Source organism: Panthera leo, chromosome A1 (assembly GCF_018350215.1).
Source record: "Panthera leo isolate Ple1 chromosome A1, P.leo_Ple1_pat1.1, whole genome shotgun sequence".
NCBI lineage: Eukaryota > Metazoa > Chordata > Mammalia > Carnivora > Felidae > Panthera > Panthera leo.
Window position 1 is genome coordinate 122,445,934 of NC_056679.1, and position 576,716 is coordinate 123,022,649.

General features: G+C 40.5%; 3 protein-coding genes across 10 annotated transcripts in view; 1 reads left to right on the top strand and 2 right to left on the bottom strand.

Moving 5' to 3' along the window:
• Positions 1-35,793: 35,793 nt before the first annotated feature.
• On the top strand, positions 35,794-169,403 carry STK32A (serine/threonine kinase 32A). Of its 2 annotated transcripts, none has more exons than XM_042938623.1 (13): positions 35,794-35,948; positions 40,055-40,202; positions 68,925-68,980; positions 70,230-70,381; positions 102,061-102,234; positions 125,205-125,242; positions 133,374-133,463; positions 142,787-142,884; positions 148,119-148,235; positions 150,940-151,065; positions 152,525-152,653; positions 165,510-165,574; positions 165,915-169,403. In XM_042938623.1, the coding sequence occupies exons 2-13, from the start codon at positions 40,151-40,153 to the stop codon at positions 166,006-166,008; spliced, it is 1,191 nt and encodes a 396-aa protein (XP_042794557.1). In that variant the 5' UTR covers positions 35,794-35,948; positions 40,055-40,150; the 3' UTR covers positions 166,009-169,403. The 2 variants fall into 2 exon arrangements, with proteins under 2 accessions (XP_042794557.1, XP_042794565.1); XM_042938631.1 differs by having other exon boundaries at positions 167,190-169,403.
• A 5,670-nt stretch (positions 169,404-175,073) lies between these two features.
• DPYSL3 (dihydropyrimidinase like 3) lies at positions 175,074-286,349 on the bottom strand. Of its 2 annotated transcripts, none has more exons than XM_042938643.1 (14): positions 285,877-286,349; positions 206,021-206,109; positions 200,974-201,158; positions 198,089-198,253; positions 195,990-196,051; positions 194,990-195,070; positions 191,112-191,180; positions 188,085-188,205; positions 184,074-184,230; positions 183,251-183,392; positions 181,385-181,555; positions 179,927-180,106; positions 177,094-177,256; positions 175,074-175,509 (listed from the first exon to the last, which is right to left on the bottom strand). In XM_042938643.1, the coding sequence occupies exons 1-14, from the start codon at positions 286,264-286,266 to the stop codon at positions 175,421-175,423; spliced, it is 2,064 nt and encodes a 687-aa protein (XP_042794577.1). In that variant the 5' UTR covers positions 286,267-286,349; the 3' UTR covers positions 175,074-175,420. The 2 variants fall into 2 exon arrangements, with proteins under 2 accessions (XP_042794577.1, XP_042794585.1); XM_042938651.1 differs by lacking the exon at positions 285,877-286,349 and adding an exon at positions 235,046-235,280.
• Positions 286,350-377,817: 91,468 nt separating this feature from the next.
• The window catches only part of JAKMIP2 (janus kinase and microtubule interacting protein 2), a 208,369-nt gene continuing 9,470 nt past the window's right edge, over positions 377,818-576,716 (bottom strand). The window contains exons 1-22 of one of the 6 annotated variants that reach the window (XM_042938685.1): positions 551,081-551,359; positions 445,716-445,991; positions 432,865-433,362; positions 428,824-429,033; positions 426,915-427,013; positions 422,769-422,915; positions 421,749-421,889; positions 419,209-419,265; positions 417,919-418,038; positions 416,758-416,886; positions 413,565-413,648; positions 412,822-412,884; positions 410,151-410,249; positions 408,585-408,683; positions 406,752-406,805; positions 405,799-405,864; positions 400,831-400,899; positions 397,475-397,552; positions 395,303-395,506; positions 389,280-389,345; positions 386,017-386,086; positions 377,818-378,532 (exon numbers count right to left, since the gene is read on the bottom strand). In XM_042938685.1, the coding sequence (XP_042794619.1) occupies positions 386,036-386,086; positions 389,280-389,345; positions 395,303-395,506; positions 397,475-397,552; positions 400,831-400,899; positions 405,799-405,864; positions 406,752-406,805; positions 408,585-408,683; positions 410,151-410,249; positions 412,822-412,884; positions 413,565-413,648; positions 416,758-416,886; positions 417,919-418,038; positions 419,209-419,265; positions 421,749-421,889; positions 422,769-422,915; positions 426,915-427,013; positions 428,824-429,033; positions 432,865-433,362; positions 445,716-445,844 (2,463 nt within the window). In that variant the 5' untranslated portion in view covers positions 445,845-445,991; positions 551,081-551,359 and the 3' untranslated portion in view covers positions 377,818-378,532; positions 386,017-386,035. Of the gene's footprint in view, positions 378,533-386,016; positions 386,087-389,279; positions 389,346-394,753; positions 394,878-395,302; positions 395,507-397,474; positions 397,553-400,830; positions 400,900-405,798; positions 405,865-406,751; positions 406,806-408,584; positions 408,684-410,150; positions 410,250-412,821; positions 412,885-413,564; positions 413,649-416,757; positions 416,887-417,918; positions 418,039-419,208; positions 419,266-421,748; positions 421,890-422,768; positions 422,916-426,914; positions 427,014-428,823; positions 429,034-432,864; positions 433,363-445,715; positions 445,992-466,125; positions 466,217-551,080; positions 551,360-576,716 lie in introns of those variants that run through there. The other 5 variants (XM_042938705.1, XM_042938696.1, XM_042938670.1 and 2 more) reach the window with 5 other exon arrangements.

Below are 576,716 nucleotides of genomic sequence, written 5' to 3' on the forward strand. Positions count from 1 at the left end.
CATATATATGTATATAAGTGTATATCTCCCCAGCAGATGTGTATTTTATACATACCTATAAAATAAATAATAATAAATTTGAAATATTGATAAAGTATATGAAGCCAATGTGATAGAGGAAATTCAAATATATAAAAAAATAAAATGTGTTCACATTGACCAGTAATCATAAAAGTGATCATTAAAACCATAATGGAAAACCATTTCACAGGTGACTGATAGACTTAAAAAATTTTAAGAATTGGGGACTATTTGAAGAAAAAGGATATTTCACATACTGATGGGTATGAATAGATACAACCTCTTCCACAACAATTTGATGACATCTAGTTAAGTTGAGGATATTCCTATCCTATGACCATTCACTCCCACTTCTGGGTACATAGACCTCCTTTCCCCCATATGAAGAAGGAGAGCTATATAACTATGTCCATCATCTGATGAGTGAATAAGCAACTGTGGTATATTTCATAAAATGAAATTGTTATGCAAGAGTGAAAATGACCAAAGCTACAGGTGTCAACATGGATGAGTCTGGAAAAATTCACACTGAGGAAAAAAAGGCAAGTTACAGAAAAAATTACCATTTAATGCAATTTACATAAAATTATAAAACAAGTAAAATAATACTAAAAATACTAAAGCAATATAAATGTGTAATAGAAATACAGAGAGCTGATGGAAATGATAAATACCAAAATTGGATCTGTATTACTTTTGCAGGTGCAAGAAAAATTTTAAGTGGATTCATCATGACATTTTTTTAAGTGGTGGTGGGTACATAGTATGTATTGTACTATTCTTTATACCTTTTTCTATGTCCAAATTATCTCAAATAATTAATAACTTTTAAAGAGAGAAAATCTCACACCATCATGGTAAGACATTTAGATTCTAAGTAAACAGAGTGAAAATATATAAACACCCCATATAGGCACTGCCCATTTAAAGACAAAGATTCAATGGAAACATACATGCGCAGTGAAAGAGTGGAAAGATACAGACTATAAAGTTCACAGTACTTAACATTTGGTGTTAGAATTATGATAGTTTTTAGTTTTATTTGTGTTGTCTGCTTCATTTTCTCTAATGAGTATAATGAGCTCTTCATGAATCTGTTGCATCGATTAATGAACACTTTTCAATGTCACAGTTGTAACAGTGACAATCGATGCACTTGTGCTGAAATGTCTTTAAGAAGCAAACATAATCAGAAAAATGCTTCAGAGCTGCACGTCTACATACATTTAATTTGACCTACTTGAGAAAAGAGGTTTAAAACAGGACAATGCCCAGCCTTCCATGAACTTACCAATTAAAAACAGATGGTTAAAAAGCATAAGAGGTCTACAAGTTTGGCATAAAAGAATTGCACTTGAATTTCTGTGCTCCTTGACACTGTAGACATGCGGATGGTCCCCACTCCGCCTTTCTAGTTCCAGAGAGGAGCTAATGTCTTTCATGAGAGTGTGAAATGGTTGTCAAACATGTCTTTTTTGTCACTGTCTTCTTCGCACCAAATGTTCTACTTTCTTCATCAAACGGGGAAAAGATAGCACTGCAGCCCTCCCTCAGCTATAGAAAATGGATATAATTGAAACATAATTTGTGTTGGGGTTTTGTTTTTAACTCACCTCCTTAGTGTAGATGCCTCCTCTCTGAGCAACCAGCACAGTATGGTTGTACAGGACTTCCATGATTCACTATCTTGTCCAGCTTGTGATAAAACGGCAGTGAAAGGATATATATTTCTCTGCATGATTTGACTCCTACTGAAAGAAAGAAAGAGAGAAAGAGAGTGGGAGAGAGGAAGGAAGGAAGGAAGGGAGGAAGGAAGTAAAGGAGGGAGGGAGGGAGGAAGGGAGGAAGAAAGGAAAGGAGGGAAAGGAAAAGGTTCTGGAAATGTAGGAAACAGCTGTTGGTCTGATCGGTCATTTTACAAATATTAAGAAGCACTGACCATCATATAATGCACACCACCTGTATTGAGAATCATTGTTAATTTATGGCCAACTGCAATACCTTAAGCTTATTTGGTGATCGATCACCTGTGCTTAAGATTGTGTTAAATGCTTTGCATTCATCATTTCAAATAATCCTCCCTGTAACTCTATTAGATAGATTCTATCTTATGAGCCCCATGTTACAGATGAGGAAACTGAAGCTCAGAGAAGTTAAATGGCTTGCCGAAAAGGCATTTCAGGCCAAAGCCATAGAACTAGTAAATGATGGAGCTTGGATTTGAACCCAGATAGCCTATCTCATGCCTGAAGTCTTAATCTTTATACATCTGTCTTCAGAGCCATTAAGTGAGTTAGTGTTTTCACCTGTATCATCCCTCTTAATGCTCCTGACATAATCACTAGGAGTGGATATTTTAATCTGTTTGCTGATGAAGTGACTGAATCTCTGACAAATCAAATCACTTGCCAAACACTCACAGCAAACGAACTTCAAAACAGGTGCATTTAGCAGTGGGTCACGTTCTCTACTATAGATCTACAACCAAGAGATAGTTCCTCCACCTCACTCTTTCTCCACCTGCCAGAGAAAGGGGATATTTTATCCATTGAAAACCTCAACGGTTTTTATGAAAAGCAAATGAGATTCAATGTAAAAAAAACTCTGAAAGGTAAAAAACATAAGGAATTCAAATTTGCATCCACATTTCTGCTAAGTTCCCATATCAGGCACCAATTAGTAGAAAATGTCAAATCTCTCCCATTTGTGTTTATAAAACTACGAGTAAAGACACACTTTCTATCCATAGCAGCGCTCAGATAACTTTTCCATTATCCCACCTTTGCCTATAAAGCCCTGTGCTTTGAAGCAATGCTGACTCCATGTTCAGGTTCAAGATTGGACCCTGACAGGCCTAAATCAAACAAAGGAATCTCAGCTCCCCCAGACAGTGTAATTCCTTCAGTTAACTTTGACTTAAGACAAGCAGTGTATTCATTCCCCTCCCAGGGAGGTTTCAGTGAATTTGGGCCACGGAGGTATGTTCTGATGATATGGCATGCACAGGAAAAGCCAGAAACCATGTAGTCATTGTCCAGGAGGAGGCTTGTCCTGTCCATACAGGAGGCTGGTCACGGGACAATACCGACACCATCGAAACTTCGTCAGATGTTTCAGAACTTCGTAAGTATTATTTGTTATTACACTAACATTTTTGGCAATTTCTGCTCCAACTTTGAGGACGCCATCTCTTCTCATGGGTGATCATTTCTAGGACATTCTCCTTCAAACCTGCATGTCCCATCTCCAGCTCATCTCTGCTACCACAGTTGCCAACATTGTTTTATTTGACTAAATTGTATGAAAAAACAACGTCCTCTTTTCCCTGTTAATGTCTCATTTTCTAAGGCACTAACCTTTTATGCTTCTTGCAGGCAGTGGGGAAATAGGGAAGCATTTCCTGGCACTGGTATTGCGTTTCTAGTTCCGTTTCTTTCCCCTTGAAAAGGAATCCCAACTGTAGGTGAACAAAATCCATTTGTTCACGTTATGCACGTTTGTGCAGGTTCAAGTGTGCATTTTGCAAATTAAAATTTGTTAGGCATAACTCCTTGAAATTGACTTGTTCTAAGTTTCGTCTTTGTGAATTTGAAGCATCTTTTCCTTTACTGCCAAGTGCCACTATTTAAGCCTCTGTTATTTTTTTCCATGTAAAATAACAAATATTATCAAAGTCAGATAAATCGCTTATTTTTTCTTTTTAAAATACTGTCGTCAAAGACTTGTGCACCGACACCCACAGAAGAAAGACATTTCTTGCATCTCCTTGATAGAGGAGCTTTGAAAGGAGAACTGTTGATAATGGGGAATGGTTCACTCCACCCCATGACTGGCCCTTACATATGAACGTTGCATTTCTCCATTTGTGTCCCCTCCAATTTTGCATTTCCAGGTGGCTGATTTCCTGCAGCCAGGAAAAAACTAATTTGCATTAACTAGCTCCCAGCAAATTTCTGTCCTTAAATGCTCTCAAATCTGCCCCTTCTTGTATCCATCCCAGCAGCTACTGTCCCAATGCAAGGCTCCCACCCAGATTACTGCAATAGACTTCGCACCATTTCCCCTCTGTCTTATTTCTCCCTTTTCCAGTTTCTACACCTTACTGCTCCAGAACTTTCTCTTAAAAGGCAAATCTGATGATCACATCAGTTTCCTATGTAAAGCCTCTCCTGGCCGTCCATTATCCTCAGAATAAAATTCCGGCATCATGGCGTAGTTACTCAAGACCCTTTTGTGATCTGGCCTTGACACAGGGACAGCCACAGGCCTGGCCACCCCTGTCGGATACCCCTACATCACTCTTCTAGTTCATGGCACTTATAATATTGGATTTCTGACAAAATAGAATGGGGCCACGTTTTGAACGGAAAATTTTTTAATAAAAGCAGTTATTTATCCCTATATTTTTAAAACAGTTTTTCTTTTCACATATAGTGCTTTAGAGTCCCTGTCATAGTTTCTAGGACAATAGGAGGTAGGAATCTAACTTTGTTGCTTTTAATACGATTAACTAATTGAACCAATGGCATTTAACCAACTAATATCCTTAAGGTGGTCATTGTCACTTTCTGGAATATTATACCTACAAAAAAGCTTAGAAATGTCTTTTGTGGGTATGCAAAAGCTTTATAAAATTTGACCCCACCCAACTTTTCTATGTATAAAGGATTTCTTAAACAAGACACAAAGAGCACAAGCCAGAAAGAAAAAAACATGATAGATTTATCAAACTTCGTTGAAAGAATCTATAAACAAAATGAAAAGATCAGCTGTAGACTGGAAATGCACATTTACCACACATATATTTATTTGACAAAGCACTGATACCTAGGCTATCTAAAGAACCCAATTAAAAAAGACAAAATAAACCAGAAATATGGGGAAAGCTTTTGAACAGACTATTCACATGAGAGGAAATCTAATAAATCTGTTAAAAATACCAAATTTTCTTAGTAATCTAATATGTATAATAAAAACACAATAAATATGTACTATACACTTAAAACTTTGTTAAGAGCGTAGACTTCACGTTGTGTGTGTTGTTTACTAAAATGAACAATAACGACAAAACAATGAAAAGCAGCATCAAATGCCCCAGAATGGCTTATAAAAGGTCTGTAGATACCAACTTTGGTGAGGACAGGGATATGGTAACCCTCGTTATCCCCACTGCTTGTGGGAACGCAGATGGGAATAGCTACTTTGGTAAAGATATTTTTTGCCTTAATGGACCATTTTTGGGGCCCTGGGACTATGAATCTGGCTTACGGTTTTTGAATCCAGAGTAAGATCCCATGGGCAAATGCATGGGATGGAAAAGCTATATCCAGAGGTAAAGCAGGGGTCCAATGTAAAGAGCTGTCCCAGAAGAGCATCAACACGGAAGGTTCTACAGGGGGCCCAGGACCAGCTACAGGGCGACATGTCTGGGAAGGTGGACCGAGGGACAGAACTAGAAAGTTCCCAGCAAAGAATCAGACAAGTCCCAAGGTTGTCTCATGCAGGACCGTTCATGCAGGACAACATGAATGTGTCTGCAGCCTCTCCCAGGGGTGGTGGTGGAGGGGGGTGGGGGGTGGGTATGAAGCCAATCTCAAGTCATCAGGAAATTCCTGTATACCAGATCCAAAACTTTCACACCTTCATGTTGGAGAAGGAAGTTAGTATTTTTCCAAAGTCCCACAGCCAGAAAGCTGTGGAGCCAGGATCACTGCCATGCTTCGCTCCTGGTTTAAATACTCATCACTTTGTTTCAAAAACCAGTCTTGCCCATCTTTTCTCTTTCATGCAGGACCATAAGTAAACTACAGCCCAGGTATTTTATCCAGCATTGTTTCCACAGACTCACACAGCTTAATGCTCTTGACAGTGCTCTGAAAAGCTGGGACATCCCAAAGCATTTTACAGTGAAAAAACAACACAAAAAAGAACCAGAGAAATGAAGGTGGAAACTTGAGTTCAGGATCCCCAGGTAAGGCAGCAGGAGCTCTCAGAAGACCTACTGGCCTTCAGAAGCAAACTCTGCCTCATACTGCCCTCTGGTGGATTGCAATAAGAACGTCTCTGCTCAGCACTGACCGTAAGATCAAGGTGAACTTGAAAGTGTTAAATTTAAAGAATGGGGAGGAAAAAGCCTTCTATTCAAATTCACATCATCTCTGGAGAGCTTTATAGCTATACACCCTTTGATCACTATGACTATTGCCCCAAGGAAAACGGTAACTTGTTAGACATCAATAACATGAGCACACAGCAAAACCGCAGGTTAGGTCCCAGCTCTGGAACTCTGGAGATATTACCCAATCTCTCCAAGACTCATTTTACTCATCTACAAAATGGACATAATAATAGGACGTCCCTTATAGGGTATTGTGAGTAATTAAAGAAGAAAATCTATGTAAGAATCCTTTAAAAAATGTTGGGTATGTAAGAGCTCAATATAACAGCTATTCTTACTTTTTTTGTCCCTTCTATTATTACCATCTTGATAATTTTGCAGAAAAAGAAACTCGCAGGCACATGAATAAAATCTTGATAGAGAAACTATCAAAGGAATTGTCTTAGAATGGTATGATTATGTACTTTTATTGACATGTTCTAGGACTTCTGTACACTGGGTGAATTACCCAGGTAAGGTATATTTACCTTAATGATCATGCCTCACTTAAAAATTATTTTAATGTTTATTTATTTTTGAGAGAGAGAAAGACAGAGTACAGGTTGGAGAGGGGCAGGTAGAGGGAGACACAAAATCCAAAGCAGGCTCCAGGCTCCGAGCTGTCAGTACAGAGCCCGATGTGGGGCTCGAACTCACCCACTGAGAGATCTTGACCTGAACCGAAGTCAGACGCTTAACCAACTGAGTACAACTGAACCACCCAGGCACCTCTGTTCACACCTTACTTTTAAAAAACACCCTAAATCTTTTCTCACTATTGATTTTTCATTCCTGTCCTTTCTCATTCAGTGAAAGCTGAATAATAACTAAAGCAGAGGAGTCATTTGCTTTATGCCTTACTTTTGGAGACAGAATGCCTAATTTGAAGACCCTCAGGAGAATCACAGTTTATGCTGCAGGATGTGCCCTGTGGGGGGCATTCTAAGCCTTTGCCTCCTTGTTATTTAGCTGCTGTAGAAAAGCCAACCCACGTTAAAACAATAATAATTTCCTAGTCCTGCTGATTTGGGGGTTGGCTAGGAAGTTCATCTGATCCGCTGGCGTACAGTGGCCTTGCTCACCTGGCCGAGCCCCTCCTTCCACATGTCACTCATCCCATAACAGGGGGTAGGGAGCTTGTTACCTGGTAGCTAAGCATCTCAGCAGCACTTTTCAAGCCCCTGCTTTTGGCACATAGGCTAGATAATGCCTGTTAGCCAAAGCCAGTCACATGGGCACGCCTCTTGTTCAGACGAGCGGCAGTCATACTGCAAAAGGATGTACCCGGGAGCATAGTGGCCATTTGTTTTGCCATCTACCACACTTGATTCTCAAAAATGTGCCAATCAACAACAAGCAAACAGCCTCAGTAATAGTAGCTGATGTATATTGTTTTTCAGGTGTCACGCTTCAATGCCTACAGAAACCAGGTCAATACCAGAGGTGAGGGAAGGTTTTGGGGAGGGGACTATGGCAAAATGTAGCTCACGTGCCCATTTTGCTGCTCAACTCCATTCAACTGCTGTCATTGGAAATGCAGACTCCATGTTTCTAGATATTCTGGGTTTTTCAGGAGATGGCAATAACCTTAAGTCTTATATAAAATCTCCTGATATTTAAATGCCAACAACTAATTTACTTTCTTAAACTTTGTGCAGGAACAAGCAGACTCTTTGTGGGGGGGTGGGCGGGGTAGTGCATTGGAAGACCAGTTTGAGTCCTCTGGCTCACTCACCTGGGAATTGAGTGATTTCTGTCAATATGGATATGGGAGCACCATCTTCTTTTTAAAATGTATCATGCGTACAGTGGGAGGAACCCAGAGCAACAGCTGTATTTTCTGGGAAGAGGGGGAAAAGTGCCCAAGAATGAATGGAGCTTTTTTTTTTTAATTTTTTATGTTTATTTTTGAAAGAGGGTGGGAGGGGTAGAGAGAGAGAGAGAGAGGGAGATACAGAATCTGAAGCAGGTCCCAGGCTCTGAGCAGTTTGCACAGAGCCCAACACAGGGCGCCAGCTCACGAACTGCGAGATCCTGACCTGAGCTGAAGTCAGATGCTTAACTGACTGAGCCACCCAGGTGCCTCATGAATGGAGCTTTTAATGATCAAGCTTCTGTGGCATTTGCTAGAGGAGGCAATAGGTCGCAGTCCTTAAGCGTGGGTATTTTAGGGTGAGATGGACCAGCTCTGCTGATGATTGGTGCTCCCTGCCTTTACTTGTTAATTTCAAATCTCTTTCAAGAACTCAGAAGCACATCCCAGAAAGCCAGACTGCCAGGATTGAATCCCAGCTTTGCACTTACCAGCTGTGCGAATTTGCTATTCTCACTGCCTCATCCATGTTAAAAGAGCACTTCGTATATAGAGCTACAAGGCAATTTTTCCCCGTGACAAATGGCGTTGTATGCACATCTGCTGTCTTCAATACACCATGATCACCTAATAATATTAGCAATATTAGAAGATATTTATAGAGATTTTATCTGATCCTTCACCTTGTGAGATGAACAGTTTATATGTACTGTATCAATGAATGTTCTCAACAACTGTAGGACAACCGGCACCCAGTTCATACAGTTAGTAAATCATCATTTGAACTAAGACAGACTGTGGACAGGGTCACTGAAACTGGGATCTGCAGGCCCTTGGTGGTGCCCAGGGATATACTTTTGAGGTCTTCAAGTTCGTCTCTAATTTTTTTTTAACTTTGCATTTATCTTGGTATCTTAAAACACTATGAGCGCTTCTGGAATATCCAGATGACCACTTTCTAAGCAAGTACGACTGCATGAGTTCAGTACCTGCATTCATATCTGTGCTTATGCTCACATTGGCCTTTGGTGGCATATTTCATTTGTCACAGCCAATGAGAAAAGAATACACGAAGGCAGTATGTCACTGCCATGCTCAAGGCATGTGAAGGCCAAGTGATCATCACAAACAAAGGTGTCATGGTACTTTTAATGGAGAAAAGTGGTAGTACTGAGGCATCATGGCCCACAGTAGGCATGCCCAATCGAAAAGAATTCCCGCCACAGAAGCACTGCCAGATCCCTGCTGTGAATGGCAGTTTAATTTCAGTAAAACAAGATTCATTTTTTTCCCATTAAATTGTGTTAATTTGAATTTTTTTTTGGTTTTAGTCTTTGTTTAATCTACAAATATACTTGATTTGATAGTTTTATACAAACTATAGGTATAACATATACTTAGATTTATATTTTGACTTATAATGAGCAACTTTATGATAAAAACAAATTAAATAAACCAGCTAACTCTAAGTTTTTTGTTTTGTTTTGTGCTTCATTTAAAGAGTCAGCACATTCCTCAACTGTGAGAACACGGTATTATACTACAGTGTGCTTAAGGGTAGGAGTATAATGGAATGGTTTAGAGTATGGGCCCAAGTCATGCTGCATAAGACTGAGGTTCAATCTAAGACCTGTTAGCATTGTGACTTTGGGCAAGTCACTTCTCCCTAAGATTCAATTTCATAGCTGATTAAAGAAGAAAAATAGGGTGTCTGTGAGAACAAAATGAGATAATATAAGGAGGAGTTGGCAACAACCTTGGCACAAAAGAACTGCCTAGAGCTAATGACATGAACAACAGTACACATGGAGACAATTCTTGACCAATGAACAAATGCATTCATCTGCAGACTTTGATATACAGCTTCCCTGGCTGTGATTCTGAGCCGAGAACTTACTAGCTGGAGGGAGAGAATTTACTCCTGATACAACAGAGCCTATGGTTCCTGAGATGAGAGGCAAAATCTCTGTGGTTTATATGCAGCTATTTAATTTCTGAGAGCATCTTCTTTTAATCTTAAAGAGTAACTTTCAAATATCTGGGACACCTTCCAATCAGGCAATTAGATTGGTTTCCCAGAATTTGTTTCTTATTTCCAACCAAATGCCTTTTTTTAAAAACCTATCTTCTCCTCATATGCCTGTGGTCCAAAATATAGGAAATTTCCTTCAGAGAGTGTTTTATTTCACTAGGGAGCTAGCATCTTGCTGAGCCATGGTTTGGCAAATCACTTGGAATAATTTCAACGGAAGAAATGTAGTATTTTTAAGAAAGAATGTAGTTCTTAAATATCATGAATATCCAATTGAGACTTGATGACATCTTAAATAATTATGTAATAACATTAATCACTATGCCAATAGACAATGCCTTAAGTGAAAGAAACCTGGCCATTTGCAGCCAGCGCTGTTCAGTAAAGAGAACATGCGTTTCAGTATCAGTATCAGATTTGAATTCTAGCTTGACTGCTCATAGAGTGAACCTGAAAAATTGTCTTTACTTCTTTCTCTTTTAATAGCCTCTACTTCCAACTGAGAAATAATATTATTTTGATAGCATGAGTTTTAGCAATTTCTACTCCTTTTATTTCTATCTTCCCATCAGGGCCTTCTTACCTAAAAGCCTGTTATAATTACTATAATTATTGTCATGGTACATTTCATTCATTCATTTATTCATTCAGCAAGTAATTATTGAGAGACTACTATTTGCCATGTAGTCTAATAGCTAGGGGGGATTTAATGGTAGGAAAAGAAGACAAGTTGTCTGCTCTCAAGGAAGTTAGAAAAGAAGTGCAGAAACAAATACTTGAGCAAGAATGTTTCAAATTTGAATGACTGTTAAGCATGGTACTATGATGATAATAAAGCAAGCCCATAGATGGTGAACAGGGCCTCTGCTGGAGGGCTACTTTAATCAGGATGGCCATGAAAGTTCTTTCTAATCAGTGGAGTCAAGAGCTGAAGAATGAGGGGAAGTTGGCTGTGTGAGGATCTGAGGAAAGAGATCCTAGGCAGAAGGAACCACAATGACAAAAACTGTGGATGGTAATGGAGCTTGGGCAGATTTGAGGATCAGTCAACAGGTTGATGTGGCTGAGACACATCACACAAAGGAGCAGGTAGAAGAAGACAGCAGTGAGCCAGAGCACAGAAAATCTAGTAAACTATGGTAGAGTTTGGATTTCATTCCAAGTGAGGTAGGAAACCACTGAAGGATTCTAATCAGGGGAGTGATGGGATTTGGTTGCTGTGGAAAACACAGTGTAAGGAATGCAGAGAGAGAGACCAGTGAGAGACTATTATTGTAGTCCAGGTGGCAGATGCCAATGGCTTAGACTCAGGTTACACAAAAGGAGATGGAGAGAACAGAGTTAGAGGGAAGTCAATGGGTTGAGTACATGTTTTAGAAGTAGAATGAAGAGAGCTATTACAATATATTGTCTCTTTGGTGTCTTTAGTTTTTTTGGTGTTTTTGTTTTTTTTTTAACTGGAAATCAGGATTATAATGGCCTGTTGTTTTCACCTACTTTATTGAGATCCCAAAGAATTGTAATAAATTGTCTGACTCTCTTGGGGCAGAAGGCTAAAATGTACATCATCCAATAAGCAAATACTTCTGTCCAGAGTTCTGAAACTCGCTCCTGCTCTCTAGGAGCTTGCATGCTAAAACAGAGCATATTCATAGAAAGGAAAAATGGACTGAACAGGTTGGCCACATAAAGTTCTCATTACAAGGGGAACCTGGATGGCTCAGTCGGTTGAGCGTCTGACTTTGGCTAAGGTCATGATCTCATGTTCCATGGGTTCAAGCTCTGTATCAGGCTCTGTGCTGACAGCTCAGAGCCTGGAGCCTGCTTCAGATTCTGTGTCTCCCTCTCTCTCTGTCCCTCCCCTCCTCTCTCTCTCAAAAATAAATAAACAATTAGCAGCACTCTCAACAATAGCCAAATTATGGAAAGAGCCTAAATGTCCATCAACTGATGAATGGATAAAGAAATTGTGGTTTATATACACAATGGAATACTACGTGGCAATGAGAAAAAATGAAATATGGCCTTTTGTAGCAACGTGGATGGAACTGGAGAGTGTGATGCTAAGTGAAATAAGCCATACAGAGAAAGACAGATACCATATGGTTTCACTCTTATGTGGATCCTGAGAAACGTAACAGAAACCCATGGAGGAGGGGAAGGAAAAAAAAAAAAAAAAAGAGGTTAGAGTGGGAGAGAGCCAAAGCATAAGAGACTGTTAAAAACTGAGAACAAACTGAGGGTTGATGGGGGGTGGGAGGGAGGGCAGGGTGGGTGATGGGTATTGAGGAGGGCACCTTTTGGGATGAGCACTGGGTGTTGTATGGAAACCAATTTGACAGTAAATTTCATATATTAAAAAATAAAATAAATAAATAAATAAATAAATAAATAAATAAATAAATAAACATTAAAAAAATTAAAGGTTTCGTTACAAAAAAAATCTGTATTTGTTCAGGTTTTGCTGTGTGGAATTTGTGGACCATGTCTTTTGGGGCAATTATATAGATAGAAATCGCCTTCTGTGTACTCTGGAAGATTCCAGTTTCCTTGTTTTTTTTAATAGTGTGTGTGCATGTGTATGCATATGTGGTTTAAATCAGTAGGACAAATATTAGTAAACAATTGGAGCCTGAACTGGCCTGTTGGGAAGGGAAGGTTTTGGGTTGAAAGCAGCATAAAAGGAGCTAATACATGACAGTTGTACCCAAAAAACATGATTCACAAAAGATATTTTTACAAATTTTCTCAAAAGAGTCTCAAATCCACCCTATAAATCAGTTGCTCCCAATCTCTTCTCATTATGGAACACAGAAAATCAAGATATTTATATAGGATATTAGAGTAAACTGAGAGATATTTGAGAGTATATGGGCTTAGGGAATTTTTATTAAATCCTATTTGTATCATTATAAAAATAAAATTAAAGTATTACAGATTTCTCTAAATATTTACTTTGTAAAACTTCCAGATAATGGCTTGAAACAACTCTTGATTAAGGCTTTTTGAATGATGACCTCTTCAAATTCAAGTTACACGTTATTCATAAAACACCTATTTCCTCAAGTACATTATTTAAAAGTGAACATAATTTTCACCATTCAAATATTTGCAAAAATTGATTTTTTGTAAATATGCTATGAGTTCCTCTTTTTTGACACACATTGTGATAATGAAAACAGATTTTTGACCTTATTATTTTTTTTCATATCAAATGTTTCAAAAAGTGATGGAATTTCCATTTCTTAAATTCATATGCTTGGTTACAGAAGTTCAGAAGGTAGTCTGGATAACACTGAAGGTGCACATTCTACTGTACAAGGAGAGACATACCTCATGTATACAAAGACAGATTTTGACATCCAATTGCGATTGAATCACAAAGGTCCCCAAGTCCAGCTTTCCAGTCCTCCCATCCCCACTGGCCATATTGTGGGCACTGTGCAATGCTCTTTGGACAACTGAAACAAGAAATTCTCTGGCAACTCTATTTGCTCTTTGTCTACAATGGGAAGTTGTGCCAAGAGAAAGCGGCCACGAATGAGAGGCAACAAATTGTGGGGTCTCCTCCACCTGAGAGCTGATTCAGCTGCCTTGAGGAGTGGGAGTGGCGAAGGGAATACACTTTGATGTGACCAAAAACTATATGGCTATATTCAAAAGTGTCACAGAGCACTGGTTGGGACGTGAAGCTATAAACTATGTAAGGAAGATCTTGATGCAGATGAAGAAGCAGATGTTCTCAGGACAGTGACATGCCTTGCTGACTGTCCCGCAGTTTGAATGTAGCAGGTCAGGGACAAAATCTCTCTTATAACTGCACATTCTTTCTACTACATCTCATTCCCTCTCCTGATGCAATAAGCTCTGTGGGAGGAGAATTAGAAAACTCAGCAGCACAGATCCCAAATGGTCTTTGGGGATTCCCATTTATAAGCACAAGTTTTCAGCTTTTACACACTGAATGAGAAACTATAAAGTTACATAATGCAAAAAATTATGCAAAACAGTTTACCTCTTCCCTTTTCAAAAGCATCCATTTATCCTGCATTGATGGAGTGGGGATTAACTATATTTTAGCTATTGGTTTTATAAGCTGAAGCGATGGATAAAAGTTTGCCATTATTCAGAATCCAGATGTCTATAAGCTATTCATTGTGGTCATTGTTTTGGTTCATAAAAATAAATTATTCCTCTTCAGCTGACAGCCTTGCAAAGTCAGACTGTCATGGCAGTAGCCTGACAGCTGCCTCCATACTTGGCTCTTATACAATCAGGAGGGTTAATTTCCTGTGCCTGTTAGTACCCAACAGATAGCTGAGACAGCAGAGCTGGTGAATACATTCCAAGTGACTCCAGTGTTGTGCCCAAGCAAAGACACTAAGGTCCCCTAGACAGCAAAGCATACTAGACTCTGTGAAACTGAAAGAAGTATGCTAAGAGTGGCATGTCAGAGCCCCTCCTCACCACAATAAATGCAATTGCCCAGAAGCAGCTATCCCTCACCTGTTACCAACCCCTCAGCAGTCTGCCTCCCATGTGAATCTGCCTTCATAGAGTAATGCATAATCCTAAGCCACCCCAGGATATACGAAATCTGCAGATGGGGAATGGGGTCAGGAGAGAATCAGAGGAGTCCGCTATTTGGGGAAAGTTGTGAGGGGGCTGCATGCTTACAGACAGCCTGTACATACCAGTATGGCTATAATGATTGTTAATGACCAGTGACTGTGTTTGGTTAATGCCAATGCCAGGCAACTGCTACATATTTTCAGCATTGTCCATAATAACATGTATTCAAATGATGCCAAGGGCCATGAAATACACAGAAGATATTTTCCTTGCCAAAACAGTTCTTTCATTATTATTTTATACTATCAATAAAATGCCTCATTTGGAACTTGTACTTATTTGTCAAGTACGTCACATGGCTTATCTCCTAAAATTCTCACAAAAGTCCCATAAGGCAGATATTAGAATTACTTCCATTTTAAAGGTGTAGGAACAGAGGAACAGAGAGATTAAGCAAGTTTTTCAGTCACATACAGTATTAGTAGAGATATCAGGGCTCAAACCCAGGTAATCTAACTCCAGAGCAAAATGTATCTGTGTGTGTGTGTGTGTGTGTGTGTGTGTGTGTGTGTGTGTTTAAGGTAAACAAGAACCCATAAAATAATAATATTTATTCATAAATCAAAAATGAAAATATGTTCTCTCTCCTCTCTCTGTCCCTCCCCCACTCATGCTCTCTCTCTCTCTCTCTCAAAATAAATAAACATTTTGTTAAAAAAAAGAGGAAGTATAGAAGACAATGAAGTTCCCATCCAAATAAGAAATCTCTCTTATTCTCAAGAGAGAATAAGGGGATACTTTTTAGGAGACATAGGTTAATGCTAAGGTCTGAATGTTTGTGTTCCCCCCAAATTCACATGTTCTAATTCTAAATTCTAATGCCCAGTGTGATGGTATTGGTAGGTGGGGCCTTTGGAAGGTGCTTAAGTCATGAGGGTGTAACTCCTCAAGAATGGGATTAGTGCCTTATCTCTCAATAGTGAGATCCCTAGCTCCTTCCACCATGTGAACACATAGAAAAAAGGCACTGGCTATGAGCCAGAAAGAGGACTCTTAGCAGAAGACAATCATGGTGGCACCTTGATCTTGGACTTCCCAGACTCCAGAACTGAGACAATACATTTCTGTTAGTCATAAACTTCTCAGTCTGTGGTACTTTTTATTACAGCATTCCAAATAAACTAGGGCAGTTAATATTCATAGTTTTTTGGGGTTTTTTTTTGCCTAAGGGAAAGGTTCAATGTATACTTTGGACTTCAGTAACTCCTTGTTTGCTCAGAATAACTACTGAGCAGAGCACATTCACTGACTGTTTCATTCAGTAAGTATTCCTTATTAAGTACCTTCTATGTCCAAAGTATTGCGGTCAACAATGGGGATATAAGACTTGGAGCATGCTCTTAAAGAATGGTCTAGAGGGGGAATTAAATTACTAGGTATTGTAATGTCCTGAAGCAGCATATAGGAGTAAATGTTTCCTTCATCTGTCCTTTGGTGGACCATTCTGAGAAATATTCTACAAGCTTCTCAGGGGTCTCCTACAAGGTGTAACCTCAGCTCATCACAGTTAAGACAACTCAATAATCCCCTCTTCCGTTACCTTTCCCCTTTTCCAAGTTTCAGTCTTCCCAATCTCCCTCTCCCCTACTCGTGTTCCCTAAGACCACTTCCCCCAAATAAACTGCCTTGTCTTATATTTTGCTTTCGAGGAGAACCCAGATGAGGCAGTTGGTATAAGAAATGGGCCTAGAAATCAGACCCTTGACATGAAGATGGGATTCTAGAATTAGGTCACCCACCTGTCAGAAAACAGTCAGGACTCCTTTGCTGGTGGTGAGTGGATGGAGAGAATTCCTGTCAGCAGCTGTCGCCTATTACTAAGACTTTCACCAATGACCTGGAAGTGAAGCTTTGACTCCCATGGTAGTAGTATAGATGAATGATACAGGGACAATGGTAATCATACGTATTATGGAGTTAGCTGCTTTTTACTAAAGCCTTTCAAAGCTTTGAACAAAAAATTGACAGTCTCAGGCTAACCAACTATGAACTCAAGAAATACTGTGAAAGTTATTTGGGGTCCATAACAGAATTTCCTAAGATTCTTATCTCCTTCAGCCACAGGACAGAAAATACTAAAAAGCAGACCTAGGACTTAATAATAAGAGTAGCACAGCTACAAAGGAAATTATATATATGACAACCTCTGGGGTACTGGTGCTGCTTCTAAAATACCATGTGTACATTGAACTAAAGTCCATCATATGTTATTGTGTCCCCCGACAACTAGAAGGCATGAGTTGGAAACCAAAGATTGGAAATAGGATTATTCTTACCCAAACTGCTAGACGCCTACTTGAATAATTTCTTTTCTATCCCAAATATTTAGGATTTTTTGAATTTGAACTTCAAATCCCTGAGTTGGGGACACTTCAACCACACTGTTCAGAGAAGTTTACATCAAATTTGAAGTTATAATCACCATCTGGTTATTTAGGACTTCTTAGGCCAAGCAAGCAAGAAATGGAGTTGCAGGGTAATTGATCCTGATTTATAATAACTATAAATATATACGCACCCAACATCAGAGCACCCAAATATATGAATTAAACATTGAGAGAACTGAAGGGGGAGATAGCAATGTGAGCAGTACAGCAATAGTAGAGGATTTTAATGCTCCCACTTGCAATAATGGAAAGACCATCTAGAAAAAAAAAGATCGATAAGGAAATAGAGGACTTGAACAACACTGCAAATTAAATGGACCTAACAGACATAAACAGAACACTAGACCCAACAACAATAGAATACATATTCTTCTCAAGTGCACACAGAACATTCTCTTGGATAGATCACATGTTAGGACACAAAACAAATAATAACTAATTTTAAAAGATTGAAATCTACCAAGTGTATTATCTGACCATAGTAGAATGAAAGTGGAAATCAATAGCAGAAGAAAAACTGGAAAATTCAAATTGGTGTAAGTGAGAAAAAGGAACTTTATACCAATAAATGTCTACATTTAAAAGGAAGAAAAATCTCAGTAAACAATCAAACTTTATACCTCAAGGAACTAGAAAAAGAACACATTAAGCCCAAAATTAGCAGAAGGAAATAACGCAGATTGGAGCAGCAGTAAAAACAGAGAATAGAAAAACTATTTTAAAAAAACTGGAGAATTGAGTTATCTTTTGGAGATCAACAACATTGACAAACCCTTAGCTAGACTAAGAAAAAAAAAGTGAGAAGACTAACAAAAAAATAAAATCAGAAATAAAAGAGGAGACATTACAACTGCTGCTAATGAAATTAAAAGGATTAGAAGAGACTATTGTGAACAATTATATAACAACAAATTGAATAGCCTAGAAGAAATGGATACATTCCAAGAAATATACAAGCTGCCAAGACTTAATCATGAAGACACAGAAAATGTGAACAGACCTATAATTAGTAAGAAGATTGAATCAGTAACCTGATTTACTGGTCAGGTGACATTTAAAGAAAAATTAACAATCTTTCTCAAACACTCCAAAACTTATTTTATAAAGCCAACATTATCCTAATACCACTCAGAAAAAGATAATACAAAAAAAAAGTTACAGCCCCATATCCCTGATGAGTATAGATGTAAAAATCCTCAAGAAAATATTAGAAAACAGAATTCAACAGCACATCAAAAGGATCATGCACCATGCCCAAGTGGGATTTATCCCTGGGATACAAGGATGATTCAACCTATGCAAGTCAGTCAACGAAATACACCACATTAACGGAAGGAAGGATAAAAATCATATGATCATCTCAATAGAGAAAAAGCATTTCATAAAATTCAATACCCTTTCATTATAAAAATATTTAAGAAACTAGAAGTAAATTACCTCAACACAATAAAGTCCCTATATGAAAAATCTACAGCTAACATCAGAACTCAATAATGAAAAACTAAAACCTTCTATTTAAAACCAAGAAAAGACAAGGATGCCCACTCTCACCACTTCTATTCAACCTAGTACTGGGACTACTAGCCAGAACAATTAGGCAAGAAAAAGAAATCAAAGTCATCCAAATCAGAAATAAAGATGTAAAATTTTTCTTCTTCACAGATGACATGATTTTGTATGTCTGAAACCATAAATATTTTACACACACACACACACACACACACACACACACACACACAAACATACACAAACTATTAGAACTAATAAGTCAATGCAGCAAAATTGTAGGAGGCACAATCATTATACAAAAATCAGTTGCATTTGTATACACTAACATGAAACAATCTGAAAAGGAAATTAAGGAAAAAAAATTCCATTTACAGTAGAATCACAAAGAATGAAATGTTTAGGAATAAACTTAACCAATGTGGCAAAAGACTTACAAGCTGAAAATTAGAAAACACTGTTGGAAGACATTCAAGAGGACACAAATGGAAAGATATCTTGTGTTTGTGACTGGAAGACTTAATATATTTAAAATGGCCATATTACCCAAAGTGACCTAGAGATTCAGTGAAATCCTTATCAAAATTCCAACATCATTTTTTTGCATTTATATATTTTTAAAGAAATAGAAAAAACCATACTAAAAGTTACATGGAAACCCAGAAACCCTGAATAGCCAAAACAATGAGAGAGAAAGAAGCTGGAGGCCTTACACTTTCTGACTTTAAAATATTAAAAAGCTACATTAATCCAAACAATATGGTACCGATAAAAATACAGACATATAACTAATGGAACAGGATAGACAGCTCAGAAATAAATCTTTGCATATACAAATAATCTTCAACAATGGTGACAACACTATATAATGTCTCTTCAACAAAAGGTGCTTGGAAAAAGTGGATATCTGTATGCAAAAGAACACAACTGGACCACTGTCTTACAGCATACACAAAATAGATTAAAAACTAAAATGTAAGACTTGAAACTATAAAACCCTCAGAAAGAACACATAGGGAAAAGCTTTATAACATTGGTCTCGGCAATGATTTCTTGCTTAGGACACCAGAAATGAAAATACACAAGTGGAACATCAAATTTAAAAGCTTCTGCACAGAAACAGAAACATCAACAAAGTGAAAAGGCACCCTGTGGGATGGGAGAAAATATTTACAAGACATACGTCTGATAAAAGATTGATATCCAGGGGCACCTGTGTGCTCAGTTGGTTAAGCATCTGACTTGATTTTAGCTCAGGTCATGATGTCATGGTTAATGAGTTGGAGCCCTGCATCAGGGGATTCTCTCTTTCTCCCTCTCTCTCTGCCCCTTCCCCACTCATATTCTCTCTCTCTCTCTCTCTCTCACACACACACACACACACACACACACTAAATAAATAAAATTTTTATAAGATTGATACCCACAACATGTAAGGAATTCCTACAACTTAATAGCAAAAAGAAAATCACCTGATTAAGCAATGGGCAAAGGACTTGAACAGACATTTCTCTAAAGAGGACATACAAATGGTCAACATGTTTATGAAAAGATTTTCAGCATCACTAATCATGAGGAAAATGCACATCAAAACTATAACAAGGGGGCACCTCAGTGGCCCAGTTGGTTAAGCGTCAGGCTCTTGATTTCAGCTCAGGTCATGATCTCATGGTTCATGAGTTTGAGGCCCACATCACAGCTGTCAGCACAGAGCTGCACTGTCAGCACAGAGCCCAGCTGGGATTCTCTCTCTCCCTCTGTCTCTGCCCCTCCCCTGCTCATGCTCGTGCTCTTTATCTCTCTCTCTCACAATAATTAAACCTATAAATATTTTTTAAAAAACAACTGCAATGAGCTATCACCTCATGACTACTAAGATGTCCATTATATATATATAAAAAAAGAACAAAACACAAGAAAATAATTACAGTGTTGACAAGTACTTAAAAAAAATTGGAATTCTTGTGCACTGTTATGGGGAATGTGAAATAGTGTAGCCACTATGGAAAACTGTATGGCGTGTCCTCAAAACAATTAAAAATAGAACTACCATATGATCCAACAATTCCAATTTTGGGTATTTATCCAAAGGAATTGAGATCAGGATCTTGAAGTGATATTTGCAATCTCGTGTTCATGGTAGCATTATTCACAGTAGGTAAGCCCTAAATGCAACCTAAATGTCTATCAGGAGTTGAATAAAGAAAAGGTGGTATATACACACAATGGAATATTATTCAGCCATAAAAAGGAAATTCTGTCATTGGCTACAACATGGGTGAACTCTGAGGACATTAGTTTAAAAAGGACAAAGAAGGACTGTATTGAACGATTCCACTTATTTAAGGTATCTAAAGTAGTTAAAGTCATGCGTGCAGGAAGTAAAATGGTGTTGCCATGTGCTGAGGGAGGGGCAAATGGGGATAGGTATAGAAATCGAGTCATGCAAGATAAAAACATTTCTAGAGAGCTCATGTGCAGCAATATGCTTATAGCTATTAATACTATACTATACTAATACTAATACTATACTAATTAATACTATACACTTAAAGATTTAAGAGGGTAAATCTCATGTGTTTTTACCAAAATAAAAAAAAAACTAACTTAAAACTAAGATTTTAAAACGACATTTACCTCAACCTATAGCAGGCACTTTGTACAGAACAAAATTAGAAATTACTAAATTTTTCGGTTTCTAAAGGACAGCTGTAATGTCTCTTTTTCACCAGAGAATTGTAACCCTTCACATGTTACCAAGCCACTGTGGAAAATTATCAAAGCTACACAATTAGGCAGTGTTGGTGGAAGTCATGAAAAGGAAAAAAAAATGAACACTGGCAGTACTGTATTCACTCCAGAAAATGGAAAGAATGCTTCTCTTCATCTATAACATTATTTTCTTTGACTTTCTAGTTGCATCTGGGGTGAAAGGAACCTATTTATAACACAAAGATTATTTGTGCCATATTATCAAGTTGATATACAGCAAGGGCAATGGGTTTTTTGTTCTTACTCAACCAATAATTTGGAAGACTATATTTAGCAGATAGTTACAGGCTGTAAGAAGAAAAGGGTATCTGCTGGCAAATTAGAACTAATTGGGGGAAATAAGCCTATCTGTCATAAACTACAAATAATTACCATGATTGAGCAATAATTTTATTAGCACAATTTTTACATAATATTGCAATTAATTAAGGAATTATACTGAAGCACAGTATATCACTTATTTTTGCAGTTCTCTTTTGCCGAAAGAGATAGATACAATACTGTCTTTTTGCCACAGATTAAGAATGCTGAATATAACCAGCACATAAGGCAAAACCTGAATAAAACCAGGTATTTTTAATCCTTTATTAATAACTCTACTTTTTACTTGGATATTTCACTTCTGTACTTCCTTGAAAGCTTTACAGAAATATTTAAAACTGGGAACAAGGAGGGGAATGATATTCTTAATATGTATCTGCGTTTGTATATGTTCCATATGTGTTTGGTAACCAACTTCCCTACGACATAAACAACGCTGACAAGAAAAAATGGCAGATGTAGCATGGGACTACATAAACTGTGATCAGTATGGTCATGGGCTAATAACCAGGCATAGACTGAGATTGACCCAGGACAAGAGCATGAACTTATACTGCTGGAGTTCGGGATCATGTTTTGAACTCCTGTTTGTCTAATCCTATGTCTTCCTAGGGTGGCTACAAGGGGGAGCACTTAGTACAGACATTTTAATGACAAAGGTAAGCTAATGGTTTGATCATCCAATTAAGTTATCAGAAAGGTGAAGAATACTCTCTGACCATTCTGACTATTCCTTTACTCCAAATATCAAAGCCCAAGAAGAATAAAGAAAAAGTAAAAAACCATTATAGAAAGTCCTTCTGGAACTTCAAGGGAGTGGAATAAATTGATTCAGTTTCTCCTAGATGTGCCAATGAAACATCTTTCCTTAATCATTTGACATAGTCTTCAATCATTGTGCCCTGTGGGTGAGTTATTAAGTAAAAGGATATATGCACCTGATGTTTATAGCAGCACTGTTCACAACAGCCAAATTGTGAAATCAACCTAAGTGTCCATCCATAGGTGAATAAATGAAGAACTGTGCATATGTGTGTGTGTGTGTGTGTGTGTGTGTGTGTGTGTGTGTGTATAAAATGGAATGTTACTCAGCCATGAAAAAGAATGAAATCTTGTCATTTGCCATGACATGGAAGGAGCTAGAGAGTATAATGCTAAGTAAAAATGTCAGCCAGAGAAAGGCAACATAGGATTGTACTCATATGTAGAATTTAAGAAATAAAATAAATGAGCAAAGGAGACAGTGACAATGACAAGCAAGAAACAGACTCTTAAATTGAGGACAAACTGATGGTTACCAGAGGGGAAGTGGGTGGGAAATGGGTGAAATAGGATATGGGGATTAAGGAGTGCACTTGTTGTGATGAGCACCAGGTGATGAATGGAATTGTTGAATCACTATATTGTAGACTTGAAACTAAAATAACACTGTATGTTAACTACACTGGAATTAAAATAATATAAATAAATAAATAAATAAATAAATAAATAAATAAATAAATATTTTTAAAAGGTGAATTCTATTATAAAATGTATATCACTTTCATTATTCTCTTATAAAAAGTTATTATAAGAAAGTAGTGTCAAATATAAAAATAAAAAGAAACCAAGAATCTATGGGGAACTATAAGGAAGAATTGTACCTAAATGTAGGGGCTCTGTGATAAAGCTAACTCTGAAATGTACATTTAACATGAAATTTGTCAATATTTCATAATTCAGCTAAAAAGTAAGCTCAATGAATGCTCTGCCTTGTAAGATGTGTTCTAGTCTATTTTTTTTAATTTTTTACTATTTACTATTTTTTTACAGTTATAAAAAGCAAACAATTTAATTTCTCTAACTTCTATCTCAGAAGGTGAAATAAGTTTCTCCTTCCCCGCCCAAGAATGATGGAAGGAATCATTAGGAAGAATACTGTAAGTTCTAAATCAAAGTGTGATTATTGTTAAATATTTATATTTATGATAGTATGACAATCCTTTTAAGATGTTTAATGGGAGGCACCTGGGTGGCTCAGTCAGTTAAGCACTGACTTGGGCTCAGGTCGTGATCTCACATTTCATGAGTTTGAGCCCCTCATCAGGCGCTGTGCCTACAGCTCAGAGCCTGGAGCCTGCTTCAGATTCTGTGTCTCCCTCTCTCTCTCTGACCCTCCCCTACTTGCTATCTCTCTTTCTCTCTCAAATAAATAAATTAACAATTTTTTTAATGTTTAATGGTGTGCTTACACATGTTTTTACAAGTCTTTGAGTCCTCAATAAATTATGCAAACTTAAGTATAATTATTTTCCTGATTACATTTTGATTTATGCAAAATAAAAATTGTTTAATATTAACTAGCAATATAACTACAAATAATTTGAGCTAGTTTGGAATCTAATGGCTTTCTATGATCTTTACAAACTAGGTTTTTTTTGCTCTAAAGGATTTGAGAACTATCAAGGGCTCCACATATGTGGAAGAAAACAGATCTCATTAGCTGATGTATTATGTGCAACTTCTTCAACTCTAATTAGTATTTGAGTGACATTCAGTTCCTATTACTGCAAAAGAACAACACAGAAGGAAAGAATAACTGGGCAGCAGAGGAAACATACTAGATGTCTAGTAAGAGTAAAATGTTAAAATTACATAATTAATTAAGAAGAAGGATGTGCTCTATAAGAAAGTTTAACTCTCCATGGTTGGAAGAAAGATGGTTTTTTAGTAGACAGAAGTTGAGAATAGAGATCCTGTATACCATAGTACTCAAATAAAGGTAGGAAAACTGAACTAATAATCCAGAAAGTTTTCAAACTTGTCAGTAGTTGCCAATCATATCCAAGTAGTATCAGATTGACCAAGGTCCAATATGTGTCTAAAACGATCTCCTGGGGCACCTGAGTGACTCTGTTGGTTAAGCATCGGACTTCAGCTCAGGTCATGATCTTGCTGTTCGTGGGTTCAAGCCCCTCATTGGGCTCTTTGCTGACAGCTCGGAACGTAGAGCCTGCATTGGATTCTGTGTCTCCTCTCTGCCCCTCCCCCACTCTCTCTCTCTCTCTCTCTCTCTCTCTCTCTCTCTCTCTCAAAAATAAATAAACATTAGGGGCGCCTGGGTGGCTCAGTCGGTTGGGTGTCCGACTTCGGCTCAGGTCATGATCTCGCAGTCCGTGAGTTCGAGCCCCGCGTCAGGCTCTGTGCTGACAGCTCAGAGCCTGGAGGCTGTTTCAGATTCTGTGTCTCCCTCTCTCTCTCTGACCTTCCCCCATTCATGCTCTGTCTCTCTCTGTCTCAAAAATGAATAAACGTTAAAAAAAATTTCTTTTAAATAAATAAACATTAAAAAAATTTAAAAAATCATTATAAAATGATATCCCATGTTTCTTAGTCACAAAGTTTAATCTGGCTGAACTTTAGATTCTGTATTAGTACAATGGGAGAAATATTTTCCCAGAGGTTTCTTTTTTTTTAATGGTTATTTATTTTTGAGAGAGAGAGAGAAAGAGTGCGAGCAGGGGAGGGGCAGAGAGAGAGAGGGAGACACAGAATCTAAAATGGTTCCAGGCCCTGAGCCGTCAGCATAGACCCCAAGGTAGGGCTGGAACTCTTGAACCGTGAGATCATGACCTGAGCTGAAGTCGGACGCTTAACCAACTGAGCCACCCAGGCGCCCCTGCCCGTAGGTTTCTGTAAAGACTACATTCACCTAGTAAGCATACAATAAACGTTTGTAATATTCCCATGATTTTATAGTTTTGTTCAGTGTAAAAAACAGCATCGATATTAATTAGTCATTACATTAAAAAAATAAGAGTTGCACTTCTTATTTGTACTTAGAGTTCAAGATTTTCTAATAATATATACTGGATACAAACAGATGTATTTTGTAGTTTATATTATTTAAAATTATGGTTTACTATGTATTTGTATATTTAAAATAGGTAGTTTAATTTTGTTAAGTGCTGAATTTCATTGAAACGTTCTGTCTTGTTGCCTAAACTACCCAGATTCAATAGTTCTAGTTCAGGTTCCTTATCCTTAAAGTGTGGATAATAAGAGCCACCCAAAATTCCCACTGTCAGAATTCAGTTAGTATATTCAAATTGCCTTTTCACAAGTAGGTGTTCAACAGAAAAGAAGTTATCGTCATTACGTAATCATTCCCTTCAATCAGTGGAAGTAATTTCAAATGGATTCCAACTGATGTAATCTTGTCAGCATGCATTCCTCAAGTATTGGTGCAAAGGCAAATTTGACAAAACAAACTGGCCCATTATTTTGAAGAGAAGGGAAAGGAAGGTGAAACTATCCCAACGTAACACGTAGAGCGTAAGATGCATGGGGAGGGAAAAGCATGGCCAAGTCCTGTCAAATAATTTACCCTGTGTTCTAGATCTTCAAGTGTTTATCTAAGAAACAGAAAGCTCTAGTAAAACGAATTCAAAGAACTCTCCAACAAATTGTCGTGCCTGGAATAATGAGGTAAATGTATCAAGTATTGTGGTAGGTGACCAACAATCCAGGTTTGCCCCGAACTGTCCTCATGTTAGCACTGACAGTCCCCATCTCAGTAACTCTTTCAACTCCGGACAAACAGAGGTGGTCACCCTTACCATACATCAAGCGACAGTTTCCATGCTCGTAGAACAGCAGCACTGTACAGAATCATGGAAACTCTTTAACAGATGAGTCCAATCCCAGGCATGGGCTAACGACATCTTCACAGGTACAGAGCTAAACCCTGGGAGTGTGTCAGATGACAGATGAACTGCACTATTCTAATTCCAGATTTGTGAATGTCATATAGGCGAAAGGATTGTATGGAGGCCAAAGGCCCAGACCTTGATGCCAGACTACTTGGGCTTCTCTCCCGTGACTCTGGGCAAAGTTTCTGGTCTCCTTAAGCCCCACTACCCTGGACTACTACATAGAGCAAGAGAGACATGACCAAAGATTTTCATTAAAATTATGTGGACTTTAAGTGCATCAGAGCATACTGCTTCACACTTGGAATTTTCTAAAGTCACTGTGAACTGTGTCATGCTGATCTGAACAATTTACAGACAGTTTTTGAAAAGATACCTCTTTGACTATCACAAATAGACTCAAATTGCTTTAGTAATTCAACTTCAAGATACTCCATTTGGTTCTTCTAAAAGGCGTCTTTCAAAATGCGGGATCTTTACCACCACCCCCTAGTCATAAGCCATTCTCTCTAGAAGCTAAATCATTAAGGGCACTCACCAAAGGATGGGCACCCTAAAATAAAGATGAATTCTATTTTTAAATGATTACATACACCAGTGATACAACAATAGGGTTTACAGAGCCAAATTTTGATTCAGAAATAATGCTTTACCAATGTAACTAATATTCAGTAGGAATGCCTACTCTGGGTTATAAAAAAAAAAGCAAAACACACAATTTCTCTTCTGTTACTCTGCTATAGCTTAATATTGTAATCTGTTAGAATATAAATCACATACAGTAATGTACAAAATGATGAATTAAACAGAACTTTAGAAAACCAAAACAGGTGCCTCTGGGGACCACAGCACCCTTATCTGGACGTGTACTGAATGGACATGTGCTTTGAGAGGAGTAAAGGACAGCATTTTACCCTCAATTTCATGGACACTTGAAGATATCTCATAATTTCCTACTATGACTGCTACCCTGGATTGTTTCATATTTGCCTTTTCTATACTTCTCAGTGAAATAGCCACCAAAAATAGAAAACAATCACACAATCCTCAGAGAAAATATTCTAATTACAGCAAGAATAGGCTAGACTAAGAAACAATCTGTATAAAAAGGTCCATCTTGTTAGGGGAAAAAACACTATCCCCAAAACTCTGCAAATTCAGATACAAGATTCCAGGGAAAAATACATATGTTGATCCGATGAAACTTAACATTCATCTTAAACATGAAAAAGTATATTTATACATCTCCAAGTTTTTAAATATGTCACTAGACATTAAAAAAAAAAGAAATATAATTTCACCAGACATATTTTCCATTGTCAGGGCATAACCCCAAGTCTTTCCCTTTATTTCCAGGTCGTATGTAAGAGCAGCTCACTATAAAGACATTCCTAATAGAAAAGTACTAAGACAGGGGCCCCTTGCTGGCTCAGTGGGTTAAGCATCCGATTTTGACCCAGGTCATGATCTCGTGGTTCGTGAGTTTGAGCCCTGCGTCAGGCTCTGTGCTGAAGCTCAGAGCCTGGAGCCTGCTTCGGATTCTGTGTCTCCCTCTCTCTCTGCCCCTCCCCTGCTCGCACTCTGTCTCTCTCTCTCTCAAAATAAATAAATAAACATTGAAAATAATTTTTTCAAAAAAGAAAGAAAAGCACTGAAAAAAAGGAAGGACAGCAGTAATAATAGATAAGCACTTGTCACTTCGCGCTGTTCTCTGCACACATATCAAGTCTATTGCCTATCACGGCTCACATGTTCCTCAATATGCTAATATATGCGCGTTGGGGTCAAATTAAGTTCTTACTAGGTGAATAAAGATCATTCCTTCCCCTCACTGCCACTGTATTTGATGTCTTGTATCTGATCTCTCATAAGGGTAAGGTAAAAACTTATGATGTAGAGAATAAAGACAAGATGTGAGTGTCTGATTTCTTTTTTTATAATACACAGAGACTGTTTAAGAAATGAAATCATTTGTATATTTTGAGTTGTCATTCACAGATGGTTTGCTCAAATAATCTGAGGAGCTGACATCAGATAAGCCACGTTTAAATCTTTTGGTTTTAAAACAACTTTAGGGGAAAGTTCTTTCTTTAAAGTTGTATTTTTTTTAAGTTTGTTTATTTTGAGAAAGAGCAAGTGTGAGCGGGGGAGGGGTGGAGAGAGAGGGAGACTCTCAAGTAGGTTCCACACTGTCAGCCCAGCGCAGGTCTTGAACTCACAAAAACATGAGATCATGACATGAGTCAAAATCAAGAGCCGGTCGTTCAACCTACTAAGCCACCCAGGCGCCCTTTTGAAGTTGTGTTTTTAATCTTTATGCTATAGAAGGGATTAAAATTGCAGCTCACTTATGCACACGCCATACAGAGAAGAAACCTATAGTTTCATGAAAAGGATATTGACTTTGTAGTAAACCAGAGCTGGGAGTTTGGGAAACTTTCTTAAATCATTTGAGCTTCTGCTTTCTGTTCTGAAAACAGAAGATACAACCACATAATTTATGGGTTTGTCATACAGATTACATAAAATGGCTTTGCCTCTGTCACATCCAGGCTATGGCCCTTGCTATTTTCTCTGTGTATAATGCCTTCTTCTTCCACAAGCTGGCCATACTAAAACCCCATGGTTTCCTTGAACACAACCTGCTCTCTTTCTACACAGCTTGGTGCCTGCTGCTGCCTTGGGCTGGAATGTTCTCTTCCCCTTCCCTTTGCACAACTAACTTGTATTCTACCCTAAGGACTAGCCTTGAATATTATTCTTCTGTGACACCTTTGTTGACACTCCTAGACTAGACTGTAGACTTTACTTATGTGCTCATGGAACATCCGAACTTCTGATATCATGTCCCTATCACCCTGTGCTGAAATTGCCACCTAAGGGTACCTGGGTGGCTCAGTCAGTTAAGCGTCCGACTTCGGCTCAGGTCATGATCTCACAGTTCGTGGGTTTGAGCCCCATGTCAGGCTCTGTGCTGACAGCTCAGAGTCTGGAGCCTAGAGCCTGCTTCAGATTCTGTGTTTCCCTCTCTACCTGCCCCTCCCCCACTTGTCCTCTGTCTCTCTCTGTCTCCGAAAAATAAGTAAACATTGAAAACAGATTTTTAAAAAAGACATTGCCACCTACCTTGCCTGCATCTTTAGTAGGATGAGCTCCTTAAAATAAATACCTATCTTGTTCAGTGTTGTAACCATGTCTCCTAGCGGTGATTTTTCAAGAGTCAGTGCTGATGAGAAGGTACAGAGATGCCCATTCTTTCACACCTTTTGTACAAAAAAGAGATACTATACTTGGTGTAATAATAGTAATAATAACAATAATAATAATAATAATAATAATAAACAGTGTCATTAGGTAACCCTCTGCACCAGGCATTGCACTAAGCGCTTTCATGCATTATCTCATTTAATCATTGCAATACTCCTTGGGAGCAGGCACTACTAGTCTCCATAACGTACTGACCAAGAAACAAAAACTCACAGAGTCTGAATGACTTGCTCCAGGGCACGATGCTCCAGGTGGTGGTGGGATCAGGAAACACCCCCAGGTCTGTATGACACTGACCACGTTTTTTCTCACCAACAGTGTCCCGTTGTGCAAGTTTTCTGGAAAGCAACCCAATTATTCATACCTCAGTGCATGTTGTGGAATAAATGAGGACATGGAAGTATATATACAGTAGGAGCCATAAATGTTCATTTCTCCTGTGATTTAATTCGTACCCAGTTTTCTTCTCTTTCTCTTTCTCAGTTAATTATTTTCTAGGGAGCATCTAAGAGGGAAAATTTGGATGCTGGGTCTATCTGTTACTTTGGACACTAGAAATTAAGTGTTCCAGTTACATCGTGCAGTGTTTTCCTCTCAGTTAATCGTGCAGTGTTTTCCTCTCGGTTAAACTATTATTAAGTGTTCCAGTTACATCGTGCAGTGTTTTCCTCTCAGTTAATCGTGCAGTGTTTTCCTCTCGGTTAAACTATGCCGCGCTCATAGGCTGAGCAGTGGAGACAGTGTGGCACATACTGCTCACTCGGTACAACACTTGCACCTCCAGAGAAGGGATGGGCTGATTTATCCTTGTGTCTCCTGGAATGGTGCTATTCCCACTGTAGACACATGATAAACACTGCAGGAACAGGTTATTACAGAAATCATGAACTTGAGTTTACAGAACTTGTAAAGGCAGTTTGGACACTGTAAATATGTGTCATCCAATGAAATTGAAAAAGAGAGGGTCTTTCTTAAGATAATGTCTAAGAGAAAGATTCAGGAGGTTATGGCATGTAGTACAAGTGTGTGAGTAGAAGAGTGGACAAACCAAGTAAAAGTGAGCAGTGACTTGAATTCAACAAATACTTGGGAACTCACTAAATATGAGACACTGTACTAGGATCTGATTATTTGTTTTACAACTAAGAAGAATTTTCTTTTTTTTTAATTTAAAAATTTTTAATGTTTATTTAATTTTGAGAGAGAGAGAGAGAGAGAGACAAAGTAGGGGAGGGGCAGAGAGAGAGGGAGACACAGAATCCAAAGCAGGCTCCATGCTCTGAACTGTCAGCACAGAGCCCGACGTGGGGCTTGAATCCATGAACTGTGAGATCATGACCTGAGCTGAAGTCGGACGCTCAGCCGACTGAGCCGCCCAGGCGCCCCACAAATTTTCTTGTTACAAGAGAGAACTCACCTTCTCAGTAACAGAATAATTTGCGTATCAGACCCAGAGAAAATAAAGCTTCGTCATATGTGGAGAAGACGGAGCAATGTTACTGAACCTCTGCTCTAATGAGATCCACTTCCCTGGCTCACACATCTGAGAGCTTCCCATTGCCATCATGTTTAAACTTGAAGCTATTTTCCATAGTATAGTTGGTTCTTCAGATCTTTTCTTCCATCCTCTCTCACTCCCACTACCTCCTTATGCTCCAGTTCCACCAAACCTTTGATATTTCTCTCCAAATATTATGCTTTTCTATGCCTTTAGTCTCCAGATCTGGACTGCCTTGCTCTCTAACCATCTGTTCATCCTTCGAGACACAGATCAAATCTTACTAACGCTTCTGGTGCCTCCAAGCAGAGCAGACTCAGTTACTGCTCTCCAATGGCTCCCATTGGGGCATCCATCAATCTCAGGCTGTACTCATGTTTCCACTCAACATGTTTCCACAAAATTCTCATGTCCAGCCATCATTTCTCACTTGCCTTTCACCTTTTAAACAGCCCAGTAAAGGCCTGTTTATGTCACAGGAATATTTGTCATTTCGAGATCTATTGTATCTTCTTTGTATTTAAGTGCTATGTACTTCCCTCCTGCACTAAGAAATGCAAAGAATGATGGAAAAAGAGAAACATTATTTATTTAATTAAATGCATTCTATGTACCAAAGGCTGGTTCATCACTTTATATAATAGTGAATAAAATAGATGTCATTCCTGCCTTCGTGGAGCCTGTATTCACTGGGCAAAACATAGCAAAGAAGTTGCATAAACAAATTACTTCTAGTTCATGGTGAGTGGTGAGATAGAAGAAATGTGAATGTGTAGGGGAGAATGGGGAAGTGTTGGAGAAACAACTTCAGGTGAGAAGTTGAGGGAAGTTCTATCTGAGCTAAAGAAAAGTGAGGGGTGTCTGGGTGGCTCAGTTAGTTAAGCTTCCAACTTAGGCTCAGGTCATGATTTCATGGTTTGTGGATTCAAGCCCCGCGTTGGGCCTGCTTTGGATTCTGTGTCTCCCTCTATCTGCCTCTCCCTCACTCATGCTGTCATAAAAATAAACATTAAGGGGCGCCTGGGTGGCTCAGTTGGTTAAGCGTCCAACTTCAGCTCAGGTCATGATCTCATGATTCGGGAGTTTGAGCCCCGCGTTGGGCTCTGTGCTGACAGCTCAGAGCCTGGAGCCTACTTCAGATTCTGTGTCTCCCTGTCTGCCCCTCCCCTGCTCATGCTCTGTCTCTCTCTCTGTCTCAAAAATAAATAAAAACATTTTTAAAAAATTTAAAAAATAAATAAACATTAAAAAATTAAAAAAAAGAAAGAAAGAGAGGGAGAAAGAAAGAAAGAAAGAAAGAAAGAAAGAAAGAAAGAAAGAAAAGTGAGCTGACAGCTGAGTGGTGAAAAGTCCAGAACCATGTTAATGCATAAAGAAAGCTCATTCAAATGGCCTGGGGTACAGACAAACTCAGCATGATCACCAAAGAGCACAAAGCCAGCGTGGCCAGACTGGAATGTGCAAAGGAATAGTGATTCTCAATGAAGCTGGACAAATTGGCAGGGAATGGATAGTATAAGGCCTTGTCTGCTGGAGTAAAGAGTGTCACTTTATTCTAAATGCAGTTGAACCCAGTGGACAACTTGAAGCCAAGAATGGACGTAGCTGGCATGGTGTTGTATCAGCGTTTATGTTATAAGCCATGATATATTTTATATATATGTTATATATATATATATGGTATACATATATATTATATATATTATATATATTATATATATTATATATATTATATATATTATATATATAATTCTGATTATCTACTTGGAGATATATATTTATATTTATATAAATATATATATTTTTTAATTTTAGTTACCCGTTTATTCCGGTTATCTACTAGGACAAAACTTTGTCACTGGTTTCCTTTTCCCTTAATTCTCCTCTCCACTGGGGGGCTCCAGAGATTGTCAGAAGTATCTGGCCTGGTTGTTTCCCAAGTAACCTCTTGGTGTGGAAGCCTCCCCAGTGTCTCCCACAGCTATGTTTGAGAGAGAATAAACAACTGAATAAATAAAGGATTAACACACAATCAGCTCTTTGAAACAGGTCTGCATTTGATAGAGTGCATCTGAGATAGTAATGAGAATCACGATTTCTGTACAAAACCTACCGTATGCGAAGCGTGACTAAATATATTAGGACTGATTAGTAGTTTTATTTTAAGCAAAAGTGACTATACCAACAGAAGAAAGATTTATAGGACAGATATGAGAAGTGCTGGGGAAGAACCTGCCAGTCTGCTAATTAAAATGACAATCTTAATGGGGGGCATCTGGGTGGCTCAGTCAGTTAGGCATCTAACTCTTGATTTCAGCTCAGGCCATGATCTCATGGTTTGTGAGTTCGAGCCCCAGATCAGGCTCTATGCTGACAGTGCTCTCTCTGCCCCTTCCTGGCTTGCATGCTCTCTCTTTCTCTCAAAATAAATAAAAAAATTTTTAAAGGACAATCTTAACAGTTACCACACTCTAAGGGCTTATTCTTTGCTGCCTAGCACCATGTTAAGGGCAGTAACATATACATTATCTCATTTAATCCTCCACCAATCATAGCTGATACGAGTGCCCATTATCCCCCTTTACTGAAATTGGTAAACTGGGGCTCAGGGCCTCTAAGTGACTTGTCCAATATCTCAGAAAATTATGCAGTGGAGCTGGCTTTTGGATAAAAGGCTGCCTGACTCCAAGCCCTTTATACTACTAAAGTGAAGAGGTATCCAGAGGCTTCAGTTCTAGTCTCAGCCTGTTTTCTGGCAATTTCAGTATTCTCAGTGATACAACAGTTACCATTATCTCCTGGGAGGAGATAAGGTAGATAACACTAGTCTAACAAATCTGTAGTGAATCTCTAATGCCACGAAGATAACCCAAGGGTTTTTCAAACTACCAGACGTTACACAAAAGCAGTGTGTCTTCAGCTGGGTGCCTGATTTTTGCCTTAACAAGAACACCCTCTCCAAAAATTGAATTCCTTAAAAATTTGATTTTTTTTTTGAACCTGGTTGCCCTATTTTGGAATTCAGCTCCAATTCCACATTAAATGTTCATTTATAGCATTTGATGCTCTCCCAGTTTCTTTATAAGGTGTCGGCAACAGAAGGTAAGTCTCTACCTGGCTCTACCACTAACTCACTGTGCAGCTTTGGGCAAATCCCTTCCTCCAGACGCCAAATGCACATGACAGAATAGGTCAGTTGAAGTTCAAGGTTATTCTAAGTTTCAAATTACTAACTAGGGTAGAATGTAGCCAATGGCTGAGATAAGAGTGAGAAGAGAAAGTGGGGTAGCTTATAATACAACATAGCTTCTCCGAAATCTTTGTTTCATGAGTAAACTATGGGGCTCTTGACCATAAGGTGACCACTGACTTGTCCAAAAATTTCAGCAGATATATTTAGAGATGCTGCAGACACCATTCTAGGAGCTGTAACTAAACATCGTGAACAAAGCCAAAATGGTTTCCACACTCTGCAACTCTACATCTAGATAGATCAAAACAGGAGTCTGGAAAAAAAACATTTCAGCCACAGATGCGTTTTGTTTGACCAACACAGTTTTTTTAACATTTCTTAGACTTGCCAATGTTTTTAAATAATGGGAGATTTCACACAGAAGTTCTCGTTTCTAGCTTCTCTTTTAAAATCTGAATATTTGGCAACACTGAGCTGGCATTTCCACATGGCAGGGAAATGCTGGAGCTGAAGAGAAGCTGTCCCCACCGCACCCCCAGACTAGACCTACACCCTCCATTTCTGCCCTGCTCCTCAACTGCCTATGATCACATACCCTCTTCGGGTCCAAGAGCGACCTGTGTACCAATTCTCTGGTGTCTTAGTGTGTGTGACTCTTGGGTTGGTGGAAAAAACAATAAAAAGTTATTTTGACCGTGTCGATTATTACAAAGGGGAAGTACAAAGAGCAGCAAGGGAAGAGAACATAGAAACTTCCAGCGAGATTGCCTTCATCTCTGTGCCCCTGTCTCCTGCCCCACCTCCACAGGCAGAAGTGGAGCATTAAAAAAGATGCAGGGGGAAAATGAGGGACTGGGAGCCAGGAGACCTAGGTCTGGAAGAGGTTCTCTCGGTTCATTGTATGTTACACTTGGCAAGTATTTTCCTTCTTCGTGCCTCAGTTTCCCAGCAGTGAAAGGAGGATATCTGCTAGACCATAATCAAAAGATCCTTCCTGTCGGATCCTATGAAATTCTCAATCCTCTCTTGGTTTTCCCACAATACTGGAGAAAGTCTTACCATCCCGGGCTGCAGGCCCGTACCCGCTCCCCCCACCCCCGCCATCCCCTCCCACCCCTTCCTCGGTGGCGCTGCCCGGGTGTCTCGGAGGGGAGGGGGGGGGTCACTTCAGGCCTCGGTCCGGGAAGTTGGGGCGCGCTCCGCGGCCAGCCGGCTCTGGACCTTGCCAAGGCGCCTCGGGATCCCGGCCGCCGGCTCGGAGCCGCGCCCGCGGCGCTGTCCCCCGTCTCGCCCTCCCCCGGCGACGCACGGACCCCAGGGGACTGCTCCTCTCCCAGGCGACTGCCCGGCGGTTTCTGGGGAGGGCGGAGACAAGGGGACGCCCTCGGGCTGGCCGCTCCCCGCCCTCGGCCCCTCCCAGAGGAGCCGCGCGCTCGGGGGGCGCTCGGAGCCCCGGCAGCCGCAGGTGCCGCCCGCCCCCGGCCAGCCCCGCGCAGCCCCGCGCAGCCCCGCGCCCGCAGCCTCCCGCGCCCAGACAGGTAGGCGCCCTTCCCGGCTCTCTTGCGCTCTCTGCGGTTCTGGGAGTGCCTCTGCTAGCCCCCACTCCCCGGGCGGACGTCCCAGCTTCTTGAAGGAGAGAAGAGAGAACCAAGATCTAGGTGAGTAGTGGTCTGGATTTTTCTTTCTTTTAAATAGACCTGCAGACTAAGGGCACTGTTGGGAAGCTGGGAAGTTAGAGGGGAAGAGAAATGAGACAAAGGCGGGCGGTCACCACCGCCAGCACATAGGGCTAGGATCGATTGTTTTGTGGCCCCACCTGGTCCCCCAGCCTCTCACTGACCCAGGGCCAGACCCAGTCAGACTTCAGTAAATGTATGCTGGGTCGAGGTGACTGCGGGAGATGTTTCTGACTGCTTCTCTTATTCAGCTTCTAAACAAGCAAAAACTGCTTTCGATGGTTGGCTTCATCTCCACAAGGATGTTTTCCCCCAAAGCGGAAGGATTTGAACATTTTTACACAGATAAATAAAGTGTGGTGTATTCACACCATGGACTGCTATGCAGCGCTTAAAAAGCAGAAATCAGAGCTGCAGAGATCAGCATGCCTAAATCAGAGAGCTGTAAATGTCAATGGTCACAGTAAGACGCAATGTAGACCACGATGTCATTTATATGACTTACTTTAAAACACACGTCATATTGTAAAATCACGGAAAGAGGGCTGTGAAACATATACAGGATTTGCCATCGTTTCTGCCTTCGGGAAGTATGAAAGGGGAATTAATTTTGCATGAGGGTTAAGGTGGAAATAATGTTTACCAGTAATTTTTGATGAATATTGAAATATAAACAATAGAGCAGAGTGGTGTTTTTCAGGATATTTTCTTTCTTTCCTTTTTTCTGTATGTTTCTCAGTTTCAGTTCTGTTTTTCAAATGCAAACAAAGTAAGTTCTATGCACGTGCTGTGACAATGAACCTAAACAGTCCCATCAAAGTGGCAACTTTCTGGCGTCTTTACCTAGGTGGCCCTAACTCCTTAGAAAAGCTCACGGATTGACAGCCCCCAAAAGTAGAGGCGAGGGGTCAAACATTGGCTTTAGAGAATGAGTCTGCAGTTAATAATCTGAGGACTGGGCAGGTGAGGGTAGAATCTGAAATTTCTCTTGTGTTCTTGTAAGACATATTGCTCTTTCTCTTATAGTTGGTATGTTTAGGGTGTTCATTTCCACGGGTGATCACTGTCCTCTTGACATCTTGAAATGATACTCTGTAGCCCTGCAGACTTAGTTCCAGGAGGTCAGGATGGGTGTGGATTTGGCAGAAGAGAGTCCTATAACCCTTCTGGGCCCTATGCCGCAGAATGCGAAAGATGTGCCTTCATTTTCCTGCCAGACAGTTTATTTCTAACTGGATATGAGCGAAAGTTACCTAAGTTGGTTATCCCCCTGGGGAGAAAAAGGCAAAGACAGTTCTGAACTGGATTGGCTACATGAGGTACAATGGAGAAACCACAACATATACCTCCCCCTTCCCCAAACATATGTAAAAGTGGTTTCCTGTTGACAGATTTCCTTCCTGCTAAAAATCACTGGATATTTGGTGAACCGAATTGTCTGCACATCAAGGTGGAACTCTGAATGGTGGCAAATTGTGATAATATTTCTCTCTCTTTCTCTGTCTTGACAACTTGCAAGGTCAATGCTTGGTACATCTTATGCTACAGGAACACGGGCTACTTGAGAAAAGCCTGAGGAATATAGAAAAATATAAGAATGACAGGATTTGGGGTATGGTGTGAAAATTCTGTGTCCTGAGGTTTTACGCACAAAATAAAAGACAATGTGATCCCAGTCTATGGTGTGAAGAATCTCAGTTCATTAAAATCAATGTTCTCTTTAGGACCAAGGCTCTCTAATGTGATCCCTGGTTCAGCCCTCACACGATTCCCCGCTTATTCTGGGCTCTAAATGCAATAATAAAACACAGAGCACCCCATTCGTTTCTGCCTGGCCCACAGTGAAACACTAAGGGCATCCCACTTGCTTTTTCCTCACCCCCTTTTGTACTGAAATTAAAAGCCCTTTATTTTTTTTTTAGCGTAGATATAGAGTGGAGGTCTTTCTGTCTTCCTGATGTCAATAATCCCCCTGGGCTTGTTCCAGCCACCTGTTACCACCTTCCCCCTCCCATACCATTTAATTGGTTGCTTCCTAATTGCTGACTCTTTCTTTGCTCTCCATTTAATGATTCTTTTTAAAGTCCATAAGGCACTTTGCCAGCAGTTGGCTTTTAGTATGAAAAGTAGCATTTCCTTAATGAGTCTGCCTTCCAAATGAAGGCTTTACTTACATTTTCCTAATGGGAAAATGAGCTTTACTTCTCGACTTGCTTAGGGCTTCGCAAGTTTTTTTCAGTAACTCATCCTTCGCCCAGGTTTGCTTGGGACACTTTGCTCAATTCTGTCTCTAATCTGCATTTTTGTCTTGTGTAACAAGTTTAAGAGGAAATCCATCAATAGGTGGATTTCGATACAGTATCGAAAAAATAATGTATAAGGAAATATAGCTACTATTAAAAATAGTATTCTATTCTTTGTAAATTATGTGCCAGGCATTGTGTGAATTGCCTTACAGATATTGTCTCATTAACTATATCCTATGAGTCGTGTTTGTCCCATGCATGAGGTTTGCTCAAGCATACACAGCTAAAATGAATTTTTAAATATTGTTTGTACAAAACCTGGATCTTTACCCTTTATTTTTGGCAGAGCTGAAGATCTGTCCCCTGGGCTCATGTTTCCGCTTGGTGACAAAATTTTAGATCTGAGAGCGATGACTTCTTCTAGAGGGAGCCTGGGTTCTCCGGGTCACCAGGGTCCCCACCAGGCACTGATGTCTTCCCCCTGGTGAAGGGCAGTCACCTGCATTCCTGCCTGGCTCTTGTAGGCATGTGAGCTTGTAATTCCTGAGGAAGTCCCTGTTGTTTCTTCCATTTTAAATTTTTTTCAATGTTTATTTATTTTTGAGAGACAGAGAGAATGTGAGTGGGTGAGGGGCAGAGAGAGGGAGACACAGAATCCGAAGTAGGTTCCAGGCTCTGAGCTGTCAGCACAGAGCCTGACGCAGGGCTTGAACCCAAGAACTGTGAGATCATGACCTGAGCAAAGTTGGGCGCTTAAACGACTGAGCCACCCAGGTGCCCTGTTGTTTCTTCCATTTTAGAGACAAGAGATCAAGTAACCAGCCATTAGTAGTTTCGGTTTTAGAACCAGAACTGTGGGGCACCTGGGGGGCTCAGGCGGTTGAGGGTCCGACTTCAGCTAAGGTCATGACCTCATGGTTTGTGGGTTTGAGCCCCACATTGGGCTCTGTGCTGACAGCTCAGAGCCTGGAGCCTGCTTTGGATTCTGTGTCTTCCTCTCTCTCTGCCCCTCCCACTGCATGTGCTCTCTCAAAAGTGAATAAATGTTAAAAAAATTAAAGAAAAAAAAAAAAAGAAAGAAAATAACCAGAACTGTGGATGCTGCCTCTCCTTACCAATTTCAGGGAAAGTTTTGAAAGTGAACAAAGCCTCAAATGTACATTTTTCAGGACCTTTGGCTCTTACATATATCCTTTGAACTTCAGAGGGGCCAACAATCATGGAACACTTCCACTGTGAAATACTTTTTTACATACTGTCTCAAATCACATTTAATTTGCCTTTGAGGAGGGGACCATCATTATCTTCAAGTTCAGGGGAAGGGGATAAAAATCACGTTTAGTGAAATTTAGCAATTTGCTGGTGTGATAAAGCCTAAACTCAGACCTTGTTCTTTTTACATTGTAGTACTTTCCAGGGTAGGAGGAAAAAGGTGGGGAATCTATTTTCATGTCCAAAAATATTAAAGTTGTTGATCAAACATCAAAAGAGCAATTTTGAACCAATATATTTTCTCAAAAATGTGCAGTCACAATAAAATTTTTTTTTATTTTGGGACTTGTTAAATAAAGTGTGGCTGACCACGTTTTAAACTTGTTTTCATATTTAGGGAAACATGTTGCTCTCTTTGGTCTTTGTAAGTCTGGGACCACTACTGATGAGGCCATGTAGTGGGTTCTCCCAGAGGCCTAATGTTCTGTTACTTGTGAAAGTATCATTTTTCAATCACAAAAAGTTCTGATGTAGGGATACAGATTAGACTAATACTGCAGCCACAGTTCTGTGCTCAGCGTTCCTAGAGCACACCATATTATAAGGATACCATTTCTTTTTCTCTCCCAGGTATCGAGCTCAGGCTTCCAGACCTCTTTGGAGTGAAAATGAATGTTTCTGTCAGGATAGTGTGACTGGAGGCTTCAGGTCTGGGCATATTTGACCATGGGAGCCAACACCTCAAGCAAACCCCCAGTGTTTGACGAAAATGAGGATGGTAAGAAATATGTGATAACTGTAATAAAATATACAATTTTGCAGAATTCAAATATAAACACCTTGCTTCATAAATAAATCACAGTGTAAATTTACACAGCAAAGCTGATTGCTTTGGTGTACATGCGCGAACCGAGTTCCAAAGGTAACAAGTTACAATGGGAAGTTTAGTTTGTTATCTTATGTGCCCATGAACCTTATAAAAGTAAATCACACATTAAAAAAAAAAAAGAGAGAGAGAGAAGTACAAGAGTAAGCCCAAGGATCTTATAAGCTAATAGCCAGGTTTTATCTTCTACTTTCTATGAGACCGTGGGCAGTTTTCTTGATTATGACTATACCAATATCCTTTGTCCAAAGGGAGCTGTGGTTGGGCACCTGGTGGGTAGGAGATCTTGAAATTAAATGATTTGTTGTCATCTATGTGGTTTCCTTAACAGCTGAAGTTACCCCTACTGCTAGTTGTTATGGAAAATTTCTTATATTACCAAATTGCATCTGAATGATAATCGATACTCATTATAGAGTGGAGTCATGCAAGTAGGTGTCTTCTGAGCTTCTAATGGGCATGCTTCAGTGTCCTAGGCAAATTTCACAGTGCTAGGTCAGAGGAAAATCAATCAGTTTTATTGGAGAAAAGGGTCACTTTCAAGGTCGGACTTAGCGAGAAAAGAAATGAAAGCAAGGGTTTTCCTGATTCTTCTGTCATCCCACGGTGAGACATGCCAGAAGAGGGCATGGGCCACCCCCTGTCACTCTCCCTTCCTAGACTAGACAGCCTTGTCTGTATATGCATGGTGGCAGCTACTTATAGGTCAGCTGGAAAAAAGGCAGTCCTGGGTCCCAGCTAGTAAGCTGTCCAGGCCTCTCAGAGGGAGGGAGTTTCTACTAATTAGACAACAAAGGATAAGAACAGTGAACTGAAATTCAGGAGTTCTGAGCGCCGGTCCTACTCCGAGCTACCTGTGAGGTTCGAGAAGTTTATTTACTCACTCTGTCTTCAATTTCCTCATCAATAAAATGAGAGGATAGAGTAAACTTGGAGGTCATTTTTAACTCAAAAAGTTTAGTTTTGAGATCCTAAAGCCACTTGGCAAAAATGATGAAGCGGCATCTAAGTCAGCAAGGAGAATTTATTGTGTTAGAAAGTAAGTTTGTTTGCTGAAACAGAAACCACAAATAACAGTGGCTTAAACAAGATGGACACGTTTTTCTTTCTCATGGAACAACACAGGCATAATAACGCAGGTGTTGCGTGGCTCCAGAGGGCTATGAATGGCATCGGCTCCAACAAGCCTGCTTCTTTCCTTACCTTCCTTTCCCTCGAGTGCCACTCTCACCCTCCTGCCTAGGGACAGCTCCCCACCACATCCACATTGCAGCCAGAGGGAAGGGGTAAAGGCGGGAGACTGAGCCCACTCCTTTGAAGCGGGTGATCTGGCCGCTGCCGATTGCTTTGGTGTACATGCGCGAACCGAGTTACAAGGGTAACAAGTTACAATGGGAAGTTTAGTTTGTTACCTTATGTGCCAATGAACCTTCTAAAAATAAGTTCTGAACTGGGAGTTGCTAGAGGGGTGGAGGGTGGGGGCATGGGCTAAACAGGTGATGGGCATTAAGGAGCACACTTGGGATGAACACTGGGTGTTCTATGTAAGTGATGAATGACTACCCATTCTACTCCTGAAACCTGTACTACGCTGTATGTTAACTAACTTGAATTTAAATTAAAAAAAAAAAAAAGAAATAGGTAAAAATAAGTTCTGTTTTGTTACAAAAGAAGGGGTGAACTAGCTGTTTGCCATAGTCAGGGGACAACGAGAAGCCTGCTACAATCTCAATTTTTGAGTCTGTGGATGGACCCTTTTATTTTTTTTTAATTTATTTTTGTACTGTTTATTTATTTATTCTGAGAGAGAGAGTGTGTGTGCGCACGTGAGGTGGAGAGAGAGAATCTAAAGCAGGTTCTGCACCGTCAGTGCGGAGCGTGATGATGCGGGGCTCCATCTCCTGAATCCTGAGATCATGACCTGAGCTGAAATCAAGAGTCAGATGCTTAACTGACTCAGCCACCCAGGTGTGCCTGGAAGGACTCTTTTAAACAAATATCTGACTGCTCAGGATGCCCCGTTCCCAGCCACTCGCTATTGACTGACAGGTGCATCCTTACTAACTATACAAAGTGTTGCATGGAAACCCTTGTTTATACACTTAGAAAATGGTCTTCAACATTTTCCCATGCTTGTTTCTGTGGCCTTGCTTTGCTGTATCAAGTAGTTAGGGTGAAAATCTAAAGACCTGTGATGTTACTTGATTTTTCCATCTCTGAAATGAAAAGACAAGTAGGCTTAGATTTCAATTGTTTAGTTCACTGTGTTCCCTATGTTATGCAGGAGGCCACAGAGAGTAGGAAAGAGAGGCTAGATTCACGTTTGTCACTTGGGAGGGATGTGTGTCACTTCAAGGTATTAGGATAGCATTATAATGAGAAAATACAGAGATCTCTAAATTTTCCTCACTTGACCCAGCCTTTCTTTTCACGGGGTTCCCAAGAAATCTAGAGACCCAAAAGACTGAGGCAAATGGGAAATAAGGTACCACTTTCTAAGTACCTGCAGGGGACTCTTGTGTAAGTAAATTGGGGTAAAGTTAGGCCTAAGGAGCAAGCAGGTCCTTCTTAGCCCCCTGCAGGCCACCACCTTTTAGTTGTCCAGCCTCCAGCCCCATAAAAAGAAGAGCTGAGCATAGCCTCCCTAGGGGCGAGGCTCTGAGTCTGTTTATACACACAGTTGCAAGGCAGAAATGGATGGGCAGATCCACCTGCGACGAGCCTGTCACTGCTGGACAGGAGGAGAAGAGCAGGGATCAGGATGGCCCTTGCCCTTGTGGAGCTCATGGTCTAATGGGGGAAGGCCAACAATGAACAATGAAACAAATACATAAACCAGATAACTGGAGACAATGTTAAAGCACCACCAAGGGAATGACTCAGTTATCCTACAGAGAGGGACCGGATGATGGCGGAGAGATCACCTGAGATAGAGCGTGGTCAGGGTTGGCCTTTCTGAGGAGGTGACATCTGAGGTGAAGCCTGAAAGATGAGAAGAAGACACTCATGCAATGACATGAGAAAAATAATTCAAGCACAGGAAAACCAAGTCCAGGGTCCAAATAATGACAAAATCAGAAGTGAATAGTTGCCTATATCCTAACATTCTGATGAGCAGGAGTTTTTTATGTAATGCAAAGGGACTGTATTTAATTGCCATATTCACTTGTTTGTTTTTAAGACACTGACTATTGGGAGGGAAAGTAGGACATTCTGAGCATTTAGCTTTTTATTTTTGTTTTTATCAGTAAATCCTATAAATTCGATTTGGCTCTTTTCATAGCTCTATACTGAGCACAAGATAAAATTTTATTTGACTGCTATAAAGCTTCTGACCAGAAAAGAAAAACAACAAAAAGCACTGACTAATCAAAGAACATTCATGCCTACCTCATTTTTTTTCTCCTGATTTTTACGTAAATAATCAAACTGGGCCAGAATGTAGGGCACTTAAATGAGCCAATTTAATTATTTTAAAAATACTGCGTCAAAGAATCCCAATCTGCAATGAAAAAGTGCTTAATATTTCCTTCAAAATGTTTGCTGTTCCAATGTATAGATTTGAGAAGAAAATTCGAATCAGTTTTCCCAAATAATATTTCAAGATTTCTCCTGCTGAAGTGTTTTGGTTCACTCTGAAGGTAATGAAGGACTCAGATGTTACCTGAGATCCTGTCCACTGAAATAAGCTGTTCTTGCTGGAATTCGTCCTGACACTTTGTATTTCATGTTGCTCCATATGATGGTGATCTTGAGAGAATCATTCTATTAGTTATTTATGTTGATCTTTGTTTTGTGAAGACAAAGTACAAGGTTTATAGTGCTGCTGAATAGCATAAAACCTGCTTATCTCATTCCTCAAAAGTAGATCTCAAATTGTACTATTTTTTTGTTTTGTTTTGTGGCCCACCGTTTATATTTGATGCAAATCTAAGCCCTAACTTCTTTTTTGGTTTTAAAATATGCATAATAATGGAACACCTGGGTGGCTCAGTCAGTTAAGCATTCGACTTCGACTTTGGCTCAGGTCATGATCTCACTGTTCATGGGTTTGAGCCCCATATCGGGCTCTGTGCTGACAGTTCAGAGCCTGGAGCCTGCTTTGGATTCTGTGTCTCCTTCCCTCTCTGCTCCTCCCCAGCTCAAGCTCTGTCTCTGTCTCTCTCAAAAATCAATAAACATCAAAAAAATTATTTAAAATAAAATATGTACCATTTTAACTATTTTTAAATGTATAGTTAGTAACATTAAGTATATTCACATTTTTGGGCAACCATCACCATCAGCTATCTGGAGAATTTTTTCATCTCCACAAACTGAAATCTGGTAGCCATTAAACAGTAACACCCCTTCTCCTCTACCCTGATCCCCCAGCACCCCAGTCCTTGGCAGCCATCATTCTACTTTATGTCTCTAAGAATTTGACTATTCTAGGTACCTTATATAAGTGGGACCATATAAAATTGGTCCTTTTGTGTCTGGCTTATTTCACTTAGCATCATGTTTTCAAGGTTTATCCATATTCCAGCATTTATCAGAATTCCATTCCTTTTGAAGGCTGAATAATATTCCATGGCATGTATATATCACATTTTGTTCATTTTTGTTTTGTCAATGGACATTTGCTTTTTTCTGCCTTTGACTATTATAACTGACACTGCTATTTACATAGGTGTACAAATATCTGTTTGAGCCCCTGTTTTCAATTCTTCCAGGTATGTACTTAGCAGTGGAATTGCTGGGTCATACGGTAATTCTTTAATTTTAGAGGAAGCACTACATTGGCATCCACCTAATTATGTTTTGCATTTTGTGAGAGGAGGCCACCTGGCATAGTGGGAGAAAGCATGGGCTCCACTGGTGGAAGGACATTTACAAGGTTTAAATCTCAGCAGTGCCACAGACTAGCATTCTAGGTGTTTCTATGAGAAAACTCAAAGGAGATGTGGTCTGATTGCCCATCATCAAACACAAGAGTCAGTTTGACTAATTATAAAGTGTTCTAAGGGGACTTGAAATACCATGGAAAAAAGTCCCCAAACCTAAATAATTATTAGTGAATTCATGTGGGGGGAAAAAAAAACAAACCCTTCTATTCTTCAAGTTAATGAACCCTTGGAAACCTCAGTTTCTTCATATGTAAAATGTAAGTAATGATTGGGGATCCTTCATTGGGGTCATTGTCAGGTTACAATAAAATAATGCAAGTAAAACACTTAGTGAGGTGTCTCATATAAAGTAAGTACCTGATTGATGCTAGTTATACTATTATATATTAACACAGAGGCACTTAGCATGAGCTCTTTACGGTACTTCCGCTTCTGAAAGAACCAAAATTGATTAAATGCAGCTCTGTGTAGATGCCATAGTGAATACGACCTATTCATAATTTTGTCAATGCAATTGGACTGACATAATGGCAGATTTTACGGATATTGTGAAAACCTATATAAAAGTCCTTTAAAAAGAAGCTAAATTACTGACTTCACAAAAAACATAATCTCCTCTGGTTTCTCTTTCATCCGTCCCCTGGGGTGATTGTCTTTTAATTTAAGGCAAAATCAAAAACTCAATCGGCTGAAAAATCAATTACTTTTTCTGATTTAAACCCAAAGTTACTTAAGTAATCCCATTTGACCAACAGACACAGTGGCAAATGTCCCCCTCCCCCCCCCCCAACTACTATATGGAAACTCTGAGAAATAATTAACGATACAAAAAGACATGGTAACTTTTCTGAAAGTTAAGAAGTTTGCAGGTGATACTTTTTAATGTTCATAACCTCTTTTTCTTTAAATCTGTTTTGTTTCCTCTGAATACAGTGGTTTTTGTTTTGATTTGTTTCAGGTTTTGTTTCTTGGGGTTTTTTTGCTTGTTTATTTTATTAAAAATACTAACATTTGAAAAGTCCAATCGTTGAGGTTTTCAAGGTGATTTAGAAAAAGGAACTCTTTAACAACAGGAGAAAGTAGACTGGTTTCTAATCAGAGTCTAGGCAACAGGAGAGGGTCTTGCAATCATTGTAAGTAGTATGTGTTTCTAAGCATGTACAAAGAATGCAGAGGTGATGAAATTGGTTAGTGAAGCTGGGAGACCACTTTCTTCTGCAGTGCTGTAACTAAGAAAAGTTGGCTTTAGATTAAAAGCTGCTTCAAAGAGTTCATCAGTGCCCTGAGTTTGCAGGGAAAGCCAAATTATTGCATTCTTCTTAGGACTTGCTGAAAACTCAGTGTTCTACTTTCAGTTGGCAACACTGGTCTCCTAGGATATGTGACTGGTTCCGGTTTTCCTACATCTTCTTTGGTGGCAGAGGCAGTGGGTCCTTCAAAATGTTGGGCCAAAAAAATTGACCACAGATTTGCAATCCAAAAGAAATGGGAGGTTACTGAATTGATTCCAGCAAGAAGGACTATGAAAATCTCCTTTGTTATTGTAATGTCTATGCATTGCGTTCTGTGCCCAATTGGATAGGCAAATGAATTTCAGACTTCCCCCTCTCAAACGTGGGTGTTGTCTTACATTATTTACTATTTTGTATCAAAATGACTGGGAAAGTAGAAGGAAAATTTCTCTAGTGAGAATTGGCTTCTTAAAAACATAAAGGCATCTTGGACAGTCTAACCTTTAGTTAAAGCATTTGTCATAAATAACCTCGGCTCCAACAGTTTGTAAGAACAGGCACTTATGAGGGCTTTATTTCCCCCATTCCAAGACATTGGAAGAGTCAGGGAGAGGGGAGCCTGGGTGGCTCACTGGCTTAAGCATCTGACTCTTGATTTCAGCTTCGGTCATGATCTCACAGTTCTTGAGTTCAAGACCAGCGTTGGGCTCCGAGCTGACAGTGTGGAGCCTGCTTGAGATTCTTTCTCTCTGCCACCCCCCCTCCTTCTCCCTCTCTAAAAATAAATAAATAAACTTAAAAAAAAAAGAGTAAGGGAGAAATTAGCAAGAAAAAAGACCTCTAAGATGGAGCTAGTGCTTCCAATTTGCATGTTTACTGAGTGGTGAGTTATGAATACATGTTTGAGAGGATCCACTCAAACAAATGTAGCCAAGTTACATCAGGCCTTCAGAGATTCACAATGCTTATGGGCATGTTAAAGACTCTGAAAAGTCCTACAATAATGAAATCTCAGTATTATTATATTTTTTAAACTTAATTCAAAATGAAATTATTTTGTAGAAAATCTTTTAATATGTTGTGACACATAATATTCTGTGGATGTCAATTTGGGAAATGAAAGGTCATGATCCTATCTACTCTTTTGTCTTTTGGAAACATGATTTCTGGCCATTGATTTCCTCCCTTGGTTTAATGGCAGCAGACGATGATATGTGAAATCTCTATGGCTGAAGAGTGATTATGTTCTGTAAGGTTTACTCATCCTGAGTTCTTCATGTAACACAATTCAGGTTTACTCAGGTCAATGAGTTAAACATGAGGTAGCTTTGTTTAGCTCTGGGATGGTGGATGTTTCTGGTCCAAGTAGGAATGAGATTTGGAGATAGTTCATTTCTTCTTTATTGCTTTTTTTTTTTTTACATTTATTTTTGAGAGAGAGAGAGAGAGTGAGTGCGCGCACAAGTGGAGAAGGAGCAGAGAGAGAGGGAGACGCATAATCTGAAGCAGGCTTCAGGCTCTGAGCTGTCAGCACAGAGCCCGACGCGGGGCTGGAACTCACAAACCGTGAGATCATGACCTGAGCCAATGTCAGACGCTTAACCAACAGAGCCACCCAGGCGCCCCTGTTCCTCTTTTAAAGTAAAGAATATTTTAGCTCAAAGTGTCTTATGAATAAATTGTGGTGGACGAATTACTTAGTATTAAGCAACACTCAAAGTAGACTAACTTTTTACGTTATCTAAAGTTATAAACATTTTTAGTTTTCTTCTTGCATCTACCTAGGTTTGAAAACTAAATCTGTAAGCTGGCTTCAGTGTTCAGACCATGTGAACTCCAAGCCTAATGTCTTTTTTTTTCTCCAAGCCTAATGTCTTTAATGACCAAGGCAGTGAAGGAGCATCCGGCATCTGCTGTATGGCCTGACAGATGCCTATTCAATTAAAGTAACCAGTGGTAGTCATCAATTCACCAATTCAGGTTCTATGAATTATATAGGGGCTTCAACCACACATGGCTATGTGACCAGTCATGGAAATTTCATCTGGAAATGGACACAAAAAAGCCAATAATTTAATGATATTCTTGTTACATTAGGACAGGGAGCCCTGTTTCTATGGTGGAAAAACTGAAAAAATTTATGGTGACAGATTTTGAATTCAATAGAGCAGCACATGCTTTATTTTCTTCCTCTTACACTATTTCTTCTTTCCTTTCTAGAGTCCTCTTTACAGTAAAATAAGTCATGTTAACCTTGTTTTATGCTCGAGTAGCCCGTATTTTTTATTTCTGAGAATTACTTCACGTAGGGGTTGGCATACTTTTTGTGTGATGGGCCAAATAGTAAATATTTTGCACTTTGCAGTTCACACAGTCTCTGTCATAACTACTCAACTCTGCCATTGTAGCATGAAAGTAGCCACAGATAATGAGAAAACAAATGAAGGTGGCTCCCTTCCAGTAAAATTTTATTTATGGGCCCTGTAATTTGAATTTCACATGATTTTCACTTGTCACAAAATATTCTTTTTATTTTTTTTCTAAGCATTTAAAAATACAAAAGCCATTCTTAGCTTATGAGCCATGTAAATAGATGGTGGGTTGGATTTGGCCTGCAGGCCATATTATGCTAACCCCTAATCCAAAGCATCTGGCAGACATATATTCATATATGCTGGGGACCCCCCAGTATCCACCTACAGCCCTCTAGCCTTAAGCTGAGAGGCCAGGCAAGGATATTGATATCTGTTCTCTGTTGATGCTTAAAGCCATTCTTCACCATCTCTCTTCTGGTTGGTCATCGTGCACCAATGGAAATACTTGGGCCAATAAATCTACTGTTTTAGTGGATAAAATATATTACTCTTATAATATACATTATCTGATAGCCATACAGACTGGGTTCACATAAATGGGTACCAGTCTGTAATTCATCTGAAATAACACTAAGTAGAATTTATTTTCTACTAGGGACATTTATTCAGCTAGGGGGCATCTAACAATTGATCACCCCCATTCTACCCCACCGTTCTACTTTCCAACTTGTTCTAAGGAAATAGCCAACATATTTTTGACTTCCGAGCATATTCATGAATTGGGGTTCAGGCAGCAGGAAAAGAAGCTGTTGGTGCCCATTGCTTGGTTTTGGCACCAGTAATGGGTGTCAGTAAATCCCAGACTCCCTGGGGCACAGAGTTTCATAAAAAGGAAGTGCTGACTATGCAAACAGATGCCATCAATTGGCCTTGGAGGCTGCTTCTCTGGAGAAAGTTCAAATATCCTTAAAGAACCTGCCAAGCTCCACATGTATTAGTGGCAACCATTTGCTGCCAACCATTTGGGATGATAAAGGGCTAGTGAGCCCGCTAAGTAACTTTTCATCAGGGGATCACAAGTGATATGCTCTAGAGCTGTCCTTCAACTTTAACTAGTTTCATGGTGTCAGAGAATTACAGGCTAACCCAGTGACTCCCAGACACCCTCTGTGGATAAATGCCAACCTATGGCAGTGCTTTTCTTTATCTGTGGTAAAGGGAGAAAAATGGGGGCCGTGTAGTAAACTTCTCATAAAGCGAATACTATTAAAAATCTCAGTTCTGGGGTGCCTGGGTGGCTCAGTCAGTTGAGTGTCAGACTCTTTAAAAATTTTTTTAATTTATTTTTAAGAGACAGAGCATGAGTGGGGGGGGGGGGGGGAGAGAGAGAGAGAGAGAGAGAGAGAGAATCTGAAGCAGGCTCCAGTCCCTGAGCTACCAGCACAAAGCCCACCATGGAGCTTAAACTTGAAAGCTATGAGGTCATGACCTGAGCCGAAGTCAGATGCTTAACCAGCTGAGCCACCCAGGTGCCCAAGTGTCAGATTCTTGATTTCAGCTCAGGTTGTGATCCCAGGGTTGTGGGATCCAGCCCCACAGTGGGATCCAGCCCGGCAGTGGGCTCCGGGCTGAGTGTGGAGCCTGCTTAAGATTCTTTCTCTCTCTCCCCACCTCTGCCCCATTCATATGCTCACACGCTACATCTCTCTCTCAAATTAAAAAAAAAATTCAATTATAAGATTACATTCTTTCTTGTGTGTGTTTAGTATTTAAGGATTTTAGAAATAGAACTTTTTTCACAGTGAGACTCTTTTCACAAGTCACACTGAAATGACTTGCCTCTCCAATCCTGTGTTCTTATCTGTAAACGGGGGCTAATAAATTATATCTGCCTCATACAATTTTTGTGGGAATAAAAAGAGATTATCCATAAAGAGTATTTGGCATAATGCCTGCCACACAGTAGTCATTCAATAAATCTTATTAATACCATTATCATAATCACGAGGTTTTAAATGTTCTTACGTGGCAAATAAATAAATAAAAGCTACCCAGTGTTGGTTTTCTTTTCTCCTCTAATGTCTTTTTAGGGTGATAGGATTTTCTGTGAAATTCAAATGTATGATTATAATTGTCAGTAAGTTCTATGTAGATAACTTACATGGCTAAAATGAAAAAAAAAAAAAAAAAACCAAATAACCTATTTTAATTAGGACAAGGATTTTTCAGTGAAAGATAAGGATACCTGGGGCCAGCAGAGTGGGAACGTAGATGGAAAGCTGCGAATTTATTCAACATTTATTTTCCATATAAAATAATTGAGACTCACTGATGGTTTGAATGTGGAATAAGAGGGAAGAACAAAATAACAAATTCTAGGTGTTCATGTAAGTAGGCAGGAAGATGGCTAGGACACTGCTGAAGTGAAGGTAGGGCACTGAGCCATTGGTACATGCTTAGGCATAGTCAGGAGTTCTTGTCTGGGGGTGCTTGGGTGGCTCAGTCGGTTAAGTGTCTGACTCATGCTTTCAGCTCAGGTCATGATCTAAGGTTCATGAGATTGAGCCCTGTGTTGAGCTGGGCTCTGCGCTGACAGCACGGAGCCTGCTTGGGATTCTCTCTCCCTCTCTCCATGCTCCTCCCCTGCTCTCGCTCTCTCTCTCTCTCTCTCTCTCCCTCCCCCTCTCTTTCAAAAGTAAATTAATAAACACTTTTAGGGGGGGAAAAAAGCTCTTGTCTGTGTGCATAAAGTGACGGGAGACTAAATGGTGATGTTAGGTAGGACACTGGGACTGAGCAGTCAGAGGTGAGTGGGAAAGTCTGGCCTAGCAATCTCAAGATGTGGTTCCTAGTTCTCTGGGGACTGATGAGTCTGGACTGGGAGAGGGTGGAAAGAAAAGAAGAGAGGAATCCCATTACTGAGAGTCAGGCAGAGGAAAGCTATCCAGCTAAGAAAAATGAGAAGCAGGAGCTAGTGAGGAATGAAAAACCATTTGTTCTGAAATTTAAGACAGAAGAGTAATTCCTGGCACCTGGGTGGCTCAGTTGGTTAAGGATCCGACTTCGGTCCAGGTCAGGATCTCACGGTCCATGAGTTTGAGCCCAGCATTGGGCTCTGTGCTGACAACTCAGAGCCTGGAGCCTGCTTCGGATTCTGTGTCTCCCTTTCTCTCTGTCTGTCTCTCTCAAAACTAGGCATTAAAGAAAAAAATTTTTTAAATAAGAGAGAAGGGTATTTCAAGAAAGAGGGAGTACCTACTTCTGTTGAATGGTCTGGTGAATGTCGGGTTGAGGAAAGTAAGAAATACCTGTGGTATCAGGCAACCAGGAGGAGACTGGGGACATAGGCAACAGCTGTTTGGTAGGGACAGGCAGGCAGTAGGCAGACTCTGGGGAGCTGGGGTGTATGAGAGGTGAGGATATAGACAAAGAAAGTGTCATCAAGTCTTTCAACAAGTTTGTCTAAAGGGGAGCAGAGCAATGAGCCAATAGCTGAAGCAGGATATGATGTTAAGGCAGAAATATTTTTTTAAGAGGAGATACTAGACTGAGGCTCCAAGTCTAAGCTGTCTACCAATATAAGGGGAAGAAACTAGGAGATCATGTGAGCAGTTACCAGGGCTGGCTGCATCCAAGTGGCACACTTGGGCTCTAATGCCCTGCAGTTGCCATCTCTAAACTCTTACTAACTCTATCTCTGAATTTGTATTTGTGAGGTCTGATGGGACAATGGATCATACCATGGGGATTTGGAGGCTTGGCTCACATGCTGCTCCCTCCCTAGGAAGTGCTCTAGGTCGGTCGATCCCCGTGATGCCCTCATCCCTGCCACCCTCCATCTATGACAGAAGTTTGGGTGTTGATGAGGACATGGTGGGGGTGAGCACCTTCGTGACATACCCAGATGGGGCATGGTGGTGGCCGTCATTGTCCCAGGCTGGTGGTTTTTCTGGGAGGTGGCCAGCCTGAAACTCTCTCCTGGACTCTCACTCATCCCATCCTCCCATCCAGATACTGAGTGTGTCATAGAGTTCGTTGTGGAAGCAAGTGATGCGAAACATGCTCAGCAACCAGTGACATTCTCGTTAGGAGCAACAGCGGAGACCAGCAACCATAATGCACTTTATCACTGGATCAGGGTGCAGTTTACCCATGGCTGCACTGAGGCACAGGATGATTAAACCACTGTCCTGAAATCAGATAGCCACGTGGCTAGATCCTGAATCTTTTTTTTTTTTTTTTCAGTATGCTATAGGCCCAGTGTGGGGCTTGAACTCACAACCCCGAGATCAAGAGTCACATGCTGTACTGATTGAGCCAACCAGGAGGAGCCCCTAGATTCTGAATCTTGATGTCAAGCCAGTCTAATTTGTTCAGTTACAAATATCCACTTAGGACGCCCAATCAGAATGAATGTATAAAATCAAATAAGTAAAGATGGGGGCTGCTTTTTAATAAAAAAAAAAATCAAATGTCCATAATGCATCTACTACTGCTGCATCCTGCTCTCACAGAGCGGAATCACTGCATTTCTCAGTGACATCTGTCTTCGCTTCTGCTGTAACTCCCATGCTGACCCCTTAGATGACATGGTTACGGAATGGTTAGGGGTTCCGTATGTTACACCTTTTCTCATCTGGAATTAATATTGCAGTTCATCACCACTCCTGAGCTTTTCTCATCTTCCTCCATCAAAGACAAAAACTGCAATAATATTCATGCCTTTCGCTATACATTTCACCATCATCATCACTCATTCTTCAACCTTTTTATATCAACCTAATTTGTTTGACACCTTGAGGGATAATTTTGACTTACTTTTACAAAATATTGAAGTCCCTGCCACTTTGATAACTTCTGCATTTTCTGTCCAGGGTATGCATAAGTTACTAGGAAAAATATTCTAAATTTTTTTTTACATTTATTTATTTTTGATAGACAGAGAGACAGAGCCCAAGTGGGGGAAGGGCAGAGAGAGGAGGAGACACAGAATCCAAAGCAGGCTCCAGGCTCTGAGCTATCGGCACAGAGCCCGATGTGGGGCTCAAACTCACAAACTGTGAGATCATGACCTGAGCCAAAGTCGGACGCTCAACCGACTGAGCCACCCAGGTGCCCCAATTACCAGGAAAAATATTCTAAACTAAGGCTTGGTTAAGCATTAGGAAGAATTTGTTTAATTCCCATGTTCCTAATTGGGACCTAGAACTGGTTTGCTTCCTTTTCTTGGTGGGTTTACACTCAAGACTATGGTCCCAATAATCCTCATGGTTAACAGTTTGTGGGGATTATCTTCTATAAAGGTAGATGAACTTAACTGCAGCTATTCTTAGGAAATGTATGTTTAATAGTGAGTTTTATAGCTATAAAATTAGCACATCTGAGGTACAGAAATCTTGGAAAATAAAATTAGGAAGAAAAAATTACCCACAATGCCTCAGCCCATTGATAACCACTGCTAATATTTTGGGGGACTTTCCCTTGGCAATCTCCATCCTGCATCCTTTCTAGTATCCCTCAATTCCTCTTGGCCACTACACTTTCCTTCAGACTTCTTATTGACTTATTTGCTTTCTTAATTGTTTTTTCCTCTCACTTAAAACACACACACACACACACACACACACACAAACTTCATGAGGACAGGGATTTTTGTCTGTTTTGTTCACTTTTATATACTCAGTACCTCCCTGTCGAATGAATGAATACATTGTATAGTCTTGTCTTTCTTACTTCTGATATATTTGGGATGATGTACTATGTAGTTCTGTACCTTCATTTTCACTTACATCATGAGTAGCTTATCCCAGTTTCATAAAATTTGTTGATTTCTTTAAAGTGTAATTTAGTATACATGAAATCCTACAACATGGGCATATTATAATTTATTTAAATGTACAGTTTTAAATATAGTGAAGTACTAACATAGAAAGGAATTCTCTTAGAGTTCAGTAGCTTTTTTTGTGATGCTGAATAATTAAAAAAAATTTTTTTAATGTTTATTTTTGAGAGAGAAAGAGAGAACATGAGCAGGAGAGGGGCAGAGAGAGGGAGACACAGAATTCGAAGCAGGCTCCAGGCTCTGAGCTGTCAGCACAGAGCCCAACACAGGGCTTGAACTCACAGACTGTCAGATCATGACCTGAGCTGAAGCCAGACGCTTAAACTACTGAGCCACCCAGGCCCTCCATGTCATGTTGAATAATTTTTTAATCCTGAAAATTATTTGGGTGGTAGGAATAAAGATACATATTCCTTATTTTGGAGTATTAAGTCATTATTATATAAAATAATACGGTAACCAGTTTTGTTCTGTTTAGACAGTATTAACATTAAGTATGAATATTATGTAATAAATAAATAGTCACTTGAATGAAGTGTGGAAGATTCTGCACCATTTGCTGAAAGCTGACTTTTTAAAACATTTTTTTAGGTTTATTCATCTTTTTTTTTTTTTTTTTTTTTTTGAGAGAGAGAGAGAGAGAGAGTGCGCATGAGCAAGGGAGAGGCAGAGAGAGAGGGAGAGAGAGAATCCCAGGCAGGCTCTGCACCCTACCACAGAGGGGTAGGCCTACCCTGTGGTAGGGTGCAGAGCCAGAAGTGGAGCTCAGTCTCATGAGTGTGAGATCATGACCTGAGCCAAAATCAGGAGTTGGATACCCAACCAACTGAGCCACCCAGGTGCCCATTAGCATTTTTTAACTGTGGAAAAATATATGTTACATAAAATTTGTCATTCTAAACATTTTTAAGTATAGAATTTGGTGGCATTAAGTACATTCACAGTATGTGAAGCCATCACCGCTATCACAGAATTTTTTAAATTATCCCAAATGGAAAGTCTATACCCATCAAATAGTAATTCCCACCATGCCCCCTCCCTCTCATGCAATATTTGTCATTTTGAACCTGGCTCATTTCACTTAGCATAAGGTCTTCATCTGTCTTGTAGCATGTGTTAGAACATCATCTGTCACTTTTTGTGGCTGTATTCCATGGTACATGTATACCGCATTTTGCTTATCCATTTTTCTGTTGATGCGCACTTAGGTTATTTCCACCTCTGGGTTACTGTGGATAATGCTGCAAGAACACTGGTGTATAAGTCCCTACTTTCAGTTCTTTGGTGTATATATCTAGGAGTGGATTGGCTCAGAGATAACTCTTTGAGTTCAACCATTACAGGTATCTACCACACGCGGCTGCATTCACCCTTACATGATGGTAGAGAATGAGCCTTCTGTTCTCTTCAGAATACTTTTGAGAAGGAGCCCTGTAGTCATCTCACAACTATGAGCCTGTGTCCTTAACCCATACATCACTGCTGGACATGGCAGAGCTTTTGCTTATCCATACTGAAGGAGTGGGTGGTTTTAAAGACCAGGATCATTTGGGGCACCTGGGTGGCTCAGTCGGTTTAGTGTACAACCCTTGATTTCCGCTCAGGTCATGATCTCATGGTTCATGAGTTCGAGCCCCGTGTTGGGCTCTGCACTATCAGTGTGAAGCCTACTTGGGATTCTCTCTCTCTCTCTCTCTCTCTCTCTCTCTCTCTGCCCCTCTCTTGCTCACACACTCTATCTCTCAAAATAAAAAATAAAAAAATAAATAATTTAAAAGATTAAAAAAAAAAAAGACCAGGATCATTTAATTTTTGTTCAAAATGTGCTGACAACAGGCAATTTCAATAGTCATCAGATTGTGTTCAGGATAGAAATAATGTGCAGCAGAATTATTTCCTCTTAGTCTCCCCATTCTGGTTACCAAGCTTGGCACCAGGGAGCCCCCAGGGCATTACAGAACTCTCTCTTCAAGGATCTCAACAACTGTTCTCCGGCTCTACTCAACAAACTTCTCAAATTTACTTCTTGAATAGTCAGAGCACACTTCCATCTATTCATCATGTTCTTGGAACACGTAATTGGAGTTAGAATTAGCCAGTCTTTATCCGGTCTTAACATGTCATCACATTTTCTCTTCCTGTGTTTTGAGATGCACACGGAAAGCACGTGCCGCTGTCTAGTGTTAACGAGCTTCGATTTTGGAGTCAGAAGCTCCAAATTAGTTTCCCATTACTAGTTTCCAGGACTACTGTAACAAGTGCTACAAACAGAAGACATCCCCACAGTTCTAGATGCTAGAAGTCTTAAGTCAAGGTACTGGCAGGGCCACGGCCCACTGAATTGTCCAGGGGAGCATACTTCCTGTCTAGTTCATGTTTCCGGTAGCATCACTCCAATCTCTACCTCATGTGATCTCTCTGTCTCTGTGCAAACTTCTCTCTTCTTACAAGGACACCAGTCATATTGGATTAAGGGCCCACTGAATCCTTACTGAATTCCATATAACCTCATCTTAACTTAATCAATTATATTTACAACAACAGCATTCTCAAATAAGGTCACATTCTGAGGTACTAAGGTAATAACTTCAATCTATCATTTTGGGATTCCTCAATTTCTAACCAATAACCGTGATTTGTCACTAGCTCTATGAGCCTGAGCAAGTTACCTACTCTCCTGAAGTCTCAGTGTTTTATTTACGTTTTGGGGCTCATAAGGATTATATGAAAGAAGGCATGTAAAATGTCTATATTGCTTCATATACTAAGCGTTGGAAAGTGCTAGCAGATTATCATTAGATTTGTGACGGGGGTTTCTAGGTAGCGTTTTATCTTAGGATTCTGGCTTACAATATGATAAACTCTTTAATTTTAAAGAGATCTGTTAACATGGGATCCACAAATAGCATTCTGAGGAACCCTGTAATTTATACCAAGATTAGTTTGTATATCTGCATTATTTTCTTTCCTGGGAAAGGGTCCATGTATTCACCAAAGGAGCCCATGCCATCCCCTCACATCTAAGAATGTGGTTACTTTCATATTCAGCAACTCATAATGCTCTTGGGGTAGAAGGTTCATAGGGAACTTTGAGTACAGGAAACTTAGAGCAAAGTCAGAGAGACAGGCAACTGCCAGGTGGGTTAGAGAGACCAGTGCTTGAGTGCTTTCCCAGTGTGGTACTTGTCTTAGCTTATCACAGATTGAGGGCAAAGTATCACCACCATGATGTGCAGAGCAGAGAAGTGAAACTCAGCAAGGTTAGAAAACCTGCCCATGTTCACGTATCTAGGAAGAGGCAAAGCTGAATCCTCATCCTGCTCTGTCTGCCTCCAAAGCCCAAGGACCATGTTTGGCATTTGCACAGTACTTGCTTATTCTCTTGTAAGTTGACTCTCAAAGTAATTTTGAGATGTGTGTGAGAAAGCAATCATCATCCCCTTATTTGGATAAGAATACGAGTCTAAAAATGGTTTTAAAAAAAACACTAGCCAAAGTCACCAAGCCAGTAAGTGGTAAGGAGAGATGGCTGTCTCTGGCTGCTAATGTTAAGTTCTTTTTTTTGGAGGGGGGGTGGGGGAAGGGATGAGTGCTCTTGTTTATTGAGTACCTACTATAGTCTTGATATATTCCCAGTATACATTATCTCATTTAATCTCCATGATAGCCCTGTGTGGTAGGTGTCATTAAATCTACTTTATGGATGAGAAACAAACACAAGCAAGGCTTCCAGGGTAAGATGATGAGTCAAGCACATTCCTTCCATCCCCCAAGAACCGGAAGTGCTGTGTGCCTCTGGAAGGACAGGTGAAGCAGGAAGACTAAAATAAGGAAGATGTTTGGATAGCTGTATAAAAATCAATCCTGTCCCTTCTACCACTTTGTCAAAAGAAAAAGAAAAAGAAAAATACTAGTTCTCTCCATGCCACACTGTGGTTTATCCTCTGGGGAAGAGGGTCTCCTAACTGGGGAGACCCAGAATACCCAGGGCAGGGGTGCCTTGTGGAAAATGGAGGGAACAGGCAGGTACATGACCACATACTGCGTGCTCAGGCCCTCAGCATTGGCTCTGATAACACTGGCAGCTGGGGGCTCACCTTCCAGACAAGAGGATAATAGAGGATTTTTGTCCCTCCCCCGCCCCGCCTGGAGATTTTGGCCAACCTAAGAAAGAAGATCTACAGTTATCAACGTAGGGGTTTTTTAACTCAGCATCCTAGCCAGAGCTCTCTAGAGTGAAGCTTACTGTTGACAAGACCCACTCACATGCTCAGCATTTCCAGACAGGAGTTTAGGTCTCCACACTTAAATACGAGCAGATAACCAAGGGTTTTCAAACACATGGGAAAGACTTCTAATAGGAGAGATAAAAACCCAACTTAAGGAAAAGTGTCAGAGAGATGTTAAAATATAACAACTATTTTTTTAATAGAAAAAAATAGGATACCAAAGAAGCAACATTCAGAGAGCAAAAACTAGCTTTAGGGGAAAAAAATTTACAGCATGAGTGGAGAGATTCAAAGGATGTTTAGAAGATAAATTTAAGGAAATTTTCCAGAATGAGTCAACAGACAGAGCTAGAAAAAAGCAGGGTAAACAAAAGAAAATTTAAAGGCCAGTCTAGGAGTTCTAGTTTCTAAATAATAGAAGGTTCAAAAAGAGGGAAAGAAGGGAGGATACCATCCTAGTTAATTTAAAGAAAAAAAGAAAAGCCCCAAATTTAAGGACACATGTGTCAAGAATGAATGAGCCAATTCAATACCCAGCACAATGAATAAAAAAAAAGCTGTATCATCATGAACTTTCAAAACATTCAACACGAATATACAATCCTGTAAGTTTCCAGAAAGAAAACTGTTGCATCAAAGGATCAGGCATCAAAATAACTTTAGACTTTTCAGCAGTGACACATAAAGCCAGAAATTAAGGAGAGCAATGCCTTCAAAATTCTAAAGGAGGATAATTTCCAACCTAGAATTCAATGCTCAGTCGAACTCTCAATTGAGTATAAGCAGAATAAAAATAGTTTTCATGTATTCTAGTCTTCAAAAATTAACCTCCCTGCAATCTTTCTTACAAAGCTATTGGGGGATGTATTCCACAAACACAAAGAAGTAAAACAAGGAAGACAGTGCAGGAAAGAAGCAGGGAATCATCACTAAAAAGGAGTGAATCAAATCCATCCCTGGGTGATGGTCAAGGGGAATCCAGGGTGGAAGGTATAAAGCAAAAAAGATCCAGAAGCAATTGGGCCAGAGGACTCTGGGAGGGACATTTTCAGGAAGGGGAATTTAAGACAATTAGAGAAGAGTTCGAAATTGAATTAGGAAAAAGGATACAGGAAATTGAGCACATGTATACACAAGACTGTTGTTAACTGCAGCGAACATAAAAATTGTACAAGAAAGGAAAACTAATCATAGTTTACTCTATGATGCAAGGACCTACACCATTGCCAGACTCATAATAATGGAATACTGAATGCTGATTTAATTGAAATTATTCTATCAAATACAGCTACATTGGAAAGATGGGCTCATGTTGGGATGAGACCCTAAGAGTAGAAAAGTGAGCTAAATCTTGGAGATTTAATAAGTAATGGCTAAAACTGAAAAGACAAAAAATCATACTATTTAGAATATATGGTAGGAACTAACAAATTTATTAGCTACAAGAGGTGTGAGTGTTAGCTTCTTGGCCAGGAGAAATTAGAGAGTGAGACAAGGGTGTCATAGGACTAAAATCAGTGTTTTAGGGTCACCTGAGTGGCTCAGCGAGTCAGGCGTCTGACTCTTGATTTTTGGCCCAGGTCATGATACCAGGGTGGTAGGATGGAACCCTGTGCTGGGCTCTGCACTAAGCACGAGTCTGCTCTCTCTCTCCCTCTCTCTCTGCCCCTTTCTCTGCTCATGCTGTCTCTCTCTCTCTCTCTCTCTCTCTCTCTCTCAGAAATAAACGTTAAAAAAAAAAAATAGAATATAACCCATGTTTTATAATAAACCTTTAGACTGTGGGACTGTTCAAACTGTGTAGAAAAAGAATATAGAGATACCTAACTTTGATAAAAGTAAACGTTCTCAAAAGATAGAAAAATGAATCAAAATATCAATCAAGGTTATCTTTAAATTGTTTTTCTTCTTTCTACTTACTTCTGTCTACTTAATCCTATATTTTTTGATACCAAAAGCATATTCACTTTCTATAAAACATAATCTTCTTCAGGGTACCTGGGTGGCTCAGTCGGTTGAGGGTCCAACTTCGGCTCAGGTCATGATCTCACAGTTCGTGGGTTTGAGCCCCGCATCGGGCCCTGTGCTGACAGCTCGGAGCCTAGAGCCTGCTTTGGATTCTGTGTCTCCCTCTCTCTCTCTGCCCCTACCCCACTCACACTCTCTTTCTCTCTCTCTCAAAAATTAAAAAATGTAAAAAAAAAAATGTTTTTAAATAATCTTCTTGGGGCACCTGGGTGGCTCAGTCGGTTAAGCGTCCAACTTTGGTTCAGGTCAGGATCTCATCATGGATCATGAGTTTGAGGGCTCTGTGCTGGTGGTGCAGGTCCTGTTTGGGATTCTCTCTTCCTCTCTCTCTTTGCCCCTTCCCACTTGCACTCACTCTCTCTCTCAAAAGAAATAAACTTTAAAAAAATTTTTAAAAATACATAATAATCTGTGAACAAAAAATTGAAGTTCAGAAATGTCAGGTAAATGTCCTAATTCCATTCATCCTGTAAGTGGTAGAGCTAGATTCCAGTGCAGTTCTGACTCCAATCATTTTTTTTAACTGTTTACTTCTTTATTTTGAGAAACACAGAGCATGAGCAAGGGCAGGGGTAGAGGGAGAGGCAGAGAGAGAATCCCAGGAAGGGGCTTGATCCCACAAATCATGAGATCATGACCTAAGCCGAAATCAAGAGTCAGACACCTAACCAACTGAGCTACCCAGGGGCCCCATCACATTATTTTTTTTAAACCTTTGATTAAAGTATCCATTAAAAACCAAGCAGCAAAACTGCCACAATATTCTCTCCCTCTCTCAAGGTCCACAGAGTCTCTTTCTACACCAAACATCAACACTGGATTGCTTTCATTTGTCTACCTATTTGCCTATATATTTATTTCTTTATACCCATCTAATTCCAGAAAGATCAAAGACTGAGTTCCAAAGATACCATAGAAGGGGGCGCCTGGGTGGCTCAGTCGGTTGGGCATCTGACTTCAGCTCAGGTCACGATCCTGCAGTTTGTGGGATCAAGCCCCACGTCAGGCTCTGTGCTGACAGCTCAAAGCCTGGAGCCTGCTTCTGATTCTGTCTCCCTCTCTCTCTGCCTCTATCCCACTCATGCTCTGTCTCTTTCTAGAAATAAATAAACATTAAAAAATTTTTTTCAAAGATACTATAGTAAGATAAATTACAAATGAGGCAAGGGGCGTTTGATTACACAGGTTTTGTGTTTTCATGAATGCTGCTGAGCGAGCCATACTCTGTTTCCTGAGACTGTGACTTACTCTCAAGCTCCTTTTGTTTTTCTGAGGGCTTAGCGGAGCCCTGGGCACACAGATGCTCAATTGAGATTTGTCAGTTTGACCTGCTAACAAAACTATAGCTTCTGGAGAAGAGACTTTAACTTCTTTCCCACTTTGCTGGGACTGTCTTAAAAGGGTAGACATGAGCCTTTGACTACCTCCATTTGCTAATGAGATACTTTATGTAACATTTTAAGCATACTTGCAAAGCAAAAAGACTAATGACTTATTAAAAATTGGCAAAAATCTATGAATAGATAGTCCTCTGAAAAAATACAAAGATACAGGGCTTTCCTGATCATTAAAGAAACATAAAGTCGATCAATAATTCAGCTTCCTTTCACTCATCAGGTCAAAGACTGTGGGTGTGATAGCACTGGGAGGCAGTGGACAGAATGGCATTCTTACATATTATGGTGCAACAGCTTTGAAGGGCCAGTTTACAGTGTCTATTAAATTGGAAAATTCACATACTCTTTGTTACACCATTTATGCTTTCATGAAGCAAGCTTACAAACCTTCGCTCAAAAGCTGACCAAGGATGTTTGCGGTAGTATTGTAGGTAGCAGCTGAGAATTAAACCATCTTTGAATTGCCATCAAAAGGCTAAATATTTTATGGGACATTCTACACAATGTCATACAAAAGAGCTGTTTAAAATAGTTAGATATAGATCTCTGTGTGATGGATGAATGAACAGAAAGAATATAATTATACAGAAAGAGCTTATAATCTATGCTCCTATAGGAATGATAGTATGTTGCTATAGCTGTCAAAAGGGAACACATATATGAAGAAAAACTCTCTTAAAGGATACATTGAATTCGTTAAAAGAGGCTGCCTTCTGGGAATGCAACTAAAAATTCAGAATAAGAAGTCTCAATTTTCTTTGAAAAATTGTACTTTATCATTTGTAATTTTTAGTTTTCAGGGAGCTGGACATTAAATTTATGGTTTATAGCAGCTCATCTCCAAAACCACCTGTGAGTCAAGTGTAATTAGGACCATTTTACAGATGGGAACCCATAGCTGGTGTCCTTGTTCCCTCATCAATAGAAAGATCTACATAAACACCAACAAGTGCAGTTCTCAATAGTTGTACATATGTTCATGATTTGGTGTTTACTTAGGCTGTAAACACTTTTTTAATGGCAAAAGTAAAAAAGTTTCCAAATAGTTTTACCTAAATTAGAAAAAAAAAAAAAAAAGGAGGGGTTTCTGCTTTACCTTCTATTCTCCCAAATTCCCAGTGTCAGGCCTGTATAACAAACTCCAAAAAGAGCTTCCCCTTTGCTTTGCTTCAACACTGTTTACTGCACAGAATGTTGAGGCTGGGGAATGGTAAGAGAAGTAGAACAAAGAAAAGAAAAAGCATCAGGCACTGGACTCTGCAGTGAGCAGAGTTTCCCCTTATGTTTAGGGGAAGATTTGGGGCAAGCTGACTTGACCCACGTGATCCTAAAAGCAGAGACAAAGAAATCTCACCTTGCTCCCCCGACTCTGCCTCTGGATGGGTCGAGCCACAGTAATAGCAACAACACAAGATAACTATAGAAATAGTGGCCGAGAGCCCAGGTCCAGGATCAGAAAGGCATCTACATAGTGTATGTGACAGCCACTGGGCAGACTCAGGTGGTCGATTCTGCCCACTCCTGCACTCAACCATCGGGTGTGGCTTTGTGACAACAGTCAACCAGCTGTCCCCTCAACTGGTCTTACTTTCTACGTGACTTTAGGAAGTGTGAGTCTGCCAATGAACAGAGCATGATTTTAGTGTTTAAATGTTTTCCATACAAGAGCCCCTAAAGGCAATTCATCAACTTCATTCAGTGCTCACACAAGAGAAACAAAACTGTGTTGGACTTTTTGAAAGACTCCCTTGGTTTTTAAAGTGATACCTTTCTAGAGGATTTTCATGTGTAGTTTTTTTTAAAGTTTATTTATATTTTGAGAAAGAGAAAGAGTGGGAGCAGGGGAGGGGCAGAGAAAGAGGGAGAGAGAGAATCCCAAGCAGGCTCCACACTGTCAGCACAGAGCCCAATGTGGATCTCAAACTCACAAACTCATGAGATCATGACCCAAGCTGAAATCAAGAGTCCGACACTTAACTAACTGAGCCACACAGGTGCTCTGTGTGTAGTTTTGGCTAAACAAGGTTCCATCCTACTTTCTGTCTTGAGAACCTAATCCCAGGATCATTAGTCACTACACTAGTTACAACAATTGCAAGGTATTTAATCTCTCTGAGCCGAAGCATCTCTAGCTCTGTAGGCTGAAAGGTCTCTGTGAGGCTAAAATGAGACATAAAAATGGCATGCATACCAAGCCATACATAAACAGATCCCTCATGCATAGAGAATTTCTGTGTCTGGTTGACTTGTGGAGTATGTGCACCTACCCCAGAGAAAAACTCGAGAATGAGCCTTTTTACGATACTTGGTATTTTTAAAACTATTTGAAGTGATATCATAACACGAGGGCCCATTCAACTCCATCGGTTAATGTGACACCCCTCCAGACAACATCAAGGACACTGCACTGGCATGATGTTTGCTAAGACCAGGGTGAGCATTCATGTGTGAACACACAACTCGGAAGCAGATAAGAAAGGTATTGAAGGTTCCAGCTCTTCTGCCTGTCTGTTCTTCCACAGGCCACATCCCATAGGCCAGGTCTGTGAGTGAAGTGAGAACCAGGCTCTGCCTCTCTCCACACCCAACGGCTGCCTTCAAGGCCCCACAGAGACCCAGGGTCTAAAAGTACCCCTAGAGCACCTCTCTGTCTTCTTGGCACGAGATCTCCTTCATGAATCAGGAACAAAGTTGTAGAACGTGATACAAGGACAACACACAACAACGTGACAGCAAAGGTTAACTGTGGAAACTGAGGAAGCACTGCAGGAATACCACACCACTGACTACAAAAACCCAAAATATGTAGAAATGACACTGACAATTGCCAGTTTTTTCATGCTGACTCATAATATCCATGTGCTATGACAGCAACGTAAGGTAGCGTTGGTTGGGAGTCTGAATTATGCTCGCCCCTAAGAAGTAATAGTAGAAATACTACTCAAAGTGATTAACTCAAGTTGATAGTCTAAGTACTTTGTGTATGGGAACTCATTTCATCTTCCTCTAAACCCGATGAGACGCACATTATTTTCATACCCATTTCACAGATGAAGAAACAGAACACAGAAGTGAACCGCCAAGATTATACAACTATGAAACGTAGGAGGTAGGATTTGAACGCAGGCAGTCCATTTCCAGAGACCATATTCTTCATCTCAGGGGCTGGCACGCTTTTCTGTAAAGGGCCATCTAGTAAATGTTACAGATTTTTATGTGGTTGCGTATTCTTTATTGTTTTTTTTTTATCATCCTTTAAAAATATAAAACCAATCTTAGCTCGTAGGCAATACAAAAAGAGGCTGTCGGCCTATTTTGTCCTGTGGTCATAAATAATCTGCTGGTTGATACTATACATGGTGATCAAAGGTTTAAGCATACAGTGGATGTGGTACTTGATACCCAGTCCCTGTGGCACATCCTATATGCCTGTAATACAAATGGGTTTCTGTTGACAAAATAATCCATAATTTTGACTTCATCTCTTTCTCATTTTGCCTGAATTTATGAGGTCTCACTGCCTTTTCAATCAGCTTCCCTCCTATTGCTGGACATTCAAGAAGGGGCAGTAAGTGAGTTGGAGCATTACCCTGATTCCAAAGCCAGATAAAAACACAACAAAAAAAGAGAACTACAGGCCAGTATCGCTGATGAACACCGATGTAATGTGTGTTCGACAAAATATTAGCAAACCAAATCCAACAATGTCTTTAAGAAAATCATTCACCACAATCAAGTAGGATTTAGTACCTGGATACGAAGGGGGTTCAATATTCACAAATCAATGTGATATATCACATCCGTAAGAGAAAGAATAAAATCCATATGGTCATTTCAACAGATGCAGAAAAAAACATTTGACCAAGCACAACATCCATTCATGAAAACACGGTCAACAAATTAGGTTTACAGGGAACATACCTGAACATAATCAAGGCCTTCTATGAGAAACCCACAGCAAATATCATCCTCAATGGGGAAAAACCGAGAGCTTATCCTCGAAGGTCAGGAACAAAACACAGATGTCCACCCTCACCACTTTTATTCAACGTAGAACTGGAAGTCCTAGCCACAGCAATCAGAAAAGAATGAGAAATAAAAGGCATCCAAAATAAGGAAGTAAAACTTGGACTATTTGCAGATGACATGATGTTATCTATATAGAGAAAACCCTAAAGGTTCCACCAAAAAATCTACTGGAAATGATAAATGAATTCAGTAAGATCGCAGCATGCAAAAATCAATGTACAGAAATCCATTGCATTTCTGTACACTAATAATGAAGCAGCAGAAAGAGATATGAAAAAGAAACAACAATCCCACTACAATTGTAACAAAAATAACAAAATACTAAGGAAAAAAATTAACCAAAGAGGTGAAAGAATATGAAAACACTAATTCAAAGGGATACACGCACCCCTATGTTTATTGCAGCATTATTTCCAGTCCCTAAATTATGGAAGCAACTCAAGTGCCCATTGATAGATGAATGGATAAAGAAGATGTGGTGTGTGTGTGTATGTATATGTGTGTGTGTGTGTGTGTGTGTGTGTGTGTGTGTATTAGAATATTATTCAGCCATAAAAAGAAGTGAAATCTTGCCATTTGCAACGATGTGGATGGGGCTAGAGAGCATAATGCTAAGTAAAATAAGTCAGAAAAAGATAAATACCATATGATTTCACTCATATGTGGAATTTAAGAAACAAAACAAATGAATAGAGGGGGAAAAAGAAGAGAGAGAGAGACAAACCAAGAAACAGACTCTTAACTATAGAGAACAAACTCATGGTTACCAGAGGGGAGGTTGTGAATGGGTGAAATAGGTGATGGGGATTAAGATGTGGGGCTCAAACTCACGAACTGTGAGATCATGACCTGAGCCAAAGCTGGATGCTTAAATGGCTGAGCCACCCAGGTGCCCCTAAAGCAACACTACTCCTGCTGCATCGGAGACATTTCTAACCTATTCTATTTTGTTTAAATTTTGGATGCTTCTCATTACGACTAAATTTATTTCATAACTCATTAATGGGGCTTGGCCCCATTAAAAACCACTTCCTTGGAAGACCCTCATGCTCATGCTGCTTCTATTTACAAGAAGCAATTGTTTTGAGGTTCTTGTGTGCCTTTACAACTTCGTTGGATTTTTTTGCTGAGAACCAACCGTGTGCACATCACCTTGCAAGGCTTTGTGGGAAGTGCAAAGAGTTTGGCTTCCAACTACCTCAAGCCAGGAATTTTCTGAGTTGCTAGGAAACCAGGATGGACAAAAGGACCTACCATCTCTGCTCTCATAGAGTTTATAATCTAGTGGATGAAAGAAATTCAAACTACAGGAATTTTGGAAATTAAGCCATTCACTTGACTAGCTTTAAGTAAACAACTTTATTAACACTTTCTGGGTAGAAAGTATGTTTATCTTGTCTAAGAGGATTAGTCTCATTTCAATAGCTGAGAAAATAGAATTCAGTCCCTCCCTACAAATGACATTGTTATTTTGTGTTTGAATTCAAGGTTATTTGCTTGATTCAAGGTTACATGCTGCCTCACATGATTGAATGGGTTGTACAGTAGAAATAAAGTGATTTGGGAGTTCAGGAGAAGGAATGATTAAGTCACATTCAAACATTTCAACCCTCAGAAAGCTTGGTAAGACCTTAAGAGTTTCCCTTACCCATATTTTTTTCCTTCAGGAGTAGCTAATGTAATTATTCTTGGAAAAACAGACAAGATAGTCTTTTTAAAGAGAAGAGTGGTAACTTCTAGAGTTTTGCAATCTTCTCTGAATAAACTCTTAAAATCCCTCATTTGGAATTTTACTCCTCTAAATCCTTATTTCAAAAACCATGAAACATAGTGGAACATTTCCTGAAGATCGACAGGTCAGGGAACCAAAGGTTGTCACTTTTCTGAGAGAACCTGTACTTTGCTGTTCTTATCACTGAGAATTTCATGAGCACTGACCAAGAGGCCACACTACATGTAAACAAACATCTGCTTCTGACTTCTAGAAGCTCAAATGGCAACTTCAAAGCACCATTCAGTGAAACCCTGCACACATATTCTTGGGAATCTGTTAAGATATTTGTGCCTTGGGAATTGGCTCATTCTATAAACTCATAATAGTATCCTTCTTGGCAAAAAAGAAATCATTTAGGTACAACAGAGTGATTGTTATGAGAAAATAGGCAAAGAGATTTTTACAATGTGGATGCTGAGGAGACCCACCTTCATAAAGGACCAGATCTCTCCGTAATCGTCAGTGTTCAGCAGTGTTCCTCCTGACCTTACCCCCTATGTGAAATCCACTGTTACATGCTCTTAGAGCTCCACCACGCCTCTCCTTAACGTTCAGGGGGAGTTTTAATTGTCCATTAATTTATGACTATTTAGGCTAGGAGCATCTCTCTCTCTATGGAGTCCTTACTAGACTACAGGCTCCATAAAGGTAGAGATTCGATTTTTACTTTGCCATTACTATATCCCCCAGTACTAAGCACTGTGATTAATAAATAGTACTTGTTTAAGAAATATTTATTGAATGAATGGGCATTTTAAGATCATCTGGAATGCTGGTTGAAACAAGATACTTCAATTTCGCCAAATCTTTATTATTTATTAGTGATCAAAAAGCAACTAACTAATAATCCCTCACATTGTTCTTCTTTTTGTTTTACAGTCAACTTTGACCACTTTGAAATTTTGCGAGCCATTGGGAAAGGCAGTTTTGGAAAGGTGAGAACCATAATGATTAACCACTGGCAGGGTTATATGCCTCAGGGAACAGAGTCTGAGAATATTCAGATTATCCAGTGACAGGGACCCTGAGGAACAATAGAGGTTGTTATAAAATTGTCACTACAGTTTGAGGTGTGTGATATAATGAACACCAGTTGTTCTTAGAATTATTTCATCATCATGCCCATTGACTCTCACTAGATTTTAAGACTTGCTCTCCACGATAAGGAGGACAGTAAACTTTTGGACTTAGTGACCAACTGTATCAGTATCTTCAGTAATAGTTATCTTCTCAATGTAAGAGTTAAATCTTATGTGGAAAAGAAGCTGTCCCGTTTCTGTTTTTTCCTCAGGTATCCAATGTTTTTATTCTCAAAAATATACCATGAAAGATAGATCTAGTCTAATTTAAAAAAAATGTTTTAATGTTTAATTTTTTTGAGAGAGAGACACAGGGTGTGAGCAGGGGAGGGACAGAGAGAGGGAGACACAGAATCTGAAGCAGGCTCAAGGCTCTAAGCTGTCCATCAGCACAGAGCCCGACACGGGGCTCAAACCCACACGCCATGAGATCATGACCTGAGCTGAAGTCAGATGCTTCTGTGACCCACCCAGGCACTCCACCAAGCTAATTATTTTTGCAAGAACGTTCTAGATTCAAGTCCTGATCATTAGTTTCTTGGTGGAGACATACTTCGAGAATATTTCTTATTAATATTGAGCTTGCATTTTAAAATCATCTGCTGTCCACTTTACCAGACATATAGAACCTCTAAAAGAATTTTGAAAATATGGATATCGTGTTCCCTATTTTCCAAGTGCTTTAAGTCCTTTTAGGTTATATCAAGTATGGTTAAAGAGAAATTCTTCACACAGTATTGTTCAGCTTGGTAGTTTAGCCATGCCCATTAAAGTCACTCAAAGCAGAGTGCGGATGTCATTTGCTGTTGGCAGATTCCTGGCAAAGAAGCGGCCGTTTTCTCCAAAATGCTGTCTAAACAAAACCCCAAGAGCCAAAAACAGGCAGACTCCTTTGAGAAAACAGAGATTCAAGAACTGATCTGGCATAGGGGAAGAAAATGAATTTTTTTACTCCGAAATCAGAGCTCAGTGGCAACTTGAGTATCAGAGTATTTGCAAGTGATAAGGCCTCCAGGTCATGCCACCCAACAGGTCTTGTTCTGTCTCTTGCAGCCATGATCTGTCAACGCCCTAACCACCTTCTCACTCTGGTTTGCACCATTAGGTCTGCATTGTGCAGAAGAATGATACCAAGAAGATGTATGCAATGAAATACATGAACAAACAAAAGTGTGTGGAACGCAACGAAGTGAGAAATGTCTTCAAGGAGCTCCAGATCATGCAGGGTCTGGAGCATCCTTTCCTGGTTAATTTGTGGTAAGTGTTTGTAGGGGATCTTGCAATGGAGATACTCCCACCTTCACCCCAAACATTGTTCTGGAAACCCGTCCTGATTTCTAGGTGTGCATTTGCAAAATCTTTGGTAGGCTCTTCCTTGAGGACTTTGGTTCTCCTTGACTTATTTGACACTATAATGAAACAAATTGTTGTTTTACTGTCACCAATAAATACTGCTTGGTTTATTTGTCACAGTTCCCCTTGGCCTGGAGGATAGCATACTTTTCAAAACACTGTAGCTAAATAGGGGACAAAGAATGAGTTCAGATGTCTTGTCATTCAGTAGATACTCTTCCCTCATTAATTGTGGGGCAGTGACTATGGCTACTAACTGTCATCAATGGCTGGTGTGAGGTTGATCTTCAGAACTTGGACAAAAACCACTTTTTCTTTACAATGACTGGGAGTAGAAATGGTTTCCTTAGAGCATCCTTCCTGAGCAGAATCAGGACAGGCACTGCCATTCTTGCCAAATAGCTTTTAACAGAGATAGAGCTAACTTAGATCAGTGGCTAGACTGTGATCCTAAAGCCAGGATCATAATCCAAGGCTCAGAAAATGGCTAGAATCTGGCAGTGTCTCTTACTCCCTGCTCTTTTCTTATGCGTGGAGGTCTATATGTGGCTCTCTTACTTTTCTCTACATTTTAATGCATCCATTATGTTAAGATACTGTTCTTAAAGCTAATTCAGTGTGGCAGTTATTTAAATATGCATACCGAGCAGTTTCTACTAGCAAAGGCAAAAAAAAAAAAGTCTTTATTCAGAGAATACTAATGGGAGAATAATTGAAATGTCACTGTGTGTTTAAGGACATTTCTCTGGAGGAATAAAACCTGTCTCCCTCCATCTTTAATTGATACAATTCACTTGATATACAATTTGCTCAAAGACTCTACACCATAGTTGCAAAGAAGATGGTTTTGTGTGAATTGGAAATAGGTCCCTTGAGTTCATGCAGTACTCAGATGTGGTGGAGTCGAATTTTGACCCATGCTCAGTGGATTTAATCAGTAGCTTAGAGTGGCCTATTCACAACGCTGCCACGCAGAGGCACATGGACACAGCTCTTTCGTCCCCACCCTTAGCAATTAGCAGATTGCCTGTTTCTCCCCCTCTCTCTTCCCTGAGAATGATGAGGTGCTCTCAAGTCACATCCTTGCTTTGTTCAAAGTCACATTTTCCTTCTTCCAAAGTCCAGCCAACTAACTTTCTCCTTTTAAGACCAGGAACTCTTCAGAAGGACATACTTAGCATTTCTCCCTTTCAGGCCCGTCTCTCCTCACTGAGTAGGCAAAATGGATTTCAGTTTATTCCCAATTTTTTTATAAGGGGTGTTAGGAGACTTGAAGCTGGGCAAAGTTTACAGATTTTGCTGTTTATTAACATGGTGTCATTCCAGGAAACACTCTGATCTCCATACATGCTGGCTTGGGGATAACATGGGGTATAGCCTTGTCTTCCCTTTTTCCCACACTGAATCTCTGCAGAACATCAGGTACCATTAATAGTGATAGAGGAGAGGGATGCCTGGGTGGCTCAGTCGGTTGAATGTTCAACTCTTCAGCTCAGGTCATGATTTCATGGTTCGTGGGATCAAGCCTCACTTTGGTCTCTGGGCTCACAACACAGAGCCTGCTGGGGATTCTCTCTCATTCTCTCTCTCTCTCTGCCCCCTCCCCAGCTCACACGCATGCGCGCTCTCTCAAAATAAATAAATAAACTCAAAAAAATAGAGATAGGGGAGAGAAGAAATCCCTCCCCACCTTAATTCCACCACTTTCAGAACTGGAAACCTAGAGGGGGCTAGAAATGCGGAAGAAAATGCGGAAAGAAAAAGTTTTAATCTTTCAAATCCTGAGATGAAAATATTCAGAAAGAATATTTATTTCTTCTAATAAAGGCTTTCTGCCTTGGTAAGTACAGCATAGCCAACGTAAGTGACTTTCTCCAACTATTAAATACCTTGCAATGCTTCTGGAGGTGTGACCTGGGAGTAATCTTTATCATTTTTAAGTCAATTATGAGACAGGGTTAATGTGTGTAACTGGGGTTGTTTTTATGGACAAAAGGAGACAAAGGGCTATTCCCAGCACAGAGTAGGCCCATCACAAATGGGAGTCCCCCCACCCCATCCTTGCTCCCTTAAGGTGTAGTACTCGTGACGTGCCCACCACCGCCAGGCCACTGTGGTCATCCAACATGCAAATTTCAAAGGTGCCCAGCCTCAAAACATCACAGGAAGCTGTATGTGGTCAGGGAGGGACAAGTCTCATTCTCTGTAAGAGCTTATGTTTGTTTCGTTTTCCACCTTTCTGCTGCAAATCAAAGGGGAAAAAAATATCCAAAGATTCCCCATTATGTGCAATTTAATCAAGAGTTTGTGTCCTAGGTTTAACTAGACTTATCTTTACATCCCCAAAGCTTCAGGAGCAAATTGGCTAAAGCACAGTATGATTAATAATGTAACAGCAATACTTTTTCATTCCTACGTACCCGTCGTGTACTCGATCTTACTGATAAGCTATGTAGGCCTCTCAATATTGCTTTCAGTAATCTGCTCGTAGATACTCAAAGTGCCTGTAACCTCTGGGATGTGTTCAGAAGATTCTGGTTTTCAGGCTGAGGAAAAATACAAGCTGTTTCTTTTAAGCAGGCTTTACACTAATGTTAAGAAGTTGGCTATATGTGTGTGCGTGCGTGCGTGCATGTGTGTGTGTGTGTGTGTGTGTGTGTGTGTGTGTGTGTATGTAGAGGTATAAATACATACATATGTGATAGGTGAAAACTTTGCACATTGTAGTCAACTAGAAGAAAGCAAAATCACGTAGAAAAATGAAAATTCTCCAGTAGTGCTATCACCTTGAAACAACCACGTCTAACATGTTCTTGCCAATAAAATGTCTATATTTGTTTTTTTGCTTTTGATCTTGCATTAGCCCCGTTCATTCCCTCATTCATGGGTGTATTTATCAAGCAGCACAAACAAGTTATAATTAGAGTTTGCCAGATGAAATACAGGATGCACACTTAGATTTGAAGTTCAGATAAATAACCAGTCATCTTTAGTCTATGTCCCAAATATTGCACGGTGCCTGTTTTATCTGAAAATTACTCATGTTCTGAATTTCTACTTTAAATGGGCATCTTGAATTTTTATTCACCAAATTCGGCAACCCTAATGGTAACACAGATCCATAGTGTGAGGGTGCAGTGGTGAGTACTCATGGACAGAGCCCCTGATCGACCCCACATTCCCAGTAACTGTGAAAGGCTGATATTAATCACATGGCACATAAATATGTCAATGTGAGAAGTGCATGAAGGACTAAGTAGAAGAGGGGTGTGTGTGTATGTGTGTGTGTGTGTGTGTGTGTGTGTGTGTGTGTATGTGTGTGTATCCTGGGCTGGGGCAGCAGAGTTAAGGGTGAAAACACATTTTGAACTAAAATTCAACCTTCCCAGCCCCACGGACCTGACCCCGCTCAGGAACACAATCGTCAGATGTAGGCCATGTTATACAGGAAAAGGCAGCCTGGAGGGGCTGGCATCCAGGAAAAGCAAAGAAAATCTTCCTGCGAGTCCCTCCCTGAGGGCCGCTAACAAAGCCGGGCAACCCACAGCCTGCGAACAAATGGGCCCCTGTCCCCCAGGTGGCTTTTGTTAATTGAGATTAAGCCTGCAGCTGCACACAGTCCCTCGGGGCTCCAATCTCCCCTCAGCCTTGTCTCTTGTTCTTTGGGAACAGAAGGGACCCACGTGTGGGTTCAGGAAATTAGAAGACAAGATAGTCTGTTTTGAGCAGAAAGGACCACCTGTATCGGGAGTGTGAAAAGGGTCCTGTCAGTAGCTGGACACAGCCAGATGAACAGACACCCTGGAACCAACCTCCATTATTTATGACTGTGCACCAGTGTTTCTTCACAGAATCGTAAACTAGGAGAATTCAGGGTAGCCTACAGAGCCACAGAACCAAGAGGAGCTTCCGGGTCAATGGCATTCTCCTACTCAGAGTTTTACCTATATTGTCTCATTTATTCATCCTAACAAGTTAGGCTCATAGCAATTATTAGTCCCATCTTACACCAGAGAAACTGAGGCTCAGAGAGGGTGAGTCATTTTCCCAGAGTCACACAGCCAGAAACTAGCAGAGCCAGGACTCAAACCCAGGAATTCGGCTTCGAAAACCCAGCCTTTTCTGCTACGCTATACCATGACCTGTGGCCATCTTGTAGGACTCTCTTACAAAATATGAAGGAAATGGAATTTATTTTGTTGAGTGTCTTTCATATCCCACAAGAATACAAACTCCATGAGGCAGGTAGGTTTGTGTATTTCTGCTCACTGCTTCATTCCCCATCCCCTATGATAATGCCTCACACAGAGTAAGTGTTCCACAAATATCTGTGGAATGAATAAATGAGTGAATGAATGAATGAATGAAGTTTAGTGGTGGAATCAGGCTTCTGATTCTTGCTCCTGTCCCATGATGCCACTGCCAGTTCCTGCACACTTACAAAAATGTAATCAGGGCCATCTCAGGTTCTGCACAGGTCCTGAAGTCAGAGGGACTTGGGTTTGAATCCTCACTTTGCCACTTGGTAACTCTGTGAACTGACCCATTTAGAGTATGTATTTTGCTCGGTTCCTCACTCATAATTGGGAACAACAGCAATTGCCATGGCAGAAGGTACTGCTATGAAGATGTCTATAAAACACTTCACACATAATGGGTGCTTCATAAATGTGGACTCAGGGGCTCCTGGGTGGCTCATTTGGTTATGTGTCCTACTCTTGATTTGGGCTCAGGTCCTGATCTCACAGTTTAAGCCCCACTTTAAGGGGCTCACATGATCTCACACTTCAAGCCCCAGCTACACTGACAGGGCAGAGCCTGCTTGGGATTCTCTCTCTCCCTCTCTTCCTCTCTCTTCCCCTCCCCTGCTCATACTTGGGTGTGCATGCTCTATCTCAAAAATAAATAAACAAACTTAAAAAAAAAATGAGGACTTCAATCAAAAACTCTGTGAGGTCCCACCCCAAATGCAATGTTCCCTCAAGCCCTATAGCCAGAGAAGATTCTGTTTTTGTTTGTTTGTTTGTTTGTTTGTTTTTGAGAGAGAGTGCAAGCTGGGAGGGGCAGAGAGAGAGAGAGAGAGAGAGAGAGAATCCCAAGCAGGCTCCACACTATCAGCACGGGGCCCAATGTGGGGCCCAAACTCACGAACTGTGAGATCATGACCTGAAGTGAGATCAACAGTCAGATCAGACAGACGCTCAACCGACTGAGCCACCCAGGTGCCCCAGAGAAGATATTTAAGTAGACATGTGTACCTGAGTGTGAGCTAGCCTGGGCATTAGAAAGTCTTTGGATTTGTTCTAAAGTTTTAAAAATTTAAGTAATTTTAAAAAATATAAAATACAGGGTGCCTGGGTGGCTCAGTTGCTTGAGCATCGACTTCGGCTCAGGTCATTATCTTGTGGTTCGAGAATTCAAGCCCCATGTTGGGCTCTGCACTGACAGCTCACAACCTGGAACCTGCTTTGGATTCTGCCTCCCTCTCTGCCCCGTCCCCTGCTCACGTGGTTTCTCTCTCAAGAATAAATAAACATAGGGGCGCCTGGGTGGCTCAGTCGGTTAAGCGTCCAACTTCAGCTCAGGTCACGATCTTGCAGTCCGCGAGTTCGAGCCCCGCGTCGGGCTCTGGGCTGATGGCTCAGAGCCTGGAGCCTGCTTCCGATTCTGTGTTTCCCTCTCTCTCTGCCCCTCCCCCGTTCACGCTGTGTCTCTCTCTCTGTCTCAAAAATAAATAAAAACGTTAAATTTTTTTAAAAAGAACAAATAAACATTAAAAAATTTTTAATTAAAAATATATATAATACATATTTTATATAAAATATGGGAACACAGACATTCTAAATAAAATAATAAATACCCATATTTCATTATGCAGAAATAACTGCTGTATTAGGTTCCTAATGCTGCTGGAGCAAATTACCATAAACTTAGTGACTAAAACAACATGAATTGGAGTAAATGGACTTAAAGCTATTTTCACAATATAATTAAGACATTATTTTCTTTTGCCCTGCATTGCTTGCACTGAAAGCTCACAAACAACAAAACTAATCAGAACAATGATTACCTATGGGTTGCAGAGATTAACAAGAAGGTCACATGTGGGAAACTTGGGGAGTGGTTAAAATATTCTGTTCTCGTTATTGTGGTGCTGCTTAGATCAGGGTGTAGATTTGTAAATATTCATTAAATTCTATACTTAATATCTGTGCATTTCACTGTAAATGAATTTTAGCTATTTCAGAAGAAAATGAAAAAGCTTAAAAACCACAAACTCAGTATCTTACAATTCGAGAGGAGGTCAGAAATGCAAAATCAGTTTCATTAGGCTAGCATGAAGCTGTCTGCAGAGCTATATTCCTCCTGGAGGTCTAGAAAAGAGTATTTTCTTCCCTTTTCCTGCTTTTTGAGGCTGCCTGAATTCATTGGTTCCAGGCACCTTCCTCCACCTTCAAAGCCAGCCACGTAGCATCTTCCGCACTCTCTCTGACGGCGACTCTCTGCCTGTCAGGTCCATCTTGAAAGGACTCCTCTGATCACATTGGGTCTACCTGGTGACAATAGTTCCCTCTTGACCAAATTCTAGCCAGGCTCTTCTGCACCATCTTCTTGACTAGGCCTCGACCTTGGTCTATAAAGACGTGAACAAAACACTTAACACCATTTCTAACAGCTCAGGACTGTATCCCTAGGATGGCATTAGCTCCCCTTAAAGTGTCTGCCTGAGAAAATGCAAAGCTGCCACAAGAATTTAGTTTGCTCCATCCAGCACCAGAAGATGGCTCCCCTGTCTCCCAGCCTCCGTGGGAGGGGAGGAGCCTAACTTTGATAAGTGCAGGTTAACAAACCCAGATGGGTTTCACATGGACCAACCCTGTTCCTGGCTCTTCGTAACTGTTACTCCACTGACTACCAGGTCCTGGCTTACCCCTTATCCATGCCCTCATCCTCCCTTCCAAACACAGTCACTTCTGTGCACATCAGAGTTGAGTTTAGTCCACACTATTGGATTCCAATTGCAATAGTCTATCATTGGCTAAAATCAACTCTTCTTACCTTAGTGTCCAGCTTTGTTATCTTAGGAAGGGATGTGATTAAGGATCTTGAGAAAGGAGAGGTTACCCTGTATTATCCAGTGCTATCACAGGACAAAGGTGTCCTTGGGTATGGCCCGGACAAGTGTGGCTAATTGGAGAACAAGGGACAGCAGTCCCTGAAGAGGAACTTAGCAGAGAACAGTGTTAATTGTGTGGCCTGTACACAGTAATGGTTGCAGACATGGTGGTTGAATGACTGAGTGGTGGACCAAAAGGCAGGAAACTGAGTCTTTATAATGCAGACATTCACTTACTCATTTACTCATCAATATTGCAGAGGATTCGTTTATTGCAGACAACACGAGAAGCTATTAGAAAATTTCAAGTAAAAAGAAATTTTACTTGAGGGAGGACATGGAGTAGTCTACAGCCTCAGACATAAAGCTGAAGAAGCAGACGTCTCCAGAAAATGAGGGACAAAGGCAGTTCTGGGAATCTAGGCAGCAGGAACCAACAGACAGGCTCTCAAGGCTGTCTCAGCTGAGATGAATCAGCTCCAACCAATTTTCTAACCTTGTGTCCCCCACTCAAGGTTCAAAGCCCTGGGAGAGAGTCCAACTGGCCCTGCTCAGAAAACATGCCTGATCCTTGGCTAAAAGAAAGAGTAAAATAAATAATGACTCCTACATTGTTGGCCTGAGCCACTGGATGAATGATTGTGTCATCCACTAAGATGGGGAGATCTGAGGAGAATCAGATTCATTGTGAAAATCAAGAAACCTCTTTTGGCTGTGTTAATTTTGAGTTGCCTCTTAGTCATCCAAGTAGAGCTGCGGAACAGGCAGCAAGTCCAAAGCTCAGAAGAGACATCCAGAGTCCAAGGAAAAGTCCAACAAAACACAAATATGGGGAAAATCGGCTTATAGATGCTAGTTAAGCCACGACTTGAAGGGAGCATATGTGGAGAGAAATTAAATAGCTAAAAGAAAAGGGCCAAGGAGTAAAGACCCAGAGCATCCTTATAGTTCTGATGGAGAAAGAAGACTCAGGCAACCAGACAGAGAAGGAACAGCCTGGAAGCTAGGGCGAGTATGGCATCCTAGAATCTAGAGACTGTTTCACAAAGGAAGGAGTGCACACTATTTTCAAGTGCCGTGGAGAGGTCAGAAATAAGGAGAAAAAGACCTTGGGAAGGAAGGAGACTGCAAACTTGGGAAGATACAGATATTGTGACTTTGATAACCGCCAAGTCCAAATGATTGGACAAAGGATCAGAGGGAGTGGCTTGGTGAGAACACAGGAAGTGAGTGATGTTATTTGGGGAGGGTGGGATGTAAAGTGGTTGTGTTGTGTTTTGAGATTCATCCACATCGTCATGGGTAGCAATAATGTATTGTGATTTCTCTATCATACTCCATTGTATGAATATCCCATAATTTACTTATCCATCTCACTACTGATGGATATTTGAGTGGTTTCCAGTTTGAGACTTTTACAAATAGTCCTGCTATTAACATTCTTGTTTGTATTTTTTGGTAAGCAAAAGTACATATATTTGGGGATGTAAACCTAAGAATTAAATCATTGGATCCTAGGATTCATGGGGGTTCTGCTGGCAAATGGTTTTCAAAAGAAGTTCCAATTTATACACACATCAGCAATATATGGTAATTCAGGTTGCCATAAAACCCTACCAATATTTGGTATTGTCAGTTGCTCTACAGTGTTCTAGTAAATGTGTACTGTCATCTGGTTGTGGTTTAGTTTGAACTTCCCTGGTGACTTGGGACTTTGGGCACATTTTTATATGATTGTTGGCCATTTGGAAGCCGCTTTTATAAAGTGCTTGAGTCTTGTACATCTCTTGGTTGCCTTTTCTTCTCAATGGCCCAGTTTTGAATATAATTTATTTGTCCAATCTATGACTTACCTTTCACTCTGTAAGGATACTATTATTTTTTTTAATTTTAATGTTTATTTATTTTTGAGACAGAGAGAGAGACAGAGCACGAGCAGGGCAGGAGCAGAGAGCAGGAGACACAGAATCCAAAGCAGACTCCAGGCTCTGATCTGTCAGCACAGAGCCTGACGCGGGGCTCTAAGTCACAGACCGCGAGATCATGACCTGAGCTGAAGTCGGACGCTCAACCAACTGAGCCACCCAGGCGCCCCAGGATATTATTTTTTTAACAGTCAAAAAGCTTGGATTTAAATGTGGTATACATAGTTTATCCATCTTTTCCTCATCAGTTGTGCCTTCTGTGTCCTGTTTAGGAAATCTTTGCCTATACCAAGGTGACAATATTCTACCCTGTTTCGTAGTAACATTGCTGTTTTAACGTTTACATGTAGATCTGTCATCGAGGGTCAAGATTCACTTTTTCCCCATAAGGAAATCTAATTAACCCAACACCATTCACTGAAAAGTTTCTCCTTTTCTTATTGCACCGGAGTAACACATTTGTTGCTAGTCAAGCCACCAAATATGTACGGATTTCTAGACTTTGTTCTATTGATCTACTAATCAATACACTACACTAATCACTACAATACACTACACTACTACTAATCAATACACTAAGTATGTACACTTACACATTTATCACACTACCTTAATTACTGTAGCTTTCTACAAGGAGCAGAATTCAGTAACATAATTCTTCTGGATTATCTTGACTGGAGTTGGCCCTTTGTAATTCAATGTAAATTTCATAATCAGCTTGTGAACTTGCATTTTATTTCATTTTTTTAATGTTTATTTTTGACAAAAAGAGAGAGAGAGAGAGCATAAGTGGGGGAGGGGCAGAGAGAGAGGGAGACACAGAATCCAAAGCAGGCTTCAGGCTCTGAGCTGTCACCACAGAGCCCGACACAGGGCTGGAACTCACAGACCGTGAGATCATGACCTGAGCCGAAGTCTGATACTCAACCGACTGAGCCACCCAGGCGCCCCTGTCAACTTGCATTTTAAAATACTGGTATTTGTAGCAGGTTACATTGAATCTAATTCAGAGAGAATTAAGGTCTTTTTAAAATATTAAACGCGCCTGGGTGGCTCAGTTGGCTAAGCGACTGACTTCAGCTCAGGTCACAATCTCACGGTTCATGGGTTCCAGCCCCGCGTCAGTCTCTGTGTTGACAGCTCAGAGCCTAGAGCCTGCTTTGGATTCTTTGTCTCCCTCTCTCTCTGCCCCTTCTCTATTCACTCTCTGTCTCTCTCTAAATACACAAATAATTAAAATTAAAATATTTAGAGTACTCTAAATAAACATTGAAAAAATTTAAAAAAAAAATTAAACCTTCCTTCATAAATTTTATATATATCTATGTATCTTCCTGTATATTTAGGTATCCCTTGATTTTTCTCCTGGGTTTCACTTTTTATTGTAGAGAGCTAACGTATCTGTCTTTAGATTTATGCCTATGCATATTTCTGATATGATTACAAATGGTAATTACTTATCAAAATTTTATTTTCTAGTAATTTGTTGCTTGTTTAGCAATATACAGTTGATTTTTTTCTTTTAACTTTATTTTTTATTTTTTAAAATTTACATCCAAATTGGCATATAGTGAAGCAATGATTTCAGGAGTAGATTCCTTAATGCCCCTTACTCACTTAGCCCATCCCCCCCCTCCCACAACCCCTCCAGCAACGCTCAGTTTGTTCTCCATATTTATGAGTCTCTTCTATTTTGTCCCCCTCCCTGTTTTTATATTAATTTTGTTTCCCTTCCCTTATGTTCATCTGTTTTGTCTCTTAAAGTCCTCATATGAGTGAAATCATATGTTTTTTGTCTTTCTCTGACAGACTAATTTCACTTAGCATAATACCCTCCAGTTCCATCCACATAGTTGCAAATGGCAAGATTTCCTTCTTTTTGATTGCCGAGTAATACTCCATCATATATATGTACCACATCTTCTTTATCCATTCATCCATCAATGGACATTTGGGCTCTTTCCATACCTTGGCTATTGTTATTGTTGATAGTGCTGCTATAAACATGGGGGTGCATGTGTCCCTTCAAAACAGCACCCCTGTATCCCTTGGATAAATGCCTAGTAGTGCAATGGCTGCGTCATAGGGTAGTTCTATTTTTAGCTTTTTGAGGAACCTCCATACTGTATCCAGAATGGCTGCACCAGCTTGCATTCCCACCAACAATGCAAAAGACTCCACATCCTTGCCAACATCTGTTGTTGCCTGAGTTGTTCATGTTAGCCATTCTGACAGGTGTAAGGTGGTATCTCATTGTGGTTTTGATTTGTATTTCCCTGATGATGAGTGATGTGGAGCGTTTTTTCATGTGTCGGTTGGCCATCTGGATGTCTTCTTTAGAGAAGTGTCTATTCATGTTTCTGCCCATTTCTTCATTGGATTATTTGTTTTTTGGGTGTTGAGTTTGATAAATTCTTTATAGATTTTGGATACTAACCCTTTATCTGATATGTCATTTGCAAATATCTTCTCCCATTCTGTCGGTTGCCTTTTAGTTTTGCTGATTGTTTCCTTCACTGTGCAGAAGCTTTTTATTTTGATGAGGTCCCAGTAGTTCCTTTTTGCTTTTGTTTCCCTTGCCTCCAGAGACGTGTTGAATAAGAAGTTGCTGCGGCCAAGATCAAAGAATTTTTTGCCTGCTTTCTCCTCGAGTTTTTTGATGGCTTCCTGTCATACATTGAGGTCTTTCATCCATTTTGAGTTTCTTTTTGTGTATGGTATAAGAAAGTGGTCCAGGTTCATTTTTCTGCATGTCGCTGTCCAGTTTTCCCAGCACCACTTGCTGAAGAGACTGTCTTTATTCCACTGGATATTCTTTCCTGCTTTGTCAAAGATTAGTTGGCCATACGTTTGTGGGTCCATTTCTGGGATCTCTATTCTATTACATTGATCTGAGTGTCTGTTCTTGTGCCACTACCATACTGTCCTGATGATTACAGCTTTGTAGTATAGCTTGAAGTCTGGGGTTGTGATGCCTCCTGCTTTGGTTTTCTTTTTCAAGATTGCTTTGGCTATTCGGGGTCTTTCTTGGTTCCATACAAATTTTAGGATTATTTGTTCTAGCTCTGTGAAGAATGCTGGTGTTATAGGGATTGCATTGAATATGTAGATTGCTTTGGGTATTATCGACATTTTAACAATATTTGTTCTTCCTATCCAGGAGCATGGAATCTTTTTCCATTTCTTTGTGTCTTCTTCAATTTCTTTCATATGCTTTCTACAGTTTTGAGTGTATAGATTTTTCACCTCTTTGGTTAGATTTATTCCTAGGTATTTTATGGTTTTTTGTGAAACTATAAATGGGATCAATTCCTTGACTTCTCTTTCTGTCACTTCATTGTTGGTGTATAGGAATGCAACTGATTTCTGTGCATTGATTTTATATCCTGCAACTTTGCTGAATTCATGAATCAGTTCTAACAGTTTTTTGGTGGAATCTTTAGGGTTTTCCATGTAGAGTATCATGTCATCTGTGAAGAGTGAAAGTTTGACCTCCTCCTGGCTGATTTGGATGCCTTTTATTTCTTTGTGTTGTCTGATTGCAGAGGCTAAGACTTCCAATAGTATGTTGATTAACAGTGGTGAGAGTGGACATCCCTGTCTTGTTCCTGACCTTAGGGGGAAAGCTCTCAGTTTTTCCCCATTGATGATGATATTAGCGTTGGGTCGTTCATAATATGGCTTTTATGATCTCGAGGTATGATCCTTCTATATCTACTTTCTTGAGGGTTTTTATCAAGAAGGCGTGCTGTATTTTGTCAAACACTTTCTCTGCATCTATCGAGAGGATCATATGGTTCTTGTCCTTTCTTGTATTGATGTGATGAATCACGTGAATTGTTTTGCAGATAATGAACCAGCCCTGTATCCCAGGTATAAATCCTGCTTGGTCGTGGTGAATAATTTTTTTAATGTATTGTTGGATCCAGTTGGCTAATATCTTGTTGAGAATTTTTGCATCCATGTTCATCAGGGAAATTGGTCTATAGTTCTCCTTTTTAGTGGGGTCTCTGTCTGGTTTTGGAATCAAGGTAATGCTGGCTTCATAGAAAGAGTTTGGAAGTTTTCCTTCCATTTCTATTTTTTGGAACAGTTTCAAGAGAATAGGTATTAACTCTTCTTTAAATGTTTGGTAGAATTCCCCTGGAAAGCCATCTGGTCCTGGACTCTTGTTTTTTTGGCAGATTTTTGATTATAATTCGATTTCCTTACTGGTTTTGGTTCTGTTCAAATTTTCTATTTCTTCCTGTTTCAGTTTTGGTAGTGTATATGTTTCTAGCAATTTGTCCATTTCTTCTAGATTGCCCGTTTTATTGGCATATAATTGCTCATAATATTCTCTTATTATTGTTTTTATTTCTGTTGTGTTGGTTGTGATCTCTCCTCTTTCATTCTTGATTTTACTTATTTGGGTCCTTTCCTTTTTCTTCTTGATCAAACTGGCTAGTGGTTTATCAGTTTTGTTAATTCTTTCAAAGAACCAGCTTCTGGTTTCATTGATCTGTTCTACTGTTTTTGTTTTTTTTTTTTTTTTTTTTTTTGGTTTCAATACCATTAATTTCTGCTCTAATATTTATTATTTCCTGTCTTGTGCTGGTTTTGGGTTTTATTTGCTGTTCTTTTTCCAGCTCCTTAAGGCGTAAGTTTAGGTTGTGTATCTGAGATCTTCCTTCCTTCTTTAGGAAGGCCTGGATTGCTATATACTTTTCTCTTATGACCGCCTTTGCTGTGTCCCAGAGGTTTTGGGTTGTGGTTGCTATCATTTTCATTGACTTCCATATACTTTTTAATTTCCTCTTTAACTGCTTGTTTAGCCCGTTCATTCTTTGGTAGGATGTTCTTCAGTATCCAAGTATTTGTTACCTTTCCAAATTTTTTCTTGTGGTTGATTTCAAGTTTCATAGCATTGTGGTCTGAAAATATGCACGGCATGATCTCAATATTTTTGTGCTTACTTAGGGTTGATTTGTGTCCCAGTATATGATCTATTCTGGAGAACGTTCCATGTGCACTGGAGAAGAATGTATATTCTGTTGCTTTAGGATGAAATGTTCTGAATATATCTGCTAAGTCCATCTGGTCCAATGTGTCATTCAAAGCCATTGTTTCCTTGTTGATTTTATGCTTACATGATCTGTCCATTGCTGTGAGTGGGGTGTTAAGTCTACTATTATGGTATTACTATCGATGAATTTCTTTATGTTTGTGATTGATTTATATATTTGGGTGCTTCTACTTTTGGCACATAAATGTTTACAATTGTTAGGTCTTCTTGGTCTATAGACTCCTTGATTGTGATATAATGCCCTTCTGCATCTCTTGATACAGTCTTTGTTTTAAAGTCTAGATTGTCGGGGCGCCTGGGTGGCTCAGTCAGTTGAGCGTCTGACTCTTGATTTTGGCTCGGGTCATGATCTCGCGGTTTGTGGGTTCGAGCCCCATGTCGGGCTCTGTGCTGACAGCACGGGTCCTGCTTGGGATTCTCTCCCTCCATCTCTCTCTCTCTCTCTGTTCCTTGGCTTGCTTTCTCTCTCTCTTCCAATCTCAAAATAAATAAACATTTAAAAAAAAAAAAGTCTAGATTGTCTGATACAAGTATGGCTACTCCGGCTTTCTTTTGTTGACCATTAGCATGATAGATGGTTCTCCATGCCCTTATTTTCAATCTGTAGGTGTCTTTAGGTCTAAAGTGGGTCTCTTGTAAACAGCACATAGATGGATCTTGTTTTCTTATCCATTCTGTTACCCTATGTCTTTTGATTGGAGCATTGAGTCCATTGATGTTTAGAGTGAGTACTGAAAGATATGAATTTATTGCCATTATGATGCTTGTAGAGTTGGAGTTTGTGGTGGTGTTCTCTGGTCCTTTCTAATCTTTTGTTGCTTTTGGTGTCTATTTATTTATATATATTTTTTTTCATCTTTTCTCCCCTCAGAGAGTCCCCCTTAAAATTTCTTGCAGGGCTGGTTTAGTGGTCACAAACTCCTTTAATTTTTGTTTGTCTTGGAAACTCTTTATCTCTCCTATTTTGAATGACAGCCTTGCTGGATAAAGAATTCTTGGCTGCATATTTTTCTGATTCAGCACACTGAATGTATCCTGCCACTCCTTTCTGGCCTGCCAAGTTTCTGTAGATAGGTCTGCTGCAAACCTGATCTGTCTTCCCTCGTAGGTTAGGGACTTTTTTCCCCTTGCTGCTTTCATGATTCTCTTCTTGCCTGAGTATTTTGTGAATTTGACTATGATATGCCTTGTTGATGGTCGGGTTTTGTTGAATCTAATGGGAGTCCTCTGTGCTTCCTGGATTTTGAGGTCTGTGTCTTTCCCCAGGTTAGGAAAGTTTTCTGCTATGATTTGCTCACATAACCCTTCTACCCCTGTTTTTTTCTCTTCCTCCTCTGGGATCCTTATGATTCTAATGTTGTTCCTTTTTAATGAGTCACTGATTTCTCTAATTCCAAAATCATGCTCTTTTGCCTTAATCTCCCTCTTTTTTTCTGCTTCCTTATTCTCTACAAGTTTGTCCTCTATATCGCTGATTCTCTGTTCTGCCTCATCCATCCTTGCCACCGCTGCATCCATCCGTGATTGCAGCTCAGTTATAGCATTTTTAATTTCATTCTGGCTATTTTTTACTTCTTTTATCTCTGCAGAAAGGGATTCTAATCTATTTTTGACTTCAGCTACTATTCTTATTATCGTGATTCTAAATTCTGGTTCAGACATCTTGCTTGCATTTGTGTTGGTTAAATCCCTGGCTGTCGTTTCTTTGTGCTCTTTCTTTTGGGGTGAATTCCATCATTTTGTCATTTTGAAGGCAGAAAAGGAATTAATGAGGTAGAAAAATTGAAATAAAAAAATTAAAATTAAAAATATTAAAATTAAAAATTAAAACACACACACACACACACAAAAATTGAAGAGATGATGCTAGATCCTAGGTGTGTTTACGTCTGGGTGTTGAAAGTGGTTTGACAGGTTAGAGAAACAAAAATAAAAGGGGGGAGGGGAAAAAAAGGAAATCGTTTGAGAATTTGAAAAAATGAATATACTAAAGTAGACTAAAATGAGATGATGTGGGTAAAATAGAATTTGAAAAAATATACACAAAAGTAGAGAATATAGTAGAAAAAAATTAACAAAAATATTTTTAATAAAAATTAAAAAGAAGTATGAATTTTTTCATTTTATGTATTTAAGAAAAAAGAAAAGAAATGAAAAAGAGAAAAAAGAGAAAAAAAGAAAAAAGAAAAAGAAATCATTGGAAAATTTGAAAAAGTGAATACACTGTAGTAGACTGAAATAAAATGATGAGAGTAAGATAGAATTTGAAAAAATTTACATAAAAGCAAAAAATATAGTAATAAAAATTAAATACAAATATTTTTAAAAGAAATTGAAAGTAAAAATGAAGTTTTTCTCTTTCTGTATTGAAGAAAAAGAAAAGAAATGAAAGAGAAAAAAAGAAAAATAAAGAAAAAAGAAACTGTGAAAATTTGAAAAGGTGAGTATACTGAAGTAGACTAAAATAAAATGATGGAAGTAAAGTAGAATTTGAAAAAAATTCACAAAAATGTAAAAAATGTAGTAATAAAAATTAAAGAGATATTTTTAATAAAAATTGAAAAGAAAAATGAGTCTTTTCTCTTTCTGTATTCAAGAAAAAGAAAAGAATTGTAAAAGAGAAAAAGGAAAAAGAGGAAAAAAAAGAAAAAAGAAAAGAAGTTGAATAGATGAACCTGCTAACAGATTGAAGTAGGACTGAAATTGCTTCATTTTCCCCTAGAGGTCAGTCCATGTAGCTCTTTATAGTCCATAAATTAAGCCGGTGGTGAGGTTGTGTTCTTGAAGAGCAAAGTTGGCCCAGTTGGGCAGGGCTTGGTGTAACAGCTCTGCTGTCCCCTAGATGGCGCTGCTAGCCTACTGGGGTGGATTGTTGTGGTGCTAGTACGTGCGCATGCAAGTGAGTGGTGAAAATGGCGCCACCCAGCTACCCAGTCTGTTCTCCCGGATCAGCAATCGCGCACTGGTCCTCCATCTTCAACTCTCATCCCCTCCCCGCTTTTCCACTCTCAGTGACTAGGCCCCAGGCAGTACCTCTCTCCCAAGTTTTGTCTCAGATGTGGCTTTTCCCCCGGCCCCTTACTTCCGAAGGACTGCGGCTTTGACCGGTTCCGCCCCTCTGTGGAAGGGCCTCGCTAAGCAATGGCCGAATGAGCAATGGCCGAATGCCGGCTGCACCCAGGAACACCCGCTGGACCCTGCTGTTGCCGGTGCCCCGAGACTGCAGCTAGGTGCCAGGTCGCCCCCAAAAAGATCGTGAGACAGTGTAGCAGCAGCGTTTCAGGGATTATGGAAAATCACAACACACATCTGACACCAGGCTTCACCCTTAATGACCTTGCCCCAGCACCAGCGAGTGTGGCTGCCTTCCGGGGTCTGCTGGGACCATGTGGCTTCAACAGTCTCTACCAAATGTCCTTCCAGCAGTGGAACCACTTTAACCCATGTGGCCAGAGAACCTCCAGACCGCGCTCTGTTCCTGAGGGTTCACGTTTCCTGCCAGAGCACTGCCACCTATCGAGCTGCGGAGTTGCAGCCTTTCCGTGCCCCTTGTTTACAGTCTTAATGGAATTTAAACCCTCTCCTTTCTCCCTTTTTAGTTTAGTCCCTGCAGCTGTTTCCAATTTTCCACTTTCTCTCCAGCTGCTTTTGGGAGGGGTGTTTTTCCCGTATGCTCCCCCCTCCAGTCTTCATCCTCTCTCTGCCTGCAAAAGGGGTTCCCTACCTTTCGTGGCTTCTTGCTCCCCAAGTTCAGCTCTTCGTGTCGTGTACCTGCTGGATTCTGTGGTTCAGTTTGTGCAGATTGTTGTGTTAATCTTCCAATCCATTTTCTAGGTGTGTAGGATGGTTTAGTGTTGGTCTGTCTGTATTTCATGGACACGAGACACACAAAAAGCTTCCATGCTGTTCTGCCATCTTGGCTCCTCCTACAGTTGATTTTTAATATTGACTTTGTGTCCTGTGAACTTGCTAAATTCTCTTACTAATTCTGATCATTAGGCTGTATATTCTTATGGATTTTCCATATTTACAATCATGTCATTAACTAATAATGACAGTTTAACTTCTTCCTTTCCCATTTTGATACTTTTATATTCACACTTACTGCATTTGCATTGAGAAGTGTTGGATATAGTAGACATCCTTGTCTGTTTGTCCTCATTTCATGGGGGGTTTTCAAGATTCTAAGATTTCATATGATGTTTGCTTTAGGTTCTTTGTAGATAATGTTCATCACAATAAGGAAGTTTTCTTTCAGTCCTAGTTTGTTAGAAGTTTTTATCTACTATAATTTGTCTAATGTGTTTTCTATTGAGATCATTTCTATGATGTGCTGAAGTAAATTAATTGATTTGCAAATCTGAAAATGAGCTTCTTAAAATAAACCCTACTTGTTCACGTACTATTAAAATAAATGCTCGTTGGTCATGTTCTATTATCTTTTTGTATATATCATCAGATACTATAATATAGATTTTTTAAACATTTTGTATGTTTATTTTCTTATTTGTATGTTGTTATTTATAAATATTTTATGTTTTTCATATTTATATATTATTTTTATTGATATTATTGTTAAATATATTTAAATTTTTTAATGTTAAATATACACACACACACACATTTTAGATGTGCATACACAAGTCTGGGCACAGAGCAGGAGCCTGTTGGAAGGAAAGAATGGATAATGTGGGGAAGAATGGGGAGGAATGCCAGAGTGAGCTCCTGAAGATGGTGAGCTGGCTGTGACGGGGGGCTCAGGTAATGAGCTGGCCTTAGGTAGAAGTGGGGCACTGCTTTCACTGTGTTAGGAGAGAAGGAAGAGTATGTAAGTGTACAGATTTGTAGGCTGGTAGATTTGTTGGTGGGCAGATGAAGGAGTTCTTGTGTCATTCCGGCTGTGACCCGTGAGGTCATCAATTGAGAAGGAGGACTGGGCATAGTATGGGAGACTGTGAGGAGAGAAGTTGCCAGGTGAATGAATGTCTGAAATTAATAGAGGATTGGAATAAGATTTTCTAAGTAGCCATGTGACACCTGTGGTTATAAATTTAAAGTGAATCCAGCTTTGTGTTGTTCTCCTGAGAGTGCACATAATAGATGTTAGTTTTCTGCTCTTTTCATTTCTTTTATGTCTTCAAAAGTGTATTTATTTATTTTGAGAGAAAGAACATGAGTAGAGAGAGGGCAGAGGGAAAGAGAGGATCCCACACTGACAGCACAGAGCCCAACATGGGGCTCGAACCCATGAACCAGGAGATCATGACCTGAGCCAAAATCATGTGTTGGTTGCTTAACTGACTGAGCCACCCAGTTGCCCCTTGCTGCTGTTTTAATACAGGTATATTTAATCAAGATTGGAGTTTAATTGAGGGCAGTATCCTCACTATACCAAAGTTTGATAAAGTGAAAAGTATATTTTTGGAAGTAGATTTCTTGATTTCTTGCCCAAAACAAAAAACTAGAAAGTGATGGTAAATCTGGGCTCCAAATCCCACCCCCCAAATTCTCTAAGACCTTCAGTGTTAACTTATATTTTATTAGAATATATTTTAATGGAATATTTGTTATATTTATTAGAATATTAGATTATATAATTTATATAGAATATTTTATTAGAATATTATTTATATATTCATCACGACTTCTAGCGCTCTAAAACCAATTAAAAAAATTTAAAGAGCCATTTAACCTGATAAATGGTATGGGTGATGTGGAACAAAATCACTGATCATAACTGAATATTCTCCAGTTTGAGAAAAAAAAAACAACATAATGCCCCTCCCTGCTTCTCTGGTAGAGTTCCAGCCGCTGGATATCAGAATAGAGATGGATAGAAAAGCCCCATGAGATGAGGGTAGAGGCAGAAAGATCCAAACATTTCTGAAGATGCAGTTGGTCTGGTTAGACTATAAACACTAGTCAGGTGAAGGCAAGTGGGCAGTAGTAAAAATGGAGAGGCTGGGGGAGCCTGGGTGGCTTAGTCAGTTAAGCATCCAACTCTTAGTTTCAGTTCAGGTCATGATCTTGTGGTTCATGAGTTCAAGCCTCGCATTGGGCTCTTGGCTGGTGGTGCAGAGCCTGCTTGGGATTCAATCTCTCCTCCTCTCTCTGCCCTTCCCCCACTCACTCTCTCTCAAGTAAATAAACTTTAAGAAAATGAAGAGGCTAGAAGGAGGGCATGAAGGGCACAAATAAGAATTTCCATGTTGGGTGGCAGTGCCGAGAAGCCCTCCTCTTGCCCTGCAGTTATGAGACAAGGGAACCTGGTCAGTGAGGAGACATTGCTTTTCTGGCTAGACAGGCAGAGACAATAACTTGTGCCAGATGAACTTTTCATCTCTCCACTTCATCCCCTCTGGGAAACAGCCAGTCAGAATGTGTGACTCAGCACATCCTAGACCTCTCAGCACAGTTAGGACCTCTGCAGCCACTCTCTGAATCACAAGTGGCCATTTGTGATCCCATCGATGACCCAAACTCATCCCACTAGACTGTCTATGAAATCGGTTGCATGAAGCACAAAAAGTTTTAATTTGCATCATTTTTTTTTTCCTTTTGGATCCCTGATAAATTCTATAGGTAAGAGTCTGATTTAATTGTTCCTCATTATCATCTGAACTTATGTCTTGGCTTTTTCTTTTTATATAAGTAACAAATGGTGTTATTCCCCTTTGCCTGTTTACTGGCTATGTCATTCTCTGAGGTAACTGTCTCAAGAGATTCTGTAGAAAATAATAATAGCCAAAATTTCCCTAGGGAAACTTCATAAATAACATCTCCAGAGCCAGTACAAATGAGCTGACAGATCAGAAAGTAGCATTCAAAGCTCTATCCAGAGAAAGGTCAGGGCTTGAGGAACATTCACGAGTATACCAGAATATCAGGAAAATAATCTCAAGCTGTTGGGTGTGATTTTTAAAAATCATCCACCATGTTTTTCATTGTGTAAATTGTAGATTTTTGCTGATTTTTGCTCATTTTATTTGAGTCTGTCATCTATGATTCCAAGCAGACAAATACGTGTGTTACATTGTCTGAGGCTATCCTGACACCCCACCCACCCCCTGCCCATCAATCAAAAGTATGTCCTCTGTCAGCGTCTATCCTAGTATCCTGCACTTTTCTTTCATGGCCTCTACCACGTTTTATGACTACATATTTGTTGTGCAAATATTATTTATCTCTTATAGATCATTAGCTTTAAGGAGAGGGAAACCATGTTCCTTGGTTTCGTTCTTTACTCTCAGCACCTTGTGTAAGTAAAGATATAATAAATATTTGTAAAATGGCCGCTGACTAAACAAGTGCTCCTTCTGTACCAAGTTGTATTCCAGAGGTCGCTGATGGAAGCTGAGATGAGCAGAACACAAATTCTTCAAATGGTTCAGCCAAATAACAAATTCAGGCCAAAAAACATATTGATGGTTATAATACAATATAACACAATGAAACCATTCATACTTAGTTTCTGGAGTGTTCTATAAAGAAATGGCAGACTGCTGCAGAAGTGCAGAGAGGGGAACACAGAGGGGTAACGTTTATGTTTGGCAAGAAGAAGTCAAGAAATTCTGAGGTAGAGGGGAGATGAACCCAAACCCAGAGTCTTTATGTCTCCTGAGATGTACATAGAAGTTTCTTGGGACTAAAAAGGAGGTTTCCATGAGTATTTATTATAGCTATTTGAAGGTAGTTCCCTCAAATTCATTCTAACTACTGCCTAAAAGATCTACATAAACTCCCAATTACCCATGTTTATAAATTTAAGATACATGAGTGTTTAACCTGGATACACTGTACACACAACATATAAAGAGTGGATGAGGTCATTTATGGATGTTTTGATGAAGATGTGGAAGGTGTGGGTTTTTCCTTGAAGAACTTTATAAGACTACTTATGAGCCAGAGAAAAATCACTTTATAAATGAATTTCAAATCTTCTTCCCCTACTGCTAGTTTTTTCTGAAGTTGCATATACCAGCATATGTGTGTAATATCTTTATTTTCCTTTTGTGGTTGTGTCGATCCTTTTTTAAATATATCCTTTTTCTGTTCACTAAGCATCTGCCCTATAATGCATATGGTAGTATAACATTGCTCTTTTCCTCACCTTGTCACCATAATACATCTTAGAAATCTTTTCAGATCAGAATATATAGATCTGCCTCATTTTTTAAATCGTTGCGCCATCTGTAGTATGAGTTTACCGTGATTTATTCACTTGCTCCCCTACTGACAGGCATGCAAATTGTTTTTTATTTTATATGCTGTAATGAGTGTTCCTGTAAGTAAATCGTGTTATGATTTTTCAAGTGTATCCACAGTGAAAGTTCCTGGCAAAGAAAGTACAGGGTCAAAAACCATGTGGGATTTTTTTGTTTTTTTTTCATTTTGGTTTTGAAGAGATGTTTTTAAGATGTCTTCACAGGAGCTACCACCAAATTGGCCTCCATCAGAGCATAAGAGAGCATCCATTTCTCCTGTCCTTGCCCGCCATTACTCTCCTCAAACCTTGATGGAAGTGTTCTCACTCTGATACATTAATGACTAAAAGTTGTCTGTACTTATTTGGATTGTAAATTCACTTCCTCTAAATCTATAGCAGAGAGAATTTACGTTGTTGTCTCGAGTTGGTTCCAGTGTTATCCAAACCATTAATCTTTCTTGACCCCAGCCTGTCATCCATGCTGTGGCATTTCAGTTACACACACAGACACACACACACACAGACACACACACACACAGACACACACACACACACACACAGCAACAACTGGGTATGGTTTCTGTCAACTACTGAAATCAGACTTGTGTACACTTTGGGCTTTCTGTGTTGTCATGGCAAATGAATGAGGTGAAATAATACTGTTTGGTTTTATTTTTTTCCCTGAATTTCACACTCGATACACTTAGGAAAATTGCTACAGAGCCACAAGAGGAGAAATAGGATGGCCCATTGCTCCAAAGACACATTTTAAAATTCTGATCCATGCTTAATGACTGGGACAGTGTACCCTAACCTCCTCTTGACCCATTCCTGATGGAGCTCTTCTCACAAAAGCTAATGCTCTTCCTAAACTGTGAAAAGCCCGCTGTGAGTACTCCCTTCAGAGTCTAAAAAAACACAGATTAGGGTGCCTGGGTGGCTCGGTCGGTTAAGCGTCCGACTTCGGCTCAGGTCATGATCTCATGGTCCGTGAGTTCGAGCCCCGCGTCGGGCTCTGTGCTGACAGCTCAGAGCCTAGAGCCTGTTTCGGATTCTGTGTCCCTCTCTCTCTCTGCCCCTCCCCTGTTCATGCTCTGTCTCTCTCTGTCTCAGAAATAAATAAACGTTTAAAAAACACACACACACAGATTAATTGTTCTATCATTTGGATGCACAGGACACATTGGTTCTTAAAAACTCTTCTATGGAGATGCCTGGCCAATGATCACAAACGTCCCACCAGTGGAATGAGACTACCTAAGAGGCATACAAATGAATTCTGGAAGTTGACTCGAAGGGCATTTACATTTTTTTTTAACGTTTATTTATTATTAAGAGACAGAGAGAGACTGACTGTGAGCAGGGGAGGGACAGAGAGAGAGGGAGACACAGAATCAGAAGCAGGTTCCAGGCTCCAAGCTGTCAGCACAGACAGCCCCAACATGGGGCTCGAACTCACAAACCGAGAGCTCATGACCTGAGCCGAAGTCGGACGCTTAACCGACTGAGCCACCCAGGCGCCCCAAGGCATTTAAATAATTATTCTATTCCCTGACAGGATTTTATGGTAAGCTTTGGATGCTTTTTGTTTCGTGAACTTCACTGACTCTTGTTCACACAGTATGTGTGTTAATTTTGTGGATTTGGATGCAATCCTGCCTCCACAATTTCCTAACGTGTGATTCTTGAACAAATATATAACTTCTCTACACCATCATCCTTTTTTCCCGTACTCGCTGTCCTTTTTAAAAGTAACAATTTCCGGGGTGCCTGGGTGGCGCAGTCGGTTAAGCGTCCGACTTCAGCCAGGTCACGATCTCGCGGTCCGTGAGTTTGAGCCCCGCGTCGGGCTCTGGGCTGATGGCTCGGAGCCTGGAGCCTGTTTCCGATTCTGTGTCTCCCTCTCTCTCTGCCCCTCCCCCGTTCATGCTCTGTCTCTCTCTGTCCCAAAAATAAATAAAAAAAACGTTGAAAAAAAAAAAGTAACAATTTTATTGAGATATTTTACATGTCATAAAATTCACTCATTTCAAGGGAACCATTCAGTGATCTTTAGCAATTTTAGGGAGTAGTACAATAATTGCTATAAATTGATTTCTAAATCTTTTCATCCTCCCAGTAGGATTGCTTGTACCCATTTAGAGTTAATCCCATGCCCCACCCTGAGCCCCAGGCAGTTACTAATCTGTTCTCTGTATCTATACATTGGCCCATTCTGGCAATTTCATGTAAGTGACATTACAAATAAGTAATCTCTTGTGCCAGGCTCCTTTTCACAAAGCATTATGTTCATGAGGCTCATCCGTGTTATAGAATGTGCTAGTGGCTCATTCCTAATTAGTGCGGAAATCTATTCCGCTAGATGAATATGCCTCATTTTGTCTGTCCATTCACCAGTTAATGAATAGTTAGCTTTTCTCTAGTTCTTGGCAATTCCAAATAAGGCTGCAACAAATATTTGTGTACAGGTCTTTTCATGGAAATATGTTTTACTTTTCTTGCTTAGATATCTTGGAGAGAATTGCTAGGTGAAATGGTAGTACTATGTTTAACTTTTTGAGAGACTCACAAACTGCCTTCCAAAGTGATTGCACCATTTACATTTCACCAGAGGTGTATGAGGGTTCCCTTTTCTCTGCATCCTAAACCAACATTTCTTATCATCTCTTATTTATTGTAGCCATTCAGATAGGCATGACATTTGTGATTTTAATTTCCATTTTTCTACTTCCTAATGATATTGACCATCTTTTCATGTGTATTTTCCTTAGTGAAATATCTGTTCATGTCTCTTCCCATTTTTTGATTGGCTTGTCTTATTATTGAGTTGTAATAGTCCTTTGTAAATTCTGGATATAATTCTTTATTGGTTATATATTTTGCAGATCTTTCCTCCTACTCTGTTGCTTGCCTTTTCATTTTCTTAATGGTGTCTTTTGAAGTGCAAAAGTTTTGAACTGTGGTAATGTCTAATTCATCAATTTTTTAATGGATGGATTCATTTAATTTTTTAATTTTTTAATGTCCAAACACCATTTGTTAAACCAACTCTCCTTTCCCAGTACTTTTGCCAAAAATCAATGGACTATGAAACTTTATCTCTCGACTCATAATTCTGTTCCATTGACCTATATGTCTATCCTATGGCAGTACCACACTGTCTTAACAAGTATAGCTTTATAGGACATTTAGAAATTGGAAAGGTAAAGTCTTCTGGATTTTTCCTCTTCAAAATTATCTTGGCTATTCTAGATATTTTGCCATTCCTTGTAAATTTTAGGAACTGCTTGTCAATTTATGCAAAAAGAAAAAGCTTGTGGCAATTTGATAGGAATTGCCTTGATTCTATAGATCAATTTGGGTATAACTGAAATTTTAGCAATATTTGAGTCTCTCAATCCATGAACATGGAGTATTTAGTTATTTAGAACTCTTTAATTTTCCTAAGCAAAGTCTTGTACAAAATTTCCTAAATTTATTCCAAAGCATTTTATTGTTTTTGAAACTTTTGTGAATGCAGTTGTACTTAATTTCATTTTCATACTGTTTATTGCTTATTTAGAAAAATATAATTGATTTTTGCATATCAATCTAGTACTCTGCAACCTTACATATTTTATTTTTTCTAATAATTTTTCATGGTTTCCTTATGATTTTCTATGCAGAATCATGTTGTATGTGATTAAAAGTAGTTTTGTTTCCTCCTTTCTGATATGGATGTCTTTTACTGATTTATTATTATTATTATTATTATTATTATTATTATTTTCTTTTAGCTAGTTACACTGGCTAGAATTTCCAGTACTACACTAAATAGAAGTGACAGCAGATGATTTTGCTTTCCCTCTGATGCTAGAGGTAAAGCATTCAGTCTTTCCCAATAAGTATCATGGTCACTGTAGGTTTTATCACAGATGCCCTATATCAGATTAAGGAAGCTCTCTTTTATTTCAAGTTCATTAAAAGTGTTTATCATGAATCAGTGTTGTATCTTGTGAAATGCTTTTCCTGTATTTATTGGGATGATATGTTTTGTCCTTTATTTTATTAATATGTTGTATTATATTAATTGATTTCCAGGTGTTAATCTCATTTGGCCATGGTGTAGAATTTTTTTAGTATGTTGATGGATTTGGTTTGCTATTTTTTTTTTTTTTTTGAGGATTAAACGTGACTCCTTAGGATCAATAAAAATGGGGAAATGATACTATTTACCTCATATGTTTGTAGTAACAAATGTATTAACACACAAAGTACCTAACATGGTATCAGACACATAGTAAAAGTTCAATTAACGGGAACCATGTTGCTTAGACCATTGGCAGTAAATGTCTTCATATAATTGCCTCTTATAAAATAATAGGAAGCAGCTGCATAAAATTAATCTGCTTCATACCAGAGCTATATTTAATATTCATGGATGGAAAGAGAAAGGTAATTAAAATAAGAGCTAACAGTTACCCATTACAAGCTATCTTCCAGGCACTGTTTTAAGTACTTAATATATATTAACTCGCTTAATCTTCCCGATATCCCTATGAGGTATGTACCATTATACATGGGGATGGTGAGGGCTTTTCTAACTTGTTCCAGTTATAAAGACATTAAGAGGAAAACCTGGGATTTGGACACAAGCAGTCTGGCCCCAGGGCCATGTTCTTTACTACTATGTTATGTGCCATGTTTTATGCTAATTACTTTACAAACATCATATCTAATATACTCTTTGCCACATGGTATGTAAAATTACTACCAATGTGCAGATATCTTCTCTGAGTTTGTTTCGTTTAACAGATTTGCTCCAAATTCACATGTGATATTTAAGCCCAACCGTAATGACACATATTTTCTAACTGTGTTTTGGGTTTTTAATTAATTCTTCCTTTGATGAATAAATCACTATCTTTTTTTCTCCAAAACCTGAGAACTTTTAGAAGTGATAACTAATGTCAGGAATTCACTTCCCTTGCTTTTCTAGATAATACGAGCAGAACTGACCCTTGCTCAGGTAGAGTCTGAATAGGGATTTGGCCTTAAGCAGCAGGTTTTCCTAGGGTCACATTTTTCAAACTTTTTTGACTGCAACCCCTAGAAAGAAATATATTTTTCATTACAACCCAGTAGATATACCCACAGAGACGCACATTATATTCACAAAAACAAAAGTTTCATAGACAATGTTTAGTCGTACATGTTAACAACATTTTTTTCCTATGCTTTACAGTCTACTTTATTTCTTCAAAAAAAAGTGCTTGTTAGAACCCACAGAACTGATTTCACAACCATTAATGGGTTATAAGCCACAATTTGAAAAACACTGCATTGGAAATATTTTAGATCTCTTCCAATGCTCAGATTCCAGTTTATCTCAAGATGGCTTCCATGAGACACCTTTAGGCATATGAGTGACTTCTTTGAACTTAATTGGTAACCATGCTAATTTCTAAAAATAGAACGTAGGGAATGTATATCAGACACACCCAAAACTTGTGTTTTAATCTTATCTCCTTCCTTTCTTTAGTTCATTTATTAACTTGTTATTTTTCTCTACAACTATTTATAGAGGGTACATTTCAGGCAGTGTCCAGGTACTAAGGAGTCAAGGATGAGTAAAAGCAGGACTGCATCCTGATGGCATTGTGGGAATGAAGATATTCAATTCAAAAGCATACAAGAAAATATTTTCAAATTATGCTAAATTCTGTGAACAAGAATATGGTATTGTATATAACAGGAGGACCTGATTAAATATGGAATGTCAGAAATGTCTCTGCAAGAAGTGTCACTTGGGCTGAGGGTGAAAGATGAAGAGAAAAGAACCAGGCCACTGACAACATCATGAAGATAGGCGCGAGCCACACAACATCACAGTCTTCTAAGGCGGAAGAGAGAATGAACTAGTAGGGGAGGAATGGAAGAGAAAGATCTAAAGAGAAGTCTGAAAAAGTAAACAGAGACACACCATGCAGGATCCTACAGACCATGGAAAGAGGTGAAAGGGCTTTATGAGGCGGGATGATGCAAGACTCATGACATAAAAATAGAACTAGGGTGTAGAGAATGGATTGGGGAGGTCCAAGGTGGTACAGAGAGACCTAGGAAGAGCTATTGTAGTTGTCTGGGTCAAACATGATGGAACAGGGCTAACTAGGTGGTAGCCTTCTGCTACATATTCCAGTGTAGTGCCCTGCACTTATTCCAGTGAGTGCCCTGCAATGCATTTCACATTCATTGGGACCAGACTTAATAATTTTGGAGCTGTCGGCTAAGAAATGAAAGTCATAAAAATGCAACAGCGAGTCTCTGTGATAAATGGGCAAGGCAAAAGAAAGCTCTCACTCTTTTATTAATAAATACCACGATATGAACTTGCATATTCTAGTTATCACCAAACTGTATCATGCCCACCTATTTTCCTGGATATGGTTCTGGAAAATCAAACACTTATCTTCCCTTTCTCTGAGAGTTTTTAAGATCTGTCTGAAGGGCTTCAGATCTCATATGCTGCAGGAGAAACATGATTTAAAAAAAAATTTTTTTTAACATTTTTATTCTTGAGAGAGAGAGAGAGAGAGAGCATGCACGCGCGAGTGGGAGAGAGGCAGAGAGGGAAGGAGACACAGAATCCGAAGCAGGCTCCAGGCTCTGAGCTGTCAGAACAGAGCCTGACGCGGGGCTTGAACTCACGAACTGTGAGATCATGACCTGAGCCGAAGTCGGAGGCTTAACCGACTGAGCCACCCAGGCACCCCGAGAAAGATGATTTTTAACAGCCAAAATGACTCCATGATTAAATAAATTTATATTCTTACTGGACAAAGGAAGCATGTTGCCTCTTGCCTGGGCTTCTTCTTTCTTTGATTAATAATCCTTTGCACAGTAGAACACTGTTGCTAACTCGCCATGCCTGGCACCTTTATCAGTCTGTTCTTGAAATAAAAATAACTAAAGTCTCCATAAAAGCAGTTTGTTCATCAGGGCGAATTTAATATCATTGCCCCTACTTAGAGTTAAGCAGAGTGATGGGAGAGGCGTCCTTAGGTATGTCGCTCGGTTTCTCACCTCCACCTGCCTCCCATGGGGAGCCGAACAGTCAACAGCTGACCTGTGTGGTAGCCTGTCCATATAGGCTGTTTCCCTTGGCATCTAGTTATGTTTATGGCTAGTGCTCTCTTCTCCTTTTTTTGATACCCAGGCCTCGCCCATCTTACCACCCCTACCCCACTTGCCTCCTAACCCAACAGACTTGCTCATATCCCATGAGGGATCATCATTTCTGTTTCATTAACTGAGAGCAGCCTAAGGTGCAACAGGTCCCAGGCACGATTAGGTGTTAATTAGCACATCGTTACTTACTGGAAGACCTATAAAACACAACAAATACAATGTGTAGTAGTGCAGTGGGAAGCATTGTAAACCAGATGGCAGGGATCCAGGCATCTTTTCTGGTGCTCATTAAACCTACAGCAGGGATGACCAGCAAGTCATGACACTGAGGTAAACAATATCATTTCCAAAAGACAATATGAAAAATTATTCGTTGTCAGATTTTTACAAAGCCCTTCCTGTGTTTCTGTCTAAACTCCCTCCCCAAGGGCTTAATTTCTGTCATCTTCTTTGTGAATCAGTCTTCAGTGGTAAACAAAATTTTGTTCATTGGACCAGTAAGCATGAGGGACTTTTAGTCTCCATTAGAATTGTTACTGCCTCAGATTAATGCTTCATTGAGTTTCTCTTGTTTCTTTTCCTTGCACGTTCCCTCCTTCTTCAGCACAATGATCATTATGTTATGAAGAATAAAAAATACTAAGTACGGTTCTTCAAGTGATTGATATTCTACATTTCTTTCCTGAGCAAAGAATTTGTCACTAAGAATTAGTCCGCATCCCTGGGCACTGCTAGCAGGCACTTACTTCTTTGATTCAAATAAAACTTGGAAATGTGATCTCAGTGACATTATGTCAAAAGAAACATGTCAAAACAGTCTGATACAGAGAGCTTTATTGTGCCTAGAAACCATGTCTGTGCTTTGAAGGAAACAAAACAAATCATAGCAGCAGGAACGCATTTTTACAAGAGGCTCTTTGCAAACAGCAGAGGCCGGTTCCCCTCTCCTGTGTCTCATTTCCTCTTTCGAACTCTCCACCCCATGCTCTTTCAAGTGTGAAGTCCATGCCTGATTCTATGTCCTGCTTAAAACTCTTCAATGTCATCCTGACGCCTACAGCCTCATTTACAGGCACCTGTCATGGGATCTGCCCGGTGTGTTCCTCTCTAGGCTCAAGCTGCCCCATCATACCTGCTGTTAAAGCAAACCCAAACTATTTTCTTTTCCCCACTCACACTATTTTCTTCCCATGCCTGTGCTTAATATGGGCTATTTTTCTCTGTCAAATTTTAATTTTGGACCCGGAAAACTCTTCACCTCTACCATGTATTATTAGGTGTTTGACACTGTGCAAATTACTGGGCCTTGATTTCCTCATCTGTAAAATAGGAGCTTAGGACCAACATTTTGGGGACCACTTTGGGGATGCCACTTGTAGAAGCATTTTGGGGGTGCCACTTGTAGAAGGCTTCAGCACCTGCCCCGGGGAAGTGACTTAATGGAGACATCAGTGGCACTGGCTTTATTTTGTGGTTATTACTGTCACCATCCTTCAAAATGTGACTCAGGTCTTACTTCTGCTGAGAAGCTTTCCCTTACCTCCCCATCCCAAAGACTGAGTGAATTACTTCCTTGTACCATGCATTTACTTTTTTATTGCCCTTTTATATCTTTTTCTTATCATTAATGTGGTACATTATTTGTTATAATGTTGCTGGGTAATGAAGTTGATCGTGTGGAAAATGGGAATGAGAATGGTTCCAGGACACCTTGTAATTCATATTTTATGGACCTACTGCAATAGTGTGTTTAGGATCTGATTGTTACTGGTAAGTGGATGAGTGGAGTTTTCTTTACTTCCTGGGCTTTATAGCTTTGTAAGCTAATAGTTACTGAGTGCTTACTATATGTCAGGCAGGAGACATTAAATGTTATATTTGTTCCTTACTATGATCAGTGTGGTAGATATTGTTGTTATTCCCCTTTTTACATGTGGAAACTGAAGGTCGAGGGTCACAGAGCTAGCGATAGACCATCTGCTCCCAGAGCTTGAACTCTTCGGTCAAGAACACTCTGTTCTGACCTATGAGGTGTGATTTGCCTCTGGGCCTCTTTAGCGTGTAAATGTATTTGATACACTTTCATTTCTAATTCTATTCCAGGTACTCCTTCCAAGATGAGGAGGACATGTTCATGGTAGTGGACCTCCTGCTGGGCGGGGATCTGCGTTATCACCTGCAGCAGAATGTCCGCTTCCAGGAAGACACCGTGAAGCTCTTCATCTGTGAGCTGGCCATGGCCCTGGACTACCTGCAGAGCCAGCGCATCATCCACAGGTCAGTTGGGTCCAAGGGGACAGCCTTGAATGTACTGAATGTGCAGGAGAGAATGCACAACCTGGTGCGTCAACAAAGTCCTTGTTGAACATGACAGGTAACCCTCACTGAACTCCTGCAACAGTCCCTTGAGGTAAGTTTATTGTCCCCATTTTGAAGGTTAAAAAAAGATGAGCACATTGAGCTTAATTCACTCAAGGTCACAGTTAGTAAACAATAATACCAGATCAATGAATATTGGCATTAGACAAAAGGTGACATATAGGGATGTATCTCCTTCATTTGGGGAATCTGTGCTAAGTGAAGACAAGCAAATAACACAAGTTGCTATAAACTCAAACAGACAATGGACAGAAAAGGGTAATGCTTTATATTTGTAAAGATATTGGTAGCTTGGTTTATTCATTTCAAGTTTTTATTTGAATTCTACTTAGTTAACATATAGTATAATATTGGTCTCAGGAATAGAATTTAGTGATGCAAAGACATTGGTAGTTTTCATGATGATTTCTTATATAGTATCTTACTTGATCTCTATAATAACTTGTGATAAGTGATCAGAGCAGTTGGACCACATTCAATATGAGAAAACCATGATGTGGAGATATTAAGTTGTCATCTGGTTTATATATGAGAATTTTTTATTAAGTTTTTAATTTTAATTCCTAGATAGTTAACATACAGTGTTATATTAGCTTCAGGTGTACAGTATAGTGATTCAAGGCTTCCATACATTACTCCATGTTCATCATCGTAAGAGCACTCCTTAATCCCCTTTACCTATTTCACCCATCCCCCCACACACACACTTCCCCTCAGATAACCATCAGTTTGTTCTCTATAGTTAAGGGTCTGTTTCTTGGTCTGTCTGTCTGTGCCTCTCTCTCTCTCCCTCCCTCCCTTTTTTCCCCTTTGTTTGTTGTTTTGTTTCTTAAATTCCATATACAAGAGAGATCATATGGTATTTGTCTTTCTCTGACTGACTTATTTCACTTAGCATTATACTCTCTACCTCCATCCATTTCACAGTACTAGAAGTCCTAGCCACAGCAATCAGACAACAAAAAGAAATAAAAGGAATCCAAATTGGTAAGGAAGAAGTAAAACTTTCACTATTTGAAGATGACATGATACTATATATGTAAAACCCTAAAGACTCTACCAAAAAAACTAATAGAACTGATAAATTAATTCAGTCAAGTCGCAAGATACAAAATCAATGTACAGAAATCTGTTGCATTTTATACACCAATAATGAAGAAGCAGAAAGTGAGATTAAGAAAATAATCCCATTTACAAATACAAACAAAAACATTACAACAGGACAATAAAATATCTAGGAATAAACTTAATCAAAGAGGTGAAAGACCTGTACTCTGAAAACTATAAAACATTGATGAAAGAAATTGAAGATTACACAAAGAAACGGAAAGACATTCCACGCTCATGGGTTGGAAGAACAAATATTGTTAAAATGTCTATGCTACCCAAAGCAATCTACACATTAAGTGCAATCCCTATCAAAATACCAACAGCATTTTTCACAGAGCTACAACAAACAGTCCTAAAATTTGTATGGAACCAAATAGCCAAGAGACCCTGAATAACCAAAGCAATCTTGAAAAAAACAAAACAAAACTTGAACTAACACAATTCCAGACTTCAAGTTCGAATAGAAAGCTGTAATAATCAAAACAGTATGGTACTGGCATAAAAATAGACACAAAGATCACTGGAACTGAATGGAAAACCCAGCAATAAACCCACAATTATATCATCAATTATTTATGAGAATTTTGAACCTAAACACAATCAATGCAACTTCAATTTATAGATGACTTACTATATGCCAGGCACTACTGAGTACTGTCATGTATTATCTTATTAAATTCTGAGAACTCAGGGAAGATACCAAATTTCATCGCAGTATCTCCATTATACAGATGAGAAAACTGTGGCTCAAAGATTTGCCAAGGACACACCAGTGACAAATGACATTGCCAGGATTTAAATCTTGGTCTCTGAACCCCAAGTCAGAGCTCTGTCTGCTCTACCAACTTGCATTAATTACACACGTGATGTGTACACACATCATACACACATTAATACACACATGTCTTAAGTACACATCATTAAGTGAAAAATCAACACATTACTGCCACTGTCTTATTTCTAATCTCTGGTGAATTTGCTAAGTTTTTAAGTAGGATTATGTCTTTACAATTTAGCAAAACTTTGGCTAGATAAAATATTTGCCAACCACTAAATTGACGTTTGTCTAAAATTTATCTGGATTAGTGCAGAGACTGGGGATTAAGATGTATCATCATAATTTATACATTGTCTATGTAGGCACTATGGAACAGTCTGTGTGTGCATGTGTGGCTTTGGCCCTGTATACTTAGATAGCCATTGTTTAATTTCCTGTCTTTCTGAGGACCTATTTGTGCTGGAAATGGGCTCTTCAGGCAACAGATGAACACAAAGCAGGCCAGTTGATCATGTAGGATCTTGGAAGTAAATGAACACACCTGGTGTTTGTCAGTAACTGGGAACCCTGTTCATAAGCAGACTTTCTCCCATACTGACTTTCTGGTCCCTCATAGTTCTTTCGGAGGAGAAATTTTTCATATTTGTAGTCTAACGTGTCCCTCGCAGAGAATTTATGCTCATTCAGAACTGGGTGAGCAGACCCAGAATTTCCAACTCACAATCTGCTTGGGGTGCTGACATTCTAGATCTCAGGAAGGAGACAGGTACTATGGGAGCCAGCATGGCTATGAGCACCTTTTAACTTTTTTCTTCCCCTGTTTGAATCTGGGTTCTGTGCCTTCTTTCTCTGGGCTTCATTTTCTGTCATCACAAGTCAAGATTCTTGGAGCATTTTTGCCCTATGCTTAAAAAAGTGTTCCAAAAGAAATCCAGGAGAAAAACAAACAAACCAGAAATGTCAAAATGATATGTAATCCCAAACATTGCTATTTTTCACTTCTCTCCCTTGCTCTTTATTGCTCCCATCATCATTTTACTACTTAAATAGAAACCAAGAATTAACTTTCTGCCTTTTGCCCTTTACACACACACACACACACACACACACACCGCATACACACACACACACATACACACACACACACACATAATTATTCCTTCATGCCTGTCCTGAGAAGAGCCTCTTAGTACTGAAGTGTCCCCTCACCATGGTAAACGAATGCAAGGCAAACACAGTGACATTTTGAGCACTATATTAAAATGACCTCCTCTTAAGGGCAGAAAATAATTCAGGTGTATTTCCATTGCCTGTAAGGCTCCACCCCACCTCCCGTGTGTTATATTTTATAGGTACCCGTAGCATTTTGTACCTCTTCTGAGGAGCTGTGACATTTTTTATGTATAATTAATGAATATCTGCGGCTCTACTACACTGTAAACTTCATGAGCTAGGCCATGTGTGTTTTGCTTTTCATTGTATAACCAGCATGCAGCAAAAATAGAAGGGAACGAACACTGCCAAGACCATACAAATGATTGACTAAAAGCCAGGTTTGTGAATAACAAAGACAAAATTAAAATACAAGGTATTAAAGCCAAAATTTTCAGACCTACCTTAGTCGTCACATGGGGTATCCATATCATTTGTCATCCAAACCAGGGTACTCCTGAGAATAAAAGGAGTCATTATCAATAATTATGCTTGAGCAACAGGCAAAATCCATAAATGTTCTGGGAAAAAATTAGGACATGCATCCACATCATTAAGGCTTTTCAAGACAGTAGTGACCAAATAAACATGTTAATTATGAGAGTGCTCTAATAACCGTGGCTTTCTGCCCCCAGAGTACCAAATATCAAGTTGAAATGTTGTCAAGTGGCTTGAAAAACATTTGTCTGTAACAACGGAAGACCCAGAAACAGTGTTCCTTTGTCTAAGGCGTTAAAAGGATCATAATGATGGCACTCTGAGGCAAGGGCTCATGGGGCAGAGTTAAAAGCGTGAAAGCAACATAGAAGAAGAGAAGGCTTGTGAGCACTTCAATTCTCTTTTTAAAATCTTCCTTTAAAAGAATCCATAAAATTTACACTGGATTTGATGACAAGGCAAAACATCTTTCGGCTACTTAGAAATTTGTTTATAAGACCCATCCTGAATTCCGAGTTATTACAGTGTGGATGAAGGAAATAATATCAATGAAAGTCAGTAGATTCCTAAGACAAGGAAACCCCATCTGCATATATAAAATATGTGACTTCCTAATTTCAGACTGGAACCATCATTTTGTTTCTGGACATGGTAGATGATTAGAATTATCCACAGCAGTCAGCAACTACGTGTGGAAGAGTAGCAGTGGGCTGCCATTTACTTAGGGGTTCCTGGGGACCAGGTGGTCTGCAGAACACATGTTGTGAATTATTTTCCTTCATCTGCTCACAACCAGGAGGCTGAGGATGTCATTGTCCCCATTTTTTTTTTTTTTTTTTTTTTTTTTTTTTTTTTCCAACGTTTTTTATTTATTTTTGGGACAGAGAGAGACAGAGCATGAACGGGGGAGGGGCAGTGAGAGAGGGAGACAAAGAATCGGAAACAGGCTCCAGGCTCCGAGCCATCAGCCCAGAGCCCGACGCGGGGCTTGAACTCACGGACCGCGAGATCGTGACCTGGCTGAAGTCGGACGCTCAACCGACTGCGCCACCCAGGCGCCCCTCATTGTCCCCATTTTACAGCCAAGGAGACTGTGGTTTAGGAAGACAGACGAAGCAACTTGCCCAAAGTCATATGGCTAGCAAGTGTAGGTAGGCATCATTGAAGGAAATGCAGAGATCTTAACCATTCTCCATACTGCTGATGGTAAGCATAATTGTGGCTCTGAGGAGAGCATGGTACAAGGTGAGGCATGGCCGCTGCCTTTAAGTCTACACTCTGGCTGCATGGGCCAAGATGGGACACAGGGAACCAAATGACGAGAGAACAGCATACAACTAGAAGCTAAAATGTGTGAGAAAGACTGAAGTACTTCAGACGAGATGATGTTTTGGGTTACAAAACAATGTTTGTTTGTTTAAATAAACATTTATTTTTGAGAGAGAGAGAGAGAGAGAGAGAAAGAGAGAGACAGAGCACGAGTGCATGAGAGGGGGAGGGGCAGAGAGAGGGGGACAGAGGATCTGAAGCAGGCTCTGCATTGACAGCTGAGAGCCCCACACGGGGCTCAAACTCACAAACCACAAGATTATGACCTGAGCTGAAGCTGGATGCTCAACCAACCTAGCCACTGGGGCGCCCTCAAAACAATATTTTTTGAGAGTTCAGAGGATTTTAAAGGGATTTTAATGACCAAAGCAGAAAGAAGAGTCCAGTCCACATAAGTGGAACTGTACTATGCTGAATAAAAGCACTCTTATCTCCCTGATTTACATAGCATGCTCTCTGTTTTTAATTTTTTATTCATGTTGACTTTACTGCCAGCAATGTCTAGTTTATTTTTTTTAATACCATTAATCCTGTTTCTTTCATAAATTCCCAGAGAGACATAAAGGGGGTTTTGTTGTAGTTTGTGGATTTTTTTAAATCCACAGGCATTAATTTTTTGTAGTTTCCTAAGTATGTATAATACTTAGCTACTTGTCCTCAATTTTAGAAAATTTCTTTTCTGCAGTTGTTGTGAAAGACACCTATTGCACAATAACCATTAATTTTGAATTGTGTAATTAGATAATTTTCTTATTAGCAAGAAGTCAAACATTTTCCATGAGGATAGCTTGAAAATCAGCATTAGTTTCCAAATATGGCCAGTTTCTAGTTCAGTATTCTCCCTAACTTACATTAAATCAGTGAATGAAGATTTTAAAATGTAGACACAGTGATTATTTGCTTTTATTAAGAAAACATGGAAAATAAAACTCATTACATTCCTTCCTATGAAGATAGTACCATTTGATTTGTTGATTGCTACAGTCTCTCCAATGAATAATGTGATGGAAAGTAATTATTAGGGTCCAAAGACAAATTTGTATTCACTCCCTGGTCAGATGTTAAAGACAACTCAAATACAAATCCACACTAATAAAGTGAATTGTACAGGAAAATTCAAGAGTAAGTCATCTTGGATCAAAATACCATTTGTGAGGGAATATTTGATTGTTTTTTCCTCTTTGTAAAAATTATCCCACCCAGTCTAATCAAGTTATATATATATATATTCCCTACTTTCTGAATCCTATAGGAATGCAATAAAACTCTAATTAGGCAATTTGTATAGATAGCTACAAAAGGGCAAAGAGTTGCAAACATTTCATCTCTGATTACAGATATATTGAAGTAGGAATAAAAGAAGGGTCAACTTCCAATTCAGTCAGGATGTTGGCAGAATTCATTTCCTTGTGGCTGCAGGACTCATGGTAGCTTGTTTCTTCAAATTCAGTGAGGAGAGCAAAACTCTAGAGTGAGTCTGCTAGAAAGGCAGAGCATATAACACTGAATGACCATTACATATTAGAACACAATCACAGGACTGACATCTCATCATCTTTGCTACATAACGTTGGTTAGAAGCAAGCCATACAACCAGCCCACACTCAGGGGCTGGAGATGATACAAGACATAAACACCAGGAAGTGGGAATCATGGGAATCACAATAAAGCCTGTCCACCATACTTCCTCTAAAGAAGTTGTACTGTACCAGATTCTGACACCAATTTCTTCTATGACCTTAAACATAGCCCCAAACTTCCCTGTCAAGGAAGATGTGGGGAGGTTTGACTAAATGACCAGGAATGATCCCTTCATACCTAAGGGTCTAGGATGATTTTCCTCTTAGCCCTGGTAGGATGCTCTTCAACGTGTGATCTCATTGTTTCTTTGCTCTCTACCACACACTCATTTATCCCCAAGAAGGCGGCATGACCAAAATGCACTGTCTAAAAAGCCTGTGACAATGAGGAGTGATAAACAGCTATTAGCATACTCATCAATTAAGGTCTTATTTGCAGTTGAGTTGTGAACCAAAAGTATTTGTCTTAACCAAGGTCTTTAGTTTGTTACTGGCAGAGCTTTCTTGGCTGAGATTTCCCCTTTTTGTCTGACTCACACACACTGTACTATCTTGGAAGTTACATTTTATTTTCTTAAGATGATAGTGCATAGGAAAAAAAAACTAACATCTTTCTGAAGCTAATCATTTTAGTCAATGATCACTGAGTGACAGATGAATGAACTTGCCAACTTAGTGACATCCCCAGCTTTCTGAAGCCTGTGGGAGTGACTCAACTAGAGAGATGTTTTTCTAATGTCAAAAGGAGCCTACTCCTTTCTGTTCACCGACAGTTTTTAACCATTTAATGTGTACTACAAAGTACATGTATCATCTTCTTAATGACTTATTAAGAGCTGTCATTTATTGTTCACATACCACTGGCCACCGTGATAATAAGCATTTTGTATACTTGGTCTAATTGGATAGTCAACAGTGCTATGAAGGAGTTGAATAACTTGCCTAATATCATATAGTTAGTGTACTAAGGCCAGATTCAAAAATAGGACTATGTGATCCAAAGACCTTGCTCTTAATGTAGGCCCCTTTATTTTCACTCATATGAAAATAGTAGGATACCCTCAAGATCAGATGAGCTATTTACTGCTATTTACCCAGTAGCAACAAACATTGGTTTTGATACACATTTTTAGTTGGTATGGGTTATGGGTTAAGTTGTATCTCCCCCAGAAAGATATGTTGAAATCCTAAATCTGAGTACCTCCTGACGTGACCTTATTAGGAAATAGAGTACAGAGGTAATCAAGTAACATTGAGTTCTTTAGGGTGTCCCTCGTCCAATGTAAGTGGTGTTCTTATCAAAAAAGGAAATTTGGGCAGAGAGGGAAGATGATGTGAAGGACACAGGGAGAACACCATGTCAAGATAGGGAACTGGAGTGGTGCATCTTTAAGCCAGGAAAGGCCCAAGACTGCCAATAACAGCAAACCAATAGAAGCTATGGAGAAGCAAGGAAGGATTCTCACCTACAGGTGTCAGATGAGCTTGGGCCTGGTACCACCTTGATTTTGAACTTGTATTCTCCAGAACTTGAGACAATAGATTTCTGGTGGTTTTTTTTAAGCCACTCAGTTTGTGGTACTTTGTTGTAGCAGCCTTAGCAAACTAAGTATGGTTTTATAGTTTTCTTAGCTGCTCAAATTTCAGTCTTCGCATGTAGCAGGTACTTCTCAGAACAGCTTCCATCCTCACTCTTGATACACTGCTTCAACTATATAATGGGATTGGGGCACCTGGGTGGCTCAGTCCATTCAGAGTCTGACTCTTGATTTCGGCTACGGCCATAAACCCATGGTCATGGGATCGAGCATAGAACCGGCTTAAGATTCTCTTTTGCTCTCCCTCTGCCCCTCTCCTTCACTCACATGCTTGCTCTCTCTCTAAACAGACACACACACACACACACACACACACACACACACACACGCGTGCGCACATGGGATTGAAGACAAGATAAAAGAAACTTATTAAAATTGCTTGTGAAATTAGGGTAACCCAAGAGAATATTCAGTAAGTCAAATCCATTAGCTTTAGTATATGGTAAATTATTTTATGTTGCCCAGAGACTATCTGTGGCTTTCTTATAATGTTTCTCTGGCCCAAGGTGTTTTGTTTTGCTTTCTAAGCATCTATAAGGGATGGTAAATCTTTTCCTTTTTTTTTTGAGAGAGAGAGAGAGAGTGCACATGGGCATGCAGGCAGTGTAGAGGCAGAGGGAGAGACAGAATCTTCAGCAGGCTCCACATTGAGCATGGAGCCTGACACAGGGCTTGATCTCACAAGCATGAGATCATGACCTCTCAAGAGTCAGACACTTAAATGACTGAGCCATCCAGGCACCCTTAAATCTTATTCAATTTGTCAAAGCAGTATGTCCAGTATGAGAAAATTACAAGTCGAAAAAAATGGTTGCTTAACTGAATGGTTTTATATGTTGCCCCTGATATTGGCTTTCTTTTCAGTGTATTGATATTTGCTGTTGCACTCCCTCTCTGACCTCCCCAACTCATGCTGTCTCTCTCTCTCTCAAAAGTAAATAAACATTAACAAAATTTTTAAAAGGGGCACCTGGGTGGCTCAGTCAGTTAAGCATCTGACTTCAGCTTGGGTCATGATCTCATGGTTCATGAGTTCGAGCTCCATGTCAGGCTCTGTGCTGACAGTACAGAGCCCAGAGTCTGCTTCAGATTCAGTGTCTCCCTCTCTCTTTTCCCCTCCCCTACCCATGCTCTGTCTCTCTCTCTCTCCCTCTGTGTCTCTCTCTGTCTCTCTCAAAAATAAACGTTAAAAACTATATGTGTGTGTGTGTGTGTGTGTGTGTGTGTGTGTGTGTGTGTATTTGATGTTGCAGTGGGAGCACAGATTTTGGTTTCAGGTGGCCATTTTGTGTGGAATGGTTAAGAAAATGCCCTTTTTTTTTTGTTTTGGTGTATCTTCTCTTCAGTAGACCATAGGCCTTGCCAATGTTCTCTTTTTCTAACTCTCACAGCAGAAGGGCCACTTGAGTCTCAAAAACAAAACGGCAGTGAAGTAATGAGGGTATTAGGTTGATATGTTCTACTCAGCACCTGCTCCCGAGCTAACAAATAATGAATGAGCATGAATAACACATTGCAAAAACAGGAGAATCTGCCTTCTTTGTATTAGGCATCAGGCAATTTCAAAAGGAGCTTTGTAACTAACCTTCTCACATACCACCCATTTGTGAAAACCCATGTGACAAAGGCAGAGAACCGCTCATTTACAGGTTAACATTTAACTAGCCTGAACTGTGCTTTTAATAATTTCTATAAGGTTAAGAGTTTCATTAACATGCAACCTGTGAATTGGTCCAAATTAAAATTTACTTTGGTTACACACGTGTTGGTGCAAAGCGTTCTGGAAGCTTTCATCATTTAACACATAGTATCGATCACTTATCTGTGTGTCAGGCACATAGCTCTTGAATAGAGCTTTGAAGAATAAAAATATATTTTTTTTGTCCTCCTAAAGCTCAGAGTTTAGTTGAGGAGACAAAGAACAAGGAACCAAATACGTAAATAATCATGTTAGTTACAGATTGCCTTTAGTGCTTCATGGGAAATGAACCATGGATCTAAGAGAGTATACCTTCGGGGTAGAGGCTGCCTTATGCATTAGTATGGTGCTCAAAGAAGGCTAGTCCACAGGTGGCCTCTGAACCCATACTAGCGGGACAAGCAACTCTAAGGTGGAAATCTGTTCTGTCCTGGAGTGGAACAGTGGTCGTTGTGGCTGGAACAGGTGAGAAAAGTGGAGAGAGGTTCAAGAAGCAAGAAGACAGGTGAGCCAAGGCCCGATCAGCTCAGCATGTTCAAGCAAACACCGTAGCTCACTGTTACTTCTTGTTTGTACTTTAGAGAAAATACAAAGCCAGTGAGGCAGGAGGACATATTTGAATTTGTTATCAGTTTGGAGATACGAGTACAGCATTCACAGCGAGTGGTAAGAAAATCAGGATGGAAATGGTAAAGAATGGGATACACTAGCTATTCTAGATATTAGGGAAGAAAGAGCCTGCAGATTTGGAGTCCAAGTTGCTCACTCTGTAGATAATGGATTGGCATACTTTTTCTGAGATTTTTTTCTGATTTGTAAAATAGCTTGAAACATGTCATGTATAATACGGCCAGAAAAATACGAAAAGCTCCTATTATAGTGCTTGGGAAAACAGAAGTGGCTAATGAAGGGAAGCCAGACTGTTTTCCAGACAGATGTACAACAACTCAAGGCCAAACCACAGGATATTAGAGGCGAAGGTTAGCTTAGAAATCAAGTCCTACCTCCACACAAAGGCAGCTACTTTTCTGCAACCTCCCCAACAAGAAACTGTCTTCCTAGCCAGAAATGGGATTTGGTCCCATTTCAGAAATGGGATACTCTCTGCTACATAAAGTAGTTCGTTTCATGTTTAGACACACCTGATTATCAAAAACTTCTTCCTCCTATTGATTGACAGCCTCGTGATTCTGCTGCTGCCCATGGGAGCTTTACTAAGTAAGGCCTTAAGTCAGACAGGGCTTCTGTTTAGTCATCACTTGCTGGTACTGCAATACTGGTCCTTTATCGTGGCCTCCAAGATTCTTACTGGTCAGTGGCCTGTTCTGATTAGCCAATGTTTGTTCTTTGTGAAGTATTTCGAATATTCACCTCTGTTGTCAGGTAACCTGGAGTCCTGACTCTTCTCATAATAGCAACTTAGCTCTCTGTGCTTCTGGGGGTCCCATCTATGAAACAGGGATAATAATTGTGCCCACGTGACAAGGTTGTTTGAGAATAATACAGCATAAAGCACTTGAAGGGCTTATCCTGGTTTCTCATGTGTTGCATTACATGAAATCTAGCATCATCAGTATGTCCTGCTGGTTTGGTGATAGTTGAAAACAACTATTCATCAGCTTAACATCACTTTCCGACCATCTAGTCCTTCCTACACTGGACGTTTCCTAATCATTTGCTCAATGTTTTCTGACGGTTGAATAATCACTATGTGCAGACTAATGTTCTTGGTGCTTACGTGCCTCATTTCATTAAATCTCCACAGCAATCCTACAGAATTATTACTGTTCTCGATTTACAGATTCAGGCATCTGAGTCTCAGAAGTCTGTTTATAATCTTTTACTGAAGAAGCTAAAGTTTTTCTGAAGGCCCTTATGGTAGTATCTGTATTAGGTCTCATTGACCATACTGGCTCCTCCCCAAATTAAGGGAAGCTGTGACAGGGGAACTAGATTCTCATGATTTATTTATGCCAATCATCCCTCTACCTGGGACTGGGTGTGTTACTGCCAAATTGGGGTTCGATTATCAAGGGAGAAGATGGGACTAATTTCATTATCTCCTATAGCTAGGCAGCGTGACAGGGTAGAAAAGAGCAGAGATGTTGGCACCAAATGGCCTGGGCCTGAATTCTAGCCCGGTCATGTATGACTGTGGCCAGAGAGGATATTTTCAGCTCTGGAGCTGAAATGGAGCAAATTGCTTTTTGCCTCAAAATGAATATTCCTTTACTTTATTTAACTTAAACGCAAACGGGGGGCCTGGGTGGCTCAGTCAGTTAAGCATCCTACTTTGGCTCAGGTCATGATCTCACAGTTTGTGGGTTTGAGCCCCACGCTAGGCTCTGTGCTGATAGCTCAGAGCCTGGAGCCTGCTTCAGATTCTGTGTCTCCCTCTCTGTCCCTCCCCTGCTCATGATCTGTGTCTCTCAGAAATCAATAAAAGCATTAAAAAAGAAAAAACCCTTCATGACAGTTACGATCAATAGATGAACACTTTTTGGTCTCTCTTACTTTGGTACACTTTTTCCCTTCCTCTTACTAGTACATTTCTTTCCCTAAAATCTCTTTGGATTAAGGCAAAGACCCAGGAGACCCAAGTTCAGGCCGGCCACTATAGTTGGGGGATTTGGTTCAGGTCCTTAACACTGTGTCCTAGCTTACCTGGTTGTAGAATGGATAAATATGACCTAGGTTTCTATCTGTGTGAATCAAATTGAATAATAGCAGTGAATGAGCATTGACTAATGCTAAGCAGCAAGGCAAGAATCCTTGTCATTAAACATTCTGCCTGTGAGGACTGCAAGTTGGCTAAAAATCTCCAGTGAGTGGGATGGTATACTTGTCAAACAGGAGGATCTGTACTGTTGAGTCTGTACCATCAGGATAAGCGTGATTCACCTTCCTAGAACAACAGATTTACTCCACAGTAAGACATGAAGAACTTTACTTTTACATTAAAAGAGGTATGGGTAACTTGTAGAGTAGGGTGGAAAAGATAAATGATTTTCAAATATACAATAGAAACTATGAAAAAAAATTAAACTTGCTGCAGGCTAATTTGAGCCACATGACAGACCCCCAGGTATAGGAGGACATTCTTCTCTCTCCCTAGGAGGAGTAAAATATAAACATTTGAGACATAAACCAAGATTGCACCTCACAGTCTCTGGTCATACCCCAGCTCTAGCATATAATCTTGGGCAAGTAATTTAAACTCTCTGAGCTACCCCTTCTTCATCTGCAAAAATGGGTGTAATATCTAAGTTAGGGGGCTGTTGTCAGCAATAAAAGATATTCTGTCTAGGGACACCTGACTGGCTCAATTGGTTAAGCCTCTGATCTCGGTTCAGGTCGTGATCTCGCGGTTCATGAGCTTGAGCCCCGTGTCTGGCTGTATGCTGACAGCTCAGAGCCTGGAACCTGCTTTGGATTCTGTGTCTCCCTCTCTCTTTGCCCCTTCCCACTTGCTCTCTCTTTCTCTCTCTCTCAAAAATAAATAAACATTAAAAAAAATTTTTTTAAAGATATGTTGTATATCAAGTTGCTGCCGCAGCATGGACAATAAATGGCAGCTAGAACCATTCTATTACTCATGGGAAGTAGAGCAGTTTGACAAATTTTATTTTCAACTCTTCTCAGACACCCTCCTCAAAGGCCCTCCTTTTCAACAGCACAGACACTTGTAATTAAAGAGTTGGCCTCATGCTCGGAACCTATTTGCCCTCCTAGTTAAAATAACCGAGTGAGCAATAGTGGAAAAACCATGAAATTTAAATGCAATCTCTGCCATTTATGAGCTGTATGACTGTAGGTAAGTCAGGGAGCTGGCTTTTAGGGCACCTCTGTGAGAAGCTTGGGTGGCTCACAGAAGGTCAGGGCTCAAAGGTTTTTGAAAGGTCAGGTGGGAAGGTTAGTTCCTCTGTTGCACTACACCCTTGCTATATTGCTGCCAAACACTTACCCAGCCTCCGTGACAATATCCACATTACATTTTAAGATTTCGTGATAGTTCACGCCAACTTTGGAAGTGTCTAACTATTAAGAAGTTCTTTCCGAGAGGCTGGCTTAAGTGCTTATTTGTAACTCCCTCAACTGGTCTCTAGTGAAGAACTGTCATCATTTTTCACCAAAGGGTCCATTAACATCTGGTCCCTACTGCCCTTCCCCATTACCAGAGAAACCTATCTTCCTTGGGTGAATGCCTTGACAAGTCAGTTAGGTTGTGGGGATTGGAGAAGAGTCAGATGCTGGGATGGGGGTCTAGTGCTCTAGCTTGTGTTGTGCTAAGTGGACATATAAGCTAAATTATTACGGACAACGGAGAAGTTCAGCAGTCATGGGAGAAGACACCTGAGAGAAGAAAGATATGGTGAGTGTACTATTATCCTGAACGGCACTTTGAGAAAACAAACACAAATTCAAAAAGGGATCCTGTATCACATTTTTATGGATGGTAAAATCACTGCCCTCAGCTCCTGATTAATATATAATTGCATTATATGTTAATGAAATGAATAAATGAACAGCGGTGCTATCTATGAAAAACCAGCACACCCAAAATGAATATGCAAACAATGTATATGTACATATACATATATTTATTATTACAGAATATATTTGTAACTCATATTCCCTCGAACAAACTGTGGGAAATGCTGGAGTTGAACAAAAACAAAAAAAAAGCAGGCAGAAAGTTGCTAAAGAATAAATCTTAAAAATGCTCATCATAGTAAGAAAACAAACAAACCACTGTAACTATGTGCGGTGATGGATACTAACTAGACTTATTGTGGTGATCATTTCACAATATATCTAACTATAGAATCATTATGTTATATACCTAAAACTAATATAATGTTGTATGTCAATTATATCTCAATTTAAAAATGAAATTTAAAATTTTTTAATGTTTATTTTTGAGAGAGGGAGAGGGAGAGACAGAGCATGAGGGAGGAGGGGCAGAGAGAGAGGGAGACACAGAATCTGAAGCAGGCTCCAGGCTCTGAGCTGTCAGCACAGAGCCCAACACAGGGCTCGAACTCACAAACTGCGAGATCATGACCTGAGCCAAAATCTGACACTCAACTGACTAAGCCACCCTGGTGCCCCTAAAAAACATGAAATTTAAATTAAAATAAAATAGAATCCACCAGTTAGTAAGAAAGAAATGGAGGATGTACCTGGCCCACAATCTCATTCCAGCACTCTTCACTTCTGCCACCTCTTCTAAACTACATGTTTCTGCTTACAATCATCCCTTACATCCTTCTATCCCCATCTCACTTGTTTCTTAACATAGGTCTGTTTATGTGATCAATAGGCTTTGTGTGATGTCTTAAATAATATATTATAGAATCGTATGTATAATATTTTTTCCCACTCAAGAACTTAGAGAGGACCCAATCTAAGAGCTCATTATGTAACAAAGAATGAAACCCGAAGTGTAGACCTGTCAGAAAGCCATGGTCACTGAAGGGGTTGGTTGTGGTTCGGATACACTGATTTTCTTGCTCCCTGTTCTCACAATACCCCATATAGGATTGCAGGGTGAACAACTTGATTCCAGGGTAGGTGCAGTGAAGGGATGTAATTAGCCTATTAAGCTCTACTAATGTCTTGTAAAGTCATTCAAGTGAGAACAGAAGATCTATCAGTTCCGCCTTGGACCCTGCCACAGGGAGCATTGTATTTCTACATTACTATTTATAGTTCCCACAGTAGGCATCAGCTGATTCAGCCTTTTCTATTTCATCAAATCAAGACACAAAGAAGAATTTCTACAGAATGTGTGTATCCCTAGACCTGAATTTTATCACCCCAAAATTCTGTAGCTCCTCTCTGAAATCATGGACTCTGCAGAAATCACTTCTTTCTTCTCTTTACTGTAATATACAAAAATGATCATTGTATTTATGATGCATAGAGAAAGGGGGCTTTTTTCTCTTATTCTTTAAAAAATACTTACTTATTTTGAGAGAGAGAGAACACAAGCAGGGGAGAGACAGAGAGAGAGGAGAGAGAGAATCCCTATTCGGAGCTAGATCCCACAAACCGTGGTATCATGACCTGAGCCAAAATCAAGAAGGGGATGCTTAACCAACTGAGCCACCCAGCCACCCATCCTCTCTCTCTTCTTAAGGGGAAAAGAGATGTATGGTTTATTATTCCAGAAGTTTGAGAAGGCAAGGGACTTGTTATGACCAATATTTACTTAAGCCCTTGCTTTCTTTTGAGCACTTTTATGTGCCTGGGAGCTATAGCACTGAACAATACAGAAAAGATATCCTTTCCCAGAGAACTTGCATTCCAATGGAGGTAGAAAAACCATAAATAAATAAGAAAACAGTACTGTGCTGAACATAAGATGGAGGTGAAGAGATAAGGATGGAGGGAAGGCTACTGTAGATTGAGTGGTCAGGAAAGAACCTTGGAGGAGATGATGTTTTGCCAGAGATCTGAAATGACAGGAAGCGCCAAGCCAAGTGAAGGTCTAGGAGAACAGGACTGCAGGCAGAGGGGGCCATCTGTGCAAAGGAGACCAGGCCAGACCAGTGCAGCTGGAGCATGGTGTGTGGCAGGGAGAGGATGCTATTACGTGTAGCTCAGGGCTGTGTGGGGCTAGAACACGTAAAGGGCATATATGCCAGAGGTAAATGGTTTGGATTTTATTCCATGGAGGTTGGGAGCCAGAGAATGTCGTGCAGGGAACATGTGTGTAATGAAAAACACCACTCCGGGTGGTATGTGGTCAGTGGATCATCAGGAGACAATAGGAGAAGCAAGAAGAAGGTACTGCTGCAGTGCTTCAACTGACAGATGATGATGGTGGCAGTGGAAATGGGGATGATAATATTTATTTATTTAAGTTTATTGTCCACAAAAAATACATCAAGTAAAAGCTATCATTTTAACTATTTTCAAGTGACAGAGTACATTCACACTGTTGTACGGCCATCACCATCCATCTCTAGAACTTCCTCATCATCCCAAACTGAAACTCCATATGCATTCAACATAAGTTAACATTTATGTTCTCTTCACCCCAGCCCTTGGTAACCACCGTTGTCTTTTCCATCTCTGTCAATTGGATTATTCTAAGTACCTCACGTAAGTGGAATCATACCATGTTTCTTCTTATGTGTCTGGCATATTTCACTTAGCATATAATGTCTTCAAGGTTCATCTGTGTTGTAGCATGATCAGAATTTCATTCCTTTTTAAAGCTGAACTCCATTGTATGTATACACCACATGTTGTTAATCCATTCCCCCATAGATGGATATTTGGTTTGATTCTACATCTTGAGCACTGTGAATAGTGCTGCTATAAACACAGATATACAATTATCTGTTCAAGTCTGCTTTTCAATTCTTTGGGGTATATACCCATAGAAAGAGAATTGTGGGATCATATGTTAGTTTCCAGGTTTAATTTTTTAAGGAACCACCATACTGTTTTCAATCATTCCATTTCAAAGGTACAGTTATCAAGAGTTGTTGAAGGACTGGTGTTATGAGTTAAAAAAAAGAAAAGAATTAAGAGTGATATCAAGATATTCAGTTTTACAATGGGAGAATTATGGACTAGGTACTAGGGTAAGGAATTCTGGAATAAGAGGGTTTGGGTGGTTATGTGGGACGTGCGCAAATATCAGAGGTTCTCTTTAAAACATGTTATATTTATCATGGCTGTTAGACATACAGATGGAAACATCAAGCAGCAAGTTTGGTACATTATTAATCCAGAATTCCAGGGTCAGTGATGGATGTCAGATATGTATAGTATATATATTTTATTTATATATATAATATATATTTATTATATCTTATTAATATAAATATATAAATATATTTATATATAAAAACGTATATAATATTTAAAATCACAGGACTAAATGAAATCACTTAAATGCAAAGTAGTTTTATGTATGACTGAGCTTTGGGCAATCTCAGCATTTAGAGGTGGAACCAAGAAGATACCAGCAAACAAGACTGAGGAGGAATCTCTGTGGCAAAAGGAAAACCAGGAGAAAGGGGATTTTTGCAAGCCACGAGAACCAAGTATGTCAGAAGGGAAGGAATGATCCATCCACTGAGAAGTGAAGCATGACAAATAAAAGTGCACCCACTGGATTTGGCAAGCTGGAGGTCATCAATGTACTTGGCATAGGCAATTTCAGGAGGTAGAGGGGATGGAAGCCTGATTAGAATGGGCTGAAGAGGAGAATGGAGACACTGTTTCTAATTTCTCACCTATTAACAACCCAATCCACAGGTGTTATTGCAAAGGAAAATAGTAAAATGGGACAATAAGTGGAGGTGGCTGTCTATCAAGGAAGGTATTTCCAAGAGACTCGATCATAACATTCTTCATACAAGAGGAGTAGAAAGAGATAGGAGTATAGGAGATAGTGTGGGAGAAGGAAGGAAATACCTGGCTGAGAGAAATCCACGAGAAGGTGAGAGGAGATAAAATCCAGAGCCCTCAGGAGAAGAGTTGTCTGGGGTAGCTGTGGGGACTTTTCATCCAGTATAACTGGAGGGAAAGCCGGGAGTATGGATACAGAAATAGAGAGGTTGGTAGACTTAGTGGTAGATAGTTCTCTTGTCTTTGTGAAGTAAGGAGATTCAGTAATCAACTGAAAGTGGGGAGGGGGGAGGAAGTGGAACAGACCTGAGGGGCAATGAAGAAACACAAAGTAGTCCTCTTAGGGAAGGCATCATGCTATGGCTTGGTACACTGGTTCTGGCTTGCGATAGTAGCCAACAATTTAAAATTTTTTAAAGTTTAATTTATTTATTTTGTGACAGAGACAGCATAAGTGGGGGAGGGGGAGAGAGAGGGAGAGGGAGAGAGAATCCCAAGCAGGCTCCCCACCATGAGTGCAGAGCCCAATGTGGGGCTCAAACCCACGAACTGTGAAATCAAGGCCTGAGCCAAAATCAAGAGTCAGACATGTAACTGACTGAGCCACCCAGGAGCCCCTGTAGCCATGAATTTAAATGAGAAGTCAATAGTACTTATGTCTGTTTCTAGCAAAGTTCCGGAGCTTGGCTGTAGGTGAGAAGCATCAGGGCATTGGGTTTAACCAATACTGGTTTTTGTTTTGTTGTTTGTTTGTTTTATAACATGAAGGAATATTTATTCATTCATTTATTTATTTATTTAATATAATTTATTGTCAAGTTAACTAACATACGGTGTATACAGTGTGCTCTTGGTTTGGGGGGTAGATTCCCATGATTCACTGCTTATATACAACACCCAGTGCTCATCTCAACAAGGCCCAATACTGGGGTTTTAATATGTGAGCACAATCAAAGAGAATAAGAGAATTAAAGATTTGTACAAGGAATGTTAACAATGGCTGTGGAAGGGAAGTGAGGATAGGAGCGAGAGTTTTGATGTAGAAATGCAAGGTGACAAAGTCAGTAATTGATGGTGTCAGTGTGCTTCATGTGTCAGCTTGGGAACTGGATTGGAGAGAAGGTCAGGTTGGTCAAAGGCGGGCTGTTGTAATGGCAAAGGAACAATCAGGAAATAGGACTAAGGAAATAATGGGAGCGGATAGATGGAAAGATGATTGGAGGTAATTCAGGGAAGTGAGTGCTAAGGGATTTGATGGCACATCAACATAGACACTGTGATCATCAAGAATGATGAAGAACAAGAGAGAAGGAACTCATTAGTGACCTGCTAACGAGAGGGAGGTTGTATGAGTCCTCCATGTATATTTTAACCAAAGAATTTTGTCAAAAGTAGTAAATGTTGTATTTTTAAAAAGACTTTTCATTCATAAATAAGCTTTTAAGAGGTTCATAGTTTAAAATCAGCTTGACATCTTTGGAGGTGGACAGTGCCAGGATGGTATTTCTGAACATGACTGTACATCAGAAGGTACTACAAGTTTCTGTTTGTTTTTGGACAGAGGCCTCGGCCTGCCTGCAGGAGTCCGAGCACCACAGGTCTGAGCCCCATGGTGTTTACAGCCCCCCGGGTGATTCTGAGCATAACCACTGAGTTTAACCTTAGTATAGGTCGCCTAAAATGAAAGAAATAGAGTAATTTCTTTCATGTTTAGCATAACTTGAGCAGGCTAAAGAGATAAGGAAGTAGTGCTTAAGTTGCAAAACTAAAAAACATCAACTTGTTCTATCTGGAATTTTAATAGAGTACATAGGGGTTATTTTCATTCTCTTCTGCTACGTGAATAAACAATGTTACCATACTGTGGTTTACCCTGTAGTGACTTAGAAGTGACCTCATCAGGCGCCTGGCTGGCTCAGTCAGTAGAGCATGCAACTTTGATCTCAGAGTTATGAGTTCAAGCCCCACGTTGGGTGTAGAGCTTACTTTATGAAGTTACCTCATCACATTTTGGGGAAACTATGTACTCAGAATCTTCATTTATACACTTTATTTTTATGTCAAAATCCCCCCTTTTTAAAATTTGCCCTATATTTTCCTCATAGTCCTCTGAATTTAGTAGTAAATATGCTCCTTTATCACTGTAGTCCTTCTGACCTGGTTCCTTATGAGCCTTTCTTATCCCCTCCATCCCAGAGAGAACCATATCTCATTTATCTTTATATTCTGTATGTTCCAGCACAGTGGCTATCAAAGTATCTCTGATACTCAGTATCAATATCAGTATACGGTATATCTATCAGATACAGATCAGTATCTCTGATCTCAGTATTATTCTTTAAGCTCCAAGGTAGTTCATGGGAAAGGTGGTGGATATAATGATACGTGTCTTTGATAAATATGAAAAATGATGCCCGAAGTGTCCAACCCACATCATTTTTTTTTCTCACCAAGCCCTCATAAATTCAGGCAAAGAAATCATTTTGCTTATCTTGCCACCACCCAAATGTCTCGCCTTTTGTCAGGGCTTCTCATTGTCCCCTTTTTGCCTGTCAAAACATAAGTGATGCTCACGGATGCAAGTCTGAAAGAAGGAGCAAGAGCCTGCTACCTGATTTACCTTGAGCTTTGGATTGCCAAGAGTGTGTGATGGTACACTATTAATGCTCTGAGTATGTACTGTTAGGATTAACCTTCGTGAACGCACCAGAAATTCTCCTGGTATCATTTAGACTTTTATTTACTGCCTATTAAGCCCTGTGAGCCTATGGAATGGAATTTGACATTAATCTAGAAACCATCCCTGGCATCAAGGAGTTTATGATCCAGTTGGAGAAAAAATAAATGTAAGCATGACAAATGTATGATGGAAGAAGTATTCCATGCAAAGCATGTAGGAGGGGCCATTGACTCAGCATTGGAAATTCTGGGAAGGCTTCCTGCAAGAAGTGACATTGGAGTTGTGGGGTGAGGGATGAATCTGCTTTTTCTGAGTACAGTGGTAAAAGAGCTCTGATTCAGGTAAACAAACAGCAGAAAGCGGCCGGGGCGTGAGGGGGGCGGTGCAGGGAGCATGTGGGGGACCCCATGTGCTTCTATATGGCTGGAGCACAGGAGCCAGATTCTAAAAGGGACTTTGTCTCATATAAGTGAGTTTGGACGTTTCTTGACAGTTCTTGAAACAATGGAATCCATCCACGTGTTTGTGGTTGAGTTTGCAATACTGACAGTTTACCCAAAGAAACATGCTGTTTGAGAGGTGCCTGGGGGGCTCAGTCGGTTAAGCATCCGACTTCAGCTCAGGTCATAGTCTCACAGCTCGTGAGTTTGGGCCCGGCATCAGATTCTGTGCTGACAGCTCAGAGCCTGGAGCCTGCTTCGGAATCTGTGTCTTCCTCTCTCTCTGCCCCTCCCTGCTTATGCTCTGTCTCTCACTCCCTATGTCTCAAAAGTAAACAAACATTAAGAAAATTTTTAAATTAAAAAAAAAAAGAATTTGTTCCTAGGCCTCTGAGACACAATCTAAAAAAAAAAAAGAAAGAAAAAGAAAGAAAGAAAGAAACTGTTTAAAACCCCCTGACACTCTTTCTAGCCAACTGTACCCTGCACCAAAGAAAATGTGCCACGGATACAGATGATCACTTACGAATCCAGAATCAATTTTAAGGACCTAACAAACAAAATAAGAAGATACTCAGAGTTCATGAGACTACCCATGCACCTGCATGGTGGTGTGGCATATACTTTGTCCTGCTTGTAGGCAAGGGTCTTGTTATTTATGAATATTTTCAAGAAAAGAGGACCCTGAGAGTGTCTGTCTGTCAAAGGCCAAGGTCACCTTATTCTGGTGACATAAAAGCCACTTGACTAGGCTGAAAACGTGCCCCCAAAACCTATTTCAGAATTTCATCTTTAATGGCTCTTGTGAATTTAGGTTGAAGGGCTTTAATGGAACATTAGAGAAGGGCAGTAAAAACCTGAGAGGGTAACAGCCAGGGCCCCTACCAACACCAGTGCTGTCCTCTTATGGAGGAGTGCTGCTTACAGTAATACTCGCGTCTGAGGACTTTGAAAACGCTACGGGCCATTTCTCTAAGTATTTACCATCACACTACTCCCTTCATCGGAAGAGGGTGCGCTCTGTTTCCTCCAGTGGATTTAAGGATCTCGTTAATGTGTGGAAGACTAGGCCAACTCCATTGACCACCCCAGCAATAATATTAAGTAACTAGAGGCATCATAGCATCATCCTTAAAAAGATCCTGATCTCTGCAAGTTTAAAATATAACCATATGATAGATCATTTTTTTCCTTGTTTTCTAGTCTTGACTTTCACTCCAGAGTGACATAAATGAAACCGATAATTAATACTACCACCTTATGGCAATTTAATTGCTCACATGACCCTAGGAGCTCTACTTACATGCTTAAAGTAAAGTACATTACGGAGTCTGAGCTTTTGAAGGAGAGAGACTCAGGCTCAAAGCCCAGTTTGCCCATTTTCCTCCTCTGTGGCCTGGAGTTAAGTTGCTTAACCTCTGAGCCACAGTTTTCTGATCTAGAAATTGGGGGTATTACTGGTAACCATGTCAGGGAGGCACCATGGGAACTGGATGAGGTTGTGAACGATGATGGGCTAGCTCACTGTTTCAACCCCACTGAGAACTCTTGTGCATTTCTAGTTTTGCCCTTTAGTTCTGTTCATTTGTTTGTCTAATTATGAGCAACTTTCTCTTTTCCTTTTACTCTCCTAGGGATATGAAGCCTGACAATATTTTGCTCGATGAGCATGGTAAGTAAATGATTTGTTTGCGATCAACGTGACTTGCACATAGCACAAAGCACACGGGACAAAAATGATCATCCTCAGCCAAGGAGCATTACACATGGGAAAGACCCTTCGTGGTTCAGTTAGCTGAGTTCTATGCGCGGATATTTGATGGGTGGGAGGGACAATCTGGGGGGACTTTATTCTTAGAGCAGTGGCACAGGACACCAGTATACCCTTAAAGAACATTATATAATGAAAAATGTCCCTGTCTTTTCACTTTTCTTCCTCTCCTATTGATTTCAAGAAAACCATCACAGGTTTTTTTTTAGTGCTAATTTGCCTTAATATCTTTATGAAAATCATCTCTCTGTTTTTATAAACACAGAAAAGGCCTCAAGGTTAGAGCCCTTGGCAAGCAAGAGTATCTACCGAATTATTATGACACCATTTTGTTCTTGCATCTACTTTTATGCTTTTCTTCTTATGAGGGAGACTTGGTTTCACATTAGCAGAAGAGATCTCAAGTTTTCTGTTCAAAGATTTTTCAGTTACAAGGAAAACCAATCAGTTTACAAATGGATAAAGAAAATGTGGTGTGTATATGTGTGTATATGTATATATACACACATATACACACCATGGAATATGATTATGCAATCAAAAAGAATGAAATATATTAGCTTGGATTTAAATAAGATGTTTTAAATTTTAAAAATTAAAAAGTTAAAAAAAGCCAGTTTAAAGAAAAAGTAGACAGCAGTGTGGGGCACACCCAGATGTGAAAATGCTACAGGGATATGGCAATGACCGTGAAGGTGACCAGTGGATGCCTAAAGCCCAAGCAACACTGATTAAAGGTATCTTGAGAGCAAGCTTTCGCCAGCAATGATTAACGTGTGTCATCTCTTCCCAATGTTTATTTTAATGTATGTTTGGATATATTGGTTCATGAAGGCAGACCTGTAGGACCCACAGCCTGCATGATATAAATGGTCCAGTGGCAGTAAGCTCTTTCTTGTGTGTTTAGGAAGCTGTTGGATGTGGGAGTCCTAAACGTGCACAGCTCCTTATTCATTTGACTTTTACAAAAGGGATTTACGGTGGGACCGAAACTCCCAAGTACCATCCATTGCTCATTACTTATTTACCTGGGTGCATTTTACACCTGAGTGGCCAGCCCCTACCTGTGCTCGAGGGCTAAGAAACACTTTTGTGTATGACCTCTAATTTCAAAGCTCAGGGTCATTATTTATTTATGGACTGTCTAAAAAGATTCTTTCCACTTCCTTCCAGGGCCTAATTTCTTCCTTCCCTTTACTACTTCTGACATTTGGGAGCAGATGCTCAGAATCTCAGAAATGTGAGCAATAGTGAGACTTAGCATGAAGGTGACTTTCCTGAGAATACCAGCTGTCCCTGCCTCAAGTAAGAAGCCAGGAGCCTCTCTCACCCTGGTGCAGATAAACTCTGTGGAGCTTCACAATTTTGAGAGGGGCCTTCCCTCGCCCAATGAGGCCACTGTTGCACAATTTAGAAAAAGGTTCTCTGCCCACCACAGCCTTATGAAGGCGCATGGCTGGTCAAGCAGAACACAATTTGGGGTTCTGTCCCCACTTGCTCCCTTATCCGATTGCCTTTATGTACAACAGATTGCTCTACCATTTGTTGAGGTTCTGAAGGGAGATATATAGGTCCTGTTGACCTATAAGCCTTTTCAAAATTTACCTTCCATTCAAAAAACAATGTTTTCATCTTGGGCCTCAAACATGGCTTCATCTTATTTCTAACATCAAGCCATCCTATTCTCTCTCCTTTGACTTCTTTCTCCTCCTCATTTTCTTGTCAACTTGGTGATTGTAGATTATGAGAAAGGTCTAGAAATAAATTAATCTTCAAGTTTACCTGCCCTTAGAAACTACTCTTGTGGGGCGCCTGAGTGGTTTAGTCAGTTAAGCGTCCACCTCTGGATTTTGGCTCAGGTTGTGATCTCATGGTCATGAGATCAAGCCTTGTGTCGGGCTCCATGCTGAGCATGAAGCCTGCTTGGGATTCTCTCTCTTCCTCTGTCCACCCCCCCCCCCGCCTCTAAAATAAAGAAAATTAAATTTAAAAAAAGAAACTACCTTTGTGAAAGTATAATTGTATAATATTATAGTTAAGAGTGTGGATTCCAGAGCCAAATTGCCTAAGTTCAAAACCTAGTTCACCCCCTGACTAGCTCTGAGAATTTCAAAAGACTGTCTAAACTTTCTCTGAATCTTAGTTCTTTGAGGAACCAAAAGAGTAATTAATTCTTAGAGCCGCTGTAAAAACAAACGAGCATACTATTTATAATCTGCTCGATTGCTGTGCCTGCCAGAAGAAAATCACTCAGATGTTAAATATTAATATAATTCCATGAGGTAATAGTGGCTTTCTCCCCTAAAGAAGGAAACTTAGGCCTTAGCATCTTGTTTTATGTGACTGTGTCTGTATTAGATGGTCAGTGAAGCTGGGCATTTACCTGTCTTTACTAAAGAATTCATTTGATTTCAGAAGAGATATGCCAAATCTTCTGTGCGTCTGCTTGTTATGTCTTGTGTTTAAACAGTTTTGTTCAGCCCTAATTCTCAGGCAACACTTTCAGTGGTCTATTATGCTTTTTCCTTCTGTGCACAGGAGGCTAAGACCATTTATCAGGGCATTTTACTGTTGGTAAGGCTGGGGCTCTGTTGCTTAGGGGAGTAGGAGTGGCCATCTCAGTGGGCCTGAGGGACCATCCAAATCTACACCTAGTACCTAGTGTACTGACCTCCCATTCATAAGTTTTGGGGTTTCAACAATGACTTAAGAGGACTTTTTGTCTTAATTTCTCATCCTGAACTCACCTGGAGAATAACCACAGTTAGTAAGAGAAACAGTATTTTGGAAGGGAATGGATATGTGAATGGGATAGAAGCAAACAAGAGAGCTATTTCCAAAACACTGCCCTGGGGATCCCTTTCTGAAGAAAATAATTTTTTAAGGTTATTCGCTGTCTGTTTACTCAGATTCTGAAAACCTAAGGCTTTCAGGCATTGCCCGGGGACCGTAATTAACCACTCTTAAATGAACACATTCCTGGTAACTCCCACCCCCCAGCTCATTTTGTAGAGCTCTTGTGAGAATCAGCTGACCCACAAATCGATGCCTGCCTTTTTGAGTGTCTTCTGGTGTGATTTTCCACGTCTCATATCTGAAGCCCTCAATTTGTCCTCTCCATCCACAGTTACAGAATGGCACCCCTGATGGGCCATCACATGCACCTTTTGCACTGGGATTTTAGCAGCCGTGGCTGCTGACTGTCTGTCTCCGACATTCCTTCGACGCCTGTTCCTCCAAGCGAGCTATGTGTCACATCACACTGCTTACGTTTTAATTCAGCACCCGTCAGTGACAGGCAGAAACTCCGTTCTATTCTTCCTGATCCATACTGGTTCATATTCATCAGAAAAGACCGATTTAAAGGAACTAAATCCTTTTGTAAAATGGATAATCTTTCCACCACGTCAGTGAACATTCAGAATTTGCGTGAAAAAAATGTTTTTAATTTAGAACATACCTGTTACTGTCCCCCCCCACCCCCCCCACACACACATGTCTCATTCGCTGTCTCAGAACACAAGCTTGGCATTAGATCTTGGATGGCTCATCATCAATTGTCCTGATACATATTTTCATATCCTACCAACTGAAGTACCCCATCCAGTTCTATCAATTCCATGGTGTCTAAATTTTTGTGTTTGTCTTAAATTATTCAGGAAATAAATGCTACATCCAGAGGAGCGATAATGTCTGCCTGGCATAGCTGAGAAAACGACAATTATGGCATCATCTATAATTTAGTTTCCTTAATATCCTCCCTAGTCCCAGGGAACAGAGAAAAGCCAAAACTCACTCGGGGGGTATAAAGAACTCAGCCTACTGCTTGAACAGCTTCGTCCTTGCGGAGTCCCAAAATGGGCCTAAATACCAAGTGGGTAGCATCTTTTTAAGAAAAAGATGTTTGTTATATTTGTATTTAATGCATTATAATTATATGTAATGTATAAATTTACATAGTATATTTATATATTCATAAACATATAATACAATGTATTATAACATATATATGTGTATATATATAACATATATATGTATATATGTATATACATATATGTATATATATACATATATATTATATTATATATAATATACATATTCTAATATACATTATATGCTCATTATATAATATACATTATGTATTTTTATAAATATCTATATCAATCTATATATATGGGGAGAGAGAATCATAGCGCCCTATATTCAAATTCAGTAGGTCTCAAATAATCAAATTCGTTAAGTCTCTGGTAGTGCCTAAGGATATGCATTTTTAACAAGAACCCCAGGATGATGTGACACACATACTTTCAGTATCTTCGGGTGGCAGACATGTTTGAAAGTTGGGGAACACCAGCTGACCAGTTATGGTGTCCTGGAGACCTGTGTTGAGACAGATCCCTGGGCGGAACACAGGCACAGTGAGAAAAACGTGTAAGTCAAGACAAAAATGACAGCTGGAGCAAATGACTCATTACTATCATTTTAGATTTGTAATGCGATCCTCTGTCTCAAGGTACAGAGGTGAAAAGAGCAGGCAAAACTGCTTTTCTAGGGGCACCCAATCAGGACCTTCTGAGTCCTGTACCTGAAAAACTTCACCCTAAAGTAGCGGTTGTAACTGGGGATGGTTTAGCTCTACTTCCTGTCTCCATAGAGGACACGTGGCAGTGTCTGGAGACGTTTTGATTGTCAGGATTCCAGCCAGGAGTGGGAAGTGCTGTTGGCATCCATAGTGAACTTCCTGCAATGCATAGGACAGTCCTCACAGCAAAGAATTACCAGGTCCAAGAGGTTGAGAAACTCTGAGTAAGGTCCTGGGCTTATGGTCCCTCATTCCCAAGGCAATTCCCATGTCCCTCAACCAGTGGGCACCTGAGTCTTCCCCTGTGAGTCAGCACTTAGATGCATTTTCACAGCACAGTCGGAACCCGGCAGAGAGACCACCAGGTATGGCAGCATCCTGGGCATGACCATGTGGCTTCGGGCCAGTGTCCATGGGCTCTGTGGAGTTCTGCTTGCGTTGTTTGGCTAAGACCACCAGGCTCCATGTTCCAGGAGATCCTGGCCCTCAGACAATTTCTCCCCACCCTTCTTTGTGCACCCTGGCAGGGAAACAAACTCTGAGCCAACCGGGAAGTGGTTGTTTCAGTGTATCCAGCTCTTTGGTCTTGTGATAAAGCACAAGACGTTTTGGGGAGATTTGTAACCCAATAAAGGGGGCCTGGACAAACTTCTTGATTCTAATCCCAGCTCTGCTACTTCTGAGCCCTGTGAAATTAATTTTTTTAATGTTTTTATTTATTTTTGAGACAGAGACAGAACATGAGTTCTGAGGGACACAGAGAGAGGGAGACACAGAATCTGAAGCAGGCTCCAGGCTCAGAGCTGTCACCACAGAGCCCGACGTGGGGCTGGAACTCAAAGACTGTGAGGTCATGACCTGAGCCGAAGTCGGGCGCTCAACCAACTGAGCCACCCAGGCGCCACTGAGCCCTGTGAAATTAACCACAAACAACTTTTTCATTAAATAGGGACTATTTCACTAGGCTGCCCTGTTTGAACAATGACCATTAATCAAATAAATGTAAATACTACTGAAAAATAAAATTCAACATTCCTTCAACCAAATTCAAAAGAAATATATAACACGTACTTACCGGGTCAGGATCTTCTATGAAGCCAGGTCCTGTTCTAAAAGAGTGCTCTCACAACTTATTGAGTATCAGAATCACCTGGGAGGCTTGTTCAGACTCTGGGCTCCATCCCCAGTTTCTAATTCAGTAGGCTGTGGGCGCAGGGTGGGGCGGGTCGTGCTCCAGAATTTGCATTTCTAACACGTTTCCAGGTGTTGCTGTTGATGCTGGTCTGAGGACCACACTTTCAGAACCACGAGGCTCCAAAACAGCCTCTACCTTTTTTTTTGCACATGAGATGGATAATCTCAGGATTGGAGCTCGCTTAGGACATCCACTCAGACTAGAGGATCACATGCCTGGCTGCTCCTCTGAATCACCTGTGGAGTTTCTGGTTGTTTTTCACTCAGATTCCTGGCTTTCCTACCATCCCACTGCTAACAGAGTCTCCACATATGCATTTGCCAAAATGGCACTGAAGTTTCTGATCATGAGAAACGGCAACAGTTGAACACTTTCTTCTTCCCAAATGCTGGCTGGCCTAAGTCTGCCCCAGTATTATTTTATCTGATTTCCCCAGTACACTCGTGAGAAAATCCCTGTTATCATTCCAGCTTTACAGAGAAGGTGTCACCTTTTTAAGGTAATACGGCTATTTAGTGGTAGAACGTGGACTTGAAACCAGGCATTCTGACTCCACAGAACAAGCTCGTAACTACCATGTCTCCAGGCTGACCTGATTTGGATCAATGAGCCCCGTGCACATGACCCGTGGGAAGAAAGAAAGAACCAAACAGAGACAATTTAGGCAGTGATAGAAGACCTACCAGAATCGTTTGTTAGTAGGGGTGCCTAGGTGGCATGTGATTTTGGCTCAGGTTATGACCTCCTGGTTCTTGAGCTCGAGCCCCATGTCAGGTTCTGTGCTGACAGCCTGGAGCCTCCCGTGGATTCTGTGTCCCCCTCTCTCTGACCCTCCCGCACTCACATTCTCTCTCTCAAAAATAATAAAAATTTTAAAAAATCATCTGTTGGTACTATTCAGGCAAGAATACGTTCACTTTCAGCTAGACACATGCTATTTTTACTTTATTAAAATGTCATCACACAAGCGACACAAAACACCATTTTGCACAAAACAAAACCCCAGCAAGAAAGGCAGTGAGATTTGTCTTTAGCAGAGGCTGGGTGCTATGAGGGAGCAGATCGAGAAGTTCGGCAGTGGGGATTGTGGACCGTGAGTCGTGGAAACAGGAGCAGATGACATCTCCTCCGATTACAGCCATGTCACATCACAACCACAGAGCATGTAAATGGAAATGCCAACACTTCAAGGTCCTCCAAAAGCATACGAATTTTGTGCCAACAGCTAACATAACGGGCTTGTCGGCCTGAGCTTCTGCTACTGCCCTCTTCCTCCTTGCAGCTGGAAATGCAGGGACCCTAACACTCTCTGCAGAGTGTGCTGATGGCAGCGATGAAGTGTTAGACTCCCACTCTGTGGCCATGAGTGTCAGAGCTGGGAGAGACTCTAGAGATGATTAGTCCACTCTTCTTTTTTCTTTTCTTTTCTTTTCTTCTTTTCTTCTCTTCTCTTTTGTTTTTCAAAAAGAAACTCGAGTTCAGCATAGGGAAGGGACTGGGAAGTCTATCATGTATTAAGGGCAGAGTTGAGGGCAGAAATCAGGTCTCTTGGCTCCCAGCCTAGGGCTCATTATACAGCCTCTTTATGAATAAAACTTGGCTTTTTTTGCCCCTGCCTTCACCCCCAAACATTTTGTTGGGAGCGGGGAGAGGACAACCTAAACTATCACACAAAAATGCTAATAATATTTCAGAAAAATGAGGAGGAAAAAGGACTCTTTCTTGTCAAAAATAAATAAATAAATACATACATACATACATACATGCATGCATACATACATATATACATGTGTCCATGTTCGCGTCAGCTTTATAGTAATGATATTTAGCTCTGGAAAAAAAAAATCCCATAGGAAACACTTGGAAAATGCTTGGAAATTCGATACTTAGAATAGCTTTTGGCTGCCTCCCTCTTGATGCTCTCAGGTGATACCAACTTAAAACGTTGCCAACAAAACGTTGTAAGTGGGACTACCAGAGTGTGAGCTCTTAAACACCTAGGGTGGAGAGATTGAGCTGCAGACTACCATCAGATCCTCAGTTTGCCATATGTGTTCTGGCCGCCAGAGAGTTGCTGGTTGAAGACCCTGCTGGTCTTGAGGACAGAATAATTGTGCCACTACTGCCTGTACCCAATGGCAACAGGTGTGCAAGAACTGACAGACCAAGCTTCCAGAGGCTCTCAGGGAGAAGCGTGGTTGCGGCACTGAGTTGAATGGGACTTAACGTTCTGTGTGGTGCTTTTGTCTCGCCAGGGCACGTGCACATCACAGACTTCAACATCGCGGCGATGCTGCCCAGGGAGACGCGGCTCACCACCGTGGCGGGCACCAAGCCTTACATGGGTATGGGCTTCACGAGTGGCGGGGTTAAAGAGCAAGTCTTTTGTTTTAAATTTGGTAGACATTTAGTCCGGGTCCAATAATCCATAGGCATTTGCAGCTGGAAATGCCAAGTACCCCTCTGACTTTACCAGGGAAGCTTCTGATTTCCCAGGTCGGAGATGAGCCTCAGGATTTTCCACTTAGCAAGCACCCAATCTGATCTTGATTTGGGAGGGCCAGTGATTACACTTCGAAAGACCGTTTTATGAGTTATTTAGGACAGCTTCTACCCACTTCCTAACAAAGAATAGTAGTGGATTGAATAAATGTCTACTAATTGCCTCTGTGCTTAGCAGGGTATCAGGTACAGGTGACTCTGCAGTGAGCAAAACACACAAGATCTCCAGCTCATAGAGCTTACTTTCTAGTGAGAAGAGTTTCAACAAATAGAATCAAATAGAAGTTAAATGCAGTAACAAATCAGATGGTAATAAGTGACATAAGTATTACTCTACCCATTATTTGCATATCCCTACATTACATACATAGGGCTGTAAAGTTCACAGTGCCTCCCACTTGCTATTTTGCTTTTAGTTTTAACACCACGACAAACCCATGAGTTCTCCTTTTGAAAGATGGAGAACTGGATTTTTCCTGAAGATTCAAAATATACCCAGAGGGAGACTAAAAGGCTAAGGTTAGGTGCCGAAATTGTCAACAAGGTCTCACATTTAATTATGTTAACACTCACAAATTACTGCACATTGTAAGTGCTGTTGTTGGAGATGGCATCTGTGTGTAGACACCAATCTGGCTGAATTAGCCCTGTCTCTCCCCTCCACCCCCAGAGATGTAAAGACAGAACTATGGCCCTTTCCCCAAAAGTGTTCAGCAAGAGGGACTTTTCCCTTCTTCCCACTATTCCCCAGACAGGTGAGTCAGACCTCAAGAGAATTGTCTGTAACGTCTGTGTGCAGCTGTGAGAATAGTGACCTGGTTTTCCAGTCTTAGTCAATGTCTGGTTCATCACTGCACTTGCTGACTGCTCCTGGTACTAATGGAGCCTGAGCTATCCCTGGAGGGTTGATAAGTTTGGAGTTCAGTCTTCCTGGGGACCATAACATCAGGAGACAGATAGGTAGCAGTGTGTGAGTGTGTGTTGGGGTGAGGGATATGGATTAGCCACAGGATGGGATCCAGTAGACTGGAGGGAGGGAGGTTCCGGTCAGCGTGGCTTACTAGAAACACCACCAGTTATAGTAGTGCTCAACTATACCAGAATTTTGGAGGTGATGCCCAAGGGTAGGGTCATTTAAAAGCTCTTCAGGTAATGCTGCTGTGTAGCCAGAGTTGAGAAGCTGTGTCACGGATCGTGAGCCAGGTTGGCTACTAGGAGCAACTAAAGAGAGATCACCCTGGGGCAGGGACAGAGCATTTGTGTTAGGATTGCTGTGCCTGCAGTGTCCTTCTTCCATGTCCTAAAATAAATGGTACTTTCTGGGAAAAGGGAGAAGGGATATGAGAGACAGATTGGCTGTCTCCACATCAGGATGGCTGAATCCAGCTGCGTGACATGGGGAGGCTCTGGATCAGATACGACATTAGTCTTTAAATTCGTAGGACTGCATTTTAAAGTATCTGGAGTAGATGTTTTAATAAGTAAAAAGAATTTAAATGTTTTAAGCCACAGACTGCACTATCTTTGAGGGAGCCCCCTACCCAACAAAAATGGGAAGATAGACACTGCATAGTTCTTGGCAACTGATAAAAGGATAAACACTATTTATGCTTCTACCCTAATTAGTTGAGATGCTTAGAGCAGATGATGCCACTGGTTAAACCAGTGGAATTAGGAGGTAGAACGAACTGTACTGACTAGATATGGTCAGAGTAATTTAAGAGCAAAAAATCTGAACTTGAAATCAAGGGTAAGAGCAAAGCCACTTCTTTTAATATCTCATTCTCTTCCTCATGTAACTAGAGAGAGGAAAAGAAAACCCCCACATGCAGGGCCACCTCACTTTCCAAGAGAAAGAAATCCTCTATGGGAAAAAATGAGTCTTCTTTTAGATGATATTTGAACAACTAGAAATGTCCTGGCTTCCTATTACCAGTGGGGGGAATAAATCTCCTTTGTCACTTCTAAAATAATGGACACATATAATTCAGCCTATTTTCTGCTTAAAACCCACAGTACTCAGATGATAAAAGGGAATATCTGAGCCTGCTGGTCTGATGAATTTATTCTGCAGGTTTCCTGGGTTTCCATATTAAGGGCTATTTTCTTGGAGCCAAATCAGAATGTGCATCTGGGTTTTCTAGGCCTGGTTTCCATGGTGAGAGGAGTAAAGGGAGGCTACCCTTCATTTCTCTCCCCAGTGATTTTAAATACAATATCCGTATAATTTAATTCTCCTCAAATTTGGCATTTCGAGTCCTTTTACAACCCAGAGCTAGGAAATTGGAATGCATTCAAGGTTCTCTACGCCTCTCCACCTTCACCCTTATAATTAACAATTACTAATATTTATTGAAAGCTTTCTATGGGCCAGACAATGTGCTAAATGTTTAACATTCATTTACTCATTTATTTTTTCTTGATGACTCTATGAGGCAGACTATAATTATCACCATTTTACAATGAGGAAATAAGAAGCTAAGTAATTTGCCCAATATCACATGGCTAATCATTAAAAAAAAAAAAAAAAAGCCTACACTTAAAGTAAGCTCTGTCTGACTTTAGAAAGTCGAGCTTCTCCCTGAGAGAGAGAGATAAAGGGAGAAATTATTTTTAGAAATTGTGGTCCTTAAAAGGTTGTAAGTCAATTTAGGGAAGCCAGACTCGTAGAAGTGTTTCCTGTTTCATTAAAAATGAGAATCTGTTGGGGCGCCTGGGTGGCTCAGTCAGTTAAGCATCTGACTTCAGCTCAGGTCATGATCTCACACCTTGTGAGTTCAAGCCCCACAGCGGGCTCTGTGCTGACAGCTCAGAGCCTGGAGCCTGCTTGGGATTCTGTGCCCCTCTCTTTCTCTGCCTCTTCCCTGCTCATGCTCTATCTCTCTCTGTCTCAAGAATAAATAAAACATTTAGGGATGCTTGGGTGGCTCAGTCGGTTAAGTGTCCAACTTCAGCTGAAGTCAGATATCCCTGATCTCAGGGTTCTTGAGTTTGAACCCTGAGTCGGGTTCTGTGCTGACAGCTCAGAGCCTGAAGCCTGCTTCAGATTCTGTGTCTCCCTCTCTCTCTGCCCTCCCCCATTCATGCTTTGTCTCTCTCTCTCTCTCTCAAAAATAAAATAAACAATAAAAAAAAAAAGAATAAAACATTTTAAAAAAATGAGGATCTGTCATCCCTTAACTCTTTATCCAAAGGTTGTCCTTCCTTTGATTTTGGGGTAAGAGTCCTTCTAAGAGGTGTCATAGGTAGAAGTCTGCTTTTTCTTTTTGAAAACTATGTTCCAAATAATTTGGTAATATCTATGTAACAGACACGAGTACTCATTTTATAGTGCTCCTGTGGGAGCACAAAGGGGGGTAAATTGTACCCGTTTATAGTACTAATTAGCAGTTATAGAAAGAAAAAATATTCTAAGGAGAAAGAAAGAAAACTAGAATGAAATACTGGCGATTATAGGAATATGTGACATCTACTAAGAAGAGATGCTGGGCATATTACTCTATACAGCAGTTTCCTGGCTCTGGAAAGGCGAGGATGAACAGTCGGACAGTTCTGAACCACCTTCCCTTCAGAATCTTTTAGCTTCTTGTTCCCTTCCCTCCTTACTCACCCTCACTCCTACCTCTGTGTGAATATAACCCAGATCACTTACAGCTTACCCAATTAAAACATTCTTCTCTTTCCAATTAAAAACAAAGCAAATTCACTATGGCAAACGTGTAAAATGCTGATAAGCAAAAGGCAGTTAAATTAATCCATCTACTTGTAGATATTTATGCTTTCCTTCCAGACCTTTTTATCTGTGTGTATACACACACACACACACACACACACGTTTTTCTTTATTAAAAGTTGGATCATACTGAATTTTTGTACCCTAAATGTTCACTTTATAATGTGATAGCAATAGACAAAATGAGCATTTATGATGGCCCAAGCACTTTGCTAAGGTTTTAACATTTATTGTACCATTACATTCTCAAAGCAACCCTGTGAAATAGGCTTACTATTATTCTGATTCCACAGATTAAAAAAAAAAAAATCAGGCCAGGAGAGAAAGTGACAAGAATGTATCACACAGGAAGTAACAAAGTTAATGAAGTTAAACCTACGTCTAACAAATCTTGAGCCATGGCACTGATGGTGATAATGATGGTGAGGATGATTAAGATACAATATCTGACATTAACTGAGGTCTTCCTATGTACCAAGCACTGTTCCAAGTGCGTGTATTACATTGTTTAAACTAAAACTTCCATGAGGTCAATACTCCGGTTGTTTCCACTTGAAACATGCAAGCTGAGAAATTAAGCACTTTCTCAAGGTGGAGTTAGGGATACAACTGTAAGGCTCAGAGTCTCAACTCTACTATGCTATGCAACCTCTCTGACTCCATTCTATAAACCTGCCTCAGCCAGAAATGCAACTTGTTTCTCTCCAACTCCAGAACCTGGTCTTCACGAATGATACTGCTTATTCTCCCATGCCCATGTATATATAACTATCATTTTTAATGATCATGTGCTCCAGAATTAGAGGGCTGCATCAAATTTAACCAATTCCTCGTTATTGAATGTTGGGTTGTTTTTTATTTTGAAATATGAATACTGACCCTTTATCAGATATGTCGTTTGTAAATATCTTCTCTCATTCCATAGTTTTGTTGATTTGTTCCTTCACTGTGCAGAAGCTTTTTATCTTGATAAAGTCACAGTAGTTCATGTTTGCTTTTGTTTCCCTTGCCTTCAGCAACATGCCTAGTAAGTTGCTCCAGCCGAGGTCAAAGAGGTTGCTGTCGTGTTCTTCTCTAGGATTTTGGTGGTTTCCTGTCTCACATGTAGGTCTTTCATCCACTTGAATTTATTTTCATGATTTGGTGTATGGTGTAAGAAAGTGGTCCAGTTTCATTCATCTGATAAAGGGTTAGTATCCAAAATCTATAAAGAATTTCTCAAACTCAACACCCAAAACACAAACAACCCAGTTAAGAAATGGGCAGAAGACATGAATAGACACTTTTCCAAAGAAGGCATCCAGATGGCTAACAGACACATGAAAAAATGCTCAACATCAATCATTATCAAGGAAATACAAATTAAAACCACAATGAGATACCACCTCACACCTGTCAGAATGGCTAAAATTAACAACACAAGAGACAATAGGTGTTGGCAAGGATGTAAAGAAAGGGGAACCCTCTTGTACTGTTGGTGGGAATGCAAACTGGTGCAGCCACTCTGGAAAACATTATGGAGGTTCCTCAAAAAAGTTAAAAATAGAACTACCCTATGATTCAGCAATTGCACTATTAGGTGTTTACCCAAAGGATACAAAACTACAGATTCAAAAGGGTACATTGTCAACATTATCAATAATAGCCAAACTATGGAGAGAGCCCAAGCATTTGAGACAGGCCAGATGTCCATCGACTATTAGATGGATAAAGAAGATGTGGTATACATATACAATGGAATATTACTAGCCATCAAAAAGAATGAAATCTTGCAATTTGCAATGATGTGGATGGAGCTAGAGGGTATTATGCTAAGTGAAATGAGTCAGTCAGAAAAAGACAAACACATATTATTTCACTAATATGTGGAATTTAAGAAACAAAACAGATGAACATACGGGAATGGAGGCAGGAGGAGAGAGAGGGAAACAAACCAGAAGTGACTCTTAAAGATACAGAACAAACTGAGGATTAATGGAGGGAGGTGGGTGAGGGAGGGGCTAGATGGTGGATGGGCATTAATGAAGACACTTGTTGTGATAAGCACTTGGTGTTGAATGTAAACCTAAAACCAATATTGCACTGTATGCTAACTAAAATTTAAATTTAAAAAATACAAGTAAATTTGTAATAAAACTCCTATTAGCAGAAATAGGTCCTGTAGTTTGTTTATCTTTATGATAAATTACCACTCAAAGAATTCCTGGTCACTGGATATTTATTTATGTGTTAATGTGTTTCCTCCTGAAAATTTACACTGATTTCTGTTCATTCATTCTGGAAGTGTCTGAGGATATTCACTTCCCTGCATTTTCAGCAGGGCTGAACAATGAATATCTTTAATCTTCCTGAAAAGATGATTTAAAATGATCCCTCATTATGATACTGATACTACACTTCTCTGACTTATTCTATAAATTGTCTGTGCATGCTCTTTGCTCATTTTCTATTAGGGTGTTAATATGTTTATCCTATCCTGATATTTCTTATTAATTATATAAAATAATATTTTATTAATTATATAAAAATTCTAGCCCCTTATATGTTCAGAATATTACAGGGTATCCTATGTGTTATAAATATGATATCCTAATTTTCCATTTACTATTATTCTTATGACATTTTTCATATAAAGAACTATTTTCTAATATCATCATACCATTGGTCTTTTTTATAGTTTTTACCTTTGATGCTATTCTTAGTGGGACCTTCTTACCTCCAGATTTTGGATATGATTACCTAATATTTTTATTATTGTTATATTTTCACTTATTCACTTATATTCACTTTATATTTATATATTTATATTTATATATTTATATATAAATATATATTATATATTTATATATATATATAAATATATATATATAAATATATATTATATATTTATATATTTATATATATTTATATATTTTCACTTATTCACTTATATTTTTCCTTATTCCAGTTACATATAATCCTGACTAAAGATGTGTCATAAGGATCTGACTTTGGTTTTTGTTAGATCATTACATTAAATAATTGTTTTGAGACAACATATCAAATAAGACCCTTTCATATTGATTTATAGTATGTTCATCATGAACTAAATATCCTTATATACTAGTGTCTACATTATGTGGTTTTCAAATCTTAATTGTAGCTTTATAATAATATTGAATACATGAGATGCAGGTCTATGTCTTTGTTTTCAGAAAACCTTTATTATTCACAGATTTTTTTGGTAGATGAAATTTAGACTATCTTTTGTAAGTTTCAGTCATTATTTCTATTGCATTACATTTATGGATTAGGTTTTGGGCCCTTGCTTCTTCTTTATTTCTTGACCGAGAATCTAATATCTAGGTGTTCTAAAACCTGAAAACCAAATAATGGAAATCCAGATAGCAAATAGACACATTAAAATGTGTTCAGACTTGTTAGTAGTCAGGAGGTTGCCAATTTAAACCACAATGAAAGATCAGTACACACTTAGTAGATGTGGGTAAGGACGCTGAGCAAAAACAAAACAAAACAAAACAAAACAAAAACCATCTCATACACTGCTGGTCACGGTGTTAATTGGTACTACCACCGGGTTAAATATGTGAAGATGCGCGTCCTATCCCCAGCATCTCCCCCTGCAGGAATGTACCCTACAGATGTGTGGACTTTAAGGAGTCTTACACGTATAGGAATGTTCATGGCAGCGTTGTTCATAACACTCCCAAGTTGAAAACACCCAGATGTTAGGTATTCTCTTAGCACAATGGCCTATTTATCCCTCAGAGTTCTCTGCTACTTCTCTGAGATGCCTGTGGCTTGTCACCCAGGGGAGTATCTGACATGACAACTATGAGGTACTGATAAGGGAAAGGGGAAATAAAGCCCATTCCATCCAGGGGCGGGGTCGGGTGGGGGGGGGTGCGGACTGTGGGGTCAGGGTCATTGTCTCCTGAACTGCATGGAGACCTAGGACTTGCAGGAAGGATTCATTCACGCGTGGGAGATGAATTTACGAGGGAATGAGGTCTGCCTAGTTCTGCTACCACAGGCTCTTCCCATTAGGGTCAGTCCTGGGCCTCGTGATGTCAACATTCTGTCCACAGGATTTGGCTTGGGACTTGAGTACCTGGGTAGGTCAGCCCTGGTGCAGGCCCCATGTCACACCGGTTTCCTTTTTCCAGAGGCAACACCTTACTACCAGAGGCTCGGGTCAGCTGTGTATAGCTTTTGACAAGTAAAATCTCCATTCCTATGAACGTTTGCCTCTCCAGAACGGGCACTGATGTTTGGAGCACTTTCTAGGTGCCAGGCACTGAACTGAGATTTTGGCATCTCATTTAATCTCTCACCTCTAGAAAGATCTCCTGCTTATTATTCTGACCTTGCTGATGAGGATTTCTCAAGTTCAGGCAGCTGACTCGTTCAAGGTCAGAACAAGTGGTAAAGGCAGGTTTTGAACCCAGAAAGCATGGCTCCAGAGCTAATAATTGCCACCATTGCTTGTTTACTTGACTGATCATTATTTTTTCAACACGTTTTGTTGAGTGACTCTGCATGCCAGGTTCAATATGACACTAGAAATGTAGCGGTGAGCAAGCCACTCTTGCTTTGTGCCTCATCCCTCACGAGTTAGGTGTGTTCCTGGAAGAGTATGGAGAAGGTCCACAGTGTGTCAAAGCGCTTAGAGAATGCATAACTAACTAGTCTACGGCCATACCACCCTGAATGCGCCCGATCTCGTCCGATCTCGGAAGCTAAGCAGGGTCGGGCCTGGTTAGTACTTGGATGGGAGAATGCATAACTAGGGGGTCACCAGTGGGGGCCAAAATTGACTGTAGCTTTGCTATGTTGTTGAAAGAGTCCTTTCAAACAACCATGTTACTAAGTGTGAGTTTCACACCTAATGAAAAACCTTACATCGTCCAGAATGTCGGCCCCCTCTCTCCCACTCCCTCATCACCTGTAATAGCAGGCTGTAAATGCCGTCCTTGTGTCTTGTAACCACTCTGAGATGCAGAGGTAATCCGACGTATGGTGCACCAAATTCTAAGCGCGTTTGCAGAAGTAATACAAATAAAGGTCCTTTAGTACCAACCTTCCAAATCAAGACAACAAATACCATCTTCTTGGCCGTTTGAATTTTAGCGTCATCTGAACATTTGAGGCCTTATGGGATCCAATTTTTAATAGGTATATGATATAAACGAGAGCAGAATTTGCCCATCAAGGTCTGTGCTTGCCCGTATGTGGGTTGATGAATTAGTCTACTGAGACTAGGAAATTAGACATTTTTGCCTGCTGTGAGCAATCTAGCAGTGGATGATAAACATCCAAACAGTGTTTATTCCTTTATTTACCCTGTAATGTGCCTTAGGAGGAACATGTTGGGAAAAGGGATCCGTTAATGGATCAGGGAATAAAACTGACCTGACTTCTCTGTGTTTTCAGCACCTGAGATGTTCAACTCCAGAAGAGAAACGGGCTATGCCTTTGCTGTTGACTGGTGGTCCCTGGGAGTGACGGCATATGAGCTCCTCAGAGGCCGGGTATGGGAGAATCACAGTTTTCTTTGGTTCCTCTTCTGTCAAGTTTCCTTTTTAAAATAGAAGAATGGATTTTTTTTTTTTTTTTTTTTTTTTTTTTTGCTAAACTCAAGCAGTTTGTTTGCAGGGTGAAAGCATTATGCCATGTGATGCTTGGGACTTCTGCACATTCACTCTCCCACGTATGGAGCCAAGCATGTGAGTTAGTATTAAACGCAGATAAAATGAAATAATATGGATATTATAAACTGCCAGAGAGGGAAAATCAGTGCACCTCACTAAATAGCTTGTGTAAATATATTTGTTTGTTTAAAGAAAATCATTTGGTGGTGACAGTACAGGACTCTAACATAGACATGCTTCCCTAAGGCAAGTGTGAATTATTAACACAACACAATTCATGCCCTGTCTTGTTGGTTCCTCTCTGTCATCAGGCCCCTGGGTTCTGAGTTCAGTGGAAAATGAGAGTAGTTTCCTTTTATTTTTTAATTTTTTTTTTAATTTTTTTAACGTTTATTTATTTTTGAGACAGAGAGAGACAGAGCATGAACGGGGGAGGGTCAGAGAGAGGGAGACACACAGAATCTGAAACAGGCTCCAGGCTCTGAGCTGTCAGCAGAGAGCCCGACGCGGGGCTGGAACTCACGGACCGCGAGATCATGACCTGAGCCGAAATCGGCCACTTAACTGACTGAGCCACCCAGGCGCCCCGAGAGTAGTTTCCTTTTAAAGAAGACTTTCCTTAAACTAAGAAAATGCCTAAAGAGAATTTTGCCAAGAGAATATTTTTTCCCTCCCTCCCATATCATATTACCTCTGTGGTACTTCCCTATGATGTGCTGTATTAACACTGTCAGATTCACTTTTCTTTTCTTTTCTTTTCTTTTTTCTTTCTTTTCTTTTCTTTCTTTCTTTCTTTCTTTCTTTCTTTCTTCCTTTTGTTTTGGAAAGTTGAAGGAAAGTTACTGTTAGATTATTGAATTTAAATCCACTCTGTCAAGTATTGCTCTGGTGAGTTTTTCAAGGCCTATCATTTTTTATGTTTTTATCTCTTCTATATTATTAGATTACAAATTCATGAAAGGTGAAACATGTACCTTATACAGTTTAGTATTATTCCCAGTATTTAACTTTAGATAGATACATAACAGGTGTGTATTGAATGAATGGGGGAATAAGCCACTACATATCAATCTTGCCACATTCGCAGAAAGAATCGCCATGTAGGCTACAGGTAATTATGTTTCAAAATGCAGCTAATCACATTTAATTGCAACTATCAACACAACTAAGCCGCAGAGGAAGGGTGCTAAACAATGATTTCGTCTACATTTACAAATTCTCACTTACAGAAAGATACATGTCTCAAAGATATGCTTGACATCTCCGTGGTTTCTGAACTTCATTGCAGTCTTGGTGAATGGGTGGGTCTCTTAACTATTAACCTGCTTGGTCTGCCTTTTCTGCCTTTGTGTTATCCTTGTTAGGTTCTGATGGGTACACACACAGTTTTACACTAATTGTACATCCTTAGCTGCAACTAACTCTATTGCTTTTGTACTCCTGAAATATGACTATAATCACACCTCATTTTCTCCCAGCTAATGTTTTACCTTTGCCACCTTATGCATTCTTCATATTCTTGCTTTTATATGCTGCCAAAGAATTATTTCATATATCCTGTCATTGCATACTGTATTACTTTATAGTATATGTTCCATTGATTTAGGGGTGTTCAGTCGATATAAATATTTACAGGTTTTGTAAATAGACTATAGGCTTCACCAATGTAGAAATAATGTGTCTTATTCTTCATTGAATCCCCAGTGCCCAACAGAGGTGCTGGAACATCATGAGCATTCAATAAATATTTGGAAAATGAATAAATATACAATTCTGGTAGCTGATGAATTAACATGTATTTTAAATTTTTGAACTAGAAAAATAAGTTATTTTTTAGGTAAAGATGATGATTGACTATTTTTAATAAGTGGACAGACCATGAGGATGTTTTTTAATACTAGCTTCAGTCACATGGCCTTCTAAAGTAAATGGGAAAAAAGCCCACTTAAACCAGTTAGTTGCCTGTGGCGTTCATCAGTTAATGTATTCATTTATCAAATCATGTTATGTTTCTAGCTGTCTGAGAAACAGTAAGTTTAGAAGCAGAAATGAAGAAAATTAGAAAAAAGAAAAGATGTATGTGCGCATGCATAGAATCCTGGAAGCTGAAGTGTGCCGAACGTGTCCCAGCTCTTAATGGTGTACATGGAATGAGTCACACGTAGTGACCCACATTGCCCTTGGCTAGCAAACAGCCAATAAGCATTGAGTATGGTGACCAGGTACCTAGCATTTCTTTTCTGAGATTGAGTTACATGGGTTATTTCCACTATATTGTTACCAAAACAAATGAATTACCTATAGTCCTTTATTCAGTCTTGTGGGAAGAAAATACATACGATTGTGTATGTTTACACCTTGGATAAAAGAAATAAAGTCTGGCCAGTCTCCTTTTTAGAGGTCAACTCCTAGCAGTCTGTGGTTCCCCAAGTAACTTGACGTTGATATACCATGTGCAGAGTTAAGCCTTTCTTCACATCACCTCTATCCATGACTCACCTTGCTGTTCACTATTGACATTGGTATCCACCCTTGTTACCCCATGTTCAAGAGTGATGAAAATCTCTCTCCTGCATTGTGTGTGATATGTGTTAGCTGCTTTGTGGAGAATTTTACCCATGTTATGTGATTCAGTTTTTCCAACAATCTCACGTGGAGGTTTATTTTACAGATAAAGGAGCTTCATCTTACAGAGGAAGGAATTGAAACTCCAATCGAGTGCCTTAATTTAGCACTCAATTCCTTTTTGCCTTCAAAGCTCAAACACTGAATTACATTACCTTTTTTTTTCTGCCAAGTTTTTATTTAAATTCCAGTTAGTTAACATACAGCATAATATTAGCTTCGGGTATAGAATTTAGTGAATCACCACTTGTATACAACACCCAGTGCTCATCACGAGTGCACTCCTTAATATCCATCACGTATTTAACCCATCTCCCCACCCACCTGTCCTCCAGTAACCACCAATTTGTTCTCTGTAGTTGAGAGTTTGTTGCTGGGGTTGCCATTCTTTTTTTACCCACTATCTTCCTTTGTTTTGTTTCTTAAATTCCACATGAATGAAATCATATGGTATTTGTCTTTCTCTGACTTATTTCACTTAGCATGATACTCTCTAGCTCCATCCAAATCTTTGCAAATGGCATGATTTCATTCTTTTTGATGGCTGAGTAATATTCCTGTGTGTGTGTGTGTGTGTGTGTGTGTGTGTGTGTGTGTGTGTACTACTTCTTTAGCCATTCATCAGTCTGTGGACATTTGGGCTGTTTCCATAATTTGGCTATTGTTGATAATGCTGCTATAAATATGTGGGGGCATGTATCCCTCCCAATTAGTATTTTTGTATCTTTTGGGTAAATACCTAATAGTGCTATTGCTGAGTCATAGGGTAGTTCTATTTTTAACTTTTTGAGGAACCTCCATACTGTTTTCCAGAGTGGCTGCCCCAGTTTCCACTCCCAGCAAAAGTGTAAGAGGGTTCCCCTTTCTCTGCATCCTTGCCAACACCTGTTGTTTCCTGTGTTGTTAATTTTGGCCATTTTAACTGGTGTGAAGGTATATCTCATTGCAGTTTTGATTTGTGTTTCCCTGATCATGAGCGATATGGAGTATCTTTTCATGTGTCTGTTAGCCATCTATAATTATGTTACTTTTTTTTTTTTTTTTTTTTTTTGAGAGAAAGAAAGAGCACATGAGCAAGGGGAGGGGCAGACAGGGGGAAAGAGAGACAGAATCTTTCTTTTTTTTTTTAATTTTTTTTTTCAACGTTTTTTATTTATTTTTGGGACAGAGAGAGACAGAGCATGAACGGGGGAGGGGCAGAGAGAGAGGGAGACACAGAATCGGAAACAGGCTCCAGGCTCCGAGCCATCAGCCCAGAGCCTGACGCGGGGCTCGAACTCACGGACCGCGAGATCGTGACCTGGCTGAAGTCAGACGCTTAACCGACCGTGCCACCCAGGCGCCCCGAGACAGAATCTTTCTTAAGCAGGCTCCATGGCTCTGTGCGGAGCCCGATGTGGGGCTGGCTCCTACAACCCTGGGATCATGACCTAAGCCAAAATCAAGGGTCGGATGCTCAACTGACTGAGTCACCTTGGCACCCCCTCCCCATTACATTACCTTTAAATACTGATTCATAACAGGAAAAAAATAAACTTCTATTTCTTCCAATTTGTTTCATAGGCCCACAATCACTTATTAAGTATCTTGAAAGGGCCAGGCACTTGATAAATATACATGTCCATATTAACTGTCCCATTGTTGGTTAATCTAATATGGCAATTTTGTCCATTCAACAAACATGTAATGAGCACCTGTTAGGTCCAATGCACACACATATGAGTATGGGATAATCTCTGGCCCTAGGTAGCTCACAGTTCGCATAAAAGATAAAATCCCACAAATCTATTTTATGAAATAGAGAAATTAATATAGGTAAAGACTGCCCTCTAGTGGACAGCTGTGAAAAATATGACAAAGCCACTGTTTTGATTTCTTTTCCCCCAAGTTAAATCTATAGAAGAACTTGGTTCTCTCAGAAGTGAAAGTACTTTGCCTTGTCATAAAATTCCCTACCCCTCTCCATGGAACTAGCAACTTATAGCATTATGGACGGAGGATGAAGCTCTGTGGGTAACATTCTATCTTGAACTTATTATTGATTCAAACAAGTGCAAGGAGATGCAGAGTAAAATGCTGGATCTCCTTATAATCAACATCTAAGGGACATTTTTTTTAAGTTCCATTTACTGAACACTTGTCCCATGTTTTATGTAAATACTTATATAAGTTACCTTACAAAACAGTCCCAAATTGGTATCTCAGAGGTGGATTTAGTGTACAGAAATGTTTCGTTTGGCCCAATGGACTTAGCTACTTTTAAAAATTCTGAGATTTCACAAGGAACTATAGATTTCTGGTGTCTTTTTTTTTTTTTAAGAGAGCTGGCGACAGATCACATTTGCATATGAAAACAACAATCAGCTGGAAAGGATTAGAAAATGATACTGAGATTTTAGTCCTTGAAAATTTAGCTCAGAAACATTTGCAAAGCAACATTTTTTCTTTCCCTATAAAAATGAAGACTCTTACTGCTTCTCTCCCCCAAGAGACCATACCATATTCGCTCCGGTGCGTCCAGCAAGGAAATCGCGCACATGTTTGAGACGGCTATTGTGACTTACCCTTCTGCCTGGTCACAGGAAATGGTGTCACTACTTAAGAAGGTAAGAAGGAGGACAGCATGACAAAAGGAAGTGGTAAAAAGAAGCATGCTTTCTGGTTGGAGGGAAGAAGTTAGTCTGCAATACTGGAGGCGGTCATGACAATGTACATTTCTAGAGTGGGCTTTGCACCGAACAGCTTTCAAACACATGGTTTCATGAAGGCAACACAGGTGTCCTCTTGCTCAGCCATCTCAAACTCAACTATATCCAAGATGAAGTCCCTGACCTCTGTCTCCTGGACTTTGTGTGATGTTCCCTTTCTCGGTGACTGGCCTCTGCATCCATCCAGTTATGGAAGCCAGAAACGAGAAATGATCCATCTCATCTCCCCCGTTTCCAATTCATCGCTAAGTTCTGTAATCTGATTTCATAAATATCTCTTGAATCTGTCACTTCTCTTTATCTCTATTGCTATCCCCCCAGTCCTACTGCCATCACGTCCTGCCTTATAACTGGTTTGTCCTGTACACTTTTGCACACTCCAGTCTATTCTCCCCCCTACCACATAATGATCTGTTCAAAGCAAAATTAATTGTCTTCTCACTGTTCTCAGAAAAAAGATCAGAATCGTTGGTATGGTATAAAGGTTCTAAAGCCTTTAAGCCACTCAAGCCTTACTTTGGACTTTTATTCCCCTTTTGACTACACATAAACTGCTTCAGCCTTCTTTTTCTCTTCTCCTTTTCCTCCCCCTCCTCACCAGCATCTGTCAATTTCTCACCACCAGACCTTTGCATTTGCTAGTTCCCTCTGCCTGGAACAGTGCTCCCATCCCCAGCACTACCAGCTCCCTCCTTTATAAAAATCAGTGCTACTCACTGGGATTCATTGACTGGCTCAAGCTCATGCATTGCTTCCTACTGGTCCACAGGAAGTCCAGAAATTGAGAGAAGCCTTTAGAGATTGTTGTATCAGTTTGATACTGCTGATGCCTCTGAGTACATGGTCAGTGGACTCATCTCAAACAGGGTGTAACACAAGTCACAAGTTGTGCATGGTGTAACTCTGCATATTAGCCGTGCACAGTAAGACCATGTATGGATCTCACTGGATTGGAAATTAAAACAAACAGAAATAATTGGCCCTTCTATACAGTTTGAGAAGCACAGCTTTAGACTTCAGCTTAAATATCACTTCCTCAAGCAGCTTTCCTCTGTTATAAGCTCACATAGCAATGTCTTTCCTTCATATCATTGTTTTTAATTTGAAACTATGCATTGCATGTGTGTGATTCTTGGGTTAATGATTATTGTCCTCTAAGCTACATGAGGAGGCAGCATGTCAGGCTTCTTCATCATGTTATCCTCGGCATCTAGCACAGAGTCTGACAGGTGGGAAAATCTGGTACTTGAATAAATGAGGTCCGTAGTGTCCGTCAGATTTTCCATGTTCACGGAAAAGATTAGTAGCAATTGTAGCAGCAGCTAAGTCATATGTATTGAATGATTATATGGAACAAAGAATGAGGAGCCCCAGGGGATGCGCTTGGTTTTCTTCAAAGAGGGAAAATTACACAAGTCATGGCCAGTTAAGGACAAGAGCTTTGAGGGCCGAAGATTCATACTTGTACTTCTTGTCTTTGGGGTCAACTTCCCTGTTTTGGAATAGGGATATTGATAATGTCAAGAATAGTGGGGGCATTTTCCATAATCAGATTTTCCTCAGTTCCAAGAGAGCCCTCCTCACCCCACAATTACACCCTGATGATCCACAGCTATAGTCTCCAGGAATGTTCTCAAGGAGAACTGACATTTCCCATTTGGGCCACAGGACTGATGTGATACTGGCTCTAAGTGGTTATGTGAGGGGAAAATCTTTAATCCCTGTTAGTAAACCCCAAACTGTAAACGGTAACCTTGGTTGCATCTTTGTCACACCCAGTATATTTTAATTAATTATTAATATTAACAGTTGCTATAATATTAATAGCAAGAATAATTGCTACTAATTATTAATAATTATTAATTATTTGATGATGAATTAGCAATATGAACAGCTAAAACTTTTAGTAGGAAATGAATTTCATTTATAGAAATGCATGAGCATTCACCACCTAATAAGAACAGACCTTCTCTTAGGTACTTTGTGTACATGGCTCATTTAATCCTAGCTACAACCTTATGAAATAGACAATTATCCCCTTCAATATATACTAAATGAAGATTGAGAGGACAAACTTGACCATAGTTAATAAAGTAGGGGAGTCAGGGGCACCTGGGTGGCTCAGTCGGTTGAGCTCCTGACTTGGGCTCAGGTCATGATCTCACGGTTTGTGGGTTCGAGCCCCACGTCGGGCTCTGTGCTGACAGCTTGGAGCCTGCTTCAGATTCTGTGTCTCCCTCTCTCTCTGCCCCTCCCCTGCTCATGCTTTGTCTCTGTTTCTCAAAAATAAATAAATGTAAAAAAATTTTTTTAAATAAATAAAGTAGGGGAGTCAGGAATCAAAGGTATGATTGACTCAGCAGGACAGTCTATTTTCACTCACCACACTGCAAAAACCAACTTATAGCTTATTCTATTCATGCATTATCGCATTATTTATATATGTATTACCTATACTATTTGTTTATAGGGTGGAGGAAGGGGGACGCTGCCTTGTTTCCTTCAGTTCTACACCTGAAACCTTTTTTAGAAGGAATTTGTATGATTTTTTTGCCCCACTTTGACTTTCATGATGATCTTGATATTTGTATTCCGTTGGCAGCTACTTGAGCTGAATCCAGACCAACGATTCTCTCACTTGTCCGACGTTCAGAACTTCCCATATATGAATGACATGAACTGGGATGCAGTTTTGCAGAAGAGGCTTATTCCAGGTTTTATTCCTAATGTGAGTCAATCCTAACCAACCGATCACAACTCTCATTCAGTTACACACAGAGTCTCATTAGAGAACCTCACCGGTGTCTGAAGACAGCCCCACTCCTGTCTTACAGATGAGAAGATGGTAAATGGGCCACCAAAGTTCACGTGGCTAGCAAGTGGCCAAGTGGGGTTCTAACCCAGGTCTATCTGTGTCTGGAGTCCCAGCTCCTAACCATTTTTTGTGGCATGCTTCCACTGGAAGGAAGCTTTAGTCCTCCAAATAGTCATTCCCAGGAATTTTCTCGTTGAGGAAACAGTGTTTTCTCTGATTTCAAAGATATAGAAATTTGTGTCCATGGAGTTCTGTGAATCACAGCATTGAAAATGTTGGATTTATTTTTACCATTCACCCCTCTTCCTTAGGTGGTTCTCTGCCACAGAGCCATACTTGTAAGCACTAATAGCCAAAGGGAAATAATTCCCACTGGATGACTACCTGGCCGAGGGACATCTGTGGCCTTCTGCAGACTGCTGGTAAAGCTGGAGTCCAGAAGCTTCGGCCACAGGGCCCACATGAGGCCTCTAGCTTCCCTCTTCTAGTCTAATTCTACACATTCAGTATCAGGTAGATCAGCAGGATAATGAACTCCTAAAGGGGACAGTTGAGACGGTTCAGAGTTTTCTGTTCAGCCCAAGGAAGGTGCAAGCTGTGGGCTTGTGAAGGTGTGATCTTTCATGTGCAAATAGAGGCATGGATGGGTGGGTCGGGTGAAGGTGCAAGGGGGGCGACACGAGTGGGCAGTGTGGTGGAGTTCTGGGGCGAGGAGTTGCTACCTCATGGAACAAGAGAGTAGGTCTAGATCTCACTTGGCCACGTTGCAGAATCTGGTAGGGGCAGGTGTACCTTGGCTGATGGACGTATGACACCATGGAGATCTAGACCCATCTCCTGTTGCTTCCATTCTTCCTCCTACATGCCACACCACAGCAATTAGCCATTGATGCTGCCTCAGGAGGGGTTCTACATATGATTCTCTGACTTTATTGTCAATCTGAATCACCTGGGGAGGTTGTTAAAAATGTACTTTCCTCAGCCTCATGTTCAGAAACGCTGACTCTGGAGGTCTGGCTGGGGAAATGAGAAGTTGGGCAAACAACTCAGGTGATTCTGATCTATGTGATCATTAGAACACACTTTGAGAAACCTAATTTACAAGCTCAAACTTTAGGAAGATAACTATTATTTGATCTCCTTTCTCACTCACTGAGGGCTCATGGGGAGTTTAGAAAATCTACAAAATAGAAAATCAAAAAAGAGTATAAAAAACAATGCTGGCAATAAATTATCTGAAACCAAGGAGGAATCACAGCTCCTTATTCTTGGACGGCTCCATCAAAACTAGGTGTTATTTTTGCCATTTGTCCTGGTGTATTTGTAGAATGATACGGAATCAAAGGAGTGAGCCAACTTGTCTTTCTTGCAGAAAGGCAGGCTGAATTGCGACCCCACCTTTGAACTTGAAGAAATGATTTTGGAGTCCAAACCTCTTCACAAGAAAAAGAAGCGCTTGGCAAAGAAGGAGAAGGAGATGAGGAAATGTGAATCCTCTCAGGTAAGCAGGTCCCCACCAGACTCAGAGTCATGGGACTCTTCCTGATGGCCATGGTTTGTGGGAGAGCTTCTGGTGGGAGGTCCCCTCAACACACCCCGTTTCTGCTTTGTGAATGCACAGAGTCACTGAGCCTTGGGCCTTCTGAAATGGCATGCAGGGACAGCTGTGGGGACCCAAGCCAAGCAGCAATGTTTCACTGCAGATTCTCTAGCTCTGTCATTAAGTGTATTTGGTTACTGACCTCTTCAAACTCTCATTTCAAATTTTACAATTTCCAATTGGCCAAGCCTCAATGAGGTGACTCCTCCTAAAATTACAGGCAAGGAGCTGGTTCTAAAGTACACACGTGGCTGTTTGGGGCTCCCCTCCAACCTTAGAGGTGGTGCCTGTTCTTTGCCACAAGCAAAATTTCATTATATCCGGCCAAGCAGAAGTGAAGAGTGTCTATTCACAGAAAAAATTGAATTCTTATGGATGCTATGGCTGGATTTCAGGCTGTGTTAAAATTGTTTTGTGACTATATTATTCTCTGTTAGTTGGAGCTCAGATTTCAATGCAGTCACTTGCAGGGACTCAGGAGAATTTGAGACTCACATGTGGTTCTGTGTATTATAATGATGGTGAAGTAGTAAACATTCCCTTTGCATCTAATGGTCATCCATCTATCCATATACCCATCCATTCTTCCCCCTGCCTACCCACCACTCAGCTAATGGTCATCCATCCTTTCATGCATCCATTCATTTAGGCTGCCTTTGTTGAGTATATATTATCTGCGAGGCCCATTGCACTGAAGATTATATGAATGAGACAGAATCCCTGCATTCAATGACATCCCTGTCCTCGAAGGTAGCTCTGCAAACAAATAAATATTCTCAATGTTCTTAATGTCTCCAGTCCTCCAGGGCCACTATATCCTGTAACAGCCAATCTACCAAAGTCCACATCTTTTCTGTTCACAGAATGGGCCTCTTGCCAAATGCCCACCTGTAAATATTTTCTGCAGCCCTCCAAGGAATGTCCAGCTCTGTCACAGATTCATCTTACTTGTTGCTTCGCCACACCTTCCTCCTAATGATCTGTTCCTCACATCATAACCAACTAGCTTCTCCAGACTTGCTTCTGCCTATGCACCTGTAGAGCTTGCCTATACAGGCTTCTCTGTGAACAGGCCGCCAAATGTAGCCAAGACCAAGAGAACATATCTATTACAAATACTCTAAAGTTTCAGTGATGGCAGCAGTTTGTGAATAACCTTTGACCGTGCCTCACACGTTCTACCCGGTATGTCTACCTTTCCATCCATCCTTGTACTATGTCATTCTTGTTTTCGCTCAAAACCCCCTAACCACAAAGATCCTATAGGTATCTGACCCTCAATAACTACTGGTTTTGTCCTTCTTTAGGACCCTTGCTCTTCCCTTTTCCTTCAATGTTCTACTCTCAGCTCTTCACATAGGGGGTTTCTGAAGATAAGGTCCTTCACAACTGCTCTCTTTCTCAGCTCCTATTTCTAATTACTTCATGACATTAACATAATTTATAAGTATTTATGTGTTTGTGTTTCTTTTTCTATCCCACTAAAATGAATTCTTCTTGTGGGAGAAGACCCGGTCTTACCCACCAGTGTCTTCATGGTAATGCCTTAAAAGAGTATTAATACAGTATAGATTCAATAAATAAGAGCATCGGGATACTGGAAGGAAAGAAAACTTTATAACTGGACAGTGAAAATTAGGCACTGCTGTTCTTAGAGTTACAAGGTCATGCTATCCCACCAGTCATTCTTCCCGGAGCCACCTCTTATCCTAGTTCTTCCCCACACCCAGCCCCTGGAAGCCTCTGTCCTGATGGGAAAAGCTATAAGCCACTTACCCACAGTACAGAACTTAGCATTTTTTAAAACCACGCAAAAGAAGGAAACTGTTTCCTCTTTCTTCCAGGCTTCACATCAACCTCAAAATCATTTACCAAGAAGTGGCTTTGCCTGTAACAAAAACAGGCCCTTCCATCTCTAATCAGAGAAGTGTACATCCTCTTGGTCTTTTTGTTTTGTTTTATTTTAACGTTTACTTATTTTGAGAGAGAGAAAGAGGGAGTGCGATCTGGGGAGGGGCAGAGAGAGGGGGAGAGAGAATCCCAAGCAGGCTCTGCGTGGTCTGCACAGAGCCCAACACAGGGCTTGAAGTCACAAACCTTGAGATCGTGACCTCAGCTAAAATCAAGAGTTAGGTCCTTAGCAGACTGAGCCACCTAGGCGCCCTTCATTTTGTTTTGTTTTTAAATTTTTATTGGGGTAAAATATGTATAACATCAAATTTCCCACTTTAACCATTTTTAAGTGTACAATTCAGTGGCATTAAGTACATCCGCGATGTTGTACAGCCACCACCACTATTTATTTCCGTAAGTTTTTGTTACCTAAACCCCATTTGTTTTTTCTTTAATTTCTTTCAGCAATGTTTTGTACTTTTGAGAGTACAAAGTTTTCACCTTGGTTATACTTATTCCTAAGTATTTTATTCTTTTGAACACTATGGAAATTGAATTATTAACTTCCTTTTTGGATTGTTAATTACCGGTGTATAGAAACACAACCAATTATTCTGTGTTGATTTGCATACTGCGATTTTACTGAATTCATTTATCAGCTTTACAGCTTCCTTGTGGGTTCTATGGGATTTCCTCCCTCTAAGACCATGTCATCTGCAAATAAGGATAGCTTTACTCCTGCCTTTGCAGTTTGGATGCCTTCTTTCCTTTTCTTTCCTAACTGCTCTGGCTAGAAATTCTAGGATATTATTGAATAGCAATGGTAAGAGCAGGCATCTTTGTCTTTTTTCTGATCTTAGTGGGAAATACTTTCATCTTTTACCATTGAGAATTGTGTTAGCTGTGAGTTTTTTGTAAATGTCGTTTAGCTTGTTGAAGAAGTGTACTTCAACTCCTAGTTTTTTAATGTTTTTCTCTTGAAGGGCTTTGGATTTTGTCAAATGCCTCTTCTGGGTCAAATGAGATAATCTTGTGCATTTGTCTTTTCCTAGTTCTATTAATGTGATGTGTTATGTTGGCTGGTTGTCTTATGATGAACCATTCTCACACTCCTGGGATAAATCCCACTTGCTCATCGTGTATAATCTTTCAATATGCTGTTGGATTCCAATTGCTAGTATATTGTTGAAGATTCTTGCATCTATATTCATAATGAAAATTGTCCTATAATTTTCTTTTGATGTCTTTAGCTGTTTTACTATTGGGGTAAAGCTGGGCTCATAGAATGAGTTAGTGTTCCCTCTTCTGTCTTTTCAGAAGAGTTTGAGAAAGATTGGTGTTATTTCTTCTTTAAACATTCAGTAGAATTTACTGCTGAAGACATCAGATTCTGGGCTTTTGTTTGTTAGAAAGTTTGCATTTCGGATTCTTACTTGTAGGTTACCATTTACTTGTTACAGGTCTGTTGAGATATTTTATTTTTTCTGAAGTCAAGGTGCATAATTTGTGTTCTTCTAGAGCTCAGTTATTTGCATCTTTTCTCTTTTTTATGTATGGCTAAACATTTGCCAATCTTGTTAATCTTTTCAAAGAAATGACTTTTGATGCCATTATGTCTATTCTCTATTTCATTTGTCTTTGCTCTCATCTTTATTATTTCATTCTGCCAGATTTGGGTTTATTTTGCTTTTCTTTTTCTAATTCATAAGAATATGAAGTTAGGTTACTGATGTGGGATATTTCTTCTTCTCTAATGTAGACATTTATAGCTATAAAACACCCTCTGAGCATTATCTTCAATGCATTCCCTAAGTTCTAATATCTTGGGTTTGTTTGTTTGTTTTTATTTATTTATCTTGGAGTATTTTCTACTTCTTGTGATCGTTTTTGACACAATTGTTGTTTAAGAATGTGGTATTTAATTTCCACATATTTATGAATTTTCCAGTTTTACTTCTGTTGTTGATTTCTACCTTCATTTTGTTGTAGTCAGAGAAGATAACTTGTAAGCTTTTAATCTTTTAAAGTTTATTGAGAATGTTTTGTGGCCTAACATATGGTTTCCTCCCATGATTTCTTTTAACTCTTTGAGCATATTTAAGATAGTTGTTTTCAGAGCGCCTGGGTGGCTCAGTCAATTGAGCATCTGACTCTTGATTTCAGCTCAGGTAATGACCCCAGGGTCATGGGATGGAGCCCCACCTTGGGCTCTGCACTGACAGCATGGAGCCTGCTTGGGATTCTCTCTCCCATTCTCCCTGCCCCTCCTGTGTGCTTGCTTGCTCTCTCTCTCTCTCTCTCAAAATATATAAACAAAGTTAAAAAAAAAAAAAAAAAGATAGTTGTTTTAAAGTCTCTGTCTGGTATATCCACTGTTTGGGCTTCCTCAGGGATGATTTCCGTCAATTGATTGTGTTCTTCTGAATTGACCCTACTTTCCTGTTTCTTTGCATGCCTTGTGGTTTCATTGTCAAACACTTGACATTTGAATATCGTAAGGCAGTATTCTCTCCTTCCATAGGGCTTGCTGTTTTACGATTGTTGAAGGCTATACTTGTCCCTTTTTAAGTAACTTTTACAAACTACTTTTACAAACACTGTATTCCTTGTCATGTGTCATCCCCGCAGTTCCTGTTATGTTAGCTTGTGTTTAGCTAATATTTTGACAGAGATTCCCTTGAACACCAGGAGCATTTTTTAAGTTGCGTTTTTTCTTGATTTAGTGTTTCCTTGGTTAAAAAACCTTTGATTGCATTCCAAAATTCTGACAAAGTTAGCTCTGACAGTTTCTGCTTGTTTTTTATGTTTCTGTTGATGGGAGCTTGGCACTGCCTACTCTAATTTTTTGTTTTAGTTCCTCCTAATCTTGTACCCTACGTTTAAAAATAAAAATTATTTTGCTTCAAAATAAAGGTTAGTATTCTCCCAAAGAGGAATCAGAAGGATCGTGAATTTCAAAAGAGTACTCTATCTCTACTCTTTGACATCAAGTTTTTAAAAATGTGAGGATCAATCTTAGCCACTCATTACAGTATTACCATGTTCCTTTATTCATTCATTCATTCATTCATTCAATACATGATTATAAAGTGCCTGCTATGTCAGGAAATGTCTCTGTCTTGCTAGTCATTGCTACCCTTAGATGTACAAAGTGCTCTGGAATTATTTAGGGATCCTAAATGAGGGTTCAGGAAAGGCTTTCCAGAAAAGGAAGCATTTGATCTGGTTCCTCTAGGTTGAATAGGGGTAGCCAAGCAGAAAACAAAGGATAAGGGCATTTCAGAACTGGTATATCCTGAAAGTATAGATATGCCTTCATTATTTTAAAAGAAATGAAATGACAGATGGTTGCCATTGGTAGGAAATACCCATGCTGTGTTCAAGAGGCCTGTGCTATTTGCTCACCCTCTGCCCCTTCAATCTCATCCAGAGACATATCCCAAGACATCCACAAGAATGCCTACCAAATCTCACAAGAATGCCTACCACAGCAACATCAATGTTTACCTGTATCCCCCCCAGTCTCCATTTCTGTCCCACTGTAGCTCAAACTCACTGTACTGCTCTAGAAGCTGATTCATCACTGCTTAGGCACCATATTAGAAAAGACTCACGTGTATTGGCAAGAAAACCCTACTCAAGCCACAAGCCTGGAAAAGAGGTCAGGAATTCAGCTGTGATCTTTTTAGTGATAATTCATGGTCTCCTACTACTCACTCAGTCTTTAAATCCTGCTTCCCAGTTGGGGAAAAAAGGTTCACAGCAAAACCATTGGCTTATCTTCTCCTCATTCCATCCATTTTCTTATTTGCATTTCATCAAAATGGAAATCTTTAACATAATTTTTAGCCCAACTAATTTTATTAATGGAGCCATCATTTCCATTTAAAGATGTACTTTAAATATCCTGCAAACCTGTTAACCTCTTGTTTTATCTGGTCTGTTTGTTTTGGTTAAATTATTTTAAGAGATGCTAGGGAAAGAGAGAGAGATAATTTTCATTATATATATATCCTCTGGATATATATATATCCTAAAAACCTTTATTAAGGGGAAGAGCCCTACATTGCCTATTTTGTGTATAGGAAAATAAAACATTGTAATTTTTTAATATATTTGATTTTATATATATTTTATATTTATACAATAATATAGAATACTTGATATATAAATACACATATCTAAATGAATAACTGCATAAATATAAATATATATTTATGTATATACCCACAAAAATAGGTAGAACTCTAGTAGAGTTGTTTTGCTTTTGTTTTTTAACTTTTTCATGTGGGAAAAGAGGTGAGGGGAGTCGTGCCTCAGATGCCTTCTGAACTTGTAAAGGTAATCTATGCAGATATTTATGTCTTAGGGGAAAGTGATATAAATGTAAATACTATCACCAGGCCAACGTGTTATTCAGTAAGAGATCCACTCAGCATCGCAGATACGCTAGAGGGTAGGATTTATTTTCACAGGGCTTACTACCAACCTCTTATGTCCAAAAATCTTACAAGAGACTTTTTTAGAAATATCTGCTAGAATATGTTTTTTGTGTTGTTTTTGTTTGTTTTTGTTTTGCCTTAATGATGAAGACCTCTTATCTGTGGCTCTAAGGAAGAGGGAACATTTTCTTCTTTTGTAGACTTCTTTCACGGACTGCTGGGAAGGTCTTTGTGTTTCTAGACTAAGAAGTAGAATTGTCTTAGTACTGAGCAGAAAAGCAGCAGCCTTGAAATGTTCTAAACTTGTAATGAGGATAATAAAGGGGTAGAGTTATCTTGTTAAAATATGGAATGTGTAACTATCTGTAATGATGGTTTCAACATGTTGAATACTCAATGCTAATACAACTGGCAGAGGGGCAGGGGTATTGTTGATCTTCAATAGAGTGTTTGAAATCTGTTAGAGGGTACACATCCCTTCTTTCAGTGAGAGCTGTCATCTTTTGTGAATACTTCCTGTCATGTCCAGATGAGGCAGTGGCTGTAGTGGTTACTTAGTAAACAGCTATGTGGTTTTTTTGGAGTAATGATTTAACATTAACTTGTGTAATCTTTGTAAGTATTGATGCCTTTATTATATGGATAAAAAATAGGAACAGTAATAGGACACCTTGTAATTGATCTGAGAAGGAAGTAAGATAATGTTAGTAAGGCATAGTACCCACTAACTGGGTTAAGTTGTAGATTTATATAATGCCAAAAGCTTATCATATGACCCCTTGGACTTCTAGGCCCCCGCTATATCAGTGTTTCTCAACCTTAGCATCACATATAACCCATTTGGGAAAACTTCTTTTAGGATACTGGTGTCTGGATCCCACCCAAGATTGGTTACATTTGAATCTGGGAGTGTGGCTTGGGCATCAGTATTTTAAGAAGTTCTTCAGGTTGAGTTAAAAAGTTCTAAGGTTGAGATCCACTGGTATAGAATCCAGGATATGATTAAATAAAGTAAAAGCATTAAATTTTTCCCTTTCCTCCTGTTTTCTCATTTATAAAATGGAGTTGATGTTGTTACACCCATTTCATAGACTTCTTCTGAGTCAATTAGTGCATGTAATGATTTGTTATTATGTTTTACTTTTCCATTCTACGTCCTGACTCCTAGCTTCTTTCTTTCCCACGTTCATACTTTTCTTCATGTCAGATGCCTCTGCTTCTTTGCTTCCAGAATGTTCCCTATTTTATCCCTCTCTGCTCATCAACAGCTTTAAAGTATAGAAGTATAGTTCTATAAAGTATAGAACCAAAAAGGTAGACATACTGTGTAGGTGCTCTGCTATTGAGGCAAATGACTTAAGTCCTCTTTTACCATCTGATTTCCACGTGCTCCAAACCCCTCAGATTTTTTTCAGTGCCCCCTCCTTGCATCCTGGTCTGCTCGCAGTTTGTTCTGCTCATCCCTGAGAAGTAAGTTCTAAGAGCTTTAACCAACCTTTCCTTCTCAGCCACTTAAGACAAACATTCATCCCCCCAGTCTGTTCACCTCCCGCTCCTTCCCCTCATTTTCCCCTTTTGGCTACTGTTGTTGAATTGTCCATGTCACTGCACATCTTAAACTTTTTCACCTAAAGCAGAGGAAAGAGAACACGTTAAATGTGACCTTCAAGGGCCAGGGGTGGGACTGTTGGGGTCTGCACTGCTGTATCACAAACTCCCCTCTGAGTATCTGTCTTATTATATCTTTAAGTTAAATAGACTTTTGTGATAGAGAAAAAAAACTCACATGCATTTCTGCATTTTAGTTGATTACAGTCTTGATTTTTAATATTAAAATATTTTTAAATGTTAATATTTCAAAGTTTTTTAATGTTATATTTTTGTATCATTTTATATGTTCATATATGCATATATCTTTATATATGTGTTTATATATTATATAGAAATACATAGAGAAACATATTACATAATTTTTACATATATTTTATATTTTATGCACGTTTATATAAATATTTTGTTAATATATAATATATGTATATATAAACATATAAAATATTGTATATGTTTTATACATATATAACATATATGTATAAATATTATATAATAATTTATGTATGCCTATGTATTTATATTTTATGTAATACTTTGATACTAAAACAAAAAATTTGGTCAACTATACTCAAAGAAAAAAAAATCCAACCTAAAAAAAACAAGCTAAACTAGCCAAGGAAAAAAGAGAAAGGACCCAAATCAATAAAATATAAATGAAAGAGGAGACATTACAACTGATAGCACAGAAATGCTAAGGAGCATAGAAAGCCACTATGAACAACTATACACAAACAAACTGGACAACCTAAAGAAATGGTTGTTTTGGGTTTTTTTTACTAAGGAAAACTCTTAGTAACATACAACCTGCAAATTCTGAATCAGAAAGAAATTAAAGATCTGAACAGACCAATTATTGGTAAGGAAAATGAATCAGTAATCAAAGCTCTTCCACCAAAGCAAAGCCCAGGACAGATACTTTCAGGTGTTAATTTTACTAAACATTTAAAGAAGAATAAACACCAATTCTTCTCAAATTCTTCCAAAAAACCAAAGAGGAGGGGACACCCCTAATCCAATTTTATAACACTAGCATTACCCTGATACCAAAGCCAGAAAAAGACACTAAAAGAAAAGGAAACTCCAGGACAATATCCCTGATGAATACAAACACAAAATTCCTCAATAAAATACAAGCAAACTAAATTCAGAAGTACATTAAAAGGATCATTCACCATGGTCAAGTGGAATATATCCTTAGGACGCATAGATGGTTTAACATATGCAAATCAATAAATGTGAGATATCACACTGAAATGAAAGAGGAAAAATCACATCATCTCAAGAGACACAGAAAAAGGATTTGACAAAATTCTACATCTGTTCGTGATAAAAACTCATAGCAAATTAGGTATCAAGGAAACATATCTCAACTTAATACAGCCATATATGACTAGGCCACAGCTAACATCAGACTCAGTGGTGAGATATTGAAAGCTTTTCTTCTAAGATCAGGAACAAGTCATGGGTGCCCACTCTCATCACTCCTATTCAACATAGCACAGAAGTGCTAGCCAGAGCAATCAAGCAACAAAAAGGTATAAAAGCCATCAAAATTGAAAAGGAAGAAGTAAAATTGCTTATTTGCAGATGACGTGATTTTATATACAGAAAATTGTAAAGACTTCACCAAGAAACTGTTAGATCTAATCAATAAATTCAGTAAAATCGCAGGATACAAAATTAACATACAGTAGCATTTCTATACCCTAACGGTGAATTATCTGAAAAAAAATCAATCCCATTTACTTCAGCATCAACAAGCAATAAAATACTTAAGAATGAATTTAACCAAGGAGGTAAAAGATGTCTACCCTGAAAACCATAAGACACTGATGAAAGAAATTAAAGACAACACAAATAAATGGAAAGGAATCCTGTGTTCATGGAATGGAAGAATTAGCATTATTAAATGTCCATACTACCCAAAGCCATCTAAAGATTCAATGCAATTGCTATCAAAATTCCAATGGGATTTGTACAGAAGTAGAAAAAAAAATCCTATCTATATGGCACCACCAAAGATCCCAAATAGGCAAAGCAACCTTGAGAAAGAAGAACAAAGCAGGAAGCATCATATTTCCTTGTTTCAAGCTATACTACAAAGCTGTAGTAATCAAAACAGTATGGTACATACACATAGACCAATGGAATAGAATCAAGGGCCCAGAAATATACCCATACAAATACATACAACTAATGCTTGACAAGGGAGCCAAAAATATTCAGTGGACAAAAGACAGTCTCTTCAATAAATGGTGCTGGGAAAACTGGACATACACATGTAAAAAATATGAAACTAGACCCCTAGATCTTATAAAAATTAACTCCCCGAGATTAACTCAAAATGGATTAAAGACTTTAAGACCAGAAACTATAAAACTCCTGGAAGAAAAAGTAGGACGAAAGCTGCTTGACATGGGCCTTGACAATGAGTTTTTGGATATAACACCTTAAGCACTCACAACAAAATAGAAAATCAACAAGTAGGATTGCATCAGACTAAAAAGCCTCTGCACAACAAAAGAAGTACTACCAGTAAAATAAAAAGACAAGTTATGAAATGGGAAAAAATATCTGCAAATCATTTATCTGATAAGGTGTTAATATCCAAAATATATAAAATTCCTACAACTCAAAAGCAAAAACAGCAATAAACCCCCCAAATAATCCAATTCAAAAATGGGCAAAGGACCTAACTAGACATTTTTCCAAAGGAGATATATGAAGGCCAAGACGTACATAAAAAAAGGTGCTTGACATTACAAATAATCAGTGAAATGCAAATCAAAACCACAAAAAATTGTCACCACACACACCAAAAAGACAAGAAATACCAAGTTGTGGCAAGGATATGGAGAAAAAGGAACTCTTATACATTGTTAGTGGGTATGTAAATTGTTGCAGCCACTATGGAAAACAGTATGAAGCTTCCTCAAAAAATTAAAAATAGAACTACCATATGATCCAGCAATTCCACTTCTGAGATACATTGAAAGGAAACAAAAATACTGTGTTGAAGAGACATCTACACCCCTGTGTTCACTGCAGCATTGTTTACAATAGCAAAGATAAAGACACAGCAATGGATGATGTTGTAGTATGCATACACACACACACACACATACACACACACACACACACCCCAGAATATTCAGCTTTTAAGAAGAAAGAAATCTTGCCATTTGCAACAGCATGGATGGACCTTGAGGGTGTTATGCTAAGTGAAATAAGTCAAACAGAATGACAAATACTATGATTGTATGTGGAATGAATCCAACCAACAACCTCATAGAAAACACACCTTTGGAGTGACCAGAAGCAGGGGGCTGGGGTTTGGGTAATTGGATGAAGGGGGTCAAAAGGTGTAAACTTACAGTTATAAGAAAAATAAGCACCAGGGTTGTAATATACAACATGATGACTGTAGCTAAAGTTGCTGTATGATCTATAGAAAAATGTTAAGACAGTAAATCCTAAGAGTTCTTATCACAAGGAAAAACCATTTTCTTCTTTTTTCTTTTTTTAATCTATGTGATGATAGATTTTTCTGAACTTATTGTGGTAATCATTTCACAATATATGAAAATCAAGACATTATGCTGTCCACCTTAAAATGATACAGGGCTATATACCAATTATATCTCAATAAAACTAGGGAAAAGCGAACAACTGTAATAAAAATGCTTCTAAGAATACTATGAATAAGCTGTATAATAGATATGTGTTTATATAAACATATACAAATTTTTAAATAAAAATCTTTGGGTAAAGCTGCTTCCAAGAAGCTGTATCAGATTATGTTTGTCCCACAGTTTCGTGTCCCCCATGACTGACAGTAGAAACCCTCAGGGTCACAAATCCCCCATTTTGAGAACAAGTTTAGCAGAATCTTCTTTCCCTTTGTCTTCCTCCCCTCCCCACTTCTCCAAAATTTCCTCTCCTTTTTGTTTTCCTCTTCTATCACCTAAACATTCACTCAGGGAACAAAATTCTCCAGTACATGAAGACTTGAATTTCCTAATTCCTAGATTTAAAAAAATGAATGAATAAATAAGTATTTTCCCTTGGGGAATATTTCTCCATCAGAAGTAATTTGGAAGTATTTCACTGAAGACTTTTGAAACATTTGATCTGGGTCTGACAGTGCCCTGGATCTGATGATTATTGCTGTTTTGAGGTTAAATTTTCTCATTATGATGGAAAACTCATCAAGAGATGTTGAAAGCTGGACAGTACTGAGTCAAAGCAAATGTTTTGCTTGTCTGGGACTCACAAAGAAGATTCTGCTCACTGCACCTGAAATATAATCAACTCTAGTACAGTTGTTGAGGGAATGATTCCACCAGAACTCAATGTGGAGAGATGTTTCCAGGCTATTCATTAAATCCAAGTAGAACCTCCAGACCTTTCATAAGAGAGCCAGGAGATGACTGGCGAGTAGGCAACCGGCTCAGTAAACCCTTTTCCCCACCCACTTCGAAGCCATGATTTCTTCATGGGCTAAGTGGCTGAAAGACATCAAGCTCATAAACCATAACCCATGGCTTCCTTGCTGGCTCATTGTGGGGAATGGAGTTGACATGTTTTATCCTTTTGCTGTTTCTTCCTTATTTGCTCCCCTATTACTCTGGGTGGGGTCTCACTCCTGCCACACACTTTCAGATCGTGTTTATTTTGAAGATAGACTGGTGCATCTTAGATTTGAGTCATTCGGTGAAGAGACAGTAGGTTATTGGTTGTTTGAGGGTCCTCGTTGGTCTGCTAACTGCATCTCTCTTCCCCTACCACACCCCCATCTGTTCACCTGGAAGATGTGCCTTCTTCAAGAGCATCTTGAGTCTGTCCAGAAGGAGTTCATAATTTTCAACAGAGAAAAGTAAGTAACCCCTGGTTAAACACCAGCCCAGCAAATGATGGCATGTTTCAGCCAGACTTTACTTGCAAAGCCTTAACATATTTTTTTTAACATTTCTAATTTTTTCTAATTATACACATATCCATAATAGAAAATTTGGAAACTTCAGACACTTTTATTCCCCTGTATAAGATTTAAAAAATTGCAAAGCATAATTTAGCTTAGCATCAGGTTTCCGTTTAGGGGAAGGTCCTTGGTTCACACCTCTTTCTAACTTGTTGGTCTTAATTCTATCATTTCAAAGCTTACATCTTTTCTTTTTCATTTCAACAGTAAGCACTGTTTGCTTTTTTCTTTTAAGAGTAAAAAGGGACTTTAACAAAAGACCAGCTAATCTAACCTTGGAACAAACCAAATACCCACAAGAAGAGAATGGTCAGAATAACAGCGTGTGAAATCCTCAACATCTTCTGCTCTGGACGTGTCCTGCCACCTCAGGCAGGAACTTCTGATCCCCACGCCAGGAATTGCTGACAGTAGTTCTCACCTCTCCACACCTCACACACCTCAGAAAATGTGAATGAATGCCTTGGGGAGGAGGCAACAGGATACAGGGAGTCCTGGGTCTCCTGGGATGTAGTTTCACCTCTAATCAACCGTGTGGCATTGAGCAAGTCACTTAACCGCAGCTTGGGTTTATTCATCTCAATGAGAGGGTTATTCTAGATGAGCTCTGTCCTGCCTTTTTACTGCTACCATTCTGTTATTCTACACAGCCTTTATTTTTATTTTAAAAAGAATATTTGGACGTAGATTTATTTTTCCACATTCTAACTACACTGTGACAAATGGGCAGATGGACATTGGTGGGAGACTGAGTGAGCGAGGCTCTTCGGAGCTAGACAATTTCATAAAGAGGTCAAAATCCCCACATCTGATTGAATAGGAATAAGGAATTCAATGGGGGAAGAAATGGATGGGAACTGATTAGAACTAACAGATTTATGAGGGGTTTCTGGTTGTGCTCTGGAGTCCACACACCATTATCAGCTCACATCAGCTAGCAAGAGCTTACTGGGCATGTCTTTCCCATTGCCCTGTACAGTGATTTGAGGGTGGGAAGTTGAAATTGGTGATGATTAGTAAATACTGAGACTATTTACATCATGGAAATGGGAAAATGCTTCAAATCAGGGCTTTTTCCCCCTTCCCGGTAAGCCTGTTGTGAGGTAGTTATTAGCATACTGCTCACCTTCTTCTAGTAGGTTCCTTGGGAGCTAATTGTCCTCTTAAGATTATGAGAGACCTATGTCTGGAGGGGACCAGAAAATAATATTGTCATGCTGACAGCAATGTCCACCCTGAGGTACATTGAAGCTGTCCCTTACACAGGGTTGATAGTCTAAGTTAGAATGGAAGGTGAGTTTGGAAGATAGTAAAATTTACACTTGAAAAATCCCTTAAATTACCCACAGCATGGTATCTTTTCTTAGCAGAGCCCAGGGCAGGGAGTCTCCAGTAATGAAGCAAATTGCCATCTTGGGGTTTGTTATGATTGTGTCTTTTATTTTTGGTCTCATTTTTGGCTAATATCAGATGAACCAAAATGTTGAACCAATCATATATGCCTTTATAGACGGAATAATAGAACTGCGGGATGCTCCCACATCCGAGAGGTCTAACATCACGGAAACGGACTGAAGCACAGCTCACTCCAAGAATGGCGGGTGGAACTGCCTGCTTACAAAATTATTGATGTCTCACTTTTTCTTTATGTATTTTCTATTTATTTGCCTAACACGGAGTTTAATTCGCCTACGTGAGATATGCATAGGACCCAACTGCTCTCTCTCGATACACAGAAGGTCTCTGCAGAGGACCTCGTTCTGGCACCTGACAGATGCCACTGGGTAAAGTCAACAAGTGAACAGGCTTAGTGGGGGGCTGTTTGACGCCTTGGCCACTCAGATCATCTAGACCTTGTCCTTACTTGGAGTAAGGGCCTCGCCAAAATGCCAGGAGGAGGCAACAGGGAAGACCAGACAGAGAGAGTAGGCAGAAGTAACAGATCTGGCACCTGCCACACCAGATAGCCAGGAGGGAAGCAGCACTCGGGCAATTAAACATGGGTAGGAAGCCAGTGCTGGACTCTCATTTGGCATTCAGGATTTTCTCCTCATGGAGCTAATGCGCCCGGAATTTCTGGCAGAGCCTCTCGACTTTAAGAGCAACCATATTTTTGTTAAGAATTAAAACCAGCTCTTTTGTTCTGTTTCTTTTCTTTTTTTCCTACATTTCCCACATATTATTTGCGCGGTTTTGCTTTTTCTCCAAGCACTATGAAGTACGCACTGGCCCTGACTCCATTTCTAATTTTATATGAAAAAAACCAACTAGGTGACCAGGTTCTGCTCCAGGCTGGTAACTCCAGGAATATCAGGGGCCCCTTGCATGTTTATCAGCTTCTGTCTTTCACGCGTTTTGACCCAAGCCCTGATGTGCTGTGGACATACCTCTCCAGTCACCTGGTTCGTCCTGCTGTTGGGGCCTGTGCATGTATCATCCCAGAGGAAAGGCTGCGGGAGACACCACAGAGCACTGGGATCAGGAGGCTCTCCCCTGGGAAGGGACCCAACCATTTATGCCGCTTCACATCTGTACCAGCTATAACCGGATAGGAGCCCAATGCCCCCTCTGTACTTGGAACCCCTAGTTTTTATTTCCAGTGTGCTGCTGCCGTGCCCAAAGCACCTCTGTGAGCATTCAGCAGCCGTGGACACCTCAACCACAGAGCACAGCCTCAGAGCAGTAAGATGCGTTTTCAGGCCCGATCGGGTTACAGACCCTCAATGTGTTTCCAGTTAGAAATGAAAAAGCATTGCATCTGTAAGGCATTAAAATGTCTTCTGTATACACTGACAAAAGCACCTCCCACCACCACACATTTTAAACAGGAAGACAAAAAGTTTCCCCCAAACAAAAGGATGCCTAAATCTGAACCGTGATTGCTTCTTGTTGGTATCAGGTTCTTTGGCTTGATCCCGTAACTTGGGCCAAAAGGGACTGTCCTAACCAGGTGGACCATGTCTCATCTAGAGTCGTGACAACCAAGGCTTAGAAGTTTGGAAAACAAGCCGAATCTTACATCCCCTTGACTGGTATTCCCAGTCTTTTTCTCCTAACTGCTTTCACCCTGACCTGTGTGGAGCTTCACTCTGAGCAGGTATTGAAGACCAGAAGCTTCCTAGTTAGCACTCTTACACTGCAGCAGGGGAGCCCGGCCCACAACCCTGTCTCCATGGGAATTAAATGCTCTGCTAATGGCCAACACCTGTCAGTGGCAGCACTGGTTTGGGCTGGGGTCATTGCTAGGGCAGGGATGAATATCCTGGAGTACAAAGCACTATGAACTTAATTACAGCAATTTAGTTAATTAGTAGTTAAGCTTCCTCCGATTGGAAGAAAGTACTAACCAGGAACGACTAGGCTTTATATCATCATAGCTTTTCCAGATTGGATGGACAAATAAATAATGCTAGTACAAGTAGCAGGAACCAGTGTTTCTGCTTTTGATGATGCCGTAATGGTGAGGCTTTAATTCAACAGGTGAATGAAAAGGCATGCAAAACAGTGTCTGTTTCAGTATCCCGTTGTGCCTGCTTTGTCCACACAGCATCCTGTTTCCTACTGTCCACCTGTGATAGCTGTTTCTTAGGAGCTCCATGTGTCTGATTGACGTTAAACATTGATGTCCAAAATCCAAACTCCAGTTACCTGTGCTGTTGTAAACAAGCAGCCCTTGGGTGGGAAAAACCTACTTCTGTTGAATGTGGTGTATATATAATGTGAATGTGCCTCTCTGTGTATTAAAATGTCTTCTGTATACAGTGAGCCATGGATCCTTCTTTGTCAGCTGTGTGTGTAATTGTTTTTCCTAGAGGTAGGGTTGTGGGGGCCCAAAGTCACCTGTTCTTACTTCTGTTTCCCACCATCCTTTACCAGGGACGAGCTGGTATTAGAGATGTTCTAGAACAGTGGAATGCGGCACAGTGTGACTTATTCATATATATAACAACTAAAACCCTGACCCCCTTAGCATTCACCCCTTAGGGAGCACAGCCCAGAATTCCAGATTTTGCCTTTCTCTCACCTTGTCCACCGCCCAAGGACCTTTTCTGTCAGCACTCTGCCTTACTACCCTTTCCATCTTCCCACCGCCCCATTCCACATACCAAAAGAGCAGGTGGATATTCTACACCTAGGACAGGGCCGGGGGGGGGGGGGGGGGGGGGGGGGGTGGGCAGGTCACAGACAGCTGTGCATTCTTGTGGCCGGAAGCTACTTCCTCCTAGGCCCCCAGAAGCTTAACAGCTAGCGGGCCAGCGAGTTCCTCGGGCTTGTCCTTTTCCTTGAGCAAATCCTATGCTCTTATCAGTGGGCTCTGAACTCCTGCATGCTGAGTGCCCTGTGGTCCAACCATGTCAAGTGTCCTGTTTTGTTCTCAGCAACCACGCACAGGGCAAGATCTAGAACTCTTGATCCTGAAGAGTGCCAGCCATAAGTATATGATTTCATTTCTGTAGACTGCTTTGGGCCTCCCATCCCCCATTTCCTGCTCCTGGTTGGTGTCCCTTTTGTGATGGTCTGATGGTAGCAAAGCGGATTCCAGGGAGTTCTTTGAAACCAGAGGGACCTTTTTCCTCCTGTGCAGTGTTCTCATTCTGCACCTGGTCAGCCCCGAACAGCTCTAGCCCACAGAGGTACAAAAGTCATGGTGTCTATTTCACTAACATTAAAAAAAAAAAAAACAAAAAAACTGCCAACCCTGCAACCTGAGTTCACTTCAATTAAGCATTGACCGTGCCCTATGAGTCCACTCTAACCCTACGCAGAGCTCAGCTGCTGCTTGGTCATGGGCTGGGAGAGGTATTTCACCAATCCTGAGTGTAAGCTTCAAACTGAGACTTTGACTATGGGTCAAACCATGAACCTCAAACTGAAACAACCATGTTCTGAGAGTAGCGTTTGATGTTTTCTAAGCTTTGGTGTTAAAAGGTACCGTCACTCTATGTTCCCAAACTAACAGCATTGTTCTACCGGATCAAGAGGGATTCGAGACACATAGAACCAATTAATAAGAAATTATCATTCTCTTACCCCTTCTCCATCTGCCCCACCCACACATAGGCACCTAGCTGAGCAAATCCCGTAGGCCCAGCAGGCTTGGGAAACGTACCATGGTCATCTGCTGTTCTTGCCCAGCCGGTATCTGAACCTTCTCCTCCCAGTATCACAAACTGTTTTGTGTATGTGTGTGTGATTCAGAGCTCACACAGTTCAGGTAGCTCTGGGGTGGGGCACATGACCAGGTGGGATCCATCGGTCCCAGTGTCCTAGCCATGGTGCCTAGTCCCATGGGGAACACATATCCCAAGCCAGGCCAACCATAATCAGTCTCTTTGGCTGGGATTAGTTAAGGAGCCTCTCTCCTTCTCCTGCAGTCACTAGGCAGGCAAAATGAAAATCTGGGGGTGCTGATGGCCAGTTCTGTTCCCACACGCAGAAGCTTTCCTATGAAGGACTAAAGGCAAGCTGGGCTAAGAGATGAAAAGAAACCATGTTCTAGGCCCAGGTATGCTTGGATCCACCCAAGTCTATCCCTTAAGTTCTCATTACACCAGACTTGAAAATACCCTTTTCAAGGGGCACCAAGGTGGCTCAGTTGAGTGTCCAACTTTGGCTCAGGTCATATCTCGCGGTGAGTTCCAGCCCCACATCACGCTCATTGCTGTAAGCGCGGAGCCCGCTTTAGATCCTGTCTCCGCCTCTCTCTCTGCCCCTCCCCTGCTCGTGCACTCTCTCAAAAATAAATAAAACCTTAAAAAAAGGACTCTCTAAAAAATACCCTTTTCAAGAAAAATTTGTGTACACGATAGTCTGCCATTTCCAATGAAAAGCATCCCATACGATGTGGAATTTGATACAGGAGTGTTTCCCCAAGAGAGTTTAGCCTAAGAAGTTGGTTGGGATGTTAAAAGAGGATATAGAAGGGTTCAGCAGTCAAAGTTTGAGAATCTTGAATTGGACAAATTTTCAAAGACTGACAAGATTTCTCATAGCCTTGAATTTGATGACAGGATCTTAAGTCTCTCAGAGGAGTACACTTAGTAAATAATCCTTTCCAACACTCCTTAGACAACCTGGAATCAGTATGGGACAGAATATACTTTGGGAAATGCTTGGTTTGAATCTTCTCCAAGTCTAGGCTTTTAGGGAGAAGCAGAAATTCTTTATGGGGGTGACCAAAAAACAAATGAAGGAAACCCTTTCAGGATCTGTACTGGACTCAGCCAGACTTTATCTCAGATGGTGATGCCTTTTACATTAATACCAACTTTGATGATCCACAGACAAAACTTTACTCTCCTAAGTTTCAATAACGGTCATCAAACGCTGCAGCCAAAACAAAAACTCAAATTCAACTGAAAACACAGAAACCCCCCCCCCCCACATTTTCTCAGGAAACCTCTTGTTTTCATCAGATCTGCCCGCCTCATTAACCATTTCCATTTACCGTGCAATGTTAATACTGCAAGTGAAATGGCCCATCGCACACAGAAGAAAACTGGACAACATCTGTAATTTCATAGTTATTTTAATAACCAGGTGTACATTAACAGTCACTTGATGAACTTTTTCTTTAATCTCAGCTAAACTCAAAACACAGTTTTCTTCACGGTTCAAACCAAACAGCTCTTCACGTCCCAGAGCTGCCTCACAGCTACCACAGATCACGGGGAGATTTACGGTCTGTTCATTTTCACCAGACACAGAACTGAACACCCACACACCATTTTCCAAGGAGGGAACTTTTACAATGAATGCTGGCTGCCGAGGACAGCCCATGGGTATATCTGGGACTCAAGCTGGAGTTTTCTAGGGGAGAGAAGGCCTGGGAAGCTTGTGGCAAGAACCAAAGTCAGGGCTCAACCACCCTAGTTGGAAAGGGCTTCTCGGGGTGAGCAGAAGTCCAGGATTAGGATTAAGGCCTTTGCAGCAAAGCATGACTCTCTGGGTGTAGGCATGAAGAAAAAGGCCAGAGGGTGACTGGTCTTTGAAGAAAACCCATTTTGGTGCTGACAACAACACTGCCATTTTTAGAAAACATAGAAATAGAATACTTCTGCCGGGTTGGCTGATTTAACGATTCCACCAATACCTTCTCAACTACCCAAGATGGTGGCCCTCCCAGAACTCAGATGATGGCCACCTGGGTTGAGGAACAATGGGAGAAGGTTGGGGGAAGGCAGGCCATCTTTAGAGAGGGGCCAGGTTAAGAGAAGAGAGGGAAAAAGGAAAGCTTGGGCAGGAGAGGAAGGTCCAGCATGGCCTCCACTCTTGGATGAGATGGTGTGAACTCTGAGAGGGATGCAACTCGCATCATGTTCTCTTCCTAAACCCTTTGTATACGGAGAGCTCTTTGATGTGTCTTATGGAACAGGACATAGGTGAACATAATTTTAACTAAAGTGACAAGGTTCAAGAAATCAAAGTGATGCAAATAAAGGGAGTTTTCTTGAAGTTCTTAGGAATCTCTGTGCTTAGGAAGTTACTTATAGTAAGTGGAGAAAGAGAGGCTTCCCCAGATCATGCTGCCCATCATGAAGGCATCAGAGGTGGTTGTTTCCACAGCACAGAAAGCTTGTGTAGAATGTGAAGTTCTGGTTGAATGCTTCATTCAGCAGTCCCAGGGCAGATGACCCATTTGGCCATGCAAGAGTTATTTTCATGGCATAGAGAGGTCAAGGAGGGAGGGGCTGGACTCTAAGTTAACAGTAGCTAACGGAACAGCTTAAGTAACAGTAACTGCTAACTTAACAGTAGCAGATGGTACACAAGAGGAGCCCACTAGTTTGTCTTTTCCTCCATCTGGTGGTTGTGGCTGGTACTGCAACACCTCAGACCGCCCAGCCCACCCCTGCGGTATAATAGTGTACATGCTTCAGATCTGACCATCTCCCTCTGCCCGCAAAACCGTCATTCTGAGTTCTGCAAAAGGCCCTTAAATCTTTGAGTTCTAAAGGAAAAGGTACATGCTCCCCCCTAAGTTTCCTTTAAAATAAAGGCACCATGAAAAAGCCTTAAAATAGCAAGATTCCTTATTAGGAGGAGAAATGATCCTTTTCATGACTAGAACAATAATTGGCTTGCTAAGGGGGGGATCCTCTTCCTTGGATATATTTAGTCCTATGTGGTCCCCTTTTCTCTGGTCTTCAGCTTATTGAAACCTGCCGTCAGACATCATGGCCAGGTGTGTGAGGCCTGCTCTTCGTTTCTTCAAAGCACCCGGTACACAGGGTTATGGGTTCTAGAGCTGAATCCCCCAAGCACAGAAGTCCGATCCCAGGGTGAATATACTTATTCTGCCTACGGGCCTCTTGGTTCCACAGATACTCATCTGGCTCACAGAACTTGCTCCAAAATTGAATTTGCAGAAGCAGCAGGATGGGGAAAAACGCACATGGGGTTCCACGCATCACCCAAGACTGCGTGTCACTTCCACTCACCCTGGGAGACTTTAGAGGGAAACAAAAAGCTCCCCCAGAAGATGTGCTAAAGGAAGGGGAGACAGGTGGTTCAGACCTGAAAAGCAGACCCACGGTCCCAGGATATGCTCCCCCAGCTCAAGAGACTCGCTTTCCCAAATGCTCCCGTGGCTCCCATCTCAGCTGAGATCACCTGTTGGTTGCAAAACTTCGAGAACACCTAAGCGCATATATTTGCAAACGAACAATCCTATTCAATCACGGATGTGCCTGGATCCCCAGACGGAAAGAAGCAGCCACTCACCGCCAGCAAGAGTAGCCCTTCCCGGGCCCCACCTCGGCTCGTCCTAACTTGGGACGCCGGATGCACGTGGCTCTTCTCGGTTTCGCCAGCCAAGGGGAGAGGCGACCTCCAGCACGTTTACAGGGAGGTGCGTGAGATTGGCTGCTCCCACCCGCCTCGGGGGCCTATGTGCGCTCCCAGCTGTTGCCTTTTAACAGCACCAAAGAGGCCGGCAGGACGGAGGAGGAGAAGGGTGGTCTCCTATCCCCTCTCTTCCTTCCCAGCCGGGGAAAGAGAATCGGGAAGCAACGCTGGGAAAGTGCTCCCCCACCCCGCACACTGGCACGATCGGGCAGGTGAAAGTAATGCTTGGGTTTTGGTGTTTTAATAAAAGGTTCAAAGGAATAAAATCTAGGAGGGGATGTGACAAAGTCTGGAACCTGAAGACTGCCTGCCTGCCTGCCTTCTCCGCAGACCCTGGGGACCCTGATGAAGTAACGGCTGCCCCAGGGTGGCCACCTTCTATGGAAATAACCGTGCTTCATCGACACAATACACAAGCCCCTTTATGCTCACCCTCCCGCCCCCCGCCTCCCCCGGACACACCCTCCCCCAGGCCCTCTGAGCCTTCCGCCTCACTCTGGCCTCCCCCCACCCCCTCACCCCCAAATAACCACGTCCCTTTAGTTGATTTTCCTGGCATCCCAGCTTTGTCTGTCCCCTTGTCATAAGATGCAGCACTACACACGCTCTCAACACTATATAGCAGACTCTTTTACCTTAGTAGCCTGATTGCATGCATGTAAATGGGGGGAGGCAGGGTCCAACAAATCAAGGCTATGCATAAACAGAAAACAAAAGCAATATTCGTAAAGCTAGGCAAGCGAGTGTAGCATTGGAGAAACATAAGGCTTGAGGCTTATTGATTCTTTAGATCACAACTGTTTGGATTCGCTTTCCTTCTTAAATATCGGTGTACCATTTTGGCTTCAAGAAAATCTCTTCTTGCTTCTGCCCCTCTCTTTGGGGAGGGGTCGCTTAACTCAGGGACGTGATGTTAGAACGGCCTCCAGGGGGCGCCACAATGCGCTTGCTGGCGGAGCGGACCCCCTCATCCACTTGGGTGCCTGCAGTGGGCAAGACATTCCCAGGAAGAGAAAAGGGAGAGAGAGCGGGGTATGGACAAGAGAGAAACTGGATTAATTTTCGGAGTGTCAGCTGGCAAGTGCCTTCCTGGCCTCGTCTCCCAAGAAACTTCCATTCTGGTCTGTCAAGTATTCCAGACATTTCATATCCACCGTCCCCTGGAATCCCGTCTCCACCAGGAAAAGCTAGGTTCTTATAGATACCGTCTCAGCCTCATAAAAATGATACTTAAGAAAAGCATTCCTTAAGGTAGGAGAAATCACTGCTTACATCCGCTGCGACAAGGAATGTGTCCTTGTATCCTCAGATACCGGACTTTGTCCTCACCACTATCCTTTGAGGAAGCTACTGTTATTATCCCCATTTCACAGAGGCAGTGACTGAGGCTGTGAGAAGTGAGGCAAGTTGCCCAAGGTGTCACAGCTTGGCCTGGTGAGGGTCGGGGCCCCTGCAGCCTCGGCACAAAAGGAAACCCTGATGTGCACGTACTCGTGTCCTTCACAGAGAAGCTGCCAAAATTTTAAGGATGACGTCAGCCAGGGAGCGATTCAAAATGGCAGCCACACTGGCAACAAATATTGTGACAAACATAACCTTACCTGTGGCGACGTCACCTCCAAACTTTCAGCCTTTTCCTTTTGCCTCCCTCCCCTGTCTCTGTCTCCCCCTTGATTTTTTTTACCCTCTGTTCTCCTGCTTCTGCCATTCCTTACTCCTCTTCCCCAATACCTGTTTCCTCTTTACCTGTCCCTGCCCCTTCTCGTCTTGTTTCCCTCACACTTCGATTGTTCATCATAGACACGCAAATCTCCATTTATTTTTCTCCCCTCTTTAAGATTACTGGTTATGGAGCAAGTAGATAATTATTTTCTGCTAATATCCATTCTTAAAGACTAGGTGAATGGTACGGCTACCTCAGGGTAAGTACTTAATCAACAGCATCTACTTCTAGCACTATCATTATTATGAGAAAGGGGAGAGGAGAGGAAAAACGCCAGGTTAGGGGCACCTGAGCAGCTCAGTTGGTTAAGTGTCTGATATCAGCTCAAGTCATGATCTCACAGCTCCTGAGTTCAAGTCCCACATCAGGGTTGCTGTTGTCAACGCAGAACCCACTTCAGACCCTCTGTCCCCCCCTCTGCCCCTCTCCCACTTGCACTCTCCCAAAAATAAATAAATATACTTTTTATAAATAAAATAAATAAATATGCCAGGTTAGAAGAATCTACTGCCATCTGAGCTTTAACCCCGGGCAAACAGACAGAACACCTCCATACACAGCTCCCACCATCTCCTGTGGAAAATCACCCTCAATTCATAATGGAAAACATCTTGCCCCCACCCCACCAGGTGTGATGTCTAAGCAGACCCGGTCATCATTTAAACCTGACCCTTGACCTCCCTGAGCCTTAAGTTGCCTTCTCAGCAGGACTCTCTTGATTCGGCAGAGCTTCCTGCTTGCTCCAGGCACCCTCTCCCTACAGGTGTCCTGCCAGCTTGTAGCGGCTGGTCCTCCCTTGTCCCCGTCCTTCCTCCCTGCTCACCCTCCGGCACCATCCACTCACCGGACAGGCTGAATCCCGACTGGTGGAGGTTCCTCACAGGCGGGTTGGGCCGTGTGGGAGAGCCCCGGGTGGAGCCCGCAGGGGTGCCACCTTTGGGAGTGGTGGTCAGGTCAAACACTGGCCCGTCGTACATGCCCCTCGGGACGGCGTGCAGGTCTGCCATCTGCAGCAGAGAAAGCGTGTCACCCTTTATTCTGTCAGCAGTTAAGGTCTGCGCCAGGTAGCCGAGATAAATGAGTGAATTAAGTGTGTAATGGGAGCCAGAAAAAGAGTTATTTGAAGGAAAGAAGGAACATAAGAGGGGTGTGAGGACAGAGTGACGGTGCAACAGGTCAGTGGAGACCTCTTGAAACACGTAGGCTTTGCTTTTTTAAGTATTTTTTCATGTTCATTTATTTTTGAGAGACAAGAGAGAGGGAAAACCCAAGCAGGAGAGGGGCAGAGAGAGGGGGAGACACAGACTCTGAAACAGGCTCCAGGCTCCGAGCTGTCAGCACAGAGCCTGATGCGGGGCTCGAACCCACGAACTGTGAGATCATGGCCTGAGCCGAGGTCGGATGGTTAACCGACTGAGCCACCCAGATGCCCCCGGTTAGCCTCACTCTTAAGGAACAAAGGAGCCTGTTGTGTTGTGCAGCTGGGGTTGAGGGAAGGAGAAGGCTGCGAGGTGCAGAGGACCGGTGTGGAAGGCAGCGTTCCCAGCAGAGGAAGCAGGTGGGAGGAAAGGTTAGGGACGGAAGGACCACCTGCACACCAGAGCAGAGGGAGCAGGGAGGGCAGCAGTTTGGGACAAGGTTGTAAGTGCTGGTAGATGTGAGATCCCGTGGGAGCTCCCCCTACACGCTCCTTAGCACAGAGCAGAGGTGCCAAGCCTCGAAGTGAGTATCCTGTGGTCTGATCCACGGGCCTCTGGCTGTGGCTGTGAACCCGACCTGGAACTGAGCAGCCAGCCAGCCATACCAGCCGTGGGTGTGTGCTGTGCTAGGCCTGCTGCCAGGAGCTGGGGGGAAGGGTCACACAAAACCTTTCCCCTCCCCCAGCCGGCTCACGGTCTATGGGACACACACCGCCTCCACCCATGTCCTCCCACTGGCTGCCAGAGGAGCCCAACAGTGCGGGGTGGGCTCTACCACAGAGCCTTCCTGCCCCGTGTTCACAACCCCAGTGCAGGCACAGGGGCAAAGCTCTTCACGTTTGCAGGTGCTGACGATTCGGGTGGGGCCGTCTCTATTTCCGTGTTCCCTGAAAAGCCTCCAGACCATCAACATTTCTTTGGGTGCAGAATCTAAGTCACATTAATGGAAATCAAGACATGATGTACATGGGAGGTTGGGTTTCATTCTGTCCTCTTATCAGGCCAAACCTGGAGTGTGGAATTTTACTCCATCCCACGTAACTTTAAATGATCGTTAATAAAGAGGTAAGAATGGTGGAGGGATTTAAAATGTGGTCATGAAGTAAATAGTGGAGGCTACAGGGATATTGAGACTACACGACAGAGGAGTCGGGAAACACACACATGCCCTAAAAGATGTGCACCTCGTTCTGTGTGCATGCCGGGAGCGGAACGGAAGGAGCTGGTCGACCTTAGGGAGGGAGACTTCCGGCCGGCAGGAAGAAGCTGGTCCTCACTGACAGGGCTGGTAGCTGCCTCTGGTGGGGAGGCTGGAAGCCTCCCCTGGGAGCTGGGTGACCAGTCGGCGGGATCACTGGGGGGTCTGGGAGAGGGATGGGGTGCTTGCATATGGAATTTCCGTGAGCCTCTCTCTAATGGCCACCGTGGTGTGTGCCCAAACTCCTGCCTCCAGCCCCCAACCTCACCATCATGACTCCTTCTGACCCATCCCATGTGCACGCATGACCGTGTGTCTTCTAACAAAGTTGGAACCAGGGCTAAAATTCCACCCCATCCCAAGGCTGCTTTAACCCTGCTCTGTGGAGTCCAAACCTTACTGGAAGGTGACCTTGTGATTGGTGTGGGGGTAGCAGGGGCTGAAAAAAAAAAAAAAAAACAGGGTTCTGGGCCTCACCCCTATATCAACTGGAGCTGATTGGTTTGTAAAGTGTAGGTGGGTAGGTAGGTAGGTAGGTAGATACATACAGAAGAAATAGGTGTCTGCATATCTGTTTTTCTACCTGTCTATGAAACCAGGGACATACACAAGGTTTTATGTGAACCATACAACTAGATAAAAGAGTTAGAAACATTTGGCCTCTAGAGCAACAATGGAAGAGATGGGACCGGGAGGGGTGGGTGTGGACTGCTAATTCTCACTGTAAGCCTTAGTTATTTTCTAAAACTATATAACATTGGGGCTTGTGGTTGGCTCAGTCGGTTAAGTGTCCAACTCTTGGTTTTGGCTCAGGTCATGACCTCATGGTTCATGGGATCAAGCCCCACATTGGGCTCTGGGCTGACAATACAGAACCTCCTTGGTACTCCCTTTCTCTCTCTGCCCCTCCTGTGTTTGTGCATGCATGCTCTCTCTCAAAATAAATAAACTTTTATAAAAAAAAAAAAAAACCCTAAAAATATACATATAAACATTATTTTCAATTATTATAATTTCAAATTATTTTAATTAAAAGTACTATAAACGTGGAGGAAAGTCATTTGAAAAAAAGGTTTCCTGGGCCAAAAAAAGCTTTGGAAACCCCCAGTTTATAGTACCTTACATCTGTGCAGTTGTCCCTTGGGAAGAGGACACTGCTGTGAATTTCCTTGGGAAGGTCTACAGCACACAGAGCCCTCCTGATCTCCTGGGTACCATCCCCGTGCCTGAATGGGGCAAAGCCCCTTCCCCCACCCCCAGGCTCCACCAGCTGTTCTCACCTTCCTCCGAGCTTTAATACGCTTGTAGACGTAGTCCGAGAAAGGGCTGCAGGGGATGAAGCGGCCGGCCCCTTGGGTCACGTGCAGGTTGCCGTCTTCCAGCATGATCTTGCCCTGGCAGATGACCACCAGAGGAGCCCCACGCAGCTCCAGCCCTTCAAAGATGTTATACTCTGCAGCCTAGAGACGGGGGTGAGGGGCAAAGCCACAGTTGTGGGCACAGGATGGAGCGGAGAGGTACGTGGTTTTCCTGTGCTTGGGACCCTGCCTTTGGCATCACTATGGCCAAAGCACCAGGGAAGCCAGGAAAAGCTTACAACGCCATCTGTGAGCTCTTCATGGGCACAAGCCACCAGGGGGAGACAGTACAGACTAGACTTGCATAGACAAGCATCAGTCTTTGGTAAGGCCCTCATGCAGCATAGACAAGCATAGACAAGCATCAGTCTTTGGTAAGGCCCTCATGCAGAAGTACATTTTGTCACTGGTGGTGCTCAAAGAGAAGCTCGGGAACTCTCGGGGATGCTGTGTTTGGCACTCTTGTACGGGGTGGGTGAGTAGGTGGGCTGGATGACCCTTAGGTCTCCACTAGCCCGGAACTGAATAATGTGATGTGACTCAATGTCTAAACAAAGGCCATCCCCTCCCAAGATGGGATTTCTCTCTACTACCTTCATTTATTCAACAAGTGCAAGGCATTACCGTAAAGGGTTAAGGACATCGGCTTGGAGTCCAGTTGTGGGGTGTGTGTCCGAACTTCACCATTTACTTGCTGCATAAATTATTTAATTTCTCTGCACCTCCCTTTCCTTATCTATAAAACAGGGATGGTAACAGTGTCTACCTGTAGAAGACTATTATGGAGATTCCGGGAATTAAAAAAGCAGGCTCCACTGCCTGAAACGTAAATGCTTTAAAAATACTCTTTTTACTAACAAGGATTAAGCCCTTTCCCTTAGGTACCGGGCTTTAATTATTACCTCCACGTGAAAGTCCTCATGAGGACGGTGTCAGTGCTGTTCAAGTTTTTCTCTGTTCTTTCTCCTTCTAGGTACAGGGGATCGCTGCACTGCCTGCCCTCCTGGGGTGAGGGGAAGCCCAGGACTGGCTGTGGCCGGTGTAGCGTGAGAGGGAGTGATGGGTACCACTTGTCTAAGGAAAGCTTCCAAGCCAGTTCTCCAGGGACCACGACCAGGTCGCGGGCCTCAGCCATCACGGACGCGTGTGTGGAGACGGTGCCTCCCTGTCTGAGTGACCGTGCTGGGAGGGGCCCTCTGCTGACTCAGCCGGGAGAAATAACCTGCTGAGGCGTTACATCCCTGAGAATTGGGAGGGTTTGTCACTGCGGCCCATCCTGGCCCAGTTGGCCGGGGGTACCCCACATCTACATGTCTCTCCCGACCGAGTTCCGTGCACACCTTCTCCGTTCTGCTCCTCTCCCGCCAGCGCGAGCCTTACCGACTGGTGGTTCTTGGCAGAGACGATCTTCACCGCATCTGGATCCCAGATCACCAGGTCGCTGTCAGAACCCACAGATATTCTTCCCTTGCGGGGATACAGGTTGAAGATCTTGGCGGCATTTGTGCTTGTCACAGCCACAAACTGGTTTTCGTCCATTTTCCCTGTGGCCTATTGGAATACCAAAAGAAGAAAAGTCAGTGCAGGGCTTCTGAGCTCGGGGCAGTGTGATCACAGATGGGCCCCTGAGAAGATGAGCACAGAAGCCGACCCACAAGCCGAACAGCTGGCTGTGCCTTTCTGGCTGCCAGGCGAAACGGTTAGTTAACACATGGCTACAGGAAGAGGCAGTTAACTGCTCCTGAAGTGTGCGTTTTTTCCTGGATATGTGCATACAGTTACTTCTTTGCCTTCACATTCCAAAAAGAATTACAGGGGCACCTGGGTGGCTCAGTGGGTTAAGTGTCCAACTTCAGCTCAGGTCATGATCTCACGGTTTGTGAGTTCGAGCCCCACATCGGGCTCTGTACTGACAGCTCAGAGCCTGGAACCTGCTTTGGATCCTGTGTCTCCCTCTCTCTGCCCCTCCCCAACTCACTCTCTGTCTCTCACTCTCTGTCTGTCTCTCTCTCTCAAAAATAAACATTATAAAAGCACAAATGCATTTAAAAGAAAAAGAATTATAAATTTCCCAGTAAAAAGTAATGTGGTTATGAGCCTATTTTTTAGATATGTGTTTGTATTTGCATGGTCATAGGATAAATACAGAAGAGCCTCACCCAAATGATAACGATGGTTAACCCTGGGTTGTGGAATTATTGACTGACTTTTGTTTTCTTTTGTATGTGTGCTTTTCTATGCTTTCCAAGTGCTCTTTAATGAGAGTGTATATGTGGGTAATTAAAATATTATATATGTATACATATACATACACATACATATATTATTTTTAACAATTCCACATAGTACCAAGAGAACGATGCATGTATGTTCATAAATACACGACCATGCTTTAAAAAATCAAAATCTAACTATGTGAGAGAAGAGACAAAAATACTTATGCTTTTCCTCCTCACAACAAAAAAATTCTGGATACAGTAAAAAGAATTTAGCTTCAAATCTAGCTTTGAGCTTCCTAGGAGTGAAGACAAGGAGAGAAACTTGGTGGCTTACACTGGGTAGATGAATGAGGCATTAGTTTATATGCAATGCATGTAGCTCAGAAATGAGTGGCTTTAGAGATTTTAAAATAAGATAAGTGGGGCTCCTGGTTGGTTCAGCTGGTAGAGTATGTGACTCTCGATCTTGGGGTTGTGAGTTCAAGCCTCACAATGAGTACAGAGATTACTTAAAAATAAAATCTTAAAAAAAATGAAATAAAAGGAAAAGGAAGTGATCAACTTAATAATGAGTTAATTATTAATTTTACTAAAACCTTTGGTCCAGACTTCATTTGCACGGCTCTTTTGTCAGGCTCTGTTATGTTATTAAGGAAAATAAAACCAGGCCAATGTCAAAAGACACTGGTGGGCAATCACTTGTACAGCCTGGATAACCACACACTCAGTCAAGAGCATCCTTGATGAGCAAGTTGACTTGAGTCTCTTGGACACAGACCCCCTGCTTACCATTTCAAGGGGTTACATCAGATGAAGGATCTCCATGTTTGCTTCCTAGTTCCCAGTCTAGATAAGGAGATCTCCTCAAAATCTCAACATTCATCACTCTAGAAGCAACATTCCTAAACCACCTGAGACACCTGGTTCCAGAAACATCTCAGCAGGCATGAGGGTTCACCTAAAAAAGCAGCAACAGCAGGCGATGCTGATCTGGCCCTGGCCCCCATCCCATGATCTTGATCCTTACCACAGCCTTGTCCCAGATGACAGACATCCGCTCTTCCACACCATTGGTGCCCTCGGGGATGGCTGTGAAGTTGTCCTTCCCAATGGCTTTCTGGGCAGTGCTGAAGGTGCAGTGGGCACTCCCAGAGAGCTGCAGGTCTCCGCTGGCAAAGGAAAAAAGCTCCATGTAAACCAGAGACGTGGCTAGAGTCACCGCGGGGGACAAGAGTCGAGTGTCCAATGTCAGCATTTGGAAGCCGAGACTTGAGTTTAAAATCCTGTCTGTACCTCTTACCAGCTGTGTGAGTGTAAGTGAGTTCTCTCCCTCCCTGGGGCTCAGACAGCCCATCTGGAAAACGAGGGGGCAGGGTTAGATCATCTCTGTGTAACGAAATAAAAGGGACCCAAACGAATGATGCGACTGGTCCTGTAGGTCCTCGGGGGGCACCAGCAAACGAGACTCCCTGTAATTTCACTTAGGTGCTGTTCAAAATAGGCAAATGGCCTGACCCTCAGTTGTTTAACCTGTAAAGTGGAGACGACAGTCCCTCACTCATAGTTATCATAAGGAACCATGAGACTACGCGTGTAGCCTCACACAGTGCTTGGCACATGATATGTGTAAACCGCTATTCCCATTATTAATATGACTACGGTTGGGAATATATAAAACACGACGGGGAAGAGCCCGCTGTCTGTGCTCAGGACTGTAGGGGAATTCTCCATGTGTTTTTCTCACTGCAGACCCCAGTCTAGCTGATGGATGGGCTGCTCCAGTCCTCATCCCTCCCCTAGCCCCATGATGTTTCTACGTGATACGTGCTGCTTGCCAATCCCACACCAACCTGGCCAGCAAGGAGTTGATGTAGTCGGGAGTGGTCGGGTCAGGGCTCAGAGGCGGGGATGTCACAAATGCAGCTGCCTTAGCCCAGTTCTTGCTCCAGTAATGGGTTCCATCTGTGCCAAGACTGGCAGTGATGGGCTCACCAAAGACCACGTTCCCTGCAAGGGTAGGAAACAGGCGGTGGGTTTGCATAACATATGTGCTGCTCCAGGCCTGGGTCAGGTAATCATAGCCCCTAGCCCTACTCGAGGCTGTGGCTCTGAAAACAGGTAGGCCTGGGTTCAAGTCCATGCGCCCACCTTCTCTAAGCCTCTGCTTTTCTATCTGCTAAACATGAACAATTTTGTATTCCCTAGTTCACAAGAAGCCGTTGGTTATAAGACGCAGCTTTAATTCCCAAACCCTGAGGCAAATTAATATTTGAGGCAAAACAAAAAATGTATACTGATTACGAGATTCATCAACATTTCGGAAATATTAAAATGTGGACTAGATCAGTCTTGGAATGATGCATAAGACTATGTCTACTTCTCAGGCTTCTGAAAATGAAAGGATTTGACACATACAAAGTATCTGGCACACAGATACTCAGATGCTCAGTGAAAGTGATTTCCTTATGCTACTGATATTCCTTCCCATGGTAGGGGCCTAAAGCCCCCAACGTGCCTGCATCACTGGGAACTGCTAGATCATGCTTGTTGCAAGGAAATGCTTTGGTTCCACAAAGTCAAGTCCACTCCCTTGGATAACAGGCTCTCGTGCGTGATCTTTCCATCATGCCTCTTACTCCGTAACCTAAAGCAAGGAGTGATCTGCTCAAGGACACCCGATAAAACCTGGGAAACATCAAAGATGGGGCTTGCTCCTTAGACTCTGTGTCTGGAATTTGGGGCTTATTCGCCCAAAACAAGCAGTGGGGACGAGGGATACTGGGAAATAAACTGATCTGAGCTGACCTTCTTAAAGAAGAAGGGATAGAGAGACAGAAGGTAAATGCTATCTCATAGAAGGTTGGTTAGTACCAAGTTTCTCTGTGCCAGAATCTTGGGCAAAAAATGGTCCATAAAGCCCTGGACTTCGCCAGCTTCAGTCCTCCATCTCCCACATTCAAGTTCCTCACAATGTCAAAGTTTAGGAAGGCTCTATAGCCAAAATTATAAGTAGGTCTTGCCTTCCTTCAACTCCAATCTATTTGTTTCGGCTCCCTGGAATTTTTTGTCAAAAGAATTCTAAATATGCTTCTGGTGTCATTACAAGAGTCAAGATTGATTTGTGATGCCTGTCATGGGCAAAAGAAGGAAGCAATGACAATGATTCATCTATGATGGCCCTGCTCTTTGGGATGGCTGGAAAAAGCAGCCACACAAGACTAATGAGAATTTTAAGGGCTCTCTAAAACTATTTACCCAACTAAAGCATACAGAACCACAAAGAAAGAAAGAAAGAAAAAGTCAAGACAAGCCATCAGGTACTATTAAGAGAAAAACAATCTTTAAAGTAGAAGAACTCTCCCTTTGGACTATCTTTAGATGGAAGAGTAGAATAAGAAAAATTGTAATTATAGTTGGGTTTGAATACGAGCTCTCCCAACTGGGAGATCCTGACACACTATGCTTCAGTAAGAAAAATGGGGATAATAATTTTTCAGTCTGAAAAATGGGGATGATAAAGGCTATTTATTTCTCAGGGTTCTTTGACAATTCTACAGAATACTAGATCTGAAGTATTTATGTCAGTGCAGGGCATACGGCTGGTCCTCATTTAACTGTGGATTCCTAATATTAATTCTGAGCAACCATACAGAGCTACTTAAGAGAACACTGGTGACTGGGGGCACCTGGGTGGCTCACTCAGTTAAGCCTCTGACTCTTGATTTCAGCTCAGGTCATGTCTCATGGTTCGTGAGTTCGAGCCCCCCATGGGGTTCTGGGATGACAGTGCGGACCCTGCTTGGGATTCTCTCTCTCTGCCCCTCCCCTGCTTGCGCTTTCTCTCTCTCTCTCTCTCTCTCTCTCTCTCTCTCTCTCACATAAATAAACTTAAAAAAAAAAAAAAAACAAGATGACTTGGTAACTGAATACACTGGGACTTGGGCTCAGGAGGGAAGAGTGAACCCCACTACACTCTCTTCCTGCTCTTGTACTCTCAACTCCTTCCCCGAGAAGAACAGGTCCTGGGATGTTTACTGGCTTCCACATCAGGAGTCAAGGTTTCAACATGGGAACAAGGCCACCCTGCTACCTGGGAGACACAGCTGTACAAGCTCTTTGTGCGAGACCACTATGAGCCAGAAGGCCAAGGGTGAGGAATCTTTCTCCATGGGTTTAAAATAAGACCCAGCACGTAGCTGAAACACCCTGTCCTCGAGACCCTCCTGAGAATAGCTCCGAGGGAGGATGTAGCCAGGAGCCAAAGGCCTGAGAGAGGGAGTGTGGTAGAGAGAGGGAGTCTTGGAGAAATGGTAGAGGTGTTCCCCATGCATTTTGCTTTTTCTTCCTTTTTTTTTTTTTTTTTTTTTTTTTTTTTTGCCTTTCTCCAAGAATGGGTAAGGAAGATTGGGCTGCTTTCCTGGTTCTTGCCCAGTGACTCACACCCTGTGGAGCAACCACACCATGTCATGTTGAGACATTTAAAAGCAGGGAAAGAAAAACAGCAGGCTTACTGTGAGCAGGGTATGGCAGGAGATGCCCCAGAATGTGCTAGCAACAAAGACTGTCTAGACAAGTAGGAAGAATCCCCCCACCCACCCCGCCCCAGAAGAAAAGGGTGCCCTTTTCCGGAAAGGCAGACGACTGAACACTCAGCTGTCAGAGTCGGTGGGACTATTTTTAGCCACCCCAGCCACTTACATGCAGAATTTGGTAGATGAGCGCCCCCAGACTGGCTCTCCATTACAGTGGTAATGATCATACACAGGGGCCTAGTAAATCTTCTCTCCCAGCGAAACACAGGGCCCTACACCTGCAGGCTCTCAACCACACTCTATTCTCAAGTGAGCCCATTAGTGTGTCACTGGAGACCAGAACAAAAGCATAAAAGAAAGCTCTGAAGTGACAGTAAACTTCTGCTTAGCACCAGATGAGCAAATGAAGCCCAAGTTAACAGCAATGGAGGAAAGCAGCCCAAGTCGGAAGGAGGTGGGGACAAAGCCCTGGGGCATGAAGGGCCACCAGATGTGCTTTAGAGACCCATTCAGCCCCTTTCCCAAAATGACCTGTGCTAATCTGTATGGCTCAGGTGGTGGGACCCTGCCCCTGCACTCTGCCCTCAACCCTGGACAATCAATCACACCATCCCCAGAGCAGATACTGATTCAGGAACGGGCCGATGACCCAAGCCAAGGCAATCACAGTTTTCCTGGGCACTCTGGCTTGAGCTATTGGAAAAAATAGACTCTACTTCCTCATTATGCACCCCCCGTCAAGTGTGGAGGACAACAGGTGCCTCTTAACATTTATTCTTGTCACTGTTCACACTAAATAGAAAGCCAACAGAGAGGAAAGCAGAGACAAGAGAGGAGGAACAGTGATAGAGCCCCAAATCACTGTTCAAACCCCTTGATCCAGCTATGCCTGAAACACTCCCAACCAATAATTTACTTTTGTTTAAGTGCATTTAAGTTGGATCTTTGACTTCTGCCCCCAGTATAATCTTGACTAGTGTGTCCATTTATAAAGCTCAGATAACATGAACTGACAATGAAGGATCAAAGGGAGGAAGAAAGATGCGCCAAGTCTCAAAGAAGTGATTGAAGCTGTCCTATCTCGGACAAAGCACTCACCCTTCCTAAGCCTAGTTAACTCATCTGACAAGCAGGAGCAATGCCAGGGGCCTGCCATCCACACAGGATGCCAAAAAGATCACCTGGGCTAACTCGGAGGAAGGGTTTCCCAGACAGCGCGGCAATGAGCAAAACAGGCGCTGTTTGTACAGAACAGCTGGGGAGCTGGGGCGGAGGGGAGGTGGAGGGGAGCCACACGACTGGTTCCGAGCTCTTGGGAGCACCAATCACCTTTTTTCCTGGCTTGGGAGATGATGTCAGCCGCACTCTTGCTCATGACCTTTGTGACGTAGAGTGGACAGTTGGTTTGGCTGGCGATGGTGATGGCACGGAACACAGCCTCAGCTTCCAGCTGCAAAAAGAAGTCCCAGGAGTCAAGACAAGCATGAGCCTCCCGGAGAGCCACTCCCCTGCCTCCACAAACTGAGCCGGTAGTGCAGCACAGTGCTTGAAAGCCTACAAGATCTGGAGTGAGAGTCCTTGGATCCAAAGCTGGGGCGATTCACTTGGCTACTCAGAGCCTCGCCCTCACTTCCCTTGGATGGTTCTCTCTCTCCCTGTGATTATCCCAACGTCTGCCTGTGATGGAAGCCTTTGCTCCCCAATCTTCCCAGGCAGATTCTCCGGCAAAACACAATCCCAACACCAATATGTCAGCATTAACCAGTAAAGGCAATTAGACATCAATCCTTTCCTGCAGCAACGGGTGGTCAGCGATGGCAATCCCAGAAGGCATTTCTTACACTAGTAATTCCCAGGCTTCTCAGCAAAGACTTCTCTTATTATCTATTTCTTCCATCCCACCCGAAAGTAGAATCTCTGTGTTCACATGTGCTAACCAACTCGGCTGAATTTTTTCAGGAAGAAATAATGAGTCTCCCCTTACTTTATCAACAAAGCAGGGTCTTTAGAGCTCAGGCTCGCTCAAATGGCCTGGGTTGGAGTTCTGGTTCTGCCAGCTAGAAGCTGGGTGACCTGAGGTACGTTACACAACCTCCCCAAATCTCAGTTTCCAGTCTACCAAGGGGGAAGAGTGACAGGACCTGGCACACAGGGCCGTTGTGACAATTATGGGTTCATCCTTTAAGGCAACTGCCCCACTCCTGGTCCTCGCAGGCTGGCTACTGGTCTTACTGCCGATCACATCCCTACGGGGCTGAGAAAGCCTGTGTTGCTGCCCAAAGCCCAACTCAGTCCTATTCAGCCCGCAGCAGAGACACTAGTGTTCTCCCATTCAATCAGCAGCAGCTCCTTTGGATGGATATGACATTCTGGTTAGCCTAGGCAGCCCATCACTTTTAAAAATACCAAAAATAGCTTGCAGATGCCCGGTGCTTGCATAATGTAAACCAGCCACTGCCCTTGGTGGGTGCGGCTCAGCCGACAGACTCTAAAACTTGGCAGGGCCCTGCTGGCGGCTCCCAAGCTGCCCTTTGTTCCAAAGGGATGAGCCCCTGGAGCCCCTGACCACAGGCGAATGTGGCCATGTGGCCACCTCCCTGCATCGCCCAGACTTCTGGAGCAAACCTGGGTTCAGCTCTCTGCACAGCATCACTGGAGAAGGTGGCCGGGTGTGCTCTGCCTTGAAGAGGGGTAGGTCCCTCCTACGCCCATCCCACCCTCTTTACACCTGTGCTGACCACGCCACTCCCCACGCCCTCGGTCCTGGTACCCCTGATCCCGTGCCCTCGTGGCACGGCAGGTTTCCAGGACCTTGACAGCATGACTATCTTTGGAAGGTTACATCACCCTCCAGCTTCACCCAAAAGGGTTTCCAGGATTGTCCAGATCTGCGGCAGAGAGGCTTTTTACTAAAAAGGAGACGGGAACAGGAGTGGGGGGGGGGGGGGGGGGGGTGGGGGGGTTGGAAAAACAAACCAGGGAACAAAAATAGACTTTGCTCAGAAATCCCCTGGCTGCTGCTACAGGAATCAATCTTGCCAGCAAATTGCTACAATGACCAGCATTTAGGAAAAGTTTCACCAACAGTGCTAATCACCCTGGCGCTACTCACAACATGTAAACAGCTTTCCAATCCTTCACATGGAAGGAGCCAGTGGCTTAACCTCTCTGAGCTTCAGTTTCTTCCACCAGCAACACTACCAACTGCCCAGAGCAGCAGCAAGGACAACTGAGGTAATCAGCACAGTTCTAGGTATAAGCTAGGGCTCCATAGAAAGGACCCATAATACATATTATGAAATAGGTATAAATTATTTTAACTGGGAAATGATATCATTAGACACAGAGGAGTTTCTGGGGTTCTGACAGTGCTCTGCTTCTCCAAGTGCGTGCTGGTTACACAAGTGTATTCGGCTTATGAAAACCCCTTGTATCTTTATGATTGGGGCACTTTTCTGTATGTGTGTTACATTTTCATTTTATAAAGCCTCTAGAAGAGATGGGCAACAGGGATACACGGACGTCTGGTTCTGCCTCCTCTTACCTGCTGTAGAGTGTGGGGCTGGGGATAACAAAGCAAGAGCCAGGCTCCCTTCACTCACACAGAGGGCTCTCAACACACCCCAGGTGCCAACCCCAGGATGGCCTCCCAAAGCCAATATGCTGTCAGCCACACGGCAGCCAAGTCCCCACTCTGTGTCCTGTGTCAGCAGCAGAAGCTGCCGACATCCCAAACACATGCAATCAGCCACTAGTGACCTTTTATTCACTCGTCAGGGGCTAAGAAGTCACTATTCATCACCCATCTTACACGTGGGAAACTCCCATACCTGGACTTCATCACACAAAGCGACAGACATAATGTCTGTGAGACGCCCACTCCCCCTACTATCCATATCGCTAATATTTTATTTTGCAGGACTCAGAATATAACATGGACATGTCTTTAAGAGTCACACTGATTAAGAAAGGATTTGGGGATTTACCTCTCCAGCTGAATAACTGTGGAGTACACTCCAACCTGTGTTATCTTTAGAGAGATTAGGGATCAGAAGTAAACATTTCCCTTACATTCCTTTTCTCAGAGTCCCCTGAGTTGGGTCAGTCAGAAGCGGTCTTTGGAAAAAAGGTTCCGGGATTGCTATCTGGTATTCACAGAGACTCTCACCTTCCAGCAATACTTGCTCATACACCGTGTGCACATGTGCCTAGGAAAGGCGGGCTGAACACAAACCCTCAAATGAGCAGCGGCCATAAGCTGGGCTGCTGGGTATTGCAGTAAGAGGAGTCTCCCAGAAGATGCTGGAAAGCAGAGCACCTGCCCCTCCTCCATCCCCCAGACCCCCTGCAACTCACCTCCTCTGGTCTGCTCAGCACATGGCCTTCCGGACCAGTTATCCCCATTTCCAACATCCGGGTTTGCTCCTACAATGAGACAAGAACACAGACCAGTTTTGAGATAAGCTCCACTGAGGTCTAGAAAAGCTGTGCTGATGTATTTTAATCTGAAGAAGTGTTCAAGGGAACAAAAAGAATAAAATGCGTATGTTGAATACATTTGTTAATGCTCTATCTGGAATTGTGAAATAGGGTCAAGTCTTAAATAAGAGGAGAAAAAAATCATTTAAGGGTGGCTTTTTTAAATTAAAAGGATGGCAGTCTGTTAGAGGATGATTTTTTTTTTTTCTACATGACACATCAAAAGTCACACCAGCTCACTTACTGCTGACAGTTTCATGCTGTGTCTCCCAAGGTCTGGTACACCTACCACCTACATCAGAATCCCCTGGGTTGCCTTTCCTGGCTGAGCAGCTCTGTGGTCCTCTCCAAGTCAAAATACAGAGGCTAAATTCTAGGAATCTGCACTGTAACAAAGCCCCGAGGCTATTTTGTGGTTTGAATTTATGGCTGAAGTAAATGGACTCAGAATTTAACCAGACAAAATAATGCCTCCAAACAGCATTAACTGAGTTACTCTTTGGGTCAGATTCTATTTAATTAGGTTGTTTTGTGGCAGAACTGCCCACCCCTCACAGCTAATGGCTAAATTCTTCAGACTTCTGGCCAGCTTTCTGGAAGAAGCAGGTGGCTGGGCAGTGAGCACACACGTGGGCTAATTGGAACTGGCAGAAATCCTAAGCCTCCATATCTGCAGTTTGGCTGGCCTTTGCTCCCAAAATGTTAAGGCCAATTCCAATGAAACCCTGCCCTGGCAGGGAGGGAGAGGGAGGACAGAGAGTGAAGGGAACGAAACCTTGTTTCACTTTGAAACTATGAGATGTTTAGAAGGGAAGGGATTCCTTCTTTCTGGAAAAGAAAATCTAGTTTTTCTTGGTTTTGTTTTGTTTTTTGTTTTGTTTAGTTTTGCTTTGAGTAATATAAATTTTGCTTAAGGTATAGGAAGAAAGACGCATATCGTATATTCCAAGCTGCTGTGAGCAGTGAAATGGTCACAGTGTCCAGCTATGCAGGATTAGAACAAAGGCCAGAGGCTGATTTTTACAGCCAAGTTCACTTTTCATTCTTACTGTTCCATTTATGGAGCCTTAGACCGAATACGATTTCTTCTGAACGCTGGTGAGTTTCCACCCTGCTTTGCCTCCTCAAGTCACACAAAGGTTGAGGTGTCCAACCAAAGCTTCTCCTGTCTCATAGGACGCTCATGTTCAAGAGGGCTGGGATGGCGCACGGGAGGAAGCTTGCTCCAGAGGTGGTTTCCAAGCACATTCAAATCATCAGGGGAACTTTTTCAAATTATGCTTGCCTGAAGTTTATTACTGACCCCCTAAATCAGAATCTCTGGAAGTTGGAGAATCTCAGGAATCCCTAAGCTCCACAGGTGATTTCAATGCACTACTCATGCTGGGAAGTCCATTCTTTTTTTTTTTTTTTTTTTTTTTAACATTTATTTATTTTTTGAGAGACAGAGAGAGACAGAGTGCAAGCAGAGAAGGGGTAGAGAGAGAGGGAGTCCCGGAATCCAAAGTAGGCTCCAGGCTCTGAGCTGTCAGCACAGAGCCTGACGTGGGGTTCGAACTGACGAACCTGAGCCGAAGTTGGAGGCTTAACCGACTGAGCCACCCAGGTGCCCCTGAGACGTCCTATTCTTAAACGCCAGGGTGTTCCTAGAGATGGGAGGTTAGGAAGGGCATGCAAAGACCCAGTGAAGCCAGCTCACCTGGGTGCAGGAGCAGTGGGCTCCTTGGGGCACTGATCATTGCTGTAATCACATCACGGTTTGGGGCAGGATACAATTTTGGTTTACTTCATGAGGAAAGGGACCCTGTCATTTTCATCTTCCCTCCCCAAGGCTTGGCACATAGTAGGTGCTCAATAAATACTGTCTGATGACGAGCTCAAGATGCTGTGCTCTCAGAATGCCCTGCCAGCCTGAAACTGTTGAAAATGTCCATCGTGGGTATCCTTGAGAGAGATTTCTTCTCGCTCTTTGGTGACATTTGCCTAAACTCTGAGTACAGCAGCTGCCTTCATTTAGACAACGTGATAAAATCTTTCGGCTCCACCTCCATGTAATAAACACACACAAGAAACTCATCCAAGTGGAAAAACGCCCTTATTCTTTCCCTGACTGAGAACAGATCTTTCACAAGGTAGGGAAGAGTGGGGGTGGGGGGAACCAGAAATATATCTGTGCTGTGGAGCCACAAGAGGAAGCTGGACGAGGGGCTTAGCAATGGCAACCTGTCTGCCTCCACAGGGCTTAGAAGGAAGTAGCAGGGAGTTTGGTTTCTAGGGCATCTGGAGGGAGGGCTGGGGCCTCTGGCTGCTGCACTAAAAACGTGGAGAAAGAGGAGGAGTAACAGCCCTAACACGACCAGGATGCCTCCCACAGGCACTGGACCCTCTTTGGAAAATGATTTCATTATCTCTGGGTGTGTGGGGGACGTGGGAGAAGGCTGTCAGGGACCTGACTAATTAATCTCCTTGGTCAGCAAGAGGAAACGACACATTCAGCTCACCTCCTCCACTGGTGAGACAACATCCAGCGTCTGCAATGGTAACAGCTGGAGCCCGGCTCTGTGGGGACGCTGCCTCGCGGAGGGCCTGCAGCCGGACCGGGGGAGCAAAGCGCCCAGGACACACCAACTCTGGGGGAGGATGCCCACTGACCCACCCTTTGAGCTAAGATTTTCTTCCAGTTACTGGCTGTGATACCTGGGCCCGTGACTTGATCCTCTGAGCCCAATATGCTCATCTACAAAACCAGGCAGATAGCAGCCATCTTTCAAGGGTGCAGGGCAGATCAAGTGAAAATGTGCTAGAGCACTTCCCAGTGCCTACTGTAGTCAGTGTTCGCCAGACGGTACCTGCTGCTGGAGGCCAGTGGGGCTGAGACAAGAGTCGGCCCCACACTGTTCCCACACCCCTGCTGACCACATTCACCAACTCTTGGGCAACTCTAAGGAATGCGTCTGTTGGGGGCTCACTTCAGTAGCGTCGTGCCTGGCACAAAATGCACAGGAAATACTCTTTGAAAGAATGAGTAATGGATTTTTCTGTGAAGGTTATTAAATGGACCGAGAGAGCTCCCACTCTTCTGGCTGCCTCCTCCTAGTGGGGGCCAATCTTGAATGCTTCTGACATCAACAAAACCCTGGCTAAGAGACATCTGTGCATCCAGCCCATTAAGCGACCCAGGAGATGGAGAGAGTGCTTTCTGCTTCCTCACAAATGATCACTTTGGGCCTTGGGGCCTCACTTTCCTCACTCCTGCGTCGGGTTTCTCAGTCCAACTTCTAGGAAACCAGTGGGGCATCTGATCCCCACAGACCTACGTTCTTTATTATCTAAAGCCGTGAGTTCCGCAGTCCTGGATGAGATTTCTGAGACGTGCTGCCTTTCGGTTTTTCTCTGGGGCAGAGAATGTCACGTAGCTTGGACTCACTTCGAAAAGAGAATCAGCCATGCTCTCCCACTTAAATGGTCCAATTTGAAAACCTCTCCCGCGATGCCTTTTCTGATTCCCCAGTATGGCCAGATGGCTCCCTGTTTTAGAGTGGCCTCCCCTTTCTCCCTCAACTTGTCTTCATTCCACCTTTTTCCCTCCTCCTAGATTGGGAGGTTGTTGGGGCAGGTTCTGGTTTTAGCACAGTGTTTATGAGCGTGCCTTGCACAATTAAGAGCTCAAGCAATACTGAAGGAATGAGGAGAGAGATGGGCTGAAGACCAGAGCTCATGCAGACAGCGTGCTCCAGGGAGCTGCACAACATCACCTGGGCAATGATATCCCCGTTCTCAGCATGAACTTGCGCAATGGCTCCCAGCTCTCCCAGACAGGTGAAGATCTCGTACAGCTGCAAGAGAAAGGACTCGTTGTCACCTTCACAAGCCATGGATGCTTCCAGCAACTTCACACAAGGGTCACTCACTAGAGCCATAAATAAACCAAATGAGGAGAACCAGAGGAAACCAGCGATTAGAGCGAGAAATACAGACTAAAATATGCATGACCAAAGAGTGCGAGTCCAAAGGAACTCTAGGAAACCGTCTATACAAAGAACGTGTCATGTCTCCTCGGCAGACAGGGCGAACGTGTAACAAAGTGCTGTCGAGGCTTTAACTCTGCCTCCAGCACACATTTTCAATGGTATAATTTCCCATTTTGCTGAGATAGACCTTCACTATTCTTCTCCACAAGTGCTCCTGAAAGCTGCTACAGCCTGGCCAGGAGTTAAAGCGAAAGCTGAAACCCCTATTTCTTAACCCATCAAGGCAGACCTCCCTTCACCTCCCAACCAGGAGGCATGGGAACTAACTTCTTGCATTTCCTCTGAAAACGTGAGATTCGTCTAAAACCAACACAGGCCACGAGAATGCCTTTGGGAGAGTCACGGGCAAGCTATTACCCCAAACAGCAGAAACCCCTCCTTAACCCCTCCTGTGTCTTGCAGGATATAGCACCTCACACTTGTGCTGAGCTCCTGCGGGGCTTAGGGCTTCTTTGGTAGACACAGATTTTGGCATACCCTTCCTCCCATCCTTTGGAGAAAGCTGCTGCCAGGGGAAATTCTAGCTCCTGGTCTGCCCTGCCATGGGCACCCTGCCTGTTACCTTATTTATTCACAGTGCCATGGACTGTGAGGGCTCTAAGAAGCACTCTGGCCCAGCAGTCTCCCACAGCGACCACAGTGACTAATGCTCAAAGAGCCAAGGTCATAGCAACAATAGGAAACCCATCCAGATACCCCAAACCACACAGCAATGGCTTGTTACCTCTGTGTTGGACACTTGATACAAATCCTTATAGGCCATGTAAACCATGAAGGAGTTAACCCCTGCAAGAGAGGGAAGGGAGGGAGAACAGGAGGAAGACAACATTAGCCCGAGCACTCTCTATCCTTTGCTGTCATCGCCCATGGGGCCCGACCGAGTGCATTATGGGCACCTGTCCAATATAAAGCAGATGCTTCCCATTCTCCACTCTCCCCGCACCTAGAAAAACAACAATGCCTACGTGGGGTCACAGCAGAACAGGCTCCTCTGTGCCTCTTTCTTGCCTTGCCCCCTAAACCCCATTCCCCTCCCCAGAGGGTCAGCAAGCTTGGCTGCTGCTCGAGGCAGTATTTTTCATTGAGAATCACTGTAGCACACGAGTCAGGCTCACACACTGCGGCTGTACCACATACTAGCTCAGCGAGCTGGGAATACCTCGCCTCTTGGTTTCCTCACCTGTAAAATGGAAAATTTACAATAGCCTGCTTCATAAGGCAGCTGGAAACGTTAAATGAGCCAACACATACCGAACTCTTAGCACCAGACCTGGCACATATTTGAGCTTCATTAATGGAGCTCCTGGGATTGGGTTTATTTCACTGCTTAATGAATGCCTGCTCTACACGAAGCCTGTGCCTGCTATTGCCTCTAAGACAGAGACCATGTCCTCGGGAAACTACAGAGCTGATGGGCAGAGGTCAAGGTCCACCTTATGCTTAAATATCCAAGTTGCAAGCGTTGCTAGGAAAGAGCTATTTAATTTTTCACCCCAAAGTAAACCATTAATGTAGTAATTTATATAAATAGGTGGGGCTAGGGAACAGAGAATCATTTTGAGGAAAGGAGGATAATTTTGGTCTCCAACCATTAGGGCCATCTCAGCCCACATTGTTCCAGGCCAAAAGTGGGTTGTAATTTGAGAACTTCCCGACCCAGAGTGGTTCAGCTCAGGGCAGCTTTTCCCAACACTACCCTTCCCATAAGCCTCTTTGTCATCCGCGGAATGACCCGGGCCCTTTGGCAGAGAAGTGGGTGTTAAGGCCGTTCCATTTTCTACCCCACTGGAGATGCCCAGAGTGAGAGGCATCACAAGAAAGAAGGGGGTTACTTCCACATCCTGTATCAGGAAGGTGTGAGCAGAGCTTGGGGGCGGGGTGAGGGGGGAGATGGAAAGAAAAACCTCATCCTCTAGGAACCCATCCTCTCCCCTCCAACCCGGAGCACACTCTCTTCCACTGCACTCGGCATCTGCATTAAGGCAGCTCACTGGTAATAGGATCACTAGGTTAGTGTTATAACAGTGTATGTTACTATGCTAGCATTCATTAGTACTAATATTGTAATATAATTAGTATGAGGCTAATACTATTACAACAATATTCTGCACCTTGCAGCATTTATCCTGTTCCTCTTTACTGGCCTGCTTCCTTTTGCCCTGAACGTTCAAGGGAGACCATTCCCATACTTCCCTAAATCCCCCAGGCGATGTGATGATGCCCAGCATATTGCATGTCTGTGTGCGTGTATGGGGGGCGGTGCGTATATGTGAAATATCTGATGATCAAGGACAAGGAAACATAAATCATGTGCTCACTGAGGGGACACACACACGTTTCCATGTCCTAAGCTCCTAGCCTTGGTAAGAACATATCTTCGCCCCCAGAAATGTCGCGGCCTTTTCTGAGGATGCCACTGTTTTAGAACAGTAGTGGTTTGATCTTTGCGGTGAAAGTTACAAAGGTCAAAAATTCCTGCTCTCATATTTAGTAGCTTTGTGACCTTCTGTAAGATGTTAGCCTCTCCTGGCCTCAGTTTCTTCCTCTGGAAAACAGGCAGGGCCGTGTGGAGGCGAAGGGCATAGACTTTGGGTATAGCTACTGCTTACTAGCTCTGTGAGCCTGGGCCACTTATTCTGAGCCTCAGGCTCTCCATCTGCAAAGTGAAGAGAAGAATCTTCTTTGTGGGGACCCTGGAGGGAGTAAGATGGCATACATAAACACAAGGTGCCTGGAACACAGCAGTCGCCTTGCCCCTAGCACCTAGCTCAAGGTTCCAGACTCCAAGCAAGGAGAAGGGGGGAGGGGTGCACAGGGGCTCACCTTTGTCCTTGATGAGGTTCTGCACCTCCTGCTTGACGCTGTCGTTCCAGTGGGTGATGTCCACGTGCAAGGCATAGTCACAGCAGCTCTTCCCATCTGCCCACTCTCGCCACTTCTCGTAGGCCTCGGTTAGGCTGGCCTCGGGCTCAGGCACCACGTGGTCAACTGAACGACAGAGGCCCCAGATGGGTAACTCACGGACCCAGCCGTTGCTCCCCTCTGAACAGGCCTGCTCCCGCGTGCTTAGCTAGGGCTGCAAAGCCTCCACTTCCTGAGCGTGGAATTAACCTTAGAAAGTGTCCTCAGGCAGTTTCCAGATGGCTGATAATTGAACTGTCACTTACCCATGTTGCTCTTGGACAAACTACTAGCCTCTCTAAACCTCGGTTTTTTTATCTTTGAAATGGGTGCTCAGGGAGATGGAGGATGGAGTGTCATAGTGCTTTCCTTCTAATTGTGTTATATGATTCAAAGGGAAAATGCATGAAAAGTATCTCACCTGATGCCTGGCACATAGTAAGTGCTCAATAAATGTCAATGAATGTCCACCATGTGCCATTATTGCCAGTATTACAGGAAGTCACTGCTAGTGAAGAAAGTCAGACTCCCTTCTACGGGTGGAAGGAGGGACTTCAAATTTATGTGAGGTAACAAGACAGTGACATCCTTGTGCTCACCACCATAGGAAAGAGCCAGTATCAGGTACGTGAACTTGAAGCTCCGCCCACAGATCTTATTTCCACACAAACATTTTGCCAAGAATAAGTTTTCTTTTGGAGCACCTAGGTGGCTCAGTCAGTTGAGCGTCTGAATCTTGATTTCAGCTCAGGTCATGATCCCAGGGTCATGGGATCGAGTCCCGTGTCAGTCTCCATGCTGAGCTTAGAGACTGCTTAAGGTTCTCTATCTCTTTCTCTCTCTCTTTCTCTCTCTCCCTCTCCCCCTCTGCCCACTGTGCCCTCTCTCTCTCTAAAAATTAAAAAAGAAGTGTTCTTTGAGGCCCAAATCTACTCCTACAATGTGTGCAACCTTGGACAGCAGTTTTAAAAATAATGACATTCACACCTGATGAGGATAACACAAAAGTGACACTCACAGCTCCCTTGGGGCAGTTGGGGGAAGTGCAAATTGCTACAACATTCCTGAGAACAATTTTGATATATACATCAAAAATCTGAGATTTTTCATACTTTAACTCAGTAATTATTCCTGGGCCTAAGAATTATTCCTAATAAAACATGGCTGTCTGCAAAATCTGAGCACTATAGATGTTTGCCACTGCAAATATTATTTAAATATTTATAAAAGTGAAAAATTGGAAATCACCAAAATCTTTAACAATAGAGAAGTTCAGCTAAATAATAAACATACCTTCCTAAAATGGATGATTAGGCACCTATTTTAAATGCTCCAGTGGAATAAAATTAAATGAATGGAAAGACACTCGTGACATGGTTATTTAGTGAAACGGTGGATTAAAACACCACTAAAACACAGTATGTCTATTAGGGTCTATTTTTGATAAATAGGAAGAAAACTATAGCCACACTCTGACAGTGATGTGAGCTTTATAGGTTTGCTTTTCCTGCTGCATATCTACAGTTTTTAAATTATCTACAAAGAACACGTACAGTTTTGTGTCTCTTTGTATGGTTTTCTCTCAACACCCACAACTCTGACTTTCCCCCCCTCCCTCCCTCACATTGAGGACCAAGCACAACACATGTTCCCAGGACACTGAACAGGTCCAACGCCTTGTCCGACGGCAGAAAGCCAAACCAACATCTCTGGTGTCCCCAGCCTCCTACCACAAGCAGCCCACGTGTGCTTATCAGAAAGCAAACGCGAGGAGCTGCATTACTGAGGTGTGCACCGGGGCCTCTATGGGCAGGCGGCTGCAGGGAAGGCAGCTGGCTTCCTCCCTTCAGCTGGAGAAAAGCTTTGGTCTCCCTGAATTGCACCTTTTATGGCCTTGAGGCAGTTTTCCTGGGCTTCCACACCCAACTAGCTGAAGCTCACCCAGCTGGTGCTCCCATCAAAAGGAGGCAAAAGACAATGAATAAACTCTACAGCTCAGGCTGTTCTGTGTTCTTGGATGGATGTATACGGTGTTAAAATAAACAGTGCTCTTGCTGACCAAGTTTAGGGCCGAGCCTGGGATGGGACCCACTTCCCTGGGATTCCTTTGGGACAAGAAGGACTGCCCTGGAATGCTATGTGTTCAGTCATGCAATGGCATGCAACATCCTAGGTTTCTCTGGAATTGCAACTGTTCCCAGAAAAAAAAAAAAAAAAAAAAGACAAAACAGAAACAAAAAACAAAGGAAACCACCCCCACAGCTTGCCTAATCTTAAGATACGAATTGGTCAAAACCCAGTGCAGACCAGATAACAGTAAATGGCAATGAACCTCCTGATTTCTCCAGAACCACAGGTCTCCATTATCTTTCCCTCTCTGGGATGCTTAGCCCTGTTCACACTGCTCTGCCTGTGCTCTCTGCCCCCTCCTGCCTCAAGCCCAAGTGGGAAGTTCTGAAATAACATTTTGCCCATCTCTGCACTTTTGCCCCTCAGACTTTTCCCAGTGTCTGGCCCAGAGAGAAGTGCTGATTCCCCACCCAATGCACACCCACACCCTGCTCTGAGGCAGACAAGAGAGGACAGCTGCCTTCATGGCCAGGAGCCTCATGAATCTCCTCTATCCAATTTCAGTGACCTGCCAGCATCCTCACTACCATCTGCTTTCCTCGGGTCCCATCAGGCAGATGGCCAATGCTCTGAATTGACAGATGTGTACGAGCTATGGCCAGAGAGCAACAAGGGTTAACACGTTAGTTAAACAGTCACTCGTCGGGACCAGGAGTGTGGAGGATTGGGCGGCTTACTGATCATGGTGGTGCCCCCCGCTAAGGCAGCCTTCGTCCCTTGGAAGAAGTCATCCACTGTGGTCATTCCTTTGTATGGCATCTGGAAGTGAGTGTGGACATCGATGCCTCCCGGGATCACCATCTTCCCATTGGCCTCGATGGTCTTCACTCCTCCAGGGACAATCAGATTGTCTCCAATTTGCCTGGTGAGACAGTAAAGCAACTGACGATTTCAAAGAAGCAACTCTGAAGACAAACACAGTACTGAGAGGATTTGAGACACTGTAACTTATATTTATCAGAGTGATCTTTGCAAGTGATTCACGAGCCTCACAATCTAGAAACCAAGCAAGACAGGCATACACTCAGAAAACAACTTTTACAGACTCAAAACAAGCTGATCTGCTTTTTGGTGGAGACATGCTTCTTGGCTTGTACTGCAACCCCAGCACTTGGCAGGGTCTGCAATATAGAATGTGAAATAAACATTTTATTATTATTTTTTTAATTTTCTTAATGTTTACTTATTTATTTTTGAGTGAGAAACAGTGTGTGAGCGGGGGAGGGGCATAGAGAGAGGGAGACGCAGAATCTGAAGCAGGCTCCAGGCTCTGAGCTGTCAGCACAGAGCCTGATGCAGGGCTCGAACCCACAAACAGCGAGATCATGAGCTGAGCTGAAGTCAGATGTCCAACCGAATCACCCATGCACCCCATAAATATATTTCTTTTAAATAGAGGTGTTTTTGTACCCCTTTCATTGTGTTCTTTATTTTCGTGAAGGATGAAGAGTAACATTTGGAAAAACAAATAAGGAACCATTAGGAGAGACTGAAGGAGGTCATGAATCATTTAAAGAATACATATGTGAAGTTAGCTATCCTCGAAGCGAGTCCATCCGTGCTCCTAACAAGAAGAATCTGAGTGGGTCATTTTACACCTCATTCTTCACTCTCAAGTCCACCCTTCCCCCCTGATAATTAATCTGTCAGTCACAGCCAAGGGCAGGTTTGAAAGGAGGAAGCCAAAGACACAGACACCCAGCTGGTGGGCAGGATCTTGGCAGAAGCTTCGAGGCCAGGAAGGTGATAAGGACAACCTCTACAGACACACCTTTGCCCATGAAGCTTCAGCGAATCCCCGGGAAGAAGAATGGGGGACTCAGGTGGGAAGGAAGCTGATGAGTACTCCAGAGACACAGTACCTACACAAGGTAAGTAACTAAGACACCTACTCCTGGCAAAATGTTATCTTACGGACCATCCAGTGTTGCTTGGTTTACATGTGATTTCACACTGTTGATTTAAATGGCCAGTTCACCAAAAAAAAAAAAAAAAAAAGAGGCACCTGGGTGCTTTAGTTGGCTGAGCGTCCGACTTTGGCTCAGGTCACAATCTCACAGTCCATGAGTCTGAGCTCCCCCATCGGGCTCTGTGCTGACAGCTCAGAGCCTGAAGCCTGCTTCGGATTCTGTGTCTCCCTCTCTCTCTACCCTTTGCCTGCTCGTGCTCTCTCTCTCTCTCTCTCTCTCTCTCTCTCTCTCTCAAAAATAAATAAACATTAAAAAAAATTTTAAATGACCAGTTAATTCTAGGTAGACTTAAGAGTCTCAAGCCCTGACGTCATTAATACCCACATCCTACCTTGGGGAGACATGTACCTCACTACCAGTGGCATAAATACATTCCCCTTTTGTGCATAGCCAGCCAAGACAGACACTCTCTCGGGATAGTAAGAAGTCCACCACTGGCCTGCCAAAATCTAAGTTCTGCAACTAAAATAAAGTATTCCTGACATCTCTAAGAGTTCAACTTCACCACATCCCCATCGGGCCATTCCAGAGACACCACAATTCAAAACACACTGTGGAAAAAATGTAGCCTCTGATTGTAACTCCATTATAGTCCAGATACTGGCCATTGTCTTCCCATTTTCCTCCCTCCCCGATTTCCCTCTGAGGCAAATTGAGAACAAAAGGCATGAAGAGTTAGCTGTCCAGCCCGTGTGTGTATATATTCATGTTTCCACCAGTTTTGAGCACTTGTAATACCATGTCTGAATCAGAAATGCCTTCTTCCTTTTCTCCACTGAGTCACTCAAGGTCACATTAATCCTTGAAGGCTTGGCTTGTATCTCCCCACCTTGCTCAAATCCTTACTGACAGCCAGCCAGGTCTAATAATTAAGAGTGTAGATGTGCCCTGGATGTAGACTGTCTGGGTTCACAATCCTGGCTCTGTTAGTTACTAGCTTTATGACCTTGGCCAAGTTGCTTAACCTCACCATGTCTTGATTCCTTCATTTGTGAGATGTAAAAAAAACACTTCCTCCATAGGTTTGTCATGTAGATTAAGTGTTAATATGTGTTAAGCCCATAGCGTACTGCTAGGCACAGAAGTCAATAAGCATCAGCTATTATAGTCAATAACCATACTAATCCCACATAGCCCTCTCCCTGAATCTCATCTACTCTGTTACTTTAATACTTGTTACTGATATTATCAGGTAATGTTATGCCTTTTTCATAAATACAGATATCTCCCTCAGTTCCCCTAAAAGAATGTGGGGTTCCTAGGGGAAGATGTGGGTCTCAATGATATCCACCATAGCACGTGACATAGCACGTGTCCCATGCCTTAGACAACTACCTTGCACTCTCTCCGTAAATACTCAGATAGGCAAACAGCTATGTAACAACCATAGGGAATTACTTCTGCTTTTATGCTCTGTGATTTCAGAATGTTTTTGAGGATCTACAAAATTTCAGGATTGGATGAAGAACACGTTAATCCACCCTTCGTTCCACCCCCAACACACACCTCTGATGGTTACATCCCTTCTAGAACATTCTTGGCAAGCAGCCTTCTAGGCTATTCTAACAGAGATGGCAAAGAGGATTTACATATTCAACTCCGATAGTAGATGCCTGAGTCACTGTGTGAAGATGGGTTCTGAGCCTGTATTTAAGGCTCAACTGTGAAAAGTTCTGTGATCAATTAGTGATGCCCCTCATGAGCTCTGGAATGAGGAAGCAACATTAGGTACTATGTTTATTTCCATCTCTGAAAATCTTTACATCAGGGAACCTGCTATCTCCAAAGAGAGCCAACTATATACAATAATTTTTTAGCAAGTGGCACCTAAGTGGCTCAGTTGATTGGGTGACCAACTCTTGATTTTGGCTCAGGTCAAGATCCCAGGGTCATGGGATCAAGCCCCATACTGGGTTCCATGCTGAGCACAGAGTCTGCTTAAGATTCTCTCTCTCTCTCTCTCTCTCTCTCTCTCTCCCTGTGCCCCTCCCCTGCTCATGCTTTCTTTTCTAAAATAAATAAAATGAAAAAAAATTTTTTTAACTTTTTTAGTAAGAGAAAAATATGAAATCACTTATATTTTAAAGAAATTATTATCTCACATTGGTTAGCTTGCCTACTATTTCCATCTGTCTTCTTTCTAATATGAAAAAGTGTCTTTGTCAGTAAGGCAACTAAACAAGAACATCTTCATTCATGCATTTGTTTATTCATTCATTCACTCATTCATTCATTCAATGTATATGATGAATATATTAATCATTAGCAAGTGAATTACTCCCTGTGTTCCTCTTTCTCCTCATCTGAGAAAAAGGTAGTAACAGTACTTACTTTGTGGTATTGCTGGCAGACTCAATGAAGTAAGGCATGTCAACCATTTCACACAGTGCATGGCACATACTACATACTCAATCAAAGGTAGCTCTTTAGCCTCTGCATGCTAAGTACTGGGTGAAATGCTCAGATACAGAGCTGAACAAGACGGGGTCCTTCCCCTTCAGGGCGCCGAACAGTGCCAGAAGTTCTGTGACTGATAAAAGCACAACAAGGTGTGTTGAGGCTCACTGAAAGGACACGAGCCTAGATTTGGGTTCTCATAAGGAATACCCACCCACAGAAAGTTATACCTCGGCCAAGTTTTCAAAGATAAGGAAGAGATCCGCTATAACCAGAATCTTAAACCAACCAAATAATGTAAAAATAAAACTGAGCAAGGCCAGGGGTGGCGAACAGGATGGCCTGTACCCACCAGTCTCAGACACTATCTTTTGTGTGTCTGGGGCATACCTTGCTTTACGTGAGGAAAGGCTGGTGTGTAGACCAAACCCCACTTTTTTCTTCCTGAAGTTCATTTGTTTATTTTGAGAGAGAGACAGAACCAGTGGCAGAGGGGCAGAGAGAAAGGGGACAGAGGATCATTCTGTAAGGTAAGTACACATCCCTAAAGTATCCATTTGAAAATCTTATCTGAGATGTATGTCCTATCTGTGCTCCAGCCACCTAAGCTCTACCTAAGTCAAGGCTCAGTTTAAATGCCTCTCCGGCCCTGCAAACCATCCTCTGAAGGGATTTCTCCTCTTGGTGCACTTCTGTATCACTTATCCTCACTTGAACTCTGATACCAATTACATAAGGCCTTATATTTTTAGGGGGCTGTAATTTTTGTGCACAGTTTTCACTGAACTTAAGGACAATGTCACATCTTCTGCTTCTCCAAGATGCACAGAGTGCCCGTCAATGTCACTTGCACAAAGGGGCCTACAGCATCATTTGGTTGACTGAATTCAGATTTTTCACTTCATTCATGGAATTCAAATAAACTAAAGCCAGTTCCCATTTTAAGGGATTATGTGCATCCAGAACAAAGGGTTAAAATAAAGACTCAGTTTTAGGGGTGCTTGAGTGGTTCAGTCGGTTAAGTGTCTAACTCTTGATTTCGGCTCAGGTCATGATTGCACAGCTCGTGGGATAGAGCCCTATGTCAGGCTCTGCACTGACAGCACGGAGCCTGTTTGGGATTCTCTCTCTCCCTCTCTCTCTACCCCTCCTTTCCTCACTCTCTCTCTCTCTTCTCAAAATAAATAAATAAACAAACATTAATTTTTTTTAAATAAAGACTCATTTTTTAAGGAGAAGAAGAAATGAAACACAAAGAATCAAAGGTCTAGTAAGCAAAAAAGAAGGAAGCTTCTTTCTGAGCCTCTAATAAAGAGAGGAAGTACAAAAAGATAAAGATAAGGCTCTATATACGTACTTTATTAATCCATCTTCCATGTAAATGTCAGCATAAAAGGACTGATCATCGTTGACAATTCTGCCACCCTTGATAAGAAGACGGTCACTCTAGAAAAGAAGGAAAACATAAGTCAGTCTCACAGCTAGGAATTAAGAAGTCACACCTTCCAACCCAATTCACTATTCTAGAGGTCTAGGAGGAACACATTTACTTAAGACATCTGTGTGCTCAATGCACTCAGTGTTTGAACTGAGTATATTTGTTGGGGATCCAGTCTTTCATGTTTGCCTCTAATTCAAACTCCAGAGTTTCACCTCTTGCTTCTGCAACCTGCCACAGCCACATAGAAACAGAGCTGCTTGAGGAAAGACACTCTTTTATTATTTTCTCTGGCTCACTAAGCAGTAAATTTTAGAGTGGTATGTAACATACACCTCAGTGCCTGGCACCTTGTTGGCACTCAACAATGATTCTCGAAAATAGAACTTAGGATCATGCATACAATGGAATAGCCTTTAAAAGTCTTTATAATGACATGAGGGTCATATCATGTTACAATTCAGGATACATATACATGTATACACACACGCACATAAGGTTGTGGAATGTATAGGAAAAGCAGTGAAGGGAAAAAAGACAAAATACCTATGGTATTCTATAGTATTTAATCCAGGGTGGAGAAATTGTGCAGGATGCTCATTTGCTTCATGAAACTGTCACATTTTCTGAAATGGTTCTGTTGCCTTTATTATGAGAAAAAAATGCTTTTCTTATAATTAAAGTCTTTTTAAAAACTGTAACTTAGATGAAGTTTGGATAAATGATCAAATTAGAAATAATGCAAATACACTTCAAGCTAGTTAAAAAAACACAAATATATATTTTATACATGTCAGGAGAGGGACAAATCAGTGTCAGCTTTTGTAACCACAGATGCCATTAAATGAGTGAATGGTGCTTAGACTGTGGCATGAGGGGTGGATGCAGCTTCAGTGGGCTCCAGGGGGAGAAGAGAAATCTCAGGAGCCTGGCTAAGTGGGACTACAGCTTGAAAGAAGAATGGCACATTGCATTTTTTAAGAATTCAACTCACAGGCTTCAATTCTATCCATCCATCCATCCATTATTCATCCATCCATCTATCTACCCATCTATCCACCCATCCATCCATCTATCCATCCATCCATCCATCCATCCATTATTCAGCCATCCATCCACATACCATCCATCCATCCACTCATCCAGCAAGCAGTTATCTAATATGAATGACTAAATACATTAGGAGGCTGCAATTATTGAGTCACACCATGCCGTTGCTTTTATAAAATCTAAACGGGATATCTGGCAATAAAGGAAAAAGAAAGTCAACAAAACAAATAAAACAATAAAAATTGTATTAAGTGTCACAAAACATAGGGGAGTGGGCTTGTTTTAAACAGAGACTGAAAGAGGCTCTTGCAGGGAAGATCACCTAGATGGGGTGATGATGGAGAACTGCAGGCTGAGGGAACAGCATGTGCAGAAGCCCTGCAGTAGAAATAGGTTTTCTTTGAAAGCCTGAAAAAGATCAGTGTCAAGACAGGGAGCTTAGGGATCAAGGAGGAAAGCGGCAGAGATGAAGGTGGCAAGGCAGGTAACTGGCTTTCAAAAAGGACATACGTTGTACGGGGAAGGAAGCCCCCAAAGACGCTGATTTCTAGCTTCGGGAAAAAAAAAAAAATGGTGTGAATAGGGCCAGAAAATGAGAACTGAGGCTAGGACTGCACATGGGATATAGCAAAGTGCCCCTTCCAAGGTATTACAGGAGAGTAAGAAATTTCATCATGACTGACTGTCAGGGGAGAGGATCTGAAAGAGATATGGATCAATGAGGCACTTATAAAAATACCCACATATGCGGGGAAAATGTGCTAATGAAGTCAAATACAAATTCCTACCACACGTGACCCACGAGCCCCTCCTGATTTGGCAGTTAGCCAATATACCCACTCTCATTTCTATCATGTATGGCCTCGTGTTTCACACCACGGCAAACCAAGAGACATGTAGTTCTTGTCATGTAGCAGGCTCTCTGGGCACTAAGACTTTACAAAGAAGTTCCCTCCACTTTCCCGTATGTATTCATGTAGTTTCTGACAACCACGCCCTCCTCTGTCAAGCCTCCGGTCAAAGGGTTTCTCCTGTAGGATGCATTACCTGACTTGCGAGCAAATTCCACCTGCTCCCCTTGCAATTCAGTTCAGACAACTTTGTTGTTCTACAATAGTTGCTTGACTGTTCAACTGTCTCCCAACCAGACCAAAGACACTATAGTCTTGGAACCATGCATCTTTTGATCTTTTCACCTTCGTTCCTGGAGCCCATCCTAGACAGCTGTTAAATACTGGTAAAATGAATGGGTAAAGAGTGGGACACAGGAGGTCATATCATGTCTTTATGATGGAAAGGCCATCTGAGTCAGAAAACAATGTGATGTGACCAGAAAACTGGACTATCATTTTTACAGTAATTGCAAAATTATATGAGGCGGTCCCAGAGCTGTGCTTCCCAAACTAGGGTGCATATTAGAAAAATATATTCCCAGGGCCTGCTGCAGACCACCAGATCTGTACTTTATAAACTCCAGAAGTGGCTCGCACACAGCCATCAGCCAGCCCAACACCAAGTCAGAGAGGAGCACCAGAAACCATTGTTCTGTGTGTTCCAGGCACAGTTCTGTGCGTCTGGGAAGGCAGAAGAAGCTTCATAAAAACAGAACGCCTGGGTGGCTCAGTCAGTTAAGCGTCTGACTTCGGCTGAGGTCACAAGCTCACGGTTTGTGAGTTCAAGCCCCGTGTCGGACTCTGTGCTGACAGCGTGGAGCCTACTTGGGATTCTCTTCTCTCTCTCTCTCTCTGTCCCTCCCCAGCTCTCTCTATATCAAAAATTAATAAACATTAAAACAAATAGTCTTGGTAACTACAAGGTTTCCCTCTAACAGCTCAGTGCTTTTCTGATGTTCTTTATCTTCCTGGCAAAGAATTGAAGTAAGTTGCTGTTTGGAAAGGGGCCAGCTACCACCCATACTGAGCCCAGCTATGAAATATGACCATCCTCCTGCCTAGGGGAACATCCACCCTAGGGAACGACGGGCATGACCATTACTTCCTTCAACAAGCATCAGATGTTAGCAAAGGGGCGTGGTATCTCAGGCCCATGGTACATCAGGGGAATAGTAAGAGGTGATCCAAGTGGAATTAACATCATTGAAATGGCATCGCTGGAGACTCCTCAAATGCTAATTAGATAAACCTTCTCCGGCTCAATAATCCAGAATCTAAGTAAATAGAGCACAGAGATGAATTACAGGCCTCGTGTAGGTTTCAGAGATAGGACTAACAGGGCTCTTGCTCTATGGACTGCTTTAGTACTAATATTATTTGTTTTCATCATGCAGAGCAGAAATATCTAAACCTCAATTCACAGAGCTCAAACAAATGCTGCCCCTGGGGATCCTCAGCTTGTCCCCTACCTTTTATTAAAGTGGTAAATAAAACTACTTCATTCATTTAACTCTTGCCGTGCATGTGGGATCTGCCACAAAGGGTAGCTTAGGCAAAGTGTCATCAGACGCAGGAAAATCTGAAAGGCAAGTCCTGGGTTTGGCATTGAAAACAGCATCACTACTGACCATCCCCAGGTCATAGAAAACCAAACCTCACTGGGTACAAAGCATGCTTGTCTGTGAGCTCACAACCCAGCTCTACAGATTAACACAAGCTAGGCCTGAAAACCAACAAGACAAACAAATCTGACATCTGTGATTAAAAGTCACCCTCAACGATGTTAGGACTGGTCAATGTGGTCCTGCGGGACTCTTCATTTTCTGTTCCCAGAGGCTGATGATGTCAAGCATCCATGAGGTGACACCAGAAGAGGTAAAACGGTCTAGTCTGGACATCCACCAACGTTTCTCATGTAATGATACATACAAAGAATGATGGTATTTTGAGAGCACACTGGGATAATCTGGAGGGTATATGGAACCCAAAACAAAACTATTCAGAGCCTAAAATAACCGAGGACTCTGACTGCCTTGGGCCCTGCCCAGCTGCCAAGGGCTGGGTATGGTGAGCTCTTGAAGGCCAGTGGGGTGCAAGGCATAACAGCAGGCCAGGCTGGGCCTGGCTGGCTTCTCCTATCGCTAGGAGAATCAGGTAGACCAGTTAATGAGGTGTGTGATCTTGAGTCAGGACCTAACCCCTCAGAACTTTAGTTTTTATTAGCTCAGAGTAGATAATAATACCTAGCTCACCTCACAGCACAGCTGCCAGGAATAAATGGGGGGGGGGGGGGTCGAGGGGTGGGAGTATGTGTCTGTGAGTGCATATACACGTATCAGATAGCCAACACACAGTAAACACGTCTACTAAATATTAGCTATATTGATTCTGCTCGTATTATTTACAGCATTTTTAAGTATTTTTAGAAGTCTAGAGGCACCTGGGTAGCTCAGCCCATTAAGCATCCGACTTCAGCTCCGGTCATGATCTCATGGTTTGTGACTTCGAGCCCCATGTCGGGCTTTGTGCTGACAGCTCAGAGCCTGGAGCCTGTTTCATATTCGGTCTCCTTCTCTCTCCGCCCCTCCCCTGCTCGCTCGCTCTCTCTCTTTCTCTCTCTCAAAAGTATATAAACATTAAAAAATAAATAAATAAAATAAAATATTTTTAAAAGTCTTAAGAAGTATATTGGAAAGGGATTGTTCCCATTTTCCAAATGGGGAGATACACATAAAGGCAAGTGACTTTCTCCAAATGACAGAGTTGATTAGTTCCTGTCGGAAGCAAATCCAGGTCTCCTACCTCTGGACACTGGACAGATTTCTACCTGAGGCCACTGAACCACTTATTCTGAAACCTTATGACAAGTGGCTCATTCTGACAGAGCTCTCCTCATTGTTTGATACTGAATCTGACTGTTCCAGTGCTAAAACATCTGACCAGATCTCTGTGGCAGGTAACTTCAGGAATCGAAGAACTTTTAAGCCACTACTTATAAAAGTAGTGCATTAAACCTGCCCATTACAGCCTGAGTGTGTAATTTGTTACATTTTATATTACAGCAGCTTATTATAAAGGAGTCTCAAATACAATCCAGGGTAGCACCAGCCCTTCAAGTTTAACAAAGACCAATGTTTTTTCCTTTGCTAATGTATGATAATGATTTAAAAAATCAACCATAAAAAATTTGCAGTTTGTCAGAAAAAGGGAGGGAGGAGAAAGAGGGAGAGAAGGATGGAGGAAGGAGGAAGGAGAGAGAGAGGAGAAAATAAAGTCTGTAACAAAGGGTGTTGTTGAGAATGGCTGGACTCAGGGGAGCCTGGGTGGCTCAGTTGGTTAAGCATCCACTCTTGATTTCAGCTCAGGTTATGATCTCACAGTTTGTGAGTTTTAGCCCTGTGACGGGCTCTGCACTGGCAGCATGGAGTCTGCCTGGGATTCTCTCTCTCCCTCTCTCTCTGCCCCTTCCCTGTGTGCACTCTCTCTCAAAATAAATAAACTTAAAAAAAAAAAAAAAAGAATGGATGGATGGATGGATGGATTCAAACTAGAACAGAATGAAAGAACAGAATCTTGAACTCAAGGCTACTGGAGATGTGGGTTCCCATTTTAGTTTTTCTCGGCTAATCTTCAAGTTAAAAGAACTTAAATCACTACCTCTGTCTGTCTGAGGTAATGAGAATATGCCTCCCAGAGAAACCAGAGCCCTCTGTGGACTTCTTCCCCATGAATAAGTCAGCCTGAGAACAGTACTTAAGACACATCTGTTCTATACTCTGCCGACATTCCAGCAGCTCAGAATAAAAACTATAATCCCAAGAACAGAAAAGGAGGATATAAAATGAAGACTGTCTTCCAAAATCAAATACTGTGTTACCTGTGTACAAATCACAAAGCACAGACTCTGACCCTCAGTGGGGACTCAAGATCCTTTTAAAGTCCAGAGGAAGGCGCAGGTGGTTATTCAAAATAAATTCCCATCTGGGTAATTAGATTTAACTCCCTAGAAACATTCCTACTCGTAAGAATACATGAGGATGGGTAGACTACATGGATGAAAACTTGTTTTTCTTCCCCAAAGCGGCATCATTCAAAGAGAGAAAGGGCATTCTAAGGTAGTCCAGTTGACACAATATAGTATTCAGGAAAGCATACCAAATAGGCTCCAGGAGACCAGAGTTCCCATCTTGGTTCTGCAGGATTGGGTGAGACACACAGAGGCCTGGACAAATGACTTCACTTCTCTGGGCTTCAGTCACCTCAAAGGGGACAATGATACCTTTCTCTCAGGGTGCTAGCTAGGATTATGGGGACACTATATGTACAGGGCTGAACTCTTAAATGCTTAATACATGTGAGCTACTATCTTTATTAGAACTGGCTACTGTAAAACTGCCCACTCACAAATACTCAGGAAGAAGTGAGCTAGCATTTTATTAATCAAAATATAACAGATCTTGCCATAAAGGGAATGCCAGAGACGCCAGTCTCCAGTCAACCCTCAGCAACTGTTCTCGGCTCCTGCCGCCAGCAGCCAAGCTCAGCCAAGACTTCTCCTTTTAAACTTCTCCCCCCGCCCAGAGGGCAAGTTCTCATGGCCCCTCCAGGTCATTCTTCCTCTGAAAATAAGCCTCCATGAGGATATAACAAACCACTTGCTCTTACGGCAAGATCTTAAACCTGCCCCCAAACCCACTCTCCCTGCTCAATGTATGGATCTGTTTCCTGGATCCTCAGTGACAAACATACCATTGAGACAGAGAGAAAGAGAAAGGTCCAGGAGAAAACAGACATACCAAAGAGCGACACAGTTTCATGATTCCGAGTCTGTATTGCAACTGAGCATAGTTTCACGGTGTCGGCTGCTCCAAACCTCTAGAGTGCTACAGACGAGTCTCACGTTCTTTCTCTCCTCACCCAAATGCATGCCCAGGTGTGCTAGACGGAGGTTAACCTGGGGCATTCCCTTCAAAACTGAGCCCACTAAGCAGAATTCATAACAAATGGGAAGCCCCATTTTCACTTTCTTTATTATGTTCAGTTTGGCCCTGGAGGGACAGAACCCAAGGCAAGGAAAGGCAGGAACACAGAAGAAACAGTAGCCATGGAGAGTATTAACCCAGGGTAGGGTGGCCACTCGGTCTTGGGAACTAAGAACTTCAAAGCCAGCTATGTGCATTCTTCCCTCCCCAGACCATGTTAACCGTCTTAAAGATGTGATGATCAAAGGGCCAGACAAGTTATGTAGCCTGCCCTGGGTGAGAATGGAGAGGGAGGTGAACTGTGGATGGTATCTTAATCCTAGCCCCCTGATAACAGTCTTTCCATCTGCAGCAGCATTCCAGACACATGTGAGCACAAGTGGATAACCAGGTTAGAAACGAGAGCAGGGAGGGGAGGTGGACAGGAGGAGCCACAAGTCCGTTTCATTTGCAAGGAGGAAGGTCAGCGGGGCCTATGAAGCCCAAACCTCAGACGCTCATGTACCATTTTCAGACGTTTGACATAACCTGCTAGAAACTGTGCTGTCATTTACTTAATATTAGCCTTACATCAATGTGTTCTAAAAGTAAACGCTGCCTTACTCCTATAAATTCTAAGCTAGTATCACCTACCAAAAATAGACGGCGAACCTAGGAATGAATACTATAAAAACATCACTACACTTTGGCTATGTTCTGCTGCCTTCGAAAGGATTCTAAAGGATGAGCTCAGATCTGCTACCTTTGTTAAAATGAAGTTACCAAGTATCGGGCAGGTGTCCAATTCAGAACAGCAGTACACTGAGACATCTTCCTTGAACTATTCAAACAGGTTAGAACAATAATTAGAAAGGGGACAAAATGTCTTACTGGGGGATACAATGTCAGAATGCCCTCTGACAGAATGACTTAAAACGATCAAATGTAGCAGCAGGGATACCACCCCTCGAGACCTAGACTACCATGGGCCAAAATGGGCTTGTCAGAAGCAAGAGCAGGGCTCCAAGCAGAGTCACAGGAATCTCTGAGATTCTGGGCAGCACAGCAGAGGAAGGAGATTACCAGGGATCACAAAGAATCACTGTGTCGGAAGGTAATGGGGAATGAGAGAAAGAGGCAGAGTCAGGTAGATCTAGTGTGAGGATACACCTGCCATATCAGAAAGCAGGAAGAGCCAGGGCCTGGATAAAAGAAGAAGTTGGCACATATTTAGCTGGACTCTGGGAGGGAAATATGGAAAGGTGACTGTCTTGGATGGCAACCAGCCCTGCCAGCAGTGTGCAGAGCCATTCAGAGTTGAGGGAAAGACCAAGGGGGTGTGCAAGCCAGACCTGCATTGGCATCTCTGCTACTAAGTACTGGTTTTAGGCAGGTGACTTGATCTATGTCTGGGCCTCAACTTCCCTAGATGAGTGGAACTCAACTAATCTCAGCTTCCGTAGCCTTAGCTCTCTACAAAGGCCTGCTGATGGATCTGTAAAGTACAGGTATATTTCAACAGATATCGAGTACAATAACGTCTACCTCATAGCACTAGTGTGAGAATTAACTATCAGGCAGGGTCGACACTTAGAAAACACTCCCTACTGGTAGGCATCGCAAACATTGCCACTACAGCTGCCGCTACCACTGTGCTACCACCGCCATTGGACTGTGCTTATTCTACGGATACACAAAGGCAACACCAAATCACCATAGAAATGTAATGTAGGTATTATTTATTATACATAAATTATTTAGTAGTAGTAGTAGTAGTAATAGCAGTATATAAAATGTGTAGCTCAGGACCAGAATGTAAAGTAGAATATAGACTAAAGAAAAGCCAGCGCTTTAAAGAATTAATTCGTGGGGTGCCTGGGTGGCTCAGTCGGTTAAGCGGCCGACTTCGGCTCAGGTCATGATCTCGTGGTCTGTGGGTTCGAGCCCCGCGTCGGGCTCTGTGCTGACAGCTCAGAGCCTGGAGCCTGTTTCAGATTCTGTGTCTCCCTCTCTCTGACCCTCCCCCGTTCATGCTCTGTCTCTCTCTGTCTCAAAAATAAATAAACATTAAAAAAAAAAAAAAGAATTAATTCGTGGCTATCTTGGGTCTGGATTTATGTGAGAGTTTTGTGTTTTATTATGTTTTTGTTTTTGTTGTGCACTGTTACTTATTAGGACTCAAATCCAGGTGCTTTGGGTGAAAGTGCTCTGCGCATATGCAGGCTAGAACCCCGGGATCCAGCTTCATTCAAACAAGATCCCTTGCCGCTTCAGCTCAACAGCCTGTGCAAAAGCCAAATGCCTACTTCATCAGGAAGGAGTGCATGAAATTTCAACCCAGGCCTCGATTCAATGGGCTTAATAATTCATTCCTGAAACACACATTTGTGTGACTGCCACCTGTGAAGTTGTATGTTAGGAGCATGTAGGAAAAGTAAGGTGTGAACACAAATAGCAAGATGAAGTAGAGAAAGGGTAAAACTATCGACGGTAAAATGATCAGTGGTTGCCAGTGGTTTGAGGAGGTGGTAAGTGAGGGGGAAGGGGGTGTGTGCTGGTGAACAGGAGAAGGGATGGAGCCCTGGAGATTTTCAGGGCAGTGAAACTATGCCGTAAGGTACTTTAATTGTAGATACGTGACAGGATGCATTTGTCAAAACCACAGAACTGCACAAGAGTAAACCTTAATGTACAATTAAGGACTTTTACTAATAACAGATCAATACTGGTTCATCATTTGTAACAAATGTACCACACCAGTCAGAATGATAATAAAGGGAAACAATGGGGTGGGGTGGTGGGTGGGTAATGAAGGGAGTTTATGAGAGTGCTCTGTGCTTTCTGCTCAATTTTTCTGTAAACCTCAAAGCACTCTAAAAAGTCTATCAATTAAGAGAGAGAGAGAGAGAAAGAGAAAGGGAGAAAAATCCTGTTTCCGGTAGAAATCAAAGAAGGGTCCACAGAGGCCCTATCAAAGTAGATCTTGGGAAAAACCACTGGTCTGGACACACAGGTATGGCCAAAGGTAATTCTGATCAGAGTTGGGGGGGGGGGACAATAATTCATAACAAGCATTTACTGAAACCTTCTTATGCACTACAAACTCTTCAAAGAGTTCAATGTATCCACAGAGAAATGCTAAGAATTACATGTTGTTATTCTCCTCATTGAATTGATGAAGACATGAAAGCTTATGGGGAGGCTGGCTCATGGCCCGACATCACATAACCAGTTGCTTGGAGAGCCAGTATTATCAGGGCAAGAAATGTACTTCTATGGGACAGCGTGGTGTTGGGCAGGGTCCCTGATGCCTAGGATCCTAGAATGGGGGATGCAAGAGATGGTCAGTGAAAGAGTTTGACCTTTATTCTGTGGATCCCAGAGCTCAAGAAGGATTTTGGGAAAACAAATGAAATACAATCTCAGAGCAGAAAAGAAAATGAAGCTGACAGAATAACCATGCTGGAGATAAAGGAGCTGGTTAGAGAGTCACAGCAAGTGGCCAGAGAAAAATACAAGAAACAACCTATACCGTTCAGGGTTCCAGGAAAGAGACAGAATATCCAAACTAGATTATTAGAGAGTTTAACAAAGTGTGGGCAGGGTTTGGGAAATTAAATGGATGTGCAGCATCCCCAGGGCCAACCAACAGCAGGGAGCCACGCCATCCCCAGGCCTGAAGTGGACAAGGGGAGGCAGTAATGACCCGGCTGAAGAGGGCAGCTTTATGGACGGCTCTGCCTGACAGGAGCTGTGACCTTCCAAAGTGGCATGCAGCCACTCCTCAGTGACCCAGCAGGAAGGAATCAGGAGGCTGAGATACCCGGTTGTTCACCCGCCATCCAATCTCCTAGTTGTGCCGCAGGAACTGACACCACATAGGAGCCCAAGGCCAAAGGGGTTGGAGACAAGGCCAGACAGCGCAGGAGCCTGGAGCCAGGCAGGAAACGTGGACCGGGCAAGTGGAGAGTCAAGCCGAAAATATCCCACCCAGTCCCTGAATATCCAACCACGGCACATGATGTCATACGCTGCAATACAGCCACACAATGGCTTGTCAGACAGCTATTTTTTAAACAAGCTAAATCCGTCTCTTGACTTTACAATAAGTCACAGATCAGTGTGACAAATATGATACTCTTCTTGCAAAAGCAAAAAAAAAAAAAAAATACTACATGTAAATGGGTTTATGATGTTTTTGTGTGAGCAGGAGAAAGGTCTGGATGGATGTACACCACATTATTAACACTAGATATGGTAGGGGGAAGGGATGCAGAGGGAAGAGGTATGGAAAACTTAGAAACCTTTTCCTTTCTTTTTCTCCAGTATTTATTGACATTATTTCACTAGTTGCGCAAAGCATATGCCATTTTAACTGGTTTACAAGGGGTTTAATAAAGAAAATTATAAAGAGGTAAAAGAACAGGGTGACTACTATGCTCCAGGTGACAGCAAGAATATGGACTAGAAAATGCATGGCATGCCATGGAGGAAAGCTAGAATTCACTCGGCAACTGAGGGGGAATGGAAAATGACATGTCTAAGTTGACCGAAGTCTCAAGGCAAGGTGGCCAGGAAGAACTTATGAATAAAAATGGAGAACAAAGTTCCTATGTGGAACTTGAGAAACTTAAGAGAAGACCATGGGGGGAAGGGAAGGGGGAAAAACAGTTACAAACTAAGATGGAAGGACGCAAATCATAAGAGACTCTTAAATACAGAGAACAAACTGAGGGTCGATAGGGGGGAGGGGTGGGGGAGGAGGGGAAAACAGGTGATGGGCATTGAGGAGGTCACTTGTCAGGATGAGCACTGGGTGTTGTATGCAAGCGATGAATCACGGGAATCTACCCCCAAAACCAAGAGCACATTGTATACACTGTATGTTAGCCAATTTGATAAAAAATTATATTTTTAAAAAATGGAGAACAGAAAAGAGTAACAAAGTTGAGGTGTAAGAGTATAAATTACAATTCTGAGGTGCTGGTCAACCACACAGCCATGAAGCAAAGTTAGAGATGGAGGCCTGTGATTTAGGAGAATGGGCAGGTGTCTACGGATGGACTGGAGCTAATGCCCTACTCAAAATGGCGATACCAACTGACAGGCAACAAAGGATAGTAGAAAGACTCTGGGAATGGGGGTCAGAAGCCCTGGATTCTGGTCTTAGCTCTGTGACCCTGAGCAAGGCACTGGGCCTCTCTGGGCTGCTATCCAATGAGCGGTATTCCCTTCCTCTTTTAGAAGTGGACTCCTCTTTGATCATTTCCGACGGGCAGCTGGCTTTGACTGGGCCTTTAGAATGACAGGGAAGCCTACTGAATTCCAACCCTATTGCTTCTCGGAAACAAGAAACTCTTTCACTGAGGCTGAAAGCCGGCCCAAGGCAATTCCCAGAGGAGAAATGCGGGCTTGGGCCTCAGAATGTGTGAGCGGCACCTTCAAATGATAGGCGACTGCTCCCCATCTATTTGTGGAGGCCACAGGGATTCTTCTCCAAGTCTGACCTTATACTTTTAAAATTGGCGGGGCTGCCCAGGCATTGCGGTTATAAGCACACAACCACTGGCTTATGCAACTTCCCAAAACTGGTCCTGTGGTGGATGCATTAAGAGACATACAGCTGTGATGTTCCAGCTCACATCACGTGGCTGCAGAAAGGGTCCTTGGAGAGAGATCGTGGGAGGAAGGGACTGTTTCCAAGACGTTTCCCACTTTGTTCTGCCTTGGAGCCCAGACGTCAGAGATTGGGTCTGTACAGGAGAGCAAAGAGGGGCCTCATCATTCACTTTGTAGCTAAAGAACCCAAGTGATGAATCAGTGCCAGATGGATTGGGGAAAGGGGAAGGGCTGTGGAGTCCCAGTCCTTGCTGCAAAATGAGGAAAATGATATCCACCCCAAAGGACTCAAGTGAAAATTAAGCCCAAATTCTGGTGCATGGTAGGTGCTTGATAAATGCAGGTTTCTTTACAGGCTGGGACACAAATCTCAGGTCAGCGCTTCTCACCTGGATGTCTGCTCACTCTCTCCTCTATCCCTGAAAAATAGCTTGGCTTTTCATTTCTTTTTAGTGTGCACATGTATGTGTGTCTATATCTTTATTTATAAGTTTTTTTTTTTTAGTTTATTTATTTATTCTGAGAGAGAAAGAGTGGGGGGGAGCAGAGAGAGGGGGACAGAGGATCCAAAGCAGGCTCTACGCAGACAGCAGAGAGCCCTATGCAAGGCCCGAACCCATGAACCACGAGATCGTGACCTGCGCTGAAGTCGGACGCTCAACTGACTGAGCCACCCAAGCTCCCCTTTAAGTTTTTTGTTTTTTTGTGGGGTTTTTTGTTTTTTTTTGTTTGTTTGTTTGTTTTTTGAGAGAGAGAGAAAGCACGTGCAGGAGAGAGGCAGAGAAAGAAAGAGGGAGAGAATCCCAAGCAGGCTCCACGATGACAGCACTTGAGCTTGAAGAGGGGCTCGAACTCACGAACCATGAGACCATTACATGAGCCAAAATCAAGAGTTGGAAACTCAACTGACTGAGCCACCCAGGTACCCCATGTGTGTCTATGTATCTTAACTATCTTCCTATAAGAACCCAAATACTTCCTAAGGAGTACGGGGACCTGAGGGGATGGACCAGTTCACTCTTTCTTCTGGCTCTTTCTGGACACAATTCGCAGACAATGGTAATAACTGATTCTCTTGGTTGGTTTTCTCTCTGCCTAGAAACCTGCAAACCCACAGCTCTGTTTTTATTTGACAGATAGGTGATTATTAAAGAAGTAGTTATTTTTTCACTCTTGAGCCCCAAACTTCTCCAAGTTCTACTGGGCAGAGAAAACTGCAGGTGCTCTGAGAACAAGGACTTCAAGCAGTCAGGTGGACTTTGAATGAAATGAACCCTTGAAATAAATACAATTGAGCCTCCATTTAAAAATGATCAGAACTCAAAACATGAGATTGGCAGGCAGTTAATCCTATAACAAAAAGCTTATTCACACAATAGGCACCTCCTAAAATGTATTTAAGACTGCCTTTTCTATTTGCAAATATCATGCTGCAATCACAAGACTGCATTCCCCATTCTTGAAAGCCTGCAGACTTCATTCCTACCTGCCAAGTCTTGACGTTGCTTCTCTGCTTCATAATCACTATTTAACATTCTCGGATTCTAACATCAGGAGAATCATCTTTTGAAATAATTCCCAAACAGTCCGTTCTTTTATGACCTGTCCCTGCTCAGAAATGTTTCAAAAAGTGGTACAAAGACTGAAGTTTAGAGTTGCAAATGTTTGATGCATACCCAAGCAAGATGTGCATGGTGACATGTTTCCAACTGTGTCTAAAAAACAGCAAACATATAACAAGCTTTGCAAGTGCCATCAAGTTGGCTCAGAGAGAGCAGGTTTCCATTCACGTGTTACCACTTTTGTCCCTGTTATCCCAAATCTTGTCACCTTCATTCACTGTCTCATTCATTCTAGGTTAGAGTGAGCCAAGCCTTGGTGACACAGTGGGGAAGGACACAGACGTGATCCCTCTTACCAAAGAGCAGATACCTCAATAGCCCTCTGACAACCCTGTTTCCTTGACACCTGTTTTCCACAAACCCTGGCCCTAAGGAAAGCACATTAGCTTTTCATTCACTGATTTATTTATCCATTCATTCTGTCATTTAATGTTTACAAATGCCTACTAGTCACAGTACATGAACAAAAATAAATTCTCTGTCATTGTACTGCAGTGGTTGAAAAAGCAAAGAATAAGTAAGTTAACTAAATTAATAACTTAATTTCAACAGCAGACAGTGGAATTCAGAAAGAAGGCAAGGGGACAGTGGAGGCTTGGAAGAGTCTGGAACTGCTTCTGATTATGTTTTCAAAGAAGGCATGTCTAAGAAGCTGTCAGCTGAACGGAACTCTGAATGATCTGAGGGAGCAAACCAAGGAGAGGACTGCTCTTAGGAAAGACTGTTCCCCACTCCCAGGGAGCAGCAAGCACAGCAGTTCTGAGCTGGAGGTGAACGTGTCAGGTCCCAGGGAATGCGAGGGCAAAGGATGACTGATGCAAGTCACTGAGGACCGGTTGGCAGGACTGGGAGTCTGGGGAGGAAGTCACAGGGCCAAGCCAGACGGAACCTTGACAGCCACTGTCTCTTTTACTCCAAGTGCAACAGATGTTGGAGCTGGGGAAGTGACTTGATCTCATTTACGTTTTTAAAGGATCACCTTGGTTATGCATAAAGAATGACCTCATGTGTAGGTAAAGTGGAAGCACAAAGATCAGTTAAGGGGTTGCTTCAATAAGACAATGGAGGCTTGAGCTAGGATGGTGCTGAGTGATGAGAAATAGTGAGAAGTGATTAGATTCAGATTCCACTCTGATGCTGAGCTGGTATATAGCTGAGCTGAGCCTTAAGGCCGGTTTCTGCCGAAAACAAACCCTATCCACCTCCTAACTTGAAAGTGTCTTCCTTACCAATAAAGTCCGAGTAGCTTTAACCTCTACATTTAAGCACTGCTAGACCACACAAAACAGGGAGGACGGAGCGGCAAGAGAGCCATTTACATTCAATAAATAAAGCACCTCATATTTCCCATATGATTTCCCACATTTCCCATATTACTCTTTGGGTTTGCCAGTAGATCAAATTAATTTGATTTTTTTTTTCTTTTTTAGTTGACTGAATATTTATCAGGCCTTATTGCTGAAAATTCTTCTAAGCTATGCCATTATAAAACTCTGGCATAGATAGTTCCCACATCCACTCATGTCAACAGATGTATGGGTCCGGATTCCTGCTTTAGCAAATGTGACCCAGTGTGGGTAACTGATTCCCCTTCGATGGGTCAGATTTCTTCAGGGCCTGGGGTCCATCATCCCAAACCTTAATTCTTCACTCTGTACAACTGCCCATTTCGCAAGTAAAGGTATGAGCCACTTGGGAAGACTTTATAGTACAACTCAACTGGCTTAATTATCTTTTAAAATTTCCCTTATCTCTATATTTATCCTAAAATCAAGGGAAAAATTTTTCCTGTCCAATCCATTAAGTGGATTCTAAGTCACTGAGGTTCAGGAATAAGTGTTTTCTTCTTCCTAACTTTAAACAACTAGATAATACTGGTGACCAAACAGCTTGAATTAACTTCCTTATTGGGAAGTAGCATCATGTACTAAGTAAGGGTTTAAAGTTACACAAGGAGGTGAATTGGGAGCTCGCTCTATTAGTTACTTACTCACTGGGTAACTTTACATAAGCTAACCTTCGGAATCTCAGTTTCTTCATCTGTAAAGTGGAACTATTAATAATTACCATCTAGGCATAAGGAGGAATGAGATGCCATATATAATATTACAACTAGAAATCAGTTAGGATAGGATCTAATAGGACATAATTTCTCACACTAATCATTTAGGTTTCTCTTTTCTGTTCATTGAGAACTTCCCAAGTTTGAAGATTTGAGTTTTTAAATGTCTTTGCCCTTAACTTCCCCCAGTATTAGTTTGCTAGGGCTACCATAACAAAGTCCCACAGGCTGAGCGTCTTAAACAATGGATTTTTTTTTTCATAGTTCTGGAAACTAGAAGTTCAAGATCAAGGTGCGGGCAGGATTGGTTTTCCTCTGATGCCTCTCTCCTTGAGCTTTTTTTTTTTTTTTTTTTTTTCATGGTCACTTGGTCAGTTGACTTTATTACACACAAAAAAAGACGGAAGCAAACGGGACTTGATAACAAGTGTGCTGGTGAACTCCTTTAAAGGACGAGCAAATGTTTGTCTTATGTCCACATTTTCAGAATAAGCTCGTGGAATTCATTCCTCAGTTTGTGGGAAGTTGATCGACCATTTAAATAAATAGGAAAAATGCAGATATTTTTTTTTTAATTTTTTTTTTTTAACGTTTATTTATTTTTGAGACAGACAGAGACAAAGCATGAACGGGGGAGGGTCAGAGAGAGGGAGATACAGAATCTGAAACAGGCTCCAGGCTCTGAGCTGTCAGCACAGAGCCCGACGCGGGGCTCGAACTCACGGACCGCAAGATCATGACCTGAGCCGAAGTCGGCCGCTTAACCGACTGAGCCACCCAGGCGCCCCCATAGGTGGCCTTCTCCATCTTGTGCCTGCAGATGGTCTCACTCTGTGACTAGGTCCTAATCTCTTCTTACAGAGCCAATCATAATGGATTAGGGCCCACTCTAATGACCTCATACTTTAATCAACCCTTTTAAGGCCCTATCACCAAATCCAGTCACATTCTGAGGTACTGGGGGTTAGGAACTCAACACTAGAACTTTGAGGGGACAAATTTCAGCCCTTAACACATCCTCAACCTCCTCACCTCAAAAAAAAAAAAAAAAAAAAAAAAAAAAAAAAAAAAGTATGAGAAATGCACTGAACTAAAGCAAGAGAAACAGATTCTATGCTTCTTTTTTCTTTTTCCTTAACTGTTTTGCTGTGTGACCTTTGGCAAATTATTTTCCCTCTTTGGCCCATATTTTCTTAATCATTAAAATGAAGGGGTTGTAATAATGGATCCCTTATTTCTCTGCCTGCCCTCAACTGAGCAAAGCTAAGTTTTCCCCATAATTTCTCACATCAAAGATGGTCTGAGATAGAGCATGCAATAAAGTAACTGAAATAAAAACAAAACAAAACAAAACATACCTTCTTTGTGGAATCAGCCCAGGATGAAGTCTCTAGAAGCAGAGTATTAAATCCAATTGCTTTAAAACCTTCTAAGTTGTTTACGCCCTCTGTCTCTGTAAGGCCATAATTTAAACCAATTTACTTGGATAAACCAGAAACCTCAAGCTGAATTTATCAATATCCCCCAAACAAAGTAATCTCATCAAGACTGGGGACACAAATTGGCTTTGAGGGAAAGAGTATATGATTTCAAATAAAGGTCTCCTTGAAAGAATTAAAGGGGGGGAGGACTTTTAAAAACAAACGTACATACACACAGGGAATGTAAAATTAAAACCAGCTTCCAAGCTCATAAGTTAAGCCATTAAGGAGAGGAGAGAAGGAGCTGGGCACGTCTTCCCCTCCAGCTGCGTAGCCTCAGGTCTCAGGACACTGTGTACCTCTACAAATGTCACAGCTGCAGCGACTCAGACAGGCAAGCAAGGGTGGCAGTGAGAAAACCAATGTGCTCCCTCAAGAGCAGAAGAAGAGAGAGGGAAAGTGGAACTCTCCATGGAAAACGGCCCAACTGCCAAAGCAATCAGAGCAATGACAAGCATATTGGAGGACGACGAAAGATGGTGTGATGCAAATCTGTAGTCCATCAGTCTTGAGCTGAGAAACTCTGGGTAGGTCACTCAACCTGTCATCCTATAACAGCTTTTTTTTTTTTTTTTAATTTTATTTTATTTTTTAACGTTTTATTTATTTTTGAGACAGAGAGAGACAGAGGGGAGGGGCAGAGAGAGAAGGAGACACAGAATCGGAAGCAGGCTCCAGGCTCTGAGCCATCAGCCCAGAGCCCGACGCGGGGCTCGAACTCATGGACCGCGAGATCATGACCTGAGCTGAAGTTGGCCGCTTAACCGACTGAACCACCCAGGCGCCCCCCTGTAACAGCTTTTGACTTAACTTCAGCTAAAAAAAAAAGCCACTGGAAACAAAGCCATCATTTCACTTTTGTTGTTAAGACCAAGATCCTGGAAACAAAAAAAAAAAATTAAACAAAGTGGGATGGATTAATTTAACCAGATCCCCAAGCACTGGGATAATACATGGGTTTTGTAAATTATGGTATGGAATAATATTTGAAACATGGAAAGATGCCATAATATATTGTGGAATGAAAGGCAGGACATAAAACAGCATAATACTATGTGGTACGATTTTAATAAATGGCATCTATAGTCATAAGAAACAATTCTAGATGGGCGTACTCAGAGAATTTATAATGGCTGTCTCTGAGTAATTTAACTCTAGTTATTTGTATTGTTCTCATTTTGTTTGTTTTTGGTAAAATTTTCTATAACCCTCATGCTGTTTTTTGTATTTGAAAAAAAAAATCCTACTTAATTTTAAAATCTCTGTGCTGCGGGGAGCCTGGGTGGCTTAATTGGTTAAGCGTCCGACTTCCACTCAGGTCATGATCCCACAGTTTGTGAGTTCGAGCCCCACGTGGGGCTCTGTGCTTACAGCTCAGAGCCCGGAGCCTGTTTCTGCCTCTGTGTCTCCCTCTCTGCCCCTCCCCTGCTCACGCTGTCTGTCTGTCTGTCTGTCTCTCTCTCTCTCTCTCAAAAATAAATAAACATTTAAAAAACTTAAAAAAATAAATAAATCTCTGTGTCCTACCATAAACCAGAGAGTAGAAGCAGCCCTAATTCATTCAGTCCCACTTGCGTCTCCGTTTCTTCATCTGTAAGGGAAGTCTAGACTAAAATAATCTCTAAGGGAACTCCGACTCTATGAATCTCACAGAGCTACATGTAATCAAAACCTCAGCAGAATCTTGCTTTGGATTTATGGAGAAGCTGGGGAGTGTCCTGTAGGCTATGGAATGAGAAGGAAGGATTCAAATTCATGTTAAGAAGAAACCCTCATTGGTATTTTTGTTAATTCAATGCAAAATGGCCTTCATTGCTATGAGGGGTGGCCCCCTAACAGGTTGGCCCTGTAGATATAACAGTCTGCAGCTACTCAGGACATGGGAAGCGAGGCTGCCCCTAAAGGGAAGACTGGAGGGCTTCCGGAACCAGGCAGTGCTCATGCAGAGGAGGGCACCAAATGGCTGTTCTCTGCACCTCCCAGAAAACCTCAGCCTGCTCACACCTCACAGAAAACAGGTGCAGAGAAGGACTTAACCCTGGACTTGAATTAAAGGCACTCCAATTTGAACCACTGTCTCGTGACACTGGAGGTGGGAGATGATAAAAGAAGGTAGAATGTAAGGTAACTCTGCAGGGCAGAGTTAAGACTGTGGGCTGACTAAGTTTGAATTTTGGTGCCACCGCTGAAGGCTTGTGTGATCCTAAGCAAATTTTCTGACCTCTCTAAGTTTCCTCCTCAATAAAATGGGAAGAGTGAGTTGGAAATCCATCTATGTAACTGCACAGTTTTGAGGATTACATGAAATAATGAAAGAAAACCACTTAGCACAGGATGAGATAAATGCTTGTTGTCATTGTTATTGATATTAGAAGCAGGAGTAAACTAATTTCCCTCTGTGTTCTAGACTAGATGCTCCAGGGACAAGCACTACATTGCTAAGTCCAGAGCCAATGGTCAATACTTATTATATAATCAAAAAATAGTTAATGCTATTATACTTGATCATGTTATACATCACATATTCTAATATATAAAGTATTTCAAGTGCTTTCTGACCTGAAGTTTTAGGTTCCATAAATACATTTGGATTCTTCATTTTGCCTTCTCTTGTAAGTGCTCCCTTTAAAAGGATCTAGTGACTATTATTACACAGAGATTATTGAGACCATAAACTGTATGGTTTACAGCCAGGGATGAACTTGGTAAAACGTGCTTGAAGTTTAACTATCCTCACCCATCAAAGCAAAAAAATGAACTTCAGAATAATTGCTAATCACAGGAATAGCTCCATATACAAGCCCCGAGAAAGTGGACAGATGCAAAGGAGTGACGGACTAAAAATCTTTGAGTAAACACACACACAAAAGCATAGGAACATTCCATCTAAAAGGCTAACCCTAAACCGGAAAGCAAAAAAGAACTATGGGTGACTCCTTCACCAAGCTTTCTAAAAGGAGGAGTTTTCTGTACAAATGCAGACTGGCCTCTCTAACTGCTGCTAATAATTCCAATGGCTTGTGGTTTCTATGCAAAGACAGAAAGGCTTCAATTAAGACCTATGTTAGATCCTGGTTCAAAAAGTCATGGTGACGACTTTGTCTATTTGAAGGAAGGCATAAAGGTCTCTTTAAATCATTTGCTGGAAGAGAAACAACAGGTCTGTTTGCAAGCAAGAAGTACCCAGGTAGGCCCTGACACAGGCTGAGAATGAGACCAGAAGCAGGATTTGGAAGAAGAGGAGGAAGGGAGGCCTGAGAAGAGAGAAGAACAAATGAGGGCTGGGCTCCGACTGCCCAAGTCAGAGTTGAGCCGGAGTTGACTCGGCTTGCTCTGCTAATGGGCTGTCATGTTTCTCCTGGCTCTGATTTTGTGCCGGTTTCTGAGAGCCAAGCCTTCTCTCGTAAAAGCTAATATTCAAGGGAGCTGTCAGTGAAAGGGAGGAGGATGTACAAGCACAAATGTATGTACATTTCTGATCATCTTCTGATCATCTTCTGACTTGAAATTATTCCAGCAAACTAAGTGTTAAATGTATCCATTCATTCAACAAATGTTTACAGAGGGCTTAATATGTGCCAGCCAAAGACTAAGTGCTACAGATTCAGTGGTAACAAAACCAAAACCACCCCTACCCCATGGGGTGTCCATGGCATGATTTGGCCTTTGGGGATGGGTTATTTCCATTGGATGGCAGCCATTACCCTTAAAATACTGGCAAGAGCAACTGGAAAGAGCTTGGTGGAGCATATATAGACTTGGAGCTGTTTTCTGTTGTTTTGCCTATTTGTTTGACCAGTCCAGATTTGGGACAATCTGTCACCTTCGTGCCCTTATTGATGGTAGCCTTACCCAAAAGAGAGACTGTATGTGTCAGCAAAGGAATCATGGTCTCATATTAATAATACTCATTTGAAATAATACCAAAGTTCTGCTAAGGAAAGGACCTATCAGTCATCATTACTCCATTTCTCTCTTGCACAGAGTCTATTAATCAAGTCTACCATCTGAGAAAAAGCCTGGGGTTTTAAGTGTAAAAGGCAAGCAACCAAAGACCCTTATACCCAACACAGATTTGGGCTGGTCGCATTCAGTTTAAGCCCTGATTTTTTTCTCACTATGTTCTTTTCCCTCATGGGAAGGACTTAGAATTCTTCTCTGAATTCAGAACACAGTGACAAGGGCTGATCAAGATCTCAGGATAAAGAGAAGACAAAATAAGGCTCACAGGGTCATCTGCTCTGGCAGGGACCTTGTGGATCATTTAGTTCAATGCCCTCATTTGACTGACGCAGAATTGAGAGGGATAATAAGGGTTTGCCCAAAGTCACATATAAATTAGAGGCAAGGGCAGGTCTGAACCACAACATGCTGACACTCCATCCATGGTTGCCCTTCCCTGTCAAAAAAACATGAGGGCCCCTGTTCTCTGCTAGCCAGCAGACCCCTCTCTTAAAAACTCAAGTCTCGCTTTTTCCTGCATATCTCATTGCCCAGTGCTTCCCAGGAAAAAAGAGATTAATTAAGCTATGAGAAATGTGTCCTTGAATTCCAGATGTCCCAAATAGGTTCCTGGACCATTCTAGAGTGGAGCTCCCCCATCTGGCTTAGAGTGCTGGGCATGTCCTATATTTCTCTGGCACAATGGGAACAGAGAGCTTGGCTCCTTCTGTGTCTGGGAAGTGGACAGGGACAGAGTGAGAAGGGGCCTTGGGCCCAGATCTGCACTTATGCAGACAGGAAAATAGCATCTGCTTTTCCACCCTGCACTCCTACATGCATCTGGGCAAAAGCCAGGAGCTAACTCAGACAGCTGGCAAAGCAATGAGGGAGCCACTGTTAGAAGGACATTGCACTCACTCAGTTGTTTTTCAGGTGGTGATGTGATAGGTTTGGCCAGATCTTCCCCACTCATTCCACCCTGTGAACAGGGACCAGCATTTGTGAGCTAACAGGTGTGGACAGCTGGAGGTGATGGGGGTGGGGAAAACCACCTGTGGACACTGAGTGACTGCTTTCCTAACTAAGAAACCAACTCATGCCCGGAGGGATCAATCCCAGAATCCTGCTTTTCCGACTGTGTGATGTTAGTCAAGGAAGGTACTTAAACTCTTGGAGTCTCTCTCCAGAGCGCAAAATGATGGTGAATCATTGCAGCTAGAGGAGCTGTTGTGCATCAAATGAGGTAATCCATGTAGTTTGTGCTAAGACACTCAGTAAATGGTAGTTATTAAAAGCTCCACTATGCTCAGGCCCATCTTCCTAACCACTGACTTCCCTACAATCTAATTAACAGAAGAAAGTTCCTCAAGAGAAGTTGTTTCTGTTAAGTAGACTCCACGACAAGATGAGGGCCAAAGGAAGAGGCCAAAAGGAGGGGCTCATCCTATTCCACCACAATTTTTTTTTTTTTTTGTCTATTTCATACACTGAAATAGACATATATTGAGTTTACTGAAAGAGGGATTTCACAACAGAAGAGTCTGAAAATAGAAAATAGCCTATTTCTCTGGTTTGTCCAGAGTCTTTCTCATTTGTTTCTGAATGGCCTATGGAAAATGGGAGAAAAGCTAAAACGGAACACTGATTTGAGGAGGGAGGAACACTGGAGAGCCAGTCAGGCTTCCTATTAACATTCATCATGGGAGGCAATGACATACTCAAATTTCCAGTCCCCTTAGGATTGAAGAACAAATGCAATCAAAGAGAAGTAGTTTTATATCCTAGGGAGACATTCCTACTGTTATAAACATTCTGTAACTTTTCAAATGTGATAAGCAAAAGTAAGTAGTTCTATGAAGTATGTCAACAGGTGAAGAAAGTAGGGTTATTAGGACATGAAGGGTTTTTGTTGTTGTTGTTTTTCAAATTCAATTCTATTTTTTTTCCAACTGTGGAGAAAAGGCAGAGAAAAAGCTACTAAACAGGGAGTTGTGAAAAAACTTCTAGAAAGGGAATTCATAACCTGTGTCACTTTAGGCTACAGGTTGATGAGGATTGAAAAACACTGCAGTTCAACTAATTAAAAAATGCCCTTTATTTAGGTTAGGGAAGAGTCTCTGTCTCAAAGTCCAAAGGCAATCCAATGGCCTCTATTAGACTGTCAGAAATGAATGAGAAGCTTAATTTTGTAACATAACTAAAGCAAGAGAAAAATAACAGTTTTTATATGACATTGTATTAATTTTTGGTTTTGAAAACTTGTATACAAAAAATAGTTTCCTAAGTAGCCTCTTTCTACCCCAGACCTTTATCAAGTCTTCCCCTTCCTTAATTTCCACACTGCAAAGTAATTGAGATTTTATAAATAAGTCAGTTTTTACTCTTTTGAAGACACTGGGGCTCACAGACCACTTTCAGGGTCACTCTCCTCCTCTGGGCCTTTCAACAGCCCAGTGAGATAAGCGGGAAGATTTTCATTTATAAGCTGACAGTTCTACCATATAGACAAGAATTCCCTGAGGAAATCTATCCCTCCAAAATTCCCCCAAATGCCCCCCACCCGCTGCCCCATGACAGCTAGTAACAGGCAGAGCTCTTGACATACCTGAGGCACTTGGCTAGTGTTTCAGAAAGAGGAAAAACCTGGCTGAGAATCACCAACGAGCTGCTCAAAATACAAAGCAACAAGTGAACAGCGCAGGCAGGCCCTGGGCTGAGATGTCCATGATTGGATATCTAAGATGCTTTCCATTCCTAAGCCTTTGATAGTTTCCCTCAGTCTTTTACTCTGGAGTTTCCCTTCCAAGACGCTTTACATGGGTAGAGCCGAGTGTGGGTGACGGCTCTTCTTTTGGTCTCCTATACGCTGGTTCTCCATGTCCTAAATATTTGCTCCCAGTTCAAAGTGAAGCGAGAGGAAGCAGAGATGCAGGGGCGGGACTGCACCTAGGCATCCTCCAGGTTCTTGGCTGGGTCTAGGCCCCCCAGCTCTTAGCCGCTGCTCTTCGTAGGACCCCTCCCCTTCGCCTGGAATACAGACTTCCCACGGCGCCCGCGATGCTCACCATCACAGCTCTCATCACACCACAGCGCCCTGGAAACAACTCTCAAGGTCGTGTTCCCATCCAAGGACATGTATTCTGGGAATTCCCAAACACACACCAAACACATCACATTTACCTCCAATGCGGCAGAAAGGCATTCTCTGCAAGATAATATTTACAGAAATCCACTCAGTATTTGCAAAAAGCCACTTCTCTGTGATATGTCTCCTAGAGAGAATTCCGGAACTCTTTATCCACACCTTCCAAATTTCTGCTGCATGTGCCTCTGGGAGGCGGCAGCTGTACCTGGGCTGCTGAGACTGTGAAGCCAGAGAAGACCTGCGTTTATTTCCAGCTTTGCCCAAAACTTCTTGCTGGATAACTCCGGATAACTAACTTCACCTCTCTGTGCCCCAATTTCCTCAAAATGGGTTTTTATAGAGACGCTGACAAGAAAAGACATAGAAAACACTGGAACCTAACTGTGAGATCCCGACCTCTCCTGGGGTCCGCTACAAGTGATAGCTCACAGCAGAGGAAAACAATGACTGTAACTATCCTACCTTCCTACCTGCAGAGCTCATATGCTAGCTATCATCCCCCTAAATGTTATTCATACTTATTTAATATGAAAAGTAAGAGAGACCATGTTATGGGATCTGTTGAGAGTAGCAGGAAAAATATGCTTTCTGTATCCTCCCAGGACTAATTAGAGAATGGGAGTCTTTCCTCTTTACCACTTGCCCTGGTAACACCAAGTAATAGTAATGGTAGAAGCAGAAACCCCAAAATGAATGCAGTGGTGAGGGGCATGCACTTTGATTCCAATCAGGTGTGTATGTTTGAGTCCTGCCTCCAACACTTCTTCTATCACTGATCCTGGGCAAAGGCATTTGATCTTCCACAGGTTTTTGATCTATAAAATGAGGATAACTATAGTACCTTTCAGACAGTGTTGAGTCAAGGATCAAATGAGACAATGCATATAAGGCAAATAACACAATAAATGGCAAAAAACACTCAAGAGGTGTGAGCTATTCTTATTAGTTATAATTTTTAATTTACTTATTGATTTAACTGATGACCATGAGACGTCTATGTGCTAGGCACCATGCCAGATAGTGGAGACAGGTGAACAGCAGCACAAGGTCCCTGCTCTGATCTGCGGAACCACCCTAAACTGCCAGCCTGACATTCAGAAGCAAGGGCTAGTGTGGAGGTAGACCATACAGGTCATGTACATAGATAACCTGAGTAGGAACAATGAGATGTGAGGCCAGAGACACTCACGGAGAAAGCCCCAGGCAATTCTACCAGCAAAGAGAAATTCCTCTTTCCAAGAAAGTAATAAACACAGGGTAGTAAGAAGGCTTTGATCTCAGGAAGGCAGCAAAAATAGGTGGCAGGAAAAACAATACAAACAAAGCCTTACAGGGGCCCCCAAATTGTGGCAGAGGGTGGTGTCTGGGGAGGCAAAAGGTATCCGGCAAGAAAGACTGCCCCCATCAGTCCTCAGATTCTAGTGACATTTTAGCTACTGGGTGGGGCAGCCTTCAGGGAAAGGAATACAGAGAGGCTAGAAAACTTAATTCAAATTCCATAATCTTACCATTAAAAAATATATATATATATGCTAGAATGATAGCAGGGGATATATGTTGCATTTAGGTCTTCAGTGACATTTTATGTGTATGTATATCTGTGTCCATATTTTAATGTTTTTGATTATATCTAGGAAGGGTATCTCAACCTTTTTAGTATATAGAAAACTATAATCATCAAAAGACATGCAAATGTACAAAAACATTTGAATCTAATAGAACCCTTGTTCACAGAAATACAAACACAAAGCCTGAGGAAAATCTACAAATGGATTCCTTGCCCCCAAAGACCAATACCCCCCTCCTGCCATGCTCCTCTCCTCCTCCCCCTGCCAACCCCCACTGACCCCACACCCTTTCCAACAATGTGAATACAAGGTAGTCTGGTTTGAAGAAATTCACAACCACTGTCCATTCCTGTCACAAATGCTGGAGACACCCAGCCCTAGCTTCAAGGGAGAGGTGGCTATGCAGCACCACGCCCCATGCACAGAAAGAAAGAATGGAAGCTGCACTGAAAAGGAAGGATGCACCCCAGGGAAGAGCATCCAGACAGGAACAAAAGGGAACCCCTTGCAAACCGGGCCCTGGGATTAGGGCATAGTCACGTTATGGGAGCTTGGAAAGCAAGTTATCGGGACTATATTTCTCTATCATTCTTGAAAGGTAGCCTAAGTGATACCTACAAGAATGGGCGTGGCCCTCAATGCCATATCACAGGCTGAGTCCATAAGAAGAACCTTGCAGCCTTCCCACCAAAAAGAAAACAAATAACCTTTTCTCTGCTTACCCCACACAGGAGAACTGGCAAAGGTACACTGGCTGTAAGGCAAGTGGCATACAGTGCTCATACACATGTAAGAGCATGAGAGCTGGGCTTCATCCCTCCTCAGTTAGGGAAACAGTATAAAAATTCAGCTTTTGTCCCAGTCTTTTTTTTTTTTTTTTTTTTAATGATACCTTCCACAGCTCTCTGCAAAGACAACTGGCACTGAGAAAACCCAGTGCATTGTAAAAGATCCACAATGTTTCAATAATGCAAGGCCAACGCTAAGATCCACAATGTTTCAAAAACACCTGAAGTCAGTATCACAAAGTGATAAAGGAGGATGTGCTTACACCGGACACCCGACACCTTTACCTGGAAAAAGGACCCCCACCCATCCCCACTCTTTCTCCTAAGCAGTGTTTGTTCCCTAATACCAGCTGGACAGCAGCTGGAGGTGGGGTGCACTTGTGTGGGGTGAAGCTCAGGTGCATGAAAAAGGCAGAATGTTTCAACAGAAATAAACCACTTGAGAATAAAGTGCACTAGAGGCAAGAACAGCGACCTCCTGCCTACAGAGCTAAGGTCCACCATTGGCAATCTCACACACATAGGGCGTTCCAAACATAGCAGAACAAGTGCAAACAGACGCATGCCCGCAGCAAAACCTGGTGGATCCCTGGCAAATGAACTATCGTAGCAGGTACAGCTCTACCCTAGGGCAGCTGCAGAGTCTCCCAGGGGCAAGTGGATCACTTCCTTTGTTCGCCTTGCAAAGATGGAGTAGCGACCCATTCCCCCACTTACACACACACACACACACACACACACCCCATTCACTAAAGACAAAGCACAACCACACAGCTGCATGCTAAACTAACAAATGTCAGTGTTTTTTGTCATTGTCGTTTTGCCCCCTACCTTTTTTTTTCTTCCCAGTAATGCCCACCCCAGCCTGTGGTAAGCCTCATTTCAGCGCAGCGCAAAGAAATCCCGAGCCTGGGCGCGGTATTTTCGCCGCTGAGAGCTGGCTCTGGAGAAGATGGGGCTTCTCTACCTGCTAACGGCACCCCTCTCCACCCCGCCCAGGGCATTTGACACCCGCTCGCCGCTGGTGGCTCGATATTGCACACAATGGCAGTTGGGCACGGAATGCACCCAGCGTCTGTCTGCGACCCCCAACTAAAATCTGACCTTAAAACTCAGCCTATTCTTGGGATAAGGGGGGGGGGGGGGGGGGGGTGACACGAAAAATATAAAATGCATCGAGAGAAAAAAAAAAAAGTTGTTCCTTCCCGCCACAGCCACGTTAGTTCAGACCCGAATATGACGTACCGAAATATGAATAAGGGTGAATGCAGTCAAGAAGGGGACAGGGTGAAGACAGAAGGTCCAGACACCCCGCCACCCTGGCGGCGCGGGAGGCAGAGCCGCGGGCTGGAGCTAGGAGAGGGGCGCGGTCGTGCTACCAGGCACCCCTGGGGAAAGGTGTCACCTCTCCATAGCCCACCTCGCCAAAAGGCACCTAAAACAAAAAGCACACCCTGCCCGGGGAAGCGCATACTGACACCCCAGGCGGCGCGAGGGTCCAGGGAGGGCCGTGAGCCAGGCGTTATTTGGAAACTACCGGCTGGTGGGAAAAGAGGATACATAATCCAAAGTTCTCGGCGCCACTCTGGGTTTCCTCTTTGTTTTGTTTTCCCCAAACGGCAGGGTCGCTCCGTCTGGGTGGCGCCCGGCGCGCCGGCTGGGCTGACCACCGCTCTCCACCCCCGGGACCCCGGGTCCCAGTCCCTCCCGGGGGACCGGACCGGGGAAGCCGGCGGGATCCAAGGCGCCCCGCCCGCAGCTCAGCGAGCAACGAGCGAGAGACGCAGGCGGCGGCGCCCGGAGCCCCACTCACCGTGATCCGCGGGATGTTCTTCTTGCCTTGGTAGGACATGGTGGCGGCGGTGGCTGCAGCAGCTGCCTCCCTCCCTCCTTCTCCTGCTCCTGCTCCCGTTCGCCCGCGCCGTCCTCAGCGCGCAGCGCCGGAGATCAGGTGGAGCGAATGGTGCGCTGGCCGCGGCCGCCGCCTCCTCTCGCCTCCGCCCCCCTCCCAGGCTCCCGCGGCGGCTGCCAGAGACAATAGTAAATCTCCCCGGTCCCCCTTTCACCCCCACCCCCCCGCCACACACACCCTCCTCCACTCGCGTTCACGCCCGGGCTTTTTTTTTTTTTTTTCTTTTGCCGTGCCAGCTGGGACCCCGTGAGACAGGAATGGCTGCTCCGCGACTCCTCCCTCTTCTCTCTTATCCCTATTGATTTCCCTCTTTGCATCTGCCTCACCCACTTTTTCTTTTTCTTGCTTTTTTTTTTGTGCCTTACGAGTGCGGCGGAGCCAGCCCGCTCACAGCCACCAGGGGGCGCGAGGGACTTTTCGGGGCGGGGATGCTGCAGTCCCGGGTGGAGGAAGAAGAGCGCGAGCGTCGCCTCCCGCCCCCGCCCCCTCGCCCGGCCGCCCAACCCTGGCCTCTGGGGTCGAGCCCCGGGAAGCGCCAACGCCCTCGGCCAGCCCCGGGTCTGCTTTCCCACCATCCCGATCCTCATTTTGGATAGGGGACGGCTTCCGACTACCCTCCTGCAGAGCCCGCTCTCCTCCGCCTTCGCGCGGGCTTACAGGCGGCGGCGCGGTCTTTGTTACAGCGAAGGGCCGCCTCTGCCGGTAGCTGCGGGTGTAAACCCGCGGCGCAAACCCCGAGAAAGCCGAGACCTGCTCACACTTTGTGCAGCCCGGCAGGCCCGCTGCTCTCCGGAGACCCTGGCAATACCTATCGGAAAACGTAAAGCAACCACTCACTCTCGCAGGGCTGCGAGGGGCTATCGTGTCAGTTACCATCAACAGTTCTCTGTGTTTTAAAAATATTCTCAAAACAGTATGTTTTACAGGATCCGCTGCCTGGCTCTCAGAATGGATGAAAGAGCATTACAGCTGCTCTGTGGGTGAAGAGCAGAGCAGAAAACACCTGTACGTGGAGGGCCCTGGCACATTACTGGTGCGCAGCCATGGATGTGTGCTCACTACTGTTGCTTCCCTGGGTAGTGAACCATGTGCGTTGCTCAAAATCCCTGGTTTACTTTTGGCAGAGCTGATTGTTATTGCGAACAAAAACATGGCCTTTTGACGCGGGAATATATGGTCCTTCGCCTACTCACTAGAATTAAATGGCCAAGGGAGACATTTTTGGAGGGGCCTTTATGGTGGGGGTTAACTGGCGGTCCCTAGGCTCTCCTTAAAAATGATTCCAAACACCATTTAAATAACAAAAATGGCTTGCTATGTGAGAATTGTAAAACCCTTTCAAGACCAGTCTCATACCATCCCCACTCCTCAGCTGTCATTGCTAATGGCCTACTAAATATTCTGCAGATGTCACTATGCACAACTAGGTCTGTTAAGGATCTGAAATTCACATTTCTATAAGGCAGGCCACTGACCACACTTCTGGACATCGTTTCATTAAATTGAAGGCTTTCTCTGAAATAGAGGAACTATATAAAGCATCCACCGGAAGAGGATACAGGATACTCCAGCTTGAGCTTTCCATAAACCTAAAATGAACCAGCCTGGTCACATAAAGGAAGGGGAGACCAAGCCTCCTGAAACACACCCTCCTCTCAAGTGAATTAACCCAAGCTTCTGGTTATTCATGGATAACTGGACTGAATGCAGTCTTCCCAGGAAAAGTCCACAGCCGTTCCCACTTTATTTCTGTGATACTCTGGCTAGAAGGATGAATGCCAGGCAAAGTCACGTCACCGTACTCTTTTGCAAAGCCTAAGCAGGGTTTAAGGCCAAAGTCACGCCCAAAACATTTTGCTTTGTTCTTATGCTGAGACCACTAGCCAAGAGTTGTGAAATTACAAAGCATTCTGGGGATTGGCATGCAAATGAGCAGGATTATATTTAGAACAGGGTAAAAAGAGAATTAACTACATACTATGAAACCCTGCACAGCTCTCTCTGTATCTTTCCCAAAGATGTGTTGTAAACTTGCTGGAAGGGTTCTTGCAAGTTCTTCAGAAAAGCAAAAATATGTAGGGGATATTTACAATCCTAAGGAAATGCCACTGCCTTTTTTTCTTTTTTAATATTATGAGTTTCTTTCCCTTCCTTGCATCCTATTTATCTCCTGTGTTCCTGTCATTATAATCCAGAACACTCTGTACTAAAAAGATTTATGCCATATTTTTGATCACTTGATTGTGTGTGTGTGTGTGTGTGTGTGTGTGTGTGTGTGTGTGTGTGTGTGTTGTTTCAAATTAGAAGACTTGGGGTTAAACTCTTTGAGGTCAGGTTTGCATGCTAGAGGCCATGGAGAATGGACTTGTGATGTGTTTCTCCAGAGTGACAAGCCAGGCACAGGAATGCATAATAACCAGCTAATCGGTTCAAGCTGTTGCTACAATCAGAAATGTACAACAAACACTATTTTCCCCCTCTGGTGTCCCCTCAATCGTCTTTTTCTTTCTTAAATCAAAAGAAAGTGTCCAGGATGAGTTTGAAGGAAAAAGCCTTCCTTGGCTGGGCCTGTCTTTGAATAAGAAAGGCAGCCATGGACACAGGATGCCTCTGTGTCTGGCCAAGAGAATGAGGAGTGGAACCAGCATGGATGTTTTCCACAGAAGAATGACTCTGAATGGTTTTCCTTGGACACACAGCAGTGCTTGGCTTTAAGTATCTCAGGAAACTATGAGAAGAAGGAAAGGAGACACAGGGAGACAATTTATGGCCCCAAAGAAACTTAATTTTGGCCACCAAACCTATCATATTGGTAGACTTCCACACCTCAATCAAAGCTACTTTATTCTAGTTACTCAGACCAAAGGCGTGGTATCGTCCTTGACTCTTCTCCTTCAATCCATCCAATTTGCACTCCATATCCAGTCTTCCAGGAAATGCTATTTGTTCTGTCTCTTAACTATATGCAGAATGATAAAGTTAATTCATATATTGAGACCCACAAAATGGAGGCTGCTCCAGTGGTCAGGACCATGTCACAAACCTAAACCTAAGTCAGCTTCCACTTACAGGAAGAAACACCAGTCAAGGAAACCTAACAAACATCCATCCCAATCCTCCAACCTGTCTAGCTAGCTTACTTTACCCTAGAAAATAGGACCTGCTAGTATTATAAGGAAATCCCTAGTCAACCATGCCCTGTTTGCAAGTTGCTTCTTCTAACTCCCTGTAAAACTCACTCTTGCCCGAAATCCTTCAGGAAGTGTGTTTCACTGCTTGTGAGGCACTGTACTCCCCCAGTCTATGGATTGTTTTCCATTGAATAAAGGACATCAAACTAGTTAACCAGTTGTATTCTTCATGTCATCTGAAAATATTATGATCTCTTAATCTGCAAAGCTTCTTTCTGTGCCTAGCTACCATCATGTATCCCTTGGACTAATGCAGTAACCTCCTCCCTGGGTCTCTTCCATCATTCATTCATCCATTCATTTTCACAATATTCACATGATGTTTATATTGAGCTTATTACACACTAATACTTTTCCAGGGGCTAGTATTATAGAGGTGAATAATAATAATAATAATAATAATATCCCAGATCTCATGCACTTTACATTATACCCTTACTCTAAAATAAGGCATTTACTGGTGCCCTTTCATGCCTGCTTTATCTTCATGGTACTTTTCACCATATGTATATTCATTTATCTATATTAATTTATCATTAAGTATTCTTCTCCCCATCATTTAGAATGTAAGCTTCTCGAGGGCAGGGAATGTATTGGTTTTATTTATCCTTAGTGTGTGAAACAGGACTCTGCCCATAGAAATTGCTCAATAATTATTAGGTGAGTGCCTATGTGATTTTTAAATTGCGTCTGAAGAAAGAGTAAATAAAAGGAATAAAAATGTTTCTACAGCTAAAGTGCATGTGGTTAGAATCTAGATTTAAGAATATCTATTTTTGCTTCTCCTAAGGCTTCTTAGAGTCTCCTGATTCCAGATTTCACAGCAGGTGAATTCAAGCTGGTGAGGAAATCCCTTTGTTAATACGATACAGTCACAAGACTCTAAGACAATACATGGGACAAAGAATGACTCAGTAGAATAGATTTGGTGCCTGAGCACTGATTAGAGAGCCATGCCTTTGAAAGGAGCTACCATCAAAATGTATGAGAACATCAAGAGCCTTGTGTTAACTTAAAGAATTAAAAAACAATTGATACTGGGTTTAGAGGGAAAACTAGGAACTAAGAATGGTGTGTTGTTTAAGGATGTGGATTTGGAAACAGAGGGATCTTGGTTCTTATTGACTGATTGACTGCCTGATTGATTATATAGGATAGGCACCTAGACATTAGGAATACAAATATTTGAATAAAGTAGACAAAATCCATGCCCTCTTGAAATTTACATTTTAGTAAAGGAACAAGTCAATGGTTAAGAATTACAATATGTATTGTTTAAAGTGGTAGGAAGTGAACTGAGGATAAATAAACCTAGGGTGGGAAGGTGAAAGTCATTCCAGTGTCTTGAGTTTCGGCTGGAATTTTACATAGGGAGGTCACAGAAAGCCAGGTGAGATGATGGTAGCTTGGACCAAATGGTAATAGGAGAAGCAGTGAGAAATGGACACATACCAGATATATCCCAAGGTAAAGCTAACAGTATTTGCTGATGGACTTTTGACCAGGGTGTGAGAAAAAGAGGAATTGAGAATTACACTAAATTTGTGGACCTGAGCAACTGAAAAGATGAAGGTGTACCTCACTGAGACAGGGGAAAAGTGGGAGGAATAGCATTGGGGGAAAGATTGGGAACAGGTCTCTGGACATTCCTATTAAATATCGAACTGAAATGTTGAGCAGGAAGGTGAGTATCTGGGATTGAAAAGCTAACAGAAGATCTGGGCCTGAGGCACCGATTTGGGAGGTGTCAGCCTCTAGGTATTATTTAACAATGCTGGGGGAGACCACCAACGAAATGAGGGAGACAGAGGGCAGACAGGTCTGAGGAAGTAAGTGTTCTGAGGAGAAATGAGCAACCAGAAAAAGAAGTGGAGAGAGTGGTCAATGAGACAGACGCTACACTGTGAGAACATGGTGTTCGGAAGGTCAAGACTCTAAACTATTTCAAAGAGGGAACGTGTTCACTTTGTTAAACGCTACTGGAGAAGTGAGAATTAATCTGTGCATGAAAAACACTGTCAAGGTCTCTGAAGCCTTGACCTGAGCACCTATACAATGAGTATCTTAATAGGCACCTCATAGTGGTTTTCTGGGGACCATATATTAAATTCTTCGAGTCATATTTACCGAGTACCTACTCTGTATGTATGTGTACCGGCTCAGTCCTAATGAAGTCGTGGTGGTGGAAACTGATCAGAGCGTTTCCAAGAGACCATCAAAGTGGAAATTGGAGACATCTAATGTAGACACCTCTCTCAGTGGATTTTATTGTAAATGGGCACAGGGAAATGGGGCAGTAACAGGGAAAAAGAGTGGAATCTCATGTGAGAGAAATAACAGCATGGTTGTAGGCAGATGGGGCTGAGAAGAAACTTCAAGATGCCAGGAGAGAATTGAGACCAGAGCCCTATCATTCTCGGATGGGCAACGCAGGTGACATCTAGTGTTCAAATGGAGGTCTTGCCCATAGCAAAGAGCAAAGATGGTTCCTCCACAGGGAACTGAGGATGAAGTATGGGATCTAGGCTGGTTAAGCAAGAAAGGAGGGCATCAGTGTACAGAGAGATGAAAGATAGTGAACATATTGAAGATTTATGAAGATCATTCATGTAAAATTTTTAGCACAAAGCAAGTTAACTAGATGGTATGACATGACTATTCTGCCATGACTTTTACTGTTCTGATTTTCCAAACTTGTTTATGCCACGGACTATGTCTTATTTATTTTTGCAGTCCCCAGCTCTTTCACAATGCTTGAAATAGAGTAGAATTAAAGCAATAAAAAATACATTGAATAGAGGGGAAACTCAAGAATATTCTCTGCCTTCCTTTTAATCTCCAAAATATCTAAAATAGCCATTTACACAGTGTTGACCATTGAAAATATTTTCTACTTTTTTAAAAACAAATTTATACTTTGCCATATTAATATGGGGAATCATTTCCCTTGGTCCTTCTTTGAAGGATGGAGGAAAAAAATAGCTCCAAACAAATACAGAAAGAGTTCTGAAGGGGCAAAAACCACACACCAGGCCTTTGTGAAACATATAAGCTATTCTAATATCAGTAAAAATACACATTTAATCTCAGAACTGTCCATTAAGTCATTTGGGTCCATTAATTTTGCCCACAGTTCAAACAAAGGAAATCTTAGTCATGTACTTCCAGTATCTCAAAATGAAAATCAAGGTGGTGATTCACCTGCTATAATTAGATGTTTATACACTAAATACACAGAAATAACCTGACAATTCTACCTTTGATACACATAAGCCAGAAAAGAAAAACAATATATCATAGACACACACAAAATATTCCCACAGACTTATTCCAAAATCATACTGATACCAGCCTGAGGAAGGTGTGTAAACCTACTTCTCCCTAGATAGAGATTCTCATTCATTTCTTCAGTAGAGGATGGTTCTGAAGGCCTCCAACCTTCATAAGCTTTGATGGCAGTTCATTTCAAAGCCACAGTCAGAGCCATACTGGCTAGGGTTAGGGGGTAAGGTTGGGACGGTGGAGGGATAACTTACTGTGTTCACCTCCATCTCTGGCCCAACACATGTTAGACACACAGGTGAGGTCACATGTACTACAACTGCAGGAGGAAACTAAAATAGGTAGTAATCAAAATGAATCAAGGATGGATGATCATCAGGCTGAAGGCAGTTACTCCACTAAAAAGTCCTAGCTCACGCCTACTTTCTAGATCTGACCTAGTTTTGAGGCTTGCAAAATGTTAACTGAAGGAGAAGCTGGGTTATCATGAGGAAAGATCCTGCAACACCATGACCAGTACATATGGTAATGATTCCTCTGGTCCTTTGTCCTTCCTCAAGGGTCCTAGGGCCAAATACTAATGCCACTGTAAAGTGGGAAATACGGCCCTAAACCCTGAGAAGGCAGGTGGATATGAATTCCCAGCCAACAATGATACCAAGAGACGAGGCATCAACATAGCTCCTCTGTTACAGTGAAAGCATGCTAAGGCCAGGTAATAAATGGACTCCTGGCCTTACCTTTGGCTGATTAGGCTTACAGATCAACCTACTGGTCATTTTCACAAACCACTATTGATTAATTGGAATGGAAAAATATGGCAAAAGCACACCCACATTGGTTTCTTAGCCTGTGGGGTAACAGCAATCAAGTTGGGAAGACCAAGCAGAAGGCTCTAAAACTGTTCCCCACCTCTACCCCAGGATGTTAAATCAAGATAGCAAATTTTAAAAAATTTTGCATCCTAAGAGAATGGCAGAGGTCATCAACACCCTAAGAGACTGAAATGCTATGGGGCTGGGATTCTCCATTATATAGTCATTTAATTCACTAGTCTGGATACTACAAAAGTCAGACAAAGCCCAATGCATAACTCAATCAATTAATAGCCCAAATTGAAGGTATTGTGATATTTCTCTAGGACATAATGTCATGGCCTCAGGTACGTGGTACACAGCCACCGAACTATGCAATGAGTTCTTCTCCATCCTGGTCAGAAAAGAAGAGAAAAGCAGTTTGCATGCCCTTCAAACCGATGACAATATGCGTGAAGAGTCTGACCCCAGGGCCATGTTAATTATCCTTCCTTCCATTATAATACAGCCTGAAAAGATCTAAGTTGTCCAGACATCTTGAAGAACGTCCTACTGGTACACTCTTTTGATGACATTACGCAAAACTGATGAGATGAGCAAGAAGCGCCAAGTTCGATGAAGGCTTTGGTAAGACACATGAGCTGCAGAGTGTTCACAAAGGACACCAGAACTTTAGAGAGTGGGAGATAAAGACCACAAAGCTTCAGGGAGCTGACAATTTCGGGAGTCCCGTGGACCAGGACATGCCACAGCACTTCGTCTAGAGTAAAGAACAAATTACTACATTGGACAACTCCCACTGCAAAGAAAAAAGCACAAAGCCTGGTGGGGGGGCGGGGGGGCTTTAGGTTTTAGGAGCAACATATTCCATAGCTGGAAATGCTCTCACAGCCCATTTATATAAAAAGCTGTGAGCTCTGAGTGATACCTGGAGCAGGAAACGGCTCTCTGCAGATCCTTGGCACAGTGCTGACAGCCCTGCCACTTTAGCCACAGGACGCTGTCTATCCCATGGCACTGGGGGTACAGGTACGCCCCGCTCTTTGAAAGCTCATGTTATACCACTTCACTACCATGAAAGACCTATCTTAGTACCTGTTTTTGGTAACCAAAAGAAATTTGAAGAGGAGTTTTGCTTCTATGAAAAAAAAGGTGACAATAGCATTCGGCATCTGTTTGGCAGTGAGCTGTGAGAGAGGCAATGTGCACCCTGGGCACCGCCAATCTCCTTGCCTGGGAGCTACACTCAGCATCTCAGCATCAAGATGCCACAGCTCTCGGGGCACCTGGGTGGCTCAGTCGGTTGAGCTCAGTCGGCTCGGGTCATGATCTCACGGCTCGTGAGTTCAAGCCCCACATCGGACTCTGTGCTGACAGCTCAGAGCCTGGAGTCTGCTTCGGATTCTGTGTCTCCCTCTCTCGCTGTGCCCCTCCCTCATTCATGCTCTATCTCTCTTTCTCTCAAGAATAAATAAAACATTAAAAAAAAAAAAAGATGCCACAGCTCTGAACTGTGAGCATCTGTGCTTTACCTTGATTTGTTTTGTGCATCTGTTGGCAAGATATGTCCTAAGAGATCAAAAAAGCCTGAGAGGGGTTACTTGGGGGCTCTAGAAACACTCATCTGTCACAGAAGAGGAACTAAAGAACAAGGTAGATGAAGTGACATCAGTTAGTTGACATCAGTCAGACTCCATCATCAACCGCCCAGTGTTGGTTCAATGAGTACATGACTGGAGTAGACAGAGTAACACAGATAGAAACTATGGGGGAACCAATACCTACCCATAGGTGCTGATTCAACTACGATGCTGTCCAACGTCCATCCTGCCAGCAAGAGAAACCAACACTGCCTCCTCAGTATGGCACCACCCCTCAAAGATCCACACACCCAAGGGAGAAAAGTTGACTACACTGGATACCTTTCACACTGGAAGACACAGTGACACTTTTCACACAGTAAAGACACATCATTTACAGAAATGAACACATATTCCAGGTATGGACTTGCCTCTGCTGCTGCTAGAGCCTCAGCTCAACACTAAGGAGTGTTTGATGCGTCGACACGGGTTCCATAACATCACATCAGACTAAGGCGCCTATTTAATAGCAAATAAGGACCATGAAAGGTCATGTGACTACAGGATGCTGTAGTTATATCAAATACTGCCTCACCTAGAAGCTGCCATCCTAAACGTGGAGGGATGATCTCCTGAAGGCACAACCACAGCACCAATTCAGAGATGATTCCTTGCAAGGATAAGGCACCATCCTCCTGAATGCACTGTAAATTTTAAATCCGTGCCCTTTATAAGGTACTATATCCCCAAAAGAAGATTACATGAGTCTAAGAACCAAGGGGAAGAAACAAGAGTGACCTCTTTGACCATCACTCCCAGGGACCCAAGTGGGACATATGTGCTTCACATCCCTGTAACTCTGAGTTGTCTCGTATATTTTCACCAAAGGGGGAACCTTTCCACCAGGGGGCATAGCAAGAGTCCTACTGACTGAAAAGATACTGCTGCTATGGGGCACACAAACCTTTCTCTGCCAGGGGACTAAATAGGCAAGGAAAGAAGGGGCTTCCTTATAGGACCCATATTATCAGGAGCAGGAAGGGCTGCTGTTACACAATGGGGGCAGGGAAGAGTACGTATGACACCCTTGTGATCCACATGGGTTCTTGTAGGTACTACCTTGCCCAGTCTTGCCAATAAATAGACAAGTACATCAGCCATAACCTGAGAAGGGCATGGTGACCAGGGACTCTTACCCTTCGGAGAGGAGGGTCCGTGTCCTAACACCAAGCAAATCACCAGGACCAGGGAAGAAGTTAGCTAAGAATGAAGAGAATCTAGAATGATCAGTAGAGAACAATAATGAGTATTAGTGTGGCTCTAAGACAGGCTGTGTGAAAAAGGCCCTGACCCCCCAAAAGAAGAGGCACACCTAGGTTCTAGAGTTGGTGATTCCAGAACTTACACAACGAAGTGAATGTGGGCAGTGCAAGGAGAGGTCTGTAGCAGACACGAGGTAACTCCACCCAGCCCCCCGTATCTAGGATGGAAGGACTCGGTCCTCCGGGTGCTCTCGTCCGTCAGTATCAGCCCTTTCTGAAAACTGCCCTTATTTTCAGGTAACCCTGTCCCCACCCCAAGGGCAGCCTGATCCAGTAATTGGTTAATGTGAGCATAAAAAGGCCTGGCCTCCTAGCCACAAAAGGGTAACAACTCCAAAGCATGTCAGGTTAGCTAAAGCATTGTAGACCACATCACAGTTCAACTTCCCCCTCTGCCTAACCATCCCCTTCCCTTCCCTTGCACAGATCCTGATCCCAGGAACACTCTCTAATAAACTTCCTGCACATTACCCTTCTCAGAATCTGCTTCCTAGGAAACCCAATATGCAAAGTGAGGCTGGTATTAAATGAATATATATGTGGAATGACAATTTTTTTATTTAGCCAATATTTTTAAAAGTACATATTTCACACTCAAATTTAGATACTTTAAAAATTGGAAAACTGAGGGACTCCTGGGTGGCTCAGTCGGTTAAGTGTCTGACTTCGGCTCAGGTCATGATCTCACAGTTTGTGAGTTCAAACCCCATGTCAGGCTCTGTGCTGACAGCTCAGAGCCTGGAGCCTATTTCAGATTCTGTGTCTCCCTTTCTCTCTACCCCTCCCCCACTCATGCCGTGTCTCTCTCTGTCTCAAAAATAAACATTAAAAAAATTTTAATAAAAAAGAAAAAAAAATGTTTTAACTGGAAAACTTGGTGATTCCATGTTTCCAGATACACACTGGAGCCCATCAGCTAAAGTCAAATACTGGCTGTCTTTTGGATAGAACACGTACTTTTGCATCATGTGTGTCTGCTGCTTCCTTTTCCTTGACGTAGTGGTGGCTTCTCTTATGCCACCTGCCTGGCATAGAGTCATGTGAATTTCTGACATTAGATCATTAAGACATTCTTGTGTTATTTAGGCACTAGAGAATAGGGACTCTGTGCCTCAAAGGTGAGGATTGTTTTTGTCTTGTTTTGTTTTTTCCAAACCAGTCTTTGTTGCCTGTTCAGAATTGAGAGAGCAGTGAGTTATCTCCAGGGAACTACCTCCTCCCTGGCCCACCCCACTCCACTCCCACTGCGCCCTAAACCACAAGATTGAATCCCGGAACTACCAGACCATGCGTATGTTAAAAGCCTGTGTGAAAGCATGACTGGAGCTGCAGAATCTGCAGTTAAGTGCAGTCAGTTTCACCCTTGGGCTGAACGGAAACACACACGACTGGATTCAGACCTCTCCCTGTACAGCACAAGGGCTCACTCCCAGATGAGGGACGTGAGACACACTCTTGGATGGAGGCTCAAACAGAAAGCCAGCCCCCAAATGTAAAGCGGCAACCCCAGTTTATATCTTCCAGGTTTCCTATCCCTCTCCAGGAAGGGACTTTGGCTGCACGTCTTTTGGGGCTTTTTTTCCTCTGCTTTCCTGTATTCAGTCATAGCAAATGCTCCAGGGCTCTGGGGCCTCATCAGCCTCTGGCTGGATCCTTATCTTTGCAGAGAAGCAGGAATGGCAGAAACATATGCTTGAGGGTCTAGTCACAGGTTTCTCTGAGCAAATTCCCTAAGGAGCTACTGAATGAAAAGAGGCTCTTTTTGCATATAAATGGTAAGTCAACAAATGAGTACTTCCTTCCTGGACTGCTCACCTCTACACACTGGTTCCACACGAAACCCTGGATTTCTGAGCTCAGGACACTCAGTATCAATTGGTGACCTGGGCCTAAGCAGAATGTTTGGTCAGTTTTGAAGGTCCAGGTACACATTTTTTCATTGAGGACAATGAACATAAGCAACCAGAACCAGAGACTGAAATAGAGAAATACTGTTAGATTTTCTGAATTCATTTCAAATTTTATAACTTTAGCATTAACAGCCTGGGGGCTCCTGGGTGGCTCAGTCGATTAGGCGTCCGACTTCAGCTCAGGTCATGATCTCACAGTCCATAAGTTCAAGCCCTATGTTGGACTGTGCTGATGGCTCAGAGCCTGGAGCCTCCTTCAGATTCTGTGTCTCTCTGCTCCTCCCCTCCTCACACTCTGTCTCTCTCTCAAAAATAAATAAACAGTAAAGAAAAAAAAAATTTACTCTATAAGAAAGGAGCCAAAGAATATACAATGGGAAGAAGACAGTCTCTTCAGCAAATGGTGTTGGGAAAACTGGACAGCAACATACAAAAGAATGAAACGGGATCACTTTCTTACACCATACACAAAAATAAACTTAAAATGGATTAAAGACCTAAATGTGAGACCTGAACCCATAAAATTCCTAGAAGAAAGACAGGCAGTAATTTCTATGACACTGGCCTTAGCAACACTTTTCTAGATATGTCTCAGAAAATGGAAATTATTGGGACTACATGAAAATAAAAAACTTTTGCACAACAAAGGAAATCATTGGCAAAACAAAAAGGCAGCCTAATGAATGGGAAAAAGATATTTACAAGTGATATATCCAATTAGGGGCTAACATCCAAAATATATAATGAATTTGTACAACTCCACACTAAAAACAAATTATCTGATTGAAAAAGGGGCAGAGGATCTGAATAGACATTTTTCCAAAGAAGACATACAGATGGCCAATAGACACAAGCTCAGTGTCAGTCGCTAATCATCAGGGAAATGCAAATCAAAGCCACGATGAGAGATCACCTTATACTGTCACATTGGCTAGACTCCAAAAGACAAGAAGTAATAAGTGTTGGCAAGAATGTGGAGAAAAGGGAATGCTCGTGTACTGTTGGTGGGAATGTAAATTGGTGCAGGCCCTGTGGAAAACAGTATGGATATTTCTCCAAAAATTAAAAAGAGAAATATCATATGATCTAGTAATTCCATTATTGGTATTTACCCAAAGGATAAAAAAACACTAACTTGAAAAAATATACGTACTTTATGTCCACCGCAGCATTATTTACAATAGCCAGGATATGGAAGCAGCCCAAGTGTCCATCCATAGATGATTGGATAAAGGAGATACACACACACACACACACACACACACACACACACACACACACTGAAATATTATCCACCCATAAAAAAGAATGTGATTTTTGCCATTTAGACACCATGAATGGACCTAGAAGGCATTATGCTAAGTGAAATACGTAAGACAGAGACATAATTTCACCTCTATGTGGAATCTAAAAAAAATAAACAAAGACAAAACAAAACACAAAGAATAAACAAACAAAAGGCAAAAACAGACCCATAAATAGAAAACAAACTGACGGTTGCCAGCGGGAGGAGGCGGGGGGGGGGGGGGGGGGGGGGGGGCGCAAAATGGGTGAAGGGGATTAGAAGATTAAAAAAACTCTTGGAAGTACAGACAGAACTAATGACACTCATACAAAATTTGTTTTCAAGTAAAATAGACAATAACTAGCCAATTAACTTGGGAACACAAGATAGGCCCTCTACTCTCCATGATGACATCCACACGAGAAAAATATTTGAGGCACCCAATCATCTACAGTTAAGGACAGAATGGGGGGATTAGCTGCTCCTCACCCCTAACAAAACTCCTACGACCACTGGGGCACCCTCAAGCTAACATAGCACCCCAGGAGACTTGGCCAGCACCACCCCGAATGCTGGAGGGGCCAGCAGTAATCTCTTTCCCCAGCAATGCACATCACGCATCAGTGATGGCCGCCAGAGGTGATACCAATCAACCTGCTTCACTGGTCCTTGGGTCAACTGTTCTCCTCCCTACTTGGCAAGAATTCACTGTTACCCTGAGAGTGCCAAAGCGGGAGCACAGAGAACCTGCCATGGAGCCCAGAAATGGAATTCTGGAATTCAATTCTATTAGTCACACAGATGGCTATTTCAGTTCTAGCTCTGTCTTATACTGACTGTGGAGTCCTCGGACAAATTCTCAGTTTCCTCATCTGCCAACAGGGGGATAACACTGTTAACTCCTATGGTATGAGCAAGTGGTGAAATCATGGGAGGTGGAGTACCTGATGTTCTGCGAATGCTCCAAGAAATGGGATTAATAACTCAGATTAATTAAAATATTGTGTGATGTTGCTCAGAGTACAGAGTGTTACTAAGTGACCTAAGTTATTAAGTGAACCCACTCCAAAGATAGCCAAACAAATAGTTTTCTGGAGAGGGTGTCTCTATTTTTTTTCTTCAAGCTCTCAAAGTGTGCGTGACCCCCCAAATTCATGCATTCATGCCACTGTAAGATACTGTCTCCCAAACCTTGCCTCTGGCCAGCCCCTGCTCCTCAGTTCCAGGCTCATCCATCCAAGTGCACACAGGAAGTGTCCATGTGAGTGATGCACAGGCGTGTCACTCCACCTCACTCCCTGAGGTGCACGGCCCACATCCCCCTTTGGGAAAAAGGGCTTATGATCCCAGATGCTGCAAGTGCCCGTGGCAGATGCTCACAGTTGTCAACCATCTTTGAACACGACTGCTTCAGCTGGGGAGAGCCACCTTGCCGGAGAGGACGCTGCCCTGGGGGCAGGGGTGGTCCACACTGGTACCAAGTGTCTGACCCTTTTATCCAAACTGGGAACAGAGCTGGAGGTTCATTCTCTCTTTGAACAGTGAGTCTGCAACCTCATCGGCCCACTTTGGCATCCTTCCCTTCCTTTCCCTTCGACTGGTATTGATCTCAATATCATCCTCTTGATAAATTGTTGGTATGTTAATCTTTGCCAATCTGTTTTCTAGGGAAACTGGGACACTCAGCATGTCTCAGATAGGTTCCAGAATTTTCTGCACTTTCTCCAGTGCTTAGTAGTGCAGCCGGTGATACCTCGCCTTACCTGGTCATCTTAACCAGAAACCTGGGTGAACCGTAACCATCTTGGGTGCTTTTGTCCTGTCTGCTCCTTCAGTCTGGATCAACCTCAGCCAGTTGGTGTCCTTCTTATCATTCAGGTGTCATCTTGAATGTCACCTCCTCACTTAGCTGCGGGCTTCCAATCATTCCCCAATACCCCGTGGCTGAAGTCTAAGATTCTGAATGTCATGCACAAACCACCCTCCCACCTGGCCTCTGCTCACCTCTGTGGCCTCACCTTTCTTCACTCTTGACTTGCACATTAGGCTCAGGTAACCCTAGGAATACGGAGCTCCTCTCTCACATCACGCTGTTCCTTGCCTCCAAGCGCTTGTCCATATCAGACCTATTGCCAGAAACACTTGTCCCCTTTCTTAAATTGGAAACCTCCAAACAATCTTTAATGATTCAGTCTTCCTGTCTTCCAGGAAGCTTTCCACAACATCTCAGTGCCCCCTTGGTGCTTCCCAGAGCCTCTGTCAACCTCCAGCACTGGGTTTATAGAGTATGTTATGATTATCTGTTTAACTGGCCATCTTCCCCAGGCTCCTTGAGGAAGGGGTGGGGCTCTGATACAATTCAGCATTGTCTCCCCAGTGGCAGCACAGTGCCTAGCATACAGATGAAGGCACCCCTGAGATGTTTGTTGAAAGACTGACTTGGATGAATACATGCTAACATACATATTTACATCTCTGCACGCTTGCATACATACACACATGCATAAACAAACTTGAACCAAATGTAAACCCTACTTGACAGCAGAATCCTGAAGGATACTGGGCTGGCTGAGGTGGTTTTGGATAGACTCACTCGCATGTTAATGGGATATCCCTAAGGTTGGCTCTTAGTTAAAAAGTTAAGATAACCATGGCAGTAAAACAATTTTTTAAAAAAGAGAGACTAGATCAAAAGGATTCAAGTGTAAGTATCCAGACAGGCTGGAATCAGGATCCGTCAGCCACAGACACTTTTACCTTCTGAGGCCTCACAGTCCTGCATGCAGTTCTATTTACATTAGCTACAAGTTTTCTCTAAACATTCGGCCACTCCATATTTCTTCATTCTAATCACAGTGAGAGAATAAAATGAGTATCTCTGGGTTCCAATTCCCAGTTGGAAAACATCTCACTGGCTCTTCTTGAGTCCATCATGACTCTACAATCTACTCACCAATGGAGAAGGGTTGGAGGAATCACCACACGCACATGGCTGCAAGGAGCCCACCCATGTGGACACACGGGCACTCCTCAGAGCAAAGGCAGCCACTGTGATCTTGGCAGAACCCAGGAAGATACGTAGGGCAGATTCTTATGTGCTGTCCACACAAAAGGGACAGACGAGGGTGCACAGACACCCATACATCATTACCAAGGAGAAGAAACCAGTGACAGTGAACTTCGAGATAGGAAATCTCTAAGAGGGTACAGAAGAATAGAATGAGATAAACTTTGTAAAGGTGATCCTTGAAAACTTAAGTCTGTCTGCTTGCCATATGGTAATTAAGTGTTCTCAGTCCAGGTGTTTTCACGTATCTGTACCCACAGCCCGCAGCTACTTCTCCAGCCTCTCTGGCTCCATCTCTGACTGTTTGCACTAGCTTCATTTTTTTTTTCTTAGATCTTCAAAGAGATCACTCTGCGAGACCACAGCTATCAACTCAGTCCTACAGATGAAACACATGAGACTACAGCAGGCACGTGGTTTGTGCACCCCCGAGCCCATAGTTAACGGCTATGTGGGGTTCTCATGTGGGGTTCTGACCCTTCATCCAGAGATCTGCCATCCGTCTCATGCTGTCTCACTTCATCCTAGTTATATAGGGGTGGGGTGGGCGGGATTCATGCCCTCATCAAAGTTTCAGTAACACTAAATTCAGTCTCAAATGAAATAAGATGGTGCACGGTATCAGAAAGAGACAGGTAAATGCTGAGCCACAAACAATTAACTATTGTGAGCTCCAAGACATAACGACAAAGGTATCATTGTGAAAAGAGAAAACGAATAAGGAGTCAAGAGACCCAAGTTTTAGCCATGACCATTTTATTAACAAATTGCTTGACCTCAAGCAATTCATTTACCTTCTCTTCATCTCTTTAATAGAGAATAAATTATTCGCTTCCAATGTCTTTAAGCTGATGATCAAATGAGATCATGGAAATGCCCGTTTTCAAAAAAAATGCACTACAAAAGGTTATATGAACACTAAGCCTTAGTATTATGATTCCATCATGTTACAAACGTATCCAGGACTGATATCCATTCAAAGCCCTATTTACCATTGTTGCTTTCCAAGTATGACCCTCCTTTAAATACCTCTCTGCTTTTCAAATTATGTATTTCTCCAGATGTACATTTCTACTTTTCCAGGCTGATCTCATTTGTTCATTTCCTGTCCATCTTTCTACTCTCTAGGTTGCTCTGCACTATGTCTCTTCCTCACCAGGGTCTGTGACACCACCCTATTTACCCTCATCTGCAGATCTAATTACCAGAAAAGGTTTACAGGCTCCTTCCAAGACATTCATAACAACACATAATGAAATGTGCCTGTAGCTGATCTCTGCAGCATCCTCCTGGAACTTGGTGCACGCCATTTTTCATTCTCGGTGGGGTTTGCAGCCAGTTTCAAGGTCATTTTGCATGGTTCACAGAACCTTCCTAACCCAATCCAAGATTGCTTTGTTTTGTTTTGTTAATCATATGGGAACCAGACCTTGTTTCTCCTACCCATAATACAATCAATAAAATAAATTAAAATAAAACAACTATAACATGCCAACACATGAAGCAGGGCACTTGAAGCCCAGAGAATAAGTCAGTGGGTTCCTAGCCAAAGATCCCCTGTCACACATCAATGTGAGAATGCTCACAGGGATTCTCTCTCTGGGTTGATCCAGAAATCAAGAAGACCTAAGTTTTCCAAGTGGAATTCCAAATCTTGTGTTTCTTTCCAGTGGAAACCTACAGCCAAGTTCCTCCATAAACCTGAGGAATGGGATACATAATCTTTGAGGCTCTCTACAAAGGAAAAAACTTCTCTTTGTTGTTTTTCTCAGTAAACTGGCTGACATTAGAGTCCCATCTTTGCTTCCATTACAACATTTGGCAGTTTCTAAAGAGGAAGGACTCTGAAGAAAAAGAACACAAAGACTAATCCATGGGTGAATAAACTTGAGAAATGGTTTCAATCACATATTATTGCAAACAATTTTCTTTTCTTCTGAGCTTGGATTTAGTGTTTTGTTTTGTTTTGTTTTGTTTTGTTTTGTCTTGTTTTGTTTTAATTGAGTTCAGCACAGGGAGGCTTTGCCTTCTAACCTCTAGAATATATCTCTTCTCTTCCTGAGCACTTCTGGCAATGGACTTCCCTGGAAAGAGTTCTGCCTTTGTAGTTCAATTCTCATTCAAGCTCTAAACAGATGGACATTCATGTTGGATAAAACCTTGGGCTTCTTTCTGAACTACCCTAAGGATCTTTTAAAAATATATTAAAAATATTTTATTTTATTTTAAGTTTATTTTTATTTTTATTTTGAGAGATAGAGAGAAGCGGGGGAAAAGCAAAGAGAGAGGGAGAAGAGAGAGGATCCCAAATAGGCCCCGCGCTGTCAGCTCAGGGCCCGATGTGGGGCTCAAACTCATGAACATGAAGATCATGACCTGAGCCAAAGTCAAGAGTCGGACACTTAACCAACTGAGCCACCCAGGAGCCCCACATTTAAAATACCTAGAAACAACAACCATGGATATGCTAAATTTTAGTTTCTGAATAAAAAGGAGAAAAAAGCTGCAAGAATCAAAGTACTGTAAGTTAACTGCAGTGTTTGAAAAAAAGTCTCATTTACATCAATTTATGTGTGAAAGGAGAAAAGCGTGAACTTGGGACACAGACGTGGGTTTCTATCCTGGCTGCATCATATCCTTGCTCTACGAAACTGGGAAATCTTAACTTTGTTGGGTTTGCTTATTACCCTTCCACCAAATAGGGAGAATCCTACTTTCTGCTGCAGAACAATGTTTGGAGTAAGTGTGTAAAACAGGAAATACGGTGTCTGGACCATAGTAGGTGATCAGTAAGTATCAGCTGCTTCCCTTGTCCTATAAACACAACGGCGCACAAAACCTGCCAGCTCTTATTAATACACATGGCTCACTTTCTCATAATACTATCACCAGGCAGTTATGAACTGCTCACAGGAAAATGTCCTTTCATGATTTTAGTAATAAGGGGAATGATACTATGCAGGCAGCACTCTAAATGCTTTTATATGCATTATTTCATTTAATCCTCACAAAGGGAGGTAATTTTCTTTTTCCCATTTACCGAACAGGATGTGGAAGTTGAGAATGGGTAAATGACATCCTAGCGAGTAAATGGGTCAGGATTTTGATGTGTACAAAACATTATGTGTAATGCACGCCACATGGTAAATTCTTAAAAAACAATAGAAATTTGGTGAAAGAGTAAGATTTTCGTTAATACCACTGGATCCCTTCTTGTAACATCCTTTTTCTTTCTACATACTTATTCATATAACTTACATACCATAAAGTTCACCACTTAAATTTCAGCATGGTTTTTTTTAGCGTATTCACAGAGTTATACAACCATCACCACAACCTAAGGAGTAATTTTTTTTTGAGAGAGAGAGAGAGAGAAAGAGACGGCAAGTGAGCAAGGGGCAGAGAGAGAGAGTGTGTGGGAGGGAAGGAGAGAGAGAGGGTGGGAGGGAGGGAAGGAAAAGAAGAGAGAGAGAGAGAGAGAGAGAGAGAGAGGGAGAAGCAGGGCTCGTGATCACCCAACGCGAGACTCAAACTCACGAATGAACGGTGAGATCATGACCTGAGCCAAAGTCAAATGCTTAACTAAGCCAGCCAGGGGCCCAATTAACAATTTTTTTAATCTGGATTTTCATAGTCTTATATTTTTTTAAGTTTATTTATTTATTTTGAGAGACAGAGAGTACGCGTGCACAAGAAGGGAAAGGGCAGAGAGACAGGGAGAGAGAGAATCCCAAGCAGGCTCTGCACTGTCAGCACAGAGCCCAAAGCAGGGCTCAATCTCCTGAAACACAAGATCATGACCCGAGCTGAAATCAAGAGTCGGACACTTAACTGACTGAGCCACCCAGGCACCCCTTCGTAGCTTTCTCAAAGGAGAAAATACCATTGTGTCAAAAATAGTACTCCTCTCATACACTGTTGGTGGGAATGTTAAATGGCACAGCTACTCCAAAAACTAATTTGGCAGCTTCCTGCAAGACTAAATATGCAGTAAGTATTCAACTTAGCAATTGCACTTTTGGGCATTTATCTCAAAGAAATGAAAACTTGTGTTCCTTCAAAAACTTGTACACAGGGGTGCTCAGTTGGTTAAGCATCTGACTTTGACTCAGGTCATGATCTCACGGTTCCTGAGTTTGAGCCCTGCATCAGGCTTTGCACTGACAGCTCAGAGCCTGGAGCCTGCTTTCGCTTCTGTGTCTCCCTCTCTCTCTGTCCCTGCCCCACTCATACTCTGTATGTCTCTCAAAAATAAATAAACATTTTTAAAAATTATTTAAAAACAACAAAAACTTGTACACAAATGATCATAGCATTCTACTCATAATAGCCAGCAAGTGGAAACAAGTCAAATGTCTTTCAAGACGTGAATGGGCAAATAAAGTCTGGTACATGCACACAGTGCAATACTACTCAGCAATAAAAAGGGTTAAACCTTGCACAGACGAAAAACTAGGCTGGCTCTTAAGGGCCTTAGGCTTAATGAATAACAATCACTTCACAAAGTGATGCACTGTGTGATTCCATTCGTATAATCCTCAACATGACAAAACTACAGCAATGGAAAACAGATGAGTGGTTGCCAGGGGACAGGAATGGAGTAGGTGTGACAATAAACTGGCAGTGATGGGTGTCTTGTAGTGATGGGCTGATCCTGTATTTGGGTTGTAAGAGTGGGTATATGGATATGCGCAGGATAAAATTGCACAGAACCACACACAAGCACATAAAATGCATGTAAAAATTGGTGAAACTTGATTAAGGCCCTGGCATCTAGTCAACATCATTGTACCATTGTTAGAGTCCTGGTTTTGATATCGTGCTGCTAGTATATAAGATGTGACCATTGGCAAAAGCTGAGGGAAGTGTTCGAAGAATTCTGTGTATTATTTTTGCAACTTTGTGGGAGCCTGTAATCATTTCAAAATAAAAAAGTTACAACAGTGGCATTTCAAAAGCAAAGTCAAGGTGAGTTTCAAAGAAGTTACCCAGACCTGAGAGCTGGCATGTATATGATTTTCCTGACTGTTCTTATAAATGTGATCCTCACTGCTAAAGACTGGATACAAAGATCGAAATCACAACGCAAATTGCTCATCATGGAAAATTATTCAAGAGAATGGAAAGAGCGCCTGGAGAGAACAATAAAAGCAGAGCTTCAAGGCTACTTTATAAACACAAACTACATTAAAGAAGTAAAAGATACCTTTAGAAAGGTGGAAAGACGAAAGTAATTAGAAACTACAGAAAAAATTCCCACGTAAAGGATTGTCTTAACATGTTATCGTAACGAGGACAATGACTCAAACTCCTGAAAACACTCTTAACGGTTTTTACAGGGAATATTACAGTGAAAACAATCTGAGGCTACTTTATTTAGATTACAAGTCCACACACAAAGTAGCAGCAGTGAACAAAGATATCCTCAGAAACAAGTATGTGATTATTATACTGCTTCTACAGACAGTAACAGTAATAATGACAGAAGTTACGAGTAAGTGTTATGTGCTCAGGAACTTCTCTAGATGTTTGACACATATTCACTTATTTCTCACAACAGCCTGCCAAGACATCATTACTACTATTGTTGATACTATTGCTATGGTCCTTTCATACCATGAAGAAATGGATGCACAATATTTTGTTACTTGACTGAGCTCATATAGCAAGTGGTGAAGCTAGGGCTGGAACTGGTATAGTTACAAATGGTCATAAACCACATTTTGAAGTTCAAAATTAAATAAAGGATATGAATTAGTCTATAATTTTAGCATGGAAAATTAAGCTCTAATACCCATTAGTTCCTTAGTTACTTAAGCAAAAGAAGAAATAAATTGATTTTATCTGAATTAAACATAAATTGTTAGTTGTCCAGGGTACAATCAGAGGACAGTTTTTTATGACTATAAAATAACTGGGCCTGGGTGGCCCAGTCAGTTAAGCATCCAACTTGGCTCAGGTTGTGATCTACAGTTTGTGGGTTCGAGCCCCATGGCGGGCTCTGTGCTGACAGCTCAGACCCTGGAGCCTGCTTCAGATTCTGTGTCTCCCTCTCTCTGTGCCCTTCTCCCACTCATTTTCTCTCTCCCTCTCTCTCTCTCTCTCCCCTCAAAAATGAGTAAACATTAAAAAATACATATACATACATACATACATACATACATACATACATACATAAAATAACTGACATTCATAATGATGAGCAGAGCAATAGAGTACATTATTTTTTTTAATACAGTAGATTAGAAAACTAGCTATTCCAACACAGAATATGTATATGCATAGCTAAGGCCAAAACAAGGGAGTTAAAAATAGAAGTAAGCAAGAGATGATGCTTCGTCTGTCTTACAGGAATCTGTCTACCTTAGTAACCAAGGGTTTGCATTTAAACTCCAGACAGAACAAAAAACAAGGAAGACCCTTTGGTCCACACTAAAACAAGAGGGATTAGGCAGAGATTCCCATGTAAATCTTGTTCCTTCTGTGAAAAAAATAAACTAAGAAAATATTTTTATTAATACAAGAGGGGGATATGCATCACATTGTCTTATTAATAGAAGAGGGTTCATGCTCTTGATTGGGTGTTCTAGGTATTGGGTGTTCTGAACTCTAGGGTGAGTCTCCTCAGAATTTGTAATTACAGGTGGACCCTCACCCAGGTTTGGATTTCACTTTATTTTTTTTAAAGTTTGTTTATTTATTTTGAGAGAGTGTGTGAGAGTGAGAGTGGGGGAGGGGCTGAGAGAGTGAGAGAGAGAATCCCAAGCAGGCTCTACACTGTCAGCACAGAGCCTGATACAGGAATCCAACTCACTAACCATCAGGATCATAACCTGAACCAAAATCAAGAGTCAGATGCTTAACTGACTGAGCCACCCACATGCCCCTGGATTCCATTCTCACAGACTAGGAATTCCTAATGTGAAATATTAATACTAAAAGTGGTCATGAAAATCTACCTCCAAAATCAAGAGCACACTGTATACACTGTATGTTAGCCAACTTAACAATAAATTATATCTTTAAAAAATAATGATAATAAAATTAAAAAAATAAAAATGGTCATGGCAAACATACCACTGGGGCATCTGGCAAAACCAAAACTACTCAAAAGAGACACCTCGGACCTAGGTTTATTAGATTCATTTAAAAAAAGCACTACCTAACATGAATTCAAAATTATAAATGATGAAACACATAAAATAATCTACTGTGAACAAGATTTAGTTAATATAATATACTAAGACTTCTCAAAACTCCATACAATAAAACAATCAGATAGATTAAATAAAATCAGAATGTTTAAACTGATAAAATTCCAAATACAAATAAAACTTAAGTTCAAGGACAGAATAAGATATGATCAAAATCTTCTAGAAATGATCTTTTAGCAATGAAAAAAAAATAGCCAATGAAAGCAAACCTTTAATGGACAGTTACACAGCAGATTAAGTACAACTGAAAAGAGAATTTGTGAACTGGAATGTAAATATGATGAAATAACTTTAATTGTGGCAAAGAATGAAAAGAAATGGAAAAATAGGATAAAGAGGCTGAGAGCCCTGCATATCAATGAGGTTGTTTCACCCTACGTTTAGCTCCAGAACTGTAAAAAGACACGAATCTTCAGATTCAGAAACTATGTTAAATTCAGAAAAGGAAAAAGAAAAACACCTAAGCCTTTACTAAAATTATACAACTCGAAAACCAAGAAAAGATGTCAAAGGTAGTCAGAGAGAAAGGAATTTTGATTCTGAAACTATATCAGATTTTGAGACACCCCTGGCATTTTTAAAGAATTCTCAAACACCAGGGGCACCACGTTGGCTCAGTCAGTTAAGCGTCCAACTTTGGTTCAGGTCATGATCTCACAGTTCGTGGGTTTGAGCCCCGTGTGTGGCTCTGTACTGACAGCACGGAGCCTGGAGCCTGCTTTGGATTCTGTGTCTCCTCTTTCTCTGCCCCCCACCTCTCAAATGTAAAAAAAAAACAAAACACAAAAAATTAAAAAAAAAAAAAAAAAGAATCCTCAAACACCAAATAAAGGTTCGTATTTACCATATTTTACTTATTTTAATTCTCAGTAATCCATCAAGTCACAGGTGGACATGATAATAATCTTCTCTTTGTGTGCAATATCATTTTTCAAAATCTCTACTACATGATGAGTTTGGTTGTAAGAATGTGATCTCTGGCTCTGGAGTCACACCACAGTGATTCTAACCCTGACTCTTCCCACTAGAAGCTTTCTGACCCTGGGCAAGTTATTTATACTGCCTCACTTCATGTATTTATAAAATGGTAGCACTCGTAGATGATCAGAATGTTTTGTGCTTTAAGTGAAATGATACATGTAAAAGGCTTAAAACAGTGCCTGGGATATAGGAAACAATGAACATTAGCTAGTGTTACTGTCATTACCATATTTCATTTGATTTCACAAGAGCACTGTAGTAGAGACTTTATTTGTTTCCATTTTCCCAGGGAATTATATTATTTGATAGTTAATGGCTCATTTAGGATCACAATTAGACTGTTTAGAACTAGGACCAGAATTCATATCTCCTGTGTCCTAACATTTTGAGCTCTCTCTTTAATTACTGCTTTTATAAAAATGTTCTTTAATAAAGGATTTATCCTGGGTTATACACTGTAGAAGATGACACATTTGTCAAAGCTTCAAACATTCCCTTTGTGTTTATTGGTCTGTTAGTGGAGGTTTACAGATCTTCTTAATATCCATTCTGACTTCATGATTTTCATTGTATCTCCAGGCTGAACACATCATTGTCAGTTAGGACTGGCATTCAGCTATGCAGAACTCTGTAAGGGAAGCTGGAAAATGGGAGTTTTTCAAGCAGGGTACACTGGCTCCCTCAACAAAATTAGGGCTGTCTTAGTAAGAAAGGAGACGATCGATTACTGGTTAGACAAATGCCATAATATGTAGGATTTATGTTCCGAGATGCAGAAGGCATCTCTGCGAAGACGGAGGCAGCCAAGAGAGTCCACGGTGGCTCCGGGGATGTGTGGCCCTGCACATGCTCTGTAAGACTCTGCATAATTTGGCTCTGGCTGACCTCTCTGCCTTTGACTGTTACCCAACTTACGCCCTATCTATAGAACTTCAGGTACTTAAGCATGCCATGCTTTCTCCTTTACAGATCCTCTGCTTGGAACCCCCACCTCCCATGCCACAGTCCCTCTTCCCCTGCCCACACACACAAGCATACATTTCTAACACCATGTGTTAGAAGCTAACTCAAATGTGCACTGAGGCCACGGGAAGCTTTCCCTGTCCCCCAAGTCTTGGTTCTGTCCCCCATCTGTCTCTTGGCTCCTCTGGCCCTTTGTGCACACCCCTATTGTAATACCCATCACACTGTACTATAAGTGTGGTTTCAAACATGGCCAACCTTCCTGCACCCCACCCCACGTTTCCCAAACTGTTAGCACCTTAAAGGCAAGAACTCTCTTCTAATTGCACAGGTCAGGTTTGCATTTTGCTCCTTTTGGGTTCACCAATTATTTTCACAGTATCTGACACCTAATAGGTGACCAATAGACATTTGTGGAATAAATTCCTAAGTTCAACCTGCTTCAGGAGTTCATAAAAAAAATAATGGTGACAGGCAGTAACAAAAGGTATCATGTACTGAGGGTTTATGAAATGTGAGGCATGCTGGATTTAGGGCCTTACATGAATTATCTTCTTTCATCTTCCCAACAACCCCATGATACACATATAACAGCCATGCTCATTTTACAGATGACTAAACTGAGGCTTAGGGAGGTCATTTGCCTAAGGTCACACAGCTAATAAAATGCTGAGCCAGGATTTGAACCTGGTTGTTTCTACTCCACTGTCTAAATCCTGAATTACCTACCAGGCTACAGCGAGGAAACTCAAGGTGGCCGTATACTCTGAGAAGGTGCCGCAGCCTGAAACTCCAGACGAGCAAACAGCTGGTTGGTAGTGTCATCCTTGCTGACTCACTGAAGGCCATTTTATCTTGTCTGATGAAAGAATGAAGAGAGAGAAGGGAAAGGGCCACGGCGGCCTTTACTTGGGGAAAGAGAGGAAGCAGGATGACAAAGGAAGTAAATTGAGAATCCCACATCAGAGCAGCCCCAGAGCCCATCTGAGACAAGCATTTCATCAACACCATTCTGACAAGCAGCTAATTAAATATCCCTGGGGAGAGGGTTCCCGTCTTGACTCACAAGGGCAAGTGCTGAGTTCTGAAGCCTGTTCTCCACATGGGGCTCAGCAAAGCCAGCTTTCCAGCTGGCCTCATAATCCCTGAAGCCAGCGTAACACCCCAGTCCCACTGGAAAACAGGCAAAGGCAGATTATACAGAAAGCAAGCTTAGCATAATAAGAATGATAAAAGCTTACGTTTACTGGGCACTTGCAATCACTTTCAAGCAAGTGAGTGGTTATTTCATTTAATCCTCCAAAAGGATATAATGAGATCAACATTATCCCCATTTTACAGACGTGAGACCAAGAGACAGCAATCGTGCCTGATACTTGCCTACTGTTTCTCAGCCCCAAATCCATCCTTCCACAGTCCCTCCTCTCTGATCTCGACTTGGCTGGGACTCTGCACACCACATGACCCAGGACCCTTCATCAGCTAGTGTCCTATTAAATTCTGTAAATAAAAGACAGCAAATGGAGAAAAGAAAGCTAAAGAAAGGGAAAGAGAACTTCCTTCCTGCTTCCCTGCTCCTGCAACATCACTCCTGGAGAGCAGCTGTCTCCAGGCTTCAGCTTCTTCGGGCACTGCTACCTCTAGTTTTGCACACTCACTCAATAGCACCAAGAGCGGCCAGCTGGAGTCTCTCAGAAATCTGAGCGCCACCCCTGCAGGTCAGCCCCTCTACACGCCTCCATTCTGGAAGCCTTATCTCTTTGTTCACTCAGCCTTGGGTGGCTGCTGCTTCTAGCTCCTCTCTCTGGATTTACATGCATGTTCCTTTGGGTTCTTTCAGCTTCTAACATGTATATACTCCATTCTCTCTGTTAAATCCCCTCTGTCTGATGTACTTAGTACTGTGTCTGTTTTTACAACTCCACATGGACCGATACAGAGATGTTACATATCTCGTCCAATGTCACACAGCCAGCGAGCAGCGTGGCCATTACTAAACTCAGGTTTTCCACAGAAGCTGGAATAGGCAGCTTATCTGTCATGGGGAGGCTAGGATCACCACAGACAATCAATACAGATACACTGAAATAAACCAAGTTCTTAGTGCTCACATGATAATTGCAGTTTTATTAATAATAATTTGTGTGTATAATGCATTAGGTTTGGAAGGGATTTCATAGCCATTACTTCGTATGACTCAGAAAATAAATATATTATAGTTAAGGGTTTAACCTTTAGAATAAGACAGACATTAGTTTAATCTCGGTTAAAGAATGACTGCATAACAGCTGTGTGACCTTTGGCAAGTTACCGAACCTCGTTGAAACTTACTTTTGTTTTCTATGAAATCTGGTTACTAGAACTACCTACATCATATGGCTGCTGTAATCATTTAACTCATGTAATATAATATATATATAACATGTCAAGAACTGTGCAGAGCCTGAGATTTTATCACACTTAGAACCTGACACGTGAGCTTATTACTATGTCATGGCTGGTGTCAGAAGACAGGACACTCCTGGGTCAGAGACCAACAACTTCATTACTCATGACAAAAGCACTAGCCACAGTCGCACGTTGGTTTTCTTTGGCTGTTCATGCCCCCCAAGTCTCACAGGATGACACAAAGGGCCTGTCATGGCTGCCTGCACATACAGTGCATTGTGTTATAAGAGAACACTGTGCTTGGGGAATTCACTACTTTTATATAGTAAGTTGAAGTAAGACTAGTCTTTGAGAGAAACATTACCTCATTTCTCAAGCTTGCTCAGTGAAAACATAACCATGAGCAATGATCCAGGTAAAGAGTAGTCAGGGCCTGGCATTTTGGGGATAACCACAGAAATATGCAGGGAGACTCAAAGCCCCTGTTGGATTGCCTCTTCCACAAAATTCACTAAATACCCAGTAATTATACAGTAAGTGGTAGTTCTCACTGAGTCTCATAAAACCCAATCATGAAAGAATACTTTCCTCAATTTATAGACGAGGAAACTGGCTCAGAGAAGTGAAAGGACTTGCTCCATGGTAATAACCTTTGGGGAAGTTGTGGTTCTGGGTCCAAAAATCAGAAACCATGACCCCAAATCCCATGCCCAGTCATCTCCATCAAGACACCTATTTGTAAAGATAGGTCACGCTTACCTTTAGCTCAGAACTGGCTACATAGTTTGCAGGGCTTAGGGCCCATATTTCTAAAATTCCTAAGCTTTAGAATCTAGTCTATTCTAGTAGGTTCTGAACTGTATTTACCAGGGAGCTACTTGTCCACTGAGCTTTCTCAGAGGCTATCAAGAGTGGGGGTGATCCTCAAAAAACTAAAAAGAGAACTACCCTACAACCCAGCAATTGCACTACTAGGCATTTATCCACGGGATACAGATGTGCTGTTTCGAAGGGACACATGCACCCCAACGTTTATAGCCACATTATCAACAATAGCCAAAGTATGCAAAGAGCCCAAATGTCCATCGATGGATGAATGGATAAAGAAGATGTGGTGTACACATATACAATGGAGTATTACTCAGCAATCAAAAAGAATGAAATCTTGCCATTTGCAACTACGTGGATGGAACTGGAGGGTATTATGCTAAGTGAAATTAGTCAGAGAAAGACAAAAATCATATGACTTCATTCATATGAGGACTTTAAGAGACAAAACAGATGAAGGGAAGGGAAGGGAAACAAAAATAATATAAAAACAGGAAGGGGGACAAAACAGAAGAGACTCATAAATATGGAGAACAAACTGAGGGTTACCGGAGGGGTTGTGGGAGGGGGGATAGGCTAAATGGGTCAGGGACACTAAGGAATCAACTCCTGAAATCATTGTTGCACTATATGCTAACTAATTTGGATGTAAATTTTAAAAAATAAAAAATAAAATTAAAAAAAAAAAGTGTGCATGAGCATAGGAAGGGAACATTGGGAAAGACCTCTAGGCATAAAGCTTGTTTTCTTGGGACTCTGCATAAGATTATGTTTTTATTTTTTTAAGGGACGGTATACCACAGAACTGGGGTTTGCCAGAGGGGAGGAGAGTGGGGGAGAGGGGCAAAATGGGTGAAGGGAAGTGGGAGACACAGGCCTCCAGGTATGGAAAGAGTAAGTCACAGGGATAAAGGCACAATGTGGAGAATATAGTCAATGATATTGTAACAGTTTTATAGGGTAACAGATGGTAGCTACACTTGTAGCAAGAACATAACACATATGCCTAACACAGCATAGCATGATGTAGACTTGCTGAATCACTAGTTGTACACCTGAAACTAATGTAACACTGTGTCAACCTATACTTCCATTTAAAACACTGTGACAGGTGGCTCCGTGGCACAATGGATAGCGCACTGGACTTCTAAAACACCGTGTCAACCTATACGTTCCAAGAAAATCTCAAATTTAACTCAACTAAAATTTGAGGGGCTGGGGAGGGTTTTTTTGTTTGTTTTTTAGAATTCAGTATTTTAAGACCATTATTTCTTAAGAATTTCAAACATACATCGACATGGAGAGGAAAGTATAACAAACCCCACGTGTTAATGAGAAAACATCAACAATTATAAAATTCTGTTTTAAAAATAGAGACACGAAGGCCCAGAAGGTGAAGGGACTTGGCCAAATTTACATAGTGACTAACAGAACCATGTCTCTCTCCCTTGCTTTCATGGCTTTCAGACAAATGTTCTTTCCACCAGGGTGGAGGTGGCCTCAGATAAGTGTAAGAGCTGTTATATAATGAGATGTGCTTCTAAAAGTAGACAGGACCAAGCCACTATCAGGAAGCCATGCACTTTAAATTGTCTGGCCAGACACGAGAATGATCGCTCCTACCAGCTAATTCAAAACAGTGTCGGATGTCAGAAAAGCTTGGCATGACTCCCTGACGCACTGAGTGATGAGCTAATTGATGTTCCTTCATTCACTATTTCATTCAAATATTATTGAGGGTCCATTACATGCCAGCGACTGTGCTAACTGCCAGGACAGAATTGTACAGAACTGAGATTTTAAGTAAGTTACTGAAACTTTCCTACTCATCCATTTATTCATTCAAAAGTATGTACTGACCACCTACTATGTATGAGTCAAACCCTGTGTTAGAAATGAAGGGCATTGACTCAAAAAGTTCCCAGGCTAGGGGCACCTGAGTGGCTCAGTCAGATAAGCGTCAGACTCTTGATTTCGGCTCAGGTCATGATCTTGCAGCTCGTGGGATCAAGCCCCACGTCCGGTTCTGCACTGTTAGCGTGGAGCCTGCTTGGGATTCTCTCCCTCTCTCTTCCCCTTCCTGGCTCGTTATCTCTCTCAAAATAAATAAACATTTGAAATTGGGGGAAAAAAAAAAAAGTTCCCAGGCTAGTAGGAAAGAGACAAACAAGAATTTATAATACACGATAAGTAACAGCTACAAGCATCTCAGAAAGCACACAAGAGAACCTTACCTGACCTTGAGGGCTCAGGGAAAATCCCTGAAAACACTCAAGATGAAGCTGAGGTAGGAAGGAAAGCAAGTAAGAGTAGGCCCAGTTGCCTCATCTGTAAACTGGGAATAATAATATCCTCCCCTTTGGGATTCTGTGAATGTAAAAGAAACATTCACATGAAGGGGCCGGCCTGGCCCATCGCAATGGCATGGCGTTACATGTTACCGTCTCCATGTTCACATGCACGAGTGCTGACCAGGACCTTATGTCTGTCTGCAGTTAATAATCAATGAAGTCGAGAACACATATAGGAAGAAATCTTTGTCTCCCGCCTCATTAGCATCAGAGTCCAAGCAAGTAACCAGGCCCAGACACGGGCCCTGGAAAGGAGCCTGCACTGCTGGCCACTTCATTTGGGAAATTCACCCTGTGGCAAAGACTGTACCAAACGCAATTTTCCTCCTAAAGTGGTTTCCTCCCCACCCCTCCTCCATCGAGTTCCCCTCCCCCGCTACCAAGTGATTGATGTCTCACTGAGGGCCTTTTCCCCTTCAAAGCCCATCTGGCCTTCCTGCCTCAGCCGGCAGGGAGGGTGTAATCCTGTGTTTGCAGCTTTGCGGACGGTTTCTATGGATATTATGACAATATTACAGCTATTGTGAAGCCGCATCAGGGCTGACTGAATGAGGGGTCAGGACTTGAAAAGGGGAAATTTGGAATTAAACATCAACAACCTAAGGCCTCGGAGACAATGACTGGTTTTTGGAACGTCGTTCCTATCAACGGTAACAAACACTAACACGCGAATATTGTTCCTGTATGAACAATCTGCGGAAGGCTTGTTTCTCAAATCCCTCCTGGATAGTACCCAGAAGACAAAAGTCAGGCCCTAAGCAAGGGCTCCCCGGCCACACTCAGCAGTGCCAGCAAGGGAAAACTTCAGGCAGGGGTGTCACTTGAATAACCACACTGCAAACCTCTGCCGTGTCCCACGAGACCACATTGCGACCGCCGAGCATTCGGTGTGGCTCCTTAACCACTCTCCAAGTCATCCCGAGAACTTTGTACAGAATTGGGAAACAGAAATGCTTATGAAGGGAAAAGGAGGGGTCAGCAGCCATTAATAGTTCCCAAATGTTGAGCCGGTAAAGAAAAAAGGAGGCACAGAACTCTACCTCCCCGTAGGATCTCTGTCGCCAGCACCCCTCCTTACTTTTGCTGTGGCCCGTATTTTCTTCCGTGACAGGTTTAAATTTTTTTTTCTTTTTTTTGTCAGCCATGTTTTGAGGTTAATGTGAACAGGCCTCTCTCCTTTGTAAGAGAAAATGTAATGGTTTTACTCAATTTCCAAAGCAAGGCTAGGTCATTGTGGAAAATGTGGAAAATGTTGCTGAAGAAATAGAAGAAAACACAAGGTATTATTGTCCTGCACAGAAATATGCCACTGCTAAGATTCTGTTCAACTTCCGTGTAATTTTTATGGTTTGGAGATTTAGAATTCTGGCTTTGCAAACTGTCTGAACTTGCAGAGATCAGTTAACCTCTCTGAACCTCTGTGTTCCTGCCCAGGGACTTGATAAGGATAAAGGACCAAATAAGCCAGGAATACGTTCTCACACCATTATTCTTGTACAGCATCATTTTTAATGGCTCTCGGGTATTCTGTCGTGTGACTATGCCATAAATTATTTACAATATCCTGTTACTGAGTCAGTTGTTTTATATATTCACCATTACAAGAGAGAGACTTCTGATAAATAATCTCCGGTTTTCCTCTTGTTTCTTATGTATTATTCAGCAGAGGGGTTTGAGTCACCTAATTTACAGCATATACACTAAGCACATGGGACTGTGAACACTGAGGAAGAACAGGGACAGTGGAGCGTCCTGCCCTTAGAGCTGAGCTAGTGGGGAGAGCGGAAGGGGCAGGAGGCTGGGAAACAGGACATTTGGGTCTTAGCTTCCCCTCAGCCCCCTTCTATGAACTGTGTAACTTGGCAAATGATCTAATCTCTCATTTCTTATCTATTAAATGAGTGTAATTATAAAGCCTCCCTCCAAGGGTTTCTGTGAACAGACTAAATTAATAAATGTTAAGTCCTTTAAAAAAAAAATGCCTGGCACAGCGCTATTCACAACGGCCAAAAAGTAGAAACAACCAAAATGTCCATCAGCTGATGAACAGGAAAACAAAATGTGGCAGATCCTATGCCTCAAAGGAATACAACACTGAATGTCAGCTACACTTCAATAATAAAATTTTAAATCCTACTCACTTATGGCGATGAAACTATTCTATAGGACACTGTGGATACAGGTCATTATACTTTTTGTCAACACCCATAGAATATACAAAACCAAGACTGAATCCTAATGTAAACTGTGGGCTTAATAACAAAGTATCAACACTGGCCCATCAATTGTAACAAAATACCATACTAACGCAAAATGTTAATAATAGAGGAAATCAATGATGGGTGAGGGTAAGGGGGTATGTTGGGGTTCTGTGCTTTCTGTTCATTTTTTTCTGTAAAAAAATGCACAGTTTTTCTAAAAACTGCACAAGAAAATAAAGTCTATTAATTAAAAAAAAATCTATTCAGAAAGGATGTGAAAAAAAAGTGGTATAGCCATACAATGGAATATTATTCAGCCATAACAAATAATAAAATACCAACACATGCTACAAGATGAACCTTTAAAACATTACACTCAGTGAAAGAAGCCAAACCAAAAGAGGCCACATATTGTATGACTCCATTTTTATGGAATGTCCAGAATAGGGAAATCTATAGAGACAGAAAGTGGATTTGTTGTTGCCAGGGGCTGGAGGGAGGGGCAAATGGGGAGTGACTGCTAACGGGTACAGAGTTTCCATTTGAGATCATGGAAAAGTTCTGGAACAAGATAGTGGTAATGATTGCACAATGCTGTAAATGGAAACTGTACTTTAAAATTGTTAATGTCAAAAAAATTGTTAATGTCATCCATACTCCAATAAAAAAAAAGTCAACTATACTTCAATTAAAAAAAAGAAAATAAAATTTAAAAAGTTAAAATGGAAAACTTTTATGTTACGTATATTTTACCAAGGTTAAAAAAAAGAGAGTGCCTGGTATATAATAAGCACTCAAAAATTTTTATTTTTCACCCTTATTCCCATCTTGGGGTCTCAGTTTTCCTATTCATAAAGTGAAAAGGAAAAATAATCTTTGAAATTGCTCCTCGCTCTGAGATTCTACAGTCTAATCGGATGAATCTGCCATGTGACAGAGAAATCTTTTTTGTGAATATCTATTTCCTTCCTTCTCCCTCCCTTGGTGGAAGGGGAACCCGTGCCCTTCCTCTGAGCACTCACTTTAAAGCTGCCATCACCTCTTTCGCAAATCCCTTCGAGTACCTGACAGATCTCTGATTGCTAGTGACCCTGAAAAGGCTAAGGATGGAGTCTTAGTAAGTATCTGTTGGACTCATGAATGGATGAAAGAATAAATAAATGAATGAAAGCTCAAAGGGACAGCCACTGACTCTCACTGCATGCCCCGAGGGGAGCTAGACCCAGCTGAATTCCTGACCTCAAGTCAGGTTTCCTGAATGGTGAGCATACATGTTCCAAAAGGCAGTACACACCCTCCCGAGTACACCCTTTCTCTGAACACTCTTAAGCACATATTTATAAAGGCATTATTTCAGCTCCCAAAACTTCCCATTTTTAAATCTGTTTGCATGTTCTCCGTGTGAGTAAGCATTCTCCCCATTCACTTAACAATGTCACGTTCTGTTAAGGACTCCAACAGAACCTATTTTCCACCGTTTGCTCTCCTCTTTGCAGCTCCAAGATGTTGGCCGCCTTCACACCTCTGCTTTTTCTAGCACGGCAGCAAAGCTTTATTTTCAGCCTGACCTCCTTCTTCCTAATCACTCGGACTTCCTGTATTTGTTTCTTTCTCACTGTCATTTCCAGGTTATCCTATTCGACTGCTCCCCCCCCCCACCTTTCCCCACCTTTGTTCTTTACAAAACCTTGTCTCCGCTTCGTAAATTTGCCATCTCTAAAAAATCTTGCAGTGTTCTCCTCTTCATTGCCAGGTATGTGTTTATTTTTAATTTCCTCCTCCAAACTCCAGACATCCTGAAAGGAGCGCAAGTGTTTCTGAGCCTTCCAAATGGTTTTGCCTAGTTACCTCAAATTTCTAAATCTTTTCATATTGAAAAGCTGCTAAGGTCCCCTCTGCTACTCCAATGCTCATGCAAACACACAATCCCATACACCCTTATGCCCCTCTTATATTCAAGACCAAGAGCTGACAAACAAATGCCCTTGGGTCAAATCCAGCCCACTGCCTGATTTCTGTAAATAAAGTTTTAGTGGCACACAGCCACACTCATTCATTCACACACATATTGTCTATGGATAACTTTGTTAGACTCTGGAAGTTGGGGTGGACACCTGATAGCCCACAAAGCCTAAAATATTTATTATCTAAGCCTTTATAGACTCTTGTTGTAGGCACGTGAGGGATATCTCATCCTTTATTTACAAACTCTTAGTTGACGGCATGCATTGCCAGATACTGCCTTCATTTCAACTCCCCAACACCCAGGAGAAACTCCCTATACTCCACTCTACAATCTCACTAAAAGATCTGGCTGGCTTCCTCACTCTTGTTTGGTAAGTAGAAGAAAACTGTATCTCTGGAAAGGTTTTCTCTCCCTACCAATTGTGTGAGATATTATTATTCATCAATGGTATTTTTTTTTTTTTTTTTTTTTTTTTTTTTTACTTCTCGCTTAGAATCCATTTATCCCACAACTTCAACTTCCCATTTCAGTGGGTTTCTTTCTTTCTATCCAAGTGAGAGAATGTGAGGATATTAGTAAGAGGAAAACAGTCCCTCCCTAGCCCACTTTCAACTCAACATAAGCACTGCATCTTTTCTCTTCGGACACAGGCTAGCTTCTTGGAAATAAACCAAATCATTCCGTCCTTGGTACAGATTGTCTAGAAAAGTGGTGTGTGAGCAAGCCCCAGGCCTCCTGTAGATCTCAATTTGAGCCCTATCTCTGGCACCATCCTTTGAATAGGATTTGCCCTTAGCAGATAGTAAAAGTGCTTTAAATGAGGCTAACCTACCAACAAGTCACAGCATCCAAGAAAAATTATCATCAGCACTTGGGGAATATCATGAAAACTCTCTGAGCCTCTCCACTTCTTCCCTCGCTCCACCTCTTGGCCTCTTTCTAGGGATTCACAGCTGCTGCTGCTTCTTCTTCTTCTTCTTCTTCTTCTTCTTCTTCTTCTTCTTTAATGTTTATTTATTTACTCTTGAGAGAGAGAGAGAGCACAAGCCGGGGAGGGACAGAGAGAAGGGGGTAAACACAGAATCCAAATCAGGCTCCAGGCTCTGAGCCATCAGTGCAGAGCCTGACACGGGGCTCGAACTTATAAACCATGAGACTATGACCTGAGCAGAAGTAGGACCCTTAACTGACTGAGCCACCCAGGTGCCCCCTGGATTCAGAGCTTCTAATATCTTCTGGTTCAGTAACTGTGTTCACCTTTTGGACTTGATCAAATTCAGCTTCCCTATTTTGATTCTATGAGTCCCATCCACTCACTCTCCAGAAAGTCCCCCTGGTAGAAATTTTATTGGGATGATCCTCTTAACCAAGCCAGTTCTAGAGCTGGACCCCACCCAGTACCAATGCTTAGCTGCCACCACATAAAAGAACAGCAAAATATTATGCAAAAATCCATCACACAGTCCTTAGGCCAAAATCTGGACTTTATCCCTTTCTAGTTGTATAATTAAAGGAAGTCAAGGCACCTCTCCAAGATTCGGTTTCTCTTCCAGACAATGTAGATATTAATACCTATTCCGTAGGGTTAGTGTAAGGATTGCCAGTAGCAGCAGTTCCTTGCATGAACAAGTACTCCATAAATGGAGCTTTTCATTAGAACACACCGTGAACCTCGTCTCTGTGCCCTAAAGCCAAGGAAAGGTAGAATTCCAAGAGATTATGCTGACAACTACTTTAGTAGAGAGAGAACAGACGCTTTGTTTTTTCTTTCTACATTTTATCTCCAGCTAAGATCTAAAATCTTCTTCTTCCAACATCTTTTACTTTACCACCACCCCACCCCCCTTGCCTGGCTCCTGCGGCCCCTTCATCTCTGCTGTTGAGCATTGTGGCCCAGCCTGCACTCCTCCTTCTTCTTCCCTGATTTACCCAGAGTCCTGACCTTGCGGTCCCACATGGCAAGCAAGCATCCCATGCTCACTCTTCCGGTAGCATGAAAACAACCACACCACATGCAACCGTTTCCAGGAAGTTTCCATTCACGAATGATAAAGAAATGAATACACACAAAGATTTGGCTAGAAGAACATCTCTCACCTCCTTATTTACAATGACAAAAGAAGAGAAGTAAAAGTGAAATCGAAACTGAAAGCAAAAATATAAATGTCCAACTAAAAGAAATGAGTAACTCAGGAAGCCTGGCTCAGTCAGCAGAACATACGACTCTTGATCTTAGGGTTGTGGGTTCAAGCCCCATACTGGGTGTAGAAATTACTTCAAAAAATTTTTTTAAATAAAAAGTTTTTAAATGGAAACTAGTAGCTAAATATGTAATACATCACAACAGAGGCAAAGATAAAAGTTACATCTGATTTCTTCTCAGAAACCATACAAACAAAAGAGAATAGATTGACATATTTAAAGTGTTGAGAGAAGGGTTCCTGGGTGGCTCAGTCCATTAAGCGTCCAACTTCGGCTCAGGTCATGATCTCACAGTTCATGAGTCTGAGCCCCATGTTAGGTTCTGTACTGACAGCTCTGTACTGGAGCCTGCTTCAGCTTCTGTGTTTCCCTCTCTCTCTGCCCCTCCCCCACCAGTGCTTGCTCTCGCGCGCGCGTGCTCTCTCTCTCTCTCAAAACTAACCATTAAAAAAATTTTTTGAAAGAAATTCAAAAAATAAAGTGTCGAGAGAAAAAACCCACTATCCTACAATTCTGACCTTGCAAAATATCCTTCCAAAGTGAAAAAGAACACATGAAAAGATGCCAAACATCACTCGTCTCAGGGAAATGCAAATCAAAACACAGTTAAGATATCACTTCACACCTGTCAGAATGGTTAGACTCAGAAAGACAAGAAACAACAAGCACTGGTAAGGATGCAGAGAAAAAGGAACCTTCATGCACTGTTGGTGGGAATGTAAATTGGTGGAGCCACCAACAGTGGCTGGAAAACATACGGGAAGACAGCATGGAAGTTCCTTAAAAAATTAAACATAGAAATACCAGGTGATCCAGTAATCCCACTACTGGGTATTTACCCAAAGAAAGCAAAAACACTAATTTGAAAAGATACATACACCCCTATGTTTTCTGCAGTATTATATACAACAGCTAAGATATGGAAGCAACCCAAGTGTCCATCCACAGACGAATGGATAAGGAAGATGTGATATATATATATATACATACACATACATATGTATACACACACATATAATGGAATATTATTCAGCCATAAAAAAAAAATGAGATCTTGCCATTTGCATCAACATGGACAGACCTAGAGGGTATAATGCTAAATGAAATGTCAGAGAAAGACAAGTACTATATGATTTTTCTTATGTGTGGAATCTAAAAAACATAACAAATGAACAAACAAACAAAAAGCAGAAACAGACCCATAAATACAGAGAAAAAACTGATGGTTGCCAGAGGCCAAGAGGGTCAAAGACGGGCAAAATGGGTGAAGGGGAGTAGAAGATAAAGGCTTCCAGTTATGGAATGAGTAAGTTACCGGGATAAAAGGAACAGCACAGGGAATATAGTGAGTGGTACTGTAACAGGGCTGTATAGTGACAGAAGGTAGCTACACAGGTGGTGAGCGTGGCATATCATGTAGTTTTGTGGAATCACTTTGTTGTATACCAGAAACTAATGACGTGTCCACTATCATTTTAAAAAATGGAAGGAGAAATAAAGACTTTCTCAGACAAATAAAAACTGAGGGAATGTGTTGGCAGTACATCTGCCTTGCAAGAAATGTTAAAAGAAATGCTTCACAAACAAGAAAAATGATAGGGGTCTGCAATGTGAATGTCCATGAAAAAAAGAAAGAGCACTACAGGAGGAATAAGTGACGCTAATATAAAAATATAATTTTTCTCATCCTTAATTGATCTAACATGTAACGGTTTGTTCAAAATAATAATAGCAACAATGCATTCAATTAGCTATGTCTATATATGCTTCTGTATAAGTGAAGTGAATAACTAATAATACAAGGGACAGAGCAGGGAAGAATTGCAAATATTTTGTTATTTTATGGTACTTGCACTACCCATGAAGTGGTACAGTGTTATTTGGAGGTATACCTGGGTGAGTCGTAAATGCATACTGCGAACTCTAGGGCAACCATTAGAAAAAGTAAAAAAGAAGTGTGAGGGGCACCTGGGTGCGTCAGTCAGTTAAGCTTGGACTCTTGTTTTCAGCTCAGGTCATGATCTCATGGTTCCTGAGTTCAAGCCCCACGTAGGGCTCTGTGCTGACAGTGCGGGGCCTGCTTGGAATTCTCTCTCTCCCTCTTTTTCTCTCTGTCTGCTCCTCCTCCACTCACTCGCTTTCTCAAAATAAATAAATAATCATTTTTTTTAAATGTAACTGACATGCTAAGATAGGAGAGAAAATGGAATCACTTAAAATGCTCAATTAAAATCTTTACAAAGGGCAGAAAAAGAATGGAAGACAAAATAAGAACAAGGAAAAGGAAAAGAAGCAGAAAACACCAGCAAATAGAGTAAATATGAGTCTAGCTATATCAATAATCACCTTGAATGTCAATGGTTTAAATGCACGAATGAGAAGACAGAAATTGTCAGAGTGGATCAAAAACACAACCCCACTATACATTGTCTACAAGAAACCAACTTTAAATGTAAGGACACAAATGAACCAAAAGTAAATGGGTAGAGAAAAAACACACTCTGCTAACACTAATCAACAGAAAGCAGGAATAGCTACGTTAATTTCAGACAAAGCAGACTTCAAAGTAGGAAAGTTATTCATCAGGATAATTATAAAAGGGTCAATTCTCCAAGAATACATAATAATTCTTAACATATATGTGTCTATAAAAAAAGCATCAAAGTATGTGAGGAAAAACCAGTAGAATTGCAAGGAGAAACAGATGAATCCACTATTATATTTGGAGACTCTAAACACCCCTCTGTAGGAAATGGACAGATCCAGCAGACAGAAAATCAGTAAGGACATAGTTGAACTCAATAGAACTATCAATGAGCTAGATATTACTGATACCACAGACTACTTTATCTAACAAAAGAAGAATGTACATTCTTCTCAAGCTCACATAGAACATTCACCAAGATAGACCCCATTCTGACTTATAAAACACATATTAAATTTAAAACAATATAAATCATATAATGTCTGCTCTTACACAGTTAAAACATAAATCAGTATCAAAAAGATAGCAGGAAAACCCCAAAATAATTGATTAAATACCTTTCAAATAACACATGGGTCACTGAAGAATTTTCAAAAGAAATTTATAAATATTTTGACCTAAATTAAAGTGAAAATATAGTATAACAAAATTTGTGGGATGCAATTAAAACGTTGCTTAGAAGGAAATTAATAACATTGAATGAACATATTAAAAAGGAAAAAAAAAAAGACCGAAAATCAATAATCTAAGCGCCCATCTTACAACTAGAAAAAGAAGACAAATTAGATCCAAAGTAAGCAGAAGAAAAGAATAAAAATTAGAACATAAATAAATGAAATTGAAAATAAGAAATCAATAAAGAAAATTAACTAAGCCAAAAGTCGATTCTTTGACCAATAAAATTGATAAGCATCTAGCTAGGATAACTAAGAAAAACAAGAGAAGACCCAAACTACTTTTATCAGAAATGAAAGAGGGGACATCACTACAGATTCCATCAACATTAAAAAGATAAGAAAGAATATTATGAAAAACTCTATGCCCACAAATTTGATAATCTAGATAAAATAGATAATTTCCTTGAAAGACACAATCTAGTAAATTCACCCAAGAAGAAATAGACAATCTGAATAAGTCTATATCTATTAAAGAAATTTAATCAATAATTAATTCCTAAACAGCACTGGGCCCAGGTGGGTTCACTGGTGAACTCTAGCAAACATTTAAAGAAGAAATTAAGCCAATTCTCTACAAGCTCCTACAGAGATAGAAGCAAAGGGAATACTTCTTAGCTCATTCTAGGAGAACACCATTACTCGAATCCAAAACCAGATACCCTTACAAAAAAGAAAAGGAGACACCAATACCTCTCTTAGGCACAGATGTAAATTCTGTTGACAAAATATTAGCAAATCAAATTCAACAATGTATACAAAGAATTACATACCACGACCAAGTGGATTTTATCCAAGGAATGGAAGGCTGGTTCAACACTGGAAAATTAATGTAATCTACCACATCAAGAGGCTAAAAAGAACAGTGAACAAAATCAACAGATGCAGGAAAACCACTTGACAAAATCTGGCACCCATGCATGATAAAAGTTCTCAGCCAACTAGGTATAGATGAGAATGCCCTCGACTTGATAAAGAACATCAATTCAAAACCTACAGCTAACCTCATACTTAGTGATGAGAAACTCAAAAGAACTGACACCACTCAACTTCAAGACTTACAACGAAGCTACACTAATCAGGACAATATGGTATTAGAGGTGCCTGTCTGGCTCAGTTGGAAGAGCATGCAACTCTTGATCTTGCCGTCATGAGTTCATGCCCCACGTTGGGTGTGGAGTCTACTTAAAAAATAATAATAATAATAATAATAACGTTCAAAGTGAATAAATAAAAAATAAGACAATGTGGTATTGGCAAAAGAATACACAAGGAGATTAATAGATCAAAACAGAGAACCTAGAAATAGGTCCATATAAATAGAGTCAACTGATCTTTGACAAAGAAGCAAAAGCAATAGAACGGAGAAAAGATAGTCTTTTTCAACAAATGGTGCTGGAGCAGTAGAACATCCACATGCAATAAAATGAATGTAGACAGAGACTTTAAACCCTTCACAGGGGCGCCTGGGTGGCTCAGTCGGTTGAGCGCCAACTTCGGCTCAGGTCACGATCTCGCGGTCCGTGAGTTCGAGCCCCGCATCGGGCCCCTGTGCTGACAGCTCAGAGCCCGGAGCCTGTTTCAGATTCTGTGTCTCCCTCTCTCTGACCCTCCCCCATTCATGCTCTGTCTCTCTCTGTCTCAAAAAATGAATAAAAACGTTAAAAAAAAAATTTTTTTTTTTTTAAATAAATAAACCCTTCACAAAAATTAACTCAAAATGGATCATAGACCTAAATGTAAAATGAAAACTATAAAACTCCTAGAAAATAAGATAGAAAAAACCCCAGATGACCTTGGGTATGGCAATGACTTTTTAGATACAACACCAAAGGCATAACTGATGAAATAAAAAATGGATAAGCTGGACTTCAGTAAAATTAAAAACTTCTTTTCTACAAAAAAACAATGTCAAGCCATAGACTGGGAGAAAAATATTTGCAAGAGACACACCTGACAAAGGATTATTATCTAAAATATACAAAGAAGTCTTAAAACTCAGCAATAGGAAAATGAATAATCCAGTTAGAAAATGGGCCAAAGACCTGAACAGACACCTCACCAAAAAGATACCCAGATGACAATAAGCATATGAAAAGATGTTCAACATTATGTCATCAGATAATTGTAAGTCGAAGCGACAATGAGAAATCTCTACACATCTACTACTATTGTAGGCCGTAATCCAAAACAGTAACAACACCAAATGCTGACAAGGATGTGGAGCAACAGAAACTCTCATTAATTGCTGGTAGGAATACAAAAAATGGTACAACCACTTTGGAAGACAGTTCAGAGATTTCTTACAAAATTAAAAGTACTCATCCAACACCATTCAACAACTGCACTCCTTGGTATTTACTCAAATGAAATGTCCACGTAAAAAGCTACATACAAATGTTTATAGAAGCTTGAGTCATAATTGCCAAAACTGAGAAGCAACCAAAATGTCATCCAGTAGGTGAATGGATAAACTGTACATCCAGAAAATGGAATAGTATTCCATGCTAAAAAGATATGAGCTTTCCAGCCATGAAAAGATTTGGAGGATTGTTAAATACATATTGCTAAGTGAAAGAAGGCAATCTGAAAAAGCTACAGACTGTATGATTCCCAATATATGACATTCTAACAAAGGCAAAACTATGGAGACAATAGAAAGATTGTAGTTGCCAGTGTTTAGAAGAAAGGGAGGGATGAATAGGTGAGCACAATGAACTTCCAGGGCAATGAAAATACTGTGTTTCCTCCTATAATGGTGGATATATATCATTATGCATTTGTCAAAATCCACAGACTGGGGGCGCCTGGGTGGCGCAGTCGGTTAAGCGTCCGACTTCAGCCAGGTCACGATCTCGCGGTCCGTGAGTTCAAGCCCCGCATCAGGCTCTGGGCTGATGGCTCGGAGCCTGGAGCCTGTTTCTGATTCTGTGTCTCCCTCTCTCTCTGCCCCTCCCCCGTTCATGCTCTGTCTCTCTCTGTCCCAAAAATAAATAAAAAACGTTGAAAAAAAAAAAATTATTAAAAAAAAAAAAAAAAAATCCACAGACTGTACAACACCAAGAGTGAACCCTAATGTAAACTATGGCCTGTGGGTGATAAAGATATGTCAGTGAGCGTTCTTCAAGTGTAAGAAATGTACCGCTCTGGTGGGAGATGTGGATAACGGAGGGAGCTATGAAAGTGTGGGGGCAGGAGAAACAAGGGAAATCTCTGTACTTTCCACCCATTTTTGCTATGAACCTAAAACTGTTCTCAGAAATAAAGTTTATTAAAATGTATTAAAGTGGCCAAAAATAGTTTAAAAATATATAATAATGTATATTCCCACTTTTATTTTGGAATGAAAAACATATGTGTCACACACACACAGATGTAAAGAAAATACACCATTGTAGTAACAGCAATTTTCAATGGGAGACTACAAGGAAATGCAGTTAATGCTTTCCTATTGTTTATCTCTTTGGTTCGTCTTAGGTTTTGATTGTGCACCTACATAGCTGGTGCTTAATAAGTGTTTTTAGAATAAAGGAGTACAGAAAAAATTAGATGCTGAAGGGAGGTCTGGGGACTCCTCACCCTATTTATGGTGACCTTGTTGTCCACACCCCACTGGCCCAACCCCACATACAGAAAGAGAGTATACTGAGCACTACCAACACTCGGTCTGTAGCCTCACTGCAAGGCTTCCACAGTTTATTTCTCTTAGAAACTGGTCAATAAAAGAGCATATATCACTGAAGAACTCAAATTGACAATGAATTCTTTAATGACCATCATATTAGAACCACTGACTGTTATGGCTTTGATCTGAAGATTAAGGACTCACGAGCACTTATCCAATTGTGTGGGCAAGACAAGCCACTAGGGTACAAGAGAAAAATATCAGGATCTATATTTGTATATACAACATCTTACTTTGTACTTGTTTTGTATTGTATAACAGTCATAAGATATTAATACAGTTGACCAGTGAACAACACAGGTTTGAACTGCACTGGTCCATTTACATGTGGATTTATTTTTATAAATACCATACAGTACTGTACATATATTTTCTCTTCCTTACAATTCTCTTAATAACATTTTCTTTTCTCTAGCTTACTTTCTCATAAGAATACAGCATGCAATACATATAACACACAAAATGTTTGTTTATATACAAACTGTATATAAACTGTATTAATTGTTTATGTTATCAGTAAGGCTTCTGGTCAACAGCAAGCTATTAATGGTTAAGGTTCAGGGGAGTCCATGGATATACATGGATTTTTGACTGCATGGGGGTTAGCACCCTAACCCCTGTGTTTCTCAAGGGTCAATTGTACGTATGTTGTGCATGTAATTTATACATATGCACATGTGTACCTATACATAGAGAGAGAGAGACCATGCTCAAAAAATTTTTGCATAGAGGTGTACAATAAAAGAAGCCTATAGACCTGGTCCAGGCCCTTCATTTTAGAAAGGAGGAAGCTAAGTCTCAGAGAGAAGGGAGGTGAGTTGCCCAAGCTGGTTAAAGATTGGGTCTCCAAGTTGAGACTGCTAATGCTTTATCCTCTCGGTTTAGTTTCTGTTTGTTGCTTTGTTTATTGTTTGTTTGCCTCATCTCATTGGTTTTTGATGGAGTAGAACTGGTTTTTCAAAGCCACATAAGTCCAGGTTAAGAGTACAGATAAACTTTGGGGTGCCTGGGTGGCTCAGTCAGTTAAGCGTCTGACTTCAGCTCAGGTCATGATCTCACGGTTCATGGGTTCCAGCCCCGTGTCGGGCTCTGTGTGGACAGCTCAGAGCCCGGAACCTGGTTTGGCTTCTGTGTCTCCCTCTCTGTCTGCCCTTCCCCTGCTCACACTCTTACTCTTTCTCTCTCTCTTGAAAATAAATAAACATTAAAAAAAATTTTTTTCTAAAAGAGTACAGATAAACTTTAACATTCCATCTTCCTATAAGTTTAACTTTTAAAAAGTGCTTACACACATAAATGGACTTCTGCCTCTTCTCAAAAATGGAGAGCTGAGCTGCCAGTCATAGCCTGCATTCTCAGGCAGGCTGCCCTACTCCTAGTAAGCTCTATCCACTGTCTCACAGGAACATTATCGGCAGGAATAACGCCCAGGGGAAATTAATCATAAAGAGAATCAGCTATAGAAATCACTGACAGAAAAACATCACGGACAGTCCCCTGGCCGTCTTAGACATTACTTACAAGAGCTGTCAGCAATACCCTGTCTCCAGGGACCATTACTTTGAGGGAACCCTGCCAATCGCAGCATTACTTGGAAGGTATGTTTTTTTATGTTCCTCAAATGCCTACTGTCAAACTAAACCAAAGTTCTGAAAGGTTTCAAACACTTCCAAGTTTGGGTAAGTTAATATAGTTCCTGATTCGAGTGTGGCCTGGGGGCCAGGTACCCAAGAGCCTTTTCTCCCAGCCTAAGTGCGGACTTTGGTTTGTCATAGCAGCTTTGAAAAATTCATACACTCCAGGGATTCTGACGATGTGGAGAGGACTTTATAAACCTAGAATTCTATTTCCAGCTGTCTTCTCTTGCATGGGGTAAGGAGGAGAACTTCAGCTTCTCTGTATCGTTTTGAAAATTTTCCACCCAGGAGCAAAAAGGCACAGGACAAATGATTAAAAAAAAAAAAAAAAGGTAAGAGCCACAACTTGCCCGTTTCAAATGCTCTCCTCCTACACCCAGAACCCCTACTGACTTCACAGAGGAAACAACTTGCACGAAAGTGGCCCATGTGGGAAACAGGGGACTAGAAATGACCCACGGCTCCTGACTGGGAGTTATCAATAGACCCATGTAATCATAATGTCATTACTTTGTTTTCACTGGATGACAGAGTTTTTGCAGTATCATTTGCTCTTGGCAGACCATATATCATCATTCTCCTCCCCTTAGGAATTTCTTCGCTGCAAGAAAAACTCTGGAAACCATCTTGAGAAATGGTGAAAAATACTTCCTTTTCATTTACAACTGCTTTTTTATGCACTTACTGTCAAAAGTTATAAACGAAAAGTTATGTGAGCCAACCAGGGAGGATTTGGGCAGTATGAATGCCTATCAGAAGAAAAAAATCTAGGTACATTATTCAACAAGGTGTTTACAGGTAGCTCCAGAACCACAATATAAACACCCAATCATACCTCAAATATGGCATTTGTCATTCAAAGTATAACTCAGAGACCTTTTTTTACTTTTATTCTCCCACACAGTTTGTTGTAGAATCTCTTCATAATTTATGCATTTATTAACTAAACTTATTTCCTTAAGGTGGGGGTTAATAAGGAGGTATGCTGTAGACAAAGCATACTGTGAGTTTATCAAGACATTTTTTTAAAAATCTCTTTTAGTAACTTTGCATTCAACTTGAAAAAATAAGGATTTTGCAGCAACTCTTTTCATAGGCTGGGCAACTGTTCTCCAACTGCTCTGAATAATGGGCTGGCGGCAAGATGGAGGAAAGTGCTAGAGGTGTGGCAGAAAGTTCTGTCCTTGCCCTGCATGACAGTAACACATCAGGAGCAGACACCAGGGTCAGGCTCACCGAATTAAAATAAAATAGCAGCCTCCCTGTCTGGAAAGAAGGAGTCAGAACTCAGAAAAATGGACTCTGGACTCAGAAAAATCTGTTTGAATTCTGGCTCTCCTACTACAAAAGCATATGATGTCCATGTAAGTCAAGGAAATTAACTAGCCTAATATACTTTGCCACGACCATATCCCATCTGGAGCACTGTGTTCAGTTCTGTGCACCACATTGTTTGAAAGAATATTTATAAAATATAGTAAAACCTGAAAAGTAAATCAGAAGGGTGAAAGGCTTACATAAGAGAGGGCTAAAGAAGGCAGGAATGATAAGGCTAAAAGAGAGAATTTTAGGAAGAATGCAATTGCCCTCAAACATATAAAGGGCAGTGAAAACTCAAAGAGTAATCATGACTAATATGTGCTGAGTACTCAATATGTGTAGTCACTGTTATTCACATTCTGCAGGTGAGAAAGCACAGGCCCAGAGGCCGAGTTATATGCTCACAGTCACATAATTTGGATGGGTGGAGCCAGAGCTCATCCCAATAGTCTGGCCCCAGGTATAGGGGAGATATGAAAGCTATACTCCAAATACTTTGTTTTGGTTTTTTTCATTTTTTATTATTTTTTTAAGTAAGCTCTATGCCCAAAATGAGGCTCGAACTCATAGCCCTGAGATCAAGTGGCACATGCTCTACCCACTGAGCCAGCCAGGCACCCCTCCAAATATTTCTAATCTCTGTCTTACAGGATCATAGAAAGATTGCACCCTCCCAATTCTTTTGGACACAGGTTAGTGATTTGCTCTGGCCAGTGACATGTGAACCTAACTTCATGTCATGTTCACATGTCATGTTCACAACTTCAGCATGGGAGTTCCAGAGCCTATGAGCAACACGCCCATGTTCTTCCTAACATGAGAGCATAGAGGTGAAACCTCCATCAGTCTAGGTCCCTGGGGGGAAATGATGGGCAGAGCTGCCCTGTGACCCATGGTGGACAAGTAACAGGAGCAAGAAATCAACTGTGACTGTTTCGTTAAGCCACTGAGATGTGGGGATTGCTTGTTACTGTGGCAATACCCAACTTTTCTGACAGATAAACAAACCCACATGCTTCAAGTCATTAAAATACCTCAGAAATTTAAAAAAAAAAAACCCTCTATTCTTATATTTTAAAAGGTCAGAACCAAGAATAGTTTATAGAAACCACAAGTAGGCAGATTTGGGTTTAATTTAATTTTTTTAAAGTGACGTTTTCTGAAAGCTGCTTCACAAGGTACACGCTCACTGAAAATGGTGGTATTTAAATAAGAGGCCAAAAGGGACAGCTGGCTGGCTCAGTCAGTAGAGCATGGGACTCTTGACCTTGGGGTCGTGAATTCAAACCCCACATTGGGCCTAGAGTTTACTTCTAAAACATTCAAAACTAAAATATAAAAAATAAATAAGTGAGAGACCAGACAATCATTCTGCATCTGTGTAGCAAAAAATATGGATTCATTAAGGAGGTTTAATATACCAACCATTTCTGGAACACCTCCAGTGTTCCAGGCATTTCAGCTATAGTGATAAATCCAAACACACAGTCCCTTCCCTCAAGGAAATAGCCATCAAGAACAGAAGTAGATAAGGTCTGCTGACTCTTGTAGCAGTGTGATTCAACCAAATTAGAGATAATAACAGGGCCTGAATGAAGCTGACAGCAAGCCTGAACTTACAAATAACCATGTAGCACTAGAAATCCTGCTGATGCTTAAGTTGTATTATTATTTTTCAATTAGGAGCCAAAAGTATAGGGTTTGCAAAAGGAAAGAAAACGAAGAGAATGTCTGGGTTTAAAGGAGGAACATTTTCCCTTTCTCTAGTTACCATCCTTAAATCTTGCAAACCAGGCATATTATCTGGCTTACATCAGGGGTGTTCCAGCAAAGGGAATAGCACTGACTCACAGCAATTGTTACCGACCTTTTCCATCACTTTTCCCACCCCTTAGAGTCAGGAAGGGAACATTTCAATAGGGATCAGCTCAGACCTGAAGAGAGGCGATAATCTTCCTGGAACGCCATTCTTAAGTTTAGAAATCAGCCACAGCTTTTCCAAAATATCCGAAGTTTTTCCTAAAAGGGTATTTGAGCAGGGCCTACAGGGATCCCATACTCTAAGGATGATATGAAAATCACCAACTAAACGAGTGATTCCAAGGGGCACGGACATTGTTTCCCAAAGGTGTCTTTACACAATACTAACTTCAGTGCTTTCTTTCCCTAGTGGTATCAATAATTAAAGCTTTGTTTATTTTTTTAAACTTCCCAAAATGAAACAGTGCAGAGATATGCCTTCCTTTGACTGCCTCACTGCATTTGAATGGAAAAACATCTAAAACTTGGGTAAGCATTAACTGTAATTGCTCTGGGGCAGACATTTCCATTTTGGGTTATTATTCATACCAGTATTCACAGAGAATAATATATGTGGATGGATTTTGCAGCCATTATCTACACAAGAGTGACGTATCTGATTACTATTGTTCCCCAACTCAAAAGCGTCAGTTTGAACTTCGAATACTCCAGCCCTGCCCAGACCCTGAATTTTCTGAACTACAGTTCTGATTTTCTATGAAATAAACAAATAGATGAGAGCAGGCTGGATTTCAGGGCCATACCTTCAGCCAGTTCAGGGTGTCACGAGTTTCTCAAAAACACACATACAGAAGAAATTGGCTTTGGCACATGGAAAAGCAGCAGAGAATTTGCAGCTTGTGCTAGTTTAAAGTGCACCCTTAATACTCTTGCCTGTTTTCAAAAATAAGTGATAGTCTTCCAGAGACAGCTGGATCCCTGTGGTACCCAGTCTTGCAACAAGCTTTGTACACAAATGTACACTTTACAAACACAGATGTGAAATGTCGACCTAGGACAGAAGAGAGGCACGCAGATGAGGGTGTTTAGTCTAGTGCCTCCGCACCCGAAAGTTTCAGGGACAGAGCTGATGTTTAAAGAGTGAGAGGGGGGACCGCCCATCCTGTACGTTCATCCGGGGACTATGGAGATGACCCCCATCTTCCTAGCGCCAGTGTGCCCTCTGCCCTGGTGACCCGGGTTGAGATTTAATCGAGGGCCAGAGTGGGGCCAAGACAATTGTGCCAGTGGTTACTCAGACGGAGAGAAGGGCTAGAAATCACTAAGCCTTCCTGGCTGGCCCGGCTGACACACCCACCCAGACCCGCCGGCCCGGGGGTGCTGCAGGGAAGCGGGGGAAACCCGCGCACCCGGGTCCCGCGCCCACGAAGATGCTGCAGTTAGGAACCCGCGCGAATATCGGTCCGGGCTGAGAGGTCGCGCTACGCTCAGCAGAGGATGCCCTTCACCTCCCTGTCCCCCTTCCCCCGAGCTGAGTGAGCGGGAGAAAGTTGTGCCCGGGCCGCGTCGCCCCGGGCTGCTAAGGGAGCGAGGGCGGGAGGAGGAGAGCCGCGGGCCCCCTTACCTTGTCCTTGGGGCCGAGGTTCTGCAAAACCTCCTTGCCGGTGGCGCTCCGGATCTCCACCCCGGCGGGCGCGGGCGACGCGGGCGACGCGGGCGCGGGCTCCCTGCCCTCCTCCCGGCCTTGGCCCCGGCGCGGGGTGTCCCCCTCCACTCCCGGCCGGCTCCCGGAGCCGCGGCCGCTGCCCTGGCTGCTCCGGGGAGTCTTCGCGCCCCGCTGCCCCACGCTCAGGGCATCGAAATCCAGCGTCTTGCTCTCGAAGGCGCCCTCCACGTTGCAGAACATGCCGCCGTACTTCTGCCGCGGGACCTGGTCCGTGGTGCCCGGCCTGGCCAGGTACACGGGCAGATCGTCCTCGTGGGAGCTGTCCCAGCCCCTCCGGCCCGAGGCCATGGTTCAGGCGCACGGCGGGCCCGCGGCTTTGCTCCCCCAGAGGCGGAAAGGGCAGCCGCCGGCAGCGTGCTCCGAGCCACAGTGACTGGGGCGGGAGGAGGCGCCTGAGCGTTCGCGCCAGAGGCGGCAGTGCAGCTCCGGTTGCTGCCAGTCCCCAGCCAGCCAGCGAGCGCGCGGCGCAGGGGCCGGGGCAGCGGCGCGCTCCGGCTCGGGACCTGTCGCCCGCCCGCCGCCCCTCGGCGCGCACCCGACCCTAACGTGGCCTCGCAGGGTCGCGCGGCCTGGGGGCCCCTTGGAAAGTAGAAATCCCAACTTGGCGCGCGCGCACACACAGGCACGCACGCTTCCCGCTCACCCAGCGGCCCCCAGATTCACACTCAAGAACTCGCCTCTCTCGCACAGGCACAGAAACCCTCTTTCACCCACAGTGACTTCCGAGTGTGCCTCTCAAACACAAACCTCTCTGCCCCGCTCGTGCACGCAAACCTAGTGGGCTCAGGTGTGTTCGTGTCAAAGCCGCGCTCTGATTTACAACAACACGCACCCACACAGATGTACCAGACTCACAATCCTAGACTTTGCTTACCCATAATCCCAGATTTGTCTCCTCCTCATCTTAGAATTATCTCACAATTGTCCCCGCTTCTAGAATCTGCCTCACAAACCTGCACCCTCAAATAAAGTACCTCTGAATCGGTACCCTCTTCGCTGACGATCACAAAAGCCTGTAATTGACTCACAGACAAATCTACCCTCGAACCATTCTCACCTCATATTTAGCACCCTAGATTTTGCTTTTTAAGCACCCATAATTTGCCTCCCAGACAATTACATTACAGGTCAAAGGCATGCACAGGTCCCTGGGTTGTGCCTTGCAGAATACTTCCAATACCCTGTCCTCATACAACCAACCCATCGCTAATACCCCACAAACTGACTCAAGCTCAGGTTTATGCCAGTCAGAACCCTCCACATGGACTCACACATCAGCTAAGATTTACCTCAAAAATACACAACCAAAGACTTTGCCTTGCGCATTACCTCAATTCCACACAGATTTTGCTTATGTATATGCCTGCTCTCACAGCCTCATTCTCTTCCCCCTTGTCCACCCACATATACTCTAACCCAGACTTTGCCAGTAAACACAGAGTCCTCGAACCTGCAGAGCTCGTATGGTATCTGCACACAGAGCCTAAATCAAGAATCTTCAGCGCCCACGTTAAACTAGGCCCCCTTTCAGAATTTCACTCCTTTAGTCATTCATCCAGTGTGAACTGAAGGCCTGCTGTGCTCTTCGCAAGATACTAAAGGGACAGTGTTTAACAAGGCAGATGGGGGCCTGTCCTCACCAAGAGTGTAGTCTCCAGCCACCCACCTAGGGAGCACAATCGATCACTATTCCGCATGACATACTAAACTTTATTTTCTGAACCCCGCCACTACATCATAGACTTCACGAAGTCCAAGAGCTGGTCTGTTTAGTTTACTATGAAATATCTTGAGTCCAGAACATCTGCAGGCACATAATAGGAGCTCCGTAAATCCTTTTTGAATAAATGGTAATGATAATAATAACAAGTGCAGCAACAGGGAACATTTATGGAGCTGTTGCTGTGTGCCAGTCACTACTGTAATTGTGTCACATATAGTAACTCACTTAAAGCTCATCAGCATATGGCAGGCTTCTTTGTGCACACAGACACTATCTTTGAAGGCATCTGCAATCAATTTGGTCGAATGAAACTTGCAACCGCAATTTTGGAGAGTAACTAGGATATTGGAAAACGGGGTTTCGACAGCAGGATCGTGACAGTCTTGAAAAGTTGGGGGATGAGGTTGACCTGAACTCTGATCACAGACAAGTATGTCGACACAGGTTTTACTTGTCCCCCATCCCCATGAGGAGAAAGACGCTTGTTTCATTCACTGCATGTGCTCTATCACATTATTCCTGATTTCTTTAGCAGACTGCCTCTGGGAAGCTGCCTCCTTCTTAACAAATGCTGGTGGCTGACAGACCCAGAAATTCATGTGACAGATTGGTAATATAGGCTCTTCCATCCCTCTTTGCTCACACAGGTTACTTCCTTCCTCTTCCCCGTTGCTTTCAAACTCTTCTTCACTCATTAACTCATTTACAGACTTTTAGGGGGACACTTGCTATGTGTCCAGCATTGTCCTGGGTTCCCTGCTCTGTGGAACATAATTCTAATAGGGGCAAAGAGATGATAAATAAGAAAGATCAGGTCAGATTGTCAATCATAAGAGTTATGAGACACAACATAGAGAAAAAGATAGCCCACTTTGAATTTTTTTAACGTTTATTTTTGAGAGACTGAGAGAGACAGAGCATGAGTGGGGGAGGGGCAGAGGGAGAGGGAGACACAGAATACGAAGCAGGATGCAGGCTCTGAGCTGTCAGCACAGAGCCCGACACGGGGCTCGAACCCACGAACCACGAGATCATGACCTGAGCTGAAGTCGGACACTTAACCGGGTGAGCCACCCAGGGGCCCCTAAGATAGCCAACTTTTAGATTGTTTGGTCAGGAGAGTCTTTCCTCTCTGACTCCTCACAAACACCACGGGCACCAGCACGGTGCCCCATCAGCAAGGGCAACAATAAAGATATTAGCTAACATTTATTAGGACTTTATTCTGTGCCAGGCTCAGTGCTAAGGACTTTCCATACACTATCTTAAATTCTGATTAGTAATCTCTTAATTAATAATACTACAAGTCATGTACTATGATTTCTGTTTTACTAGCAAGGAGGCTGAGGGTCTGAGTGAGTGCCCAGGTTGTGACAGAACCATAACTAGAAGGAAGATATGTGCAAAGAGTCTGAAGTTTCCTTTGAGAGGGGAACATTCTGAATGTAGATGCGTGCCTGTCTGTGCTTAGGTGTGTGGGCGCTTGGGCATAGATAAGCCCTATCGCTGCAGCCACGTTGCCTCACAACTATGTCTGTTGCAATGCATAAGCTCCATAATTACATTTGTTGACAAAACATCACATCTGAAAGTCAACAGCTGCATATACACATATGTGTTTAATTAAGAGAGCAAAGCAGCCTTTAAAAGAAGACTAAAATGGGAACGGCTGATGAGACTCCATCCAACTCTGCAACTATGTGGCCTTAGGTCGAGTGTCTTACTTAACTTCTTGATGTCTTTCTGTTTCATATTTGCCTCACCCACCTAACGGGATTGTAAGGATTTCATTCCTTGAATAAGCCATTGTGTTAAGAATTTCACATGCATTGCCTTAACCTTCACAACAACTCTGTAAATGTGGTGTGATTACTATCCTCATTTTACCAGGGGAGAAAATGAGGCCTACACAAGTTAAGTTTCTTGCCCAAAGTATCACACTAGCATTTCAAGCTAGAATTCTTTTCCTTGATAGCTGGTCCAGAGACTGTGCTCCTAAAAACCACCCCACGACACAGCTCTGTTCTAAGGATTCAGAGAGGTAATAACGGGAACACCAGAAGTAAGGTGTTAACAAATTGAAAAATCCTAAGTGTCCCAGCTGTCTGGGGGCAAAGGTAAACTTTAAGACAAACACTCACATAAAAAAATATCCCGCCAGTGTCCTCCTAACAAAGGCATCATAGTTGCATGAACACCTGCTGATTTTATCATGTCTGTCTCTAGCAAGGTAGAGGAAGCATTACTTATGACAGTCACAAACATAAGGGCAGCTATATGTCTATGGCCACCTCAGGTCACTCTTTCCAGCGAAGGGTTTATCTAAAACAATGCGCAAATAGCAAGCTATTTCTATAACACGGACAGCAAAATAGAGCTTTCAGCTTGTCACACAGGAGATAAAATTTGCACTTCCTGTAACTCTGTAGTAAATGACTTGCCACTTTGCATTGACATGACTTGTTATGTGAGCCCATGGCATATCCAATTATAACTTGAGGGAAATGTATTCTGGAGGCATCTTCTATTACCTATAGATCAGTGGAAGGCAGAGACTCCTCTATAGTAAGCAATGTGTGCACGTGCAATCCTGATACAGCATAGAGTGTCTTTTATGGAAAATAAATTGTGCTGAATTCTTACAAAGCAAAAATCTATCCAACAGAAGATACGATATTCATACTAAGGTGGTGACTCCATACCTAAAATAAGGGGAGAATAGAGGATTTACACAGTTTACCTTGACTCAACGGTGAACTTAAATATTTCTGATCAAAACCCATCCCATCTTTTCCATCCTTGAATTGCAGGAATTTGAACCTCAGTTATTTCTATCCCATTTTAAGGGTACAGAGATGGGAAACATCATTTTTCACCCTTCAGATGACATATATGTATGAGGCAACCTTTGCAAGATATTCAGCACTCTGCCTGACACACAATAGATGCTCAGGAAATATTAGTCCCCATTTCTTCAGGGTATATTTAGATGTGTCATTAATATCACAGAGTTCCTAATAATGAGCTTGAACTTGTCCTGTAACTTTAGCTTTATAGGATTTTATGGAACAAATTGAAATTATGATAATGTTTAGTATACATGTTAAAAAGTGACTTCTATTTTCAATATACCTTCATCACACCTTAAGAATTCTGACAAACCTTGGGGCACCTGGGTGCCTCAGTCGGTTGAGCGCCCCACTTCAGCTTAGGTCATGATCTCACAGTCTGTGAGTTCGAGCCCCGCGTCGGGCTCTGTGCTGACAGCTCAGAGCCTGGAGCCTGCTTCAGATTCTGTGTCTCCCTCTCTCTCTCTGCCCCTCCCCCCGTTCATGCTCTGTCTCTCTCTGTCTCAAAAATAAATAAGAACATTAAAAAAAAATTTTTTTTAAGAATTCTGACAGACCACTATTGAGAGTCAGCTCAATATTTGGTGACTAAAGTGTTCATTAGGAACCAAAAAACAGGGGGGCATTGGGTAACTCACTCTGTTAAGCATCTGACTCAATTTCATCTCAGGTCATGATCTCATGGTTTGGTTCTTGAGTTCGAGCCCTGCAACAGGCTCTGTGCTGATAGCATGGAGCCTGCTTGGGATTCTCAGTTTCCCTCTCTCTGTGCCTCCCCCATTCTCTCTCTCTGTCTCACTCTTTCTCTCTCTCTCTCTCTCTTGCTCAAAAGTAAATAAATATTAAAAAAAAAAAAAAGAAACCCAAAACAGGTCATTTTTCAAATATATACACAGTGTTAAAACCAGTTCATTAACATTTTTAATAATCCCAGTTGCGCATGCAGAAAAAACTCCTTTTTTCTCATAAATATATGTATATAGGGAGAAAAATGAACAAGAATATATATCAAAATATTCATAAAAGGTGAGTTGTAGGATTATGAGTAAGTTCTAGTTTCTGATTTCACACATTTCTATATTTTCCAAAATCTTTAATGTGAGTTACTTTTGTAAACAAAGAATGTCATTTTGCAATGTGTGTCCAGGATGTTTTTTTAGATAAAAACACATTTATTGAGCATGTTGAAAATTGCTGATGGAGAATTATTGAACCCAGCTGTTGGCTCCCTACTGTATTCTGAAGATGTATGATCTAAAATGAAAAATCAAAGGAAAAGACAAATAGACTCTTCATCAGAATCTAGTTGTCACCTCATGCAAAGTGAATCAGCAGGTGGACAAGTGAATGAGAAAATGATCATTACAGGGAGGACATGAAATGAGGGTTTATAAATATCCTTGAGGCAAATCCTTTCCACCAAAGGATTAGTTAATAAGACATGACATAATCACCTTCCTACTGAGGAGTTGTTGGCGTTTCCTTCCCAATTTTTATACCCTGAGCATCTCTCTTTGATGTTTCTATTCTCAAATGTTCAAAAGCCAATTCCAATCACAGGATTTCCTTTTGCCTTATGTGGGAAGGAGACAAATGTTAAGTAGTTGCTGACCAATATGATAAAACAGATATTCACCTCAAAGGTTCTGATGCTCTAGTTTCCTCAGTGCACGTTCACAGGTACAACTGACTCTCCTAAGTGAAAAATCTCTAAGTAAGGGCCAGACAATAAATGAATTGCGGGGTAGAACAATATAAGAATAAGAATAATAACAACAACAAAACAAAGACAAAAAAAGCGATAATCTGTCCAACCTCTTTACTAGCTATCACAGTTCACAATATATTTCCAAGGTTTAAAAAAATGTATTCCTTTTGTTACTTTTCCAGCTACATTTCCTGGTTTTTGTCCATTTATGAAAGAATCACATTAGTTTTACATTATTGTTATGACAATCTCATTCTGATTATTGAAAATAAAAATAATTCTCTCTTTTGCCATCTAAAGAGGAAGAAAAACAGTAATGAATCCTTTGTCTATTTTCCCTCCCTTCCTTCCTTCCTTTTCAATGAAAATTTCAAAACTACAGAAAAGCAGATGGTCATATAACAAACTCCCATGTACTCTTTTAGAATTTGTAAATGTAACTTTTCATCATATTTTTCATGTATTTTCAAGAAACAACACATAACAGAGTTCAAGTGCCCCCTACTTATTCTACTCTCTCTCTTCTTCCCTCTGAAAAAGAACCACTGACCTGCATTAATGTCTCATATTTTTCTAGAGATGGCTATCTGTTCTAACTTGATTCTTTGATTCAGACTTTTAAAACTTGTGTCCTGCCAAATAAACTGTCCTTGTTTAATTATTTGCTTTTATTTATTTTTTTAAGATTTTTTTTAACGCTTATTCATTGTTGAGAGACAGAGAGAGACAGAGCATGAGTGGGGGAGAAGCAGAGAGACAGGCAGACACAGAATCCAAAGCAGGCTCCAGCCTCTGAGCAGTCAGCACAGAGCCCGATGCGGGACTCAAACTCACTGACAGTGAGACCATGACCTGAACTGAAGTGGGACACTTAACCAACTGAGCCACCCAGGCGCCCCAATTATTTGCTTTTAAAGAATAACCATGACATGGTTGATATACAGAAGCCCCGCACTCCTAGAAAGCTAAGACTTGCAGAAATAGAGTTTGTCCTGATGGATGAAGGTAATCATGTAACTCATGGACCAGGGCACTCACGCTATATGAGTAGGTGTGTGTCTTCAGATCACTGGGTTTCTGGATCAACAGATACTAGCTCTGTGAGAGGCAAGCTCAAAAACTAACCATTTTCCTCTTGAAGGGAATATTTTTGCTATTATCATGATTTGAGTGGCTCCAGGAAACTGGACATAAAACTCGCTCTTAACATTGAAAAAGATAACTTTCATTTTAGCATCCCCTTGAGCATAAACTAAATAAATAATGGACAAAGAAAGGTAGTCAAATGAAATGACAATCTGAAAAGAGAAGCTTCTTTCATTCCAGACACAAATTTGCTGGCTCCACAAGACGAGGGCACATCCTGGCTCCAACTAAATGGGTAACAGGCCAGAGTATAAATGACAGATACTAAGAGATATGGAAGGAAAAAAAAAAGGAAACATGGTGAATAATTCTTTCATTGAGAATGTTATAGCTCTGTATAAATTCAGAAGACATAAATGCATTGGTAATGCCTTCTTCCCCCAGTGCTTTTGTCTGAGTTCATCTTTCTGTTGATAAATAACTCCTTGTCTAGGCAGCTCCCTGGAACGCCTTATTCCTCCAGATCCCTCATAATTAAGATGAATGGATAGGAAATCGTATCCCGTCAATGTTTCAAGCTTTTATAGTGATTTATATTGGAAACATGAAGGAAAAAATAAGGAGACAATTAGTTTAAGCATATAGCCCTAATTTCCTTTTCTTACTACAAAATATCAGTATTTACATGGAACATGATGAGTTTGAGAAAGTGACAGTATTTGAAGTCACAAAATCTGGACTACAATTATGGGTCCATCACTAGCTGAGTGAATTTGGGGGAATTACATTAATTCTCTCTTTCTGTTCCCTCATCAATAAAATGCGGATAAAAAGCTGTGGTATGAGAAAAAAAAAAGTGAATTGTTGCATACCAACCTATAACTGCTTTCTACAAATAGTAATTGTTATTTTCTTCAGTGCTTGCCCCAGTTTCTAAGACACCATATGTAACAATCAACAGGTCTTGCATTAATGCTATCTGGAACTTTTGTTTTTCAACGGTAGATAGAACTATTTGTAGTATATAGCTAACAATCACTAATCAGTCTTACATGTGATCGAAGTGAAAATTTTATTTTGGGAAACCAAGTCAGATTACCTTCTATTCCAATCCTAAAAGTTTTAGACATTTGTCCCCTAAAAGTATCCTAGACCAAAGGTATAGTCAGATGTATGCGTGAAACTTATTATTATATAAAAATATACTAAAAATAATAAGATATGGATAAACACTTTTAAAGATTGATGTTTTAAAGCAGAGCCCACATTAAAATTTACTCAGTTTTGACTATATGATGTCCAACAAGTTAATAATTCTTAATATCGGCTGGTCACTAGGAATTATAACATTTAAAGTACAATTCAACTTGCTTAAGTGTTTATTTCTTACCAAAAAATATTCAGTGTGACTATACATCCAAATAATATACTACAAAATCATTAGTTGTATCAAAAAGGAGTTTTTGGCTATAAAATTTACACCTTCAAAAATATATATTGCTGTCTTCTGCAATAAAATGGACTGAGCAGTTCTGGGAATAACTACAGTATATCAAGGTGGGCTAATCTAAACTTCTCAAAGCCATACATTTATCAAATACATAAGTTAGGAGCATTTTCAAAAGGAAATCTGAGATTAAATACTATGTGAAAATTATAGTAGATTAATTATCTGATGAAGTATTTTATTTTTAATATAATCATTTATTTTTATGGCTTAATTTTAGCTAAAAATTAATTGCGTTAAAAAATTTGAATGACTTAAGACAGATAGGATTCATAAAACGTCTATAACATTATGGTAAGTCTGGTAGATGTAGAACTTGGGAATTACCCTTTTAGCAAAACACAGTAAAGATGTAATATTGTTAGCTAGCTGGATTATTCATTGTAACGGATATAATTTTTGACATTGGCTGGCAAATTCATAATTATTTACTTAAAAATTTAATAATCAGTAATTAAAATAATATAATCTTAAATCATATAATGATGATTAATTTCACCATTTACCAGTATCTTTTACATCTGGATCCTGAGAAGTCTTTAACTGAGTACAAGGCATAAATGAAAATTCCTCATGGGGAAGGCAAATCCAATTTTATTAGAAACATAACTATTTCTGTCGATCTTTAAGTACTCTTCCCAAAATTCTAGTATACTTGATGATACAGAAATCAGGTTTGCTTGCTTTGTTTTGTTTACCTTTGAAGACAGTGAATAATGTCTAAGAACCACTTTGAAATGTGTCCTTGTGACAAAAAACAACTATGAATTTTTGAAAAAGCCTTTTTTGTTCTTTTCTTTTTTAATCCAAAGATCAGTTCTGTTTGTTGTCCTAAAATAATTCAAATGCAGAAGAGACAAAATCTGAGCCAAGTCCAGTCCCCCTTAGCCAAGAGGAGAACAGAACTCTGCTGGAGTAACAAAAGGGAAACAGTCTGCTTAATCAATTCAATTCATTACATATGTAGTGAGTACTGATTTTTTGCCAAGGAATATTCAAGGTGTTGAGGGAGCTTAGCATACAGGAGATAAAACAAGTAGGGAAATCAAATGTTACTCAGACTGTAGTAAGTGTCACAAGAAGAAAAAGAGAACTACAGATCAAGAAAGGCCTTCTGAAAAGCAAACCACAAGTCACAAAGGGTGAGTTGGGTTTTGACAGAGGAAGATGGGTGAGGTCATTCCTGGCAGAGTTAGAAATGGGAAACAGTGAGCAGGCCTGCTTGGCTGGAAAGCACAATGCTTGTAGGGGAGTCATGGATGAGGCCAGGAAGAATGAACAGGGCTTGAATGTGGGGCACCCTGCATGAAAGCGAGAAACTTTTTGATTAAGAAAGTAGGTATACGCTGGTTCATACCTGCTTTGCAATACTAACCTTACCTACAGCCCTAAGTCCCTGGGCTTGATGCCCAGTGGCCTCTGTTCTATTACTTAAGACCTCAAAGCTTTTGTAGATACAAATTCTCCTGACAGTGAGCACTCCTGCCGCCGTCAGCCCCTGAATTTCCCGTCCCTTACTGAGCAGGCTTGGGAGGTGCAGTGAAGGCTGGAGTGTGAAATCTCAATGTGTGGTGCAAGGAATATTTGGAGAAGGGGTTGGAACTCGGAGGCAAATTTTCACCATGGAAGCAGCAAGTTTCTAAATGAATCAGCAGTGTGTTCACGATAAGAGGTGATCTCTTGTTGTCTGGGGCTGCGGGTCGAGAGCAGTTGTTGTGAAATCAGAGATCCAACAACAGTGCAGAAAGCTCAGAGCTGTGACTGATGAGATGAGCAGATAGATGTCTGCTTTACTGGGGATGGGGTGTGAAATGGAAGATTAAATTATACACGGAGGCATCAAAGAAAGGTTTTCGTTGTCCCCGTATGAGAGTGTACTAGTTTTCTATTGCTGTGTAACAAATTTAGCAGCTTATTTATTTTTTTAAAAGGGCTTTATTTGGGGGCACCTGGGTGGCTCAGTTGGTTGAGTGTCTGACTTCAGCTCAGGTCATGATCTCACGGTTTGCAAGCTCGAGCCCGGCGATGGGCTCTGTGCTGACAGCTCAGAGCCTGGGGCCTGCTTCAGATTCTGTGTCTCCCTCTCTCTGCCCCTTCCCTGCTCATACTCTGTCTTCCTCTGTCTCTCAAAAATGAATAAGCATTAAAAAATTTTTGTAAAGGCTTTATTTTTTTTAAATTTTTTAGAATTTATTTGAGAAAGACAGATACAGTGAGATTGGGGAGGGGCAGAGAGAGAGACAGATTCCCAAGCAGGCTCTGCGCTACCAGTGTAGAGCCTAAAGTTGGGCTTGAACTCACAAAACCATGAGATCATGATGTGAGCTGAAACCAAGAGTCCGATGCTCAACTGACTGAACCACCCAGATACCCCACAAATTTAGCGGTTTAAAACAACACAGATTTGTTATCTCACTGTTTCCATGGGTCAAGAATTTGGGTACAAATTAACTGGGTCATCCATTCAGGTCTCACCAAGCTGAAATGAAAGTGTTTGACAAGAATGAGATCTCATCTCAGGCTTGCGGTCCTTTTCCAAGTACATTGGTTGGTGACAGAATTTAGTTCTTAGCAGTTACAAGACTGCCAGACATTCTCTTGCTGACTATCAGGCTGGGGTGACTCCCAGCTCCTAGAAACAACCCTAATGTCCTTGTCATGTGACCCCCTTCAAAGGCAATTCACAACATGGCTGTTTGCTTCTTCCAGCTCAGCAGGACATTCTCATTTTCAGTCCCTGACCTCTTTTCAAGTCTCATCTGATTAGGTAAGACCCACTCAGGATTATCTCCCTACCTTAAAATCAGTTGATTAAGGGCCTTAATTACATCTGCAACATCATTGCAGCACCAAGATTAATTGTTGAATAACTGGGAGAATGTGTATACAACCAGAGTAGTGGGACAGTTGGGAGCCATACTAGAATTTTGCTAGTCACAAAGAGTCATGCCAGAATCTTTAATATGTGAGAATTCCATACTGATGCCCTTATTCTATAGGGAAAGTTGTTGAAAAGTGGGCCAGCCCAACCATTTCTTGTATGTCTATACAACTCAGTTTAGCACACAGTTCTTGAAATTTTACTGTTTAAATAGCTACATTTGTAATATTTGATGATGGCTATATGATCATATGATTCAAAATTGTATATATATATACATATATATATATGTGTATATATTCCAGTCCTCTGAATCTCTACAATTTGTACAATGAAACAATAAACCTAACAGACTTACCTATTTTGCAATGTTGCTATAAGGATCAAGTAAGAATGCTGTTAGGATGAAGTGATAATGGTTGTAGAAATGTATATAATACAGAAATTCATGTAAAACTTAGGGAGAAACTCCTAGGCAAAATCTTGATGAGTTACTAGCTGGGCAAGGCCCTCCAAATATTTAAGCCAGAGGAGTCAAATATTGTGAGCCAGAACAGTGACAGACTCCTGCAACACAATAAAATAATTCTACCAGCAATACCTTCAGATGCAGCCTCAGCAGCCCCTTTCCTTTTGAGGTGGGCTTCAAACATTGTCATGATAAGGCTCAGAAGTAGTTTAAAGTTGAAGACTTGAGAACATAATTCAAGTGCACATGGCTAAGTCTCCAGGCTCCTCTCCAGGAGATACCCTTGCAAGGCATTTTCCATTGAGTTGAAATATAAGTTTCTTCTCTTCTTGTATCTTGTTAAAAGGGAATGATGGAATTGCATTGAGGAAGATAAACAAATTCTACCTGTTATACATGTTGTGAAAGTTAAGTGCTAGTCCAAAAATAATTTCTATGATTCCTACTACATCTGACTTAATAGCATCCATCCTAATGATTAGCCAATTACAGCCGCATCCAGCCCAGTGCCTATTTTCCTATGCCATACAACTTAAGAATGTTTTTTACACTTTTAAATAGTTGAAAAAAAATCAAAAGATTTCATGATGTATGAAAATCACATGATTTGATTTTCAATGTTTAAGGTTTTCTAGGAGGACAGTCATACTTATTTATGTATTGTCTATGACTGCTTTCACACTGGAATGACAGAGATGAATAATTGGTGGAGGGACTGCACCATCCACAAAACTGGAAATATTTTCTGGGGCACCTGGGTGGCTCAGTCGGTTAAGTGTCCGACTTCAGCTCAAGCTCAGGTCATGATCTTACTGTCTGTGAGTTCGAGCACCATGTCAGGCTCTGTGCTGACAGCTCAGAGCCTGGAGCCTGCTTCGGATTCTGCGTCTCCTTCTTTCTCTGCCCCTCCCCTGCTTTCTCTCTGTCTCTGTCTCTCTCAAAAATAATAAACATCAAAAAAATTTAAAGAAAAAAAGAAAATATTTGCTATCTGGCTCTTTACAGGAAAAGTTTGCCAACTCTTGATCTATACCACATTCAGGTTGGTGAATGTGTTGCAAAATAGGTTCCCATCACTTCCAGGAATGTTTATAACATGCAGTGATTATAAAGGACAGTTGACAATAGATATTAAGAGTCTGAACATATTTAAGAAATTTGCATGTTAAGATGCATCTGTTAGGTATTTCTGCTGTAGTTGGTTCTCAGTCAAGGCACGTTATCCATAATGGTACTCTCTTGTGTCTCTGGAAACACTTCTATTGAAACTCTTTTTTTGTTACATGGTGTGGACGCTTTCCAACTTGGGGAAGGTCCCCAGGTCTCACTTCCCTGCCTATGCTGGTATAGGTGAAAACACTTCTGTAGGAGCTGTTCTTTCAGCACCACACTCCACAGGTTCTTTCACGGGGCCTTCACTCACCTGAGTGCCCATGGGGAACTGAGGGGTCCCTCTTCAAAGAGCAAATCCTCCCAACTCTCGGGATTCTCCAGTTTAAATGGTAACAGCCTCGTATGGACTGCAAATCACAAAATTTGGGGGGTTTCCTAATACACTAGAATGTTTTAACTGTTTTTTTTTCCTTGAAGAGTGTGACTTGACTCTCTCTCTTAGGAGGCAAACACTCACAGTTTTACAGTCAGGAAAAAAGTCCTGAACATAATCTCTATGGTATAATGTCCTGTTTGGGCTTCATTGTGTTTTAAGCCGTAACACTCTGTTTTAAATTTTAACATCAATTTCAAAGAGCTGAAATTGTGTACCAGGTGTTAAGAAGAAATCTGGACTGAGGTTAGCAATTTAATTAATCCAACTGTTCCCTATTGCCGTTTTTACATCTGAAGCAAACTGATATTTTAGCTAATGTTTCCATGTCTGTCAAAAGGTAAAAACGAGGGGCACCTCGGTGACAGTCAGTTAAGCATCCCACTCTTGATTTCAGCTCAGGTCATGATCTTACTGTTCATAAGACAGAGCCCTGAGTCAGGCTCTGTGCAGACAATGGTGAGCCTGCTTGGAATTCTCTGTCTCCCTCTCTTTCTCTGCCCCCTCCTCCCTCTCTCTCTCTTTCTCAAAATAAATAAATAAACTTAAAAAAAAAAAAAAGGTAAGACTTGAGAATGGTCCAGAAAAAGCTAATAACTGAAATAGAAAAGAGAAAGTCAGGGCACCTAGGTGGCTCAGTTGGTTAAGCGTCTGACTTAAGCTCAGGTCATGATCTCACAGTCTGCGAGTTTGATCGCCGTGTTGGGCTCTGTGCTAACAGCTTAGAGCCTGGAGCCTGCTTTGGATTCTGTGTCTCCCTCTCTGCTCCTCCCCTGCTTGTGCTCTGTCTCTCTCTGTCTCAAAAATAAATAAAAACATTAAAAAAAATTTTTTTAAAAGAAAAGAGAAAGTCATTGATCATGTAAAACAGTTCTGTACATATCTATTATTTGGTACCAAATAGCTTTTGGTTCCACTTCAAGAAGACTGGCAATATGGGGCTTTGCAATATGACACAAGATGCAGCCTAAGTGGTTTAACGTGGATCACAAAAATTGGAATTATATAATTCCTTTATTCAAAGAATTTCCTGAGTTTATCATTTGTGGGCACTTTGTTCTACACAGCTGGTGCATCAGTCATTATTGTTTGTCTCCCTCAACATCATGAGGGAAACAAACAAATAAATTGCAAATGAAAATATAACCTAAGTGTTATCAAAAGGATCAGCTCAGTCATGGGACACATACAGTCATCTTTGGAAGGTAAGGGAAACCAAGTTAGTTCTAAACAATGAGTAGGGAGGAGAGTGGTGTTGAAAGACCATGCTACAGAAGATCACAGGTGACCCTTGAACAAAGCAGGGGTTAAAAGCACTGACCTCCCCCCCACCACCATGCAGTAAAAAATCTGTTTATAACTTTTGACTTCCTCAAAACTTAACTACTAATAGCTTACTGTTGACTGGAAGACTTACCAGTGACATAAATAGTCAATTAAGACATATTTTGTATGTTATGTGTATTATATACTACATTTTTATGATTAAGTAAGAGAAAGAAAAGAAGATGCTAAGAAAATCATAAGGAAGAGAGAAAATACGTTTACAGTACTGCATCTATTGAAAAAAAACAGTATGTAATTGGACATGCGCAGTTCAAAACAGTGTTGTTCACGGGTCAACAGTATGTGCAAAAGACCAGAGGCAAGAGAGATCTTGGCTGGTTCTTGGAAAGCTTTTTATGAACAGAGGGGGAGGAGCAAAGAACATGAGAAATAAAATGGGTAGATCTGATATATGTATGTAAATACATACACATAATTTTGAATATGTAAAATATTTCATTAGTTTAAAAAATAAAAATACACGTAGAAACTCTAGAGGAAGTGATTCAAAGGAAAGAAGAAGGCATATAAGGCATCTGGTGCCTGGTAAGCCCTCAACAAATGTTAGCTATTGTAGTAATAGAAATGCTAAGTTTAGGTTTTCTGAGATGGATACTTTATTTGCTCTGTTTGAGCCAGAACAAAGGGCAAGAACCTTGGTGGGTCAAGAGGGAATTTAGTGTAATGGTTAAGAGCTCATCAGATTTTAATTCAAATCCATATATTAAATCTTAGCTCTGTGCCCATGGGCAAATGTTTTAACCTTTCTACACCTATTTCATCATCTGTAAAATGGAGATAATGTACTTCATTCACAAAGCTGTTGTGAGGGTTAAATGCAATAATATATGTAAAATAATTAGCACAAATTGACTGGCACAGAGAAAGCACTCAAAAATGGTTGCTTGTCTCGTTACAAAAGGAGACATAGGACATGTGGCAGGGATTGGGGAACATTCCCAGAAGATGCATGGTGATAAGGACAATTGTCTCAGCTGGGCATGAATTCGTCTTGCTGTGGCTGGGTCTGTTTGCAAAGAAGAATAATCCCATGGATGAATAGGCAGCCAGCCAAGATGGCTTGATCCTTTCCATTGGTTCTAGCCAAGAAATGTCTAAGTGTGAGTAGAATGTGAATCACCTGCTTACTGTAAATTAATTATTATTATTCACTCAGCAAAGAGAAAAAGATGCTTGGTCAGAATTAATCATCTCAAAAAGCCCAGTGATTTTAGATTCATTACATTTGAATATGGTAATGAGACATTTGTCACTTTTATAACTCTTTGTGGGGGAGAGTGTCTATTGTAGGATGGAAAAGGATTAACATGTAATTTTAAGGGTGTGCCCTTTTCTTTTTCTTTTTCCATATTTATTAAGGGTCTAGTATAAAATTTGTTGCATGTCTCCACTTTACAGATAAGGAAACAGGCTTTGAGTCTCAAGTGATTCATAGTGAAATGGAGTTTACAATCGAGACTTTTCAGACTCCAACAATTCACAGTTCTGGATGCACATTAGAATCATTTGGAGGACTTTCTAAAACTAATGATGACCAGGGCCCACCCCTAGAGATTCTGTTGAGTTGTTCAAAGGTAAACAATTCTTAAATATAAAATTCCTTGGTCAAAAGCAACCTCCTTTTTTAAGGCTTGCTAAATACATGATTTAAAAAAAATTTTTTTTAATATGGCTGTGCTGACTACTGAGGAATCAACCTGGACAATAAATGGACTCCCTCCTCTCCTCACACCCATCTGTGCTGTCCAGTTCAGAGTATTTCAGAAGCAGGTTCAAAGCTGGGAGAATGAATTCAACCATTTATTCTGTACTGGGGGAGGGGAGGGAATAGTTTTTGTCTCCCTTGACCTTTTTGATGAGTCACTGATAGCCTTAGTGTGATGCCTTTTCAGCCTCATCAGAGAACAAATCTCTCCAAACATTCTAAATAATCAGAACATTATCTAACACTTGAATGAACTTGGTCCACATCACTTAACCAGCTGAACTTGAAGGCTTACTTCTCCGTAAGAAAGATGATTCTTTTTCCTTTTTCTTTTTCTTTTCTTTTTTTTTTTTTTTTATGGCACTGAATAGACAAGAATTTTGAAAAGTAGTCTCTTGTTATTCTGGAAATGGCAGTGATCACATACTCTGGCTTCTTGCAATCTCTCTCTCTCTCTCTCTCTCTCTCTCTCTCTGAATTACACTCAAATCAAGTGCTAGCCTTGGAGGAGAGATGGGACAAAGACTGAGTCAAAATCCTTTCTTTGCTTGCCTGTCACTATTGCCTACGGACCAGAAGAAATTATAAAATTATTCCATTTTTTAAAAATCCTCTGAAGCAGTGAGTCTCAAATTTGGGTTAATCCTGAGCCCTTTTAAGTAGTTAACAAAAGAAGGTCCCTGGAAGAACTTATTAAGATATATATGCTTCAAAATGTTTATCTGTCTGGACCTCTGATGGGCCCATAAATGCATAATTAAGAAACTTGACACTACGGGAAAAAAATAAATACAGCTTTCATCTAGTACCTATGGAAACAGGCACAGAGTAGAAAACAAGACAATGCAAAGCAAAGCTATGCATCAAAATCTTTTTAAAATTTGTTCTGATACAGAAAACAAAAGCAGCTAAAAAAAAAATCTTTCCCTCAAAACAACAACAACAACAAACAAAAACAAAACAAACCCCCAAGCACTGCAATTGTTTCCCTGAGATAATTTCTTCCTCCTGAGCAGTAGATCACGAATTGCCCTGTGTGTGCAGATAAGACTGCTTTTCCCAAACTGGCTTCCCAAGTCAGTCTGACACTTCCTTTCCCTACCACTACCATTTCTGTGCTGTTCATCCTCTTTCTTATCTTTATCTTCCAGACGCCCAATCAGATATACCCATGAAGGAGTCTGCTATATCATCTGGCCAAAAAGGGACATGATAAAATGTAAGGTCATGAAGGACCTAATAATGTCCCAGAAAACAATTTAACAGGAATTGGCTGGAAAAGGATTCTAAATGGGCATGTTGAAAATGGGTCTCTTGAGACAGATATAACCCTGATAATTGTGCCTCAGTCCCATTTTCCATTTTGAGTCAGAGGGATGATTTGTAAGAAATCCTGGGAGAGTGAGGATGTGAGAGACTGTGTCTAAAAGTGAGAGAGAATCAGAAAAGGCCTGTTGTCTGTCAATTAAGTGGCCTTGGTTTGAAAAGTCCAGGGCTAACATTTTAATGCTTTATTTGTAAAGTGGGACAAGGTTGTGGAATAATATCTCCAGTGAGATTTATTCTACCTCTTTCTCTCATTTCAACTTGTCCTCCTGTAAATGGAATTGAGGCTGTGAATACTTGGGACATATGATTGGTAAAATTATGCTTTTTGTCTTTAACCTCCTAAAATGTAATGGGGCTAGGATTTACTTGCATACATGTCTCCTTATTAAATAATAATATTAATAGCTGGTATTTATTTACTGAGCTCTTAACTATATGTCACACATTGTTTGATGAGCTCATGTAATCCTTACAACAATCCTGTCAAATCAGTAGTGTGATCTCCACCTGAGGCACAGAGAGTATAGCAGGCCAAGGTCACAGAGGTGAGGGAAAACACAGAGCTTAGGTCTTGACCCAGGAAGTCTAACTGCAAATCCTACACTCTTTACTACACTCTACTACCCCTGAACTCAGGCGTATTGGGCATTACCTCAGAGTATCTTGATTATCTGAGTGATTTAATGCAATTCAATCTTGTTAAAATATAATTTTCAAAAATAGGTAAAATGATGACTCTCATATAGATATATATATGACCATGTGTCAGAGTTATTAACTCATTAATGAGGAAATTAGAGATGTGTTAAAATGATATACACACAAAAGAGACACATTTATAAGTCAGGAATATTGAAGTGAAAGTTAAATGGAGGCAAAATTGAACTTCTCCACAATGGAAGACAGAAATGCACTGAACAGAATTTGTACAGGAGCACCTGGCTGGCTCAGTGGTTAAAAGTCTGACTCTTGATTTTGGCTCAGGTCATGATCTCACAGTTCATGGGATTGAGCCCCACGTCAGACTCTGCACTGACAGTGTTGAGCCTGCTTGGGATTCTCTCTCCCTCCCTCTCCCTTTCTCTCCACCTGTCCCCCATTCACTTATGCTCTCTCTCAAAATAAATAAGTAAACTTTAAAAAAAAAGAATCTGTACATCTATAGACAAGAATTATTTTGCATTGTTGTCAGTTATTTACACTGTACAGAATTGTAGCTCCCATGTAATCAGAGTAAGGTAACACCAGAATGATGTGCCACAGGCAATGCATAGTTTTCTGCTAAAGCACTAGCTTTTTTTTTTTTTTTTTTTTTAACAATGCTTACAATTCACCCTTGCTCCTCAAACTCAGAAAGGTTTATACCTGATCGGTATAAAAGGCATTTTGGGAGACAGTCATGTGAATAAAAAGAGTTTTGCAAACTCCCAGGGCAGACATTTATAAATAATTTTAAGAAGGCAGATTATTAAAGAATATAAGTAAGAGAAGGAGAGATTCATTCAGCTATAGGAACCTATCAGAATTTCTATATGAGGCATTTAGGGGAGACAGTCCAGTTAGAGGAGAGGACTGGAGCCTATCCTCAAGCTTACCTCTTGGTAAGAAAGCACTTTACATAAAACAAGAAAAAGTAAACCATCTCTATTAAAGAATGCCATGGGGCTTAGATGGGACCATGGAAGCTTCCTAAAGCCATTTCATGTACTCACTTGGAAATCTAGAAAAGTTCCTTGCAGGAAAAAGCACTAAGATTGACCTGAGAGGGAGTAGGAAAATGTGGAAGTGCTATTCTACATTTTACATGACAGAGGGGCATCTTGATCAAAAGCACAGAGACCAAGAGAGGGGAGGTGACATGGACATGGGAATGACAGGAAAGAGGAAGTTAAGTATCTGCCTCAAAACCCAGTGCTCTCTCAACCTGTGCAGATCCAGCATCTACTAAGCTCTGTTTCCTTCCATAGGGACCTTGACATCAGACACCCTTCCTAAGGCCAGAGCTCTGGTGCCAGCATAAAAATAGATACGTAATACGTATTTCCAGAATGAACAAAAGTATGGAAAGAAGAAGGAAGGGAGGAAGGAAGAAAAGAAGGAAGGAAGGAAGGAAGGAAGGAAGGAAGGAAGGAAGGAAGGCAGGCAACAAGGAAGGAAGGAAGGAAGGAAGGGAGGGAGGGAGGAAGGGACAGAGGGAAGACATTAAACTTTACCTAAGCACTCTGCTACAAAAAAAGTTCTTCTACCAAAAAAGAACTCCCCTAGCTTCACTGTTTCAGGAAAGAGCTAACCACAAAGAACCACTCTTTCCATATGACTCAGTTAAGACCCACCTCCACTGTCTACCTCATGATTCCCCTGTCTACTTCCCTCTATAAAACCACAGGTCCTCATGCTTTTCTTTGAGATGCTTTTCATTAATGAACATTTTCCTTACTGCAACAACCTGAATAAAATCATATTTTTAATTGTCCTGTGCATTTTATGTTTCACCATTGGAAAGAAGAGGGTTTAAAACCTAATCTCTGGGTTTGAAGAACACTTCTGTGGGTCTGTGGCTTAATGCAGGATGAAGGCATGCAAATCTTTAATTTGTTTTAACCGTACCCTTTTCATATAGATGAAGCAGGGACCATGCTCTGTGAAAGCCTCAGAACACAGCTTGACCAGGAAAAAGCCATCTCTTGTGGCTCTGGCATCTGTATCTTTGTCTTTGGGACAAAGGGTGAATTCAGGGCTTTTGGGATCAGGGCATATAAGGGAGGGTGGTTTTCCTTTCCTTCTTAGAAGATTGACTGGGATGGGGAGAGGATTTGAGTTGACTAAATTATAGATAGCATCAACAGAAAGACTCGTTTGGGGTAATAAATACGCATACCTTTTTATTGATCCAAAGAAAGTATTCCAGTTGAAGCTAAAGGTGGAAACAAGCAACAAAGCTATCTCTGGCCTGCTTAAGGCAAAAACAAAATCAAAGAATTGACTGGAAGGATATGGTAGAAGTCAGTACTTTAAAAAGCTGATGTGTACGTGCAGCTCTGAGATGTAGATGGTAGGAAGTGAATGGACAGTGATGGATGAGACCCTGTTCCTTTTAGCCTCACTCTCTCCCTCTAACAAAGAATCAAATACCAGGGAAAAGGCAGCTGATTCGTAGGACCTGGGTCACATGCTCACCCCTTGGCAGGGAAGTTCCAGACTAGGAGATTGACAGTTTCACCAAGACTGCAGCCAACATGGAAGAAATTATACAGCAAAATGGAATGGAGGCAGGAAGAACTGTTATTAGAAGGAGGAGCCAAGGATTTTAGGCAGGCAAAACAGTAGTTTTACATAAAATTACCATATGACCCAGTTGTCCCACTCCTAGGTATATATACCCCAAAGAAATGAAAGCATACATGGGGTACCTGGGTGGCTCAGATGTTGGTTGAACATCTAACTCTGGCTCAGGTCATGATCTCAGGGTTCATGAGTTCAGTCTCAGGGTTTGTGAGTTGGAACCCTGTGTTGGGCTCAGAGATGTCAGCACAGAGCCTGCTTCAGATCCCCTGTCCCCCCTCTCTCTCTCTGTGCCTCTCCCCAACCCCACTCGTGCTCTCTCTCTCAGAAAGAAAGAAAGAAAGAAAGAAAGAAAGAAAGAAAGAAAGAAAGAAGAGGAAAAATAAATGAAAGCATACATCCACACAAAAACCTGCACTTGAATATTCATAATGGCATCATTTTATAATAGAAAGTGAAAACAGCCCAAATGTCCATCAACTAATGAATGTATATTCATACAATGCAGTGTTACTCAGCTTTATTTTTTTAATGTTTATTTATTTTTGAGAGAGAGAGAGCGCGCATGAGTGGGGGAGGAGCAGAGAGAGAGGGAGACACAGAATCTGAATCAAGCTCCAGGCGACTGAGCTACCCAGGTGCCCCAGTGCTTCATCCCTTTTTAAAGCTGAGTAACAGGGAGGGGGACAAAACAGAAGAGACTCATAAATATGGAGAACAAACTGAGGGTCACTGGAGGGGTTGTGGGAGGGGGGATGGGCTAAATGGGTAAAGGGCACTAAGGAATCTACTCCTGAAATCATTGTTGCACTATATGCTAACTCTTTTGGATGTAAATTAAAAAATATAAATTAAAATAAAAAAAAAAATAAAGCTGAGTAATACTGGGGCACCCGGGAAGCTCAGTTGGTTACGTGTCTGACTTTGGCTCAGGTCATGATCTCACAGTTCCTGGGTTCGAGCCCAATGTTGGGCTTTGTGCTGACAGCTCAGAGCCTGGAGCCTGCTTCGGATTCTGTGTCTTCCTTTCTCTCTGCCTCTCCCCCCATTTGTGTTCTGTCATGCTCTCTCTCTCAAAAAAAATAAATAAATAAACATTAAAAAATTTTTTTAAAGAAAGAATGAAGTACTGATACACGTTACAACATGATGAACCTTGAAAACATGATGCTAAGTGAAAGAGGCCAGTCACAAAAGACCACATCTCATATGACTCCACTTGCATGGAATGTCCAGGATAGGCACTTTCATAGAGACAGAAAGTAGGTTGAATAGATTAGTGATTACTTAGTGCTGAGGGAACACTACTGAGGAGGAAAGAAGGGAAAAGGGGATTGTCTGGTAATGAATACTGGTTTCTTTGGTGGGTTGGGGGGAACAATATTTTAAAATTATATTGTGGTGATGGTTGCACAACCCGGGAATATACCAAAAACATTGTATTGCATACTATAATCTTAGGATATGTAAATTTATCTTAACAAAGCTTTTTAGAAAGAAGAGGCAGCTTTTCCATTACAATACCATTACTGCAATGATGAAATTTGTTCTAATTAACTTTATTGTTTTTACTTGTTGATAAACTAAGGAGAAGTCACTGGAGTGGATCTTAAGAGACAGGAAAGAAAGTCACTGATCTATCATGGTTTTGGAAACACAAATCATACCCTTGGATCAAGGCACTATTTTCTGTTAGAAACAGCTACCACCAGTGTGGACTTTAAGTTAGTTTTATAAGTTATTCAAAATGAGTATGAATTATTCTATTATTCCCTTCCACATGCGTCAACCAAACTAAAACAGGTCCTGTCGGGGATAAAATTTACACAAGGTGGTGTGGAACACTGTAAAGGATGCAGGCTAGGTGGGAGAGCTGAATTACTATCACTGATGTATATATGCCTGGTAAAAGAATGGTAGGTAGGTAAGTTTTTACCCGGTAAAAAAGGTAGATAAGTTCCCTCCCTTTTCTAGGCCTGTTTCCTAGAAAAGGGATAGAGGTGAAGGATAGGAGGATAGAGGGATAGAGGAAAAGGATAGAGGTGAAGTAGATCAGTGGTTCCCAAAGACTGGTTTCTCATTAAGGGTTATGATATTTACCATTTCCTCAAAACAAATGAACCTAAACAATATAAAGAGAATTCTGGGCAAATAATATGGATATTGTACAGATATGGCAAAACCCATGATATTAATATAAGAATTATTGAGACCCAGCCAACGCTATGTGATACATTCTGCTATAATCTGATTACTTACAACAAGAGGTGGGAAGACATTGGCTATAAACATCATTATTTTATAAAGCTATCTTCTCCCATGTATTGGATTTACAGCATTAAGTTTCTAAATGAGAATGAGGTTAGTGTATAATTATCACTTGTTAGGTGCTTGTTATAGGCCATGCCACAAGAGCTGATGGCTTAGGTGACTGGGGACGGCCTCCCTGGAAGACTGGGACCGGTGGGATGCAGAGGGTTAGTGAGCTAAGGGCGAGGGGAGCTTCCCACAGGCAAAATAGCCACTGTGAAGGCCTCTGGTGAAAATCGAACCTGTAGTTTCTTTTAGGAACTATCGTATCCTATGTGTTTGAAACACGGAGAATGAAGAAGAGAAATTTACATTAGCCACCAACACTTACCAAGCACACCCCTCACTTCTGACCCTGTGCTAGCTGATTTGCTTATTTCATTCAAGCTGCAGAAAGGCTCTATAGGGTCAGTACTATCACTCCATTTTACAGATGAGGACTGAGGCTTTGTCTGTGGTTGCAGAGCTAGCAAGAGGGAAAGCCCGGATTTGAACACAACCAGCCTGCCTCCAGAGCCAGTGTGTGGAGCCACGACACGATATGCCTGCTGCCTGTACACTACTTACCTCAACTTCTCCAAAGCTTTGCCATCCCTTGATTTTCCTTGGCCCCAGCCAGGATGACAGGCGGATTTAGCAATAGATTACTTGCTCTGTGATGCTGGTCAGGAAGCCTGTTGTTAAAGTAAATAAGACACTTGAAAGCAGAGCCAAAGCTATTAAAATTTTATAAGCCAACGTTACCCAAGATTCTGTACTGTGGATAAATGTCAAAAGGACTTGTTATGAAATCATATCTTTTAGAACTTCCATATAATTTCTTTCTCCTTAACAGAGAGTTGAGAAAGGTAAAAATAACAGTGTTTTATTTTTACTGGGAAAATAATATAGCTTGATTTGGGACAACGGTTGAAAAACAACTGTTTGGTCGGTTTTTTCCCCACACGCTATGATTTGATGCAGAGAGGGCAAAAAGTCTCTCTGTACTACATTTATAAGAGGGTTGCTTAAATTTGTGTAACTTCTCAAGGTTCAGTGTGTACTCCTCCTAGTAGAATAAATCTCAAATAATAACAAACATTGCTCCCTCCACTGTGTACCTCTAACTGCATTGTTACTGAACAAACGGTCGAGGGAATATAATGCCAGAATTATACCCTACCCCATTCCAACTTCAACAGATAAAACAAATGACCCAAACACTTTAATTCCAGTCCAGACTTTGAAAGAAAGCCCTCTTGTTAACGTGTGAGTTTATTATCTTACCATTGGCAAGTCGAATAAAAAGAAACAAAAATAAAGGCAGTGTTTACTCATGATGGCTGAGGACTGGACCTACATTTTGGATACAACTGTCGTTCTTTGGGCCTTTTCCTAAGAAGCCTTTTAGAAAGAACTCAGAACAGCTAAGAATCTGTATCGTGTTCTCTTAAATGAAATCTCATTGGGAAAGAGAAACATTCAGGAAGTTAGAAGATGAAAAATCTAAGTGGTTTTTCGTTTTTCAAATATGACCCTTTTAACAGTCTCAATGCTCCACAAAGAAATGACTTACTCATTTCAAAGGTTTCACTCCATTCTTTCTGGTTCTCATTTCTCTCTGTTTGCATCATGACTAGAAGAGTTTCGGGTGTATTCTGGCTAGGTGTCTGGAAAGATGATTTAGGATGACCAACTATCCCTGTTTGGCTAGGACTGAGGAGTTTCCTGAGATGCAGGACATTTAAATACTAAAATCCAAACAGTCAGGGGGAAAATCAGAACAACGGGTCACTGTAGGATGGTATTTGTTGGCCTAGTTACAGATCTTTGCTTCCACAAACCAGAGAAGACACCGTCACTTGTGTCCTGAGGCATAATACCCTGCTTCCCCTGGCACCTATTATTTCTAAAAGCTTCCCAGTTGTTCTGATAACAAGCCAGGTTTGGGAGTGTCTGATGTGGTGTGGGTAATTCTTAAATAGAATCATTTCTATCGGTCTCAAATGAAAAATGCAACCGACATACTATTTTCTTTTTCTAATTTTTTAATACCTTCGAAGTTGAACTGTATTTAAAAACAAAATAGGGGCGCCTAGATGACTCAGTTGATTAGGCTATTGACTCTTGATTTTGGCTCAGGTCATGATCTCACAGTTCCTGAGTTCAGGCCCCTTGGGATTCTCTCTTTCCTTCTCTCTCTCTGCTCCTTCCCTGCTCATGCTCTGTTTCTCTCTCTGTCTTCAAAATAGATAACGAATATGTATAAAGATAACTGTGATCATAAGATATATGTGCAACATTACACTTTGCTTTCCTTTACAACATTATATTGCTTTCCATGTGGTATAAGCTTGCTCCTATATCATAACATGCTCACCATAAATAGTACTTTTAATGGTTAACTTATGCTTCAAGAGAATGGGCATAAGTCACTTTATCAGGCTCTTGACTAACTTTCAAGAGTAATGCCCTTAAAATAATCTACCAAGTGCCAGGAGATCATTATAAGACAGATATTCCAAAAACATAATCTAAAGAAGAATCGCTATCCTGATAGATCACTACAACTAAGTCTTTGCTTCAGGTGAAGAATATGTCCTTCCTCATGAATCTTTCTTTATTTCGGTGTTTTGTTGGTGTTGCTTTTAATTAAATGATAGAGTAGCTTGAGATGAAACTTAAAAAATAACCTATAATTCCACGGCTCTAACATAGCTATTCAAAGATGTATAGGCATATAGATTTTTATATAGCTATAATCAGACAATGGATGCAATTTTGTGTTCCTTTTTTTCCACTTAATATTGCATTATAGCCACCTGGCCATGTTATTACATAGTCCTTATAATTATCCCTTTTAATGGTGGCATAATCATCTGCAAGTCATTGCTTGTGGCTACACAGTTCCTCTGGTTTGAGAACAGGTAACAATTATATGGAATAACTGAGGAAGAAAAAATTATTTAAACACATTCTAAAGCAGTGATTTTCAGATTGTGATCCTCAGCATATCCCAAAGCTTACCATAGTATGGAAATGAAGAAGAATCTGGGCCTAACCAAGCTTCCTTCTCTCAGAACACTTCTCCTTTAAGTTCCTTTCAAAAGTATGCTTTTAAAAAGAAAAGAAAGAAGGAAGGAAGGAAGGAAGGAAGGAAGGAAGGAAGGAAGGAAGGAAGGAAGGAGAGAAAGAGAAAGAAAGAAAGAAAGAAAGAAAGAAAGAAAGAAAGAAAGAAAAAATAAATAACCTAAAATTATGGAACGTTGTGGTAGAGTCTGTCATTTACTAGCTGTATCACTTTGGGCAAGTTACACAGATGCCTGAGTTTCCTTACCTAAAAATGAGGGTGTTAATATCCAGTTACGGAATCAATAAGTCACAGGAATGAAAGGCACAGCATAGGGAATATAGTCAATGGTATTGCGGTAGGATTGTATGGTGACAGATGGCAGCTACACTTGTGAGCACAGCATAATTTATACACTTGTTGAATCATTTTGTTGTACACCTGACACTAATGTAACACTGTGAGTCAACTATACTCAAAATAAAAAGTGAACATGTTCATTTTACCTAACTCATTGGGTTGTGGTAAAGATTAAATGAATGTATGTGTGATATGTATAGATTGTGTAGAACAATGGCTGGCACCTAACTGTTGTATGTTTGTTAAATACATAAAATAAAAAACTGGGGGAAAAAACAGTATCAGGGCAACAAACCTAGAGAACATTCTTGCGAATTTTAAAGCAAGAAAGAGAACAATTAGTGATAGATCTATGGATGGCACTGATAGCCCCAACATAGAAAAAGCCTTACCCCTAGGCTTGGGAGTAAGATCACCAAACTGTATGACTAGACTCTAATATCCCATACCTGTGTAACTTTGGGCAATTGACTTAGCTTCCCTAAGTCTTGATTTTTCTCAACCATCAAAAAGTGGTGATAATATTAGCTACATCATAAGGTTTCTGTGAGCAGTAAATGAAGTTATCCCTATAGAGCATTTAACCCAGGACTTGGCACACACCAAGTCTTCAATAATAGATAGGCAGGATCATCCCGGGTACAATGTTTTGTTGAACACTGAGTGGAATTTTGGGGGGACACCTGCAATTTGTTTTATTTTTTAAACGACCAAATATACTATATAAGGTGTCCAGATGGTCACGATGGAAAAGAAATTCGGTTTCAGTTTGCAAACACAGTAGAGGAAGGAAATCTATGCTGATATCTCTCTGGAAGTTAACGTGCAGACACCCACTTTTCCATCACTGCAGGTGTGGCATTTGGGAATTCATGGCAACAGTGGAAAGCACTGCCTGAGGAATTAGGGGATCCAACTCTTGTCCCAGTTTTATCTTAAATTTGCCATGTGACCTTAAATAGGCCACTTTTCTGCTTCTCTCTTAAATTATCTCCTGTCTAAAATGAGGTGGTTGAGGGGCACCTGAGTGGCTCAGTCGGTTAAGGGTTCAACTCTTGCTTTCAGATCAGGTCATTATCTCATGGTTCCTGGCATCCAGCCCCAGGTCGGTCACTGTGCTGACAGCACGGAGCCTGCTTGGAATTCTCTCTCTCCCTCTCTCTCTGCTCCTGTTTGTGAGCACACGTGTTTTCTCTCTGTCTCAAAATAAATAAATAAACTTTAGGGGCCCATGGGTGGCTCAGTTGGTTAGGTGTCCAACTTCGGCTCAGGTCATGATCTTGTAGTTTGTGGGTTTAAGCCCCACATTGTATCCTCTTGTCTTTCTCTTTCATTCTGCCCCTCCCACTCTCTCTCTCAAAAATAAATAAACATTTTTAAAAATTCATGGTAAAATATAACAGGTATTTAAAAATAATAATAATAAATAAATAAACTTTAAAAAATAAAAAATAAAGTGGGGTGGTTGACTAACAGACAACCTCAAAGATCTCTTTTTCTCTCTTATTCCTATGGAGTAAAGAGGTATGTGCTATTTTTAGAATCCAGGACATCAAGGTTTTACGGATAAGAGGTGTTACATTTTACAGAGCAGTATGCAACTTTGGTAAAGATTGCCAATTGTAAAATCTGTTATATTGGCTCCATCTTTTCTCCCTATGGGAGAGAAATTATCATACAAAATAATCAAGATTTGGTGGAGAAATTCCTGGAAAATATGGATGGTATTGTAAGTTTCTACTTCAAAAAAAATATTTTACCCAGATATTTGTAGTTGGAATCCATGTATTTAGCTTAAACACTCCCTTGTCTGTAAAATAAAATGAATTACCACCCTTAACATTGTATCTGGCCTTAAGCAGAGGGGAAAAACATTCTTGGTCAGCAGTACAGTAGAATTAGAGAATGCTTGCCTTATTTAGTCATGGTCTGGCTAAGTCATTCCGACTGATATTGTTTGGAATGAAAACTTGACCAGATGTTCACTTAAATGAACTAGAGATTAATTATCAGTCCTACCATATTATCTTGGAGGGTGGGTATAATCATCTCCCAAGAATTTCCTGGAGCCGGACACAAAAGTTGCCAATTGTAATCACAGCAAACACTTTTAAAATACACACAATGTACCAGGCATCCCTGTAAAGGCCTCACATGCATTAATTCATCCGGTCACACACTTCTCCTTGGACGAAGGTACTATTGTTATCCTTATTTCATGAATGACGTCATGGGTCTCGAAAAAGTAAGGGGCTCACCTGTGGTCACTGTTGACTAAGTGGTAAGGGCAGGATTTGAATCCAGGAACACTGACCCATAGGTCTTCACTTTTAAAACTATGCTATACTCATTGCTTATATAATAATTATATAAATTATGATCTTATTAGTTTATGTTAATTGTATAAATCAGTCCTTTGTTTTTGACTTAGGTGTTATTAAAACTTGAATCTATTAGGCTCTTCTCTAATCTGTCAATGAGTAAAGATGAATTTGAACTTTTGTGAGTAGGAAAAAAAACACAGAGCCCAATCCAAGGGCAGGAAGAATGCTAAATTTTGGAGAAAACATTTATACACCTGATTAAAAATCTCTTGAGTTACCAAATCAACATATCTGCTGCTTATTCATCTCTTAAAATAATTTGAGGAATGTAAGAGTAACTGAAATTTAGATCTCTACTCCTTGTCTGCATTAGATATCTGGAATGTTTTGTTGTTATGATCAAAGCCAGGCAGATAATGCTGATTGAGGCTTCTTGGTTAACCTTAGGAAGAAGCAATAAGAACTGTTGAATTCTCATTTACAATGGAATCTCAAATATTTCTTTGTTGTTGGGGTTTGTTAAAATTACTATACTGGTTGACACTGACATTCTTCTAAGCTTAACTTACTGTCTGAAAGCTCCCTTATCTTTTGTCAGCATATACTCTCCAACAATATAAAGAAAGCATAACATTTATGCTATCCATTTAGGTTTTGAAATAACAGAGTGGTTTCAAAACGATGTTGGTTCTGGATGGGGAGATTGTGGATGGATCTTTTCAAATCAGGGACTGAGAACTCATAATATATTTGAGTAGCATAATTTCATCTCAGACTCAATCCTCCATTTTTTTTTTCCTCTTAAGGATTGTGTTAAAGATATTTTTAATACAGCCTATTTTTTTTAAATTCCTCTCTCTGTGAAGATTTTCAATCCATTTGCATGCAACACAAGCTCTCATTTATATAATTAGGATCCCAGAAACTTGCAGCAGTTGGCTGTGACATCTGCATAGATGCAATTTTGTGAGTTCAAGCATTGCAATATGACATGTGAATTAAAAGCTTGGGATAAGAAAGGGAGGCAGCTTTGACACAAGTATAAATATTGTGCTAATCACAAGCCACGAAACAAGTTAGAACTCAGATTAAGACTTTGATTAGCTAAGATATTGTCTATCCTAATAATAAAAGAAACCAGCTTAGTCGTGCCTCCTACTAAACATAGAATTTCTTTAGTAGGGAATCTGTGTCCTGTCACCTAAATTGTTTTTCCTTTTAAGGAGGTTTTTTTTTTCCTACTATTAAAAAATATACATGATCAATGAATAAAGCATAGAAAAGTAGAAAGATTACCTAGAGTCTCTACATTATCACCCTTATACTGTTATTTAAATGTTGGCACACATCTACTTAGTTATAATTATGCATAGAAGTGCTGCATCCTTCATTTTGAAAGCTGAACATAAAACTGTCTGTATTTTCTTTGTATCTTTTCTTTATGGAACCATAGCTTTTACTAGTTTTTATAATAGTGTTCTGAGTGGGTGCTCTACAGTTAACTACGTATTTCTAGATGCCTGAACAACTAATATGTTTCCCACTTTTCTATTCTAATAAATAATTGTTTGGTGTTCATCTTCATGTCTAAACGTTTTCCTTTTTAGGATTATTTCTTTGTGTTAGAGTCCCTCAAGTGGACTCACTACTCAAAAATGTTGTATTCTGAAGTTTATGGCAGATAAACATATTTTATCAGCTTATACTAACTTCTTGCAATAAACTCATCTATGGTACACTGTTAATTGGTTTACCTCATTCCAAAAATGAACTTTGGAAAGCAGAAAGTCACTGTTCCCCAAAGGAATTCTGTGTTTTTCCAGTGCTGTAAACAAAGTTTCTGTATTTTCCTTATGTGACTTTATCTTTTCTGCTATGGCACATGTGTCTGCCAGGAACCTAAGTCCTTGAGTTTATTCACTGGAAGGTTCTGCCTTTGACTACTGGCTCTTTCCACCTAGATGAATTCCCTTTTGTCACCCCAGTCTTCTGCCTCTTTCCCAGCGAGAGCAGATACTGTGGAGGCACCTGGGGGGTTCGGTTGCTTGAGCGTCCGACTCTTGGTTTTGGCTCAAGTCGTGATCTCATGAATTGTGGGATTGAGCCCCACGTGGGGCTTCATGCTGACAGCAGAGAGCCTGCTTGAGATTCTCTCTCTCCCTCTCTCTCTGCCCCTCACCTGCTCGCACACACATGCTTGCTCTCTCCTCTCTTCCTCTCTCTAAAAATAAATAAACTTAAAAAAAAAAATAGAGAGTGGATACTGTGGTTATTTCCCCACGTCCAGTCTAGTTGTTCCATATGTCAATACTTTGGAAAACTGACCCTACCACAGCTGTGGCAGTGGTCTCTGATTTCATGTGATTACCTTTCATTTGCCCACCACTCCAACGAAATTGCTCTGGCCATGTCACCAATGTCCTTTTTGTTTAAATCCATTAATCAATTCTTAGCCCTCACCTTCTTGATCTCTCAGCAGCAGTTAGCACACTTTCTCACTTGGCTTCCAGGACCTAGTCAATCAGGATCTAATCAAGAAAACAAAAAACTCTTCTTAGTATTTTAACAAAGGGAATTTAATTCAGGGCCTTGATGACACAGGTGACAAAACATGAAAAGCCAAACAGGAGATACTGAGGAAACCAGAGATTGGCAACAGCAGAAATTCAGTACAACCTAGGCTGGAGGAACAAAGAGGAGAGAAGGTGCCCATGGGCTTCCGGCTAATGGAGGACATGTCTAGCAAAAGCCACAACCCAGGAAGAGATACAGCCACAACCAGAGACACCACCCCAGAGAAGGAGAGAAAGCCCTTGATTTCTCCTTTTCTCCCTCACTGCAATTTTCCATCAATGCCCTTCAATAGCTAATCCCAGTTAGAAACCAACATTAGAATCCTGGAAAAGCAGGTTGTCCTGGTCCATTCCACTGCCACACAGAGTCAAGTGGAGGAAAAATGAGGGATGGATTGAGAATCTACAGGGCCAAGTCTGGCGTAGCAGACTTGCTATATCCCCTATTTGCCGGTCACTCCTTCCTTGGCTTTCTACTGGCCTACTCTTCTCCATGTACTTTTAATACACAACTGTTTTTACGTGTACTCTTTATTTCCTCTTTTCTTCTAGTTGTCCATGAAGCTTAACACACTTCCTCAATGCTAAATGGCTCTAAATTGTTTAAAACAACAATTATTGTCACCTCTTATGATTCTGTGTGTTGACTGGGCTCAGTTGGCCAATTCTCTCTTGGAATCCATGATGAATTTTATGGTGAACATTGCGATATGTCAATGAGATCTTATTTTAGGAATGAAGGACATACTATGTCAGTTGCTGGGAGCGTGGCTGACAACCCTCAGCTATTCGTCTCATTCAGGGAATGCCTCTGAGCATCACCTCATCTAAGTTCTCTTACTCTTCCCAAGGTAGCCCATATCTGATGAATATGTGAATATAAAGGCCAACGCTTTTCATCCCAACTTGGGATATATATGGAATTGCCCCAGCCTCAGAACTCCCTAAAGGAGTCATTTCTTCTGACTTCAGACTTCTGATGAGATTGTCTAGAAGTTTGATTTCTCCTTTTGTCGATCCTGCTTCCTATGCTTCCCTTCCCTTCAACAGGTATGCATACCGAAAGCACTCCCTAGTGAACCTTCTCTGTCTCAGAATCTGCTTCCTGGGGAACTCAGCCTACAACATGGTTGCACTCAGACAATGGCTGAGGTTGGGGTCATCTAATGGATTGATTGGGCTGGACACTAAATGGCTCACTCACAATGCTGACAGTTGTCACTATCAATCAGGACTATCAGTTGGAATGTCTACACATAGTCTCTCCACGTGGCTTGGGTTTCTCTCAGCATAGTGGCTGGGTTCCAGATGGGAGCATTCCAAACATAAGTGTTGAAGAGACCTGGGCATATTGTCACTTCTCAGAACGTCGCTTTTTTTGGTCAAGCAAACAACAAAAATGCAGGGAGTGGAGTGTTAGACACCCCTCGTAATATGAGGGAAAATATTTCCCTACAAAGAAGAAAGAAAGGAATGGAGGCTTTCTACCACATTTTCTCCTTTCTTTACCACTCCATTAAAACTGCTCCCATCTTGGGGTGCCTGGGTGGCTCAGTCAATTAAGTGTCCAGCTCTTGATTCTGGCTCAGGTCATGATCTCATGGTCATGATCTCATGGTTGTGAGGTCAAGCCCCAAGTCAAGCCCTCCATACTGGGTGTGGAACCTGCTTAGGATTCTCTCTCTCTCTCTCTCTCTCTCTCTCCCTCTGCCCCTCCCCTGTTCACATGCACAAGTGCACGTTCTCTCTCTCAAAACAAAAAATTAATTAAAAATAATAAAATAGGGGGCCTGGGTGGCTCAGTCAGTTAAGCTTCCAACTTCAGTTGGGGTCAGGATCTCACAGTTTGTGAGTTCAAGCCCCACATTGGGCTCCCTTCTGTCAGCGCAGAGCCACTTTAGGTCCTCTGTCTCCCTCTCTCTCTGCCCCTCCCCTGTGCTCTTGTTCTCTCTCAAAAATAAACAAACACTAAAAAAATAAAAAATAAATAAAAATAAAAAATAAACTGCTCCTGTTTTAATCCCCAGTGATCTTCATATGGTAAATCCCATGATCTATTCTCAGTTGTGATCTCACTTGACCTCTCCTCAGTATCTCTCATTTCTTTGATGATCTCGTAATATCTATTAACTGATGGCTTCACAATTTATATTCTAGCTCAGTACTATCTTGCAAACTGTGACTCCTATTTCCAACTGCCGTCTCATCATCTCAAACTGATGTGTCAAAACTGAATTTCCGATCTTCCACTGAAATACTACTCTTTCCCAAACTTTTTCATCACTGTGAACACCATTCTTACAGTTGCTGAGACCAAAAGGCTTAGAATCATCCCCAACTCTTGTCTTTCTTTCATAGTTTATATATAACTCAATAAAAAATACTGTTTGTTCAACTTTCAAAACATGTCCCAGGGGTGCTTGAGTGGTTCAGTCAGTTAATCATCTGACTCTTTATCTCAGCTCAGGTCTCCATCTGGGGTCCCCACACTGGGCTCCACCCTGGACAAGGAGCTGGCTTAAAACCAAAACAAACCAAACCAAATCAAACCAAAACAAACCAAAACAAAACAAAACAAAACAAAACAAAACAAAACAAAACGTGTCCTGCATCTGACTACTTTGCACCAGCTCTTGTTGCCACCCTATTCTGAGAATCTATCTTCTCTCACCCGGATTACTTCAACAGCCTCCTAACTGGACCCTCTATTTCAACTCTTGTCCCCTTATAGTCCATTCACAACTCATCAGCTGGATGGTTCCTTTTAAAAACAAGTCAGATCATGAAATTTCTAAGGGGGAAAAAAAGCAAAACAAAACAAAACAAAACAGTGGCTCCCCCTCTCATTCCACATAATAGTCAAGCCTTTTCAGGTGCTCATAAGATTTATATAATTGGTTCCATTATGTCTCTGACCTCATGTTGCATTTTTGCAACACTTTGGTTTCACTGCTATTCTTTGAATGTGCTATGCTTGCTCATGCCTTAGAGTCATTGCACTGCCTATTTGCTCTGCTTGGGGTGCTTTTTGTGAAGACAATCTGATAGATAACTCTCTCCTTTCCTTGAAGGTTTTATTCAAATGTTGTCTTCTTAATGAGTCCTGTGTTAACCATCTTGTTTAAAATCGAAACTATCTATTTCAACTTATAACAGCCCAATTACCCTTTCCTCTGCTTTATCTTTTTATTCCACAGCACTTATCACCTTTTAAACTAATATATAATTCACTTATTTATTGTGTAAATGTCTATCTCCCCTCCCCCACTATTACATGGATTTTTATTTTCTTTACTGCTGTATTCCAAATGCTTAGAACAATGCCTGACATGTAATAGGCACTCAAATATTTATTGAATGAATGAATAAGTGAATCATCGTAAACCAGTCCTTTGCCATCAGTTCATGGAATTCACCCAGAGGAGAGTTTAGACTGGGAAAGTACTTGTGATTCAGTTAAGGTCAATGAGAAGAAAATCTTTGTTGAGTAATTTTGGAAGTTGCTCACTCTTCTGAGAGAGCTTCTAAAAAACATCTTTTCTCACCCTCTGGATGATATGGCATGAGGATATGAAATCTGGAGCTGCTGCAGCCATCCTGTACTGAGGCAACCCTTCTTCCGAATAAAGTGTTAGTGTGTAAGGCAGAGGAGAGCGATGAAAGATGGGTCCTTGATGACACTGCTGAGTTGTGGAATGAAATCAATTCTGAAGCCTTTGCTAACTCTGAATCTTCTAGTTATGACAGGCAATACATCTCCTTTGTTAGTTAAGTCAATGTGAATTGCATTTTGATTACTACAATATACGATACTCTCTGAGACACCCTTTCAGCAAGATTTTGCTTCTACAGTACAAAGATACTTCTAGGGTTGTCTAGGATGATCTCTTCAAAAGTCTTACATTTGTTTTCTGAGTTCTCCATAATGTTCTATGTTGCCATAAACTGATTCAAACATATCCCATCCATCAGGTTTTCTTGGATTATGAATGTTTTTGAAAAGATTAGATCTTTTAGGTTTTTTTAAATTTATTTAAAATTTATTTATTTGTTTGTTTGCTTATTTATAATGTTAATTATTTTTGAGAGAGACAGAGACAGAGTGTGAGCAGGGGAGGGGCAGGGAGAGAGGGCAGACAGAATCCAAAGCAGGCTCTAGGCTCTGAGCTGTCAGCAAAGAGCCCGACACAGGGCTCAAACTCATGAACTGCAAGATCGTGACCTGAGCCGAAGTCAGACAATTAACTGACTGAGCCACCCAGGTGTCCCTAGTTTTTTATTTACTGTTTACTATGTACTTACTCATCAAATAATATCTATTTCTATGTTCTAACTGATGGTAGTCTTGGATACGTCCATTGCTGAGTTCTGATTATTTGAATCTATTTCTGCTCCAAGTATCAGTAAATGGTATGGCCCCTATTACTTTTCTTCCCCTCTCCCCTTATGACTTTTCTGACCTTATTTCTTACAACTCTCCCACTCGCTCACTCTGTTCTATCCCAGCTGGCCTCCTTGCTGCTCTTCCAAAGCATCAAGCACTCTGCTATCTCAGGACAGTTGAACTGGACATTCACTGTAAAGCATTCTTTTTATAGTTGTATTCCTGGCTTCCTACCTCAACTTCTTTGCATTTGAATTCAAGCCTTTTCAAATATAGTTGTAATGGTTAATTTTCCAGGTCCATTTCACTGGGCTAAGGGATGCCTAGATGGCTGCTAATACATTATTTCTGGGTGTGTCTGTGAGCCTGTTTTTAGGCAAGATTTCAATCACTAGACCAAATAAATGTGAGTGAGCCAAATCCATCTGTTAAGGGTCTGGATAGAATAAAAGGTAGAGGAAGAGTAAATTTGATGCTTGACCTGGAACATCTATCTTTCCTTGCCCTTGGACAGAGACACTCATGCCTCTCAGGCCTTTGGACTCAGATCAGGAGCCACACCACTGAGTTCCCTGGTTGTAAGGCCTTCAAGCTTGGATTGGAAGCACACCACCAGCTTTCCTGGACCTCCCGCTTGCAGGCAGCAGATTGTGAGACTTGTTCACCTCCAGAATGGCATGAAACAAACTCTCATAATAAATCCCTATCTATCTATCTATCTATCTATCTATCAGCTATCTCTTCTTGGTTCTGTTTCCCTGGTAAACCCTGACTAATATGATCACTTCCTTAGGGAGGCCTTCTCTGACCTTCCCATTTAAAATTATACCTTTCCCTCTTTACTCATTCCCTACCCCTATTCCTGTGTTTATTTTACTGCACAGTACTAAGAGCCTTTCTCATGTAATTTTAATGTATTTACTTATTCTATGTGTATCTCCCTCAGGACGTACAGATCTTGCCTATTTTTTTGTTTGTTTGTTACTATAGCCCCAGTGCCTTAAAAAGTGCCAGACACATGTGTAGGGATCCAATAAATGTTGCATTTAGTAAGTGATGAATGAATGAATTTACACAGGAGAGTATAGCTAGACATAGCCACCTTTACAGTGAGGTCATTCTGCCTGCCTTTTGTAGTGATGTTCTACAAAATACATTATCACTGATAGTGATTCTCAGTAAATGCCTCACCATGTTGAATAGCTGTTGAATAGCTTCTTGCAAATAAAATATCACATCCCAAAAAGCAGAAAATGCATGCATTTTACACTGCACACTTTATATGAATCACAAGGAGGAACAGAGTCACACATAACCATTGATGTCCTTGGGTAGAATTAGAAGTTTACTGAGAACTAATGTGACTCTCTTACATGTTCTCAGCTCTCAGAAGTCACCTATTTCTCTTGAGACTAGAGCTATATTTCCTGGAAAAGCCAATCTCCCTATCCACATCTCCATTCTGACATAGTTTTCAGTAGCCATGAAACACTTTCCTGGGCTAATTTTACCATGCTTTTATATACTTGACAGTATACTGTATTTATATATGGGACATATACGTATATATACATATACATATGTATATATACGTATATGTCCCAAACTCAAACCTGAGTCGAGTCTGTGTATGTCTTTGAATTCTCCAAGTCAACAAACAAAATAACAGAAACATCATACCTCTTAATTAACTTAATATATGACTCAACAAAGAAAGAAACCATTGTTTGGAAGAGGGTTCTAAATAGTTTCTTGCAGAGTTGGATGATAGAACCTCTTCTTTTTATACTGTCTTTTTTCTTTTTTTCCATCTGAAAAAAACCTGATTCTGGGGAAAAGGCCTTGGAGACTTTCAGAATAAAGGGCACCCTGAACAGGAATGTAAGTACAGTCTGAGATCAGAAAAGAAACATCTGGACAATAAGCTGATGATAAGCACACATGGAATGTAGATAATAAGACGGATGGAAAACAGTCTTGTTGCTTCTCTCTGAATCACTCTTTCACTCCCATAGAGTGAACCACAGATGGATGTCTGGGAGTCCAATGTGTTTAACTTCTCTTACATGTTCTATCCAGTGCCCAGTCTCTGCTTCATCAAGTTTAATAGTCAAGGCCATGGTCAGGGTGATTATCATTTCTGCTCTATCCTGGGAGAATGGTATTAGCTCCTTTATAGACCTTCTCAAGAATGGAATCAGGATTCAGGGCATACAAGCTAAACATATGTTTCTATGACTCACATTGAGTGTGTCTCTCATAAATATTAGTAATATTTTTTTTAATAGTAAGCTAAAAGACTTCTTCCTAGTGATAAGCAAAAAAAAAAAAAAAAAAAAAAAAGAACGAATGGATATAGAGGTACAGTGAAGTATCCTGCCAAGATAGATTGACACAAGGCACTTATTTGTCAGTGGTGTATTCAGGTTGTTTAGGTATAAATAGGAGGCAGATCTAAAAAGGTAGGTGCTCAAAACAACAAAACAAGGCAAAACAAACAAAAGAAAAACAACCCAGATTTGTTGAATCAATAAGTGAACCAGTGATTTGTATTCAAACCCCAATTTAGCAAATGTTTGATTTTGTGTCCAGTTTTTAATCTCTTCTCCCCTCCCTCTACTTCCTTCAGCTACAAAATGGTAGTAAGTAGGACTGCATAAAATAATGTCCATAAAGTCCTTAGAACAGCACAAGCACAGGGGGTGCCTGGGTGGCTCAGTCAGTTGAGCAACCGACTTTAGCTCAGGTCATGATCTCACAATTTGTGAGTTTGAGCCTTACACCGGGCTCTGTGCTGACAGCTCAGAGCCTGGAGTCTGCTTTGGATTCTGTGTCTCCCTCTCTCTCTGCCTCTCCCCCACTTGTACTCTCTCTCTCTCTCTCTCTCTCTCTCTCAAAAATAAATAAAATGTAAAAAAAAAAAAAAAAAGAACAGCACAAGCACAGAGTAACTGCTCAATAAATAGGATCTATTTCTACTATTCTACTTGACAGCTTCACAGTCCTGAATAAATTGCTGAAGGATGTGAAGGGAGAGACCACACAAAAGAGTGTTGGAAGAACTACTGAGGATGCTGATGGTGGTTTCACAGTGGTCCAGTTCTACTGTGCCTTGCTGTTGCTTATTTGCAGGTCTGCCAAAGGATCCAGAAACTTTCCTGCTAGCTGAATATATGAGCAGTTCTACCGAGGACACAGAGTTACATAAGTACTTATCTAGGTGGTCACACGCTTTTCATATTCTTCTGTGAGGCCCCTTAGAACTATACAGAGATTACGTTAAGATTATGTGAAGGCAAGCTTGCACCATAGCTTTGCTTTTATATACTTGATGTATCAAGGACCCACATAAGATTTTATTTATTGCAGCTTCCCTAAAAGTGTTGACAACATATTGACTTGGAATATGAAGCCTATCGTCTCAAGAGTGAGACACAAATGAAAGAAACAAACACACAATAAGGAATCACAAGTGTAAATAGGGATGAAGATAAGGTTTTCTATTGCTGGGAATTCAGATTATTAAATGTATAGTGAATTATTTTGGGGGGCAAAAGGGCATCACCAAATGTAGAAATAGCTGGGTGACTGAACTTGAATCTTTTCTACAGGAAGACTCACAGATGACTATATTTTTTGCAAGAATCCTAGTAAAATGAATTTCAACACTGAATCTAAAATAGCTAATTTTGGGGACACCTGGGTGACTCAGTCAATTGAGCATCCGACTTCAGCTCAGATCATTATCTCATGGCTCATGACTTTGAGACCTGCATCGGGCTCGCTGCTGTCAGAGCAGAGCCTGCTTCAGATCTTCTGTCTCCCTCTCTCTCTGCCCCTCCTCCACTTAAGCTCTCTGTCTCAAATAATAATAATAATAATAACTAATAATAATAAAGATAGCTGAGATTTAAAATAAATAAATAAATAAATAAATAAATAAACAAACAAATAAATTGGCTAATTTCGTTTTTAAAAAGAAAAAAATTCTTGCCGTGCAGAGCAGTGGAAATGCTAAGACAAATAGTTTAGTGGAAATAGAAGGTCTTTCTTCATTTTTCTAAGTTTGGAAGCAGTTTTGAACGGAATTATTAACTTGTGTGTAACTGACCAGAATGTGGTTTGCTTGCTGAGTTCTTTTAGTTCCTTGGTTTTAGGTGACTTCGTGGTAAGTCTCGAGTCTTTCCTATGGTTTTGTAACCAAACCAAACAAGAGTTCATCCACACAATGTGCAGCAAGCCAATAAAAACTAATATCCAACTTTTACAGTGAAGAAAGATAGGCTGTTTATTGGTGTGGCAGCACCCAGGAGAAAGGGGAGCTAAAGTTCAAAATCCCAAACTCCCTGAGGGCTTACAAGCAGGGGTTTTTTAAAAAGTGAAAACTCAGGGTAAAGGTCTCAGGGTCTTAGATCATAGTGGTTGATTAGGGACTAGGTCAGCCATAAGTCCTTTCTTGATCATTGTGTCCCTTGTGGCAACTCCCTGTCTAGTTTCAGAGTGATTGTAGTGACGTGATCGTTCTGCTGCAGGAGCCTGGAACGTAAAACATTCCTGGCAGACTGTATTATCAGGGTCACGTCCAGCACACAAAGGAAGTTCTACATCCTGTGACTACTATGAGCCGCAAATTATTATTATTGTCTCTTGTAAACAACACATTATGTTTGTTATCTCAAGCAGAAGAGCATCCCATAGACTTCTTAGGAGGCAACTTTACGTTATTTCCTGAGACAATTTTTGTAGGTTTCTCATCACGTGACTCTCGTCAGAGGCAGATGGGAGCCCCATGTTGCAATTCTGGGGCTTACATCTCCAGCTTTAGTTTCATCGCTGAACAATGATGGAGACTGAAAGTTTGTGATCTGGGAACAGAGGACAAGTACCATCTTGGATCTAATCAGGACTAACACTGAATCCAACCTTCACCATCAAGGGTCTTCTTTTAAAAGAACTTCTTCCTGAAGTATAACAGGGCACAAATCCTAAGTGTACAATTTGCAGAATTATGGCAAAGTAAGCAGACCTGTGCGATCACTTCCCAGGTAAAAAGCTAGAACATCACTATTCCTGCCTTTCCAAGATTCTGGCTACCCTGTCACATAACACCATTATATATCATATATCTGGTATACCATATATTATACCATATCATACCATATCACATAATATCTGGTATGCCAGATATTATATATCTGTAATTCTATAAATTCATTGCATATAAACAAACCCTGTGGTATCTAATCCTTTGTGTCAGGCTTTTTTCCCTCAGCCTGAATTTGGTAAGATTTGCTTATATTTTTGTATGTGGCACGATTTCACTTGTTATTATTATTGCTGTGTGGTATTCCATGGTGTGAGTTTATCTGTTCTGTTGGTGGACATTGGACTTGTATCCAGTTTGAAGACATCAAGAATAATGGTGGGATAAACATCCTTCTAAAGACTTTTTCGTGAGCAAATACTTATATTTCTGTTGAGCATACATCTAGGAATGAAACTGCTGGGCCGTAGGTTTGCGTGTATTCAATATTAATGGATAATGCTAAACAGTTTTCCAAAGTGGCTGCACCCATTTTTGGTCCTACTGGCAGTATATAAGAATTCCAGTTTCAATTCGAGAATGATTAATCCTTTTAATTTTAGCCATGTTGGCAGGAAATAACCTCATTTTAATAATGTTTCTTTAGGCAGACGTTTTTGCCCTCTCAGCTAATTTTACATTCACTTATCATTGTTGCATATAAATGTCACCTCATCATAAATCATCTCATAAAACTACATGTTCTAAAAGCTTAGTCTTCACAGGTTCCTGACTTTGCCACATTATCTTCCACATGGAATAGTCATAATAATGATAAGTACATAAGATAAAATCTGTTGAAGGTTTATGACAGTCCAGATAGTATATTCATTTATCTTAACATCATTTAATTAATTTAACCCTCATAACACCACTAGGAGATAGGTTCTGGTATTATCCTCTTTTTACAGGGTTCAGAAATGAGGCCCAGAGAAATACACTCACTTGTCCAAAGTCACACACAACTGGTATAAGTCATAAACAGTCCAACCTCAGAGCCAGTGTGTAAAAATAGTTTACATCACTACGTATTCACACGTAGTAGAAAATCCAGCATCCCACCATTATCCCCAAGAATTCCAGGAGGCTTACATTTTTCTCCTATTCATTTTTTTCTCACGCTGCTGACTTTTGATATGCAATTATTGCCACTCTTATCTATCTGCCCTATTCTCTGGAAGGCTGGATGTGACCTGCCACATATTTTCCTCGATTTCCTTAAAATATCCCAATACAAGGAAATGCATGACATTCGTCGAAGACAGTTATGTCACATCACAACAAAGCAAATTATATAAAATTTAATGTAAGGCTTTCATGTTCTTAAAATCCTCCTGCCAGCCAGACTACTGAACAATTTGCCACTGGCCAGTTTCTTAGAGGGTCCTCTCACTGATACTGTTTTGTTTTTCCATTTCATTGTCTCTTTAATATTTCCTTTCATCTCTCCAAAGTAGAAATTCAACCCCAAAACGTGCATTTTAGAACCTCTTGACCACTCATGGATTGCCCTAGAAAACTTTTAAAAAGCTTCTTGCTCTGTTATGCAGAACTCTTTAGGTCTTGGGGCACCCGGGTGGCTCAGTTGGTTAAGCATCCAACTTCAGCTCAGGTCATGATCTTATGGTTCACAAGTTCAAGACCCACATCGGGCTCTGTGGTGACAGCTCAGAGCCTGGAGCCTGCTTCAGATTCTGTGTCTCCCTCGCTACCTGCCCCTCCCCTGCTTACAGTCTGTCTTTCTCTCTCTCTCAAAAATAAACATTTAAAAACATTTTTTAAAAAGAACTCTGGAGTTCTTTTGTTCTTTTGATCTGATTTCTTGGGCCTTCAGTCATTATCTTGGAGTCTCTGCTTTCTCAACCAAAATGGATGATCATGGAGGTTTGCATTGTAGCCTTTTCTAATAACCTGATAAAATTCTGAGCCGTGGCCTCTTCATTCCAGTCTCTCTTCTGGCGAAAGAAAACTTGTATCTGTTAGGTGAAAATACTGCTGCAACAAACCAACGTCAAAATGCATAGTGGCTCACATACAAGAGTTTTATTTCTTTCCCCCATCAAACCCATAATAGGTATTCTGGAAAGGTGAGCGTCTCTCCTCCACAGGGCGATGCAGGTGCCTCCACTCCTTCCTTTCCATGGCTCTGCTTCCTTCAACACATAGCTTCTCAGATTTCTGTCCTTTTTCACATCAACTTGGGAAGAATGAGCATATGGAGGACAAGAGCCAGGAGATTTGTATGAACTGCCTCTGACTGCTAGGCAATCTGAGACACGTATTGTGGCTGTGAGCCCAGGAGGAAGAGTTGATGGGTCTGGTGACAGGTGAGCAGTCCCTGCCCCTGACAAGTGTGGAACTCTGTCCTCTCTTGTTATGAATTGTGCCACTTCTCCAACCCCTTCTACACCAAAGTGAATCTAACAAAAATAGTTTCTGTCATTTTGACATGTTTGTAAGCATGTCCAATTAAACACAAAATAGGGAATGTGCCTATGAAATGGGTTTTGAGTGGCTTCAGATGCAATGGGACCAGGAAAGGAGGAGAAGCAAGAGGCCAAGGTTCATATGAATCAGAGAAAGGAAAGGAGGGGAGAGAAATAGTTTACCTGCATCACCGGTCCCAGGGTATATCTTTGCCTTGATCATGTCTTTTATTTATAAATCCTTCATGTTCAAAGCCTCAACAAAGAATCCATACTTGGCAATTGTTTCCTGTGGGAAATAAAATAGGAAGGATGTGACTTCACAGATGGGGGAAATGGGAATTTCAAAGAGGCAGCCGTCACCAGTAAGCAATTCTGGGCAAGAATGTGGACTTCCTTGTTCATTTCATATAATAGCTAAACACTGTGTCTGTGTGTGTGTTGGGGGTGGGGGGTGTTTTGCTTGATTCCCCACCTCCCACTTTCTCCTCTACTGCTTAACCCCACCTCCATGCTCTTTGCCAAGAAAGTAGGTCGCTCTAGTCCAGAATTGACATTTTCCCATCATCTTCCAAAACTATTTTTATTTAGAACATGCTGGAAAACTAGCAAATTGTGTTCCAATTAAATTACTCTTTCCGTCTTTAACTGGTTGAAAACCTTTCCATCTTTTTCATTCCCATGTTTACTCTCAGGCAGTGAGTTCTCTGCTTTATGGATCTAACTACAGGGATTTATCTACAGAAGTTCACTCTTCCTCAGATTATCAGAGGCAGGGTCAGTAAGTAGACACAAACAGGGTGTGACAGGTTTTTTACCTTTGGGTACTGTGATTTTGCCCCTCATGTGATAGTTGGCCTATTTATAGAGGTAGGGAAAATAAAGGGATAGACTTATTTTTTTTTATTTATTTTTTAATTTACATCCAAGTTAGCTAGCATGTAGTGCAATCATGATTTCAGGAGTAGATTCCAGTGATTCATCCCCTATGTATAACACCCAGTGCTCAGCCCAGCAAGTGTGAAGATTTATTTTTTAAATAAACTCTATGCCCAACATGGGGCTCAAACTCATGACGCCCAGATCAAAAACTGCATGCTTTACCAATGGAGTCAGCCAAGCACCCCACAAAGGGGCAGTTTGGAGATTTTTAATTACATATTGATAAGAACAAATATTGCTGATGATATCAATATAACACAGACAAATACTTCTTTAACCGTATATACTCCTAAGTGGAAGATATTTTGCCATGTTAATTAAAAAATGGGAAAATCTATGCGTAGTATCTTTGTGATGAAGAGACAACAACCATCTTGGAATTAGAGATTACTCTGCTGATAAGTATTTTTCATTTGTATTTGAAAAGTAATTAGCTGAGCAAGTTACTTAACATTTCTGTGTCTTTTTTATTGGTAAAACAGAAATAATAATAGTAATGGTAATAATAATAATAATGATAATGATAAAATCATTGACCTCTCTGATTATCTGGATGATTACATGAATTTCTGAATGTAAAATGCTTAGCACAGTAGGCTCGTACAAACTACCTGTTCTACAAGGGGAAAAGTGATATCCTCAGCTAATGGATTATCATCTTGTTGACATGAATCCTTCCTCCCAACACCCACATGCACACACATAACACAAACACAGTCAAGGAATATTAGTGTGTGGTGTGGACTCTACCAAGCTTTAATAAACATGTACATGTTCATGTTCATATACTACCTATTTGTGTGCTTTATCTAGTAGAAATGAAAATGAGGTCTAATAACAATCCTGTTCTATAATTTGATTTTTTCCACTTTATGATTCTTGGTCTTTATTCTCTTGTAAAGATCTATCTTAACATTTTGGCTTAGGATTCCATTGTATGAATGTGATGTTTACTTAACCAGTCTTCTACTGAAGGACATTTGGGTTCTTTTGAAATTTTCATTTTACCAGGGTGCCTGGGTAGCTCAGTCAGGTAAGTGTCTGACTCTTGATTTTGGCTCAGGTCATGATCTCGTAGTTCTTGAGTTCAAGCCCTGTGTTGGGCTCTGCGCTGGCAGTGTGGAGTCTGCTTGGGATTCTCTCTCTCTCCCCGTCTCTCTGCTCCTTCCCCATCCTCTCTCCTTCTCTCTCAAAAAATGAATAAACTTAAAATAAATGACTGCTTTCTTATGCCACTAAATATTTTTTGTTTCATTTTACAAGTCAAAATAGTGAAAGTCCCACTTAGGATTATATCCACCTTTGAAATAGTCAAGGAAATATAATGAGGCAGGACTTCTACATTCCAAACTTTGTAAAGATCATGTGTTGTCATTGCAAAATGCTCTGCTACAACCTGACTTGTTCAAGGTCCCATACTTAGTAAGTACTGAAATGAGACTCAAACCCAAGTTTCTTGACTTTCAATACAATAGGTATCTTTGACAGAGGTGGAGTATTGGTAAAGGTACTGGGCTTGGAAGAATTTGATTTTGATCTTAGAAACCAGGGGTCAGAGATACTAAGTGAATCACCCAGAACCTCACACCTGGTAAGTGATAGATGATAATAATCCTCTCCCTCACTAAACCCTAGTCATACTCCTCTGAGTTTTCATTGGGACTGGACCTCAACCTAAGTCTATAAAGACTTGAACAAAACAATAACATAGTTTCAACAGCTTCAAGGCTGCATCCCTAGGATGACCCCAGCCCCCTTAAAGTGCCTGTCTGAGAAAACTCAAGGTTGCCAAAAGAATTTAATGTGTTCCAGTCAGCACCCAAAGACCGTACCCCTGTCCCCCAGCCTCTGTGGCAGAGGAGGAGCCTAACTTCCCTAAGTGCTGCTTACCAAAGCAGATGGATTTCACATGGACCAACTTTTCCTTCCTTGTTTTTGTGATTTTTCACTTCCCTGACTCTGCTGAGCCACTGCTCACGCCCCTCCCTGTTCTCTCATTCTCCTTTTAAAACACCCAGTCACTCCTGTACAAATCAAAATTGAGTTCAGGTCATGCTGGACATTCCTACTGCAATAGGCTATCATAATTAAAAGCTGTCCACACCTCTTCCACCAGTGTCTAGCTTTGTTTCTCTTTGACATGAAACAAAGCTCCTCTAGAACCCAGGTTGCCCTTTCTAATCTTGAGCTTTTCAACGAATCCCTGGATTTTTTTCTTTTGAGGTACCAAAACCAATCTGAAACACTGCTGTGATACTGAGTCCAGTGGCTCAGTCTGCTGGGAAATTCTGCTCCATTTTCTCTTTTTCTTTTCTGGAAAGTGAAAGTTTAGCTCTGTGACTGATAGTTTCTATTCCTCTTGGCAGCAAAAAGATGAGAGATTATGAAAAGCTTTTTTTTTTTTTTTTTTTTTTTTTTTTTTAGTTTCTTTATTCTGAGAGAGAGAGAAAGCATGAGTGGGAGAGGAGTAGAGTGAGAGGGAGAAAGAGAGAGAATCCCAAGCTGGCTCTGCACTGTTAGCACAGAGATGGATGTGGGGCTCACACTCATGAACCGTGAGATCATGACCTGAGCTGAAGTCAGATGCTTAACCGACTGAGCCACCCAGGCTCTCCCCCTCCCTGCTTTTTAAAAATGAGCAGCTTTTAGTGGCCTTGCTGTGACACCTATCTAAATCTATCCGCCTTGGTCTGCCGGGTTTCCTGGACTTTCCACAATCATTTAATCTTTGGAACGTTTCAATCAGCAGCTGTTTATCAAATGTATTTATTCATAGGTACTCATTAGACCTTTTTAAAAAACAGATATGTATCATATTAGGGGGGTTTTAGATAGAAAATTGAGAAATATGGAGCAGAGGATAATTTTGATGCAGAAGAAGAAAGGAATTTGAATTTTGGGATACAAGAAGGAATGGCATGCAGAGTCAATATTATTGATTAGTCGCCTAAGTAAAAGGATTGTCAAAATGGCAAAGGAAGTTTCTTTTTTGCTTTTGTTTTTCTTTTTTAAATATAACCACCTACTGAGGTATAATTCATATACCATATAAACCACCAATTTAGAGTATACACTTCTAAGGTTTTTAGTATTTCTCAGAGTAGTACAACTGTCACCACAAAAAAATGTTAGAACATTTTCATCAACCCCAGAAAGACATGTTTCACCCATTAGCATTTACTCCCCATTTTCCCCAATGCCCTCCAGTCTCAGGCAACGGCTAACCCACTCTCTGTTACTGTAGATTTGCAGCAAAGGAGGGTTTGTTTTGTTTTTACCACTTAACCATTTTTAACTGCAGAGTTTAGTACCATTAACACATTCACTAATCTGGTCTTACAACCGTCATGACCATTAATCCTCAGAACTTTTTTTATCTTCCAAAACTGACTCTTTGTACTCATTGAACAATAGTTCCCCATTCCCCTGCCCCCCTCTCATCCCTGCAATGACCATCTGACTTTTTCTCTGTGAATTTGACTATTTTAGGTACATGATGTAGTGGAATCATACAATGTTTGTTCTCTTGTGACTGGCTTATTTCACTTAGCATGCTGCCTTCAAGGTTCATTCATGTTATGGCATGTATCAGACTTTTTCTCCTTTTTAAGGTTGGATACTATTCCCTTGTGTGTAGAGACCACGTTTTGTTTATCCATTCATCTGTCAAGAGATATTTGAGTTGCTTCCATCTTTTGGCTACTGCGAATAGTGCTGCTATGAATATGGGTATTCAAATATCTGTTTGAGATCCTGCTTTTAATTCTTTGGTGTAGATACCCAGAAATGGAATTGCTGGAGTATATGATAATTCTATGTTTAGTTTTCTGAGGAACTGCCATACTGTTTTTCAGGGAGGCTGTACCATTTTACATTCCCACTAGCAATGCAAAAGGGTTCCAATTTCTCTACATATCTGCTAAGAGTTATTACTTTTTTTTTCATAATAGCCATCCTAACAGGTATGAAAGAATATCGCTTTATGGTTTTGATCTGCATTTCCCTAATGATTAATGATGTTTTCATGGTCTTCTTGGTCATCTCTATATCTTCTTTGGAGAAACGTCTATTTAAGTCCCTTACCCATATTCATTTTTTGTTCGTTTGTTTGTATGTTTTTTCCTTCACCCATTTTGAATTGTGTTGTTTGGTTTTGTTGTTGTTGAGTTCTAGGAATTCTTTATATTCTGGATATTAACACCTTATCTGACATATGATTTGCAAATATTTTCTCCCATTCCATAGATTGCCTTTTTACTCTGTTGATAGAGTCCTTTAACACACAGAAGTTTTACATTTTGAAATTAAAAACAGAGTTGTGGGTCAGCTGGTGGCTCAGTCAGTTAAGCATCCGAGTCTTGATCTCAGCTCAGGTCTTGATCTCAGGGTCATGCGTTCAAGCACAGCAGTGGGCTCCCTGCCAAGTGCTGTATGATTCAGTAATTCTGCTACTGGTATTCGTCCAAAGAATAGGAAAACACTAACTGAAAAATACATATGCACCCCTGTGTTTATTGCAGCATTATTTACAATAGTTACGGGAGCACCCAGTGACCATCAATAGATGAATGGATAAAGATGTGGTATATGTATATCCAATGGAATATTACTCAGCCTTAAAAAAGAATGGGATCTTGATATTTGCAACAACATGGATGGAACTAGAGAGTATAATGCTAAGCAAAATAAGTCAGAGAAAGGCAAATAACATATGATTTCACTCATGTGTGGAATTCAAGATAACAAATGAACAAAGATAAAAAGAGACAAAAAAAATAGACTCTTAGCTATAGAGAACAAACTGCTACCAGAGGGGAGGTGGGTGGGGCGTGGGTGAAAACAAGCGAAGGAGATTAAGCTTATATTGATCATGATGAGCAGTGGGTAATGTATAGAGTTCTCAAATCACCATATTGTACACCTGACACTAATATAACACAGCATGTTAACTATACTGGAATTAAAACAATAAAAAAGTAAGTTTTAAATTTTAATATAGTCCAATTTATTTTTCTTTTCTTTCATTGCTTGTGCTTTTAGTGTCACATCCAAGAAATCATTGCCAGAAACAATGTCATGAAGAGTTTTGCCTGTGTTTTAAGAGTTTTATGGTTGTAGCTCTTATGTTTAGGTCTTTGATCCATTTTGCATTGATTTTTGTATATGGTATAAGGTAATGATCCAACTTCATTTTTTTGCATGTGGATATCCAGGTTTAGTGACACCATTTGTTGAAAGCAAACTAAGTTCTTAAAAGAAAATGTTTTATTTTGGGTTCCTCTGAAGCAGCGCCTGTGACAAGAACGTACCAACAGCTTATTTAGAAGGTGATTTCAGGGGCACCTGGGTGGCTCAGTCAGTTAAGTGGCCGACTTTGGCTCAGGTCATGATCTCGCAGTCCATGCGTTTGAGCCTGGCATCAGAGCCTGCTTTGGATTCTGTTGTCTCTCTCTCTGTCTCTCTGCCCCTCCCCAGCTGTCACTCTGTCTCTTTCTCTCTCTCTCAAAAATAAATAAATGTTAAAAAAAAGTTTTTTAGAAGGTGATTTCAGGAAGTAGGAGTGAGGAAAAAGGGGCAATTGACATAGAAAAGGATAAAAATCTAGTAAAATGTGTATTATGGAGGCTACTGCCATTATTGATAGAAGCTCAGTTCTGTCAGGACATCTGAAAACTTTCTGGAATGTTTCCCAAAATGACCCCTCTGAAAAAAAGGAAAATGAGGCACCTACTCCTAATTTCTGTCTCTACTGTCTGAGGATTACCTCTAGCTGGAAGGGAGAGGGTCCCTGGCAGCTCCAAAGGGTGCTTGTGTGTGTGGCATTGCTTGCCTGCTGGACTTTGAAGAAAATTTTACATGTGGTACCCACCGGGAGACATTGGCTATAATGCTTCAGCTTGCAAAGACCTATGCTCGTGTGCTTAACTTCTCACACGTCAGATGTGGGCCGAAGAATGGGATGCAAGCCACCAAAAGTGCCTGCTAAAATTAGTAACCAAGAAATAAATAATGTCTGCCTCAACATCTACCAGAGGGCCAGCCGTAGGTCCAGGCCTATGTCTGAGGTTCACTGCAGCCGTAGGAAGCAAAACACTTAATTCTTTCATCAAGCACCTCTGATACAGAAGGATATGTTTGGGAAGTTATGAAAATGAACCAGCTGATCCTTAAGAACCTAGAGTTTAATAGATATAGCAGCTATGCAAATCACACATATAAATGAAAAGAAATGATCAGTGCTGTGTAGGAGATGTGTGGGAGGGGGAGGAAGTTTCTAGTAATGGGTTATAAAGGCCTCATGAATAAAGGGTGCATATGAACCGTCCCTGAAAAATGATGTTTATTCATTCTATATGTGTGTGTATTAATAAATTTATTTTACTTTTCTAAGTTTATTCATTTATTTTGAAAGAGAGCACAAGTTGGGGAGGGACAGAAAGACAGGCAGAGAGAGAATCCCAAGTAGGCTCGGCATTGTCAGCGCACAACCTGACGTAGGGCTCAAATTTACGAACTGTGAGGTCATAGCTTGAGCTGAAGTTGGATGTTTAACCAACTGAGCCTCCAAGGCATCCCCCAAAATATATTTATTGACAGCCTTTTATTTGGCACTTTACTAGGTGCTAGGGAGTCTGTGGCAAGCAAACAGAAATAGTCCCTCCTCAACTCACACTCTAATGGAGAGACACGGACAGTGAGTTATCAATTATATAAGCAAGATACCATCGGAGTCTGTTAAATGCAGTCAAGAAAACAAACCAGGACAATTGGGATAGGGTGCTGAGATAGCATGGGGTAACTGCAGACAGGGGTGGTCAAGAAATTCTCTAAGAAGAAAACATTAAGCTGAGACCTAAATGATGAAGGCATCAGCTCCAAAACAATCAGAGGAAACTTCCAGAGTAAGAGAAAATGCAAAGGCCAGAAGCAGGAAGAGTTTGGCATGTTTACGGAATGGAAATAAGGTCAGGGATTCAGGAGAGTAAGGGCCAAGGCATAGAATGGTATAAAATGAAGTCAGATGGATGAGCACAGGCCAGGTCACGCAGGACCCAGCAGGCAGCGCGAAGCCTTTGGACCAAATCCATATGCTTGAAAAATCACAGGAGAGTTTCAAGCCAGAGAATGAACTAATGTGATTTATATTTTTAAAAGATCATTCTGATTGCCGTGTAATAAACAGAGCATGTGGGACAGGAGTAGAAGCACCACACCCAGTCCAGAGACTCTTGTTGGGACACCAGGATGGACTTGGGTATAGCTTAGTCCTGGCTGGTGGCAGTAGAAACAGAGAGGAGGGAAAGTCTGGGATTCAATTTTGGGGGTGGACTTGAACGCTATCTTGGTTGTGCTCAGATGATCGCTGGGAACATGGACAGAAATACCAAGGTCATGGGGCGCCTGGGTGGCTCAGTCAGTTAAGCGTCCGACTTCGGCTCAGGTCATGATCTCACAGCGTGTGAGTTTGAGCCCCGCATTGGGTTCTGTGCTGACAGCTCAGAGCCTGGAGCCTGCTTCAGATTCTGTGTCTCCCTCTCTCTCTGCCCCTCCCCTGCTCATGCTCTGTCTCTCTCTGTCTCAAAAATAAATAAAAACATTAAAAAAAAAAATTTTTTTAAAGAAATACCAAGGTCAGGCAAGAAAAAGTCTGATAAAGAAATTGGACCTCTAACTCCATGAACAACTTAAGTGGCCTGTTGATAAATAATGGTGGAGATGTGGCATTGAAAAAGATCAAGAACTTTGAACACCAGGCAAAAGAATCAGACATCATTCTGTAGGCAATGCGAAGTAACTGAAGGCTTTTTTTTTTTTTTTTAAAGAAAAGGGTGACAAGAACCAAGCTGTGTTCCTAGGCCTTGTTGTTATTGGGTCAAATAGTGCACAGAGATAACAACAATCACAACAACAACTGTGTGTGTGTGTTTGAGTAGGGAACATAAGAGCCATTTGGGCAGTATAAAGTCAGCAGACTTCTTTAGAGGTTAATTTACTTCTCTGTTTATGGATGTTGCTATGGTGACACAAAACGCTAGCCAGAAGGACAGAACAGTGGACTGTCTCTGCAGTTAATAATCTGATTTTATGTAAGACATCGAGAAAGTATGCAATAACTCAGGCCCTTTGCTGTGAGCATTAAGAGAAACCAGATGAAACTGTGCTCACCTCCTTCCAGGAGGTGCCCCTCCTTGGGTACAGGGTTTCAGGCCCAGCTGTCCTGGCACTACTCTGCCTGACATTTGGAGGAACCCATCCTGCAATCTGCCCCGTCTCTCCCTATTCCTCTCCCAAACCAGAAATTTGCAAGCAGCCCACAAAGTGAAATAAAACCCCAAGGAAATGGAAAAGGAATTCTGCCTATAAAAGGGGGTTTGCAGAGGGAAGCCAGTTTCATTGGTGGATGCAAACTGCTCCCTCCTGGAGGATTCCTTGATATGGACCTGAGCTCGGGTTCTTGGAGAAGCTGTAGATTATTATTTAGATTTGGATTTTTCCACTTTCTTTCAGGAAGTCAGTGTTTAGAAGCTGGTGGTCAAGGTATTTTTTTCCCCCTAAGTAGAAACACATTCTTTCTGTTGTTGTTTAGAATAAACTCAGGAATTTTTCCCTTTTCCTCAGTTTCATAGTCAAGTTATGTTCTTGAAGTGGATTTTTGGCGTGAGCAGTAAGAACAAGCCAAACAAAAACCGAAAGGAGATCCCTCGTGATTCTGAATTCTAAACCTTGAGTATTCTAGAGTTTTGAAAATGTTTTTATTCATTGCACAAATTTTGAGCACCTTTTATATGCCCCACACTGTAGCATAGTGAGAAGATGGCCTTTTTTCTAAGTGTCACCATAGCAGTGCTGATAATGACAGTAGCTTTTCATCTTTGCCCTGTGAATGCCATCGTGCTCAGTCTGTTCCATGTAGAGCCTCCCTTAAACTTCCTAGCAATTGTACAGAGTCAGTATTAGTATTATCCTAATTTCATAAGTGAAGAAGCTGGGGCTTCATTGTTTGACATGGAAATGCACTGAGTATTTTCGTGTTTCGTGTGGTGTGATTTGAGGAATTAAAAGAAGGACCACGGGCACTTTGAAAGAGCAGAGGCTAGACACTGTGTTCCTTAGAGTTAAGGGGGAGATCAGAATTATTAGTCCTTAATATCTTCGACCAAATATCTAAAATACTTCCCAGCTGGGATGGTGTGATTTATAAGAAAAATATACATTTGTTCTTCCTCCATGGTTCCTGGCTCACAGCTCCCCACACCCTTGGAATTTCCTAAATGCTGAGAGCAATGCATCTTTTGTTATGTTAATGAGGCAACTCTTGGAAAGAGCCTAAGGGTGGGGGCTGGTTGCTGGTGGAGCCACACTTGTGATTTGGGGTTGGAACTTGTAGTCCTATTCTCTGACCTCCAGGAATGAGAGAGGATCTGGAGATTGAGCTCAATTGCCAATGGCCAGGGATATAATCAATCATACCTGTGTAATGAAGCCTCCATAAAAACCCAGAAGGACAGGGTGTGGAGTTTCTGGGTTGGTGACCACGTGGAAATACACAGAGCAAGCCACATTCAAGAGAGCACGGAAGCTCCATGCTCTTTCCCCATCCATCCCCTATGCATCTCTTCCATCTGGCTGTTTCTGCATTAATATCCTTTCATAATAAACCAGTGATCTAGTGGGTAAGTGGGACTTTTTAATTCTGTGAGCTGCTATAGCAAATTAGCCAAACCCAGGAAGAGAGCTGTGGGACCTTGAACCTATAGCCAGTTGGTCAGAAGCATAGGTGTCAGCCTGGGGCTTGCAACTGGCATCTCAAGCATGTGTGTGAGGGTGCTTTTGTAGGACTGAGCTCTTCACCTGTAGGATGAGAAGCTATCTCTAGATAGATGGTGCCAGAATTGAGGTGAATTGTTAGTATAGCAGGATTCTCGCACAGAGAAGGGGGACATTGAGGCTTTCTCTGTCTAGGAAGCAACTTTATTTGTCGTGCCAGCACGGGCTCAGTGGGTTCCAACCCAAAAAACTGAGCCCTGAGCGCAGGGGGGTGTAGCCTTTTATGCAATTTCTACTTCTTTGTCTCCCATATATGGTGACACATAATCTGACTGGACACAGTCCAAGTTACAGAGTGAGGTCAAAACTGTGCATATGTGTATAGGAACCGATAGGGCCATGTTGCCTTCCTTTGTTCTGAGGAGGCCTCCACCACACTCCTTAGGGAGGAGCTCCACCTCTACCACAGAGGACACCCAGCCTGTGTCTAGAGCTTTGTGTGGTGGTGTAGGGAAAAAACCCCTCCCCACATTGGAATTGGTACCAGAACCCCTATACCAGCATGGCAGGTAGCTGACAACCATTCCGGTTGAGAATGAAACAGGTATAAAGGCCAAAGGCAGGCCAGCCCAAGATGGGCCACTTTGGGATATTATTTTATTTTTATTTTTACTTATTCGGGGGGGGGGGGGGGGGAGGGAGATACTATTTTAAATAAAGGTTACTTACAAGACAGACTGTGCAAGAAAAACACTCTGACCCTCCTCTGTCCTGCTGAAAGCAGAAAACAAATCTCCCATGTGAAACATCCTCAACCAGTCTTGGGAGCTAAAGAGGCAATCTTATCCCCCAAAATGGGAAATTTAGAGCAGAGAAGGCTATATAAATCACCTTTGTTACTTGTACTAATTTACTACCCCAGCCCAATTTCTGTTAAGAATTCCTTACTAACTGAAGCTCCCAAAATTAAGGGGTTTTTTTGCCTTAATTCCTCACAAATGTATTGTCTCTTTGTCTAAAAAGTGTAAAAACTGCCTGCCTCATCATTTCTTTGGCTCTCATGCCATTATTGGGCATCTGATGACACGTAGTAAAACTATGTTTTTTTTCTCCTGTTAATGTATCTAATGTAAATTTAATCCATAATTCATCTGGAAGACCTTGAAAGGTAGAGGAAGAATGTTTCCTCCCCTTCACATGTCTCCCTCAGTGTTCCACCCTGAACACTCCATTCTCATACTTTGCTTTATTAAAAAATGCTATCTCAACAATTATCAGATTTCCGCCCCATCCCCGGCCCCCCAGCGCAGTCTTCTCTCATCAATTCCCTACTCTTTCTGTGATTGCATTCTCTCAGGCTCATTATGATATTGTCAAGGTCCTTGCTAATATTGATTTATTTTATTCAATACGCATAAAGTGTTCTTTTCCCGTAACAGAGGATTTCAAGAATTGTTCCCAGTACGGTGCAAAGTGAGTTAAGATCAAATCTCATAGCCTTGATAATTTGTATTTAATAGAATAAGAGCTCCCCTCCTCCTAGTCTGTGATGACCTCATAAAATCACAATATCTATAGCATATGCTAGAAAAAATTGACTCAAAATGATAAACCAAAACAATAAAAAGAGTGAATTCAGGCAGTAAAAAGGAGGAAAAAACCCTCAGTTTGACACACATTAAAAAAAAAAAAAAAAGAGGGGTGCCTGGGTGGCTTAGTTGATTAACGTCCAATTTCAGCTCAAGTCATGATCTTGTGGTCCATGGGTTTGAACCCTGCATCGGGCTCTGTGCTGACAGCTCAGAGCCTGGAGCCGGTTTCACATTCTGTGTCTCCCTCTCTCTCTGACCCTCACCCACTCATGCTCTATCTCTGTCCTGCAAAAATGAATAAATGTTAAAAAAATTTTTTTTAAAGAAAAAGAGTGAATTCACTGAAAATGAGCCATGATGAGTTCTTACCAAAATTCCTTCAAAAAGTGATAGGACAAATACCAGGTGCTCCAGGTTAATCTTCCAATAGTAAAGAAGAACATTACAAATCACAATAGTGAGAACTACTCGGCTGTCCTCCCTTACAATCAAGCATGAGGGGCCTTAAAATGAACATCTGCAAAAATATATGCATGGCAAGAAGTAGAATGCTCATTCGCAAACAAGAGTGCAAAGTAATATACTGATCGTTTTAAGGTGCTCATTTTATAGTTCTTTCCTGCCTAGGTGTAAGGCCTTGGAGAGTGTCTGAAAATTTTCCATCATGCCAGATAAAAGGTAGACTTGGTGGTGAAGTCCTGAGTGGTGTTCACTGACTTATTCAAGAGCAAGGCGTAGCAAGGTTGTTGTCTTCAGGAGTATTAACAAGGGTCAACCTAAATCCCTTTTCTTTGGGGAGGATTTCCCCAACACTTTAGACTGGACCACATCTTTTGATATATCCACACTCTGTCCCTATGACTTTCAGCCATAGCATTTGTCACAAATGTAATTTCAACACATATGTGGGTAATAATTCGTGTAATGAGTGCCTTCCTCATTAGAACAGAGTTCCATTAGATGGTATTTGTTCTATCACCTTTTGAAGGAATCCAAATGTTTATGTCAAAGCTGAATATCTATGAGGAATTCAATTCATTTGGTTGAATGGATCCAAGGAAAAAATTTACTCAAAATGATAAACCAAAACAATAAAAAGAGAGAATTCAGGCAGTAAACAGGAGGAAAAAACCCTCAGTTTGACACACATTTTAAAAAGAAAGGAGAGAGAGAGAGAATTCATTGAAAATGAACCAAGATGAGTTCTTACCAAAGTTTTGATATTAAAAGAATGGTCCTCCATGAAAGTGCCTGTACTTTGAATTATATTGAGAAAGTTTTCAATATGTGATGATATACAAGCCCCTGTGTATTCAGTCATGCCTTTATAAGGTTTTGTATTTTGTTGTGATTCAATCTACATATACTTGGAAAATAACGGAGTTTTTGTATGCGGTACGTGATTCATTCCATCTGCAGACAACACTACATTCAACTGCACACATTTGGTGTTTTCTTCCACAGTTCCGTGAATACCAGGGGCTTGTCACCCACAATCTGGGAGCTACTAGGCTGCTGAATCATATCCCCAAATTGCTCCCTATCCTAAAATTCTGAGGTTTGTATGCTCAATGTTTGGGAATAAGGTAAATAAGCAAAACTGATTCTTAATAATTAGCACAAAACCCTCCCCAAATCTCAATGTTTTCCAGGCTTTGGCATTGCACAGTGAAGATGGCATCATGTACACTTTTGAGGTTTATTTGAGGTAACATAGGTATCTATTCGGAAGGGAGTACGAGTGAGAGAGTAAATACCCTCACCTCTACCTGTGTCTCCTCTTGCTGTCTAGTTTCTTGTTGCTTCCCACCTGCCGAACCCAACAGAATCCAGTGGGCAAGGGGGTCTGGACAATACATTTCAAAGGCACCAGCATTTTGGGGTTTCTTGTCCAAGATGGTGATACAGGAAGACCCTGAACTCACCTGCTCCACAGAACACACCAAATTATACCTATTTATAGAACACTTCCTCCTGAAGAGGAACTGAGGGCCAACTGAACAGATTGCGAACAACCAAAGATAGAAAGAACAGCAAAAGAGAACAGCAAGAGAGAGGGAAACAGACATAAGCATCGCAAGGCACAGTCTAGCTTGGAGAAGGACCTAGATTTGATCTAGGGGGTCAAATGTTGGGTAACTAGCTGTGGGAAAAAAAGAAATTCATTGTGGTCCTTGTCCTGGTTTCCTAGCACAAAGCTCCTTAAACCCTTGTAATTTCCAAAGTGAATCTTCCGTTATTGGTTACAAGGCCTTTCAATCACACCTAAGTTTATGCCAGTGGAGTGACTTAGGGTGAGGTCCTCATGTACACTCAGGATGGGCTGGCCAGAAAGGCCAAGTAAATCAGAGGGGTAGTAGAGGAGATGAACATTTCAGAAAAACTCCTCAACAGCAAGATTTGATGTACTTCCAAGTAGAGGAGCACATGGAGGTTTTGAAGAGGGGCTTTGCCCAGAGAGGGTGTGGAAGCCCTGTATCTCTTCCACAGACTTCGCCCTACGGGACTCTTCCATCTGGCTGATAGAGCTATATTCTATTATACCTGTATAATAATTCCTGAGTTACATCCTTTTATACTAAACTAGTAATCTACTAAGTAAATGTTTTCCTGAGTCCTGTGAGCCTCTCTAGTAAATTAATGGAACCCGAGGAGGAAATAGTAGGAGCCACCAACTTACAGCAAGTCAATCAGAAGTAGAAGTGACAGGGACTCCTGGGTGGCTCAGTCGGTTAAGCTCTTGATTTCGGCTCAGGTCATGATCCCAGGGTCATGGGATTAAGCCTCGAGAGGGGCTCCATGGTGAGCCAGGAGCCTGCTTCAGAGCCTCTCTCTCTTTCCCTCTGTCCTTCCCCACCCCTTCCCCCCCAAATAAATAAATTAAATGAGTAGAAGTGACAAACTAGGACTTGCAAATGGCATCTGATGGTGGGGAGGGCTTCCTTGTTGGATTGGGCCCTTAACCTGTGGGATCTGATGCTATCTCGAATCGTGGGACACCTAGCTAGTGTTGCAGAATTGCTTGATGTGTGAAAAATTCACACATCTGGTGTCACAAATGACAGTGTTGCAGTAGAGAACTGAGAGTAGATAAGACACACAGACGTGTTTTTCCTTAGACTAGCCCAACGGGGAAACTAGTGCATTTAAAGCACTCATGAAATTCACAAAGCCAAGGATTGGGAAGCTGACAATGGGATGAAATAGAGGAAAAGAGCAGTTAAGGTACTCACCCAAACTTGAACAGCTGGTCAGAAGCAGAACTACATCTTTGCTTAAGGGTCTGAACTCTGTCTGGTGTCTTTGTTGTTTATGCTTTATACCTTCCCCACTTTCCACAAACACAAGATATCAGTCAATCTAGAAAGTCCTCAGTGCTATGGCTGAACAATGTGGGTGGTTTGTGTTCTGTTTCTTTTCTGTTTATTGGGGGATTTTGTCTCTATTTATAAAATATTACCTCTCTCTGTCTATAATATTTGTTGTTGTTGTTAAAGTGCCCAGAATGTTTCAGGCCCTCTGTGTAGATGAGTTATGGCTAACGAGATGCCTGATTATGCACGCTGTTGGGGAGAAGAGCTGGTGCTTATAAACCCACACAGGGCTGCTCCCTGGGGGCTGGAAGAAGGAGCCCCTTCTTGGCAGGGAATGGAACGCCTGATGTACTAGAATGATTGTGTGAGCCCTGGTGTCTACCCCAGAAAATTTCAGCAGTGACATTCCAGTCTCTGTTATGCCAATTCATGGTTTCCTGTACATTACTTTTCTTACCACTCGGGTGACCAGATTCAGTGAAGATCATCAAGAAAACCTAACTTTCAAAAATGAATAGGTGTTTTCTTAAGAAAACTCAAAAAGTAACAGACAAAATTGTCCATAATCCCATCACGAGAGAGAACATTTTCTTCTAAATCCTTCTAGTCTTTATTTTCTGTATGGATATACATGCCTATTTATATAAAATTCATTTTAAAATGGAATTATTCTGTACACACTGCTTTGTAGCTTACTTTTTAATCCCATATGGTGTCTTAACGACATAAATTTTTCAAATTTCATACAGAACTTTTCTCAGCTATTTTATATCCACAGAATGCTATAGCTAGAAATGAATGCCCCCAGTTAGAGTAAGTGATATGGGGAAAGGCCAGCTTTCCAAACTGAAGTAGGCATATGACTCACCTGGGGATCTTGTTAAAATGCAGATTCTGATTCAGGAGGTCGGGCATAGGATTTGAGGTTCTAGATTTCTAATAGGCTCCCTGGTGACACTGATGTAGCTGTCTGCGGTCTGTACTTTGAGGAACACACAGGTGTGATGGAAAAAACTCCAATCTAGGAGTCAAAAACATTGTCTCCAAATTTTGCTCATGAATTTGGGTAAGTTTCTAAACCTCTTAACTTTAGCTAACTCTCTCCTCTTTTTATTTTTAAGTAGGCTTCACACCCAGCGTGAAGTCCAATGCAGGGCTTGAACTCACTACTGTGAGATCATGACCTGAGCCAAAATCAATAGTTGAATGCTTAACCAACTAAGCCACCCAGGCACCCTATAGGTCGTATAAAGTTCTCATTTCATAACAACCTGAAAATGCTTAGCAGAAAACATGGATTTAGTTGTACAGATTAATTACATGTGTGTATAGTTTTATGAAAGGAGGGGTACCTGGGTGGCTCAGTCAATTAAATGTCTGACTCTTGTTTCTGATCAGGTCGTGATCTCATGGTTCGTGAGTTCGAGTCCTGCGTTGGGCCTGGAGCCTTCTTCAGATTCTTTGTCTCCTTTTCCCTCTACCCTCACCCCACTCACACTCTGTCTCTCTCCCTCTCTCTGTCTCTCTCTCTCTCTCAAAATTAATAGGGGTGCCTGGGTGGCTGAGTCAGTTAAGCGTTTGACTTCAGCTCAGGTCATAATCTCGTGGTTCATAGATTCAAGCCCCAAGTCTGCCTCTGTGCTGACAGCTCAGAGCCTGGAGCCTGCTTGGGATTCTGTGTCTCCCTCTCTCTCTACCCCTCCCCCACTCACACTCTGTCTGTCTCTCTCTCTCAAAAATAAATAAACATTAAAAAAAAAAAAAAAGAAAAGAAAGTATTGTCAGACTCAGATCATCATAGAAAAGCTAGTTGAAGGAGAAACACAACTTTCTTTTCTCATATCCCCTATTCCCCACCTCCCACTGCACCAAAAGAACAAAATCTGCCATCAAAATAGAAAAGAAGGTTCATTAAATGGCTTCTTGTGCTCAGAGAAGTCCAAGACACTGAATTTTGAGAGAAAAATTGATCCATTTTGACTTTTTTTTTTTAAGTTTCATTTATTTATTTTGAGAGAGAGCACATGTGCACAAGAGCAGGGATGGGCAGAGAGAGAGAGGAGGAGAGAGAGAATCCCAGGCAGGTTCCATGTCAGCCACAGAGCCAGATGTGTGGCTCGAACCCACAAACTGCAAGACCATGACCTGAGCTGAAATCAAGAGTCCAACTCTCAACTGACTGAGCCACCCAGGTGCCCCCCCCCCATTGTTACTTTTTTAAGTATTCAGTAAAAAAGGGATCTATAACCCAATGTGACCAGATGCCCCAGCAAAGCCTCTATTCACCCATCAGCAACTTGCAGGTTCATTCATTTCTCTTACAAATATACTAACATCACAAATAGATATACAAAAGTACATAGAAGCCACTTTTCCTATTTACTCTTTATCTATGTTTTCTGTCTAGGTGCCAGGCATGTTCTTCCTCTTCCCCAAATCTCCTCTTCCACGGCCTCCCCATCTTGATGACTTCAACTTCCCTTCTTTCCAAGACCATCCCCTATGGACCCTCCATATCCCTTCCCTTATGAGGTTCTTGGCTTCTTCTGTTTTTTATCTTTATATGCATTTCTCTGCTCAATAAATGGCACCTCTCCAGGAGTCCAGTGGGACCTTGTGTTTTTCTTGCCATAATCATTATATTTGATGTTTTTTTAATCTTCAAAAGCAGAAGAATATAGAATTAGACTTTGTTTGTCTTTTCTTCTATGGAATTTTCCAGCTGTATCAGTTTATAATTCCTGATAATTTTTTTAAAACATGAGGACAGACTCTAGCCTGCCTTATAAAGATAGAAGCAGAGGGAGCCAGCTCTGTCCTGGGAGAAAGGACTTGCTCCACCTGTATAGGCAGCTATGAGAAGGGTTATCAGTAGGTCATCTAGCTTTGTGAGGAGGAGTAGATGCCAGGCTCAGTAAGTCTGGTTTCCGCCTGTGTCCCAGGAATTTCTTTTTATGAAAACTCAAAGAGCTAATTCTTAGGTGCTGTTGGATTCTGGACTCCTGTGATTAAATTCTCAAGGCCTCCTACTGAGATTAAAATTGGAGGATTAGGTCCTCTTGAAATACCACCCTGGGTGGGCTCAGTTTGTGGATAGTTATAGCTAGATGAAGAAAAAGAGTGAACTAAAATAGTTTTATTAATTCTCCAAATCAGGTCAAGATAAAATTTCTGAGGCTTACATGTCCAGATCTTAATAAGCAAGTGCTGTCTTTTGGTTGAATTTAAGTAGCTGTATCTAATTTACTTTGTTGTAATTTCCTTGTTTATTCCATTGGAGCCTAACATACTCTCAGGCTTCTTAGCATGAGCATTGCAAACCTTTCCCTTCAAACCCATAGTAGTGGGGGAGGGGCAGAGGAGGGATGGCTTCTTTGCTGTGACCTGGTCATTTTTTTCTCAGATTCCTGAGAATCTGAGCAGTGGAGAAAAGGCAGGGGTGGGGGTGGGTAGGGTTAATTTAAATACATATGAGATTGCTCAAATCCTTTTTAGAATATTGGATATATAAATATATACGTATATATTTTTTTAATGTTTTTTCATCTTTGAGAGAGCATGAGTGGGGGAGGGGCAGAAAGAGGGGAACAGAAGAACTGAAGCAGGCTCTGTGCTGATAGCAGTGAGGGGGCTCGAACTCATGAACTGTGAGATCAAGACCTGAGCTGAAGTCAGACGCTCAAATGACTGAGCCACCTCGGCGCCTGGGATATATTTTTGATATAGAGTTTACTTTTATGGAAGGGAGGTAATTCAGGAGTGAAAAGAGAATGAAGGGGAGCAAAATAAACCACTTCAAATATGCCTCTTTGGCATATTGATTTTATTGAGCTGTTTTTGAGAGGTTGCAGACATAGAAGAATGTGAAAACCACATAGAAGTTACCCTTTTGTAAGACACTTTTACATTTATAAGGGAAGTCTGTATTTGTAAGGGTGTCTCCCTCTCTGTGCCAAGAAGGGGGGGATGACCAAATCTCTATGACCTCTCATCAGTAGACAAGGCATGGCTTTAAATCTGCATAATAACCACACCCATGCTTGCTGTGCTTTACTTGAAAACTTCCCATAACTAGCCTCCCCACCCTTTATCTCCAAAGTGAAGCATCTTTCTTTTGTCTTTAGCTGGAGGTATTTAATTCTGGCACATTACTCAGTTTTACTGGGTATCTCCCAAGTATACAGAAGGTACACATGTAACTAAACTGCTTGCTTTTCTCCTGTCAATCTTTTATGATGGGGGGTAGGGGTAAGGGTGGGGTCTTAGCCGAGAACCTAGAATGGTAGGTGGGAAAAATTTCCCCTCCCTTATAGCAGGAGCAATGGAGGGAAGAAGACCATGAAGATATTTTTATATATTTTGGAGAATAACAAGATAATTAGGAACTAGATTAAGAAGATTGAATTTAGAGAAAATGAAAGTCTGAGCTAAAATGATGGAGGTTGGATGATATTTGGGGCATGTGAGGATAATAGCCTGGACTCAGTTTGATGATAATCCACACAGGGTTCTAAGTTGTTCCCATCTTGGAAAGAAGTGTCTCACCCACTGGTAACATCTTATATTTGTAAAGTGGTTTCCATTTATGGAGTACTTGTTAAGTAGATAGTAATGTTTCTTAGGTGTGCAGGGCAAGTGCATTACAATCCCCATCTGGTAGCTCCTCTTGGTTACACAGAATTGGATGAAGGGAGGTACAATTGGAAGCACTGTGAGACACAGGTTTTCCTACTTGGTCTACAGCATTCCTGCCCAGAGAAGTCTGGACCTCAACATTTTCCACCTGCAGGAACAATAGTTGGTGCTCATTTTTTAATGTGCAGTTCCGAGTTCTCTCTGCTGGAGGCCACAGAAGTATGTTTATACTTCTGTAAATCAGGAGGAGGCCAGTCTTCAGGGGTGCAAGGGATAGTTGTGAATTTTGGTATACAAAGAGTTGCAACAATCACCCCTTCTCTTCCCTGGAGATGATTGTAATTCTCACAAGTAGCTCAAAACATAATGCCTCTACCAGCATCTCTATTTATTATATATTAGACTGGATTTTTAAGCACTATCTGCTTCTTTTTAAAAATTGTATGTGGTCTATGGCTAAAACAAGGAGGAGAGTTCAGGGCTCTTGGGTCAGAATGGAGAAGGGAAGAAAATCATGCATCCTCCATGGTTTTGATGGTAGTGATTCTGCTTCCTATGACAAGCAAAAATTTTCCATTCCACAGTCCTTAGATAATATACAGTAAGTCATTTAATTTGCATAGAACTCAGCAGTTGTATTTTCTCCACTTTTTCAACTATGGAAACCAAGTCCCAGAGAAAAAATATTAATTTGATCAAGAGCACATGATCTGAGCAAAGAAGAGCTAGGCTTTAAAGCTCAGTCCAAAGACACCAAAGGTCCTATTCTTTACCATTTTACACTTCTGCCAGTGCAGAATACATCAGCCATTACTACCCTGCTCCCAGCTGCAGGGACTAACGGGAAGGGAGTGTCACAAAGGTCTCCTGCTCTGATAATTGCTCCTAAGTAGTTACCAGTCCTCTCCACCCCACTTGGGTTGTTTTGTTTTGTTTGGAGAGGGGGAGGAGGTCCTGTCTGTCTGCCAACTTCTTTATTCCTCAGAAGTGATAGATCTTGGGATTCCAGTTTAAACTTCAGTTTGGAGAAATCTGAGCCCAGTGAAGCATGTCATGGCCACGTCAGGGTGGGTTTTTTCATTCTTTCTTTTTCTTTCTTTTTTTCCCTTAGCCAAGCAGAGTTGAATGGACGGGCTCTTGGCAACCTCATCATATCTATTATGTTGTGATCATTATTTAAACAAATGGTATTCACTAGGGTCCAAGTCCAAGGGACGGGACACAGAGAAGGCTTTTAATCAGTCAGCTGGACTGCTCTTCTCTTTTCATGAGTCTTTTGTGTTCCCTGAGGATCCTTCAAGTGTGGTGCCGTTCACAAAGGAATGAGATGGACACAGCTATTGTCTGGGGTGGGACATCCAATCAGTCCCCTTTGCCCTTTTGCAGATGTCTTGATCCTTTTGACGATTTTCTGTCTCTATTCAAATAAAAAAGTGGGGTTGAAACCTCCAACACACTTTTCAGATGCTGGGGCTGCAGAAATGGCAAGAGTCAGGTGCAGGTGTTTTATAAGGTCAGGCTTGATAAAGTATCAAGGAGGTACACCGTGTAGGTGCTCAGACTTACACAACAGAGAAGAAATGGGTGTTGAAGAATGCTGACTCTGCAACGGTGTGCCTTGGTTCCAATAATTATGCAAGTGATCTTGAAAAATGCCTCAACCGGGGCGCCTGGGTGGCTCAGTCGGTTGAGCGTCCGACTTCAGCTCAGGTCACGATCTCACGGACCACGAGTTCGAGCCCCGCGTCGGGCTCTGGGCTGATGGCTAGGAACCTGGAGCCTGCTTCCAGTTCTGTGTCTCTCTCTCTCTCTGCCCCTCCCCCGTTCATGCTCTCTCTCTGTCTCAAAAATAAATAAACGTTAAAAAAAAATTTTTTTTTTAAAAAGAAAAATGCCTCAACCTAGCAAGACTTAGATCCTTTGTCTATAAATAGGGACAATAATTATAGTAATTTCATTGCATTGACTAGAGGATTACATGAAATATTGTATGTAGCTTGCTTATTGGCATATTTTGAGCTTTTATTAAACTCTCACTTTTATAATTACAGCTAAAGATAGATATATGGAGAGCACTGGCCCTGGGTCCTGGAAAGGGAAAAATTATAGAATATTTCAAGCCCAAGTATTGGGAATTGGACTTGGTTTTGGAGAATAAAGACATCTGCAACTTATCTTTTTACTTTAGGTGCAACATTAGTAAGGATTTTACTAATCTGAAAGGTGTCAGGTAAACGACACTGGTTTACACACTGATGATCAAGCATAAGTTCCGAAGCCACATTCCCACAGAATAATAGTATAGGATTTTTTAAAATTATCTCTCTGAACCCTGTTAAAGAAAAGGGGGGGTTGGCTCTTTCATTTAATGTATTTGAAAAACTCGGCATATTTGGCAATTCCTAATGAACAGTACCATAGAGGCTCTGAGCAGGCCTACATAAAAATAACATAATCCAGCATTAACCAAATAAATTTGAATATAAAGTGTCTGTTGTTGTTTATATGGTTGTTTGGAGTCAGGAAACAGAAGGGTGCACATACTGAAACCCTGAAAAACAGAGGTCTGTGTTGCTCTGCTCTCTGGTTATTCCCAAGAACGGGGTTGGCTGGAAGCTGGTTCACCCAGATGTATGCCATGAGAGCAGGTGTTTGCATGCAGGGCATCTAGTCCATCAAAAAATGTCCTTTGCAACAAATATGATGACACCAGGCGTTGCTTTAAAGTGGTGGATATTAATGACAGTAATTCTGAGGACTCGGGAGCTAAGAAGTCTTAATGGGTAGAACCAGCAGCGGTAAGTACTTTATCATGATATTGGGACCTTGCAGTAAAGTATGGCTTTTAATTAGTGGCATTTCCAAGATATTTTCATTATCAACTTGCTTCTAAAAACATATTAAGACTTTACTCACTCCAACTCTTTCCTACTGTAGTATACAGAGTGTATGAAAGTTCAGGGCATTACGTAGAACTGAGAATGTCATGGAGTATGCTTTAGACAGGGGAAAAGAAGGAGGGGCAAGGAAGGAAGCTGGAGAGAGAAAATGGTGAAGCTATGGTCTCTCAAGTATATATATAAATATATATATTTGACAGAGTATATATTTAGAAATATATATGTTTGAGAGAATACATATAAGTATATACACACACATGCGCAGTATATAATGATTAAAATATTATCCTTATGGGGCATCTATGTGGCTAAGTTGGTTATGCGTCCGACCTCAGGTGAGGTCATGATCTCATGGTTGGTGAGTTTGAGCCCTGAATCAGCCCGCTTCGGATCCTCTGTCTCCCTCTGTCCCTGCCCCTTCCCTGCTCGCATGCGGTCTCTCTCTCTCTCTCTTTCTCTCTCTCTCTCTCTCTCTCTCTCTCAAATAAATAAACATTTAAAAAATATACCATCCTTATAACAAATGAGTAGCCATACTTTTAGATTTATCTAAACATGTAATTTGGGGTTTGGGGGAGTGGCAAAACTCTAAAGATAGCTGCTGAAAATTTCAATTTTTAAAACATATTTATAGTTATATAACTGTGGATTAAAATTTGCTATGACAAAGTTTTCATGAATTATTTAGCATCTCTTAGGGCACTGGCACTAGATCATGAGAACTTCCTAATTCTGAACTTCTTGGGTCTGAGCCCACCCACTCAGTCTAATGTATTGGGCCTTGGGAAATTTCTTTATATATTCCTTAGTTTCTTCATCTGTCAACTAAAAATAATAACTGTTTCTGGGTTTTTATGAAATAAAATAATATACTGTATAATATAATATACATTCCCAAATACCAGTCCATATACTGAGGTTAGTGCTGTAACAAAGGTTTCATGAGTATGTAGCAAAATAAGAGAAAGAAGATCAGTGTCATGAGTGTGAATCAAATTTTGCACAATTTTGAAAATGGAGATATATCCTTTTTACTCTTTGGCTTAAAATCTACTTGACTTTCTAAACTACTTTTTGGAGGTTTCTCCCTATTTTCTCCCCTCTTTTATTAGGAGGGAAAATCTTTAAGTCCCAGAGCTGGTAAGGTAATGACATGGAATCACTGGGCCCAGCACAGATATGAGTCAGTGCTCCTATGACTTTTGCCTTCTGTGGGAAGTTATCCCTCTGTCTAGCAGAAGAGACAGAGAGAGAGCTCTTCAGATATAAGTGTTTTTGGATTAGTCCCTCTCAAAAACAGTGTTTTGAGTGGCTGCCTTGAAGATGTTATTGGTGCCTATGGAATCAAATAAAGTGAACTGCTCACAAGGTGTGGCCTCATTAGCACTGAACTCCTACAGACAGAACAGCCAGCAGAATTGGAAGAGAGCCATTGGGCTTTCTTTTCCAAATGTCTCCGGCTGCATCACACAGCCGATACCTACTGATCTCCTGTTAGTCATTGTTTGGAATTTTCTGTGTCTCTTCCGTCCTCTATTCATGCTAATTTCTACAGGCTTATCCTTAATTCATTTAACAGACATTCACTGGGGTCTTCTGTTAATCAGGTATCATGCTGCATATTTTAAATGCTTCATTATCTCATTTAACTCTTACAACAGTTTAGTGAACCAGGCATTATCTTCATCCTCAATTTTCACAACTCAGGAAATGAAACTCAGATGGCTGTGTGCCATGCAAGCTCTGTTTAGCAAGAGAGTCACTTAGCTGGGTTCAAGCCCAGGTGTCTCATGGTCACAACATGGACCATGGAAATATAAGCTCTTCTGTCCAGCAGGGAGACTGTATGGTGGCAACATTAAAAGCAAGGACTTTGGAAATATACAGACCTGACATTGTTTTCAGTTTGTTTCAAAAGTCGGGACAACAATTGGGCCTAATTTTAAGGTTGCTGCCATGATTAAGTTAAATGCTGTATATAAATTCTCAGAGCCTAGTAAGGTTTTATGAAAAGGTGATGTCAGTAATAACGTTAACATTAGTAATTGGACAGTGCCGTGTGTTGTAGGAGTCTTTCTGGGAAATGAGAAAATACATAGACAATGTGAAGTAAAGCCGGAAGTTTGGGTGGTGGGTTCAAAGTTGTGTGGAAGGCTTGAAGGATTATAATCAGAGGTGAAAAGATGATTTTAAGTGGGTTCCAATATGGTGAGTGAAGCCTTCCTCACTGAGTCCATGCTGGCCTGGTGGGCCCTAGGGCCTTAGACATAGAGTTCTAGTTGTTTCTGGCAGCCATGTTTGCTGAGCTTTGCCCCACTCCTGCAGGGGAGGGAAATGACCAATGAGGGATGAGGTTCACATAGCTGAGACCTTGTGAAAGTAGTCTGTGGGGATGAAAAGCTGAGCCAGGCCCGAGGGGGAACCCTCCACACTGGCTGTCTGGTTTGTGTTGAGAAGTTCAGTCAGTCTCTGATTACCTTGGCTACAAACCCTTTCTCACAATGGTCCAGGAACGGAAAGATTAGGACTCTTCTGGCAGCTGCTGGCATGTTCTGAACCACAAGTTTTGAATTTACTCCAAGACTGGGAATCAACTACCCAATGGGGTGTATGAGGAGGGGATTTCACATGGGCAAGAACCTGAAAGGGGGAAATTGCTATGGAAGGAAATGAGATCATGGCTCCTGCAGCATAGCATTTCCTCCAGACTAGGGGACTGGGGCGACAGTTTAGATATCTTTAGAAACTAAAATCCACTATTATGATGAGCATTTAGAAGCTGGAAAAATTCAAGAAGCATGTCATGTTTGTTATCATTTATTTGCATACATTTTCTTTCTTTTTTTTTAAGTTGATTTATTTGTTTTGAGAGAGAGAGAGAGAGAGAGAGAGGGAGGGAGGGGCAGAGAGACAGAATCCCAAGGAGGTTCCACACCAGCAGCACAGAACCTGATGCAGGGCTTGATCCCATGAACCGTGAGATCATCACTTGAGTTGAAAACCATGAGTCAGAAGCTTAACCGACTGAGCCACCCAGGGGCCCCTGCACACATTTTCAGTGTAGACAAAACATCTAAGTTCCTCTAACTTCTTCAGAGGATGACTCGTTTCTCTTGGTTCTTATCTTGGGTGATGTTATCTGAGAGGATTGAGGGGCAATGTGCCTAATTTTAATGGATTCTCTTGCATTTCTCGTACATTTATACATATACCCTAAATAAATAGGTTAATTATAAGTTATTGAGTATCTACCAACTGCATTGTCGTATCTAAATACATGTATATATGGCAATGTATTTGTGTATATTGCCATATATACGCACATACATGCATACATACATACACGCATGCATATACTTAACCTCTTACTTTGGAATAATTATAAGTCCATAGAAAGTTGTAAAGATAGTACAAAGAGGTTCCCAGGTACACTTCATCTAGTTCTTTCCAATGATTACATCTTGTCTAACTGTAGCACAATATCAAAGTCACAAAAATGGCATTGGTACAAGGTACAGTTCCATGTAATTTGTTACATGTATAGGTTGGTGCAAGGAGTCCTGACTCAAGATACAGAATTAGCTCATCACCACAGATTTTCCTCATGCTCTGCCTTCAGGCTTACACTCATCCCTATCCCTTCACTGTCGCTAATCCCTGGCAACCATTAGCTTGTTCCCCATCTCTACAATTTTGACGTTCTGAGAATGTTATATAATTAGACTCATATAGTAGGTTTTTTTCGTTTTTCACTCATTTCACTCATTTTTCACTCAGCACAAGGCCCTTGACATGCACCCATATCAGTATCTCACTAGCGTTTATGGCTGAGTAATAGTCTATGATATGGCTGTACTACAGTTTGCTTAAGCAAATTGTCCTTTTGAAAGGATTTTCACTATTGGGAAATTGCAAAGAAAGCTGCTATGAACAATAATGTACAGGATTCATTTGGATGTAAGTTTTCATTTCTCTGGAGTAAATGCCCAAGGTTTTTGGGTTGTATGGCAAGTGCATGGATAGTTTTAAGAAAGCATCCAACTCTTTTCCAGAATGGCTATACCACTTTATATTTCTACTAGCATTAGATGAAAGATCCCATTTCTCCACATGTTTACGGTATTTGGTATTGTCACTATTTTTTCATTTTAACCATTCTAATAGGTATGGAGTGACATCTTATCATAGTCTTAATTTGTATTCCCACCAGCTGTATTGCCACATTTACATAGCCTTATTGAGTTGTAATTCACATACCATATAATTCACACTTTTAAAATAATTCAATGGCTCCTAGTTTATTCACAGAGTACTGCATCCCTCACCATAACAATTTTAGAGTATTTTTATTATCCCCAAAGAAACCCCTTGCTTTTTAACCACTCACCCTCCAAACTTCCATCCCACCCTCAGCCCTAGGTAACCACTAATCTATTTATCATCTCTAAAGATTTGCCTATTCTGGACTTTTAAAAACATTTTTTTAAATCTTTATTTATTTTTGAGAGAGAGAGAGACAGAGCCCAAGCAGGGGAGGAACAGAGAGGGGAGACACAGAATCTGAAGCGGGCTCCAGGCTCCGAGCTGTCAGCACAGAGACCAACGGGGGGCTCAAACTCATGAACAGTGAGATCCTGACCTGAGCCGAAGTCGGATGCTGAACCGACTGAGCCACCCTGGTGCCCCTGGACTTCTTACATAAATGGAATCATACAATTTTTGGTCCTTTCTGATGGGCTTCTTTCACTTAGCTTAATGTTTACAAGGTCTATCCATGTTGTAGCATATATTACTGCTTCATTATTGCCAAATAGTGCTCTGATGTATGGTTACATCACATTTTACTTATCCATTCATCAGTTGCTAGATATTTGGGTGGATCCACTTTTTGGCTATTATTTATAATACTGCTATGAATATTCATATGAACTTTTTTATGTGAACAAGTTACCGATTCTCTTGGGTATACACCAAGGGATACAATCATTAGGTTATATGGTAACTATATGTTTAACCATTTGAGGAATTGCAGACTTTTCCAAAATGGCTGCACCAATTTACACTCCCACCAGTAGTGTATAAAAGCTCCACTTTCTTCATGTTCTTGCCAACAGTTTTTCTTCTTCCTCCTCCTCCTCTTCTTCTTCTTCTTCTTCTTCTTCTTCTTCTTCTTCTTCTTCTTCTTCTTTTTTTTGATTAGAGTCATCCTACCAGGTATAAAGTGGTAACCCATTGTGATTTACATTTCCCTGATGTCTAGTGATGGTGAGCATCTTTTTGTGTTTTATTGGCCATTTATGTATCTTCTTTAGTGAACTAGTTAGATCCTTTGCTCACTTTCTAAATGAGTTATTTTTTATTACTGAGTTGAAAGATTTCTTTATAACTCCCTTATCAGATATATGATTTTCCAAATTTTCTCTTATTCTGTGGGTTGTCTCTTCACTTTCTTGGGAGTGTCTTTTGAGGCAAAAAAGTTTTGAATTTTGATCATCTTCAGTTTAACTATTTTTTGTTTTTGCTTATGCTTTCAGTGCCTTATCCGTATCAGTGCCATATTTTGGTGCCTAATCCAAGAGTATGAAGATTTACACCTTCCTTCTAAGAGTCTCACAGTTTTAGCTCTTACATTTAGGTCTATGATATATTTTGAATTAATTTTTGTTTAGGGTGTGAGGTCCAAATTCATTCTTTTGCATACAGATATCCAGCTGTTCCAGCACCATCTGTTAAAAAGATATTTCCCCTCTATTTAACTGTTCTGGTACTCTTATCAAAAATGAATTGATTGGATGCTATATTTTTTAGAGTTGTTTTTTTCTATCCCCAATCTCCAATTCCTGAGAACTAAGCAATTTAAGCTTCCAAAGGATGAACTAATGCCTGATCTAAAGCCCCAGGAGCAACAACTTTCAAAGCTGTCAAGAGTCACTCATCCTTTATCTTAAATGAGATCCAGACACTTTTTAGAGAGCAACTTCAGATAGGGATGAGAGAAAATAGAGTCCAGTGGCTTTGGGTCACTGGAGGGGAAAAGGGGAAAAGGATAAAGAGACAGAGAATACAAGACAATCTCAAAGGTCAACCTTCCTTCTTTTCAGTTGTACTTTAATTAGTCTTGGGTTTTGATTGTTTGGTCTCCCTCTGTTCTCCACCAACTATAATATAGCCTCACTCTGGTTAAAAATGTAGGGTTTTGCGTCAGACAATCGTGGGCTCAAATCTCAGATGTTTTGTTATTTTGCTATTTCCTTTGTTACTTCCTACTTGTTTGATCTCCTTGACTTCAGTTTCTTCATTAGAAAATTGGGAGAGTAATTATGTCTACCTCAAAGGATCAGTGAGTATACATAGCACAGTGCCATGATATCTTTAAACTATTATCTATTATTATTATTTTCTCTATCCAAAATAAAATTTATTTGTCCCCTGTTCCATTTCCTTGGATCCTGCCCTATAAGATAACCTACTAATATGATTTTTGAAAATCCTCCTGAGTACTGATGCATAGGGGCACCTGTACCCCAATGTTTATGGCAGCACTCTGAACAATAGCCAAATTATGGAAAGAGCCTAAATGTCCATCAACTGATGAATGGATAAAGAAATTGTGGTTTATATACACAATGGAGTACTATGTGGCAATGAGAAAGAATGAAATATGGCCCTTTGTAGCAACATGGATGGAACTGGAGAGTGTTATGCTAAGTGAAATAAACCATACAGAGAAAGACAGATACCATATGTTTTCACTCTTATGTGGATCCTGAGAAACTTAACAGAAACCCATGGGGGAGGGGAAGGAAAAAAAAAAGGAGGTTAGAGTGGGAGAGGGCCAAAGCATAAGAGATTCCTAAAAACTGAGAACAAACTGAGGGTTGATGGGGGGGTGGGAGGGAGGGGAGGGTGGGTGATGGGTATTGAGGAGGGCACCTTTTGAGATGAGCACTGGGTGTTGTATGGAAACCAATTTGACAACAAACTTCATATATTGACAAAAAAAAATAAATAAGTAAAAAATAAAAATAAATAAAAATCCTCCTGACCTCTTAGTAAATTTGAAATATTTTTCCTTGGGGGGAGTTGACAAGATTCAATTCACTTCATGCTTTAATTTTTTGATATACTACAAAGCTGTATTAAATTATATTTACGATTTGGGAGTTTTAAGGGTCCTTAAGTCATACTAAGCCTCTGTTAACATGTGATACAAAAGATAAAGGTCCAGAAATCGGTAAAACTCTATGGCCCCTCCACTTACTCCTACGATCATAGGCAAGTTGTTTACTTTGTTGGGGCACCTGGGTGGCTTAGTCGGTTAAGCATATAACTCTTGATTTTGGTTCAGGTCATGATCTCACGATTTTGTGAATTTGAGCCCCACATTGGGCTCTGTGCTGACCACACGGACCTACTTGGGATTCTCCCTCTCTCTCTGTCCTTCCCCTCACTCATACTCTCTCTGTCTCTCTCAAAATAAATAAATAAACTTTAAAAAAAAGCCTCACTGTCACTACTTGTAAAGTGGGAGTAAAATATCAGCCTGGAGTATTGTATGGAGCTGCTATGACATTCAAAGGAGGTAAAAAGTGTGCAGAGCTTTCAAAATGATGAAGTTTGCTCTGTCAGATGATTTTATTATTTCATTGAAATATGGAGCAAAGTGAATTCTGTGACAGAACACCAATATTAAATGTTTTTCTTATTTTTCATTAATATTGTACTACAGTATTGGTAGCCTTGAGAGATATAAAATGGACAGTACAGTTAAAAGTTTTAGCTATGAAACCAATGGAGGAGTCAATTACAGAAAAAAACAGTTGTCAAGATTCTAAGATGAAAGAAAAAGATTCTAAGATGTTTTGAAGGGTTAGTGTTTTTTGCATTCTTTTCTGAAAGCTTAGTGGGCTGGCTCTCTCAAAGCTTCCTTTTTTAGTGGTATTATCTTTGAAAACGGAAAAAGAATTCAAGTTATAATTTTAGGGGCCTTAATTTTAAGGCCAAAATAATGGTCCCACAGGCTCTGGTCATTTAAGAAATTTGATACATCATTTTGTGTGTGTGTGTGTGTGTGTGTGTGTGTGTGTGTGTGTGTGGTAACAGTAAACTTATTTCAAGCTATTTTTTTTAATTTGGTTTTTAAATTTCAGTATAATTAATGTACAGTGTTTTATTACTTTCAGGTGTATAATACACAATTCCATACATTACTCAGTGCTCATCATGATAAGTCAAGTTCACACTGATTCTTATTGTTTAATATCAGATTCTTTTGTTAAATTCAAGTATAATTATTTACGGATATTTAAAAATAGGATCTATGATAGAACTCCATTTCCCTAAAGTAGCTCTAAGTCTCCCCATCCACCTGTATAGTTACATAGAAAGATGTCTAGGATGATATCCCTGTATTGATAATGATGATCAAATGATACAATTTGTAGGTAAATTTCATTATCATCTATTTGCCTATATTGTTTGAGGGTCTTTCCCCCAACCTAAAAAAAAAAAAAATATAAACTCGAAGTTGGAAAATTGATACAAAGTCCCATCTAGATTCTCCCTATGGTAACTACTTACATAACCATAGTGCAATGGCAAAACCAGGAAATTACCATTGGTATAGTACAAACTACAGGCTTGATTCAGATATCACCAGTTTTCACATGTACTGATTTGTGGTGACTGTCCATCTTAATTCTGTTTACTCCTCGGTGAGCACTACTATTATGGGTGGGGTGGGGTACAGAGCACATTGTACGTCATAGGGATAAACACATACCTACTTTGAAAAATCATATCACTTATCACTCATATGGCAGGAAGTTATCTTTAATTACTGGTGATGATGTGCCTGAGTTGGCTTGTACCAGCCCTGAAGGCCGATTGTTAAATATTCTGGGATTTTGTCACTGGTGGCTTGAAATCAGCCATGGTAGAAATGTTTATCTTAGAGAAATCTACAAAGAGTATAAATCAAGGCTTCCTGTCTCTTCCTGCTTGCCAGCATACCATTGATCACAAGGCATTTACAGTTTGTCTTGGCTAATCCTAATTCCCCATATCCCTCCTTTCATCTGGGTCTCTCTGTAAAACCTTATTCCCTTGTAAGACAAAGCCTGATGGGTCCCCCCCCCCCCCCCCCCCCCCCCCCCCCCCCCCCCCCCCCCCCGCCGCCTCAGGGCTGTAAAACAAAACAGCTAGATAATCCAGTAAAAAAGGTTCTCTGTTCTACTTTAGTATATCACCTTGCTGGGTAACTCACTTCTGTTTTGCCCAGAGACTTTCTCGAATATGTATTTGTTTTTAACTCCATGAGAATGTTTGAGGGCATGTGAGAGACAGGCAGCAGAAAAGGTAAGGAGGGTAGAAGGAGCAACGGGTCAGGCAGCCGTGGTTTACCCACACTCAGGGTCAGCCCTGACTTCACTCCCCCAGTCCCACCCTTCCCTCTGTAGAGCAGCAGGGAGTCACTGGGCCCTCTTGGTTAAGGGAGAGAACAGGAATGGAGGGGAGAACCTTGTTTTCTACTTCAAAAGAGGTCAAAAGCCAAAGTGATTCTTTGCAGAGAACAGTGTGAATACACAAGCTTTTCTATAGTGAAGAGACAATATCCTTCCATCTTTAGTTAACACACTAGCTATGTTTCTTCTTTAACTCTTAGGATTGTTAAAGAAGAATTCAACTGAGTAAATTTGAAGATTTAATTGGCTTTATAAAGAGATTCATGAATCAGGCACCATCCCACCTGGCAGGCAGAAGGAAGTTTCGAAAAGTTGTACGATATGGAAGGTTTTTATAGGTGAAAGGGTGGGGCAATGAAGTTAGTAGCAACAGGAAAGGAAGGATTGTTGCAGGCAAGGTCACTTTCCCTTAGGGGGAGAGCAGAGGGTCTTATGCATAACCCCTTTGAGGGGTTGGGATGGGGATGGAGAGGGTCCACAGGACAGATTACCTCACTGGTGCTGACCAGAAAATTTATGACTGATGGGTTAAGACTACACTTCTCTGGGAGGTTGAAACTGTAGTTAGGTTAGGTATTAAGCCTCAATTTGGTGACATGGCCTAGCATAAGAGACTCCATCTTGGGTCTGTGGTTTCCTTTTTACCAGTACATTAATTATAGATACACACACACAAAAGAGTAAAAACAGAAATATAACTTTCCTATTCTGTATTCTCCCCTTGTCTACATATGCTGCTCATTTAACAGACTAACTGGTAGAGGGGAGCAAAATTTGCCACCTCAAATGTGTCTCTTTGGCATGTGGATTATTTTGGGCTGATTATTTTTAAGGCACAGAAGATTTAAGAAGAAACTCTGACCTTCCCTCTAACTACCTAAAAGAGTTTAGGTAGAGTTCCCGTTTCAAAAAGGGAACTATCACTACAGATTAAGCCCAGTATAATATGAACTAGGTGTGGTCGACAGATTGGAGCTTGGCAAAGTATGTTAAAATTTCTGTCTATGTCCAATTGTTTCTATAAGGCCGAGCAAACATTTGTTTACCGAACCTTTATGTTTTTTCATCTTTCTGTGAATTGTCTTCCTTCCCCTGAAGTCTCAGATCTCCACCCTCTTTTCCTTACCTCTGAAGGGCATATAAGCCTCAGTTGCCTGTTGTATGTGGGCCTCATATTCTTGTGATGACCCTTTGATAAATTAAATTTGATTTTCTCCTATTAATCTGTCTCACATCAATTTAACTCTTAAACCAGTCAAAAGAATCTTAGATGATAGAGGAACAATTTTCCTCCCCAACATGTTTTATGTATAGCCTAAGCCAGGCACTGTGGGGCGCATTAAATATTCTCTCACCTCAAAGACCTGATCACTGTTTGGAGACAAAAAGCACACTGGCAGCACAGTATAGTGCAGTGAGCACAAACTTCAGAGGTAGATCTGAGTTCAAATTCTGACTCAGCCAGTTATTAGCTGAATAAACACCGACAAATCACCAAAAGTTTATGTGTTAGTATCTTCATTAGTAAATGTAAAGTTAAGAGCACGAATGATAATAATTGAAACCCTACCCTATAGGGGGCATTTTTTAAATGAAGGTTTTATTTCTTTAGGTAATTTCTACATCCAGCATGGGGCTTGAACTGACGATCACGAGATCAAGAGTCACATGCTCTACCAACTGAGCCAGCCAGGTACCCCATGTATGGGACATTTTACATAGCTTACTAATGTTTTATTTTATTTCATTTTAATTTAATCCTTATCATAACCCTTATCATAATAAGTTGTATTATTTCCATTTTATGAATGAGAAAATTGAGGCTCAGACACACTATTAAGTTAATTAAGGTCATAGAGCTAATGGGGAACAGAGTGGGACTCACAAGACCAGTCTAGAGGCCATATAGTATATGAAAAAAAATGCGTAAAAATTCCTGACATATGGTAGAGTCTCAGCCACTGTATGTTGTTATTCATTTAATATATAAATAATTACATGTTAGTTATATTGATGATTATATTATTATATAGGATTATATATTATATGATGCCTTAATTGTATGAATTAATTATATATATATTTTAGGGGAAGTTCACTACACTTGAAATCAGAATATCTGAGCAATGTCTTGGCTCTGCTATTTATTAATTCTGCCAACAGCCAAGTCATACAAGTATTCTCATTTATACACAGGCATGCCTGCCACATGGTAGCTGTTCAATAAATGTTGAAAAATGAAGGAATAAAAAAAATGAATGAATAAACAAATGAATAAATGCTTAAGATCTCTTCTAGATCTAAAAAACAACTGTTCTCGGAGCGCCTGGGTGGCTCAGTCGGGTAAGCATCCAAATCTTGGTTTTGGCTCAGGGTGCGATCTCATGGTTTGAGCCCCGCATGGGATTCTGTGCTGGTAGTGCACAGGCTGCTTGGGATTCTCGCTCTCTCTGCCCCTCCTGCGTTCTCTCTCTCTCAAATAAATAAACTTAAAAAAAAAAAGAAAAGAAAGAAAGCAACTTGTCCTTATGATGTACACAAAGAAAAACTGTCAGCGATATCGGAGTTCCAGATGCACAAGATCACAGAAGGTCCTTATAGTGCCCCCCTGTGGTACTAAGGGGGAACTGCAAGGTCATTGCACAGGCTTCCCCGCAGCGCCGGGTCCTTCACACGTTGCCAGGGATTTGTCCAGCCCATTGTTTGCTCTCCCTCCACGGCCTAATAACCCCTGCCCAAGCAGGAAGGCTTCTGCTTGCTCCTCTGCATAAATCACTGTTTATTCTGCAATATTCTGGTTGCGTGTTTTTCCTGAGTGGCAGGATTTAGGGAAGGATCACGAAGGCAGGGATGTCTTACTACTGTTCTTTCATATTTTGTGCTCTCGTATCATCCTGTGTACTTTTTCCTTTTACACTAACAAATGAACTTCAAACATAACAAATAATACAAATCTGATTTATGGAGACTGCCAGTGACTGGGCCCTTATATAGCAGTCATACATTAAAATTTTCTGTACTAATCTTGCTACATGTCTCATTTAATTCTGACAACAGCTCAACAAGGGAAATGATTTCATTATCCCATTTTATAAAAAAGGAAAGGGAGGCTTGGAATGATTCTCTCACTGAATAACACATACCTAGTGGCAGAGGTGGGACTGGGGCCTAGTCTGTTGGTCTTCTATACATAAAATGCCTCTCATAGCAGGAAAGAAAAGATAAATAAGTCAGAAAGAGAAAAGACAAACATGATTGGGTCTCTGCTTTACTTTCTTCCTCTTATTTTTTAAAAATATTTTTGTTTTATTTTATTTTATTTTTGAGAGAGAGAGAGAGAGAATGAGGAGGGGAGGGGCAGAGAGAGGGGGAGAGAATATCCAAAGTGGGTTTTTGATAGCCAAAGCGCTGATAACAGCCCGAAGTGGGGCTCCAACTCACCACCAGTGAGAGCATTACCTGAGCCCAAGTCTGACGCTTAACCGACTGAGCCACCCAGGTGCCCCTAATTTCATCAGTAAATAAAAGAAAATGGTGGGACCCTGGGTGGCTCAGTCGGTTGAGCGTCTGACTTTGGCTCAGGTCATGATCTCACGGTTGGTAAGTTGGAGGCCCGTGTCAGGTTCTGTCCTATCAGTGTGGATCCCACTTTGGGTCCTTGTTCTTCCTCTCTCTCTCTCAAAAATAAAAATAAGTAAATAAATAAAGAAAATAAAAATGGAAGGTCCTGGCTCATTTTGAACTGTGCTTTCCCATCGCAGCCCCGTATACATGCAGGGGGACGCCAGTACTAAGAAGCAGGGATCCTTTGTCAATTACACAGAGACATACAAAATGCTGTTTATGATTAAGAAGGGCAGACTAGTGGAACAAAAGCTTATTTAGCCAATGTTTTGTGCAAACAACAAAAAATTATTGGTATTTTCATGCTTCTTGGGAGGTAAATGTTTTTTAAGGACAAATCCCTAATTTTTTCTTCAAAAATTCCTTTAAGAAACATAATACGTTTCGGCAAAGATATTTAAAACATAATACTGTTATTTAAAAAAATTCAAGTGCATTCACATAAAGAAACTCTAGACACAATAACATACCTTTCCTTGTCTGCTCCCTGGGGAGGGCTTGTTTCAGAGGTGGAGAATTAGGGAGTGAATCTGATGAACTGCCTTGACCCCTTTTGTCTGGCGTCTGAGCGAGTTTGGAATATTTGGAGACTGTGTAATTGGTCGCTAAGTTTCTCTGAGCCTTTGTGTTTGTAAATGAATTTGCTGCCTGGGTGAAGACAACTCAGCTCCCTGAAATGAAGGAAGGCTATAAACACCAGGATGGTGAAAAGCCCTATCAGGAGAGTGGACAAGGCATTGCTTCTATTTAGATTACTGCTTTCCCATGGATGTGTGCAAGAGAAACACAAAACCCAGGGACACAAAATACTCCCTAAGATCTGCTTCACATTTTCCTTGAGCTAACACTTTTTGCTGGGCTTCCGGACAAATGCTCCCCTCCTGTGGTCAGATAGTAAAATACAGGGGGAGTTAAGGTGAAGCGAGCAGGGAAATGTGGCTTTCTGTTTAGTTTTTTTTTAAGAGCTTTTTAAAAAAAATTTTTTAATGTTTTTTTTTTTTTTTGAGATGGGGTGGGGGGAGGGCAGGGTGGGGGAGGGAGAGAATCTCAAGCAGGCTTTGCACTGTCAGCACAGAACCTGATGTGGGGCTTCAACTCATGAATTGTGAGATAATGGCCTGAGCAGAAACCAAGAGACAGATGCTTAACCCACTGAGCCACCCAGGCACCCTTGAAGAGCTTTTGTTTTACGGAATAAAACTCTTCTTGCAAATGGAAAAGAGGGAAAAAGAAAAAAAAATGGAAAAAATAAGGAAATAAGAAAAACCCAGAAACTACAACAAAATAACTTTCCAAAAAATGGCCCAATTTACCTATTTCCACCTTCATGGAGCCTTTGATCATCCAAACAAAAAGCGATTCCTCCCTCCATAGTTCCATACATAAACAACAGAATAATTTAGTGAGACTTGACTAGGTAGTAGGAATTATGTGACATGCACAGGACCGAAAGTTGGAAAAGGCTTATTCTCTGCCCTCAGATAACTCAGATTTAATTGGGGGTATGGTGGGGGTCAAACAGAACAAGTAATATACATGGTAAATGACAAGCTAGGTTAACACTAATGCTTCGGAAGAACAAAGGCTATTTTGTTCATTCTCTCGAAGAAGATCATGGCTCAGCAGAGTCTTTATGGATAGGATTTATCCAGGGCATACATGGCCATGCTGAGGAGACAATGTGAGCCTTATTTTCTGGAGTTTGGTTAGATAAAATAGCAGCCTTCTGCTGTCTGCAGTGTCTTACCCCAGGTCCCACTCCCAGGTTTATGTCATGTGTTTAGTTCAATAAGCATTTGAGAGTTAACCCAAGGAAGGCATGGGAAACCAAGAAAGGATTTTATCTTTCAAAGTTTATTTATTTATTCTGAGAGACTGAGCATGTGTGAGGAGGGGGTGGTCAGAAAGGGAGGGAGAGACAGAATCCCAAGCAGGCTCCTCACTGTCAGTGCACAGCCCGATTCAGGGCCTGATCTCATGAACCATGAGATCATGACCTGAGCTGAAATCAAGAGTCAGATATTTACCAACTGAGCCATGTAGGCACCTCCCAAGACGGATTTTTTTAAAATTTTTTTTAACATTTATTTATTTTTGAGAGACAGAGTGCAAGTGTCAGGGGGTGGGGGGTGCAGAGAGGGAGACACAGAATCTGAATCAGCCTCCAGGCTCTGAGCTGTCAGCACAGGGCCTGACGTGGGGATTGAACTCACAAACTGTGAGATCATGACCTGAGCCGAAGTCAGACACTTAACCAACTGAACCACCCAGGTGCCCCCAAGATAGGATTTTAATGTGAACAACCTGGTCTGATTTGCACATTAAATCAAACTGGAAACAAGTAGGTATATTCATTGTGTTTTTATCAGATGGTTTTAGCTCTACGCCCAATGTGGGGCTTGAACTTACCACCCCAGGATCACAAGTCTTGTGCTGCACTGACTGAGCCAACCAGGTGCCCCAGTAGTGTAGATTTAAAGACGGCATAACTGGACAGTTAATTTAACTAAGAAGCTGCTGCAGGAGTTCAGGTGGAAACTCCTAATAGAAGTGATGAAGAACAGAAGACAGGTAGGAAAACGAAGCTCACTGGAACTTGGGAAGGATTCGATGCTGAGGGTCAGGGAAAAATAGGAGAGAATTAAGGCCATGGATCCATGATTTCATCTAGAATCTCCCACTGAGTTGGGGGAACATGAGAAAGAGCAGTTCTGGAATGAAAAATTAACTCAGGACACTTACTGGTTTGTGGTATCCTCATGGCTTTTCATCATCCTGGATTGATTTCTGTTTCATTGTTTCTCGGCCTGATCTGTCTTATTTTCCTACAAGTTCATTGACAACAAGGACCATATCTTGTCTCAATATCCCTTAAAATGCCTTTTGAAAAAACACTCTTATCAAATTGTTAAAAATGTCATTCTCGGGGGTCTGGGTGGCTCAGTCAGTTAAGTGTCTGACTACAGCTCAGATCGTGATCTCGCAGTTCATGACTTCAAGCCCTGTGTCGGGCTCTGTGTTGACAGCTCAGCGCCTGGAGCTTGCTTCTGATTCTGTCCCTCTCTCGCTCTCTGCCCCTCCCCCACTAGTGTTCGGTCTCTCTCTCTCTCTCTCTCTCTCTCTCTCAAAAATAAACATTAAAAAAATTTTTTAATAAACATTAAAAAAAGTTTTTTTAATGTCATTCTCGGGGCACCTGGGTGGCTCAGTTGATTAAGTGCCCGACTTCTAATTTTGGTTCAGGTCATGATCTCAATGGTTTGGGAGTTTGAGCCCCACATCAGGCTTCCAACGGACAGTGCAGAGCCTGCTTGGGATTCTCTCTCTCTCTCTCTCTCTCTCTCTCTCTCTCTCTCTTTCTGTCCCATACATGCACACTCTCTCTCAAAAGAAATAAACTTTAGAAAGTTATTCTCATAAGAATAAATGAACATATGTCTAAATGTTATGTACTTCATTAATTAAAGAAACCAATCAACATCACTCATCATAAGGGAAATACAAATCAAAACCACAATGAGATACCACCTCACACTGTCAGAATGGCTAACATTAACAATTCAGGCAACAACAGATGTAGGCAAGGATGCAGAGAAAAAGGATCTCTTTTGCACTGCTGGTGGGAATGCAAACTGGTACAGCCACTCTGGAAAACAGTATGGAGGTTCCTCAAAAAGCTAAAAATAGAACTACCCTACGACCCAGCAATTGTACTACTAGGCATTTATCCAAGGGATACAGGTGTGCTGTTTCGAAGGGACACATGCACCCCCACGTTTATAGCAGCACTATCGACAATAGCCAAAGTATGGAAAGACCCCAGATGCTCATTGACAGATGAATGGATAAAGAAGATGTGGTATATATATATACAATGGAGTATTAGTTGGCGATCCGAAAGAATGAAATCTTGCCATCTGCAACAATGTAGATAGAACTAGAGTGTATGGTGCTAAGTGAAATAAGTCACAGAAAGACAAATATATGATTTCACTCATATTTGCGATTTAAGAAACAAAACAGATGAACATAGGGGGAGGAATGTAAATATAAAATAAACACAGAGATGGAAGCAAACCATAAGAGAACCTTAAATAGAACAAACAGGGCTGCTGGAGGGGAGGTGGGTGAGGGATGAGCCAAATGGCTGATGGGCATTAAGGAGGGCACTTGTTGGGATGAGCCCTGGGTGTTATGTATAAATGATGAATCACTGGGTTCTGCTCCTGTAATCATTATTGTACTATATGCTAACTAACTTGGATGCAAATTAAAAAAAGAAAGATAGAAGGAAAGAAAGAAAGAAAGAAAGAAAGAAAGAAAGAAAGAAAGAAAGAAGGAAAGGAAGGAAGGAAGGAAGGAAGGAAGGAAGGAAGGAAGAAACCAGCAGAACAACTAAGCTGGTTCATGAAAAGTTTGAAGAATGGGAAAAGATAGGCTGATTTGAAGACAGTAGGTTGGAAACCAGACAAGTTAATTTGTATACAGGACAAAAACCTAATTTTTGGGTTTTTCTTCTCTATAAAGCAGAAATAAAAAATATAGGTCACACCTTACCAACTTTCTTTAAGTCTGTGACTACACATGTGTACTCTCATCAATTGTTGCATTTCCCCGAGGTCAAATAACTTTCTTTTTTTTTAAGTTTATTTATTTTTGAGACAGAGCGTGAGTGGGGGAGGGACAGAGAGCCAGGGGGACAGGGATCCAGGGCTGCGCAAGCCCAATGCGGGGCTCTCGAACTCACAAACTGTGAGATCATGACTTGAGCTGAAGTCAGACACACAACTGACCTAGCCACTCAGGTGCCCCAAATTACCTTCTAGCTAGCATGTTTGAAACCCCTCCAAGGTGAAATTATAAAGATACACACTCATCATTTTGTCTTATTCTTATTTAAGATATTTTTCTACATACTTTCATATAGTAGCTCTTAGAATATTTAATATGCATTTGAAAATTTTTCAATTTATATCCTGTGCTGTATAAAAATAGATGTGAGGTGGTATAGATTACAGGCTAAATTAAAGGCAAAACAATAAAATCAATAAAGTAAAAAAAACAGAAAGAATTGATAGGATGCCATAATTAAATTTTAGATTTGTTCGTGCATTTCTAGGTAGGGTAAAATAATTTGCACAGTAAATTATGTCTTTATAAAGGAATAAAAATTCTGTTCCTGAGGTGGTTCTTATTTAGTTTTGTTTTTCCTCCTCCTCCTCAATTCTAAAAAAAACAAAGTGTCATATGGAGCTTCAGATGGATAACATACATGTAGTGGCCCTTGTTCTCAAAATTTTACAGTAATTACAGGCACAGATTACCAGTGACTATTTGTTACTGAACCTTTTGATCAAAAGGTTCTATATTCACATAGAACGTATTTGTCAAAAACAGATTTTTATTTGAAGTATTTTGAGTGAGCAAAAAACCCCTCATAATTCAACCTCACATTCCATATGTAACTACAAAGTTCCTTAAATAAAATAAGCATGCTCCGTCAGCCATTTGGCATAGATCTTTAGCCAGGAGGTAGGCAAGCATTTGTCTAAATATCTGCACTTGTGTGACTGTAGTTGCTCACCTGGAGGTAAGAGGCAGCGCTGTATCCTCAGAGGGATCCCTCTGTGTAGATGTTCACTCATCTCCCAGGCACTGTAGTAGGAAGTGTCTCCCATCCCCTGCACTATCTCCAGGAGACAGTGGGGTACTCTCTTCATGAGCTAGGAGAAGTCAGTTGAGTTGCTGACATGATGGCATAGTTGAGTTATGTATCAGAATTAAAGTTCATCAAAACAGAGCTTTTCATTTATAAAATTAGATAGGATCCATAACAATAACGGCCAATTTCCTAGAATATTGACATGCTTGGTACCTTTCCCAAAGAGGTTCAGTCAGTTGTAAGCCTTCATCAAACAATGCAGATTGTGATGTCTTGAGGGCTGGGGCTTTGTTTTAGTTTTCTCTGTTTTAATGGTTTGACACGGCACACAGATGGTTCCTAGAAAAGAGTAACAGAAGGTTGTAATGAACTGATGAGCAATGCTTTTTGCTTAAGCACTTAAGTCAACTAAAGTTTGCTGCAGTTAAAAATAACGGAATACAACTGAAAAAAGGGGGTTTTTGAAGCCCACCCCCAAATACCATTATTAGTTTTAGTGGTTCTTAACAATGACCTACAAAATTGTACCTCATATTGTGCCATCTTGGTTCTTTGTTTGATGCATACATGGGTTGTTTCCCACATTAAACTATAAGCTCTTTGAGGGTAGCCCCATACATACCAGGCCATAAGGATGGGTACATAATGGATGCTCACATAATACATACTTGTTAACTTGCTACATCTAGTGACTCTGTACAATAGGGAACAAAGGCGGTGGATAAAGGAAAAGAAATATCTGGAATAAGGATGGCAAATACCGGTTAAGATTCTCTCCCAAGTTACACTCAGAGCAGGCATGCTGAATGATCATTGTTCCCTCCTCAGAAGTGTAAATTCTGCCTTCGATTCTTCACCACAGTGCTCCTGACAGGTGCAATAAAAATTCAGAGTGAACACATGAGGAGAAAAATGTTTCCTATCCTTGATCACTGTCATTATACCGATAGCTCTGATTTGTTTGAACCTGTTTTTCAAAATACAGTTAAGCACAACAAGACAAAAACAAAAACCTATGAACGATGCAAGATAAAGTTTTAAAAAATGCAGCTTGTTTTATTTTTATATAAACTAAAACACCAGAGCTCATTGATTCCTATATTAAATACATAAATTATAAAATAACCATTCATAAAACTTTACATACAATAAATTGATTCCCATCTCTACGGTAATACATACATTACATGTACATGTTCAGTGTACTTCAGAGGGATCATCCTGGTGAAACTCAGTCAATTTATATTTCTCTCGCATTAATAAACAAGCACTGAACCAATATATGGAGTCATGCTAATGAGATGGAGATAAAGAACCCCAAATGAGGCAGTTGATTGGATGAAAGCTCTGAGAAATTGGTCCCCTGGCCACATTAGTACAGTAGGCATCTGGGGAATCATGTATTCAAATACACTGGCTCTCTACTTGAGTCCCCAAAGAATTGTATCTTGAAGGTTAAAACACGCATAAACCCTTCTTGGAACGAGATTTTTAGCTGAAAAAATAATGGGACTGTGGGATAATATTAATGCTGTAGATCATACTGGACTTTCTGTTGCTCTTTCTAGAAAACCAGTGGCATCACTACAAGGCTGGTTCCTGGCCTGAGTAATTGGAAAACCAATCAGTAGTTCTTTGCCTCAGTCAACAACAGGGAATCGTGATAGTGAACTGAAGGTAGGGGAGGAAGGAGAAGAGGCAGGGAAGGAGGAGAGCACAGACACCAGATGCTAACCCAAAATATGAGTTACCTAGCAGCATCAGAAAAACCCCTTCCTGAAGTCCTCAGTCCTAGGACAGAAGTACACATCTAGTAAGTGCTCACACCATCATACTATGTACAGAATATATATGCGCATATATGTACGTATTTATAAAAGTGTTTGGATTTTGATCTGTCTCATTGTAAGAAGTTACTATAGTTAATGGGGAAAAAATAGGCACATTTTGTGAGATGTCAATCAAAGGTAAGTGATTGCTGTTACTATTGGATGCTGAGGATGTGCTTTTGGGAAATTGCATCACCCACACTTTAGCAAGTTTGTAGAATCTTGATTGTAGGCAAAGTTGGACACAAACTTCTTTAGCTACACCACCTCCATCCTACAGAACTTTGATATAACAAGGATGGAAATACAAGCACAGATGCAAAGATCTCAATGAGAAAACACAAATACAAAATCAGGGAACTTCACCCAGTCGGTCACCTGCATCTCTGAGTATGATACATTAGGTTGAATATAGCAAATTATAATCCTTCTACTTTTGTCACATTGCTCCTTGAAGTAGATCTTTAGTAACTTGATTAAACATTGGACTTGGACCTTCAACAAGAGGTTTCTTTAGGAAGAACTGAACTACCAAATTAAAGGCAACAAAGGAATGTGAATCTGCCCGGCCCAGTACTAAAATGAAATCACAGGATCAACTCCACCCTTCTGTTATGTCTGAATCCTCTTGCCAATACACCTGAAATTCAGTCTCAAGGTAATATATTATATAGAAGTGACAAGGCGGTTGAACAGAATGGAAGCTTTTGTCCTTTAAGACCTTGTGACCTACTGTTTTTCCTTTTAGAAAGGAGAAGTCCACTTAAGGAAAGGCTCGGGCCCATCCTGAAAGCATGAACTCATGACATAAATAATCGTCTAAGGTTTGCTTTGATTACTGATCTCTCAGATGTTATATTGAGCTTTTTCAATATAGTAGATAATGTGTTGTATACATACACCATACGTATACTGTATATATGTGTATATATGTACATATATAGTGCCACTCTTTGACAGATCAAAAAAATGCAATATTTAGAAAATAAAATGGCTATGCTGTCCATCTATTTCGGTGTAACATAACACACATGATCCAATTATTTAAACATCAACACAAATTATAAATATTATTTTTACAGCTCCCATGAAAACCTAGGCAGTTTTTAAAAAACACTTCATTTTGAAACAATGAACTTTTGAATTACATTGAAGACATTCAACATGTGAATCACACAGTGGGTTTACAGAAAAAGGCGACAATAAATACGCAAAAAGGAACAAGTTTATCAAAGATTTAAACAAAAATTAGTTGCAAAAAATACTGTAGCAAAAATTATTTGGCAAAATTGTATCTTCTATATTACCAGAGAATGAATGTCCCCTTTCTACTCCAGCGATGACTGATGAGCCCTCTACATCATTTCTATCCTCCTGAAGAATCAGGCAACCTATGTGAACGCTTATTTGTGAATGGCAGAAAGATCAAAGCAAAATTTATTCTTCCACCTCTACAACCTCCTTATTGGCAATGATTTCATTTATATGACATAGGTTAAAAGGGATCTGATACTTATTTTCAGCACATTCTAGTGTTTCCTAAAATAAAATGTGGGTGACCAAAAAAAAAAAGGTTAGACAGTCAAATTAGTAATAGATGCTTGCTAGTATAGCCAAATAATTTTTGATTTTGTTTTTCCTTCCTCATGAAAATTTTCCTGCCATGAATAACTGTGCCAGAGTGGGACTTTCATTTTAGGGCAAACTATTTTTTAATATTATAAGTTATGTTTAATTTTCCAAGAGATGAATACTTTGTTAAGAAAGATTAGGCAAATGAGCCCTGAAGAACGCTGTTCTGTTACTAACTCGTTGGCCAAATGTGTCAGGATAGTCAAGATGCAGAAATTAAAGATCAAAGTGGGGATTATGTACTCTCTTTAAGAAGTTCAGCCACAGTAAGCCTCTTCATTACTAATGAGACACTCTTTACTGTTGCTAAACATTATCTGCAAGGGAAGCATTCATTTAAATATAATTCATTTCTGTGGATCCATGAGTGAAACACACATTTACAATTTTGTTAAATTTTTTGTAATTGTTGAGTAACAGAGAGATGTACCTACCAAAATATTCAGCCTCATTCAAAGATATGTTAATTATGAGGATCAGAAGTAAGACTTGGTAAAATATCACCATTTAGCCTAAAATCTAGAGAACTTTGCTCATCTCTTGAATGTTAAACAAAGAATCTCTCCTTTTGCATTCACCCTAAAAACATCAAAAGCTGCTTAGATGGTCATCCTACCTGTATTGTTCTTGTATGATTTAATGTGTGTGTGATACAATCAGATTTATAACATATAAGGTACATGATCAAGCCACACTAGTTTACAAATGTTTCTGATCATTTAAACCAAAGTCAGTGTTTAGATATAAAATTTAATATAAAGTTTCTTGGTGGAAAAAGCAAGATGAAGAGAAAGAAAGTAGGTATGATATAGCAGATGGAGTATGAATTTGCTCAGATGGACCCTGGAATGGCCAATAAAGAGCAACGGAAGACAGAAGTCAAAGACTGGGAAGAATAATTTATCCTCCTCCATATATTTTGAGACTTGAAAGGGCTGGGTCACAGACGGTAGTGGCACCTTCTTTTACATTGTCTGCACAATGAATGTGCTGTTCATATTTAGCGTAGAAACTACCTAGTTGAATACAGAATCCAGCAGAAGGATATTTTGTATATTCCCAGTAGGATATATTACTGTACATCTCCCCAAAATTAAAGGGATAATCAGACTAATTATGTGATAACTATCAGTTTACTCCAAGCCTTAATTTCATAGTTGGCTCTCCTAAGATAAAAGTGAAGTTTGGTATCATGGCATGCATATGCAATAAAGAGAGCTAGGAGATGCTTATCAGTGAGATGATATTCTTCTATCTTGTTCAAAAGCATGAGATGATCTATTTACTATAGGTTATCAGGGATCCTGGCTCTGGATCTCTCAACATTTATTGCTAGCAATATCCCAGGTAGTTTGATGGGAAAGCTTCAGTGCTGCAGTGCTTAGATTTAACCAGATGGAAGCACTATTTTATGACACAGGGGACTCTTTCTCAACAATATAAGAAAGTCAAATAATACAGCAGTCATAATTTTACAAAGCACTTTGTGCTACTTTAAGCACCTCTTGTTCGAGAATTGCAAAAAAAAAAAACAAAAAAAAAAAACAACTTTATGAAAAAGCATTTAACCTCATTTTGCAGATGAGGAAACTGAGGCACAGAGAGGTTAAGTGACTGGGCCAAAGATACCTGGATCAGCAGTAAATATAAGGACAAAAAGTGGGACCCCAGCATTCTAGCCTTTCTTGCCTATTCTTCAGTTATTGTTCTGGCTTTGAAAATGCCAGTGCTAAAACCAAAGAATAAGATACTGAACTCATGTCTGGAAGGATTTGTGTAGCATTTCATAGAAAGAGTTTCTGGTTCCCCACACATTCTTTAGGCATGGGAGATCTAGCCCTGTAAATAAAACCTTGACAATTTGAAAAATTGAGGCTGTTTTGTTATCTACAGTCAATGAGGTGTAAAATTAGGTTTTAGGAACATTTATTGGCTCTCAGAGCTGAATCCAAGACTAAGTATTACATAACTTAGGAAAAGTACCAGTCTTCTAATTGCCTCTGGTAGAAAATGACCTTATCATAACATATGTTGCTTCTGTATAAAAAAAGTAGAGCTGTCTTGCTGTGGTCAGCTCTCTGGGGGAAAAAGTGTTATCAGTCTAAATGACAAGAGGTCAGAATGCTCTAGGCATATCAGGATACTTTAAAAAATAATCATCATTTTATTTAATATTCACATCTCTGTGGCAAACTCAACTGTTGGTAGAAGTTTACTTATCGCCTCTATTGTGTGTTTTTACTCAAATCGTATAACATATTTATTTGCAGGCATTTTAAGCAGCCATTTGAAAACCGGTATTTTAGAAATGGATTCAAAGATGCTCTCTGGCCCGTGTTCCCTATAGACGTTGGCATTCGAAAAAGAACTACGTCAGGGAGCTTGTGATTTAGAGCATCGTCTTCTTAATTTTCGATAGCAATGAGATCAGTCTGTTCATGGAGGAACACTGATGTGACAGAAGGCCAGGGAAGCATCAAATCTGCTTTTATTATGTTACATTTGCCGAGGTCCTTTGCCTCGCCTCGTTGCCAGTTTAGTTGGGGCTCACTGTGATCCTCTGTCATCTGTGGAATGCATTCCACAAGCTTCACCTTTTGCAGAAAGACCAACGGGAGACTGCTTTTCTTCCCATTCACACTGTAGATGTCTCTGTTCCTGAGTTTTAAACAACAATAAAGACAAAAAGCAAATCCCTGTAGTAAGAAACCAGACTTTTCAAATGAAACATTTTATTGTAAATAGCTCCTCATAGGTATTCCTCGTGCTTCATTCCCCACCCTCCCTTGTTTTTTGTTTGTTTGTTTTGATTTTTTAAAATGTTTATTTCGGGACTAGAGTTTCCATGGGGTGTAGTGTTACATTAAAATGATCCCCCTGCACAGCAGGGGTAGAATGTTTCTTTGTAACTTTGGTTCCATGCCCAAGACACATCTTTCCTTGATCTGCTGAAACTGTTTCCATTGCTGATTTTTTTTCTTTACACAATATATGTTTATACTTCTTCTCTTCTGGTTTGACATATACATGTTTCATTAAATGCAGCATATATTGTAGATTTTCAACAGGGTCATGTAGGAACTGTCAAGTAAGAAACCTTGAATAATGGCTTTAAAATACACAGTTGTAGTCCTGGCTACAGGGTAGTTCTTAGCATTTGATCTCCCTCTCACTGTTGTAAACATTTCTGCCATCTTTGAAGGTTTAGAGGCATTTGCCTTTCTGGGGTCTTATCCATGTTTTCGGTTACTCTGTAAAACAGAGGGAAAATTCTTTAATCATCATTTCTGTCCATGGCTGAAACCGGAAAAAAGCTTTTTTTTTTTTCTAAAGAAAAAAAAAGTTATTTACCACCTCTTTGAGCTCTACGATTTTAAGTTACATCAATGAAGTTTCTAAGCTTAATTACTTTGATTTTAAGTGAGAAAACAGAATGATTTTCAGGGTTATTGCAACATAATGCACAGAAAGCAATTAACAGTTCTTGTTTCATAATAAGTGGCCTGACATATTAGCAATTATGATTGTTGCCTTTTCTTCTGTGGCCTTCTAAGACAATACCTTAAGAAGCGCTAATGAATTATATCCCCAAATATAAATGTAAGATTTTAAAAAGCAGGTCTGTCTATGCCCTTCAATGACTTACTTTTATGTCACACTTCCTCCTCAACAATTGTATCCAGTACCAGATGGTCTCCACCCTGAGGTCCTGACCTGGGAACTATGCCATACAGGGTTTCTTCATTGGCTCCAGTGATCTTCCTGAAAGAGGTACGTCCCTGGACTATGCCAGTTAGGATTCCTATCCCTATTCCTCTTTAAGTCTCTATGTCTGGGTTTTTAGTTGGTTAGAAGTTAAGGACATAATAATCTCTTCCTCCAAACAGGCAAAGACAGCACAGAGGACATGCTATCATGTACTATTTAAGAACCTGGCCTGTTTCTATATAATATATATACAAATATACTATATGTATACAAATATATATACTATATGTATATAGTATATGTATGTGTGTGTATAAAATAAATATGTAAACATAGAAAGTCTTTTACTTACAAACTTTCAATTTATACATTCTCAGAGATAAATCCTAAATTCTGTTTCAAAACACACAGGCATCATTTCTGCCTGTCACAACTGAAGAAAAGCCCATCATTTGAATAAAAACATGTTGGTTTAAAAAAAAAAAGGGGGCTTGTAGTTTCCCAGAATACTAAATTTCTGTACAGTGAGTATCTGTAAAGGAACTAGGAGCAAAGCCACATTTATTCAAACGGGCATTCCGAATACATGAAGCACTAGCCATCGATGACCAATTTTCAGTCAACTAAAGGTCAGTACACTATAACTCAAACAGTATAGAATATAAATTCATCTTGGTTCTGAAAGCTGATATTACAGAACCTCAAGGATTCTTTTCAGTGGGTTCCTTAATTTCAGTGAGCTTTAGTTTCCTCCTCTGTAAAATGTGCGATAATGTGTAAAATGTGCGATAATGTGTAAAATGATAGCGATTGCAGCTATCATTTCTGAGAATTTACTACCTGCCACCAGACTCTAAGTGAATGGGCACAGTGATGTCACTTCTGACCTGTGACTCTAGTATCCAAGTACCCACCATGCCAGTTGATTCATAGATGACACTTGGCGAATATTAGTCGGGTCCAATCGGCAGACTACTTATGTTCACCATTCTTGAGGGTTTTCTAACTGCTAGAAGGTAATTTAGATCCTAATTTGCGGGCCACATAGAGGCGTATTGATTAACAAACTGTAGCCACATCCTGATCTCTAGTTATCACAAGTAACTGTAAATCCTGGACAGCAGTCACGCCCTCTTCCTGCTTCCTGTGTCTCTATAAAGGTCACCACGACCCAACCAACTGTACCATCCAGACCCCTAAGGACCTTCATGACACCTTGCATTCCATCAGTCCTCATATACAGTTTATCATATGGTAGAATATTCAATAAAAGATAGCTCTTATTATTGCCTCCATTTTACAGATGAGGAAACTGCCCCATGAGAAAGGCAGGAAATATTGAATGAAATGTAACTGAAGTCAGAAGATCAGGGGAGGCTTCCCTGAGTCCCTGATTTTACACTGAGATGGGCAGTACAAACGGATATTAAATAGTTGACCATGGTGTGGGAAACATGTGGCCCAAGTAGATGCAAGTATGTCTCATAATGCATGATCCAGGACAGAATGCTTGCTATGTCCTAGGAAGTTGGCTTTTAATGAGTCTTTCTATGTGCCAGGTACTATATTGGTTGCTCTACTTATATAACATCAGTTAATCCTTAGGAAAATAGTAGATGCTAATACTTGCTAATTTTTTATATTAAGAAATTAATGTTTAGAGAAGTATAATAGTATTTATTTTGTAGAATCACTCTATTAAATACAATAGATATGAAGTGTACTCTTTCAACCACAAAAGAGATAACCTCTTCCTCTTCCTTACCATAATATCATCACTACCATTAAGAAGTATTTATTGATTGGGGCACCTGGTAGCACAGTTTGTTAAGCACCCAACTCTTGACCTCGGCTCAGGTCATGACCTCATGGTTTGTGAGTTCAAGCCCTGCATCGGGCTCTGTGCTGATGGCAAGGAGCCTGCTCGGGATTCTCACTCCCTCTGTCTCTCTGCCCCTCCCCTGCTTGTGTACCCCTTCTTTGTTTCTCTCAAAATAAGTATATAAACTCAAGCAAATAAAAATAAAGATAAAAATAATAAAAAAGAAGTATTTATTGATGGCCAACTATAAGTTAGGCACTATCTGGGTATTGGGGTTACAAGGACGAAGAAAACATGTATGGTCCCTGCCTTCATGAACCTATATACAATGAGGGAGAGAGGCATTATTAATTAAAAACAGCAACAACAATAACAACAACCAAAACAAGCCAAATGCACATGAAATGTTGCTGGGAGTGAAATCAAGGAAGATTTCCCTGCAGGAATCACAAGTGAGCTGAGTTCTGAAGGATGAGTGAGTAGGTGTTTACTAGATAAAGCAGGATTGAAAGTACCATGCACACAAAGACTGTGTGGGCAAACCCCTGTGGCAGGCAGAAGAGAGCAAGACTCATCAAGGGAGATCCTAGAGCAAGAAAAAGCCCAAAGAGACCGTCTGCAGTGAGATCACACAGGGCTCTGTTGGCCACATGAAGGAATTGGGATTTCCCCCTAATAATGATACTTTCCCAGGAATGGGGCATGATTAGATTTGTTTCCTAAAATGGACTCAGTGGCCATGTGGAGAGTGAGTTATAAGAGTGTCTGGAGAAACAATGAACTGAGTTAGTAGGGTATCCCCACTAGGAAGTTGGGGTATTTGTTCATGTATCCTTTCCTTTGTTCACTTATTCTTGAGGTTATTCTCCAATGACATATAAAGAACAAATCACACACTTATCTTTGTATTACACTACTATGCTATCAAGGGCTACAACCTAACATGTCATAAATCTGCTTTCAATTTACCCAACTATTTACTCATTCATCTGTCTACCCTTTTGTCCATGTCAACGTAAAATGTATTTAGCACCTAGTATGTATAAGACACTGTTGTAGACATTGAAGATACAAAGATAAAGCATAAGCCCTATCTACGCTTTCTTAATAGTCTATGTAAGACAGATAGGGAAACATTCTTAATATGACTAGAGGAAGGCTAATAGATACATCTACATAAAGAAAGACTGATTAACTGGCATACAGTGATTCATCTTACAGACCTGTCCTACCAATATAAAAGAATAAGGAGCGAAATTCTTTATTTGAAACAATAAATATAGTAGAGTTCCTGTTGCCATCTGTTTTCCACAGGCTACCTGCAGGCCTTGGTGGGAGGAGAGACTGAAAATTATAAATAAGAAATGAACATTTGCATATTTTAATGGAGAATTTGTAACTAATGACCTGTGGCTGTTCTTATACTGCAGTATATATTTTTAAAGGTGTTTGGTTTTTTTTTTTTGGATCAGAACAATAATACAGTATTATGTGACTTTTAATATATTTTATGTTACTAGACAGGAAGTGAAAATACAGAGCTATCAGGTTCAAGAGTTCATGGCTGACACAGGAATCATTAAAAAGGAACCAGGGTACGGGTGCCTGGGTGGCTCAGTCGGTTACTCTTCCGACTTCGGCTCAGGTCATGATCTCGTGGTTCGTGAGTTTAAGCCCTGCGTTGGGCTCTGTGCTGACAGCTCAGACCCCGGAGCCTGCTTCAGATTCTGTGTTTCCCTCTCTCTCTGCCACCCCTCCCCTGCTTGTGCTTTGTCTCTGTCTCTCTCTCTCTCTCAAAATAAATAAACATTAAAAAAAATTAAAAAGAGAAAAAAGGAACCAGAGTACGTAGACAAAGAATCATGATCACCTGTTTTCTGTCTGGTCTTCCAAACTTCATAACGAACAGAGCTGGTTCTATTATGTTCTTTATTAAACTGTCCCTCTTCAGAAGAACAGGGTTTTCAGTGGGTTATTGTAACCTGGATATAACAACCCAGTGATAGCTATTTCTGTACTCCTCTCATTTTCTTCTTTCCTTTGTCTCCCGAAATAACTAATATGAAAGAATTTGTGGTACCCTACTTATTTTGAGTAAATATACAGAATGCATGGACAGATGATATCTCCTAAAACTACCTGGGGTTCCCCTCCTTAAGATAAAAGTCCCAATATAATCCACGGACTTGCATTACTTAGCAGCCACTGAGAGCAATAAGGCAATAAGGGTGCCTTCTTGGGAGCCTTCAGCGGCTTCTAGATCATCACTGACAAAAATGACTTAGGTAATTGTAATTGCTAAAAGGAAAAAAAGCATGAGTCGCTTCACTTTAAGGAGGATATCTTTAAATATACTTTAAGTTAGTCTTGGGTTTAAGAGCAGAATATAAACCCTTAGTTTAGTAGGAAAAATATTTTTATGATTATGTGTGTAGCATGCCTTTACTCTCTGCAGACAAGCCAAGCATTTTTCTCCCTGATTTTTTTTTCCTATTTCTAGCTCATCTGCTATGGAGATAAAAGTGGCATTAATCAATTTCCAGGCATGTCTTATTTAAATCTAGATTACTCCCTGAAAAGAGGAGATGAAACGGCAACTACTTGTTCTGGTTTAGGTGGTAAACTACTTGATAATGCTAGAGGTTATAATTTCAAACTTATATATTGACAAATTCAGTAAACATTATAGCCAGCTTTTAAAAATAATACCAGCTAAGAGTTGCTGATGATTGAACTATGTTCCAAGTGATGCAATTAGTCCTTTATATGCACAATCTCATTTAGTTCTCTCACTATAATACCATGGTGTAGGTAATACAACCACTTTACAGACAAGGAAACCTAATCTCAGGTGGATTAAAGCTACCACGCCATAGCTTGTAAATGGCAGGATCCAAACTTAACAGTATATCTAACTTCGAAGTTGTAACTCTAAACTACTCAGCCATTTTCCCATACGTATTTTAGACTCCCCAGATTCCCTGTCACATTGATCTGCTATATCCTTATTACTTATAATCATGATCTTTCATTCAACAGACAATTACTAAGTGTCCGTTATGTGCTACTCTGGAGGAAAAGCAAATTAAGTCTTGTACAACCCTCAAAGAGTCACACAAAATGGGAAAAGGTAGAGAGATGAGCACAATGTAATTTCAAAACCCACTAGCCCAGCAGTACCACCCACATTTCAGAAGACACCTCTGATTGCTTATATATACAAACAGAAATGGCGCTCACAAAGTGACAGCAATGCCCTCTCCTTTGGGAGGCAGCGTGGTGCTTAAAAGTGGCTAAAAGCCTTTAGAGTGAGGGTCTGGGTACAAATACTAATCCTGCCAATTGTAGCTCTACGGCCTTGGAAGTTCCCGTGCTACTGTTTCTCCAACTGTAAAGAAAGGAATAAAAGCAGCCCTTACTTTACAGGGGGCATTTTGAGGATTACTGTATCTATAGCTCAGAACAGCCCCTGGCGTGTAAGGGTAAGCCATTAATGATGTGACTGTTCGAACCTACCCATTTTCTGACTAGTATTGATGAGTTTTGATTTTTCTCCCCTCAATTACCACATAGTACTTGTGTCCTGTTTCTTTATTATTCTTGGTGGGGGAGGGCTATTTGTTTTCTGACGCTCTGGCCATTCCTACCTCGTCCTAGAAAATCTCACCCATTTCACCTTATATTTTCATTCAATTTAAGAGACACAGTCTTTTTCCTATGTTCTGTAGGATTACCATCCTTCTTGGCAGACAAAGGATGGCTGGCAGGCTGAACAGAAACTCTTTTGGAAGAAAGCATAAAGCCAGAAGGTTGGTTATATGAGGACATAAACTTTCTGGGCATATATGCTTAACTGCTTCCTTGTATCAGGCCATGCTAATGTACTTTTGCTTGTCGGTTCCTCACGTAGGTAACAGGGTTGATACCCATGGAGAGAAAGTGTCTCTTCTCTATTTTTCAACTTGCTATAGAAAATGTTGAATAACATGAGGCCCAGGGAAGATCCCTGTGTAATGGAACTTAAGAGGAAAATCAAAGTGGACACAGACCATGACGTATGGATTTAGAAGAGCACCTGGCCCTTGCTCATTTTTAAATAATGCTATTACAAGGTGCAGTTTCTGTACCCGGAGAGACATCAGACTCACCTGGTATGCCTGTTAGAAACACAGACTGGTCCTTGCTTTCCACCTCTCCCACCCCTCCATCTCACCTCCACCTCCAGTAACCTGATCCACTGAGTTGGAGGTAAGGACTTGGAACCTGTATTTTTCATAGCTTTGGGAATCAGTGTCTAAGATTATTTATACATGTATTCGTGAGACACAGACTTGAGCATTGAGAAGTAATAAAGCTCTCGTTTTTCTATATGGGCACTGAAAGTTAGCTTACTTGAAAAGAAGATCCAATTTCACTTAATAGCCTGCTTTCCTGAATTCTGATGAAATCAGACTGGGAGAAGGGGTTAAAAATAATCAGCCATTTTTAGCTTGTTAGGTTTACAGAATCAGAATTTTCAAGCTGGATGAGATACTAAAAATATACTGATATTTCTTCATTTTGCAAAGAGGGAAGCAAATCCTTCCATATATTAAAAGACTGATGAGAATACTAAGCCCCATAAACACCATGACTTCCCAAAGCAACACAGTTAACTAGAACAATATTCTTGATTTCCATATTTGGTGGTTGCTTTATTTTTTTTAATAATCACCCAAACGGGGGACCTCTGGTTGGCTCAGTCGGTTCGGCATCCGACTTCAGCTCAGGTCATAATCTCACAGTCTGTGAGTTCGAGCCCCGCATGGGGCTCTGTGCTGACAGCTCAGAGCCTGGAGCCTGCTTCGGAATCTGTGTCTCCCCCTCTCTCTGCCCCTCCCCTGCTCATGCTCTGTCTCTCTCTGTCTCAAAAACAAATAAAAACATTTAAAAAATTTTTTAAAAAATCACCCAAATGGACTGGATCTATTTCTCACTTTTTTTACTTTAATTATTTTTTTTTAATTGAAGCACAGTTGATACACAACGTTACGTTAGTTCCAGGTGATCTGTTTCTCATTTTATGGCATTTAAGCTAACCAAACCAAATGTATTTGTGTTTTTTTTTAAACCAAACAAACATGGGCATTACTAGTAACCGTATACAGCATCCTTCTGATCAAACACCTCTTAGAACCACATTTTGAGAATTAAATGAAATCTTACCTGAAGAGGCACCTTGACATCAAGGCCATAGAATAAAGGCAAGAGAGAAGAACAAGAATAGAAACAGAAACTGCAGAAGAAAAAGAAGAAGATTACATAAATCTGAATTTCTGTAGTGTCAACAAAACCTCAAGCTTTTCCACTTCACTCAGGTCTGACCACTTGTCACATACATACCAAGGACCTTTTGTTTAAAAAAAAACAAACAAACATGTTTTACTTATCTATTGGCAAAATAATGTGAGGACTAACTGGTGTCAACTAACATCAACTGATACATTTTACAACTGAGGTGGTCTAATAGATCATGGATCTAAGCTCCTAATTCTTTAAGTGAGAAAAGTAAGCACTGAACAGTTCATCAACAGTCTAATTGCATGTAATTTCATGTCATAGTAAAGCCTTGAATTTAGACCTCCTGGATCCTACTTTATTATATATTATTGTCTGTTTTTTAATGTGTGGCAGGGTAAATCAAAACTACAAAAATATGATCAGAGTATCCACTTCATCACTTAATGCTATCACTGTTTCGTTAATGTGAAGAAGGCATAGCAGAGAGAATATTAATACGTAAGGTAAACCTATGATAAATTATCCGCAGTGGGCTACTCCTGAGGTAGAAATGCAGACGCTATCAGTAATTACATCAGGACAGCAGGTGTATCCTGGGTCTACCCTGGATGAGCCAGGATGTGTGGTATGAAAGGTGCTTGTACATCAGTGGACGCCTTAGATGATGAATGAATGCATGCTGCTGTTCAAACCTCCATGCTTCGCAGATATTCTCTTTCTTTGATTCACAGAACTTAAATGGAGTCTGAATTGTGTCTCTTCACTGAGAACTTTCTCCAGAAAAGCAGATACTTGGGTGGACAGACATGCTTGCATAGCAGTGGTGCATAACCAACTGCATACTAATTGTAGAAGGTCACAGGTCAGATCAGTGGTTTTCAAATACCAATTTCCTTGGTGAGGTACTCCTACAGAGTCAGACTTTGACCTTGTTATCACACTTCAGGACCATTTTGTCAGACACGACTTCCTTGAATAAGGGTGGTGTATGGCATTCTAATGTTGAGCATGTTATCCTCATGTGTCTTTTAAGGCCACTGTTTACAGGGCTCTGGCTTCACCATAGCAAAATTGTAGGGACAAGTTATAAACATGGTGCTAAGAGCCATGTGTTGGTGACTGTTCTAGGAGTCTGGAAAGCAGAAACTCTGTCCTTTTTCTTTTTTTTTTTTTTCCCCATTCTTCGAAGATGGAGAGCGGTAAAATGATGCCCGTAGTAGAAGATGGAGGGGAAAGGAGGCTTCCTCTACTCCTCTGAGGTCAGATATCAGTGCCGCCTCTCGGGGCATGAGGAGAGGCCCATCACCTCGCTGGCAATGAGATTCTTTGTCCAGGCAGTGTGGTGGGCCGAAGGTAGCACCTTGAGTCAGACACCCTGGCCTCTGGGTGTCTTGATATGGACTGGTTATATGGTCCTGCGAATGCTGTTTAATCTCTCTGACCTGTTGTTTTATTACCAGCAAAAAAGGGGATCCTGAGATCCGCTGTGTCTGTCTCACAGAGTAACTGCAGGAGAGTCAATGAAGCCGATGAAGCCTGCTTTGCATTCTGTGTCTCCCTCTTTCTCTGCCCCTCCCCTGCTCACGCTCTCTTTCTTTCTAACGTAAATAAACATTAAAAAAAGAAAATGCCTAGGGTAGTGACATTAACAGATATTTTAAAAATCCACTCCCCTCCCCACCCTTTTTAGTCTGGTTTTCCTTACATGAATGGGGATGGAATCAAACTGAAGTTTGTGGTTTTAATTCTGACTTCCTCTTTGTCAGCCACAGAGCTGGTTAAGACTTCGCACAGAAAATTACTAGGACCAAGAGCTAGCCATTTGAAGCTGTGGAAAATGGAAGGCATCAGGCATGTGCGTTGACAACTGGAGAAGCTGGAAACAGTTCCCACCTTCTGTGGGTCTTCTTGCCAAACACTGGGAAGTCAGACTCAGTCCTTGGCTTACTGCACTTCACCTTTGCCTCATTCAGTCCCACAGAGCTAGGCAGCACACTTCTGAAATGAGGACCATTCAAATTTAAAATTTTGCAGAGGATGTGTACTTTATGTCTGGAAATTTTAAAAATTATACTTTTTAATCGAACACTCTCAGTGTTTCATAATTTTCACATAAGTGGCCCTGTTTGTTCCTTGCAGAACCCACGAGAGGAGATGAGGGCAAGCTCTATCATCCCCATTTTATCGATAAGGCTTAGACACAAGTCTCGGTCACATACCCAAGGTCAAGTAAGTATGTGAAGACCCAGCCGACGTAAGAATCCAGGCTGTTGATGGTCTGGCTCCTGGCCCCGACCAGCTCCCTCTAATCTCCCATGTATGGGCAGCTACAGAAGCAATTTGAGAGGAAGAAAATCCTGACCGTTGTCTCAGAAGCAGCAGATGGTTTGCTATTTTCTTCTCGGGTGCCCACGGAAGATGCTGCAAAATAGCCATATTCTTTGGCATCACAGGAATTCAGATTGGAACGCTAGGCAAAGCCTCTTGCGATTCTTGCTGTGTTCCTCAGCACGATGCTCCCGGGCATCACGGCAGGGTCACTGTTGTTGTGTTAAGACTGTTGGCCTCACTGCAGCTTGTTCAGCACTCCTGTGTGAGCCCTCTCCCGTCCCCCCACCGTGTACATTCCCAAATGCAGTCTTTCAGGACTATTACGCTTTCCCTTGAAAGTGTTGGCTGACTCGGAGGAGGCTTTCAGGCCACTGGGGGAAGTGACACGAGGGCTTCATCATCACATGTCAACCTAAGTTTCTGGACCTACTGTGGAGGGGACACTGCAGCACAAGGAAGAAAGGGCTTTTTATCAATAGTAACAGGAATGATTTTTTTTTTTTTCAAAAAGGGACCAAAAAGATTTTGAAAAGAAAGAGCAAAGTAGAGGCACAAAACTCATGAGAAATTTCTGGAAAGGAAATGAAGATAAGAAAGGGGAAGTGAGGAAAGAAAACACCCATAGCAAAAAATAGGAATCAACACAAAAGGCAAACATGTCCAGGTTAGGTTGCTGAAGACAGAACCTTTCCTGGAATGCTGGTGACTGACTGGAGGTGAAGTTTATATTGACTGTAACAACACCTGCCTCAGCAAGATACACAGTAACAGAAGAAACACAATGCGGTGAATGAAACTCCTATTATTTTCTGGTCTAAAAGTTAAAGACTGAAATTCACACTGAATTTAACACGTACCTTTTCTTCTAAGTCCTTTATCTGTCTTTTCTGGATGTCTGTTTTATCTTCTAAGTCACGAATTCTCTGAACAAAGGAAAAGAGAAAGAGTTAGTGGGTGTTAACAAGAAGACTGTTCGCCAACCTAAAACACGAAACTTGCTACGAAAACATTAACATTAGTACTCACAGCTGGAAGCATCACATATGTTTTCCCACACCCAGAAGACGGTTGGATTACCCATACTTGTCATGCGAAAGCATGGCATTGATTGCGTATGTTTTTAAATTTGCTACCCCTGTCTATGCACCTGTCTCTACAGACCTATCTCTGAGAGGGAGGTAATGTTCTCACCCCAGCGTCCTCGGGCTTGGCTGTGAGGCCTATTTGGCCAGTGGAACGTGAGTAGGAGACGCAGGAGTACCACCTGCTCATTGAGACAGCACTATGTCCTGGAACTAGCAAGCAAGAAACTAACTGTGTTGGAGCCATTGGGACTGGGATTTTTGGGTGTTGATTACCACTGTAAAAAATGGCTAGTGGTGATATACATATACAAATGCAAAGAGTCCCCTTGTTTTTTGCTACCCTTCCTTTCCAACCATGTTTCGTCTCTGCTTCAGGGTAGAATTTCCTCATAAAACATGATTTGCCAATTCTCATAAAACAAAGTAGAGATAAGACTTGGGCAAAAATTCCAAAGAGACAACTGATTAAGTTAGGGGAAAACTAAACATAGCAAAAAGCATAAGGAATCCTAAGGACAAAATAATTCCAGAACTATCTTTGAACTCACCTGTCAACTGTGTAACAAAATTCTGGTGATTTAAAAAGTGCAGATTTGAAATCAACATTACATAATTATTTGCAAGTGAAAAATAATCTTCAAATTTCTAGGCAACTAAAGGCCTTTTATGTTCATGGCACATGGTTATACAGTGTAAGTTTGTTATTTAATGCCTCTCTTGGGAATAATCAGAAAATGAGAACAGGAGTCTGAGAAGAAAACAATGGAAGCTAAATGTGGTAATAATATAGAAAAAGAGGTTTTTATAATGCAATATGGGAAGAAGAAGAAGCTAGAACAAATACTTGAACTTGAAAATCATATCTCCCTACTCTGAAACAGTGGTTCTCAACAGAGGATGACTCTGCCCCCCAGGGGAGCTTTGGCAATATCTGGATATCTCTTAAAGTTATTTAATGTAATCTGAGGTATATAATTCAGTGGTTTTAGAATATTCACAAAGTTATGCAACCATCATCACTATCTTTCTGGACATTTTTTAATCACATGTGGTCAATAATCACACCTAGGGTGGGGGTTGTAATTAGCATCTAATAGGCAGAGCCCAGGATGATACACAGGACAGCCCCCTACCATAGAGGATCGTCTGACCAGGGTGCCTGTGTGGTTCAGTTGGTTGAACGTCCCACTCTTGATTTCGGCTTAGGTCATGATGTCTTGGTTTGGGAGTTTGAGCCCCACATCAGGTTCTGTGTTGACAGTATGGAGCCTGCTTGGGATTCTCTCTCTGCCCCTCTCCCACTCACACACACATGTGCATGCTCTCTCTCACCCTCTCTTTCTCAAAATATATAAAAAACAAAATATATAAACAAAAAACAAAATATATAAAAAACAGAAAAAGAATCATCTGACCAAACGTAGGGAATGAGAAGACTGAGGAATGTGTTCTAAAGGGAAGGGACTGAGGTTTGTGCAGGAGAGGATGAGGTGTTTGGGTCAGAGAGACTATCAAGGCTGACTGTGAAATTATAGGACAATTAATGATGGGTAAGAGAACGGGCCTGGAAGCTAATGGTGCATGTACACGGGAGTGACGTGTGTGCTTGTGTATATTTCCACAGTGCTGCTCAGGCGCCAAAGCTACACAATAAAAGAATAAATTTGCTAGACATTTCCACCTTGAGTGTACATGTAATTCCTTTATATGTCTACTGAATGTGGAGGCAAGTGTTATCTCAACACAATCATGGACATGTGGGATTACTAGAGATTACTACAGTGTCTACTTGGCCACCAAGTGCATGTTTGTTGAGCAACTTCTTACAAAGGTCAGGACTAAGCTGGATATAATGGAGAATACAGACACCAGTCCATTTTTGGTCCCAAAGAACCACTGGAATAAGATGGGGAGATGGAGTCTAAAACACAGGGAGAAACAAATTAAGTAGAAAAGGTAAACGATGGCAATGCCATTGTAACTTCATCACCAATCTCTAGTAAGTAGGACAGCGTTCAGCACAAGGAAGTTGCCTATGCTTGTTAAGTACATGAGTTATTTATGCTACAGTCGTGTGCTGCATGCTCTATTTCTTTCCTTTCCCATTCAATTGCCACCCCATCCAAGGGGGAACCTTCTCAGGTCCAAAAGAAACCCCTTTCTATCTATCTTACCTGTCCTGCTAATCAGTACACCAAGTCACTGTTGTCCGCATCAGGACTGGGGTGAGAGCTTACTGCTAGTTCTTTCTGTTTCTAATTTAGTATATCCATCTACAGCAGCTGTGTGTACTCCTGACATGTGGAATAATCAGGGCAGGCCCTGAGTTTAAGGCGGAGAGGAACAAGCGTAAGAATAAGGGAGAGGCAGCCGGGCTGCACTCAGAATAGAACCCAAACTCCTTCAAGGCCCAGTGTGATTTAGCCTTTTCTTTGCGCTCCAACTTCACATCCACTTCACCTTGGCTCTACGTGCTCCATTTTTATGGCCTTCTCTCTGTTCCTTGACTATTCCAAATGTTCCCACAATAGAGACTTAGACTCTGTTGTCCCTATCTTCTGGGGCACTTTGCCAAGATCTTTGTGTGGCTGGTCCCTTGGGTTTTAGACATCTTCAAAGATGCCTGATCTGCCTAGCCAGTCTAAAGTGGAGAATCCTATTCCCAAACACACACACACATCGTATACTTTTCTTCATAGCATTTATTGACACTCTCTGAAATTGCCTTGGTCATTGCTCATTTGTGTTGTTGCTTTGACCCTTTTCATGGGTAGGACAGACGAGAGCAGTGACCTTTATGTCTCTGTCCACCATAATATTCCTGGCACAAGCAGGCTTTCAAATATGGTTTTGAAACAATGTGTAACGGGATATGAAGTACAGATTTTTTCAGTAGTATGCAGTCCATTATTATCAGGGGAACATCATAAAGGAGGTGGATCTTAAGCTGGGACTGGAAAAATGAGAACATTTAGATAAATGCAGCAGACACTGAAGGGCATTTATGGTGAGTGGTCATGCCAACAAAGGCTTAGAGGAGGGAGTCAGGACCCAAGCGGTACCAGGAAGAGTTCTGCATGAGTAGAGAGGACAGTATACTCTGGAGATTGTCTCAGATCAGGTTTGCAGAGAAGGGGTAGCCAGCTAATGAAGGACCTGGAGAGAGCTGCATAGGCCTAGACCCAACTGCAAATTGAGATCATGGAGGCTTTGAGGAAGAATGTACCATGAGGAAAGGTGAAAGAATGTGTAGTGATATGCATGACGAACTACAGAGAGGGCAGGAAGTCCTCTCCACCACTCAATCCCCGTGCCATCCTGCATATGACTTTTTTATGCCACTTGTCAAGAGATACCAAACGTAATTTTTTTTCTTTGTGTTAACCTCCTTTGTCTCCATCAATAAGTCCTATGCTTTGTAAAAGCAGAGTCCACGTGAGTTCTCTATGTCTGGAATGGTATCCAAAGACTAGGAAGTGCATTTAAATATGTGACTGAATAAATGCCTAGATGACGGAGTGAGGTTACATCAGAGGACATCTGGCAGCATCTGGGAGCTGTTGCAGGATTGAAAGGTCCTGCCTCTGCCTCAAGTTACAAGTGTGGACAAAACAGACCAGCTTCAGAAACATTTCAGGAGAAATACTAATTGGATGTAGTGCTATATTAATGATTGGAGATAAAGGACAAAGAAGACTCCAGGGTTTCCAGCCTGAGTGCTTTGGGATATGGTAATTCTACTGACAAACACAGGCAGATGGGGAGAGAAGGGGAAAGAATAAAAATGCACACTTAGATATGTTTCATATGAGTTCACTGTGAAACATTCAAACAGAAATGTCCAATAAATAGTTACTGATAGGCTCTAGGATTTAACTGGATCACATAGCTTATACATGACAAAACCTGGCCAATACCTTCTGGAATAATTCTCTTAAATCTACTGATTATAAGGGGAGACAAAGAGTAAGGAATAATTAGAAAAGGCATTTTCTAATGAACATTTGTTTGGGAGATAGAAAATTTCAATGGAAATCTCTGAGGCTTAGAACTGTAATGTACCTCTCACTGGATAGCTTCAAACAAAACAAACAAAACATGTCTTTCAGGTTTGGCTTGGTTATAGACTCAAAAAAATGACAAGGTTTTAATCATAAATAAATTTAGATAACTCTTTGCCCATCTTAAAAATAAATACTTTTGGGGCACCTGGGTGGCTCAATCAGTTAAACGTCTGACTTTGGCTCAGGTCATGATCTCACAATTCACGAGTAGGAGCCCCGCATCGGGCTCTGTGCTGACAGCTCAGACAGAGCCTGGAGACTGCTTCAGATTCTGTGTCTCCCTCTCTCTCTGCCTCTCTCTCTCTCTCTCTCTCTCAAAAATAAATAAACATTAAAATTTTTTTTTAAAAAATAAACACTTCTGTGGTTCCATAGCACAACTGCTGATTTGTTGAAATTAACTAAATGCCATTGCAGTATAAAAAAATTACGCAGAGGGCACTTTTATTCCTGCAACTAATGAGGCCATGGGGTCTATCATTAAAGGGCTGAAAAACATTCCAGGATCAAAACCCAGAACTTTATGATGGAATCTGAAAGCGCACTGAAACAAACATGCATGTGTTCACCATCTCTGGGACAAAAGGCTTCACCGTTCTTAGTTCCCTGTTAACTCAGATAATCTGTTCGATTATAAAGATTCACACAACTCCTGGCTACGCAGGAAGTGTGCTGTCATGTTCCCCATAAACCGTTCTTATGGGTGTCATAAAATAACCTGTTCCTTTTCCACCCACCTTGATCTCTAAAGACCACACAACTCTTACTTCTTGTATTGTCCATCTGGATTGTGTATCAGTTGCTTATCCCAGCTTCCAAGTACCAAATCCTACTGGCACTATCAACTTTGTAATTCTTTTGGAATCTGCTTTTTGACCAGGGCCTTAGTCCTCACCTGTCAAGCTAAGACATGAACTAAGAGATGGAATTAAGAATTTTGGCTATAAATGAATATTTAGTGTCTCCAGAGCCTTCCTGGTCTAGATGGGTCACATCAATCAGAGAGGACTCAAGTTGCGTAGGAGAGGGTAGCACAATGGTTATACGCACTGGCCTTGAGTTATGCACAACTGAGTAGATACTGGATCTGGTGCTCGCTATCTGTGTCACCTTGGGCAAATGACTTAAGTACTCATGTCTTCAGTATCATTATCCCCTCAATGGGATAATAAGAATACTTACCTTAGTGGGCTACTGTGAAGATTAAATGCAATGATGTAAGCAGAGCCCTTAGTTTAGTTCCTGACATAGCAAATGCCAGTAAGTAAGCGGCAGCTTCCAGGCTTTGTTGTTGTTGCTGTTTGTTCTGGGAATAAAGAAAAAGGCCCTTGTTCTCTTTTACCCTATTCAGATGATCTGATCAGGCTAGATTATGGACTGGGATGAGTAACAGGAGGAAGCAGTATTTCTGTCCTGGGGAGAGTCTTGCTTCCTTGCATAAGGGAGCTAATCAGGCTCCAGGAGACCCAAAGGGTATCTCATGACAAAACAGCTTCCCGAATAGTAGCAGTAGGCAATGCTTCTGGAATGCCAATTTTCTCAAGACTGAATCATTACCAAACTGTCATCCTGTCTCTGAGTCTAGGCGGCCAACAAGAGTTCTGTATCTTACTCTCCGAAGATGGTGTACAGCCCTGGGCTTCTCTCACCCACACTCCATACCACGTACTTAGTACTAAGTCCCATTTGCTTAGTACCAACCCTACAGAGATGCAGTGGCTCCGTCCTCACCTGATGGGCTTGCTGTAAGAGCTCCATTCGCTCCTGAAGAATCTGACAGTCATACTCTCTGCTCTTCCTCAGCATCTGCCGCCGTAACTTTTCTACCGCTGTCCTCAGCTCTTCTTGCTGTTTTTCACTTAATAATTCACCAAACTTGATAACGGTTTCTTGCTGCAGAGCATTGTACAAAGTAGCTTCTAGTTCCTGGATTCTCTGGCAAACAGAATTAGAAAAGTCTAACTTTGGAACTTAGCATGTCTGGTGGTATGTGAATGGAGACACTTGCGTGTGGGGGAGAGGGGAGTTATGGATTACTGGAGTCTTACGGGATCATAGCACTAAAATCAATCTCAAAGCTTATCCAGCCACACTACCGTTTTGATAATCCCCTTTGTAAGACTCCGTGAGTCATCGAGCTAACAATACCTGAACTTCTCTGATGATGGGGCATCTGTTCTTTTTCTTGGGATCCTGTCCATTTCACACACCTTTCATTTTTAGTAAGTCCTTACTTTGTTATAAAAATTGTATAACCTTCTATTCTCAAATGTAGCTGAGAACAGATTTGTGCTCTCTTCCATCTGACAGCCCTTCAGATATGTAGACATCTATCACGGTGGCTGTACGTTTAGAAACAAGCACTGAAAAGTGGTCTGAGTTGGAATACTAAGTTGGGGATCTATTTCACACACAAAATGCCACCTCTCTTCCACATGACACACATACGAACTTGAAGATGGCTTTACAGTCTCCCCATCTTAAAATACAAATTAGGAGACATGATCTGAAAACGGCCTGGAGTCTTTGGAATTGGTTTGTTTTTTTTAATATTCTGACATTTAAAGCTGCTTTAGCTATAAAATGCCTCCTTGAGTCTTCTCTGTTTTGGATGAAGAATCCTTATATCCTTATATTCCAGTTTTGTTTTGTTTTGTTTTTTAAACATGCTTCAGATATAGTAACCAAAATCTACAATCTTACCTCCTGTGACTTTGACAGAGGTGAATGGTCATGCCTTGGTACAGAGTATTTTCCTAGCTCTTGTTTCCAAGTTCCTAGCTCTTGTACTCGACTGAACAGATCTCATCTTTTTAACATGACATGTGTCTGAATGAGTACTTGCTCATGGGACACATAAGCACCTGAACCTGACCATGTGTAGGTAGAGAAGGCAAGGATAAAAGGGTAGGAAGGGAGGGGAGAAAGTGCTTCCTTCTTTATTCTCTGGTGACCAACTCTCATTTTTCTCCTTTCCCCATCGAGCAGTGCTCAGAATCTCTTACTCATTTTGGAGAAGAATACTAATTCATCTCTGTTACAAGCAGGGGCTAAGTGCTTCATTCTTATCCCCAAAGTGACTCAGGCTGCTTCCAGGAAAGCATTATAAAAACCTCTACCAGCAACTCCTTGAAATGTTCCCCTTTTAAGTTTGGTCTTTTTCTCTTGAGTCATTATTGTGAATTAATGGTTGGGGGGGCAGTATATGAAGAGAAGAAATGCAAGCTGTTGTCCCGTATTAGGAATTATGTGTTATGAATCTGTCATGGGGAATGAATCAAATGGGGTCCTCAGTCCACACAGCCTTCTGTGGGGGAGAAAAGGCACAACCCATCTCCCGAACAGCCTCACTTACTGTGGCTGGATTACGGTAGAGAAGGCCACAGGGTCTGGAGTCAGAACTGAGCACTACGTGCTTGCTCTCTCGGGCAGAGTTCTTTCACTCTCCAAGCCTTCATTTCCTCATATGTAATACAGGAATGATCATATTACCTGTACCCCAGAGGGTTGTTGTGAGAAATATGTGAAGGAAAAATATACACAGCAGACATTAAATGCTCTACTCTTCTCTCACTACGTGAGGCTCCCAAACAGTTAGATTTAATAAAATTTCTCTTTCATCTACAGTACCATCCAACCTGTCTCTCATTAAAGTATTTTGTAACAGACACTTAATTTTTTTATATGAAGCATAATTAAGTATGCATTACATATTATAAGAGTAATATAACGGGAAATAGGTAGGGATGTATTTATTCTACAACCAGAACTGGAAACCACTGAATAAATGAGCTTGCATGTTGTGGTCTATTCAAGTACATGGCGGGACAAGTGAACCATGATGCTTCACTCCACAGCACAGGACTGTGAACTCTGGGTGTCCTGAGTGCTTGCTGTACCTACCATATATGCTTGGTCGAGAGCTTGTTTTCTGTAATCTAGTTCTTCCTCCAAATAGCCTTTTATTTTGCAGAATTGTTCCTATAAAAAGGATAAAGAGAAAAGACAAAGCGATATGAGCTTACATGATAAAAGATGAAGAGAATGATAAAGAGAAAAGAACTTAGTTTACTAGAAAGCGGTATATAAATGGTATTGATGAATGTTTCCTCTAACTCCCCAACAAGACCAGTCACTAGCATTTATAGGGTCAAAGATTCTGTTAGGAAAATAGTTCAACTTTCATAGTCTCACACAGAGAATGTGAAAATCAATGGAAAGAAGTATACAAGATATCATGAACAATCCACCACATGGAATGCTTTCAAGGATTTTTATGCCAGTCCAAGAGCACGTGGTTAAGGACAGGGTTACTAATAACTATATCTGTGCAAATATATTGTGAGAGTCTATTTTTGTAAGAATGTTTTGAAATGTAATATGCACAGTTGTATAATAAAAAATGATTCAAAATTATCTGCGCACAATTAGCAAACACAAAGGTGGATAATGATGTGGGGGGATGGCAGCTATTCCACCCACAATGTCACTTCATGAATGGGCTTCTGCTTCTGCCACAAAACCAGTACGAGCTGGGACCAAAATCTGAAGTTCCCTTGCTTGTCCCCAGTGTCTGCATGCCTGGTCTCACATCGCAAGCATCTTTCCAACAGCATTTAAAAATATAACTTTGTGGGGCACTTGGGTGGCTCAGTCGGTTCAGGGTCCAACTTCAGGATCAAGGTTCATGAGCTCAAGTCCTGCGTCAGGCTCTGTGCTGATAGCCTGGAGCCTGTTTTGGCTTCTGTGTCTCCCTTTCTCTCTCTGCCCCTCCCCTACCTGCACTCTATACTCTCTCAAAAATAAATAAACATTAAGTGTATATATATATATATATCTCATGGGGCACCTGGGTGGCTCAGTCGGTTGAGCATCCAACTTCTGCTCAGATCAAGACCTCGTTTGTGAGTTCGACCCCCGCATCAGGCTCACTGCTGTCAGCCTGTCAGAGTGGAGCCCGTTTTGGATCCTCTGTCTCCTCTCTCTGCCCCCTTCCCACTTATGCTGTCTCTCTATTTTTTCTGTATTTGACTCCTCCGTTGGTTTCATAGCTAAAATTTTTAACTGTACTGTCCATTTTATATCTCTCAAGGCTACCAGTACTGTAGTACAATATTAATGAAAAAATAAGAAAAACATTTAATATTGGTGTTCTGTCACAGAACTCATTTTGCTCCATATTTCAATGAAATCATAAAATCATCTGACAGAGCAAACTTCATCACTTTGAAAGCTCTGCACACTTTTTACCTCCTTTGAATGTCATAGCAGCTCCATACAATACTCCAGGCTGATATTTTACCCCCACTTTACAAGTAGTGACAGTGAGGCTTTTTTTTTAAGTTTATTTATTTTGAGAGAGACAGAGACAGTATGAGTGGGGGGAAGGACAGAGAAAAGGGGAGAATCCCAAGTAGGTTCAGCTGACTGTGTGGTCAGCACAGAGCCCAATGTGGGGCTCAAATTCACAAAATCATGAGATCATGACCCGAGCCGAAATCAAGAGTCAGACGCTTAACCAACCGAGCCACCCAGGCACCCTGCAAGTTATTCTTGTTATAGGATTCCCTAACCAGATAGGAATCACTACCTGTTTTTCAGTAGTAATAATAATAATGACAGTACAGTTATAAAATCCTATGTATTCCTGTAAGTTATAATGAACAATTCCTGTGCTTAGGGATTTAAAGAAATATTTACGGTAAAACACCCAAAATTACTCTTAACCATTTTTAAGTGTACAATTAAGTAGGGTTAAGTATATTTACACAGTTAAGCAGCCAATCTCCAGAATGCTTTTCATTTTGCAAAACTGAAACCGTATCCATTAAATGACAACTTATTTTCTCTTCGTCTTCACTCCTAACGGCCATTGTTCCTACTTTCTATTAGTCTGACTACTCTAGATACTTACGTAAGTGGAATCATACATTATTTGTCTTTTTGCGATTGGCTTATTTCACTTTGCATAATATCCTCAAGGTTCATCCACATTATATCATATATTAGAATTTCCTTCCTTTCTAAAAGTTTTTTTTAATGTTTATTTTTGAGAGAGAAAGAGGGGGGGGGAGAGAGAGAGAGAGAGAGAGCAAGCAGGGGAGGGACAGAGAGAGAGGGAGACACAGAATCTGAAGCAGCTCCAGGCTCTGAACTGTCAGCACAGACTCTGACGCGGGGCTCAAACCCTCAGACCGCGAGATCATGACCTGAGCCGAAGTCGGACGCTCAACCGACTGAGCCACCCAGGTGCCCCAAATTTCCTTCCTTTCTAAAGCTTTAATAATGTTCATTGTATGTACAGACCACATTTTGCTATCCATTCATCCAGTGATAGACTCTTGGGTTGCTTCCACATTTAAGCTATGGTGAATAATGCTGCTGTGAGCATGGGTGTACAAACATTTCTCTGAAAACCTACCTTCAATTATCTTGGGCATATTCCCAAAAGTGGTATTGCTGGATTATACGATAATTCTATTTTGAATATTTTGAGCAACGACACCGTACTATTTTCATTAGCAGCTACACATCATTTTATGTTCCTACCAACAACGCATAGGTTCCAATTTCTCCATGTTCCCACCAACACTTGTTATTTTCTGTTTTGTTTTGTTTTGTTTTTGATAGTGGTCATCTTAATGGGCACAAAGTGGCTTGGAGATTTTTAAAATCATAGTTATACTCATCATTTCTGTAATTTTTACTCTGACTATACATGGTGGAAAAATTATTTAGCCTAAGAAAGAAATCACCTAGTTGAATTTTATTCAGCATTAGTTTTAGAAATATTGTAAAAATACAACATATCTTTGAAGAATATAACTTGAAATTGTGGGATACTTTCAGGAATTTCATTCCCCAGTCTGTACACCAAATAATGCGAAGCTGCAAACTTTCATTGGTGCCAATGAAACTGGTAGAAAACAGTTGTTTTCCATTTGCCTTGACTATTTTTCTTCATTTAAAAAAATTTTTTTTTTTTTTGAGAGAGAGGGTGCAAGTGATTGAGGGGCAGAGAGAGAGAGAGAATCCCATGAGGGGCCGAGAGAGAAAGAACTGGGGCTCACCTGAGGTGGGGCTCAAGCTCACGTGAAGCAGGACACGAGCTCACCCTAAATGGGGCTCGTGCTCACCTGATTCGGGGTTCCAACTTACAAAGTGTGAGATCATGACCTGAACTAAAGTCCGGTGCTTAAGCACTGAGCCACCCAGCCCTATTTTTTGTCATTTTTATGATGCCTCATCTTTGGACTCACCATGTCACTTTCCAATTCCATCATTTTCTGGTGCAGGGCAGCCTCCGCTCCTTCGATTTGCTGGATCCACTAAGGAGTAAACAAGGAGTAAACAAAAATGTCTGACATCACTGCTTGACATGGTGTATATGGTGCAGTCTACTAAGTTGCTTTGTCTCTTCCTCTTTTTTCTCAGAGAACTGAAGTGGAAACTCGGTGCATTTTATCTCTTAGTTCAGGAAAAAGAGTTATTCATTCATTCATTCATTCACTCACTCAACAAACGCATTCACTGATGTCGACCATGTGTCAGGCACTGCACTAGGTACAAGGGCTTCTATGGTAAGACCAACATGTTTTTTGCGCTCATTAGAAAACATCATAGGAGGCTTTCTTGGAAAAGACAACTGTGCTAGAGTCTGATGATTTTGAGTCAAAGATGATTAGGCAAAAATGACGGGCAAGTTCCAAGCAGAAGAGATATCCAATTCTTCGTGGTTGGGGGAAACATAATGAAAGTCAGAAGGCCAGGTGAGGCTGGAGAAATGGCCATTTTTCATTGTATGAAACTGACTACAGCTAAGTGTTGAAGAATCATTTTTGTTGAGTGGAGGCATTTTAAATCACATTAAAAAACTTACCTTTCCTAACACTTAGAATATATCATCCTATTATATGGCACTGACGTTAACATTGATCAACACCGTGAGTAAAATCAGATTTTGAATAAGATTTTGAATAATAAGATTGAAAAATAAGATTTTGAGTAATAAGCTTACCACATATATTGCTTAATAGAACACATTATAACATGTCTCTCCCAAGTTAAACATCAGCTTATCCTGTAGGGAGGCAACTGGGCGTAATAATTGTGGGGGTTCTACAGGCAGACTACCCTGGGTCTAATCCCAGTCCAGGATTTTCATGGCTGTGTGGCCTTAAAAGGTTATCTGATTTCTCTAAGCTTTAACTTTCTTTTCTGTGAAATAGGGTTAATAATTTGAAGAATTACAGGATGTAATTAATGGAAGACACTATGCACAATGTACTGCATGTACTGGGTACACAATAATTCTAGTTCTTGGTTAACATTCATCCATTCATTTTAGAGAGAGAGATGAAAGCATGTGAGCAGGGGAGAAGGGCAGAAGGAGAAAGAGAATCTTTTTTTTTAATATAAATTTTTTTTAACATTTATTCATTTTTGAGAGATAGAGACAGAGCATTGAGCAGGGGATGGGCAGAGAGAGAGAGGGAGACACAGAATCCACAGCAGGCTCCAGGCTCTGAGCTGTCAGCACAGAGCCTGACACAGGGCTCGAACCTGTGAACGGTGAGATCGTGACCTGAGCCGAAGTTGGACGCTCAACCAACTAAGCCACCCAGATGCCCCAAGGAGAAAGAGAATCTTAAGCAGTCTATATCCTCAGTGCAGAGCCTGATTTGTGGCTTGATCCCACCACCCTGGGATCATGACCTGAGCTGTTATCGAGTCATATGCTCAAATGACTGAGCCACCCAGGCACCCCAACATTTATTTTTATACATCTACACTGTTAGGAATTTGCCTCAATACTAGTGATTTCATTTCAGTTTATCTGTGATAAATTATGTGGTGCACTGAGCATTTTTAAAAAATATTTATTTTTGAGAAAGAGAAACAGCATGAGCAGGGGAGGGACAAAGAGAGAGGGAGACACAGAATCCAAAGCAGGCTCCAGGAAAGAGACTGATGCATGGCTTGAACTCACAAACCACGAGATCATGACCTGAGCCAAAGTCGGGTGCTTAACCGACTGAGCCACCCAGGTGCCCCGAGCATTTTTTCTACATACTAAAGCCTGACATTCACAAGGCGACACCATGTCCAACAGCCTCTTAGCTATAAGAAATGTGGGGAAAGAATAAATGCACAGGGAGACTGAGGACCTACTCTCTCGGTTCTTGTACATACACGTGGCCTCCCCTTGAAACAGATTTCCATCCGAAATCATGGGTAGTCTCTGCAAGTGCAGACCATCAAGCTTTATTAAAATGCTGCCTTTTACTTACTGCCCATTTATCATTGAGAAACCGTATTTTTAAGTATAGTAAATTAAAGCAGTTCAGTCATGGGCTTCAGATACAGACTTGTGTGTTGACTTGTAGCCCTTCTGACTTGTAAAGCTTGACACAAGTTACTGAATAGCCCACACCTCAGTTTCCTCATGTGTAGAATGAAAACAGTGGATAAATTTAGGATGGTTGGGAGAACAATGACATTTGTGCAGTACCTGGCCCATAACATGTTCTCACTTAAGGTTACTGCTCTTACTCTTATTAACACAAAGTCACAATAGGATTTCCTTGTTGGAAATTTGTCTATGTTCAATCTCTGGTTATCAATTATACTCCTAGACAGCAGAATGCTATCCAAGGTTGTGGTATTCATAAGTTCAAGGCTGACATTTAGAATTACTTGGAGATAGACATGTTCATCTGTAAATCCCAAAGGTAGGAGGCAACACTAACTTGTGAACTGCACAGACTATGAGCACTCTAAGGACAGGTTTGCATCTTGTGCATTTGGTTCTTCACTTATCCCTTCAGTGCTAAGCACACTGTCATCACTCTAAATGTTCAACTGAACCCTCATACCGGTCTTGCAAAGGAGGTAAGTGGAGGCGTGAACTAATTCGCTGAAGGGCTAAGAGATCAGCTCCTACAGGGTCTGTAAAGGGCACTTCCTGCTTTCAATAGAATGGTTGAGGGGAATTGTGGTGCAGTGGAGAAGAAGATCACGGACTCCGTGAACAGACTGCTTGAGTGTGAATCCTGACCCCATCATTTTCTAGCTGTGTGACTAGGGCAGTTACCTGCCTTCTCTGTGCTTCAGATTCCTCATCTATAACAGTAGTATCAAGAGAAGTGCCAGGTACAAACAAAGCACTATGCAAGTGTTAATTATGGTTAAGTTCAAGTTGCATTGCATGCACACAGGGCAGGGAATGGAAGAAAATTTCCATCAATCTAAGTAAATGTGAGGCACACAGACCCATTTTTCCTTTACTTTTTCCTATTCCTACTTTCTTTTTTTTAATGTTTATTTATTTTTGAGAGAGAAAGAGAGTGCGCGCGCACATGAGTGGGGGAGGGGCAGAGAGAGGGAGACACAGAATCCGAAGCAGGCTCCAACGTCTGAGCTGTCAGCACAGAGCCCGACATGGAGCTCAAACTTATGGACCTCGAGATCCTGACCTGAGCCGAAGTTGGATGCTTAACCAACTGAGCCACCCAGGCGCCCCAGCCTATTCCTATTTTCTTTTCCATTTCCCTAATCTTTCCTTCACATCCTAGTCCTTGCCTTTTACAGAAATTGGCCCAAGTTTTCTTGATATCCCTAAATTAAGGTGACTTTTCTTTCAATAAAGAATTGTAGCCCTTCATGAGTCCAATAGAATGCGACACTGGCTATTGCTGCCAAATAAATGTAGCAGATATGGGAGTACAAACTGTATTTTCTTCATCAGCGTGGCATTGGAACACTGTCCTGTGGACATTCACAAAGTCGCTTACTCACTCCCTCAGTAAATACTTGCTGATCACCTGTTAGATGTGCTGGACTGTTGTGAAGAACTAGGGAAACAAAGTAGAATAAACAGATACCATAGTTGCCCTCATGGAGTTTAACGTCTAGTGGTAGGTAGTTGTGGGGCATATAACAACAACAAAAAACAAGCAGCCACATTACAGTTGTTAAAAGCCATAGTAGCAGATGCACAGGTCACTGTGGAAATACAGAGAAAAAAATACCTAACAGGGCTTGGGCGAAGAAGAAGGCTACCCATGTATGGGGATGTCTAATGGTTAAGATTGAGCCACACAAAGGGAGAAAAGGAAGAAGAAAGTAACTTCTAGGCAAAGAGAACAGCCTAAGGACCAAGGGATGGAAATACTGATAGAGATGGAGAAAGAGAGAAAGAGAAACAGAGACAGAGAAGACTGGGACACCAAAAGGATTTGTATATGGCTGGCCCTCAGCTAGGGACCAAAGAAACCAGTGGGATCCTGGAGAAGCAAGCAAGAGCCAGACCTAGGGACCCTCTTGGCAAGTTCTAGATTCTGGAACTTATGTTAGGGACAATGCAAGGTTATTAATGTGTTGTGGAGAGGGAAAGTGATGGGTCTGTAATTAAATTGCAAGGGAACTAAGTTTTTTAAAAAGCAAATACCAGGTACTATTTCACATGTATATAATTCCTTTTGTTATCTGATACCTGGTCCATACTAAAATTTCCCCAGGTGTCAGCAAAATGTCTTCCCCCCCCCCCACTTGGTTTCCCTGAATCAGTATCCAAAAAAGGGATTATTTTAATAATTTTTAAGTAATCTTTTATTTTATAGCAGCCCTTCCCTCTTCAAGTATGTGCTGATTCTCAAGGCACCCTGAACACAGCCACTTCTCCGGCTTCTCCGATTGGCTCTTTCCTCCTCTCTTCCTGCCATTTACCAGGTTAAGACACAAGGGGGCCAGAGCACACACTCAGTGTTGCTCAGCTGACAGTCCCCAGGTTGGACTTTCTGAATCGTATAGCCATGAACCACCGCCAGGTTACAGAATCATCTGGGAACAACTGCTATGTGCACATCCAGGGAAAAGCCCATAAAAAGAGCCAGGCTCTCTAGTTTACCATCTCTCAACAAAAACCTCTATTGGTTTCCCAGCTTGGGAGGGACTGTGTGGATAATATAATCCAGAAAGTTTTCCATTTTGTAAGAAATACATTTTTTTAAGAGACTACAAAGCAAGAATTATCCACCCACCCCAAATCACACTTTTCTTTAGTGTGTTCCCATTCTATTGGGGTTGCATCACCCTGAAAAAAAGACATTTATTAGGTATTCAATAACACAAATTCATGTGCAAAGAGAATGTCCTTCAACCCTACCCTAGTCTTTAGGGGTTAAGCCAGACACTGAGATGATCTGAATGTTAGTATGATGTATTACCTTTTCTGCCAGGGACAGCACAGTGCTGGCCTGAATTATGGCCACTTGTTCTTCATTTCTTAAGTTCTGTCAAAAAGAAAAAGAGAGAGAGAGAGAGAGAGAGGGAGAGAGAGAGAGAGAGAGAGGGAGAGAGAGAGAGAGAGAGAGAAAAGAAAATAAGCTGAAGACACAATATTTACACTATCAGAAAATACTGCCTACTGCCTGTTATAGATACTCTTGCCTATGCATGCATGAAGGTTAACAACTGTTCTATTTCACTTGGTAACAATTCTTAACAAAATGTTCATCCAAAACATGTAAAAAGTACATTAAATGTGATTTTTTATATCTCTAAAACGGACTTGATTTTGTTTCACAGTCGTTTGATGTGATTTAATTGATTCTGTTCTCTCCTTTGATAATTTTTCAAGGCAAAAAAAAAAAAAAAAAAAGATGGTGTGACTCTTTCAACCTGCATATACATCATTCATCTAGTATCTCAATGAATGGTCCTCCCACTGAATTAATATGCCTTGACCCTGCCTGGAAGGTGTTTTTAGAAAGAAAAGAGATTATAGTTTCCTGGTCCATTTTTATGGGGCTGCCACCAACCCTAGTATTTAGCAACATTTGCAACTGCATGACTGATTAATTTCACGCTGGATGGCTCCAAGCAACAGTGAGAAGGTAATTAGCTTTAATCACTGCAGATGTGGTCGGCATTCAAGCCTGAAACCAGCCAGCGAAGAAAAGGACTTTACCAGTTTCCATTTCTGCCACTACCTTCCAGAGATCCTTAGGACCCCTCAACTAACTTGTTTGATAAACCATGACTGGTTCTCTTCCATGAGCCACATCCTTAAGAGAACATGATATCTCATTTGCTATTATTTTACATGACTGGCAAGTATTTCTTGCTTCTCATTGGACAAATTCGTATCTTTACTGCCCTTAATCAATTCATTACTTACCCCATTATCACCCAAGATATCAAGCTGCTTTATGAGATCAGGGATGTTCACATCCTGCAATATCAAGGAGATACATTCAAGTTAAAGACACAAATGCAGTTTAGCATTCTATCAGTGCTTAAGTCTGAGAAGACATTTTAAGGCCTGTATTTCCTTGGGTTGTTTTCAATCAGGTACATGTGGCTTTATGTTTCCACTCTGCTTCTTGCAAGTTGCGTGAACCTAGGAAAACTACTTAATGGCTCATTCTCAAATTCAAGCTGCAAAATATCTCCTGATCTTGAGGATAAGAGATTCTATATCAAAGAGTCTAGTTTATAATAAGGACTTGGAATTCTTTCATTAATTTTTTTTCCTGATAATTGCCATTTTCTTTTCAATTGCAATAAATTTTAGGTATAAAGAAAACTAACAGGTAATAAATATAATCAACCAATTTCATTTTAATTAATGGAATTCTAACCTGGTTGAGATTTTGACTGCCACATAGAAAAAAATACAGCACATTCCATCTTTTAGCGTTAATTTCATGCTGTGAAAAACAGCTCATTTTAACTATATTTCTTGAGACAGTTTGAAGTAGCCGAACTCCATTTGAAAAAATTTCCCTGAATATAAATTACATCCACTGGATTAGCTTGTTTATGATTTATCTAAGAAAAAGCATCTAAGGAAAAGACAAAGTAAAGTACTTTTCATTTAATTAGAGCTGAATAAAAAACAAAACAAAACAAAACAAAAACATGGCTCTGGTTGACAAATTTTTGTGCAGCCCAGGAAGGCCAGAAATTTAAACACCATGAAAGAGGTTCAGGATGGAAAACAAGGAAACACAATTTTACTGCCCAGTTTTCCTCCCACTTTTTACTGCGTTAGTACCACTTTCTCCTCTTACTCACATTCAGATAGCGGTATATCCTTTCCTTCCACCAGGAAGGGGGAGGTCTAGCTCAATCTCATAGGTAGAGAGAAAGCAATGAAAGCAGGTATTATCTGGCAGCTTGGGGCGGGAGCAGGAAGGGCCATGCACAAGGTCAAGGAGAGACCAGGAGTAGCGGGAGGCATCCCAGCTTTCCCTCTGGGATAGATATTCACCATGTGATTTCATTACATTGAAGGGATAATATATTTTCCAGGAGATGGAGCCACCTCCATTCAACCTTAATGTTTAAAATGTATTCCGATATCCCTAAAGATAAAATTACATTTTATCTAAATGAACAATATGTTACAAATCATAAATCCTTCCAAAAGACAAATCTTCCCTAGATGAAACATATCAAAAGAGAGGGTGGACCAGATGATTTCAAGGTCCCTTCCAGCACCAAATTCCAAGATTATGAGTCCCACAGCACTTAGAACAGCACAACAAAGGGACTCGACAAACACTTTTTTATCTGGTATCCTTGAAATGTGTTTCTTGAAGTATGGAATTTATTTAGTATCTCCCCTAGATAATGAAGGTTAATTATCTTAATAACTGAATTTGCATCATTCCTTATGCTATTGTGTTCTAAATAATCATGGTTTATTGTGTTCTCTATTAACCATTCATACATCTGTCACACATCTTTTTAATAAATAAAAAAAAATTATTTTAAGTAAGCTGCACATGCAATGTGGGGCTCAGACTCATGACCCCGAAGATCAAGGGTAGCACACTCTACTGACTGAGTCAGCCAGGCACCCCTAGGTGCAGCTATTTTTAATATCTACATAGTTTGTATCAAAATGACATCCAGTGACTGAAAAACAAGTCATGAACAACTTCCCCTTTTCCAGTTCCCAGTTTTTCTACTTTCTACAAACATAAAAAATTGAGTGTCTGCCTACCTTGACACCTTCTTTCATACAGTAGATCTGTAGAGCACTCACACCATCTGAGAATGGGTGAATTTGTAGATTAAATGGAGGAGATCGTCTCTCTCTTTCCTTGAAATACAGTGAAAAGTATATGGGAATTAAAAAATAAAAATCAACAACTGATCAAATGCTAAACCAGTTGTCTGTGTTCTCTCTTTATACTCTTTCAGTTTATCAATGTCATTGTGCAAAAAAAAAATTGAACTCAAGATGTTCATGCTTAAATTTAATGGAAAAGAAGAGATAAATCAACTAAGAAGTATGGTAGAAGAATTTATAGTGTCATTCAGTCTTGCAAGTTTTTTGATCAGAGAAATGTAGGAAGTGAAGTTCCAATTTAAACTACATGAATATTTAGAGCTTTCAGGTGTCACAGAGAATGGTCTTTTGACCATGAAGTTTTATGGCAGCTAACAGCCTTTTGCATATTCAGTCTACTCAAGCTTTATGATTAAGATATGTGGGCTACCAAAGATGACTTAACACTTCTTGACGGAGGAGCACCAACCACTAACTCTATCTAAATCTAATTTGAAAAAATCTCAAAAAGAAGCTGCTGGCAAAATAACAGAGCTATCAAATGGGAAATTTCTTACCTTTTACATATCAACATACATTCAGCCAGACCCTATGCCAGATTCTTTTTTTAAAAAAATATATATTTAAGTAATCTCTATCCCCAATGTGGGGCTAGAGCTCATGACCTCGAGATCAAGAGTCACACGTTCTTCTGATGGAGCCACGCAGGCACCCAAAAGAAGTCAGGTTTTGTGTGTGTGTGTGTGTGTGTGTGTGTGTGTGTGTGTGTGTTTAAGATTATTTTTATAAGTAATGTCTATACCCAACATGGGGCTTGAACTCATGCCCTGACATCAAGAGTCACGTGGTCTACTGACTGAACCAGACAGGCACCCCACTAGGCCAGATTCTGTGTGATAAAATAAAAATCTGATTTTATTGATATGTTTTACTTAAAAAAAAATAAAAAAGACAGAAATTTGGCCAGGTTAGCCAAGGTATTTCCTTAAACAAGTTACCTTGCTTTTTGGCCTTTTTCATAAGTACATTATAGATTTAAAAGTTTACTCACAAATTCAAGTGTCTAAAACAAAATATTTTTGTATATACCAGTCTGAAATACTGTTCTTGAGGTAACATTTTTATGAGTCAGAATTCAATGAAGGATGGAAATGATTATTGAGAAGCAATGAAATAGTGATGAAGTTTGATATCTATTATTTAAATTATTTAAAAATTATTCATTAGTCTTGTTCTTAAAGGCAATAGTGTTGAAAAGTACAGTCTCTGAGCAGACAATTCTGACTTGCGTCAGTGTTTCACCACTTATAGTCACAGGTCTTGGGCAAGTTGTTTAACCTCGGTTGCCTCATCTATAAAATCCTGATTATGGTCGTTGAGGTCCAAGGAGAGTATGCATCAGAAATGCTTAATTCAGCACCTCCCACACAGAATGTGTTCAGTGCATGTTAACTGTTATGAGTATTTCTATTATCATTATTATCATCATTGCCTTACTTCTAGCTCTAGGTTTCGAAACTCCAGCAGCTCATTCTGGTCTCGGGCATCCTGTAGTTCTTGTTGCAACCGGTGATTTTCTGCCTCCTGTTTTTCTATCTAATAAAGTAAATCCTCAAGTTAGGTGAACATTGCAAATACTGGCTACAGCTTAGCAAAGCAAGCATGGAGAGCACTCGTTTACGTGGTGAATAAATCATCTAGACCATGAAAAAAAAAAATCCCAATGAGATGTGAGCAAAAGAAGTCTTAGGCTTTCCTCCTAGTTATCCTTTGGTTGAGTTTTTTGTGTCATGGAGGAAAATGAGACAAGATGACACGCATTCATTGACAACGTCTGGGGACCCTATGAGTAGTGAATCTGCGAGTACTCATTAGGCTCTTGCTGTGGGTCAGGGACAGTGTCCTGAGACTAAATTTAATGGGGTAAATCATGGACACTGACATCTCTTGTTTCTGGAGTTACAAACGGTTGGAGAAATTTTACCTAAATAGCTCTGATCATATACAAAACTTTGAGGGGTTCCAGTTACCCATAAAATAAAGCCAAACTTGTCAATATGGAATTCAAACACCTAGCTTTCCAGGCTTAAATATTCTGTCATCTCTAGACACACACACACACACACACACACACACACACACACACACACTCTCACATGTGATCACACATAAGAATCTAGAAATTCCTATCTACCCTATGGACTGATTATGCCAGGAGCTATATCTTTGCTCATCTCTCTGCCTAAAAGAGGCTCCCCCCATTTCCTTTCCTATGTGAGGAAATCCTATTCTTCCTTGAACACAGAACTCTAATATCCCCTACCAGAAGAGGCTTCTTTTGTTTACCCATTTAGAAGTTACACCTTTTCCCTCTGTTTTCCTATACGACGTCTATAACCTGATGAAGCATAGAATTAAGTTAGTTGTGTAAAATATGCCTCACCCTGTAAGACAGGCCCATATCTACAAGGGCTCAGAAAATTTTCATGATCTGTAATAGGTTCAGGGCTGCCTTTGATATTTAAGCTGTGTGGGTGGACCCTTAGGCACAGTAACTATTTAAAATCTTGAACTTAGAAACAAAAACCCAGGGGCTTTTTATCATAGGATGAATCTTACTTCCCCAAGTATACACACTTGAAGTAGGATGTTTAGCTTTATTATCATTTTTGGTTTTCTTTTACTCTTAGAAGCTTGAGCCCCTCAAATTCTCCTTGTAGTCCAAGAAATCAAGATCAAATGGAATCAGACAGAAGACATAATGAGAATTATTTTTTAGGTGATAAAGAAGTGTAATAACACTTACTACTGGGCATCTCTGAGACTACTAGAAGTTGACTTAGACAACAAAAAGAGATTCTACTACCTAGAATCTTGAATTTGGATCAGAGAAGGGATATTTGAGATGTTTGATTCTGGTGGATAGCACTAGCAGTTAGGTCAGTGGATCTTGGGTTGCAATTCAGAGACCAGGGCCGATGTGTGATGAAGTTTCTTCACAGGGACCCCTCACCTCTCTGAGAGTACCAGTTCTCGATCCTGGAATACCCACCCGCCTTCTATCCATCTGCTCTGTTTCTCCTCATTCAGAAAGTGAGGTAGGGTAAGGACTGCTAGATCAGAGGGGAGGGAGGACAAGCATCTTCTTTCCCTTTGCATGCTTACAAGAGTGTTGTGGTTAATTTTCAACTTGCCACGGCTAGTGAATATTGGCAGAAAAAATCCTAAAGTAATTTCTACTTAACCTTTGGATGAACCAACAGAATTATTTCCCTTATTCAAATGGGCTTTCAAATTCTGGGTTTTTTTTTTTTTTCAAGAATAATTTAAAGTTACTTTGTAATCTTTTCACTGGATTTATGGAAGGTGAATACTGATGGAAAGAACCACCTTTGAAGTTAAAATGATCTCTGTTGTATTTCACTGCCCCAATCAAAAGCCTGTGTTCAGATAATCGAATTAATTATATGTACTAGGCCTAAACCATGCTTTTGCATCTTGATTTGTTGAACAACTTCCTGGACATGCTGTTTTGTACCTTGGCTGCATCTTTTAAAAAGTTCTTTATTTAAAAAAAGTATATATATATATATATATATATATATATATATATATATATATGCATATATATATATGCATATATATATATATATATTTGTATATAAATAGCCAAGATTAGCAAAATGATTAAGAGTGAGAACACAGTCTATGCTAGGGTGCAGCATGTTCTTGGAGTTATATTCTGTCAGTGCCTTGCACAAAATAACAAGTCCTAATCACAGTGTGTTTTTTGTAGATGGACAACCACATAGGATGTGTGCACGTGTGGGTGCGTGCATATATATACATATAGATGTACAGTACCTACACTCACAGCATATATATATATATATATATATATATATATATAGTTAACAAATCAATAGGCTTCAGGGATCACATCCTCTCAAGTTGGCGCAACGCCAGCGCAGAGCCATGCACACGTGCCACTAAGTGATGGCGATGGTGGTGACAGGGATGCAGTTGAGCACGCAGCGGAGGAGAGTGCAGCACCGGGAAAGCCTCCCCTCCCCCGAGCCCCTGTGCCACTCCTGAGAGGACCCCCTGCTGCTCCTGGATCTCTCATCATTTTCTCCTCTGCCCCACTAGGGTGTTGCGCCCAACATACCTTTTCTAAAAGCTCCTGGTTTCTCTTAATGAAAAGTTGTTTATCTTCTACCCAGTGTGAATCCTGTTTGACAAAGAATACCGTGTAGTCAGCATTTCAGAGTGGCACGAAAGAGCCTGTGTCAAACCACTTTGCCAGAGCTGTCTTCTCTCACCCAGTTTGTTGGCCTGCTGATGGCTGGTAAATGACACCCACCCCTGTCAGCTCCTCACTCAAGAACATTGGGGCCAAAGTTGCCAGGAAAATTGAACCCCCTCTTCATTGTCACTCTCTAACTCTAACTTATTCAGTCTGAATAATCCAGGACCAGCCTTCCGGGGACTCAGAAGTGACCACACAGGCAAAAAGTGAAAAGGGTCAGAATGCACACAGGCTAGATACATATGGATGGAAAACATTAAAATGCAGAACCATAAATGTAGCAGAGAGGCAAAGAATGCAGCTTGAGGGGCGGGTCTTTGTCTTAGCAGCTTATGACCACTCTAGGCTATTTGTACAGCGCTCCGCTTCCTCTGGCATTCCCTCTCTTGCCCAGCCTCATTCGTTGTTGTAGCTGGGCTCCACTCTGGCCAGAAAAACACCAGGGACAGAAACACAGAGTTGAACATTCTGACACAGTGTGAGAAAGGTCACTGTGGAGAGCCAAGCTGTGTCCTGGGTGCGGCCCATGCAAAGGGTGGTCTTAGAGGAAGGTCAGATTGAATTGTCTGCATCTGCAGGAGTGCTAGCCATCAAATGCCTACCTGCCCTTTTTGAGCCAGAGTCGCTTCCAGATCTTCAATTTTGGCTTTATACCTTAGCACCTCTGCTTGAAGCTGTTCCTGAGCCTAGTGAAATCAAAATTCCAGAACTCAGTAAGTAAAATGGTTCAGTACTTTTCCTCCCCTCATGTTCCTTGATTAGCACTCAATAAGAAAGAAAAACGACTTTTTTCTATGACCAAAGATCCTTTTAAAACTATTTTTTTATGGTTTTTTTTGAGAGAGAGAGAGAGAGAGGGAGAGCACGAGAGGGACAGAGACACAGAATCCGAAGACAGGCTCCAGGCTCTGAGCTGTCACCACAGAGCCTGATGACGGGCTTGAACCCACGAACCGCAAGATCATGACCTGAGCTGAAGTTAGACGCTTAACCTACTGAGCCACCCAGGTGCCCCTCCTTTTAAAACTATTTTTATGGTCGGGGCTCCTGGGCGGCTCAGTTGGTTAAACATCTGACTCTTGATTTCAGCTCAGATCATGATCTCGCAGTTCATGAGATGGGAACGTCGCCTGGGGCTCTGTGCTGACAGCGCAGAGCCTGCTTGGGAGTCTTTCTCTCTACATCTCCCTCTGCCACTCCCCCACTCACCTTCTCTCCCTCTCTCTCCACATAAATAAATGAACTTAAAAAAACCCTATTTTTATGGTCTAAATTTTTGCTTAAAACTTTCAATGTTCCCTTTATTATCAGGTTAAAATTCAAACTTGTTAGCTGAGATTTGAGAACTCCCACTATATTTGCAGTCTTTTCCCCCTACTCATCAACAAAGTTCACCCCTGATTTACTGGTGATCTCCTTATATCCTAAATATGCCTTATAACCCTCCACTTCTCTGTTTATTTGAACAAATTCCCCTTCTGGGGAGCTTTCTCTCATGTTGCCTCTCCCAAAACTTACCATTCTTTCAGAACCAACTTTGTGCTTTAAATCTAAATCCAGATGTATGCATGCATGTATGTATTGTGTGTGTGTGTGTGTGTGTGTGCGCGCGCGCATGTGTGCGCATGTGTGTGTGTGTGTGTGTGTGTGTGTGTGTGTATCAGCAGTTTTGGATACTGATCAGCACAGAGCCCGATGCAGGGCTCGAACCCATGAATGGTAAGATCATGACCTGAGCTGTAGTTGGATGTTTAACTGACTGAGCCACCCAGGCACCCCTGGACACTGACCTTCTATGGAGCAATCGGACTTCATTTGTTTTCAGATTCCCTTGTATTCTCCCTACACAGGACCTTATTCTCCGTGAAAAATTAGTGGGTTTTTTGTTTGCTTTTTGCCCATACACATATTTTATCTTGTCTTATCTGGATAGGTTCCTTATTACAACGTAGAATAAAGTCAGCAATGGCAGGTATCCTTTCCTTTTTTCTTTCTTCCATTCTTCCTCCTTCCTTCCTTAAAAGTAATCTTTATGCCCAACATTGGGCCTGAACTCACAACCTTAAGATCAAGAGCTGCATTCCCTATTGACTGAGCCAGCCAGGAATCTCTCCTTTTCTTATTCTTCATGATGAGAAAGATGTATCTTTGGACAATGAAGATTATATTTACCTTTATCAGGTTAAAAAAAATTCTAAGCTTAATTTTGTCAAGAATCATTTTAACTTCAAATGAGTGTTGAGTACAATCAATTTTCTTTCGTGTATCAAAATGATTACATCTTTGTTTCACTGATGCTCATTCATCTATATTATTTATTTTTGCATTTCTACTTTGAACTTACTCTATTGCTTTATTTCTAACATATTCATTTGTTTTACACTATTTTGCTGAGAATGATTAAGTTGTTTTGTTTTTGGCCAGAGATAATGCTAAACCTTTATTTGGAGAAGAGGGTGAGATGAGAGAAAGTTTCTACATCATTACCTCTTCAAAAACAAGACGTATGGTCTTATTTTAAATGACCAATCCTATGTTGGTGAGAATGCTTAGAACATACTGAAAATGAAAACCACAACTGATAGTAGAGCATAAACACAAAGGAACACACATACCTCCCTTTCTAATGATTGCCTGCCGGTCTATTCCAAATCACAGGTTTCTTTTTTAAAACATTTATTCAGTTACGTATAAACATGTGCATGTACATATATTTTCATTTAAAAATACATAATTATAATATCTATCCTGTCCCACTAAACAACTAACAGTAGTTCTTACAACATTCCTCAGCACACTATAGACCCTCTAAATTCAAAGTGAGACAAAATCACTGGGTGGTCATATTCCTTCTTGCCCCACGTAAATTAATCTATGAGGCAGTTAAGGCATGGTGGTTATGACTGAACTCAGAAACACGAGGTTCATATCCTAGCTATCATCTAACTAAGCTACATATCCTGGTTTCAACCTAGCTAATCTACATTTAACTCCTACTAAGCTATTATCTCCTCTCCTATAAAAAGCACATAGTTAATAATAGCCTATAACTCATAGGGTTGTTTTAGGATTACGTGAGATAATGTATGTAAAGTGCTTAGAACAATGCCTGGGACACAGCAAGCACTCAATAAATTGTAAGCATTAGTACTGTATGCATATATGTATGTGTGTGTGGGGGGGTGGGTGTCTTAAAATAACGGTTTTTAAAAAACCGTGAGGCAATTGTAGTGTAATGAAAAGAACGTGTGACCCAGTTAGATTTTACCTGGAATCCAAGTTTTCTATTTATTAGCTGTGTGATCTTGGGCAAGTCAATTAACCTCTCGGAGCCTTAAACTCCTCTTTTATAAAATACCTGCCCTAGGGTGCTGTTATAAAAATCAAATGAGATACTGGCATTGAAAATTCTTTGTGAGCTTTCACAGTTTCATGCTGTGCACTTATTAACTAAGAAAAGAAAATGACTAACCACTGAAGTATTTTTTTTCCCCAAGAAAGAAGCTAAATAAAGTGGATTATCAAAATTCAATATTGTCTAGCTTTGAAAATATAAGTTTTCAAATAGCAAGCATAAGAACTACTATCTTTACAGGAACAAAAGCATCGATCTAAGTTGGTTCTAATGTCTCTAGATCCAAGGTTTGTTGACATAAAAGATGAAACAGTTCAAAAGCCACAGTGGAGAGAAGGATCCAGGGAAAGCTATCCTATTGATATTTTTACGTCCATAGCACTTTCATGTTGTGACTGCTGCAAGCCAATTCAGAGCATGCTCCCTGGATGGATACTGACCTTGGCTTCTCTTTCAGCATCGATGATGCCTCCAGTCTGCTCCTGTAGGAGGGCATATGCTCTCTGAAGGGCCTGGTATTCTTTTGTTAATTGTCGAAAGCGTAGCTCCGATTCTTCAGCCGCTAAACTCTTAAGGTGACAAAAAAAAAAAAAGCCAAAAAATAAGTATGTTACGTTCCGGTCCTGTGTTCAATATGAAATATTAACATTTTCCCACTTTATAAGGAGAAGTAAATGTTTGATACTGGATTTGGTGTGATTTTATTCTTAATTTTAAAATGCATACATAGACATGAATTATGCACTTTCAAGATGGACATTGCAGAAATACTCAATATTTGTTAATAAGAGGCATTTGCTTATTTATACACTTCTGATAATTGCTCATTTGGGCTTGCATTGCAGTCAATTTTGGACCCAAATGAGAACTTATATCTAGTCTGGATACAAATGTGAGTCAATAATACTTACAGTTTTAGTCTCAATTCTTTTTAATACATTCAAATCCACAACTTCTTCCAGAGATAAATTATAAAAACATAGTTTTATAGTTTTACGTCTCAAACTTCAGAACATAATACAATCATCAGGGAGTTTTGGGAAAAATGCAGAGTTGAGGGTTCTACCCACAGGATCCTAAGTCAGGAGTTGTGCAGTAGAATCCAGGAATTTTCAATGTGATCAAATCCCCCTAGATGATTTTGATAAAGGTAGTCTACAGGGCACATTCTGCTAAACCCTGTCTTTAACTGTATCCAGAAGCTTGTTCTTCTAAGCTTGTTTCTTGGTTCACACCTTCCCTAGATGAAGAATTTTGGAAACTTTCTTTGTTTAAGTAGGGGCTTGAACTTATGACCCTGAGATCAAAAGTTGCATGCTCTACTGACTGAGCCATTCAGGCAGTCCAGAAAAGGGACTTTTATTTTGAAAGAAAAAAAAAAAAAAGTCTTCAAGTTACAGAAGTTTACACAAGTTGTTAAAAAGGCTACATGACACAGGTGAAGCTATTTTCCAAGAGGTAAAAAAGTCAAAAGGGTTCACTATTATGTGATCATGTTGTGCAGCTCATACAGGATATTAGAAGTGCAAGGCTTCTTTCCCACCTTAAAGGAAAGATTTGGTGACAATATCACAAAAGATTAGAGAAGCGGAAAAGCTTACTTCATCCAAGTCGTCATCAGGAGTAGCTGGTGTTCGGTCTGTTCTAAATGATGCCATAGATGATGTTTCTGAATCCATGGAGTCCTCATCATAGCCAATAAATGGGTCCAAAACAGGCCTCTAGGGGAGGGAAAGTACATATTTACTGACACGACTAGAAGTGGAGAAAGTCAACATATTATGAAGGCACCATCGGCTGGCATATGTGCAAATGGACACAGAAGACAGGGGTCCTTTAATGCTTCTCAGATGAAAGAAAAGCTTTGGGCATGAACACTATAATTCCAATAAAAGTTTGTCCCACATTATTTCACACTTCTGAAGTTTTGGGGGGAATATTCATTAACATTTGGCTCCATTCATTGAATAGTCTTTTCAGTATTTAAAATATAATCAAGAAACCTAAAGTCCAGGCATCTATGTGAGATTGTCAAATCTTAAGTCTTATTATCTAATCCCATATCCAAATCAAATGATGTACTTGATAAAAACAAAATCAAGTAGACAAATTAAATTAAAAAAACTCTGTGGATTGTAAGAGGCTATACAAATATTGGTGGATTGGGAGTACCATTATTTTTTAATGATAATTTTTCTAAGTTTATTTGAGAGAGAAGAGAGAGAGTGCAAGCATGAGCAGAGGAGGGGCACAGAGAAAGAGTGAGAGAGAGAATCTCAAGCAGGCTCCACACTCAGCACAGAGCCCAATGCGAGGCTCAATCTCACAACCACGAGATCATGATCTGAGCCAAAATCAAGAGTTGGACACTTAACCGAATGAGCTACCCGGGCATCCCTGAGAGTACCATTATTAATAATCATTATCAATAATATTATCCAAGTGAATAATGGAATAATAAAAATCAAACGCTTATCAGTAATATTGTCCAACTGAATAATAAAAATATACTAATCAATTATAGGGTGGGTATGAGACACTAATAATATTTTTCGCTGGGAGGCATTAAATCATATGTATCTCTTGCATGTTCTTGGAGTTTGACTCTCCAGCTTGTCAGATACTGCTTTCTACATCAAACCCAGTGCTTTCTTTCACTCAGATAGTCTCATATTAAAGCAAACTTTAAAGGTTAAAATCCATAACACAATCATTTGGGGACTTCTAAGAACTGTCAGGAGAAGAGATTTTCTTCTAGCAAATAAAGCCCATGGTTTGCTTCAGTGTAGGAACATCTGATTTATCACATCTTTGCAGGAAGATTCCTTGGCAAGCCTCACTTCCCTGGCAGTGTTTGTGGCAAAAGCCTGATAACCTAGTTTTCCCATTACCTTAATTGGCTTGGAACTTCTTCTATGTTTTCTCCTACGGATGAGCTTTTCTCGGTCCTGGAAAACAGATGAAGCTTTTCAGGTGTTGAATTGGTACATATTTTCCTATAGGTGTTTTTTTTTAAATTTTTTAATGCTTATTTATTTTAGAAAGAGAGACAGAGCGTGTGAGTGGGGGAGGGGCAGAGAGAGAGGGAGACACAAAATCCAAAGCAGGCTCCAGGCTCTGAGCTGTCAGCACAGAGCCCGACGTGGGGCTCAAACTCACAGACTGCGAGATCATGAGCCGAGCCAAAGTTGGATGCTTCACTGACTGAGCCACACAGGTGCCCTAGGTTGTTTTGTTTTTTTTTTAATGACAGTGTTTGTTTTTGCCTGAGTCATTACATATTTCTATTTAAAGTAAAATTGTGTTTTGTAATTTTGGTAACTTTTAGGTTTGATACTTACATATTTTTTTTAAGTTTTTATTTATTTAAGTAATCTCTACATTCAAGGTGGGGCTCAAACCCGGACCCTCAGCTCAAGAGTCACAAGCTCCTCTGGTGGAGCCAGCCAGGTGTCCCATATATACTTACATATTTTTATAGTAAAAATACTCTACAACGTTTCTTGATCATCTATGTGGATCTGAGAGCCTCCCAATCAGGAAGGGCACAGTCTTCTTCATCAGAATCCTTTGTTATACCTAAAGATTAAGTAGCTCTGAAAAGAGTCACTCCTATTTTCCCAAAGCACAATTTTTCAGTTTCTTTCAGTAATTTTTCAAATTACTTTATATTTAGGTACTGAAAAAAATACTACTGTACAAAAACTTTATTCTTTGCATTTAATCAGTTGAAGGCACAGAAAACTGCCCTTTGACTATTCTTAGACCCTTGTTCTCACCTGCAGCCTCTGAAGATGGAAACAGGAGTATCTACTGAATTGGAATCATCTGGTGTGGGAAGGGACAGTGGTTCTTGTTGGAATGTTCTGGGAAACTCAAAGAATATCTAGAAATAATGATTGATTTCCTGATTCATTCTTGTTATGGATGGGGATATCCTGGGAATTGGGCATTCATCTACGAAGTACTCTATGTATTTACTGTACAAATTCAAAGGTAGATTAAATAAGTGACAGTTTCCCTGAAAGTCTGGATGACATGCCTCCACATGTCAAAATCCTGTAAGAAACTTAGCTTTAACCTTAGATACTCAAAGCTGAGCAAATTCTTGGCTGAGTGAATCTGCGATTTAAGAGTTATTAAGGATATGGATGTGAAGTAAGAGGCACAGTGCTTCACATGTTTTATAAATAGTCTGGTTAAAGTCAGTGATGTTAACTTTTTGGATTTCCTGCCTTGTAAAAAGTATTTTGATCATACAACCTCAACATATCCGAAACTTGGGAAGTTTACACTTAGATTATCCTCCTAATACACTATATGTCTTATAACATAGACTGAACTTAGACCATTTACAAAGGGTAAACCACAAATAGTTACAAACAGAAGTTATAATCTTCTCTTCCTTCAATGGCAGGAGATTATCTTGTTCACCCTTCTCTGGAGACACCTGCCTAACCACCCCCACCCCACTGCTGGTTCCTCAATTCTCCAGGCCTCAGCTGGGTCCTAAAGTGAGAGTGACCAGAGATGTCAGTCACAGAATAAAGACCAAGAGGCAAAGAGGAAACCCAAAGGCATCTAAAGGTCTTAGTCCACTACTGATGGTAAAACAGGCCTTGACTGGATGCAAATGGGAATAGTAATTGTTCTACACACTTCAGTAGGTACTAAATTCACAGTCAGAACACAGGGAATGAAACTTCCACTGTGTCATGTAATTACGAGGTCACTATTCATTCAACAAATATTTATTTATTTAAAGTTTATCAATTCATTTTGTGAGAGAGAGAGAGAGAGAGAGAGCGCATGCATGCACACCTGAGTGGGGGAGGGGCAGAGGGAGTGGGGGAGGGAGAGAGAGAGAGAGAGAGACAGACAGACAGACAGAATCCCAAGCAGGCTTGGCAGTGTGAGGGACTCGAACTCATGAGCTATGAGATCATGACCCGAGCCGAAGTCGGATGCTTAACCAACTGAGCCACCTGGCAGTTCTCAAATAGTAAACTGCACATAAGTACTGGACACTGAATTAAATGTTGGGAAATAAAGGGCATGTGGTCCTGCTATTGTTGGCAAAATATTTCATCTCTTACCTTCAGAATCTTGATACAGGAAGGCAATTAGAAGGCATACCCACACTACCTTTCTACTTGCATAAGGATGCATTTGAAAGTCCTTATAAGGTACTTTGCAGCTACTATTTATGTTCTCAAATTAGTTAACTAAGGATTATAATTGAAAATGTATAAAACAGCTTAATAATATAATTTTGGAATACAGTCTCTTCAAACTATTTATATATTGAATATATAAACTTGGGCCTTTGGGGCTAATCTGAAGAAATTATCAAGTGCTTCCAGCATATGTTGATTTCTTGGCTACTTGTCCTTGGGAACAATTTAGAGTTTATAGACTGATCAAGACCCACCCTTGTGAGCTCATCAATGATGTTCTGCTGCTCAATGACTTGAAGTTTTAAAAACTCTGTCTCTTGTTCTTCATTAGCTTGATCGAGGTCATTCAGTGATTTTAATTTTTTCAAGGGTGGATGGGATGTTATTTTTTCTCTCTGGAGTGGAAAAGAAGAAAGTATAGGTTAAAGACATAAAAAAAAAAACCCAAACTTTAGTAGTTAACATAAAATATCTGCAGAAACTTTATGAGGCTCCAGCTAAATGTGAAAATTGCTCAGGTTCATCTGCACACCAACCAAAACCCTCAAGTACATTTTATTTGCTACAAGTCAAAATCACTAGGAATGTCTGAAGATCTCTATAGCTGCATTGTAAGCCTGTTAAGGAGTGGATGTGCTCATCACCTGTCCATACAGAATACAAACAATGGCGGAGCGCGTGGGTGGCTCAGTCGGTTAAGTATCCGACTTCGGCTCAGGTCATGATCTAGAGGTTCGTGAGTTCGAGCCCCATGTCGGGCTCTGTGCTGACGGCTCAGAGCTGCGAGCCTGCTTTGGATTTTGCGTCTCCCTCTCTCTCTGCCCCTCCCCTACTCACGGTCTGTCTCTCTGTATCTCTCAATAATAAATAAACGTTAAAAAGTTTTAAAAAAAAATAATACAAATGATGGCAACTATTTCTCAACTATTATGCAAGGTCTTAGAAGATGAGAGGTACCCATTGTACAGTTCTATAAAGAGCACATTAGTGAAATTCTTGCAAGTTTCTGTGGCTGAGGGCTATGTTAAAAGTTTGCTTCTGTATTTGGGAGATTCTGGAAAGTGCAGATTCCAACCATTCTGCAAACTTAGAAGCCCCTTAAAATTCAGCCCCACGTTGCTTTCTTCCTTAAAGGTTCCTTGCTTACATAGGGAAAACACAAACTTTCATGACCGGCATCGTATTTGAAAAACAAACTGAGAAAGAACAAATAAGACAGGTGCTGGAGTAACATAGGACAGAAGCTGAAGCTTTTCAGAGTCTCTGATACACACCATTTCTGAATTTTCCTTTGTCACAGCTTTTAGCTTCTCTTCCATGCGCTGCAAAGACACCATCAGTTCATCGTTTCTCTTGGCGAGGCACTTGTTCCTTTCCAGAAGAGGTTTACATTGCTTTTCGGTTTCTCGCACACGTTTTAACTGGGAAGACATAAGTTACAATTTGTCTCTTGTGCAAGAGTGGATATGGGAGCAGAAGGAGTCAAAGCCCATCTGGGGCCACCTTTTCTCTGCTTCACCATGTATCTTGGGATTGACCACTTCCATCGTTCATTTAACAGCCTGACTGCTTTGATCTCAGTTTCCTCTAATGGTTTTTCTATTTTTTTCAATGTAATTTCTTTTTGAGAGAGAGAGACAGACAGACAGACAGACAGAGAGACAGGGCATGAGCAGGGAAAGGGCAGAGAGAGAAAAAGCCACAGAATCCGAAGCAGGCTCCAGGCTCTGAGCTGTCCGCACAGAGCCCAAAGCAGGGCTCTAACTCACGAACTGTGAGATCATGACCTGAGCTGAAGTTGGACGCTTAACTGACTGCGCCACCCAGGTGCCCTGATGGTTTTTCATCACAGTCTTCTCAACTCTGTATCAATGTGTTACCTTAAAAGCTGCCAAGGTTCTGCTTTCGGAAATGCTCAGGAAGAGCAACTTCATACCTTGCACGTCCTTGATTCCTGTACTCCAGTTACCATGCTGTGCTCAGCCCCAATCTCACACTGCTCACACCTCTCCCTGGGCCTGTAATGACCCCTCACTGGCTCAGAAAGATAAAGCAGCTCATATGAATCACACATCACTAAGTAGTACAACTGGGACCCAAACCCAAGCCTAGTTATTGCCAAAGTCTGTTCTTCCCATGAGAGATCTTGCTAAGACTCCTGAACCATGCTGAAGCTCTTTTTTTTAATTTACATGTTTAAAGTTTATTTATCTTTTTGTAATCTCGACACCCAACATGGAGCTTGAACTCATGACCCCGAGATCCAGGTGCCCCAAAGATGCTTATTTTTAAGAACATGTTACTAAGTGGGGGGGGGGGGGGGGACTTACTCTCAAAGTTCTGTTGATATTTATGTTTAAGAACATTTAATTCTCACCAAGCCTAGGCTAAGTATGATTGTATTCATACCCCCCAGTAATTAAGAGTGACCATATTCTGGTTCACCTGTTAGTCTAAGGCAGGATTTCTCAACCTCTGCACTGGAGACATTGTGGGCTAGATAGGTTTTGCCATGAGGAGATGTCCTGTACATTGTACCGTGTTTAGCAGCATCCTTGGCTTCTGCTCACTAGATTCCAGTAACATCCCCCAGTTGTGACAATCAAAAATGTCTCCAGGTACTGACAAAATTGCCTATAGCTGAGAACCACTGGTCTAACTTTATGGATGCTGTCTTGGGGTAATTGTTAATAGTCCCCATCCCTTTTACTCTCCAAACTCTCCCACTTGGATGGCATATTTTATGTTCATTCTATACCTAGTGGATTTCCATATTAAAGTTCCTATGGTTAGTTCATTCACTTTATACTAATGATTCTGAATGATATGTATTGGGGGAGGGGTACTGAAGCAAGAAAAGTGGTGGGGTGTGTCAGAACCATCTGACAAGACTGCTCCTGTTTCTGAGACTCCAACGTTTTAGGAAGTGCTGGGATAGGAGACTTAGCTACCTATAAATATTTGAAAAAGCTGCTCGTGTGATTCTGAAACAGTATTCCCCAACTGTCATTTGAAAACTCATTTTATATTGACGGCCAAAATTTTTCATAACCCCATTTAATCCTGAGTTTTGAGCTTCAAGTATCTGAAGCAAACATATTAAATATTGAGCACATACAAGGACAAATAAATTATTCCACTAGGTTTGCTATTTTAAACTTTGTCTCTTTGCCGAAGGTCAATGACAAGGATTTTAAATAGTTGTTTTTAAGCAGGCTCCACACCCGGTGTGGAGCCCAGTTCGGGGCCTTATCTCACAACCCTGAGGTCAAGACCTGAGCTGAGATCAAGAGTCAGATGCTTAACCAACTGAGCCACCCAGGTGCCCCCTGGGGTTTTAAATAGTTAAATTTACTTAGTAGATGCTATTTATGGAAGATGTAGATAAAGAGAAATAAAAGGAGATATCAGTAATCTACCAGATCATACATCAGTAACCACAGATCCAAAGTACCCCCAAAAATGTTCCTTTTAAAAGAGGTAGCTTAGGGATGCCTGGGTGGCTCAGTCAGTTGAGTGTCCGACTTCAGTTCAGGTCATGAACTCACAGTTCGTGAGTTTGAGCCCTGCATCAGGCTCTGTGCTGACAGCTCAGAGCCTGCTTCAGATCCTCTGTCCTGCTCTCTCTCTCTCTCTGCCCCTCCCTCAAAAATAAACATTAAAAAAAGAGATAGAGTTTAAATGCTATAAAGTTTGAAAGTCAATATAGTTATTCATGAAACCACTAAGAGAAAAAATTCTGATGTAGTTCAACTAACATCACATCAAGACTTTAAGAAGTATTACAGAAGATAAAAAAAAAATTCATGATGCAAGTATTTAACAAATCTTAATTTATATATACCTAGTACCCTGACTTCAAATACATATATAGCAGAATCGACAGAACTAAGAACAGAAATGGACAAATCTGTTGGGAGAATAAGCACACAAAAACGTTGTAAAGATATAGGAGATTAATGAACTTGATTCAAAATGCATGCAATGATCACAGGGTATACCTTCTTTTCATGGGAACATGGAATATTTCTAAAGGTGAGAAGAGGCTAGCATCAAAAAGTGAATCTCAACGAATTTTAAAGAATGAAATGATACAAAGACTACCTGACTAATGTAACATTGTGTGTCAACTATACTTCAACTTAAAAAAGAAAAAGAAATAATACAAAGTATGTTCTCTGATTGTAGTGGACTTAAGGTAGAAATCAGTAAGAGAAAGGTAACTCAAAAATCTCCAGATGTTTGATGTTAATAAGCCTTGAGGGCTAAGTAACCCATGGGTCAAAGGAGAAATCCTACGTTAGAAAAGATTTTGAAATAAATAGTAATACATTATGACATTAAAAAAAAAACAAATGGGATGAAGCTAGTCATGCTTAGAGATATTTATAACCTAAAATGCATATATTTGAAAAAAAGGAAAGGCTGGAAATAACTTCTTTGTACCAAGAGCCACCATCAAGAATCTAAAATGTAAGGCACAGAGCAAGATATTTTAAAAACAAGTATCCAAAAATTATTTAAGAATTCCTATTCTTAATAAGACAGTACAAAAGAAAACTTTACAAAAGACAAAGGGCAACTTGCACAAGGATACCCAGAAGGCCAAAAGATATGTGAAAAATTATTCAACCTCAGTATTAAGGAAAGTAAAAATTAAAATCCTACAATACAAATTATCACTCACACTCACCAAAGTGACTAATATGATCAATTATTGGTGCATGTTGGAAAAGATGTGGAGAAGCCATAACTCTCATACATCGTTGGTGGGAATGTAATTGCTATAACACGTGTGCAAAACTGGCAATACCTACTGAATCTGGCCACATGCATACTCTATGATCCAGTAATTCTGTTCCTTGGGAAGTTCTCACCAGAAATGAACATGTTTTCTCACCAAAGACATGCACCATTAACATTAAAACTGTCAAGAAACGATATAAATGTCCATTAACAATAGAAGAGTAAATATACTGTGGTGTATTATTGGAAAAATAGAATAAGAAAACGAATGAATTATACATGCAATACAAAGAATGACTTTCACAAATGTAATGCTGGGCAGAAAAGCCAGACACAGAAGAGTAATTATTGTATGGTGCCATTTATAAAACATTTTAAAACCGGTGGTGGACCTTTATAGCGATAGAATTCAGTAGAGCGATCGATTATCTCTAGAAAGATGGTGACTGGAAGCAGTCACAAGAAAGGGACGATCTGAGCTGCTGGCAATCCATGTCCTCATCTGGGTGGTAGTTATATGGGTGTGTCACTTTGGGTGCATTTATTAAGCTGTGCCTTTATCATTTCTGCATTTTTCTTTATCATGTTATACTTCTACAACATCATATATACTTTTTTAAACGAAATGCTTAACTAACTAATTAACCAACTAACTAATTCTGATCAGAACTCACCAGTTCATTTCGTTCATCTCCAAGCAAGGTATTCCTGTCTTCTAATTTTCTTATGGTGGCATTCAATTCAGCTATTCTCTTTTGATTTCTTCTCAAATCCTACACATGAAAATTGAAACGGGTATTTCTTCAATAACATTTTTCTTTTCTCTTTTTTTTTCAATAACACTTTTCACAAGGTTTTGGAGTTCCACTCATAAATAATTAAGAGGCTTGATATCTTTCATCTGGCTTATGAGGTGAGACTAAAATGTTCTCTATTCGGAGAAGAGTAAATATTTACCCTCTTCTAACCCTCAACATTCACTGCATGGATTGAAGACCAAGACTGGTTGAAATTGCAAGTGAATTCCATGTGGCAGATACTCCCTGGAGCCCTGACTCCTGACAGGGGGAGTAGTAGATGGTTGGATGAACTTATCAGATCTGTGGGCTATGAGGCCAGGGTCATGTCATAATTACATGAGGTTCAAGAAGCATCTCTTAAGTCATGGCTGCACATTGCTTCCCACAGCTAAGACAGATGTCCTATTACACTTAGCCAAAGAGTAGAAGGTAGGGCTGGGCTTTAAAAATTCCTATGTATTCCTGGTGAAAAAGGCCAGTGTGAGAAGGCTGGTACATTGCCTTCACATATAAAAGGCAGTAGATTATAAGACAGCCTTTGCTAGTACATTTTGCCCAGAACACCTGGCTTCCCCACTGGCATCATTGCTGTGGATCACTTTACACATGGCATCATGGATTAAGTCTATGCTCCAGAGTCCACAGGACCATTATAGACTTCCATTATCTTTTGAGAGTGCTGTACTGTTGATAAAGCAGTTTCCCACACATTATATCTCCAGATTCATAGAATCCTAGAGGATTCAGCAGATCAGGGAAGATTCAGAGAGGTCATACTCATCCAAGGGCTTGTGGCTACTACCAGTAGATCCATAATTAATATGCGTTAAATGCTAACTATGAGCCAGACACTATGCTCAACATTTTACATACCATTTCTTCTAGACTCTGACCAGCCTTACGGAGTAGCACTATGGCCTCTCTTTTATGGATGAGGAAATTCTGAGCAGTAAAATAATTTGCCTAAGGTCATCTGGTATGTGGTAGATCCAGAATGTGGTAGATCTTGACAGTTTTGCTGCACTGCAGGTAAATGTCAGTGATAGAACTAAAACTTACGTCTGCTAAATCCTGGTTCCGCCACCTACTGGGATATATATATCCTGAATACCAATTCATAAATTATTCATTACTTGGTTCTAAGTACTACTTTGGAACCTCTCTCTGTTCCTAAATAATCCATTTTCATCTTTTTAGCAGCTAAATAATTTGAAAGGTATAACTTATGAAAGTCAACTATATACAAGCTGATTTCTATGGCTGCAGTTCTGAAAATAATTTCTCATATAAAATGATGAAAATCCAGGGTAATAAGCGGCAAGTTCAATCAGAATAGAAGCTTTCAGATGATGATTTAAGTGGTTTAGTCTTTTATACAGTTAAACATTTTGACCCCTGCAGATGACAACCATCTTTGCCAATTTCCAACCCAATGGTTCACACAAGGGAAAATTACCAGTCTTGGCAAGAGGCAAAGTAGTTTCATCTAATTTATGGCACTTACAATAGGCTGAAGTTTGGACAGGTATCCCGTGGCTAAAAAAATTCTATGAAAGATTTAAAAAGACCGATAATTCTCTCCTGACCCGCTAATGCGGTGCCGACCACTTTGTTGTCTATGAGTTTAGAAAACCCTGTTCCCAAGATACTAGCTGGTTTTATAGTAGGAGGGAGAATTGATTGCCTTGCAGTAAACAGGAAAAGAGCTTAAGTGGAAAGTAAAACTTGGGAGCTAAATAAAAGATGACTCCTGAGTTCTTCACTTCAGCTCGGACAGACTTACAGGACTGCCGCAGTGCTCAGAGCCGTCTCCTGCTCTTCCTGGAATCTCTCGTTTCGGACTGTTCATGTTGCACTCGGCCTCCTTGACCAGAAAGAGCTGTTCATCCAAAGCCTCCTTCTGCAGCTGCAGTTTCTGTACATAGCCGGTTTGGGTCTCCAGTTCCTTTTCCAGGGAAAAGATGATCCTGTCCTTGGCTTTAATCTCATCCATCTGAATTAAACGACACCCAGGACATTTTATTTAACAATGCTGTAAAAAAAAAATGCATTTTTACAATGGTATGAGTTTAACTTCTTTCTGCTGATTGATACGGAAAAAAATCACAACTGTGACAAGTACATTGAATTTATGAATATGACAAGGCAGTACCATACAATGAAAGGCTCTCTTAGGCTAATTAGGTACTAAGGAGAACAACCTTTTCTCTCTGGTATATCCTGTGTAGATGCTTTAATTCAATATATTGTTTGAAATGGTCCAGGTTGGTTGGAGTTAGAAAAGAAAGGTTGACCTTAAAATGAGTCATTTGTTTTACTAAATACAGATACTCAATACTCCACTACAGTATTTCCCAGGACAATCGTTGATATCCCCTCCTGTTTAGAGGAATAGCCTTTGAGTTCACCTTAAACAGCAGCAGCCGCTATGAATTGGTCATTTTTTACTGAAGAAGCTTCAGCTTTTGCAGGAGCCTAGTCATTTCCTAAGGTCAATAGGTTTGCATTCAGGTGGTGAATTTGCAGCGAATTCAGGAGAGGATTTGGAACATGGTTCATGTTATGTGGCTCTTTCCATTCTTTTCCACATGTCAGAGCAAATAGCTCTTAGCAAGCATTTTACCATTACTGTCAAAACCATGGTTGGGACAGTAGGAATGGAAAACACCTGGTAATATGAGCCACTGTTGCCCCTCCTACACCTGTGGGATATAATTATGGATCCCAACACTCACTTTTGTTAAGCCTGGGCTTGATCTCAGAATTACGTGCCAACTGAAGGCCATAAACATTCAATACCAATTGATCAGAGTTTCATTGGACTGAAAAATTTTTGCCACTCCTGGTGAGGACTAGTGAAGTTAATGTCTGTAAACAATTTTTGAGGGGAGCACAGCCATCGGGTGAAACCTTTCTTCTCATTTCATTATATTTCATGAGAATATTCAAAATGGGGATAGGATAGAGACATTTAATAAAATTGTATTATACTGTCTCATTTATAATAGATGACTTTGTACAAATCTTTCTTTACTGTGAGAAATTATTAAATAGTCCCATTTTTCCATATATAAGTATCTGTGAGCTGTTGCCTCCCAGTCACATGATTACATTTTAGATCAATTTTGGAAGGACGCTGGGCTAAACTCTGCATGGCCCTATGACATCATCTGACAACTTTGTGAGTATTCAAACACTGTCCTAATAATTTGGGAATGAAAGCACTGCCTTTATTTTTCTATCTCCTTGTAGAAATTTGAATCCTATGTTATTCTTAACTGAATGGTACATTCATTTGTTAGACCTGTCATCGATGATGTCATTTACAATTTACCATAGTTCCACACCTGCATGCTCCTAGCTGGTTCTGATGTACCCTACCTAAATGAACGTACTGGAAATTATTCCATTACTGCCAATATAATCATCTTCATCATCACCATCATCATAACTAAAATTTACTAATTTTTACTACATTCAAGGCACTATACTCAAAGCTTTATATACCTTATCTCCTTTTATGACAATTCTATTATGTAAGTTCTGTTATCACCACTTTACAGATGACAACTGAGCACCCAAAGGGTTAAAAACTTTGCCATAGGCCTATGGCTCCTAAGTGGTGAAGCCTAATTTTAAATTCAGTCTTCTGACTCCAGAGCCCATTCTAATAGGCACTATGCAATATTGACCCCAACATTATACTTCCAGCATTTTCCAAAGTAGTTTTCCAGTAGGAACTGGATATTTCAAAGTAGAATATCCAGTAATTAGTGCCAATGAGTCTCTACTGCATAGTGGTTGTAAGCATGGGCTTTGGTTTCAGAATACTGAAAATCCTTCCGCAGTTCTAGTTCTTAGATGGGGAGGGGTACATACCAGAATTCCCTGGGGAAATTTTCTAAACAGAACGGCTCCCATTTCCCTCCTTTCCAGTTCCAAAAATGGAGCTGGGTGTAGGGGTAGTGACAAGACAAGAAAAAGAAAAAACTGAAGACAAGTGCATCTGTACTACTGAAAAAGTTTCCCATGATTCTCTGTTTGCACCCAGTTTTTTAACCACTCCTCAGGTAGCTTAGATTTTACACTCTTACTAAGAGAGACTGTGTGTCTACTTTAGTAGTATGCTGGTAAAAGCAAGTCACAGAAAGAAACTACAGACCAACAGGTGGATATACTCAGAGAGTTTATATCCAAAACCATCAACAAACACAAATATTTGATGTACAACACCCTTTTTATCTACCCACCTGCTAACTCCAGAGTTCACAGTGCTGGTTCTTTCTTCATCAGCCGTTGTCATTTCAAAAACCAAAGGCAGGGCAGAGACCAATATTTCTGCACTGTGTTTGGTCTTTATTGTCAACCAGGGCAATAGAATGAATTGCAGATAAAGAATTTGGAAAGTGTGGAAAAGGCAACAATTTACAGTCACACCATATTGCAGTACAAAGAAAATTACACATTTATCTTTTTAAAATGTTCTATGATAACCACTTTTACCTAAAATTGAAATCCTAGAGATATAATCCAATGAATATAATTGGGTTCTTAAAAAAATAATTGCTTAGAACCAGCAGACACAGAAAGTGTAGATTTCCTAAGAAAATATTATTGTTATTATTTTTAAAGATCTTATTTTTGAGTAATCTCTACCCCCAACATGGGGTATAAGTCACAACACTGAGATCAAGAGTCGCATGCTCTACCGACTGACCCTGCCAGGTTCCCAGAAAATACTACTTTTAGAGAAGCATCAAGTACATTCTAATAGGTGAGGGTTAATTTGATAAGATATAACTAAAGCTAAGCAATCTGAGTATAGATGCATGTAAATGTGTCTTCTAAAACAATTGAATGTAGTCAACCTAGGCTTTCACATAATACTTTGTTGTTATTTTATGTATAGTGAGAGACCAATGTGGCTTTTGGTGATACGTATTAAAAAGAAAGATCTGGGGCACCTGGGTGACTCAGCTGGTTAAGTGTCCGACTTCAGCTCAGGTCATAATCTCACGGTTCACGGGTATGAGCCCCTCACTGGGCTCTCGGCTGTCAGCACACAGCCTGCTTCAGATCCTCTGTCCCTCTCTCTCTGCCCCTCCCCTGCTCACTCTCTCTCTCAAAAATAAATAAACATTTAAAAAAAAGAGAAAAAAGATCTAACTCTGTAGGCTTTGAAATAAGTCTTAGAAATTGGCAATAGCAAATTACTTAGGAATGACATCCAGTTTAAAAATTATAAGGGCTCTGGCTTAGAATGGCCCTTATTTATTTTGGGAAAGAAGATCTATTTTAAAAATGACTAGGGATCTTATAGCTCTATTTCTTGCTTTCAGACACAGTCCCTGGAAAGAACACAGGTGAATCATTCAGGAAGCTCTCAGTGGCTGCCATTTTCAGATGGCACAGAAACTTAAAAAGCCATAGAAACTTTCCCTACCCCTTTAAAAACACAGTAACATTTTATAAATGGAACGCCCACAAAACATGTCGATTTTAGAAGAGTTCATTAGTTAGAATATTTTGATACACATTCGAGAAAACAGGAATCATTGAACACTCTCCATACATGTGCGGCTGGAAGAATCCAGTTTTTAGGAGAAAGGTGATTCCAGTGTCTTTTACACTTTACAGTTCCAATTTTGGCCTGGGCCTATCTGTTTATCTACCTACCTGCCTACCTATGGACCCATCTTGTGTTTTGGGTAGAACACTCGACAAGGGGTGGGCACTCATGAGAGACACCTGGAAAAGCGCGCCCGCGGCGCTCTGACACCTGCCAAGACCATGTGCCCCCGACGCACTGCACTGGGTTACTAACCAGCCTCCGAATATCCCGCTCTGACTCCCACTTGATCTTCGAGATGGCTTCCTGGTGGGACTGATGCTCGCTCCGAAGGTCCCCAGCCTTTATTTTATCCGCTTGGATCATATTGCTGAGAGCCTCGTCCACCTGCTTCTTGGCAGTTTTCAGGTCCGCAATTTCCTGTAGGAGCTTAAGGCGCTCCGCGTCAAACAGTTTCCGGGCCTCCTCCCGGGCCTCGATGGTGAGCGCTGTCCGTACTTTGTCGCTGCTGCCGTCCCGGAGAGCACACAGGGCCGACTTGAGCCTCTGGATCTCCCCATCCCGCAGCTTCACTGTCCTTGACATTTCTTGCTCGTGCTGCTTGATGAGATTCTCCCGCACGGCCTGCAGCTCCTTCATCTTCTCCTCGTGGAGCTTGGCTTTGAGTTCCGTCACCAGGACCGTGTGCTTGCGCTGCTCCAGCTCACGGATCCTCTTTGCTTCTTGAGTCTTCTCTCTCTCAAGCTTAGACACCTGAAGGCAGAGAGGTCAAAGGATGAAACGGGAGGAGCCTTCAAGGAAAGCATCTCTAGCTCGGGCCCTCTGGGCTCCTAACCCCTCATCGCTTCCTCCCAGCCGCCGTATCCTCTGAGGGAAGGGAACCGAAGGGCCCAAAGGGGGAAATACAGCGCAGGCGAGGAGGAAATACCTGGGGATGCTGTATTACTTTGTGCGGCAGTATCTGATGTTCCTCGGCCTTACTGTTCCATGTGTGGTCTGCAGACAGCCAGCACAGGCATCACCCAGAAGCTTGTCAGAGATGCGCGATCTGGGGCTCCTCCTTCCCAGACCTCTAATCAGGACGTGCATTTTAACAAGTCCCCAGGTGACCGCATGCACATTAAAATTAGGACACGGAGCTATAATGGTTTTCACCTTGGTGGGGAGGAGTTCAAAACAGACCACCTGCATACCTTTTCAGGCTAACATTCCCTGCCAGGTGCAAGCTGATAAATGTGGGCATCTTAGGACTGTTCAATATTACGATCAGATTCGTAAAATGGTGCCCAAAGTGATATTACAAAACATTTCCCCCCTTTTCCCCCTTCCATTTGTCTGAGGCACCGGGGGAGGTAAAAAATAAAGACAGTTGATACATTCTGAACATCATCTTTCCTTCTGTGACAACTTAGTTCTACCCCCAGACATTATACATACACACACACACCAGCCAAAAACAGTGCAGATCACTGGGCTGTCTCTGCCAAAGGGGTCTGGTGTCTGGAACTTTCTGCATGGTCCACAGATGTCCCTTTGTGCCCTTCTCTACCTCCACTCTTCTCCCTCTCCTGCTCCCCCAACAACCAACCTGCCAAGCAGTTTAATAACGTATTTCTTCCAGCCTTTAGACCTTTCAGGTACTTTGGTTGAACAAAATCTTCTGTGTTTTGTTACATTTCTAAGGATAACATAGGTCTTCTTGTAGATTAGCCATGGCACTACCTTAATCTGGTGTGTGAGTCTGGCTCTGATTCAGTAGATCAGGGGGCCTGGCATTTGTAGCTTGAAAAAGCCTCTTAGCAAATGTTCCTTATTCTTGTCCTCCCCCTGAACCCCACATCTCTGCTCCCTATCTTTGTCTCTCTGCCTCTGCCATGTACCCAAAGAATCTCTCTCCTCTCTGTCTCTCTGTCTCTCTGTCTCTCTGTCTCTCTCTCTCTCACACACACACACACACAATAAACTAGAAAAAGGGAAGAATTAGGCAACCCCTGGAGTAATATCTGGTTGAGTGGAATTGGGTCTCTGCCATTTGTAAAATTGGAAGTTTTCGTGAAATAATTGTGAAGAGTCTCTCCAGCTGAAAAATGTTAAGATTCAAACTCCTCATTCAGACTACTGTAATTATAATACAAGCGTGTGAGATTTTACTTACCTTAACAGTTTACCTACCTTTGGCTAGAGCAGGATTTTCTAAGTCCACATGGCAATTTATGAATATTTTATTTTAAAGGCACAGCAGTTATTCCCACGTTGGTTATTCTAAAAGAACTCAGGGCACAAGGAGACTTGGCAAAATAAACAGCCAGGCATCCTTAAATGGCTGTCTTTTGATCTTGCTTCCAACTCAGGCCAAGGTCCCTTCCTGGATGCGTTTTTATTAAATATGCTCTAGAGCTGTGCTATCCAGTCTGGGGACTACTAGCCACACCAAGCGCTTGAAATGCCCCAGGTCAGAATTGAGACTTGCTCTAAGTGAAAATACACACCAGATTTTGAAGTCTTAGTGTAAGACAAAGAATGTAGAAGTCTCAGTAATCGTTTTTATATAGATTAGATGTTGAAATAGTATTTTGGATAAATTGGGTTACATAAAGTATCTTATTAAAACGAGGGGCGCCTGGGTGGCTCAGTCGGTTAAGTGACCGACTTGTGATTTTGGCTCAGGTCACGATCTTGAGGTTTGTGAGATGGAGCCTGGTGTCTGGCTCTGCACTGGTAGCACAAAACCTGCTTGGGATTCTCTCTCCCTCTCTCTCTGCCCCTCCTATGCATGTGTGCACACGTGCTCTATGTCTCTGTCTCAAAATAAATAAACATTTAAAAAAAACAATGATTTCTTTTATGTTTTATAATTGTGGTTACAAGAAATTTAAAAATTATATACATGGCTTGCATTTGTGGATCCCATTATATTTCTCCTGGACAGCTTTGGTCTAGGGTTCTTGGTGTGTTGAATGAATGAACCTGGCTTTCCCCACACTGCTGGTGATACTTCTCTTAGTAAAGCCCAAGTCTGACGTGATCTATGTACTTGCTCAAAAATCACCCAGGGCTCCTTTATGTTGTAGAATAGAACCCCTACACCTCAGTTTTGCCTTTCAGGCTCTCAGAAGATTTGGCTGGGGTGCCTGGGTGGCTCAGTCAGTTGAGCAGCTGACTTCTGCTCAGGTCATGATCTCATGGTTCGTGAGTTCCAGCCCCACATCGGGCTTTTTGCTGACAGCTCGGAGTCTGGAGCCTGCTCGGATTCTGTGTCTCCCTCTCTCTGCCCCTCCCCCACTTGCGCTCTGACTCTCTCTCTCAAAAGATGAATAAACATAAAAAAAAAGTGAAAAAAAGATTCGGCTGGACTTCCAGCTCCCATTTCTGCTTCCTGCTGTACCTCTCCTCACCTGTCCCATACTGCAGGCACGATTAAGGGGGATTATGCTCTTTCCTGCACATGCCCTGAATCTCTGTACCCATGTGCCTATGGTTTTCTCTTCCTGACCTGCCCTTCCCTCAGCTCTCTTGGGGATCCTATCATCACTCGTGGCCAGCTAGATGTCACCTTCTCCAGTCATACCACCCCGACTGCCCAGGACAAACCTCATTTCTCCTGCTTATGTCTTTTCAGTGCACTTGGCTAATACCTCCTTACTGCTCCTTTCTGCATTTTTCTTTATACTATGGGTATCGTTTTTTGCATGCTTATCTGTCTTCACCACCTCTTCTCCTGCTCCTACTCCAGACTGCAAACTGCTCAAAAGCTGCCAACAAGCCTTGTTCATCTTTGTCTACCCAGTGGTTGCCAGCACAACACATAATAAAGAGCCTGAGAGTGTGTGTGCAATTAAAGAATGTATGCCAGTATGTTTCCCTGGCTAGCCCTCTAACCAGAGGCAAGAATAATACATCCTGTCATATGGTTTAGAGAACACAGACTTGTAGGGTTTCTTGGAGCAACTGCTCATCCATCACTTCCCTGCATAAAACAATCAAAGAAACAAATAAACAAAAGACCATCACATATAAGAATGCCTGTCCTCTGCTTGATAATTCTCTCAGTGCTTCAATAAGGACAACCTAAACCTTACTCCCCATTTTTCTAGAATAAACTCAAGTGACTAGACTATGGGTAGATAAACCACAGCCCATGAGACAAATAATTTCTTGCCTCTATTTTTGTGAATAAAGTTTTACTGGAACACAGTCATGCTCTTGCCACAATGGAATTAAGTGGTCTCAGAGAGACTGGCCTGCAAAGCCAAAAATCTGTACTATTTTGCCCTCTACAGAAAAAGCTTCCTGATTTCTCTTCTAATAATGCAGCTTTTGTGAAAAAAAGAGGGCTTATTTTTCATTGATTTAGAAACTCTGATAATTTACCCTGCACTTGAAGTTAACTTTACTTCAAGTGATAAGAAATTAGTTACCTTCAATTTCAGCAGGTTGCACTTACGTTAGGCCTTTGGAACATCTTGACTATAAAGGCTGGCAGGTAGCAACTTACTTAAGGGAAATTTTAGCAGTTCTTTTGAGAACAATAAAGAACTAGTAAAAAGGGACAAAGGATAAGTAATTCTGGGTTTGCATTTTTATTTAACAATCTGCTATATCTAAGGAAGTTGCTTTATCCTTCTGAGGATCTTTGGTTATGCTTACAACTTACCCATAACAGGATTATTTTGTGGGTTAAATTAGATAATGCTTGGGAAAGTACCTTGAACTGTAAAGTACTATGAAAAGGAGGGTAATATTACTGACTATAAGAGGAGATATCCAGGACTTAAAATTATTTATGTCAAATTCTCTGCAGGGGTCTTAGATTATTTCACATTGTGATTCTGTCATTTCCCTCAAATTATAAACACTGATCCTTTGTGTGTAAATTGGAGATGAATAAAAAAGAAAAAAAATGAAGATATAGGTATACGGAAAATATATTCCAACCTGAAGAAAAAAACAAATACAAACACTGGCCTTCTTGTCCATCACTTAAAGGAATCCATAGAACTCAAAGAAAATTCAAAGGCATTGATTGATTACATTTGACATTTTTCATGTCTGCTTATTTGGTTGCCATGGAAACTGGCATTTTTGCAGAATTTCTAGGTATGACTTGTTTTTCTAAGCTTGGGAGAAGTGTTTGACTATGAAGGAGACACAAAGGATGTGATTGACATTTGGGAGGGAAAAAAAGCCAATTAAAATTTTTGTAGTAAAATAATTTTCTGAAAATTATTTGCAGCTCAGATTGTACTGGTAAGAAAATGGACTTTACCATCTTAATGTAAATGGTACCCAAAAAGAGAAAAGACTACTCCTGAGTAACAATGAAGAATATAAAGATAATACTTGAAGTAGAAAAAAAAATACTTGGAAGAAGAAAGAATCCATTTTGATAAGTGGAAATATTCCAGACAAAAATTTCCACTGGATCACATGATAGCATTTATTGGAGGTTTACTGTGAGTTGGGCACCTTCCCAAAGGCTTTACACACACCACCATGTTTATCCTCAGCAGCTCTGTGATGTAGGTAACGTCTGTGTCACCTGAACGTCAGATGAGAAGCGTGAGGACTGGTCTCCGTACAAACAGAGTGTGAAGAAGACTGTGGAGAGACCAGTGTGGGCCAGGAGGCGGGTCTGGGTCAGGTCCTGGACCTGCCTGCTCACTTTGAAACCTCCAGCAAGCTCTTTACCAACCCCAGCCTCAGTTTTCTCATAAGTAAACTGGGATTGGGGGCCTCATTCTCATATGGTTGTGAGGGCTGACTTAGATAATGTTTCAAAAGTCCTTTGCAAAGGCTGGAACACCTGGGAGATTAATAATTATCAATACATAGTTAAATAGTATAGTGTTAATTTTAACAGATATTGTACATATTAATACTATTATATCATGCAATGCTATATTAATACCATTATATCATGCAATGCTATATTAATACCAACAACATAAATATAAAAACCCATATTATCAGGCTAAGACTAACATTACTATTGTATTAAGACTGTAATAACTATTTTCCTAACAGATACAGATGTTCAAAGGTAAAACTGGGCCTCCTAGGGATGTCTTGAGTTCCCTAGTATTAGCAGCATCTACTCTTAACTTGGAAGAAACTCAGATTATGTGTGTGCAGGAGTGGGGGGTGGGGTGAGACAGGACAAGGGGCTGAGCAGTGAGCAGGGCTCTGAAAGATAGAGGTTTTACGGAAGAAAACAAATCCCTAGGAAAATGTAATCCTACTGAGAAGAGCTGACACTGTGACAGAAGTAAGAACATTTATGACTATCCCACAATGGTCTCACATTGTATCTTCCGTTCTAGTCTGGCCTTTGAAAAATGCCAGTGTAACTTCTGCCAAGATAAAGATGGTGATGTTTGAGCTTTGATGTGACCTTAGAAATCTAGGTTTAAAAATTGGATGGCCTTGTCCAAGATAAGGAAGTTGAGAGGTTATCAAGGCAAGACAAGCTAATGTTAAGCTTTGGTGTGGATTATCTGCCCTGGATGTTCCAGGAGATCGAAACTCACAGTCAGCAGGCAGGGGGTCTCCTGGGCACTAAGTACCACTCAGTCAGGAGATGAGAAGGAGGGAAAAGCTCCCACTATCACAAGGTTGCTTATAAGGGCAATTTTATAGATCCGGGAAGGTACAAAGGCATCTATTGTTGCATTTCTTACTTTTAGACATTTAACACTTCCTGAAAACAAAACAAAAAGTGCATAAGGCAAGAAATACTGCCTCCCAAATTGGGGCCTTGAATGTGGAGGCTCCCTAGCAGTCACCTGAGGACAAGGGTTGGCTGATTTTCTGGGAGTCCTGGAGGCAACAAGATATTCAGTATTACCCAGGTCATCCGGGAATTCCCATTTTGGCTCCTTCCTCTACTTGCTGTGTCATTGGGAGCACATCAGTTAAATGAGTTAAGAACTCATTTTCTTTTTCAGAGAAATTGGAATAGTAATTACACCTTGCCCTCCTCCCAGGCTTGCTGGGAGGTCTGAAAGTGCTCTGCAGTCTGAGGGCTGTTCCAGTTGTGCAAACTCCTGTCTGGAGCTGACTCCTCCAGACCCTGCAACCCAGGCCTGCTGCTTTGCTGCCTCCAGCGTAGAGCCCTGTTCTCTGCTACCTGGGCCTCCAAGCCCTCTGTCACTGTGCCCTCGGGGTTCACTGGAGCTATTGGCTGCCTCTGAGGAAAAGTAGGAAGCCCTAGGGAATTGGTGAGTGGATTTCACATCTCACAGCAATCCCCCGTGAGCTCACAACCTGGGCAGTGGATCATGGCCTCACGCTGTCCACAGGAGAGACAAACAGAGGAAAACACCGAAGCCTAATGGCTCAGAGGGCTGGTCCAAAAAAGAGACAGACCTGGATGGAAATCCTTTCTCTGCTCAAGCCTTGGGCTTTCTACCTAAATAAATAAATTTATGCCAGGGGGTTGTTGGGAAAGTTTCTAAAAGGCAACATGAGAATGTTCTCAACAAGTAGCAGTGAGCACCTCCTTCATGCCAGGCAGTACTCAAATCACTGAAGGCATCTTCCCTAGGGGGTACCTTAAGCACACATGGTCTCTTACCCATGAGAAGCTTACATTATACTGAGAGTGAGAGTCAGCAGGCGATACATAAGCAGAACATGATACCTTCAGACAGTACAGAGTTCTATGACACAGGTACAGCAGGGTGATGTGACAGAGTAAATGGATGTAGGGGAAGAGGCATCACCTAGACCAGGGGGCCAGGGGACGTCTGACCCCTGAGGATCCTGAGAGCTATCTCCATGCAGGAAGAGCTGAAGCACACAGTTGCCTTCCCTGATGTATCCCTACCATTCTGGAAGGACTGTAGCGACTCTATGCTGTCCACAATCCGCTCATTTTATAGACATGAATGTGCAGGCTCAGAAATGACAAGGACATACAGCACAGAGGTCTCACTTTCTGTTCCCTCCTACCCACCACAGGGGCCTCCCCGGTTCCGTCTTCTCAGTCATTATGCTTGGAGTTCAGTCAAAACGACCAACTTACCTGAATTGTTATTCCTATCAGTGCTTGGCAACTCTTGTAGACAAATTTCTACTAACTAGATGTTGATTGTGTCTAGTATTTTTGTTTCATTTCCCCGCAGTGGAAACGCAGACATCTATGGGGGAAGGTTTCATCTACTCCCACCCCCAACACTTTGTTTCTTCATTTGTAATTTGCATAATAGTGTAGAACAAACTTCTGCCATTCTTTCTTTCTTTGCTGAAGGTTTCCATTTTTTTCCGGACCTTTAAATTTTTTTAAGCTTATTTATTTATTTGGAGAGAGGGGCAGACAGAATCTCCGCACTGTCATCGCAGAGCCCAATGCAGGACTCGAAATCACGAACCATGAGATCGTGACTTGAGCAAAAACCAAGAGTCAGACACTTAACCAACTGAGCCACCCAGGTGCCCCAGGTCTTCCCTTTTTTATATATATTAAATATAATTTATTGTCAAATTGGTTTCCATACAACACCTAGTGCTCATCCCAACACGTGCCCTCCTCAATGCCCATCACCCACTTTCCCCTCTCCCCCAACCCCCATCAACGCTTCAGTTTGTTCTCAGTATTTAAGACCATGGGGGAGGGGAAGGGAGAAAAAAGGTTACCTTCTTATTTTTTAAGAGCATAGGTTCTGTAAGAGATGGAAATAACCTAAGTCCATCAATGGATGAATGGATAAAGAAAGTGTGTGTATACACACATTATATAAAGTACATACACAATAAAATATCATTAAGCCACTAAAAAGAAGGCAATCTTGCCATTAGCAAGAACACAGTTGGACGCTGAGAGTATTATGCTAAGTGAAATAAGTCAGAGACAGAAAAACAAACACTATGTGATCTCACTTGGATGAGGAATCTAGAAACCTTGAACCCATAGATACAGAGAACAGATTGGTGGGTGTCAGAGGCCGGGGGTTACAGGTGGGAGAAATGGGTAAAGGCGGTTAAAAGGGAAAAACTCCTAATTATAAGATGAATAAGATCTGGGAATATAACATACAGCATGGTGGGTATAATTAACAAGACTGTACTGCATATTTGAAACTTTTGAAGACAGAAGGGCACCTGGGTGACTCAGTTGGTTAAATGTCCAACTCTTGATTTCAGCTGAAGTCATGATCTCACGGTTTGTGGGATGGAGCCCCACGTCAGGATCTTAGCTGACAGCGTGGAGCCTGCTTGGGATTCTCTCTCTCTTCCCCCTCCTCTTTTGTGCCTGCAGACTCTCTTTCTCTCTCTCTCTCTCAAAATAAATAAATAAACTTTTAAAAAAGATATAGAACATTTAAAAACAAGAAAGTTGTGAAGAGAGGAGATCTTAAAAGTTCTCATCACAAGAAAAAATATTTTGTTACTGTGAGGTGATGGATGTTGAGTAAATTTCTTGTTGTAATCATTCTTTAATATATACATATGTCAAATCATTATGTCGTACACCTAAAATGAATACAATGTGATATATCAGTTATAGCTCAATAAAGCTGGAGAAAGTGTATCAGAAAAGAAAATAAGAGAATAGACTTTGGAGGAGATGCAAAGGGAGTGGAAGAACCAGTTCTGCCGCCTACTAACATGTGACTCCTGGTAAATTATGTTACTTCACTGAGCCTCAGTTTCCTCATCTGTAATATGGGGATAACAACAATGCCCACCTACACTTGAATCATAATAATGAACATGCTTGACACAAACTCACTATTCAAGACCAACATACCCACACACATCCATATGAAGTAGACACTGCTATTCTCCCATTTGACAGAGGAGGAAAGGGAAACACAGAGGGATTTTAAAACCTCCTCAGGGTCACCCAGGTGCTAAGTGAGAGAGGTGCAGTGATGTCAGGATGAAATGTGCTTATTACAGTGTGTGACAGATAGTACACGTTCACATTCAATAATGTGTAGCTATTTATATAATCAGTTTAAAACATTCATGATTCTGTCTGCAGTGTGTTCTGTAAATGTCAGTGGGAAGATGTGTCTTTCTGGAAAAATGAGTAATGCTCCATCGTTCCAAAGGTTTCCCCTCTTTACCTTGCCCATTTCTCAGTAGCTGAATTGTCATTTTATCATGATAGCCTAGGAGCCAAACTGAGAGGATGAGTTCCATCTTGGCATTGTCTATATTCTCTCTCTTAAAGCCTGGGCCTTTGGAAACACAATCATATTTATTTTAATAAAACTGCTTTATGACTTGCTTGCCCTCTAAATTCCCTTTGCTCTTTGGGGAAGGCTGCTGACAGGCGGTGGGGCTTTGTTTTAGACCCTGTGCTGGGACTGTAATTAACTGCCACAGAAAGGGAGACTGGGGGCAGCCAGCAGAGAGAAGGATAAGGGCAGTGCTTTTCTACATGAGGCTGACTTCCAGGCTCTTGTCAGAGGAAGGGGAGGTTACATTTGATCTGCTGGCTTAGATACCAGTGCCAGGCCCTGAATAAACAGGTAGCCCTGTCCACGCTCAAGACTTCCCCCTTTTAAAAGACTTGAATGTGTGCAAAATTGGCAGTGGTAGGGTCTGCAGGACCTCTGCCTTTTGAAACCTCAGGAGTCTGCTCTCCGTAAATCGCGTCAGTTTATGGCTACCAGTCTCCAGATGGACAGGCTTCTCCCATGAATGGAGTTTGTCATCCTGTCATTACTACAATTAAAGGAGTCGGCCTCCCTTGAAACGTTACGCTGCCCCAGGGAAAGTTAAAACTGGTGAAATGTTCATAGACTGTCAGACCTGGAAGGAATCTTAGAGTGGTATGTTTGTCAACAAGAAGGCAGAGAGCCACCTCCACAGGGACTGCCTGGACGGTCTGCTAGAGGTACAAGTCCTGGCCCTCACCACGCCTGCTTTATCAGAATCTTTGCGCTGTGGGCCCAGAGATCTCAATTTTTAATGAGTTCCCCCAGGTTATTCTAATGCACAGTGATGCTTGAGAGACAAAGATATGCAGAAACACATTCAGTCATCTGAATTACGGGTCAAGGTATTGAGACACTTAAATTTGTCCCCGAGGAGAGATAAACACAAGGCCTTGGTCTACTGACTCTCAAATGAATGTTTCTGTTTTGTTTTATTCTCTTTGTTTTTATGACATCACGTCCCTTTTAGCTTCATGGAAAAAAGCTTCCTTCACAAATTTTACAATGGGGTCTGGTTATCCAAGGTTAAGCCTTAGCAGAGACAGGAGGCAAGGGGCTTTGGCAGATCCGAGCTTTATTATTGCTGAAACCAGGAGAATAGATATTTGGGAAAATAAATAATTTTAAAAATTGTTTAACTTTATTTATTTTGAGAGAGAGAGAGAGAGAGAGCAAGAGCAGGAGAGGGGCAGACAGAGAGGGAGGGAGAGAGAATCCCAAGCAGGCTCCACACTGTGGACACAGAGCCCGATGTAAGGCTCGAACTCATGACCTGGTGGAAGTCGAGAGTTGGATACTTAACTGACTGAGCCACCCAGGTGGCCCAATAATTAATTTTTTTAATGTTTATTCATTATTTTTGAGACAGGGACAGAGTGTGAGCAGGGGAGGGGCAAGATAGAGGGAGACACAGAATCCGAAGCAGGCTCCAGGCCCCAAGCTGTCAACACAGAGCCAACCACAGGGCTCGAACTCACAAACCATGAGATCATGACCTGAGCTGAAGGTAGACGCTCAACCAACTGAGCCACCCAGGCGCCCCAATAATTAAAATTTAATAGTAATGTCAAGGAAGAAGATATAGATAAAAAAGAATAAGGATATTGATTTTTGATCTATAGCTAGATCAGGAACATCTATTTGTGTTACTATAGAAAGAGTTATCTACATAGGGCAACTTTATGCTGGCAGTTGCCTGGTTTGGAGGGAGAAAAATGTCTCCTGTATGTCGGATATTTGAAAATACTTTCCTGTCTGTGACCCTATTTGATATCTGCACCACTCTGGAGAGATAAGTGTTAGCATATCCAGCTAAGAGATGAGATTCAGAGGAGTGAAGAGACTTTCCTAAATTGAGTTAGCAACTGACTCAGGTACAGAGGTATTAGAAAGAATATTACTATGAATAATTTTTTAGGAGTATACCAGGTGCCTGGCATCTCTCTGAGCGTGTGATACGAATTTTCTTATCCAATCATCATAACTGCTTTACATACTTGCTTAAGTGGAACCTCATCAGAGCTCTTGAGATAGTAGGATGTTGCTGACGAAGCTAAGGTATAAGGAATGAATCACCCTTCATTTGTTCCTCTGCTCAGTCGACAAACCCAGGCTAAGCTTTTCAGTTCTAGACATTTATTTAGGTTCTGGGGATAGAGGTCAGGTAGGACTCTGCTTTCTTGGAGATTACACTGGACAGCAGAAATAAGCACTAAACAAGTAAATAGATAAATACAGAAATCACTATTAAATGAATCAAAATAGGCTATGGAAGTAACTGGGCATGAGAAGTGTACTATCTTAGAGACAGCGACAGATGGTAGGTACCAGAGCTGACATAGGAAAGAGCTACACAGCTGCCTGGGGGCAAAGGGGCAAAGGCCCTAAATGTGATCAGTGGATATTTTGATCCAGCAAAGATGATATAACAGAGTCATCCGGCATAAAGTACTGTGAGATTGCTCATCGAGGGGCGGAAGAGATATCCTGTGGTGGTAGGGAAAACCCTTTGGCTTTGAGAAAGGTAAGAAGCCGCTGAAGGGTTCGAGAAGAGGAGTGACCTGATACGATCTATTTTAGAAAGGCTGTCCTGTGCCATACCGGGAAGAACCCATAGAGGGCAGGGAGGAACTCGCCCAGGACAGGACAACTAAGAAGTGGTGGGAGGGAGTGGGGGTGGAGGTCGTCTCAATGATTATACCTGGTTTCCTGAACCAGGCTTCCTGAGGAGGCAGAGATCAGTCTCATGAGCATGTTATTTTCACCTTCTGCGAATCCTGTGCTCCAGTCCTGCCACACACACACACACAAGAGAATCTCCATAAATACAGGGGTCGTTGCTCTTCTCAGAAAATGGCAGAGAGGAGCCACTGGGGTGGGCCAGCAGGCAGAGCTGGGCCAGAGCCACTCTCCAGACTGGCCCCAAGGGGCCTCACTCACCTTGGACTTCTCCTGATGCAGCTCTATCTGGATGTCGGTGAGCTTGGTTCTGAGGTCTTCATTGGCAGCTTGAAGGGCGACGATGAGCGCTTCGGGCTTCTCGCCCTTATTTCGCCCTTTCTTGGACATTGTTCCTTTCTAAAGGGAGTCTGCTGCTTTTTAATTCCTTTCAAACAGGTGCTGCCATGTTACTGCTTCTTCTCCTGGGGGCGATGTTTCAGCATCTACTGCGTGGTGCTCCTTGGTAAAGTCTCCTCAGCCGCTGCCCTGGAAGCCCTGATTAGAGGCAGAGACAGCGGTTACTGCTGTGGCAGAGACCTGGGAGAAGTGCCAGGCAGTGTCTCTCAGCCTGAGCAACATGTAGGAGCCTCCTCCTGAGGGATCCTGTCCCCAGATCCTCCCATCCACCTTGCACATAAATTTAGAGCGATCTTTCCAAAGATCTGGTCTGGTCGTGTCAATGCCCTGCTCAAAATCCTCCAAAGACCTATGAGTATTTGAGTGTATCTTTCATATCTTGGAGTGCTCTTTATGTCTTTCAGCTCAGGTTCTCTTTCCCTCTCTCTCTGCCTCTACCCTGCTAGCACTCACTCATGCCACACACACACTCCCTCTCCCTCAAATAAAATGTAAAAAAATAAAAAAATAAATAAATAAGCACTAGTTCTTTCAGAAGTATAGACAAGGACTTCTCCCTCCAGTGGGGTGAGTAAGGAGTTTCCTTGAAGAAGGTGGCACTGGCCTGGAATTTGAGGAGTAGGATGTTCATGGATTTGGAAACAGGTGAAGCATCCTGAGCGAAAGAAATGGCAGGTGCTGATATACAACAAAAACAAACAAACAAACAAACAAACAACCACAGTAACTATTTTGTGGGGAAAAAATGGGGGCCTGATCCATTAGGCAGAGTATGGTTGATGAGCACTAATACTGGACAGGGTGCCTGGAAATGACAGATTGTGGGAGATCTGGAACATCAACCTTAAAATTTTTGAATCTTACATTTTTAGTAAGCAATGGAAGCCATTGAAGTTTGTGGCAGGTGGATACCCTAAGAGGGAAATGCTTTGGTGTTGTCATTCTGATGGCAAAGTGGGGAGAAAATGCAGGTAGGGAGACTAGATAGAAGGCTACCGAACTTTCCAAGGTGAAGGATGATGAAGTCCTAAACAGACCAGTAGCAAGAAGAGAGTGAAAAAGAGGGAAGTGTCTTGATCTACAAATTCTTAAATGCTTCACAGGAACGGGATCAGAAAAATATGGGTATGAAACTGTTAAAGTCAATGGGAAAAACATGGCAAGATACTAGAGAAAGTTTGTCGCAAAACCTTTTTGAAAATTGGGTATTGTGTACACGGAGGTGCTTCAGTCCACAACTATGGGGAATTCCTACTGGTCACCCATATGTTCTGGCAGCTGCTGCTCTCTCAAGGCCCATGGTATACAGCCTGGAGGACCATGCTTCCTGGCATGGGATCCTGGGCTTCCTGCCATTTCTACGTGAGCACTGGGGCCCTGCCCTTTAGAGTGTGACCCTAGGGAAAGGGCTAGGGAGAGGTTAGGAGGTAGGGAGGACCAGTCTGTCTCCAGAAGTCATGGAACTATCCACCATTTTCCACCCTAATCTGGATGCTGGCGTCGTTCTTCATGCTTATTTTGCAAATGTTGCCAAAGTATTTAAGTGTACAGGTGGGAGATGTCTAAGAGGCCACCATTCTTTGCTTTTAGAGTTGAAATGAATTTAACAAGCTTTTATTGGATTTTTATGACAAACACTGCTAGGCACAAAGCTAAATGAGACAATATTTAACTTCAAGAAGGTGCTAGGTGAGTAAACTCACACATGTATATTAACAGGTTTCTCTTCCTCTAGCTGATCTCTAAATATTGCTGGTCCCCAGGGTTCCCCAAAGTTATCTCCTCTGGTCCCACCTATAGAGTAATGACTCCCCATTTTATATCCATAGCCCTGACCGTTCCCCAAATCCTGACTCACATATTCAACATCTTACTTACCAATTCTACCGGGATATTTGACTGGCCTATCTATCAAACCTAACCTAAAACATGGATGTCTTTATTACTAGTCCCTCACAGCCTTATTCCCTCCAGGTTTCCCATATCAATAAATGCACCACGACAGGCCCAGTTGTTCAGATCTAAGCTTAGAAGCCATCCTTTTTTCTTGTATCCATTATTTCTCTTCTCTAGTCCACCAAGGGTCCTGTTTGTGTTTCCTATAAAATATGACTCCCTTTGGTCAACTTCTCTCAAACCCCTATGGTGCTGCCAGAACACAAAAAAAGGAGGAATCTGAGGAAAGCTTCATAGTCACTTCATAGCCTTATGGTCTTCCTGGATGAAATAAGGCTTTCCTTTTCTTCTTTTTAATATTTATTTATTTTTGAGAGAGAGAGAGAGAGAGAGAGAGAGAGAGAAAGCGTGCATGTATACAAGTGGGGGAGGGGCGGGGGGGGGGAGAGAGGAGCTGAAGCGGGCTCTGTACTCCCAAACTGCGCTCAAACTCATAAACTGCAAGATCATGACCTGAGCTGAAGTTGGATGGTTAACCGACATCGGAGATACAGAAATGGCAGAGAAACAGCTTTTGGAGTCACAAATTTGCCAATGTATTTAGAGAAGGTTGTGACCTGGGAGAAGACAAACGGGGGTTAGATCACACAGGTTCCTGCATGATCAGTGGTTAGATATCATTGCTAATGATTAGATTTCATTATGTAGAAATGAAACAGTTGAATAGAAGTGTAATAATAAAAGCTTATACTGACTGACTGCTATGAGCTCGACATTGGACTAAGCACTTAACATACTGCTTTCATTTCATCCTCACTAAAATTAGGGGGAAATGATTCACAGAAAGAGTAAGTAACTTGCCTAAAATGCCTGAGTTCATAGCTGATGGGGCCTTCATGCAAGACTGGGACCCAGGCTTTGATGTCCTGGGCTGCACTGCCTCATTTTAGAGGCATTTTAGAGAGGTAGCTCATTTTGCATTTTAGAGAGGTAGCTCAGGCAGTGTGAGGGAAGGTGAGTTCCTAGGAAGAGAGAGACTAGAGGCAGGAAATTAAGTTGCTTCACTGCTTCACTGGTCGGGGCAGACGTAATACAGCCCTGAACCTACCCATGGCCACGGGGATGAAAAATGATGTGGCAACTCTGACACATGGAGACTTTGATGGATTCATGTCTTGCTTTTAAACTTTATTAGTGGTTTGAACATTCTTCTCTGCCATTGTAAATAACGAGTACCAGCTTTGTGGTATTGCTCACAACAATAATGTGCAATGCCACAGTCACAGTTTACATTTTAATTTATAATCCTTTCTCCCAAATATAATATTATGTGCTTGACTTCATGATTTTTTTGTCTGGCAATTATTTTGAGTTTAGTCCCATAAAGGCTAGGGAAAAGAAAAGGGTTACAAAATTTTGAAACATGTTCAGGACAGAAAAAAGCATCACAGAAAGTTAGCAATAGAATCAACTTATGGATACCATAAGGTGAGCATTTATTCATAAGGATGGTCCCGTACATCCACCTAGTGAAGGGGAACTTTCTGGAGTCTTTTCCAGTTGTGACGAGGATCTGGCAATCTCATGATTCTCGAGTATAATTTTACTACAATGTCTCTGTCACTTTGTGCTGCATTTCCCCCCTTTTGGACAGCTTTACTGAGATACAATTCACATAAACAATGTACACTTTTAAAGTGTATTACTTCAGTGGTTTTAGCATATTTGCAATATTGTGCAATCATCACCGCAATGAATTTCAGAATTTTTTATCACCCCCAAAAGAAACCCTATACCCGTAAGCAGTCATCGCTTATTCCTCACCAAACTCTCCCAGCCCTAGGCGATCACTAATCTATTTTTTTCTCTTTATGGATTTTCCTATTCTGAACATTTTGGAAATTATTTCTTTTATCTTTTTTATGTAGACTTCACACACAGCACAGAGCCCAATGTGAGGCGTGAACTCACAAACCCTGAGATCAAGACCTGAGCTGAGATCAAGAGTTGTACGCTTAACCAACTGAGCCACCCAGACGCCTCTATTCTGAACATTGTGTATTAAATAGAATTATATGATATGTGTCTAGCTTCTTCCACTATAGCATAATATTTTCAAGGTTCACTCACATTGTAACATGTGCAGATATTTCATTTCTTTTCATTGCTGAGTAATATTCCCTCGTATGGCTAAAACTGCATTTCATTTACCCAGTCATCAGTTGATGGACACTCGTACTGCCTTTGCTTAAGTGGCCTGAGGACAGCCCTCCAGAGAAGCTGTCAGCCTTGTAAAGGGATGCCATCCCTGAAAGGAGTGTGCTGGAGAGCATAAAGGAATGCTTTAAGGTGTCACTGCATGCAGATGGAATGTTTCTGGACCACCCGAGGAGTCTTTGTCAATGACAATGTCCAACACAGCAGATGACCTGGAGGAGGAATGGAAGCCTTATTCAATTAAGCCCCAATCCTCTTAAAGATATCAGATAATTAAGAGATAACCTCTCAGGAATCCTTGTATTTTAAAACAAGGATCGTTGTTTAAGAATAACCAAACATTGTTTGAGAGGGGAATATAAAGTACTATGGCATTGGAGTGTTGGACGATTATACAGAAAAATGTAAGTGATAGTCTCACATAGTTCATGACACAGAGTTGCCACTTACTGAGTGCTTTCTATTTCTACTATTGGCTAAGGTTGTATAAACAAAATAGTTTGTTAAGCGCTGTCCTCAAGAAGCTTAAATTGAGTAAGAATGATGGAAGACATGGAAAAAATAGTAATTCAAATGTCACACTTACGGAAAGACTCTAATACGAAAAAAAGCTCTTCTTATTCTTGGTTCTAAACAATCTCATTTAGGCACTGGCACAAAACCCAAGAGAGAGAAAGCAAGGAGAGAGGGGAGTGACATGAACATGAGCAGAGGAGGCCTTTTTGCTTCCTCACCCTGGTTTATCCTTGCACACCCCTTCTGGAGACTGTAAATAGGATGCTGCTTTTGGAGTTATCTTGAGATCATCTACTTTCAGGTGTAGCCCTTTTATGTCTTTTACTGTTTAAGGAACATCAAGCAGTTATTTTTAGAACAAAATGTCCAGGTTTAAAAATTCTCATTCAGCATTATTCTCTTTTAAAGACATCCACACTTTAAGATTTTAAAATATCAAGAAATTTAAAAAGGAACCCCCATGCACTATTTGTGGGAATGCAAACTGGTGTAGCCACTGTGGAAAACTGTATGGAGGTTCCTCAAAAAGTTAAAAATAGAATTACCCTATGATCCAGTAATTCCACTGGGCATTTACCCAAAGAATATGAAAACACTAATTTGAAAAGATACATGCACTCTTATGTTTATTGCAGCATTATTTAGAATAGCCAAATTACGGAAGTAGCCCAAGTATCCATCAATGGATGAATGGACAAAGACGATGTGGAATAAAAGGATATTGGAATAAAATATCCCTTGAATATTTATCCAATGGAATAAAAGAATAAAACCTTGTCATTTGTGACAATATGGATGGTCTAAAGGGTATGACTCATATGTGAAATTTCACTCATATGTGAAATTTAAGAAAGAAAACAGAGAAAAACCAAAAAAAACAACTCTCAACTACAGAGAACAAACTGATGGTTACCAGAGGGGAGATGGGTGAGGGAATGGGTAAAATAGGTGATGCAGATTAAGAATACACTTATCAAGGAGCGCCTGGGTGGCTTAGTCCGTTGGGTATCCAACTTTGGGTCATGTCACGATCTCGCTGTTCGTGAGTTTTAGCCCTGCTTTGGACTCTGCTGACAGCTTAGAGCCTGCAGCCGGATTCTATGTCTCCCTCTCTCTCTCTGACCCTTCCCCACTAGCACGCTCTCTCTCTCTCCCTCTCTCTCTCAAAAAATGAATAAACATTAAAAAGTTTTTAATTAAAAAAAGGAATACACTTATCAAAAATAAAAAAAAGAAAGGGGTGCCTGGGTGGCTCATTCACTTAAGCGTCCAATTTCAGCTCAGGTCATGATCCCATGGTCTGTGAGTTTGAGCCCCGTATCAGGCTCTGTGCTGACAGCTCAGAGCCTGGAGCCTGCTTCAGAGTCTGTGTGTCCTTCTCTCTCTCTGCCCCTCCCCCGCTTATGCTCTATCTCTCTCTCTCTCTCAAAAATAAATAAATATTAAAAGAAATTTAAAAAAGAGTACTTATCATGAAGACCTCTGAGTAATATATAGAATGGCTGAAATCACTACATTACACACCTAAAACTAATACAACACTGTATGTCAACTATATGGGAATGTTTTTAAAAAACAAAAATTAGAAATGTTTATTAAATTAGTTTATAAATATTTAAGTATGATGAATCTATACTATTGATCATAGAATATAATTCTGGTTGCATAGTTTGTCCAAGAAAGTAAAAATATCCTAGATATTCTGATACTTTAATGTCCAACTACACTGTCTACTTGCTCTCACATCCTAGGATACCACACGATTCTTTGTCAGGAGCATGGCCCCATATTTGGTCAAGAAAATGTGGCCACTATTTATGGAGCACTGTTCTTGTCTAGTCATAGATGTTAAAAAATCTAAGCATTGGTTCTATCCTCCAATGGCTTCCAACCTATAAAAGGAGACAAACGTCTGTAAAGAGAAAACAAATTCTAGAAAGCAGTGAATGCTATAGTTGGTACATGTTGTGGGAGTAGCTTAGTTTGGACTGAGGAAGATGAAGAATTGATAGAGAAGGTGTCATGTGAGCTGAGTCTAAATGATGTTGTGTAGCTTATTGGGTTCTTACTCTGTGCTGGGCACTATGCTATGGCACACTAACATTAGGTACATTAACTCACTGAATTGTTCCAATCCACCCTTTCAGATATTTCCTCTTACTATTTCTTAGGCAGGAACTGAGGATCAGAGAGGTTAATTAACTTGAGAAAAATTACACAGCTAAGAAATGGCAGAGCTGCAACTCAAATATGCCATCTGTCCATCTCCAAAGCTTCTTAACACTTTCATTACCACTGTCCTGAAAGTCAGGCAGGATTCAGCTCTGACTGTGCATAGGCTAAAGAGGTGGGCAGCAGTGTGCCATTGTCAACTGGGGGCTTACAAAAAAGAATGGTAGGATGTAGTGGTTAAGAGATTAGAATCTGAAATCAGAAAAAGTGGCTTTGAATCAACCTTCCTAGCTAGATCTTCTTGAGAAGCTATTTAAACTCTCCAAGCTTTAGTTTCTTTACTGTAAAATGGGGAAAGGGATACATCAACTTCACTGAGCTCCTGCAAGGAGTAAATAAGCTAAAGTGTGTCAAATAATTAGGCAAATTATTATTACCATCATTACCATGGTTATTCTCTTTCTAGGAGCTAACTATCCACTAAAAGCCAGTTTAGATTTTAAGAGAAGAAGAAACATATTTGTCACCTATTCACGTTAAAAAGACAGACCAGGAAAAGCACAGAGATCCCTGGGAAGACTAATGGAATTCATGTTTATGCTTTTGGGGAAATGGGACCTGCATTGGCAGGATCAGTATTCCCAGGAGTCTTGGCTTTGCAGTTGGTTTTGCCCTAAGCTATAGGCTGTATAAAGTCATTATTAATCTTGGAGGTTCCAATAAGGTTGTTGCCTCTGAGTCATAATTTGCAAAGCAACTGTAATATAAAAGGGCTGACGTTCCTAAATGTGAAGCTAAAGGCTCCAACACTTCTCTGGGATTAATATTTGAGTATGTCCACTCTACAAAGCCGTGGTAGTTTGTTTCAGCCATTCCCACTTTTTTCCTAAAGACGATGCTCTGAGTCCAATGTTATTAGTATTTAAAATGAACGAATTAAACTGCTTACTTGATGCCTGGTGATCTGCAGAGACATATTAGCACTTCTTAAACCTTTCTGTATGCAGGAAACAAATCTCACTGCGCATCCATGAACTTGACACAGCGATTTAATATAAAGGACGAGGGGGTGCTGTTTAAATCAGTCCGACCCTGGAGTCCTAGTTTCCCTATATAAAGGGGATGTGGTGGTGTGGCCACGGCATCAAAAGACTTTTTATGCATTACACATCTATTAGAAGAAAATGAATCTGAAAGGCTGACATTCAGCATAGTAGCAATTATGCATCTTCAAGATTGTAGGGGTACCGGGCATGTATGTCTTTTTATGTTTGTTTTTTCTCTCTCTCCTAGTCTTCCACTGAAATACCCTCTTTATCACCTAATAATATTAGCAATCATTATTATCATAAAGTATTTAAAGTTAACGTGTTAAGTTTTCATATTAATGAAATGCTTTTTTCCTATTAATGAATGCTAAATAAAACCCAAAACTTATTAGTCCTGAAAGATGTGTTTTTTAGATCTCAGGTTCAAAAATTTACATCAGAAATATACTTCATAAAATGTAGAATAAGAGAGAGATTTTAGCACACATATAAGAGATATCTAACCTCTTTAAGGGGGCTTGTCAGGAAGGTTTGGTAGAAGTGATGTCAAATTTGGGATCCAAACCAGGTAGGATTCATCCAGAAATGCTTTATTCCGCAAACCCTTGGCTTTGCTCATGCATGCCTTTCCCTTTCTCAAAATCCTGGTGATCTCCCTTGCATCTTTTAGGGCCCAGGTCTGATGTCATCGTGTATTACTTTCCTTTGCACGTTTTCACCACGCCCTGACAGAATAAGTTATTCCCTCATCTGGATTTCCATTTTCACTTTGAAGACACTTATTACAGTATTCATCACTCATTCCTTAATCTATTTATTCATCAATTCACATGTATTGATGAAGCACCTTGAGGAGACGGGTGTCTGTGCTAAACATGAGAGACGGGGTCCTTGTCCTTCCCAGAGGAAGAGTCAGCAATTTTGTACAATGTGGCAGTTGCACATATGATAGGAGATAGGAATCACAGGAGCCTTGGTGGGTCAGGAGGGACTGCTTAGGAAAAGTGATACATAACAAAGATGTGTAAGATGAGAAGGAATCGGCCATAAAGGGTTTGAGGGGGAAAAAAGAATGTTCCAGGTGGACAAAGCACAGAGTATGAAGGTCTACAGGTAAAAGAGAATATGAATGATGCTGTGGGAAAAAATATAGGCAGGAGCTCAGAGGAGGAAAGGTTAAGAGATGAGTTTACAGAGGTAGGCAGAGAGGGGCTGGCAGTCTCAGCAACACCAGAGGATATGGACTCCATGCCCATAGCAATGTGGAGTCACCAAAGGGTTCATACAGGGGAGGGACTTATCACATTTTGGTTTTAGTAATAATCCTCTGGCAACAGAGGATGGAATGGACTACAGAGGTAAACAGAGATGCAGAAAGAAAATTTAGGAGACTGTCGCCATAATTCATTTACACTGTAGTTACTTTTTAGGCGACTGAGTCCCTTAACTTAAGGGCAAAACTGTGTTTTAGTCATCTTTGTACTCATAGTACCTGTCACAGTGACGACCACGAAATTCAACTGAATTAATATTGATCCAAACCCAGGGAGAACAACTGAGATTGAGGGATATAGTTCACAATTTTTATAAAGATCATTTGTAATAAGGTTTATGATGGGAAATTTCTTTTACTTTGCAGGAGCCCTTGAATGACTGTTTTGATTTCAGGCAAAAGTTAAAGCTTGGTGTAACAATTAAATAAACAATAAAACTTAATAAGTTTTTATTTAAGCCATGTGTTGAAATTTCATAGTCCTTGCTGCTATCCATCATGCTCCCAAGCTTAATTTCACTCCTCGGCACTGAGTAAGTCATCTTGCACCGTGATCTTTTGTCTGGATTTAGAAGGCTTTCAGAAGGACTAGTGTGGCAAAATAACTCTCTCAGTGCTTTATCAACTTCTTTGCATTGTCCTTTCTTTCCGTATTCGAAGTATTTTGCAGCTGTTATAGAATGAAAAGTACCAACTTCACTGGATGTGGAGGAGAAATCCCAAACACAGCAGGAAACAATTATGTGTTCAAGGTCAGATAGCAAGAAACATGTCTCAGAGCCCCTTCCTCAGGCAGGCATTCGGTGTCTGTACGCTCTTATTAAAAACAAACTGGCATATTAAGTTAAAGCAAAATACCCAAATCAATGAAGGAAGTGGTCCTCAGATAAGTATATTTATAAGTGACAGCAAGCTTTCCTATTTTAGGTATAAGTAAAACATGTATAACCTCTTCTGCTGTTTCCTTGTTTTCAAAGGCCTTGAATTAAAAAAAAAAAACAAAACACCAAAAAACACCTATCATAGAAAAGCACCTTTGCAAAGTGTCAAAACATGAGCAGAAATTTCTATATATAGGAGGTGGATAACATGTACCTGCTATTTAAAAAAAATGACAGAACAATATCTGTATTCAGATTTTCATTGATTAATATGACTTAAGTAAAAGCACATAAACTTCTGCATATACTATATGGTTCTATTAGAACTGCAGTTAATTTTCCATATTCTACTGAAGAGAAACTGGCTGTCACCATTTTCCCTATGATAAAATATAGCATAAAGTAGTATAATAAAGTATAGACCATTATAGATTATTCCCATTTTAACATTTAGGATTTTGTTTTGAGTTCTGTCCCAGAGGCCAATGTTTAACTACATTTTTTTTTCAGTTGATGGGATCTCAGAAGCAAGCCTGTGAGGTGGACTAATGGAAGGTAGTCAACCTAACCCCAACGTAAGTCATGTGCTATAGGAAAATAATTTTAAGAAACAAATGAACTATTCTCTCTTGAACCACAGTTATCTGCAAAGTACTGTGTTACAGTGAAGTTGATGTATTATGTATGTACCAAACAAAGCTGCATATACCATGTGTCAAAGGAATGGGGAAAACACACACACGTGTGTGCACACACACACAAACAAGAGGAAGAGCAGCATGAAGGCAAGGACTCTCCATCCCTGGCTCCTTGCGAATCTCAGGGCCTAACACAGTGCCAAGCACAAAGTAGATTCTGAATAAAAACTTCTGAATAATGGAATGACTTCACCAAAAAAGAAGTCCTTATGGTTAAGGTTGGGACCTGAATGATGAAGAGGAATCAAGGAAAGACAGGAAGGTAGGACAAGGGGAAGATAAGTGTGAGGAATACATTATAGATCACAATGTCTGGTGTGCAAGGTTCATTGTGAGGAACCAATGAAAGGACAAGTAGAGAAATAAAGAAAGAGTAGATTATGCACAAGTAGATTATGCATGAGTTGACCTAGATACCGAATTTACATCTTGTTATAATAAATACTGAGGATCTGATAAACATATTTAAGAGGAGATGTATGATCCAATTTTTTAAAAGGAAGATTAATCTTGAAGTTGTGTGCAGAGCGGAATGGAACAGAAAGGAAATGGAGGTTAGAAGTCCACAGAGGAATCCAGTGCCAATGTTCAGATAGAGAGGACGTTTGTATTAGGATGGAGAGTAGAAAAGCTTTTTCTTACCAAAGCTAAAAGAACTTGTATTCATCTCACCATCACCATTCTCTTGATCATCACTCTACACCTTTTTGCTTTATCGAGTACGTCATATGTGCCGAGCACTGCACAAAATGTGCTTGTGCACGTTCTCCCATTTCAGACTTAGAACAAGGCAATGAGACACATGCAGTTACTATTCTCCACGGATCAATGAGAGAACTGAGTTGACAGGAGACCCATTCTGTTAATCAGAGACAGAGCTAGGGAAATGGCACAATCAAGGTGTGTGTGACTCAGAAGCTTCTTACGGACTTGAGTCATTATGCTTCTCTCCATCTGGTGGGTGGTGTTTGAAGAGTCCACATAATGTGCTGACTTGGGGAAGTAATGATAGAAAGAAGGGAAGGTCAAAGATGACAACCCACTCTTGCACATGGGACATTAGAAGAATGTGGGTACTGTCCACAGACTCGTGAGATGAGTCATACAAGTGCTTAGAAATAACAAGACCTGGGGTGCCCGGGTGGCTCAGCTGGTTAAGACTTCGACTTCCACTCAGGTCATGATCTCACAGTTTGTGAGTTCGAGCCCCACATCAGGGTCTGTGCTGACAGCTCAGAGCCTGGAGTCTGCTTTGGATTCTGTGTTTCCCTCTCCCCCCACCCCTCCCTTGCTGTGTGTCTCTCTCTCAAAGATAAACATTAAAAAAATTAAAAGAAATCACAAGACCTAATATTTTCAGGGTGTTTAACATAAGCCAGGCATCACACTAAATAACATGTATTCATTTTCTCATTTAATCCACAACATTATAAATATTACAGATAAGTGGGAAAAAGCCCCCCAAATAGATATGGATTGTGTAAAATTACATTGGTGATAAACAGCAAAGTCAGGACATAACACAGACAGTCTCGTGCCAGAGACTGTTTACCCAACAGCTATGCCAGACCAGAAATACTCTAGTTTTTTTTTTTAGAGAAATCACGTTTGAGGGCATGCAGTAGCATCATTTAATTATAAAATTAGATTTATAATTTTTTGAAGATTTTATTTATTTTTAAGTAATCTCTACACCCAACATGGTGCTTGAATTCATGACCCTGAGATCAAGAGTCCTGTGCTTTATTGAGCGAGTCAAGCACCCGCAATGATTTGTTGATTTATATACCTACTTAAAAAATTTTTCTCCACAACTTATTCGAAAACAATGTCCAAACCCTCAATCAAATAAATGCACTTCAACATACTAAGATTACAGGCATGTAACATGAAGTATATAGGACGTGTGTATACATACTGATAGGTGTTTAAATGGCAATAGTTTTCTTTGAGTGGTAGAGGCTGAGAGATCTTAATTTAAAATTCTTTTTTTTTAAATTTTTTAACATTTATTTATTATTATTGAGAAACAGACAGACCATGAGCATAGGAGGGGCAGAGAGAGGGGGAGACAAAGAATCTGAAGCAGGCTCTGGGCTCTGAGTTGTCAGCACAGAGCCCGACGTGGGGCTTGAACTCACAAACCGCCAGATCATGACCTGAGCCAAAGTCAGACGCTTAACTGACTGAGCCACTCAGGCGCCCCTGAATTTAAACTTCTTAAGGCTTTTCTTCCCCCACCCCCACCCCAGATTTCTATAATAATTGTTATGTAACTTCTATAATCTGAATGAAATAATGTTTGGGGGGGGGCAATGAAGAACTCAGTAAGGAAAGAGGAGCAAACAGAAAGAAAGTAAGGTAGAAAACTAGCTAGAGCTGGGAGTGAGCTTGGAACACACAGGCATGCTTTCAATATCACATTATGAAAAGCTGGAATTAATGCAAACAGAAATTTTGTCCCTGAATCTGAAATGCTTTGGACTCTAAAATGCCCCTTCTCTCTGCTGAAGAGAAAACCAGCCATTAGACACAACAAGTCACAGCACAATTGTTCACTCAGTAAAGCCGGACAGCTGAAATCAACAAGATCAGAACAAACTCCTGAATGGATGCCAGGCCCCTTCTCAGGAAGGGACTATGCAGTCAATTAGATTGGACCTTGAATAAATTGTTTTTTGGAAATCACAGGGAACACTGTTTTTTATCAAACCTTTCTCTTTTTTCACTGCCTGCCAGCCTCTCCCATGTATATCTTACAGACTTGAGAGTACACATCACTCAGGGAATTAAATTGTATTACCTATGAAATTAACTTTCCTTCCTTCAATATCTCTATCCTTTTTTGCTTCATAGAGGCAGAGATTTTCCTGGGCCTGTTCACCACTTTATACAGAGTGCTTAGCATAGAACCTGATGGTAGGTACTCAGATATAAAAATGTTTGTTGAAGTAAGGGAATGGAGCCAAAATGCAATTTTCTTTTCTTTCTTTCTTTCCTTTTTTTTTTTTTTTTTTAGAGAGAGAGGATGCAAATGAGTGAGGGCAGATAGGGAGAGGGAGAAGGAGAGAGTCAGAGTGGAGCCCCATGTGGGCTCGAGCTCACTTGTTGCAGGGCTTGAACTCACAAACTGTGAGATCGCGACCTGAGCTGCACTCAGATGCTTAACCAATTGAGCCGCCCAGGCGCCCCCAAAATGGAATTTTCAATGGCGAGAATAAAGAACTCCTTTAAAGCCACAAAATATTAATGTTGTTCTCCCAAAGAAGGACTATTACCGAAGGAGGTGTAATTCAAGATTGACTTAAGCATATTGCTATCTTACCCTATGTTAAACTCTGGGGTATATTAATAATATCTAAGTACTCAGAAATTTAAGTAATATACTTTCAAATGTAAGCAATTTACATCTAAGAAATACATTTTCCTCCAGTACTTTTCCTTGACTTATTACTTCCTGACAGAGAAAGTAGGAATTATAGTTTCTCACTTGAAACTCAATACTTTCAAACTATTTCTATAGACAGTCTTATTAGGAAAAGCAGTCTCAAAGCTCACCAGTTTTTCTCCACATGGAACCTACAGGAAGATTCTGAGAGCCAAACTTCCTCTTTGGATTGTAAGCAATCTTTGATATTCCAAAGCCCTGGGGCCTTGGCCTATAACATTCGACATCACAATAGCATTTGTATAGATAATTATTAAACTTCATCTGCTTACTCACCTCATACTGTGGCAGATGAAAGCTACTGGTACTGCTAATCATCGTCATCATTATTATTGGCCATTTACTCCTGCTGGCCACAGTGCTAAGCTATTTACAAGCATTATCTTTTCAGTGCTCTGAAGGGTGTTAAAAGTCATCTAGTCCAGCTCTGAATGCATGATTTATGAATCCTCTCGACACCTCCCCAGTTGGAGACACCAACATCCAAATAATGAACCGCAGGCCTGAAGATGTGATGAGTGTTGCAACAGAGGAGGAAAGCAGACACTCCTGGAGCACAGAGGAGATCCAATTCCCTGGGGAGGACTCAGGCTGCGCCTAACAGAAGGCACAGCTGAGCTGAGTCTTGAAGGATGACAGAGTACTTGTCATATGGTTGAAAGGATAGGGAAGAATGGAATAAATATAAGATTGGGTAAGAATCACGGATGTACCAAGACTATTGATGAACCGGAGTTGTGAGGACAGAGGAGTAGGGAAAGGAATTTGGAAAGGGCTCATTTTTATATCTGATACTAAGCTGATCTGAATTTTCAATTTGGGGTGAAGGGTTCCATATTTTTAACTGGACAGTGAAAAGGTGTTTAATAACTGTATTAAAATCTTTCTATATGTCAAGCACAGTACTTACCATTGCGCATATATTATTTCCTCAAAACAAATTCATGAGATAGATATCATTTTCTCGTTATACAAGAGAAGAAATTAAAATTTTAAATTTGCCCAGCATGACACAGCTTGTATGTCTACAAGCCACTCATTCATTCGACTTTTCCTTCAGAGCCTGTGGTGTGTCTGTTAAAATTTAAAATCATGTCAGCCTGATTCAAAAACATTTGTTTTAACCACTACACAGTAATTGTCTCTCATTTAGTATAAGAGACGGAATCTCTATTTTTTCTTTTTCATATCCATTATTATCTTTAAAACTCTCAGATGACTCAAAGACAAGTCTTATTCTACAGAAAGCGAACAGTGAGGCTACTAAACACATTTCTGGTCCAGAGCATTACAGAGATTTACTACAAAGCTGTGTATCATTGCTCTGAGAGCTGACTGAGTTAATCGCTTAGGGCATTTCACTGATAAATCCCATTTTTCAGGGCACTTATAATCTAGCAGTTAACATTTTTCCTGTGTGAAATAGGGTAAGACAAGGGAGTACTTTACTCTGGCACAATAGTACGCACAAAATAGCTATTAAATCTTAAATGATCACATGAGAGAGATAACTAAATAAGATGGGATTTGAAGCCTAAATCTAGGGCTGTGGTGGACAAACTTCGTACAGTGTTCACCTGGTTGCTTCGTACAGAGACTGACAAAATACAACCAATAGCAGTAAATAGTAATCATTACTATTCCCCTTGTATTCATTCAGATGGGGTAACGGAGACTTAGAGAAGACACACGATTGGCTCTCAGCCCAGAGCTGGTAAGTTACCGAGTGAGGCTTTAATCCAAGCTGTTTGACTGTACAGGCAATTGTCTTTGCTCTTTCACTATAGTACCTCCCTCATAGGGAGGAGGTGAAAATTACATGGAATAATGCAGGTAAAAGGTTTAGCAGAGTATGTGTCAAATAAGCACTCTCTTTAAAATCGGTTCAACAAATATGTATGAACACTTAATTTTGCTAAGCACTGTTGTTGGCACTGAATAAATAAAATAAAACGTAAGACATACATGTCTGGCTCCTGGAGCTAACGTGTTAGTTGGGAGAGACACACAGTAAGCATGATAACTAAATAAATAAGTACTATGCTCGATTATGAGAAAGTGCTATGGGGAAAAAAATAATAAAGCACAGAGGCAATAGGAAGTGTCCAGGTGGGCCTGTAATTTTCGATAAGGAAAGTCTAGGAGGAGTTAGGATGGTGGAGAGGCAGAGGGACTGGGATTTTCCTCATCCCTCAAGCACAGCTGTACTGAGGTCAGATCACTCAGAACACCCAGGAAATCGATCTGCGGAGTGGCAGAAGGATCTGCACAGGTGGAGGGAGGCAGCTTGGCAGGATCAAGGGTCACTTCAATGAACAAATCAAAGCACACCTGGCTGAAGACTCAAACACTCCACCACTGCAAGCAAGGAGGAGCTCTCCAGGGGACTGACCAGTGGGACAGAGCAGCCAAATATGCAATGATGGCATGCATGCAACATACATCAGAAATGCTTCCTGTGCCAGGCCCTGGACAGTGTATGACCCCCTCGTAATATAGTAGTGCTCGCAGGTACAGGACACATAACAAGCTATTAAAACACGCAAAAGACAGAAACTTAGCCAAATGACAAAAGATAAGAATTCTCCTCAAGAGAAAATTCAGGAAATCACATCCAGAGAATTGCTTGAAACAGACATAAGCAACACATCTGAACAAGAATTTAGAATAACAGGCATAAGACTAATAGCCGGGTTTGAGAAAAAGCATAGAAGACAGAAGAGAATCTCCTGTTGCAGAGATCAAAGACCTAAGAACTAGTTGCGATGAATTAAGAAATGCTATGAGTGAAATGGAAAATAAACTAGATGCAGTGACAGCGAGGATGGAAGAAGCAGAGGAGAGAATAGGTGAAATAGAAGATACAATTATGGAAATGATGAAGCTGAAAAAAAGAGGGAAAGGAAATTACTAGATCATGAGGGGAGAATTAGAGAGTTAAGTGATTCCATGAAACAAAACAATATCTATGTCATAGGAGTTCCAGAAGAAGAGTGAGAGAAAGGGGTGGAAGGTTTCATGTGATAAGGAACACTCTAACCAAATAGGTGCTGTCTGGAAGAGAGCGAGCCATGCAGATGCCTGGGTGGGGTGGGGGAGGGGAAGCATTCCAGGCGAGTGTGGGGCAATTACAAGAGCTCCACAGCGGGCACAGACATCCAAGTTCCAGGAACTGCAGGCAGCCAGCGAGGCTGGAAGGAATGAGTAAACTGGGACAGCAGCCAAGTTGAGGGCAGACATTAATGGGAGGGCAGCGTGTGCAGACCATGCTGTGCTTTTTAGGCTATTTTACATCAGCTTGGGCTTTTCCTTGGAGTGAGGGCCCCACTGGAGGGTTTGATGGAAGGGTGCCCTGATCTGACTCAGGTTTTAGCATTTTACTGACGGCAGCAGTAAGAGTGGAAGAATTTGCATGAGTGGTGGTACCAAGACAGGTTTGGAGGCCCTTGCAAAAATCCAGTTTAGAGATGGTGGTAGCTTGGGCAGGGGTAGGAGCTGTGGAGGCAGTAAGGGGAATCAGATATAAGCTGCTGTTAATCCTTCTTAAATTGATATCTGGCCAAAAATTATGACCACTTAATTGCTGAGCTGAGATGCAAAGCCACAGAGGCCTGACTGAAGTTTTAAAGTATTCTAAACTCTGCTTCTGAAATGTATTAAGCTCCCAGTTTAAGAAAGGCATTATGCCAGGCACTGCAGATGAAAGAGATGATGGTGACTATCCCTGTCCCTTTAAAAGCTTAATTCTGCTAAAAGGACAATACACCTTAACTACATGTGGAGGTATAATGTAGCCATATGCATTCCTCCAATAAATGTATTGGGTGCAGTTTTAAGTGCTGGAAATAGATGGGCAGAAGAGACAAAAATCCCTGCTCTCATGGTGTTTATATTCTAATAGAGACAAAAAATCATCAAGAAATATATATAAATTATATAGCATATTAAAAGGTAATAATGAGGGACTTCAAAAAGATCAAGTTCATACTGCACAACACCCTTAATAGCGAAAAATTGGGACCCATGTAATGTCCATGTAAAGGTAACTGGCTTAATAAAGTGGCACGTCCCAGTCTACAAATTAGTATGCAATAGTTTTAAAATATATAAGTAGATCTAGTGAATCAATGAGACTAATTTTACTTCAAGACATATAATAAAGAACAAGATAATGAGTGAAGGAAAAAGCCTAATGTTATATACACACACACACACACACACACACACCTCTATGTACACATATATATCTATAATGCCACAATATACTCTGGAATGATATAGGATAGATTTAGGAATCAAAAAGACTTCCTAGATGGTTCACCTCACTGGCTTCAACCCATGTGAGGAATGTAGTTCCAACCCCTCCCTTCTCAACCATGGGTCAGTCCCCAGGCAACCCTCTACGGCGGCATGGCTTTGTGGTCACTGCACAATACACTGTGTGGTCCTCTGCCCCACTTTGACAACAGCTCTGACAATTACAGACTTTGATCTACTCTTGAAAAGCTGAAACCCTTAGAGAGCACAGGGTTGGTCCTGGGTGCGAACAGGATTTCTTCACTTTCTCTCCTTTCAAGGCCTTCTTGGGAGTTTGGGGGTAACTAGAGTCCCTTCTGGCCTCCTTTCTCCTCCTCTGCCACCATCTTCTCAAGCCCTGTCTCGCTCCATTCAGTCTCCCCATGATCAGTAACCATGATAAACCACTTCTGCCTGTGTGCCAGTAGATAATGTTTGTGTTCACAAACTCTCCCATCTCCCCTGATATGTGAATTTTATTTTAAAAAGGCATTTAGGAGGGCCGCCTAGGTGGCTCATTTGGCTAAGTGTCTGACTCTTGGTTTGGGCTCAGGTCATGATCTAGCCATTCATGAGTTTGAGCCCTGCACTGTGTAAAGCCTGCTTGGGATTCTCTCTCTCTCCCTCTCTCTGCCCCTCCCCCACTTGCACTCTCCCTCCCTCTCTCTCTCTCAAAATAAATAAACTTTAAAAAAAGGGATTTAGGAAACACAAGCATTGCATTAGATTGTGTATGAGGAAACAAGCTGTTACCCATAAACCACTGTATATAAATTCAGTTATTAAAATGACTATTAACTCGCCCATCTTCTCCACTGCACACAGATTAAACGTTATGATTATTATTACCCTTCTCACCTCCTCCATGGTATACACATTAGGAAATGCTATAACTAAACTCCCTCGCCCAGCCCTGCTCCTTCTGTTGCTGGGAAGGCATTCACAGAAACTGCAGGAAGCTGAAAGGCCAAGGATTCCAGTCTTCCCTCTTCCTAGTGCTGCTTAGTAGCCTGTCTCCTTATGTATAAGTTTACAAGGTGTCCGAACATGCTTTATCTCATCGATATTCACAATTAGACTCAGGCGGATTCTAGTGTCCCCACGTTATAGATGAGAAAACTGAGGCTCAGAGTGTGCGATTACTTACCCACGTTGTTACAAGGCTGGTGTTTAAGCTAAGCTGTCTTCTTCCAAATGCCATGGTCACATACCACAACCCGGGCTCTGGCCCTGAAGGGCGTTTTACCACATAGACGTTCTCTCCTATAGCCTTGCCCAGAACACGGAGTGTTTTCCCTCTTTCTACTCAAGAACATGTGAGGGTGCTGGTTGATTAGGGGGGTGCAGAAGGAGGAGTTCAGAACCAGAGTTAAGCATACATGGTTTGTGACTGTCCACACCTTGTGTGAGGAAGCCTGTGTGGGAGCCCATGGGCTGCACCTGTGCATGCACACACTTGGGTCATTTGCCTCCTGTGTTTCCCTGAGTCTGTTTCTGGATCCTCTTCAAGTCATCTAATAGAATGTTCCTTCTTGCCTCAGGGCCTTCACACATCCCATTACCTTTGCAGGGTCCTCTCTTCCTTAGATCCTAATGATCTCCGTTCAAATGTAATTGACTCAAAGAAACTGTTGTAGGTTGAGTTGTGTTCCCTAAAAAATGACGGTCAAGTCCAAGGTTCCAGTACCTTTGAACGTGACTTTATTTGAAGATAGGGTTTTTGCAGTTGTAATCAATTAAGAGGAGGTCTCACTGGATTACGGTGGGCCTTAATCCAGTGAATAGTGTGCTTTTAAGAAAAGGAAAATTTGCACACAGACACTCACAGGGAAGAATGCCTGGATGAAGGAGGCAGAGATTGGAGTCACACGTCGACAAACCAAGGAACACCAGGGATTGGCAGCAACCAGCAGAAGCCTGGAGAAAGTCACAGAGGAGATCTCAGAGCCTCCAGAATGAACCATGTCTGCAGACAGCTGAGTTTCAGATTTCTGGCCCCCAAAGCCATGAGAGAATGAATACATCTCTGTTGTTTTTGCCACCCACTTTGTGGTAATTTGTTAAGGCAGCCCTGGGAAGCTAATACAGAAGACTTCCAGTTTCTCCAGATCTGGCCAATTTCTTCTACTGTATGTTTTCACAGCACCAGCTATTTTTTTGTAAAGAGCATTGCATCACAGCATGTGAGTTATATATTTATTTGATTTTTTTAATCAATATTCATCCCCCCACTAAAATGGAAGCCCTGTGAAAACAGGTGATGTTGGGTTTTGCTCACTAGACCGACTAGCATAAAAACAGTACAGTTTGCAATAAATATTTCTTAAGAAAGAGTGAATGAATGAAAAGAGTGATGAATGGCAAGAGAACAGCAGAGCACTTGCAATTTTGGCCCAGGGGTGTGGGAAAAGTGTCCTCCAGCGAGCAAAACAAAGATCTCTCTATCTCTCTCTGTCTCAAAACTCTGCTTCTCTTCTCTCTCTCAATAGCCATCTCCCTCTCTTTTGCTTTTGCCAAGTTAGATTCAGAACATTTATCTTTTTAAAAATTTGTGGGGAATGATAAGATTGACAAGACAGTTAATAACATCAGGGAAAACTGTCAACACCAACACTGATGATACACTGTGAAAACTGTGAAAAATGAAAACAAAGGATTTCTTTCTTTAAGTTAGAGAAAGTGGATATGCTTCGTCATTTTCTCTTATCAGACAGCGAAATCTTAATTATTTGTACATCAACTTTGTATATAACTAAAATGGCAGACAATTTTTATTTGACGAAGACAGTAAAAATCATACATTGTTTTCTATCTTTAGGTTAGCTATTTATAAATATAACTGCATTCTCATGTATCTTAAAAATTACAGAAAAATGATGTACGATGATTGAGGTCAATAGCTCTGGAGTCAGACCCCATGCTTAAAGACCAGCTTTAACCATCTACAATGGTTACACTGGACCTTGGACACATAACCTCTCTCTGCTCAGCTTTTAATTTCTGTCTCATAGGATTATGATTTGGGTGAAATAAGCTAATACATGCAAATACATACAAGAATAATTGGCATGCAGTAAAACTCAATACATTTTAGCATTATTATTACTATTAGACATCTGACGTTTGATGAGACCATGGTGAGTAGTCACCGAGATAATCTCATCTATTCATGTCATAACTATAAATTGCAAATCATTTTCTTTTTTCATCTTTCAGAATTAAGAAGTCATCGACAAAATAGACTGGTGAGTGATATGTGGGGTTAGGAATGGCAAAGAGATTCTGCAAACACCTTTCTTTGTATTAAAAAATGCTGAAGGCTTAATTAATCTTTTTTTGAGGGGGAGGGATAGGGAGTAAGGGGCATAAAATAAAATGTCCCCCAAACACGGAATTATAACACCTTATTTTCACTCTATTAGAAGCATTAACTTATTTTTATAGTAATTTTTAAAGTGCAAGTATTTACCCTTTAGTCTCAGTCTTGCCAAGTCAGAATTTCAAAGGATTGTTAAACACTCAGGTTTAATGGCTTACATGGTTTAAAGACTCAGAATTACAATTAATTTTGAGTTTGAACTTGTGATTAGACATGTAAGATTTCAGTATAAAATCAAATCTGTTAAGCACATCGGTGGTATTTACTCCTTCTCAAAGAAATACTTTCTTCTAGCGACATTTTCAATAACTCATTTGTAAAAGAATTTTATGGACAATTATTTAATGTATTTAAACTTAGCTCTTCTCTGGGCGTCAAATAGGATCGCTCTCATTCGATCTCAGATTTAAGGTTGACCCATCAGCTGGCAGGTGCTACAACCTACACTGGAAAACTACTGAGGTCTAAAAATTCCTCTAAGTTTCTATTTTAGGCTACAGAAGATAAAATTCATCTTCCAGAGGGGATGCTAGCAGCTCGTTATCTTTTTGGGTGTTTCCTATCTGGTCTTTTTGGTTATTTGGGGAGAATGATCATACCACAAATAGAAACAGGACGCCTCAGTGGGCTGTTACACCACAAGCAGTCATTACCCCATTCCAGAACTTCCTGATAGATGGAGAGGCCGTGAAGGAAAATGAGCCACCCCAACAAGATTCCTACAGGTCCTATAATTGTCTAGTGAAATTGATAGGCTATGCTTGTCAAAGCTGCTGTTTGTCATTCTCCTCAACTCCCTCCCTCTCTGTCGCTGGCAATTTCCATCTGCAGCTTTTACAGCCTGATGTGTAAATTGGCCTCTCATGCCTCCTTGAATTTTGCCTCTGTGTTACTTCTCTTTTTGAGACTGCATATTTCTCAAACTTTTCTTATCTCTTAGTATCGTTCAGATTCATTCTTTGCCGAAGAATCCAAGTTCATGTTTGCAAAAAATAAAGATGCACTGTCAAATGAAGAAAATAAAGCAGAAAACTAAGTTGTTTTTAAAGCCATAGAAATAAAATTTTATGTCTCTTGCCCTTTTGACCCAAGTAATGAGTACATGTGGCACAAAGCTTATAAAATTGTGACAAATTTTGTGTTTAAAGTTCTAAATTGGAGGCTGAGTAACCAGAAGGCGCAGAATAATAGAAGAACACATGCAAGCAAACCAATTTGTTTTGTATGTGACCATTTTTGGACACAGGACCAGAAGGATTTTCTCCCCTTATTCTCAAATTCAGACTCTAGATTGAGTATTCATGGTCAGGTTAAAATCAAACTAAATTAAAGACATGACAAGTATTAACACTCAGGACTCTTATGAAGTGATTTGTGCACTAAATTTGGCAGTTTATAGATAGTTACCAGTCTAGCTAAATTAAGTGCTCTTTAACACAAACTTAAATAAAGAAAAGCCTATTTATTAGTTAACAGGATCAAAAGGAAAAGCAGGGGCGCCTGGGTAGCTCAGTCGGTTAAGCATCCAACTTCGGCTCAGGTCATGATCTTTCAGTTTATGGGTTCGTAGCCCCGTGTCCGGCTCAACGCTGACAACTTGGAGCCTGGAACCTGCTTCGGATTCTGTGTCTCCTCTCTCTCTGCCCCTGGCCTGCTTGTGCTGCATCTCTCAAAAATAAACAAACATTAAAAAAAAAAAAAAAAGGAAAAGAAAAGTGGCACCAATTGTCGGGTTTCCTTCCACACCCACTTTAAAAGGTAGATCTCAAGGATTCAGGCTTTCATTCCTTAAGACTCAACATAGGTAAAATTTATGATGGCTTCTCTTAGTCTACAGCTTGGCTCCCCCAGTTCTCGTATTTCCTGTCTAGGGAGAGCCAGATGAGTAGGATTCCTTCTTACTGCATTATCTAACAGGGATAGCAGCACTCCAGCTGAAGCAGGCCTAGCCTGTGCCCTCGGCCTAGATATTTCTGTTCTTCCTTAGCTTCTGACCAGCAAAGCAAGGATTGCTTTTCTCTTTTCTTTCTCTATTGTTATGGAAGCGAAGGTATATCTGTGTGTGTGTGTGTGTGTGTCTGACAATGAGAGAGAGAGAGAGAGAGAGAGAGAGAGAGAGAGAGAGAGAAGTGTCAGAGAGCTAGGTTGCTTGGGATTTTTTCCCTCATTTGTTATATAATGATTTATACGAGTTGAGAACTAATGTTTGGCATACCTGCTTGACTTAGACATAGTTAAATAAATCAAAAAGTTTTTTCTAGTAAGGTGATGCTGAATAATACATATTTCTTTTATACATTTTAAAGTCACAGCATATCCAGTATATAAAATCTCAATATAATATCATTATATTGCTTCCATTCTAAAGGAGAGACAAATACAAAATAAAAATCTATGGAGATCTTCCCAATATTACAGATCATTACCTGTCGTAACTTTCCTCACTCCAACAAGGTTAGGTAACTACAAAAATAATGTTAAGACATATTCCAGTGTAGACTGGACAAAACGTGGTAAGCAGATACCAAATGCCAGCCATGCTTAAGATTTTGTTTTCTATGCTATGAGGTCTACTGAGGTTAGCCCACTGCACAATTTTGGGAGATGTCATTCATGTATGCTCCCTAGAATTGTGCAAGGTGGTGATACAAAAATAAATGCAATATGGTCTTTCATCTGTGCCCTCTGGCCCACAGAATGACAACAACCTGTCTGGCACGGAGAGCTTTTTACAATCTGGGTCAAACATCATTTATCACAATCTATGTAGTCTAAGATGATCTATAAAGAATCTCTTTGCTACCCATCTTTTTCTGTAATTGGTCTATACACATTCATCCCTTCTTGCCTTTGCTCATGCTGTGACCCCAGTCTAATAAAGCAGAGAGTATACTATACAGTATAGTATACTGCTACTATATAGCAGATTGTATGCTATATATACAATAAATACAATAGTATATATATACATATATATATATATTACTAATACTATTACTATTGCCATATATATGGCAATAGCATATATAATATATATAGTATATATTAGTATACTAATATATTAGTATATAGTATATATTAGTATATATAATACTAATACTATTACTATTGCCATATATATGGCATACAATCTATGGTAAGAAAACACTAAGGCACATCAACTGTGTGCTGTAGGTAAAGGAAATGGAGACAATAGAGTTGGAAAGGTAATTTAGGCCAGCTAAAAGCCTTATTCAGTAGGCCAAATGGATTGCTGATGGTGTGAACAGGTGTGTGAGATGAGCAAAGTTGTGCATTAGTAAGTCAAAATGAGTTATAGCAAGAAAATTACTGCAATTGTTAAATAAGATAGAATTAGGCTTTAACTTGGGTGGATATAGAGAAGACAGATGTAGAAAGATTTCCAGGGTAAGAGAAGGTAATTGACACACAGATTCTGAAAAGTCTCTACATTGGTAAGGAAACAATTAGAGGAGTCTTTTATAAGAGTAAGACCATGAAGAATAGGGGTAAGAAGACAGGCAAGTGAGGAGGAGATAGAGCTGAGTGGCTTAGGAAACTGACATGAATTAAAAAGAATTTCTTTTGGGGGTGCCTGGGTGGCTCAGTTGGTTAAGCATCAGACACTGGCTCAGGTCATGATCTCACAGTTCTTAAGTTCAAGCCCTGCATGGGGCTCTCTGCTGTCAGCACAGAGCCTGCTTCATATCCTCTGTCTCCCGCTCTCCCTGTCCCTACCCATGTGCTCTCTCTCTCACAAAAATGAATAAACATTTAAAATAGAGAGAGAGAGAGAGAGAGAGAGAGAGAGAGAGAGAGAATTTCTTTTCCAGACATAACACTGATCTAGTTTTCTTGAACATTTTGCCCACTTAAACACCTAAAATTTATGGATTATCAACAATAGCAACAACCAATAAAGGATCAAAAATAGAATTCCAGAAATATAAACAAACACCACAGATGATTCAATCCTAGAGGCATCAGCCAAAAGGTGATGATTCTTGGGCACTAGGGACAGGAAATAAACCTTAATGTCTATCAAGAATATGCTCAGACATTTTATTAAGGAGCCTGCAAACAACTGGGCTCCCGAAGAGAACTAAATATCAGCCTACTCTACAGAAGAATACCAAGGGAAATTGCCAGTCATCCACCCTTTATGATGGTATGTGACCTGAAAGTATACTACCTATGTTATATCCACATGTTGGATGAAAGCCAGTGATCTAAGTGAAATGAAAGAGGCAGACTCAAAACCTCTTTGGAGAAACCTACCTTTAAAAGAGACTTCAAAAACTTCTCCCAGATAAAGTTCCAAAGTAGAAAATTTTACTGGCAGAGGAGCAGACAATAAAATCTGACTTACAAAGATTCAAATATTGAAATTATCAGGCATAGAATATAAGTTATAGAGGCTAAAAATATTTTAAAATATGAGATTTTAAATATAAGCACTGATTTAAAATACAAATTTTTATTAAAATGATGGAAATAATCACACTAACAGAATTTATAAGATAACCAAAATTGAACTCATAAAAATATAAAAATAATTGGACGTTTAGGAAGGAAAAAATTATTATAATTGAAAATTAAATATATGGTGAATATTAAATTAGATACAGATGACAAAACATTTAATAGACTGGAAGACAGAGCTAAAGAAATTATTCAATATTATGAACAAAAAGAGATTGAAGAAAATGTGTAAGAAGTTAAGACAAATGTAAATCAGAGTAATAAAGTCTGATATATATCTCGTGTATCTCCAGGAGGAGAAAATAGGCAAACCTGGGGGGAAGTAATAGTCAAATAGATAATGACAGTTTTAGAATTTAGCATCATATGAGGGAAATTCAGCTGAGTGTTTGTATTTCCTTCACAGTGTCACTACTAAATACTCTGCTTTAGAACCAAGCCCAGATTCTCAGCCTGCAGCCAGAGCCAAGAATCAGCAAATCTCCAAGGAAAAAAAGCAACTGCAGATCTTCAGATCACCTCTCAAAATTTCTCTCCTTTCTGAAATTTTAGTCCCTCTGGTCTTTGCTTCAGCGGCTCCCAAAATGCCTTTAAAATACAACCTGTGTAACACATTACAGCTTTTCTAGTTATTTGCAGTGGAAACATGGACCTGTCGTGAACAACTCAATTCTAGCAGGAAGAAATTTAGGGATGATGCTTTGATATTTGAGCATATTGAACTGGTTGGAGCATTTATAAAGAGAGGAAAGTGACAGAGGGAAATAGTGGTAGCTAGGAGTGAAAATATGTAGAACCTTGTAAGCTATAGTAAGGATTTCATTTTCCCAGAATTGTAGCATCAAAATTGGTAAGAACCAATGCCATGAATGAAAAAGTCTCTAAGAAGAGACACAAGATAAAGAAAAATATGATTCTGAGTAGAGGGGAGTGGGTATCATGGAGGAAGGAGTCTTGGATCCAAAGACAGTAGAATAAACGAATCATGATGCCATTAGATACTGGTTTGTAGTTGAGTGGTAGAGGCAGGATATTTTAAAGATGGTGAGAATTGGCTTCCTTCTCGCCCTCACAGATAGTACAAGTAAGATGAAAAGCAGAGAGAAAAGTAGGGAGAGAATCTTGTTGGGAAAAGTTAGGCTTCAATAATACTGGAAACTATTGCCCACCCATTTTATATTTCCATCACCTCTACATTCTTCTGATAGCAGAACTTCCTTCAGGGAATCATCCCTCCTCCATTCTCACTCCATATAATTTCAGTAGAGCTAAATTCTTCCCCCAGTACATCTCTTCTCCTTGCCTGGCAAAAGGCTGGTATACTCCCAAACTGGGAGCCTAGCAACTGGTTCTAGGATGGGCACAATTTTGTCTAGTGAAACTCAATTCCAAGACTTCATAGAACTATTTTGCTCAAGTTGATGGAATGTTGGTCTACATCTGGTAGTGACTACTTTCCCTCCATTAGAGAAGAGCTAATACAGAGGACAATAGAACCCAAAAGAAAGACAGATCAAGAGTCAGCAAGACAGAACACTCATGATCCAAACATGCTTGAGTACCACTCTATCTCTAGACTTTCCATTTACATGGTATAAGTTACCTTTCCTGTTTACATCAGTTTGATGTCACTTGCAAAACAACTCCTGATGAATAGACTTGAAAAAATTTGATATGGATATTATTTGTTTGCAATATAATGGGAGTTTTACAAGGCATAAAAAAGCCAACCTTAGAATTTCAAAGCAGTAAGGAACCTCAGGGATAAAGAGTATGTTTTGACTTGCTTCAAATATCACAGCCTGTTAATGGTAGATTTAGTGATAAAGTCCAGATCTCTCCGGGCACCTGGCTGGTTCAGTTGGAAGAGCATGACTCTTGATCTCTGGGTTGTGAGTTTAAGCTCCATGTTGGGTGTAGAGATTACTTAAAATCTTTAAAAAAAAATCCAGATCTCTCATATTTTCTTATTTCAAGAAGAGATGGTGTTGTGCTCTCCCTTTTTCTCCTTGTGTCCCCTTAGTGGGGTCTTTAGGGCTAAAGAGGACCAAAGGAGAGGTCTCCAACATCAGAGGTGGAGCTAGGTAAGAGGAAAGACAACCAAGGAGGGATGCATACTCCTGTGGGACTAAATTATCTATTAATAATCAGCTTTTCCATGGGAATCAAATGGATCCTCTTTGATAGTCAATCAGTACAATCACTACTTACCAGTGACGTCTGACAGAGGTTTTGCTTCCTTAACTTTTACAGATCTTTGGCTGTCAGTAATTTTTTGTAGTTGATAAGGCTGATCATTCTGACTTTGAAAAAAGGCTCTGAGGTGGAGTTAGGAAGCACCTCAGAAAAAGCACTGCAGTGTGGCTGTGGGTAAAGGTAGTCAGAGGCCCAGTGGAGCTGTGTCTGTTCACTTTTCTGATGGATGCGGCATTTATTGGATGAACCCAGAGAGAAAGAATAGCCCTCACAACATAGCAGAGTGTGAATAACAAGGTACAGGCAAACATCTGCACGCAAATCAGCGGGGATAATTTTATCTCATCATCTGCTACAGCCAGCATGCATGAGCGAAATCTCTTTAGAATCTGCTCATTGGTGCTGCAAGAGAGAATATTCCTTGCTCTTAAGGATAATTATCCTCTGATTACTTGGTTCCTTAGAATGCCTTTTGAATCAGATAAGCCCAAATGTGAATGTGGAAAAACTTGTCTTGCTCAAGTTGGGTTTGAACCCCAGAGTTCTAATACAGTCATTTATCTTTTCCGTACCTTAAGCAGATTATTGGAGTCAGAAGGGATTCAAAGAGTACTTAACTAAGGAACAGTGAATGGTTACTTAACTAAGTAAAGAATATATTTGAGGTGCTATGTGACTCTTGGCAAAACTCTTTCCACATTGGGCTTCGACTTCCAGACCTGCAAAGTGAGAGAGTTGGGCTAAGTGAAATCTGAGGTCAATTCCAGGGCAGAAATGCTCTGATCATCTATCCTCCGGATAAAGCGTGTGGCTGGAAGGCTGGTCATTCATTTTAAACAAAGCAATGAAAGAGAACAGTTCAATCTTACACATAGCTAAGGACTTGCAATTGAAAGCTGTAATTCTGTTCTTTATATATCAGGAAAAAAAATTTTTTTAATGTGCCATTTTGGCATGGATGTGGGGAAACACTCCTGTACTGTAGTGCAAGGAGAAACTAGCACAACCTTCCTGCAGAGCAATGTGGTAACATATTTAGCAACTGAAAATGCACATGCCTTTAAGTTAGACATTCTACTTCTAGAAATTTGTGCTATAGGTATAATTGCACATGTGTGAAATGACTTTTGTGTAAGGCTAGTCAGTATAGCATTGTTCACAGCAGCAAGAGACTGGAGAACTATTTAAATATCAGTATCTATAATGGAATAGTTCTACAGGGGAGGATCATGCTGTTGTGACAAAGAGTAGAACTGATAGAGAAGTCTTAAAATGTATTAATAAGGAAAGTCTTGCACAAATGAAATCACTTTAGGTACCTGATTAAAGAAAGGCTTAAAAGGGATGATGACTCTTTTCATGTTCCACAAGGCTTAAGAATCAGGAATGGCTGCAAGGTCAGTAACCACATTTTAACAAAGAATTGACCAGAACCTCTTTCCAGTCAGCACTGGCAAGGATGGGCATAGGGACTCTTGGCTAAGGTATTCTATTCATGATCTCTTCCTCTGCCTTGTCCCTCTTCCTACAATTCTCCCTTCCCAATAATGCCTGCATGTTAATACCTTCTGTCATAAATACTCACGATTCTTTTTCTTAACACTTTGAATGGTTATCTGATATGATGGACATCTCTTTAAAAAATAACAATTATACTGTTGAGTACCATACACCATGCAGCATGACCAGAAATTTATGTAGATTCTGCCATTTATCTTAAAAACTATGACTTACCTAAATATTACCTCCATTTGTCATATGGGGAAACACAGACTCTTGAGAAGTTTAATAATCTATGCAGAGAATGACAGTTACTAAAGGGTTCTTTCTGTTGTCAAAGCTTTCTTAGAGGATATGTGAAATATTTTTTTAATGTTTATTTATTTTTGAGATAGAGAGAGACAGCATGAGCAGACGAGGGGCAGAGAGAGAGGGAGACACAGAATCCAATGCAGGCTACAGTCTCTGAGCTGTCAGCACAGAGCCCAACACAGAGCCAATCACAAGATCATGACCTGAGCAGAAGTTAGACACTTAACCAACTGAGCCACCCAGGAGCCCCATGAATGTTTTTGTTTTGTTTTTTTTTTTTTTATACAGAAAGTTGAACAGTTTAAACAGACATTGTGATTTAATACATAGTAATTAATACATACCAGGCATTGTGCTGAGTCCTTGGCAAGTACAGCCGAGCTGTAGAGTCCCAGAAAGGACAGAAATGAACATGAGCTCTCATGGGTGCTGGATGCCCATGATGTCTGTGCAGCCAATATTGATAAATACACTATTTCCCAAATTTCAGACATTTCCACACCACCCTCATAATTTTCACTATAGTTACATGTTATCTATAATATTAATTTTCTTTAAATCAACTCATTTTTCCCTTAAAGTCTACTTTTTTATTTTTTATTTTTATTTTTATTTTTTACCTTGATCTAAACAGGTATATTTGTAAAACCAAATTCTGGTGTCTTAGTAATATTTTTCTGGTATATGCTACAATAAAAATATAATTATGGGGGAAATCTATCCATGTCCCACTTAACATCACACTTTAGGAAATACTGGATTACTGCTAAATTGTGGCAGAGTGATAGCGCCCCTCCGATGACCCATGAGATTCTCTCATTCAACTTTTATGATGCTAGTGCTCACAGAAATGTGATGCATAACCACCAGTTTTTGCTAGCACTGGTACATACTTCCTGGTGACATATCCCATTCCAAATTTGACAGACATACACATTTTCCATCACATATTCTCCTTCCAAATGTTCGACCAAGACTGTTGATGCGATATGTAAGAACGGGTTTGTGATACTGAATTTAGTGAGTCAATGTTTGATATATAAATCAGGCCCAAAAGAGTAAGTAAAGAGTCTTCCTAGCAAAAAGGAATTGAAACAAGAAGTTGGAAAGGAGCTGAACTGATGTTTCTAGAGGACAGAACCTGGGCTGTTTTGATGTAGGCTAAACACTGACTGGTCTGAGGAAAGTCAGTTACAAAAAAGCTTTAGTTGCGGCTGATTTCTGAGCAATTTCTCCTAAGAGTACAAGTCAGAGAGAAGGGAGATTTAAATTTATATTATATGCTATCAACGAATATTAGTTTCTAAACGATTTTCTTAGGAGACATTCTTGGAAGTGTTACTGAGCATGAAAATATTTTACACATTTAGATATACATGATGAAATTCCAGCAAACTAGGGTTCAAGTGACAATCGAAGGTTAATATCAATTTCAAACAAAAAAACCTCACAAAAAATCAAAGTAAAATTTCAAATAAGGAAAATGGATCAAGGAAAGATCCACATTTCCTCAGCACTGGGTTTCAGACACTGATTCTCAAATTTTGAACAGATTTAGTATCACCTGAAGAGTTAGTTAAAATGTCAAAGTTGGGGTGCCTGGGTGGCTCAGCTGGTTGAGCTTCTGACTCTTGATTTCAGTTCATGCCATGATCCTAGGTTCTTGGGATCGAGCCCTGCATCGGGCTCTTCACTGAACATGGAGCCTGCTTAAGATTCTTCCTCTCTCTCTCTTTCTCTGCCCCTTCCTCGCTCTCTCCTTTCTCTCTCTCTCTCTAAAACAGAATTTTAAAAAATCAAATGTTAAGCTCTACCTGTACACATTCTGAATTAGCTCTGAGGGGAGGGCCCAGAATCTCCATTTTTAGCAAGCTCCCAGGTGATTTAAAAAAAATTTTTTTTAGGGGCGCCTGGGTGGCTCAGTAGGTTAAGCATCCGACTTTGGCTCAGGTCATGATCTCACGGTCTGTGAGTTCAAGCCCCGCGTTGGGCCCTGAGCTGACAGCTCAGAGCCTGGAGCCTGTTTCAGATTCTGTGTCTTCCTCTCTCTCTGACCCTCCCCCGTTCATGCTCTGTCTCTCTCTGTCTCAAAAATAAATAAACGTTAAAAAACGTTAATGTTTTTTAATGAGATCATGACCTGAGCCAAAGTTGAACGCTTAATTGACTGAGCCACCCAGGCGCCCCTACTCCCAGGTGATTCTGAAGCATAACACATTTCAAGATTTAACTGACAGCTAGTCAGGTAGGAGGAGGAACAAGGTGGAATTACAATTACCAACACTTTAATTATGATTAGTTTAGTAATCAATCTACAAAGTAAACAGCTATTTAAACTTTGTTATTTTTCATCCACAATTTTAACTTCCATTCCTTTCATTCCTTGTTCCTTCCATTATAATACAACCCCCCCCACACTTCAATATTCCTGAAACTAAGACACTGCTTACCATTTATGTATTTTTCTCCTGAAAAGATGTTACTAAATCAATGTTACAAAATACAATGGATTGTGTCTTAATCGAAGAAATACAACATTTGTGGGTGACCTCAAATGTGCATGGCAGGAGGACATTTTGTAATATTGTAGATTCCTAGGTTTGAACGGGGGGGGGGGGGGGTAGGGGTGGGGGGGGGTACTCTGAAATCAGTGTGTAGCTGACATTAATTCTGGTGAGTGAGCCTAGGCACCCAGCCAACATCCAAAAGCAGCCTTACTCTTTAGAAATGCAGTGACTTTCCTAAAGTAATGAAGCAACCATCACCACCACCAACAGCACATTTTGTTTCCTGGTAAAAATCATTCCCCAAATAAAGCCAATGGTTGGCTCTGATATGGGTGTGGAAAGACCCAAGAGTGATCTTCTTCTCTAAAGAAGTTGGGCTGTGGCAGCAAATAAGATCTATTAAATCAATCATACAAATAGTTTAGATTTGTGGAGGTGTCCTGTTTAAATGATATGTTACAACTATGTTATGAAAACTTCATTACTAGGTAATTGAGATCTCAGATATCTGCTTAGAATGTTAAGGGTCTATATTACAAAACTATTGTATATATTTGCATGCATTTGGGTATGAAGATATACACACAAGAAAAATAAGTCAGAGAGAGACAAATATTGTATGATCTCACTTATATGTGGAATCTTAAAAAAAAACAAACTCATAGAAACAGAGATCAGATTTGTGGTTGGCAGAGGTAGGGATTGGAGGATGACAGAAATGGCTGAAGGAGGTCAAAAGGGACAAATTTCCAGGTATAAGATAATGAAGTTCTAGGCCTGTAATGTACAACATGGGGATAGTTAACAATACTATCTTGCATATTTGATAGTCGCTAAGAGAGTAAATATTAAAAGTTTTTATCACAAGAAAAAAAATCTGTAACTATGCGAGGTGACAGATATTAACTAAACTTATTATGGTGATCATTTTGCAAAATTATACATATATGTATATATAGATGCATATATTATAATAAAACAAATACAATGTAATATGTCAATTATTCTGAATAAAACTGGAAAAAAGGAAAAAAAGTTTAATTGTATAGAAAAAAGGAAATATGCATGCACACATTCCCCCTAAAAATTTTTATGTACACATCTAAAATTACTTACAGATGCACACATGCTTAAAATTACACATATATAATTATTTCTATGCATATGTACATGGATCTATACAAGCATCCCTATTTAAATATGCACATATATACTTATATATACAGTAAGTGCTTTAAGTTATTTTAAAAATGCAATGAAATCGTTTCTGTGGTCTATCTTAGTATCTGAGCAAGTCACATATTAATAACTTACTCTGAACTCAATGTAAAGTAAATGAGAGGTAAAACTATTATCCTAATCTTTCTTGTTCTCCTGTTTGTATTTTTTTTTAAAGTTCCCATTATGTTCTGCCTTGCATTTGGTTTATCAATGTGCATGCCTCACTGCTCCATTGGACTACAAATTATTTAAAGGCAATAATATTCTACTAGTGTTTGCATCCTTCAATGCCTAACAGAGTGATCGACATATCATAGAGGTTTAATAATATCTGAAGGAAAACTGAATGAATGATGAGTCAAGAAACATGAGCTCCATTCTGAGTTCTTTTACAAATTATCTCTTTAAACTTGCACAAGTCATTTAATGTCCTTAGAACCTAGTTCACTCATACTTAAAATTATAGGATGGTGTTAGTTATGCTCTAAGGTGTCTTGTAGATTTTGTTTCATATAGTGAAAAAAAATTTTTTTTTCAAAAACTATGGTCAGTGCTTTATAACATTATACAGATACATAGATTCTGCAGTGACACACAATTTTATCATCTCTTCCATCTAATATGTTAGCTATCAAAAAAGAAAGTCAGGGGTATCTGGGTGGCTCGGTTAGTTGTACTACCAACCTGATTTTGCCTCAGGTTATGATTTCATGGTTCATGAGATTAAGCCCTGCATCAGACTCTTCACTAATAGTGTGGAGCCTGCTTGAGATATTCTCTTTCTCTCTCTCTCTCTTTCTCCCTCTGCCCCCTCCCTGACTGATGTTCTCTCTCTCTCTCTCTCTCTCTCTCTCAAAACAAATAAACATTAAAAATAGTCAGGGGTGCCTAGGTGGCTCAGTTGGTTAAGTGTCCGACTTCGGCTCACTTCATGATCTCATGGTTCGTGGGTTCAAGCCCCGCATTAGGCTCTGTGCTGACAGCTCAGAGCCTGGAGCCTGCTTCAGATTCTGTGTCTCCCTCTCTCTCTGCCCCTCCCCCGTTCACATTCTGTCTCTCTCTCTCTCTCTCAAAAATAAATAAACATTAAAAAAAAAGTTAAAGCAACAGGTATGCATTATATATACAGCAAAGTGTCAAAGAGAAGAAACACAACATATGATCTTTTGCAACAGGCTTATCTCACTTAAAAGTCAGAAATCCTAGAATCTAGTCTGAGTTTTGCCAGCCACTAGCTTGGTGACTGTTAGGATGTCCTTGGAACCACAGTACAGGGGACGGCCATTTTGCCAGCGCAACCCAACGAAAAGTTGCCAGAACGAACTGGAGGTCAACCAATCACCGAGTGACAGCACGACCTGATTCGAAAAAGGCCCACCCGGACCTAAACCCGGAACCGCTGCAGCTTAAAAACCCCACCCCACCACACCTGGGTGGGACTTCCCTGACTCCTCTCTCTCTCTCTCTCTCCCTGAGTCACGGAACCTCGCCTGAGACCTTAGTTCCCAAATAAAGCCTTTGACTGCTAAAAATTTTTTAGCCTCTGACTCCTATCTTTACCAGGCCTTACGCCTGACCCTAACTGTGACCTTCAGAAACAAGTTAATACCTTTTGAGGCTCCATTTCCTGGTCTGTAAAATAAAGATTATAATACCTGCTTTATCTCCTTCTCAGAATTATTGTGAGGTCCATTAAGATAATATATGTGAAAGCAGTTTATTACAGTGCTGTACAAATGAAGGTTGTAGTTCTATCCTCCAATACCAATGTTTTAATGCTTTCAACTATATATTATTATGGCACGATGAATTCAAAATGCACCAAGGCTCTGATAAAGAGAAGCATAAAATAAAATGATAGATGTGATGGGAAACAGCTCTGAAAACTTAATTACATTATGCAAATGTAAGGTACTACTATTATTTTACATCTGGATGTAGATTTCTGAATCAGTTATAGGGACACATTCCAAGGAGTAAAACGTCTAGGGAACAAATGCTTGTTTCTGAACAGAGAGGAATGAAAATATTTACACTATTTCTTATTTAAGCCAAAGTTTTAGGCTCTTACATCTTTCTGAAAATTATTCACTTTTTTGAAAAGATAACATGTTAAAATACACCATTTTACAACAATAGAGATATGAATGGCTCCACCTTAAAAAAAAAACTGTCCTTATTTTTATCTTCATAGTGACTTTGAAAACAGGATCTTGATGAAAAAGACAATAGGACCATGACTGCCAAGAAACAGATGCCTGTGCCTAATAGTAGGGGCAACATGCATTTTTCTATAGCCATAATGAGGTGGTTTCTGGTCCACAGGAGTGACGACAAAATAGGTTATTCTACTCGTTTACTCATTTATTAGTTTATTCAACAAATATTTATTTTGCATTGGGCACTATGCTTGGAATTGGCGACTCAGTAGTGAATAAGAGAGATGGGCTTCTTTCCTTCCCAGGCTGTTCAATCATGCAGGGGAAACAAACGTTAAATAACATGGAAATGGGCTGGCTGGCATATTGGTGACAATGCAGACAGCTTAGAGACAGATGCTTGTGGGAACTGGGGGCAACTTAATTTTATTAAACCTCAGTTTCCTCGTGGATAAAAGTGGAATAGTACTGTCACTGACCCCGTGAGTATTTTAGAAAATTAAATGAAACAGTGGATGTAAATTATAGTGTGTAACACACAGTAAATTCTTAGAAAATGGTAGACTTTAAGGCATTGATAAAGAGGTCTTTACCAGCTCTACAACTTTAAATGAGTTGCACAGACATTACACCATTTAGAACATTCTACAAGGACCCTTGCTTTATCTGTAATTTAGATTTCAAAAAGGTATGCCATGTTTCACTTTGAACTTTGTTTTCTGATTCAAACCCTCTTTGTTCTGGCCTTTGTCTTTGTCTTAGGTCTTCACCTACACACCTACGATCAGCCCTGTGTCTGAAACTCTCCTCCTGTTCTTGGCTCCACTCCACACTCATCTGCAGAAGTCATGCTTTCCAGCTACTCCACGAAATAACTGGAGGACCCATAGGATCAAGATACCCACTGGGTTAGTCCCAGCCCAGGGAAAGGATTTAGTCTATCTTATTTGTGATAAAGTGATTTATGTTCCCTAGGTCTTGGTTTCTGCATCTGTTAAATCACAAGATTTGATTAGATCGTGCCTTTTTATGCATCATTTTTATAAAGTCCTGTTTCTCTTTGTTTTTAATTCTGGTATGAATAAGATACTATTTTGCATACAGTTCCTTGTAAAATCATATGAATCTTTTGAAACAGTAGGAATGCGCAGGGTAGGATAGGAAACACATTTCATAAAGTCCTGCCACTAATAATACTTACACAGGGCTTTGCTCACATCTCTTTGTGTGGCTTTCTCACATCATAAAATTGCTTTGCCAATATCAGTTAGTGGAGGGGGGGAGGAGACATTTCAAAACTAGGAATTGGATGTTTCACTCGGTTGCTCCCTCATCCATCTTAATTTCGACACCATAACCACACAGCACCTAGCACCCACCCCTCCCACTCTGATGGAAATAATGGCCATGTCTATGAATGTTTAAAAGCAAAAATGGAAGGGCACACATTTCAGCTTCAAACACAGACACTTTGTATTTTCTTTCTCAAGTAAAAGCTTAAGCAGTAATCCTTTTGAGAATGCTAATGGTGAAATAAATACTCTTCGTTATGCTGAGATCATAAACCCAATAATTCTGGTTAGGCAAGGCTCCTGTAAGTAATATAGCTAACAATTCAGAAATGTGACAAGGAGGGGAGGAAAGTGAGAGTATAGGGAAATACTGAAACTGGTAATCTCCAAAAATAAACCACATCATCCAGAATATTGATAGTACTTTGTATATATTTGTGACACTTTGTATTTAAACTATTTCTAGCCGGGAATGATACAATGCAGGTTGTTCAGATTTTTTTTCACTTTAAGGACTGTAGAATTAGCATAACTTTACTGTTTGATTACAAAATTGTTTAACATTTGTTTAGCTTTTTTGACAGTTCAGACTAAGCCTTTTTGCAAGTGTGAACCTTCATTAACATCAAGGTTCCATTTTTATGAGATATTTTTAACAAACAGCAATAATGCCAGGAAAAGCAATATAAACTACACTTTATTGAACATTCACTAAGTACCAGATACTATCCTGGGAGCTTTGCATTCATCAATTTGCTTGGAATAGTCTAAAGAGGCAAGTAATCCTTTTTTTTTCCTCATAAAGAAATTAATAGTAGGAAAAATGGTAAATATTTAAGTGCATTGGGGATTCTAGTTAATTAATGGCAGATCAGATAATTCTGACTAACCCTCAACCAATAAAGACAATATAAAACTCTGGGGGGGGGGGGGGGAGGAAACCCCAAATTTTAAAATGCTTTAAAGAAAAAACAAGACTTATAAAGAATTCCTAGACTGAGATTTGGGGAAAAAATAGGAACCCAGAGCCAAGAACACAGAGCAGTCAGGGGCTTTTGGTCTGATGGTATTATCTAACCCAGGAGAGATGGCCAAGAGGCTGAAATGAGTTTTTGATAGACTAATGAGGCTAGAGTGGAAAGCGCTGGAATTCGGATAAACTGCCATGGCTTTGGGCTAGGACCTCAAAGTGCTGCATATGGGTAAAGAAAAGATGATGTAAAAGCACATGAATATTCATAAAGACTCCAGACTGGCTGTGAGTCATCTAGATGACCCAGAAAATCTCAAACTCCAAATTTAGATTAAGGTAATCCCAGACTGATATTACTCACAGGAGACTGGCAAATGCAAAAGAAAATTGACATGGTGCGCTCAAACAATTTCTAGTAACAGTTACTGAAATACCACACTCGGCACACAATCAAAGGTGACCAAATACATGAGCAGACAAGACAGCATTTGTGAAAAACTAGCAGAGCCAAGAGACAATAGAAACATAAAGTCTTCAGGTACTGCTATTATCAGAAAGGTCCTACAAAACAGATACTGTTACCTAATTCAAGGAGATACAAAATCGAGCTTGAAAATTTTGAAAGACAACCTTAAAATATAAAAAGTAACATAGGAGATTTGGGAAAGCAAACAGAAATATAATATAATTTAATTATTATATTAAATCTAATATAATTTCTAAATTATAGTATAAATAGAAAATATAAAATATTATATAATTAAATATATAGATGTATATTTATATTTAAATTAAATGTAAAATATAATTTCTAAAATAGAAATTATAGAACTGAGAAGGAATAAGCAACCAAAATTAAGAAATCAATAGTTGAGCTCACAGGCAGTCTATGTGCAACAGAAGAGAAAATCAGTGAATGAAAAAAAAAAAAAACAGGTCGAAACCACGAAGACATCAAGAGATGGTAAAGGATGCAAGATGCAGAAGACAGAGAGGATTCTGCATCAAAGTCTGGCATATGTTCAGTGGAGCCACAGAAGGATCCGGGAGACAGAATGGGGCAGAGGCAGTGTCTGAAGAGATAATGGTTAATTTTTTCCAGAATTGGTGAAGCATACCAATCCATAGATTCGAGAAGTCCAGTAAGTACCAGCAAGAATCAAAGACAAAGAGAAAATCTTAAAATCTGTCAGAGCAGAATAGAGGTCTGGCTCACAGAAGAACAGCATTTATACTAAGAGCTGACTTCTCAACAGCAACATGAGAAGCAGAAGACAGTAGAATGATATTTTCAATAAGTTAAAAGAAAGTAACTGTCAAATGAGAATCCTGTATTTACTGAAAATATTCTTTAAGAATGAAGGTAAAATAAAGACATTTTAGTTTCCTACTAAAGAAAATGGTGGACTCAGTAGGGTAAGCGTCGACTTTGGCTCAGGTCATGATCTCGCAGTCTATGAGTTTGGGCCCCGTGTCAGGATCTGTGCTGACCACTCAGAGCCTGGAGCCTGCTTCGGATTCTGTGTCTCCCTCTCTCTGTGCCCCTCCCCGCTCATGATCTGTCTCTCTCTGTCTCAAAAATAAATAAACATTAAAAAAGAAAGAAAGAAAGAAAAAGAAAACTGTGGAGAGTATTCTTCAGGCAGAAAGAAAGTGATACAGGGAAAAATAAGGAACAGGCAAGTGATAAAAATCAGGACAAATATAAATGAACACAGACTATTCTAAAATTTGAATATTTTTTGGGAGATATATATATATATAGTTATATATGTAATTATAGTATATATAATTGTAATTCACAAAAATAATACAGCATATAGTTCTAGAATTCCACAGGGGTAAATATGGACTAGGAGGAAAATAGATAGAGGGATTTAATAACTCAAGACTATGTTGTAATTACTAGGTTAGTACTTAAAGACTAGAATAAAGAGTTTGTAACTTCTAAGTTATCAGAGAAGAAACTGAATTATCCTATCAATCCAAAAGAAGTTAAGGAAGGAGAGGGAAAAAAATGAAACTAATACAGAACTCTTGCGACAAACAGAAAATATATAATGAGGTAGTAGATATAAATTCAAATATCAGTAATTACATTACATTACATCAAATTTATAATTTAAATACATCAGTTATGGGATAAAATTGACACACTGGGGAAAAAAAGCAAAAAATCCAAAATTACATGCTTTTTAAAGAGCCATATCTATAGTAGTGCAAAGATATAAAATAGTTAAAACTATATAAATGGATATTTATGTTATATATAATCTAAAACAAAGTTGAAAGAAGTGTTGACTGCATTAATAACAAAAAACAAATTTCACTAGAGGAAAATAGAGTAAATTCACAATGACAAAATTCAATTCCCCAAAAAGATATAAAAATTTTAAATTTATGTGTATCTGCTAACATAGCCTCAAAGAACATAAAGCAAAATTAGCCAAACTATAAACAAAAGTGGAAAAATCCATAAACATACTGGGAGGTTTTTGTTTTTGTTTTGTAAACACTCCTCTCTGAGTTAAAGATGGCCTTTTCAAGGGGCACCTGGCTGGCTCAATGGGAGCAGCCACTCGATCTTGGGGTCATGAATTCAAACCCCACGTTGGGTGCAGACATTACTTAAAAAAATAAAATCTTAAAAAAAAAATGACGGCCCCTTCCAGACATCTAATGACATTATTATTTTTAATCATATTTCTTTCATACTCAAGGGTAGGAGGAAGTGGGAATTACCTTCCTTATTTTCTCCCAGGGCTAGGACCGCTCAAGAAGGATTCACCTTAGAAATGATAAGTATTTAAGATTAATTATGAAACACTATACTACCTGTCAACAGGTATGAGTCCCAGTTATCCTGGGTATTCATAAATAGTTTACACTGCAAAAGGATTTGAAAGTACAACATTTTAAAGCCAGTGAACTGAATGATTTCTAAAAGGTCTAAATTTGACTCATTGCTGTTTGCACTCTGTACCCAACTTTGCTGCAAATGACTAATCTTAGTATTTTGCTTCTGGTTGCAATTCTCACCCTTGCAGTTTTATAAATACCTGTGCACTTCTTAAAGGATGCTGTTATAACATGCTCTCACAGATTTCAGGTTTCTCTCCTTGCTCTTTTTAGTTATTCCCCCCTTCTTTTCTCGCCCCTGCCCTTCTCTTCCTTCCACTTCTTTCCCCCACCTCCACCCCTTTAATTTGTCCTTTGCTTTTAATTATGCAGTTTACACATGGGAGGTTCCTTGTGTAAGGAGTGGCTCTTTCCCAAAAATTCCTCTTCATGATTTCCCCAAATTTCTAAATCTTTGAGGATTTGCACCAGCAGGTTCCAGAATATCATAAACTGAAATTTCTTATTTCTTTTTTTCTTATAGAGTGAGCTGAAACTGTTAAAGTGCATGGCCAGTCCCAGCAGAGGGTAGCTAATAAAGGAATAGCATGGAGCAATGTTATTCATAGAAGGACAGTGACAATATTTGGGTTACATCAGAAGTGCAATGGAAACAACTTCTTCTTCTCCTTCTTCTCCTTCTTCTTCTTTTAATTAATTTATTTAGAAAGAGAGAGAGAGAGAGAGCAGGAGAGGGGCCGAAAGAGGGAAAGAGAATACCAAGCAGGCTCCATACTGTCAGCACAAAGCCCAGTGCAAGGCTGGAACTCATGAACCATGAGATATGACCTGAGCCAAAACCAAGAGTCAGTCACTTAACCAACTGAGCCACCCAGGTGCCCCTGAAACTTCTTAAAAGCATAAAGTTGAACAAAATCCACAAGGCCTGCACGATGCTTCAGTGAAGCTGGATTTTTTTTTTTTTTTTTAACGTTTATTTATTTTTGACAGAGAGAGACAGAGACAGAGCATGAGCACGGGAGGGGCAGAGACAGAGGGAGACACAGAATCCGAGGCAGGGTCTAGGGTCCGAGCTGTCAGCACAGAGCCCAATGTGAGGCTCGAACTCACAGACCTCGAGATCATGACCTGAGCCGAAGTCGGATGCTCAACCGACTGAGCCACCCAGGCACCCCCAGTGAATTTGGATTTTAAACTAAATAACCTTTCTCCTTTCTACTGCAAACCTCCTCTCCTCCACCCCCCCCCCTTTTTTTTTTGTTTATTATTTTTGATATATAGAGAGAGCGCAAGCGGGGAAGGGGCAGAAAGACGGGAACGGAGGATCCAAAGCGGGCTTTCCACTGACAACAGAGAGCCCGATTCGCAAAGGCGAGCTCGCGAAGCAGAGCTCGAACTCGCTCAAATTCGGGAATCGAGATCATGACCTGAGATGAAGCCAGCTGCTTAACTGAGACAACCAGGCGCCCCTCTCCTCCCTTATTAGCCTTTTGTTTCGGAACCAGCGCCACACTGAGGCTGACAGCACCTACACAATTCCTGTCAGAACTGGCTAGATCCTCTATTTCCCTCTCAAGCCCCCCAGTTCCTTTCCCAGGGGGGAGACGTGCAGTTTTTGAAGGCCTGAGTCTGCTGCAGCGTCCTTTGCCCCGCAAAGCAACAAAGCTATCGGTCCTCTTTATACCCAAACTCTGTCTTTAGGTTGCATATTTAGGATCCAGAGCACAGAAGTCAGGTTTTGACAACAAATGAAGAAACTAACTCATCTGATGTTAAGATGTCAAGTCTGGTGTTCTGACTGATAACACAAAGCTATAATTTACTATTCTCTTGATACCATAATAACTAATTTTCTCAAAGAACTGTCTGCTTTAAAAAAATTAAAGGTAGCCAATGGTTACATCTCATTTTCATTTCCATCCTCTTTCTTTCCCCCACAACCCGTTTCATGTTGTATTGCAGGAGAGATTACACTACTTTTACATGCTTATAGTTACACAGCCTGAGCAAAGCCTTTCTGGGAAAGGAAAAACAGCATGCGATTAATTACATTTTGAATTTTGAAAAATTTAACCACAAATTACTATTACGGTAATGAATATAAAGGAAATAGTGGGGAATCTTTTTTATTTCATTTTTTTATTTCATTTTATTTTAATAGTGAGAATTTTAGAATATAATCCATAACTTGAGCATTTCAATAGGGTTGGTCTTTCTAAGCTACTTGGCTTTTATACCTTGTTACTCTCAATTTAATATCAGACTTAGAGGAAAACAATACCACACATCAACAAGATGATATCATACATCATCAGACACACAAAGCCAGACACATGTGTATGTTGTAAATACGTTGATTTACATAGCATTTAGTATCCTAGCGAAACATTTTATAAAGTAGCATAAAATACTATGATTTTAATACTCACTTTCTGGCTTACATAAATCTTTAGAAACAAAATAGTTACATTTCTGCACTGTGAGAGAAGATTTCATCTTTAGAAAATAAAATTAATTAAAGTGAATAAATTCATAGCCTCCCACATATGTTAACTAGAATATGGAGACAATGTAGAATAAAAAAATAAGAAACATTTGTGCAATTAAAAAAATTATTCAAACAGGGTAGGGGAAGAGTCTAATTACAATGACTTTGTACATTCTGGGTGGTACATTCTGTTACAATTCCCTATTTGGGTTATTAACACCAATTTTGGGCAATGCCATGGGATGAAGTCTGGCCACTATTTTCAAAAAAAGAACTCTTCTCTCACTGCTGGGTGTTCGATTATAGACAATTTTTAAAAACAGGAAATCACTGATCCAAATATAGTAACGAGTTAATATTCCTTCTTAATATTCACAAGATGATTCTCTCTTACTCTTCTATGCCTTTTGACAGTTATTTTTAGTAATTATAGCTCTGCCTGTGTCTCATTCATTATGCAGTCTGTAGAAGCCATCATTACACATTACAGGAAAGAACAGCAGCACATGGCTTAAAAAGTACTCACTCGATCTATTAGCGATCACTACACAGTTGTGTCTTCGTGGTAGCCTGGGGATAATAATCCCAAACACCATAACTCTTTAAAAAATATAATGCATGGTCTAAAACCCAAAAGAAGAAACACATAACATATCTGGGAGATACTCCGATAAAATGATCTTATAATTTCCTACTACCTGCGGGAAGGCATTTTTACATCTCCAAAGCAGTTTTTTTTTTAATTAAAAAATTTTTTTAACGTGTATTCATTTTCTGATAGAGACAGAGCGTGAGTGGGGGAGGGGCAGAGAGAGAGGGAGACACAGAATCCAAAGCAAGCTCCGGGCTCTGAACTGACAGCATAGAGCCTGATGCAGGGCTTAGACTCAAGGATCATGAAATCATGACCTGAGCCGAAGTTGGACACTTAACCAACTGAGCCACACAGGCACCCCTCCAAAGGAGTTTTAATCAACTCCTCAACTCAGTATCTAGAAAATGCTATTTGTTATAAAGAAGAACAATTCACTTCACCCTATACTTAATTGAAGTCTTATTCTGTGGCAGCACACTGTAAGATAATGCGGTTACAAGAACAAATAAGAAGTTAATTAAATAAACTATTCCTTTATTCATAATTCTACACTTTTTTTTAAACCTTACTATTACCAAGCATTAAGCTATGTCCTGAGAATACACGACACCTGACCTCAGCTCCGTTTTTCATTCTAGAGTGTTTACAATGCATGGAAGTTTTGTTTCACCATCTAATGTGGCACATACTCATTAATGAAGGCCCAGGTAAACATACCAAACATACATTTTCTAACACCATTATTTTTGTCATCTTCCTCTCGTTTGTTATCACACCTGCATCTTGATGTAATGAGACAAGGTGTCCTACACCAGTATCTTTTTATATCTTTCTTGCTCTTCAACAAAAAAAAAAAAAAAAAAAAAAGGAAAGAAAGAAAAAGAAAAACATCTAATGTATTTTGCACTTATTGTGTGCCAGACATTGGGCTGAGTGCTTTATAGGGTTTGAATCTTTAAATCCATCTAAAAACTCTATCAGGTAACAACTATTATCATTTTAATGTAATGAGAAGAAATTGAGGTTCAGAGTGATTTACTAAATCCCGTGGGTTAACCAGGCTATTAAGAGGCTCAGCTCAAACTCAGACGCAGGTCTGTTATATAGGACGGTGATACAAAGGGAAGATCTTCCCATATCCACACCTTCTGTATGAAGTCTTCCCAAGTTGGGGCAGTTTGAGCTGATTTTTAAAAGAGTTGGATCAGTAATTCTCTTTTCCTTTTCAATCACTGCTCAGATGAACAGATAAATAAGTAGGTAGAGGTAGATGAGATACATGGATATTAGATGATAGATGATAGATAGGTAGATAGATAGATAGATAATGTACTTGTTCCTGAATTAAAAATTGGCCAACATCACTTTTAGTCAGAGATGTGTCCAACGTATGTAACCCCTCCATGTTGTTTTTCCCATCTATAAAGTCTTAATTCCATCCTTGCCTAGTTTACGTCCTCACTTTCAAGAGGATAAAATGAAGCTGTTTGAGCCAGCACTCTGGACATAGGAAGAAGACGCTCAAGCATCATCAATAAAAACGAGGGGGAGTAGGGAAAATGAAGGACAGAAAAACTGTCAAGCCTGATATCTCTGAAGTGTTATAATTTCAAAAGGCTAAGGCAGGGTTAGATGCTGTCAAATAAAAAGCTTTGTTCTGTGAAATATTTATTCCCGGAAAACCTTTCAGCAGAGCAAACACAAGATTCTGTCTTTAAAGAGGAAGCGAAAAAATTGTAGGAAGTGATGGAGTGTGGTGGTTAGGGAAGCAGACTTCCATGTCAGCTGTGCCTCCCTTCAAAGGGATTGGCCATTTCATTATCTACAGGACTGGGAAAGTTGTGTAAGTTCTCAAAGCCTCACTATCCTTTCTATTGCACAGAATAATAACAACTACCTGAAAATATGGTTGCAAAAACTAAATGCAAATAATGTATGCAAGGGCTTGGTCTTGTGTCAGGCACTTGTGTCTGGCACCTAGAAAATGCTCAATAAATTGTCTCAGCAATGCAATACGTTGGGTGATTTCCTACCACAGTAGTCATACTGTTTCTTTGTTTTTTTTTTCACTGTGGGCCAAACCTGAGTGATTTCAGGCCATTTAAGGTGAATCAAGAACTCAAGCAGACAGAAGGGCTAGAACAATCGTGGCAAGTTTGTCAGAATGGAACAAAGTAAATGAGCAAGGAATGAGGGAGAATGTCCCAGGCCAGATGCACAGAGGCTGTGTGATTCGGGAACAAGAATCATTCAGTTCCATTTCAAATGGACTAGGGAAGAGAGGTCATGAGGACAACGAAGATCTAGTTTGACAATAAAAGGCATTGCTTGGAATCTTCAGGAAAAGAAATCCTTAAGATGAAAGAAACACTTTTGGGGATGTAAGACTATGTAAGCTTCTGAGTGAAGGAATGGGAATACTCCATTTTGTTCAGGACAGACTTGCTTAAACCTGCTTTCCTGGTGTAATTATTCACGGTGCTCTGAAAGGGTCCAGGTCCAGGCAGTTATACACAATCCCCTACTCATGAGACCTGACAATAAAGGGGGACTCCTTGGAGGATTCCGATGAGGTTTTCATGGGAGTGAGAGCAACAGATCCTCAAATAATGTGCTGAATGCTTCAGAGGTTTTGCACTGTCTCTTAAATTCATGGTTATGTTTACCCAAGAAAAAGCCTCATATTTAGAGTCCCAGAGAACACAGCAATGCTCACCTCTTTTTTTTAATCTAGATTATTTTCCTCCAAGATAATCGCAACAATAATTTTGAAAAATAGGTCACCTAGATTTCAAAACTATTTTGTTTCAAGCCATCTGGGGCTGAGGATGAATCTGAAATTAGCTGTTCTTGGTAGCATGGCAGAAATCCGACATAACACATTTATTTGCACATCTGCCAGCATTGCAGCATTGTTCTGGGTATTTGATATTCAGAAGATGTATCAAGAATTTGAACCTTGGAGAAACAAACTACTCAGCATTTCAATTAGGATCCGTGTGTTGTGCATACAAAGCATCACCACAGAGAATCTTGGAACATGTAATATGTGGGCTTTTAAAACTAAATGTTGCCGAGCTTTGCAAGTGAAATTATATTCTGTACGGGTGATCTCTTCCTCTGTCCCTGAGTAGTTGTTCTAAGAAAGATGGTTAATATAGACTCCTGATCTGCATCTCCAAACCCCTACCACCTTAGGTTTCCAGTCCATGCTTAGTGAATTATTCTCAACCCATAATTGACTATATATAAAGCTTTGATTAAATGGCATCTAAGAAAGCAGGTCATGTGACTCCATGTATTTCCCATAACACCCCACATAACTATAAAAAAGATTAGTAGCTTCATTTGGAATTGTTGCTGTTTGGGGGCCCTTCCCCCGCCTTGCTGGAATATTTCTTAATGTTCTCTTTCACTGTGTGCTTGTGGGGCCTCCAGTGTTGTAGTCACAGCTGCTATTATCAAAACAGAAAAAAAGAGATGGCTCCATCTCTTGTAAGAAGTGGAGTGTGCTAGAATTTAAATATGGCAATTTCTCCCCATCTGCCTTGATAGTGGATAAAACAGACAGTGGAAAAAACAGGGCTTATTGGGATCGTTCAGATGATAATAATTATAATGAGGGATACTACTACTACTGTAATAATAATAACAAGAGTAACAAATGTATAAGGAACATTTTCTAGGTGCTGAAGGACTTGCCTGCATCACGTCATTAATTCTTACAAACCTGATGCAGTAAGTACTGTCATTTCTATTGTTTGAGTTAGGCAATAGGCTCACAGAGGTTTAACAGCTTGCCTGGTATCACACAAGTGCTACCTTTTCATGAGATCAGGATTTAAGCCCAGATCTGTCTGACCTTTGAATCTGCTCTTAATCTCATCCTATGATATTTCTTTTTCACAGTATGAAGTTCTGAATGCCTAACACCATCCTGCCATATGATCTTACAGTGTTATATCAGAATTTTTTTTGTCTTTGTGACATCTTTAAGGAAATACCTAAAATTAAAATCTTTATGATGCTTATAAAATTTAAAATTGCTAGAGATTACCTGTGCAAAACTGTTACTCACAATTAAATTATGGTCTGGGTGAGAATATTTTTAATTCATGAAACTTTGAGGTTCTTAAGGGGAGAGACAGTATCAATTATTTTATCCTCATTGATGACCATAAAGTTGACAGGTAATTGTCACCAAGTAATGTTTATTTGAATACATGCGAATGTAAAGGAAAAAAAAAACAACAACACTTATTCATGATAACATCATTCCCTTTAGTTATGAGAGCAGTTCAGACAAGAACGGAAATGGGCAGCGTCACCCAAGCTGGGCTCTGTGTTTGACAAGGGAGCAAGGAACAAAGAAGAATGTGTGTTTTTACAGTTATGCTGTTCCAGCACTACCTCATCTTTGCCTTTTCTAATTATTATCCTTGTGTACTGGTATTTTCCATCCTGCTCTCTACGCCCTTTGTTTTCCTGCTTATTCTTGATAGAACTTTCCATCCTTGCATTTGCCACTGCTGTTTCAGCATCTTTGTAGGTAAGGTTATTGACAAAACAGATTGCTTTCCAAGAAGAACAACAGAAATTGATTTGGGGGCAAGATTTACAAACTACATGCAGATTATAACAAACTGCTAATAAACTGCTTGCTGTATATGAGTGTGAACAGAGTGTGATTTATCCTCTGTGTAAAGGGAGGAGGTATAGGGGGGCACTGAGGGCTCTTGCAGACATGTCATATGAGGAGGAAATGCTCTGCTACAAGCAAGAGAGCTAACTCTCTCCTGCTAGTTTTGCAAGGTCCCATGCAGAGGGTAAGAGTGGAATCCCCTGAAAATGTATTCTTGTGGATCTTTATATGCCCGGGTCAGTACCCAAAAGATCCTTGCTATTCAGTTTTCCCTATTTCAGTGTGTTTCCCTCCTGCTCACCTTGGCCAAATTACTATAACTGTCTTAGTTCCCTTGTCTAAAAAAAGTGGGTGGTGCAAAACTCATATCAACTTTCAGAGTATGAAAGTGATTTTCAAGCAATGAAGCCCACTTCAAATGTTGCTTGCTATAACTACAGGTATCATCTTCCGAATGTTTTCTCCAACTGAATTCTCATGTTTGCTCCTGATTAGCCTTAGTTAATAAACGGCCATCTTGAAACTATTAGTCAGTCATAATACTAAATGTTTTTAGCTGTTGTACTTTCTAGCAAACATTGCTATTGGTAATTCATTAATCACTTCTATGAAATAATAAATTCAGCACAGTGGACTAGAATGAGCTTTGATTTAGAAGTCAGGAGTTGATAATTCTGCTCTCAGTTTGGAGTCGAACTTACTACCACTCTGGACAATTAGGGCAGATTAAATCAGGCAATTACTATAAATAAATGCTCTTTCCTATCACTCATTCCACAAGCTGGCTTAAGAAAGGAATATAGTAAACTGTTTCTCACCTACAAGTCTCAAGACACATAGATCAATGGATCAGAATACAGACCCCAGAAGTAAATCCACATTTATATTGTCAGTTGATTTGTGACAAAAGAAGAAAGAATATGCAATGGGGAAAAGACAATCTATTCAATAAAGAGGGCTGGGAAAACTCGTCAGCTACATGTAAAAGGATGAAAATGGACCACTTTCTAATACCATATGCAAAAATAAACTCAAAACAGATAAAAGACCTAAATGTGAAACCTGAAACCATAAAAATCCTATTAGAGAGCACAGGCAGTAATGTCTCTGACATCAACCACACCAACATTTTTCAAGATATGTCTACTAAGGCAAGGGAAACAAGAACAAAAGTAAACTATTGGGCAACATCAAAATTAAAAGCTTTTGCACAGTGAAGAAAACCAAAAGACAATATATTAAATGGGAAAAGATATTTGTAAATGACATACCCAAAATATATAAAGAGCTTACACAATTCAACACCAAAACCCCAAGCAATCCAATTAAAAAATGACAAGAGAACCTGGATAGACATTTTTCCAGAGAAGACATACAGATAGCCAACAGACACATGAAATGATGCTTAAAATCATTAATTATAAGGAAAATGCAAATCAAACCCACAATGAGTTATCACCTCACACCTGTTAGATTGGCTAAAATCAAGAAGACAAGAAATAACAAATATTGGTAAAGATGTGGAAAAAAAGGAATCCTCATGCACTAATGATGAGAATGTAAATTGGCACAGCCACTCTGGAAAACAGTATGAATGTTCCTTAAAAACTTAAAAATAGAAATATTATATGATCCAATAATTCCACTATTGGGTATATAGCCAGGGAAAATGAAAACATTAATTCAAAAAGATATATGTGCCCCCATATTTATTGCAGCGTTATCAACAATAGTCAAGACATGGAAGCAACCTAAATGTCCATCAATAGATGAATGGATAAGGAAAATGGGATATATATATATATATATATATATATATATATATATATATATATGGAATATTACATAGCTATAACAAGGATGAAATCGTGCCATTTGAGGCAACATGAACAGGACTAGAAGCTACTATGCTAAGTGAAGTAAGTCAGACTAAGAAAGACAGATACCATATGATTCCCTTCATAAATGGTATCTAAAAAAATGAACAAACAAACAAAAAGCAGAATCAGAACCATAAATACAGAAAACAAATTGACAGTTGCCAGAAGGGAGGGAAGGAGTGGAGTTTGGGGCAAAATGGGAGAAGGGGAGAAGGCGATCCAGGCCTCCAGTGATGGAATGAGTAAGTCATGGGAATAAAAAGCAGAACATAAGGAATAGAGTCAGTAATACTATAATAGAGATGTAATGGGACAGACAGTAGGTATACTTTTGGTGAACATAGCATAATGTAAAAATTTGTCAAATCACTAAGGTGTACATATGAAATTAATGTAACACTGGGTGTCAACTATATTCAAGAATAATAATAATAAATCAAATAATAAAATAATCTGAGGGAAAAAAAATTGGGTTTTCTAGTTCATTTAACTTCCTAAGTAATTAAAAGTGAATTTTTGTTTCAATCAGTGCCAAGAACATTTGAGAAAGATTAATCCATTTGTTTTATAAAACATTAGTTACTAAGGAATATTTTAGAGTTCATTTTATCAAAACTCTGGATTTTGAAGATTTCTGATGTTGAGTATTTATAGATATCTTTCACACATATTTTATGTGAGCCCTATATTGTTTCAATGTTAAAATACTGGGAATACTCAGGTAACTGGGAGCAATTTAGGAAATTTAAGGTTAATACTTCACACATACTCCATACTGAGTATTACTGTTTCCCAACTGAGTTCCCAAGGGAAAAGAGTTTCCTAGAAGAGACACTTCATGTGATAGGGAGAGATTTGTAGTGTCCCAAGTTACTATTATTGCATGAGATAAATGATTTGTAAGACTGTCTAAGGGATCACATACCTCTTTTACTACAGAGAAGTAGTACAGAAGTAGTACAGAAGAAGTACAGATGGGCATTTGTCCTTATAGGTAAGTTATTTGCTGACTGTCTATCTGACGTCAGACCCAGTAATCTCCACTAAAGAACATAAATTTAGAGAAAAAAGCCAAAATATTTCCAGAAATATTTATTGTAATAGAAATTTTGCATGCTGTATTTAATTTTAATTTCTTATATTTAAGTACTGCCTGATATTTCAGAATGAAGATACTATCCACTTTAGTGTCAAAATATCTCCTTAATAAAATTAATTTATAATTGAATCATATGATTATCACAGGTCTGTGTCCTATCCTAGCCTTGCTGTAACTCTGCTCTTTTGGTGCTATAAATAAGGATTATAAATAAAGAAGGATGTAACTTTTTATTTTGTCATTTTTATTCTTTTAAATTTTTTTAATGTTTATTTATTTTTGAGAGAGACAGAGAAGGGGGGGGGGAGGGGCAGAGAGAGTGGGAGACACAGAATCCGAAGCAGGATCCAGGCTCTGAGCTGTCAGCACAGAGTCTGATGCATGTTTTGAACTCACAGACCGTGAGATCATGACCTGAGCCGAAGTTGGACGCCCAACTGACTAAGTCCCCAGGCGCCCCATTATTTTGTCATTTTTAGACCAACACATTCAAGTACTTTTTTCTAGAGACAGGGAGAAATTAAGAAGAAAGAACTCACTAACAAATCGCACTGAGACTTTAATTTCCCTTAACTGAGATAGTAATGATATAAATTTAGAACTGAAGTCCTCAAAGGTGGGAAATGTTACACCGAGCAGGATATTCCCATGATTCTCTTACTTTTGTAATCTTTAAAGTGTGTATTGTGACCAAGAATGCATTGAAGCTGTGATAGACTTAGATTTAGCTATTTAAAATATTATACAGGAATTGGTTTCAATAGCTACTGATCGGTTTTAAGGTTCTGCTTGTAAAACATGTTTATTCTTCTACTGGAAAATAACATTCTCATTAAAGAGAGCCAGAATTCCTGATTAATTAATGTGAGTGACTTACATGTTTCAGTTAATACAAATGTCTTATTGAGCACATACATATAAATACGCTTTTTCCTCCCAAAATGTAAACATAATGAGTTTAAGCAGCAATGCCTCGAAGACAAGAGAAATTTAAGTTGTGCATTTTGTAAGAAAATTCAAGGTATGGAAATTCAATGTATAGGTCAGGAAATTACTGGATGAAGTTGTTGATTAAGAACTTGGGCACTGGAGTAAAAATAATCAGGATCAAACATTGGCTTTGCCACTTCCCAGATGTGTGACTTTGAGCCAGTTACTTTTCTAAGTTTAAATCTTCACATCAGAGAGAGTGTCAACTACCTTCCATGACTGTTACTAAGATTGAATGCGATCATGAGATGATCATAAGTAGAAGAGTGTTAATGCTAATCTTCTAACTAAGGTCAAATAGAGGATAAATGCTACAAACCAAAGAGAGATTCCAGACCAAAAAATAAGTGCTCATGTCTGTCCTGAGAACAGTTTTATGACCTCTGGGTCTTCATCCAAGGATCTTAAAACAAGGGGTAGGATATAAAATGTCTGAAGGTGGAAATAAGGAGGGTTTTGTTTAGTTGATTTTGGAAAACAGGCTTCAAAGGATGGTACGTCACACCTGCTCCCTAACCCTCCCCAAAAGGGAAGGGGTGAGGGAGGGCCATTCCTCTCCACCGAAGCCTAGTGAGGACCTTTAATGTGACCACTGGGAGAGCTTGATATGGTCTCCCAGAACTTTAGAGGCAATGGACTTGAGTCTGACTCCCTCCCCCCAAGGAAATGTGGAGGGAAGCAAAGTCTGGAGAGCTGCTTTTCTAGAAGAGTGGAGAGAGTCCCTGCTGTAACAGCAGTCTCTCTAACAGCAGATCAAAGAATATGTGAGTTTACACTCAAGTTTAAGTCACAAGAGAGGAAAGTTGGCCAAGGGCTGTTTTTACTTACACCCAGAAGAACCACCTGGAAGGGGCAATGGAACTCCAATCGTGAGAGTCCACATGTGGGTCCTTCCAGACAACCAGCAGTGGAGTGAGGGGGTGGCCAACAAAAGGAGCGACACTGCCTGGTTCATGAGAGTAACAGCTCCAGAGGCCCAAAGAAGAGCCTCTGAAGAACCCTAAAAAAATGTCCACAAGGCAAAAGAGTAAGCTTTGAACACTTTTCTCTTGTGGAAAAAAAGAAAAATGTCCATGAGAGAAGAGAACATGAAACCATTTTGAAACCATATCAGTTCAAGTGAAATCAACTTCTATATGCTCCTCCTTTGCCCTTTCATTTTCTGAAACTTCAACAACAGAGGAGCTGGTGGGTGAGAAAAAGACAAGAACACCCCTACACACACACACACACACACACACACACACACACACACACTCTGCAAGAGGCTAGACTTCACTGTGGGTGGAACAAAATCCAACATTAAATCAACTTCAGAGTCCTGATCATCCTCTGGGAATAGACAGCCTAATTCCTAAAATGAGACTATCTGTGATTTTAAAAAATTGCAGGACTTTCTATCTACTAAAACTGGCCAGAAAATTCACAGCCCCTGCCCATTTTCTGTCCAGGGTCATAGAAAGACTATGTCTAGTAGGTAAATTTTAAAGGAATAAAAAATAAAAATAAAGTTTTGAGTATGTTCCATGAGCTATACTTGTGCAAAGCATAATTGATTATAGGTATAAATACCTCTCTCTCTTTGTAATCCACTGGAAAACATTTTACTGCACACTAGACTCTTATCCATACAATTATATGGTGGTTTTTCATGAGTCACACTCATAATGGCACGATGGAAGAGGTGTGCTTATACACATAGTGCAGCACAATGTTATATAAGGGCAAATAATATGTAAAGTGGAAATGTAGGTAGCACTAAGATATATTAGCTAATTATAGATTCAGAATGCAAGAAACACATTAACCTCTCAGATATAAAGAAAAAATTAAGGAGGCACCTGGGTGGCTCAGTGGGTTGAGCGACCGACTCTTGATTTCAGCTCAGGTCATGATCTCAAAGTCATGGGATTGAGCCCCAAATCGGGCTCCACACTGACAGCACAGAGCCTGCTTGGGATTCTCTCTCTCCCTCTCTTTCTGCCCCTTCCCTTCTAGTGTGCTCTCTTTAAAATTAAATAAACACTTAAAAAAAAAAGTCTGCAGCCCAGAAATCCTGGTTTATTATTGAAAAAAGAAAGTAAAAGGAAAACTTAAGGACTGATTGCTATTACACACATAAAAAAATACATTTTTTATCAGTGCATCGTGAAGCCCAAATGAACATTGCTGGGGGAGGGGTGAGGCTTGGGGAGCTAACAACCATGGCAGCTCTAACAAGCAGGTCTCATTACAGACTTGTTTCTTTAAAAAAAAAAAAAAAATTTTTTTTAACGTTTTATTTATTTTTGAGACAGAGAGAGACAGAGCATGAACGGGGGAGGGGCAGAGAGAGAGGGAGACACAGAATCGGAAGCAGGCTCCAGGCTCTGAGCCATCAGCCCAGAGCCCGACGCGGGTCTTGAACTCACGGACCGCGAGATCGTGACCTGAGCCGAAGTCGGACGTTTAACCGACTGAGCCACCCAGGCGCCCCAACAGACTTGTTTCTAAGGACAGAGCCACCTTCATGAAATCTCTTTTTTCTGCTAGTTGACTTTCAGCTTTTCCCATGCTGGAACCTGGTAGTTGTCCCAATGAACCTTCTCTGTAATGCCAAGTCTTTCTCCACTGATGCTCGGCATGCCTGCATTTCCAAAAATATTTGGACATCTTAGAAGTAGTATGGGATAGTCACAATAATCCTGAAATCTTTGTCTTGCAGGCCCTTCTCTCATCTTCCAGGAACCCCTGGTATAATAAACAGGCTAAAACTAAAGCTCCAATATCAGGTTCCCCACCCCCTGCCCCCCACTATCAGAATTCAGCACGGTGACTGCTGCTACATATGGGCTTGATAAATGACAGCTGGGCAAAAAAAATGTGTCATTATCATTACTGCAACCCCCTCCCGAAGAGCAAACCTCACATACAGGACTGGTGAAGAACACTGTCTCCACAATGGGCTGTGGGGTTTCTTTTATGTGGTAACACTGTAATATCATCATAAATCACCAGAATTGGAAGGTCCAACGAGGGGCTTTCCTGCAGCTCCTCATGGTATCCTACACAAGGGACTGACTCTTCACATGGGCCACCTTCTTAAGATGGTGTTGATCAGTACAGAGTCCTGTCTATTCAGGCCTGGAAGTACATTCCACTTAACCGACTGAGCCACCCAAGCGCCCCTAGAAGTACATTCCAGATACATCTTGCTGAAAAAAAAATTAACTAAAATACAAACATGTTAAGCTAAATTAGTTATAGGGATATCACTACATGACATTTTTTTTACCTTACCTAAATACTAAAGTAATTTTAGTGCTTTCTCCAAATGTAAATTAAAAACATTTGCATAGAGTATATTTTAAATAATTCTGATGAGAACTACATTGCAAAAAACTTAAGACATATAATTTTCAAAAAATACACCTTTTCAAGCTTTTGAATGTGAATGTCAAAATGTTATCTCTTAGAGATAGCATTGTAGGTGGCATTTATTATGTATCTATTCTTTAAAATTTTATTACTTCATTTTCTAAGTTTTCTAAAGTGAACCCATATAACTTGTTTAATACATAAGAAGGTAAAAATTATAAATATAAATATACACAATTTTTTCTTCCTAGAAGCAGGGAATTTTGCTCACTTAATTCACAAGCAAATTAAGAAATCTTTGTTTTATTTTGTAATTGTCCATAAAAGTTGGTAATATATTTGTTATTTTATGAAAGAAAATACTTTGAAAGGCAACTGATAGAGATGGGCAATATTCAGTCTAGATTTTAACTTAAAGGCAAATAATTTTTCTTTACTCAAGAAATACGCAAGAAAGCGTTTTCTTTCTAGCTTCAGGGAAAGCTTGTGAACTGTAATTAAGTACTGAATTAACGCTACTAGTTTAGAATTAATAGTACAATCAATATCTGAGCCGGAATGAAATGTGAGCATGGGCATCAGCAAAATGGCTGAAAAGAAAGAGAATTCAAGACAAATTCCATTTGCTGTTCCAGGTCACCTAACCTTAACAATCAAGGTGACAATAGTATTAATATTGACCAGATTAGAAAAGGTTCAGCTCAAGATTTCATTTGAACACACATGTGCACGCACACACACACACACAGGCACACAATATTAAAAGACAACAGCTTTACCACATTATCAAATCATACTGCCAAACGGCATATTGTTACTTTGATATTGGATCATCTGGAACCTCGTCTTTTTGCTCCCCACAAGCCATGTGGACCATATATATTTACATTAGTGTATGGTACTTTTAGTAATTTTTTTTGCCGACCTTTGGTGGGATTACAGCATGTTTATTAAGATAACTAAAGCCCCCTGAGCTGTCACAAAAGCAGGGCTAGCAAATACTGACCTATTGGCACAAATGTGCATATTATACCCTGATGCTTGTTTACTCGATGCAACTAAGATACAGCTCCCTCTCAATCCTGCCTCCCAGGATCATGCCCTCTGAGATCCTGCCCTCTTCTTAAGTCAACTCATTCTTGAGCTCTTCTGTGGCAAGAAATAAGTTTATTTTCATTTATTCATTCCTTTATTTATTCAACACCTATTTATTGAAATCCCAAAATTTGTATGGAATCATAAAAGACCCCAAATAGCCAAAGCAATCTTGAGAAAAAAGAACAAAGCTGGAGGTGTCTCACTCTCTGTTTTCAAATACACCACAAAGCTATAATAATTGAAACAGTATGGTACTGGAACAAAAAGAGCATAGATCAGTGGAACAGAATGCAATCCAGAAATAAACCCACACATTTATGGTCAATTCATCTATGACAAAGGAGGCAAGAATATACAAAGGGGAAAAGACAGTTTCTTCAACAACTGCTATCAGGAAACTGGACAGCTACATGGCAAAAAAAAAAAAAAAAAAAAAGAAAGAAAGAAACTGGACCACTATCTTATACCACACAAAAAAATAAACTAAAAATGGAATAAAGGCTTAAATGCAAGAACAGAAACCATTAAACTCCTAGAAGAAAACAGGCAGTAAGATCTTTGACGTCAGTCTCAGAAATATATATATTTTGAATCTGCCTCCTCAGGCAAGGGCAATAAAAGCAAAAACAAACAACTGGAACTACTAAACTGTGAACTGTAAATAAGTATGGAATTAAACTACTGAATTAAAACTACTGAATTAAAACAACTAATTAAGTACTGAATTAAAACTACTAAAAAGTTTTTGCACAGTGAAGGAAACCATCAAAAAAGTGAAAAGGCAACAGACTGAATGGGAGATAATATTTGCAAATGATATATCTGGTAAGGGGTTAATATCCAAAATACATAAAGAACTTACACATCTCAATATAAAAACAAACAAACAAACAAGAACTTATTCAATTAAAAAATAGGCAGAGGACCTGAATAGACATCTCTCCTAAGAAAATACACAGATGGCCCAAAAGACACATGAAAAAATGCTCACCAACACTAATCATTAGGGAAATGCAAATCAAAACTACAATGAGCTATCATATCTGTCAGAATGGGTACTATCAAAAAGACGAGAAATAACAAATGTTGGCAAGGAAGTAGAGAAATGGGAACTCTCATGTACTATTGGTGGAAATGAAAATTGGTACAACCACTCTGGAAAACACTATGGAGTTTCCTCAAAAATTAAAAATAGAACAATCATACAATCCACCAATTCCACTTCTGGGTATTTATTCAAAGAAAATGAAAACACTAATTTCAAAAGATATAATGCAGCTCTAAGTTCATGGCAGCTGTATTTACAACAACCGAGATATGGAAGCATCCCCAATGTCCATCAACAGATGAATGGATAAAGAAGATATGGTATATACATACAATGGCATATTACTCAGCATTACTCATAAAAAAGAATGAGATCTTGCCATTTGCATCCAAACAGATGGACCTACACGGTATTATGCTAAGTAAAATAAGTCAGAGAAACAGAAATACCCCATGATTTCACTTATATGTGGAATCTGAAAAACAAAACAACTTAACAAAACAGAAACATACTCATAGACACAGAGAACAATCTGGTGGTTGACAGAGGCAAAAGAGGTAGGTAGATGTGTGAAATAGGTAAAAGGGATTAAAAGGTACAACCTTCCAGTTATAAAATAAGTAAACCATGGAAATATAATGTACAGCATAGGGAATGCTGCTGTCAGTAATATTCTAACAGTGTATGGAGACAGATGGTAGCTAGACTTCTGCTGGTCATCACTCATAAGGTAAGGTACATAAAGTAAGGTACATAAATGTTACTCATAAAGTAAGGTACATAAATTTTCAATCATTACGTTGTACACCTGAAACTAACATACTATTGTGTGTCAGATATACTCCAATAAGGAAAAAAAAAAAAGAAATACTTATTGGATATTTACTATGTGCCCAGTGGAAGGGAAACAACAAATGAAGTATGGCTTCCATGGAATTTACAGTCTTGTAAAAAAAAGGGCAGACACATAGTAACACAACAAAAATAAGCATGCAGTATGGCAGGTGGTGATAAGTGTTAAGTAGAAATAGTGAAGCAGGATAAGGGATAGAGAAATGAGGGTTTATTTATGCAGCATGGGCAAGAACGTGTGTTGGTGGTGCTCAATAAATGCCTGTTGCATGAGTGAGTGCAACTATACACAATCTTGTATCTGTTCAGTTAGTTGGTCCTTCAAGAAGTGATGTCCTGAACGTAGTTCTTTATCCTTTCTCCCAGGTGTTTTCATCTTAACTTTTTGAACTGTTTATCACCCTTACACTATTTTTATGTTAAGAGCAAATTAATTATTGAAATATAAATATTAATGGCTTAGAAAAATGTCTAGTACAATGCTTGGCATATAGTAGGTATACTAAAAGGCTGGTTGACTTATAACAGTGAAAACCTGAAATGGGACTGAATTTTGACTCTCCCTCTGGAATCCCACACACTATCCCAACTCTTCGTGTTTAGTTTTCTCTGTGAAAAACCTTTCAGATAATAATTGTAACCATTATTGACCTTACCAGATAAGGTCAGGTTTATCTCTGTGATAAACTTTTCAGACAATAATTGTAACCATTATTGAGTTCTTACCCTGATAAATAAATGAGTTGTTGTGTTAAGTCTTTAGATTATCACCTTGAGAATCCTCATAGCAACATTTGAGGGAATCACTCAATGATCCTTTTTGTGTATGGATAAGGAAACACGCTCAGAGAGGTTAGGTGACCCACTCTGCATCACACAGCTAATATGAGGTATGAAAGGTTTAGAGCCAAGGCTATCTGATTTGAGCTGAGCCAGCGTTCATCACTCTCACATACACTGTCTAAATAAATTTTATATTATTTATTTAATTTGAAATAGCTTTTATGTAGAAGGTTGTTTAACCTGTTAAAGAAACAAAAATTGCTCATGGTACTTGAATAATAGTACTTGAGCAGGTGTGTATATGGAGGAGAAATGCTTTCTTCTAGTTGGAATCTGTGTAATCCTCACAATAAAACACAAGGATTAGACTTGACCTCAAAGAAAACTAATAGCCCAGATATTTTAAAAATCTCTTCTGTTCATTGATGAGATGAAGTTGAGGTTGGGCAAGACAGAAACCCAGATTAGTAGATTATTCTTACTGTCTCTCCATTATCTTAGACAATAATTCATGAAAGAGCTACTTGATTGGACAGTACAGTGCTACATCAATTTTTATTTGAGAGTATTACACATAGCACCTAATATCCTAATCAATGCAGGGAATCTGTCTAGGGGATTTGTCTACCTTCTCTTGTTTTTGATCTAGGATATTACATTCTAATTGGCTCTAGTTTCCTTGTAAACTCTCCAGAGCTACCAGAAGGCCCTTGAAGCCTCAACCATGTAGTAATATTCTTCTCCAAAAGGCTCAGCCTCAAAAAACAGAACAGAAATTCATGCTCCTCTGAGGAGGCTGGCATTTTTCCAAGGTTAATCAAAGCCTGAATTCAATATCCCTCCCCTGCAGCACCCAGCCATTTCCCTCTCTTGGTCTCCCTCTGTCTCTTTCCCTCTTTCTGTCCTCCCTTCTTTCCTTCCCTTCCTTTCTAGCAAGTTGCCTCATTTGTTTTTCAAAGAAAGAAGACCAAGAAATGAGCCCACACAGAGAATTGGCCTGACTCCAAAGGGTAGTTGGAGATACCAAGGAGAAGACTTAGGATGGCTAAAGAAATTTTTTCCCAGACTACTCTTGGCAAAGCAAACCAAGACTTCCCCAGCTTATCATGCCCTATTTTGTGATGACAGTGGACACTATGCTCATGATAAGGAGCCACCAGGTTCCAACTTGGCCCTTTGTGTGACACTATTAAGAACATGCTCAGATTCTTAAACATTCATTGCAGAAACATTCTATGATATTTACAAATAAACTGCCAAAGACTCTCAAAGGCCAACTGTATTAAAAAATGAATAAAAGTCCAAAACAATTGTGTAAAATTTGTTACATATTTTAAACCTATTTAGCTCCTCAATACGATTTTCAAAGCAAAAGATGCAAAGCAAAATAACTGTGCTGCTTACAAAAATAATTACAGTATTTATTTTATAAAAGTAATCACAGTTCACTAAAGACTTAAGTCTTGCAATGGGACAAAACTTCTGGATTTTATGATGGACGTATTTCCATCCTGTCAAGGTATCTGACTGTACACAGATCTGTACATGGACATAGCATCAAAGTTTAAATGTGAGACTGTCTTTGGAAATGAGATCTGCCCTCAGCCCCTATTAGAAGCCCATTGAGTGCTCCCCAAACAGCAGGTCTGACAGGAAAACACAGACAAACCTTGGGGGATGAAACTTACAAACACGAGGGACCTAAGGACAGCACACTAGCAAACATGTTTGCTAGTGCAGGAAAATGAAGACTAAAATGGTCTTGAAATGATTTGGACCACTTAAGAACTCTTCTTTTAGATCCCCAAACTTTTGCATTTGTTCAATTCTGCTTGATTGACCACTCTTTGCTTTATTAAACAGAAATTACCAAGAGCAACTATCTCGGCTTGCAGTCTCTGTGTCACCTCTATAATGACCAGTGGCCGATTGTCTTTGCTGTGGCCTCAGTCTACCCAGGAGGACAAGAATGTCCATCCTTCCCTCATGACTACAGACCAACATGGAAGTTTCAGCTGTCAGGCTTGATTTTTATGGCCTTTCGTACTCCTCCCTTTACAGTTATATTTCTCACATCTGCTATTGAAACTGCAAATAATAGACTCTCCTCTGGCTTGTTCTTTTGTTTTTTCCTGAGAGCTTAAAGATTAAAGAACCAACTTTGATGGCTGTGTTTAAAAACAAAAACAAAAACATGTCTTGGAGTGATGTTATTATGAATTCCAAATACAGGACATTAACTTTAATACCTGAACTTTTATGATTTTATTCTTGTTCTCTTGCCTATTCGGTAGCATTCTGAGCCTGAGATTCATCATCCATAAAACTGTGCATACAATTTTGATAAATATTAATATAGTCATGTAGTATAATAGAAATAGATGATATGCCCTTATACTAATACAGACAGGCATTTATAATTATTAATGTTTGTGATTAATTGTTGTGTTAAAGACAGATGGGCTTTCCAGAGAGCTGAAGACTGGGGAGGTGATATCGGATTTTGAAATTCTGAGGGTATACAATCCAAGTTGAAAAAATCCACAATAAATATATAGAAAGAAGTGGATGCTTGCATTTATCAGACTCAGCCAGAGGAAATAGGTGTACATTCTCAGGATTCCTTGGAGCATCCAAGTTATCCTAGCATAACAAGGCTTCACCAAACTTCATGTCCTGATTAATGGCCTTTCGTTCAGATGAATCTGGTAGAGGTATTTTCTAATTCTCCCTAGAAAAAAGCCTGATGACCTGAGTTCTATCCAGGGATTAAAAAGTAAGAATAGAATAAACACAGAGATAGACCTTTCATCTCACAGAAGAACCATTTTATGAAGTCAACTGTGCACCTGAGACTTTAGATGGTCTTATGCTTTATAAACTATTATTTATATATAAACATATGTAAATATACAGAAACAAATAAATGCATGAAGGAAAATATACAATTTATAAATATATATATTTATGCAAAAGCATTTATCATGGAGCATGAAACATGTAAAGTATTCAAGAAAAATTAGCTAGTCTCATTAGTGAAGAATTATCTGCCAAAATATCAGCCAATTATACTACTCTGTATTTTCTTCCATTTTTATACATGCATTTTTATTCATTCATTCAGTAGCATAAAGATATACACTTTTTGTTTCTGTAAAAATTATTATTACTCAGAAATTCTCATTTACTTACAGTTGAGGCATTATTGCTGTTCACATATTTGACTTTATAATGGGTAACCCAGTAGTCCATTGGTTTGCTTCAGCGTAGCTTGTTTTATGATTTCTATGTCTTTAAACATTTATAAGCCAATTACTCTGCTAATAAAAAAAACGAAGTCACCAAATGGGCCAGTGCCCATAAGTTAGTGCTTTAAGGCAGAAGATTGAATTTTTCTCCTAATAGCCCAGGACCAACCCTCCATGCAGAAAAAGCTGTCTTACGTGTTCAATGCTTATTAACGATGAGGCAGCATTAGGATTTTAAGGATGTGAAAAAGACTCCATGTAAGTACAAATGCCCCCCTACATGCCCACATACCACAGAGCTGGCATTATTTTACCCAGTAGAGTCATTATGAGTTCTTTTGAAAAACAAAGTCCTTATCAACTTTGGTGATGCCATGGTGGAACCAGAAAAGGTTGTGTAATCAAGCACAGGAAAATGAACTGCTCCCCATTTCTCTGCTGGGGATAAAGGTCAAAAATCATTATGCCTATAAACATCACTGTCTGAGAAAGTGCTTCAAACATCACTTCTACCTAGATCCCGCGAGGTTCTGTTCTGAGGGTAAACAAGTTGAAAACCAAAACTTACGACAATGAACCCAGCTGGCCTGAAAATACAAGGATGCTAACAATAAAAACTAGTCATTACCAAAGATGTAAACAAACAGCTGATGTCCTCTTCTGATGTGGTCTCATGGCCACCTGGTCTACCCTATCAGATGTCATGTGAACCAACTGAGTGGGCTTTTCCTTGTCTCCTCTTTTCCAGCCTCTGCTTCCTGCAACCCATGTTCAAAGGGCCATGGAAGTTATTGCCTGACAGTGTCTCTTTGTACTCACAATCAGTAAGTGACTTCCCCTTATCAGATCTCTTCATTTTATTTAAACCACTCCAAAGTTCAATCCTAGACTATCTTTTCTTCAGGCTTATTGTCCCAGACTCCTCCCTCATCCTTTGTTCCATCCAAATTGTGCTCTCACTATTTTCCAAATATGTCCTGTGTCTTCCTGCCTTTGTATTTTTGCATAAGCTGTTGACTCTGTCTAGAATGTCTACACACAAAAATGCCCTCAGAGCCTGGGTTTGCTTCACTATTTACTTGCTGATGTATATTCTTCAAAGAGCATCTCATAGATGCTACCTCCTCTGAGGAGCCATTTTCCCATACATTATTATCCGTAACAAAAACTGCAAACATTTACTGAATGTTTACAGTGCACTAGGCACTCTGCTAAAGGTTTCACAGACTTGAGTAACAAATGAGAAAAGTATAGCCTAGTGTTAGAAAGTGCAGAATGCCAGGGTTCAAATCTTGGTGCTACAGATTATTTGCCAATGAACTTAGGAATGCCTGCACTTTCTGTGTGTATGGTGTTGTCATGTGTAAAATGGAGACAGTTATAACGGTGTTAATACCTAATAAAGTTTTTACAGGGATTATGTGGAATGATACACATAAAGCCCTTAGAACAATTCCCAGCACACTGTCATTACAATATAAATAGCTGAGGCTGCCATTATTGTGCCTCACAATATGCTACAAAGTGGAAGTTCTCATTCTTCCCATTTAAGAGATGAAGAAACTGAGGCTCGCTAACGTTGAAAAACATATCCAAAGTTACACAGCTAACAGGTGACAGATTCAGAACATACACACAAACCTGTCAACTCTAAACCTTGATCTTCTGTTTTGCAATACGGGAAGACTAGCTGTGTTTGTTTTCAATCCAGTGCTTCCCCTGACTGAAATTTCAACAACAAACACCGTGTGTGCTGACACTGACTGGATGCTCACTATTTGGTATGTATCAGGCACACTACTCAACACTTCACGCATTACCTCATTAACTTTCACAGTGGACTTAGCTGGAGACCATCTTTGTCCTCGTTTTTTAGAGGAGGAAACTGTTTTTGAGAAACTTGTTCAGTCACACAGCTTATAAGTGACACAGCTAGGACTCACACGTCCGACTCTTACTGAAACAATACTCCACCTTGCTTTTAGCTGAAATGATTCCCTTACTCCTCTGTTCTTCCAGTTCTCGTAGCAGAAACTGTGTCTCTGTCACTGGGCACTTTGTTGCTTATGCTTCTGTCTGAGGCCGCTGCCAACCTGTCAATCACCTGAAAAGCTGGACCCTGTCCCATTCACATTGCCTGCCTAACAGTGTCTTCCAAGTAGTAGAAGCCTAAGGAAATCTTGGACTGAATTGAACTTCATGTTGAAACTTGGATCATAGAGAATCAAATGTTGCACAGAAAATATTTTGCATATATGCTGACACTTTAAATTATAATAACAAAGGGCTTGAATCCAGTTCTCTAAGAATGACTAATGAATGAGAAACAACTTTCACATTAGTTAAGAGGCTCAGCCTTGAAACTGGATTGAGCTGAAATCAAGCCCCAAGCTTATTAACATTTTTGCTTGCTTTACTTATCCATTCCAAACCTCAGTTTCCTCATCTATGAACAGAAGACTAATGCCTCCCTCTTAGGGTTTTTGATATGACTAAGTGAAAACATTCATGAAAGCTACTTAGCATGGTGACTCATACATGGTAACCACTCAGCAAAGTTTGCTTGATAAATAAAATTTTTTAAAGTTTTTAATTTATTTTTGAGAGCAAGAGAGAGAACACATATGCACACAGGAGAGTGCACGAGCAGGGGAGGGGCAGAGAGAGAGGGAGAGAGAATCCCAAGCAGGCTCTGCCCTGTTAGTGCAGAGCCCCACGTGGGGCTCGATCCCATGAACCATGAGATCATGACCTGAGCCAAAATCAAGAGTTGGACACTGAACCAAGTGAGTCACCCAGGTGCTCCTAAAAACTATTTTTAAAAGTCAAATAATTAAAAGAATAGCTCCTTGATCATTCAAGTGATTTCTCTTGTTGAGATCTAAAATCTTCCTGAAGGAAGATCACAAATATTATGAAATAAACTTCAGTAAAGGCGAAAGAAAAGAAAATAAATAACTCTCCAGGAAAAGGTGCCCGGAAAGGACCATGCATGGGAGAAATGGCAATAAAGCAGGACATTTTGTGGTAAACAGCTTCATTCTTAACCCAAGGGACACAATCTCCAGAGGGTACCTTTGTGTCGTTACAATGTATCATGAAGGCCCCAGGAAGGCCCCACAGTGAGGGTTTCCCTTTGTTCTCAGGTCACACTGAAAGAGTGAATTTCACTGTAGTACTCATTTGGAAACTCCCATCTCCAATTTACTGAGTTGCAAGACTGAGATTGGGTGAAAAGTATTACAACCAATGAGAAAAAGAGTAAGCACAGGTTTCCCAAGGAAGATACCACTCATATTGCAAGCAAATAGAAATATATATATATTTGTATGTGTGTGTGTGTGTGTGTGTGTGTGTACACATAGCAACATATATATGCATATACATATATATACATTAAGCAACAAAGAAGTCGGTATTACATGAAATTGCAGCATTTAAAGATTCCTGACTGAATTGTGATTATGGATTGAATTGTGTTTCCCCCAAATTCCTATGTTGAAGTTTTAACCCCCAATGTGATGATATTTGGAGATAAAGTTTTTAAAGAAGTAATTAAGGTGGGGTGCCTGGGTGGCTCAGTAGGTTAAGGGACCGATTTAGGCTCAGGTCATGATCTCTTGCTTCCTGAATTTAAGCCCACGCAGTTCATGAGTTTGATTCCTGCATTGGCCTCTCCGCTGTTACCGTGGAGCCCACTTTGGATCCTCTGTTCCCTTCTCTCTGCCCCTCTCCTGGCCTCTATCTATCAAAATTAAACATTTGAAACAAAACAAACAAAAAAAGAGGTAATTAAGTTTAAAGGAGGTCATAAGGATGGGACCTATTAATCTGATAGGACTGGTGTCCTTACACGGAGAGGAAGACACTCCACATGCACAGGGGAAAGACAAAGTGAGAGGCAGCCTTTTATAAATCAGGAAGAAAGGTCTCACCAGGGACCAGCTGTGCAGGCAACTTGATCTCAGACCTCCAAAACCATGAGAAAGTGAATTTTCTGTTCTTTAAGCCTCCCAGTCTATAGTATTCCATTATGATAGCCTAAGCAGACTAACATACTAATATTTATATTAAATGATTTCCTGTCCACCTATAATAATAATGGTTACATTTTTCCAATGAAGAGTCAGAAGGGTTTATTAGATAAAGGACTTTCATGTCTCTTTCAAGTCAAGAGTCCATTTGGGAGCTGTAGTTTGGATCTTCTAGCTTTCATACTTCGGAAAAAAAGAAAAAAAATTTAATAACCCCACACATAACACTTGTTTTATAAAGTATCTCTTTACTAGGAATCACTTCCCCACACACTTCCCTCCAGACATTAAGCAGGGGCAAAGGGCCACAGTGAGACAAAGACCAGTCACACAGCAGAAATCAACATAAACTTAGCAATGATACAGGCTGTTTGTTACATGGATTTTACTCTTTGTCCTTCTGAAATTTAAATTCTTTCTGGTTGGGAAAAATCTGACAATTCCACCTTTTTAGGCTAGCCACACCTGGCAATTTTTGGTCAAGGAGGGCAGAACAAGCCAGGGCCTGCACTGACTGATGAGACTCTCCTGACCTTCTGGAACTACAGGCTTAAAGGGGTGTTATGGTTTATACTGATTGAGAGCATTCGTTTATTCATTCATTCATTCTTCCAAAAAGTATTTTTTGAAGCCTCCTCTGTGTCTGGTACTGGACAAGGTTCTGGGGAAACATACAGCCTCAGTTTGCCACCAACTAGTATGTAAATACAGCCAACCATATGAAATCAACCACATTAATAAATAAGGTGTTTTCTGATGATGGTTAAGTGTTGAAAAGATCATCAAATATAGTAATGAATGACGTTAAATTGTCATTGGAGTGAGTCTGGAACTGTGATCACACTAAGATGGGGAAGGAAAATCCAGGGCAATAGGTACCACGGCTCTAAGTTGGGAATCAGCTTGGTGTGTCTGAAAACCAGAGGCAAGGATGCCATGGCTGGAGTGACAACAGGCACTAGATCAAGAGGGCCAGGCAGAACATAATCAGGAGAGTTGAGGATGTATTCTTACTGCTTTGAGAAACAATAGCAGGGGTTTAAGCAAAGTGAGTCTAACTACAGACATTGGACCCACAGGCCAAATCTGAGCTCTCAGCCTGGTTTTATAAATAATGTTTGTTTGGGGCATAGCCAGGCCCAGAGCTGTAAGTATTGTCTGTGGCTGTTTTTGTGCCACGAGGGCAGAAATGAGTGGTTGCGACAGAGACTGTAAGGCCCAAAACACCTAAAATAAATCTACTATCTAGCACTTGACAGAAAAAGTTAGATCTAGTGGAAGCAGGGAAAGCAGTCAAGAGTCTGTTGTCAAGAGCCATGGGAGAGGCGATGATGGCTTGGACCAGAATGGTTGGCAGAGGTACAGATGTGGGGAGGTAGAGAGATCTAGGGCATGCTTTGCAACAAGAGCTGACAGAAGGGGCGCCTGGGTGATTCAGTCAGTTGGGTGTCCGACTTCAGCTCAGGTCATGATCTTGCACTTCACGGGTTTGAGCTCCACGTCGGGCTCTGTGCTGGCAGCTCAGAGCCTGGAGCCTGCTTCCCATTCTGTGTCTCCCTCTCCCTCTGCCCTTCTCCCACTCGCACTCTGTCTCCCTCTCTCTCAAAAATAAATGAAACGTTTAAAAATTTTAAAAAAAAAGGCCAACATTTATTAAAAAAAAAAAAAAACGACAGAATTAAAGAATTAAACATGGTGGGGGATAGGGGAGAGGAAAGATAGAAATCAAAATATTCCTAGCTTTTTGGCATGAGCAACTGAATGGATAAGAAGGTCATGCTACATTAAGGAGTTCTAGACTGGGAGTAACTTCGCGGGGCAGATGAGAATAAAGAACTATTGGAGAATGTTCAGTTTGAAATGCCTTTTTACAAGGCCTGCCCGTTACTTTTGTTTTTTCAGTCCAGTGTAGTGATTCTCGAAATAACAAATGACTTTCCCTTCCTCATTCCACAACACAAACAAAAACCACATGGCCAGGAAAATGATAATGGACATTTCCTTGGATGCTCAACTATAAACATTCTGCAGGCAGGGACCATGCCAGTATTGCTCACCACTGTATCTCCATGCCTAGCACAGTACCTGCCACATAGTAGGAGCTTAATAAATACAGGTTTTGAAAGTGAATTGAATAAATAATCACCAACCATTTACTAAGAACTTACTAGAACCTCAGTAACTTGATGAAGTACTTCACAAAAATTACATTATTTAATTTTTACAAAAATCCCACAAGCTAGTTGCTGATATACCAATTCTACAAATTTGGAAACTGAGACTTAGAGAAAGGGATCACAAACTCAAATGCCTGTCCTACAGCGTTGAGTTAGGAGATATAAATGGGTGAAAGGAACCATGTACTGACTGATGAGAACTAGTACAACGACGTTCTTCCTTACGCAATCCATTCAATGGCTTATTAGCTGTCACTAAGCTTTGCTCTTTAAAAAACCACCACCCAATACTGCCAGCTCTGAGTTCCCAGGAGAAGCTGGAAATCAAGTTTATTTCATAAATGTAAGATCTCTCAAAGAAAAAAAAAAAAAAGACAATGTCCTAGAGGAAGCACTAAAAAATCTAGACCTAGCAGGCACCACTTGCAGTTCCCTTTATTCACTATCTTTCCAGTGGAGAGAAAAAGCTAATCCACTCCTTAGTAATTATTGGTGAATCTGGTGTAACACACTGTCCCTGTGTGCTCAGCCAAATGTATTTTTTGTTGAAGATGTTTCTTATAATAGCTTAGGGTTGCACTAGGCACTTGCTTTTTGTGTCTCAAACACTGTAGCCATTCTCTGGTGTTTGAACATCTGCCTGATAACTAGAGTGAAAGCCCAAATCATCTTGTGCAAGTGGCTAATGAATTCATGTAGTCCTCCTAATGCAATGATGCAACTAGGCTGACCTCACTGTGCCAACAAGCCCTGCAATTTTAGAACTAAAGATATCAAATGCTTCCTTTCTTTTTCTTTATTTCTTTCCTTCTTTCTTTTTCTTTCTTTCTTTCTTTCTTTCTTTCTTTCTTTCTTTCTTTCTTTCTTTCTTTCTTTCTTTCTTTCTGTTAAGATTCATTCTTTGTTACCAAGTCTGGTTTTTGGAGACTGGGTATCGTCCTGATGATTCCAACTTAAGTTAATTTCATACAAGCAGGAGATTAAAAAATGCCATCACTGGCTTATCATTTCAATTGTAGCACAACAACCTCTAAAGAATGTAACAAGGAGGGATATGAGATGTTTAAAATATCTAACAAATTCAATTTGGTGAACAATTACTAAATGCCAATTATATGCCAGGATCTGTGCTAGGTCCCAGGATACGAAATGAACAGGCCATTGCCCCTGCCCATGAGCACTCATGTTCATTGGGGGAAATAGATTCATAAATAATAATAGATTGAAACACATGCTATAAAAGAAGGATTACAAATGCTCTGGGAGCTTAAATAAAAGGATGATTAATAATGATTTCATGGGGGCAGAGCTGAGAGAAGTCTAGGTCAAGGAAAGCTACATAGGAAAGGTTACAATTTAGCTCTAACTTAAAGATGGCTGGCAGTTCAGGGAGGTGCATTCTGGGTAATACAAGCTAATATCTATCGAAGATTTACCATGAGTAAGATACTGTGCTGAGCATTTACACTTCATTCTTCACAACAACCCAATAAGTTACACATGTTTTACATACCCATTTTTCAGGTTAAGAAACTGAAGCCCAGAAAAGTAAAATAGTTTAGCCAGGGCCTCACAGCTAGTTATTGACAAAACTTGTACTCTTTCATGTCCACATGACTTGAAAATCTGGGTTTTTTTTTTCTTTAGATTTTTTAGGGGCACCTGGGTGGCTCAGTTGGTTAAGCGTCTGACTTCAGCTCGGGTCATGATCTCACAGTTCATGAGTTTGAGCTCCACATCAGGCTCTGTGCTGAAAGCAGGGAGCCTGGAGCCTACTTCATATTCTGTCTCCATCTCTCTGCCCCTCTCCTGCTCATTCTCTGTCTCTCTCAAATGTAAAATAAAACAAAAAATTTTAAATAAATAAAAAATTTTTAATGTTTATTTACTTTTGAGAGAGAGAGCAAGGAAGGGGCAGAGAGAGAGGGGGGACACAGAATCTGAAGCAGACCCCAGGCTCTGAACTATCAGCACAGAGCCCAACGTGGGGCTCAAACCCACAAACCGCAGGATCATGACCTGAGCTGAAGTCGGATGCTCAACCAACTGAGCCACCCAGGTGCCCCGAAAGCCTGACATTTTAAATGTTATACTCAATCACTAGGTAGGATAAGCAGCATGTAGACAAAAAAAAAAGTGTTTGACGATTAGCAATTAGTCCATTATAAGTAGAAGATAGCTTGTATTTATGTGTGTTGGGGTAGAAGGTACAGGTAAGGAGCTGCTGTGAATGTTCAATATAAGACTTGTAAACTGGGTCCAGATTTTATGATTGAAGAGTTGGAACTTCATAGGCAAGTAAGGATTCTGGATGCTTGGAAGAATCAAAATAAGCTCATTAGATAAATCCAGGAGTTGTGAAGCAGCTTTGGAGAAGCCAAAGGCTAGAAAATCTATAAAAAGTTTACTGAAATAGTCCAGACAAAATATGATGGTCTAAACTCAGGTGTGGGCAGTGAGGACAAAGAAGATAAGGATGCATCAAGTTGTCGTGGAGGGAGAATCAACATGATTTCCAATGGACTGATTGGAGAGATGAAGGAGAGGTATCATGGGTGACACTAGGAATTCTGGCTTGAATAACTGGGTAGGTGTTGATGTGAAGTTTGGGACATAAGGGGAAGGAGCATGGACGTTCAAGTTGATAAGTCAAAGAAAATAATTGGTAATATAAAAACTTTTCTGGGGTGCCTGGGTGGCTCCATCAGTTAAGCATCTGACTTCGGCTCAGGTCATGATTTCATGGTTCATGAGTCTGAGCCCCGCGTCAAGCTCTGTGCTGACAGCTCAGAGCTTGGAGCCTGCTTCAGATTCTGTGTCTCCCTCTCTATCTGCCCCTTCCTTGCTTGCTCATGGTCTGCCTCTCTTTCTCTCAAAAATAAATAAACATTAAAAAAAAACTTTTCTTAAAAACATAGTTTTAGGAGCCATAAGAAAGGAAAGATCTCCTGTACCCAGGCAGAATGTGGCCATGAGAGGAAATGAGGACCTAGGCACAGTAGCAACACCAGAGTTATACTTATACATGGATGTTCACAGTAAGGTTTAACCTGACAATAAACATGATTCTTCCCAGTGCCTCTGTAATGTTTTTACTAATTGTTTGAAATTAACCAAGGCTGAGTAACTTTTTTTTTTTCCACAAGTCCATGTATAAGTATTTAATGGTTGCCGGATCCAAGCATCACTGATACCTCAGGATCAGTATATGGAACATATTCCAACTGGGGACCCACAGTGAGACTGAGATCATTTAATTGATCTACATCTCTGTGTATATTGTATACAGCTTTAATAAAAACAAACATAGGTTACTTACAAACATCCATATGAAAGTATCATAAACAGATGAGTATATCACTGCAAAGGGAAGGGACCCATTATAAATATTATATTTTATTATTTTAGACAGAGAGAAAGTGTGCATGAGAGAAGACGGGCAGAGAGAGAGAGAGAGAGAGAGAGAGAGAGAGACAGAGAAAGGACGCATCTTAAGCAGGCTCCACGCTCAGTGAAGAGCCCAACACGGGGCTCAATCCCACAACCCTAGGATCATGGCCTGAGCCAAAATCAAGTCAGATGTTCAACCGACTGAGCCACCCGGGGCCCTTTAAATGATTTTTTGAAAAAGGAATCGTCACTGTAACTACTAATGTTCCAAATTTAGTGAATTAAATGAAAGTACAATGCTTTGAAAGAATTACTTCTTAAAGCACCTTACAGAAGAATTCTATAGAAGACAATTTGCATTTGTGTTGTCTTTACAGGAGAAATCATTTGTCAGTAAAGGTCAATAAAAAACAACAGGGAGGCTCTTGCCCTCACCTCTTACCCTGGTACGTGCAGAGATTAGAACATTCTAACCACTTAGCTTTAAGAATTACTACATACTTTACCTTCTCAGCTATTCAGAATGGCTTTGTTCATGAAAAGTTCTCATGGTTATAAAACATTAAACAAAAAAACCTGTCCAGCGTGATATGTTGTATTTATATTTCTTTTTGTTTGAGGAACTGAAAAAGCTTTACAAACGAGACCTAATAAATCTCTGTAAGGCAGTTGCCCGTGGGAACTCTTCGCCACTGAATGGAGACTGGGGACAGGTAAAGGGAGAACAGAGACTGAGAGGAGAAAAGGAGAGTGGACATACACCCACTGTCATCTAAAGTCAACAAAGAAGCACAGGGCTGCACACATTTGTCCTCCGATAGGACTTGTCAATATAAACAACCAGTGCTCGATGCTTCCCATGTGACAGCTGCTACTTCTAGATTTTGCCATCTGTTAACACAGGTGAGCAACAGGGAACAGAACACCAAAAGTGTGGAGGGTAGGGGAGCAGAACAAGGAAGACAAGAAAAAGGGACAATTACAGAGTGCTTCCTGTGCTCAGCAAACTGTGCTGGATGCTGTCACATTTATAATAGGCACTCAGTAAATACTTATTCTCATCCCTAAATTATGCTGTGTTCAATGAACATGAGGTAGAGACTGGCAGACTTTGACATAAATGCTATAGTTTATTCTATTTGATTAAGGAAACTGGTTTTTGTAGAGAAAAAGAAGAGAGTCCCTGTGAATTAGAACTGCTGATCATGAAAGAAAGTAATTTATTTCGGTACTTGGAGACATGAAAGAAAGAGGGGGCACAGTGCTGGGTCAAGGTCGGTTAACATGCTGCATATAGTGATTACACCCAGGTAAGACCCATTCCATTTACAGAAAATATTACGACCAAGAATGAAGAACCCAAAGGACAAGTGAAGTAGCCACTGGAACAAAGAATAAAAATGATCCACAAATCTTTTCCTTAGTGGAGTGGACTATTGAGGGTAAGGAAGAACTTTTCATAAATGAAGTCATTGTCCTAATTCCTGATTTTGATAGCAGAGCAGAGACTGTGATGTGGCATTAGGGAGACATCTTATGCTTTCTACGCACAAAATTAAACTTGTTCTTAGATCTTTAGAAAAGTCTAAAGAAGTCCTTTGAAAAATTATAGCTTTCACAAGACGGAAGAATTACTCAAATCAACCAAGTCAGGTATAGTATCCCAATGGCCCTGTTGTCACACAGGCCTTGGTGTGAATCCAGCCCTTATCACTTAACCTGGACCTAGGTATGTAATCTCTGACTGTAATCCAGTACTCTCTAGACCCAGGTTTCCTTTTTTATGAAATGAGTAATAATAATTAATAATAATAATAATATGTATAATATATACCTCTCAGGACAACTATCATAATGAAGTGAGACAAGGCATGTGGACATTCAGCACAGCATCTGGCAAGTGGTAAGAATTCAATATATATTAGTTTATGCTGGTAGCAATTTTTTAAATCCTGGGATGATAATTTATTAACTGTAATAATTTACCACCTATACCATTTTGAAAAGCATTCTGATGATTTTTAATATAGATAGGATTTTGATATATATATTTAGTTTTTATATCAATCAATATAAAAGTGTGTGTGTGTGTGTGTATATATATATATATATATATATATATATATATATACACACACATATATATTTATATCAACCCATAATCCACAGGATCTGCTGCTTCTTTTTCTTTTCTGGAATGTATCAAATACTAATACCAATTTTTAAAAAACATTTTTTTAATGTTTAGCTATTTCTGAGACACAGAGCATGAGTGGGGGAGGGGAAGAGAGCGAGGGAGACACAGAATCCGAAGCAGGCTTCAGGCTCTGAACTGTCAGCACAGAGCCCAATGCGAGGCTCGAAACTATGAACCATGAGATCATGACTTAAGCCGAAGTCCGATGCTTAACCAACTGAGTCACCCAGGTGCCTCTCAAATACTGATACTGATTAACTTGTTTTTTCATTTCAAAATGTAAGTCATGATTTTTTTTTAACTCATGCATAAGCTATATTATGTGTTACTTAACTTTTAAGGACAAATTTATATAGTAAAATGTTATTCATCATAGACTTTATTTTAGGTAAAATAGATGCAGTAATGCACAGTTTAGTAAAGATTCAGAATATGAGTCCCTAAACTTTGATTCCTCCAATTAAAATGTTACTAGACCAATTATGAGAATACAGAAGTACTGGGGTAATCAAAATAGTGCCCACTATTTCTCAAATCTGCAACCGTATTGAAACAGTTATAGAAAAGCACATGGCAATGTAACAATTAAATAATTTAAATAATTGCTGTTGGTAATGGAAAGACTTAGTAATTGCTAAAATGCACATGATAGCTAATTTTAGGAAAGGTAAAAAGCAACTCCTTTGAAAAAAAGATGCAATGTGAAACAGCAAAAAAAAAAACTATTTTGAAAAAACTTAGATATCCTATCGTTTATACCATATATCAAAATAAGCATCAGGTTGTTTAATGAGCTACCTAGGACTTTCAAATCATAGAAAAACTAGCTAAAATGGACTATCAGATGTTCAAAGGTGCAAGCACTTTCTAAAGTTTGAAAACATATAGACTGTAAATTACAAAGGAAAAGTCCATGAAGAAAAGGTCCAATGGAATCTATCATAAAAGCTTTAGAGTTTTACACAATGGAAATCCCAGTAGAACAGATAGATACCATATATGCATGCAAAAACTAAACAAACAAAAAAAAGAAACCAAATGCCCTAAGAGTGCAATTTGTGAGCCTGTGAGTAGTCCAGATGCATCAGTAAGATATTCCACACTCTGGCTAATGCTACTTATTGGAAAGTGTTCATCATCCACTCTGTTACTCTTGGAAACCTAACTATCTAATCATACATTGTGCCTTCTCTCCTTTTTGGTGATAAAGGACTCAAGGGATGAAGAGAAAGGCAACAACTCTGGCCTCACTTTCATTACCAGGTAAATTATTCCCAGAAAATAGTCAAGAAAAAGAGTAAAAGGGTATGTCTAGAGATTTTCATATCACATTTCATATCACATTATTTTCAAAACACATGTTGACAAAGATGTGGAGAAAAAGGAATCCTTGTGCACTGTTGGTGGGAATGCAGACCGGTGCAGTCACTGTGGAAAACAGTATAGAGGTTCCTCAAAAAATTAAAAATAGAATTGCCATATGATCCAGTAATTCCACTACTGGGTATTTACCCAGAGAGTACAAAAACACTAATTCAAAAAGATACATGCCCCCCTCTGTTTACTGCAGCATTATTTGCAATAGCCAAGATATGGAAGCAACCCAGTGTCCATCCACAGATAAATGGATAAAGAAGATGTAGTATATATACACAATGGAATATTACTCAGCAATAACAATGAATGAAGTCTTGCCATTTGCAACAACATGGATGGATCCAGGGGGTATAACTGCAAGAGAAATAAGTTGGTCCAAGAAAGATAAATACCATATGATTTCACTTATTTGTGGAATGTAAGAAACAAAACAAATGAACAAAGAAAAAAAGAGACCAAAAAAGACTCTTAACTGTTGAGAATAAATTGATGGCTACCAGAATGGAGGTGGGTGGGGATGGGTGAAATAAAAGATGGGGATTAAGCAGTGCACTTGTCTTGGGGCACTTAGATGCCTCAGTTGGTTGAGCATCTGACTCTTGATTTTAGCTAACGTCATAATCCCAGAGTCGTGGGATTGAGCTTCACATTGGGATCTGCATTGAGTGTGGAGTCTGCTTACAATTCTCTCTCCCTCTACCCCTATTCCTCCCTTGTGCTCTCTCTCCCTCTCTCTCTCTCTCTCTCTCAGATTTAAAAAAGGAATGCACTTGTCTTGATGAGCACTGAGTAATGCACAAAACTGATGAATCAATATATTGTACACCTGAAACTAACACTGTATGTTAACTATACTGGGATTTAAAATAAAATAAAATAAAATAAAATAAAATAAAATAAAATAAAAGAATAAAATGTTCATATCAATGTTATCTAATAATGAAAAACAAAAGAAAATAAAGGAAGGAAGGTACAAGGGAATAAGAAAAGGAAAGAAAGAAGAAAGTGAGAGAGGGAAGAGATCAAGGGAGGAGGAAGAAAAAAAAAAAAAGGAAATGACCTGAATGTCCAAGAAACAAATGGTACATCAATGAAATTAATGGTTAGTTTTAAAGGTAGTTTTGCGGACCACATAGGTAGTTACATGGAGAAAGGTTTCTGCAAACCCTAGTGTAGGGGTGTTCACCCAGCATATATGTGAGTGCCTCCTCAAAGTAAGAGAAAAGAACATTCCAAGAAGAGCACATCTGAGAAACAGAGAGGGGAGCACATGAGGAAGAGACTAGTAGAATTTGACATTAGAAAGGTGTGTGAGGTCATGGGGCGCCTGAGTGGCTCAGTCAGTTGAGCATCCGACTTCAGCTCAGGTCAGGATCTTGTGGTTTGTGAGTTCGGCCCTGCATGGGGCTCTGTGCTGACAGATCAGACCCTGCAACCTGCTTCAAATTCTTTGTCTCCCTCTCTCTCTGCCCCTCCCTTGTTCATACTTTGCCTCTGTCTCTCAAAAATAAATAAATGTTAACAAAAACATTTTTTTTAAACGAAAGGTGTGCGAGGTCAATTTGTAGGACTATATAACTTTGACAAGAAGTTTGTCTTTTTCCATAGTTCTAAAATGAAAGTTGTGGTCTGGTTTATGTTTCAAAGGACTACTCTGTTTTCTGTGAGGAGGGGAGAGAAGCAGGCTATCCCACTAGTGGGTTCTTGAGAATTGTTCCAGCAGGAAAATGGTGGCTTCAACTAAGAAGAAATACAGATGGAAAAGTAGGCTAATTTAGGGAATGTTTTGAGGTGAAATAATAGAATTGTTAATAGATCAGATGTGCAGTGTCAGGCAAAGGAATCAAAACCAACTCCATAAATTGGCTTTAAAAATTTAGAAGACATTGGGGCACCTGGGTGGTTCAGTGCTTAAGTGTCCAACTCTTTTTGGTTTTTTTAATGTTTATTTACTTTTGAGAGAGAAAAAGAGGCAGAATGTGAGCAGGTAAGGGGCAGAGAGAAGGAGACACAGAATCTGAAGCAGGCTCCAGGCTCTGACCTGTCAGCACAGAGTCCGATGTGGGGCTCGAACCCGTGAACCAAGAGATCATGACCTGAGCTGAAGTCAGACACTTAAACGACTGAGCCACTCGGGGGCCCCAAGTGTCCAACTCTTGATTTCAGCTCAGGTCACGATCTCATGGTTTGTGAGTTCGGGCCCAGCATTGGGCTTGCTGCTGTCAGCGTAGAGCCTGCTTCAGATCCTCTGTCCCCCTCAAAAATAAACATCTTAAAAAAATTAGAGGATATTAATGCCATTTACTACAATGGAGACTGGGGAAGGATGAGTCTGTGCTCAGTGTGACATGCATGTTAAGTCAAGAGTTCTACTTTGTCCCTGTTAAGTTTGAAAAACATATAAACACATCAGTGGAGAAGTTAAATAGGTGACTGAATCTGTACTTCGGGGAAGTAGGACTGGAAATGGTGCTGTCATTCTCCAGATGAGAATTTGTAAAATGACCTGGGGGAATGAAGCTAGACAGCTTGAGGAGATCTGGGATGGAGCCTGAACTCAAATACTTAGCAGTAGAAAGTAGAAAAACGGACCTGCCACAAGAATAGAGAAGTGAGAGCCTGGGAAATAGGAGAACTAATCAGTGGGTGTAGAGTAATAAAAACCATGAAGGGAAGAGAGGTCAATAGCCTTATCTGAGACATCAAGACACAAAAAGGTCAAGAAAAGTACTAAGCGACCAGAATTTGGCATCTCAGAGGTCATTGGGATTTGACAAATGCAGTCCCAGAAGAGTGATGGGATTCAAAGCCAGTCTAGAGCCAACTAAGGAGAATGTGTGGGGTAGATGCAGGTAGCATTGAGAAACATGTTTCTCAGTGCACCTGGGTGGCTCAGTCAGTTGAATGTTGGATTTCGGCTTAGATCATGATCCCCAGGTTGTGGGATCGAGCCCCAAGTTGGGCTCTGCACTGAGTATGGCGCCTACTTGGGATTCTCTCTCTCTCTCTCTCTCTCTCTCTCTCTCTCTCTTTCTCTCTGCCCCTCTCCCCCACTTTCATGTGCACTCTCTCTCTCTCTAAAAAACAAAAACAAAAAACAGCTCTCCAAAAAAAAAAAAAAAGAAAAGAAAATGCTTTCTCAACAGGTATTGCTGAGGAAGGCAGGATATAATTGGGGCAGTGATTAAAGGGGAAGTTCAGGCGGAAAGAGGAAAGGCAAGAGCATACTATATGCTGATGTGAGCAATCGAGTTGAGAGGAAGAAATGGATGATTCAGGAGAAAGAGAACACAACTGCAGGAGCAAAGACCTTGAGAAGGGGAGAGGAGCTCTGCTCTGGCCTCAACAGGTTACAGGGACATTCTTCAACTGTGAAAGGTAGGAGATCCACACACATGATAGTGTTGGGAAAATGAATAAAGTTTTACACCATAAGATGGCTGAAGGGACTAAAACAGGCTCTGGTTGCTAGCTTGGAGACCCCTCTTCCAGGTTCTTCTTGCCCTGTTTGCCGCACACGCCAAAACCCGCCACACATATGGAAGCTGACAACTATAAATTACCCTTCCCCCCTTCATTGGGGGCTCAGATCTTTTGGAGAAATGGTCTACTCTGAGCCTGCAGGTGTTAAATAAATTTCAGATCCACCAAGATCTCTGAGTGCCACTTGGTTTTTTTCTGCCAGCTGGGTTTTTTTGCCAGCGTTCCAGCTTGGTTCCCTAACAATAGAACAATGACCTTGCATATGTATTAGGCAGGCCAGAAGCAAATAGAGGTAACTTAAGAGTTAAATAAGGGCACTGGGGGGTAATCTTCTAGTGTCTGTCTTTATAATAAATAGAATTTTCAAAAGAGGTTCTCAAACAAGCTCTTAAATCAAGGTGTTCTTAGCAGTTATACAGCAAGAAAAGAGATGACAAATATACAGATGTTTCCAATATATACAAAAACATCTTGCTACTATAATTGACAGTGTGATGCTCTTGATGATAAACATTGCACACTGTATTAATTCTTTATAGACTTGAAAAAAAATTTTTTTAATGTTTATTTTTGACAGAGAGAGAGAGAGAGAGAGAGAGAGAGAGAGAGAGACGGAGCATGAGCGTGGGAGGGGCAGAGATAGAGGGAGACACAGAATCTGAAACAGGCTCCAGGCTCTGAGCTGTCAGCACAGAGCCCAACGCGGGGCTCGAACTCACTGACCCTGAGATCGTGACCTGAGCCGAAGTCGGACGCTCAACCGACTGAGCCACCCAGGCGCCCCAATTCTTCATAGACTTAATAAGTGCCTACATAGTCTTACTATGTGCCAGTACTATTTTAAGAATTTATAAATATTACATTTAACTCCCAAAATAATACCCTTTTAGTATGTAGCATCATGATTCCCATTTCACAGATGAGGCTTCTGAGGCACAAAAAGGTTAAGTAACTTATTTAGAGCCACACAGCTAAGCCAGGGAGCTAAGATTCGGACCCAGGCACTCTGATGCCAGAATCCTTGCCCTGAATCTCTCTGCTGCACCTTAGGTATATTATCTCATTTCATCTTAACATCAAACTTGTAAGAAAACTATATTATCATATATTTAACAGCTAAGAAAAGTGAGACTTTATATGTTTAGGTAACTTTCTTAAAGTCATACTATTTAAGGGGCTGGGCCAGCATTCTACCTGGATTTTGCCCTCTACAAGTGTGCATTCGTGGTGCTTAACACTAAATTTTAGAAACAGACAAGGTAGGGGCACCTGGGTGGCTCAGTTGGTTAAGCGTCCAAATTCGGCTCAGGTCATGATCTCACAATTAGTGAGTTTGAGCCCTGTGTCGGGCTCTGTGCTGACAGCTCAGACCCTGGGGCCTGCTTCAGATTCTGTGTCTCCCCTCTCTCTCTGTTGCTCCACCTCTCATGCTCTGTCTTTCTCTCTTAAAAATAAATATTCAAAAAAATTTTTAAAAAAAGACACAGACAAGGTAAAAAATTTACATTTTCCATCACTCAGAAGTATTGAACAAATACAACAAGTGGTGTAGAAAGGGATTTTTTGTTCACGGGCAACAGATTAAATTATAATGATGATGAAGATAATTAAATATTCAATGATATTATATATGTGGGCTCATAAGATAGTAGTTTATGAGCCAAGTAATTTACAATCTATACACATTTTATTCCATATAAAAGCCACTTTTAAAACATGGGATGAAAATATACATGTTTATATGAATATTTCCAGAAATAATTCATGTTCATCAGGAAAAACAGACAAGCAAAGAAAAAAGGAAGGAAGGAAGGAAGGAAGGAAGGAAGGAAGGAAAGGAGGCTGAGAGGAAAGAAGAAAGAAAACTGTATTTAGAAAGGATATGAAGGTTTGTTGTATATATTTCCAGACACTGTACACATATACACATGCCCATGCACAGAGATAAATTCACTTTATACAAATAGGATCACACTATATGTGTTTTTCAGTAACTTACTTTTCTAACTAAAATCATATTGGGAGCATTGTCTTTATCAACAAACATGATAAAAATCACTATTTTTTATGACTGCATTATATTCCATTGTGAGAGTGCACACTAATTCATATAATTTTCTTGTACTATTGGGCAATTACACTGTGAACCAATTTGCTAGGGATATAATAACAAAATATCACAGAGTGGGTGGCTTACATAACAGAAGCCTATTTTCTCACAATTCTGAAGACTGCAAGTCCAAGATCAAGGTGCCAGCAAAACTGGTTTCTGGTGAGACCTGCCTTCTTGGCTTGCAGGTAAACTCCCTTCTGATGTCCTCACATGGCCTTTCCTCTTTGTGCACACATTCCTCGTGTCCCTTCTTCTTCTTATAGGACACCACTCATTTTGGATTAGGGTCCCATGCTTATGACTTCACTGAAGCCTAATTATCTCCCAAATGGCCTTAACTCCAAATACATCCCATTAGGGATTAGGGCTTCAACATATAGATACGAGGAAAACACGATTCAGTCTGTAATAGGTTATTTCCAATTTTTTGGTAGCATAAGTCATACTGATGACAAATGATAAAGTGAGCTTTATCCAATTATTTCCCTAGGATATAATCCTAACAGCATAATTGCTGGTTCAAAGGGTATGACATTTAAGGCTTCTGATATTAACTGCCAACTTGTTTTCTGGAAATGTTTCCCCCTGTAAACTCTTGCCAGTAGTATATCAGGATGAAAACACAACTATTTTATTTTATTTTATTTTATTTTATTTTATTTTATTTTATTTTATTTTATTATTTTATTTTAGAGAGAGAGTATGCGCATGTATGCGGGGTGGGTGGGAGGGGAGGGGCAGGGGGAGAGGGAGAGAGAAAATATTAACCAGGCTCCACGCCGAGTGTGAGCCCAATGTGGTACTCGATCTCATAACACTGAGATCGTGACCTGAGTCGAAATCAAGAGTCGGATGCTTAACCGAATGAGCCACCCCAGGCACTCCAAAACACAACCATTTTGAAGAATAATATATGTGTGTAAAAATCTCTAGCCCCGAACTAAATCTTAGCTCTGTCCATCATCTCTTGACTCTCTATGACAAGTGACCCCAGACTACCACTGGCAGCCATTGGTTTGTTCCTGCAGTCCCATCTGAATCTGGGGAGTGTAGGAGAACTTCATGAAGACAGAGAGACGGAACAGCCTGGCTTGGTGCATTCGGACAGCTTCCTTTAGTATCTTTGGTGTTTGTTTCAAATTACTCCCTTTCACTTCTTCACGTTGCATTAATGGGAAGATGAAACCCAGTTGTTCTCACTGACATACAGTGAGGAACACAGTGAGGCAGAAGAGGTGTGGGAAAGTGGTGGTTAATTTGGGAGAAGCTCGGAGACTGTCTTAGTCTTTCTTCCTAAGCTAACACAGTTGAAGGGGAGCCTTTCCATTTTCCGCATTCTCTGTATAAATATTCTGTTCTGCTGTCTCCTGTTGGGCTCAGGTTACAATAGGCTTCTGAATATCTTAGAGGCACCGCAGGGAATGAAGTTTGGAATCACTGCCTCCTCTTCATTGCCTTTTGTCTCTGGAGCCTGGAGCCTCTACAACTGGGAGAATATTTTAGTTTAGAGGCAGAAAACAATCTCAAAATGAAATAGAAGTACGTTCTTGCAAGCAGGGAATAGAGAGGGCTTATTCATGTATCCGTGTCTTTAACGTGGTTCCTGGGCTAGAAGAGCAGTTACTGAATTGGGCACTTTGAGGCTGAATGTAGTTTTGGTGAGTGGCAAGAATACCACAGGAGAGGGGAAGAAAAACTTGACAAGAACAGGAAAGGCCATTTAAAAGGAAGTAACCAAAAGTTGACTTCACTTAATGCTTCTACCATTACATTTTACCTCACTTATGTCAAACAAAGCAAGAGCATGGGAAAGTAGAATATTAAATAAAATTATGTGACCCACCACATAAAATGACTTGTTGTCAGTCAGACGATATGGTAGAATGGAAAACGTTTAGAGACGCAGAGGCAGACAGCTCTAAAAAAGTAAACCTCTCTCAGGTTCACTCCTGCCAGGGCACAGGAGGCTATTAACACCAACCGAACAGAGTACTATATCAGGTATAAGCGATACGACGTGCAAAACTCCCAGCATGGTATATGCCATACAGGATTCACTCATGAAACAGAGGTTTTCCTCTACTTGTGAGAGAATGTCCTCCACTGTAAATTCTCCAAGAGCCTTTCAATCTAGACGTGCAGACAGAATGAGAACATTTGAAACAAGGAGAACAATTATGTGCTGAACAGTGTGGTAGTGATCACAAGCACGATAGGAATTTAGACAAGGGGAGACATGAGTGCAACAGAGTACACTGCCAGGGGAAGATTCGCCTAATTATTGGGTCTCACACACTGGGTGTCTGCACTAAGTCACAGAGAAGCGAACTGAGGAAAGAGGACACTGAAAGTGGGGGGGGGGGGGGGGGGGGGGGGGGGAAGAAGGGGGATGCTGAAGCAAAGACAAATAAATGGTAGGGAATTGAATACAATTAAGCAAAAGAGACAAATGAAACTAGGGAACTGGCCTATAATTTATAAAAAGAGCAAGGCTCATAATGGACACATTTAAAAAATAACTAGAATGACAAAGAAGAATTACAGTATGAGTATGTACTGAATAGATACTAATAGATGGCAATAATGGTTTATCAGAATTCATTTTGTAAATTCTAAGAAAAAGATCTGCAAATATAAACCAATTGGTCATATTTTCAAAAAAAGAGAAATGACCTCAATATTAATTTGTATAAGTATTAGCTCATGAAACATCAAGAAAGCTCTTTATTCAAAAAAAAAAATTGGGGGGCACCTGGGTGGCTCAGTCGGTTAAGCATCTGACTTCAGCTCAGGTCACGATCTCACGGTCCGTGAGTTCGAGCCCCGCGTCGGGCCCTGGGCTGATGGCTCAGAGCCTGAAGCCTGCTTCCATTCTGTGTCTCCCTCTCTCTCTGCCCCTCCCCCGTTCATGCTCTGTCTCTCTCTGTCTCAAAAATAAATAAACGTTAAAAAAAAAAATTTAACACGTATTTATTCTTGAGAGAGAGACAGAGCATGAGTGGGGGGAGGGCAGAGAAAGAGGGAGACACAGAATCCGAAGCAGGCTCCAGGCTCCATGCCGTCAGCACAGAGCCCGACTCAGGGCTCAAACTCACAAACAACCAGATCGTGAGCTAAGTTGAAGTTGGATGCTTAACCAAGTGAGCCACCCAGGCGCCCAAAACCTCTTTAAGTGACAGTAATGACATAATCACTTTACTTTGCTTGACATGATTTTGGGACTTTTCCTTCAGTATCACTGCACTTTGCTACTGGCAGGACAGTGCTACTGGTCTTCATTTGTCTTATCTAATTCCCAGGTCTTTCATTTCCTGCATTTACTTCTGGCTGATAATTATTTTAATTCACATTTTTCAAAAAGGAACAGTGAAATCATTCACCTTAATAGTCAAGAATATGAGCCCTGACTTTCACCTACTTAATAGCCATAAGGAACTTTCTAAAAATGTTCAGGTAAAAGCAACTTTAAAAGTTCTTTTTGGGGATGCCTGGCTGCCTCCGTTGGTAGAGCATGTGACTACCACCGCATGGAGCCTACTTTGAAAAAACTAATAAATAAAAATTAAAAAATAAAAGCTCTTGGGGCACGTGGGTGGCTCAGTCGGTTGAATGTCTGACTCTTGATTTAGGCTCAGGTCATGATCTCATGGTTCATGGGTCGTGGGTTCGAGCCCTGCATCAGGCTCTGGGTAGACAATGCGGAGCCTGCTTTGGATTCTCTCCCTCTCTCTCTGCCCCTCCCCCCCCATTCTCTCTCTCAAAATAAATAAATAAATATTAAAAATATATTAAAAACCCTTTTTGGTGTGCTTCTTTTCTTATTAACCAAGTAATGTATGTTCATTGGGAAAAACCTAGAAAACCTTCATCAACAAAAAATAAAAAGTAAATTCACCCATATTACTACCACTTAGTATTTTTTATATTTTTATATTTCCTTGAGGACTTTTTCTCCATACATATATGAACATATTTTTCAGAGACACAGTGCTGTTATGTCTACATGTTTACTGAATGTATTCTAAACATCTTTCCATGTCATTCACAAAAAGTGTTTAATCCGTAACTGTTTAAAACATTGAAAACACATGCCCTCCACAATGTTCTTTCACCAGTCTTCACTACATACCAACCAGTCGAGGCAATTTTATGCAGTATTACAAACTTCAAGGTTAAATCAAGATGTGTTTCTGTGCCATCTGCAATCCCCTCACCCCTTCCTGCATTCTGATTTACTCCTTAGCATTCGGTTTCCCCCTTCTCTCCTTCTTCCTCCTACCTCACTTCCCTTGAGGGGATTGTAGGCTAATGGGGGAAATAAGTCAGGTCCATAAATAATTGTCATCACTGCCAGAGGCAAATAAAAGGGCAAATAGAAGGCCTTCCGATCTCAGAAGATTCCTTCAACCAGGTTGCAAACACGCCTACACACACACCTGACAACAAAGGATTTAGAAAACCCTTCTGGACTTATTTTTTTCTCCTTTCAAGGGGAACAACAAGGAAAAAAAAAAAAAAGGAGGTGATGTCCTTTCTCTGTCTTTTTACAGTTGGGAAAAAAAAAACAAAAACCACTAATAGTCAGGATGCCTGTTTGCATCACACAGCTAGTTGATAGCTGAACAGAGAGATTAGACTCAGGATTTCTGAATCCCAGGTTTGTGCTTTCACAATGGCACAATGGTTCACCCTAAAAAGTACCTAGAAAATGCTCCCATAGCAAGACTGTGAGTAAAGAATACTTGCCAAGTCAAGGGATTCTTTTTTGTTTGTTTGTTTTTTGTTTTTACAACAGCAAAACATGTCTTGAGAAATGGAAGGGAATGAAAAAGATAATCCTTTCATTTGATTTTTTTCTTTCAAATAGAGCTATATTCATACCTTGATTAAAATATCACACAAATGCAAATTGGCTTCCAACATGCCGCCCCCCCCAAAAGAAATATCTAGAAAGTGATTTTCTGAATGTGCAAGAGCAAATAATTTTTTTAACTTTTTTTAATGTTTACTTATTTTTTTTTAATATATGAAATTTATTGTCAAATTGGTTTCCATACAACACCCAATTGCAAGAGCAAATCATTTTGCACGACAGAGAATGTTCCTGCCTTGGGGGTCTACTTACCACACTCATAATGTTGAAGGAGACCTTAAATATAATCTAATATAACCCTTTAAATAAACTAGAAACCTTCTCAATAATACCTCTGTCAATAAGTCATTCACCTTATGCTTGAACATTAGCAATTAATGCATGCAGCATCTGGCTGAAATCAAGAAAAAGTAAACACAATGCCTTTATGTACTGGACTAATTAGTCCAGCAGCATACCAAATTATATGTCTTTTTAGCTGTATGGCTTAGATTTAATGAGTTGTTTGCTAAATTAAATGTCAACATCTTTCTGTAACATGCATACACATACACACACACTTGTACACCATGAAAAAGGAAAATAATCAAAAGTCAATATTACTGTATTATCTTGGGAAGCAATGATATGACACATGACTGACAGAAAACATGATAGGCAGTCACAGACTCATAAACATACAGGTTTCTGGCTAGAATAGTCCTTCTTGTACATAATCTAGCCCAAGACTTTCCTTTTACTTAAAGGGAAATCAAGAGTTTAAGAGATTTTCCAGGGTTTTATAGGTTTCTGTCTCAGTGGCATTTGACAACACACACAGAGGAAGGGAATTTATAGATTATTTAATATGGAGGTTGTAGTAGTAATAATCACAGTTCAAAAAAGGAAAAACACCAAAGTGAAGGCAGGCAAATCAGGATCAATACTCTCATCAAATACTCAATGACCCTTCCCCTCTGGATTTATATTTTTCCTTATTGTTTAGGTTGCTTTTTATGCATTAAATACAGAAAAAAAAAATAATGAGAGAGTCCCTTAACTGTAACTGGAATCAATGTATCTAACATGTTTTCCAATACTTACTGTTTATATCGCCTCATTAGATTAACATACTAGGAAGGGTTCAAAAAGGAAAAAAAAAAACTTTAGAAAGCCATTCATAATTTTCTTTTCAGGATTTAACAATTATTCCTTACTTAAGTCTCACAGTGTGTTTTCTAATACATCCCAAGTGATAAAGCTTCAATTATGCTGAAATTCAGAGCCCAGGAAAACAAACAAAAACATTTGCTGCAAAGTGCTTTGTTTATGTGGATTTGTTTTGCTTTATTTTGAAAATCCATATTCTCATTATTCTCTGAAAACGAAGGCCAGTAGTGGCTTGATTTCATGTCACTGTAACATTCTTTTTTAACTTTAAGAAAAAGGCAGATTATGATGCCCCCTCCCCATCCCCCACTTCCAGGTACAGAAACTCAATCTTCATGAATTTACTGTCTTTCTTCATTTGTGTTCCTTGATTGATGTTGTTAACCAAGTTTTCCTGTATACATGTTCACATGTTTGATAATGTGAACATTTGCAAATGTTCTTATGTTCTGATAAAGGTCACAGGGTCTCTTGGCATGATATGATTTGATTCGATTTGATTTTTCTCTATTTTTTCTGTATTTTGCCCTTGTAATTTTTAGTTTAATTTGTTTCTTAATTCTTAGTTTACTTACCATCTCTGCTTTAAGTTATTCGCATTGCACCTTATGTTATGAGGCTTTTCGCTTGTGTCCTCAAATATTAACCTTAAAGCAAATATTTTCAATAACAATGAAGACAGATGAAAATATGAATAAAAAATAAAAATCTTTACACAAATCTTTTTCTTCTAACTGTAATCCTCTCTTTTATGTCCTATTTTAAAAATTAGTAGTCTGTCCCCACTTTCTCCATATATTTACCAGTTGATCTTTTACTTCCTTTGCTCTAATCTCATAGAATTATTTTCCAGAGTTTAGAGATTTTAAGGTAACAATGACCTTCTAAAGGATGAATTCAAGGAGAATTTGGTAGTCATAATTCTTCTCCAGGTCTCTAATACCTTTGATCATACAGGATTTTCTTTCTTTCCAAAAATGATCTGCTTCCAAGATTTCTAAGTTTCTAAAGTGATCTGGTTTTCTTACCCACTTTCTTTTTTTTTTTTATCTTTTGCTGCTTGCCCCAAATATGGAATCTACAAGTGACCCTCAAATATATGTTATCTGTCAAAATGCTTTGAGAGATCTCAACCCACAAAACCTGCCTTTACAATGCCTGCCCTAAATCCTAAGCAGGTTCTGTGGCATTTTTTTGTATCTCAGTTTCACTGGAAACCTAATCATACTTTATCTGTTTTTATATACTTATAGGATTTTGAGTTTCTTAAATTTATAAAAACCATTGTTGGGACATCCTTGAAACCCTGAGACATAATGAATACGAAACAAATGTAGGTATAGTCAAATGACTAAATTCTTGCATGATTTTAGTGTCTAAGTGCTTACTGTTTTGCTATACCTTTAAGAATGAATCTTACTCATCTTTGTAGATTTCCCACTCTCTACTCCTCCACACATACCCGTAACTTAGAGAACCCATCATAGGTGTTAGAATTATCTTCAAACTTAATTTTTTCTTTGTATTAAAATCAGGACCACAAATTGAAAGACTACTCATTTGCATTTGGTATGAAGAAAATATTAAACTTCTGTTTTAATTCAAAATGTTCAAATATACTCCTGGTTTTTCAATGAACAGGTTTCGCAGGTGATGTCAGGAAGAAAACTAGATAACCTTTGGTTAATAATTCACATAAGAAAAAGATATTTGAGTTATCTTAGGATTCATCATTGAGATGGGTTTGGTCAGATAAAATTAAAATACACAATCTAAGGTACAGTATTGCAGTGTGTAGCATACAACAGGAAGTAGGCACTACAAAATCATTCACATTCTGTTTTTATTTCTTCAGTAAAAAAAAAATTCAGTTTAGCTTAAGTAAGACTCCACATCTTGATGGCAAAGGTTAAAGTATTCAATTTTTTTTTTCAGGCCATGTCCTCTGGTAGCTGAATGGGAAAGCCATACCATCAATATATACTTTTATTTTTTGGCTAGGCACAGTGCACGTTATTGATGATGCATGACAAGTTAGGGCCCTCTAAGTCCCTCCCCTTTAGAAACTGTGGATAGAAACTGCGTGGAGGCTGGGAGATTCACAGTGTGTTGGAAGAGGAGTTGGGGCAAGGACTTTCCACCAATTGAGGTCCTTTGTCTTCCCCTTGTTCTCTTGCTGGGGCTGGTGGTACAGGAGTCTCTTATTCCTTGAAGGCCATGTGGACCATAAGGTCTGCCACCCTGTTGCTCTAGCCAAATTCACTATCTTACCAGAAAACGAGCTTGAAAAAGTAGTCAGTGAGGGCAATGCCAGACGAGCAATGAAGGTGGAAGAGTGGGTGTCACTGTTAAAGTTGCAGGAGACAACCTGGTCTTCAGTGAAGCCCAGGATGCCCTTCAAGGGGCCCTCCAGTGCCTGCTTCACCACTTTCTTGATGTCATTGTATTTGGTAGCTTTCTCCAGGCAGCAGGCCAGATCCATGACTGACACACTGGGTGTGGGGGCCCGGAAGGCCATACCAGTGGGCTTCCCATTTAGCTCAGGGATGACCTTGCCCACAGCCTTGACAGCACCAGAGAAGCAAAGATGATACTCTGGTCATCACTTCAGCCATCACATACTATCATGATATTAGCCACGTTTTATGGTTAATGCTTTGAGCTGTCTTCCCTACTATTCTATAAGCCTTTTGAGAATAGGACCTTGATCTTTATCCCATATACCTAATATAAAGACAAGTACTTAGAGTGGTGCCTGGGTGGCTTGGTTGGTTGAATGCCCGACTCTTGATTTGGGCTCAGGTCATGATCTCATGGTTGTGGGATTGAACCCCATGTCGGGCTCCATGCTGAGTGTGGAGCCTACTTGAGATTCTCTCTCTCCCTCTCTCTGCCCATCCCTTGCTTGTGCTCTCACTCTCAAAATAAATAAATAAACATTAAAAAAAAAAGACAAGTAGTTAGAAACTATTCAGTAAACCATCTGTTAGTTGATCATCTCTCTCTCTCTTAGATTCAACTAAAGAGGCAAGAAGATACAACAGTACCTACCTCAAGGTGTCACACTTGTCAAGTGTTCAAAACTTCATCCAGCACACAGCAGGTGCTATTTCAGTACTGCCCTACTGTACAGCTTTGGAGGTGTCCTTCACATAGTCCTCCCCAGAGCTGTGCAACTCCAGACCTCATCCTCAAAGTGGGAACAACCACCATCCTCCTCATCAGGCCCCCAAACAGAAAGACTTCACTTCATCTAAACTGCAGAAAGAGCAGCAAAAGTGTAAGCAGGTCCTTCATGTTGGGGATAACTGTGCCTGCCTCCTCAAGGGAAAATGGGAAATTTTTTTAAAACTGGGTATGGATTTTTGTCCTCTCATCTAATAATCCTTGTTTAAGGTTTTCAATAAGAATGAATTATGACTGAATCACATGGAGTTAAGCTTGGAGTTCTGTCCTATTAATACTGAATGTAGTAACTACTGTGAACTAAAACCACTCAAGGCTGTGACAATAAGATGATGAATATCCAAGTGAAAACTGAAAACTTTAGTGTTTTTTTTTAAATAGGTATTTGGCACACAGAGTATCAATTTTATAGTTAATCATTGGATTTTCAAACTATCTTGTGACAGAATTTTCTTCTCAAATTTTTAGTAGGAGGACACGCAATGAGTCTTTTGTGTGAAGAGCCTGTATGCTGTCCTCTTAGCCATTTCCTTCTCTCTATGGCTCACCGGGAACACTGTGGTTGTCCATGTACACCATAGTGGAATCTTTCACCCAAGCACAAAAAACCTTCCATCTTCCAGAAGACCTGCAGAGTCACTTCAGATACTTAAATATCAGGTTTATGGATGATTTACCAATTCTGATGACAAAATCTGTCATTTAAAAATACATTCACATTTTGCTAATTAAATACATAAAATACATTTTAGCAAATTTGGAAATCATAAAAAAAACCCCAAAAACTCAATGAAGAAATTTTTCACAAAGTCACCACCCAGAATTAGTTCTTGTTAATATTTTGAGTTATGCTATTTTGGTCTTTTTAAAAACATATATATGTTTGTGTAATTTTTTCTCTTTTTACAAAGTTGAGATTAAATTCCATCTTTTGATTTTTGAGCTTTTAACTTAAGACATACCTTACATATTGTCCTGTGTTACTAAACCTTTTTCTACAACATAAACCTTTTTTGAAGGGTCTCACTGTATTCCACAGGTGTGACAGGTCACAATTACTTTATCATATATCTCTGATCTATACAGAGATAGATAAATCAAGTTTCAGTGTTTTCTCACCCAAAGATACCCTTGTCAAAACTCCTGCTATTCACTATAAGCAAAAATTGAAACGAAAAAAGCCTTAAGTTGCATGAATTTGGTTCCACGGAAACTGTAAGAGCACAGAAACTGTATTGTTCACAACATTAAGTGCTAGGATTTGTGCTGCTCAGTCTGTTTTGCACTTGGGGATTTTTTTCCAGAGATGACATTTCTGTAAAACTGCTCTCTGAATCTCTTTAGAGAAAAAGAAAATGTTCATAGTTTACAGAACTGTGGAAAACACAGCATAAGATGTTTTCCTGCTTCTTTATTACTTGAAAAAAGTAGGAAGAAAACCTAGGTAGTTTTCTGTTATTAAAATATATTAAATGCCTATTTAAAACTTTGCTTTAAAAAGAGAATCCCTGATTATATTGTACAAATACACATAACTCATGCATGATCAAGTAGTTACTTAAACACAGACTCTTCAAAAGGTTTATAATAGAACTGGGATTCATTCAGACCCTTCCTTGTTTTCTTTCTTCTCTGAGGAAACTGGTTATATGGGCCTTGCTCTTGAATGTACATTTTCACACATTGCCGCTATCCTTTCTTTAGCAAGAAGTGGGTCTTGATTAATGTTGAACAATAATAATAACATTAAAAACGTATCTGCCTTTCTCTTCATTTACTTTAATTTTCAGGAGCACAAACAAATTTTCATTACAAAAGGGAAGTAATTAGCATATTAGTTAAGAACGACTTGGGAGTCCAGCGCACTTGATTTCAGAGTTTGCTTCCATCGCTCACAGATAATCTGGAGAAAGTATTACGTTGCTTTACCTCCATAAACCCTAGTTTCATCATGCATAAAATAAGAATACTACTACCTTCTTCAAAGTGTGTTGGTACAAGGTATGCAATGACCTTAGTGCAATGCTTGGCATCTAGACAAAGTAGTAAAACAAAACCCAACAGCAACAACTGACATGAATGTCGAATATGTTTTGACTGCATTTTTTTAGACATTTTTAAACCTAAATTTAGTCTAAAGAGTAGATTGATATACCTCAATAATCTCTATTTATTAATGGAAGCATTATTACATTTGGCTCATCAAATGAAAGATACACCTCAGGAGGGGAAAGATAGGATTCAATACTGATTCAAAACCATCCTCATCAGCATATGCATCAATAGTTTAGGCTTAAAAAAAGTAGGCTAGGTTTATTAGCTAGAAGCCATGGAGGTCACCTCACAAAGACAGAGACTTGGGCTGGTGACCATGGTGCTGGCTATACGTTCCATGTAAGTGTTACATGTGCTACCATTCTATTAAATTTGGCCTTTTTTCCTTGTGAAAAACAGAGGTTCCTTTTGGACAGGGATCAAAGCTCTTGGTTTATCTAGTTGTTCCCATATACAGACATACACACCTAGATTATACGTGAAAAGAAGGAGCTGGGAGGAAGAACCAAAGGACTTAACTTACCTTAGCACCTGACTTAAGGCTTAGAGGCCAGTTCAGATCATGTCATAAGTTTTTGGCCCTGATCCACATCACTGATGGATTGTTTGATTGTTTGGGGCAGGATCTTATAGAAAAACAATGCTTAAGTAAAGAAATCTAGATTTAAGTTCTGTACCTTTCAATTAGTAGTTAGGTGATGCTAACTAAACACAGGTAGACACTGAACTTTACTCTGAGGATGATTATAAACAACACAACATAATGTAAAATAATACAATATAACATACCATATGTGAGACTTTATCAAAAGTTCTTTATAACTTGTATTAAGTTATTAAAGTATTAAATACAAATCAATTGTGAAAAAATGTCTTAGCTTACTAATTATAAAAAAGATAAATAATTGATGGGGCATAAAAAGAAACACTTGAAGTTGCGAATTATCATTGTGTCATTGTGATTGCCCCAAAAACAGATCAACAGCTTAAAGTTCATGCAGACAGTTCATTTTTATCAAATTCTTATCTGCTGGGTCATTCTTTATCTTCAATTTCAGCTTTTATATTAATGAAATCTGGATATTTCCCTGAAGAACAAAATCCATGTTTTACTGGGAAATAACATGGAGTAATGAAATGAAAATGGGCCAAACGGGAGTTAAGACCCCAACTGTCTCAAGTGCAAAAGAGTTAAAGCAAATGAGTTGAGGGGACAGAAGGGGGGCGGTCAATGCAGCACACACACTGCAGAGCACGGTACCCACCCAGAAGAGTGCCCATTAGCAAACTCACATATGTTTGCCATGAGGGGATGTGGGCCTAGTGAGGCCAGATTTTCTCATTTGCTAAGAAGAAGCAGATACTCAGGTGTGTTATAAAATGTCAAAATTATAGGGGTGCCTGGGTGGCTCATTCAGTTAAGTGTCCAACTTTGGCTCAGGTCATGATCTCACAGTCCATGAGTTTCAAGCCCCACGTCAGGCTCTGTGCTGACTGCTCAGAGCCTGGAGCCTGCTTCAGAGTCTCTGTCTTCCTCTCTCTATGTCCCTCCCCCACTTGTGCTCTCTCTTTCACTCTCAAAAATAAATAAACATTAAAAAAAAATTTTAATGTTAAAATTATAAAATTTGGGGATAAAAGTGTGTTTTAAAAACCTCTGTGCTGGAGGCATAGACAGTTGTTTACAAACGCTTAACACACGTTTACAAACACTTCCCTGAGCTGGGTCTAGTCCACAAGGCTCCAGATTTGAACTACTGTGCTAAAAAATTGGATAAATCTTGCTTCAATCTCAGCTCTAAACTCACTAACCGAATGGCTTTGGTTAAGAAATTTAACCTCGCCAAGCTCCATTTTCCTCTTGCAAAGTGGGAAGAACAATGTCTCTGTTGTGAGGATTGCAAAAACGGACATGGATGAAAACAGTCTAGTAGATACAGAATAGGTACTCAAAGAATATTGCTGCTTTTCTTTTTGCGGATGACTTAGAGAAAATAAGTTGTTCTATTTTCTTCTTTTCATACTTGTTATACTCAGAGCATGTCAGATATCCTTGTTATTAAGAGGGTCAGGATTATCCCATCCATTGTTGGAATAAATTGTTTTACTTGAATTATAAATAAAATTGTAAATGATGGATGTCCCTAATTCTTGTAAAGAATAGAGACAAGTCAGCATCAAGTCTGAAAATTTTGCAGATTGACTCAAGGGAGAGTGCTTCTTTGCAAAATGACAATCTCCTAAACAAAATGCTTTTCCACTATTTCATCAGCTACTCTCTGTCATAAAGATCCTTTTGTTAGTCAAACAGCATTTAAGGACATCAAGAATGTAGTAAGTGATGATACCATATGAACTAAGAATGGATCAATTCTGCTTAGATTACAGCTAACAATACAGCCAAAGATCGATGTTTCAAAGCAAGACGATTATACAAAACAAATTTAGACAGTTAATGTTTTCCAACTATACAAATGTTATTGAAAGTTCAGTAAGAGATGACCAGTGACTGACTAGAAATATTAATCTTATCTCTTTACTACCTTCCAGGGGCCCAGGCTGAACCATTTAGGTTTGATTTCAAAAAGTAAAAACAACATGAAAAGAAAAAATATATAAAATCACATATTAAATGAGATGGGACAGTATGTCTAGTCAAACCTGTTCAGACAAGAGCATTAGTATGAATCAGGCATCTTTAAGCATACATTTAGAGATTGGGTTCATTCAAATCTATGGGGGATAAAAGCCTAACAGTCACACAGTGGTGAAGAAATCAATTTCCTTTATAGCAGGCTATTTTCCTTTTTCTTGTTTCAGAGCATAGCACTGCACCCTGTGGATTCCCAAATGTGGATAACCTACCTAAGAGAACAAGATGGAAAAAATGTTCCTTCTATGAAAAAGTAACTAGGGTAAGAGGTTCCTTGTTACTTCATTTTTTAAAAGCTAGGGTTTATTTTTAATGATGGCCGATGTTTTAAGCATCTGGCTCAAAACACTGTAAATGTGAGAATTGCCTGGGTGGCTCAGTTGGTTAAGCATCTGACTCTTGATTTTGGCTCAGATCATGATCTCACAGTTTCATGAGTTCAAGCCCCGTGTCCGGCTCTGAACTGACAGTGTAGAGCCTGCCTGAGATTCTCTCTCTCTCTGCCCCTCCCCTGCTCACCCTCTCTCTTTCTCAAAAATAAATAATAAATTAAAAATTTTTTTTAAAACACTATAAATTCTAAACTTTGTAGATGCTTTTATTCAATGAAGTGTTTTAAAAATAAAAGTAAATCATAATTCAAATGTTTTCCTTAATAAATCAAAATCATCTATTTTCTAAAATATAAAATTTATCTCATGGTTCAATACACTTAAATTCCTCGTCAAGAGATAAGAGAGACAAAGAATGAACCAGTGAGGTAAGAGTAATTCTTTCCCCTGGATCAAGGTAACTGGAGCAGAGCAGATGATGGAGAAACCCCAATAATTCCAGAGTACCCATCTTCATAATCTGAATTATCTAGGAAATTCATAAGAAAGCACATTTGGGATCTAGAGTATCTGCAAAACACCTAACTCCTTCTCTCTGTCTTGTCAGTGCCGATAAACAGAATTTTGAGAATTCTCATGAGAATTCAGGGTGTTCATTTTTGTACCACCTCCAGGTTGGTGATTGTTATATAAAAAATTGTCAGTTGTCTAATGGGTTTTTTGGTAGAATGACACCATGTCATGGATTTTAAAAAATTTTTTAATGTTTATTTATTTTTGAGAGACAGAGAGAGAGACAGAGCATGAGCAGGCGATGGGAAAAGAGAGAAGGAGACACAGAATCCAAAGCAGGCTCCAGGCTATGAGCTGTCAGCACAGAGCCTGATGTGGGGCTTGAACTCATCAGTAAGTTGATCTGATGTAATCAGATGTAAGATGTAAGATCATACGTGAGCTGAAGTCAGACACTCAACCAACTGAGACACCCACGCACCCCACCATATTGCAGATTTTTAAGAATGGTACTCATTTAAAGTATTTTTTCTAGTTGTTTTCCTCAGTATGTTCTCATTTAAAAAAAAAAAAAGGCTTTTGTTCTGGAAAATATGTTCAAAGTAGGTATATCTGACTTATGAGTAGTTTATGGGAGACATAAAGTGGATCAGTAATGATTACAGAGTACGAGCTCAGTTTATTTTTGGAAGGTAACCTCTCTCCATGAAATGCTGCACAGGAAAGAACCAGATAAGGAATGCGGGAAAGGAACATTTGCTTGGTTTACATTTTCATTGTAGTTATACTGGTAGCATTTTCCAGGGGAATATTTCCAGTGTGGAACACAAGTCATGAGGAAAATATTACCCTTTTTCTTTGGCACATGCTCGCAAAGTTTTTTTAGAGTCCCAGTGATTTCAGCAAATTTCCTCCTTGAAAATAATACCAGGGACTTGTTTTCTGACAGAGATTGTCAACTAAACTTAGTCAAACTCTTGGTTTTCTAAGTATATTTTTGCTGCAGTAGGCTCCGGAATTTCAAGCACTGCAGTAAATGATCTTGATTTAGATGTCAAGCAAAGAAAGGGAACAAAGACTTCTACCTCATCCTTAAGTTCCAGAATTTCCATGAAGGCAAGATGCCACCTTAATTTATCTTTTCAGTAAGGATATTACTTCCATTTCTGTTTAGTCTTAATTTCTGGATACAGATATGAAGGGATGATTTGTTTATGATTAGCAAATTTAGTAGAGTGGATTTCCAGAATAGCAAAATAGCTGAGTGTGGATCATGTAGTTTGATGCTAATAATAATTAAATTATTAATTTATTTTAATAAATTACAATGAATCCAAAGGTATTTGCCTACTGGTGTCATTATTTCTGACTTGCAATTCAGTTTTGAAAGGAAATAAAAGGAGCCACAGAAATGTTCACGGCTTTTCTTTTTGATGTCATAGCATGTAGTGAACAACTCTTAATTACAGATTTTTAAAGCATTGTGATTTATTGCCTTTAATAATTTGGTTTTCCTTTATCGAAACCTTAAAATCCTGAGAATATCACAAATAAGAATACAATCCACTTTGTTTTTGCACCAAAATAAAAGAATGATAATCACAGTTATTCCACAATCTTTTTTTTAATGTTTATTTATTTTTGAGAGAGCGTGCACATATGCGCACACGCAAGTGGGAGAGGGGCAGAAAAGTGAGAGGGACAGAGGATTTGAAGCCAGTTCCATGCTGACAGCAGAGAGCCTGATGTGAGGCTTGAACTCATGAACTGGGAGACCATGATCTGAGCTGGATGCTTAAACAACTGAGCTACCCAGGTGCCCCAACAGTTTCATTTTCTGCCCTCAGAGAACTTCAAATCTACTGAAGGGTATGGAAAATCAAGTAAGCAAATAAATAGCTCTGTAATTACAACTTTGATAAATGCTATGAAGGAAAACCACAGGGTACAGAGAACAGAAATATACTTAAGAAAATCTCTCCAAGGAGTTATATTTAAAGCTCAAACTTCAAGTATAAGGAGATTCCAACCATTCATATTTTAAAGAGCCAGATGACTCAGCTTTCATTTAAAAACCATAGTACAGGGGCACCTGGGTGGCTCAGTAGGTTAAGCAACCAACTCTCAGTTTTGGCTCAGGTCATGATCTCACAGTTTCATGAGTTTGAGCCCCACGTCAAGCTCTGTGCTAACAGTGTGGAGCCTGCTTGGGACTCTCTCTCCCTCTCCCTCTCCCCCCCCCACCCCTCCGCCACTCATGCTATCTCTGCCTCTCTCAAAATAAATAAATAAAACTTTAAAAAAATTAAAAAAAAAATAAAAACCATACACAGGTTTAAGAAATAGATGCCAAAAATATATCTCAGTTTAGTCTGAGAAGTCATGTGACAGCTAATATATGTTAAGTCTGCTTTCATAGAACATTTGAGTTGGACAAAGAGGTTAAGACTGCAAGATGCCACTACCATACTGAGGAAAAAATGACAAAAACCTGAAAGAAATTTATTTTTTGTGTTGGCTTGTCTGCTTATGCATGTACATGATGATGTTTTTAGTGATTCAAAGATTTCATTGACTTGGGCTTAAAACTCACTCATTATGAGCAGAAAGAGAAAACCGAGGTTAATTTAATACCCATTGTGAGGTGCAATGGCAGCCAGGGTAACAGAGCTCAGATTTCCTGAAAAAAAAAAAAATAATAATGCTTGACTCACAGCTGCTGTAAATCAAGCAAGATCTACCTGTTTCATGACAAGTATTTGAAACAAAGCATACAGACCCTTGAGTGGGGAAAAAACAGCTTGAATCATCAGGGGAAAAAAAGCACACAGAGACTGGAAATTTAGTAGAGACATATTTTGTTGACATGAAAAGATGGTTACCTTGTAAGAACTACAAAACAATGCCTAGAGTATGGTCCCATTAATGAAATTGTATGTCTGAGTGTGTTTATAGTCGCATGTTTAAAAAAATCTAGAAGGAAATATTTCAAAATGCTAACAGTAATCATTTCTTGATGACAGGCTTATGGGTGATTTTCCTTTTATACATTTATATATTACCTTTTTTTGTTCCTTGCAATGAGGATATATTTTTTAAATGTGAAAAAAACCCTTTAAAAGATAAAATTTAATTATATTGGTGAATATTTATTTAAATTAGAATGTCTAGTGTGACAGATCTCACTTGTACTACAAGCTAATTAATTATAAAGGACATTCCCAAATGTGGAATGATAGTTCAAATGGCTTAATTTGCTCTTTGGCCACTGCTGAAGTACCAAATAGTCAGACACAAAGTATGTGCCTAGGGCATTGGCAAAGAAAGGAAGACACCAAAAAATTAGAATACTTTTAGAGAAAAGTACTAAATTTTTGGTATTTCACAAAAGTGTAAAAGTATTTGTCCAGGGAAAATATCAGAAAGCTGTTGAACTGATGTACACATTTTTATGATTTAATATCATTTTTAATTATAAGAACATGTACATGGAACGATGCTTAGGAAGTATAGGTGGGAGGTATGGCTAAGTGTTTTCAAGGTCCGAGGTCTATAGAAATCTTAATTTGGTCCTAAGCACAGAAATAAATCGTTACTTCCCAAGCCGGATGTCACTAAAAATAAAAACAATAGTTAGCCATAAAATAAGGGCACATCAATCCAACAAAGTTCTGATTTTTCCCCAAACAAATCCAACTATGCTTTTCTAAAATATCAAGAATCCAGCTTTTCTCCAAAATAATTTTTGCATGCACCATTTTTTGAGGGGGAGGCTGATACCCTAAGCATACACTGAGTCTATTTGGCAATTCAATGTGATCAAAGAGCAAATCATGGCACCTGACATATTCAAATAAAAATTCAAATACAAATAGCCACATTTAATGCAGATTTACTATATTTGATATTTTAAAATTCTAATTAGCAAGATAATATGTTAAATGTTCTAACATGGCAGATGTGGGCTCATGGGATTTGATATCCAGGTCCAGTTAGACCATTTACCAAACCCAAACTTGGACAAGTCTAACTTCTCTGAGCCTGTTTCCACTTATTTAAAATAGCTATAATGATGGAGCACCTGGGTGGCTCAGTAAGTAGGTTTGGCTCAGGTCATGATCTTCAGATTTTCAGATAGAGCCCAGTGTGGGGCTTAGTGTGGAGTGTGAAGCCTGCTTGGGATTCTCTCTCTCCCCCTCCCCTACTCATGCGCAGTCTCTCTCTCTCTCTCTCTCTCTCTCTCTCTCTCGCACACACACAAAATAAATACATAAACTTAAAAAAAACCATCTAAAATAGTTATAATGACACAGTTTTACCAGCAAGATAGAATGTGGGGGAATATTAGATGAAAAATAAAGAATGTAAAAAGACTTTGTGAACTACGAAAGATGATATTAATGTAAGGTGTAATGGTGGTACTTATTACAACTATATTCCTTCCACATCTATATATCTTATGTATATATCTGTATATCCTACAGAATATGTAGGATATTCTACATTGCTAGGATATGCAAATTTGTCCAGTCATGTAAGAGCTCTGCAAATAGTTTGACTATATGATTAATTCCTCTTTTGTAAAAACACAGTTTTTACTTGGTAGAATAATAGTTGGGATATACAAACAGGAGGAATTTTGTAACTGACCTCTCACATTAACACTCAGGTATAAATCTGGTTTATTTATTTCAGGCAGAACAACAGATTCTTGAGTTATTTACGTTGAAACTTCCAAGATAAATTTGGTTTTCTTTTAGGTTGTAATCATGGAAAACAAATCATTAATCTTTTTACGAATCTATGAGAAATGTAGAAAATGGTTTTGACTTTTCAGACATTTACTAAGTCATCCTTTTGGAGTCTAGAAGCATGTACATAAAATTGAAATATGTTCTGAGGTCACTTGAAGAAATAGGGAACATCCTATTATAAAGTGAGGAATTAGATAATGTATGCTATGCTCCAACTAAAACAAATTTCTAGTCAAAATATTTAACATTCCAACACGATTGGCATTTACAAGACAGTGTTTGAGAAAAGGGTAATTAACAAAATTTGTATGTTGTTAAACAGCACATTTACACAATAACTTGCATGTATTTTTCAAATACTTTGTTCTGAAATCAACTTGATGGCTTTTGAATTATTTTGTATCTAGACCCACTCAACCGCATTTTAGTTTTCAAAATTAGCCATACAACAGGGAATAATTTTAATATGACTGTTAGATATCAGACTACACAAAGTTGCTGAGAAAAGACTCTTATGAAGAGGCCAATATTTAGTTCCATGCATCCTGACAAGATGACATATAAAATTTTCCAAGCAGATGGTCAATCGATTTAAAAATATACAGATTCTGTAATTTAGAAGCCCACTGCAAAATGGAGTCTTAATGTTATAGATCTCGAAGTACCAGATATTAAACAACTAAGGCACACTTTAAAATAGTTTACTCTAGAAAAAGCCAGAGAAGTTCTTGACAAAGAATCTAGTCTACACTATCTGAAATAAGTGCATGTCTAGGTCAAACTTTTGGAGGTTTTGATGAAAGAAAGAATGCACGGTGTAATCTGGTTGCCCAGTTGACAACTCAACTTTGCTATCAGGAAGTTCTACATTGTCTATATATATATTTTTAAGTTTATTGATTTATTTTGAGAGAGAGAGAACATGCAGGGGAGGAGCAGAGAGAAGGAGAGAGAGGATCCCCGATGTGGGGTTTGAACTCATGAACCTCGAGATCATGACCTGAGCCAAAACCAAGAGGTGGACGCTTAACGAACTGAGCCACCCAGGTGTGCCTCTACATTCTATATTTCTAATCTTCATTCTTCCTGATGAAGCCCACTGACTAAATTTTAGGCTCCAAATAAACCCCAGCTCTTGTGAAGCAAATGATTGTCTTCTCTCAATTTTCTCTTCTCCAAATGAAATAATTCTAGTTTCCTTATCTTTTGTTAGAGAATTCCACTTGTAGTCCTTTAAACACACTTCATTTTTGTGTGGCCCTTCAGCAAAGGCCATATAATTGTCTCAAGCTGTGGGATCAAAAACTAGGTCTAGGATTCCCATCAGGGTCTTACCACACAGGTGAAATGTGCTACTACTGATAGTCTGTTCTGTGTCCACGGCCTACAGTGATTGGCCTCTGCCCTAACTATACCAACTTATCCTATAAAACCACAACCCAATGAAAACTCAACACAAAGGAAATAAAACAAAGCCCCAAGATAGCTGTTTTCATTGCATGAAACAGGGTCAACCAAAACATGTCTTAATTTCTTAAGCTTACTGTCGATATATCTGAAATTGTAATTTTTGGAAGTCGAAAGTTATTAAAAGATGTAGGATGCAGTGTGTTATAAGTATTTGATATGACATGCAGGACCAGTACCTCTTTCCTTGCTCTACTTTATTTAGCTGTTATAATTAGGCACACGATAGCATGACTTTACAGAGTTGTGAATCTACATAATATATGACATGCTGTGAGCGTATTAAATCCATTCTTCCACTAAATCTTCCTATATATAAACCAACTAGAATATTTATTCTCTGAAATTAAACTATAAACTTGATTCAAACACATGTAAAAATTTTAACTGAGGGGGCAGTGTGTAAAATAAAATGCAAGATTAAGACAAAAAATAATGTTACTTTACATTGCAAAAAAATGTTTGCACTGACAATGATATTGCTTGACAAGAAATGGATGGATAAAACTAGTCCATATGATGAATGTAATACACTTTTACCTGCAAGGATTTTTCTGGCTTTAATTCAATGAGATCCATTATCCCGGGTAGGAATGGAGCCCTGTACCCTACTCATTTCAGGCATCTCCAGTCTCCTGAGCTGCCTTAAAGCCTTGACATAATAAAGGTCAAACAGATCCCAGTAAGCATTTGTAAACTACAACAGCCCCCCATTTCGGGCTACAAGCCACACATTCTCATGCTAAGCTTTGCCCACTCTCTTGTTTCATTTCATTGTATAAGCAGGCTAATTTGGAAATGGCTAAGGTACTTGGGAACACCTATATTTTCAAAACAATCCCACTTTCCTACTTAACCACCTAAATAAATAGACCCATAATACAACATTTGAGAGAACTGTAAAATGGTGCCTGGATACTGAAGGAATGAAGACCAAATAGCAAGCAGCCTTATCAAATAAAATGAATGCATTTCACCTTCCAGCTTGTCTGTGCTTCCCTGGGACACAAGGCACAAACATGAAGGGGATGGAGTGGAATTTTGAGAAAACTGATTTGTTTCAATATTCACTTGGCAAGATGCTGGACACAAAATAATACCACAAGCCACCTCCCTTTCCCATCATTGTAAATTCAGGGCTCTCAAGTCACCTCCCACAAACCCAATTAAAAATAAAGAAAAGAGGCAGGCTGTGAATTCGCATCTAGTGCTAAGATACAGAATTAAATGATAGGCATCTGTCCTAATTGGTCACAATGAAACTAAGGGACAATAACAAGAATAAATCTCACATTAATCCAAATGAAGCCAATGAATAATAATACAAACCAGAAGCATAGTTTCAAAAATGTGCAATTACTTCCAAGCATGCAAGGACATTTATAACCCATAAATATGATTGGAAAGCACAGTATGCATATAAATGTTTCCTAAATGCACTAGAAACATGTGTATATAAGATATGTATATCCATAGGATACACATTTGTATGTTCACAATCACATCTATCTACTAAAAATCAAACTCTATCCGGCAAATCGCTTCTCAACAAGAGTGCATTAGAATATGAAATGGAATGATAAATTCCAGGGCCACCTTTTCTTAGCGATAAAGGAAATAAGCAAAATCACCTTATAATTAGGCCGGGAAGCTCAGGAGGCACCAAATGGGTTTTTGAGGAAGGCCCAACCCTGTATGTGAGAGCTGCAAATTAAATGAATCCTTTCAATAACACCCATTTCTTGTTAGGTCTTTTTCCACCCCTGATTCTGCTCCTAAGCTTGGAAGGAAAGGGACCAAGTGGCTCAGTCTGCATTCTGAGCCGGTTCAAGATAAAATCAGACCTTTTTTTTTTTTTTTTTTTTTTTTTTTTTTTTAAATACACAGCGGATGCTTTCTTACTTCTCTCTTCCTGGCAACCTTCCTCTCCCTCCATCCCTATCTCTGTCTCCACATCTTCCTCTCCTACTCTGAGGGAGTCATTGTTCAAGTGCTGGCCGCAAATGTACACACAGGTCCTTTAACAGGCAGCTACACCAAGAAGATAGCCCCACAGTCTCCTGCTTACCATGCTGAGACCCGGAGAAGCTGTTGAAAGGAGGGAGAGATGCAAACTGAATCCATTTTCCTTGTGACCGAGTCGGATGCAGCCTCCGAACCCAACATCAGCAGCTGCCGGTGGGATTTTTTTCCCTCGCTCTCTGGTTGGCGACGGGGCGAAGAGGAACCACCCTTCCAGCCTCACTAGAGCATCAGCAGTCGAGGCGACAGGAGCAGCGGCATCACCACTTGGCCTCCTCCCTCTCGGAGGATGGGGTGAGCTCAGAAGCAGCCAGGAACTTGCAGCAGACACCTCCTCTGGCTCCTCCTCTCCTGCCCCCTCCCCCAAGGCCCCACCCCTGCTGCGGTAGAGGCTGCCTGTCCTGGCAGCTGCTGGTTGTCATGGCAACGACCAATGGTGAGCCACCAGACTAAGGGGGAGGGGAGATGGGTGAAATGAGCTGCAGGGCTGGAGGGGAGTGAATTTGTGCTGCTGCCCTCTGGGATGCTCTGGGTCTCTCCTACCCTGGACTCTGGGTCTTTAAAAATGGGGCAAGGGTGCACAGGCAAAAGAGGAGAATAATTTGAATGTAATCGAAATCAAGGCTGTAACATACAAAATAGCTTAGCTATTTTTTGCACTTTCTAAGGTTTTCCAACAGAATGTATTAAAATTTGCCATCAGAAAAACGTAACAAATGAAGAAAATCATATCGTGTAATCAGAGATTATAATTACTCCAAATATGTTTGTCCTTGATAGTATCTTTTACCCAATGTCACTCAAGGTTGTTAAAAAGCAAAGTAAGTGGCTGGACTTTGCAATAAAATAAGAGTCTGATTCCTTAGCACTACTCTCTGCTTGTTCTTCTCAAGTAAGTCACTTGGTCTCACTGTTTTTCCAGTTCTCTCTCTGAATAGGATTTGGAGGTATTTGGCACTCCCCTGTGGAAAAGAAAGTTAAACAGAGGGAACAGAAATTTCTTGAGTAATCGTGGTTCTCAGTAACACCAACCAGTTGGTGGATAGTTCCAGGCCTTTATAATGTCAAACTCCTGGAGTGTTAAATTTCCTGCAGGAAATTTTATGCCATTTTCACGGATGCCACTTTCATAGATGCCCTTTTGGAGTTCCCAAGCCAGCTGGTAGTCAGGGTGGTAGGTAGAAAAAGGAAGTGAAATCAGCAGTGTTCCGAGTTCTTGGTGAGTTCTGTTTCTAACTATAAATTACAGATGATGCTAGTATCTATCTCATGCAGTCATGGCAAAGATTAATGAAATAATGCATTAAAAGCACTTGGCATGTAGTAAACATACAAACAAATGCTTACTAGTAGTAGTAGTTAGTAGTAGTACATCATAGCTGCCTCTTAATCCAAGGGATCAAGGAATAGCATGGCAAGTTCAGAGAAGGCAAAAAATTGAAAGAAAACAATACATGATAAATGTGATGGTGATGATGATAGCAAAGACAGAGAGATCCTGAGAGATTAAAGGTTCCGTAAAATGTGACACCTGAGGATATTCTAAGTCTTTTTTTTTAAGTTTATTTATTTTGAGAGAGACAAAGCATGAGTCAGGGAGAGAGAGGGAGAGACAGAATCCCAAGCAGGCTCTGCACTGTCGGCACAGAGCCCTACTCAGTGAGATCATGACCTGAGCCAAAGTTAGATGCTCAACCCACAGAGCCACCCAGGTACACCCTAGCAAAACTGACTTGAAGATAGTTCACTGGTCAAGGAAAGGGGTGCACTCATCCTTAGCACTTGGCATCGCCTCTTGGTTCTCTGCAAGGAGAAGCCTGCATCCTGCTCTGTGCACCTCGTGGCCCCTGCCTCGCCCACTAGCCCCTGAACAATCACGCAGTCTGCACATAATTCTACATCAGCGTCATGTAAATGTAGTCGCGTAACAGAATGGAATGAGTTGTAATGGTCTTGCTTCTTTTTGTATTCTTCTCTGTATTTCACCTTCTGCTGTCTCCACAGAGGTACTCATGTAAGTAAGCAGGAAATAAGGGTTGTAGAATCTCAGGCGTGATGGGTGACAGAACCCTCCCCTCTGGCCTTGTGAGGAAGCATTTCATCTTTCACGCCAAAAGCTGACTTGATTGGGGAGAGTGAGTCCAATTTTTCTCCCTCCTCCCATCAACACAGGCAGAATCAATGGGGGAAGAAAAAAGTGTTTGGTGCTCCCTGTGTGAATAATTTAATCATTCAAATGATCTTGCACTTTTTGCCACATCCATGCAGCATTGTTATCATTATTTAATAATAGTTTTTTTAAAATATTTAATTGTTTACCATTTATTTTTATCTACTTTAATTATTTGTTACTTATTTTAAAATGAAATTTGTCTCTGGCTTCAGGAGAATATAAATAAAAATAAGCATGGTAAAGAGAGTGTCCTCAGAGAAAGGAACCTGAATCAAAAAAATATATTTTGGGAGGCTAACACAGAGACTTCAACTTTATTTGTAATCATTTTAAATGTTTAAAATTTCACTCCTTCTCTCCACTGCCATCTCCTTTCTTAGGATACTCTGTTTTTCCATGGTATTTGTCATCTTCTAACATACTATATTATTTATTTGTCCTTCTACATTTTTTGGTATCTGTTTCTCCCCACTAGAATGGAAGCTATAACGGGGCAGGGATTTTTTTTTTTTTTTTAATTTTTTTTTTCAACGTTTTTTATTTATTTTTGGGACAGAGAGAGACAGAGCATGAACGGGGGAGGGGCAGAGAGAGAGGGAGACACAGAATCGGAAACAGGCTCCAGGCTCCGAGCCATCAGCCCAGAGCCCAATGCGGGGCTCAAACTCACAGATCGCGAGATCGTGACCTGGCTGAAGTCGGACGCTTAACCGACTGCGCCACCCAGGCGCCCCGGGGCAGGGATTTTTTATTTGCTTGTCTTTTTATTTGTGAACAGTCCCTGACCTATATTAGGTGTTCAATAAATGTTTGTTGAACAAATAAACCAGTAAATAAATAAAATATCAACAACTTCTGCACTAAATCATGGCTATAGAAGTTATTGTTATAACATTATTTCTCCAGTTATATATTTTTGATATTTCTCAAAATTAAAAACTAAGATAATTACACAAAATATCTTATCATAATGCATATTAGCATAATGTCTATCCGATGCATATTTTAAATATACATAGATATGAATATGGAACCGTTTGCTCATGCATATTCAAAGTCACCTAGCACATCGCCAGTAGTATGCATGGCATTCTTTGAGAAATACTGATTTTGTTCTAAGAATGTCTTCTCCAGGAGTACCAACAGTGAGCAGACTGTCTACCTCTTCTGGGACCTTTCCAATTTTGACTTCTGGATTCTATGAGATATCTGAAAAAAGCATAGGGTGTGGGTCTTGGCTCCAAAAGCGGCATTAAATTTTCAGGAGAAACCACAGCATAATGGGAGGAAGCTGCAAAGTGTAGGCTTTGAAGACCGACTTTTTGGATTGAATTCATGTTTCACCATTTGTTTTCTGAGTGACCTTGGGCAAGATGCTTCATTTCTGTGTGCCTCAGTTTCTTCATTGTAGGACATGAGAGCAGTATCTACTTCTTTGTGTTGTTTTGAAGATCAAAGTTATTACTGCAAAAAGCTAGTAAGTATCTGGCATGTAATAAATAACATAATATTTAGCTCATATCATTATAAATATCATTTTAAGTAACTATGGTTATGCATAGCATATTTTTCAAGATGTTTCCAAAATACTCAGATCACTCAGAGTTATTCTAAAAACTTTGTTATGGCTGCACACTGGTTTTCAGCAGACCATGAGGAATTCTGGAGATGTTTATCTCAGAGATAGGCCAATGTCTTCATTTCCCCCAAAAAGGGGAAAAAAGGGAAAAGGCACAGTAGGAAGTGACTGTTTATTCTTTGTCTACTCTGTAAGAGGTTATTAACATATTACGTATTTACAGAGAACATTAAACATAAGCAGTCAGGATCTTTCTGAGTTCATTAAGAATAAGGATAACGTTCTGACCTCACTGCATATCCCTTATTAATACTATCAGTAATGGGCTGGCTCAGTAGGTAGAGCATGTGACTCTTGATCTCGAGGTTATAAGTTCCAGCCCCACAATGGGTGTAGAGATTACTTAAAAGAAAATAAAATCTTTAAAAAAAATACTACCAGTAAGCAAATATATTAAAAGAACCCTCCTGTGAACTCCATACTCCTAAAGCCAACCATCTTGTGAATGCCTTCCTGCATAGCAGGTGGACACATTGGCCTTTGCTCAGCCTGTTCCACTAGCAGTGTCTTCCTTCCTCTAAGTCTTCAACCTTCATAATGTATCCATCACCTCCTTTGGGGAGTCTTCAATGATACCAGGATTAGCATTAGAAGTGAGGTTCCCTGGTGCAGCCACTCTGGAAAATAGTATGGAGGTTCCTCAAAAAATTTTTAAAAAACCACCCTATGACCCAGCAATCGCACTACAAGGCATTTATCCAAGGGATACAGATATGCTGTTTCAAAGGGGCATATGCACCCCAATGTTTATAGCAGCACTATAAACAATAGCCAAAGTATGGAAAGAGCCCATATATCCATCGATGGAAGAATGGATAAAGAAGAGGTGAGTATTACTCAGCAATGGAGTATTACTCGGCAATCAAAAAGAATCAAATCTTTCCATTTGCAACTACGTGGATGGAGCTAGAGGGTATTATGCTAGGCAAAATTAGTCAGAGAAAGACAAACATATGAGGACTTTAAGACACAGAACAGATGAACACAAGGGAAGGGAAGCAAAAATAATATACAAATAGGGAGGGGGACAAAATATGAGAGACTCTTAAATGTGGGGAACAGAGGGTTACTGGAGGGGTTGTGGGAGTGGGGATGGGCTAAATGGGTAAGAGACATTAAGGAATCTATTTCTGAAATCATTGTTGTACTATATGCTAACTAACTTGGATGTAAATTTAAAAATTAAATTAAATTTTAAAAAAGTGAGGTTCCTGTGGTTCCCTGTCATGTCTTTACTGCTGGCAAGTAGTTTCTTTGTCTTCCTTCCCTATTTGATTTTAAGCACTCTGAAGTCAGGGATATACTGTTCACTCATTAATGTATTGCTACATTAATCTAGCAAATATCTATTGCTAGCTGTTCCTGTGTGCTGTTCAAAAACTAGGGATATAGCTGTGAATAAGGCAACATGAGCAGTCTCTTCATGGAGTTTATAGTCTAAAAGGAAAGAGAAACTACAAAATCAAATATAATTAAATTATGGGGAGGGCTACAATAGAGAACCATCTGAAGCTCTGATAGCTCATAAAGAGAGGATATAATCTAGTTTAGGAGCCCAAGGAAGGTATCACTGGAGGGATAATGGGGTAGGGTAGGGGCAGGTGGTTTCAGACAAAGGGAAGGAAATGTACACAGGTGCTGAGATGTGCAAGAACATGCGTGTTACTCACTTTTTACTCAGTCCTGGCTTCCCGCCCAGTACATGTGCACATTACACGCACTCAGATGTTTGCTGAAAGCATCCACCTCATTCCCCATCACCACTCACACACATAAGCACACAACTTCTTTCCTCCGTGTTTTTTTTAAAATTTATTTGAGGATTTAGAGTCTGTCAATAGCTAAGGAGCCGACAGGCTGCATGGGATGAGAAGGAATGAAGGGAGGCCAAAAGGTTAACTGTTCTTACAGTAGAAAAAGAGGTGTCATGCTAACAGTGGCCACTGCTCCATTACAGATTTATTAAGTAAGGTTTACATGGTAACACAAACCTTTGCTCTGATATTGAAACGTGAAACAGTTTTTCCCTTTCAGGTCCTGGGCAGCTGTATATTGCCCCATGGCCAACAGCACATGGGCTTAGGTTATCAGCAAATGAGGGACACCAAAGAAAAGAGAAAAGTTCCATTTCAGTGAACTTTTACAGAATTTTGCAATCAGAAAGTCTACAAGTCAGTGTGTTTGATTTCAGAATATATGCAAGTTCTATTTTAATTTTGGTACAGTTTTTGCTTTTAGTTGTCTATTGGAGGCACCATAATTTTCGTAATTCTTACAGTGCTTAGTAACTCAAAACATCTTACTACATACAGCTCTAGGCGTAGAGAACATGAGCCACATAACACAATAAGCACTGTGCATCCCAGAGTGAACGTCATGATGGAGCTTAGAGTCTAATGGGTGGGGCAGCCAAAGAATGAGAAAACAAACCACAAAAATAATAGCAAATTTTCACAAGTGCTATGAAGCAATGAACCACTGAGAGGAATATAGGAATGGGGGTGGGGAAAGTGGGAATGACTCACTATGGAGGCGGCATTTAAACTGAGAAGTGAGGTATGGGTTATGGCAGTCATGTGGGAGCTGAGAAAAGAGAGGTTCACATGGAAGGATGAGCTCCGAGGAGAAAGAAAGCCAGGAATAAGAAATACTGCTGAAGGTCAGTATAGCTGGAAATGGTGAGCATGGCAGAAAGTAGCAAGAGAAGTTGGGAAGGTGGACAGGAACCAAATTACACAGCACTGTGTAGTAAAGGTAATGAAGACCATTGAAGAGTTTAAATTTGGTTTAAAGCATTGTAGGGAAGGACCTCATAGTGGGCAAAAGTGGACGCCATTAGGGTGCTACAGACACCTAGGCTGCAGGTGATATTGGTTACATGAGGATGGTAGGAGTGCATATGAGAAGATTGGACTATTTTGAAAGAATACACTTTAAAGTGACACTGAGGACTTGCTGGTGGACTCACTTTTTACTTAATGTTGATACCCAGCACAGTATCTGGGGCTGAGGGACAGAGACGTACCACGATCACTGCTGAGTAGACAGCCAACTCTTCCATTTCAAATGTCACACTGGCAAGGTTTAGTTTTTACCTTCTGTAGGAAGGAAAGGCCTCAGGGCTCTGACTCTGGCAAAGTGTGGGGAAACGTGAAGGGGTTTCAAAGAGCCCCATTTTCAGGGGCCTTTCCTCCCTCCCTCCCCAGGCCTAGTGCTCTGGAGAATTAGGCATTCACAACTGACTGGCACAATGGGCAAGTCACCAATGAGCTCACAGTGATGGAAGCAACTTGGCTGACAAAGGTAAATGAGGCCTGTAAGAATACCATGATTTTGATTCAGAAAATCCCAAGTCTGGACAAGTGGATTGCCAACAAGAAATGGCCTTCCTTGGTGGCTTAACCAGCTAAAGCATCTGACTCTTTATTTCCGCTGGGGTCACAATCCCAGGGTTGTGAGTTTGAGCCCCATGTCGGGCTCTTCACTGAGCGTGGAGCCCGCTTAAGATTCTCTCCCTCTCTCTCTCTCTCTCTCTCTCTCTCGCTCTCGCTCTCTCTCGCTCTGTCTCTCTCTCTCCACCACCCCCCGCACTCGTCCACTTGAGCGTGCTCTCTCTCTTTCTAAATAAAAAAATAAAAGAAAAGAAAAGAGAGGAAATGAAAAGAAATGGCCTTCCTCTGCTCTGAGCCTCCTAAATATCTAAACCATATTCTCTCCCACAACTACTTTGGCTTCTTCCTGGGTTACAACCCCAAGTCCCTCTAACTGTGAGACCCTGTAACCATATCTTCTCTAGGCCTCAATGTCCTCATCTATGAAGCCAGGGTAGAAATTGCCTTTGCCTACTAAATGGACATCTAAATGAATTATGTTTAACCTTAGTACACTCCTGGCATGTAGACAGGTCTCAGTGACTTCTAGCTGTTCTGTTATAGTATGCCCACTCCCACATATGAACCTTTCTTATGAAAACCTACAGACCCAATTTCCTTACAGATTCTAAATTTAAAAAAACAAATGCCCCCCCCACCTCAAGTGCCCCAAATAATTTTTTAGATACCTCAAACGACTGAGTGCTCATTTTCCTCTGATAGGTATCCCAGGTGCAGAGGGACTGAAAGGAGAAAAGGGCTGTTTACAAGCGGAGCTTACAGACTGCACGGTCTGTCTCATATTTATGAGCCAACTTTCTTTAAATATTTACATCCTGTATTTACATTTTATTACTATTCGATTTGTTTCCTACAGTTGATCTGAAGTGTGAAATTGGGAGCCTGGAGCTTGCTAACACTTCCATGTTAGAAAAATGCACAGTGAAGGAATTTGAGTTCTGTGGCTTCCCCCCACTCCCACACCAAGGACAAAAAAACCTTGTGAGGAGATCTTCGAGATGTCTGTGTCTGTCCAATGCCTCCTGAGGCACTCTTGCTTAACGTGCCCCTACCTCCAGCCATGGGTACAAGCTAAGGGGCCTTTCAAGCTGAGGAGCCAGAGACTCCCATTGTGGACAAAATGGGTTTGATTCTGAGTGGGGATGATGCAGGGAAGACAAAGTCATACCCAGAAGTGGGGAGCTCAATTTCAGCAAAGCAACTTTCTTCCTTTTAACTCTTTTAAGCCTCTTTTATCTTAATTCTGAATTCCTTCACTTTTCTCAGCATCCTTTTCTCCTTATAATAAATTTCTCAGTCCTTAACAAAACCCCAAACCATCTCTCAAATAAATCTAAAACGCTGAACTCTTGTTGAAGTATAACTTTCAATATGATAAAATTGGGACCCTCAGGCAAATGCAGAATGTACACATCAATGATTTTATTTTAATTAACTAATTAATCAGAGGGCCTGTAGGATGTGAAAACTGGCCCAAAGAGCATTGGAAAAGCTAGATACTTATAGGTGAAATACAAAAGAGAGGACAAGAGAGGTTACATAGTCTTATTTGAACTTCAAGCCTTGAGATACAAATTTATGCACAGGATTAATCTTTATGACCCTGAATAAACTATGCTTCTGGGGGATCTTTTGTAGGTCATACTAGCCAGCCCTTGTACCACCTGAATCAACAGATGAAATGAATATTAATCTTTTCTCTTGTTCCTGGGAGAGACCTCACACAGGATGTTCAGGGCACAGTGGTCTGATACTGAAGTCAAAGAAATGGAAGTTCATACCCTTTCCCCTAACCCTTCTTGGTCTTGCCAGATTATTTTTTAACCTATCGACTGGATCCCAACATGCCAAGGACAACAAAACCTCTTAAGGAAATCTTCGAGATGTCTTGTGTCTGCTCACTGCTTCCTCCTGGCAAAGTTAAATTTGGGGGTTCTCATTTCATACAATGTCTTCATCTCTCACATATTCCTCCCGTTTTACAACTATATTTATGGCAGAGAGATAAGTAACTAAAAGTACAGGATAAAAAAAGGAGAATGGATGAAAGCAATGTTTGCAGGTGGAACGTGGCACTGGGCCTTACATCAGTCTGGATGCAGTCACACTGGGGGACAGTGTGGGGTGGGGGAGGTGTCAGCTCTTCCGTGTTCTGCGTGGAAACTGAAAGATCCATCCTACTCAACACTTCCACACACTGGGGCCCAAGCAGTCTTGCTTTGCCAACTCTTCTAAAAAGAAGGCAGGGAGAATTGTTCTGTCCTCACTAAAAGAGCTTTACATGGAGAGAAAACAGCTTTCTCCTTCCCTAAAAAGGGCATAAGGTAGAGGCGTGAGTGAATTCCCCTCTCTTTGAAAGGGACTGCTAAGCCTGTCTGCCTGACAAGGATCGAGGGCATCGGCAGGGAGGGTGAACTGGTCCACCACTGCACCACAGTGGAGATGAGGACTTGTGCAGAGAGCGGTGGGGAACACAGAGGACCACATGTTACAAGCATCCAGAAGCAGCACGGTCTGTATGCTTAGTGACACCGATGAAAGACCTGGTCGTGAGAAACAAAGACCAGAGCTGCAGCACTGATTCTTGAGCTCATATAATAATCCTCTCGGAGACTTACAGAGAAATATTGAAAGAGCAGATGTGGAGGGCTTAGGCAGTATATTTGGCGGGAATGCCTTTCAGTGTGAGTAGGTCAGGGCTTATTCATTCACCCAGGCAACTCAGAGTTCAGGATATCTTGATTATACAACATGTAGGCATTTTAAGGTTTCATCTCCAATCCCTCCTATCTTCCTTGCAGTCAGATAAACTGAGACTGAGCTACAGACATGCAGAGCAGCAACCATGTACATGCCCATCATTTGTCTGATTTTTTATGTGTCCTTGCCTCCACATTATAGTGCATTAGGACAGGGGTAGAAAAATACAGACTATTACTCATAGAAGTTGCTCATGCCCAAACCATCTATTCATTTCACTGTTTGTCTCTATAAAAAAAGAACTTTTGGGGTGCCTGGGTGGCTCAGTCGGTTGAGCATCCAACTTTGGCTCAGGTCATGATCTCACAGTTCGTGAGTTCAAGCCCCGTGTCAAGCTCTGTGCTGACAGCTCAGAGCCTGGAGCCTGCTTCAGATTCTGTGTCCCCCTCTCTCTCTGCCCCACCCCTGCTTGTGCTCTCTCTCTGTCTTTCAAAAATGAATAAACATAAAAAATTTTTAATAAAAAAAAAAGAATTTCTTGAGGGCACAGGAAGAAGAGAATTTATGCTTTGTGAGTTTCCCTTGATTTGTCGAATGTTGTCTGGTGGAGACCTTCACAGCCCAGAGTCACAATGAGAAATCAAGCCTAGAAAAAGGACTTCATGCCTCTCCTTGTGTTCAATTTAACTGTAAATTCTGTGGACCTCACTTCTCTAGTGACCCTTCAAATGGAAGCTCCTCTTAGAAAGCCTAACACGATGTGTCCACAGTTCCCTACAGAGTAATGATAGCTGCTTCTGGGCAATGCAGACAGTCAATGGATTTTACACCTCAGAGGTCCCTTTGGGGGTCACTTACATCACCCCAACTCAAAAGCAGACTTAGATTTTACATTAATATTATGAATAATGGGGCCAAACCCTTTTCCTGAGTTTTGAGTGCTTTCAATATGAGAGCAGAGTACCAGTGGTAGAATTCAAGACTGTACTATTGTTAGACCATCCTCATATCTTGTGAAAGGGCTTATGTGTAAGAATGCCATGAAGAGTGAATTTAACATTCCCTTTCAGGCTACTGTACTGTCCGGAATGAGGCTTTGAAAGTCATTATATAAAGAGAAAATTAACACTGAGTGAGAAAAAATGTCCTTTCTATATCTCCAAACAGCTCAATGTTCCAACCCTTCTTTATTTTATCTATAGTCACTGAGTAACTGAAGACCCAGACAGGAGGAACAGATCACATTGCTTCAGTATTATTTTGCCTAGATTCCCAGTAAGCCGTAATCTGCTGTAAATACAAGAGCAAAAGGAGATGTGGCATACTGAGCTTCAGGGAAATTCCTTGGTAACTCTTAAGATTTGTCTAGCCTTCATAATTGAGAGTAGATCTTTATTCTTTCTTTTGACACAGTGGAATGGCTAATGACTATCTGGTTTTAATACCTAATTACTGGGATTAGAACACCCACTGTGAATCAGAAGGGATGAGGCTCCTAATATTTTCTCTGCTTTTCCTACCATTTTTATTTTGGCCCTACGACATAATAGTATGAGGATGTCAAAAAGGAAGGGCAAAATGTTTTATATCATGAAATGTCCTAATTTCGCAGAATTTTCTGGAAAATGACCCAGGTCTGACTTTATGTAAATATCTGTATAGATATATTATAGACCAAGTATAGGTTTGTTTCATATATCTTCCCTGAAAGGGAAGCCTTCATGTCCCAGACCTCAGTATGGCATATCACACCAGAAAGAATATTTTATGCCTAGTCTACATTAGACTAAGTCAAAGGCCTGGCCATTTATAGGTCATGATGACATTCATTTCTATTTCTTGAAGTAAAGGCTGGAATGAGTATTAAATTTAGTTTCTGAGCCTTGGTTCCTCAGATCAACCTGGGTAAGTCTCTATAATCAGGATTTTAGAAGCAAATGGTATGAGACCAAGAATAAAAAGCTTCATACTTTGGCTACAAATATCTCCTTGGCTCCCCAAATTTCTTTAATCTAAGTTTCAGTTGATATATCACCAAACAGGAGTGACTAGGTGGCTCAGTCATTTAAGCATCTAACTCTTGATTTTGGCTCAGGTCATGATCTCACAGTTCGTGAGATTGAGCCCAGGTTGGGCTCAAGCTCAGAGTGAAGCCTGCTTGCGATTCTCTCTCTCCCTCTCTCTCTCAAAATAAATACATAAGCGTTAAATATATATGATATATATGAATATATATGAATATATATATGAACATATCTATATATAATCTAATAATTGTTTGCTTCATTCACTGTCCTCAATCCTTTTCCATTCCTTCTTCCATTCTGCACCTTATTCTCAGGTCAGAAAGATTCATGTATAAAATGGAGGATGAGAAGATGAATGATTGAGATTCCAAGTACAATTCCAAGCACAATTCCAAGTACATGATATGGCAATTTCTTAGTCCAGAGCTTGGAGACCAGACTTCAAGAGGAGCCCTGATATTGTTTCTCTCCTTTTCTTTCAAGACACATCCGAGTGATGAGTCACCAACATTCCTAGTGTCCTCATAGTGAGGGTATTTTCCCTCCACCTTCACCTTTCAATAGAGAATAGAGAATAGGGACCCCAAGACTGTTATCAAGATCCATGCAAGATCCTCAGTCTTTGTAGTTGTGCATGGAAGCTGCAGTTGGAAACCAGAACTGGACCTTTCCCTCCCCAGTGAAAAACCTTCTTCAGTGAAACACATCTTGCTTCACTCTTCCTCCAGTCTTGGCTTGATTACAAATTCATCAGTGGAACACTGAATTTCATCCTTCCCAGGACTATCCCCAGAACTTGTTCAGTCTAACCAGAAAGACCAGGATCTTTTCACTCAGGCTTTCTGGCAAGACCTCATATGAACTATGGGGCAGCTGTGGATCTATCCTGTGTCCTGGTTTTCACACATACACTCTGTGAGCAAATCTGCCATGGCAGAATCAAGTGCAACAGAACTTCACGCTAACTCTTTTATCCTATTTTTCCTTTAATTTTTTAAAAATGTTTATTTATTTTTGAGAGAGAGACAGAGTGTGAGCGGGGGAGGGGCAGAGAGAGAGGGAGTCACAGACTCTGACAGGCTTCAGCGTCCGAGCTGTCAGCACAGAGCCCAAAGCAGGGCTCAAACCCTTGAACCAAGAGATCATTATCTAAGCTGAAGTCAGACACTTAACCAACTGAGCAACCCAGGTGCCCCAATCTCCTTTTGGATGTTCTGTACTATGGCCAAGAATCTTAGCACTTAGCCCTGACGGCAGGCAAAGAGGAGTAATGCTTTATGTCATTTACTCATCTCCCCAATATTCCTTTCTACTCTTATCTTTGTTTTACTGTGTAGCCTTTAAAACCAAAAGGGAGGATTTTTTTTTTCCACTGAGGTGCTCCTAAGGACTCCAGAATTAGTGGGAGTCTTAATAATCCAATATCAGGAAAAACCTTCCAGACAGGGCTTCATGAACCTCCTGTAATTTGTGCTCTGATTTATGTTGGCCCTTCTTATGTCTCCCATATACAAGGGGGTAGGTAGACACAGATTACTGGGAAATACCTATCTTGTCTTGTAATGAAAGCTGGAGGCACAACTTGAGTCATAGATGGTCACACTGAGGGGAGTCCTTGGGAGACATCTGACCCCCATGTTTACAGCTTAGGACACAGCATACATGTTTTTTAAAGATTTTACTTTTAAGTAATCTCTGCACCCAATGTGGGGCTTGAACTCACAACCCTAAGATCAAGAGTCACATGCTCCACCAAATGACCCAGCCAGCTGCCCCCACAGTATATACACTTTTAAGTGGCATGGTGACCACTGCCACTTCCTAGATTTGTGTGAGTCTGGCCTTTATGACCAGAACAGACCATTAGAAACTGTCTTATAAAATCAAGTTATTGTAGGGGCACCTGGGTGGCTCGGTTGGTTAAGCATCCAACTCCTGATCTCAGCTCAGGTCTTGATCTCAGGGTCATGAGTTCAAGCCCCACATTGTCATGGAGACTACTTAAAAACAATAAAATCAGATTATTACAAAAACAGCTTTTGTTGATGAAGTTGTGGTGAAATAGATGCTCTCATAGATTGCTTGTGTGAATACAAATTGGTAGTGAGATGAGGGGGGAGAGAGAGAGAGAAATACAGTAGCTCCGTCCACTGAGAGGGCCTAGCAGCAATGACACACCGATATCCAGATCATGGTTTCTAAATATCATGCTTCATTAAAAGAAAAGAAGCCAGGTATCCTTGAGGAAGTGGCTGATTCTGGGGCTGGAGCAGTCAAGTACAAGATGAGCCTGGAACATCTTGCCACATCAGAAAGTAATGAAGTACTCAAAGAATGATGGGACACTTCAAAAGTCAAAGCAGACAATTTGAAAGGTCTGCCATTAGCAAAATATGGGAAAGTTAGAGCATAAACAAGAATAATGGCAGTAAGAAGATATTATCCATAGAAAAAAACTGCAATGCATGAGTCCACACTGTTATAAATAAATAAATAAAGTGGAATAAATGGGGAAAAGAGAAAGCTCTTTCTTACAGTAAAATGTCAACTAATAAATATAAAAGGAATGATCGATCCATCATTTGGCAAATCATCATTTGGCAAACATCATAACAGTATGTTTAAGCATACCCAGTTCATGGACCCTAAAACTAGTAAGTGGAAGTTTTATGAGGAAGAGCAAATTTACAGTCTCAAACTATCTCCCCACAAGGTCCCTATTAATCCCAGAAGGAAAAATTGTAACTTTGCAGTGAAGAAGGCTAAGCTGATTCACATCTCCTTAATCAAGTGATTACAGTTAAAAGCCCCAAGAGGAGAACAAATAGAAATCATGTGCCTCTTTAACATGATGCACTGAAAAGTACACAGCATCACTTCTGAAGGTATTTCTGCCCAAATGCAATATATATCAATTCTAACCCACGAGGAAACAGCAGACAAACCCAAATTGAGAGACATTCTACATAACAACTGACTTGCCCTCTTCAAAAATGTCAAGGTAATAGACAAATAGAACTAAGAAAACCTTCTAGATTAAAGGAGACCAGAGACACAATTATTAAATGCTGTGGAATCTTGGAATGAATCCTGGAGAACCAAAACAAAATAAAGCAATTTGCCATAAAGAACATTAATGGAATAAGTGGCAATATCTGAATGAGGTATATAGATTAGAGAGAATTATATTAATGCTAATTTCCTGATTTTGATAACTGAACTCTTGTTATGAAGAAAATGGTTTTTATTTTTAGGAAATATGCACAGAAGTATTTAGGGGAAAGAACATGATGTCTGGAACTTATCTCTGTAAGTTTTCTCTTTTTCCTCCCCCTCTTGCTCCTCTGATTCTTTCTATCCTTCTCCTCTCCCCTCCCCATTCTCCTCCTCCCCGTGATGCTGGAGTGATGCTCACAGGAACCTCAAGTACACAGGATGCAAATGAAAAAGAACAAATCCCCTCTTCCTCCTACAGTCTGCTAGTCTTCCTTCAGCACCTCCAATTGGCAGAGTTGGCTGTTTGGTCAAGAAGCAATGGGGTTTGCATTGTCCCAGCTCTAATATCACAAATCAAAGTACTGAAGGGTTAAGACAAGGTGTGACAGACAATGCTTCCTTGTCTCCTAACCCTTCAGAGCTCAGGGAGGGGTCTTCATAACTTACACTTCACCGTAAGAGACTCAGACTTAGAGGGGTAGCTTCATGTTGCTTCTTCAGTAGATAGAACTCTGATCCACGAGTGCTTAAAATTCCTAGTGTGATTTCTTAACAGGGGCACTTTCATCCCATAGGAAGTGAGCTATATGTTCAATTGACTCTTGTGGCGCAAAGTTGCTATAAAATTTAAAATTCTCAGCAAGTCTTTCACAGCACTAATGTTAGGACTTTATGTGAGAATCAAGTATTATAAGCTCCTTCTCCAGGGAAGACTGTTTAGAAATCATCTACCTCATTCCTCCAGATTTTATTAGATGTAAGATCCTTCCATTGCATATTGAGTGTCTCTCCCTCACAATAGCATAACCAGATCTCTCTAAATTTGACCCTCAGGGCTGAGATGTTTACTTGTTATTTTTAATAGATTATACCTTCTAGAAGAACATCATCAATTTGCGGATCAGTGAACTGTGTGGTATGCTCTGCTTAATACCAAAGAATTGGGGGTGGTACAGTTTGGGAACAAATTCAGCAATACAGAATTGGGAGAGATAAAGCCAATTCACATTGCATCTTCTGTTGTGCTCCATAATTTCCCAAGGATTCTTTCCCCAGTGTCTCAAACCCTGAGATGTAGAGGAGACAGACAAGAAAGAACAGGATTCTGTGCCTCAGGTAATGTCCTTATTCCTTGAGACTCTTGTCTACTTTACAGTCATCCTTAATGGAAGAGAAATGCAGTCAGGAGACATCAGGGGGAAGGGAATGCTTCTTGCAACCTCCGCTAAACCTGTCAGATCTTTCTAGAAGGAGTCTTCATGACCCAGTTCTTAGCATGAGAGACCCAGTCTGCAAAGAATAGTTTAAGAAGTTATATATGTGCAGGTTTTCTGTTGCTCAATTCAAAGAAAGTAAATTATCCCCTCAGAGTCTGACTCTCATACTCCATCATTGTGGTTGTCTTTTCCTGCCAGATTTTCATTCAGGTTTCTTTACTGTACAGTGGGTAGCCATGACAAGGCAGAGTCTCCGAAGTTAGACAGGGACACTTGAGATTATTTAATTCTACCCTTTCCTCCCAGATGGGCTAGATTTAACTCTCTAGAATGAACACAAAGTCTTTTCCAATGAAAACCTTGGAAATGTTTTAATAGAGTGATGGGAAGAGATGAACTGAATGTAGGAGAAATGAAGATTCATAGTCTTATACTAAACTATTCTGCATTCTCCCAGACTACTTCACTCTGGCTGAAGTGCTGCATCCTAGTGAACAATGAAGGACAAGAAAAGGATCATTTTCATATCCCAGAGTTTCCTATGCTTTAGCTTCACAGAAAAGGTACACATACAGTCCTGAGAAGATGACAATAAAGGATGGTTTCATACAGCTTTTTCGTATTCCCCAACAGCTGTCTAAGAAGGGTATTTGTAGGCCAGGTTAAAAAAAAAAAATTCTGGAAGGAAGACTTTATCTTCTGTCACCCACAAATATATGAGCTCCCTAGGGACTCTGTTCTATTGTCCCTTCTAAGGGTCTTAACTCCTGGATAGTTCCTATAGGTCACAGCCTAGTGTGGACAACAAATCAACTCAAGTAGAATCAGCAGGAATGTGGTTTTCTGTGTACCTCCAGTGCATACTCCCAATTCTCCCATGGCTCTTAGTCTCAGCATGGATGGAGTCATGGAGAAGTATAACAGAAGGCTGGGTTTTATTTCAGACCCTTTTACTCTGTTATTTCTGCCCTTCTTTTGTGGTAGGGATCTGATATAGGTTGGCCTAAGAGAAAAAGGAAAGGAAAAGCCTCATAAAGCCAGTTAGGAGTTCCCCATCACTGTTGGGTGTTGTCTGTGAGACCCAAAGCCAATCTGAGAAACCAGGGCAGATGGAGGGACTTGAGTCCAATGGGACGCTCATTTCTATGCCCCTCTCTACTAATGTCCCTGGTGTTCCTTCCAGGAATGATCTTCTAGTTCTTTCTTTATTTTTTGTTAAAAGAAGTCTCTAAGCCCACCATGGAGCTTGAACTCACAACCCCTAGATCAAGGGTCACACGTTCTACCAACTGAGCCAGCTAGGGACACCCTGCTAGTTATTTCTTCATTAATTCAGGGAGGGCTTACTAAGTGTCAGGTAACTGACATAAAATACATAAGATATAAAACAAAACAAACAACACACACCTAAAACTCAAGCTGAATCCCCAGAATCAGTGGCAGTCAGTGGTTATCTTTTTTCCACGAAGTCTTAACAATGAAACCACTTGACACAGCACTTGCTCCTGAGGCTGGAGTTAAGGCTTCTCCCCAGAGGTGATTTATAACAGTCCTTTGGGCCTCCACCTCCCAGCAGTCCTAGATCAATCAAATGTCCCCCTCCAAAGAGCTTCCCTGAATAGGCTTCCTGCATTAAGGAGAATACCTGAGAAGCTGACACTGAAAACATGTTTAAGTTTCATTTCCTTCTGTTCTTCCTCTCTTAGAAAACTAACATTTCACAATACATCGCTGAATCCAGATTTTTATAACTCACTTAATTTCTATCATGACAAGTTATGCCTTGCCCTTTCTCTCCTTTTCCTTGGCCCCTAATACTCTAGCTCACATCTTCATTACCTTTGAGATGCATCATAAACACGATTCCCATCTCAATCCCCGGTGAACTATCTAGATTTGACTCTGTGCCCCAAGTGGAGTTACCATTTCCCCAAGAATTTCTATCAGAGTTCTTGGTTGTGCTCTGGGATATACTCCATCTACACTGAAATCACAAAATGTGTAATCAGTAGGTGCCCCTATAGGCATCAATTGTCCCCTCCTGTGCCCAAATATGGAGGTGCTTGAGAGCTTTGCATGGGATGATCTTGCTAAAATCAGCCCAGGTTTTTGGTATCATCAGGAAAGATTTCTTTTCTTTGCCTCAGAAGGCTCTGGAATAAACAGGGCCCTACATGCCAATGAAAGTCCCTCTCCTTTAGAGTTTCTTTCCTCTAATTTGTTGACTTTTGCAAAATGATAAAGCCAGCCAGTAAGAGACTGAATAAAGAAAATGCACACTTAGTTTAGAGCAAATGAGTAAAGCAGGAGCTACAAGAGGTAGGAAATGAAACATAAGCTCTGTATCTTCCATTGGACTCCGGAGATCTTGCAGCCATGGCTCTCACATGATAGGAGGGCTCAGTTGAGCTGAATGGCTGGGGGATTTTCTTACCCCTGTACCTGGTCTGGTAACAATTTTCATTGTTGACCAATTTTATGATGTAATTACTTCTCAAGGAAGTACAGTTCAAAGGTCCTATACAGCCTGCTTTTGGAGGAATTTAAAAAAGCTAGACTCTGCTTCTTCCATCCTCCCCTCAGACAAATCTCACTGTTTGGGCACTGATGTGATGCTCTGCCCATCCTTGCTAAAAGGAAGTATCTCAAGTATGGTACAGGAAAGAGCATCAGGAGTATGTTCTCTGGAATGGGAGAGAGTTCCCTGAAATCAGGCATTTGGGAAAGTAGCTCCTCCCCCTCCCCCATGAAAAGGACAGTGAAAACAAGACTGATCAGATAGTCAAGGTAAGCAAATGTGGCAAAAACAAGTGGAACATGAAGGCAGATTTACTGGAGGATCCAGAAAATCGTACAGAACACACTACACCAAGCTGTAGAAAGAAGTCTTTTAGTCAGAATCTCCTGTTCATTTCTATAATACTCTTTTGAGAATCAGTATTTCTGATCTCAAAAATTCTCCTATGTCTCCATATACAGATCATCCTTGGTATAAGGGCTGAAAGTTGGTAATTTTGTATTTACCCAATGACTTTTTAAAATACCAGGTTTTTTTTTTGTTTGTTTGTTTATTAGAGAGAGAGCTAGTGAGCGGTGAAGGGCAGAGTGGGAGGGAGACAGAATCTTTTTTAAAAAAATATTTTCAATGTTTATTAGTTTTGAGAGACATAGAGTGTGTAAGCAGGAGATGGGCAAAGAGAGAGGGAGAGACAGAATCTGAAGCAGGTTCCAGGCTCTGAGCTGTCAGCACAGAACCTGACACAGGGCTTGAACCCACAAACGGCAAGATCATGACATGAGTTGAAGTCGGATGCTTAACTAACTGAGCCACCCAGGCAGCCCAAGAGAAAATCTTAAGCAGGTTTCCATGCTCAGTGCAGAGCCTGATGCGGGGCTTGATCCCATGACCCCGAGATCACGACCTGAGCCAAAATCAAGAGTCAAGACACTCAACCGACTAAGCCATCCAAGGGCTCCTAAAATACCAGTTTTTATATTGAAAATTGACTCATTTGTGGTCTAGTATTAATACTCCTAATATTAAAATATAGGAGGCCACTTAAATAGCTCTCTTTTATTTCAAATATACTTTTCAAAATATAAAGCTGGAAAAAATATTTCCATCGACTACATATCGAGAGACACAGCACAGTGAATGTAGGCTCCTTTGGGTATGTATAGTGAAATGCAAACCTTGGCTCATCAATCATCCTTTCCCAGTGGCTTTAAAAATGCAGTGCTCTTTCTTAGGGGAAGTGACTATATCCCAGTTTTCCTGAAATATCAATTAAAAACAGCCTCTTGTTTGCAGCAAGGAGGATGTGCCTATTTAAATTAAGCTGTTCTGGAGACAGATGGACATGTCTTTAACCTGGCCTGCCTGGGGCAATCGATATATCCAGCCATAAATGTTGAGAAAACAGCAGGTTAAACAGTAAGATAAGATTTAGAAACTGGGTCAGGTGAGTACCTAAGTTAACCTGAAATTGGCAAAGAAAATTGGAGAGTTTAGTTGGGATGGAGGGAGGGAAACACTAAAAATGGCCTTGATATGGATATCATATGGGTATGATCTGAGCCCTGGGAAATCCTACCCTAATGTTTGACTTGGTTTTGCTTTGTCCCTTTCCTTACCCTTTCTGGCCAGTCTTGTTCTCAGTGCCCCTTACATCTATGGTTTTCCTTCTCTCACACTTTCAAGTGTTCTTTCCCAGTTCAGGGAGAACAGCTGATCCTAGCAAATCTTGCCCACTTGAAGCTAATTTCAAGCAATTATCTTGAAGTCAGTTTAACTGGTTTCAGGAATGTAGAGGCGTCATGGGGAGAAACTGAAGTATACACACCTCTCCTTCGTTTCCAACGGGAATTAGACAAGTGGTGATTTGGTGAGTGTCAAAGAGTAGAAATCAAAAGTCGAGGAAGATAGACACAGATGTTTCTATCTGTTGCCCAACCCTTTGTTTTCCTTTTCAGGGAATGAGAAACAAGTGACTCCTGAAATCTACTTCTTTCCGAAAGGATGCATGGAAAATTACACATAACCTCATTGGCTGGCATCAGGGCCATGCTGGGCATCATAAGGAGCACCAAGTCTTCACACACGGGTTTTCTGGGTCCTAAAAGAAACTTCACGTCAGACAATACAGTCTAGAGAAAGCAAGTGCTGCCTGAGTGTTAGGGGCCTTTGCTCTCTGTCCCAGCCTTGGTCTCTGCCTGCCCCAGTGACACTCAGAATATTTCACACAAATTCCTTAAAATAGGCCAAATTTAACGTCTTCTCTCTTTTAAAACTTACGTCATTGATACCGGTTTGAGTGAAAATACTTTTTATTTTTGTTTGATTAAAAGTACTTCATATCATGTAAGTAACCTCTGGCCTTTGACTATTTGAATGTCTGAGAGGAAAACTGTCTAGCTTTCCAAAATCATAATTAATAAGCCTCCTTCCTAGTTAGGTGGGCAAAATACCCCTTTTAGTTCTCAGAGATGATGGGTGGAGATGATATGCTTCACTGTCTTGCAAGAGAACTCTAGCTAAACATGGTAAAAATAGTTGAAGGCAAGATCAGAGGAAGGTAGAAATGAGAGAGGTAAGGGCATCAGTTACACTGGGGCAGGATTTGAAGAAGTTTGGTTGTAGGGGCATGAAATAAGTGAAAAATGTAGCACAGGGATGTCTTTGAGAACAGTGATAATCTTTTCTTTGCAGACAATCTGCCCTGATCCTTAGGTATGTTTCCCCATGCCTTCCATGTTTCTCTCTTCTGACGTCTAAGAAGCCTTGTTCTCACTGCCTTCTACACAGAAAGCTAGGGGCCAATGGGCATCCTCTGTCCCTTGACTTGTCTCCTTTGATGGCTATGCTTTCTTGTTCCATGGACAGTGGCCCTTTCTCCTGTCAGACGATGTTCAGAATTTTACCTATTGAACAGAAGAAGTAGCTCATCCAGGAATCCTCCAGGCTTAGCACATTTTGCTTGATTTTGCCTGTGATCAGCAGCAGTCTCATGGAGGAGCCTGGGGAGGCTATGTCTGGGCACTTATGCCTTTGGACTTACAAGAGGCTACCCATTAGCAGTAGCTGTCAGGGGAACAAGTAGGGGTAGAGGCTCTTTGGATGAGGGGAAGGCAGCATCTCCTCTCTACTTCTTCCTTCCCCAGACTAGCATCTTCTCTTTGTACTGGCTCACACACTAACCATAGTCTTTGGTGTTTTATCCCTTTGCCTTCAAAAGACGCTGATTCATGGGCACCTGGGTTGGTCAGTTGGTTAAGTGTCTCAATTTAGCTCAGGTCATGATCTCACAGTTTATGAGTTCGAGCCCTGCATTGGGCTCTGCGCTGACAGCATGGAGCCTGCTTCATTTGGATCCTCTCTGTCCCCTCTTTGCCCCTTCTCTCACCCTTCAAAAATACATGATCTTAAAAAAAAAAAAAAGATTCTGATTCAGCAGGGGAAAGAAGGGAAGTGAGTGGTAGTTTTGTTCTAGGATCCATCAACACAACAGCTTCATCTCTGGATAGGATCCTGATCCTTCACCCTCAGCCTGGACCAATATCCTGACTAGCCATCCTCTTCAGCCATGTCACACTGTTCCCCTGAGGTAATTGGGCTAATTTCCCAAACAATAACCCAGCCCCAGTTTAGGGTTGGAAATAGTGACTAGAAAGAGCAGATTAACTTTGGAAACTTTTTTTTTATAAATCAGAGGTCCATATCTGTATCAGTTAATGTCATGCCCAGAGACTATTCTAAATATTTAAAAGGGGTACTGAATGTAGGGAATTGGTTACAAGGCTCTTAGAAAAGGCTGAAGGAACAAAAGAGAGAAGAGAATTACCTACAAACTAGAAGTTGCTTGTGAACCCGGACTAGACCCCAGCTTGCTCCTGCCAGAGGCGTGAAGGGTGCTACTACTGGTGCTGAAACTGCCCCCCCAGCTGAGCAGGAATGCAGGAGCTTATAATCCTACTGCCGCTGCTGAGGGCCTGGCTGCTGCTTCTGCTGGCATCCACACCTCAGAGCTGAGCGGGAACTCAGATGACACACCTACCGATGCTGCTGCCATTTCTCGATGTACCATCAATAACAGAAAATCAAATGGCTTTCCTCTTACCTCCTTTTTGTATGTCTTAGGCTCATGTGTCAAGGGAACCTAGGAAATATGGTTTGGGAGCTGCCATTTTTGCCAGTATAGAAAAGAGCCTTGAAGAATATGGATAAAGCTGACAATTAGTAGACAAAGAATCACCATGGTCCACCTCTTGTTACTCAGTTTTCATTCATTTCCCTTTCACCCTTATTTAAACTTCACTCAACAACAACTTCAACAATAAGGTGCTCTTACCTGACACAATAAGCTACTTTGCATACAGACAGGAATGTTCTCACCCTGGATGTCCTATAATCAAAATACTGAATTGTAAAATTACCCATCATCTCACTTCTTACATAAAATAGGGTGGGAAAGGGAGAGGAAAAAAAGAATGGATTCATACATACAAATACTATATTACATCTAAGGAAGAAATCCTACGTAACTGCCACAAGTCAGCATTTCTATAAATGGTTGTTAGAAGGTCTCCAGTCTATGGTTCTAAGTGTAATTCACTCTTCTCGTTGCAGGTTCCCTTTGATGACAAACAGCACCTCATCTGGTTGAGATCCTTTACCTGGTGGGGAAATTCAAACCTCACTTCTTGAAGTTCTTAGTCATCCTTCTGTTGGGTCGCTGTAGTTTTCCATGAACTGTGTTAGTGAACTTAGAAGAACTGAGAAACACCCTGGAGAATCCCTTGGGGTCCAGACATAACCTGCCCTGTCCCCATTATAGAGAGGCACCTTGTTTTTGCTTAATAACAGAGATCAGTGACCCTACTTTGCTTGTTGTCTCAGTGACATGAGGATCCCCAAATGGCCAGGGATGAGCTAATCTTCTAGTTCAATGAAATCATTATGTCATGGGGTGGAAACATTGTCCCTTGGGAATTAAAACCTTTTAAAAAAATCACAGCTTAAATTCATAGGGAAAGAAAAACCAAAATTATTTAAGTTGGTCATTGGCTATACTTTTGTCCGTTGATTTCCTAAAGTGTCTATTCTGGTTATGATTGAAACAAGATATTCTGACCGCTGGTTCAAAGTATATCACATCCTTTAGGAGAGCATCATATCTTTGGAGGTGTTTTTTGCTAGGAAATACTATAACTAAGTCTTCAGAAGGTCATCCCATGTTCTGTAGGACTGACTGTTTCTCGTTGATGAAGTATATCAGAAGATCAATGAATTTCAGGAGGCCCCAGTGACACACTTTATTTCCTGTGGCATAAATTCACTGGTAGCTATAGTAGCTGAATAATGGTACCCCAAGATGTGTACCTACCACATGGAATTTATTAATGTGTTATGTTATATGGCAAAAGAAATTTTACTCATGTGATTAAGTTATGGATCTTGATAGGGTGCTTATCCTGGATTTTCTGGGTGGTCCCAGTGATGTGATCACAAGTGTCCTTATAAGAGGGATATAATGGTATAGGAGATGAGAAGTGATGTAATGATAGAAGAAGAGATTGGAGTGGTACAGTTCAAAGATGGAAAAAGAAGTCATAAGGCAAATAATACAGACAGGCCAATAGATGTTGAAAAAAGCAAAGTAACAGATTCTCTTCTCAAAGCCTTCAGAAGGAACCAGCCCTGTTGACACCTCCAGAATGGTAAGAGAATAAATTTATGTAGTTTTAAGGCTTTATTATGTGGTAATGTGTTACAGCTACAATAAGAAACAATTTCAGCAGCAATGTTATATGGAATATTAAGATGCCAAATAAAGCATTCACAATGCTATCTACAGAGGAAAACAACACAGGGAAACTGTACACAGGAGAAATCCAGTCTCAGAATGACTATCTCTTCTAATGAGGACAGATCATTTCCCCTTCTATTAGGGAAGGGGTCCAGTGAAACCAACCTGCCACCAAGAAACAGTCTGGTTCCCTCTGGAATAATGCTAATACAGGGACTCAGCATCAACTTCTAGAGTAGATTCTCAACAGTGGAGTTAGCCAGATCACACCAGGTGAAACCCATGATGTTGAGCCAGTGTGTAATTTTCATCCCTACAGCCATAGGCATCTTTAACTTGACCACCCTGAGTAACTGTCAACTAAAATAACTTCACATAGGAGCACCTGGGTGGCTCAGTATGTTAAGCACCTGGCTCTGATTTTGACTCAGGTTATGATCTCACAGTTTGTGAGATTGAGCCCCATGTCAGGCTCTCTGCTGACAGCAGGGGGGCCTGCTTGGGATTCTCTCTCTGCCCCTCCCTCTCTCTCTCTCTCTCTCAAAATAAATTAACATTTAAAATTTAAAAAAAATAATAATAAATGGGGCTCCTGGGTGACACAGTCGGTTAAGCATCCAACTTCAGCTCAGGTCATGATCTCATGGTTGATGAGTTTGAGCCCCACAACGGGCTCCGTGCTGACAGCTCAGAGCCTGGAGCCTCCTTTGGATTCTGTGTCTCCCTCTCTCTCCGCCCCTCCCTGCTCATGCTCTGTCTCTGTCTCAAAAATAAATAAAAATTTAAAAAAAATTTAAAAAGTTCACATCATTTTAAGAAGAAACCTAGAAAATATATAAAAATGATTTTCAAATAATCAATTTTTTGTACACGTTTTATCACCACAAGATACCTGGAATAACAATCTATCTAACCGTTGCGTTTAACTGGAATTTGTTTTCAGTCTGAAAAAGTAAGATTTCATTTTAATTTCTGGATTTGTAGTTTTGGGGAGACTATAATAGTAAGAGTT

Bases quoted from the DNA above. Each gene is read 5' to 3' on its own strand.
- DPYSL3 (XM_042938643.1), bottom strand. From the start codon at position 286,266: ATGGCCTCGGGCCGGAGGGGCTGGGACAGCTCCCACGAGGACGATCTG. The intron at 196,052-198,088 runs GTGAGCCCCTGT...CCTCTCTTGCAG, and splicing joins GAACCTCATCAAGGACAAAG to GGGTTAACTCCTTCATGGTT. The intron at 177,257-179,926 runs GTGAGAACAGCT...TCTCTGCTGCAG, and splicing joins GTATTAAAGCTCGGAGGAAG to ATGGCAGACCTGCACGCCGT.
- STK32A (XM_042938623.1), top strand. From the start codon at position 40,151: ATGGGAGCCAACACCTCAAGCAAACCCCCAGTGTTTGACGAAAATGAG. The intron at 102,235-125,204 runs GTCAGTTGGGTC...TTACTCTCCTAG, and splicing joins AGCCAGCGCATCATCCACAG to GGATATGAAGCCTGACAATA. The intron at 125,243-133,373 runs GTAAGTAAATGA...TTGTCTCGCCAG, and splicing joins TATTTTGCTCGATGAGCATG to GGCACGTGCACATCACAGAC.